Source organism: Schistocerca americana, chromosome 7, assembly GCF_021461395.2.
Source record: "Schistocerca americana isolate TAMUIC-IGC-003095 chromosome 7, iqSchAmer2.1, whole genome shotgun sequence".
Taxonomy (NCBI): Eukaryota; Metazoa; Arthropoda; class Insecta; order Orthoptera; family Acrididae; genus Schistocerca; species Schistocerca americana.
In genome coordinates, this window is record NC_060125.1 from 264,312,830 (window position 1) to 264,889,545 (window position 576,716).

General features: G+C 43.1%; 1 protein-coding gene and 1 non-coding gene across 2 annotated transcripts; one reads left to right on the top strand and one right to left on the bottom strand.

The window, feature by feature from the left end:
- Positions 1 to 79,915: 79,915 nt before the first annotated feature.
- LOC124622864 (mucin-3A) lies at positions 79,916 to 448,507 on the bottom strand. Its single transcript, XM_047148658.1, has 14 exons — positions 448,388 to 448,507; positions 266,010 to 266,189; positions 244,922 to 245,238; positions 233,858 to 234,145; positions 223,001 to 223,318; positions 222,777 to 222,952; positions 164,557 to 164,665; positions 164,425 to 164,475; positions 157,034 to 157,345; positions 149,935 to 150,126; positions 93,907 to 94,226; positions 87,142 to 87,403; positions 84,978 to 85,343; positions 79,916 to 80,326 (listed from the first exon to the last, which is right to left on the bottom strand). Exons 1-14 carry the CDS (start codon positions 448,422 to 448,424, stop codon positions 80,084 to 80,086), a joined length of 3,171 nt encoding a protein of 1,056 aa, XP_047004614.1. The 5' UTR covers positions 448,425 to 448,507; the 3' UTR covers positions 79,916 to 80,083.
- A 20,420-nt stretch (positions 448,508 to 468,927) lies between these two features.
- Positions 468,928 to 469,002, top strand: Trnat-ugu. The gene has a single exon. It is a non-coding gene; the product is annotated as a tRNA-Thr (tRNA).
- Positions 469,003 to 576,716: the final 107,714 nt, after the last annotated feature.

A 576,716-nucleotide genomic window follows, 5' to 3' on the forward strand; every position in this document is an offset into this window, starting at 1 on the left:
TTTTATAGGTGCTGTCAACCGCAGCACCGTATTCTGCCTGTTAACATATCTCTGTATTTGAATACGCATGCCTATAGCAGTTTCAAAATTTGCCTCTAAGCACTGTGGGACTTAACATCTTAGGTCATCAGTCCCCTTGACTTAGAACTACCTAAGCCTAACTAACCTAAGGACATCACACACGTCCATTTCCGAGGCAGGATTCGAACCTGCGACCGGACTGAAGCGCCTAGAACCGCTCGGCCACAACGGCTATACCAGTTTCTTTTGCGGTTCAGTGTGTATGTACCTTGTACGCTGAAGTTTGATTCTTTGACATGATTAAATCAAATAAATTACTCATCAGGTGTACAAAAGGGTAGTAAGGTGCTAACTGCATTGTACGTATACACGGCAGGAAGGCGAACGGTGATGGCGGCCGAGCTCTACCCCTTCCCTGCCGGAGATGAGGGCGAGTCAGGAGTTCGACAGCGGGTCATGCGGCCGGAGGCACCAGCGGGCGGAATCGGCGAATATCCGGGACTCGGCGCGGCGAGGCGAGAGGAAGCGATGACCTTTCGGTGGCGAGTTTCGCCAGCGGCCGGCGTGGGGCGGCCGCAGGTGGCCACGTGTCGCAAGCGTGCCGCGCCGCGGCAGGGGGCGGTGGTGGGGGGCAGGTCTGCTGGCCCAGCCTTGGCGCCACGGCGCGGCCCGTGTTTGCGCCGCCTCTGCTCCTTTCTCCGGGCACCGCCCCTCCAGCAGGTGCCGGGGCGTCCCCCGCACATGCAGGCCTCTGACGCACCGCGCGTACCAGACAGACCCACGTCACAGGCGTACTCTGTTATTGTCCCGTAAAGATTCAGTTCAAACAGAAAACTTGTCACAAAAGTAACTGAAACATCCGTACTCATTTCTGCTTCAGGCTAAGGTATTGGGCCAAACTTTCCTTACGTTAGTGGGTTAGGCTCTGTGTAAGCCCCAGAAGTTTAGGGAAAATACTAAAAATTCGTGTATATAGTACTGAATTTATTCTCCACTTGTAAGCAAGTTACATTTAAATTGCTATAACATAGTTTTACGAGCTGTGGCAATAAAATAACCGGACTGATGCTGTCCGCAGGCCGCTGTGGCCGAGCGGTTCTATGCACTTCAGTCTGGAACCGCGCGACCGCTACGGTCGCAGGTTCGTATCCTGCCTCGGGCATGGATGTGTGTGATGTCCTTAGGTTAGTTAGGTGTAAGTAGTTCTAAGTTCTAGGGGACTGATGACCTCAGATGTTAAGTCCCATAGTGCTCAGAGCCATTTTTTGATGCTGTCCCAAAGAAAGTGCGTAAGCGGCAAAAAGGAACGGCCAATAGCTGCGTGGCATGAGGATTCAGTCCCGTGCGACATCTATGGAGTCTAGACAACTTAATGTGGCTGTGGACTTCGTATCTGTAAGAGCTCTTATTTTGTTCTGCTGGAAAACTGGTAAGTGCAATAGTAGTGCAACAAACTGTTGCCAAGTTTCACATGAAACTTGGACAACTGCTACTGAAACCCATCTTTTACGAAAAGAAGAGTATGGTGAAGGCTGTTTACCACGCGCCTGAATTTTTTTATTGTTTCAACCGTTTCTAAGACGGCCGAGAAGGCGGCAAGGATCATCAGTTTTTATGTTGAAGGGCGGCATGCCCTTCAACACAAAAACTCAAAAACTGACGTAAACTTCGAAAACGTTGGTAATCTTATTCGATCTGACCATTCATTTATTCTATCGACTGCTGAAAGTGTAGGAATTGACAAATAGTTCACAAAGCAAATTTTACATAACCAATTTAACATGAGAAACGTGTGTGGAAACTATCGCTGAAAATCCTCAAGTTCGAACAAAAGTAAGCTCCTCAAAATGTTGTACTTTCCCTTTGAGTATCACTGAAAACCATCCAAATTTCTTGGAAATAGTGATAAAAAATGTAATGAACCTTGGTTTCTCACTTATGATCCAGAAACTGCCAATCCATGCACTGGAAGGCCCAACTTCACCGAGAGCGAATAAAGTTCAAAATTAAGATTCAAAGTCATGATAATTGCTGTTTTCGATTTTCATGGAATTGTGTACCTTCACTTGGTTCCTGAAGATCTGACAACAAATCAACATTACTACTTTCAACTTATTGCTCAACACCATGAAAAGAAAAGTGAAAAAAAAATTAGTTGTGGAAGAACAGGTCATGTGTTCTGCGTAAAGACAACGAACCAACTCATAGCGCATTGTCTGCTAAGATCTTTCTAGCGAAGTGCAGCATCCCTGTGTTGGACGAACCACCTTATTCGCCTGGCCTAGGACCATGTGGCATTTATCTTTTCCTCAAGGAAAAATCTGCATTAAAATGAACAAGGTTTCAGCCCGTTGATGCAGTGAAAGAAAAAGCGGCACGCGTCATCATGAAACTCACAGGGGAAAAGTTCCAGCACGTTTCAAAAAACAGAAAATAGCATGGAGCGTTGTAGTGATTAAAGGAAGAGTGTATATTGAGGGTGACAGTAGCTAAATATGTATGTTTTTGAAATAAAATATTGTACAGCAGTAGTCCTGTTATTTTATAGCCGTATCTCAAGGTCATAAATATTAACATTGTATGAACAGGAGTACGATAAAAGTCAACATTGTGAACGAACGATTTGTTCTAGTTACCTTCAGCCTTTTGCACTTGTGTCACACATGAATTAATATGTCTGTGAAAACGACACGCATTTCGCATCTTTTTTTTTTTTTTTTTTTTTAAAAAAAAGCATTTCGTGCAACGTATCGATTTCCCTCCATTCGCTTTCTTCCATATGTAAAAGGTTAAATAATTAATCTTAATAGACATCAAATAGAATAAAATTTTCATAAATCTTCGGGATATCATCCGTGGGACGAAAACAGGAACAGCACGACGAACGAAATTACGAAACTCCTCAGATGTATTGTTATGGCCGCTACAGTAAAGCACGCCAAACATTTAACTATATCAATTACACGCTAGAAACTACAACATGCGATTGAAATACAGCCCAGTATTCGAAAACTGGTCAGTGCTCCTACTAGGAAATACAGGCTGTTTATTTGATTGCTGTGCTAACTGACATAAAAAAATGAATTCGCTCGTTCACGGAATCTAAACGCGCGGAACACAACAGACTCAACAAGACAATGGAATGAGGTGACGCGTGCACACGTAACTAATCATTAGAGACCAACTGCGGAAACCGGTAATTCCTAAGGGGAAGAAGTTACGAGCTGGAACGTAATTAGGGTCACTAACGTTACGTCTTATTCTTTACGTTTTCTCATAACTGACTGCATGACTCAGAGAACAATGGCCTCCGTTGGTGTAGTGAATGAAGTTCACCGTCTCGTTAACAGTTTGCTTATCAATGATGACTGGTTTCGATCTAGCGCATCGTAGTCAGATCTGACTTGGGAAAGGGAAGCACAACATGCGACAGAAAAAAATTAAATGAAGGTCACACTATAAATAATACCGACAGTGTACCATGCAGCAGAAAGGATTCTCTAGAAATCCCAAAGAATCCAGAGACAAATGTTTCACAAAAGGGTTTCTTCCGATTGCATAAAAGTTTTCGCCCTGGATAGTAGTCAACGATAAAGTCGACTGAAAGCAATTTTACTGTGTCCTATTAACGGACCGAAGTTTGCCAGCTGCTCTAATGTTTAGTATCTATGAACATTCCATTTCGTATCCCCATGACTTTTACCTTCTTGTGGTTTCTGTGAGTTGACTGACTCCCAGTTTCATAGGGTATTAGGTTTCTGCCATTTGTGAAGTGAGTAGTTTTGCATATCTAAAATTTTAAAGTGGATTGTCAACCTTTACTCCACGACCGAAAAGCTCTTGCGTTATCATTAATATTGACGGTGAGGTCATAAATACAGTTAGAACAGTAAAGTTCCCTATAAAATTCCATGTCGCACAGCCTGTAGTTTCTTCTACTTCTGACGATGGCTCTTCATCCAAGATAACATTCTGAGTCCTCACTGCGTTGATATCTCCACTTGAGACACAAAATTTGGTTGGAATCCCATATGATAGTACTGTTGTTAATAAGGATTGGTGTTGTAATGAGTCGAAAGATTTCCGGAAGTCAAAGTGACACTAAAATATTAGTTAGAAATTCTTAGTGTTGCAAAGTACCACTAGTGGCAAAATATAAAATACACATACATAAAAAATTACAGGGTGTAACTGGAGATGTGGTGTCACCGCCAGACACCACACTTGCTAGGTGGTAGCTTAAATCGGCCGCGGTCCCTTAGTACATGTCGGACCCGCGTGTCGCCACTGTGTGATCGCAGACCGAGCGCCACCACAAGGCAGGTCTCAAGATACGGACTAGCACTCGCCCCAGTTGTACGACGACTTTGCTAGCGACTGCACTGACGAAGCCTTTCTCTCATTTGCCGAGAGACAGTTAGAATAGCCTTCAGCTAAGTCCATGGCTACGACCTAGCAAGGCGCCATTAGCTTTACATAGTTTGATAGTTATCGTATGAAATGTCTCATCAAGAACGTTGTAAACCAAAGGACTATATAAAAATTAAGTATTCCCAAAGCAACGTACTTTTCTTGCTACCATTCACTACTTATCCTGTTCCAGAATTCACGCCCGTCTGCGTTAGATAGCGTGCATTTCGGCCTCCTCTATCTACAAGGTGTTGGCACATTTGCCAACACATCAGGAGAGATTACATCGACAGTCACATGACGAATTTACAAATAAGCACCTTCACATTAGTGACTAGTTCATTCATAAAACGTAACGTAGACTCCTTCACCATAAAACAAAGAAATTTATTAAAATAAAAACTCTTTTAACTTGTTATAGTTTAGAGGAAGAAATATAGATGTAGGAAATAAACTGAAATTACTTGGTATTTGTACATTTTCGTGTGAGTTTATACATTTTGTAGGCCCAAAAGTGCGAAATTAACAACCACATCCAACTCGAATTATTTGAGACTTTAACCTGTTAAAACATATCTTCGAAAAATTGAGTGATTTTTTAGAAAAAATTAATCAATCAGGCATCTTACTTTAAATTAACACGAAAATTGTAAGTAAGGTAAGTGGTATGGTAATGTTGATTTCAGATTATGAAGGGCAGGTTCAGGCGCCTAACGGAAAATATTTCTCTCTTCTTCGCGTACAGTGGCAGCTGAGTTGTACGTATCTGATGTTTAGGTAACTCCTATGGGTACGCGTTGTTTGGTGTCGTGTTTGTGGTGGATGAAGGTGACAGAAGGGAGACGATGAAACCGGGTGCCAGCACCTAACCTGCAATCCTCAAGTACTACCAAGGTGGCCGCCGTGCTTAAACCTGTGATGAAACTGTCCACTGAAGTGGTGAGCTGTTTATGTCATTTCTTTGGCGTTTGTAATCTGTCCTGAGCAAACGGACGCTGGATACCTCCTGCTGGTGCCGTGCCCCGCACGCATTTGCAGCCTCAGGACTGATTAAAAACGCCAAAGAAGGGACATCAACGTTTGTCCACTACAGTGAGCAACTGCGTCCTGATCCGACTGATGGCCCATCATCTGCACTGTCACGTGTCTTCACGTCACGAGACTCGAGGTGTGGAATTTAATCCAGGACGCTGGTGCAAAGTGTGGTGACCAGGAACTTGAAGTCGCCAACCCGCCTCCCATCTGCAAAGGAAAAGCTGCCAACAGCTCGTGGCGAAACGAGGCGGTTACCCATCCAAGTACTGGACCCGCCCGACAATGCCGAACTTCGTCGATCGGATGGGAACCGGTGTTTTCCACGAGACAACACCAGCGCGATGGGACCGATGACAATGTCACTTAAGCTGAGTTACTAAGCAATGTATTCCGGAATTTCTCCAGCAAAGAAGACGATTTAAACATTCCAGAATTCGAATCAAGAACTGCTGTCAATATGCGTAACTCAGAAATAGTCCTCCTCGGTATAGCAAAGCAGCTTAAACCACTTAATAAAGGCAAGGTCTCCGATCCGACTGTATACCAATTAGATTGCTTTCAGAGTAAGGTGATGTCATAGATCCACAGTTAACAATCACATACGACCGCTCGCTCCACAAAAGATCCGTACCTAGAGCCTGGAAAGTTGCACAGGTCATACAAGTACAGAATAACGGAAGTAAGGCTAATCGGCTGAATTACAGACCCGTATCACTGACGTTGAATTGCACTAAGATGTTGTAACATAAACTATTTTCGAACATTTTGAATTACCTAGTTGCTAAGATCTGTTGACACACAGTAAGAAAATACCGCTCTTGTGTAACAAAAGTAGCTCTTTAGTCTCAAGAGGTAATGAATTCTGTCGGCAGGGGATCTCAAATTGTGTACAATTTCTAGATTTCCTACAGGCTTTTCAAACCGTTCCTCACAACCGGCTTATAATGTGTGTGTGTGTGTGTGTGTGTGAAATATTATGGCACTTAACTGATAAGGTCATCAGTCCCTAAGCTTACACATTACTTAACCTAAATTATCCTAAGGACAAACACACACACCCATGCCCGAGGGAGAACTCGAACATCCGCCGGGGCCAGCCGCACAGTCCATGACTGCAGCGCCTAAGACCACTCGGCTAATCCCGCGCGGCGGCTTATAATTAAACGGTTGCTTACGGACTGCTTTCTCGGTTGTGCGACCAGATTCACGATTCCCTGTCGGAAAGATCACAGTTCGAAGTAACTGACGGAAGGTCATCGAATGAATCAGAGGTGATATTCCCCGACGAAGTGTAATAGGCCCTCTGCTTTTCCTTATCTGTATAAACGACCTAGGGGACCATCTGAGCAGTCGTCTTAGATTCTTTGCAGATGGTACCGTCCAGTAAAGTCATCAGATGATCAAAACAAATTGAAAGATGATTTAGATATGATATCTGTATGGCCTGAAAAGTGGCTAGCGACGCTAAGTAATGAAAAGTGTGAGGTCATCGAGTAAAAATAGTCCGATGAATTTTGGTTACATGATAACTTACACAAATCTAAAGGCTGCCAAGTCGAGTAAATATCTAGGAATTAAGGCAAGAACAATTTAAATTGTAAAGAACACATAGATTATGTTGTGGAGCCGGCAAACCAAAATCTGCATTTTGTTGGCAGAACGCGTAGAAGATGACACAGGTCTACTACAGAAACTGCCTACACTACGCTTGTTCGTCCTCTACTCGTGTAATGGTGTGAAGTACCGGAACCCTATAGTTTAGTGATGGGGGATGTCGAAAATCGTAGAAGAGGAGCTCGTTCTGTATTATCGCGATAGGGGACAGAGTGTCACGGATATGGTGTGTGAGTTGGGGTCGCAATTATTAAAACAAAAGCCAATTTCGTTGCAGCGAAATCTTTCCACGAAATTTCAATCTCCAACGTTCTCCTCCGAATGCGAAAACATTTCATTGACACCCACCTATATAGGGAGAGATGATTGTTGTAACAAAATAAGGGAAACTGTGCTCACAAAGATTTATGTGTCCTTTTTTTGCCTGCTCACTGTTAGAGAGTGAAATGGTAGAGAAATATTGTGAAAGTTTTCAGATGAATCCTCTGTCAGGCAGCTAAGAGTGACTTGCTTGCAAAGTATTCGTGTAGATGTAGATGTACAAAATGACATAGGTACAAGTTGAGTGCATAAAATGTTATCGTTACGGAAGGACATATAAATTTAGCAAATAGTATTACTACGTATTAAGAAAGAACAACAATACAAGATAACAGTGAGGGGAAACATAGTGTGGCCATTGCGGTACACCACATGCCACAGCAGGTTATGCTGTGAGTGAGGCACCAGTTTGCTTATACATACCATATATCGCAGGCTACGCCGACCACCGTCCATCTAAAGCCAACTGTGTAATAAATAGTATTTTAACTTTTATCCAGTAACACATCATACATAGCCATATGTTTTTAACGTATATTTTATTTTAATAATTTTCTTTTTGTCTTACGATGGAAGACTCTACTGTATACTGTATCAACGTACTGGCCACTGACATGAGGACATTGGCTTGCCTACTTCTTGATTAACTATGTAACAAACCCCAGTGCATTATGTAGTTTTGTGTTACATTCTTATCGCTATTATTATTATTACTATTTATTCGGGATCAGAGACAACTGCGACATATAGCAACAACCACTAAGAGCAAATGAAAGAAAGAATTATCAAGCTACATTGATGTTGACAAAAATTCTACAACTTCAATTGCACGAGGGGCTAGAAGCAAAATAATTTCTTCTGAGCGAGGCACGTGGCATAATTGACAATCCAGTAGATTTTTCATGGTCTGTGCTTCTCAGTATTCACAGTTGGTGGCATCCACAGGCAAGTATCGTCTATGGAGACTGTTCCTGGACCTTCCAAGTCCAGAACGAAGGCGGCTGAGTGACCTTCCGAGGTGCCGGGGCTAGCAGTGTATTTAACACTAAATTCTTCTACAATCTTCATATGTAAATGATGCTCTAAGCCCCCCCCCCCCCCCTCTATTCTAACTCCGACTTTTGCTGTTGCACATGGATTAAGAAGAAACGCGAACTGACTGTAATCGACCCTGCAAGTGGAGTAGAAAAGAGTTTGGCACCTGCAATAATTTAATTGGGTAGGAATTAAGGAAAGTTTCATTAATGGAGTGAGAAATGAAAGGGTTGCTCTACTGGTTAACAGAATGAAAGTTCTGTCCAAAATAACAATTTGATTTATTATGACTAAACTCAAAATAATAAACAAAACTCATAAAACATTTACAATACATCAAATTGGATCTAATTGGATACTCAAATAAATGCTGTGAAGGTGAAGTTGTCCATAAACTAGATTGTGACATTTATGACAAAGTGGTATGTGGAGCCAATTCCTTGCAACTCAAATCTTAAGAGAAACACACAGCCAACGCAACATTAATTGCTGCTACAGTAGTGAGAACTCAGACAATGAACACCCAAGACAGAACAAAGTTAGGAAAGACGAACAGGCGCGCTCTGCTGAGCTCTGATTATCACCTAACAAAATCCCTAATCTGCTCGTGCTGCGGACATACATTACCAAGCTGTATTCTTAACTGCAAGAACACGATCTGGCGTACTGGAGGCGATGGGTGGTTGCTTCTGCGTCCCGTCGTGGTGATGACAATGTCGCGACTATAGCCCGAAACAAATTTTCCTGGTCTGGTTGTTCCAGACTAAAGACTTCCTAGCAATACAAATGCGCCTCTGAGGGGGACGAAGAAGGACTGCCACACAATCACTGACGGTACAGTGATTGATTTTAAAAAGCGAAGTCACACAGTAACTCTGATACAGTCAACTTTAGCCAAAACTGCTCAAGACAGACAACATAGGCCACTTGTACGCAGAACGCTCAGTTGCCAACTGTACTCGGAAAGTTACGTTGAAGTCGAAACTTCAGCAACTTCGTCAAACAGTTACAATCTAATAAAAGTATATTATACAGCCAACAGAAGGCAGGCTGTCCAGAGCAGCGAGAGCTCAGTCTTGTAACCTACTCCGACCGAAGGGCGAGAGCTGACTTCTCAAGAGCACCCGTACAAACCGAACACACGACAGTGGCCGTGGTCAAACGTTCCAATCAGCAACTCGAAAACCGGCGGAGAATTCCACTCTATTGCCGAAGCACTACCATTCCAACAATGTAGATTCTTGGCGCCAATTTCTGCGCCGATTTTGCTACGTCACGGAGCTATGCCCTGAGCAAGCCAATCACAGTTCCGATTTTGCAGAAAACGCGGGAATTTGCCCGCCAAGACTGTCTGGGAGCACAAGTCATTCCCACACCTCACCGATAGCCCGCCAGTGTTTTCACTAAGTTTCTGCTAAGTAACGGAATCTCTAGCCCAGGAACCCCTTCTGGCCCCTCTGGGTGTGTCGCTCCCGCTCTTATGACAATGTCGGCGTCTGGAAAGCATCCAATCGACTCCCTCACACCCGTCAGTTTAACCCTTTCAAGCTCAGCAGAACTCGCCTGTCACCAGACCACCCGGGTGACGAGAGACGCTGCGTGGGAAGTCCGCGTGTGAAGGAATAGCAACTTTTCACCGCATGCAATTGGAGAGGAAAATCGAATTACTCAGAGTAAGAAAAAAATATGAGAGGGGGCTCATGCCACCTGTCAAACTCCTCACGATCCAGTTGAGTTAGTGTCGAGGTTGAAGAGTTTCCGAAGGGAGAGGCAGGTAGAGTTACTCTGAAGTCGAGAAATCGACAGTTGTTTCTTTGCTGTAAAAAAACCCTGTTGTTTGCACAACTTAAGTTGTCTAGCGGAAGCTTCTTCCAGACCTCAGATCTGAGGCTGTGGGAAAGTGTCCAAGTTATGGATGATTTTCCTGATGGGCTAATTAGTTCTCTCTGCGCTGGCAGTTACTTCAGGACAGAGTACATGGTAGTGATATTTCCGGAAGGTGGTAGAGTTTTACAAGTGACGTAAGTTTCAAACACCTCGTAGTAATCCTATGCGTTTCGTTTAGCACCTTGTCAACTCTGTTCGCATGGGTGGGTTTGTACCCGAGTGGGCACCTGCACTCTGCAGCACTGTTACGAGCGCTTTCAGGAACAGGGTCTGTGGCTGAGAGCCCCAAATGCCTCCAGCGATACTGCGAAGGATATTATTTCTAGTTTCCACTTCCATCCTCCTCACAATGGTGCCTGTACGGCTTAGCGATCCAGAATGACTCTCAGATATTTTGGTTGGAGTGTATTTGGCAATCGTATCCCTTGCTGATAAATTTGCAAAACGTGCCTCACTGTGCTTAAGGTGAAAGTAACACAGTTGAGTTTTAGCTGGGTTTGGAGGCTGTTGTCAGAGTACTAGACTTTCAATGTGTCTGTCAAATGGGCTTCAACCTCTGCACCGTGCTGCACAAGATGTGAGTACGTTCATAATGTTTCAGTGCTGTTTGTAGTACATTGCAGGCTTTATTTACAGTATTACACTCATCTAATTTTTGCTTTGCCACACCTTACCCTTCCTTTTTGCAAGCTATATCTGAAGATCATCTGCCAGTCAGATAGAAACAGGTCATTATTAATTAACATTATCATACAATTTCAATGTCTTAGCAGTTTAAGGTTCATTGAGCGCTGAAACGGCCTTACCGATCTTACAGTACCAGTTATTACAATTTCAATCCGATGGTATTCACGTAGAGAGAGGACCAGAGGACCTCTACAGAGAATTTAAACTGCGACACAAGCTTGCGCAGGAGGCAGGCGACGATTATACTATAAGTTATGTGTCCATTTGGACGTCAGATCTGGTAGCTGGAGAGTTCTGGATAAATTGAATAAGAGTCTCTGACCGTTATTTCCACCAACCTGTCGTCTCCTTAAGTTGTCCCCCCAGCACAGAAGACAGCTCGTAGATCATGAGATCTTCTCCGCAATGCCATTTCCCCAAGTTAGTCTCTGTATCTGCAGAGGGCAATATCTGTAGTACTGACAATGACGGTAGGCGACACTTCTCATTATTTTATCCTGTTTGGTTATTATTAAAATATTCACACATTTTCACTGTCTTTCGCAACACTCGATATAGCTCTCTTAATTGCATGATAACTTTTCCATCTGACTTCCGAAATACGATACACATGTCCGGATCTCCAGTACGCACTAGACAGAGTGAGTATTACATATTCACAACTAAGTTACGCCCGATATAGAGTACATCGTATCTGGCTCTGAAGAACATCCGAAACTGAGTGACTGTTACATATTCACATCTAAGGAACGCACGATACTGAGATACGTGTCCGACCCTCCAGAACGCCCGAAACAGAGTGACTAGCGCAGCAGAAGTATTTCCTCTCCCAGGAGTGCCAAAGCGACCCGAAGGTGTCCGAAGCACTTCGGATGCAATATAGTTACTCGTATGTTTCTCGTAACTAGTGAAATTTAATAAACAATAACAATAGACTCGTAGCGTGGCCGTGAGAGACAGTCATACTAAAAACTGAGTTAAATACAATCAAAAGTATATAAATAATTAATAAAAGAAGTTAGGCGTTTTGGAGCCTAGAACCCAAACGTGCCGACTAGTCAGAAGTTCAGTTCAATTGGCGGACTCTCCCACAGGACTGGTACACACTGTACCATCTGTCGCTTGTACGTCACTTTACTATGCTACTTCAAGTGTATCAAGCTACATCAAGTCGAGCTTCTAGCAAAGTAAAATACTAGCGTCCACAGTCAGGCATATCACAGGAGGCCTGCGACAAAAATACGTTTAACTAAACACACCCTTAAGGCCAGTTAAGAGTCGCTAAATAACAAGAATCTTCTTATAAAACTGTATTGACTCCTATGGGAAATGCCTCATCATAAGAATACCCGGCACAAACACGATGCAAAACATTGCTTCAAGTGGCCACTCTGCAACTGAATTACCAGCATACCCTACACTTTGTATCACGTTTTCTTCTGATATTCCGATGATGGGGTGTGCTGGTAATGTATTAATAAACCTTTTGTAACAAGTAGATTTATGTTGTTTAGCGACATAAAACTGTGGTAAGTGCTGGCTCAGTTAAGTGCACGGGAGGTGGCCAATACTCTGGCGACTGCGATGTTTTTACCACACTGCGGGCTGGACCTACTGTTAAGTAGGATCGTAAGGTGGAAGGCAGTCACCTACTGACAATAACAAGAGACAAATTTGCTAACTCACGCCAAAGTAAGATTTATAAGGTACTGTTTCATACTAAACCAAACGCCATTCCTATTGTATTGCTATCTGTTTAGACACGGGAGTAAATGAAACAGACAGTTTTCTTGCTGGGATATTCGACGTAAAGTAGCAGCCATTGTACTTTTAAAATCTTCGTCCTTCGACGGTTAATACATTTCTGACGAACCAGTGTTGCTCAGGCAACTTTCGATATACTGGGTACTTCAGACGTGTTCTACTACACTCACGTTTTGAATCATTAAAGGATAAGCATATTTATGTTCTTCTGCAATTTTTGGAATATGCGTTGAAATGGCTGGCCGCTGTGACCGAGCGGATCTAGGCGCTTCAGTCCGGAACCGCGCTGCTGCTACGGCCACAGGCTCGAATCCTGCCTCGGGCATGCATGTGTGTGACGTCCTTAGGTTAGTTAGGTTTAAGTAGTTGTAAGTTTAGGGAACTGATGACCTCACATATAAAGTCCCATAGTGCTTAGAGCGATTTGAACTATTTTGTGTTGAAATGTAGCAAAATACGACAGGAATACATGTAAAAACCGGAAGTTTAACCATCTTGATGAGGAGGAGATAGCATTAGCAGCAACATAGGCTGTAGAGTGAAACTGGCTGGGGTTGCCATGGTGTTATTACAATCTTGCCAAGACACGTTCACTATTAATTCTACTGCAAAACAAAATCACAGAAGTGTTAAATGAAATTCTCCTACAACAATTGTTTTGAGAGAGCACAGTAATACAGGTAAAATATTAGTTGTTCAATATTAATAACAGTAAATACCAAAACAATAACACAAATATGATCAGTGGGGGAAATAGCATTACTAATAGTGCACTAACAGCAGAACTAAATCGCTCTGCACTGATGTTACTAGTCTCACAGTTCGTAAGGAGTACCAACTTAAAAGTATTCGAAACATTCAGCCAGAGAATAATCTGGAAGTTTGGACCAAAACTCTCACCTATGAAGCATGAAATATTATCGCAACCAAAACTTAATTCGCCAGAATCTATACAACGCAATCAACCATTTACATTGCAATACTGCCTGAAGCCAAAATATTGCACGAACTGGAAACCTTCCTTACGTACACACATGCTATCCTACAAATCGCATAACATCGGGTCATAAGTGTATGACAAGCCCTACACACAGGCTTAATCCTGAATAGTATCATGACACCAGACTTGAAACTTGAGAATTTAAGAACGATGTTTGGTCAGTAAATACACGATTCTGCCCTAAGGCCTTCCCATGAAGGCTAACAATGAGACGGAACAAGGCAGGCAAGGTCACGGTGCTACCGATATTGCGACTTCAATCGGCTGTAGCCCATAGTGAACAATCGTCAGTATGGTTTCAGAATTCAATAATTAAACCAACTCACCGTGGCAAGCCACCAAATGCATACTAAGTATCAAAACTGCTAGTTGTAACTGTAATTTTTGAAAGCTTCCTTGAGCAATTCTGTGCATAGAGCACTGAACACCAATCACAGCCATGTCCTCTCACTCCATGCACAGTTTTCCCGGAAAACAGTAGAACGCTATCCAGTCCACATTCCCTGCGTCTGGTGCCACTCTCTCGGTGTCGACAGCCAACAGCAGCCGCTCAGCTGACTGGGCATACTTTGCAGGACTAGGCGGCAATGCTGTTCCCCAACAGACTGACTTTTCGTCACTCGAGCCTCCAGCCTGTTGATTTCGGTCGGAGCTGGAGCTGGCTCAGTTCCTGACGACAGTGCCCTTTCGGCAATGCGAGTAGACTGCATTGCCAACTAGCCGCCATCTGCTTAGCGGCACTTATTCTGTGCTGAGAAATCACGGCACAAATTTCATTATTAGGGCCATTATAAACTAAGTAAGTCCGTTTGATAAAATATTATTTTGCAACATTTCCCCAGTTATCTATCAGGTACAGCATGTTAAGCCCTAAATGAAAAAAAAAAACGATTTTGACCATCTTTGTACAAGAAAGACTGTAGCTAAGCAACAAATATATAGAATCGTTTGTTTCTTCCTCTACTTGAAATTTTTTTTCTTCAATGGATTTCGATTTCCCCCCAGAAGGAGGGGGGGGGGGGGGGGGGAGGGCGGGCTGGTAGCAGCACATTACGCCGCTCTGCACCCTACAGAAAAATCAGAAAACAAAATGAGGAGATATGATAACAACAAAAGTAGGCAATAAAACGGTGACTGTTAAAAACTAAAACATGGTGCAAAAGATGCAAAGAAAATATAAAAAACAAACGGCTGGTGATGCTGATTAAAACACATAGTAAATAGACAGGCACAATTAAAAAATACGGAGACAGTCTGGTTTCTGTTCGCACGAGATAAAAACACAATGAGCGACAGTATAGTGGCTGTTTGCAACACTGACAGGGGACGCAGAACACTGAACACTCACTTAAAAAGCGGCAGTAGAGAGGCGACACGGCGGCAGATGGGAGGAGAGGGACCCAGGCCGATGAGAGGGTAAAGCAGGGGGTGGGAGAGGGAAGGAAAAAGGGGGGAGCCGATGGAGGGAGGTGACATACAGAAAGGGGGGGCTGGGCGGAGGAGAGAAGGAGTGAGAAAGGCATGTGGAGGGGAGAGCAATAGGACTTGGGGGAGACAAGGGATTCAGAGAAAGGGTAGGTAGGGAAATCACAGGATGGGTGGGGGGGGGGGGGGAGAGGGAGCCCAGGAAAAGGACAGAGGAAAGGAGGGAGAGGTGAGGATCAGAGTTGATAGGAGGGATAAATGGAGGGAGAGAGGGCATCATCTGGGAGGGGGAGGTGATGTAAACCACCTTCGGAAAGGAGATGAAGGGCGTAGAGGCGGAGGGTAGGGAACACAACGGTGAAGGTGCGGCAGAGGGTGGGGGATGTAGACACTACTAGCAATAAACAGGGCTAGTTTTTTATCTTGAACCAACGAAGCAGTTCAAAAACTATGGATCAGATTAAAAAGTGGAAAAATACAGTGCAATATGTTAAAAAATGCTATTTGGCGGTATCGCGGTTAACCCCTGGCCCAGTCCCTCGTGTTAAGGCCCGAAATAACTTCGCAGTATTAAAGAGAACCGTCCAATTTTTATTGTAGAATGGGGAAAAAATTAACTTTTGGATGTAACAATTCTGTTCTTGCGCGATAGATGGCATTGCTATCGACAAACGTCACAGTTTGTCCCAAAACCATATTACTTCGAGAAAAATGCATTGGGTCAAAAACATAGAGGCAGACACGTATGGAGAATGACAGTTATTCCGTGTAGATGTTTTCAAGGATTCATTAATTATTTGATCTGAATTATTCTCGTGCACGCGTCCGTCATTTCTTAAACGCGTTCTTTCGTGAACTAGTTAGAATGAGGGCCATAACAAAAAGGCACGAATACGTATAATGCTGTAACCTTCTATGCTCAACGTTTTCCAAACGTAATGCGATCACGCACTTCTTTTTGTCGCATTATTCGACGGTTTTCCGTTGAGAGAACAATACAACCACGGAAAAGGAACCGTCGAATGGTTGCTGGAGAGAATAATTGAACTACGTTGTTAGCTGCAGTGAATCATAACCACCACATAAGCACTCTACAATTAACTCATGAAAGGGGAATTAATCAGACTGCTGTTTGATGAAGTTTGAAACGTAGAAAATATCATCTGTTACACATTTCTCTCCGTCAGGAACATCGTGGTAATGAGTACGAGAAACGAGTAACATTTTCCCAGCTGCTTCAGCAAATACAGACAGAGAACACAGTTCGTTTGCTCGAGTGTCGTTCTCTGATGAGGTGACCTTCAAAAACCACACTACGATTAATCGACACATCATGCATGATTGGAATGCGGAAAACCAACATAACTTATGCCGTGTTGACGTTCACATCAGAGTCCATGGAATATGAATATCTGGTGTAAAATAATTGATGACAAAGTCATTGGCCCATTATTTATGGATGGTTGTTTAAATGGTGGTAAATATCGAAAATTTTGGCAGGATGATCTTTTAATATAGCTTGCAGACCACCCTTCCGACTTGCGGCAAAAAGTGTGGTTTGAACGTGATGGTTGTCCAGCATATTATTCTGTAGCAACAATAGAAGTATTAGACCATGTGAACATTCTTTGATGGATTGAAAGAGGTGACTACTGTCTTGGCCTCCAAGATCGCCAGATGGTACTTCGCCTGAGTTACTTGAAGAGCGAATTTTGTAATGAAGTGCTGACAAAGCTCGATGACATAAATACAGCGTATCACTAATGTCTGTCAGCAGATTAATTTGGAATCACTTCTCAGTTGGTCGAAGGGTGAATAAATAAATGCATCGAAGTGGGCGTCGACGTTTCTGAGTACTTACTGTGAAATACTTGTAATTCTTACAAATAAACATCCCATTCACTAGACATGAGAGGTCACACTTAAAACGAGCAGCTCGTTGAAGAGATGTGAGAGGACACACCTCAAGCATGCTAATTTCACAATTCCTGAACACGCCTCGTCTTCTTTCTTGTGTCCAGTGAAACTTTCGCGAGATAATACCGTTTTCGAACTCAATTATGTGATGTGTTGATTGCGGCGCTATCTATGCCAGAACAATAAAAGCGTTACGTACAGAAGTTACGTAGTTTTCCCGTAAAAGCGTAAACCACAGTAAAAGTCGGATGTTCCTATAAGTTGCCGTCCACAGGAATGTCAACATTAGTATCGGCGGATAGCGTTTGTAAAAATATTGAACACGTTTTTTTCCATATTTAATTGATGAGTAGCGTTTGAGACATTTCGTCTTCTCAACATAAAAAAACTCACCTTGTTTTCAAGGTCTGTTCAGAAAATAACCGAACTTCATTTTTTAACTTTTGTTATTAATTCTAGAGATTCTTTGCCCTCGCACCCCCTAATGACACAGTTTTCCCACCGGTGTTTCCACTTTGCAAAGCTGTTATGGACTGCGTCATTTGAGATCTCCTTTAAAGTCTGTGATAAATTTGCTCTGATGTAATTAACACTCAGAAAACGAAGTCCTTTCAGCACTAACTTTAACTGTGGGAGTAAGAAGAAATGCAAGGAGTTAAATCTGACCAGTAAGGAGGCTGCGGAAGGACAGTCATCTGGTTTTTGGTACAAAACTGAAGAAGTGAACAAAGGAGAGTGCTCAGGCGCATTGTCATGGTGCAAGATCCATGAGCTGTTTGGTACAACTCAGGTATCTATTTTCGAATGTTTTCTTACAACCGTTGCAAAACGCTTTGATAGTTCACACATTTCACAGCTTCACCTCGAGGCAAGAAATCAATTATAATCTAAACAAGCAGTGAGAATCACAGTGACATTGTATCCAGCCTGGGGATCCTAGGTGCCTGGGGATAGTTCGCTAGTACATTGCGATAAATGAGTCCGTCGCCGCAGCTGAGTCTTCAGTTCGGCTGACTGTCATGTGAGGAAACAAGTTCGATCCCTGGTATTGGCAGTGAATTTTTCTTCGTGGGAGGACTTGTACGGGGTGCACTCAACCTCTTAAGGCCAACTGAGGAGTTACTCTACCTATTAGTAATGGTTCCGAGGTCCAGGAACCCAATAACGACCGGGAGAGTGGTGTGCTGACCACATGACCCTCCACTCCGCATCCAATGATGCCAGTGGCAGAGGAGAGCACGGCGACTGGGCGGGCCCGATGTCCCATCCAGGCTCAGAACGCGGATTTTTAAAACTCGTTCACAAGGTTTCTTCAGAAAATAACCGAACTTCATTTTTACTAAACTTTTGTTATTAATTTTAGAGATTCTTTGTTCTCGTCTCCTTGGTTTGTTCAGTGAGTATCCGACAAAAGTCCATTCCATTTATTTTCTGTTATTTTTTCATCAAACGAAGAACAAATTTTGTTGCAACTCCACCCATGTTCAATTTTCGCGTCAAAATTTCGTGGTGTAACCAAATTGAGGTGCCAACCTTTCTGACAGTCAATTGGCGATTTTGACTTACCATATGTTTAATTTTTCGAAACTGTGAGTCATCAGTTGAAGTGGAAGTCTTCCCGCTCAAGGTTCACCTTCAGTTTAAATCGTGAGAATCACTTGTTAGAACTCGCCGTAAGCTACTTTCAAAAGTTGAAACATTTCTGTAAAAGGTTTCCTCTGTTTCAAGCAAAATTGTACGTTGCATTATTGCTTCAGAAAATCGCACAGTTCAAAAATTACCTCTAACACTTAAACACTTTGCACTCAAATACCAGTATCCCGAAAACTAAACGACATGCCAAACACTCCAAAAACATGTGGTTACAAAGGCGATAATGCTCAAGATAGCATGGCGGTTGCAGTCACAATGTGAGAAGGCGGTTCTCTCGCTGCTGGAGTACTTGCTATTTTTCGTGCTTTACTATCCTTGTTAATACGTCTCGTAAAACTAATACCGCACTAGACTAATTTGAGACCGCTTTATTGGATGGACACGTGAAATTCTGCTGTAAAAATAATTTTGTTTGTAACGGAATACAAACCGGCGCTTTCCGTCGACAATAGACTCACATGAATGACGTGACGAGCAGTATCTGCTTAGGCTGACTCCAGCTACATGATGCCAAAATTATATTGCAAATATTGCTGATAAACCAGAGAAAAGGAGCCTGATCACTGGTAGGAGGGACAGTCGGTATACTATAAAATGTGTTCCATTCTGTTCAAAACGTGACTCTGTTAGACGACAACTAGAATACAGAAGAAAAATGAAATTATATAGCGTATTCCGCCGAAATCAGCTCAAATCGCCGTTGTGGTTTTGACAGTCTCAATGTCATAGTGATTAGAAGGCACTTGAATCACATTCAGATAGAGTGTTTTTGAAATTTACGTCCAGACATCGTTTTTACGCAGATCGCTTAAGGCAAGTGTGAGGATGGTTCATTTTTGGTTAGTTCCCGCCCACTTGGATCTCCTGCACTGATTGTGCTCCGTCTCTAACGATTTCGTCGCCGACCGGAAGACATACTAATCTTACTTTCATCCTTCCTTTCTTAAGGAAAACCGTGGATGTTCAGAGGCGAAAGTTCTTCCTAGGCTATTACAGCACCGTTAGCAGCAACCGACGAGACACAATTTTCATCTAATCTCTTGCGGTTCGTTGCATGAAAGCGTGGCGACTGCTTCTCACAGCGTTATTGCAGCGGTTTTATAATAGCTTCCGCTGGTAAATAGTAGCTGTATGTTAGCCTTCTAGCTCTACGGTTTAGCTCCTGCTCTTTTGGAACAACAATTTCAGAAAAGATCCTTCTTCTCCCTTCTAAGCTACACGACAATAATAAGTAAGAATAGAGATACGTAAAGATTATACAGTAGGTTTAAACTATTTCTTAAGGGAGAACTCAAACTCCAAAGAAAAGATTTCAGAGGTTCAGAGGTTCTTCTCGGACACTTTGATTGGTATCACGAACTCTTGGTCTTCTGTAGCTTGTTCCAGGTTCGCATGAGTCGTAGCGGTGATTCTGTTCCATGGCCAGTTTGTCACCAGAAATGACACCAAAGGACTTGTGATTTGCCGGCCGCTGGTGGCTGAGCGGTTCTGGCGCTACAGTCTGGAACCGCGCGACCGCTACGGTCGCAGGTTCGAATCCTGCCTCGGGCATGGATGTGTGTGTTGTTCTTAGGTTATTTAGGTTTCAGTAGTTCTAAGTTCTAGGGGACTTATGACCTCAGCAGTTGAGTCCCATAGTGCTCAGAGCCATTTGAACCATTTTTTTTTACTTGTGATTTGCGGACTTACGAAGAGCCCAGTTTGCGAGACTAGGGTCGGTTATTCACATGGCCCTGATTGCCGAGATGGTCGCACCCGCGGACGTAGTGAGCCAAAGCTCTGGGACTAAGACAGTCGATGTGCGTCGCTGTGAACACTGTCCTAGTCTCTGTAGTCGACGTTTTTAACTTTACTTGTAATGGAATACTTCTGTATTTGTTATGTACTGTACTTTACATTGACAGAATAATTTGAACACACTGTGATAAAACTAGGCGTGTTTCGTATCATGACTGTTGCATTATTTAGCGTTTTTTGTTGTACATTTTGGTCATTGTAAATTACAGCCTTCTTTACTGTTGTGACTAGTATTTCCGTAGAAATTAAAATAACTGGGGCAACATACCAGGTAAATCATAATTACTTTATTACTCCGCAGCCAACTCCCATAGACCACGGATCATTAATACCAAAATATCTGTTTATTTTATTTATTCATTTATTCACGTTACAGTGACCCACCGACTTGGTAACTATGACCGGTCATTTACTATTAAACTCTGCTAACAAGCTGTAGAGACAGACTCTTCATCTTTTTTTACAGTGTCTGTCAGTACCGTTATTTTTTGTTAACAAAATAAACATGTGATACACTTAGTGCATTCTGGAAAAGGAGAAAATCATGCACTGTTCTTAAGAAGAATGTAATAGGCGAAAGGGAAGATTTAAGTAACAGAAGAGGTCCCTTTATCTGACTATTTCTAGTAGGAAGCCTTCGTTTAACACTTCGAGCCTCTCTCACCTCACTTTGTATATTCTGTTCTACTACGATTGCTAATATACATATGTATGTCGTGAAATTAACTCTTAGTGGTTTGTGTATGAGATTTAACTGTACTATTTGTTACTACAATTACTCCACTCTACTTGCCCTCATCATAAGCGCTAGAGGAGCCTCGGAAGGGTGACCTCGAGCCGTGTCTGGCCGAAGGAAGGGCAGTTCGTATCTATGCTGTGTGTTCATGTTCATTTAGTTGGGTCATATTATAATGTATATGATTTTTATGTACAATTTTATAAATTTCACATGCTTTACAATTCGCATCTGATACAGTTCTCAAATTAAAATTTTACATGTTTGAAAATAATGATCCAAAGAACTAAAGAATTATTTCTTTTCATTATCGAAACAAGAAAATTTGTTGCTTTAATTCTTATTACTGACTGATTCCTATGTATATTTTACTTGCAGTGTTGTTGCAGTAATGTGATCTGCTAATATGCCGATTATGTATCTGTACCAAAAAAGTATGTATCAGATTGTCAGGCAATATACCTGAACCACCTCAAAAATCTTGCCCATACAGTTCGCGTTCGCCTTGTGCAGTAGACACTTCTTACAATGCTGGCCATCAAAATTGCTACACCAAAAAAAATGCAGTTGATGAACAAGTACACATTGGACAAATATGTTATACTAGAACTGACATGTGATTACATTTTCACGCAGTTTGGGCGCATAGATCCTGAGAAATAAGGACCCAGAACAACCACCGCTGCCCGTAATAACGGCCTTGATACACCTGCGCATTGAGTCAAACAGAGCTTGGATGGCGTGTACAGGTACAGCTGCCCATGCAGCTTCAACACGATACCACATTTCATCAAGAGTAGTGACTGGCGTATTGTCACGAGCCACTTCCTCGGCCACCATTGGCCAGACGTTTTCAATTGGTGACAGATCTGGAGAATGTGCTGGCCAGGGCAGCAGTCCAACATTGTCTGTATCCAGGAAGGCCCGTACAGGACTTGCAACATGCGGTCATGCATTATGCTTCTGAAATGTAGGGTTTCGCAGCGATCGAATTAAGGGTAGAACCACGGGTCGTAATACATCTGAAATGTAAAGTCCACTGTTCAAAGTGCCGTCAATGCGAACAAGAGGTGACCGAGACGTGTAACCAATGGCACCCCATTCCATCACGCTGGGTGATACGCCAGTATGGCGATGACGAATACAAGCTTCCAATGTCCGTTCATTGCCATGTCGCCAAACACGGATGCGATCATCATGATGCTGCAAACGGAACCTGGATTCACCCGAAATAAATAATGTTTTGGCATTCGTGCACTCAGGTTCGTCGTTGAGTACACCATCGCAGGCGCTTCTGTCTGTGATGCAGCGCCAAGGGTAACCGCAGCCATGGCTCCGAGCTGATTGTCCATGCTGCTGCAAACGTCGTGATATGTTCGTGCAGATGGTTGTTGTCTTGCAAACGTCATCTGTTGACTCAGGGATCGAGACGTGGCTGCACGATCCGTTACAGCCATGCGGATCAGATGCCTGTCATCTCGACTGCTAGTGATACGAGGCCGTTGGGATTCAGCACGGGGTTCCGTATTACCCTCCTGAACCCACCGATTCCATATTCTGCTAACAGTCATTGGATCTCGCCCAACGCGAGCAGCAATGTCGCGATACGACAAACCGCAATCGCGATAGGCTACAATCCGACCTTTATCAAAGTCGGAAACGTGATGTTACGCATTTCTCCTCCTTACATGAGGCATCGCAACAACGTTTCACCAGGCAACGCCAGTCAACTGCTGTTTGTGTATGAGAAATCGGTTGCCGGCCGAAGTGGCCGTGCGCTTCTAAGCGCTGCAGTTTGGAACCGCGAGACCGCTACGGTCGCAGGTTCGAATCCTGCCTCGGGCATGGATGTGTGTGATGTCCTTAGGTTAGTTAGGTTTAACTAGTTCTAAGTTCTAGGGTACTAATGACCTCAGAAGTTGAGTTCCATAGTCCTCAGAGCCATTTGAACCATTTGGGAAATCGGTTGGAAACTTTCCTCATGTCAGCACATTGTAGGTGTCGCCACCGGCGCCAACCTTGTGTGAATGCTCTGAAAAGCTTATCATTTGCATATCACAGCATCTTCTTCCTGTCGGTTAATTTAGCGCCTGTAGCACGTCACCTTCGTGGTGTAGCAATTTTAATGGCCAGTAGTGTATAACGCGCCAGACGAGGCACACAGTAAGTTGTTCTCTTAATCTGACAAAGTACAGAATGTAATTGTTTTAGTACTTTGTAAACTTTGGGACAAAACTAACTTTAATTGGGGATTGTACTAGTATACAGAGCAAGGCTGACGGTTCCCAAGTAAAAGCACATTTCCCTCACGCTCTCCGTCTGATGATACACAGTGCAGAAGCACAGCTATTCCAGCAATATTTGATTTTGTAACCGACAAGAAAATAAAATAACTGCGCAAGCTCCGACATAGTCGCGAAAAAACAGTGACCCCAATATGTAATAAGTTTCCTTTAATTTCCGCCTATGGTCACAAACTTTTTGTTAACAGATTACCGGTTTCGGTCTTTAGTGACCATCACCAGATCTGTTGCGTAAAAAGTATTAATGTACTGCAGCCATAGTGGCATCGTCAAATGGCTGCAGTACATTACGACTTTGTTTTTATGCAACAGATCTGGTGATGGTCACTAAATACCGAAACCGGTAATCTGTTAACAAAAAGTCTGTGACCATAGACGTACATTGAAGGAAACTTAGAAAATTACTAGACATGAATAAAGAGTATATTCGTTTCCCTTCTTGAAATTTAAGTAGGCTATTTTTCGTCAGGCTTTTGACATAAAGAGTCACCAGCATACAAATGAATATACAGGGCAAATCTGAACTCGATCGACAAACTTTCTGGGGTAGTGGCCATAAGAGGGCAAATATGTCTAGCAAACATTAGCTCTAGAAGCCTATCTTAAGAGCTATGAGCATTTGTCTATCCCTGCTGCTGTGAGACACATATATTCAACTGGAAATACTTGGTTTTCCGTATTTTGAGTCGTGGTAGTGTGGAACGAAACAAAAAAAATGTCCAGTAAATATGGGCTCTAACTGGCGTACCTTAAAAGCTATCAGTACTGTTTCATATTCGCTACTGTGAAGTACATTTGTTCTACTGAAAAAGTGCTCATAAGTACACAGTTTAGTCCCCATTTTTACTGGACATTTTGTTCTTATTTGATCCTTCTTCCAAAAGATGGAAAGGAAAGAGCTTTTAGTGAAGATATATGCTTCACAGTAACAACTGCTCGAAGATCTTAAGTTTGTAGTGCCATCTTTTGGCATCCGTTTTTTAAAAAGACGGTATGGTATAATATGAGATGAACGGGGAGATGATAAAATCGCTTCTAATTTGGTGCAGAGCTCACGATAATGGAATAAACCTCTGCAGTGACGTTTATTGAAGTTCCTTACGAATGACCTACACATATTTTGTGTTTGTTTGAAACTGCCGGTAACAACTTTCTGCAGACTAAACAGAACAGCAAGCAGTGACTCAATTCTCGCAACTGGGCAACGCGGCTTTTATGCACAACCATGCCTCGGCGCTATTACGGGATTCCGTGTCCCTGTGCTGGAATTTTCGCGTCACTCGCATGTACGCGCATTAATGAAACGGGTCTCAGAGGGAGAACAGGCCATCAGCTAAGGCGGCGGGCCGTCGTTTGCTGTAAAGGCACTCTATTGCCGCCAGCGGAGCGAATTTGTAACTAATCACCAATACAGTGCCAAGAGGCGGCAAACACGGCGCAAGCGTGACACCTTCGTAAATCACTTGTCGCTTTATGACGACTCGTGTGTGGTGTGCTCGATTCATAGACCCTGAACATGCATTACACTCGCAAAGCTATGAGAAGAAAACCTACATACCATTCTTAACTCATATATGCGTTAAAATTACCCTTCTTTCCATTTTATTCGAATTTTGTTTGCTACCAGGGAACACTATCATTCTGCATTTCATCACATTTCCCTTGTATATCTCAACCTAAGGGCATAATAATTATATCGTTCCCGCTATATGCCTTCTTTCATCCCCCGAAAAGTAGTAAATCAGTACGGTAAAGGGAATCTAACGAATACTTAACAGTTGCTAAATGATGGGGGAATTGCGACAAATGAGAAAAAATCCTATTATTAATAGTTTTGTAAACATCTGTTGGATGTTTCCTGGAAAGAAGCTGGTAGAGATGCGGAAGAAGAGACATTACATACGTCACCACGACATTTTTTTATTTTATGAAGAAACGAAGACTGCAAAATAAATTGTGATGCAGGACAGGTTGAAGGATGGGAGCGGCAAATGGCTGGGAGTTGTGGGGGCGTAATTACTGATTGATGTTACTATAATTTATGGATGACAAAACGATAAATCAGAACGCATCAGAATGAATAAAACGGAAGATTATTTACGGCCACATTCCACAGCTATCCACAATCATTAACCAAATATAATTGTAAAAAAATAAACAAGATATCTTACAATAAACGCCCTCTTGGGGAGAATTCGGTAGAGGCAATGTATGTTGCCCCACGGAATAAGTGAAAGTGTAACTAATTCATACACAACTGAAAAAAAGAACATTAAAATAGATGCTATTTCCAAATTGAAGAAACCTATTTCTAAACTAAAGTAACAAGTACACAGGAATCGCTGAAAACCTTACCTTTCTGCAGTATCATTTTTAACATAGCCATGGCAGAAATTTCAAATAGTGCTAATAACCCCACATGTTGCTGGAATATGGGGAAGATGAAGGGTACAGTAGCTGCACAATCACTAAGTCACAAATATAAGAAACTAAATGAGCAGTGACATAATAACAAAATCAAGTGGACCTGTTTAACATAGAACATTCCAGGACATAAATTTATTTCGAGATAGTAGTACTTGAACTTGCAGTTACACTGTTGCTAAGACAATGAATGGTACATTTTCTCGGACTACGTTAATGAGAAACACAGTCCAAGTGCACAACTCATGTTTCCACCGAACACCGCTGGGACGTCTCTCTCTGTCGCTGCCGGTGTGCCGCCAAGAAGTGCTCCACACGAGGCCAGGATTCACCAGAGTAGGCCTACGGCCACTCAATTCTTCGCATTGCGAGAGTACAATTCTCGATCAGGGTTTGGGTGAACAGGTCATAGATATGTATGGAGTCATACACCTTATCCATAAGACAAAACGATTGTCTTATGAATAAGGCAAATGACATCATACACATATACGACGTGTTCGCCCAAACCCCAATTAATTTAATGATTATGCTCAAGTCTAAACGCGTAATTAAAGAAAGTAGTCACCACACAAATTGTGACTTTCACTTGATTCATACAACCTTCAATCCAAGACGTGTCCAGCTCATATGCTGGTCAGCCCAAGGCTTATATTGCTCACGTGCTGGTCGGCTCAAGATTATTCCCGCCATACCAATCTACCTCCAACTAGGCTTGCTGCGACACATAGTCCGCAGGCTGCAATGTCGAGCCACACCCCTCTAGGAGACTGGAGATTGTGGCGACCTAAATCATTCAATATGTCCAACAAATTTGAACACGCCATAATTCACAGCACAACATCCTCCAATGAGATTCTCATAACATGAGGGAAGCAAGAACCATTGCAAATGCCTCTCAAGAAAGGTACACAATACAACATTCATATTACTCTTTCAACTGCTGGCACGATCTAGAACATGTGGATAAGACAATTTCTTGCTGTTGCGATACAATGAGCAGCACCACGACAGGAGTAACATAACTGAGGATCTGAAATGGTCATGAAACCACCTTAACAACTGTCCCGGTAACCTCAAGAGTCGGTGCGTCGGCCAGGGACGTCCTAGCCGCTGGCCGGGTTGAAGACCTGCCGACCTACGAACGCTACAGAAGTAGCTTATGAACTGTATTGTTTTGCTTATATTAGAATTATGTATACTGAAGGACATACCTTTGTGAATAAGCAAAGGTAAGTATTTCATTTTATCTTACTATAATAAACTTCGTTAATACGATTTGCTTGAATTAATGTCTAGCGATCCGAGAAAGCTGGTTTCTTAGGCACCCTATATTAGACGAATGGGTAGAACACAACAAGAACTGTCGACAGCTTCTCGACTATTAAACTAAAAACACCGAAATTCCATACACAATGCCTCTCCACAATGTCCATACCAGCAACCTTGGTGAATGAAAAACACAACACACTGGCTGCTATTTTAATCTAGTCACATACTCCAAAAAGGGCTCCCCTACACATTGTTTGCGCCCGTAATGAATATCTACCAAGCGTTTCATTGCCCTAGGAACGCTTTGAAATGAGCTTCCTCTATTGTGGATAGTACATCCGTGATATCGCAGCATCTCCCAATTCAAACACGTACTTCTGCTCACTGAACAAGACCAGAAAACACAACAGATTAAAAGTATCTGCAATACAGTTCATAGGAAACATATGCTTCGTCATCACACTTAAAAGACAGTGGGGCAATCTAGAATCTGCAAGAGAGTTCATTTGGAACATTTGCTCCTTCATCATATATATAGATAACAGGGCGAGGTAACTCAGAAAACGGTGTAGAACGGTACTACCGTACCGCCTACAGCTGTAAGCAATTAACCTTTAACAGTGTGTAGTTGCCCAAGAATACGGTAAATCATCATTTGTTACACAATAATTTTTTAATTAATTCTATGGCCCTAAGACTTAAAAAGGGTGGTGGGATAGTGACACTGTTATTTAATTTTGTGACCAGGTGAAAGACGTATATGATGAAAGTCAAAATTAACATAAGTTCTATTCTTTATTACAAATCTTCACAAACATTGAGAGCAATAGGTGCACTGAAGTATATCACAAACATATTTAATAACATCCTAATCACTGACAAATTATCGCAAGAACATGAAACAGTTTCGGTTGGCGAAGATTCAAGACAAGGAACCGATACGAAGGTTGCTACGTTATTGGCACGCTCATCTCTTTCCGTGATCTGACGACGTCGATTGCCAAAATTTGAATTCGTAAAATCATGTGTGCCACAAGGTCATCGTCCTCCTACTCATCAACACTCTAACATTTACTGAATACATTGTGACTTACACACGCCGAAACAGACTGCACATCTTGCCAATTTTTTTAACAGCATCGTTGTGTTGTCCGCCACTGCTGCTGTCAGCAACCAGTATATCGAATACGATCTCTGTGAATCCCGAACAGCAATCTAAACAAATTCTACATCTTGCTCCAGTTGGAGCTGCAAAGTTAAATCACTACCTCTCACACCGAATTCTGTAAGCAGAGCTCAAAGTGTTTCTCTGAGTAGCAGCAGACAAGTGTCACATTAATTCCTCCTGTCTTCCCTTCTAACATTTGCCCCTCCTTCGAGAGCCATTCTAGCCTATCACAAGCAGTCACTCATCCAATGAGAAGTGTCCATTCTCCTGGACCATCCACTTCCCAATAATTTTCCAAAACGACTATCAAATAAGGCTGACCAATGAAATTCTTGCCCTGAAGCCTACAACTAAAGAAATGAATTTGTTTTAACTCTGTACTGTCGGTGCCGCAAAAAGTGCAGTATTGTGTTACAGCATGTTGTTTCCAACGACTCTACTAAGATTCCTATTGATTTATATGTATGAGCGGCCAGATACAGGTATTTTTGGGAAAAGAAAGTTGCGGTTTCACACTTGCAGAATCCTGGCATCCCTCCTGCCGTGTTCTGCCGAGAGAATAGAGCTCTGAACGCCTATAGCTTTCCCAGAGCCTGCATGGCGTCCATCGGTATATTTCTCTCCTAATGGCAGACTGGCAACGTCCTCTCTGCATTCTCCGCCCAGTGCTCATTGTTGAACGCCTTCCGCGACCTCTACTACACTTTGCGATACCCTCACCGCAGAAAACCGTTTTAGGAACGTGAGGACGGCGGTCATCTAATGCAGAATTGTAAAGACTCCTACGACTCCTCTGCAGCCATCAGGACGTCATTACCTGCCGGCCGCGTAATGTCAGCTCGCGGTGGGGGGTCCCCTCGTCCTACCCAGCACACACAACGAACGCTGTCCTACCTCATGCCGGCGTCACCTTTTTCAACCTGCGTTAAGTTAATGGTGCCTTCGGTTTACTTTGATCTGCTGTCTGTCTGTGAAATTGCCAGCACAGCCAAATGTTATTCTCAAGAAATAAAATGCCTAGTAGTACTTCACTTCTTGGCAATTACTTTCAGATAATCTTTAATAAAAACGAAGGATTACACTCTTTTAAAATCAAATTAACTCGATCCACATTTCACTCTATATAATTTTCGTATCACTTATCGATAATGCGAAAGTCGACGAAACCGTCAGCTTCGCTGTCTTTCAGAATTCATCGGGAACATTTTCTCCTTAATCATATCTAAAAAAGGGTGAGGTAACCCAGAGTCTGGAATGGAATTCATTAGGAACGTTTTCTCCTTCATCGTACCTCAAAGAGCGCGAGGTAGCTAGAACTTGGAGTTTGAATTATTGCGAACATTTGCTCATTTATCATGCTTACAAGATGGCGAGATAACCTATGAAACTGCTTATTCCACTGTACAGCCTCTACACCAGCTGCTCCTAACTCAAGATACTGCCAATTGTCACCTATCTGACCCACGATTATTGGAGCTGACTACATTGTATTGAGGATGTTGACAACTATTTCCACCGCCTTTGCTTGAGCCCCTCCAGCATAACGATGTCTACCCCTACCTTACTTAGGGACGTTAAGTCATGCACTCGATGTACGTAATGCAGCATCCTGGTCTGGAATCTCTTCAGATATGAGTCAGAGGGTGCTACTAGGAATTTCATGAAGAAATCGATTTCAGTTAATGCTAGTTTCAGTGTTGCACTTGCATTACTCCACTAATGCTAACCAGAATGGTTCCTGATGAAGCTGCTGTGTCAAGTCAGACACCATAGGCGTGGGGGCTCCGTCTTCGAATCGTGATTTCATAGATTAACTCATGGTTCCAAAGCCATTGCATCCTCAGCACATCTCTGACAACCATCCCTGCAACAGATAGAGCAAAAGAGCGAAAGCACACAGAAACCCCACACATTTACTTTAGTGCACTAACAAAACGCCCTCACAATTCACAATACTCTACTACCAACTGTATTGCAGGAAAGGATGGAATGTTCAGTGGCTGAGGATTGTTTGGATGTAAGTATTTATATACCTATTTATAAATTTTACAAAGATAAATCGGAGTACGTCACAATGAATAACACTGATAATTACTTACCCTCAAATTTCGAAAACATCACCTGACGAAGCATAAACCAGATACTGGTTCACAAAAATCGATAGGATATCTTTCACTAAATGCCTTTTGGGCTACATCTTGACAAACACTGTAAACGATAAAACACCATGTAATGAGTGCATAGATCAAATCAGAAAACCTGGAACTGATTAATAAAGAACTGTAAAGAACAATAATAATTAAATGGCTGCTGTGTCGAAGCTCAGGAATACTATTTTTAAACTATAGCAAGAATTATAAAGAAACCCCTCAAAACCACAAATTAATTCTGAAGTCCTGATGTAACGTAACCACAGTAATAATTTCAAGTAGTGCAAACAAGATCTGCACATTGCAGTGTGGGGACCCGAGGATGGTTCAATAGCTGCAAAAACACAAAGTGAGAAACTGAATATAAGAAATCAAACGAAGTTTTACAGTACTGTAATATACTCCTAAGAGGTTAGTTTGACATAGAATGCCGGCCGTTGTAGCAGAGCGGTTCTAGGCGCTTCAGTCTGGAACCTCGCGACGGCTTCGGTCGCAGGTTCGAATCCTGCCTCGGGCATGGATGTGTGTGATGTCCTTAGGTTAGTTAGGTTTAATTAGCTCTAAGTTCTAGGGGACTGATGACCATCGAAGTTACGCTCCACAGTGCTCAGAGCCATTTGAACCATTTGACATATAACACTCCAGGACACACGCATATTTCAAAACACCCCAACTTAAAGTTATATTGGCGTGACGGTAAGCTAATCAAACACAGAAAACACTGAATAATACGGTTGTTGGGACAACATGGAGAGAACCACAGTACGACGAGTACACAACCAATGTTCCTGCTCACTCTCTCTCTCACTCTCTCTCTCTCTCTCTCTCTCTCTCTCTCTCTCCTCTGTCTCTCTCTCTCTCTCTCTGTCCTTCTCTCGTTACTCATCAGACTATCACCATCATCATCTCTCTCCCTCTTTCTCTCACTCTCTCTCCTCTCTGTCTGTCTCTCTGTCTCCCCTGTTTACCCACACCATCATCATCATCACCATCATCTTCCTTTCAAGGATTAGCCTGCTGTTTATCCAGAACTCACAAACAAAATATTTCCGATTTTTTTTCGAAGTCTTCAAATATCTCGTTTCCCATTCTTCTGGAGACCTTTGTGATCTGGTATTCTCATGAGGTGTGGTCTCCAATTTTCATGGTACTTTTAAATTTTTTCATTTATGTTGAAAATATTTAATTCCTGTCTATTGTCATCATTTCGAATGATATCTCTTCTTTTGCAGCCCTTCGTCTTTCTTAGGTACCGCATCTCTGCAGTTTGAATTTTATTTCAACGGTTTTTGTTTGGGTAAACTAGCTTTTGCTTCCATAGGGTGACACAAGAACCGCCATCATTTTGTACAGTTTCATTATGGTCTGTTTTTGTACCTTATGGCCAAGTATTCTGTTAATGATACCATAGATAGCCATAATTTCTTGTATTTTATTTTCAATACGAGAGTGGTAAAGAAAAGTTAGAGCACAGCCTAAACAATAGATTTCAGAGACTTGTTCTTAAACTAAATTATCCAAAACAGTTTTTGCTCTGACAGGATTTCTCCTCGGAATTCCATTATTTTCGTTTTAATACTAGAAATTTTATAGTTGTATTTTTTGCGTATTTCGTTTAGTTGTTATACTGATCTTTGAAGGTCATATTCATTCTTTTTAATAATAACTATATCATCTGCAACCGAAAGTGGATCCAGGACGCCGGGGCTAATTACCTCAAATCCTTAGTTTGCCTTATACTTCCATTTACGAAGACTGAAGTCGTAAATATTAAAAATACTAAAAACGTAAACATTAAACATGCTGGGTGATAGTTCACACGTTTGTCTAACACCTTGGCTGATAGTTACTTCTTCTAATCCATTCCTCACTGTGTTTATTACAATGCACGTATTTTTGTAAAGATTTTTCACTACCTCCGTTAGGTGATAAAGACATCCATATTGAGACCTAATGTTCCATGGATTACCACGGCTAGCAGTGTCAGACACCTTCTCAAGGTCGATAAAGGACGTATGGGTTTCTATACGAAATTCTCTATGTATTTCTATAATGCTTTTAATTATGAATGCATTGTCTGTTCACGAACGATGTGATGTAAATCCGTTTTTTTCTTCAGGAACAGTGGCTTCCACGATACCATTCACTCGTTTCTTCATTATATTCGAAAATAGTTTGTAGCCAGTATTAAGAAGACTGATGTCACAATAGTTTTTACGGTCATTGCATTTCTCTTTCGGGAAATTGTAGGTTACTTCTACTGTATACCACGTCGTCCTACATTCTTATATTACAAATACACTTCCCGTGTCTGCCGCTGGCAAACCCGAGACGTGTATTTGCAACAGATCCGTCGGGAAAGCCTGAAAAGTCATATTTATTTATTCAAAAAAATGGCTCTGAGCACTATGGGACTCAACTGCTGAGGTCATTAGTCCCCTAGAACTTAGAACTAGTTAAACCTAACTAACTAAGGACATCACAAACATCCATGCCCGAGGCAGGATTCGAACCTGCGACCGTAGTGGGTCTTGCGGTTCCAGACTGCAGCGACTTTAACCGCACGGCCACTTCGGCCGGCATATTTATTTATTCATTTCAAAAGTCTTTTTTCTAGTGATAACCCTCTACACTTAATTAGTTCTGCATGTGTTCCATTTATTCCAGTAACTTTTATTGATTGGCGACTCCATAGTGTCCTGTGCACTACGACCAGATAATGGGTATACTTGAAAGGAGAGACAGCATTGGTCGCATATTTTTGTTTACTATCGCAAATTCGGTTTTCGGTCACTTAGTGACCATGTTCAGTGCTGTAATATATAACTTAAATTAGTAAGCACTGGTGTCAATAAGCTTACGGCGATCACATAGAGTCTATGTGATCGCCGTAAGCTTATTGACACCAGTGCTTACTAATTTAAGTTATATATTACAGCACTGAAGATGGTCACTAAGTGACCGAAAATCGAATTTGCGATAATAAATTTGTTTGTTGCGAATAAAGTTCAATGAGCCAGTGCCTTTTTCTTACCCACACCACCGGTAGCGATCACTGATGTTCAGCCAGCGCAGTCTTCGCTGAATCCGCGACACCAGGCACCTGCTCGACCCAGGAAGCAATGTTGGTGTGTTGATAACACTGCCGGTAGCTTAGGCCCCTCCCTTCACAGCACTGCTGGCAGCGCAGCTCCGTCTGCGCTGTCCACTGTCATAACTGCTTTCCTTGCTCTCTTCCTTCCGGCCGATTGGTTCTAGGCGCCACAGTCTGGAACCTCGCGACCGCTACGGTCGCAGGCTCGAATCCTGCCTCGGGCATGGGTGTGTGTGGTGTCCTTAGGTTAGTTAGGTTTAAGTAGTTCTAAGTTCTAGGGGACAGATGAACTCAGAAGTTAAGTCCCATAGTGCTGAGAGCCAATTTAACCTTTTTTTTTTTTTTTTTTTTTTTTTTTTTGTCTTCCTTCGTGGTTGAGTCCCCACCGAGAGACTCCTAACCGAAGCTACTCTACATGCAGAGTGCACGGAAAGCCATGTTTATAGCCCACACTGCTTCAGGGACAGCCTCTGCTGTCCACGTGATGTTTCAGGGTGGCTGTTTCTTGCCACCACCACAATGAAGTCCACCGCGCCCTGCCGCTCACTGTGAGTTTCGACCACTTCATATGGCTCACCTGTTGGTCAATCCTAGACTCGCCTGGAGCGGGTGCTACACAAACCAAGTCCCGTCTGGCTCGTACATTGGTCGGCCAAACAAGGTTCGTCCCGCCATCCTAGGTGGCTGCCTGTTTGATGCGAGTAGCGCTGTCAGCCGTCTGCAGTGCTCTAGATGCATTCTCTAGGGGACTCTATAGAGGTACCACAAATCATTCGACATCCCAGAAGACGGACGTGAATTTGAACGTGCCGTAATTCATAGCACATTTTGTATGCATCTTAAACTGACGTCCCTGAAACTTGCGGAAAGCTAGAGCCATTGCAGTTCTCAACCATTAAAGAGGTTAAAAGGTTCTTCTAGGCACCTGTATGTTAATGAAACAATATATAAATTTGTAATTCAGTGAGAAACGTCTTATTTTCATTCAACTTGCTTGATGTTTTGAAACCGCTGGATGAAGCTACGACAACCACTTACTCCTTCGGCTCAAATTTTTAGTTCCTTTTCTTTATTTAGCATCACCTGAACGTCGGATATTTTTATTGCAGTAGATGCTAATTTAGGGCCCCAGTTACGAATTTATTAGTGATAACTTAATATTCACAGAGAATTATAATTAGGCTTACAGTTGCAAAACTACCATAGCATTTCATAGACTATTATGAGTAAGTGTAGACTAACTTAGCCTTCCGTAGACTATCATAAGTAACCGTAGACATCGTAGACTACGGTAGTGTTCCTAGGAGACGTGGTGGCTTAAGATCGTAACCGCGTAACCTGTTCATTAGCTGTGGTGCATACCTTGGGACGTCACCTCATTTCGATCGTTTGTTCACGTATGCTATCATTGTCTTATTAGATGCCCCTAGAAACCGGAAGCGGTGAACCGTCTACAAACTGAATGAGGATACATAAAATTCCGCGTAATCTACAGAAAATTAGTGTTCTACCTAGCTATCCTCGGTCGGCCGGGGTGGCCGAGCGGTTCTAGGGGCTACAGTCTGGAACCGCGCGACCACTACGGTCGCAGGTTCAAATCCTGCCTCGGGCATGGATGTGTGTGATGTCCTTAGGTTAGTTAGGTTTAAGTAGTTCTAAGTTCTAGGGGACTGATGACCTCAGCAGTCCCATAGTGCGCCGGCCGGAGTGGCCGAGCGGTTAAAGGCGCTACAGTCTGGAACCGTACGACCGCTACGATAGCAGGTTCGAATCCTGCCTCGGGCATGGATGTGTGTGATGTCTTTAGGTTAGTTAGGTTTAAGTAGTTGGAAGTTCTTGGGGACTTATGACCACAGCAGTTGAGTCCCATAGTGCTCAGAGCCATTTGAACCAGTCCCATAGTGCTCAGAGCCATTTGAACCATTTTTTAGCCATCCTCCTGTCTGGTACTTAAAAATAAAATGTATTTATATAAAAAATTATCAATGTTCAATTCACGTTTTATTCCGAATTCGTTTATTAGGGATGTAAAACACATAGATATTCTAGTAAAAATTACAAGAAAATACAGTGCACATTTTTTATAAAGCTCTGGAAAACGGAACTTCCTCGAACAATGAAAAGGTAAAATATAAAAAACAGTAAAAAAAAAACGTGAAATAAAATACATCAACCATCGCATCAATACTTCTTCGAGCTTATATAAAAAATATTTCTGTTATTCGTAAACAACTTTCGCGCTTGTCAGTAATAACAGGAAACAATCACCGTTGATCAAAATGAAATACATTTCAATGAATGAAAAATAACAAAATTAGATTTTTTATATTTGAGAATGCAATCTGCACTTGCATCGAAAGTAACTGCTTTAAGTACTTAAAAGTGCAGAAGCTACGCCATCAACAAGTCATATTTTGTAAGGATATAAAGAAGCACAATGGACTATCACTGGACAATGTGCGGTTCTAGTGATGTGCAAAACAAACAAACAAAAGACAAAGCGAAGTTATTGGCTCCCAGTTCCTCTCTGACACGTCCATTTTCGTTTCTTCCTCTACTAGTCTTACTGGTACAACTGGTAACCGTACCATCTACTGCGTCACTTACGTACTGTACCAAATCTATCGATCCATAGTTTTGGTAGAGTGCGTCTCCAATTATATCTGTTAAAGCAATGGCTGGCTCGAACCGAATTATTAAAAAAACATACGTTTCAGCTGAACTGTAACGCTCAGAATTTGAGGTTATCCAGAAACTCAATTCTTTCCTGCAAAAAATCATCATGGGCAGTGAGAACTACCACAAAACTGCAAAGTGCAGTAATTCATTCAACCCTATTAGATGCGAGAATTGAACAACCTCCCAAAGAAAGACTTTTCTCACAGTTTCACATGTTTGTATGAACGTTGTGGGGGCAGACCATATTAGAACACTTGAAGCATTAAAATCATCGCCATAACTTTCCCATAATTTATCCACTCTTTTTTTTCGATGCGGCCTGTCTCCAAATCCCCTCCAGTGGCAAGCTTTTCATCTCAGAGCAGCGCTTGCAACTTACATAGTTATTTACTGGATATATTCCAATCCCCGTCTTCTTCTGCAGTTTTTTACCCGTCTACAGCTTCCCGTTATACCACTGAAGTTATTCTCTAATGTCTTAACGCTTATCCGATCCTCCTGTCCCCTTGTCTTATCATTATTTTCCTTATTTTCCTTTTCGCCGATTCTATGCGGAACCTCCTCATTCCTCATCTTATCAGTCCACCTAATATTCAATATTATTCTGTAGCACCACATCTCAAATGCTTAGGTTCTGTTCTGTTTCGGTTTTCACACAGTCTACGTTTCACTACGATAGATTGCTGTGATCCAGGTGCACATTCTCGGAGATTTCTTCTCAATTTCAGGGCTATTTTAATACTCGTAAATTTCTCTTGGCCAGAGCACATGTACAAAACAAAAATTACCATGTATTTGTCATAATGCCCGTGAGATACAATCTAATGAGTGTAAAAGCATTGAAATAATCAAGCTGCAAGCCCAAATGACTGAATAGGTGTTGAATGTTGTTATCATGTGGTCTGATGAAATTGTGAAGTGGCTAAATGGCTAAAACCCTTCAAAATATCCAGGTGCTTATCAATGTACACATGAATGCATGGCATTAAAGATGTCTAACAGCAGATTACTTCCAAGTTGAATTTCCATTACGCACGAAATTTCAAAACATTTTCTATGACACATTCTCCCTTCTTGAAAGTAAACTGATCTTCTATACCAATTTTTACATCTTGTCTTCTGTGTGTTATTCTGGTGAGAAGCTTACACGCGTGAGCCGTCACACCAGTTGTCCAATGGGAAAGCGATGATAACACTTCTTTCAAAATCTGATAGTAGTAATTCATAACAGAAAACGTTGAAACATACCGCGATTATATTCGTCCAGCTAGATCTCCTTTAATACTTCGCAAAACGTTTATGAAGTATTATGAGCAACCTGCTTACGTGGGGTACCCGTTATTATTATTTCCGGCTCCTCCCTCTAATTAATGTGGCACCTGTAGGTTGTGCAAACCAAAGACAAGCTTACCGTTTACATAACGGAAGAGGCGTGACTCCCTCATTAAGGCTAACGATGCTGTGTTACGTGGCCGTAATGTGCTATTGTCTACCACGAGAAGGCCATTGTTTCGATACCAGACAAATTTTGTGTGCAGCGCACCATTTGCCAAGTGATGTTTTCACGGATGCACTTGTCGAACAACGTATTTATAAGAAAACATTTTGTGCAGGTACACACTAAGTGTCACTGTCATCCACTTGCAGATAATAATACACACATCCGCTACAGAATCCTACTGTGTGCCTTCGAACGAAAGTGACCACTTGTAATCATGAGACAACATGTAAAGAAAAACTTAGATTTCTATCAGTACGGGAAAATACGTAAACTAACACAAATGTAAATTAATGAACTTGGTTTGGAGGTATGATATTTTGATTTTTAAGAACGATCGTTGGGTGGCGCTATTGAAATATGATATAACTATTGTTATAAAATTTGTCATCTGATCTTCTTAAAACAATGGCCAAGAAACAAAGAAGTTTGTTAACAGTGAGCATTGAAAGGGACAGACTTTAAAACAATGGAAATTCTACTACAAGGTTTTCATTTGATGCACTTTTTTCCGCTTTTCGCAGTAGTGTAATTCAATAAAGATATCACACATCGCTTGTTCCCATTTTTGGCAAACATCTTCCGAAAAGACTGGTTTGCAGAATTTCGTCTTCATCACGCTTTGGTCAGCAGCGGATTCGTGTATATCAATAGAAATTTTTGGTTGTTCCAAAAACCATCGGTGTTGTGTGTAACGTAATTGAAGAAGATGTGCAAGTAGTTACAATGAGATTCAATCTGTATATCAAATATTCCTGTGCAATCGATTCCGCATGAACAACTAGATATGTGAAATATTCGTCCCTGATAGCTTCAGCACAGTTTTATATAACGCATCCAAACTTCGAGCCAAATTTTTCTGAATTATCCAAGGACAGGTTTTTCCAACGCTAGATCAAGCGGGAAGGAATGATCCTGGAGGCCGTAGACAGGGTATTTAAAAGTCTTAACGTCACAAGAAATAGCTTTTGTTAAAGACAAAATATTTGATGACACTTCCCAGCATCGATAGGTATCTTTTTATTGAATTCCACAGTCATGGGACTCAAGTAGCTGTATGCTGCCTGCCACTGTAAATTGATAGAGTAAGTTTCAACAAAAAATATCTTAACAAAGCATATTTCTAAGTAAAGAAAGGTATTTCAGAAGTGAATCGTGAACATTAATTTTGCTCATCCTAACCCTTTCCACACGGAGCGGATGACTGTAGTTCAAATGGTTCAAATGGCTCTGAGCACTATGCGACTTAACTTCTGAGGTCATCAATCGCCTAGAACTTAGAACTAATTAAACCTAACTAACCTAAGGACATCACACACACCCATGCCCGAGGCAGGATTTGAACCTGCGACCGTAGCGGTCGCTCGGTTCCAAACTGAAGCGCCTAGAACCGCTCGGCCACGCCGGCCGGCTACTGGACTATAGGTAACACTAATTTTATACGTATAGTGCCGCCTCTAAGAGGCATAACCAATAATAAAACAATAAAAGACACGTAGCATTGCCAGAAAATCCCAGCAAACATTTCGTCTCTGACCGAAGTTTCTCACTGTGACATGATCCATCACTCCCAGGCATTTGATTGCAGAGGCTTTGAAACACACTGTATATATATATATATATATATATATATATATATATATATATATATATATATATATATAACAAGAAAGTGTTTCTACAGTACGTCCAACATCTCTTCCCGAACCCCGAGACTAATTTCAACCAAATTTGGCACACTGACATAAAACTGTATGAGTATCGTTACTGTGGGCATTAGAACCTCATAGCTCCCATAGGACAAGAGATACGAGCAAAGAAAGTTTTCCGTCCCTGATGTCTATGCTGCCTGGCATGACAGACGTGTTGTGGTCGGGTATACGTGACTGGTGTTTTGCGTTGTAGTAGTATCGACTGCTTTATCAGCTTGTTTGCTGTGGTTACTTGTGTGGATGGGTACGGCTGCAGTACAGTGGAGATGGACTGAGGAGGAATGGACAGAGAGAAGGTTCAAGAGGGAATGGACAGGGAGAGAGGGGGTGGGAGGGTATGAGCAGAGAAATGAGGGAAAGAGGAGGTAGTCAGAGAGACAGGAAGAGAGGAGCAGAAGATTGACAGAGAGAAGGTGAAAGAGGAGATAGAGGTGGAGGCCAAGATTTCATGTCGAATACACACATAGGGAAAGGGCTACATATAGAATGCGTCCTGCTTCGGTTAAGCTGACCATTTCGCTGCTATTCCTTTGGAGGATTCAAGAACAGTTTATGCTCAATATGCAACAATTTATTTGCTGTATGTCCTCAACTGAAAACAATTCCAAAAGTCATACAGCTCATAAGACTCTTGATGGAGGAAACTACTGAAACGTCTCTTTGAGCTTATTCACCTGACCTTTTGAACCATTTTATTAGACGCTGAGCATGTGTTCAGAAATTTCAGCTTCTCAAGAACCTGCTGAATAGTTCCAAAATCAAGTTAGTGTGTTACCAAAACTGGAGTGGAAAACTGTTGTCAGAGGTGGTTCGAACTCTCCAGAAGTGCTTACAATTTAAAGGTAGATATTTTAGCTACTAACGAAACGACTATCACGCAAACACTGTTCTATCCTCATTATTTATATAGCAACTTAAAATTCTGCGCTTCCATAATGAACGTTGTGGAGTCAGATCCGCTGTATACTTTTCTCTGGAATGTGGACAGGTCAGCTTACAGTGTTGCGTTGTGTGTTCATTACTACGCAGTATATCCAACGTTCTTGAAACGTGGTTTCCTTGTATAACCAAAATCGAGCAGGTCCTTATTTGAAGAAATATAGATACAGTTATGTTTCCAGCATTGAATTTACGAGGGTCGTTTAATAGGTAAGCACCAAAATTTTACCTCGGGCAATTTCGGTTGAAACATTGTTTTGGGACATTGTGCAACATTCCTGCTTCAGCCCCTATAATTTCATGAAGTTCCGATGGGTGGCGGCGCTACACTTAGCGATCAAAATGGCGTCTGTAACGGAGGCGCGTTCCAAGCTGAGAGCTGTCGTTGAATTTCTTTCGGTGGAAAATAAGAACGTCGGAAATTTTCATAGGCGCTTGCTGAATGTCTACAGACACCTGGCATTGAGCAAAAGCACGAAGAGTTGTTGGGCGACGCACCAAGATCACGCAAACCGTCCGATCTTACGACTCAGCTGGTGACACACATCTGTGCTATCCTCAGTCCTGCTTCTCGACGACAGCAGAAGGCCTCACGTAAGTCTGCGCACCAAAGAGAAACCCACAAAACTTCAATGGACTGCCCTTCCTCATCCACCCTGAAACCCGGATCGCATACCTTCTATCTGCTTGGCCCAATGAAGGATGCACTCCGCGGGAAGCAGTACATGCGCGATGGCGAGGTTATTGATGCAGTAAGATGTTGGCTGCGATGTCGACCAGTAGAGTAGTACCATGTGGACATACAGAGCCTCGTAGTAAAGTAGCTCAAGGCCGTCGCATAGAATGGGGTTTACGTAGGAATAAGCTTAAATTAATAGTTGAAAAGACTTCAACACAAAAAATTCTAAAAAGTAAAAAAATATGCATTGCCGCTTTAAGTTTAATATAAGCAGAAATATCTCGGTCCTAGCGTCGTCGCGTCGGGGGACCGCCAAGTAACTAAAACCAAATAAGAAGTTAACAGCAGCTACAATTTCTAGAACAGCATACTTTCATTATTGATGGGTATAAGCCTCTTCTGTTTGGCATCATCTCTTTCAATCCAACGCGTCCCGCGTCCATGCTTCGAAATATCTAGTGCAGCTATAATTATTTATTTTTTAAAATATGAAAATCAGTTCGTCTTTAAATAGCCAACCATTTTTAGGGAATAGACTTACCCCTATTTTTATATCATATATTTACATAATTTCGTACGGACTTACCCTATTTTTATATCATATATTTACATAATTTCGTACGTACTTAGTTCATGCAGTAATGTATCTCTCAAGGCCTATTTCCTGCAGTGCTCTGATAACAGCGTGCTAACACACGCTTTATTGAAACGCCAGCGTGAGTCGCATAGTGCGCAGTACGGGGTAAGCTGTAGGGAGAGACAGATAATTTATAGTATGAACAAGAGCCAAGCTGGAATAATAACAGTGGACGACTGATAAGATTGGGAGTAAAGAGGTACTCCGCCGAATTGGGAGGAAAGGAATATATGGGAAACACTGACAAAAAGAAGGGACAGAACGGTAGAACATCTGTTACGGCATCTGGGAATAACTTCGTAGACGGTAAAAACTATAGATGAAGACAGAGACTGGAGTCATCAAACCAGTCAGAAGACAGATGACTCAAAGAAAAAGAGTAAGTGGTGCAATTCCATTATAACATCTAATGCAGTTTTTTTCCCTGAGCCTTTGAAATGTGGGAAGTTGGGAAGGGACGCTCTGTGCATCATGGTAGTCTAGTGGGACGCGCTTTCCTAGAAATCAAGGTATCGAGACGTCGACTTTCTGTCGGACCATGGATTTCCCAGTTTTCGTTTTAACCCACTGTTCATCTCGTAGTGATGTCAGCAGTCACCAGAAACGTAGATCCACTTTCCCAGGATGGAGGACTAGGATGGGTTACGGACACGGAAGTGGGCGATGTGACGTCCAACCGAAAGTCTTGCACCAGGCCACTGACCCATACGAAATTATTACTATAAATGTAGCTGAAATCTTATGGTTTGTTAGGCAGCGTAATATTTAGGGAAACAATCAACGTTTCGAGCCCTCTGCTGGGGCCTTCAACAGAATCTTGGCGTGTCCACTGTAGATTGAGCACTGTCAGAGACCGATGTCACGTTCTTTTATACGGGGGAGTTTTCCAGTGCTTGTGCTGGAGAAGTGAGATTATTGGGTAAAAATCTGTTATTGGGTAAAAGTCTTTTGCTGGACCACTGTCAATGGATGGTAATAGAAGTTTTTCCTCGCTAATTCCGAATTAGGCGGTTATTATCTGAAACTCCTGTGGCTACCATTCATAAGCCAACGTCGTTGGTTAGATACGTGTTTTCCCCCACTTTTGCTGGATAACATTCCTCCTGCTGCTATTGATGGGCCTACCTTTCTGACTAGAAGCGAAACGGGTAGACGATGCTTTCAGGGCCTTGTTTGTATTGCTCCCAGCCAGCACACGTACATTATTGAAATCTACGTCAAAGCCACAGTTCTCTTGATGTTCCGCACACCACCGATTTCATACTTTGTTTCTGTCGCGTGTGGCGATCGTGTTCTTTAATACGTTCGTTAACAGCCGCTCCCGTTTCGTATACATACCCTCTGCTGCAGCCACACTTCATTCCATAGACGCTCGCAGTGTGGAGGCAATAAGGCGTGTCCGTTTTCCGTCGTCATAAGTCTTTTACTTTATTTCGACTGAAGAAAGTGATCAGAATACCATTTTTCTTTAGAATTCTGCTTATGCGGGCGGTGACCCAGAAACAAACGATAACTTAACACAGTGAGAGGGCGGTTTCTCGTCCTTCCTATTAGCATTATTAACATTTCGTTTAAAAGACCTGCCTTTGCACAAACTGTTATAGCCATTGGTCTTCACTGGCTTCCTTAAAAAAGAAAACTGTTGTCATCATGACATAGAAGACACGTGAAGGCAGAGTGTCGAGCACTGCTCGCTTTTCCGCTGAGTTGTGGTACAAAGTGGCAGCTAAATTGTTATTATCTATACCAATAATTACGTTTTCATGGATTCACCAGAGCGCTGGTCCTAGTCGCACATGTCCGTTTTTTTGTTTGTTTTTTTTAATTGATGTGCCTTTCAACTTTTCTCTTACTATACATATTTTCCTATATTGTTCTATTCGCTGTACCTCTATGTAACTTTTACATCCACGTCGGCTTTAATGCCTTTTTTATATTATCCTCATTGTTTGTCCTACTGCGCTGTCCCTCCATATTTCGTTTCAGCGCTCTTTAACTAATCCCTGACGTCATAGAATATATCCCACTAATCTGTCCCTTCTTCTAGCAGATATTTCCCGTTAACATCTTTCCCTGCATACTCATTTTGGAAACACTTCATTTCGTCTGTCCACTAAGTTACTAATATTCTGGAATTACACTACATTTGAAGTTCTTCCAGTGTCTTGTTCCCCGGATTTCCAGTAGTCTACCTTTCACTTCCACACAATGCTATCGCCAGAAACTTCTTTCTCAAATGCTTGTTAGTACTTGATACCAGTACAACTTCTTTATTTGGGAAATCTTTCATAGCCTATGCCATTGCACTTGTGATATTTTCCTTGCTTTGACCAGTTGTGTAATCTTACTTTCTAGACTTAAGAATTAATTCACCTCTACCCTTACTGCATCGTTCCCAATTTCGATGTTAATCAAGTAGTTGCTTTCATTTATACTACCCCTCATCACCTTCGTCATTGCTCAGTTCATCTTCAAGTCATGATCTGTGTTGAATATATTGTATACTCCTCTCAACCAATGTTCTAAGCCTTTCGTCTGTACGCCTACAAAGACCATGTCGTCAGCGAACCTTAGTAGTACTGTATGTATTCTTGCATTTTTGTTCCCTTACACAATTCTGTTCCACTTACTTAATAGCTCCTTCCATGTACTTATTGAGTAACATAAGAGATAAAATGCAACTATACCTTGCACGTTCCGTAACGTATGTTTCATGGCTTTCACTTTTATTACGGTAATTTAGCTTCACTATAGTGGACGATGTCAGTTACTCGCCTGTCTTTCGTTGTTGTACGCAATTGATCCACAACGCATCTTACCCTACCTTCACATAATTTTCGTAAGCTCTTAGAGATCTGTATTCAAATCATCGTGTCATCATGGCTAGTTTGTGTTTACCATTTTGATGAACACCAATATAGTTCCTTCCATAACATCAAGGCCGAGACTTCATCTGCTTTTCAAAAAAAAAAAAAAAAAAAAAAAAAAAATAGGTAGTGGTCCATACTTAATGATCACATTCTGCACGAAAAATGCTTATTTTCACCCTTGCACGAAATGAAATCCTTCGCAGAAAATCTTTTCGCTTAAGCAAAGATCGGGGTCTCATTTATTTTATGAGAAAACAATTCAATTAAGCAAAATGTCCTTTTATATAGGTCCGTCATTATCAGTAACAACATCAACAACGTTAGCTATTTGAGATCTAGAGCTGGATAACGGCCCTTTCCGAATGTCACCTATCTTCCAATACATCATCATCATTTTTTGACACTATCACAGAGTAAATCTGACTATAACGCTGCATTACTATTGACACATTAAATTGTATTCTTTGTCACGAAGTTAATTTGTTTCTTATGTGTAATAATTTTCACTGTTGTACAAGTGTTGGAAATATGAGGAATGTAGTGCTTGTAAACGAAATATTACCTGAAGCGATTACAAATAATTTTGTGACATCTGTACAGTAGACACAAAAGCAGTATAAGGGTCTTTCTACTATGTTGAGTCACGAACACCGTATGAGTAGTGAAACCTAAATCTTTGCACTATAGATGGTCTTTGACAAGAAAAGGCCGTAAAACGAAAGTTGGATAGCTGCGAATAACTAAGAACGCACGTGTGAGTGGCTCTGGATCCGCGAATGTGTGAGCAGCATCTCCTTGGGCTTGTGAGAGACACTGATAAAACATTGTGTCGCGCCTGCAGCATGCCGAAGCATAATTGGGGCCAGTGTTTTCGCTGTCTAAAAGTCTTGCCAGTGTCTCGAGTTATTTGGAGTGTATGATTTTCTGTAAACTTTAATTATAATTTTGCAATCACCTTTATCCCAAGTAATTATTACCTGTAACAGGATTTATCACCTATTGTCCCATTGTCCCATATCCTTGGTGTCACATTATGAAAGCTAAATTTCATTTACATTGATGGCAGTAACTTTGACAGTTAATTGTTTCTTAGTGAGAAAGTTCACTTCATAGCTAATCAACTAAAGTCATTAATTTAAGTTAGAATTACAAAAAATATAATGACTTACTTTTGAAGTTAACATTTAAAAGAACTGTTGGAACTATTGAATCTTGTAAATTACCTATAATTTTATCTCTTATTTAAGTATGTTAATTGATTTTCTGAGACTTTGGTAATTTTATGTATCATTATCTTTGGCGTCATATTCGAATATTGCTATCGTGTTTTGTCGTTGCTTTAAAGTGATGGGTGTTTGAGTGAAATAAAATTTGGAAAAGTTTTCCTATCAAAATTCGTAACGGTAGACATTATAACGATGTTGCGCTGCGTCATTATTATCACGCCGTTTACTGCTATGATCTATTCAGTTTTCATTTTGTTTACCATTTCTCTAAGCACATCTGAAGTGCTGTGAATAAACTTTGACTAAACCACTTTTTCAATCATCTGAATATGTTAATATACTCCTGCACAATCGATGATTGATATCATCAGTACATGTGTAACAGCTTAAGTAAACGTAGATGTAATTATAACCAGTTGGTCTAGGATTGGCAACAGAATTACTTGATTGCCTGATCGAATTTTGACTAGAATACCAGTTTTAATTGATAATGTGACAATCCATTGTAAATTTCAGTTACATTTCTTTGGACTTGGTATTAATTAAGATAGTGTATTTGATTGTTATTTTGGTAATTACTTCTACATTTTTACACATCGTTTCTGTGAATTAACTTTGGAAGAATGCCTTTCCTACAAATTATGTTTATGAATGACGTAGACGTAATCACGGTCGGTTATAGCATACACGAGACAAATTGGAAAGTTAACAACCTTCATCTTTTCATGTCTCATGCAATCCGTTAAGTATTTCTCCCATCCATCTAACATCCATTCCCCTGGCCACATGCCCCAGAGACAGACATTTCCTTTTCATTACATTCATGAACACGTATTTCAGTCCACTCTTTTCCCTAATTTGTTTGTATTGTTTGCTTTCTACTACTTCTCAGTATGAGCTTCTCTATTGCTCGATGCCAAACCAATTGTTTTGGGATGGTATTGCTTCGGCAGTCAGTATCGTCAAAACTGGGTCCTAAACTAATGGAATAAAGTGGCAGCTACATTTATGCAGATGATCAAACCATCTCCGCTCAGGACAAATATTTTGAAAGCACAGAGCGAAACCTGACAAAACCTCTAGCCCTATTGTCGATCTATTACAAAACAAACCAACAGAAGCCAACCCTTCTAAGATGAAGGTGTGTGCGGTCCATTGTGCAATCCACCTGAAGAACAATTACCTGGGAAAAAACTAACTAAGCTACTGTATACCTCTTTCATGTATGAATGCTTCTGACATCAGAAATAAGTAAACTGTTCACTTAATATTTATGAATGTTGTACATATTAGTGAAACCTTAATTTGGCAAAGATTGCACTTCAAATAACAGTAATAGCATAACATAATAAACCCCTCTACAAATGTATCCATTTCTAAATGTATAAAGGTAACAAAAGGAAAATAATAATGTAAGTAAAACTCAACCAAGGGGAAATCATTGATACGGTAAAGCTACTAGTAAACTGTTGCTGGCGTATAATCACTTTGAAATTAGTAAGGATATTTACTTCCAAATACATTGTCTATCTATGGATAGAAATTTACCTGCCTCAAAAGTCGGCAGTCAGTTTCTTCAATGATCTAGAGAGTACATGTTTTCTTACACACAAAGACCTGAAGGAGAAAACAATTTTGATGATGTGCTAATATTACGAGGCCTTTTGGGAAAGTAAGGTCCGATCGGTCTCGAAATGGAAACCACAGTGAAGATGAAAACTGTTTTATTTGCAGCAGTTACCTATACCTGCCTGCTGCTTCCTTATATAGTCGCCGCTCCGACTGAGACATTTGTCGTAGCGTTGTACCAACTTTCCAGTACCCTCGACGTAGAAACAACCGCCTGTGCTTTCTGCCATTTCTGTACGCTGGTCTTCAGTTTGTTGTCTGTGCCAAAATGTTGTCCTTATAGCCAGCGGTCCACTTGAGTAGAGACGAAAATCAGAGGGAGCCAAACCCTGGCTGTATGGTGGATGATCAAACACTTACCATCGGAAACGTTGCAGGAGCGTCCTCATTGCCCCTGCAGTGTGCGGCCGAGAGCTGTTATGAAGAAAGAAATGCATAACAGTCATGTTGTGTGGGCTGCATGATATCAGGCGATATCTCTCACAGGCATTTTCACCTGGCAGGAGAAACTATTATTCCAGACATCTTTACGTGCTTACTGTGCGCTCATAACTGAGAAGAATGACGGGCATACTAGAGACACTGCCCAACACATCTGTACAAAGATTCATCAGGATATCACTGTGGTTTCCATTTTGTGATCGATCGGAACTTACTTTTCGAATAGCCCTCGTATTTAATGGTAATCAAACAGAAATTCTAATTTTTTTTTCGTCACTAAACAGCATAACTCCTAACGTAGTTGACGGAGAGCAGCAACCTGGTGCTACATTTAAAAATTAACAGTCAAGATCACAATAATAGTTCTTTATTAACTTGCTTCGACTTATCCACACGATCGTACGACCGTGGTATCACGATAAATCCGAGGAGCCACCTGCATCAGACATGGCTAACCAACAAATCCTGAAGATTGCCTGTAGATAAGCTGAAAACGGTTAAGAAAGAAATATATTGCGATCTCGACTGTTCATTTTTAAATAAAACTGCATATCATTTGTTCTACCAACGAAGGGTCTGTATTAATTATTATTTATACTTATAATCTTTTACATCCTCAGTACAAGTTGTATAAATGTTGTACATATAAAATCACATTACCTTTGACAACATTTGTTTATTGTAATATTGCCTCGTATTTATGAAGCCACTATTTACACCTGGAACATGGTTGTTGCTTCTCTAATTTTATATTGTATTTGGCAAGTGTTTGTTTCTGGACACTTATGTTACATTTTATAACTTTAATATTAGCATTTAAGTGTGCCTTTTTAACTGGTCTGTCGTTGGCTCTCTATGTATCACAACAAAGACACATTCTACATGTAATTAATAGTAAGAACTGTCATTGTGTATTCCAGTCAATGCTACACATATACACTGGGATATGTGTGACTTTCACTTGCAGCCAATTAATCAAATTATTTTATTTCTTACTATCAGTTGTAGTTTAATGTTACAAGTATTGTATTATATTTCACATCCCTTATAACATAGTTTGTCGAATTTCATTACCATTTAGTTATGCAGCCACTAACGTACGTGGAAGCTGTTTCCTCCTGGCTTCCTTAGTGTACAGTGAGGTCAAATGTAATTTCATTTAGTCTCTGGTGTATAATGGTTACTACTCTTGTAATGAGGAAAGTAAAGAATAAAATATTGTTACTGTTAATTCTGTCCCTGGTAATTTATATATTTTATAACTACAATTCTTCATTATATCTGGTGTTTCTTTTTTTAAATTTACTAATTTAGTATCCACCATTTAATTATTGTGTTAGATTATATTTCACTTCGTTATACTCTGCTGCCATGTGGCAGCGTCTTCGCTAACCTGTGAGCCCATGCACACATTTCCCGTCAGTCTGTTTGCTACCTTGGACTAGTTGACATTGACTGACACTGAGACTTCGTCATTCTGTCTTATATTCAAATTACTACAACAATGATTGCACAATACACTAAGCATACGTTTATTGTGAATACAGCTGTAAGGCATGTTTTCACTGTATTTTTGTTGCTCGCAGCTTCTACCATTGGCTTTTGATTACATTCAAGTAACTTTATTCTATGTTGTTTTATAACTGAAATTTCTTTAAGGATGTTAACACTATAATGACAATGTGTCTTACCTATTCTCTTCATTACGAAACCCCATGTTTGTTTCCTGGTATGTATTCTAAACAGCAGTTTAGACCATTGCTTTTGATAATGCTATTCTATTTACAGATGTTTAATTTGTGATCTTGTATGACAATTTCCATAACTGAAGATCGCCTTTAAAGTAATCACATGTTTCTCAATTGCGATCTTGGGTAAAGGAATGTTTTAATAAAATCTACAACATTCAAGTTTACACACCTGTCTCTCCATTCTGGCTATGACAGTTTATTATAAACTTCGTATTTTCTTTGACGCAATCCCAAAATATGTATTATATATTGTAAACTGACCCTGGTCACCATTCAAAACAGTGTTTCACCTCTACTTGTCAGATGAATCGGGAAGCTAATTTCGAATAGAGCATTGGATCCTTGTACCAGCTTGTATCGATATCTCCCGATTGCCCCAGTGATATTGCCACTCCATCACAGGGTGACAGGTTCTGCAGCGTCCCAACGGGGGCCTGCAAAGAGATGGAGAAGTGAACCGAAGGCCGAGTGCGTCTGCGCGAGCTCTCACGTTGTCAATACTCTTTGCAGTTGCTGCTTTCTTTCTTGTTTAATTTATTAACGAATTAACAGTCAACGTCAGAATATAAAAGACGACGGTTATCAATTACATCCTTTTGAAGTAAGGGTACGTCAATGGTCTAAGCCTATTAGTTATTACTTGGTTACCGTTAAGCAGTATGTTGTGCATCGGATGGATTGCAAGTGCTTATGTATGGCGTGAGATGATTTCTTCATTTGGAGTTCGCGTGAGTAGAGGCGATGGCCACAGTCATCCAGTGTTGCATTTAACCATAATCGTTCCCTGTGGGTGCTGCTTGGCGAACAGAAGGAAGTTTAGTGCCAAAGTAGTCTCAACCCTTGCCTCGAGCTACAGAAACCTGCATATTGCTGTTTGGAATGCCATGTAGGGATTGGTGAAGTAAATCTGCTTTCACTAAAGACATTATAAGAGCTTCAGTAACTCATTGGTAGCCGAATGAATCTGGTGAACCTGAATTGTATTAAAGTTAAAGAGTTGCGAGCGACTCGCAAGGCCCCGTTTTCTTGTAATGCTCCTGTTTGGGCTTTGGGGAGGTTATAAGTAAAATTGAGTGACTGTTGTTACATTGAGAAAGTGTATCCTGCAACCCCCAGTGCCATTTGGCCAGTTAAATTCAAATTCTGTGAGTACCAGCGCTAGAAGCCATTGGCATATTTTCACTGGGATGTCTAATGTGCTGAAAGTAATCTTGTGATTTTATGTAAGATGTTTTAAGCTGTGCTTCTTAGAAGTTCATGAGGTTTCCTTTAATGGCTGTGAGGCAAACGCTTTACTGATAATTGAAGTTTTATATGGCGTGTGTCATCTTAATATATACGTTTTAACATATAAAGTAGTTTATATGTCCAATCGTGTGCCGAGTGTTGTTTATTCATGTCAGTAAGTGTGCACTGCGTGGGTCTAACTTCCAGGCTGTAATTGTTTTCGGAGCGCGGATTTCATTTTCATTGTTAATCAGTGTTTGTATCACCTGTGTGGTCCCCTTTTACACAATGATTTATGTCGTATGTTTTTAGCTCTGCTTTTCTATGTTGTAGTGATTTGGGATCTTAGTGTGGGCTGCTTTCGCAACTGGATTAATAAATTACCCTATCATGTTTGAGAAGTAGTTTTGGAATTATGTACTAAGCCGTTGGATCGACGTGCTTGGTAGAGAACATCAGCTGGTTTTTTGATGGCAGAAATATTCCTTTTATTTTAACTGTAGCAGTTATAAAGGTATAATTTGAAATTACTGTCCTGAAATTTTTGCTATGCTAAATCTTGATATTGCTGTTTCTTTAGCCTCATACCGAATTCTCATTTTAATCATTTGTTCAGATTTAACTGACTTTCTTAAATGTTAAACCTCCGGGAAGAATATAAAACAAGTTGTGGTAATTCTATGCTTTGTGGCCTAGTACCTTAACGCTCCCTGCTCCACACATTGCCATCGTTTCGGTATTGCGACAACAGAAAGCACTCCATTCCGTTTATACTTCTCCATTCTAGCTGTCGTGATCTTCCTGAAGTACTTGGTGAACTCTATTTTCTTTTCGAGGTATTTCTTGCAAATTATTTTAGTTGTATTTCAAACTTACTCCACTAGAATCTTTCATTCGTCGTTGATCTGTACAGTAAAACGTCATCACCATAATGAAAGTGATAGTTGACTGAAAAATGTTCCGCTAACAAATATTCCCTCTTTGCTATCCCAATTTAAAAGTCCTAAAACTTCGACCAGAATTTTGCAGAATAGTTCCCTGATATTCTTCTTGCGATTTTCTTCTTCCCTACAGCACTGCTGAGAATAGTTTTGGCGATACGTAATATCCATGTCAAATTCTTTACTCAGTTTTAAATTTCTCACTGTCTAGGTGAAGATTATGCACGCTGTAGCATCAAGTATATAATTTTAAATCCAAACCGCATTTCTCAAGATCTGCCACTGTAGGTATTATTGCAACTGACCCAAAAGATTTCGTAAAATCTAGGAACCTCAATTAAAGAATATTTCATATCAGTTTTCATTGCAGTATTTCTTCACGACTTCCGAGGGGACTAGTTTTCTATACTTACTTCTAAAACTATTTTGTTCTTTTACCCTATTGAACTCAAACTGTTTTCTCTCTGCATGCAATGATAAATTTAGTACATATCTGATCGGTCTTTATTTTTAATGTCTTCTGTCCCTCCTTTCACGTGAAGTAGACTAACTTGGTAGTTTTAAACAAGTATGCAAACTCTTTTTCTTTATGTTACTTCCCACTTTAAACATTTCTATTATAGTACCACTGCCGCCAGGAGTATTTCTTCAAACCTTGGATAGACTCATACAATTATTTTGTAACTTTTTCACGAACAACATTATTCTCGTTATTGTCTGTGCTTCTTATATGTGTACTGCAGGATGTTAACATTTATATGTATCTTGTGTTGCTTAAACAATTTTCGCAAGGTTCTTTCTTTACTGTATGACCTTATCGTCTTAGTGAAATGCGACGTGCACCAAATAAAAGTTTGTGTTGATCTTCTATATTCTCCTATTGATTACAGCTGTTTACGTTATAAAGTATGAAATCTGCCTCATCACACCCTCTAGAAGAATTTTCCAAAAAGTTTTGCTAAATTCACCAGAGTCTTTAATATTCTCATTACGATTTGCCATTGTCTAGTGTCAGTTGAGATTTTCTTTCTGTTTATTCTCTTTATCCCGCGACATCTCTTATTTGCAAAAGTACCTTCCTGAAATGATTGTCTCATTCGTCCAGAGCCGATTCCTCATTTTCTAAAATGTTGTATGTGTTTCTTAATTCAATCTATTAGTGACCTTATACTGAAATTCATCTGTTGTTGACACTTTTCATGCTATGCATTCATGCGTGCATCGACCAGCACATGTTTGTTTCAATCAAGCTATAGTCATATATCTGTCTGCTAGATTATCTTTGGTTGGGAACCTATGCATGTCTTAAACGTGTCGCCTAAACTCTGAGGTGAGCCGTCCAGTATAACTGCTTGGTGGACAGCATCGGTCAGCGAAGGCTGTATGGCCAGTGACAGAAGGGACTCCTTCTCTTCTTCAACTTACTACTGTGAACACCCACTTTCCTTCGCCTGGTGTCGTGAAGTTGTGCTGATCTGCTTAGTACAGACTTTTTGTCTTACGTTAAAGAAATGTGCACTCTTCAGATATCGTTCAGAATTATGGTAACACAATTGATTGCTTGCACTGCTTTTGAGTATTTGTATTTTGTGATACTTCATATTTGTTTATATGGCATACAGTCTGCATTCGTACTCGTCGTGGGCAATATTTGTTCTTTGTTCGAGTTCATAGCTACGTTATAACACGTCAGAAACCATATCCAATTTCTGTTCAGTTATCTGCGGTTGTAAGTTGCTTATCCCACTGCTTTTCCGCTCGTCAAATAGTAACAGGATGGTCAGTAAATAAATATGTCACAAACTGGGAGAGAGACACCAGAGTCCCGTATATCTGCCTGAAATTTATTTTCTCTTGTCAATATACTCACCTTGTAAACTCAAAGTTATCCCACTGCTCGACAAAGCGTTTAAACCTGCAGCATAGAATTCACGTTGCAGCGACCTCTTGGGATATAACAAGTTTGTTTGGCTCCTTAAATTGCTGCAATCCACAAGGCCGATGTGTTCTCGGGGCAGCGAAATACGCCTACACGAGGAAACAATATACCATCACTGGATAACCAGGACGGCCAGGATACTCCTCGTTTGGTATTCTTTTTTTTTTTTTTTTTTTTTTTGCTGAATTCCTGTGTCCAATTGAACAAAAATTTCCATTAAATACAGTTCTAATCATACACGGGACGAATTCCGCTACGAACATGCCTTGCGGATAGACCCTCGGCTAGCAAAAATCGCATTCTAAGTCGGGTACACACTCATAGTACACATCCCCTCTTGGTCTGACCGCAGATCACTAACCACTGGCCGCGGAATACTGCGTGTCGGCTACCTTCCACGTGACATTTGTTGCATCTTCTAGATAAGTATGGGCATGTAACTTAAAACGATACCCCCTATTCAGGCGTTTACGACTTATATATCGCCTCACCGTCGTATTAGCGTTAATGTGTGCATAAGCTGATGTTTCTTGTCTTTTCTAAATGTATGGTCATGAAAATCCACGTGGCCGATTGAAAGGAAATTAAATGTGAATTCTGAGATTTTTATTCGTTTTCCGTGTAATATAACATCGTATATTCAGTATTTGTATAAGCTGGGATTCTTTTGAACTTATTTCTCATTCCTCCCATTTTTATTCAAATATTTACTGGTATTCATCTAAGTAATACGTTTTCGAAAGAACTACGGTCCGCTTTCCCATCAACAGTTATGACACTTTGTTTTTTTTTTTAAATGAAATTTTCAGCTAGCCGGGTAAGTTTGCGTTGCAGTGGAACATCAAGCGACGTCGTTGTAGTGGTGGAGACTTCGATATTTTGCTATTACACTAGCTAAAAATTTTCAGTTTGTTAGGAGTCGAAGCGTTGCACAAACTGCACCTATAAGAAGTAGTATACATACACATGTAGTGAGTAGCTGCACAGATCCGTTGTCGGGATTATAGTTTGTTTCTCTTATTTTGCTTTGTGTTAAGCCCACTGTAATTATTCCGTTTAACTATCATGAATTCCCTTGTCACTATGGAATTTAGTCACGTTGCACTTGTTCACTTACGAGTCAAATTCCACATAAAGAGATAAATTTTCAGGGCATTGATAATCAGAGTCATAGACTCTTACGAACTCAGGGTTAAAGTTTAAAACAGTGGGAAGCATACAGAATTTCGTTAAAAGTTTTCATACATCTTGTGTGCGATTTGTCCCCTTATCCCTCATTTCAGTCCGGAGTCATTATTCATCATTTTAGTCTTATTACACTTATTTATCAGTCCCCATTTCGAACTAATTCTATGAACGTCTTCCGTTCGTTTATGTCTCCACATTTTCCAAGACATTCTACTCAATGCGTAATTAAATCTAATAGAGAACTATAGATTCATACAGTGTCACGTTAAATCACAGCTGTAAGCTGTTTTTCCGCTCTTTAATTTAAAGTTGAAATTAACAACTTTAGTAACACACGACTCTTGCGCCTTTCTTGGTAAATTGTCTGTGAGACGGGGGCGGTGGGATTGGGTGGTTGGGGGGGGGGGGGGTCATCCAACCCAGTGGCAGCTTACAGCTAAGCCAAGAAGGGCGCCAACGGAGATCCCCTCTTCTTTAAGAACCGAAGGCACGTTGCGACAGGAGGCGGTGTAATGCCTACTGATGGGGTTAATCGGAAAGGCTGGCAGGGAGAGCAGACCGCGATCAATTATCGAAGTGGCACTCGCCCGGGCGTTTCTCCGTCGCAGATGCGATACGAACTCATCTACTCGTCTCTGATACAGAGTTACCGGCTAGACAACTGCCACATCTTAAATGCAAAATTTTGTCGTGCACTGACAGGGTTACTGACAGAACCGCCAAAATAGTGTCAACAACTCATCTCTGGTACTTATTTCCTCTTGTTTGCTAGCAGTATTAAGTAATTCTGGTGTTGTCCTAAGATGCCAATGCACCTTCTATCGTTGTGGTGTTGGCTTGATATGCCACCAGTATTTTATCGTATAGACCAACAAGTAGGGCAAGCTGATGCTGCATGACATCACTGACAAGAGTTGACGATCCGAGTTTGGAAAGAGCTTATAGAGTATACTGAAGAACTTCGTTCCAAACTCAGTGTATGGACAAATTATTGGAAAGAAAATTACTGTCTGATAGACACAAGAGAGAAATTATGGTGACTGTTATCTCTTACAATAACGTTACTGACACGAAATTAGCTTACATTGACTTTCGTCTAGGAAATATAGCTTCAACGAATCTGCACTGGTAAAACTACCAGGTGTACCGGTATGAAACGAGCGTTTTTTTTGTGAAAATGAAACACTAATTTTGAATTGAAAAGTAAAAACATTTTATTCAAAGTACTGACCATTGCGTTGTATACATTTTGACCTACTTTCTGGCAATTTGTGGACACCACGCCAAGAGAAATGTTCGTCTTTTGAAGCAAACCAATCAGACAGCCAATTTTCGAATTCTTCGTAGGAATCGAAGTGTTCCTGAGCCAATGCGTGTACCATTGATGAAAACAAATGGTAGTCGGAAGGGGCCAAGTCTGGTGAATACGGCGGGTGTGGTAGCAGCTCCCAGCCAAGTGTTTTGATTGTATCCTGAACCAATTTTGCTTTGTGTGCAGGTGCATTGTCGTGTAAAAAAATTACTTTGACATGTCTTCTGGCCCATTCTGGTCTTTTTTCGATCAATGCATAGTTCCAATTGATCATTTGTTGTCTGTAGCGATTAGTATTCACTGTTTCACCCGGTTTTAGAAGCTCATGATACACCACACCTTTCTGATCCCACCAAACACAGAGCACTGTCTTCTCGCCGAATCGATCTGGATTTGCAGTCGATGTTGATGGTTGTCGAAGATTAACCCGTGATATTTCCCGTTTAGGATTCTTAAAATAAATCCATTTTTCATCACCACTAACAATTCGATGCAAAATTTATTTTATTTTATGTCTTTGAAGCAAAATTTGACAAATGGTTTTTCGGTTATCCATCTGTCTCTCATTCAATTCATGTGGAACCCATTTTCCACACTTTTGGATCTTTCCCATAGCTTTCAAACGGTCAGAAATTTTTTGTTGTGCAACATTTAGCATTGCTGCCATTTGCTTCTGACTCAAAGTATCATCTGCATCCAATATTGCTTGTAATTCGGCGTCTTCGAACTTTTTTGGTGGTCTTCCACGCTCTTCATTTCTTACATCAAAATCATTATTTCTGAACCGTTGAAACCATCTTTTGCATGTTGCTTCTGATAGAGCATGATCACCATATGCCTTGACAAGCATTCGATGCGACTCTGCAGCACTTTTTTTCAAATGAAAACAAAAAATTAATGCTTTCCGAAAATTATCACTTTCTGGTATAAAATTCGGCATTTTTAACACGATGAAATCATATGATGTTGTTTGTTCCATGACTTGATGTATACTACATATCTTTGACAGATGTCATACCAACCAAACAAAAAAAATTTAATGCTCTTTCACAACAAATGTTCCCTATCGACACATTTGCATCTTAACGCTCATTTCATACCAGTACACCTGATATAGAGAAATCCACTACAAACCGGGTTAATGAATTTCCGATAGCGTGCTGGAAAGTAATGCCTGCGAATTTTTTATGTGGAAACACGGAAAGCTTTTAAAAATAAATGGAAGTTTTTAACATGCTGTCTTTATATCCTTCACGACGGCATATTTGCTAGCAGTAACTTTAATATGTACTACGCAAGTCTGGTGTGGCATTAAAGGGCTCCGAATTCTAGCGAGTAACATGATGGGGTAAAACGCAACTATGTTAGAGTTTGTAAAACAGGGCGCTGTAATATAGTTTCAAATTCAAAGAGTTCGTCCCCAATAGAGCACCATCTGCTTCAGTAAGACAATGCCAGACCACACACGAGCGCTGCGATATCTGCATCAATCAGAACCCTTTTGTTCACTCTCGTCGATCATCCAACATACATTCCAATCTTGGCCCCGTCCGATTTTCATCTCTTTGCAGAATTTAATGAGCACCTTCGAGGTCTTCACTTCCATAGTGACGAGGCGGAGGAGACAGAGATAGTGGTTCCGTCAACAAAGTCAAACATTTTTACGGTGACAGTATCAACAAACTGATCTTCGTTCGGAGAAATGCTTTCGTCGCCACTGGGACTACGTTGAGAAATAAATATATTGACACGTAGAGTAACGATATAGAATTTTAATAGCGTTTGTTTTATTTAAAAAGTTTTAAGAATTTTCAGGGTGTATATATAGTACTGTTAACCCACAACTTTTATTCATGGGCCACACTGTGTATGCACACAGATCTGCAGGCGCACAGATTATATACCCACTTTTTGATCACTTCAGTGTTTGAAAGAACACCTTTCTAACTTTATGCAGATTCATACTGGGCATGCCATTGACCTGAGACCTTTGGAAGTTATGGAAGGGGTACTATAGTAGTTTGGGTTGTATAGTAGTTTATATTTTGATTTGATCTACACCAGTTCCCCTCTTTTAATCTGAGGACTGGTATATTTTCATGTAGTTCCCGCAGTGCGAGAGGATTTCCACCAGGCCTAGTATTAGAGATGCAGGACTCTAACCTAATCTAACCTCTGTAATTTGACTTTATTGACTCACATTTTATGTGCATATGTGCGTATTTTATTAAGAACTTTAATATAAGTACCATTTAGCTTTTGTAATGCTAACAGTCTGGATAGGTGCCATTATTTATATATAACTTTGCTGGCACACCTAAAGATGGGACACAATTCCTGAAATTGGGTTGTGCTTTCCTTTTAGAAAAGAAAAAAAATTCCCATGATGTCAGAATCCAGAATGGCGAATTTCAGAACTGTCTGCATGGTTGCCAGGTCCTTGTCCTAAGAGCACAGTTGTTACAGGTATAAAATGGCAATAAATTAAAAAATCTACTTGTGGTAAGCTTAAGCTCACAAGAACTTGCCCTACCTCTCTAAGGTCACAGCTCACTGCTACATCTTGCATATTTAAATAATTTCCCATTCCACAGTTGCCCCAAGCTGAAAACTATGTGACTCACCTCAATCATGTGTATATGTAGTAGTATTGTATAGTAACAATTGCATCTTTATTTAAGCCAGAGAGGTCTTCCACTGTCCCCACACCATTGTATCCTTCCATGCTTCACAAACAGTCTGCATGCAGCCTGCTGCTGCACCAGCCAACAGCTCCCATCACTGGTCACAAGCACTATTCAACCATAAGGCTACGAAACCCTCTATGTCGTCCCTCTACTGTCTGTGTCAATGCTTTCATCTGTGGTTGAAATGCATCTATGGGCTAATGACGCACCACTGTCACTATGTACCTCCCTCCCCCCGCCCCCCCCTCCCTGACACACGTTCCACGTGATTCAACGTAATAGCCGCCAAACTATGGAATCTCAGCTCTGTGTCACCAGCCCTCACAGCACAAGCACATCGCATATTACTTCAACATTTGCATACACCACACAATGGACAGAGCCCACATGATTCCAATCTCTGATGAGTCTGGATCCACAGCAAATTTGCAACTTATTCCTATTCTATTTACAATTAGCATAGGAGGGAACTTAGAAGTATACAAACAAATGTTTCTCCTGGCAGGCTAAACAACCTTTGCAAAGCCCTAACACATTATTCGTTCACCAGGAATTTGGCATGCGAAACCACTTAAACATGCTATCCCTGTTATAATTTACAAATCCACATAGTAATCAGTTTGGACATATCGAAACCTGTAACATATTCCATCAGCTATTTATAGTGACCCCACATTCCCTGACACTATTTCAATGCGGGAATTCGTTCGCCAAAGTTGTGAAAATCTACTTCCACGAATACAGGTTTTTTTCCATGTATATACATAGAGGCTCATTTTACTCAACAGACAAATATGTTTACACTCATCACAAGATAATTCAACAAGTGGTAAATGAATTTACATGCTTTGAAGTTCACAAACAACCAAAGAATACATTGATTCAAAGATCATGGAACTGATCACAGAAGTAAACAAACCTGAAAATGATAATTGTACATTAATAGACTTCCTCTTAAACTGTCACCACTTAAAGTTCTAAAGGATGTGTAGTCAGTGTGACACAGTTGATATAGTCAATATAGTCAACACTGTAGTAACCATAGTGGTATGATGTTCAGTCCATAGTTTCAAACAGTGGGTCTCACAACCATGTGTACCACCAAGGATTCAAACAGTTGTTCCCATAAGCAACTGTAAAACATTGACCATAGACATTTCTTACAAAGCTCTACACTTTGCAATGAGAAACTAAGAGTATAAATTGTTGACATATAATGATATAAACACAGCAATGAGAAAATTAAACATATACTGTCAACAAATAATAATTTCAGTTACCAATGTGATATCATCAGTTAACATCATTCATTTTCAATTCAAACTAGAGTAAACGTATCAGTGTTGGAATGATGTCTGATCTCATGAGTTCAACACAAATGAATTTTATTTGTAAAAAACCTTTATTGCGGCAGTAAAGTGATATTAACCACAAGAGTGGTGTACTGGGTTTGGATATGCAATATAGTACATTTTGATTAATGGTCAAATAGTCCACAGCTAAACCACAAGTCATCCCCAAAGAATGCTTAAAATACCTAAAAATACTTGACATTGGCATTAAATTGCCTTTATATTCAAATCATGGGAGTTGTTTGAATGCCCTATACTTCTTGGTGCATCTCGTCAATGATAGATGAGCAAAATGTCAGTGGAAATTACAAACACCTCTCATTATCATATTGGCATTTAAAACCTATAGGAAAGTGATTCTGAAATTGATATAAGTCGATTTGGCACTTGTAATTTAAAAAATACTGAAGTTTATCTAAATTCAGAGTTCTACCTATACCACAGTGTACAATAAGGTTGGACTAACAATGCCTCCTGCCTGCTGTTTGATGTGTTTCATCCAGCATACTATGACAGTGAAGAGAAAGAGGGCAGTTTGCTCAGTATAATGGAGTTTATGAAGTCAGCTCCAGCTGCCATTATAGATTGCTCAAAAGAATGAGAATGTGAGATGTGGATGAACTAATGTCCTTGTCGAATTTGATGCCTGTGGCAACTTCCCACATAACACAGCAACATTTACATTAATATTAAATGACTACATAATTAACTACTCCCAATTTCCAAAAATTGAGGTCTATAAAAATCAGTATGTGGATTATCATATTCAAATTCTTTCACCATGATCCTGAAACTGTGAACATTTTAACTTATGTTCAATGCTTCATCAATAAAAATGGACAGTTTATATTTGAAGACATCACCTTCGTTATCTTTCAAATGATTGACAAGCTGATATTACAGTCTCTAAAAATGTTACAAAGAGGAAATATTTCAAAAATAAAATTCATCAAAACATGTAAAAGTACAAAATTATTAAGCCAAAGTTATCATGAAATGCACTGGGAAGATGATAGAATGACTTTTGCAGATATGATGACTTCCAAGTTTTGATCATATTGACTCAATTGTTTGCGTTTGAAAGTAGCGATAAATATATGTGGGTATGTAACATTTAGAAGAAGTTGCAGTTAGGAAACTCGGGAAGTAAAATTATGTTGTGAGAGCATTAGATAAAGTATAATTACAATTAAGTTTAGTAAGAAATTATTTTTATTTTAAGAAATTTATAATGTTTCATTATTATTTTGGGCATGCACCCTGAGCACTCACATTCTCACCCTAGAGACCACAGCTGCATGCATCACTACTTATTCTTTTCTCAGAGTGTCAAATAACAAGTTATCACCTACCCTTCATTTCATCGACAGTGTCATAAAGTGATGCCCCAATGTGAATGAATCTATGAGTAATTGTCAACTGACTTGTTTCTAGGATTGTCGAATAATAATGTTTAACCACACAAATAGTTCACTGCATTGTCAGCATAACAGGCCTGGCACCCTGATGTACATCATTGTATTAACATTATTGGCAATGATATTACTGCAACATCTCACAAAATCATGTATGTGTTTGTGTTTGTGTTTGTGTGTGTGTGTGTGTGTGAGTGTGTGTGTCTGTGTGTGTGTGTCTGTGTGTGTGCGTGTGTGCACATATGCTGATAGACTGCTTTATTTTCTAAGATGGTTGAATGATGATTTACCAGTTACCCAGTACACTGCTACAGTGCCACAGGGCCAATGGCCCATTGTAAACAATTATGTAGATATATTGATTACACCATTCCAAAATCTTGAAAATGAGCCTGATAAGTAATATATCTTTATCTCTTTATGTGTGTGCTTGTATCCTTGCCAAGTGCAGTTGTTCTTACAAATGTGTGTATGAGCTTAACAAGTGCTGATGTTTCTTCTAGTGTGATAAACAGCCTCAACACATGGCAGCCAACACGTTATGGGCAGCTACAGTCTGTTGAACCTGCTCCTACTATCACAGGACTCTGTGTTACATCATTACTTAAGACCTGACACCAGTTGTGTACACATGCTAGAGAATAAACTCGAGGGAGATGTATACCATTGACTGATTTAGCTGAGACTGAGCTCTTCCATAAGTCTCTCTCTCTTTCAAAACTTCACATATACATATAGACTCTCGTGCTGTTTTAAAAATGAAGGATGATTTCGGCATGCCATCCTTAATGATGACATCACCTGTACTGATGGCATACAACCCACTGACTGCATTGCCAGTGGCTGTGCCAGTGCACAGGATTTCGTGAGCACAGTGATGGCAGCAGTAGCACTTCCAGTCACTGGATCCTCATGAGATGCTGTGTTATCAATTTCCACATCAGCACCACCCACATCCAGAGCATTATGAGCTATGCCAACACTTTAGCCTCAGTATCTGGATAGAATCATGGGAGCTTTAGTGATGATCATCTATCAACTAGGAACAGCCTCTCTACCCACTCTGTTAGTGATGTGGTTGGTCAGGTATGTTACGTAATATTATAGTACTCAGTAATTTGAAGTGCACTAGGGGATAGGATACAATTACATTTATTGGTATGTCAGGTGTCATGTTTTGATGTTTTCTCTAAACACGCACCTGTTTGGATTGGAAAGGGAATTTCCCAAGATTGTAAACAATCCACAGTGTCCCACCATTAAGTGTAGTGCTACACTATGCAGAAAGTTCACTCTCCCACAAAAGGACTGTCTCCAAAAACTCCATTGTACGTACATAGTGTGAGTGTGGCATGATATTATAGGCACCTCAATTGTTGAGTGTTTTGAGAAATCTTCCTTGAGGACAATACAGGCCCAATTATCTGAATTTCAAGAAAGAGATTCCATGAAAGCTCTGGTATAACCCTACATTTGGATGTTCTTGTGCGTGTGTTTCATCCAGTATATGACAGGATTTCCGATATCCCTCCTTAAGGGGATATACTTCCCCCATGAACCATGGACCTTGCCGTTGGTGGGGGGGCTTGCGTGCCTCAGCGATACAGATGGCCGTACCGTAGGTGCAACCACAACGGAGGGGTATCTGTTGAGAGGCCAGACAAACATGTGGTTCCTGAAGAGGGGCAGCAGCCTTTTCAGTAGTTGCAGGGGCAACAGTCTGGATGATTGACTGATCTGGCCTTGTAACATTAACCAAAACGGCCTTGCTGTGCTGGTACTGCGAACGGCTGAAAGCAAGGGGAAACTACAGCCGTAATTTTTCCCGAGGACATGCAGCTTTACTGTATGGTTAAATGATGATGGCGTCCTCTTGGGTAAAATATTCCGGAGGTAAAATAGTCCCCCATTCGGATCTCCGGGCGGGGACTACTCAAGAGGACGTCGTTATCAGGAGAAAGAAAACTGGCATTCTACGGATCGGAGCGTGGAATGTCAGATCCCTTAATCGGGCAGGTCGCTTAGAAAATTTAAAAAGGGAAATGGATAGGTTAAAGTTAGACATAGTGGGAATTAGTGAAGTTCGGTGGCAGGAGGAACAAGATTTTTGGTCAGGTGATTACAGGGTTATAAATACAAAATCAAATAGGGGTAATGCAGGAGTAGGTTTAATAATGAACAAAAAAATAGGAGTGCGGGTTAGCTACTACAAACAGCATAGTGAACGCATTATTGTGGCCAAGATAGACTCAAAGCCCATGCCTACTACAGTAGTACAAGTTTATATGCCAACTAGCTCTGCAGATGATGAAGAAATTGATGAAATGTATGACGAGATAAAAGAAATTATTCAGGTAGTGAAGGGAGACGAAAATTTAATAGTCATGGGTGACTGGAATTCGTCAGTAGGAAAAGGGAGAGAAGGAAACATAGTAGGTGAATATGGATTGGGGGGAAGAAATGAAAGAGGAAGCCGCCTTGTAGAATTTTGCACAGAGCATAACTTAATCATAGCTAACACTTGGTTCAAGAATCATAAAAGAAGGTTGTATACCTGGAAGAATCCTGGAGATACTAATAGGTATCAGATAGATTATATAATGGCAAGACAGAGATTTAGGAACCAGGTTTTAAATTGTAAGACATTTCCAGGGGCAGATGTGGATTCTGACCACAATCTATTGGTTATGAACTGCAGATTGAAACTGAAGAAACTGCAAAAAGGTGGGAATTTTAGGAGATGGGACCTGGATAAACTGAAAGAACGAGAGGTTGTAGAGAGTTTCAGGGAGAGCATAAGGGAACAATTGACAGGAATGGGGGAAAGAAATACAGTAGAAGAAGAATGGGTAGCTCTGAGGGATGAAGTAGTGAAGGCAGCAGAGGATCAAGTAGGTAAAAAGACGAGGGCTAATAGAAATCCTTGGGTAACAGAAGAAATATTGAATTTAATTGATGAAAGGAGAAAATATAAAAATGCAGTAAATGAAGCAGGCAAAAGGGAATACAAACGTCTCAAAAATGAGATCGACAGGAAGTGCAAAATGGCTAAGCAGGGATGGCTAGAGGACAAATGTAAGGATGTAGAGGATTGTCTCACTAGGGGTAAGATAGATAGTGCCTACAGGAAAATTAAAGAGACCTTTGGAGATAAGAGAACCACTTGTATGAATATCAAGAGCTCAGATGGCAACCCAGTTCTAAGCAAAGAAGGGAAGGCGGAAAGGTGGAAGGAGTATATAGAGGGTTTATACAAGGGCGATGTACTTGAGGACAATATTATGGAAATGGAAGAGGATGTAGATGAAGATGAAATGGGAGATAAGATACTGCGTGAAGAGTTTGACAGAGCACTGAAAGACCTGAGTCGAAACAAGGCCCCGGGAGTAGACAACATTCCATTAGAACTACTGATGGCCCTGGGAGAGCCAGTCATGACAAAACTCTACCATCTGGTGAGCAAGATGTATGAGACAGGCGAAATACCCACAGACTTCAAGAAGAATATAATAATTCCAATACCAAAGAAAGCAGGTGTTGACAGATGTGAAAATTACCGAACTATCAGTTTAATAAGTCACAGCAGCAAAATACTAACGCGAATTCTTTATAGACGAATTGAAAAACTGGTAGAAGCGGACCTCGGGGAAGATCAGTTTGGATTCCGTAGAAACGTTGGAACACGTGAGGCAATACTAACCTTACGACTTATCTTAGAAGAAAGATTAAGAAAAGGCAAACCTACGTTTCTAGCATTTGTAGACTTAGAGAAAGCTTTTGACAACGTTAACTGGAATACTCTCTTTCAAATTCTGAAGGTGGCAGGGGTAAAATACAGGGAGCGAAAGGCTATTTACAATTTGTACAGAAACCAGATGGCAGTTATAAGAGTCGAGGGGCATGAAAGGGAAGCAGTGGTTGGGAAAGGAGTGAGACAGGGTTGTAGCCTCTCCCCGATGTTATTCAATCTGTATATTGAGCAAGCAGTAAAGGAAACAAAAGAAAAATTCGGAGTAGGTATTAAAATTCATGGAGAAGAAGTAAAAACTTTGAGGTTCGCCGATGACATTGTAATTCTGTCAGAGACAGCAAAGGACTTGGAAGAGCAGTTGAACGGAATGGACAATGTCTTGAAAGGAGGATATAAGATGAACATCAACAAAAGCAAAACGAGGATAATGGAATGTAGTCAAATTAAATCGGGTGATGCTGAGGGGATTAGATTAGGAAATGAGACACTTAAAGTAGTAAAGGAGTTTTGCTATTTAGGGAGTAAAATAACTGATGATGGTCGAAGTAGAGAGGATATAAAATGTAGACTGGCAATGGCAAGGAAAGCGTTTCTGAAGAAGAGAAATTTGTTAACATCTAGTATAGATTTAAGTGTCAGGAAGTCGTTTCTGAAAGTATTTGTATGGAGTGTAGCCATGTATGGAAGTGAAACATGGACGATAACTAGTTTGGACAAGAAGAGAATAGAAGCTTTCGAAATGTGGTGCTACAGAAGAATGCTGAAGATAAGGTGGGTAGATCACGTAACTAATGAGGAGGTATTGAATAGGATTGGGGAGAAGAGAAGTTTGTGGCACAACTTGACCAGAAGAAGGGATCGGTTGGTAGGACATGTTTTGAGGCATCAAGGGGTCACAAATTTAGCATTGGAGGGCAGCGTGGAGGGTAAAAATCGTAGAGGGAGACCAAGAGATCAATACACTAAGCAGATTCAGAAGGATGTAGGTTGCAGTAGGTACTGGGAGATGAAGAAGCTTGCACAGGATAGAGTAGCATGGAGAGCTGCATCAAACCAGTCTCAGGACTGAAGACCACAACAACAACAACACAAGGGGATATAGGTGGAAAATGAGCTATTATTAATTTCCAACATAAGGATGACTGTTGCTCTGTATGGTCACTTCTGTATTATAAGAGAAATCATATCATATATCTCAGTCGTAAGCATTAACACTATTCATGGGTTTTATAAACTTCATGTTATTGACTTCCCAATAGGTCTCCATGATGTTGGTAAAATGTACTGCCTGGATGAATGCAAGTCAGGATATTGGACCCATCGCTTCTCCCACTTCACTGGCTGCTGGCAGAAATATGTAGAACTGTTGTCAATCATTCAATGAAAAAGCAATACTACTGCTGCATCAAAAATCGTGTCCCACCAAATATCCTGCCAACTGTCAAAACACAAATATGTGTACAATATTTGCCCTAGATGCCCGAACCTATTTATTAATAACAAGCGATTGATAAAGCATCTAGTGGATTATTCTACAAAGGACCAAGTTTGTGGTGAAAGAGTTCTTAATGTTTCTTTTCTCCAAATATACATGTTGCTGTATTTGCTAACTCAAGCTGTACATCTCAACGATGCTAAGTTTCAGCTCATGAGGAAGGAAGGGGTCATACTACAGAATTCAATGAAGAACAAAATCACCTTAACAAATATAACTGCATTTTCCAGTAAACTTAAAGGCAATGTCATAACTGGTGTGGTGTATGGGCGTGAGGTGAGTATCTGGCAAGAATTTAACATCTGTAATTTTAGCAGAGTATGCAAGCCATTATAAGGATGCAGATGTATGCTTATTAAATGATTTTTAAATGTATGAATGGAAGCAGTGATTGGATTCTGCATTGTGGAAGGCAATGCCAGGTCTTTTGAAGGATACCTTGTTCAGACAAACATGTCGACATTGAGCTCTTAAATGATGTCGACATGCTTCTGTTCCTGGAACAGGGAATTCATAAGGGACTTTGCCAATGTGGGCATAGGCACACCAAGGCAAATAATCCATGAATGAGTGAACTGTTTAATAAAACATTTGGCAATGAATTCTGGATGTATACAATTTACATTGTCTTCTGTGCAACAATCTCTATTTGGTGGAAGGTTTCTATGATAGTCTAATGAAGAAATAGTAAGATTGAGGGAAACCTCATCTGTGAGAGCAGTTCTGATGCAGGAGATGTTTTGGAGGTAGACTTAACATATCTAATATTCTGTGTGTCATTTGCCACTATGTCCACAGTATGGATTTCCACAAAACGGTTCCCACACAAGCTGTTAATAATGCCAGAAGAAAAAAAAACAGAGAATTATACATTATCGAAACCGCCACCAAGTCTTAAGTTGGATTTTCAATTCGATAGTGTCAACCACGCAAATTCTTTCAAGCTGTGCTGTTGGTTGAAGGAACAGATTGATGTAAATACCAATAAGAGGATTTCAAGAGGCTGTTATAAATTAATAAGCAATGTAGTTTTGGCCAGAACTATGGAGAATGTTACAGACCACACAGAATTCGTTATTTCACCCACTGGGACAGATTTTATGATGTGAGAGAACATAATGCCAGGTCAAATTTTAATTCTGCAGTAGTCAGGCCTAGTTTAGTGTCGCTAGTAGTCACTGCAGAGTGTCACTCTGCATGGTCGTAAGTATAGATTTATAATTAAAATCAATGAAGTAATTGACAATATGCAGCTTGCTATGTTTAATTTTAATGTGATCTTATAAAGCTCTGAAACTGTAAGTTTCCAAATATGGTACATTTATTTGTGGATATGAAAAAGGTGTATAGTAATATTGTATACAGGATGAAAGGCATTCATTGGTTACAGTAGTTCTTCAGCTTACACAATTCAGTCACACTCTCCTGTTTTCAAACCTTCTGAACAAATAACGCTTGCTTGTTCCAAACCCAGATATTTACTATATTTACACGAGCTGTACCGGGTAGGCCTGTTCTTTCTGCTATCACAGTATGCACAACATCCTCTCTGTTTGTTAGGATGTTCGGTGGACCATATTTTTGCTTCAAATTAGAAAATTTCTCAAATCCATGAAGGAATAATAGACGGTATGTTACTCATGGGATCTCGGACTCTCATTTGTTCTGTAACAAGCTTGTAAGACTAATGGCGCAAAAAATATCTTCGTGGAGTGCTGCTATCTGGGTTGTTAGCAGCATGAATCACTAAAGAACTGATGCCTCCAACATCGAGTAACGAGCAGAATTTGGCCATAGGCCATCGACGAGTTTGTGATGTGCAATTGTAGACGGCACACAAACTGTCATACATGTCTACACCTCCTTTCGTCTTGTTATACATGACCATCACTTCTGCTTTGCCAGCCTCTTAGTCAACACTATCATCATGGCAAAGACGAGATATCAGTACAACATTTTTGCTTTTCTTCGGAATATGTGACACAGGAGTACAAAATTTTCTGAAGGCAAACGTATTTGAAACCACTTGACACTTATTTATCTTCGCGAATTCTAGTGGCAATTCCTTTTCGTTTCTTCGTATGGTTCCTAATAAAGTTAGCCGAAAATCATTTTTCAGTGTTTCATCCAACTGAAGAATCGTAGATCAGTTATCCACTGTGATATTCCTGCCAGTTCCTTTGATGGATGTGTACAGTCTCTGAACTGCAGCAGCTAGAGTATTACTTACATAACATGGCCCCGCTGGTGGTGTTCCAACATACACTTCCGTATCAACAGTATAAAACAACATGGCAACACAAAGAGAAATATTTTTATTTTTTATTTGTTTGGGTTGCTGGGTATGTACTGTCCAAACCGACAATTCCTCGAAATGCCTATAACATCTCACGGATTTTGAGGTATTTGATGGGAGTGTATTCTGTTTCCAATTCTGTACAAAAATGTCAAAAATATTTCTTATTGGAGTTAACTTGTCATTTTTCAGTCTTTCTTCTCTTGTTAAATTGTTGTCAAATAGCAGATATCTGACAAGGAAGCGAAATCTAGGCAGTGAAATGATGAGCCTCAAAGTTTCTGCCAATACGCAGTCAGTCTTACATTGATCGTCTGCATTTAGGTGGTTAGCCTCCTTCATTCCAGTAAAATACAGTAAATGTATTAAAGCTTGAAATTCCGTTGCACTCATAGCGTTGCAATACCTGTTTCTGAAAAATTTACTTCTGTGGGGTTTGATAAACAGGTTTCTGTTTTCTACTATTCTGCTGGTAATACCATCAGTAAAAAAGTTCTTTAAAATTTGATGTGGTGTTTTCAGTTATTTTAGAGTAGGCTTCGCACCCGAGAGATAGCTTATTATATTTTCGGACCTAGTTCTAACATTTGGAGGTACAAATTTATTCAGTTTTGTAATCTGATCTTTTTCAGTACACACTAGGGCGCCTGTGATATTGTCAACAGAGTCTACACCACCAGTTCCCTCTTGTTCTATATCAGTGTTTCCAGTTTGCTCCTCTACCTCATCTATACTTTCTTCATGTTCATCAGTCACCTTCATGATCACTCTCTGCCATAACCTCAGCAAGGAACTTTCAAATTCTTTGAAACTCTCTTTCATATGCATCCATACCACAAAATAGAAAAAAAAACTAAACTGAACATAGCAAAACAATGTAATCAATAGAGGTAACACTGCAATAAATTAACAGTAATACAGCAATAATGGCTTACCTTTTACTATTACTCCTAAAGCCAACATCAAAAATCACATGGAACGCCATTGCTCACGTGGAACTCTGAGTCTGCTATTGTAGACTGTTCCACCACGACTGGTCCAGTCCAAATAAACCAAAGGAGTAACATAGTACTGCTGATTGTAGAAAGGTACACAGGTAATGTGAGTCCTAAGTTCAACGAGATTAAAAGGAAAGAAAAAAATTCATCGGTGCAGGCTGTCTGTCTGCTCATGAATACTGCAGAGTTAACCATATCAAGATCTTCAATAAAGAATTCTTCACTCGGGAAATGATGAAACTTTCAACAGAGTTCATGAAACCTGTTTATATGTATGTATGTTAGTCCTATCTCTACTACAACTGCATTGTTTTCACTATGAGTTTGAAAAAACTGCTTATTGAGGTACCATCTCAATGCATTTAACTCATCATTTGAGTGATAGAATGGATGTATGTGACATAATTACAGTAAAAATGTGTGTGTTTGTGTGTGTGTGTGTGTGTGTGTGAGAGAGAGAGAGAGAGAGAGAGAGAGAGAGAGAGAGAGAGAGGGAGGAAGGGAGGTAGGGAGGTAGAATCTGAACACTAAGTGTGTGAGAACATATAAGTACTGTCCATGCTGGTTACAGTGCACAGTATGTTGTTTGAGAGCACACAGTGCATATTTTTGGACATTGTGTTAGAGTTAGTGAAGCCCTTTTCCTGTGCTGGCCATGAAAATCAGTATTCTATTTGTTTTTAAGTTATGTCTCCCAGGCAGACTGTAAGCATTTGAAACGCTCCCTTTGGAAAATTATGAATGACTGTGCTGGAAAACCTCTTACGTTACTTGATTTTCAAAAAGCTGAGCAAAACCGAACGTACTCAAACATTTCTCTCGTTACTTATTCTGATCATCACTAAACTGACACATAATATTTTTTACCGTAACACAATCTGACTTTCAATAATCCTTACAAAATAATGGCCTGACTAACAATAACCTGTACCTTTCATGAATCACATACTTTACAAAAATCTTCATTACTCGAACTACTGCAATACAGCGAGCGCCAATACTGCCAGCTAAATAAAAGATTCTAACTACTGAAAGCACCAACTAATGAAAGGCATAGTTAGCAAATGAAATATTTTGATAGAAAACTAGCAATGAATTTACCTTAATATTGTTCAAAAGTCATCGTATATATATCTGTCAATTCACGACATCCATCTTTACAAATTTCCTTTTTTCTGGTGGACACACGTCCACATCGTCTGCTTATAGCAACCTCTCAAAACTCTGGCATCTCTCTCTCCAAATCCACCACTGCTGGCGGCTCACCCCCAACTGAGCAAAGCTACGCGCTGTTCCCATTCAACAACCCAAGACTACACAAGCGAATATTCCAACAATGAGTCCAACCAGCCACAGACTGCACACAGCACAGTCAGTGATTTTCATACAGAGCGCTACGTGGCGTTACCAACATAAAAACGTAAACAGCCTACCTACACATTCAGTGGTGTCAACTGCCTGACACATTAAAATATTGAGCCATTGGAAGCTGTGCAAATTAAGTGCATCAGCATCAGAGATTTGACACTGTAAAAGTTGTACTAAAACATTGAAAACTTTGCTATGACTAAGCAAAACTTTGAAAACTTAAAAGTGCTTCAGTTGTGAAAGAGCATATTAACCTGTGGGACTTATTACGCAGATATTTTGGTATACTGTTAAATTTTGTTTGCATCCTATAGTCAGTATTTGTACATTGTCTTCTGTAAAAATATGTAATTATTAAATAGCAGTAAAACATGTATGAGCTTGTGAAACATACATCTTAAAAAACGTGTTATTAGCTGAAATGCAAAGTGTCTGATATCCATTTTGAAAAAAAAAGAACAAGTAAATCTAATTTTTTAAACTCTAGTCACACGTTTATCTATCCACATCAGCCCAGTGAAATAATTGTTTACAACATGAGACTGCTAGATCATACTATGGACAGACACATCTGCATTGCTCGTGTCTTTTTTTGTAAAAACAAACGCTTTAAAAGTGTTGCTGTTTTAAATTTTTTACCACTTGCAATGGACGGATGCATCTGTATTGCACGTGTCTTTTCTATGACAAGAAATACATTTACACTTAATTAAAAGTGTTCTTGGTTTGAGATATGACTGCCAAGCGCTGACCTCACTTCAAACCACACAGTGAAGCAGACTTGGCACTACCTCTGCAGCTGATTCACTCTTGTCAGTCCTCAACGTTTGGACCTTGACTCTTCGTTTTTCTCCAGTAAAGTTTTCTCTACACTTTCTTCCTTGTCATGTCATTTCTAACGCAACTCGCCTCTATTTTTGTTTTTATCGACACAAGGTTTCTCTTAAATTACTTATATTCTCCATTTTCCCCGTTTCTACTTATCTTACAGAGACATGTGTTGTGCAGTATTACTAGTTTTTGTTGTTTGCCTGTATAGTAGTGACTGAATTTCGTACTGACAGAGATTTTATAATTATTATACCTTTGTTAGAGGAATTTATATTTCGCTTTCAGCCAGAATTGTTGTGTTGTCTGATTCACTGAGTATAAAGTGTCACCTAAATATTTAAATTGATTAACTTTTTCAGTTCGCATTTTGTGATTCAAACGAGGTGGTTATTGGATTGCAAGGATGTGAATTATAAGAAACTGGAAGACCGACATTCTCTTCAATCTTATTTTTCAACTGGCAGACCTTTCTTCTGTGTTTACATGTTCTTTGATGAAACTGGTAGCGCTGGTCTACTGAGAAGCGCGAGTTGTATTGATTCCCTTATATTCATCCAATAACGACATCGTGTTTTACAATTCATTCTTAGACTGAAAGTACCGGATTTATTTCAAAAAAATACTTTCCGTATTACAAGAGAAGAGTGAAGTCTCATTCCGCAGTACTAAAAATATAGCAGAGAATGTAAGCCTGACAGTATATTGAAATTAATATCATATCTGACATAACTGTATTATTCAGAAATGGAATACAAAAGCTACGTATTTTGTTTGTTGAACTACTCACATTTAATGAATTCATTTGGGGAGTGAGACAGGAATTTAAAAATTAACAACAAAATCATATTGCTAATACTGATTTATTACGTATATTACAAAAATACATTATTTACAGTTGAATAATGAGATGAACATTCCATAACTGTGGTTCATGTTGCAACACAGCATTCCATACGTAATTCGGAGTGTTGTGCATTTATATACGTTTTCTCAACACAAGAGACTTCACACGAATGATTCGAAATATGAGCTAATGATTTCCTTTAACTTTCGATCACATACAAGTCATTTCATTTTTTTTAAATTTATTACGTTTATTATACTAGTGAGGGTGGTCCACATTGTACGTTACACAGTAATACTATGTACATGATGGTTTAGCAATAAATATGGTGATGGTACGAGAGTCTCATTGGCAGAATACTGGTAACAGAGAATATCATGAAATACCCTAAGCTACGATTTGATTTGGTTACGAGTACAGGGGCCGATGAAAGTAACGGCACCTTTCTTTTTTATCCATCTCTTGACGCAGGTGAATAAATGGAATAGGGGAGTGAACAAGGCAAGGCGTGAGACTTGGTGCTCTACCTTTGAGCGGCGCTGAGGCCTCTGTGCTGCCGTAGCGTGGAGCGATCCCTGGGGCCGCGTTACGGCTTTAACGCCGAGCTATTTCATCTGTAGCACCACCACCTCCCACCCCTCCGCCAGGCCACACCCCGCCCCGAAATTGGCTCCGCAGGAAGGATAAGCGGCAGTCCACACGTGTGGTGGGGCAGCGGCAGACACCGCTCGGAACCATACAGCTATTGTGGCGCTCTAGCGGAGACAAAGCGAAAGACTGCTGCGAAGAGCATCTCCTTCTCTTCCCGTTACTTGTTCATGCAATTTGCAGGACAAACGAGGAGTTATCTCTCTTCTTACTTAAATATGGCTACGAAGAGATGAGCGGTAGGGACGTAACTCACATCAGTATCTTCAGCCTTAATGTTTTGTTTCCTACAACGAATATCGTTGTCAGTAGGACAAGAAGAGTTTCTTCTTTCCATTCAATATCATCTTTCTCACAGTCCTTTTCTGATTCATCTACTGACGTAAAATTGAAGGATAGTAGAAGAAAAATGACTAAATGACATGGAGCTCCAATAAGACACCCCGTGCTAACATATTCAATTTACTAAATTCAGAATCTTAACAGTGAAAGTAATCTACAAATAGCAGCATAGCACTACAAAAGAAGCTGTGTTTCTCGCAACTCGCGGGAATCTGACAAGAAAATAGTAGTGATGGCTGTGGTGAGAAACAAAATCGGGTCCAAAATCGTAATGAATGGAGCGGCAAGAAGCAAGTAACAAAGTCTAAATACTAAGAACGCTATGTATCACATGGAATGAAATTAATTTTCGACGGAAGGCAGAGAAATTTTTCTTGACAATTATTAAATAAAGCTTAAAAAGAAAGTAAACAAAGAGACACTTCTAAGGTTTTACAAAATACTGCTATACCCAGCTGCTATGCAGAGAAACGAAACCTAGATAACAAGACAAAAGCATACATTTATAATTTGGATTTTGTAAATGAGATTTCTCACTGTATAGAAGAATAGTCATGCCAATATCGAAAGGGAAATACAGAAATAAAAGCAGAATTATGATTAATGTCTTGAAATGAGAGAAAAAATCAGAGCACAGAAGTAAATGGAAAGAGCACGTTGGCAGGATGGAGGACTACAACAAATATTATACGAGTAAAAATCAACAGGACAAGGCAATACAAGGCGATCTGACACCAGACGGAAGGACGTTGACTAATTTCTGTGGGTAAGCAGGGTCTAATATGTGCAGAAGATGACGATGATAATAGAAATTAAATTCACAACCTATTTTTTCAGGCCTTTATAAGATTATGTTCCCTTGCTAAAATAGAGGGCAAAGCAGTTAAAAATAAAAATAAAAAATGAGAGTGAAAAGTTTCTCTTGTCTATTCAAGGAGTGCAGTCGAAGCGAGAGAGACTTTAAACTCAGACTGGCAAAGCTGAATAAAGTTTCGTTTGACACAACAGTGTACACGTTTTATATGTGGGCTTTTACATCTACGTTACTCCGCATAGCTCAAACGTGAGCCACTGGAAGACGCCACAAGAAGAAACTGGTAACCTCTGAAATGTAATGTTACGGATTTATGTTAGAAGTTACGTAAGGATATGAAATTACTCATTGACACAATGAGTAGGTACTGGAAAGAAATGATACTGGGTGTAATAGGTCTGTATGGCTGAAAATATTAGCACAAGATAGAAACTTCTAACAGAAAATTGTGAAAAGACGTGAGAAATGAGGCAATTCTTCTGCAATTATTATCACGAAAATAGCATTCCAAATGACTCACCCATATTCATTCTGTGTTCTAAACTGATGAATTATGAAACAGGTATTATAATAATCTCAGACATTTCGGAAAACCTGGAAGTATGTGGCCACAAATCCCGTGGGAAAAGTTCCTTAACAAACGTCTAAGAAAGAGAAACAACGGAAAATCGATGCGAGAACAGTAACAGTTAAGCAGACACCCTGTTCGCTTGCTAAGGAAACCAGCTTCCACCCTTCGCCGGAGGAGGGGAATGCGCCATTTCGCACTGGCTGGGTCTCACCTGCGCCAGACAATTTGGATGCCGAGACTCGATTTACAGCCTGTCTGCGAAGGCACCATTAATTCGGGTCGGCTGTCCGCGCCCCAGACGGCTGTTTGCGTCACGTCTGGCTCATTAGACGGAGGAGACGGCTGGTCTACACCTCACTGAGGCGCTGCTCGCTTCCCAGCGACAGTCGGAATTCCGGACGAGGTGTAGCATTCAAAGGAAAATGACACTTGAACAATTGGGAAAAAAAGTGGTTCACTGAGAAATTACATTCCTCACGTTCACAGATGATTTCCCTCAGATTAGGGTGGTCGGGTCTATTAGATGGCAGTACAAAACACAGTATGGTATCTTAAGAGCACCTGATACGCGTTTTCACAGAGCAGCGAACGGAAGAGGAGGTTCAACTTCACTTCTGTCAGATACAGGGGCCGATAGTGTACGGAGGGCGGGTAAATTAAGTAAAGCTTCAAAACACGTCATGAAGATTGATACAAGTTCAACTATTTATATCATGGTAAAATCTGGACTCATTAAATTAGTTTGTATAGGATCAAGCAAAGATATTCTACAATTTCCTGTAATGTAGTTTTTGCTAGATTCTGGAAGAAATATAAGAAGATTATTGTTGCAAAACGCATATCCATCCACATCTTTAGCAACCCAGCTGCCACGGAAAGTTTTTATTATAAAAGTTGAAGCAATACTCAGAGATCTGTATACATAGCTACACAAAAAGACGATTTACTAAATAAATAAAACTATATAATAAGGCAATTATATACCTTTTCGTCTACTCTTTTTTATCTTTATACTGACGTGGTGTTGGTTAAAATTTTAACACAGGAATTGTTCAAAATAATTTTGATTAGGCCCTTACATTTTTAGATGATCAAGTTCTGAAAGCACAGCAGGTTATGGAGACTTATTAATGACAAAAAGGTTTGAGACAGCGTTACTGTATGTCACCAGTCTTGTTCAATTTTTCTATGTAGAAATGACTCTCCTGAAGCAAGAGAATAGCTATGGAGGAAGGGAATAAATGTTGATCATGTACAGGGTGTCCTCAGTAAGTTTTGCTGATGATCAGGCTAGTCTAGATCGCGTTGAATACAATCTTTTGAATGTGATACGATGTTCATATCAGCAATATGGCAAATGGGAACTACGGCAGTCATTAGTGACACTAGATTTCAAGTGCACATCAATGACGGGAAGTTGTGAGACGACTAGAAAAAATTAAATACCTAGGTCCATATATTGACTAAAGAGGATTGGGTAATACAGAAGTAAAAATAGAGAATACATCAAACCAGAAAAAGTGTATGAGCTCTTTCTTGCTGGAAAGAGAATATTTACAACAACAACAAAAAAAGAGTAGTTAGGCTAACGGTTGAGTCTGTCCTATAGTATGTATCAAAACTATGGGTTGTGCACAGCTGTGGAAATTGATTATCTACAAAGGAACACGAGAATGTGAAGAAAAATACCAATGACGAAATAAGAACTAGAATCAGGACGAATCGTAGATGGAGTTGAATTAAAATTGTGAAACTGATTTGTTGAGAACGCTAGACCACCGGACCCGATTTTTGGAATGGAAACCATCTAGCAGATGGAAATGCAGCAGATCTCGACGTTTTGGAAAGATCACTTCAACGAAATGATGGAGCATCGCAGCATATCAAAGGTAATGCTCTAAATAGAGAGGCATGGTGAAAGTAACAGAAATGGAGCAAACTTTTTTAATTGTGCTTTGTATTAATTAATCTCGTGTAGTGGTAATAATAAAACTAAGTAGAAGAATAAGAAGAGGTGGAAACAGGACACTCTAAGGGGAGCAGTAATAAAACCATAAAGGGGTATAGGTTCTAGCGCTTGATAGTAGAAGAACAAAAACGTCAGCAGGTGTATGGAGTCTTGGAACGTTAGGAGCAGCAGAGCCATCTGGCGGCGTGGCGTGCAGTGCTACTGTGCGGTGGTGCGGAAGGCGCACGGTCGCCCCTTTTGCGGCTGCCCGCAGCGCACGGAGTGGCCGCAGCGCGACAATGGCCGGTAGTTAGCACGCCTGAGGTCTGGGGTCGCACCATTGTGGTCGCTCTCTTTTTTGCGGGCGCCGAGAGGCAGCCTCTTTAGCACCCCGCCTGACGACCGGCTCTCCGGCGCTCGCATTGTGTCTCCACTCGCCCCAAACACGAAAAAGCGCTAACACGGATTAAGGAAATCCGTTATGCGGTCCGGCCGGGGCGTGCCTCGGGTCGGCGTGCCATTTCTTGCTCCAGTGGTTCCCGCCGGCCGCAGTCCACACGCGCCGATTGTCCCGCGACCTGTCTGCAGATGGTATCGCTTCCATCCGGCCGCCGCGTCAACCAAACAATAGGCGGGGGTCACCAAAATTTTTCGACGCGTGAAAGTGGAAGGAGGCTTGCGACCGATAACGGATACTGAGCGCAAGTAAGAACACTACATCGGAATGACCTCCAGGAAAATGAGCCATTGTCCCACTTTCTTCTGATGAAAATTCGCTACATAGCTCGCAGTCTTTCACTTGTTCCGCCCGTTCAAGGCGAGGACGTGCCCATTCGCCGCGCGCCGCCCCACCCTCGCGAGCGGCGGAGTTCTGACGTGAACTCTCGACCGGCCCGTTAACCTGGCATTATCCCGCAGCACGTTCACCTTGTACCGCCTTACAGGCCTCTCCGTAACATGAAAGCAACGGAAGTACTTACATACCAAGTTGCTGGTATCTGACACTCTGGTATTTCCCACTGAAACCAATCAATGGTAAGAGTGCAGACCCAAACGATTGCAGCCCACAATACCCCTCTCACGCCATAAAAGAATATTTTAGCCTTTTCCCAAAATATTCTTAGTATCAAGGCCACAGCTGTGACCTTACTTCAACAAGCTATACTATTCGTAAATATCAACAAATTAATTAGCCTCTTTCTACATTGGACCTCTATTATTGACATTTCCCAAAGAACCTACTAAGCATGGGAGTACATATTACGTGCAAGCACTCAATATTTTTACAATTGTGACCACACAATACATCTGTCTTAGAAAGTATGAACGAGACACACGGTGCACTACAGCTGTGGGAGACAGATTATTTGGGAATCTCAGGTCCATCACTAACGACAGCACAGAGATGGTAATGGTTTAAGACGGATTTTGATGTCCTTTACTCACAACGGCCGAGAAACGTCATGTGATACGACAAAGTGACAATACTTCGAGCACAAACTTTTCACGTAGACACTCGTATTTCCCACAACTGACTAAGACATTTGCATGCAGCTACTGTGGTAAATAACTGCCTCTTTGCTACTCGTAAAGTTCACTGTTCTTGCTGGTTATGACTACGACTACCAAGTATAATACCACTTTTAATCCCACACAAAGGCGTTTCCAGCCTAAATTAGTTGGTTCATAGCGTTATCAGCACAATACTGTAGATTTATAAAGTATTTGTGGATTTACAACTACTCTGACAATTTACGGACTTCGCCCCAAATTGTCAAGACTGGAGGTTAGAAAACCACGTGACTTGTAGCGTGATCTTTACTATTACCTAAGTTCCACAAGAAGTTCATATCACTTGTATATACACTCATTAACGCGTTCACCGTTTACGTTTCGGAGCACAGAAACTGAAGAGTATCTATGTCCACCGATGACACTCAAGTGAAGAAAGTACGTATGATTCGATGCTGAAGATTCGTTGCTTCACAACCTAACTCACATTTGGTTTGGTACGCAGCGATAACGTTTATCGTTCGAACGTATGGTTGTGCGGAGCCAGATCACTGGCTGAGCACGGTAGAGTAAGGTTGAACAGGTAACTGCGGACGTATTTCGGGTTGACAGAAAGCGTACACTGTTGAATGTCCGTCTTCGCAGACACATCACTTGACCGCGACACAGTGAGAGGGATGCAGCGATGTGACGGCACGTCTTTTGAGCAAGCGCTGTGTGTCGCGGTGGGCGGCTGCGTGATGTGTCCTGCGATGCGACGAGTGTAGCGGCGACTCGAAGAGCCGCTTCAGGGATCGGGCGCCGATTTCGCCCCCGCACGGGCTACACGCTCAACCGACGAACGGGAACTGTGCGTACGGCGACGGGAAGAATCCCGGAAAAGCGGCGGCCGGCGGCGCCGTCGCCTGGACGGGAACGGACGTCGTCACGTACGTCGTCAGCAGCGTCGGCACGACGCGCGTCGACGTCAGGGTCGTGTACGCCGTCTTTGCGCCGAACGTCAGTTTCAGGATCTTGCTCTCCGTCTCGGTGACCACCGTTTGCGTGACAACTGGCGTCGAGGTGACTGCGAACTGCCGAAGGAAATGGGGTGTTTTGTTATGAGCAAGTTAAAACGATAATAACACAACACAAATACACTCGTATGGGCATGGGTTAGAAGGATACAGTAGGAGATCAATTTCAGTGTGTGAAAGACATCTTTTGCTATTTGTCATATACACACTGCTGTAATCCAGATGTCTTCATTATGTTCTATTGTATACAAGTCAAATTTTACATCAAAAGAACCTTATGTTAATTGGCCACTACGCTTTGTAAGGGTACGAGGTTTTCCAGACGTTTTGTAGCGAAAGCCTTAGGAAATCAGTCATGTCATTGTTTGAGGGTGAAATTTCGTACCAGTTTTGAATATAAATGAACAAGCTTTATTAGCAGAAAATCTGTTCATTTGTTTATCCAGCAAAATTGGCCAGAACTTAAAAGTTAAATTATCGTGTACAAGGATTTATTAACCATTTGTTACTCGCGCGATAATTTCTAACACGATTACTTGCGGGGATGAAAGGTGTCATCGACAACGTAAGCGGTGTGTTTCTACCCTTTGAACGGTGTATATGAATTATTTTAGAAGTGTTTTATTTAAAGCTAAATGAAATACATTTAACACATGTGTATCTTAGAACGTATAGACTACGTGAAAAATATTTTTGGCAATTGATCGTAAATAGCTACAATATCTTTCTGACAGTAGTTAACCTATCAGTCTGTCCACGAACAATTCCATCAATGATACTATCAAACATCAGACATCTCAAGAGCAATCTGAATCCATTTTCTCTCATGCATAAGCAACATGATTCAAGTCAATTGCCATTTGATTTATTCCACAACGTCGATAAATTCTTTCTAGAACGTCTCAAAGATTCACACAGGTACTACAGGCCAATGAGAGCTCTGATCCCTATAATATGTTTCTTTAGCATCCCTTTCGCTAGAAAAGTGGGTTCATTGAAATAAATATTGGTACATGTGCAAAAATGCATATTATATTGTCATCCAGGTATAGCTTCATAATGTTTATTTCTCTCTTAGTAATAGGAGCTACATTTTTAAGTCCAGGTGAATGCGTAATAATATTACTAGACTATGTTCTAGCATCGACGGATATTTACTTTTCCTCCATGTAATGATTACTTCTTTTCCTAAAGAGAATATTCATATTTCTTGGGTAAGTACTTTAGGTAAGAAGCAAATTAGCTGTAATTAGTTTCAATACGCCTAAAAGTAAGCACACGGAACTTGCACTGAACCGAGGAAAGAAATAAAGGAACACACTCTTACTTTCCTTCAGACTGTAGCAGCAAATCTCGCCGGTGACCAGTATCCTCCAAGCTACAGAAATGTATCATAAATAATCTAACGTGCGTTGCTGAAAGCCAATAAAGCCTGAAGTTGGTGGATGGAGAGATAACGGAAAGGCACTCGAAAGTACGGGAACATTCAGACGAAACAGAGCAGGAAAATCATGTGGGTGATGAGTGTCATTCGCGTGGGAAAGAAGCGTTTAGTAGCAGGTCTCATTTGCTACGTTGTGTTACTTCTCTGAGGTATTCCGCATGGGCTCCGTGTCGCGTCACGAGCGTTAAAGCTGTAATTGGCCTCGTGATGTGCAAAGTAATCAGATGCGGCAAAGGATCCTTTGCGTGAATGATAGGGTCAAGGAATAGCAACCACCATATCATAACAATAATTTGAATCATCTGATGCTTTCGTTTTTTTTATGTTTGGAAGTTTTTGACAAGAAGTTGTACCTATATGACTAACCTCTGATCACGTTTTGTAGTTACAGTCACAATAACAGCTTTTCTATAAATCAGAGTTGATTTGATAAGTCGTGGCTCTGGTAGAAGCTGAGCTCTTCTACAGGCATACGAAGAATTGTCAAGGAGTTGGGGGTACGGAGACATCTCGGAACCACAGACCAGCAGTGAGGTAATTTAGAAGTTAAATCAACCCTCTCAACTTGCATTTGATCAGCACACCTTAATAATACATTGCTGCAATTGTCTCGTAGCTTGTGATTATGTGTGTTCTTAAAATGGATCTCTCGTGTGACAAGAGCTGTTTGGCTTTATTCAGTGTATTTAATCAGCACGTGTTGTAACAAAGTCCATTATACCCTCTACAGAAGACAATTTTAAAACTGTCAAAACCTAGGTTAATTGTTCCAAAAAATCTCTCCCTGCAGCTGGTTGACAGATTTCTTCAACTCCTCTAACATTACATCATTGTTCATTGTAAATTTGTATTCCTTCTCTCCGCAGGAGATTTCTCAAGTGCCTTCAAATGCACGACAACTCAATTGTCACTTATCACCAGTGAAGCACTTAGTTTCGTGTACTATTTATGTTAGTGCATCTTGGTTAAGAAAAATAGAATGTAATAACTTTATCTCATCTTGGGTATGCTGAAGGTTTTATAAAGGTTTTTGAAGGAAGTCTTTATTACTTTCAACTGTTCAAATCCTTGTACAGAGAAGCTCCAAAATTCCAGTCTGTCTTTCGGTTATTTTCAGGAGAAATAGTTCATAGTTCAGCAAATTTCAAAACAGTCTACTTATTTTTTGAATATTGGGATGTGCTAAAACACGAAATAGATTTGTTTGGTGGCTTACAAATACAACTGCAGTAGTGCAATTTGTAAATAAAGTGATTGTAACAGTTAGGAGAGTCTCAGTCATGAGGTTTCCATCTGCTAGGAAATTTCAAGGTTTTAATGGTCTACCAGACAAATTTTCTTTACTATGAGTCATGGTACCTGTTTCATATTGATCTTCAAAGGATATGGATAAAGTCCCTTGGAGCCAATGTCTATTTTAAACTTCGTTTTTAGATCGTATATTGAAGTTCATGCACAGTGTCTTAAACATAAAACTTCATTCCAGAGCCGCGCTGCTGCTACGGTCGCAGGTTCGAATTTTGCCTCGAGCATGGATGTGAGTGATGTCCTTAGGTTAATTAGGTTTAAGTACTTCTAAGTCTATGGGACTGATGACCTCAGATGTTAAGTTCCATAGTGCTTAGAGCCATTTGAACCATTTGTAATTCTTTTCCGTCTTATAACTTGCATTATTTCGATGGTCATCTTTTCATCGCATTGACGACTGTGCCTTTTTCCAGTAGATGCACATTCACATAAAAATTTTTTTTGTTCTTCCTCCGTTCGCTGATAGCGCGTGTTGAAACCGTATTACTCGCTTGCTCCTTATTTACCTCCTAGTATCAGCTTCTTGTACCGCATTTTTACGTTCACCATTTGTTTTCATTTCTGTGTGTACCACTGGTCTGAAGAGCCCGATAGATTTTTCCGCAGGTTTCTCCTGTCAAATATTTTAAGTTGTTGCTCATGAGCACTGGTTTACGCTGAGATTTCTCATTAACAGGCGACAAGACACCTAAGCAGAACATGAAATATTTGCAGTTTGAAGCACTTGTTTAGTATCATGGAAAACATACACATTTTGGTATATATTTTTATTTCATTGAATGAAAAATTTGTCATACTGATTTACCGAAAGCTGTTTGTATATTGAAAGTTTCATTTCACTCTGAGCGTCTTCTTTTTATATCCATATTTTTAGTTTATGACTGATCACCGTCTTCTTGATTCCACTTTTTAGCCATTGTTCTCTCTATGGGCACTATTTCTATGATAACAGTAATACAACTGCCTACTTAGCAGCTTGCCCACATAAGCAGCAGTTGGTCTTTGGACTCACCAATCCGGAGTGGCCGAGCGGTTCTAGGCGCTTCAGTCTGGAACTGCGCGACCGCTACGGTCGCAGGCTCGAATTATTCCTCGGGCATGGATGTGTGTGATGTCCTTAGGTTAGTTAGGTTTAAGTAATTCTAAGTTGTAGGAGACTGATGACTTCATCTGTTACGTCCTATAGTGCTCAGAGCCATTTGAACCATTTTTGACTCGCCAATCGTTCTTCTCCATCTTCTTCGGTCCGTGTATTCTTATTCAGCTGGTCCCATTGTACGTATATTCTCTCTGTTCCCATGAATTCATTTCAGCGGTGGTGTTTCTCTTGGTCTTACCTGTGGTTTCTTCTTCCTCCATCTGTTTGAAGATATGGCCTTCTCGACATATTAAATGCCCACCCCACTCAAGTCCCCCTCTCTTTAATCACTGGCACAAAGTTCTTTATCTCTAAGAGTTTATACTTAACTGGTCCAAAAATCTGTCTGATCAGTATTCTTAAATTTCAGGACTCTTTTTTTGAATCTATTGGGTCAGAGACTACATCTCTACTTCGTGTCGGACCACAGATTGTATTACAGTCCTGTTGATACTCGGCTTCGTTGATCTCGATTAGCCTGGACTTGAGCAGTTTTCGAGTGCAATTTGTTTTGTGCTTGAAATTTTTCCATTATTTTCTGGTATGTCTTATTTTCTTTCCTTGAGTACTGCCTCTAAATATCTGAGGTCTTTCACTCGTTCAAAGATTTTACCATCGACATCCAAATTATCAAGTGCCAGGATGTGATTAGTAGACCATTGACTCCATCCAAGACTTAGAGCCAGGAAAGGTGGATTTAATGAGTGAGCTAATGGAATAGGGAAGGGGGAATGACAGTGATACCTGGAATTCCCTCCTCCAAATGCAGTATGGCAGCATTTGGAGTACAGAACTGTACACACTGCAAGCGTCTGTACCTGTTGTTGCGGTTGCAGCGGGTTGAGCGGGTTGAACGGCGCCAGAGGGTTGAGCGGGCTGAGCGGCGGCTGCGGCGCGGGCGCTTGCGGCGCCACCGTGGCGGTGCCGTACTCGAACTCGGTCTTGCTGACGGTGGCCACGGGCCGGCGGATCGTGCTGAAGACGGTGCTCTGGCCGTCGTACACGGGCACCACGTGCGAGTCGAAGATCGTCTCGATGCGCAGGACGGGCCGCGACGTGGTCACCACCTGCGGCAGCGCCGCCGCCGCGCCGGGGTTGAGGTAGCGCAGCAGAGCCAGCTGCTGCAGCTGCTCCGGAGTCAGCTGCGGCTGCGGAGGTGGCGTCGGCAGCGGCTGCAGCTGCTGCTGTTAACACGGTAGGCCCCATTGGAGACTCTCACACCCACAGCGTTGCTGTTTTATGTTAGTCGGAGGAGGACAGATACGTAGACGTCATAGAACAGCTGGAAACGTTTTACTTTCTGCTGAAGAATAAACTTCACTTGTAATGAACAAATCTATCTGAAAAACTGTGGTGTGCGTGCTGTAAAACCTTCAGTACACACACAATCAGATTATTTGACTTGTCGCTCTAACGAAGTAGGCGAGTGTCAGCGCTATGTCTCGTGGTCATATCGTGGCGTGTTTATCTTCTGCCATTAGGTCAGACGATAGAAATGCCACTTGCTTGCTTAGAGTAGCAGATTGATGGTGACCCACTTTAAATAGAACTTGATTAATTTTCACACACATTTATTAAAATAATAACAAGCATAAAAATTACTTAACTTGGTTCTGGATGCTATTTACAATTGACAATCTGAAGTTCCTTTGGTATTGGTACGTTGATCTTATTCTCACATATATCTCTGATACTTGACAAAAGTGTCTATACATTTACCTTCACGGCTATGTAGAGAAATATGGTAATCTTATTAGGCATACTGAAACTTGACTATAGACTGGTACAGACAAATGTAGAACTCGTACAGACTGGTACAGACTAATGCAGACCGACTAATCAGAGGTCTGTACACTCGTTATAATACCTCGCGCGTTCATGTATCACTGCACGAGTGTGATCCGCGAATAGAAAAGGTTCTATGTAAGCAGCAATCTCATTGGCTGCGTTATATATTAATACGCGGATCGGCGGAAGCAGAATTTGGTCTGTCTCTATGGCAGCGCCATCTCGTAGTGCGAAGACGGACGAGCGCTGCGCCTGTGCTGTTGTGCTTAGTGGGGCGCGCTCTAGCGGAAAAGTTGTATGTGCGCTGACTACGTGGAACTATGTACACAACAAAAACCATCTTGTCAAATTTCAGAGTATCTTTTTAGGAAGATAATGCTAGTCATCAAGGCCATTTGCTTGGGACTAGATCTACGGCATTTACAGGTTAGTAATTATTTATGACAATGGTTGTTCATGAGTTTCTGCTCTTTTTCGATCTGATGATGGTTGTCTTTAACTGCCACTCCAGGCGTCTCTGCACGGTTAATCACCATTAATAAAACTTATATTCCTGATATTTTGTTGTATTTTGACCCATATGTGGTGACTGAGATACACCTACTGATCGGTTTTATGTAATACGCAACGCCTTCATATACCGCGCAATCTATTAATCGTGCGTTTTCGCTGGAGGCGACAGTTTTCGAGTTATTCAAAATTAACGTATTTGAAGGTTACTTTTGAACAATTTACTTAATAATTCGAAAAGTACAACCTCTGGTGAAAGAGTAACCGAGGACAAAATTTAAATATGTTAAATAGCTTACAAAAAGGCTGTGTTCATTCTTTCTGTAGAACTATTTGTTTGGGTGTAGCGAGTGAGAGAGTATGAAAATCTTGGGCGAGGTATTTGAAGCCGTTGCAGGTTGCATAAAACCCAGCGGTAGGGGCAGCTGAATAGCCCTTTATATGTAACTCTTGCTGTTATACCAGGCTGTATGTACTGCTTGTAGTTTTACTAAACTTTTGGAACGTCCATTTTACCTGAAATTTTTCTGTATTCATGACGTTTGCATAACAGAAGCTGGATAGCCGATCGAACATTAAAGAATTCTAAGAACACTTTCAACAGTAGCTTACAGTGTGAAATAGTGTTGTTTGTGCGGTGTTTATGGGTCGAGGTAGCAGTTAAGGTAAGAGTGGCGTGCTCACGTTGTTGGCGGCGTCGAGCAGCAGCGCCGGCGTGGGCGCCTTCTTGGGCCGCGCGTGGTCCTCGCGGCCCAGCTGCCCGTCCTGCTGGTGGTTGTCGGACAGGTCGAGCTCGAGGTGCAGCTCGGAGCCCGCCTCCTCGAGGTGCGAGCTCAGGTCGGTGAGCGCGCGGCTCGCCTCGAACTGGAAGAGGTGCGTCGGCGGCAGCGTGCGTGTCGCAGTCACGTGACGCGTCACCTGGTACGACTGCACCAGCGTGTACCTGCTGGCAGGCCCAGTCCGTCCGTTCACCCAGCAGCTCTCTCTCATTCAGGGCACTACTCGGACTATTAATGTTGCTATCCACTACTTAGCCCTATCTTGGCTCTATCTTCAAACAAGGAATTCGTTTTCAGTGTTCTGTCATACCCCTTTCTGATAATAAAACCATCGTAAACGAGTAAAGATTCAGAGTCTTTTTTGTGTATTTGAGTGGTTGTTCGGGTAGACGGCCCTTATCAGTACCCACAACAACACTGCTGTGCCTTTACCTAAGACGGTTCCATTCCTTCAGCTGTCCTTGCAGCAGTCAGTCGCGCTAGTTTACAGTACAATGTGTATCTAGCAGTGTATTTTTATATTTGATGAGGTTCTTACCACATTACCTCCTAATAGGAGGTACTACCTTATAGGTAGTCGAATTAAGTCGGGTGATGCTGAGGGAATTAAATTAAGAAATGAGACACTTAAAGTAGTAAAGGAGTTTTGCTATTTTGGAAGCAAAATAACTGATGATGGTCGAAGTAGAGAGGATATAAAATGTAGACTGGCAATGGCAAGGAAAGCGTTTCTGAAGAAGAGAAACTTGTTAACATCGAGTATAGATTTAAGTGTCAGGAAGTCGTTTCTGAAAGTATTTGTGTGGAGTGTAGTCATAAGAATAAAGATTGCCAGCAGCCATAAAAAGCTTAACAACCAATGAAATTCAGTTTAAGAAAAGCCTAAAGGATTTATTGGTGGTTCAAAATGGCTCTGAGCACTATGGGACTCAACTGCCGAGGTCATTAGTCCCCTAGAACTTAGAACTAGTTAAACCTAACTAACCTACGGACATCACAAACATCCATGCCCGAGGCAGGATTCGAACCTGCGACCGTAGCGGTCTTGCGGTTCCAGATTGCAGCGCCTTTAACCGCATGGCCACTTCGGGCGGCATTTATTGGTGGCCAACTCCTTCTACTCCATTGATGAATTTCTCAGTAAAACCAACTGATTTATATATATATATATATATATATATATATATATATATATATATATAACTTCTGCGCAATTTCATTACAGTAATTTGTTCATTGTAAATGTGTGTGTGTGTGTGTGTGTGTGTGTGTGTGTGTGTGTGTGTGTGTGTGCGTGTGTGTAAGTACAATCTAACTTCTGCACCATTTCAGTGCAGTAATGTGTTCATTGTAAATAAGTATTATAGTAGTTGTATTACATGTTTATTACCTTATAAATAAATAAAAAACTTTTTTATTTTAAATTCAGTGCATTAGTATTTGTAAAATGACTTTCATATAGTGTTCATTAAAAAATGACGATCATTCCACTTTGGACCTGTGGAATGGTACATTAGCTTATTTGTTTTAGTTGTAAATATTTGTCATGTATTGTTGTTTTTCTGACATGTTCCACATCCTGGAGGACCTCCTCACTACGGATAAATTGGAATGAAAGTAAATCTAATCTAATCTAATCTAATCTTAACGTTACAGTAGGACGAGGGAATCGAGTGTATTTGAAAGTGTCGTATGGCGCTGCAGTGCAACATCATCTATCATCTTCTATGTACCGGGTGATCAACAAGTCAGTATAAATTTGAAAACTTAATAAACCACGGAATAATGTAGATAGAGAGGTAAAAATTGACACGCATGCTAGGAATGACAGGGGGTTTTATAAGAACAAAAAAAAAGTATTGCTAAACGCGTGAAAGATCTCTTGCGCGCGTCGTTTGGTGATGATCGTGTGCCCAGCCGCCACTTTCGTCATGCTAAGCCTCCCAGGTCCCCAGACCTCAGTCCGTGCGATTATTCGCTTTGGGGTTACCTGAAGTCGCAAGTGTATCGTGATCGAACGACATCTCTGGGGATGCTGAAAGACAACATCCGACGCCAATGCCTCACCATAGCTCCGGACATGCTTTACAGTGCTGTTCACAACGTTATTCCTCGACTAACGCTATTGTTGAGGAATGAGTATGTCTCCTGTAAAGAACATCATCTTTGCTTTGTCTTACTTTGTTATGCTAATTATTGCTATTCTGATCAGATGAAGCGCCATCTGTCGGACATTATTAGAACGTTTGTATTTTTTGGTTCTAATAAAACCCGATGTCATTCCAAGCATGTGTGTGAATTTGTACCTGTCTATCTACATTATTCCGTGATTTATTCAGTTTTCAAATTTATACTGACTTTTTGATCACCCGGTATATCTAAGGGGCGCTCTGAAAGGTATTAACATTTATAGAAATCTAATTCGTACATGGCGATATACCAGACACCTACTGGGCGTATGTTAACCACAGTGCATCACGAGGAAGGAATACGGCACGAAAAAAATGCATGTAAATGTAAACATTGGCTCGCGATAGAGAAGAACAAATAAATATTCCAGTACGTATTGGGAAAAAACTCTTTCAAGAGAATGGTTCAATAACTTACCCAGGATGTAAGGTCATCTGAAAAACGCAGAGTAAATCAAGGGTTGGAAACCGAATTTCTGAGACAAGAAATGCCTTCACCAAGGAGAAAAAAGTATTCTAGCAGCCTCTTTACTATACAAAAGTTTCTGAAAGTGAATGGATCAAATGATTTTAAGGCCTGTAGGTAAAAAAAAAAAAAAAAATATGGCGATGCCGAACTTACGGAACAGGTCAACTTGATGACGTAGGCAGCGTGGATGAAGTTGCAATTGGCCTTATGGGTCACCTGCAGAGAGAGTACCAGCTAAAATCTAAGATCTACCGGAGTGTTACTCGCCCCGTCACTGTCTACGGCCAGCTAGAAAAGAGGTAGAACAACGACTGAAGTTATGAAGGCGAAGATGCTTAGATGGACAGGTGGTATCACTCGACTGGATAACATTTCGAACGATGCTGCCAGTAAAAGTTTTGGGGTAGCACCGATCCAGGAGAAAATGCGAGAGAGCACTCTGCGTTAGATGGAACATGTGCTGGACTACTGTACCAATGGCAGCCTACGCACTGTAACCCACGAGAAAGAGACCCAAGGGACGAACAAGAAAGTGATGGGCCGACACTCTAAACGACCAGACGGCTGTAAATCTTCATCCATGCATGGCGTACGATCAAGCAGCTTGCATAAAGCGAACCCACTCAGTGGATCCTGCCACCAGACGGGACAAACGCTAAAGGAGAAGGATGTATGAAATACTGTTTTGTATCGCTGTGACAAATGAATGAGCCGGATGGGAAGGGATATTTTTGACGATGTGCTCTGCGTTCTTGATGAAATTCAAACGGAGTGTCACGAGGAAAGCTATTTTTTGAACGGTTGGCGAAAAAAGAACTCTGCATAAGTTTGGAAGAATGTTCCTTGTTAAAGAACTATTACGACTTGAGACGTATAGCTAAGTAAGGAAAGCACTGCCCGCATTAAACCATAGAAGACATGGACCGTGGCGGATAAATATGAATGAAGGAAAGAAATCAGTTGCTTGTAAGTTTGCTGCTAACTGCATTGACCTATCTATCAAGCCTATGACAATATTTTCTTCCTAGTTCTAGTGTAGGCGACTGAAAGAGATATTCTGTTTGAGAAATGTTTCTTCCCACAGACAACTTTGCTGTCGTTATATTTTGTTTACACTAATTTACACTTAGGACAATAGAACCATAAAAATGCTACAGGGAAAAGTGTATGTTTCAGAAGTTTTGAACGAGAGTGTAAACTACGTCCACAGGACCTGCCAGCCCCATCGGAACCGACCGGCCGCCTCCTCATCCTCCCCCAGTAGTTTCAGTGGATGCGATGTGGAGGGTCGTGGGGTCAGCAGACCGCTCTTTCCGCCATCGTCAGTCTTCTTGACCTGGAGCCGCTACTACTTGCTCAAGTAGCCCCTCAGTTGGCATCACGAGGCTGAGTGCACGCTGCTCCCGCACTCCCAGCAAGGAAAAAGCCCCTGGCAGCACCACGAATCGAACCCAGGTCCTCCGCATGGGAGTCAGCCGCACTGACTACTCAGTTGCAGAAGCTATCAAAACCTGGGGGAATACTACAGCCTGGAATTTTGTGTTTACCTCCCTGACCACATACGTCTGTTAGTGAAGTGAAAGTATAATGTACCCTACATCTGAAAAAGAAAGATTTACTTCATAACGGGGTATATGGGTTGAGATAGACTCTTCCTGTGAATCAGAAGGGATACAAAAGTATGAAGCCGTATCTAGCTATAGGTAGGTTGCCTGCGGCTGGTTGAATTAACTCACTGGTATTGTGACTCAGAAAGGAGAAGCTGTACAAATGTGAGGACTGGTTTTTTACTCACACTCTCTCTCCCGCTGTTTCCACAAGAATGCTGTTTTACAATAAATTAGCGCCATTTACAAGCTAATGGTAGAAGTAGTTATAGAAAAGTATGTGTTTATTGTGTTCTGGAAATTAATAAAATTTAAATAATCTATCACTGAACACTTTGAAAAAAGCTGAACTTGATCACTGAGGCCGGAACTTCTTTTTGCACTTTTAGCAACAGTTTCTGATAAATTAATAATTTTCCACGTTTTTCTGAAATGATATTTGAAGTGTGTTGTAATGTCCTCCCTTCCAGACCGTGTAAACTCCAGTATTATTTGCTTGGAAATTGTCGGGACATGGCTCGGTGACTCGAAGTGAGTCACTTCCGGAATTCTAGGAGAATCCTTTGCGGATTTTTCACAAAATGATACTTTCGTGTCCAGCGTGAAGTACCTCAAGAAGGCAACTTAAGAGGAGTTCTACGTCACATACACGTACGAGCCGCATACGTTGTTAAGTGGCAGCACTTAACGTCACACTATCATCACGAGTAAACGTAGACAACAGTCTTACATGCTTGTCACTGGTGCTCGAAAAATATTACGGTACTGTGTCCTTCCACAACAGTTGGCTACCACAATAAAACTCTCTCGTGTTGCGTGTGTGTGTGTGTGTGTGTGTGTGTGTGTGTGTGTATGTGTGTGTGTGTGCCGACGTCGTAATGTCTCTTAAGATGGCCATTTCATGTGGGAAAGGACCATGCGTGGGCACCGTTAAGGCTTCTCAAGGAACAGACGATTAATCTTGGGAATGAGGCCGCAGTATGGAGACCGGGAAGCCTCTGAAGCCACTGCGTCGCCTCCGCTTGCTCCCACAGACGCTTCTCCCAGCCGAGGCTTTTTCTCATGTTTCATTCCTCATAAGTTCTCAGGGCTACCGCACGCCGTGGAGAAATGTCCGCCGCTTTGCGAAGTAGGAATGATTCAATCTAGTAAAGTTGGTGTGAACTGCAGCTGCAATCGCAACGATCAACATGTCACACAGACTATGACGCTGCTCATGTAGAGGGAGCAAGAGTACATGGTTGAGAAGGACTTTACAGGAACTAGTGTCTAGTTGATGAGTGAAATGGATAACTGGGGGAAATCACTAGCGCCGTTTTCCAGTTAAACCAGTAATTTCTCTAATCTTCTGGACTGTGAGGACTTCTTCACTTGTCAGGTGTTTCATTGCCTAAATGCTAGTTTAATTTCAGAAAAATGGACAGTGGAAAAAGTTTAGAGCAATGATAGCATACCACTGTGCTGTAAGAGTGCCGCAGATGACAGCCAAAGGACACCTGTTATGAAATGAAATGGAACCACAGACTATCACTCTTGGTTGTCAGGCCATATGGCAGACGACAGGCAGGTATCGGACCACTTTTCGAGGCGTCTCCAGGCACATCTTCCGTCTGGGATCTCACTGACTGGAGTAGAATTGCCTTCAGTGATAAGTACAGCTTCGAACTGAGCCCCGATGATTCAACAGACAGCGGTGGAATACCATCCTGACAGTCGCCCGCCAGATGGCCCGACAATCAAAGACTCATGGACTAGGGTGCCCTCTGGTTGTCACCCGCTGTATCCTCACAGCACAGCTGTATATCCACGATATTCTAGTCGCTTTGTGTTACCCTTCATGGAAAGGCATTCTGGGCTTACACTTCAGCAAGATAATTCCCGGTCGTACACGGAGAGAGTTTGTGCAGCTTGTCTTAGTGCTTACTAGACCCTATCTTGACCAGGAACGTCAATGGATCTCTCCCGAATTGAGAACGTTGTGGAGCATTATGGGCATGATCCTCGAACCATCGCGTGATTTTGACGATTTGATGCGCCAGTAGTACAGACTTTGGCACGTTTTCCTCAGGATGATGTGTAACAGCTCTATCAATGACGAGCAGAATGACTGCTTGCATAAGGGCCAGAGGTGGACCAACGCTCAATATGTGGAGCTCATTCTGTTCAATAAATCATCCAATTTTCCTGAAATTGTAATCATTCCTTTTTCTTGTACATGTACATCACATGTACCGATTTCCTCGAAGCAATACATTTGATGGCAAAAAAGGAACAGTAATCTAGAACAAAACATTGTAGGTGTTGCTGTGACAAACGTGTAGAGAATAGTAAACGGATGGCTGAACTGAGACGACATGAAGTAGGGCTGTACACAAGCGACAAGAGGTGGTGCGAGGTGTGCTTACCTGGTGGTGTTGCCGGCAGGGGCGACGATGGGCAGGACGTGCGTCTTGAGCAGCAGCGTGGTCGTGCTGAAGGTCTCGGTGGTGGTGTGCAGCGGCGGCGTCTCGGTGCCGGGCGACAGCGTCAGCACGGGCAGCGTGGCCATGCCCGCCTCCAGCGGCAGGCTGCCCTCCAGCGAGAGGATGTTCTCCGGTGCGGGGGCGGGCGCCGCCGTCGGCACGCCTCCAGGCGCAGTGCCGGGCGCCTCGGTCTTGCTGGGCTCCAGCAGGCGCTCGAACGTCGACGTCACCGTGATGAAGCGCGTGTTGCGCACCGTGCCCACCTGTGCAACGAGACGAACAGATCTCACTGCTACGCCTGTACCTCCGCTTTTGCAGCTTGTAACGATCCTACCTATGCTGATATCCTTTTTACAGACTGAACCGATCGATTCCGGCCATTCTATTGGTCATATTTATGCGGTACGGGATTTTGCAGGGGAACTTGGTCTTTTATTGTATTTACCCGTTACCTCGGTTTGTTTACCTTATTTCATGTTTATGAGATTATTCGGTATGCTTTTATTCAAATGTACGTCCACCCCAGAAAGTTAGTAATCCTGGTATTTTCTTCTTCTTTCGTTTCAGCCTCTCTGGGTTACAATGAGCCAGTCATTCCTTTGCGTATTGTTCCTTCTTTTATGCCAAGTATTTCTTCATTCTCTCTGGCCTCCTTCTCTTCTACTCTGAAATTGTGGGTTTCGTACTTTATTTTTTCGTCTCTAAGTACTCACCTGAGCTGTTCTATGGAATAATAACTTAACTCTAATTTTTAATTCTCTTAGGTCTTTTTCAGTTTCCGTAAAGGAATTAGGTTTCATTATGCATTTATGGAAGAAATAAAAAATTCTTTTAGAGTATCTGTTAGAGTCTACTTAGGGATGTACGTAAAAATGTTGTCTCCTTTGACTCACAGTATCTGAGAGTTTTTCGCATTTTTTGTAGAGAATTTCCTTCTTGCTGTATACGACCTTATCATCCTGAAATTTTGTTCCTATGATTTAAAAAAAATTCTTTCTGTTAGTTTTAATTGTTCTATCCGGCTTTTGATCACATGGTTAGGGTTTCTGCAGCAATAAAATGCTTAATTTTGGAGCCCCATGAAACGGATTTCTTGTTCATATCTCTTTTGTCAATTGGATGGGCAATTCGAGTTCGTTTCTCCTGAATTCTATTGCCTTGCGCTCTATTGTAGTCCACCTTATCCATTTCTCCAGATATTTAAATTCTTTCACTAGGCCTCCTTTCATACGATACAGCAGTGCGTATATTATTCTAAATTACGATGGAAAGAAGAAACAGGAATTGCCGCAACTACAGCCGTTTTAAAACACGTTACATGTATTCGGAGTTACGAATACGGACAACCATCAGCTGCATAATGCCATGACGACAATGACGACATGACTCGAACCCGGATTTCCCGCCGTCGTCTTACCATTTGGCTATACGAGCACGGCTCACGGCCAGACCGAAACTTCCGTATGTCGCCAAGTATCTGTCTACATCCTGTACTCGTATATCCAATATGTATATTGCCGTACAGGGAGAACATTTTACTTGAATATCGCTTGCCCATTGTCGGAGGATAAATAAGATACTACATTCATGTCTGAAGGAAATTTGCATCGCAATTCAGAATAACACAGCCACTTGTCTTACTTCCCTTTTTATTACGAGCAATTTAAATAAAAGTGTATAAAGTGATATAACATGAAAAGTTAAAATAATCTAATGCAACAAATGATATTATGAATACACATTTTCTTGATAAAACCGTAAAATCAGAGAGAATAGTTTGTTTCCGCCTAAACAGTGAAAATATGTATCTTCGACGTAAGATTGTTTTTGGAGGTTGATGGCGGCACGCGAGACGATTAGTCGTGGTTATGTGACGGTTCTGTGAAGTCATGGCGTGTGTACGAATCTGAATTAAAAAGCAATGTCAATGAAAATATATATGTGTGATCTAAACCCTGCCATAATAATGTTAGTATTCAACAAAAAAATGTTTCAAATGGCTCTGAGCTCTGTGGGACTTAACAGCTGAGGTCATCAGTCCCCTAGAACTTAGAACTACTTAAACCAATCTAACCTAAGGACATCACACACATCCATGCCCGAGGCAGGATTCGAACCTGCGACCGTAGCGGTCGCGCGGTTCCTGACTGAAGTGCCTAGAACCGCTCGGCCACATTCAACAAAACGTCCTAATAATCATTCAACAGGAAACCACTAGCTTTAAGTCATTTCCTGAAGCAAATCCACACCTCCTTATTGGACAGTAACGAATAGATAATTTCAGCCCGTGGACTGATGTAGCCGTCCAAAAGATAAGTAGAAACTCAGTTTTTATTTAACTACCACTGATTGGACTATTTTTATGTCGCAAGACTGTCGTGATTCAGTGAAACTGCACAACAAAAATTTGGCCGATTTTACTGTCACAAATAAGATAGGAATGGGATAATTATAGTACAACTATGCTGCAGTTCAAAGTATTGCACGTTCTTACGGAGGCAGACACAAAAAGTGGTGACTGAAGAAATCTCGTGTGTTGTCGTGTCGGATTGTTGACAACGTTATTAAGTTTATTAAAGGATGCAAAACACTGAATGGGTCACTATTTGGAGCTAGTGATGACCGGTTTAGATATGATCAGCGAATCATCTTCAAATCTAAGTTGGCAAAAGGATCAGTATAAAAATTACTTTACGGTAACACTATAGCGATATCGGTAAATAATTTTTCTTTCTTCATGGGGACCACAGTTACGTAGAGCACATTTTAAAGAAATTTCTGGTGCTTGACTGAAATTGGTATTCGTTAACTTCGCGCAATCATGATCTACAGTGATTCTTAAATATAAATTGAACTGAACATTAATAAAGCACACAGATCAAACAGTGTAGAGCATTTGCTTTCCCATTATGCCCTGTGCTGTATAACCTTTACACTTTATTAATTTTCAGTACAAAGCATTAATCAGGTCTATGTGAAATGGTGGCCGAGCGGTTCTAGGCGCTACAGTCTGGAACCGCGTGTCCGCTACGGTAGCAGGTTCGAATCCTGCCTCGGGCATGGATGTGTGTGATGTCCGTAGATTAGTTAGGTTTAGGTAGTTCTAAGTTCTAGGGGACTGATGACCTTAGAAGTTAAGTCCCATAGTGCTCAGAGCCATTTGAACCATTTTTGAAGATAACTCTAGAAAAAAAAAAAAAAAAACTGTTACTGATACTACAAAGAACATTAAAACGGCGAGAAATTTTTAATACCTAATGCTAGAAAGTGTATTGCATCAGCAGTGGTAAGAATGTAACATAAGAAACGTAAAAAGTACAGTGGATGCAATGGGAAACGTTACATAGTCAAAATTTTATGACGGAACCATTTTATTAATACTTTATCAATACTCGTTACCGACTTGTGCATATCTCACGTCATCTTCCCCAACTCATCCTCTGTACGGTTATGTTACATTCCAAGCATTACTGAGCAGCTGCCCTTTCCAACACTCAGGATGAAAGAGATCATGATATTTTAACGTTATTTTCAGTTCCCCTGTCGCAATTATTTATAGTGTAACACTTATGTCAATATATTTTGCCGGGACTCGTTTTTACTTTGCCCAGCCTATATCTGCCGATGATCTACAATTCAGTTTGAAACAGGTAATCTGTAATAAAAAAGCGTGTTCTGTTTTGCACTCATTACACTTGCTTTGAATTACGAAATTAGCTTTGCTGGCAGTGAGAAGACCGCAGCATGGCACCCATCTCCCCCTTCTCTCCTAATTCCGCGGCGCATATAGAATGGCTGCATTCCTATCCCCAGTCGTCCCGATACTCTGATCGCAGGCCTGCGCTACAGACTCTGCCTCTTACTCTACATTAGATTTTTACGGAGAATGAAAAATCAGAATTAAAGCCAGTGGTTTTTGTAGGCGAAACGTGCATTTCATACAGGCTGAATTTTTTGTATTGGACTATTGTAGAAAAAAAAAGAAGGGTCAGTTAGTGATTGTTACACTACTCAGGTCACTGCGTAGTGTGTGACAGTGCTGCAGTTGCAATAATACTGGAGTGTATACTACAACTACCACTCCTCTGTGTTTCTCTGACGTAGAAACAACCAATGTGCTACCGTTACCAAGTCTTCACTTTGCCTTGTTGGGTAATATATCGACATGAATCATCGTTCAGTCACTTTTCTGTTATTGGAAAATAAGTACATGGTTTAGCAGTATTTCCTTTCCTTCCTCCCATCTCCTTCCAACCCGTCCACCAAGTGAGGTAACGCAGCAGTAAACCATTGGACTCGCATTTGGAGGGTCGGTGGTTCGAATCCCTCTCCAACAATCTAGATTTAAGTTTTCCATGATTTCCATAAATCACTTAAGCCGAAAGTCAGGATGGTACACTATGTGATCAAAAGTATCCGGAAACCTGGCTGAAAATGACTTACAAGTTCGTGGCTCCCACTATCGGTAATGCTGGAATTCAGTATGGTGTTGGACCACTCTTAGCCTTGATAACAGCTTCCTCTCTCGCAGGCATACTTCAGTCAGGTGCTGGATGGTTTCTTGGGGAATGGCAGCCCATTCTTCACGGAGTGCTGCATTGAGGGGAGGTATCATGTCGGTCGGTGAGGCCAGGCACTAAATCGGCATTCCAAAACATTCCATAGGTGTTCTATAAGATTCACGTCAGGACTCGGTGCAGGCCAGTCCGTTACAGGGATGTTATTGTAGTGTAATCAATCCGCCACTCGCCGTGCTTTATGAACAGGTGCTCGATCGTGTTGAAAGATGCAATCGCCATCCCCGAATTGTCGTTCGACAGTGGGAAGCAAGACGTGCTTAAAACATCAATGTAGGCCTGTGCTGCGATAGTGCCACGCAAAACAACAAGGGGTGCAAGCCTCCTCCAACAAAAACACAATCACACAATAACACCACCGCCTCCGAATTTTACTGTTGGCACTACATACGCCTACGTTCACCGGGCATGCCATCGGATAACCACATTGTGTACCGTGACTCGTCACTCCACACAACGTTTTTCCACTTTTCAGTCGTTCAATGGAGCCGCTCCTTATACCAAGCGAGGCGTCATTTGGCGTTTACTGGCGTCATGTGTGGCTTATGAGCAGCCGCTCGACCATGAAAATCCTTTTTTTCTCACCTCCCGCCTAACTGTCATAGTACTTGCAGTGAATCCTGATGTAGTTTGGAATTCCTGTGTGATGGTCTGGATAGATGTCTGCCTATTATACATTACTACCCTCTTCAACTGGGGCAATCTCTGTCAGTCAACAGACGAGGTCGGCCTATAAGCTTTTGTGCTGTACGTGTCCATTCACGTTTCCACTTCATTATCAAATCGGAAACAGGGGACCTAGGGATGTTTAGCAGTGTGGAAATACCGCGTGCAGACGTATGACACAAGTGACACTCAATCACCGGACCATTTTTGAAGTCCGTGAGTTCTGCGGAGCGTCCCATTCTGCTCTCTCACGATGTCTAATGACTACTAAGGTCGCTGATATGGAATACCTGGAAGTAGGTGGCAGCACAATCCACCTAATATGTAAAACGTATGTTTTTGGTGGTGTCCGGATACTTTTGATCACACAGTGTACCTTTGGAAGGAGAGAGCCAATTTTTTTCTTCATCCTTCACCAATTCGAGTTTGTGATCCATCTGCAACGATCACGGCGTCGACGGGGCGTTAAACCCTAACGATCCTTTCCAGTTGATTCTTGTCCAATTGGACACTGGCGGTGTTACTAACAGCCTTAGTAGGTGGACCCTTAAGTACCCTCCCAGTGGTTCCTCAGTCTTTGTCGCGTTACATGCTGGTACCAGCTCCCCGTAAATTCTTCGGCAGTACACAGGGCCGAACATGAGTCCTCTCTGTGGCAGTCGCACACTGAACGCTCAATATCCCAGCCGGGCAGTAAATGTATACATTTCATGAAATTTACTGCCACGTGACACATTTGCATCTCATGCTACACCAAAATGTTTGTGGAAGCCACGGTAGGAGACCTACGAAACAAAAACAACGGGACTTCCATCCGAAGGAAAGCTAAACAAACACGCTAATGAAACCAGAATCTACTTACACGAACAAATTGTTAGCAGTAAATTATTATAACTGGGGCTACTGGTGATATGAATTATGAGATCAGATTCAAGTTCGTATAAAAAAAAACATACGAAATGCGCAACAACATAGAACAAATAAAGTAAGAGTAAAGAAAAGCCTAGTAGCTTTGGGTTATTTGTAAAGAACAAATGATAAACGATGACTAAATAGAGCTTTAAGCGTCTTTTTAAAACGAAAATAGGAACTGCGGGGGTAACAGATGTTATAAAGGGATATGCGAATCTATTGGGAAGAATAAGGAGAAAGAAATAATTTCAGATACATATTCTGCTGATATTGGAAGGCTTCCGTCGTACTAAAGGAACGAGAACAGCAGTGAAGTTGTCTTAGAGAACATAAAAAAGCAGAGAATGTCTACGTGAAAGAGAGCAGTCGACGCAAAAGAACTACAAGTGACGCGTAGACCTAAGAAGTACGTAACAAAACTATGAAGAGTTAAAAAATCAGAAAGAAAAACGAAATACAAGAGCAAGATAGCCTTTTGGTTTGCTAAAGATTACAAGAAGTTACCGAGATTGCGTTTTGTAATATGGTTAGCGCTAGTGCCTTTAGAGACGAGGCAGTTTGACCAGACGGTGAAAGGAGAGCGAAGAATCTCACTACGGCCTCCAACGGCAGGTTTCTTCACTTTGCCCGAAGCAAGGTTAAGAGAACGACTGCAATCAGAGCTGACAGTCATTATTTGGGAATTTTCATGTTAACGGCAGTGTGAAGGTGTTTCGCTTCTGCGTGCGTTAGTGACGTAAGGATTTGTTTGTGGTGCAGACTCCGTACCGTAATAATTCATAAGTTTATGAACACCTTCGAGGACTTCACTCTGAAAGTGATGAAGCGTTGCAAGCACATGAGAGGTTTTGGCTACGTCAACGAAGGCAAACATTCTGAAGTTACAGTATATACAAACTGGTCCCCCGTTGAGACAAATGTATTCGTCGCCACGGTGAGTATGTTGAAAAATAAATATGTAGACTGAAAAATAAAGATGTATATTTAAAAAAGTTTTATGTACTGTTTCATTTTATTCCTTCTCTCTTTCACTAGCATTAGTAACTCAGACATGACAGTAAACACTTCTCATGCACCACTGTCACTTATGCTTGAAAGATCCACGTTAGTCGCAATATTCATATATCGTGAATCAATGATGATATTTTGCGCGGGGCGGGAAATCCTTTCCAATCAGACCACTCAACAACCCCTTAGGAGTCTCCCCGCTGTTCTTGTCATATGACGTTGTCCACCAAAACATCAGTTCGAAAAAGCGAATTTCCCTGAAGTTTGTGGTTTGTACGTAGAATCCGTACCACTTCACTTTCTCTACGTCACGCACAGAGTTATCTGTGATTAAACACCTCCAAAGGCTTACCACAACAACAGGAACCCTCCAAAAACCACTCTCGTTCAGCAATTCTGCTTAGCTTCGACCATGACAGCAACCTCTTACAAATAAAACAATTTACGTATTTTATTACTCGCATTTCGTGTAGGCACGGTGCCTAAAGACACGCTAAATTGTCTCGAAACATATCACCGTGCTGTACATCAAAATTGGACAAAACGTATAGTGTTGGCTGTTAGAATACAATGCGTAATAAAAAAAGTTATCGTGCTGAGTGCAGGCAAAACGTAATACCGGACCTAACGTCACTAAATGAGCAAAGGAACAAGGCAGACTAGTGCTAATTTCACAAGAAATAACGTATACATACGAGGGAATAGAACTTACGTACATAATTATACCGTCTAAGGACGTACCCAGAACACCCAGAGAAACGATTAGTGTTGCACCGACTCTCTGTAAACACAGTAATTAACGACAAAACATGACGTCCAACAAACCGAACAGAATCGGTAGCCCGCTATTAAACGACACGCCCATACGAACTAATATCATGTCACGAACCCGTCGTGACATATGAGGTACATGAAATGAATACGTTCGTATCGGCAAGAACCACCCACGGCAAAACACCAGCGATATTCAGTAGTCATGTGTTCTCTGAATTCGTGACTGACCTTGAACTTTGCTGCCGAATATGTTCCACCGAGAAATTCGAACGAACGCCGAACTCAAATTCAAGGCTAGTACGCCAAGATACCATTGTTAGGCAGTTCACCACGTCGAATGCAGGAAAGGATTTCACCGAAAATATTTCCTTATTTCATATAACATTAAGAAACATATTATCGATTCAGTCTGTGGTATTGTATTTAAGAATATGTACATGAATCCCAGAGATCCTTTAGATGTCAACAGGATAGTTGGAAATTCAGAAGTGAAAGATGAATCAGGTAAAGATATTTTATGAAATAAAAATTATTTTTGGAGTAGAGGTTATTTCCAGAGACTTAATCAGAGAAAATGAAGAAGGAATATGTGGGGATGAAACAAATACGATTCGTTTTACTGATTGCCTCTGGTGTACATGAAACTCAACAGAAAAATTTGAAAATTAACCTCAGTAATAAGTGACTGATCCCACGCACAATCCTCAAAGAAAACTGTATAAACAGACAATAAAGAGGTAGAATCAATAAGTAGGATTATTGTTTTTACACCATTTGATTGGAGTGCGAAAGAAATAAATGCACGAGTAGAAGCGTCTTTGAGCTCTTTTTCGGAACTGAACAGAATCCTGAAAACGAAATTATCGAAAATAAAATATCTGAAAATTGAGCGAAAGTTAAGATTTCTTATTTCCCCTCCTTCTAGGACATATTTGGAAAGAGAATTAAACTCCACATAGAAAAAACAGGAAGTTTCAGGTTTCCTGATGCCAGTGTAATTCTGTGGCAGACAGCCAACGACTTGGAAGAACAGTGCAACACAATTGAGAGAGTCTTGAAATGACGCTATAAGTTGAATGTTAATAACAGTAAAGCAAGGGTAATGCAACGTAGCCGAATTAAATCAGGCAACGCTGAATGAATTAGATTAGGATGAGACGCAGACACTTTGAAGAGTTTTGTCGTTTGGGCTGGAAAGTGACTGATGATGGCCGAAGCAGAGAGAACATAAAGTGCACAACGAGCACATCAGGAAAAGCGTTTCTTGTAAAAAGGATTTAATTAACGTCTAATATAAATTTTAGTCCTAGAAGGTCTTCCCTGGAGGTATTTTTCTGGAGTGTAGCATTATACTGAAATGGGACGCGGAGGATAGACAGGTCAAACACGAAGACTCTAAAATGTAGTGCTATCGAAAAATGCTGAAGATTAAATGGATAGACTTATAACCGATGGGGAGATACTGCATCGAAATGGCACAGAATATATTTTTGGCACATTTTGAGTAAAAAAAGAGGTCGTTTTGAAAGGGCACATACTTACGCTTCAAGTATCTGTGAATTAGATAATGAAGTGTGGAGGGTAAAAGTTGCAGTGGTCGAACAAGGCGTGAATAGATGAAGCAGGTTCAAATGGATTTATGTTGCTGTAGTTACTCAGACAAGAAGAGACTTGCACAGAATAACCTAGCGTGAGGAGCTGTGTGAAAACAGTCTTTCCACTGAACACCTCAACACAAATAAAACGTATATTCGGAAACTGATGGATGTAACTTTGTGAAGGGGCGAAATGACTCTACGACGAAACAGAACTAAGTGATACTCTCACCCTATAGAACGTTAGTTAGGAGACTGGATGCTGTTTCATCTTCTTCCTGAGAGTCCGCAGCTCGTGGTCGTGCGGTAGCGTTCTCGCTTTCCACGCCCGGGTTCCCGGGTTCGATTCCCGGCGGGGTCAGGGATTTTCTCTGCCTCGTGATGACTGGGTGTTGTGTGATGTCCTTAGGTTAGTTAGGTTTAAGTAGTTCTAAGTTCTAGGGGACTGATGACCGTAGATGTTAAGTCCCATAGTGCTCAGAGCCTTCTTCCTTAGGTATTTTAGCACGGTGAGCATGTTTATTATTCGACTTTATCTCATCTTTTCATAGCAGACGTGATACGTCACCCTCAGATAACATCTGGACTGACAACACGAATGTGAATGAGCTGACTTTCATTCGTCTTACAAGAAATAAACCGCCCCATTCAGAGAAATAAAACGAGTTTGCCTTGAAGATCTGGCATGGATAGTTAAAGAAGAAACGGTGTAATTCTCAGTATTAGTCAAACTTTAGTCTGTGTGAACAGATAACTCGCTTAGGTTTTACAGCGATCATTAGAGCTCAAATATGCAGCAGCTCAGAAGAGACCTGGTCGTAAACGACAATCAGTTCTCCGCATCGCTGTTTTTACAAGACCTTACGATGGCAGTAAATCTGGAATAGGTTGTCTGTTCAAAGAAAGTGAAATTCAACAAACAAAACTAGTTCCGCAGTTTATCTGGAGAAATAAAAATAAACCAGACTCAGTATTTTTATCCAAACGTAATAAGTACCATCCAGTATTTTCTTCGCCTCATTAACGTAAATGTTGATCACATGAATCGGTATGCTTTGACAACTGCGTCTTTGAAGAAACAATAGCATGTAACTGACTGTACCGATTTGCTACCTAAGAGCATAACGCACGCAGCCGCAGCTCACAGTTTTTGCTCGCTACGTGTCTCTCCCATGTTGCAAATCAGTTCTTGAGGCAAAGGTTCAGCTATGGAAACCAACGACATTTCATAAGGCGATAATTTCAATGAGAACGAAATCGTTGCTGACTTGAATTTAGCGTTTGAAAGCAGGGACTTGATTTTCAGAGTAAACGCCAGCTGCCATCCACTGCACCAATTAATTGTCTGCCCTCTTTAGACAATCGCTACGGTTTCTCGAGTTGCGACATAGTCGTAGCAAAAATACACTGTCATCCAGGATATCATTTATACATTTACTCCATTTTATACCAGAATTTTAATTTCTGGAGGTAATGATCATCTTCATACCTGACAGCACTCCATTTTATAATGACAACAAGTCAAAATGGTTCATATGGCTCTGAGCACTATGGAACTTAACATCTGAGGTCATCAGGTCATCAAATCCCTAGAACTTAGAACTACTGAAACCTAACGAACCTAAGGACACCACACACATCCATGCCCGAGGCATAATTCGAACATGCGACTGTAGCAGCAGAGCGGTTCCGGACTGAAGCGCCTAGAACCGCTCGGTCACAGCGGCCGCCGACAACGAGTCTACTTATGTAAAAATTGAATAGTTAAAACACAAAGACAAACGTACATCTGTACAAAAAATAAAAATGGATATAGGTATGTCTTTATGTTCCACATATCCTCCTAAACAATGGACCGGCTTCAAATAAACTTGATACACATATCTTTTATTGTCTGGAAAGAATCATGGTTGTGGTAACAACGGTCAACTTATCAAAGTGATGACGGTGGGGTTTAGAAAGTAGTGCAGCCCATGACGTGAAAATACTATACTGTAGTCATCCATTATTTAAGAATGAGAACACTTACAGACTTAGAACGGACTTAACACATATTTTCAAAGATTTACAAAACTTTTCGTTCAGACTAGTCCCACAAAATGATGAACGGAAAAACAATTATCGCTTACTACATTTTCGCTGTTCACGCAGTAAAATTGTCACACAAAGCAAGACGCTTTAATTTTATTATTTCTTTACTATGAACAGTGTTTAGCGACACTTTCTCCAGACTGCGTTCATGTATACCACTGAATGTACCAGAAAAATTACATCAGTGTACCACTCTTAGTTCGGGAAGTATGACATCGTAACCACTGAATTTAAAATTACCGCATTATGCAAGACGTTCAAATTTATTACTTCGTTGCTACTCACTCTATTCGCAGCATACTTCCCAGATAGTATCCACATATACCACTGAATATATCTACAAAATGTATCACTGGGGGAAGGAGAAGGTTGGCAGATATAGGAGCAGGAAGAGACGGACAGAGTGTAGAGGATGGAGGAGAGGGATAGAGAGCGGTGGTGGTGGAGATGGGTACTTTTTTATAAATACGACGAAGCTTGTTTGGCTTGTTACTCCTAGTTGTGATTACATAAATTGGTGTTCTCAGGTCTAATTCTGCTCATTACCGACCGAACTTAATAACCCGGTGAAAATTTTTGTCATCCATAACTGGGAAAAATACGGAAATATTCGCTACAGCTTCTGGCGTTGCAACCTCCCTAGAGACAACAGCATCGTCTGCTGACAGTCTCAACGTACTTCCGACGCTCCATTTACGCATTACATGGTATATTACGTGAAATTTAAATGCTTGATGATTTACGAGGTATTGTATCAAGTTCAATTTCCCTGTAAAGGTTAGAAAGTTCTTTATTTCCACGGTGACGATACGATCGCTCATAAGGAAGGGGCCACAGACACGGCCAACCGATTCGGCTCATATCTGGCAAGTCGACTGTGTACAACAAAAAATCGAATACTCTAAGATATTTTGACTCAACACCCTCCTGTTTCTTGAGGAAGTTACATCTAAAAATTACTGTCACTATTATTATTATTATTATTATTATTACTATTATTATTACTGTTATCGCTCTTGGTGGCAGAAGCGGCAGTAGTACAACTACTGCCAGTATTAATTTTATTAGTTCATAGTCAGTATTATTTACTCACATTGTCACAATATACACCCACATGATTTGAATATTATTTGTCATATTAAAATTGTTATTTCTGAGGTCTTGTCCGATGTCACAGAGGGCCTGATGACTCCAATGGAATCACATTAAATAAATACGTAAAGTAAATAATGTTCACGGCACGCAATAACCTCAGAATTATCGGGACAGATAGATAATAGCATTTTTCTCCGACATATATGGGTTAGTCTGGAACAAAGTAATAATGCGGACGCGATCGAACCGCGGTATTGACCGTCTTTCGTGCTAGCATGTTTCACTATAATCTCGGATTACTAGTCGCGTCACTTCGAATAAAATACTTCCACTTTTCGAAAGGTGTTTCTACCGTTGTCATCGTCATCAGAAATTAAAGTCACTGACTGCAAGGGCTGGCAAAGTGTTCTGCGTGTACAGAAACGAAGGCAGTGCCTGGAACCCGTCTAGAGATGGTCGAAGTGACGCTTGCGCGGAACTCAAGTTGGGATCTCCTGGCTGGTATGTCCCGCCGCGGGACCAAGGTGCACAAGATAGACAGACCGTGGCGCGTACGTCCCAACACGTGCCAGTACTTGGTCTTAGGAGTGTCAGTAACCCCACAGGGAGTGATTAAATATTTCAGACAAGTGTAATAATTGGGCGTTTAAATGCGTGCAAGCTCTCGATCGCACACGACAAAGTTCAAATATCTAGTGGGTACCTTTTCAGTTAAATGTTGGTTCCCCGTGGGCCCCGCACAGAGTCGAGCGTTCGCCAGGCAGGGCGAACAAGCTGACAAGTGTGACGTCACAAGTTCGTTGCTGCGCCTGTGTTTCTCTTGAGCCCGTGCGGGACTGAATGTCTTCATGTGGCGCGAGAGGCCGGCACCACGATTGAAAAGGCCTCTCCCACCTCCCTACAAGTGTCAGGACTCCGTCTTTGCTTGCGCTCGATGTCCAAAGACCGTCTCCACTCCCTGATAAGTGCGTATCCCTGGTTTCTGTTAAAACTATTGTTGTTTATTCCAATTTCTGGCGCTGCCTCTGAACAGAACTTCAGTACGAAGATGTTTTAGCCAAACTTTCGTCTTTTCTAATAGTATTTTACGCCCTTTCGTCAGACAATGTTCAGCCACGGCCTACTTGTCAAGTTCGCTTTTTCGCTTTTTTTAACTCGTGAATGCTTTGCATAATGCTCAACAACAGCGCGAGGAGTTAGTCCTAAGAGAATGCAGTCACTTTCACAGGGGACACTAATACGTTGGGAACTAGAAGGCCTATATTGTCTTTAATGGGACATAACATGTCTGTTATTTTGGATGTCAGCCGGAACGCTGATATCAGTCCATGTCTCTACAGCACGCTTGCTAGTCTTTGCTCCACTGTATGGTAGAAACGCAGGCGGCTTAGCCTCTTCCGCCAACTCACGAAGCGTCTTTCATCAGTGGCACCTTAAAACTTTAGCAATTTATCCCTCGCTGTCACAAGTTTCCCCGAACACGCTCTTCAGATGCAGGGTTAACGACAAGCTACTTCCTGTGTCACAACCAATATTATGAGATGGCGGATGGCACAGCCTTGGGATCTCCAGTGTCTCCTGCCGTCGCGAACTACTTCGTGGAGCACTTTGGGAAGCAAGGAATTCTGCTGGGTTGCGTCCATCTCGCTTCCTACAATAAGATGACGATACCTTCCTGATACGCCCTCATGATGAAAATGCACTGGAGATATTCTACCGTTCTTGGGTGTGTAGGGTGGCACGATTTTGCCACCAAATATGAATAATTTTGATGTTTAATGTTTCATATTTACTGCATTTTTAGATGCGGTTATCGAAGTTTTAATCATTTACCGGTTGATACGGGTTGGTCTTATCCTAACATGTCTGTGGAGTTACATGCCTCGAGGATAATTTCACGCTGACTCTGACAGCAGGAAGAAAGAGCTCCTAGAAGCCGGTGCAATGCGCTCCTCGTGGTGAGCGCACAACGCCTATGAAAGAGTTGAGGGCGAGGCGATGCTTAAAAAAGCGTAAAATCGCAGACACAGCAGCTTTCAAGCGGAGCCAGCAGCCCTTTTAGCACGGAAGTAAGTGAGAGGAATCCCTGAGACAGATGCGAGCTAATTGTCGCAGAGGTTCTCACGCCAGACGAGAAGGCGAATTCCCACCACAAGGCTGTGAAATGAATCTGCTTTGGTTGTATTTGTAGTTGGAGCTACAATTTGTTCTAGAAGTTTCTACAGAGCTGAGCATGAGCTGAAGGCAGCTGTGTGACAGCTTCCTAAATCTTAGAGTGGGAGGTTTTACCTTCCTAACAGGTGCGGTGAGTGGCTGCATAGAGAATGCACGCTAACGAGACGAGGTTTGATTCAAATTTGGCACTGCAGGGCGAAGGACTCAGTCTCTTGTAGGTGTCGAGAGGACACACATCAATGGATAACACTGCGAGACGTTATTGGAAAGGTCCCAGTGAACAGTCTCACTATTAGATTTGATAGAGTGCTTTTCGTTTCTCTTTACTCATAGAAAAGGATCTGCAGCACTTTGTGAAGACGAAGTGCTTTTTTACGACCACACACTTGACTCAAGTTTCTGCTCCTGGCTTATGGACCAGCAGAGCTCTTGATTCGTGTCCGGCATTTTACCGATGTAATTTCTACCCAAGATATTTGCGGAAGCCATTTGGTGTTCTCTGAGTGATCATAATTTACAGCTACGGCACGCACTTCGTCTAAACGGCGATCGGCAGCAATGAGCAGTTCGGCGCTGCAGAATTGCCTTTCCCAACACTGAAATCGGTGATATAGGCACCTCGGCTTGACAGACAGGCAATCTTTAACAATAAATGTGTTAAGTTCTACTTGTTTGATCACAGAGCTCTTTACTACTAGGGGCAGACAGCGTGGAGACTTTCGTAAATTTGATTCCAATCAGTATAAATCATTTAGTGTTGCTGTCGAACAAACAGGGCCGCGATTTCGATTCAGGCAGTAAATATTTTGCCTACCCGAAATTTAGATAAATGAATAGGAAGTAACATCCTAGCTCAATACTTGTTGAATTTTCACATTTTTCTTTAAGTGTTGTTTACACACACATCAATAAAAGTTTTGCATCACCCCGGTTCCCAGAACTCCTGAAGATAGACGTTGACTTTGGATATTATATCACAGTCACAGTCCCTTTCACTGTTCAGAGATGTCACTAAGCCCGCCCAAAGATGTAAACAACCATGCATGAGCAGCGCCTATTAGACGGAGGGGGTCGAACAACATGTCAGTTCTAGTCATTGCACCATCAAGGACGTAGAAGGCTCGTGATGTCTGTAGTTCAATCATGCCTAGACGGTCGATACCACGGTTTGATCGCGTCCGCATTGTTACTTTGGGCCAGGAAGGGCTCTCAGAAGGGGACGTGTCCAGGCGTCTCGGAGTGAACGAACGCGACGTTGTTCGGACATGGAGGAGATACAGAGAGACAAGAACAGTCCATGAGATGCCTCGCTCAGGCCGCCCAAGGGCTACTACTGCAGTGGATGACCGTTACCTACGGATTATGGCTCAGAGGAACCCTGACAGCAACGCCAACATGTTCAGTAATGCTTTTCCTGCAGCCGCAGTACGTCGTGCTACGACTGAAACTGTGCGCAATAGGTTGCACGATGCCAACTTCACTCCCGACGTCCATGGCGAGGTCCATCTTTGCAACCACTACACCATGGAACGCGGTAAAGATGGGCCAAACAACATGCCGAATGGACCGCTCAGGATTGGCATCAGATTCTCGTGAGTGTCTCATACACTTTCAAACAGACAATCGTCGGAGACGTGTTTGGAGGCAATTCGGTCAGGCTGAACGCCGTAGACACACTATCCAGCGAGTTCAGCCAGGTTGAGGTTTCCTTGCTGTTTTGGGGTGTCATTATGTAGGGCCGACGTACGCCGCTGGTGGTCATGGAAGGCGCCGTAACGTCATCGGCGTAGATTGTTACTATTACGTACTGAGTATCAAATACTGTGTAATAACTGTACCAAAATGAAAATAATTTTTTAAAAAATCTATCCGGATAAATTGGAGGTCCGAATTACCGAGGGCTGGATAAACGAGGCTCCACTCAACTTGTTTCATCGCATAGGATGTCATCCTCCAAATAATTTCATTTATGATACCGTGGCCTTATATGCAAATGGAAATGTAGGTGGCACGTAATGAAAATACTTCCAGCTTTTACTGCCGCTGAACAAATTTATACTTCCGCCCCCAAACCTGTTACGTGGTCGCGGGTTCTGCGCGCTAGCGGCACTGAGGGCAAACGCTCCGTTCCGCCGATGTGTCTGGATTTTCCAGCGTGCGTGTGCGCTTATAAGAAGCGACCACGGGACTAAAGAGAAACATGCTGCCCCGCGACTCAGCTGGATGTTCGCCAGCGTCGTAAAACGTTTACTGCAGGCGGGAGGGCTGCGCTCCTCTTGACAGCATAATTTGGACGGGAGCCGGCGAACTGCAAGCCCCACGACCGCTTTGTGCTGCTTCCGCGAGCAGACACAGCCAGCGATACGTAACGAGAAACTATGTTCGCTCGCTACCCACCCCTGACGTTCTTCCGGCCATTTACTGGCCGGGAAGTGGGTTAATAGGAAACGTCAGGCTCTTGACAACCGGACGGCGAAACTGACAGTATCAGCTAAAATCTTACTTATTTCTGGAAGAGCTCCGAGAAAAGAGCAGATACTGCTGCAAGATTGACCCTTATTGACGAAATGTCAGCCACTTAATCACTCGTATTGCGACAGGGATTTATTACTTCCTGCTAGTATCCTTCTCTACAGAATGAGTTTTGTGCTTTACGTTATATAAATCTAGTAAGAAGTCGCATGTCTCGCAAGTGGGCTCATCTATGTTACTAATACAAGCGACTGTTCCGGAACCCGATGCAAGTTGTATGTAGCCTATCAAACGGCTTCCAGGAGGAACAAAAACGTGATTTTCAATGTTTCGCGTAGATATTGAAACTAACTTCCGAACTCAGCATGAAGGTCCAACGGTACGGTCCGGCCGCCGTGTCACCCTCAGCCCATAGGCGTCACTGGATGCGGATATGGAGGGGCATGTGGTCAGCACACCGCTCTCCAGGCCCTATGTCAGTTTTTGAGACCGGAGCTGCTACTTCTCAGGCAAGTAGCTCTTCAGTTTGCCTCACAAGGGTTCAGTGCACCCCGCTTGCCAACAGCGCTCGGCAGACCGGATGGTCAGCCATCCAAGTGCTTGCCTAGACCGACAGCGCTTAACTTCGGTGATCCGACGGGAACTGCAGCAAGGCCGTTGGCTCTGAAAGATCATGTCTTGTCAAATTTCTCACCAGTCACATAACAGTGTCGCTAGTAACACCACTATGAGGACGCATATCAGGTTTGCTTTAAATACACGCAGTTACGGCCGTGAGCATTAGTTACCTTTGAGACTGGACATACTGAGATGATACTCGTCAAAAATGCTTTTAAGTCGACAAAGACGCCATTATCAAGACCTCACTGAGTCCAAACGAGGTTGTGTAATAGAGCTACAAGAAGATGGATGTTCCTTCTACGATACGGCAGAAATAGTTGGCAGGAATGTAGCCACTGTGGATGACTTCTGATAACGGTGCTCGCGAGGACGTCTGGTAGCAAGAACACCGGGCTCCGGACGGCAACATGGGCACTGCCAAGACGGAAGTCCATCGTCTTCGGCGTGTGGCTCTGGCGCATCGTATTGCATCTGCCGCAGCAATTTGAGCAGCAGTTGGCACCACAGTGACACCACGAACTGTTACAAATCGGTTACTTTAGGGACAGCTCCGAGTCAGACGCCCTGTAGCGTGCATTCCACTGACCAAACCACCACCATTTGCGACTCCAGTGGCGTCAATTGGTAATTCATTGGAGGGCAGAGTGGAGGTCTGTTGTATTTCCTGATAAAAGTGGTTTCTGCCTCGTTGCAAATGACGGCCGTTCGTTGGTTAGAAGGAGACCAATTGAAGGCCTGTATCCATCCTGTCTGTATGTTAGACACGCTGGACCTACACCTGAAGTTATGGTTTGGGATGTGATTTCGTATGACAGCAGGAGCACTCTTGTGGTTACCCTACGCACCCTGATTGTCAATTGTTCGTCAGTCTGGTGATTCGGCCTGTTGTGCTTCCATTCATGAACAGCATTGCAGGGGGTCCAGAATGAGATTTTCACTCTGCAGCGTAGTGTGCGCTGATAATGAAACTTCCTGGCAGATTCAAACTGTGTGCCGGACCGAGACTCGAACTCGGGACCTTTGCCTTTCGCGGGCAAGTGCTCTACCAACTGAGCTACCCAAGCACGACTCACGCCCCGTCCTCACAGCTTTACTTCTGCCATTACCTCGTCTCCTACCTTCCAAACTTAACAGAAGCTGTCCTGCGAACCTCGCCCGCGAAAGGCAAAGGTCCCGAGTTCAAGTCTCGGTCCGACACACAGTTTTAATCTGCCAGGAAGTTTCATCGCAGAGGGTGTTTTCCAACAGAATAACGCTCGCGCCCATATCGCAGTTGTAGGCTAACATGGTCTGCCGAGTGTCGACAAGTTACTTCGGCCTGCTCTGTTATCACATGTGTGTCAAATCGAGCACGTATGGGACATCATCAGACGGCAACTCCAGCGCCACCTACAAAGAGCATTAACCGTCCCTGTATTGGTCGACCAGGTGCAACAAATATGGAACTCCATCCCACAAACTGACATCCAGCACCTGTACAACACAATGCTTGCAATTTAGGATGCTTACATTCAACATTTATGAGTTTGCGCCGTTTGTTAATGTAGCAGCGTTTCACATTTGCAACATCTCACCTCGCGCTTACAGTAACCTGTGATCTTGCAATGTTAATCACTTAAAGATGTTATCTAGATAAATGTATTCCCGAAATTTCAATACCTTATCTTGATTAATTTTTGGTGTTGCTAATTTTTTTGCATCAGTAACTATTGCGTTACATGGAGGTAGCGGGGTAGCAACAGAAAGAGCACCCGGCCACCCCTTAAAACAGCCACCCCTTAAAATAACCACGCCTAATCCGTTAATAGTCATATCAACCCCGGGCCGATGCGGAACAGAGTCACAAGAAGAAGAGTACTAGTAAGCGACATTGTCCGCTACGTTAGCTACTTTAATCTCTTTTTTATTTCATGAACATTCGTTCTGATAATGCCTGGTCCATCATAAGATGCGTATCTGCTTAAGAATGGGGTCAGATAGGTGGGCGGGGGGAGGGTGGCAGGTCGATTATCGAAGTTGCTTGTAGTTGCGAACGTTCGCCATGAGAGAAGTTGGAGGGCTCAGAACATTATATTTACACAGTCTGCAACCTGACCTCTAGCCTTGGCACGCGGTAAAAATCGGTAACGGGAAGGGTTCCCATAGCAGCAGGCGCAATCACGTGCCTCTCGGGTCCAATATAAGTCCCAGAGCTTGGCTGCGGAGCTTAGGGGTGGATGCCACATTATTGCCGTCGCCGCCATATTGATTGGCAGACTTACTGGCTGATACCAATTCCTTCCCCTCCCACAGCGCCGACAGCAACCGGAGGTCGCGAGTATTACTGCCGGCACGACAGCTCCTGGTGACTCGTCTGCAGGCAGGCTCCGTCGCCACACTGCCTAGAGCCTCTAGTCTAACCCGCTCTCGATAACACCGTCGACAGTTCAGACGGTACTCGTACAGAAGTTTAATCGGCTCACCTGAGTCTGAAAGGGTGCTGAAAATATTCAGCAGGTCGTAAAAGAGGTCCGTACATTAAATGCGCCTGGAGACTGTACTAACAAAAATATTTTGTTCTGTGCTATGCGAAAATGTAAGTCTGTGTTCTCAATAATTACGGCACAAGAAAACGTTCAGTTCTAAGCACAAGAGGCAAGCCTTGGGAAAAAATTTAATACAAGTGGAGAGTCTGGAGGGCAACACTTGAAATATATAATAGCGTAGGGACAAAAAAATTAAATGCTACATAGCAGTCGTCATGGTTTCACGTGACATACAGAGACCGTGAAAGAGAGATATTTATTACATGAAAGTTCGTCAATTCCTTGTATTTCCGGTTTTTAATTTCCTATACATATTTCACCGATAAAGCCATCTTCTAAAATAAGCTTGTGAAAAGAGCGCTAAAAACACTCTCTACTCAATTTTTATTCATGTAATTACTCATACCTCTAAGAAAATTATAATGTTTGACAACTATATTATTTCTTCAAAGTAGTCTGCTACAGAGCAGAACTTTATTAAGCGAATTCACTGGTCATAGGATCTCTTTTTCAATGTCTTCACACTTCACTGTGTTGTCGATGTAGGTCCAGTGAAAACTTGCCAACGTTTAGGAATTTCACCACCGACTACCAGTATAGCTGGGCCTCGTAATATGCAGGTATGACGTCTTATCACAAGCATTGAATTGCAAAGCAAATAGGCAAATGTATTTATAATGTAGGGCTACAAGCCTCCAGCCTGCTACAGAGAAAGATATCAGTGATTCGGTTAAGGGGAGCATAAAGGGAACAGGTAATGGTTTTCTATTCGACTACTTCTGTTATACTGCACAGACGTACAATTATACGAGACGGGTGAAGTTCTTCCAAATGTGTAACATTCCAGAGCACTTTAATTGCTTTCACGTTTGCAGGCTGTTTTTCTTTCTTTTTTAAGACGAGAAATAAGCTCGACGGCATTACAATTTAATGGTTTCTATATAGTTTGCTGTCAGCTAAAAAGTTTTAACTGCAGGATGATGTCACTTTCGTAATTGCTACCTGCTCTTAGCACTGTAAAGATCAAGAGCAATCACCGGAGCGCTGCTTCTAGACATAAACATAGATTACGCTCACTGACGGTATCTTAACGGCTTCTCAAAACGAAGACATAAATACACTGCATCATAAAGCGAAACTTCGGAAGCAAAGCGGCCATTACAGTGTTCCGCACAATATCCAGTAGGAGACTGGTGTTTCGAGTAAGCAATTGGCGACGTGCTTCAAAGAAAGGACAAGAGTTAATAGTGTGTTTGAATTGAACACTTATACTACTGACCTCTGTCACACACTTTCCATGTTACAATCAAGTTCACTAGTCTTTTAGTATTATGCGGCACGATCTTCACTGTGATAAGATAAATAGCAAAGTACATCGTGTGGAAAGCTTATTTTCACGAAGGACGCTGACCATTGTGAGCAAATCATGTAGTTATCGTTTAAACCCTCCAGATAACAACGATCTAGCTTGGTTGCTTGTCAATAAATCGGCCCTCTCTTCTACCGAGGGAAACAAGCCATGTGCCGTGGTAATTTAACTCGCATCCGAGATGGTTCTGGTTTGGATCCCCACTTGAGCAACCATGATTTACGGTTCTCGTAGTTTGCCCGTACTTCCCCTGTTTTTGTCCAATCCAGTGAGTGATGCGTGCCGTCGATTACCGTTGCTTTAAATTGTATGGGTCTTTCCCTAATGGTGTACATAGATCAGGCAATACTGCACACAACTGAAACATTAAGGACGAATGGCGTAAGGGGGCAGTCAAATGAAAACGAGACAGATAGAAAAAAGTAAGTAAACTGTTAGTTATTTCAAAAGTAACCTCCATAACTGTTAAGACACGTATCCCACTGTGAGACTAGGCGGTCAGTGCCTTAATTGGGAAACGATTGCGGCTGCCTACGGAACCATGGTTATACTCAGGCGTGCACCTCTTCGTCCGATGCAAATCGACGGTCAAGACTGCCATTCGTCAGGGTTACAAAGATATGACATTCACATGAGGAGAGATCGGGATGTGTAAGGGCTTCTCAGCGAAACTTCTGCAGCATATGGAAGCAGCCTAGGTAAAATGTGGACAGACATTATGGTGCAACAGAATGGTTCTAACAGTAAACATTACTGGGCGTTTGGATCTGATGATGCGCTTCCATGTTAGCAAACTGTCCACGCTGCGCTGTGCGTTACTTATGGCGCCTTGGTCCAGAAAGTCAATGGGCAGCCGTCGCAGTCAAAGAGAGAAGTGGTCTTGTCTCTCCCAGAGCTAGCGTGGACGGCTATGAATGCCTTAGGTGGTTGTTAAACCACGTGCTTCCATTGTTGGTACTGACGCTTGTTTCTAGCTAGCTCAAAAAGATGACACTACGCTTCAACTCCGGCGACATTGCGGCAAAGGAAACTGTTTTCTTCAACGTGATAAAGTTCCAGATGCTGCAATGATACTGAAATCGTTTTCAACTTTTGCCCCTCCGTCTGGCTGTTGGAAACTCACTGCTTATAGATTTTCCAGAACTTCAGTTGCTCGGTCATGATGGCGTGAGCGGTTCCTCGACAGATGCCCAATATGAGCCGAATGTTTTCCATCATCTGCCGACGGTCATTTCTGATGGCAGCATCCACTGGTGTCTTTCAGTGACTCCCGATCTTCTTGAAATTGTTTATTCCATGCAAACACACGTGCATATGCTGTCCTGTGTTCGCCGTACACTGGAGACCTTCGGGCATGAATTTCACTTCCTGACCCTCCTACCGAAGTCAAAAACCGCAACTACCACTCGCTGTCCCTTTTTGCCAGCCTCCAAAGTGAAGTCGGACGCACAATGAGTCGCTGATCTCACACTGAGCATGTCTAACAGAAAGTTGGCACATCGGTGAACTTTCGCGCTTCCCCAGTAGTGGGCACTTCTTTACACGAGCACACACTTACCTGCGTTATCAGCGTCCACACCCTGCTCGTTTTATAGTCTGTATCACTTGCATCTGGCCACCCCTTGTATTTAATATTTAAAATTCAAGGCAATAACTGATCGAAATAATGAATTGGATAGAAGCAAATTCTACCTACCGACGTATGTACAAAATTCCTTCGGATATATTTAATGAGTCTGTCTGACAAACACGTATCAAAACCAAACGTTATAACACGACAGTTCAACGTTTGACAAGTTGCTACGACATATATGAACTTAGGACAATACGTCCCATATTTCCTTCGGCAAAAATGCAGTAAGAATAATGAACAGAGGAATGGTAAATATCTCCAAAAGAGTGGGCTGGTACGTTGATAAGTATACGGAAAATATATTACAAATAAAAAGTAATGAGAAAGTTAATACTTGTGCCTTCTCACTACAATATTAGGAATAACGTGACAGTTGATTTACGAAATAAGAAGAACGGTGAATGGGAATGTTTAAAGAAACAAACAGATAACAGTAGATGCATTTGCATGTACTATTATCTTAACTATCCGCAGGGAATTTAGAGGGCTTCTTCGTGACGTCAAGTGCATGGCCATGTCTCACCGTACCAGGGCGCAGCGTGATGTTCAAAACGAGTCCACAAAATTGACACTTGTCTTTAGCGGATGCAACAGCGTCTTTATTAGAAATCAAAACGATTGGAATTTCGAGAGAGAATCCACTGCTGTCATTCTGAATATCCTCGGCGAGACGGAAGCCCGCAAACACCAATCTAGTATGACCGGAGGGAGCAAGAAAAAATTGTGATGTTGCCCACTCTTTCGGAGATATTTACGATTCGTCTGTTTATTATTCTTACTACATTTTTGCCGAAGGAAATATGCGACGTATTGTCCTAAGTTCCATATATATCGTAGCAATAGTTTTACCCTGTACTGGCACCCTCAGCGTTCCTGTGAAATCATCTGCCCACTCACCTTTCTCATAAATGTTATTGCATAAATGCAGTATTTCAGCCTTTCCTTGGCTTAAAGCATTAACGAGTTCCCTGGAAATCCCATCTCCACCAGTCTGTACTTCACATTTCATTTCGGTAAGTGACGTCTCAACTTCTTCCCTTATGATTGGAAATCCTTTCGCCTCTTCAAATTACTCTTTTTCATTCTCCATATCAAAGCACCTGGACGACATATAAATCTTTTAAGTCTCTCTTCTTGCTTTTCTGCATTTTCATTGCTTTTACCTTTTCTGTCATTCGATAATGTTATCCTTTGTTTTTCAGAAGACCCATAAATCAAGTGGTAACTCCCCTTATACTCTACATCCTACCTTTATTCACATTTCTGTTGTAGCCTTGTTGCTCTAGCTTTATCAGTTTCTTTTCGAAGTTCATTATTTAGCACCCTGAGTACAGAGTACAGAGTGTTTCAAGGTCTTTGCATCAAACGACTAAGAGTGATGGATGACTTCTTGAGGAATAACTGAACAAAATTTTTGCTGATGCTTCCCGGCAATATTAGGCGTTCTTTAATATTCGTTGGCACGTGAACGAAGAGATTTCACCTATCCAGCAGGGTCCGCTGAACGAGTTGCTCCATGCTACCTATCCCACGAAACTGATAAAGCGATTTACAGCAAGAAAACTTTAAGAGTGAGTTTCTCTGAGCGAAGTAAGACATTTTAGAAACGAATCAGTAACTTTACTTTTGGTGAGCCTACTCTCTTTCATAGAGTGTAGACGACTGGATGGTCTGCATCACACAAGACAAACACAGGCCGCTAATTACGAACGCCCTCAGGGGCATAACAATAACTGGTGCAATGACCCTTTTTTTAGTTTATTGGTTTTCGGGACGTGCCCTTGCAGCCACCTCAACATTCGACGAACCATACAACAGTGTATTACGATATTTCAGAACATTCATTAGGGGCAATCCGTATCCTGGCACTTAGTTACTTACAGGGTGTTAAATTTCTGGCACAGACTTCTAGGATTTGTGGTTGGGAGCCATTAACGTAACATTTTGATTGGGAATCCATGTCCGGAAACGTATAGTTTCCATTCTATGACGGTTTCAATGCAGAAATTTAACTCATCCACCTCTGCTTTAGGAATTTTAGGCACGACGCAGTAAAATAATTATTAGGTAACAATCCGAAAGGAAACGCAACGGAACATCCATTTATGACTCAAGCACATTTGTTTGTATTAATACTGAAACATTACTTTCTGCACGTACAGTATGCAAGAGTCCTTGTTGTTTTGGAGAACTTAAGCATGTAATGTTAAAGTATTAATGCAAATAAATGTTCTTAACTGATAAACGGATGTTTCGTTATGTTTCCTTTCGAATTGTGACCTAATAATTGTACTGCGTTACGCCTAATCCAGTTCCTCTAGTGGAAGTGAATGCGTTAAACATCTTGATTGAAGACGTCGTAGAACGGAAGTGGTAGGGTTCCGGACATTGGTTCCTATTCAGAATATTATGTACTCACTTCCCTCTACGAGTCCCACAAGTTTTTAACGGGAATTTTCGAACACAGCAGGACAGTACGAAGATAAGAACTACACAACACTCAGCCCCTGAGGGAAGAAAAATCTCCGGCCCGGTTAGTAATCGAAACCGGGCCCCTTCGGTTAGTAATATGGCGCTCCAACCCTCCAGCTACTAAGGCGGACGTGCAAAGACATGGAAATATCCGACACATCTTGGGGTAAACTGATTTTTCTAATATAATCATGAGTTTTTATAGTTGTTTAATTAAAGAAATATCTATTTTGTGGCACCTTCCTACAATCCATTTTAAATCAGACCAACACTACCAAATGCCAACAATGTAGTTTTATATTCTTGTTCTTTAATACATCAATAATGCAAGATGGTGTGTACAACAAACGGCGTAGCTATCTGAATTTTTAAGTTAGTGGAATTTCAGGGGAAGTTCGTCCTTTATAAAAACTATCTATAGCCGAAATCAACTTAATTTACAATTAATAAAAAATTTGGTGCATCCTCCTCATATTTAAGCCACGTAAGGAGCTTATTGGTGTTCCTTCTAGTATTATCTTCAGTTTACACAGTAACTGCGACATTGAAAGTTGTGTAATTTGCCATTTCGTGATGTACGACGCATGGCACACTTGAATTTAAACACAGCGCCTCGTAGTCAACCTGTTTATTTCGGAAGCAGATTCCTTTTCTTCCGTATGTAATTGATTTAGCCTAGAGCAGTTAGTAGGCACGTTGTATAGCTCGTTAGCTGCTTCACTTTCAGCCATACTTGGCTGCGCCACGGAGATCGATTCTCAGAGATGTCCACATTAGGAGCCTGTAGCTTGCGTTGGACTATGTGCAAACAGGCAGATCAGTTGCCTAATCGAGCATATCTGTCGGCCGGCCGCAGTCTGGACGAACATCCGCAGCCATCCAATTAGCAACGGGACTCTCCTGCGACGGGCGCGTGCCTTTGTCCTGTCTGCTAGCCCAGGAATTTCCACCAACGCCGCTGCAATTACTCTAACAAGACTGCCGTAACATTGACGTCACGGCCGTGGGGTTTGTCATAAATCGCTCTGCAGTGTCTCTGCTCAATCTGTTAAGCAGCTTCCAGTGTCACTTATGTACCACTGTACGGTTTCTGTGGGGGTTGTCTCTTGCATGTTCATCTGGCAAGAGTGACTAACAGACAGTGAATTCATTACTTAAGCTACGGTTCTGTCTACGGAATTGCCACAGACGCTCAGATCCAAAGCGTTATCCGCCTCATGAATGCATTGTCACTGTTAAATAATGATCGGTCTCTCGTAACGACACTGCTCGTTCGCGCACTTTGATTGTGATATTTTGTCGCAAAAGTGGACACGCTCCGATTCTCATAATATCTGTGGAGCTGATACTGTGGTTTCACATGGACTCATTACAACACAGAACACTGATAAATCCACTTCTTTGGTGAAATACGATGACATATGCAAAGTGAGTCTGCTGCCCCTACCTACAGCTTTTATGCAACCTTCAACGCCTCCAAAAATCACCAGCGAAATTTCCATATTCATTCGCTCGCTATGTGCGAACTACTGGATCTACAGAAAATATGAACGGGACCCCGTTGTAGCAAAATCAGTATATTTAAATTTTATATTGGGATACGTTTTCGCTGTGGGGCACAGTTTTCCAGTTACTCAAGAAAAATGCGTTTGAAGGTCACTTTTCTTTGTTTTTCTTTCATAATTGGGAAAGTATGGGCTCTAAAGAAAACATATCCCAGTACAAAATTTAACTACATTAATTTTCCTACAAAAAGGTCCTGTTCATTTTTTCTGTAGAACTAACAGTCTGGTTCATTACTTAAAACTTGCGGGCTGAGAGGCTGTGGTCGGTCTGCAAAACTTCTTCTTCCTGACGTTTCGTTGCCAACTGCAGGCAACATCTTCCAAAATGAGTCAACGACTGCCTACCAGGCTCTGGAGGTCCCGTTTACAAAAAGCGCATAGAGGGAACCTCCATACGTCACGTGGGGCCGACTGTAAGTCTATCTCTGACTAACGTCATTATTTTCGATTGAAGGTAATCGATTGTCAAATCGTTGGTGCAAAGTCGACCGCCATATCTTGTCTTACTTTAAGCCTTTATCGACCACGACCTCTCAGCCCGGAAGTTTTAACTAATGAAGACGCCGGCCGTGAAAGCCTACACGTTGTGGTAACAGTTTGGTTGTAGCGAGCTCGAGAGTACGAAAATCTTCCACGTAGTATTTGAAGGCACTGTTGGTTGCATAAAATCGATCGTAGGGGCTGCTGAATCACCCTGTGTATCGGTAGTCTCACGCTTATCCTGGTTAATGTGGACCCATGTCTGCACTGATAATCAAAAGCATGTATAATGCAAAATACACGTTTCCTACCAGGAACTGTTATTTGTTGCATTTACAAATTATGTTACATGTCAAGTTCGAAAATTCGGTGCATTAGATAAGTGCCTTCCGTCGGAAACGGACGACTTATTTGCATTTGCTGTATTTCACGTCACTTCCTCATCGGCGACTTTTGGGAACTAATCTTCCATTTGTTAGGTCTCTTTTTTTCATTCGCTTTTATTCAAACAACGATTTTAAATTTCCTCAGCCAAAACATTGGTACAGTCAATCGAATTTTGGCCTTACATGATCTTACAACAGATGAACGAATTTCACGGCCCCATTGTGCGCTGCAGCTGGTATCTCCATTGTCTCATCTTGTAAGTAGGCTGTTTATGTTTTCTTATTGGCAACGTTACGTAGCGCTCTATATGAAAAATCACTGGCTGTGCTGTGTGCAGTCTGTGGCTAGTTTGCATTGTTGTCTGCCATTGTAGTGTTGGGCAGCGGCAGCTGGATGTGAACAGCGCGTAGCGTTGAGCAGTTGGAGGTGAGCCGCCAGCAGTGGTGGATGTGGGGAGAGAGATGGCGGAGATTTGAAATTTGTCATGAACTGCTATATTTATATATGATGATATCAAGGTAAATACATTGTTTGTTCTCTATTAATATCTTTCATTTGCTAACTATCCCTATCAGTAGTTAGTGCCTTCCATAGTTTGAATCTTTTATTTAGCTGGCAGCAGTGGCGCTCGCTGTATTGCAATAGCTTGAGCAGCGAAGATTTTTGTGAGGTAAGTGATTTGTGAAAGGTATAGTTTAATGTTAGTCAGGGCCATTCTTTTGTAGGGAATTTTGAAAGTCAGATTGCATTGCGCTAACAAAATATTGTGTGTCACTTTAAGGACAGTCATGTATAATTGTTCAAAGGGGACGTTTCAATCTTCACTCCCTTCCTCTGTTGACCACACTTTATTCGCTATATTCACGCCACTTAGGTGCTCAAATACTGTGTCACAGGCATCGCTACTTAATCACTCTCGGATGCTTTTGTCATTTACGTCTTCACTAGTAAAAATAGCACCGCGGGAATGATATACCCGCGGTGGAACAAAACTAGCAACGTGGTGGCGTCTGTACTCTAGTGGAGCGGCCTACCAAAGGAGTCTGTACCCAGTGCGAGGGGCGGCCTGGAAATTATATCGCCAATCCGTCCTGAAGCTGGCGTGGCGATTATGCTTCTCACATATGAGTCATGATGTGTGACACTGATGTTAACTTTATCGGATTAATAGCCCCACGGATCTCTGGGTTGGAGCAACTTTGATGTCCCAAACACCGAGATGTGGTGAGAAGAAGATGCAGATTTTTCAAGTCTGTACATGTAATTGTCGCTCCCTAATAAGCAACGACAGAGTAGAAGAGATCGAGAAAGAGCTTACAAAAATCAACTGGAGTATTATTGGTTTAAGCGAAGTACGCCGAAAAGGGGAAGACTGTCTCTGTTTGGACTCTGGCAACTTCTTGTACTTTAGTGGCAACCCGGAAGGAAAACTCAGTGGAGTTGGGTTCTTAATTAACAAGAATATCGCTGATACAGAATCTGTCTTAAAAGGAACATCCAGCAGGATAGCTCGAATGCTCCTTAAGGTGTCCAATAGGTATAAAATAATCGTTCAGGTGTACTCTCCCATCTCAAGCCAACCTTACGAAGAAATTGAATCTTTTTATGAAAGCCTGGATAGCACCTGTAAAAATGTAGCAATTGTCACTTCCAGTTGGTTATTGGTGATTTTAATGCAAAAGTTGGCACCAAAAAACAAGGTGACACAGTGGTGGACAACTATGTGATTGATGACCGAGACTACAATTGTGAGAGATTAGTCCAGTTCGCTGAGTACAACAATATGTCCATCATGAATGTGTTCTTTAAGAAGCACCCTGACCGAAAATGGACTTGGAATAGCCCAAATTTCAGTGTTAAAAAAGAGATACATTTAACTCTGTCAAACTCTCCGCAGATTGTAAAAGACGTATCGGTGATATATCAGTTCAACATTGGCAGTGATCACCTTCTGGTGAGAACAAGGGTCGATCTCAGTGTAAGAGATGATAGGAATAAACTTATGAAAGGGAAAAGAAGTGTAATCAACCTCAAAAACCTGGAAGAACATTCGTGGAAATTCCAAGAAGTCCTCCAAAGCAAGTTGCACGTAACTAAAGATTGAGATTTGGGGGAAATGATTGTTTCAAGTGCACAAGAAATTGGTGGCTTATACCAAAAGAATAAATAGCTAAAGAAATTCAGTGTCGGAACTGAAAACCTTTACAACAGAGCAGAGAAATGAAAATCCAAACCGATCGTGACATGGTAGCGTTTTCCGAACTATGTAAGGCAGTACGAAGAGAAATGAAAACTGACATACAGAAATTCAGTGAAGACACCTTATGAGCAAGCTTAGAGAACAAGACAAGTTTAAAGTCATCCAAACGCAAAATTAAAATCGGTAAAAAGCAGAACGAATCACTGAAAAGGATCAGGTTTTGAAGTTCATCAGAGACTTTTATAGCAATTTGTATAGCAAACTAAGGGAAAATTTGAGTGTATCTAAATTAAATGGTGTACTTAGTGTTCCAGATAAACTCCCATCGGAGGTCAACTGTGCTGTAGACAGCATGAAGAAGGGAACAGTGCCGGGTGCTGATGAGCTCAGTGTTGACATCCTGAAACTGGCAGGAGAGGTAACAACAAATCACTTGGCAGAAGTCCCTACCTGCACTATGCTTCAGTCCCACTATCGTGGAACAAGGCAAACATTATATTGATACACAACAAAGGAAGTATTCACAATATCAAAAACTATCGTCCTATTAGTTTGCGCTCAATTTTGTACAAAATTTTCACAAAGATCCTGTTAAATCGAATTAGTTCCACCCTATACTCCGCCACCCTATAGAACAAGCAAGATTCCGAAGCAATTTTAGCACTATTGACTACATTCCGATCGTTAGTGAAGTGATAAGTAGAGGAAACGAATACCAATTGCCTCTCTGCATTGCCTTTGTTGATTTTGAAAAGGCGTTCGACTCCGTTAGCCATATAGCAGCCCTCCAAGCTTTGAGTGAGCAAGGAGTGGGAACATCGTACATTGAAGTGCTCAGCAATATCTACGGGACTTCTTCAGCTTATGTTAATATCGGTTAATCAACAAGAATTCCGCATCATGAGGGGTGTGAAGCTAGGAAACCCCATCTCCCCAAAACTGTTCTCCACTGTACTGGAAATGGCTATGTCAAAGCTGAGCTGGGAAGGTAAGGTAATTAGAATTAATGGAAGAAGGCTTACTAACTTGAGATTTGCTGATGACATTGCCTTACTGGCCGACAACTTCGCAGATCTCCAAAATTTAGTTACAGATCTTGCATCGGAATGTCAGTTAATTGGCTTGAACATGAACCTTTCCAAAACAAAAGTAATGTCTAACAAATGGGCCCCAGGTGGAGATGTGAAAGTCAAGAACAGTCCATTAGAAGAGGTCAGTGAATATACCTACTTTGGCCTGGTTATAAATGTGAAGAGAGATGTAAGGCCAGAAACCTACAGGAGCATCAACCTAGGCTGGCAAGCATTTGGGCGGAATTCAATAGTATTCAGATCAAAATTGCCAGTAAATCTCAAGAAATCGGTATTGGATCACTGCATTCTTCCTGTGCTGACGTATGCTTGCGAGACATGGACACTTTACTCATTTACAAAAGGGAAGCTTAGGACAGCACAGAGAGCAATGTAAAGATCAATGCTGGGCTATAAAAGAAAGGATGGGAAAAGGGCAGATGACGTCCTGTCTGTGACGAAGTTTAAGGACCGAGCGAGGTGACGCAGTGGTTAGCACACTGGACTCGAGTTCGGGAGGACGACGGTTCAATCCCGCGTCCGGCCATCCTGATTTAGGTTTTCCGTGATTTCCCTAAATCGCTACAGGAAAATGCCAGGATGGTTCCTTTGAAAGGGCACGACCGACCTCCTTCCCTAATCTGATGAGACCGATGACCTCGCTGTATGGTCTCCTCCACCCAAACAACTCAACAACGAAGGTTAAGAACATCTTAGAGACAGTAAAAAATGGTTCAAATGGCTCTGAGCACTATGGGACTTAACTTCTAAGGTCGTCAGTCCCCTAGACCTTAGAACTACTAGAACCTAACTAACCTAAGGACGTCACACACATCCACGCCCGAGGCAGATTTCGAAGCTGTGACCGTAGCGGTCGCGCTGTCCCCGACTGTGGCGCTTAGAACCGCTCGGCCACCCCGGCCGGCTTAGACACAGTAGGCTCCTTGAAATGGCAGTGGGCTGGCCACGTCGCGAGACGAAAAGACGGCAGATGGACGATGCTAGTAGTGGAGCGGTGTCCGAGAGAGCATCGGAGGCCTAGGGGAAGACCACCGGACAGATAGGACAAAGATATCAAGAAGATCGCTGGTAGCACGTGACAGAGATCTGCCAAAGACCGTTCCACTTGGAGAGGACTGCTGAAAACCTACCTGAATCCACGACTCGAAAGAGCCACATCATTTAAATGGTTGAACTGGCAGATGATATATATATACGTCGAATTATGTAGGTCTGTTCGCTAGTTGTATAGTTCGTGCCACATGCAATCTATGTTTATGTTTTACGATATCAACTGCTTGCTCGTACTTCTTTCCGAGGCCATTCCGATAGGCTACCTGGCAAAGTCCGAGGAACGGACTGGCTCATATACGGACTGCATCCCCGGTTCCCGCGCAGTGGCTGCCAAAGCATTCTAACAGTAAAAGAATCGTCCTGGACTCCCAGCCAAGATGTGAAACATACGGAGCACACGACTCGCCCCTCCTCGCCTTACTGCATTAAGTTGTCCACAAATAAGAAGTAGAGAATTGTAGGAATAAGAGCAGGAAAATGCGTGGTTCAGTTGCCGCCAGGAGCCAAGGCCCCGCGCCTTATGGCGTAACAAGCGACGTTGTTGCCAGCTGATCGGCTAGGGCTTCGAGGGCGCCGTCTCCAATGACGTCAGTGCAGAAAGAGCGTGTCCTTTGTCGAGGCGCAGCCAATTACGACTCCGCGGCGGACACGGTGCCGCCTGCGGCCGGCGGAGCTTGCCAAGGTGGTCGGGAAGACAGCGGGTGGCGGGAACGCCAGGAATGTCGGCGGAGATCGATGTCGATAGCGCTGCGGGTATCGAGGCCTTCGCGACTGCGGTCGACTGCGACCCGCGACCTTTGACTCGATACAATCCACTCGCTTGTTCTCGACTGTGGAGTGAGCGAGCACCTACGCTTGCTCGCGCCTTTGTCTTCTACCACAGCTGACCCCGCAGATGAGTCACGCGAAACGTGACGATCATGCCACGTTCTAACAACAGCGCCTACGTGGTAAATACTAATTCGTGATCACTGCTCCTGCGTAAGCGTCCAGTACGCTTCCACTCTTGGTGAAAATGATTACAGGTACATCAGTAGAAGAAAATGGACCACTGTGGAAATAGTTAAGAACGCCGTAAGTCCTCGCATACCGTGATATTTGCTCACACCTTGAGAAACGCAACACTGTTGAACAAACTAAACACTTCTCGAATGTGTTGAAGAGAGATTCGTCCGAAACGGGGAGGACTATCAATAAGACAGAAGCAACATCTGTAACACATATCTAACGAAGTGCAAATGACTCTCGTTACTCTCAATATCAAAAGTAACAACTCCTGGAACACAACAAATGAGCAAGTACATCAGTTTAATATATACAGTTGAAAGAAGTGTAGGAGCAACATGTCATGGAGCGACGGTTACTTCTACCCACACAATAAAATGAACTAGTAACTGTTTCACTTCCAGTCTGGAGTTGGCTATCTTTTCAAACAAACTCATCGTTTCACACGGAAATATCCTTAGCAGGAAGAGAAACTAGACCAACGGTCAAATTAAAAGGCCTTTAGAGCTACAACAGCTAGCTTCGAAAGGCGTCAGACATCTAATTACAGGCAGCCAGTGGTGTGCATAATGCTCGTGTCCAAGGACAGGTAGCTCATATACCCGCATATCGTATAAATTTTACTAACAGGACATATATTATAAGCCGTAATCTGACAGCAAGGTAATATTAAGGGAGGCCTCATGCGATCAGAAGATCGTATCGCGATTCAGTCTTGAACGTAATAATTCTCCTTTCACTTGTGTATGTCTCGGAAGTACAGAGAGCAATTGAGCAGATAGCCCCTAGTGCTAATAACAAGGGTGTCCGTGAACAGTTCTCCGAGCGCCTGTCTTCAAACTTTACGTCTGTTGATCGGAATACTGAATATGTTAGTTGCAGTTGAAAGCAGCGCGTCTGACCTCAATATTAATGAACTGTAATTTAATTTATAGAGTCCGAAAGGGAATATTTCTATTTTGTTCTACGTACTTAAGCTGCAAAGAAGAGTGACCTTATTCTTAAATAACTGTAGAGAAATTTTGAGCTCATCGTAAGTACATATTAGGGAATGTACTTTTCTGTGATATTCATAAAGGCAGCTTTAGTTATTGATGAAAGGGGAGAGATCTGGGATGTGATATCCCCTACACGAGGAGATCCTTAGAGAAGTACCACATATTCCATATGATCAAGGATATATTGCGAAATCAGCCTTGGTATGTCTAGTAGAGACTCCACTTTTCTGCGATATTCATAAAAGTAGCTTTACTTATTGATGAAAGGAAAAGAGATTTGTGGTTTAACGTTCCTTAGATCAGGAAGTCCTAGAACAGCTTGTGAAAACACAGGGCTACTTGGTGATTTTTCTTTGACAAATAAATGTCAGTGTTTGGCTTGAACGATTTACAGAGTTCTCACGGAAATTAAATCTGGATGGCCATCTTTAGAAATAAACCCAGCTTCCCTCCCCCCCCCCCCCCCCCCTCTCCCCCAATAACAACCGTATCGTTAAGTCCTTCCGTTCTAACGATCAATACGTGCTTGCACGCTTCATTGCAGACATGAGTTGGGTCCAGTTTTTTTCTTCGACAGAACTACGCATGGGATATGTTCTCATTATGAAACATTAATATACGCCAAAGAATGCGGAGAATTACAAGAAGCACATTATCGTATGAGCGGCTGGTTGTAGCTAAAATGACACTTGATCCGTGAACAGGTAGCGCGTCGTTTGCTTCCCACAAATTCTGTGGTGAACGCAATACAAGGGTACGATCCTGGTATTAAGAGCATGTCCGTCAGTTCTGTCCAGGAAACTACGCATTACTCCACTGTATACGTTACAAACACCTTCCCTGAGATCTGAATGCAGTGAAGATAAGAAGCAGAGTTTCAAATCAGATGAGACGGCGAACTTCTTCTTCTACTCCTTTCAGTAATACTCTGTCTCCTCAGTTACATAATGGGAATGTAGATGATTAAAAGCAATGTACAATTATAAAATAATTGTCGTATAAGGATAAGTGAGGTCCATTTTATTGTATTCTCTTAACTAAATTTTAATACAGGAAGTAAATATGGCAATAAAATAATTACCATAAAGTAGATTCATGTTTGTTTACTTGATTCAGCCATTCTAATTTCAGTTTTAAAGGCTTTTCTCAAATCATTAAAGGTGAATGCTAGAGTTGCTGCTACTGGCAGACCGCAACTAAAATTTTTCTCTTGCTAGTAACTTTAATGTACCTGCTCCTAATATCTCTACAAGAATCCACTGTGCTTTTCCATCCGCTCTTCTAAACAGTCGTGTCAGGTTCCTTTCCACATTTGTTCTTGACTCTCTCGTTACTAGTATTCTTGAGACGCGCTTTTCGTGTCTTGTTAATCTTCCTTACTTTCTTTTAACTGGTTGATTTCGATTTTTAAGTAGAATTTTGATCAGTACGTTGCTGTCAGTTCTGAAAATACGTTCGCGTCATCTCAAGACTGTTAAAAATTTCATTGTATAATACAGAGCTATACTCAATCAGATCACCTTCGGGTCCACAAAAACTGTTCAGCTACTGTACTGTCCAATTGCAACTGGTCAGTGGAAGCTGAATAGCTTTCTGTGTCCCGAAGATGGTGTGATTGATGGTCGAAATCTATTGTCTTTAATAAAATTGAATCAGTACTTCTGTGTATAATGCAGTGCAATTTTTGACCTTCCTCAAAGCTGTCCAGCACCACATACATAAAAATTTCAGGAATAAGCTCACTCGACAAAATATTAGTCACTGTAGTACACATGCGCAGATGAGTCCGTAAGTCTTTACAGATGGCGCAGTGATCGAGTCACGTGCTTAACCGCACACATTCCCCCTGTGTTAGTACAAGGCAGTAGTCGGCAGTGAGACATTCATGCTTCGAACGGTCGTTGTACGTGAACAGGAGTGTATGTAAGGACGTGACATGTGGCAGAAAGGGGCAATAGTGTTTGTCTCTACCCATGGTCGTAATAGCTGTGTGAAGTCACTGGATTTGTTGATGTTCCACTTGCGCACAGGCAGTGGTGTAACACACGTGGTCACAAACCACAACGTCAGAACTGTGGTCGGAGAAAGATCGTGGTTGAGGGGGACCAGAGATCCGTTTCACGGCTTGAGAATCAAAATCGCTTCCACACCCGACAGGTATTGCCACATCCAATAAATTAAGATCTGTATCAACTTGTCAGCAAGGGAACATGGCGACGGGAATTGAATGCAATGAAAATTTCGAGTCGATCACCTCGCAAGAGGCCATTGATCACACAGGCACCTCAATACGACAACACCAAAGTTCAATGGGCTGGAAGAATATGGGACTCGTTGTTGAACACTGTCACACGCTACTGAATCTCGTCTGGCCTGCAAAATCACCTGACTTGAAAGCACAGAAAATCCGTGGAACATGTTGGAACAGGGGTTAAAATGCTCACACCAGCATCTCCGCAATTTGATGAAACTGCGCGATCAAATCTTCAGCGAGGGGAAAACAGGGTTTTTTCAGCCTCTGGCATGTAGGCTGGCTTGGGTGGGAACAGCATCAAGCTGCTATGCAGGGCAGCCTATACTTCGGGGGAGAAGCTTTTGAAAACAATTATGTCTAAGTCACAAAGTGTATTTGCTGGAAAGTGACCCACTTGCACAACCTTGTGGATTCACTTCCCAACAGAATCGAGGCCGTTATCAAGTCCAGGAGCGGAATTACACAATATTAAATGATTCTTGTAATGATTTCTCTAGGAGTAATTAATTTTTTGCTCAGGGAGCTTATGTTGAGCATGCTACCAATGATCCTGTCTGTTAGGGTGCAAAAGTAAGAAGTTCATCGTTTCATCATAATTCAGCTCACTCGGTATTAGGTGGAACAGCATTCAGTTTTCCCTCCTGCCGTTCAGACAGAGGTCTTCTCAGCCCCACTTTCATTAATTGGTTGATTTGGGGAAGTGGACCAAACAGCGATGTCATCGGTCCCATCGGATTAGGGAAGGATGGGGAAGGAAGTCGGCCGTGTCCTTTCAAAGGAACCATACTGGCATTTGACTGTAAAGGTTTAGGTAAATCACGGAAAACCTAAATCAGGATGGCCGGACGCGTGTTTGAACTGTCGTCGTCCCGAATGCAAGTCCAGCGTGATGACCACTGCGCCACCTCGCTCGGTAGGCCCACTTTAAGTGACCTCATCGCGAACAGGTATAAAGTCTTAAATAACCTTATTGTTTTTTTCCTTTTTAATAAAAACAATTTCATTAACTATCATTCGACAAGAGCGTTTTTAGGTTCCATCACTACGTTGCACTTGCGGAGATTTCAGGTCTTACAATTTGGACAGTGAGATCAGTCTACAGAATGTATCGTTGATTGTGGAACTTTAACTCCCCGTGATGGTGAGAAAATAATGTACTTCTGTTTACTGCTAATGAAAGTGCATCCCTAGGAAAGTGTGCAGTAACTTGTAATTACTTCGTATAATGGCACATTTGTAAGTAAGGTCAGACATGCTGTTGAAACTCAGCGTAGATTAGCTTAACCTCGACGAGTCATTACGACCCGGAGTGTGTGGTGTTGGCTTGTTAACACGTCGTAAGCAAGTCAAATGAGCGTCGCCGTCTTCGCCAGTCGGCAGTTTGTTGCACACCGTCGGGCGGAGAGCTTCCGTTTCCCAACACGCTCGCGATGCCGCAGGGCAGTGGAAAGTGGTCACAGGCCGGATGGAAGGCTGACAGAGAGAGAGAGAGAGAGAGAGAGAGAGAGAGAGAGAGAGAGCACAGTGGTCGCTTGAGGCTGGCGATTCCCAGACCTGCCCCGCCGCCGACACGGAAAACGACGCGCGTGATGCGGCTGCCAGATGCCTCATACCAGTCTGCCAAGTCCGAACGAAGTTACCGGCCATCTGGCGATCAAAGAGGCGTCGATCTGTGTGTGTATGTGTGTGTGTGTGTGTGTGTGTGTGTGTGTGTGTGTGTGTGTATGTATGTAATACGGAGCTGACAATATGTATGCCGTACAGCCACCAACAATACGTTTATCAGCTGAAATGGACGAAAGGATGGAGTACAGCGTTGTATCGGTATTTCCGACACACAAAATCAGTGCGATATGTTCCCAGGGGATCGGGCAGTCTCCAAAATGATGCACCTACTCTGCAGTGCAATGGAATAGTCTGTGTGTAAACTAACTAGACAAGAATTAGGCCCAGGGGACACCACACTCCTGTACACAATAACAAAGCGCTTGCATGCAATGTAAATGTGATTTGCTTGAAACCCAGTCAGGAGAGAAACATCATAATAATGATCCAAATAAAGGTAAGGTAGCTTCTTGGGCATTATTTGGGTTATGAGACCATTTTGGGACGACAAATTTTACGAACAAAAACCTAGGGGCTCATTCAATATACTAAATACACACGTCAAAAACAGTTTTGCATCACCTAGGTTCCTAGAGTTCCGGAAACTGTACAGAAACTTTGAATAGAGATCAACATAAACATCATTCCCGCCCTTTTTATTGCTCATGAGAACCACACATTGCATGTTGTACCACTATACAGCGAGACCTTCAGAGGTGGTGGTCCAGCTTGTTGTACACACCGGTACTCCTAATACCCAATAACACATCCTCTTGCATTGATGCATACCTGTATTCGTCGTGGAATACTATCCCCAAGTTCATCAAGGTACCGTTGGTCCAGATTGTCCTACTCCTCAACGGCGATTGGGCATAGATCCCTCAGAGTGGTGGGTGGATCACGTCGTCCATAAACACTCCTTTTGAATCTATCGGAAGCAAGTTCTATAGCGTTCATGTCTGGAGAACATGCTGGCCACTAGTCGAGCAATGTCGTTATTCTGAAGGAAGTCATTCACAATATGTGCACGATGGTGGCGCGAATTGTCGTCCACGAAGACGAATACTTTGCCAATATGCTGCTGATATGGTTGCACTATAGGTCGGAGGATGGCATTCACGTATCGTACAGCCGTTACGGCGGCTTCCATAACCACCAGCGGCGTACGTCGGCCGCACATAATGCCACACCAAAACAGCAGGGAACATCCACCTTGCTGCACTCGCTGGACAGTGTGTCTAAGGCGTTCAGCCTGACCGGGTTGCCTCCAAAGACGTCTCCGACGGTCGTCTGGTTGAAGGAATATGTGACAATCATCGGTGAAGATAAACTGATGCCAATCCTGAGCCGTCCATTCGGCATGTTGTTAGGCCCATCTGTACGGCGGTGCATCGTGTAGTGGTTGCAAAGATGGACCTCTCCATGAACGTCGGGAGTGAAGTTGCGCATCATGTAGCTTGTTGGACACAGTTTGAGTCGTAACACGACGTGGCTGCACGAAAAATATTATTCAACATGTTGGCGTTGCTGTCAGGGTTCCTCCGAGCCATAATTCGTTGGTAGCGGCCATCCACTGCAGTAGTAGCCCTTGGGTGGCCTGAGCGAGGCATGTCATCGACAGTTGCTGTTTTTCTGTATCTCCTCCACCTCCGAACAACATCGCGTTTGTTCACTCCGAGACTCCTGGATGCTTCCCTTGTTGAGGGCCCTTCCTGGTTCAAAGTAACAATGCAGACGCGATCGAACCACGGTATCGATAGCCTAGGCATGATTGAACTACAGACAACACGAGCCGTGTACCTCCTTCCTGGTGGAATGACTGGAACTGATCGGCTGTCGGGCACCTCCGTCTAATATAAGCTGCTCGTGCAAGGCTGTTTACATCTTTGGTTGGGTTTAGTGACATCTCTGAACAGTCAAAGGGACTGTGTCTGTGATACAATATCCACAGTCAACGCCATCTTCAGGAGTTCTGGGAACCGGGGTTATGCAAAACTTTTTTTGATGTGTGTAATATTCATTATTTTTAAAAACATTACTGAAATTATCAGCGATCCAAATATAACATTTGAAAATATTTAGAACAGGCTAGATCACACGGCACATTTTTTGAAAGGCGACCAATTTCGATCATCAAATTGTCGTCTTCGTACCTACACCATTTTGATGGACAATCGCTGTGTATGGAGCAGAAAGCTGTTGACTATCGTCATTCAGCAGTCACCTTTCAATAAATGTGTCCTGTGATCTAGGATGTTATAACTATCTAGACTGTTGTAAGTATTTCTGTTTCAGTCTATGACTTTTCGTCAGTTACTGAGAACTGTGAACTCACTGGCGAGAAATCACGAATGCAGTGTCACAACTGAGACGATACGACATAGGTACGCAATTTGATTAGAAATCGCTTGTGAGGAATGGTGTCGAAATCGTTCTGACAGTCTATAAATATGGATTCCAGTTTTACATCCCCTGTCGATAGCCTTCGACACTTCGTGTGAATAAAGAGCTAGCTGTGATTCCCAAGGCCGATTTCGTGCTGAAAATTTATCAGTAGAGGGTTTGGTTCGAGGCGGTTCATTATATTTAAATACAGTAGGATTGTATGTACCAGAATACTAGTGCAAATCGATGTTAATGACGTGGGTCTGTATTTCAGCAGATTACCCATATTCCCTTTCCTCAGTACTGTTCTGAGCTGTGCAATTTTTCAGTATTTTGGTGCGAATTGCGGTTGCTTATGATTGCTAAGTATGGAACTATTGTGTCAGCCTAGTATGAAAGGAAGCCAACTGGTATACGATCTGGACCGGAGATCTTGCCTTTATTAAGTGATTTAAGCTGTTTCGCTACACACAACGAGGTCACATGCAGAGCAGTGATGTAGATTGTTTGTTTTATAAATTGGTAATTTCTACTGTAAAAAGAAGTAAACTGCTGTTTGGCGGTCAGGATATTAATGATGATTTTCAGAAGCAATGTGGGGCTCTACTGTAGCACCCGCAACAGTGCGGGATGCAAGTTTCCCGTATCTGCGGGCGTTGTCACAGCCGGAGTCCATTCATCCATGCATTATAAAAATAGAGTTACCGCTAATACTGGGCGGTGATGCATGTCGCTTCCGCCGCAGTAGCTTCATCATAGCTGTATTTATGCATGCATTTGTCGACCTGGATGCGCGCGTCGGAATTGCTTCAGTACCGTTTTTGTGATGGTGGAATGCACAATGAAAATCTGTTTGTGCGACGCACAACAGAAACGTATGGTTGCACGTAAATAAAATGCCTGATCACCTGCTCTCAATCGAGATAAAATAAATTGGATTGAAGCAACACGTTCTTGAACGTCAGTTTCCTAAGGAGAAAAAGGAAGTTCGGTTCTATCGAGGAAAAGAATAAGATAAATTTTGTACAAAACTGGATAATTACTGGTGTAAAAGAAAAGTAAAAATTCTACTCTAATTTAAACAAAAAATTTCAGTCTTAAGTCTTAACATCTTCAGCCTACCAGAATAGGAACACAGAATATGAAGAAAAGATGGCCGCTGTGGCTGAGCGCTTCAGTCTGGAACCGCGCGACCGCTACGGTCGCAGGTTCGAATCCTGCCTCGGGCATGGATGTGTGTGATGTCCTTAGGTTAGTTAGTTTTAAGTAGTTCTAAGTTCTAGGGGACTGATGACCTCAGCAGTTAAGTCCCATAGTGCTCAGAGCCATTTGAACCAACCCTATATTCCTTTCTCCAACGGTTCACCGGAGGACCTCCTCATTTCTTAGTTTATCAGTCGAACTAATTTTCAACGTTCTTCTGTCGCACCATGTCTCAAATGCTTTGATTCTCTTCTTTCCGGTTTTCCCATCATCCATGTTTCACTATCATGTAATACTGTACTCCACATATACATTCTCAGAAATTTCTTCCTCAGTTTAACTTCTATATCTGATACTAGTAGACTTATCCCTTCCTTGTTTCGTGCATCGTGGACTATTCTGCTACCCAGTTAGGAAAACTCCGTAAGTTCATCTGCTTCGTCATCACCAATCCTGATGTTGAGATTCTCGCTGTTCTCATTTCTACTGCTTCTCATTAATTTCGTCTTTCTCCGATTTACTCTCAGTCCATATTCTGTACTCGTCAGACTATTCGTCTCATTCACCAGATCCTGAGATTTTTCTTCACTTTCACTGAGGATAGCAATCTCATCAACTAATGTCATCAGTGATATTCTTACACACTGAATTTTAATTCCACTCTTGAACCTTTCTTTTACTTTCGTCATTGCTTCTTCGATGTATATATTGAACAGTACGGACCAAAAACTAGATCCATGTCTTACACCCCTTTTAATCCTAGCACTTCGTTCATGGTCTTCCAATGCTATTTTGCCCTCTTGGCTCTCGTACATATTGTATATCATCGATCTTTTTTTTTCAGAATTGCAAACATCTTGCACCATTTGACATTGTCGATCGCTTTTTCCAGGTCGATACATCCTATGAGCGTTTCTTGATTTTTCTTTAGTTTTGCTTATGTTATCAACCGTAAAGTCAGAATTATTTTTCTGACGTCTTTAACTGTCCTAAAGCCAAACAGATCATCATCTAACACAACCGATTTCTTTTCCACTCTTCTGTATATTATTCTCGTCATCAACTTGAATGCATGAGCTGTTAAGCTGATTGTGCGATTACTCTCGCACTAGTCAACTCTTGCTGTCTTCGGAATTGTATGGATGATGTTTTCCTGAAAGTCAGATGGCAGCTCGCCAGATTCACACGTTCTACACACCAACGTGAAACGGTATTTTGTTACCACTCCTCCCAATGGTTTTAGAAATTCTGATGGAACGTTGTCTATCCTTTCTGCCTTAATCGATCTTCTACAGCTCTTTTAAATTCTGATTCTAATATTTTGGATTCCTTATCTTTTTCGCTCTCGATCCCTGTTTCTTCTTCCATCACGTCATTAGACAAGTTTACCCTCTACTAGAGCCCTTCAATGTATTGTTTCCACCTACTCGCTCTCTCCCCTGCTTTACCAAACGAAAATATTCAACCTGTTGCGTCGGTGGGATAAGTGCTTCAATGTACGGTGATTGCCTGATTGTTATACCGATTCTAGACTGTGTGGCTCTCGAACGGAAACGTTTTGATGATCCCTAATATGCTACTTGCTAGAGAAAAACAGAGATTCGTAACATGTGGAGAAGTATAGGCGAAGCCGCTATACACAAGAGCATGGAGAATGATTGTTGACTCCGTCTTTGCTGCTCGTATGTCCGTGCACGGTGCGTGGCAGCAGACGGAGCTAACACTGTCGGTACTCGGCCAGCTCCCAGGCGTCCTTCACCTGTCCAGTGGGTTGGGCCGTGCCGTACCGCATGCCAGCCTCTGCGTTTTGAGGGCAGACCGCGCCCCGACGCCCCGCAGAGCACACACACACACACACACACACACACGCACACACAGACACTAGCACATACGTGTGCCTTGGCGCCGGGGGAATAGGCTTGACGCAACAGCTCTTCCCGGAATTACTATCGCCAGCATGCGTTGGTCACAGGGGATGCCACGTCCGTTCAGCTACACGCCACAGCATTTCACGCAGCACCTCAGACTGGGCGTGGCTGTTCTTTCTCTTCTGCCTTCAGCAACTTAGTCGATATGTGTGACTGAGAAGAAGCTACATTTCTCTCCACTTGTTGCAGTGTCTTGCCTCCTATTCTAAATTGTATGTCCGTAAATGGTGATTACCAGACGAATCCAGTAACTGGCAATAAACTGAAGCAGTTATTCTCACTCCAATGGCAAAGGTTCCATTATAAGATGCCAAATAGTATTCAAGAATGGAGGAAAGAATGATAGGTTTAGTGTTAGAAGGAAAACGAGATCATTAGAGACGTAGCAAGTCTTCAAATGGGTGGCTTATGACCAGTATCTCGACAGTCTTCATCTGAACAGTACTCCACAAGCCACCTAACGGTGTGTGGTGGAGGGTGTTTCTGGTAACACAAACTGACGTCCTCTAACCCGCCACATTCGCGAATGGTGAGTGGGAAGAATTATTGTCAGTGTGTGTCTGCTTTTTTTGTTGGGAGGAGGGTCATCAATCTTCTGACTGGTTTGATGCGGTCTGCCTCGAATTCCGCTCCTGTGCCAACCTCTTCATCTCAGAGTAGTACTGGCAAACTATGTCCTCAATTATTTGCTGGATGTATTCCAATCTCTGTCTTCTCTACAGTTTTTGCCCTCTACAGCTCCCTCTAGGACCACGGAAGTCATTCCTTCATGTCTTGAAAGATGTCCTACCATCCTGTCCCTTCTCCTTATCAGTGTTTTGCACATATTCCTCTCCGAGTCTGCGCAGAACCTCCTAATCCCCTACCTTACCTTACCAGTCAATCTGACTTTGAACATTCGCCTGTAGCGCCACATCTCAAATGTTTCGATTCTCTTCTGTCCCGGTTTTCCCACAACCCATGTTTCACTACCATACAATGCCGTACTCCAGACGTACATTCTCAGAAATTTTATTCCCAAATTAAGGCCTATGCGTCTGTATTAGCTCTAATTTCTCGACGTGGCCATTCGCGAGGTACGTATGGGAGAAAGGAATACTGTGTACAACCCCTCCCACAAAGTGTTCCCTCGAAATTTCAATAGTTAAGCTCACCCTGATGCACAACAACTATCTTGTAACGTATGGCACGGAAGTTTATTGAGCATTTCTGTAACGCTGATGCGTCGCCTAAAAGATCCAGTCACGCAACGCTCCGCTCTTCGTTGGATCTTCTCTATCCCTTCTATCAGTCCAACCTGGTAAGGCTTCCATGTTGATGAAAAATACTGAAGAACAGCTCGAGAAAGCGCCTTGTAAGCCACTTCCTTCGGGAATGAGTTACATTTCCTTTAGATTCTTCCTACGAATCGCAGTCTAGCAGCTAATTTTCCTACTCTATTTCACGTGGCCATTCTACTTAATGTAACTCTGGATACCTACTCCCGGATATTTTACGTAAGATACTGTTTCCAACACCACTGTACCCGTCTCCTTTTAACTCCACAGGCACAGTGATTGTGCTGACTGGGCTGCTGGCAGCACTTTAGAACGCACTGGTGACAGCTTCCGCTAAAGTCAGGCGATTTTTTACAACCACCCTCCGCAGTGTTCGACAGTCCTGTCCTGTCAGTATGTGAAGTCTATCTTGTCCTGGTTTCCCTGCGGCTGTCTCCTCACGTTTCCAGTTCTCAATCACATACCAACAGTTGTCATGATCAACTTTTGAAGATTTAAAATGTCTGATGGATTTGTTATTCGGATGACGTCCTATGGTCAGTTCGCAATCGAAATCACTGAGTTCCCTGATCGACACATTCTGTTGTTTCTTCTTCTACATTGACAGTAGAATGCTACGACCTCCTGCTATGCTGGCGAGTCCAGCTCTGGTAACATCTATGAGGGGTATTCCGAAAGTATGGTCCGTTAGGACGCTAAATGGAATCCTCAGTGAATATGCAATGAAGTTTTGCACAGATGTGTTGGGCAGTGCCTGTGGTATGACCGTCGATGGCTTCAAGTCGCTCTTTTATGTTCTGAACGTTAAGACGTCTAGAACAACAGTCTCCCGCCAGGTACAAGAGCCTCTGAGAGATTTCGCCTGATTTCATGCAACCCACATAACATAACTGTAATGCGCCTCGCACGATCGCACTCTGCAGGGGCAATGAAGATACTCCTGCAGCGTTTTCGCCGGAAAGTTCTTGCTCACTTACAATGCAGCCCATAAATGGCTCCCCCTGAGTTTAATCTCTGCTCACATGAACCATTAGCTATCAAGACAACACTATGGCACAGACAACGAGCTGTAGACCGGTGTAGAGAACTGGTGAGAAGCACAGGTTCAAAAATGGTTCAAATGGCTCTGAGCACTATGGGGCTTAACAGCCGCGGTCATCAGTCCCCTAGAACTTAGAACTACTTAAACCTAACTAACCTAAGGACATCACACACATCCATGCCCGAGGCAGGATTCGAACCTGCGACCGTAGCAGTCGCGCGGTTCCGGACTGCGTGCCTAGAACCGCGAGACCACCGCGGCCGGCAGATGCACAGGCGGCTGCCTTCTATGACGAGGGTATTGGAGAGCTGGCGTAGCTCTACTACAAATGCCGAAGTCGGAGCGGTGACTGGGTAGAGAAGTAGCTGGAAGGTGTAGCTAATTGGTGCAAATAAAACACTTTTGACTTTCACAGTTGCTTTCATTTCGAGACCGATCGGACCCTACTTCCCGAATAGCCCTCGAAATGGTAGATTCTGCACTATACACGAAGTTAGTGGTTTAAACGCAGATAGTTTTATTTGCCATTCAGGAGAGTGTACTGAAAAGCATTATATCAGTACAGACTAATAATTGTAGCTGTTAGGAACAGTATGTTTTTAAGTTGATTGGTACCTCCAAGTACATGTGGCGAAAGCAAGCCATTAATGTTTATTTACCCCTGGACAACAGGTCAGCTGTTTGAAGTGAGGTCGCGTGGAGGCAAAATGGTTAGCCTACACTGACAGACGTAGTCCACTTACGAGAAGAATATGGAAAGTACCATAACCAGATTTCTAAGAAACTTCGCTCACTGAAAAAGGAACCAAAACAAACGAACAAGTGTGCTGACTTATATGCAGATACTGGACCGTTTCTGAGAAAATTTTCGACGTACTTAAGATATCTTTTAGCGAATGATAGGCCCAGCCTAACTAGTGACTGTCACTTCTGCGTCCCTTGGTCGAAACCCGATTATTGTCCTTATTTATTTAATTTCATTTTACTTCTTCAGTTACCTACCCATGTCCGTAGTAGGTTACTTCACAAATGTTCCTTATCAAGTCAGGGGGTAAAAGGGCGTTATATTAATTGCAAAATTATATTTCGCAGCAGATACCACGTTCATTATAAAATATGTGTCTGTATGGTATTTTCAGCGGTTATAACCTTCTGAAACTCTCATCTTCTTATATTTCATTCTTATGTCAATCCTTATATTTTATTCTTATGTTTATTCATCAGGAAGATTTGTTGAGTTCCCTTGAATGATACCAATCATAGAAACATTTTAAACAGAGAAATTCCAATCACCACAAGCATCATGGGAAGACAGTTTTGTCACAGCGACATTTATCCGTATGAATCTCAGCCGACACCTAAATGCTAAAATTGCTGAAGATCACACGGGTTGGCAGTAATGTAGGGGAAACCACGCCTAACGGATAACTTTTCCGGAAATTTGCGTTTGCAATTGATTTTAAATCAAGGCACATTGCAAGAACTTAATGGAAAACAATGTCAAATAATTATTTGGTTTATTTTCGATTTTTATTTTTATTTGTTATTTCAGTGACGAGATATTCAATTAGCAGGGTGATAAGAACAATGTTATTTAAATATAAAATGGGAAACATTTTTGTAATAGCCTTCTACGGACACGGGTAAATTAATGAAGAACAAAAATAAAAGTAATAATCGGGATTCGAACACGGGGTGCTGAAGTGTGAAGTCGCAACGCTAGCCACTTGCTATCACTTTTTTAAAAATTTTTACTAACTTTTTATTGATATCTGCATCTTTTATGCTACGGATGGGCTATTTTCTCGCTAAAAGGCACATACAGTACCTCGAAAACTTTGTTCGTAGCTTCCACAGAAACGGTCGAATATCTACGGATAAGCCAAGACAAATGTTCGCTTATTTTCACCTCTCTTCCACAGAGTTAAATTGCTGGAAAATTGGGTTATGACACTTTTGTGTTCTCCTCGTGAGTGCTGCAGTGACGTCAGCGCAGAAAATAATCGAGTAATAAATTATAGGACGTCTTTGCGGGAAGATGTTAGACGAAGACACAAAAGAAGTAACACACCGAAGTGGATACATAGTAAGTTCCCAATGATCACAATACTTGCACTTACACCCCTAAAACTGTATTTAGGGGTGGTCGGATGCGTTTGATTAGGTGTATTCCTTTCATCGACGATTTCATTTTAACATCCAGGAATTGTTTCCCATTAAAAATTAAGGGTTACAGGTGGCACTGAATCACTGAATACATCAGATTGGATTACCCTAAAATCAGTTTAGACTGAAGTCATAACAAAATATATCCTATCAGAATTAAGAATAAGAGAAAATTCAGTCCGATCCATTAGCTGAGTGGTCAGAACGTCTGTCTACCATACAGCGGGCCCATCTTCGATCCCCGGCCGTGTGGGGGATTTTCTCCACTGGGGGACTGGATGTTCTATTGTACTCATCGTCATTTCATCGACGCGCAAGTCGCCTGAAGCAGCGTCAATCGAAAACACAACACGGCTGCCGAATTTCCCAGGTGGGGACTATCAGCGATCAATGCCACACGATAATTTCATTTTATTTGAGAGGAAATTCACGATATTGGAGTTTGATACTTCCCCTGACTCGTGCTGCTTCTGGCTCATGAGTACTTCTCGTCGGATGACCCAGCCTCCAGCAGCCTTCTGGCTGGGTAGTGTAACCGCGCTAGTGTGAAGTGACCTCGGACGAGCGAGCGGCGGATGCTATCGGGCGTTTTTCGAAACGCAGCCGCGAGAAAAGGCGTGAAGCTCCCCTTGTGAAACTCTGAGAGCGGCGTGTGCCAAGTCGGCGGCGGACGTTCGTGTCGAAACGCGCGCGCCTCGGAGGCGACACACGTAAAGAGTTTTGTGCCGGGAGCTGCTGAGGCGTCACACTCCTTCTGGCGGCCACCTCGCTCCTAATCTGAAGTCACGCCGCCACCAGCGCGGGCCGAAACGCAGGATTTACGACGTCCAACACCGGGGAAGAAGTAGCGGCCGCGGCGGATGCAGAGCTATGGGGTTGGGGCTGGAGGGGGCGGAGTGGGAGAGAGGGCTGAGGAAACCAGAGAGCGCGTTTTATTTGTTCTGCGCTCCGGGCCGGCCAAGTTTCTGGTGGCCAGGCTTCCATCGGATAGAAAACTCGCGGTAACTCGAAGTTAAATGGGGGCGCAGGCGCCGGCGGGCAGGCTGGTTGGGAAGCGATGCTGCAGAGTGTGTCCGCGCCACTGGGCCCCTTCTTCTGTCGCCAGAATTGTTTGCTCTACTCCTAGCTCAGGATTAGCGTCTTTACCGGCAGATTTAACGTCCAGGCTGCTTTGCTGAAGTGTAAATACTGCGTTGTGGACCAGTACGGTGGGCGGAAGTTTTCTCTTTTATTGCGTGGAATCAAGTCCTTCTGATCAGGCAATCAGCCATTGACAAACTGCAAAAGGTAAGGTAGCTGTGCTACGACTTTTTCTGTACGCTGTATGGAGCAGTAAGCTACAGACAAATGTGAGTAAAGTACTTGGCGATTAAAATTAAAGTGCAGCCACTCGCAGAAGTCCGGTGTGGGGTGTACTTATCGTTTTGGCAGCGGAACATGGCAGATTTGCTAATGCGTTGACACAGAACCGATTTACGCTGGAAAAAAAGTTAGTCCCCATTTTTTTTCTCCAGGTGCAAATCTGTCACTTTACACTCTTGGTATGACGGCGTGACATCCAAGCCATGATATGAGTGAACAGTATGGCTACCGAGAATAGAGACTGTATGCTGTTAAAGAAAATTTTATATTGATGCAGATAATTACAGTGGTGCACTAACAAGGAGACGGCACGACCGTGGGGTCGGGGATTTGTCCGCAATTTTGTGTGGTGAAAGAGGACCCCTAACAACACCTCACGTGGTTAAAATATTAGGACGCACTACTCGGAAAATCCCGAGAAAAATCGATCCAAAGTTTCTTAGGTGCCGTATGAGTATAAAATGTTAGTCCACTGCCGAGCCACCGTTTGGCGTCTCGGGTTCGATTCCTCCTCCTGGACTTTTTTTTCTTCTGTTGCTTGCAAAATTGCAGCGCATTGTTACAGGAGAATCGTGACATTAATTCCCGGGGAGATTGTATAAAAATTCATTCTATAATTCACCATCAATTATCGTCACTAATATTCCCAGACATTATTCAATATTCCTGGTTTGCCTCAAAATTATCAGAAACTCAAAACACTTTCGTAAATGCTAATGGGGCATGTTTTTGTACAGATTTATTGCAAACGCCCTGTGATTGTAAGAAATCCGCTTTCATATGTTGCGCAAGATGTCGCAAAAACTATTGCTTTGTTTCTTTTTACGAAAATTACCACTGCGCTTCTTGTTTATAATTATTGTATGTATAAAAATTGAATGTTTCCCAATAGACTTTGCTACTCCGATTAAAAACCCGATGTTTCTCCTCATATACTTTACAACGAAAAATGGAAAACCCACCGCCGTGAATTGTGTTGTTGGACAAAAAGAAAATAATTTTATTCAACAATGTAACAAACTTGTTAAAGATAATGTAGGTTTGGGAAACTTTCTGAATAATTGGTGGAATAACAAAAGAAAATGAAACAGGAGAAAAAAAAGTGAAAGAGGAGGAATCGAACCCGAGACCTAAACATCTACGCCAGATTGCGCCTCGGCAAAGCGCTAACATTTTATACTCATACGGCACCTAAGAAACTTTGGATCGATTTTTCCCGGGATTTTCCGGGTAGTGCGTCCTAATATTTTAACCACGTGAGGTGTTAGGGGTCCTCCTTCACCACACAAAATTTCGGACAAATCTCCGACCCCACCGTCGTGCCGTCTCCTTGTAAGAGAGTATCAGCGAATGAAAGGTCTGAGAAGAGGCCCCATGTTATTAAATAGTTTAAAAAAGATGTTGCTGAAATCTAAAACACGGGTGAGCTGGTGAGGCACCAGGAAGAGGAAGGCGTCCTGTCACGGTAAATATTGACGACGTTGCTGTGGCTGTAGCTGACGATGCAGCTTTCGTGCCGCGGGTAGTGCCAGCGCTTGTTTTGTGTCAAGAGAACTTTCCACCTCATGGTCAACAGTACGGAAAGTTTTGTGGACTGTTTTGTACTGGTACCCCTACAAGATCCAGACGCTGAGCAACTGAAACCGTACGATATGTAGCAACCTTCTGAATCTGTTCTTCGGTTTCTCGTACAGATCGAAATTGCCGAGATGTGGCCGGACAAGATTCTATGGAGTGACGAGGCACATTTTATACTACACGGTGCAATGAATACACTTAACTGCCGAATTTGGCGTTCTGTTATACCGCGTGTGCTGCATGAAGAACCATTGCACGCGCCGTGTGTGACTGTGTGGTGTGGGTTTGAAAGCACTTCTCTCAGTCTGTTCTTCTTTAATGAGAATGTACCTAGAGGACCTGTCAGGTGTACCATGACGTCAGCATGTCATCGAAACCTCCTTGTACAGCATGCGATTCCTGCTTTGGAAGAGGGCAATTGTGTGGAAACCCTGTTTTCATGCGAGGTGGGGCAATACCTCGTGTCACTCAAGCAGTGAAAGATCTTCTTAATGCAACCTTCTACAAACTTGTTATCTCCAGGATTTCTCGAGATGCGGTGCCTGCAAGACCACCTGATATAATCCATGCAACTTTTGACCCTGGGGACATCTAAAAGAACTGCAAGGACACCTGATCTGAATCCATGCGCGTTTTTGCTCTGGGGTCATCTGAAAGACCACCTTTACCACGGAGACATTCAGTCTCTGACTGATCGAAAGGCCAGTATACAGGAACATGCTGTTCAGATTCCACAAGAACTGCTGAAAACGACTTCTGATCACGTCGTTTTACGGATGCAACCTCAAGTCGACGTCTCCGTTGCTCATTTTGAACACCTCATTTGTTTAATTTATTCTGTCCACGTCCCGTTCCTAATCCATTACATATGGAAACATTTCTATACGTCTTTCTTGCATTCACTGCGCCAGATTTACACCTGGGGGCCAAAACTGGAACTAAGTCTTTTTCACACGTAAAGAGCTTCCGCATTATTGCAATAGAATATCTACCAAATTCCACTTTAATTGTAACCACTCCATATAAAAAAGCTGTCACAGGTGCGGAAACATACCCCAAGTCACCGCGGTGCTTGTGACTCCGTGGCTGAGCACAAATCCTTCGATAGGACTCCCCTTCGGCGACTTGCGTGTCCCTAATCTAACCCAATTATTGAATCTGGGAAAGGATAAATACAGTTTAACGTGGAATCCGAACCTCATGAGGTAACTGGTGACTCCTTACATCGTCAAAAGGTCAAGTTAAGATTAAAGACAGATTGAAAAATTCCGAAGTCCAGCAGGGCTTCGACCCCACGAGGTTTCCGTTTCCCCTCACACGCTGTTGCCTCTTTTTTTCTGTTTATTTCCTTTGTCGTTTTTTCGTCACTGGTTCTGTGCGGAAGTTCCATGACAGCTTCCAAATTTCATCGATGAGAAACTTCACTCAAGTTATATATAAGGGGTCGCGAATCCACTGATTGAAAAAGCAGACCCTACCGTGCCGAACTGACCACCAAGACCCACCCTTAAATCGTGAAAACAAAATTATCGGAAGAGAATGAGACACAAAGAAACAAGAAGCCAAGAGTTGCCTATTGTCTTTCACTGGCTCAACATCCGGCTAGACTGGTAGAGTTTTATGCAAAAATGACACCAAGTATATTTCACTTTCGTCAAGAAGCATAAGAAGTCTTCTTTGTAGTATTAAAGACGAACCAAGTCTCCGAAGGGCCAGTGGGTACCTCAATCCACGCAAATGTCGCAAATCCTATGTGAGTATTCGAACAATCGAGGAGAGGTGCAAAAAATATAAGCGACGCGCCCAACTAAAGCCACAAAGAAAATCAGATGTCCCCTTGCACTGCCTGAAATGTAATCATGAAATGAAATATAGCCAGTATGCTGGAGCAATTTCAAACTTCTGCGACAGTGTTATTAAGGTATCTATCGAAACAAAAATGTCGGAGAACGTTCTGCACTTTGTACTCAGGTGGATGGAGACTATGTAGAATATCTGAGGCATAAAAACCACCATCTTAGCATTTCTCTATTTTATTATTAGACCAGTCTCGAAATTTTCTGAACGGCGGCATTAATCGCGAAATGCGCAGTAGCAACATGGAAGATAAACAAATATATGGATTATTACTACATTCGTTATGTTCTGAACAATTAGGAGCAAAATAGCGATTCACAAATGTTAGTTACTCACACGTGTGCAAATGATGATAATGGAATTTCCCAACCTCTCATACATACATATGCATGTACCACTTATTTAAACTATATGAACTACGATATCGATATAAGCATAGTGAATGGCAAGCATATATAAACGTGTCACGCTCAATCTGCATAAATTTTGTGGGGATAGAACTATGATTGACAGCAGCTTGTTAGATACAAATCACTGAAAATACGATAGTTAACGATGATACGGAACTAACACTTATCAACAACAAAATGGCGATGGACAATGTAGAGTGAGAATAAATTAAATTTTATTAATATGCCACCGCCATAAAGAAGCCATTATTTCTTTGATATTACCGTAATTGTGACGAAATAATAAATTGGTATATTCGTCTTGGAAAATTACACAGATAATTTTAAAAATATTTTTTCTACGATACTGAGAGCGTTTTTACATGCGCGTCCCTACAGAAGGAAGAATGCTCTACATTTAATGTAGCATCTAAGGTGCGGTCACGGTAAAGGGAGTAAGGTATATAGGCATTCAACGCACGGTCCACATCCAGATGATTAGAGACGGCACACACACTCGTGTCTGTTGAAAGACAGGCTAGAAAGTCGATCGTGGATCTCAAATCTACTCGTCCGTACATTTTCCTTGGCGGTTTAGAAAACTACTAGAAAATAAATTACGATTATGGGGCTGATGTTGTTCTCAATTCCTCCGAAAGTCCAAGTCCTTAACCACTGTACCGCATTAGATATGCGGTAATATTCTCGCTACACTATCGCTTTGACTAAACAAACGCCTTATAAACATAGAAATTGATGTCTCACTTTGGCTATGATCAACTCAGGATTGTAACGACTATGGATTCTGCAGACGCCGAATGGATACCGTGAGACTTCTGAAAGTTCTGAAGTTCTGAGTCCCACGTAGTCACACATCCCATTGTCTTTTTTCTTCTTTTCGTTCTTTTCGTGTTACTTACTTGCACTGACATTCAGCATCCAATCTTCGCACCAAGAATCGATTAGTTACGAACTATTGCACCGGCACCTAGTGATACTACCTTGTTACATACGACTATGTCGCATACGAGCAGACTCAGTATGTTACCAATGCTGTCCATCAGGTAGTTTGTATGATTTATTGGCATTTACTAATCTTATCGCATCACCTCAAAGTACACTCTGCAATGTGTCCAATTCTGACTATGTCTCGCAATTGGTAAGGACGATTATGGCGTGTTTGTTAGCATGTCTTGAATCCAGTTACTTAACTGATGTAGTATGAGGTGATGGTATAAGTCAGTATCAGACCAAATGGGTTGCCTGAGGCTTTACCGACGTAATAACTACGTGAAAGTTTTCCGGGCGTTACATTGATGGCGTTATGGAAACTTCACAATATTTCTGCGTTATAATTTAATCATATGTTTATGTGGAACACAATCATATTAATACCCTGACGCATTTTGACCATTAGCCATCTTAAATCACATGAAATATATTAACCCAAGGCATGTTCTTTTGAAGTGGTAATTACCCTAAAATGTAAGGAAATTAATAAAATTTTCGTTCTAGACAAATATAACATGAAATTATACAGTGTGTTTAAAAATTATTTTACAGACTTTGGAGACAGCTTTCGTACAGCAAAACAAGAAAAAATTGTTCAGTAAACATGGGCTCTAAAATGCATACATTACGAGATATGAGCATGTGTTCTTTTTCGCTATAGTGAAAAAATGCCCTTAGTTCTTTGGATACGCATTTTAGAGCCCATATTTATGGACTTGTCTTCTTGTTTTGGTCTCTAATACTCCCTCCCAATATATGAAAAGTACAGAGCTTGCAGTAGAAGATACGTGTTTCACACTATCTAAAATGAACAAGGTACGCATTTTTGGGCCCATGTTTACTAGACTTCTTTTCTTGTTTTGTTGCAAGAAATCTGTCCCCGAAGAATCTGAAAGCAATTTTGAAACAATCTATATAAGAATAGCTACGGCCGCTGCATCTCATTTGACGTTCATGCTATGTATTTACACTATTTCTGCGAGACTGCATCTCGTCATCTCCGGTCGTACCTGAAAATGATAAGTACCTGCCTCGCAGAAACGTTGGGCAGTTTCCACGACACCATCCGAGGCGACTCTCGAAATTCATTCAAGAAATATGTGACTACTGTACAGCAAATCAAATATGGCTTTGAAGATATTTCACTTACCTGGAATGTGTACGGCGATTTGATTGTGGCTATCTCGTAGTAGACGTCCTTGAAGTCAGCGGGAGTGGAAATCTCGACTTTGATGGTCTCGGCTACCGGTGGGGAGGCGTCTCCGTCTGGGTTGGAGAGCAGTGTCGCCCTGTCCTCAGACGCCAGCTGCTGCTCCGTCTCGCCCTGGGGCAACGGTCCTTCCTGATGACGCACACACCAGAAGACCGTTCAGACACACGCAGTCTCTCAAGCCGCCAGCCCCACCAAAGACTAGCATCTCTGGATAGTTACGTGATGATCTGTGACTTACGTTTTGTATCCCAGTTGTTATGAGTTTGAAATCAAAGTACGTTATATTAGTTACCAAATCTGTATTTATTTTCATTTAATGAAGTATTTTATACAGGATTCTGGTTGGGTGAAGGAATCTGAGGACTGCTCCTTGGAGTGCCGATCTGCTCTTTAATTATCACCTCTTTTAAGCTTGCGTCGATAAAGTTCCGTTCAGGTAGGAAAATTAACGACAGGGTTGGCATTAATTAACTTGACCCATTTCTGCTTAGACAGCAGGGTAGGGAAAGAGCCAGCTGTTGTGGTGGCGGCTCCGAGACACCCGGCCACTGCAAGATAGGGGAGGTGCAGAATGACTGCTGAATTTTACTCACAAGAAGAACAAGCTACAGACAGTGAGTCCGCAAACGTTCGTATTGACGACCTATTCCAGTTCGACCAATAACTCAGCAAGTATTACTCTTTTTACTAGAGTACTGAATAAGAAAATCAGTAAATATACAACTGACATGACCACTTCCAACAGACGAACCGTACAGCTCCGCAGGCGACAGCAGACTAAAGCGGCCTCCCCGTCGGAACAAACGGGTGGATTCGCCCATCGCCAAAAACGAGAATGCGCTTCTGTGCGGTGGCAAGTTATACTGCATATGCTCTACGTACTGCGACAAATCTGAGGCCCCAGATGCTAAAGGGTTTTAGAATTGTGCATTGGCTGCAGCAACATAGTCACTAACTTTACATTTTTGTGGCTACAGTGGACGAAACAATATTTTTCAACAGTAACTGTGAGTCAGGAATAGTTTAATGGCTGTACGTTCCGCCAACACTGCGGTGAGTTTATGGGGATGTTTTCTCTTAAATAAGTAATACTGTAGATGCCTTGGTTTACTCGTTTAGGGAAATATCAGTGCAACCCTTCTCGATTTGTGGCTGCATAATGTTGTAACAAAAACCAAATTTTCTACCACTTTTGGAAATGCTTTATGTAACCATATGACCCAATATAAGATGCCACTTGAAGCACTGCCCGAAATTTTTCAAAATGCACGATGATGAGGCCAAAGTAAATTTCTTGGTAGCTGTTTCCAGCATGCTGTATCTCAGGTATCAATATCTGAGGGTACTTTCAATTCAAGACAATGTCGTTTATTAAAAACCCAACAGGCTGTCTCTCTCATGCATGTGTCTGGAATGTTGTGTAACCAGATGAACAGTACCCTGAGAATTCGGATTTGTTCAATACGTAATGAATTTTTTGTCAATATTAGGCTAAGACTACACGTTCTAGTTTCAAATTCAGTGACTAATAAAATGATTAGCAAAGACTTGCACACATTCTGAAAAGAAACTGTTACTTCTAGTGTCAGAAGCTTGTTATCGAACTGATATAAAGATGTAGCAGAAAATATCACACTTTCAATGTCTTTTTCTCGTGGAATGCTGCAATAACAGGGTGTAAAGCCAGGCAAGACTGTGATGCAATTGTTTTGTTGAAGCTACATTAAATATTAACAGTCTGAAGTACAATGGGAATAAGGAGTGGAGTAGAAAATTCTTCACCAGTGTTGACAACGTTGTCCTTCTGTAAGAGAAAATCTGTATTATACTACACATGTATTAAACACTTACAGTAAAGCAGTTTCGGCGACGTCACGTCACGGTCCAAGAAACTGCATGACGATCTAGAACTTGATTTTTGTATGTAACAGTATACAAATATTAGCCGAATTTGTCGCCGATAATACACGTGTATCAAACACTTACAGTAAAGCAGTTTCGGCGACGTCATGTCACAGTCCAAGAAACTGCACGAAGGTATAGAACTTGTTGCAGTTAGTGGCAGAACTTGTCGCCGACTGCTAGCACTTAGAGCTAGTGTGTGTAGCAGTTTACTTGGAGTTCAGTAGATGATCTGTATTCATACCAATACATTTGAAACAGAAAGCAGATGATCCAGCAAAAGCCTACGAGCAGCATGCAGCGAGGACTAATATGATCTGCAACCTGGAAGCAACGCAGGGAAACGGCAGTTTGCTCAACCTGTGACATACGTAATATATTTCATACTTTGTTCTGTGTACAGCTACCGTTCCTATTCACAGTAATGTATTAGAGGAATACCACAGGCCTTAAAAGCCGTATTAATCGTCACGCGAAAGAAATATTCTGCTAAATTTCATCACAGTGCGTCGAGATCATGGTGGCTCTTTTGAGGAAAGAGGAAAATTTAAAAATAAATTCGTATAATTTTATTAAGACATGAATCTGCTATTTTTATTTGTTCTGTTATTACGTGACAACAAAATCGTTATGTGTTTCTAACCTCTAATATCAAAGGCGCTACTTAAGGGTGTAGCATCGGCAAACTACATTATAAAATCTGTTAACTGAGTATCCCGCTAAACGAAATCACAAAAAATCTAAAAGAGAAAATAAAAAGTAAATAACTTTCTTCGCCTTAAGAGTAGCGTTCATTTGTTACAATACTCATAATCAACGCTTATAGAGCTGCTGGAAACTGTCAAAGACATTTTCTTTGCTAATCAGTCGCTACACGTTTCTCGACAAACACAACATTACGATGCACGTATTTGTGCACTGCAGACGTGTTGGTAGGCTACCCTCTTCCGAAATGAATGAGTAGTAACAATGCTCATGCGTTTTGATGATGGTTTACTCGACTGTTTCATCTCGGTCACCGATTTCGACTTAACTGGCAGGAATTTTCACCCTTGGTGCCTTCGGTTCATGATTCAGTATTTGCTCACAAGCTGGGAAAAGATCTTATGCTTATTTGAATTGGTCTAATTATTGCGCTAGAATTATTCTTTCTATTACTTGATTCCTCGACTATCAGTCTCATGGATAGCTGGCGAAACAGTGCTAATATACGTCATATTTCCCGTTGTTATCGGCCAACATCTGCAAACCACTGTGAAATGAATTGCAGAGGGTGTCGCTATACTTGTTGACCACTAATTAGTGTCTGAAGCGTGAACAACTGTTACCTTTTCTGTCACGAAAACTTTTTAACTATTTGTAAACAAAGTTCTTGATCAGAAGCTCGAGAAACGTGAACCTGCATCGTATTCGCTTCCATCGCTATGTTGATAGTTCGTAAGGAAAATCTGAGTTTGTCCGTATTTCCATTCCATTAAGACACAATTCTGAGCACTTTCTAAGCCCCCTTGTCCGCAACAATCTAATTTGACTGTGGGTTGACTATTTGACGTGTCTCTTAGTGCGCATGCGCGCATTTTTAATAGCAGTTTCTGTTTCGATATTGATACATTCAGCGAACCTTTCTTAAATGCATTCTTTCGCCTGAGGACGAACACCAGGCGTTCAGGGACGGTAACAGATTAATTTCTATTTTATTGCTTAGAGAACCCGCCACACCTGATTTAATGTACGTTTTGTTACAAAAAAATGGTTTTCGTTCTATTGAACACAATATCCGGTGAGACAGAAAATTCGCCAATAGTCTTCGTAACAAATTATCACAGAATTGCACCGGTATCAAGAACAATCGTCTTACATAGCACTAATGGCACATTCCGGAACATAAGCGCCACGCAAACACTCGCCCGACCGCTTAACTTTAGCACAGCCAGCATTCGACAGAAATTTCTTCAAATAAATTACTGACATTCATACTGCCGTACCCGTAACTGTCGAAATATTCGGACTTGCTACAAATGCAATCCTAGCAGTGCCTTGATGATGGACAGTAGAACAAATTCTGCCTACCCATTGCACAGAATTACAAGTTACGACCAAGTAAAGGCATCAAAATTATAGCTAAAATTTTTTTTTTCAAAATTTGATTTCTATAGCTCCATCTATGTTTCAACGTACGTATGCATCTTGTCTTTATTAACGTGGAAGTGTTGTTTACAGTACCTTTCTCGCAACACCATAATGAAATGTAGCAGAAAATTTGTCCATCGAAACGTGCTATGTGCTTTCAGTGGATTTCATGGTTTGAAGACTTGAACTCACACTAACTTCAACAGCAAGCGAAACCTACAAGCTGCTAAGAGACAATATATTGGCGCACTCCATTATTCCGATCGTGGTTTTGTTGTGAGCCAACTTGTCTCTAAGTGATACAAATAGTATTGGTTTGCCTTAGAAGATGCATTCCCATCCAAAATAGCATAAAAGCCAACGTTTCTCAGTTGGTTTGCAGCAGAGCATACAATGATTAGACATGCAGCTTTTGAGCGCGGCAGGCGTGATGCTTTTGCGCTGAGCCATAAGCCAAGTAGTGAATTGTGTTGCTGCTCAGTGCTGTGTGGGTGGATGGTATGATTGCGTGGCACGATTCCATGAAGAATGAAAATGCACTTATGTGGAAAGTTGGAAATATCGGGGAAATATCATGGCCTCTCTGGACGCATTCGAACGAAACAGTCATGAGAAACGTATCAATATTTGTCTTTTAGGTGTGTAATGGCGTCACTGTGTTAAGTGTTCGAACATTGTGGCTATTACTGGAAATGGCCTTCATCAGAGTGCCGATGAGTGCTGCTAAACTAGTGCCGCTGCAGCTCTGTCAAAAAATCTGAGACTTTTCTCCTTAATTATTTAATAACATATCATAGAAGCCGTTTTACATCTCGAGAGAGTGGCCAGGAGAATTGAGAGCGCGTCTGAGGTCGGGGGGCGGGGCTTGACGTCCAAATGTACTTAATAATTTCTTACGAATAGGATCACTGTCACACATTTTAATGAAAGCGTACAACCTGTCTGACGATGAATGTACACTATTGTGCAAAACTTAAGGAAGAAAGTACGTTTCTCATAATGTGACACTGTCAAGTTTCATAGGTCGTGAAGCCTATACAATACATATAAGGAAATGATACAGTATAGTACAGAAGGTTAGTCCAAGAAATACTCAATGCGACGAACAGAAATGACACTTTTATTCGACCACAATTATTACGGCAGAGTGATAGCGATTTATGATGCTACCATGGACTTAACGAAACACGGATATGGTTCTTAAAAGCGTCTTCTATCACAACGGACGACACAGTACACTCTGCAAAGTCCTTCCATGCTGGCTACATGGTTGGTAAGGAATTCTTGTAGTAGGGCGTTCCATTCTTTCAACACCGCAATTGACAACTGCAGTACGTCTCTTAACACATTACACACGTACTCGTTGGGAATGAGGTTGGGGGGGGGGGGGGGGGGGGTAGGCTAGTCCATTCGGTGGATATCCTGTACACACTTACAGTTGGATGCGGTAGTGCACTGTCATCCATAAAAACCAAGTCAGGGCAAAATAGAGCGCTAAAAAACGCATATGGCGGATAAGTACAGAGTCCAAATAATGCAGAATGGTGAGTCTACGACGTTCAAACGTTTGGGGCCATGTTCAGAAATCTTGGAGTCAGTATATCCATGGAACATTAAGGCCGGCCGGAGTGGCCGAGCGGTTCTAGGCGCTACAGTCCGGACCGCGCGACCGCTACGGTCGTAGGTTCGAATCCTGCATCGGGCATGGATGTGTGTGATGTCTTTAGGTTAGTTAGATTTAAGTAGTTCTAAGTTCTGGGGGACTGATGACCATAGAAGTTAAGTCCCATAGTGCTCAGAGCCATTTGAATTTTGGAACATTATGCGTACCACAATATAACGGCTGGACCACCAGAACGAGCAAGTTCGAGAATTTTGCACGGTACACTATGTGCTCCCCTCTCTTTCCATACGAGGGTATGTAATGCACTCAGGAACACTGTCGAACATGATCATTTTGGTGGTCCAGCTGCTATAGCGAGGGAAGCATAGCGTTGCATGGGCGTACTGACCTCCAAATTTTTTAACATAGTGCACTCTCCGGTCACCGGTATTGCGACGCTATACTCTATTCCCTACATGCATCTTTTCAAGTGCGTATCCGACATTGAGCTCATTTCTACGGATGACAGTGCACGACCCCATCGAATAGCGCACTTGGAGGAGCTCTTGGAATGAGAGGATGTTCGACACATCGACTGCCTTGCCCGTTTCTTCGTTTCCATGGACCACGTGCGGCACGGATTGGAAAAAAAAAATGCACATTTAGATGCAAGCGACGACCATCCAGCACTTGTCATTTACGCTGGTGGAGGAATGGAGCACCGTGACATAACTACTCTTTACCAGCCCTGTCGCCAGCATGGGAAGACGTTACAAGAAATACACTACTGTCCGTGGCGATCACACACCCTACTGAAAACCATGTTCCGCATTTTGTAATGTCTAGGGGAGCATCACAAGTCGTGTTGATTGTAGTGCAACCATTGCCCTTGAATAAAAGTGTTATATCTATTCGTCCTATTTCGTACTTCTTCGCTATCTTCTGTACTACACAGTAGCATTTCTTTCTGTGTATGGTCCAAATTTCATCGAGCTGTGTTACTGGGCAGTGACTCATCACGCTAAAGTCAGGTTCGTACTTAAGTATTACAATCCTCTGTGTAAATTCTAAATTCATAAGAGATATTCTGGCACTGGGAAACTGATAAAGGCCGCCTGCAGCTATAGCGGAGACGCAGGGTGTACTTAGCGCTGTGAGGCGTCCACGCGCTAAGTCGTCTACAGAAACTGGCGGTCTTTAGAGGTCTTTAGTTGAGCAGTTACCTAGCCGTGTGAGGTTTTCGTTGGTGTGTGGATGCGCGGCTGGTGGAAGGCGGAGGGTGGGTGTTGCGTTTATGGGTGTTAGGGGTGGAAATCCCTTCGAGACTGTGTTTGGGTGAGTGGCTGGGGGAGTTGCGAGGGTGGGTGTTGGGGGTGGAATGCGGAGGTCGCGGAGGATTACCAGGTCGTGGTCGGCGTCGGTGTCGGCCCTCGAGAGTGCCTGCGGCTCGGGCTGCAGCGGCGGCAGCTGTGGGGTGGCGGCGGGGGCGAACTGTGGTTGCTGCTGCTGCGCTGCGGAGGCGGCGCTGGGCGGCTGTGGCGAGGTGGCGGCCTGTCCCGCGGCCACGCCGTTCTCCTCGTCCTCCTGCTGGCCGCGCCGGATGGTGACGCGCGGCTTCGGCGTCGTCTTGTACTGCCAGCGGCCGCTTGGCCGGTTCAGCTTGAACTTGTACACGCTGGTGCCGGCGGAGGCGTGCTCTGCCGCGGAGGACGCCTGGGGGGGAAACCGACGGTGCGCTAATTCCGCCAACCATCCCTCCCTACCTGCCAGTCTGAGCTTCCCAACGTGCGCTGACAGGACAAGTGCCGTACAACAGATGCATCAGCTACAAGCCGTTACCTACGGCGTTACCAGGATGGGCTCGGCTGATGGTAAGTAGCACGCCGAGGTAGGTGAAACGACTTCAGTACAGGTAGATGATTACAACTTCAAAAAAATTGGATGATTTACTCAAGAGAAAGACCTCACAAACTGAGTTTGTCAGTAACGGGTTGGTCTACCACTGACCCTCGCGCAAGCACTTATACAGCTTGGCATCAATTCACAGAGATGTTGGATGTCGTCCTGGGCGATATCGTGCCAAATTCTGTCCAATTGGTGCATTAGATCGTCAGAATCCCGAGCTCATTTTAGAGATCTGCCATGATGGTCCAAACTTTCTCAGTTGGGAAGAGATCCAGCAACCTTGCTGGCCCAGGTAAGGTTTGTCAAGCACGAAGAAACTCGAACGGTGTGCGGGGGGGGGGGGGGGGGGGGGCGTTGGGGGCGGCATTATCTTACTAAAATGTAAACTCAGAATGGCTTTCTGTGAAGAGCAACAAAAGAAAAGGAGGCCGGAGTGTAACGCTACCGCGGATTACAACCAAAAGGGTCCTGCTATTGAGAGAAGTGGCACCCCTGACCATCATTCATGGCCGATAAGCCGTACAGCGGGCGAGAACCAGGTAGGTATGCCACTGCTGTCCGAGGCGTCTCCAGACACATTTTCTGTCTGTTATCTCATTAGCTGGAGTAGACTTGTCTTCAGTGATGAGTCCTGCTTCGAACTGATCCCCGATGGCCATCGAAGACGAATCTGAAAATTCCCCGGTCAGTGGTGGGATACCAACCTGTGTACAGAGTTACTGAGGACAGGGCAGGTATTTAACTTTCGTTTGTCAACATTTCTGGAAATTTATTTCACTCGTATTGATAACCGTTCAAATTACCTTAACCCTCAATAGACAGTAAGCGCTACCTGTCATACGAAATTTGTTCTGTCAGTGCATACTACTAATGTGTCTAGTGTGTCTGTAATTTTTTTATCAGTCACCAATTGGTCTTCAGCCCAATACCGTATTTAATTTCTTACACTTTCCTTTATTATTTCTCATATCCCTGCCTATGTCTGCTGGGACTTGTATTGGCTTTTCATATACTGTAGCTTATTCATTGTGTCTTCTTTCATTTTAGAGATCAGAATTATTATGGTTCATCTCACTAGGAAACTATATTATTGTAGGAGTTTCAACTAGTCATAATTTATGTTTTTAGCAATGTGGGAGTAGTCAAACAATTCATCCTTTTTGTCAGTCTTATTGTGCTTCAAAGCAATTGCAGTCAAACGAATTTCGTACTCACAATAACGAATTGCTTTATCTCTTTTGCGTTATAAAATGCTATGAATATAGCCAGAGCTCAGCAATTTTTTTCTCTTTGCTACTTTTCTTTCTTTTAAAAGAGTCAAATTGACTAAATTTCTTTTGCACCTGTTTACAATCACTTTATCAGTTATTACATGTTTAACAGTTTCCCTCATTTTCTTTTATCAATACGTTCACAGTGTTGTTTCAGCTACATATCTGATACAGGTAGTTAGCGTTTCCGGGCACTACATTTCCATGTCATCATCGACATATTTGCTACACGACACGCAACATGCCCCATTGGCAATGTTCACCTTGCGTCTTATCATATTTGCATTACTTCATACATTCGTTGTATCGTTACGCACAAATGATCATTTATCCAGTAGCATTTTCCCTAAATTTTATTTTTTTTCCTCATTCCTGTGGCATATTTTTACGTTACTGAACTGCGGAAGTCGTCAGTGTTTTGGCGGCCTGCTACATTTACATATATCGCGTATTTATCCAGCTGTAGCAAAGATTTCGGGAACTCTTGCTGGCAGTTAGCTGCAAAGTTTAACTGTTAAGTGTAAACCCTTGAACTGACTATCGTTCTTGCAGCCTCAGTTCTATCATAGACATAGTCAGCTCAATCATCGATTAAGTATTTTCACAAATAATCTTCTATTCTTGCCGTCAGTTGCTCTGTCTCCAAGTTTATCACCCACATATAAATGTTCATGATCGTTTCAGCACTAAAAATTCCGATGATAACAGGAGCAGACTTGATTAATGTTACATTGCACATGCACTTATTAATTATTTCCGTGTAGTTCAGGAACAGTGCTAAATGGCAAGAAAAAATATCAAGCACCTTATCAGTATATTATAAATTGCATTTCTTCATTATGTTTTCCTCTAGTTACTGATATTTAGTTTCTTTGCAAATATTTCATATTCTTAAACATTGTCACGATACTAATTAAGCAACATTCAAGGGTAGGCTTTGGTCAGCATTCATCTTCCATAATACTTTCATTCGCATTGCTGAATTTTATTATGTAAGGGGAAACAATTTACATTCTCAAGGAGAGTCATTATTATGTATACATAAGTTCTGGGATAACATATTACGCTTTTCCTCTCTTAAGGCGAATTAAATCCCCAATTCAAGGCGCTTACGCTTTGGTTACTACACAACAGTACTTCAGAACAATGCGTAACAGGCTTTAAGAATAAAAGAGCTATGAAAATGATAATGTAATTGTATGGCGCTGCGTGACGTTCGCTGTCGCTTCTTGTTAGACCTTGGCTTTCGCAGAAAGTCACTCGTCGTTCTCGCGTTTGAAACTCGGGTTTCACCTTCAAGTCGTCATTTAGTCACGGTTTTCTGTTTTTTTTTTTTTCTTCGTCTATGAATGCATGCAGGAAATTTTTCGTGACTGTTACTTGGATGGCGCGATGGTGATGACATGCGATAGCCCTCTCCCAAGCGCTGCGCATTCTGCACAATTTACTGGCAGCCATTTACTTACGGTGTGAAAGCTGCGGTGTCCTGTCCGCTGGGAGGCGATTTACATACCGTTGCTCATGCTGTTACTTCACAAAAACCATGGTGGTAGGAGTTGAACGATGATTCAAGCACGGGCATGCATATCTAGATAGCTTATCTCTAAAACCTCCTTACGTCCAGCGTCGAAGCACCAAACTTTTTAAATTACGTTGAGATCAACAGCGTTATGCCGCTAAAGTTTCATCAGCGTTAAAATTTTAAAATAACTTCTTAATATATGCTAAGGCAGTAGCTGCAGCATTGCATAATCATCCATCTTAATTTAAACCAAAGTACAATTTTAGTGTGTGCCATTAGCAGATTGACAAATGTACCAGCAGCCATTACTCTCAATTTGTTACTTAGTACTAATTTTACCAGATAAAAGTCTTCCTATAAGTTACCGAAATGTGTTAATTAAGAAAACGCTTAGTTTACAATCATATCTGAATGCATATTTATAATATAAGATCGATAATTTCGTAAATCTTTATTTCTGAAATTATATGTATTGCAACTCTCATCTATCAAATCACAGATTTTGACGCATCCCTGAAATAATATTTCTGTACGTTTACTACAAGACATTCAAACATTTCAACTGGAATGTAATTAGTGTCGTGTACGTAGAGTGCTTTAAGAGGATATGCATACACAATTAAGAAGTTAAAAATCCTACAAATGTCTGCTCCATTCGTAACGGTTTCCAAGATAAAATTATTTGAAATTTACATAATGGATTTTCAATGCTCACGTCACAGAATGCATTACTAGGATATATAGAGAATACATTTGTACCAGGATGGAGTTACTGAACGTGCCTTACAATCAGTAACACATTACCCCCGTGAAACACGTACTGGGCTTTGGATCTGTTGGGCCAGTGATTTTGTACTAGTTTATCGTCTGTGAGGTCGTTTCTAGCAAGACGTCTGCACTCAAATATAGGAGACAACGGATGAATTTCTCACTGACTAAATGAACTTGCGCATGTTTATGAATGGTACAGGAACCATATACATTTAGTCATGCAGTATCTTTCTACACGAGGAACAAAATGCACTGGCGTTCATTTTCGAACCTTAGCTCTACTGCGAAACTGGAATGGAAACAGAACTCTCAATGATTTGTTAATTCACTGGTATCTCTATTGTGTCAATGCCTGACTCTGCGGGCAAAGTCACGACGATTGAAGAATATTTTTATGCTTTCATTTCTGAATAGGCTACATCACGTCCTAAACTTGAAAGCTAAATGCCGTTTCTAAGACATCGTGTATGTTTTATCACTCTGTAAATATTAAGAGATAAAATGACGATGACCTACGTTTTGGATATATTGCCCATGTGTATTCTATGTCGTGTGACAAAACATTTCCAAACTCGTATTATACACGACATAGGCAGACCAGTGACAGAACGTTCGTATGCCTGAAGATCGATGGATTTGATTATTGGAAGTAACACAGCCACCAGCCCCTTTTTATATGCTTTAGCTGCAACTGCCCTGTGCAAAATAACAATTCTTTTAGCTCCAATACTTCCCGAGTAATGTATTTACGTTCAATTAATAATTCGGCTCAATTACTTTTGTTCTGTAACTTGCAGCTCCTTTTTATATATACACAACTCAAATACTTTTATTCCCTAAAGCAATAATGCAGAGATGTAGTGGCGACGTGACCGAGTTTGTTCCTACCGGAAATTACATGTAAACACGCAAACATACAAGTAATTCGGTCACATGATGAATACTGAGTTACGTCATTGCTTCGGTGAACCTAAAAGGGATTGTGCTACCCTTATAAAGGCGGAAAAAGGAGCTAATAGCTGCATAACTAAAATAAGTACAGCAAAGTAATATTTAAACAAACATATAATACACGGGAAATACTCAATATAAACGAATTTTTACTTTGCTCTTGGCATTCGGTACCTGTACAACACATACTTCCACATTTTCATTGAACATTCTGGCGGCTACACGGGTTACTAATGTATCAGCATTACACATTTACAACAGTTTTATCTCGTTCTTGTAGCTCTTGTACACTACTGGCCATTAAAATTGCTACACCAAGGAGAAATGCAGATGATAAACGGGTATTCGGTGGACAAATATATTATACTAGAACTGACATGTGATTACAGTTTCACGCAATTTAGGTGCATAGATCCTGAGAAATCAGTACCCAGAACAACCACCTCTGGCCGTAATAACGGCCTTGATACACCTGGGTATTGAGGATGGCGTGTGCAGGTACAGCTGCCCATGCAGCTTCAACACGATACCACAGTTCACCAGGAGTAGTGACTGGCGTATTGTGACGAGCCAGTTGCTCGGCCACCATTGACCAGACATTTTCAATTAGTGAGATATCTGGAGATCGTACTGGCCAGGGCAGCAGTCGAACATTTCCTGTATCCAGAAAGCCCCGTACAGTACCTGCAACATGCGGTCGTGCATTATCCTGCTGAAATGTAGAGTTTCACTGGCATCAAATGGAGGGTAGAGCCACGGATCGTAACACATCTGAAATGTAACGTTCACTGTTCACAGTGCCGTCAATGGGAACAAGAGGTGATCCAGACGAGTAACCAATGGCACCCCATACCATCACGCCGGATGATACGCCAGTATGGCGATGACGAATACACGATTCCAATGTGCGTTCACAGCGACGTCACCAAACACGGATGCGACCATCATGATGCTGTAAACAGAACCTGGATTCATCCTAAAAAATGACGTTTTACCATTCGTGCACCCAGTTTCGTTGTTGAGTACACCATCGCAGGCGCTGCTGTCTGTGATGCAGCGTCAAGGGTAACTGCAGCCATGGTCTCCAAGGTGATAGTCCATGCTCCTGCAAACGTCGTCGAACTCTTCGTGCATATAGTTGTTGTCTTGCAAACGTCCCCATCTGTTGACTCGGGGATCGAGACGTGACTGCACGATCCGTTACAGCCATGCGGATAAAATGCCTGACATCTCGACTGCTAATGATACGAGGCCATTGGGATCCAGCACGGAGTTCCGTATTACCCTCCTGAACCCACCGATTCCATATTCCGCTAACAGTCATTGGATCTCGACCAACGCGAGCAGCAATGTAGCGATACGATAAACTGCAATCGCGATAGCCTACAATCCGACCTTTATCGAAGTCGGAAACGTGATGGTACGCATTTCTCCTCCTTACACGAGGCATCACAACAACGTTTCACAAGGCAACGCCAATCAACTGCTGTTTGTGTATGAGAAATCGGTTGGAAAATTTCCTCCCGTCAGCACGTTGTAGGTGTCGCCACCGGCGCCAACCTTGTGTGAATGCTCTGAAAAGCTAATCATTTGTATATCGCAGCATCTTCCTCCTGTCGGTTAAATTTCGCGTCTGTAGCATGTCATCTTCGTGGTGTAGCAATTTTAATGGCCAGTAGTGTAATTTTAAACAAACATATAATACACGGGAAATATGGAATATAAATGAATTTTTACTTTGGTCTTGGCATTCGGTACCTGTACAACACATACATCCACATTTGCATTGAACATTCTGGCTTTTACACGGGTGATTAATGTATCAGCATTTCACATTTACAACGGTTTATCTCGCTCTGGTATTAACCCGTGATCTTTCAATGTAAATCACCTAGAAATGTTACCTAGACAAATGTATTCCCTAAATTTCATTACTGTACATTAATTATTTTTTTGCAGTTATCGCTTTTCCCATCAGTGTAGGAACAGTGCAACCTGCAGGCTTAGCCTGGTGCCTGCACGTTCAGGAATGCACTTCAGACGGCGTTTCCATTTTTTTGTCCGTCCCTCTGTGCCTTGCTGAAAACATTACGTCTATGGAGCACTAACAACAGAAAACAAAATATTAAATGTCGACAGTGGAATGATAGGTTTAATTTGACACTGTCATATCTGGCCTTTCGCTACAATGCTCAGAGCTGCCAAACGTCATTTGGCCCTATAAGCAGATATTACCTGCTGACTACCGCATGTTTCATGAGGCTGTTATAGTCTCTACACGATGGCGAGTGAGGTGTGGCTGTTGACTCCTGGTCGCAAACCAGTTGCGTGACCTAACGGAATGCATAACAACGGGAATGCTGGCAACGTACCTGGATCCTGGCCTTGTAGCCGGAGCCGCCGGAGGTCCTGCGCGTGGGCGGCTCGGGGGCGGCGGTGGGGGCGGGCTGCGGCTGCGCGGCGGCGCTTGACGGCCGGAAGCGGCGCGTGTTGGGGGCGGCGGCCGCCCCCGCGTCGCGGTTCTGCCCGCGGCGCCCCGCCGCCACTGTGCTGGTCTCGTGGACCACCGACACGGTCGACACCTCGGGCCTCGAGTAGCGGCTGTTACCCGACCTGGGGAGCAGCAGCAGACACGGCACACTCAGTGACGTACACCTAGCGGCACAGTACACCAGCGTCAAGATTAGCCTAATAGGAAAAATTTATGAGGACGGCACCACTCCTCTGGATAGAAATAGCGGTTATCACTGAAACACCAGTTTGCGGCTATACGGTTTTTGCAACGCCAGTTTAAACTGAGCGTCAAAACCACTAAAAATAACCTATTCCAGAGAAAAACTATTTTCGGTTTTGTATTATATATATCAAATGTAAAATTATATAGGCAAAAAATGAAAAAAAAATCTTATTCCGTTCACCTTCGCTGCTTTTCGCAAAGAATGTTAAGTCGTGAATGCTACCAAAAATAAATAAATAAATAAATAAAAAGAAAAAACGTCAGCAGCATTCTCCTACTGATTCTATCTTTTTTTTTCTCTGCTCAAAAATCATGTTGTAATTCAGGATAATACCACTATTTGGGCATTACGAAAAGTTAGTGGTAAATAAGTGAAACATGGACGACAAATAGTTTAGACAAGAAGAGAATAGAAGCTTTCGAAATGTGGTGCTACAGAAGAATGCTGAAGATTAGATGGGTAGATCACATAACTAATGATGAGGTATTGAATAGAATTGGGGAAAAGAGGAGCTTGTGGCACAACTTGACGAGAAGAAGGGACCGGTTGGTAGGATATGTTCTGAGGCATCAAGGGATCACAAATTTAGCATTGGAGGGCAGCGTGGAGGGTAAAAATCGTAGAGGAAGACCAAGAGATGAATACACTAAGCAGATTCAGAAGGATATAGGCTGCAGTAGGTACTGGGAGATGAAGCAGCTTGCGCAGGATAGAGTAGCATGGAGAGCTGCATCAAACCAGTCTCAGGACTGAAGACCACAACAACAACAACAGTGGTAAATGGTGAAAACTGAGACTGAAGAACTCTATTTCCCCCATTGATTTCCCCGTTTTCAAAAGCTATCAGCATATAACTGCATATTATCTAGACAAAAGCAACAGATTAGCTACTTTCTGTTTTTTACCGTAAACTCAGAAATAATTCAAAATGGTTCAAATGGCTCTGAGCACTACGGGACTTAACATCTGAGGTCATCATTTCCCTAGAACATAGAACTACTTAAACCTAACTAACCTAAGGACATCACACACATCGGCCGGCCAGAGTGGCCGAGCGGTTCTAGGCACTACAGTCTGGAACCGCGCGACCGCTACGGCCGCAGGTTCGAATCCTGCCTCGGGCATGGATGTGTGTGATGTCCTTAAGTTAGTTAGGTTTAAGTAGTTCTAAGTTCTAGGGGACTGATTTCCTCAGAAGTTAAGTCCCATAGTGCTCAGAGCCATTTGAACCATTTGAACATCACACAGATCCATGCCCGAGGCAGGATTCGAACCTGCGACCGTAGCGGTCGCGCGGGTCCAGACTGAAGCACCTAGAACCGCTCGGCCACTTTGGCCGGCTCAGAAATAATTGTTGAGTTTTAAATTTTGTCCTTTACGATGTCCAAAGTTCGTTAGGGATCTCCGTTCCTAATCTTTTAAAGCAAATGGAACATTGTGCTTCACTGACACCTTTCTTTCTTTCTTCCTTTCTTTCGCTTACGCCATAGTTCCGCAGAGATCACAGGGTCGGCGTGGCTACAACGGATTTGGCAGTGTTAATGTTAGGGATGGCCGGATGTGTACTTGATTGACACCGCACTTTGTAAAATACTTCCAGGCAAGGGATGGTGCCCTTTTGTTATGCAGCTAATGCCCGACGACAACAGCGAGAAACCAACATATGCACAAACTGGGGCAAATCTCGCACACTGCATGTATACGCGTACCATCCTGCAGGTCACGACAATTGCTATCAGGTATGTTCTTCACTCTGCAATTCTGCACCAGTTTTTATGCCATGTGTTTATCAAGCCTTTCTGCTGGAATCTCTACTAAAATAGCTCACTTTCTGTAATAACGCATTATTTCAAAGCCATGGAAATCAAAAGAATAAAAGTAACCGGTTTTTTGAAAAAAAGGTTTATACAAAAATCAAAAATTTTAGCACTGCTGCTATTACTAATTGATATTTCGTTTTTTTTACCCGGTTATTAGTAAAAAATAAGAAGAACACGCCTTTCATAACCGAGGCCAAACAAATACCGAAAAATACCGGTTATTCAGAACCTAAATACCGGTATTGCTCTTAAATGGTAGGTTTTTCGGAACCATACCTCTGCTTTGTCCCACGAAAGCATCAAAATGGCGGACACAAACCACTCGCGGAAATACATAATGCATAAAATACGAGCTGTTACAAGAATTTTACTTACTCTAGTAACATCTACATCAAACTCTAACTTTCCGAACTATGCTAGACCTAGGACTAAACTGTTTGTTCACTCTGTTCAGTAGCTGAGAATGAGAGCCCCTAGTGACTTGCAACCAGCTTCACACATAATTTTAAAACCTTTATGAAATTTTTCTCTCCGACAACTCTCAGAAAGTGACTAAAGGAAAAACATTTATCGCTTACTACACTTTCGCTGTTAGTTCAGTGAAACTGCCGCATCAAATATGACATTTTAATTTATTACTTCATTATTATTACATCTATGAGCAATACATTTTCCGAACAGTATTCTCGTATACCACTGAATCCATTTGCAAAAATTAATCATTGTACGACACACAGTTTAGGAAATATGATGTCATAAATAACTAGCTGCGAACGCTACTGTAGGGCGAAATTCACTAGAGATGCAGGTGAGACATGTGTAAAAATACGTGTAAAATATGTTAAATACGAGGGGCGTTCAGAAAGTAAGCTCCGATCGGTCGCGAAATGGAAACGACTATGAAAATCCGATAAAGCTTTGCACAGATGTGTTGGGTAGTGTCTCTAGTATAACCCCAGTTAGCATCACGTCGCTCTTCTCATTTCTAAGCTCGCAGTGAGGGCGTAAAGATGTCTAGAAAATAGTGTCTGCCGCCAAGTACGAGGGCCTGGTGAGAAATTTCGCCTGAAGCTATGCAGCTAACATTACATAACTGTCGTGCTGTTTCTTCTTCAAGACAATTTTCAGCCGCATTTTGCAGGGGCAATGAAGATGCTCCTGCATCGTTTTCAGATGGAAATGTGAGATTACCCACAATACAGTCCGCAATTGTCTCCCCCTGAGTTTCATCTCTGGTCACATGAACCGCTGTCTTTGAAGACAACATTTTGACACTGACAACGAGCTGTAGGCCAGCGTGGAGAATCGGCGGAAAGCACTGGCAGGTGCCTTCTATGATGAGGCTATTGAAAAGTTGGTACAACGCTATGACAAAAGTCTAAGTCAGAACGGCGACTACGTAGAGAAGTAGCTGAAAGGTGTAGCTAATTGTTACAAGTAAAACATTTCTGATGTTCACTGTGGTTTCAATTTGGCAATCAATCGGAGCTTACTTTCTGAACAGGCCTCGTATATGTGAAATATTTGTGAAATTTGAATGCTCGAGCAAAGCAACAGGTAAAAAGCTCCTCTTGTACCCCAGGATCTATTTCAACCAAACTTGGTGCCCATGTTAGTTCGTATCTGGAAAGAAATACTATGGGGATAAGAACCAGCAACCTCCTATTGATGTGGAGGTAACAACACCGAAAGAGAAGGGGGTTGGAAGAGATGAACAGAGGTAGATAGGAGGAGGAGGTGGACAGTGAAAAGGGGAGGGGTAAATAGACGGAAAGGGAAGACGAGCACAAGGACAGAGAGAGGGGAGAGGGGAGAGGGGAGAGGAGGAAATGGACAGAGAAAGAGGTGGAGATGGGCCGACAAATCGGAGGAGATGGATAGAGACAGATGGAGATTGACAAAGGTAGGGGAGAAGAGCAGATGGGAGGAGGAAGCGAGAGGATGAGACGGACATTGAGGGGATGAGGAGGAGATGGACTTAGAGAGAGTGAGATGGTAGGAGGAGACGGACAGAGGAGGAAAAGGAGATCGATAGAGAAAGGGAGAGGGGCAAATGTACAGAGGGAGAGGGTCGAGTATATGGTCCAGAAGGGAGTGCGGGGGAGCTCGACAGAGAGTGGGGAAGGAAGACTTGGACTAACAGACGACTGGAATAAATACATAGCCAGGCAACGCCAGGTACTCAGATAGCTGAATATGGAAGTTTCTTAAACATTATGGAGGATATAAATCCACGTACGGCGACTCTGAAGTTGGGATACCATGGTTTCCCTGAATCACTACTCTGGAATGCTGTCGCGATTTATAGTCTAGTTATAGGGACTTCCTTTCTCAGTTCTTCTCCAACTGTGTCAATTTTAAATGGCCCTGATGTTCAATTAACGTTACGTGCATATCTTCCTGCCAATCAGTCCTTAAGGAATGAAGATCTCGATTCTCCCCCGGTCTTTGTTTGAATCTACAAGAATTCGATTCATTAGCTTTATGAGAGAGTTATTTTAATCGCATGATTTTTTCTAAACATTATTGTCCAGTATTGTTACAGAACGTCAGATATTTCATTCTCAATGTTGTTGCGCTACATAAAGACCCGGGAAATTAACATTAAGCGTCTCACTTTTTCAATCTTTTTCGATTCTTGTACCACGTAATGTGTAAACGAAAACATCGTTTATATCAATCTGCGAAAAAAAAGAATGGGTTATTGACGGATAATGACATTTCACAAGCGAAGTGACAGGAAATATGGCTAACGATCATTAATTTTGCGCAGTAGCGCATGAAATGATACCGCGCACCAATTTCATGGTCGTCTGCTTTTGAGTGAACCAAATCTGGAAACACATTTGCTACTCGACGTCAACCGGAAACATTGCACGTTATTTTGATTTTTCAGCGTATTTAGTTCCACGTTCTTGTGTTACAGGCGTCGTCATATTTTTGTGCTGTACAAGGCAAGAGCTATTTTGGCGTATTGGTGCAATTTTCTTTCTGTTTGTCCCTACCCATCAGCGTTCTACATTTACGATGGCATTGTAATCCTCTTAGTGACGGCAGAGTGCTTCGAAGATCACCTGACAGAAGGGATACTGCATATAGAAGGGATTGAAAAATGAAAGTAAATGAAAACAAAGAAAGACAGATGAGGTGCAGTCGATTAAAATCATGTGATGCAAAAGTAGTAGGCGACTTTGCTACAACAAAGAAAAATAACTGACAATCGTTAAAGCAAAGTAAATACAAGATAGAGAGGGGCGATGTTAATAAATGCTTATTTTAAAATGAGATGTATGCCTAAATTAACCTCGAAACAAAATTGTTTGGAAGTCTTGAATGAAAGTGTTGGAATGTGGTGCAGTCTCGTATAAGGTAAACTGTGCAGCCAAGACAAGGGTAGCGGTTTTGCGATGTGGTGCTACAGTTGAAAGTTTAATGTTAGATGAGTAGACATGGTAACGAATGAAGAGCTGGTACATCGAATTGGAGATCAGATCTTCAAGGGACAACATGACCATAAGGAAGGATATAATAGTACACCCTGAGGCATCAAGGAATAGTTAAACTGGTAACTAGGGGTGGTAAAAAGGGAGACGGGGAGATTGCAACCAAATTCAAATTGATGTTGAATACACTGGTTATGCAGATTTGAAAAGACTTGTACAGCGCTCACTGTGAAGATAAAATGCATGAAATCAGCCTTAGAAATGGTATCAATATCAACGAAATCGTCGAGTTTACCTGTGTTACTGTATTATACGTGATACTTCACTTAACAGAACGCAGGGAACGAGAAATTACAATCAAGTGGAAATTTCGGAACAGTAGACTACTGGAGAGATGTAGAATGTCACTCAGACCCGGCCGGGGTGGCCAAGCGGTTAAAGGCGCTACAGTCTGGAACCGTGCGACCGTTACGGTCGCAGGTTCGAATCCTGCCTCGGGCATGGATGTGTGTGATGTCCTTAGGTTAGTTAGGTTTAAGTAGTTCGAAGTTGTAGGGGACTGATGACCTTAGAAGTTAAGTCCCATAGTGCTCAGAGCCCTTTGAACAATTTTTTTTCACTCAGCAGAGACGAAAATAAGGAAATAAAAAGAAGAAAACTGTAGAGCTTTCATAATCATGAAATTTATTTACCCTTGGTAACCTTCACTCACGGGATCAAATTCAAAGGTTGCTCAAGAAGTTTTATTGATTCTGCCAGACTCTAATTTCTAAAGGAGCTTTTTCCAAGTTCTGTGTAACCCGAGATGGAAAGTACCTTTCTTGAACCTAAGAACCGTATGTCTGACACATGTATTGCCAGACACTATCAACGCAGACATCGAGTTATCTTCTTCTTATGGGTACCTCTCGTCGCCGACTTCTCATTTCCGTACATGCTTCCCTTTCGCAAAACTGTTTTGTCATCTATTGCCATTCTGCATATTATGTCCTCTCTACTTGGCTCATCGTTGATTGTTTTGGCACTCAAAGAGCAAACTTTATCTACTACTTACTGTCTCTCATTTCCTAATCCGTCCTCGCCGCCCCCGCCCCTCCCCCCTCCAGCACACGTCGGTACCGCCTGAGTTCACTCCATTCCACTTGCATGGACCGCACCTCCGATATGGACGCCAGGTGAAGGCCACACGCATCGCCGCCACATATCGGAATTTCATGAAACTATAGGGGCTGAAGTGAGAATATTCCGCAATGTCCAAAGCAAAATTCTGAATTTTTTTTTCATCCGAAACTGACCGAGGAAGAAAAACGTGTTTCATTACTTACAGAACGCTTTTCGTAAATGGCACTGCCGATGGATAAATGGGAACGGCTACACAGTTTCGTTTTTGCTCTCCTAGCGGCGTGCTACGGTATTAAGGCTACGGGAATGTCAATATGTGCTAGGACTGCAGTATTTTCTTGCAGACGAACAAAACAGTGATAATTATTGTGTAACTTTATTTTTTTTAGAATTTATGACAAACCCCTCGTACAATGTCAGTAGTCTAAGGACTCCAAGAGACGAGCTTTGAAAAGTAGGCTTTTTCCATCAGTGTGTTCAAATGGCTCTGAGCACTATGGGACTTAACATCTGAGGTCATCAGTTCCCTAGAACTTAGAACTACTTAAACCTAACTTACCTAAGGACATCACACACATCCATGCCCGAGGCAGGATTCGAACCTGCGACCGCAGCAGCAGCGCGGTTCCGGACTGAACGCAAACACCAATCTAGTATGACCGGAGGGAGTAAGAAAAAGTGCCTACTCTTTTGGAGATATTTACGATTCGTCTGTTCATTATTCTTACTGCGTTTTTGCAGAAGGAAGTATCGGACGTATTGTCCTAAGTTCCATATACGTCGGAGCAATAGTTTTACCCGGTAGTGGCACCCTCAGCGTTTCTGTGAAATCATATAGCCATTCACCTTTCTCATAAATGTTATTGCACAAATGCAGTATTTCAGCCTTTCCTTGGCTTAAATCTTTAACGAGTTCACTGGGAATCCCATCTCTTCCTGCTTTTCTGCAATTTCGAACCCTCGACCATAGCGGTCGCGTGGTTCCAGACCGAAGCGCCTAGAACCGCTCGGCCACACAGGCCGGCTTTCAGTGTGTTCACAATGTTTTATGCAACGCCTACATGCGAAAAGACATTAATCTACGATTGACTGTACAGTCGCCGTGACGCCTCCTCATCCCTGCAGCGAGTGGCGGAACAAGCCTGGAAGCCCACCTCGTCCGAGGTGCTGACGGGTACGAAATAATAGGTGGCTCCCCGGCCGGCTTGCGCTCGTGCGCTGACGTCACGCGGGCGCGACCCACGCTCTGCCGGCGCTAGCTGGCGCCGGTCCCGGCCGGCCGCCCACCGATTGATTAATGTCCAGCGCGTGCCGGCCGCCCCCGTCATCAATTACTACGCGGGGCTCCAGTTTGTTTATTTAGCTTCCGCGAAGGGCGCGGGCGGGGATATGCGCGCCTACTTGCCACCGGGCGGCAGCTCCGGTGAGCGATCGGATTACGTTACGCTGGCGGCGCGCAAAACGGACCGCGCACGCGTGTAATTGTGCGAAGCCGCCTCAAATGCCGGAGCCGAGTCTCAAACGCCGCGCAGTTCCCCCTACGTATTTGGTGTCCGTTCAGTATCGGGTGGCGAGTAATTTGCCTGGGTGCCTCTCACCGTTGGTAGGCTCACGTAGTCATTAATCTGCATCTGTGTAATGACTGGACGTGCGGAATATCAGTGTATCACCAAAAACTGTAGCGCTACTCGCCTGGCTCGCTAATACGAGTATTTCCATCTGACACCGTTTCTGTAACATGCACACCCGTCAGCACACGATCTTTTGCAACAATTCCAATTCCAAGGACAGCTGGTGTTGACGGACGCGAATATTGTCAAATCATCGGTTAAAAGATCATAGATCTTACAGATATCCACCTTGATCAAAACTCACTTTTAGCTTTTCTCTTCCCGACGTGTTTTGCTGAAGTTTCAGCTTCATCAGTGAGTTGTTACTTTCTGTATATTAAACAGGAGATATGCTGATAATCGGGTCTACTGCCTGATGTTTGTGTCGCTCTGGTACAATATTTCCGCCACGTAACTCGTTGCCTTCTTCAGGTGCTACCTGAGACTGTCCCAGAGCGACACAAACATCCGGCAGTAGACCCGATTATTCCACATGTCGACGTCTCGCCGGGAAAGCCTGAAGAGTTACAGGAGAAATACTGTTTACTACATGTAAACATAAAAATTTGAGTTTTTAAGACAGTATTTTCAAATCTGAGGAACAAATAAAGTTTTTTGCATGTATCTTGTTACCAAACGCTGTGGATTTCGTGGTTTTGTATGACTGTTTTTACACTGGTCTTCTTTCACAGTTTGTCATTTGCACCCATATAGAACTTAATGTAGAAAAGTTATTTACAACTGGGAATGATAACTTTGCGCGTAACGTTAATCATTCTGTGTCGAAGATATTTTGTTTGTGTATATGTGTGTTTCGCAACTGCTTCACTTCCTTTTTTTTTTATTTCCCTATTATCGTCTCTGGGAAAACAGCACTAGGTATTATGCGGGCAATATATCGTGGTAGTTGTAGATGGGGATTATTTTTAACTGTAGTTGTGTAAGATAGCGGTGAAGATCGGACCAGAACTGTCATTTCCAACCACAGCAAACTGTAGCCACTACAAATATTTGTGTACTCCAACTTGCTTTGTGTTGTGGACTTTTTTTTATAGAAATGAATGAAGAGATAAAGGGATTTGAATGCGACTCTCAACTCAATAAAGGAAATCAACGATCCCTATTGCCGTTATGTCAGTTCTTTTTCGTGAAAGCATAGGGCGTCGACTTAGGATAGCAGCCCTTCGATTGGGACGAGGAGCTTTTGTTTACTGTCGCAGCCGACTACCAGGATGTACGGTCCGCATCATAACTTCCACTGTCGCTGTTGACAAACTATGAAAATGAAAACATAATGGCTGACAGCTGAGCAGTTGAATGTGTTCTGGGAGGCAGTTTATAATCTTTGTGAGATTAACTGCCATTTTGTGTGAGTGAATGAGACAAAGAAGGAGGAGAAAGGGAGGGAGAGAGAGAGAGAGAGAGAGAGAGAGAAAGTGTGCAAGTGTGTGTGTGTGTGTGTGTGTGTGTGTGTGTGTGTGTGTGTGTGTGTGTGTGTGTGTGCGTGCTTGTGTGTTCGTATGCATATCAGAGAGAGAGAGATTGTGTGAAGGAGTAGATGAAAGAAATTAAAAAAGAATATATAAATAAACAAAACCACCACCCACCTGCCTACTCTGTCTATCTCTGTCTCTGTCTCTGTCTCTCTCTCTCTCTCTCTCTCTCTCTCACACACACACACACTCACTCACTCACTCACTCACACACACACACAAACACACACACACACACACACACACACACACACACACACACACACATACACTTCGACACAGAATTATTTAACGTTAGGCCTAACCATAAAATTTCTCCGTTGTAAAATTTCGAAGTACGTAATTTTTATTCATTAAGTTCTATCTGGCTGCAGAAGACAAACAGTGAATGAAAACAAATGCAAAAACGAACGTAAAAGAAGAACATGAAAACCACAACATCTGGTAACAGGGTACATGTACAAAACCTTGTCTGTTCTTCTAGTATTTAAATTCTGTCTTGAAAACTCAAACTGATGTTCATACAAGTACTAAGCAGCATTTTTCCTGCTTAGTAGAATGAAAATTAAAGCTCACTGATTATGTTGAAACTCCAGCGAAACATGTCTGGGAAATAGAAAAAAAGATACAATTGTCCTTTGCTAAAGGTGGATAGATCCCAAAAACAAATCCATTTGTAAGGCATACACGGACAAAAGAGCTTCATCCTCAAGAAAGATGATTAATAAATCGTGGTTGCATAGTATTAACACGAATCATTTAAGCGAGTGGGGTGGAGAGGCGGGTTGCCGCAATAGAAGTGCTTGCGAGAGGACAAGGTTCAAATCCGCAACCGACTATCGAGAATTAAGTTTCCGTTGTTTCCTTAAATTGCTCCAGGATTTGAACGGGTACTTCCAAATCATTGAACGATTCATAGCTTGTGCTCCGTCTTTAATGAACTCGATGTCTCTTGCTTCCTAAAGAAAGAATGGAAAAATTGTAGAAGCCGCTCTCAGGGAAGATGAATTTGGGTTCTGGAGAGAAAAGGAACACGGGAAGCCCTAGACGATAGGTTGAAGAAAGAGAAACTTAAGTTTGCAACATTGGTAGATTCTGAGAAACGTTTTGACAAAGTTGGCTGAAGGTTTTGAGGATACCATGTAAAGATATGGGGAATTAAAGGTTATTTATACTTCTACAGAAACAAGACTGCAGTTATAAGAGTCGATGGACGTAAGAAGAAAGCATTGACCTAGCAGTAAAGGAAAACAAGGAGGAATATGAAAATGTATTAAAGTTAAATATCAACATGCAATATAAGTTTAAGTGTACGAATGTCTTTTCAGCGGTTGGTTACCTGGAGTACAACCTTGTACAGAAGTTAATGTTGGAAATAAACGGTTTTTAGGGTAATACTACAGAACAGTGCTGAAGATTTAGACGAATAGGACGTGTGCAGAACAGGTCAAAACAAGTGAGAAAGCCATAATATTTTATTATCAATCGAGCTTACACTGTTTGTTCAGTACGAGTACCGGAGACGTCGAGAAGATAGAGAGCCTGCATACAGATAGACTGGCCATTGGTGAAGTTGCCCATGATTGGTTGATTAGCTTCGGCTCCATTTTCCTGCCAAACGTCTCTCGTGCTTCCTATGTTCGCCGTGCTTTTGAGTTGAATTGAAGTTCAGAGGACTTTTGGAAACGATTAAAAGGTATTTGAATTATTGTGAGACTTGTTATGCGTTGTGCATGCATGTTCGATTTAGTTGTATGTCATTTTTAGTTCGTAATTAGCGTTTGCGATCTTAAATACGAGTAGAAATAATGAGGCATTTTGTGATGAAGTTGGTAGGCCTACATGTTTGAAGTAAACACGTTAGTAATTGTACAGTATTGTTTCTGACATCTGTAATTCGTTCTGCAGACGTTCGTAAACGATGTAAGGTTGTGCTGCATTTGGTTGTTCCAATAGAGGCGAAGGTGGATTTCGCATGTTATCATTTCCACGCAATGAAGAAAGACGAAAGCAGTGGGCAGCCGCAGTCAACAGGGCTGACATAAATCAAACAGGAGCCTTGTGGAAACCAACGAAGTACTCTTATCTATGCGAAGTAAGTCGTTTTTGCTTTTTACTACATATAAAACAACTTGCAACATACATAGTTAAATTTGGAAACAGACCCGTAAATTGGCTGTGTGAAAATTATTACAACAAATTACTCTAATAAACATAGAATTAAAATGGGATTTCGCCATATAGTCTTGTGCTTTTAATTCGGTGAGTGTGTACTCCACTACTGGCCATTCAAAAGTCCCGCCCGCAGTTTGGCAGAAGAACGGCCGCCGTATCATCCGGTTGGCCACTCTCTCCCTATACAGGCTCTCTAGATAAGATGCTCTACAGCGCCAGACCTGCACCTGGTGGCGAAAATTGGAACTAATTTTTTTCCAGCGTAAATCAGTTCCGCTGCCGTACGATAATTACAGCCCACACTGGATCTTCGTGAGTAGCTCCACTTTAATTACAACCACCCGGTACCGTCGGTCATACAGCTCGGAGACCAGCAGAGTTTGTATGTGGATTTGGCCATACCTTAAACCCCCCTGGCATCCCGCCCTGTGGGGGCGTGTCACGCCGCGCACAGTGGCACGCGCAAGCCTTCCAGGTGGAGCGCCGGGCACGCACGAGCGGCGCGGACTTCCCGAGCGGCGGCGAAAGGTCAGTGCCGGCAGGCCAGCCCCTGGACAGGACAGCGGAGAACCAGTCCGGCGCGCAATTGCCAGGCGCCTAATGCCGCTCCTGCCCTTTCCGTTTCCTTCTCCCTCCCCCTCCCCCCTTTTTTTACCTTCTTTCTCGCTGCGGCCGCACTGTCCTCCCCTTCCTCACTGCCCGCCGTTACGCGTGACGAAAAAGTGAAAAATGTAACGGGGAGCGTGAGAGTACGGGCTCTGGGTGGCTGCCAAGCGGCGCGCCGACAACGGCCGCTGGCCTTGGGCTTGTCTGCCGACCTCAGAGTAATGTTGCGCACGCTTTTGTCTTCACGTGCCTCGACGCGCGACCCGCAGCACCGTCAACGCCCAGCACCAAACGGCCCTCACAGCTCGCTCGACAAGTTACACCAAATGCAACATCTGTCACTAAGGCGCAACATTTTTACATCGTATGCATGGCGCCCTATGTGACCTGCTACGATGTAACCTGTATTACAAAACAACTGTTCCGATACCCCAATACAAAATCAGGTAGCCTATCCAACGGCTTCCAGAGACAACATCAATTCGCTTTTCAAGACTTCATTATAAACAGTGACCAGATTTAAAATTTAGATTGCTGACATAATCAACGAGGGCTACTCTGAAAGTAAGCAACGATCGGTCGCGAAACGGAAACCGCAGTGAAAATCAAAACTGTTTTATTTGCAATAGTTAGTACACCTTCCAGGTACTTCTCTGTATATATACTAAGATGGTATCTGTTCTTTCAGACATGTCCGAAAGAACAGATACCATCGGTGACCATGCAGTTCGTTAGAATAAAATTACAATGAAATGAACACCCTTAGCTGCTTACAGGCGTTGACATACGTCAACGGGGACAGATGAAAATGTATGCCCCGACCGGTACTCGAAACCAGGATCTCCTGCTTACATGTCAGACGCTCTATCCATCTGAGCCACCGAGGATACAGAGGATAGCGCTATCCGCTGTGTCCTCGGTGGCTCAGATGGATAGAACGTCTCATTTAATTAATCTAATTCCCGCAGCATCACCCGAATTAATTCGACTACATTCCATTATCCTCGTTTTGCTTTTCTTGATGTTCATCTGATATTCTCCTTTCAAAACATTGTCCTTTCCGTTCTACTGCTCTTCAAAGTTCCTTGCTGTCTCTGACAGAATTACAATGTCATCGGCGAACCTCGAAGTTTTTATTTCTTCTCCATGGATTTTAACACCTACTCCGAACTTTTCTTTCGTTTCCTTTACTGCTTGCTCAATATACAGATTGAAGAGCAGCGGGGAGAGGCTACAACCCTGTCTCACTCCCTTCCCAACAACTGCTTCACTTTCATGTTCCTCGACTCTTATAACTGTCATCTGGTTTCTGTAAAAATTGTAAATAGCCTTTCGCACCCTGTATTTTACCCCTGCCACTTTCAGAATTTGAAAGAGAGTATTCCAGTCAACATTGTCAAAAGCTTTCTCTAAGTCTACAAATGCTAGAAACGTAGGTTTGCCTTCCCTTAATCTTTCTTCTAAGATAAGTCATAGGATCAGTATTGCCTCGCGTGTTCCAACATTTCTATGGAATCCAAACTGATCTTCCCCGAGGTCGGCTTCTACCAGTTTTTCCATTTGTCTGTAAAGAATTCGCGTTAGTATTTTCTAGCTGTGACTTATTAAACTGATAGTTCGGTAATTTTCACATCTGTCAATACCTGCTTTCTTTGGGATTGGAGCCGGCCGAAGTGGCCGTGCGGTTAAAGGCGCTGCAGTCTGGAACCGCAAGACCACTACGGTCGCAGGCTCGAATCCTGCCTCGGGCATGGATGTTTGTGATGTCCTTAGGTTAGTTAGGTTTAAGTAGTTCTAAGTTCTAGGGGACTAATGACCTCAGCAGTTGAGTCCCATAGTGCTCAGAGCCATTTGAACCATTTTGGGATTGGAATTATTATATTCTTCTTGAAGTCTGAGGGAATTTCGCCTGTCTCATACATCTTGCTCACCAGATGGTAGAGTTTTGTCAGGACTGGCTCTTCCAAGGCCGTCAGAAGTTCTAATGGAATGTTGTCTACTCCCGGGGCCTTGTTTCGACTTAGGTCTTTCAGTGCTCTGTCAAACTCTTCACGCAGTATCATATCTCCCATTTCATCTTCATCTACATCCACTTCCATTTCCATAATATTGTCCTCAAGAACATAGACGTATTTAAATGTACGACATGTAGGGTGAGTACGTTGAGGATATCTTTCGGCCTATAAGTCTCTGCCTCTTACTGAATTTCGTTGGCATTTTCCGTAAACGAGAAGCATATGGAACTGTTCTTTGAAGGAATACATCATTCACATTCGCTTCATTCGATGGTACTAGTCTTACCGTTCCTATTAGTGTTGTATTGCGAAACCGCCGAATGGTGTTTACAAGTCAATGGCACGGTAGATGGATACGCCGTATTCGGCGAATGTTTACTATTTGCACGATCTATAAGAGAGAATTGTCAGAGCATGTGCTTCGATAAGTGCCGAAGTGATACGGAATACCACTCAGTTCATGATAAGAAGACTGCACCACTGCACTGATACCAATGGTCATCACTTCGAACATCTTCTGTAAATGGACGTTCATGCCACCTTTTTGACCTTCGTTGACATTCAAAGACCTTTGGATTCGTCTCGATAGCCGCTATCAGAAATTAAGTACCAAATTATAGCATCCCATTAAAAAAAAGTTGATTTTCATATATCTATCGTGACCCCACCTAACAACAAAAACCTAAAGTCTTATCATGGCCTCCGTTGTCCCATGCGACATTTGTTCCACAAACTCTTCAGCTACTATCATGCTTTCAGAGTTATTCTAGGTGGCGACAGTTAGTGAATCACCCTGTAGGAAGATGTAAGCCCTTTGAAGATGCGACTAATTGTGATTTATTAAAGAAATACGCACGTGGTGGTAACAAAACAAGAATAAACGCTTTAATAGCCTCATTTAGAAGAGACGCACGAAGACAACATTTGCTCATCTACGATTTTTAAACTTCCTCATATGATGATTTTCTGCAGTTCAATGACGGTAACACGCGAAGGATCCTTACGAGACTACGATTTGATGCAAGCTGCTTCACTGAAAACTTTTGAAGAAGGCTGATGATATGCCAATTGCTAGTTCTGAATTGCCAAAGAAGGATATTTCCGACAGGGCGTGCCAGAAAGACTAGACTAGAAGGAAGGAGCTACATGAAGACGAAAATGACCAAATGCATCGTTATGGCCTCCATATGGGTACTTTTCCCGGCGAAAATGTTAATAATTTTTTCTGCGTTTCCTGTAACTTTCATTTTTCGGTTTACAAGAAACATTTTCTGCTGTACCACTGCAGATAGAAAAGCGAAATTTCCTACAGAGTTTCTACATGCTATAAATAACTACCTGTGATTCCAAAAATTCGTCAGAGTGCATTACTGTCAAATTTATTTAAATTTTTGTGTAATAAAATTGCAGTGTATCTACACATAAATTGAAAAACTTGTTGCGATAGTTCTACGTCTCATATTAAAAAGCTGTTATACAGAGTTGTTACTCTAATTACTGAGAATAACCTACCACATTCTGAAAGCGATGAATAAAGTAACCTTTGAGAAAATATTCCTCATGTGGCTGTATGTATTCTAAAAGAATCCTGCAATATCCTGATCAAATTATTTGACATAAAAATTGAAAAAAATCCAGATTGTACCCAGTGATATAACGATAGCATGTACAAAATTTGGTCCAGGTATCTCTAAAAAAGTAAAAGTAACATTAGCTTATATGTACCCACGTATTTTCTCATACGTCCCAATTAAAGTCTCTATTCTCGAAGTATTATAAAAGTCGGAAAACGGGATATATATCTGAAAAATCGCTGTGTTACATTGGCACACGAGTCAGGGCTGCTCCTGGCCCTAGTTAATAACTGCATCGCTAGCTTGCCCTTCCCGAGAGACGTGGCTCTTAGACACCTTATGAGAAGGCTCTGTTTTCCGTGGATGTTATCGTTCCGTAGTAGGTATAATAAACCTCCCCTAACAGAAGTGGGACATATTTGGGGTTGACTGTCATCTATGAACGGTAATACCAAGCACTTACAGTAATTTACTTTGCCGTTACGACGGGAAATGCGCCACTCTTTGTTTGCTGAAGCACCTCGTCCATTATTACCTTTCCAAATAGGATTACGTACGACTCAATGCCTTATACGGGCAGCAGGAAATGAGAGCTCGGTGCTTGTCATGAAACCCTAACCTAGTGGAGTTGAAGAGGGCACATGCTGAAGTGTTCCACAGCAAATGTCGTGACAGCAATGGCCTCCATATTTCAGAGCTCTGAGAAGAGTGTTTCCGGAACTCCCCACGGTGCAAACTGTAGCGGGACCCTGCTCCCTTGCCTCGCCCCCCCCCCCCCCCCCCTACCCCATCGTCGTCGTCGGAACTCGTTTACGGCGGCGGTCATTAAATCTCGACCAGAGCGCATTCAGATCGAGACGCCCGGGATTTACGGTGGAGCCAACAAATTGCAGAGCGGGAAACGTGCAGGAAAGTTTTCTGGGGCTGCGCTCAGTTTTTTATGTCCCTCGTCGTAAAACTGAAATAAGCACTTAGATTAATACTTCTGAAGATCTGCAACTGCAGTTGCAAACGCTTGTCGCTCGGTTGGACAACAGCATTCGGAGAGTATAAAAGGGAAATTTGCATGAACACCGGCGCTAGTTATTGTACTCTTGTCGTTTTATGGACAGAACTGCTGGATGTTCACAACTGGACTTGCTAATATCAAGAATCATCCTACACCCGTCTATTTCGAACTCACGCGTAAAGTGTGGAAGACGGCCACCGGCTGATTCGACGTTGGCGTTTTGCATATAGGCAGCGCCAGTCCGCACCCACCCCTCTAACTGTACTGTTCGCTCACAACATCTGCCAATAAAAACCATACATAAAATGAGTCACTCTCTAGATACATGACACAAATTCTGTGTAGAACCGACTCAATTAGATGAGGGAGAGAGTACACAAGGTTCTCCAGGTATGACGTATTCAGTTGAAGAAGTCCTGGTTGAGGATTAGACTCCATAGAGCGACTGAAGTACAGGGGTACATTGAATTTCTTTTCCCAGTATCTTCTAACTTTAAACGAGAACATTCCTCGACCATCAAAAACCAGGCTACGTAGTGTGACTCCCAGAGGGGTTCCTATTGTTATGTAGTTGCAGCGCCACAGTAAAGTGAAACTTAGATTGATGGAACTCTGTAGCTCATCATTTGTTAACTAAGTAGTTCAAAAATTTGCATAACGATATAAGTGTGTCCTTAAGCAAGTGAGAAACGGGAATTAATTAACTTTATGTATTCAGTACGGAAGTGTTTTTGGGATAAAACAATTTTGTTGTAACACCTCTCATTTTAACTGACGATCCAGCTCCGTTTATTCTGCTTGAAAATGTACTATTGGTTTGGATCGATCTCGAAACGAGCAAAGGTTGTTACTGGGAATGTTTTTCTGAGTAGCACGCTTCCCAAGTACAAGGAGCAATCAAAAAGTTTCCGTTTGCTGGCGATGCTGCAGCGTATATGCATCCTAGCGAGAGCCCGATGTCGGTATATAATCACCGACATGTAGCCAACCGGGTTCTGTGGTCTTCGAACGGAAACTTTTTGATCACGACTTATGCTGAGAATAATTCGGAAAGAGCCAATTTCTGTGTCAGCATGATAAAGTTTATGATTAGGTGACAAATTCAACGGCATCAAAACTGATGGAAATGCTCGATCCTTCTGCTCAAAGCGGTAACCTTGCGCTCTGAAGCAACATCCTTGTGACGAATTACAGTGTCAGCAGCGTTCCACACCAATAGGCAAAACGGCGGCAAGAGTTATTCACTCCGATCCAGGAACATGGAAAACACATTCCGGCTTAGTACAAACCATTTCCAAAGATTAAAGGTGGTAACAGTGCACCAGATACAAATATATCGTCAAGAGTGTCACAGCGAAGTCTGACAAGACTCCTCTGATTCTCCGTATACAAAAACAATCTGGCGGACAGGATGAGCAGCAGTTAGCGACTGTTTCATGGTTCAGACGGTTCAAAGCACTATGGGTTGATTCAAATGGCTCTGAGCACTATGGGACTTAACATCTAAGGTCATCAGTCCCCTAGAACGTAGAACTACTTAAACCTAACTAACCTAAGGACATTACACACATCGATGCCCGAGCCAGGATTCGAACCTGCGGTTCCAGACTGAAGCGCCTAGAACCGCTCGGTCACAAGGTCGGCTGACTGTTTGATGAAGACGTTGTAGTTTACGGGAAAGTGTCGCCTTTGAGTGACTATAGGATGATACAAGATGACTTGGATAGAAATGTATCTGGCGTGATGAATATTAGCTTATCCTGGCTGTAGGAAATTAACTTACAGGAAGACCAATCCTATTATGCTCAAATGCAGTATTACTGGTGTTCTGCATGACAGTCACGTAGATTAATTATCTAGGCGTAAAGCTGAAAAGCGACATGAAATCGAAAGAACACGCTAAGGTTGGTTGTAGGAAAGGCGAACGGTCAGGTTGGTTTATTGGGAGAAATCTGGGAGAGTGTAGCTCATTTGTAGAAGATACTGCGTAGAAGCAGTGCGTACAGAACGCTTACGCGATCCGTTCCTAAGTACTGCTCGGATGTTTGGGATCCCCACGAGGTCGGTTTAAAGGAAGACATCGAAACAGTTTAGAGATGTGTTGCTCAGTTTATCACTATTAGCTTCAATCAGCAAGCGAGTATTACGGAAAAGGTTCGCAAAGTCAAATGCGATCGCCAGTGGGATGGTGACGTACTTTTTGCGAAATGCCATCTATAAAGTTCACAGAACTGTCGAAAAATTTCAGAACGATACTACTGCTGTATGGAAGGAGACAGACAGACTCATTTACCTCGCTCCATTTTGACTGGACCAGGAAAGGTAGTAACATACACTGGTACGTGCCACCCTTCGCTATGCACCATATAATGGCTTGCGAATTATGTACGTAAATGAAAGATGCTTCCACATGCTACAAGCGTAAATGTTGTTGTTTTTGTAGCAAACAGCTATTATACACAGAAGAGTTTAGATCACATATACAGGGTGTCCCACCTGTCACCTCATGTATTTCCGAAACAAAACAAAATGTAAAAAATGAATTGACCAGGGATGCACCTATGACAGGGATCACACAATAGGCAGGAATGAACGATACATAAATATAAACAAAGATCATTTTCAACACAAAGTTAAGTTTTTCTAAATGACGCATCAATGTATTTTATACGGAAAAGAAAACTAGATGTACAGTTAGAGACGGAAGATTTGTTTTCACATTTCTATATCTCAAACCCTCTGAAATTGGCATACTTTAAAGGATGGTAACGGCGCTACTGCTTCTGCCGTAATGCACAGAACCACTGTTGCCTACAGCAGGCTTCAAGACACTGCAGCCATTATTACGACAGAAACTGTGGCACCATTTCCGTTATTTAAAGACTGAGTATTCCAGAAGATATAAGGTTTACAGCAGTGAAACAGAGTCTGCCATCACTAATTCTACCTCCCAACTTTTGGTAGGAAGTGACCTTTTTTTTTTTGTGCGACTGTGCATTCCTGCCTGATATAGAAGCATCTGTGGTAAATTTTTCAGATTTGGTTTCATTTCTGAAATATACTAGACGGTAGAGTTATGTGGGACAACCTGTATACATATGGAGTAATTAATAAATGTATGCAGTCTAGGAAAACTGTAAGAAAATGGTATGTGTGCTCACTGATGTCTTCAAAACTATTTTATCCTGTGTAGTGAAAACAGAAATTTGTTAGTGTACGTTGCAAATACCACTTATTCAGAAGAAGGGATGATAAGTACCGATTGCTGTGGAGGAGAACGAGGAAGGAAGAATGTGAAGGAAACGCAAAGAAGACGCAGTAGTGACGAGGGTGGAACATGATAAAGATTACGAGAGGTACGAAAGATGAGGACGGTCGAAGGCGGAACTGAGCATCTGAATTCCTTCCTTTCAGGGGGAGATATTTTGCTTGTGTAGGCCGCCGGTGACGTCAGCAACGTGGACCCGCTGCGAAGTAATGGCGAGTGGCGAGAAGGCCGTCTTGGCGGAGTCACGCAGCTGCGCATGCGTCGATCAGAATAGCGAGGAGAGGGCGAGGCGGGCTCGTAAATGTCAGAGCCGGCGGACGTCGTCCACATTTCATGGCCGGATGCTGGGGATCGATATCCGTCATTGGTTCACCGACTGAAAACGCTTTGACAGCCTACGGCCCCGTCCCAGCTTCTACGTGGAGCTGCATTCTCTCCGTAATCTCATCGACCAACCAGAGATATCTATTTTTGTAGGTGCTATCCAACTTACTGCGAAACTTACGTGGCTTCCATATTGTTGTCTATAATTACGTCACTGCCGTGGTACTTAAAATCACTTTTAAGGCTCATGGGACATCTGGTACTCCGCGAAACGGCAATCTCTGCGAAATTTTCGGTCAAAAACTGAGCAACGGGGGGCAGTGCTTACTGTCGTGGAGTTGAAGGATCGAGAGGAAAGTGGTTAAACGTTTGGTCTGGCCAAACTCATTTAGATTATTCCTGCTTTCCACACTGCCGCCTAATGAACAAAATATGAACGCACGGAATATCTGACCAGCTCTCTGATTGGACTGAAGGGTTTCTGGCAAATAGAACACAGCATTTCTTTCTTTGGTTTTAAAAGTAGCTTCGGGAGTACATCACGGTTTTTTCTCAATGTATTTTATAAATAGCTTTATAGACAATATCGGAAGCTCCATGAGGCTATCCACGGAAGACTCTGTCGTATGCAAAGAAGTCACAACACTAGACAATTACAGCGAAATGCGGGAATACCTGCAGCGGGTCGAAGCCTGGAGCAGAAAATTCCAGTTGACCCTCGACATAAACAAATGTAGCATATAGCGTATACATAGACAAAATAACCCATTATTACATGACTACACGGTTGCAGACATTTTTAACCCTGATTTCGTAGGCTGACGGATCATAGGTGGAATGTCTCGTAGTATTGTTTGTGATTCAGTGATGTCGACTGATTCCCCTGATTGCCAGTGGAGGGAATGGAGCTAACTGTTCTGTAGAATGGCCTTCTGGAGTTTTTGGCCACAGTTGATAACTATTTCGGACAGGAATTTCCATCTATAATTAATTTTTATTCTGTGTATCGAAAATATTTGCAGATTTTAGAGGTTTCCAGGAGAGAAATTAACTGAAGATGGAGACCCGTATCCGAAACAGTTATCCACCGACGCAACAGAGCATCACAAGGCCTTTCTAGGCAGCAGTTAGCGCCATCTCCTCCACTGACCATCACGGCAATCATCGCCATCAATGAATCACATACAACATAGCGAGACATTACGCCTATGGTCTGTCAGCACACAGTCACATTTGCTGCCGAAAGCGTGGCGTCGTGACAGGCACCAAAGCTTGAAATTTCGACGTTCTGTAGCGTCGTTGGATGACGTTCCCGGATATGTGTTCCTATAATTGATTTGTTCCTCAATATACCATTTGCCACCCCTCAGAGTTTGTCGCAACACTTCTTAGACACCCTGTATACCTTTCCTCACCGATTCTGTGGAGAACGTCTTTATTTCTTATCTGATTACTACATCTAATTTTCAACGTCCTTCTATAGAACCACATCTCAAATGCCTCAGTTCTCTTCTACTTCTGTTTTCACACAGACCATCAGTCACTTTCACTCAGTACTGTGCATGAAATGTATATTCCCAGAAATTTAATGTTCAAATTAATGTCGACATCTGATACTAGTACACTTCTTTTAACGAGGAATGCCCTCCTGGCCAGAGCTAGTATATTTCTTACTTTCTCCTTGCTTCGCCAGTGGTGTGAAATTTTCCTTCCAAGCCACCTGAATTCCTTCGCTCTGTCTGTGATGCTCAATTTTTAAGTTAATTTTATTGCTGATTTCGTTTCTGCTACTTTCGTTTTACTTTGCTTTACTCTCAGTGCATATTCTGTGCTCAGCCGATGGTTCATCGTGCGCAACAGTTTTTACAGTTCTTTCTCCCTTAGTCGGAGGACAGCAATGCTATGTATGAATCTTATTATTGAAATCCCTGCCTTTCGTTTGCTTATGTCATTGCTTCATCGATGTACAGACTGAACAGTAGGGGAGAAGGTATGGAACCTTTTTAATCCTATTTAATCCGAGTACTTCGCACGTGGTCTTCCATTTTTATTGTTGCTTGTAGGTGCTTGTGCAAACTGTAGGTGATCTATCACTCCTAAACGAAATACGTATTTTTCTGAGCATTTAAAAGGTCCCAAACAATTTCGCGTTGCCGAACGATGGTTTTGGATCATCACGTCCTACAAATGTGTCTTAATTTACTTGATGCTCTCTGAGATACAGTGTGTAACGGGTATAAATGCACAGAAGTCGCTAAGTGCGCTCATTCTCAAACACTTGATGAATATAATATGGGTAATTTGCGTGCTGTGCGTTACGCTACCTCAATACATAAACAGAATTCCTAAGTTAATATTTGTCGTATTTTGTTAAACCCATAACATAACGTTATGCCTTTTACAATGACGGGAAGGAGAGGGTGGTACACATGTTAACACGTTAGAAAATAACTTCCACGTTACTAGAGGGCAGCGTGGAGGGTAGTAACTGTAGGGAAAGATAAACAATGGAACATATTCAACTAACTGTTGGTGACATTGGATTTAAACACTGATAAGAGGCCGGAAGTGATGGCTGGCTGCATCAAATAAGTCAGAAGACCTAAAAATAAAAGACTGTTGCACTTGACCAATTTATTCTTAAGCAACAGCACGATAACCAGCGTACTAGATGTCTACCATGACGTCTTGTCGTAACACCATCACCTCACAAATCTCATATAGCGATTCCGGAAATGAATAATTCTACTCTACATCGCAGAAGCAGTTGGAAATGTAAGCTTTGCCTAGAAGCATGTGCATCGATTTTTGCGAGACTTTACTGCACTCCTCTTGGCCGACTAGAGGTCGCGTGTCGAGATAAGAGGCGACATTCGTGCCGTGTGTCGGCTATCTTCCCAGCCGATCGGCGAGAGCTTTACCGCTTTAAAACGTTCTGGTGGGTTGATTGATGACAGCAGTGAATTGCCCTCGCGTCACGTGACGTACCCTTACGTCACCATGACTCCAGATATGCGTAATGCAGTGTATTAACTACGCGATTTTCATGGAAAAGTGTAGTATTCTCTTTCCTCCTTCGCACGCTCAGTTCATCGAATACAAACCTCTAATGTTTCACAAGAGTGATCTGGATCTGATGTTTGATATTTTTGTTTTCCGATCACTGTAACACATGTTTAAAACACTTCGTTCGCACAGTTTCAAATAACGTAAATAAGTGTGGATGTCATGGACTGTGCGGCTGGTCCGGCGGAGGTTCGAGTCCTCCCTCGGGCATGGGTGTGTGTGTTTGTCCTTAGGATAATTTAGGTTAACCAGTGTGTAAGCTTAGGGACTGATGACCTTAGCAGTTAAGTACCACAAGATTAAAAAAAAAAAAGTGTGGATGGGTTCCTCACGTGAGGACATGGGTAGTTTAGTTGCCAGGACATTTTATGAATCGTACTTACTGAAAGATTACTGACACATACTGGGTGTTCCAAATTCAACAGAAAAACGTCAGGAATGTATTCCCCACATAACAAGAAGAAAATAAGTCCAGTTAACATGGGCTTTAAAATACATACTACCTTAAAAGACGTGAGCACTAGTTCGCCTTCGATACTGTGAAACAGATCTGTTTTACTTCGAGCTTTTGTCTTTCTGTGTTTTGGGATGAAGTAGTATGAACCAAAACAAGAAAAAAATCAAGTAAACATGGACTCTAAAACGCATACCATAGAGCCATGAACGCTTTTTTCCATAAACTCTCAATGAAATTTAAAATGAAATTAATGTTGTATAGTTAGAGGTGGTATTCACGTGAAAGTTTAAGAACTTAAATTAAATGTAGTTTTCATCAGGTTTAATATTTTTTTCTGAAAATCACAATTTCAAATGGTATACAATTTGTGCCATATTTTCGGTATTTTATTTAAAAGCAGTTGTAGCAAACTTTTATGGTATCTTCATTGAAAAGCCGTAGGAAAAAAAAGGTTGATAGAAACAGTGCAACACCCACGAATCATGCCAAGTTCGTTGTTTGTTTGACGGCAGATCTTCGCAACCAAGTACAGCCAAAGATTAAATATTTATTATTTCATTCTTTTCCCACGTTTCAGACAAGGGGCTAGACTGAACTAGAAATTGAAATAAATGAGTAACAAAAAGGGATCAAATCTGTGTAATTTTCAATGAGAAAAGAAGTCTAGTTTTTATTGACAGTAGAAGTTGTATTGGCGTGTTTCGCCACTTTGAGACATCTTCGCAATTTGGTTATCAACTGCAAATGACACATAGTCATAAATAGCCAAAACATAGGGACGAAAATTTCAAGTTGTCCGATTTGCTTTAAAAGTTGTTTTATTTAGACGAAACAACACTGCATCCGTCATTGTAGTTTCTCAGTAAAACATTTAGTTTTCACATAAAAAATTTAAAAACAGCTCTTTTGGCATCCGCACATGTTCTCAGCTACGTTGTCTTTCTCAATTGATTTTAAGGAAACTATTTAGTAAAAACTATTTGTTTTTCACATCCTATAGCACAGCATCACAGCATGATAATACATTAGGTTTGTTTTCGCTATTGTCCGCTATTCTCCGAAGCAAAATAAAAAATTACACATATTTGGAAAACTTTCCATGTAAAATTTTGTTTCTAGCCAGATTTGTTTCTATTTGGCACATTATATGGCTTAACAAGTGCAACATCGACAGAAATAGAACAACCATGGTGTAGTGATTAAGTGGTCACAGTGTTGAACTGTGCAGGCCGCTGTTGTCGAGCGGTTCTAGGCGTCTCAGTCCGGAACCGCGCGATCGCTGCGGTCGCAGGTTCCAATCCTGCCCCGGGCGTGTCTGTGTGTGATGTCCTCAGGTTACTTGGGTTTAGTTAGTTCTAAGTATAGGGGATTGATGACCTCAGATGTTATGTCCCATAGTGCTTAGAGCCATTTGAACCATTTGTTGAACCGTAAACGGGAAGAACCGTGTTCAAAACTCCCTCCCGCCATTCTTTTTATATGTAATTTTTGACAACATTGTGAGCTGTCCATTCGGTCACTGAAATGTTTGTTCCCTTTCTGTAATCTTGGCAGTTGCACTAAACATTGGTTATAGAATATGAGTCATGTGGTAAGAATACGTTATCCTCGCAAGTAAATGTGATGAATAGTGAGAGCGGGCTTAATACCACATGGACGTCTCATATAAATGAAAACAACATATAAACGGGTGGGAACTATGTTACGTCAACGGACTTCAAGAGTCAAAACTTCCAAAACGGAACGCAACTTCAAAAACTTTAAAAGCATATGTTCTGACAGCGCAACGAAGAACTGTGTGATTATGAAATTGTTGCATTAATTTTTTGCAGCTCATGTGGCAAACTATTGTTTGATCATTTCCTTGGGAGTGATCACATTCACATTCATACGAACATTGAAATCGGGCAAGAAGGCATGTCTCACTCACTTATCGGGCGTACGAGTTAGGTGCGTCGATAAGAGATTCCTATCCCAGGACACAGGTACTCTCACTAATGCCTTGTATGACACACCAGACGTGTTTTCTGGTGGAGGATTCGGCTGACTTGTCGCCTGTCCTCAAACTTTTGCGGTTACCATTCGAAAGCCACTTTCTTTCGGCAGCTAATAGAGTAGTTGTGCAGACTCAGTTGTCATGATAGGTCCCTACCCTACACCGTTACACCACGACACAGACACAAATTTGAAAACAGCGAACAGAGAGAGAGAAAAAAAAACTGTACGAGGGAGGTTTGAATACCTTGCGTCGTTGTCCAACACCGTGGCCCCTTAACCGCTACGCCTTTACTGCTGCAAGCTGCTATGTATTGCACTCCTTATCCTTGGACCGTTCACTGCCTCTACTTTGCTTTCTTTTTCACAGTTCAGTACACCTTCATCCTCTTATCATGCTTGACCTGTGATCAGTTTTTGGCGAAAGTGCACTGGGCTGACCACAAAATCTCAGGGGGTGCGATGCGGAGTTTCCTTTGTCAGAGCTTTGTAAGGATGCAACCAGTACTTTCTTTTCCTTTTTTTAGCTACAAATAATGATAAACCGCAATAACGTCCTGTTCAGTAGAGCTCGTGATTGCAACTGGAACTGCAACAGAAACGTTATTCGTGCTGCCCTGGGGCTTGTCGTTGAACGAGTCGCATTGCGTATCATCCCAGTGAGACCATGAGTGTCGCACCGAAAAGCGTCTCATCGCGCTACCTTTATAGCAACGTGTGTGCCGCATATCGTATCGTCTCAGAGCGAACAGCGCCTTACAAATTCATTTTGGGGCGATCTCTTTGGCAGGACTGATAATACTACTTTCCGATACCTTGCTAGGGGCGCTGACTTTTTAAACGCGAGGGAAGAGAAGCGGAAGGGTTTTGTGCCGCGGCGACAGCAGGGCCAGTTAAGACAAAACAGGCTCGGCAGCGTCCATGCATCTGCGGCGCGGACACTGTTTGAGCGTGCCGGCTCGAGCACACACGCCCCCGCTTTGACGTGGCGCGGGCTTTGCGCAGCCGGCCGTGCGGGCGGCCAGATGGGCCGGCGACGTCCTCTGGGACGCCGCTTTTGTTTCCGCGGGCACAATGGCTGCAAGGGCCAGGCCTGGCCGCCTCTTGATCTCTGCGGCGGCCCTTTTCTTTTGTGGCCGCGGGCACTGGCCATTAATCTCTGCGCCGGAGCCTCCGTCGGCCGGGAGCGAGCGCGGGTTATCTCAATCGCCGCGCCGCTCGTCGAACACCTGTCGGCGGCGACTGGCGGCCGGAAGCTTTGCCTTTCGGGCGGGGAAGGGTTGCTCGCACCACACAGTACAAAGACGGCTCTCGCGGCTCTTAGAAGATACTCTTTTGTATACATGGTGCCACAGCCGTTATGAATTTCTTCAGGGAACTCATATTCTTAAGTAGACAGTTTTTATTCTGAAGTAACAACCACATTCCTGTCTCTGTTACCCTCTTATAAAAAGAGAATCGAATGATGATTTTACATACAACTGGTCTGAATAATAACAATTACAAAGCAAACATTTTTGCTGAACAATTCAAACAATGTTGGAAGCGTAGAAAATTTTAGTGATGGGGGAGAAATCGCAAAAGGAGTTCCACAAGGTTCAATTTTGGGACCACTCCTATCTCTAATGTCTGTAACTGATTTTCCACTCAACATTCAACATGTTTGGTACTTTTGCAGACGACACTGGCGTTCGGACAAATCTTATTAAAATGGAGTCTAATGGAGTCAAATGGATTGCTCAGTCCCTCCCGCTGGATGTTCGAGTCCTCCCTCGGGTATGTATGTGTGTGTGTGTGTGTGTGTGTGTGTGTGTGTGTTGTTCTTAGCATAAGTTAGTTTAAGTACTGTGTAAATCTAGGGACCGATGACTTCAGCAGTTTGGTCCCTTAGGAATTCACACACTTTTGAACATTTGAAGAAAATTGCCTGGATTCTTAAGGACGTATTCGAAACATTTCTTTCCGTATGTAAGTCAGATACCACCTTCATCACTGAAACATATGTAAAACGGTTCTGCGCACAGTGGTTTTATTTTAATGGAGTGCAAAGATTGAAACTATTAAGAAGTTCTCCAGAATTATATACTCGTTGGCAGGTGATATATTTCATATCCCGCTTTTGGTGTGCAACTTTAACTAAAGGAGATCCTGCTCTCTGCTGTGAACTGCAGTGATAAATATGTAAACTGGAATGATAAAAAAGTAGAACACTTATTTTCGTTAGTAGAGTCCGTAGAGTCCTTACCACAGTACTTGAATTTAGAGGTTCCCCGTACGGTATCGACAACCACGTGACACGTTACAAGTACCTCGGCACTGACTGTTGACTTGTAACACTGTAGGCCGGTTCAGAATGGCGGATGAGCCCGGAGTCTCTATCGAGTATGTTCAATACTGCAGGTCGGCCGGCTCTACGTCAGCACCAGCGATCTCTCTTCCGACACGATGGTCACGTGGCGACAGGGCGCTAGGCCTTGTAACGTGGCGAGATCAGCCACGTGTGGTCGACGCTGAGGGATCTACATCCACGGTGACGGACAAGAGGCAGCGGTTGACGTGATGAAAAATTCGGAAGCAAGCCACTCGAGCTGAGGCTCGGCTACCGGAAAGATTTATAAGGCCACTCCCACGCGTGACAGTATCGCCTGCAGACTCCCGCAACAGAAACCGCTTCGTGTTGCCTTCTAACGCAGCACGCATTAGATACATGCTATCATTCTAAACTGCGGTGACGTCAGAAATGAACGATACACCCAATGGGTGCCGTAACTCGACCCTCAGCCGCCGCTGTACAAGGAAGTAACGTCTCTACGTCTACATATCTACATCTAATACATACCCCGCATGTTGTCATTGAACCACTGTTAGTCGTTTCCCTTGACGCGTGCCCTGATTTCTCTTACCTTGTTTTTGCAGACGTTATCCTAGATGTATCTTGGTAACAGTACAATCGTTCTGCAGTCACTTGCATACGCCGATTCTCTGAAATGTCTCAATAGTATTTCCCAAATAGAATATCATATGTAGGAAGTATGGATAAAAACGCCTTCAGCCACAATATTTTTCTTTTTTACTAAGTTACACTATGTACACACATCAAAAACGTTCTGCATCACCTCGGTTCCCACAATTCCTGAAGATAGACGTTGACTGTGGTATTGTATCACAGACACAGTCCCTTCGACTGTTCAGAGATGACACTAAATCCGCCCAAAGATGTAAACAACCGTGCATGAGCATCGACTATTAGACGGAGGGGGTCGGACAGCCGATCAGTTCCAGTCACTCCACCAGGAAGGAGGTACAGGCTCGTTTTGTCTGTAGTTCTGACATGCCTAGACGGTCAATACCAGTTCGATCGCGTCCCCATCTTTATTTTGTGCCAAGAAGGGCTCTCAACAAGGTAAGTGTCCAGGCGTTTCGGAGGGATCCAACGCGATGTTTTTGGGGCATGGAGGATATACAGAGAGACAGGATCTGTCAGTGACATGCCTGGCACAGGCCGCCCAAGGGCTGTGGATAACCGCTACCTACGGATTATAACTCAGAGGAACCCTGACAGCAACGCCACCATGTTGAATAATGCTTTTCGTGCAGCCACAGGACATCGTGTTACGACTCAAACTGTGCGCAATAGGCTGCATGATGTGCAACTTCACTCCCGACGTGCATAGCTAGGTCCATCTTTGCAACAACTGCACCATGCAGCGCGCTACAGATGTGCTCAACAACATGCCGAATGGACCGCCCACGACCGGCATCACGATCTCTTCACCGATGAGTGTCTGCATAGGCCTTCAACCAGACGATCATCGCAGACGTGTTTGGCGGCAACTCGGTCAGGCTGAACGCCTTAGACACGCTGTCCAGCGAGTGTAGCAAGGTGGAGGTTCCCTGCTGTTTTGGGGTGGCTTTATATGGGGCCGACGTACGCCGCTGGTGGTCATGGAAGGCACCGTAACGACTGTACGATATGTGAATGCCATCCTACGACCGATAGTGCAATCACATCGGCAACATATTGGGGAGGCATTCGTCTTAATAGACGATGATTCCCGCCCCCATCGTGAACATTTTGTGAATGAGTTCCTTCAGAATAACGACATCGCTCGACTAGAGTGGCCAGCATGTTCTCCAGACATAAACGCTATTGAACATACCTGGGATGGAATGAAAAGATCTGTGTATGGACGACCCGACCCACCAACCACTCTAAGGGATCTACGCCGAATCGCCGCTGAGGAGTGGGATATTCTGGACCAACAGTGTCTTGATGAACTTCTGGGTAGTATGCCACTATGAATAGAGTTTTTCGTCATTGCAAGAAGATTTGCTACTGGGTATTATAGGTACCGGTGTGTACAGCAATCTGGACCACCACCTCTGTATGGTGGTACATTATGCAATATGTGGTTTCCATGAGCAATAAATAGGGCGGAAATGATGTTTGTGTTGATCTCTCTTCCAATTTTCTGTACAGGTTCCTGAACACTCGCACTGAGTTAATGCAAAACTTTTTATGTGTATATTTCGGACTCTCTGGGGCCATTTTCAAGTTCCAAGTGTTTAATACGTAATCTACATCCATTGCTAAGTGAGATGAAATGAGTTTTCCTGTAATGGGAAAGTTAGATATTGAGTTCTGTACTCTGTAAATGGAGTACGGAAAATATGCGAGAAATAGTGAAAACAAGAGAAGGAGAAACAAGAAAAAATTGTGAAAAAATTATCGAACAGACAAGGATGAATCTTTTTAACCTTTTGAGGTCAGTATACAATGGTGTATTGATTCTGTCACCGCACATCACATCTCTCAGGGCGCTCACTTGTTTGTACATTGTAAAGATGCTTCACGGATGTAGTTTAACCTGGCACAGTGTCAGAGATGTGTGTTTTAAAAGGCTGACATATGTAAGGAGCAAATTTTTAAAATATCTTGAAAACTGCTAAAATGACTACGGCTAGCGACGAAATCTGTCGGTTCATTCAACATAGAGCCAAGCTTTTTAATTTTGTGTAGGCTTATTTGCAATTGTTGGTTGGTTGGCTCTGAGCACTATGGGACTTAACAGCTGAGGTCATCAGTCCCCTAGAACGTAGAACTACTTAAACCTAACTAACCTAAGGACATCACACACATCCATGCCCGAGGCAGGATTCGAACCTGCAACCGTAGCGGTGGCGAGGTTCCAGACTGAAGCGCCTAGAACCGCTCGGCCACTCTGACCGGCATTTATGCTTTCGATGTACTCGTACTCTATTGTGACTTTTATATTTTTGCGGAAAGAACTTATTACTGCAAGTAGTTCTTCAATCCCTTCTTTTGTACCACCACATAGAGCGATGTGTAATCAACATGCCTCCGGTAGTAAACCATTTTACTTTTATGCCTGCTGTTTTCTTTATAGAACTTGTTTTCCAGATGATTGTGAAATATACATACCAGGAAAACTGATACACTACTGGCCGTGGCAAGACCCTCTTTCTATTCGTAAACTTTCCCATTGAAAGTAAAGCAATGACCTGACAACATTAGATGCAATGCATCAGTGACCCCTGATACTTCTGAAACTAACTTCTTATGTTTTACTAACTTTTTAAAGCTTATCTCTATCGTTTCATCAGCTGATAAATTATTGAATAGGTTAGCTACAGCAATAGAAACAAATCTGGCAACTGTTGGGACTTCTATATCATTGAGTTACGTAGCTAAATAAAGCGTGTTCTTAACTGCGTAAAACATATCAAAAATATAGCAGTGCTTCAGAATTTCATTGAGTAATTAAGATATTTTGAAGGAAGGTACAAAATGTGGATAAAATTAAACAGAACATCATCAGTCTCCTATGATTCCCATTTACGTTCAAAGAGTATTTCCCTAATACACGTTTTACCTGTCGGTAATAAACCTCACAGCAAACTTTTGAATCGCTTCAACATCTTTCTTTAATCCGACGTATTGGACCTCCCAGACACTCAAAAAGAACTCAAGCATTGGTTGCCGAAGGGTTCTTTATGCAGTCTCCTTTGTAAATGAGCTACAATTTCCAAGAACTGTTTAAATACAACCGAAACCGACCATTCGTCTTCCCTACCAACTATCTTAAGCTCTCGTTCCATTTTGTGTCGTTTTGCAACGTTACGTCTACATAATTATGGTCGTGAGTCTATCAAGTAACACACCACTTGTAGTGAGTTTCCATTCAGAATGTTCAAATGTGTGTGAATTCCTACGGGACCAAACTGCTGAGGTCCTCTGTCTCCAGACTTACACACTACTGAAACTAATTTTAAATTACGCTAAGAACATCACACACACCTTTGCCCGAGGATGGACTCGAACCTTCGGCTGGAGGGGCAACGCAATCTGTGACATGACGCCTCTAACCACGCAGCCGCTCCGCACGGCACCTCTTCACTACGTTTTCCCCCCTCATTTAGAGCAATCCGCCATTATGACCAACTCATCTTATATCCTTCTACAGTCACCCAACGACAGCCGGCCGAAGTGGCCGTGCGGTTAAAGGCGCTGCAGTCTCGAACCGCAAGACCGCTACGGTCGCAGGTTCGAATCCTGCCTCGGGCATGGATGTTTGTGATGTCCTTAGGTTAGTTAGGTTTAACTAGTTCTAAGTTCTAGGGGACTAATGACATCAGCAGTTGAGTCCCATAGTGCTCAGAGCCATTCACCCAACGACAAAACTTTCCCAAACACAAGAGCGTCATCAGCAAGCGAATCGAGGGCAGTGACTTTCGTGCACCAAAACCGCACCTGTTAACTGATTTTGTTAAAAAAAATAGTATACGCCCAAACTCTTCCGACAAGATTTCGGACGGTGTTAAGGGATATTGTCTGACTGTTCTGGAACCAGGGAAGTCATGGTATACGTTTCCTTGTTACGGAGCAATAATGCAGTTTATTCGGTTTGTTACAAAATTACTTACAAAATTATATGAAAATACCTTCACAGCAGTGAAACAGTCGGTACACGGTATCACCAAAACATGCAACGCCAAACCGAGAGTATTGCAACGATCCTCAGGCGCAAAAGTACTGTGATGTGGCTGCTGTCATTGTCGGAACAGCTTAAAGAAGAGTCACTGTACAGCACTTCCACTGCATTCAGTGAACTTATGCTCGCGCTGCTATTCGCCCAGCCGTTCAACAATAATTATGTATATGTGTCACCTGTTCTTTAGGACATGTGCATAGGCTGAGAATTTAGGTCTGATGCGGTCAGCGCATCTGCCTAGTAAGCAGCAGATCTGGTTTCGAATCCTGGTCCGGCACAAATTTTCAACTTGGCAGCTAATGTCCTTCGAGGCGTGTGATTCATCAGTAAACCTAGACATACGCAAACGTACAGCTAACACTGCCAGAAAAAAGAACTAAATACGGAAAAGAGCAGCGCTGAAGGCAGGCCTAACGGCGAAGAGTGGAGATGGAATTACTGTTTCCAAAAGCCTGTACCTCGAGTGAATGAAACAGCAACTTTTCGAAAACGTCAATCAGCACGCACTGTCAATATTTGCCCCGCTGTACAGATGTTTTCATTGTAATGCGGATATAAAAATAAATATTGGTAAGAAATCAAACAGAGCTGCTTAAGCCAAAATACTCAGAAAATATCCCTGAACAACACATCTGAAGAAGGCATGAGCAAATCTCTGTTAATCTAATAAAAAAGGTGTCCTGCGAATCTGCATTAAATTTCTGTGTCTTACTCAAGGAGATAGACATGAAAGTCCACTCACTCGCAAAACAGTTCCCAGATTGTCGGTTAAGTGGGTTTCATAACGACTGATGGGTTAATAGCCGTCCGGAGGGAGTAATAGTCTCGTAAGACGATAGTTACTGAGACGGACACCTTTCATCACTTTTCTACCTGTCACTAGTCACTGCGGATGTCGCTTTGATTTAAGAGCGTCTGTGACATACCTTGTCCCCATTCCCTTTTCCTTCTGCGGTGAAATGAATAACTAATCTGGTAACATTTAACGTGACATATTGAGTCGGTAGTATTTAAATGCCAGTTCCTTGTTAGCGGGGATTTTTTTTCCAGTATAGGATGTATATCTAATCTACTTCATAATGTGTGAAGCCAATAGTTTGTTAGAAGCACTTGCGGCCGGAACAATCTGGAAACTGCCTTTGTACTGAAAACGGAAATTACGTCTAGTTAACTGGCGACAGATACTTTGCTGGTAAGTAAACGTTCATAATCATTTCGCTCTTTGGAGAACTCTGCAGCTATAGCATACTGTCCTTTTCGGCTAAATCCATTACTGGTTCATGAAATTTATATTGACTTTTACACTACATGGATGTGTTGTACTTTTACATAATTATGACAATTGTAGCAATGCGGTATTTCTTGTATGGGTTGGGTGAACTTTTGTCAACGCTTTCTATAAGAAGCAGGTTTTTGTTTTAACTTGTTTTATATGGTAAGTCGTTGAACCCACAATTTAATTTTCAAGTGAAATACAAACACGACTTCGCATCCACCACGAATGAGGTCAATCTCACTTTTACCTTTCTCTATTCTTCCAAGTCACCGCCGCATGGGGAAGGCGCCTTGCCACGGTTCGCGCGGCTCCCCTTGTCGGAGGTTCGAGTCCTCCCTCGGGCATGGGTGTGTGTGTTGTCCATAGTGTAAGTTAGTTTAAGTCAGAATAAGTAGTGTGTAAACCTAGGACCGATGACGTCAACAGTTTGGTACCATAAGAAATTACCACAAATTTGAATTTTTTCTATGTCACCGATTTTTTATTGTCACACATTCACACCCATACAGTGTTGTCTTCAATGTCATAACTTTATAGTATTTAAGTGTTGTCAGCTATTTCAAAAAGATGATTGATGGTGCCACACGAACACTGCAACTTTTGCTAAACCCGGTTTTAATAATTTATTGATGTGTCCCGATGTTTGTACGTTAGTAACAATCTTAGTTTAGTATTGGCTCACTTCCTTACTTAGATACCCATAATTACTGCCTTTACTCCCTGACAAAAGTCAGAATACATATGAAGGACAAATCGATATCGTCCTCTCACGTTGCTACGTACCGCATCATCTTCGAACAATCTCAAAAAGCTTCCGACGCGTTCTACTAGAACCTGCAATGGAAAATCGAATGTAAGCAATAACGGTCCTAAAACACTATCTTGGGGTACTCCAGGAATTACATTTACATCTGTCGATTTTGTTCCGTTAAAAGCGACGTGTTGAGTTTTATCTGCAAGGAAGTTTTGAATCCATTTGCAAAATCTGATCCGATACACGGTAAGCTCGTATTGTTTTTCACTAATGTGCAGCTGTGGGAAATTATTAAATGTCTTTATGAAGTCAGGGAACAGGGCATCAATCTAGGTGCAGATGTGCTGTGGAGCTCATGCAGAAAAGAACGAGTTTAGTTTCGTAAGAACTCTGTTTGCAGAATCAATGTTGATTTTTATAGAGGAGTATTTCTTTCCCAGAAAACATCATAAGACTTGAGCATAAAACATTTCCCTTAATTCCAAAACAGAGTCATGTCAATCGTATTGGCTTATAATTATGTGCATCTGTCCTACGACTTTTCTCGAAACCGGAGATGACCTGCGACTGTTTTCTAGTCGCTAGGTACCCTTCGTTGCTTCAGGAATCTGCTCTAAACTGCAGCTAGAAGGGGAGCGTGAGCTTTGGCATAGTCTCTGTAGAATCTTACAGCTATCTCATTCGGTCCTGGTGCCTTTCCACTACAAAGCCATTGTAGTTGATTTCCTGTTCCACAATCAGTTATCTCAGTATCTACCATTTTGAAGTTCTTACGGAGACTGGAAGGTGGGATCACATTACGATATTCTGCTGTGAGATAAAATTAAATACTGTAGCCTTCTCTCTCTTATTCTCCGTTTTGGTGCCATTGCGATCACTGAGTGACTGCGTTGATGATTTCGAACAGCTTACCGATTGTACTAAGACCAAAACCTCTTGGCATTTTTAGTCAGATACTTTGACAAATTTTTACTTTCAAAGTCATTGAACGCTTCTCTCACTGCTCTCCTTGCACTCATTTTCATTTCCTTCAGATTTTATTGGTCATCTAGGCTTGGACTTCTCATGAGTCTGTGATGCAGCTTTCTTTGATTACGTAGATATTTTCTAGCACGGCTATTAAACCACAGCGTGTGTTTCCCAGTCCTTAAGAGCGTGCTCGCCAACGGCCGTGCCGTAGCGGTAACACGGGTTCCCGTCAGATGACCCAAGTTAAGCGCTGTCGTGCTGGGCTAGCACTTGGGTGGGTGACCATCCGGTCTGTCGAGCGCTGTTGGCAAGCGGGGGTGCACTCAGCGCTTGTAAGGCAAACTTAGCAGCCACTTGATTGAGAAGTAGCAGCTCCGGCCTCGTAAACTAACATACGGCCGGGAGAGCGGTGTACTGACCAAATGCCCCTCATATCCGCATCCAGGGACGCCTGTGGGCTTAGGATGACACGGCGGCCGGTCGGTTCCGTCGGTACCGTTGGGTCTTCATGGCCTGTTCGGGCGTAGTTTAGCTTTTTTTTAATTTTTAAGACCGTGCTCGGAAACTACATGTCTTAGACATATCGAAGGATGCCTTTGAGAGCTTTTGTTTTGTTCTCCATATTTTATTTGTTGTATGTTGCGAATAAGAAGTTTGCGTGAATGATAGAGATTTTCGTAAAACTTTAACGTAAGTTGGTTCAGTGATGTGTATTTTGTTGTTTTTTTTTTTCCTATGTGTGTCCATTACGAATGGGCTGGAAGAATATTTTTTTAATTTTGGACTAGCAGAAGTTGGATTTAGGGTCGGGTATGGTATAAATCAATTGAATTTTCTAATCACCACAGACCGAATGCCACGTATTCCGCTACAACTTGCGACGTAGAGCGGCACAGCGCTAGTGTCTGCACGATGCGGCAGCCTATTTGACGTGAGTCGTCTCTCTCCGTGGCACGTTTCTCAGCAGAGCCGCCAGAGGAAAGCCCCTCGCGACAGGTCATCGATACGTCCGGCGGGCGCCTGTCTCAAGCGTCGGATTTACGGCCAGCCCTGTCGGCGTCACGACGTCCAATTACCGGAGGCCTCCCCCCTCTGTCGCGGGCAGGGGGACTGCGAGATAAGGCGCAGTAGCACGAGCGGTGCCGTTTCGGAGAGCCGACCGTCCCAGTATGCGCCAGCCTCGTCCCTATGCCTCCTCGGCTGTTATTGCCATCTCACGGTCCTTCTGGCCGTATCCTTCTCGTTCCCTCCCTTCCTCTGTCACTTGGTTTATGAGCTACGTCGCGGCTGCCCCAAGTGCCTTCATCACGATGCAGAGACAAAGTAGGCCCTCTTCTTCTCCATGTTTCTCGCCTGATGTTTGTCTTACCGATAGTTTGCCTTTATGATAGCTCGCCTTCAAGGCAGCTCTTGATCTGTCACTTACGGATGAAAACCAAAACTGTAAATATCCTGAAGTACGAGGAGTACTCGATGTACGAAGCATACACTGAAAGTCTTTACGAACCCATTGTTAATGCACTGACGGGAAAAAAATCATTAATTAATAAGGAGTTGTGCGACATAAACGAAAGTTGGTAGACGTGTTTCTAAGTCTCATAAATTAGTCTCTTCATATTTCGCTCAAGTCGCACGCATAAGACTGGAGCTAGTAGTACCACTATGAGAATGCGAATCACGTTTGCTTTAAGTACACCCTGCAACGATCGTGAGCGTAAGTCACCTTTGAAATTGGAAGTGGTGAGTTCATATCAGTCTAGAATACTTTGAAGGCGACAAAGATGCCACTGTCAGCACCTCACTGAGTTTGAAAAAGATCGTGTAACAGAGCTACGAGATACTGTTTGTTATCCTTTCGATAGTGCAGTAAGACTTGGTAGGAATGTAGCCACTGTACACGAGAGCTGGTAACGGTGGCCACGAGAATGTACCGTCGCAGGAAGACCAGGCTCCGGACTGCCAAGTGGCGCTACCTGAAGGGAAGCCCTTCGTGTTCAGCGGATGGCTCTGGTGCATCACACTTCATCTGCAGCAGCCAATTGAGCAGCAGCTGGCACCACACTGACACAACGAACTGTTACAAATCGGTTACTTTAAGAACAGCTCCGAGCCGGACGACATGCAACATGCATTCCACTGCCATTTGCGGCCTCCGTGGTGTGAACGAGAGCTCATTGGAGGGCAAAGTGGAAGTCTTTTGTGTTTTCTGATGAAAGCTGGTCCTGCCTCGGTGCCAGTGTTGGTCGTGTGTTGGTCAGAAGGCGGCCTGTTGACGGCCTGCAACTAAACTATCTGCATGCTAGACACACAGGACCTACACATTATAGTCTGGAGTGTGTTTTCGTATGACAGCGTGTGCTTATCCCACGGACCATGACCGCGAATTTGTACGTCAGTCTGGTGATTCGATCTGTGATGCTGCCATTCGTGAACAGCATTCCAAGGGTGTTTTCCAACAAGATAATGCTAGCCCACGAACCGCTGTTGTAACCCAACATACTCTACAAAGTGTCGGTACGTTGCTTTGGCCTATTCAGTTACCAGATCTGTCCCAAATCGAGCACATATAGGATATCATAACATGACAACTCCAGCGTCATCCACCAACACCGTTAACCGTCGTGTACAGACCGACCAAGCGCAATAGGCATGCAACTCCATCCCACAAACGAGCATCGGTATCTGCAGAACACCATTTATGTATGTCTGCATGCTTGCATCCAATATTCTGACGACCACATCTGTTATTAACGTACCAGTAATTCACATTTGCAATGGCACATCTTGCGCTTACATTGACCTGGGACATTGTGATGTTAATCACTTACATGTGTTATTGTAGACCAGCGTATTCCCGAAATTTCATTGCTCTACATTAATTATTTTTGGTGTTCCAATTTTTTTCCGTTGGTGCATTTGAGTTCCAATACTGTAACGAAAATGACTACGTTACACCACGAGCTGCCTTATTCTGACGTCATTAGCCTGTCTCACATGACCAGAGGCAGCATTTCCAAAGTGGCAAATGTCAATGCTTCGTTTCGACAGTGTTGGCTCTGAATTCCTAATTAATGCGAGAAAATGTGCTTCTAAAATTCGCCTCAGACTTCACAGTGCCTATGGAGATGTCTGCATGGCCGCCAGCAGTAATAGGCGATGAATGAAACGTTTCAAAGACGGGGATAAGATCATCCAAGATGAGGCTTGTAGGAGCTGCCCTCGAACAGCCTCCACGGAAGGCAACAGGGAAAACTGAGTTTTTTCAACATGGGCGAGCTATTAAAGCTGCCCGCTGGATCCACAGACTTTTGAAGCTCTGTCATTCATTGTGCGATAAACGCCCTGCGTCCTCATACTGCGGAGAAGATCAGGGCGATTAAGTGGAGAAACTCATTACACGTCTTCCCTATGGTCCGCATTCGGCACCGTTCGTCTAAGTTCTTGTCGCTTCTGTTAAGGAACAAGTAGCAGGCCAACGTTACGAGATGATGGAGAATGTTCGGCAGGCAGTGCGGTAGTGCAACAGTTTCTTCGGGAAAGTGGAATGGGCGTCTGCGTAAGGGAATTTACAAACTCTCATGACGAGGGGAAAGAGTCGGTTCTTTTCGAAAACTGTGCCTGTGTGAAAAGTAGACGAAGTGAGCCGCTGTTGTATGTCAGTTGAAAGAATATATACAAGATGTAAGCCCGACTGGCGATACGAAAATTTTTTTCTGTTCTTCTTCATTTCATTATTGAATGGAAAAATCATGGTTTTAACATCGTATACCTTTCAGGCATATCACAATGAAGGAAGCAAGAGTGTCGAATGAGTGATCGGAAGAGCATGCGGTATCTGCGTTTGAATTATGTTTCTGTGTGTGTGTGTGTGTGTGTGTGTGTGAGAGAGAGAGAGAGAGAGAGAGAGAGAGAGAGAGAGAGAGAGAAAGAGGGGGTGGGGAGGAATGTGGAACTAGGAGAGAGAGAGAGAGAGAGAGATAGAGAGAGATAGTTTTTGTGTGTGTTGGGGTCGATGATCTGGCCCACAAACGTGTTCCCGAAAGACTAGCAAGCTTTTATCTGTCTGATAAATGTTGACAATATGAGAGGCGGTGGGGTTGCGTTCTGTTTATGAATAACAGAACGGCGCGCTCGCTAAAAGTAGCTCGACACTATAAGAGAGTCTGTAAGCTTGTTGTAGTTGCACTGAACACAACGGCGTGGCTGCCACGCATAAAGTGGAGGCAAATTGTGGCCCAGGAAACGCCTGCCTCTTGTTTTACGAGGACGCCGTCGTAGCGGCGATTCCAGAGCTCGTGGCTCGTCCCGCTTTCTGTACGACATGACAGCAACGAATGGTTACTAACCGTACGCCGGCGATGCAATCCCTGATCGCCGTCGTTTCGCAACTCGCCGCGCGATTTAGTTGTCAGTTACGAGAGCTGAACACAGCAGATGCAAACACGGACGACGGGATTTCTGCGCCACTGCGCCGTCCACGTATTGCGAAACTCTGTGCATTTTATGTAGCAATGTGCAGCACGTTCTTTTTATGTCTGGCTGCGTAAGGACTACGATTGACGACGGTGTAAACATAGGTGATCGGTCAGCATAGGCAAGAGGCAAATATGGTTACAAAGAATATATATGCATGTAGCACAGCTGCTGTGAACAACACATCCAGTGTGAAAGAGCATAAACCGACATTAATTTTTTGATTGTGTGCTGATGAATATCTTTATTTTTTATATAATTTTTATTTTAAATGAAATCATTGCCGCCATTTGAACACCCGCCCCCTTCTCACGACTCCCTTCCCACTCCCCCTCCACTTCTCGTGTATGTTTTTTAGCTACTTTTATTGCTACATAGGGTGCTTTTCTTTTGGTTTTTTGTTTGAGTCGTCAGTGTCCTGTTTCATGTGGTCCACAACGAATTCGTCTCTAGCGCCAACCACTTCATCTCAAAGTACCACTTACACACTAAGTCCTCAGTTATTTGGAGGATGCATTCCATTCTCTGTCTTCCCTTAGAGATTTTACCCTCTACAGCTCCCTGTAGTACCACAGAAGTTATTCGCTGATGTCTTAACACATGCCCCATCAGCCTATCCCTTCTTTTTGTCAGTGTTTTTAAAGTAGTCCTTTCTTAGCCGATTCTGCAAAGAACCTCCTTATTCCTTACTTTATCAGTCCACCCAAGTTTCAAGATTCTTTTGTAGCACCGCATTTCAAACGATGCGTTTCTCTTCTGTTCCTACGCCGGCCGGAGTGGCCGAGCGGTTAAAGGCGCTACAGTCTGGAACCGCACGACCGCAACGGTCGCAGGTTCGAATCCTGCCTCGGGCATGGATGTGTGTGATGTCCTTAGGTTAGTTCGGTTTAAGTAGTTCTAAGTTCTAGGGGACTTATGACCACAGCAGTTGAGTCCCATAGTGCTCAGAGCCATTTGAACCATTTTTCTTCTGTTCGAGTTTTACCACTTTCGATGAATCATTGACAAGCAAAAGCTGTGCTCCAAACGTACATTCTCGGAAATTTCTTCTTCAAATTAAGGCCTATGTTTGATACGATAGACTTCTAGGGCAGCAATGCGCTTTTTTTTTTGCCACTGCTTATTTGCTTTTTACGTCCTCCTTGCTCTGTCCGTCATGGGTCACTCAGCTTCATTAACTTCCATCTGCTTAGTAATCACCAACTACGATATTAAGTTACACGCTTTTCTCATTTTGCCTCATCTCGTTACCTTCGCCTTTTTTCCAGTTTAGTCTCAGTCCATATTCTGCACAACTATAGAATCAGTTAACGATTGATTTTATGACGGTGAGAGTCAATCAGTGATTTAGCTAAGAGCAACTTTTGCTAGGTAAGTACTTGGCAATATCGAAGCGGATTACTTTCCCATCTTGAATGTCACGAGATGGTTTCTTTCCTTGTTTACTTCTCGGCTCCAAGATTCTAAGTAGCCACCCAAGGCTATAACGAGCTCGGACTGTAATGGCCACCTTTGCGGTCACAATGAACGCCACTTTTGTTTATTACAGTCATTTCTGACGTCAGCTGGTGGCGCAAGCATTTCCTGCTATGTTACAGTTGTCACGATTTGCATAATAGCATGGCCGAAAGCAAACGCGCTTTGACTTGAACAAAAGATGCCCTCTCTCGGATCTTGTTCTCATTTCATTACCAGAACAAAACGAAGTGCGTCTGATTTACTGAAATACTACAGAGAGGAGGTATAATGACACAAGATAACTAACAGTGTTTTTCTATCCTTTTATTCTTCCTGTAATGTATATCACAGTGCCTAGTCGTAATATACTAATGGGGATATTAAATCTCTCTTAAAATTAGCCACATGGTACAGTAACGGCATAAGTTTCGACAATATTATTGAGAAGTACTATTTGTCGCTAGAATCTCCTCATCTGAATTTCTACTTTTCAGTTTCTTACGCCATCCACCAAACAATATTTAATACACCGTTGAGAGACAAAAATGGCTTATATTTTCAGTTAAATATTGAACGGATGAATCTTTCTTGGTATTTGCTTATGTGTGCTTGAAGTTATTAACAAAACGTTAAAAAAATACGTCTTTAGGATTAAGTCAAGTCTTGGCGTTATTGAAACCGCTGGAACATTTCTGAGCGCCCTGCCAAGCACATCTACGACACTTAATTTTCTTCATGTTATCTGTATTCACATTTCAGGTGATGTAAACTGAAATTTTCGGATCTCACCTTCACTATCCGATCAGTAAATAATCGCAGAGTTCTTCCATTACGTGGATTATCATCTTTCCAAATATGCGCTGAAATCAAAAATCCTTAAAGCGTGTTTACTTCGGCTCTGTATCATGAACGAGAAATTAAAAAATTACTTTGAAGCGTCAATATAGCTCCTCCGGGAACATATCTGAAGTACTTCTATCAGGTACATATTAAGGAAAAGAAATATCGATGTCTGCTCCCGATAAAAAGTGTTTTGCACAAGTATGTGTCGGTAAGTACTGATGCCGCTCGAAACATAGCTCTTCGATGCCTCTGTTCTGAACAAAGTTTAGTCACATCTGTGACAACAAATGCAACATCATTCATCATGTGTATGATGGGAAAACATTGAACTAAAAGTAGGAACGGGTGGAAGATTTCATTGAGGGGAAAAGGGGAAAAACGAGAGTCATTCTACACAGCCGTCTAATTCTCTGTCTAAATTGGGCTCAGATTTTGTGGAAGTTTCGAGCTCCAGCATAGCGAATTTCTTGTTCATCAGTTAGTCCACAGATACCCAAGCCTTGGAGTATATTTTTTTCCTAATGTAATAGAGAGTACACTTTGTTACCCCACATGGAAAACGTCGCAGATGCAAAGAAACGAATGAAAGGTTATGTACAAAATGTTTTGATTCCTGTTGAGAGGGAGTATCATGTTACAGAACGGGTATTTGCTCACATATTGGTCTTCAGGTCAGCTTCCCTTAAAATTACGTAAGTTTTCTGAGATCTTACAAAATGTTTCATTACTAAAGCTAGCTGGTTTCTTATCATCAGAGATCCACGTATTAATTGTAGCACTATACGCTGAGATGACTTAAAGCCATGGGAGAGAGATATGCACATATACAGATGGCGATAATACCGCGTACACAATGTATAAAAGGGTAGTGCTTTGGCGGGGTTGTCATTTGTACTCAGATGAGTCATACGAGTACGAATCCTATGTGATTACATCAGCACGACAGGAATTAACAGACTTTGAACTCGGAATGATAGATTTAGCTAGACGCATGGGACTTTCTATTTCGGAAATCGTTAGGGAATGCAATATTTCGAGACCAACAGTGTCAAGAGCGCCGAGAATACTACATTTCAGGCATTACCTCTCACCCTGGACGACGCTGTGGCCGATATCCGTCACTTAACAACAGAGAGCAGTGGCGTTTGCCTAGAGCTGTCAGTGCTAACAGACAAGTAATACTGAATGAAGTAACCACAGAAATCAATGGGGGACGTGTGATGAACATAACCGTTAGAGCAGTGCGGCGAAACTGGGCGTTAATGGGCCATATTAGCAGACGACAGACGTGAATGCCTCTGTTAACAGCACGAATCGCTTGCACTGCCTCCTGAGCGCGCGTTCGTATCGGTTGGGACCTAGACAACTGGAAAATATGGTTAGATGAATACTAATCTCAGTTTTATCAGTTTATTGGTTTCCAGGCGGTGCCCATTCAGTCATCTCAACATTGCAATGTCAATTAGGTATCACAAAACAACCAGTCTCCGAGAGGAGAAAATCTCTGAGCCGGCCGAGAATTGAACCCGGGCCCCTTCACTTAGTAATCCGCCGTGCTGCCTGCACGCAAGTTTTATTGATAAGAGCTGATGGTAGGGTTCGAATGTGCCGGACACCAAACAAAGCCATGGACCCAACTGGTCAACAAGGTACTATGGCAGCTGGTGGTGGGTTCGTAATGGTGTGGTGTGAAACATGAAATGGACTGGAGTCCTCTGGTCCAGCTGAACCGATCATTGACTGTAAATGGTTATGTTATGCTACTTGTAGAGCATTTGCAGCCACTGAACGACGGAATTCATGTGGATAACAATGCACCATGTCACCCCCCCCACAATTGTTCGCGATCAGTGTGAAGAACATTCTGGACAATTAGAGCGAATGATTTGGCCATACAGATCCCTCGACATGAATCCCACCGAAATTTTTGGGTCATAATCGAGAGGTCAGTTCCTTCACACATTCCTGCACTGGCAGCACTCTGGCATTATGAATGGCTACAGAGGCACCATTGCTCAGTGTTTCTGCAGTGGACTTCCAACGACTTTCTGAGTCCATGCCACGTCGAGTTGCTGCACTACACCGGGATAGTGGAAGTCCGACGCAGTATTAAGAGCTATCCCATGACTTGTGTCACCTCATTGCGTATTACTCTAATAACCTGCTCGTATTGGTGGACACGCAGCACGCTAGCTTGCAAGACAGGGACATGAGCGCGTGGCGGATTATCGGGAACACTGGGTGTGGTCTGACGCGTTTTCCACGCTCGTTTGGACAAATGGTCAGCTGCTCCCCAGTCTGGGGATATGTAATAGTAGATATGTAACATGTAATAGTGGAAGCAATATGTTTTTGTGGTCTACAAATGGCCCACGCAACATCTTGTTAATGCCAGCCACGGCAGTCTCCGATTTTGCTAACCGTTTACAGTCCAGTGCTTTAGTTACGTGCAGTTACCCCATTCGTATGACATGCAGTGAAATTTAGTGAACCTAAGTTGCTATTTTAACACATTTTCTGTAATTAAAAGGAAAGTAGACTCTATTCCATGAGAAACAAAAATTTTAAGTCGTAGAAGGAAACTAAGTACAGTTTTGGAATAAGTACAAAATTTAGGTAAGAATATGCAGACTGGTAATCTTCAGAGAGACAGAGAGATAGGTGGATAGACAGACAAAGAGAGAGAGAGAGAGAGAGAGAGAGAGTAGGTTTGGAGGGGGTTGGCAGGGAGATAGGGGGAAATGAACCGTATGATGAAATGGGTCATATAACGCTTGCACGAAAGGAGAGGAACTGGCTCACTCTCAGAAGATAATGGAGGTGGTGATGGTGGAAAGGGCTCTGGGGATTGGCTGCAAATTTAATGACTAAGGACGTACGCGAGGCCTGGCGCGAACGGTCATTTCGCGTGTCGGAGGTAAACGGCCAGCAGGTGGTGCGTCCCCGGTAGCTGACGGCCGGCTGTAGATGGCAAGCGCCGCGTTTATCGCGGTCGGCGCCGGCGCGTTACAGTCGGCCGGAGTCGGGGTGAGTTAGGACGCAGGTGTCTACCGCAGTCCACTTTATCGCGGCAGTTTCAGCGTCCGCAGCGCCGGCGCCGGGTTCGAGGCCCGGTCTGCGCGGCGCAGCGCCGGAGGGAAGAGCGCAGTAGCAACGCATTCACAGCGGGCGGCCGTTAGCCCTTATCTCGCTTTAGCTGACCGTTAGCTGCCGACACTGTCGTTTCACACTTGCACTGACCGACCGTCCTTGATACGTATATATGGTGGCTCTGCTGCTATGTTGAAGCGGAGCTCCTGATAGTGGACATATCAACACCTTTTTGTCAAAACATAAAATAAAATTAGCATTTGTCAAATAGATTGTTCGGTCACTTCGTCATAAGATGTGAAGCTTCAGCCATCTTGTACTTATGCATCTGGCATCGATAGTATATTTACGTTTAACAGCTGATTCATTTCTTCAAACAAATTCACATTGCTGTCATCATATTCCACAGCTATATAATGTAGGTGCAATTACTGCACTTTTGAACCCATGGTCGAAGCAAGACTGATACCCGCTATCTCGACAATTGTCAATTTAAGCTTTCGTGGAGCCTGTGGAAATCCTTTCATTTCATTCTGATGTACATGAATCCAGTCTTGGACATTTTCAGGCCTGTGCGTGAGGGCGTTTTCACATTTTAAGAATTGTTCTAGAAACATTATTAGCTGGTCATGTGCACTGAAGGTGGAGGGGAAGGAATGACTGGTTCTAGAAACATTATTAGTTGGCTGTCTATACTGAAGTTGGAATGGACAGTGTCTTGAAAGGAAGATATGAGATAAACATCAACAAAAGCAAAACGAGTGTAATGGAATGTAGTCGAATTAAATCAGGTGATGCCGGGGGAATTAGATTAGGATATGAGACAATTAAATTAGTAGATGAGTTTTGCTATTTGGGCACCAAAATAACTGATGATGGTGGAAGTAGAGAGCATATAAGCTGTTGACTGTAGATGGCAAGGAAAGTGTTTCTGAAGAAGAGAAATTTGTTAACATTGGGTATAGATTTAAGTGATAGGAATTGTTTCTGAAAGTGTAGCCACGTATGGAAGAGAAACATGGACTATAAACAGCGTAGACAAGAAGAGAATAGAAGCTTTTGAAATGTGGTGATATAGAAGAACGCTGAAGATTGGATGGGTAGATCACCTAATTAAGGAGGAGGCACTGAACAGAATTGGGGAAAAGACGAATTTGAGGCACAACTTGACTAGAAGAAGGGGTCGGTTGGTAGGACACATTCTGAGCCATCAAGGGATCACCAATTTACTACTGGAGGGAATCGTGGAGGGTAAAAATCGTAGGGGGTGGCCAAGAAATGAATACACAAAGCAGATTCAGAAGGATGTATGTTGAAGTAGTTATTCGGAGATGAAAAGGCTTGCACAGAACAGAGTAGTATGAGGAGCTGCATCAAACCAGTCTTTGGACTGAAGACAAAAACAGGGTGGGGAGGCGAGAAATGAAAGGAAAGGAAAGGAAAGGAAAGGGACTAATGATACCAGCTGCATCAGAACTTTATGCAGAACCAGAAGAGACGAGTGAAAATGTGTGCCGGACGGCGACTCGGAAAAGATATCTCGTGCTTCTCAGGCAGTTGCGTTAACCACTGTGCCATCCGGTCACAGCGTTCGTCACAAACACGCTAACTACCTCGGTGCGCTCCACTGCCGACTCACACTCCGATCTAACACCCCCACCTACCCAAAGTCCTCGTCCTTGTTCTCCGTGCTCGCCAATTTTAGAATCCCATCGGAGGTCGAACGTAAATGTGCATCCGCACTAAAGATCGTGGATTCAGTGCCCATCGAGGCGAATCAATCATATGAATGCATTGTGGCTTGTTTTTTTTTTTTTTTTTTTAAGGACCACACACGTTTATAAAATTATTAGTTCGCTTTCCGTTATAAGAAATGCGTAAGATCCCATGAAGCAAACAACTTGACTATCGAAATCAAGACTTTTTTAGAAAAGCCCTAACATTGTTTCATTTTTCTAAGAAGGCCAACCGCAGTTTTCCCGCATTATTACCTATATGTGAACACTTTTCACAGTGTGAAGCAGTAAAAAGGGCTTCCAACTGTCAGCTCCCATTCTGAAACGCTTGATTTTCTTTTTTTAATTGCTCATTAGACCTCTTCTTTGCGTTGTCCCGATTTGTTACACGTGACATTGCCTGAAGGCCACACAGCCGTCTCTTCATGTTGTAGGAACTTTCTAGAATTTCACGTAGTTAGGTTATGTTTGTTCAAAAATGTCGTGATTAGTTTTAAAGTAATGCATTCTTTTGACGAAGGAGTCCTGCTATATTAGTTAGTAATTGTTGATCAGACTTGTTTAACTGTTACATTAGTTCAGTTTACCGGATTGCGTAAGGTCTGCATTCGGAAAGAACGTGACTGGTGCTTCCATCTGTCACATTCACTGTAAGGATTACCTTGAACGTGTAATCGATGAAACCAGCTGGGGAATGATCCGTAAATAGTTCTCTTGCGAATTATGGAACTTATTAACTTTTTATTTGCCTTAGTTGTATGGAACCTGGGATCCGAGTGAATGTTTGGCTATATTTGTCCGTAATACTTAACGTCACTGCATATTGATAACTGCTCTTCCTTATGATTTAATCTTGCGGTGTGACAGCGGTACTACGATGTTCCTAATGTGCCATTTTGAGCGGCAGTCTTCGTTGTCAACGATTATTTCATTATACTTGATGTTAGAGTATCACTTGATCCACATAAATTTTACTCTCTTTCTGAGATTTTCGTTTCGGTTGGTGGCTTTCATAATGGAGCAAGCTTCGACAATCATTTAAATATAAACAATTTTGTTCCTTACTTACGGTGAAATTCTTATAGTAAATGTAAAATACAGAGGAAAAGCAAATAGCACACTGAAAGTGGTGCGTGTTAAGGTACAAATGATCACAATATCTGCACTTACATCACGTCATCTAAGTACAGATATTTCTACTAGCGTAAGGTTTTTTTTTTTTTTTAGGTGGCCAGTATATCCAAGTAAATGTGACAAGAGCAAGCGATTAATGCTTACTGTACCCTGGGCAGCAGATCAGGTGCTGAACTGTGGACGTGTGGACGCAAAGCGATTAGTCTAGACTGACAACCTTAGTCCACTTAGTGGTGCAATACGACCGTGTGTACAGCATCAGGAAGTAAAGTTTGTGAAGTGTTTACGGGACTGTTGGACACAGCGAAAAAAAAAAAAAAAAAAAAAAAAAAAGCCAACGCGCTGGTGTGTGTGCATACTAAGGTGCCATATACAAAAATATCTGCACTTATATCGGTAACACGCAACATATATAGTTTTTCTGACAGGTAGCTAGATAAAGACCAAGGATACGAAGCTGCTAAATATAAAATAACGTTTCCAATGAAAAAAAAAAAGAACCAGTAGCTTACGCAGGAATAAATCTTTCATAGAAGAAGAACAACCCGTTAACAAAAATAGCATGACACTGAGCACCAGCAAATGATCAGATAAGGAAAGGGCAACCGCCTTGTCAGTGGTTAAGGAATTATTCTGTTTTCCCCTGAAATGATTATCTGTTTTCTCCTGAAATGATTAGGGATATAAAAGTAACAGCGTAGCTGGATAGGAATTCGAACTGCAGTCCTTTCCAAAGTAAAACTTGTGCTTTCAGGGCTGTGTTACATAGCTCGGGCGAACAGCAGAACTAATGAGAAATAATTTAGATTCCACTCCAGAATCAGCTTTTCAACACATCTAACCGGCAACTGGATCTAATGGCTACACCGGGAAGTGCTGATCTGCTGCTCGCAGTAGTGATTTAGGAACCACTCATCAGTGCTCCACTACTGGCGCCCCAAGCATTTACACCTCTTCGAGGAGGTGTTTCAGGCGGCTTCAGAATTCAGGCGCGTTAGAAGAGCCACTTTGTATTCAGCGACCACTCGGGGCGTTCCGATAGCACCTTGAGCAAATGAGGCGCGGACGAACGCGGGCGCTCCGATCGCAACCTCGCCCCGCCTTTACCGCTCGCATACGCGTGCCCTTGGCGGGGAGGTCGCAGGTTCACGCACAGCACCCGGCCGCGCTTTATTCTCCCATTAGCGGACCGGTGGCTGGGAGAGCGGTCGCCGCAGGACCAGATAAACATCTGCGGCGCCCAGCAGAGAGCCGCGTCACGTCACGCCAGCCGCCGGAGCAGGATTTAATTAAGACGGGCAGCGAGCGGCCCCATACGTTCACGCCGATGGCTGGCGCACCTTCTGCAAGTCACTTCGCTGCGTATTCCAGCGACAAATAGCAGAGACAGGTCGGGAGTCGGAATTACGTGACAGATAGTTGATGGTGTCATTCTTTATCTTGAAAGGTTCCTTTCGTCCGTGCCTCTCAACAGTGGCGAGAATCTACGCATTCTTCGCGAGACAAATTACGCGACGTGCTGCTCCACGGATTTAATCAGAAACTTGTAACATGCTTAAACTTCCCTTCTTCTTCTTCTTCCTTTATTTCTTTCTAGGCTAAAGGCTGTTTCCTTCACTGCTCCTTGCTCTACCTTGAGGTTGTCACTCCATCCTTACCTTGGAAGACAGATATTTCTTTCACTAACAAGTGATTTTTACGACTTCCACAATCTTCGGTTCATCCATCCTGTCTATACATTCATTCTGTTCATAATTTCTCTTATGGAGCCACTTATTATGGACTCCAGTTTAGATTCTTTTATAATACTTTCAGCCGGTCGATGTGCCCGAGCGATTCTAGGCGCTTCAGTCCGGAACCGCGCTGCTGCTACGGTCGCAGGTTCTAATCCTGCGTCGGGCATAGATGTATGTGATGCCTTTAGGTTAGTTAAGTAGTTCTAAGTCTAACTGATGACCTCAGATGTTAAGTCTCATAGTGCTCAGAGCCATTTGAACCATTTTTATAATACTTTCATTTCTCTGCTTACACTAGCCAGTCACATTAATGCGATCACCTATTAAATAGAATGAGATTTTCACTCTGCAGCGGAGGTTGCGCTGATATGAAACTTCCTGTCAGATTAAAATTGTGTGCCGGACCGAGACTCGAACTCGAGACCTATGCCTTTCGCGGGCAAGTGCTCTACCATCTGAGCTACCCAAGCACGACTCGCGCCCTGTTCTCACATTTTACTTCCGCCAGTACTTCGTCTCCTACTTTCCAAACTTCACGGAAGCTCTCCAGCGAATCTTGCAGAACTAGCACTCCTGGAAGAAAGGATATTGCTGAAACATGGCTTAGCCACAGCCTGGGGGGTGCACACTCCGCTGCAGAGTGAACATCTCATTCTGTAAACATCCCCCAGGCTGTGGCTAAGCCATGTCTCCGCAATATCCTTTCTTCCAGGAGTGCTAGTTCTGCAAGGTTCGCAGGAGAGCTTCTGTGAAGTTTGGAAAGTAGGAGACGAGGTACTGGCGGAAGTAAAGCTGTGAGGACGGAGCGTGAGTCGTGCTTGGGAAGCAGAGATGGTAGAGTACTTGCCCGCGAAAGGCAAAGGTCCCGAGTTCGAGTCCCGGTCCGGCACACAGTTTTAATCTGCCAGGAAGTTTCACCTATTAAATGCTTGAATAGCCACCTTTTGCGCTGCAGACCGCTGCGAGACTTGCAGGAGGAAAGTCAGTGAAGTTCTATATGGTACCGACATGGATGTGGAGGCATGCCGACTCCAGTGCAGTGGACGATTCCACTACGTTGGATGAGGATCCACAGCGCGTACTGTTTAATCGAGGTGGTCACACAGATTCTGGATTGGGTATAAACACATGGAGACCACTGGGCAAGTGGGTAGGTAAAATCGTCCTGCTACTTTTCGAACCATTCACAGACACTGCGAGCTGTGTGACACGTTGCACTGTACTCCTGGTAGAGTCCATCATGCCAAGGAGAAACAGACTGAATGTGGGGTGGGTACGGTCCCCAAGGATAGATGCATACTTCTGGTGATCCACTGTGCCTTCCATTATGACGAGATTGTCCAGGGAGTGCCCTCCGGCCTGGACGCTTACGACGACTGCAACAGGGTGTTTGCTTTCAGACGTTTCACGTCGTTAACGCCAAAGACCATTTGTCATATAGAGCATAAAACTGATTCATCTCAAAAGGCCACCTATCGCCATTCATTGGACGTTCAGTAGCAGTACTGGTGTGCCAATCCCATCCATAGTCGCCCATGAACAGCAGTCAGAATGAAGTAGGTGCTTGCTGCGGAGACCCGTGCACAGCAACATTTGCTGAACGGTCGTTCAGGGAACACTTTTGCTAGCCCCTTGATTCATCTGGGTGGTGAGCTGCTCATAAGTTGTCCGTCTATTCATCCTACACATCTCCGCAGCCATCGATCATCACTCTCATCTATGGTCTGTGGTGCACAACGTGGCCTCGGCGACAGTTTTGATATTTTGCTGTGCACTGGTACACTTTAACTAGGGAAGCACGCAAACTTACAGAATTAGCCGTTTCAGAAATATAGGGATGTTTACATTAATGTGACTGGACAGACACTGTTCACGATCCGCATTTGTACGGAATACACGTACTTCAAAATTTATTCATTGACTGTGAATTGCTTTGCATCAGCTGTATGAGCTGTAGAGCTACCATCCAATCGTGACATATGAGAACCAGAATTTCCCGCTTGCAGTGAGCGGTCGCCTTAACAACTTCGACTATCCGTGTACGCACCTGAGACCGACCCGAATTTCCACATGTCAGTGTCAAAATGGTTCAAATGGCTCTGATCACTATGGGACTCAACTTCTGAGGTCATCAGTCCCCTAGAACTTAGAACTTAGAACTACTTAAACCTAACTAACCTAAGGACATCACACACATCCATGCCCGAGGCAGGATTCGAACCTGCGACCGTAGAGGTCGCATGGACTTTTCTTTCACAGTCACGATCACAGTAATCTAAAAATTATCAACTGCACAGGATATATCAGTCGATAGTAAGTTGTTTCCTACATTTGTCATGCAGTTCCATTCACCGACCAACTGTAAGCACTGTGAGAAGCCTTTTTTCTTCTTCTCTGCCTCAGATTATCGTGGCTTTTGCCGTTTAACAGTTTCGCGGGAACTTCATTAAAATATTGCTTTCACTTTACATTCCCAGCCTCCCACTATTTTTCAGCGGACACTCGTCCTGTTAGCGTCAGAAGACTTGAAAGAATGAAATGCAAACAGAGAACGCTGCCGACACTGTTTATTCAGCGGGACGACTGCTTTCTAAAGATAAGAAAGCTATACGCTAAAGGCCTAACACATTCAGCACTGGAAACGAGTCTGCAAGATTTTCCTTTCCCTTCCGGTCTGCTGAACGCATCCATTTAAATTAGTTTATTTTTCACCTTTTTTTTTTCTCGCTATGCCGTCTTTGGTTCTTTTTTCCTGTGAAAGATATGCGCCCGCAGCTAACATTTCTGAGCACTCGAGTTATTAGGGAAGTAAATAGTAAGGTTCATACCTAGTGTGCCTGATCTTTAAAGCTCGTGAATCTTCGACTTTTCCGTAACAGACAAAAATCATGGTATCACACAGTAGAACGGCATACATGTTAATATACGACCCGTTACAGATTCGTAACGTTCCAGTGACATAAGAATTCAAAATCTTAACCATCACTCATGTGCCACACATGATTTTAGTGCCAAGTGAATCGTTATGTGAGCTGTCTGCTGGTCACACTGTCGCAAAAGTCAACATGTTATTAACCAAATATTTTGTGTCAGACAGATACAACAAACTCCGTCTACAGGGTTACTGAGTAGGAATGGTCATTATTCACGGATCTGACAGGAACGATAATTGCAAGCAAAAAAATGTCTAGTACACACTGCCCGAAAATGCATATTTCAACAGCAATGAGCATTTCTTCATCTTCGATACTCTGAAACAAATCTCTTCTACTAGAAGCTCTTTGCTTTCCATAATTTCAGAGATGGTAGTATGGACCAAAACAAGAAAAAAGTAAGTAAACATGACCTGTAAGGTGGATATATTAAGATATATTGACCGTCATTATAAAAGCCTTCCCACAAACGCATCGTATAATGTACTACCTAATGTTTCTTTGTTTCCCGCACGATCGTAGCTGTACCGTGAACTCGATTACGCCTGTCATTATAGACTATCCGTTTTGCGTCAAAGGGTCCACGCGTCAATACTTGAACTATTTCCCAGGGGAAAATAAACATTAATGGGTTGGTTTCGCCGCACAGCACGTACTGGGAGATACTAAAACATATGTGTGTTTTACCAAGTGGAATTCGTTAAGTCGGCTACAAAGGCACATGAGCTCCTTTACTTTCATAGTGACTAATAATTTGGTAAACAGCAGAAAGATATAACCTCCGTATTCGATGGTATGGGCGTAAGTGGCGCGCAGTACAGACTACAGTCTTGAAAAATTTGCTGAAGATAATACTTCATGCAACACCACGACCTCCGAGATCGAGGAGCGTTTTCTGACATGCAATTTCCGGGCCGCTATAAATAGCTAGCACTATTGGCTGTTCTAAACGACTGCGCCTCTTATCGGGATCTTTGGACGAAAGCTCATCTCCATGCTGGAATAGTAGGCAGGTCTTCCTTTAAACCAACTAAGAGGGTGATGGTCTGGGTAGATACGAGAGATCTGCGGATGAATGTCGGTGCTTCATAATATCCTTCAGGAAGTACATTTCTGGAAGCGCTGCCAGGAAGAGGCACTTTGCAGCTAGTACAATGAACGTTAGCAGAAGAAGAACAATAAAAGCGCTCGCAGTCCGCTCTGGATGTAGACATGTCCAAAGGCCTGTATGCTGAAATACTAGGTTGGTGCATAAGTTCATAGCGTTTCTTCGTGAGTATAATAAACACAACAAATACACATAACAGAGACTTTAACCAGCAGCAATATCCTTTCTTTCACTATTTACAACAGTCTGCCATACACTGGCGTAGCTTCTAGAATCAGCGACTGTATATATTACGTGGTTTTGAGGCGAAGAACTCGTAGAGCCATATTTGGGGCTCATTTTTATCCGGAAAGGAATTCCCTTAAAAGTCGTTTGACAGAGAGCGAGAAAGGTGAAAATCTGGGGGCGCAAGATAAAGTGAATAATGCGAAATGACTTCCCGGCCCACATCCTGTGTAGTGCTTTCTGTCAGTCCAGCAGAATGCGGACGGGCATTATCTTGAGGTAGCATCACTTCACTCAATCTTCCTGGTTCTAGTTCTTGGACAGCGTCCGCAAGACGTATCGGTTTTTGACAGTAAATGTCAGCAGTGAGGATTACACCTCGAAGAAGCAATTCGTAGTACCCCACACAGTCTTCCTTCCACTAGATGCGTAACAATATCTTTTGTAGACGTACGTAGGTCATTACACGGGGAGTTGCTGCTTTGTTTCGGCTCAACCATTCCTTACTTTTCCTTACGTTAGCATAAAGATACAATTTCTCATCAGCAGTAAAATTGCAGGATAGTAATGGTCGGTGCTGTTCACGAGCCAATTGATGACGAGCGAACAGAGATGCATAAATAGCCTCCCGAGGATTTTGGTGCGTTTGGCTTGGATCATGCGGTACCCATACACCCGATTTTCTAACCTCCCCTAAATGCATGCAAATGTAGCGCGATAGTGCAATGGTTACAGTTCATCACATTTGCCAGTTTTTGAGTAAACTGACATGGATCATTGCGGATTAGTTCGTTGAAACAATCTTCATCTGACACAGGTTTTTCTCAACGTGAAGAGTCACTACAATCAAAAAGATCCACTTTAAAACGAGAAAATCATTTTCCTGTCGTGCTCTGTCCAGTGGCATTATACCCATACAGGGCGCAAATGTTCCTGGCTGTCTCCGCTGCTGTCACCCCTCTAGTAAACTCTTAACAGAAGTATATATGGTAGATGTTCCGATTTCTCCATCTGTTACTACATTCAGTAGCATCCATAGCTTCGCTCACAATCTCGAAGTGACGAAAAGACTCTGTTTGTTGTTGTGTCTTCAGTCCAGAGACTGGTTTGATGCAGCTCTCCATGCTACTCTATCCTGTGCAGGCCTTTTCATCTCCCAGTACCTACTGCAACCAACATCACTCTGAATCTGTTTAGTGTATTGATCTCTTGGTCTCCCTCTACAATTTTTACCCTCCGCGCTGCCCTCCAATACTAAATTGGTGATCCTTTGATGCCTCAGAATATGTCCTACCAACCGATCCGTTCTTCTAGTCAAGTTGTGTCAAAAATTTCTGTTCTCCCCAATTCTATTCAATACCTCCTCATTAGTTATGTGATTTACCCATCTAATCTTCAATGTCAACTCAAATAGAAACAGTGAAGTACAAATAAAAAATGAAAATCGGGAAATGAATCAATAGCAACTGGAATACCTACATGTGGTTGTTGTTGTGGTCTTCAGTCCTGAGACTGGTTTGATGCAGCTCTCCATGCTACTTTATCCTGTACAAGCCTCTTCATCTCCCAGTACCTACTGCAGCCTACATCCTTCTGAATCTGCTTAGTATATTCATCTCTTGGTCTCCCTCTACGATTTTTACCTTCCATGTGGCCCTCCAGTACTAAAGTGGTGATCCCTTGATGCCTCAGAACATGTCCTACCAACCGATCCCTTCTTCTAGTCAAGCTGTGCCACAAACTCTTCTCCAATTCTCTTCAATACCTCCTCATTAGTTATGTGATCTACTCATCTAATCTTCAGCATTCTTCTGTAGCACCACATTTCGATAGCTTCTATTCTCTTCTTGTCTAAACTATTTATCGTCCATGTTTCACTTCCATCCATGGCTACACTCCATATAAATACTTTCAGAAATGACTTTTTGACACTTAAGTCTATACCCGATGTTAACAAATTTCTCTTCTTCAGAAACTCTTTCCTTGCCACTGCCAGTCGACATTTTATATCCTCCCTACTTCGACCATCATCAGTTATTTTGCTCCAAAAAATACCAAAACTCCTTTACTACTTTAAGTGTCTCATTTCCTAATCTAATTCCCTCAGCATCAACCGACTTAATTCGACTACATTCCATTATCCTCGTTTTGCTTTTGTTGATGTTCATCTTATATCCTCCTTTCAAGACATTGTCCATTCCGTTCAACTGCTCTTCCAGGTCCTTTGCTGTATCTGACAGAATTACAATGTCATCGGCGAACCTCAAAGTTTTTATTTCTTCTCCATGGATTTTAATACCTACTACGAACTTTTCTTTTGTTTTCTTTACCGCTTGCTCAATATACAGATTGAATAGCATCGGGGAGAGACTACAAGCCTGTCTCACTCCCTTCCCAACCACTGCTTCCCTTTCATGCCTCTCGACTCTTATAACTGCCATCTACTTTCTGTACAAATTGTAAATAGCCTTTCGCTGCCTGTATTTTACCCCTGCCACCTTTAGAATTTGAAAGAGAGTGTTCCAGCCAACACTGTCAAAAACTATGTCTACAAATGCTAGAAACGTAGGTTTGCCTTTCCTTAATCTTTCTTCTAAGATAAGTCGTAGGGTCAGTATTGCCTCACGTGTTACAATATTTCTACGGAATCCAAACTGATCTTCCCCGATGTCGGCTTCTACCAGTTTTTCCATTCGTCTGTAAAGAATTCGTGTTAGTATTTTGCAGCTGTGACTTATTAAACTGATAGTTCGGTAATTTTCACATCTGTCAACACCTGCTTTCTTTGGGATTGGAATTATTATATTCTTCTTGAAGTCTGAGGGTATTTCGCCTGTCTCATACATCTTGCTCACCAGATGGTAGAGTTTTGTCAGGACTGGCTCTTCCAAGGCCGTCAGTAGTTCTTATGGAATGTTGTCTATTCCCGGGGCCTTGTTTCGGCTCAGGTCTTTCAGTGCTCTGTCAAACTCTTCACGCATTATCGTATCTCCCATTTCCTCTTCAACTACATTCTCTTCCATTTCTATTATATTGTCCTCAAGTACATCGCCCTTGTATAGACCCTCTATATACTCCTTCCATCTTTCAGCTTTCCCTTCAGTAGAGTACAAATAAAAAATAAAAAATGAAAATCGATAAATGAGTCAATAACAACTGGAATACCTACATATAAAACAAAAGCACTACGAACTTGTGCACCAACCTAACAATTCCCTGGAGCTGTTCTAAGAATGTAGAGAGGCAGAATGGAGTACTCACCCTGTCTTGGTGGAGCGGAAGCCGGACCTCTGGGTGGATGTGGGCCTGACGGCGCTGGCGGCCTGCTGGCGGGCGGAGGAGTGCTTCTTGCCGTGCTTGCCGTGGCTGCCGTGGGCGGCGCTGGGGGCGACGTGCGCCTCGTCGGCGGCCTCGTCGTGCTTGCCCGGTCGGTGGTGCTGGCGGTTGTTGCTGTTGCCGTTGCGGCTGCCGCTGCCGCCGCTCACCGCCGGCCGGCGCTGGTTGCGGGTGAGGCCCGGCGCCGAGCTGAAGAGCGCCTCCAGGGGCAGGGCGGCCGTCTCGTCGGCCAGCGTGCCGGCCACCGGCGTCGGCTCCAGCTGCTGCGCCTGAGGGCGCGGACGCGGCGCCGCCGTCTTGAGGATGCGCGCAGAGGACGAAACGGGCGTCGGCCGCACCTTGGGTGACGAGCCTGGCCGCGTCGAGCTGACGAGCACGTGCTTGCTCGACGACTTGTGGTTCGGGTGCACGCTCGACGACTGGCGTCCCTTCAGGTGGAACTTGCTGCTGGGCTTCAAGTTGATCACCTGCGGGACACAGTGAAGACGTGCTTTACTTTCTGATCTTCGTGAATAGTTTAACGCGCCTTCACACTCTCAATATGTACTGCACAGTAATACCGCGTCAACTAGCCGAGTACCTGGCGTTGCCTGAGTATGTATTTATTCCAGTCTTCTATTAGTCCATCCACTCCTTCCCCTTCTCTGTCCACCTCCTCCATCATCCTCTCTCATTCCATCTCCCCCATGCCCTCTCTCTATATATCTCTCCACTCTCTCACTCCCACCCCCCACCCTCGCCGTACTCACTGTTCATCTCCTCTTCATCGTTCTTTGTCCATCACCTCCTCCCCCAATCATTTATTAGTCCATCCACTCCTTCTCCCTCTCTGTCCATCTCCTACTTCACCCTCTCTCATTCCATCTGCCCCATGCCCTCTCCCTGTTCATCTGTTCACTCTCTCTTCCCCGCCCCGACCCTCGCCGCACTCACTGTCTATCTTCTCTTCCCCGTTCTTTGTAGATCCCCTCCTCCCCCTCTCTATGTCCATTTCCTCCATCTCTCTACCCATCTCTTCTTCCTCACTGTCTCTGTTCATCTTCTCCTTTTTTCTTTCTTTGCCCATTTCTTCCTCCCCTCTCTGTCCATGTCTGCTTCCTCCCTATCTGTATTCATCTCCTCTCTTCTATTAGTCCATCCACTCCTTCCCCCTCTCTGTCCATCTCCTCCTTCACCCTCTCTCATTCCATCTCCCCCATGCCCTCTCTGTTCATCTCTCCACTCCACCGCCCCCACCGTCGCTGCACTCGCTGTCCATCTCCTCTTCCCCGCTCTTTGTCCGTCCCCTCCTCCCCCCTCTCTACGTCCATCTCCTCCATCTCTCTGCCCATCTCTTCTCCCTCTCTGTCTCTGTTCATTTCCTCCTCTATTCTTTCTTTGTCCATTTCTTCCCCCCCTCTCTGTCCATCTCTGCTTCCTCCCTATCTGTATTCATCTCCTCCTTCTCCCTCTATGTCTGTGCGTATCCGCTTCCTCTCCCGTCCTCTATGATATCACGCTCACCCCAACTTTAGTCTGGTGGTTCTTACCCCACAGTATTTTTTTCCAGTCTGTAACCAATATATGTACTGAATTTCTTTAAAATCGTTCTTTGGATTTAGGATGAAATTTTTACCCGTTACTTAGCCCGTGTACGAACATGTCAAATATATTTAACGTACCTCACACGTACTGGTATATATATTTCACCTGTGTGTCTAGCGAATTACGCCCTACTTTCTCGTTTTCGCCCATCTTAATACACTACTGGCCATTAAAATTGCTACACCACGAAGATGACGTGCTACATACGTGAAATTTAACCGACAGGAAGAAGAAGCTGTGATATGCAAATGATTAGCTTTTCAGAGCATTCACACAAATCTGGCGCCGGTGGCGACACCTACAACGTGCTGACATGAGGAAAGTTTCGAACCGATTTCTCATACACAAACAACAGTTGACCGCCGTTGCCTGGTGAAACGTTGTTGTGATGCCTCGTGTAAGGAGGAGAAATGCGTACCACCACGTTACCGACTTTGATAAAGGTCGGACTGTCTGTGGTTCTCCGCCGTCATAAAATGGGGATGGTTGCTTACCTCTTTTGTGTAAAAAATATACACGCCTTCCCTGTTTAGCACTGACCATGTTATGCGTGGCAAGGCAAATTGCGGTGGTCTTTGGGTGACACGCGGCATATAATATTTTTTTTTAACCGGTCCAGTCTTGAATCCAAGCATTAGTAATGTCGAACTCCTCTTCCACAGCGACCCTTACTGTTATTGTCGTTGGCCATCTAGAGTAGAATCAGTTACTGTGAGCATCATCGACATCTTGATGGAATGGTGGATTTTTACTATCCATGACCTTTTTGTGCTCGTTCGTGAGAGAATTTATGTGACGTAGTTGAGGGGATGGAATGTAGCTTAGTGCTGGCAGCCATTTTTAGGTGTTGATTTTGTAACGCCAGCAATCATTCTGATGACGTTAATAGTTGAACGCGTATCTATTGAGCTGTTTAGCAGGTCATGTATATATTCTCCGTCTATTGCTGTGCGTTAAACCGTTCTAAAGATTTCCGTTTCAGTACACCCTGGAAAAGAGAAGGGGAAACAGAACCCTCATGCACTCGAATTTTTTAAATGCCGTTTTACACAATTAATGTCTGCCTGCCTTGATATACAGAGAAATCACGGTAATTTTTCTAATCGTACACTATATTAGTGTCTTTAGCATTTTGGTTAAATACGGTAATGGACAGACAAGTCAGTGGAACGAGAAATGGAAAGATTAAACAAAATGCTGGACAGCGATATCGTTTCACGGAAAAAGAATAAGAATGCATTCTTCCACAAAAACTGTGGCGAAAAATACAATGTAATTGAATCTGGCGAGACCAAAGCGCGTTCCCTCTTGTGCTTGTTCAGTAAAAGAAGCACAAAGCCAAACATTCGTGCTCTGTCCATTTATTTTTCTGTAAAGGATTCACGAGACAACTTTTTCAGGAGAGTTACCGCGTTTTCATAGTGAGTCACACTGCCACAAGGTTTACATTTTTCGCGATGAAATAATTTTAGCTTATACAAATTGCTGTAGTATTCTATTTTAGAAAAATTACCCGCTGTGATCAGCAGATACGTGAAACAGATATAATATGAGCTCCACAGACCTCTGAAGTAACTATTTAGTCATTATGTTCCTCCGTTTATAACAAAGCTCAAATTACATCTCATCCGTCGTCAGAGGATATTCATTTAATTTTTTTTTTAAATAGCTGAGTTAAGTAAAAATTAATTTCAGAAATGTTTGTTCCAGTTTCATTGTGGTAATGGCAGCAACTACTTACATTTGCCAACTTCTTGATAGTAAATGTTTGTTATTTTATTCAGTACTCAATTCACATCGAGTGCAGTCTATCCTTAACTGTTACTAACACTCTGGCTACATCACAGCCGAACTTGTACAACTTATCGGTGATGGCCGAGATGCGCCGAATGCATTTTGTAACTGTGTAAAGACGCTGAATAGCTTCAGCCTTTACAAGATGATGCAGTTTCAAGAACTCTATGGAAGAAGTCAACCTTGACGGACCACGTCGTTATACATGAGCAGCTGATGACGTCGGATGCTGACGACAAATCGCATACAAGTGTCGTAAGTGGTTTCTTGGTTGCTGCGGCTGGTATCGTGATAGGTCAGGCAGATGTCAGGAATAGAATTAATCGCTCGATTGTTACACGATGACGTAGATTGTGTTCATAAAAGTGCGGGTCTACATTTTCTACATACTGTTCTGACGCCATGTTTCGTAAATCCCTCTCCTCCAGTAATCCAAACGTCAATGATTTTATTAACAGACGTGTTTCCGGTAGGCACTTGTAACTATCGGTGGCCGAAGACAGGGTGATGTAAGTACGTGTCTAACGACGAGTGCGAAAATTGTATGAAATTTGTGTTTTTCAAGTTCTGCGAGATGGCTTTCTACTAGGGAGATGGGCGAGTCCGGGATGGAATAAACGCATAGAGTAAAACACCGCTGATCTGATTCACCAGCCAGCCACATCATGAAGTTAAGGTGGTTTTTCACGCACTTCAAGGCAAATGTAGGAGGCAATCAAATGAAAACGAAACATGTGAGAAAATGATGAGTAAACTGTCTATTATATCAAAAGCAATAGCCATAACTGTTAATACATTTATCCCACACTGACGCAGGCCGGTCAATGCCTTCATGAAAAAATGTCTGCGATTGTCTATGGAACCATGACTGCACTCAGGCGTACACTTCATGTAGGAGGGCTCACATGTTGAAATTTCGTTGGGAAGCCCTATACGTTCCTCCATACATCCCCGATCTCTACCTGTACGATTTCCGTATTATTGGTTCAAATGGTTCAAATGGCACTGAGCTGTATGCGACTTAACTGCTTTGGTCATCAGTCGCCTAGAACTTAGAACTAATTAAACCTAACTGACCTAAGGATATCACACACATCCATGCCCGAGGCAGGTTTCGAACCTGCGACCGTAGCGGTCTCGCGGTTCCAGACCGATGCGCCTAGAACCGCTTGGCCACACCGGCCGGCACGTATTATTGGAGCCCTGGAGATAAACTTTCGTACACTGACTTTTGTACACTGCTGGGTATGGTCTTCGTTCCGTAACCAGTCGCAAACGTTTATCCGTAAAGGGATCGAAAATCTTTCCTCACAGTGAGATGAATGTGTTTACAGTTACGGTGATTCCTTTCGAAATAAACTGTTTTCCTACTGTTTTGCCGGCCGAAGTGGCTATGCGGTTCTAGGCGCTGCAGTCTGGAACCGCGAGACCGCTACGGTTGCAGGTTCGAATCCTGCCTCGGGCATGGATGTGTGTTGTGTCCTTAGGTTAGTTAGGTTTAACTAGTTCTAAGGTCTAGGGGACTAATGACCTCAGAAGTTGAGTCCCATAGTGCTCAGAGCCATTTGAACCTACTGTTTTTCCATCTGTCTTGTTTCCGTCTGACTGCTACTTATATTTATGGAGCAAGGTCAGTACGGAGTCTTTGTGTTTGCTCGTGAATGACACTTTTAAGCTGATGCTTTACACGACATACAATAGCTTTAATAGAATAAATTATGAAAATTAGAGTGTATCGCTCACTATTAGTACTTTGGCTGTTGTAATTACAACGTTACCTATATGATGTAAAAAGAAGATACACGAAAATTTGGGAAGTTTGTGGTAAGCTTCTTTGGGATCAAACTGCTGAGGTCATCTATCCATAGCCATACACACTACTTAATCTAACTTCAACTAACTTACGATGAGGGCAACACAACACCCATGCCCGACAAAGGACTCGTACCTCCTATCGGGGAGCCACGCATTCCGTGACAAGACACCTTGGACCGCGCGGCTAAAACCCCTACGGCGAAGGTACACAAAAAGAAAGCAATGTGGCCATCGAAAATCACGTGATGAACTAGTTTCTGATAGGTAGTGCATCGAGTAGCGGTTATCACTCTGTTTCTTTCGATATGTCTACGTCATCAAGCACTTTCTACACCATTACTGATCGTCCACTACCATGTTGCGCACTATGGCGATGTTTACGTATGTGGTTGCATTCTTGCAGCGTCCTTCAAGGGGGAACATTTTAAAAAGAAGTATGACAACGTTTACATTCTGTTAAATGAAGAACACTGTAGAATTACAGTACGCTCCTTAAATATTCTTTTAGACTAAAGGCAGAACGCTTCTGGATTATCGAAAATCCACCACACTAGTGCCTGAAAAAGCAGCAAAAATCTGTAATGGATCATACGACACCGCCTGTCACTTGCATTAATTTATGAAAAAAATGCCCGCAGAGTGTAGGGTATCGTGATCGGATGCCCCAGAACGTGGGCTTGCATGAATACTCCTCCACCCTAGTCATCACTCTTTTTTTTTTTTCGCCTTTTAGAAATGGCTGGCGGTGCAGGGAATACTCGCCTCTCGGCGTGGTCCGCCAACTCGGAGCCGCGCATGTTCCGCAGAGTGTTGTCAGTTTTTATGAAGGTAGCGAACAATGCACATATTAGCATAGACAATGGCTTGCGGCCTAGCTAACACAAACCCATCACCATAACGCCGCCGCCACGCCCCTTCGCGCTCTAGCGCAACAGCTGCAAGTTTCGGGTGCAAACCACGCCGCGTCACAAAGGTCGGTGGCGCGGCTCGCACCGCGTAATTTCGCTGGCATTCAGGAAATTAATAACACAGAGCTCCACAGCGTGCGGCGTACATAAAGGGAATGGGAGCGCAGCAAGCGATGTGACATTAATTCCCGCATGTCGGTCTATTTATAAACTCCCTGACGCTTCCTACTCAACTTTCAGAGCACTTTAAGTTACACTTCCGGCATTTCATTACTAATGTTATTTCGCTGCATTTCAGCTTCAGAGTCGTATGCCACGTGGTACTTTACTGAGGATTTCCGTTTGGTACACCAGACAACCTCTCCTCTGGTGTACGAATCTTTTGTATGGTTGTGAACTCTTTGTTCATTTGACGATTTAAAACTGTTTTCAGCTCTACGGTATAATGTCATTTTAAATATAAAAGTGTTTATAAATTCACTGCAGGTATCTAACGATGAATTTTTCAGCTTAAAACCGGTAATCACGTTTCACAATAAAACTGCACACCTCTTATCTACGAGGACAAGGGTGGAAATTTCTCGGTCTGGCTCTGGACAGCCATGCTTGCTATTCCTCAGCGAGTAGATTCATCGTTCAAGAGCGATTTTGGGAATGTGTGAAGTACCCATTTTTGCTTCGCCTAGAAAATTTTAAAGCCCCTATTGTTTTCTAAGGTGTTGGAATAAATGAAACAGGGTGTCAAATCTGTGAAATCGGATGTACACATTGTGAACGAGTGTGAGTGGTCAGTGAAGTATTATGAAAAAAAGATGGCAATTTCTTTGTCCTTTGGAAATCCAGGTCCGTTCTCGAATGCCCTTGATCCAGTTGCTCTTGAAAACTAGGGTGGTATTCGTTATTTATAGTTCTACACATTGTGGAGTAATTCACAAGAAAAGCTGTTTTTGCATCCCAATAAACACTGGCCACAAGAGGAGTGAAAATAAAATCACTTTAGATGTTTCCCAGGAATTTTCAAATAATGTTGAGTAATTAGAATTCGTAGTTTATTTTGGTCAGCGGTCAACAAATGCGGCACTCGCCTTACGTAAATTTTACTCGCTCTTAATTCTTCGTTTGACGTCAAATATTTTATAGTCACATTTGACTTCAGCCACCCAATTAATAGTTGTCGGAAAGCGCTGCCGCACATTTTTTATATCATTAGGACTGTTGTACACGCTGTCCACATCTCAGCAGCAATTTCAAAAATTCTTCTCCCAGTGGAGAGTAAAAATATTCCTTAAGACGTGAAAAAGCTAAGTACTACTTCTGCTTTTTAGTGTTATTCTGAGGCCGCATGTTGCTTACCTGTCTATTCAACGTTTCATACTGCGCCACAGGTGCGCTACGGCGCGAATCAACCTGTCTCAGAAAAAAACACGCGATACGTGGTGATAGTGTCAACCGCTGGAAGAAGACTATGTGCACGAGGTAACAAGTGTAGCAGAATATGAAGATACCTGAATGTAAAATAAGATATAAGCCGTTTGGTCACACAGTTTTACTTTGTTTTACGTCGCAAACGAATTAATCTTTTTCAAAGATTCTTGGGTATGTTACGTGAAGCTCAGAGGATGCTTTCGAAAAATCTGCTGCCACTTCTCCCCTTAACACGAATCTTGAGTGATTCAGCAAAGTTGTAATAACCTATATCTATACACTGCGAGCCACCTTAGTGTTTGTGTTGGACGGCGTTTGGTATACCACTGTTACTTCCCTCTTTTTCTACACCAACCGCGAGTGGTTCATGGGGTAGAATGACTGTTGTTACGCCTCCGTCTCATTTCGAATTTTACGTTACAGGACTCTTCGTGAGATATACGCTGGAGGAAGTAATACAGTCGCTGAATCTCCTATGAGCTTACTCTCTCTGCACTTTAACAGCAACCCGCACCGTGATGCAAAAGACATTTTTGCAGCTTCTGCCACTGGTATCGGTTGTACCTTCTCGCTTACCGTATGAACCTGTTACGAAATGCGCTGCTCCTGTTTGGATCTTCTCTACTTCCTTTGTCAATACCGTCTGGTATGGGTTCCATATTGATGAGCAACAGTCAAGCATTCTTCGAACGAGGGTTTTGTAAGCGACCTCCTTTGTGGATGGACTACATTTTATGAGAATTTTTTCAGTGAAGCTCAGTTTGGCATTTGCCTTACTTGCGATTAGTTTTATTTGATAGTTCTGCATTAAGTCGACCTGTACGCGTATTTCTAGATATTTAATTGATGTGACGGCTTCTAGTGATTGTTCTGTAATCGTGTAATCGTATTTTCCTACTACAAGTAGTACCTCAAAATTTTTTATGTGAAACCTCTTAAAGTTTTTTAAATAAAACAAACGTTATTAATATTCTACATCTTTATTCTTCCTGTCTAGATATTTACTTCTCAAAATAGTCACCCTGGCGACGAACATATTTCTGCCAACGAGAGACGAGTTCGGGCCATCATCACCGTAGAAATTTGGACTTGATTGATGGAGCCACGCAGGCCGCTGTGGCCGAGCGGTTCTAGGTACTTCAGTCTGAAGCTGCGCTACCGCTACGGTCGCAGGTTCTAATCCTGCCTCTGGCATGGATGTATGTGATGTCCTTAGGTTAGTTAGGTTTAAGAAGTTCTAAGTTCTAGGGCACAGATGACCTCAGATGTTAAGTCCCATAGTGCTCAGAGCCATTTGAACCATTTGATGGAGCCACAGCTTCATCTCTGCTTTCACCGCTTCACCATTGTCAAAGTGAAGACCCCGAAGATGTTCTTTAAGTTGTGGAAACAGATGAGAATCTGATGGGACCAGGTCGGCACTGTGTGCAGGATGATCTGTGACATTGAAGCCAAGGCAGCCGGATTGTTGCAGATGTCACAGCCCTCATGTGTTGCCTGGTACTGTCTTGCTGTTGGATAGGGCGTCCCGTGTCTGGACCCTCTTCGAATTCGAAATGCGATGACGGCATACTGAATCTCACACGGTCCAGTCATACTAACGTGACCATCGTCTATGTTCGCGTCAACGTGCACTAGCTACACACAGACGGAAGGTGGCAGCACTAGCAGTGGAGGGAATAAAAAGCTTTTCTGGGGAGTGCAGTCTTTGTCGTAATGCGGCAACGGAGCGATTCACACGTCAAAAAAGCTACGATCACTCGCTTTCGGGCCAAGGGTGGGAGCATTTACGAAAAGGCTAAGGTCGTGAATTGTTTGTGTCTCGCCGTGGTTGAAGTATAACGTGCATGTAAATGCGACGCTATCTAAAACCGGCGCCGATGTCACTGTGGTTCAAATGGCTCTGAGCACTATGGGACTTAACATCTGAGGTCATCAGTCCGCTAGAACTTAGAACTACTTAAACCTAACTAACCTAAGGACATCACATACATCCATGCCAGAGGCAGGATTAGAACCTGCGACCGTAGCGGTCGCGCCGTTCCAGACTGAAGCGCCTAGAACCGCTCGGCCACTGCGGCCGGCCCCACTGTGGTTCACCATGGGCTATAGAAGACAGGGATGAACAACGGCTACGGAGATTTGTACGAGCTAATAGACGTGCAACTGTTGAGCAACTGATCGCCCAAATAAACAAATGGCCTACCGATAGTGTCTCCTCAACGACCGTTCAGCGAACGTTGCTGCACATGGGCCTACGCAACAGGTGCCTGGTACATGCACCCTTGCTGACTGCTGTACATCGGCCATTAAGACTGTAATTTGCACGGCAGTACCGCAACTGGATATTCAATAAGTGGCGACAGATGCTCTTTTGAGATGAATCGAGTTTCATGCTCCATCGGACAGATGGCCATTGGCGTGTACGGCTTCAAAACTCGGGAAGCAATCAATCGGGAAGCAAACACCCTGCAACAATCGTCGGAAGAGTCCAGGCCGGAGGTAGAAGTGTTACGGTATGGGTACTTGCATCTATGAGGTGTGGTTCCGAAACTCCCCGGATGTAAACCGAATCGACCACCTCGAGCGGGCTGTTGCACCACATATCCCCAGCCGAGAACTCTAGTGTAGCTATGGAGTCTTCGAATGGCTCTGAGCACTATGGGACTCAACTGCTGAGGTCATTAGTCCCCTAGAACTTAGAACTAGTTAAACCTAACTAACCTAAGGACATCACAAACATCCATGCCCGAGGCAGGATTCGAACCTGCGACCGCAGCGGTCTTGCGGTTCCAGACTGCAGCGCCTTTAACCGCACGGCCACTTCGGCCTGCGCTATGGAGTCGGCATGCGTCCACAGCCCTGTCGGTGCGTTCCAAAACCTCGTTGACTCCATTCCTCGCCGGCCGGAGTGGCCGTGCGGTTCTGGGCGCTTCAGTCTGGAACCGCGCGACCGCTACGGTCGCAGGTTAGAATCCTGCCTCGGGCATGGATGGGTCGCTGTCCTTAGGTTTGTTAGGTTTAAGTAGTTCTAAGTTCTAGGGGACTGATGACCTCAGCAGTTAAGTCCCATAATGCTCAGAGACATTTTTGAACCCCATTCCTCCACGTCTCGTAGCTCCGCGCTGCAAACGGTTGTTATTCAGGCTTTTGATAAGTTGCCACATTAATTGACAGGGCAGTGGAGTTACGTTACACACCGCATTGTTACACGCTACAAAATCGGAGCCCTCTACATCTACATCTACATCTACATCCTTACTCCGCAAGGCACCTGACGGTGTGTGACGGAGAGTACCTCAACAGTACTGCAGAGGACTGCAGATATGCAGGCAAGATGAAGAATATTAATAATAATATTAATAATTTTTATTTCATTTACGATTATTTAAGAGTTTTCGCATAAAAATTTGGGGGTTCACTTTCCAGCACGCTCTGGTACTTTACATTGTCGTAAATGACGAGCCTGCACGCTCTTACCTTATAGGTCTCGTCGACGACCTCCGAGGGCTGCCTGGAGAGGAAGTCGTACTCGGGCTCTAGGGCGTTGTCGCCGAGCAGGAGTGCCGGCTCGTCGTCGCTGGAGGAGCTGGAGAGCACCTCGACCACGGAGGACAGCAGCTGCGGGGGCGGCCGCGACGCGGGCGAGAAGACGACGCTGGAGGCGCCGCCGCGCACTTCGACCACGCTCGAGGGCGGCGATTTGGGCCTCGGCACAGGGCTGGCGCTCGGCGCGGGACCGCGGACCTCCACCTTGCTCACCGGCGCCTGCCACACACACACACAAGATCACGTGCTCGCTCATTCCGAGAGCTTCCTGTAGTCAACGAAATGTGGCATTTAGAAACTGGAGTATGCTATCTACACTGCTTGTTAGTATAACTTCGTACGTGTACACACTATCGGTTGGTGTGTAAACGATTAGAGTCGCAATTCTCTATTACAGCTATAACGTCCATCAGAGTCCATTCGTGTTGTTTATATTTCGAGCCTTTATCAGGCCTGGTCGGGTGAAGGGGCGTGAAGAGCGTCAGATGGTTGGTTGGTTGTTTCGGGAAAGGGGACCAGACAGCGAGGTCACCGGTCTCATCGGATTAGGGAAGGACGGGGAAGGAAGTCGGCCGTGCCCTTTGAAAGGAACTATCCCGGCATTTGCCTGGAGCGATTTAGGGAAATCACGGAAAACCTAAATCAGGATGGCCGGAAGCGGGATTGAACCGTCGTCCTCCCTAATGCGAGTCCAGTGTCTAACCACTGCGCCACCTCGCTCGGTGGCGTCAGATGTTGGGAGATCGCTGTGAAGGATATGGAGATGTCGCATAATCGTGTGAGGCAGCATTATCAGCAGTTAACACGACTTTAGAAGCCTCATCTTGGGTCTAATAGGGCTAGCTTATCAAATTTTCCAAGATCCAGCTTTGTTGTGCATTCAGATTTGACAGCGGTCCAGTGTTTGACTCCATGGGAATGTGTGGGCAGGAATATTAGGCGCCAAGGTTCCGTTCGACTACTACGAGGGAAGATCGCTATATTATGCGCTCAAGTATACCGCAACCCCTACACTTCGGTGCCTGCAATCGAGGAACATTCTGCGTCACCCCAGACATTGGTTAGAGACTAGCATCCTCTCTACGGAATTATCGTCCATTGTGTAGGCTGCCGTTAACACCACAACACAAACGGCTTCATTTCGGGTGGTGTCTGACCGGGAAGCATGGACTGTCGATGAAAGGCATCGCGTTGTGTTGAGCGATGAACCGTGGTTCTGCTCGACTCCGGATGGCCAATGTCGGTGAGTATGACGGTGACCTGGAAAGGGGTGCCATGTACCATTCTTCCAATGTTACGCAGATTTACGGAAGTGCTTTTTGGGGTTCTGATGTGGGATTCTTCGGGCCTGACTTCGGGTCGGGACTGGTAGGGATTCAGGAAACTATGATGGCAGAACAGTATGTTACAGACATCCAACGTCCATTTGTTACTTCTCATGCGACAGTTCGGCCACGCTTGGCACGTGTCTCTATAAACTATATGTGTGATGGAGAGGAACTCCCGTAGCCAACGATATCCCCATCTGTCCCCGACAGGACAAGTGCTAAAATAGTTCGGGCATCAACTCCATCGTAGTATCAGTGTCCGGGATATCAAGGGCCAGTTATCATAATTAAGTGACTCTGTTTTGTAATTACAGAAATAGAACGCACATCTCCCTAATCGATTATATTTCAGTTCGTTTCCGTGTCCCCTTATGGGTGCTTCACTTTTTTATCAGGTAGTGTATTTCAGACTAACAGTTTTGTTCAGCTATTTCTAGGTCGTGTTTGACGGATTAACGACAGTTAATCTGGTTCGGCTTTAATAATTCATCAGCACAACCAGTAACATTTTGCTAAAACAACAGAAGTTGAATTCTATCGCTCATAGCTGTTATTTAAAGTCAGTCAGCTTGAAGGACAACGATGGGCTCTAGATGACGACTTCATTTGTTATTTTCGTAAGATGCTGGTTCTGATGGCGACTTACTGCAGTGGAAAAGATCATCTGTCATGAATTTACCTAATACGATCAAGAAAGAGATGAATGAAAGTCTTACTGTGTGTCACAATCACGTCTTAAAGGAAAATACGTCGGGTAAGACCTGCTTTCGGAAAATGCAAATAATTCTAAAATTCTGTTATTATCCTCCTCAAACACTTTTCTTCGCCGATTCTGCTGAGAGCCTCGTCACTCATTATAGAAGTCCACCTGATTTTCAATAACCTTCCATAGAACCCCCCTCTCCACACCACAATTGTACACTTCAATTATGTACTTTATCGGTTTTCCCACAGTCTACGAATTACTTACATACAACGTCGTACTTCAACATATATTCTCGGAAATTTATTCTGTGGTTAATATCAGCTATATTTGATAGTAGGGAACTTCTTTTGTGAGGAATGTTCTTTCCGATGCCAGTCCACTTCTTATATCCTCTTGCTTCATCCTGCATGCGTACCTTGCTTCGGAGGTAGTAGAATTCCTTCAGTTCGTCTACCACCTGGCCTCCAATTTCGACGTTAGAATGATCGATGGTATCATTTCTGCTCCTTCTCATTACTTTGGTCTTCCTTTGGTTTAGTCTCAATCCATATTCTTTCCTCATTAGACTGTTCACTCCATTCAAGATCTCTTGTAAACTTTCCTCGCACTGAGGATTGCAGTGTCATCAGCTAATCTTACCATCGACATCCTATCACCTTCAATTTTAATACCACTCTTGAGCCTTTTTTCCGCCATTGGTTTTTCTTGGTGCAGATTGAGTAGTAGAGGAGAGGACTGCATCCTTGTCTTACACACATTTTTCTGAGAATTTCAAGCATCTTGAACCAGTTTACGTAGCTTTTTCTAGGTCTGCTTTATAAAAAGTCTTGAAGTTTCTTAATGAACTAAAATTTTGATCGCCAATAATGTGGCAGTATTTATATAACTTTTCATTTTTCATTTAATTAATATGCCTGCTCTTTTACAAATAACACAATGCAAGTATTCTCAGAGTTCTTGAAATTGTAGCATGTTATCCAGGGCTATACGCTATATTTCACTTACAGCGAAAAGAATTTTTGCCACAATTCAATTCAAGACTTTAATGCTCACATTTTCTTTGTTAGCGGTTGTGACAGCAAAATGCTTCGTTTTTAAATAACTATGTAGTATCTTCGATTTTGTATCTTTTAATGCTCATGTGGATACGATTTCACAAGTACTATTTTCTGCAATGTTTTATGAATAGTTTCAGATGAAAAGGCCATCAAGTTTTTCCTCGTTTTATTATGATATACATTTCGATCGCTTGTGCAGAATTAAGGTTCGGTGAAATTTCATGACATATCAGTCGCAATAAATTATTATAGTTGCAGATGCACACTGCAAATAAATAAGTAAATAAACTGAGGATGATCATAACAGATTTCCAAAGAAACAGTGCGCAAATCGATGAAAAGTTTGGAACTTATTAAAAATCTGTGGAAGCATGTCTATGTTTTCATTCTGCAATATGTATTTGGAAAAAACTCTGATTATTAAACTAAAAAAATACTTACCACATTTTTGTCCTGAAAGGACACAATCTGGGAAATGTACCAACAGGTTTCATAATGTCTTAAGAAACATTGCTGTGACGTAAGTTATGCAATAAGCCAAAATGTTACTCGAAAGCTACTGTTAATAATTATTACGGGATACAGAAAAATTCCTCCATTTCCTTAATGACAACCATCAAATCTTGTATGCCAGTAATTCAACATCTTTTCCTTTCTGCTAGGTCCCTCAAAAGTGGGCAGATCAACACCACTTGTGGCATTCATGGTGTCTGAAATTAACTACATCAAATCGACTTGGCGTGAGGGGTACAGAAAGATGCCAAAATTTTATATTATTTTACATCTACACTGGCATCGTGGGTGATGCAGCTGTACATAAGTCGATAAAACTGAAGGAGTGTCAGTGTTACAAAATTAATTTGTTCACTACCGGCTTCGACTTTATCATAAGAAGCTACCACGTCTATCTAGGTAGAAAACTAACAGAGCTGTTTTAAGAGAAATACAAAATAGATTATGATGTATGTGAGTTAAAACATATTCGATAAAAACACAGTACATGGATAGCAGACTAAATGTCACATTAGAAGTAGGAGCACTCGTGTCGTCAAGATGACCTGTGAAGGTGTTGGACAATTCAGTTCACAAATTCGCAAACTAGTAACTGGAAGAGTAGTGTGAGGAAGATCTCTACAGTACGGCGGAAGAAAGATAGAAAACATCATCAAAAGGAAATTAGTAAAGTTTGCAATTACAAAATGAAGACCTATATATGGACGTTTGCCTAAGCTACAGGTACGTGAATTGTCTTCTAGGCAACCACTCACTGCAAATATATGCAGGATACGTGAATTTTTCTCGCGAAAAACGAGCTAGACAACAAAAATATTACCGCAAGATGTGTTATGTGAGGCCTAGAATTTTTCATACACTTGTAAAGCTTCATGACCTTCAAGTGCTAACTCTCTTTTATCGCACCTGACTGGAGTTTCACAAGTGGGTACAAATCTTCCTCTCACTCTAAGACGCGTTCGTTGTTGTGCCACTCAGTCACATTCTGCAATTGAGTGTCACTATGTACGTAGTCCAAAGGTCGCTCTCTACATGGAGACTCTGATTCACATTATAAAAATGATACGTCAGTGCAAATTACCTCAATTTCCGAATGTCTTGGTGATCAAGTTTTGTCCTTTACGTTCATCTTCAGTTTGCTTCCATCCGTGATATATGTTACAAATAGACACGACGAACTAATGGAACTGTGACTTCAATAAGGATAAAAAAGGCGCTTATCTGTATGCGTGTATCGCGAAACATCCAATAAATGCCCAATAATATGTAAGTTATATCGACCAGCAAACAGCGAAAAAAATTACTCTTGTTCTTGTGTTTGAAATTACTGTACCACGATGTTGTTATTAACTGTCATGGAATCCCAATTTCTCTCAGCATGCTGGAGTGTAAGGTGGAAATGGACAAATTCTGTATTTCGTGTTCTGCAGCAGAGAAGAAGATAAATAAAATTGTTCTGAGCCATGTACAATGCCATCTTTTGTTATTATGTACTCTGAGTTGTTTTCAGGTGGCAGAATCTTGAGTTCATCATGGCACGGAATATATATTCTTAAGAAACTGCCGAACATGCACAAAAATGGCCCTTTCCTAGACAACAGAAAAAAGAAAAGGAGGATTACTAGCACAATTAAAAGAACAGGAGCAAAGTTCGGAATTTTAAGAAACCATACTGGAATTAGTCTAACGTCAACTAGGTGGACCAAGCTGAATCTGATGCAGGATTACTGGAAGGGAATTTGGAGTTTGTTCCACCAATGTCTTTACCACGTAACCACTATGTTCACTTATTTATCGGCATGTTACGCTGGCACGTTTTGTGCATGAAAAACACTCATTACCGCCGAGGTCCATTCCTGTCACCAAGTGTCTCTGTCATTTAGAGGTTTTAGAGGACTTTGTAATAAAGCAACGCCTGCTATAAAAATGGAGTGCTAGTCTTGTTCTTTTGATAGGATAACAAAACTTAAGTAACGTTTCACAATATAGGACTAACACGGAACATCATCGCAGCTCACAATTCAACCATCCACAACGAAATTGGCATCCACAATGCCATTATATTTTAGAAACTCAGAGATGCTGTCTCGCAGTATTATTTTTCCTCGGAGTAAATAACTGTTACAATAAAAAATTTGTTCTAGTAGAAGAGAAAGGGTAAACGAGAGAATGATGAATGCAAGCAGGATTCGCGACACCTCCGTCCAGACGCTATTGATCTATGTGTTACACCTGCACACCTAACAGGGCACCAGGTGGTAAGCGGACCTCAGGATGGCGGAACAGATTGGCGTGTACTTTGCATTTTACGAGATGAAGCAACACATCTATCGACGGAATCATCTCTTGCGGATGGCGTGTGGTTCAGCAGATGGTCAGTCGGGCCACCAGGTTGGAGTTTGCGGCTTGACATTTAAGAGTTTCAAGGCCACCAGAGGAGGACTGCCGAATTTCACATATGAGTTATTCTACCGAGTCAAGGGTGTGGGTGCGGCATTAAAGGAAGTGTGCCATCTGGCAGCGCAACCTCTCAGCTTTGTCGCAGGATAAATGGTCTACAGCTTCTTGGGAACAGGAGACTTGAACTAGATCTGGATAACCTTGCACTAAGATTGATGGGTTTGGAAAAGGAGATAAAGGTGGTCAGAGTTTAATACCACTTTGACAACAATGTCATTAAATGTGAAATTATTGAAATTAATCCATTACCGGACTGATTCAAATCCCTATATAACTTAACCTGAAAAATAATGTACGAAGTGCTTAACCCTTTATTTGTCACACACAGAATTGTTGCGCAGAAGAAGTGTTAAGTAACTTAAATTAGAAGTATACAGTCATTTGAACAATTTTTCATACATCACTTCCAAATAAAGTGTGTTACTTGTAAGTATCATTGTCCATGGGTGCTACAATAAATGTACTACATCGTTGTCTCTGTAGCTGAAAAACGGTTCCATTTTGCACTATTGTAAGTGAAATGTCTTTCCACAAAGCACAGAACAATTTCACATTCTAAGCGTTTTACATTAGCCCGTCCATGAGCGCAATGTTTACATCCTCACTTTTGCTCCATATTCTGGCCAGTGACCAAAACTGTCATATCGTATATCGGTCAACGGCTCACGTTCACATGTTTACTTCTTCTCTTGGCCTTTTTGTCCGTCGTATACTCAAAGCCAGGCTTCGTCTTCCCAGAAAACAATAGTCCGTTTTCGATGTCCTAGGTAAGAACTCGCTAATACATCTCCATAATAACGCACCTTCAAGACTTTCTCTTCCCATTTATAAGCAATTTTCGTTGCACAATGAAGAACGGCGGCCACAAAAAATGTATGAAACTGCTTTACTTGTGACTGATGCTCACATAACGGTGCAAAATGTCTGTTAAAGGTGCACACTATTCAGAAACTTTTCACCAGAGACTACAAAATATCGCAGAATATGAGATCTTGAATGTTGCTTGCAAGCACCATTACCCATCAAAGGACGAAACTTGAAACATGTCGCAGGAATCAGTATGCATTTTGAAGTTGTTTCACGGCAACAGTGCCAACCAAAGGGTTAAAACAAATTCACCCTGCTTCACAAGACTGCTTATTCTGAGTAAATGAAAATAATACAGTTAGAGAGAGAAAGTTTACTGTCGCATCAGTTGTAAGTTGATGTCTTATGTGGTTGCCGGTAGGGTTCTGCCTGATGTCGTTTACTAGATGTGGCGGTAACACATCAAAAGAAGTCGTTTTTACTTCTCTATAGCAGCAGGTGTAATAAACTTACAGCTGCGCTGCAAGATTCACAAGATTTACGTCGAGAACATGGCATTCCACCTAATACATGAACATTTTAGAGGTGTGGATTTAATTGAAATGTACCAACTGAAGAGAGAATACAAAACGCCATCTGGATTGGACGGAAGCTGGTTAATTAACAAGTGAGTTAGTTGCATCACACAGATCCCTACCTACCCCACATGACGACAGTTTGCAATTGGCGCCCAGGTAAACTTTCAGTTTAGATGTGTAAGTTACGTGTACATCCGAATGGAAATCCGTACTCTGCAAGCTACCTTACGGTGAATGGCGGAGGGTACATGGAGTGTCACTATCGCTTCAGCCTTCCGTTCTCCAGTCGCGAATGGTTTGGGGGAGGAACGACCGTTGGTAATGCGCCGCGTGAGCTCAAACCTAATTTTACGTTCGTAGCCTTTTCTCGAGACGGACGTAAATGGAGGAAATGTATTAGTCGGCTCTTCCATGAAAGTACGATCTCAGAATTTCAACAGTAAAGTACAACGTGATACAGGAAACCTCTGTTTCAGCGTCCCCCACTGAAGGTGGCTGAGTATTTGCAAGAAGCTTTCGCGTTTACTAAATGGGAGTGAGAAGAAGCATGCTGCTCTTCTTTGGATCTTCAGTATATTTTATATCAGCCCTATCTGGTATGGAATCCAGAGTGACAAGCAGTATTCAGTTATTAGTCGAACGAGAGTTGTCAAAGCTATCTTCCTCCTTTACGGGTGGACCACACTTCCTATGGATTCTTCTAATGAATCTGAGTGCGGCAAGTGTCTTGCCTTTGATTAGCTTTAAGTGATCGTCTCACTCTACATCGCTCCGTACGTTCGATTGCAATTCACCACAAGTTTTTACCTCCATTAGTGCATATTAACAATAAAACTCTAAGACTTACGTGTCTGTCTGTTTGACCATGCTAATCTCTCTAACGAAGTATTCACAGGTAAATTGAGCATTGCATGAAGGCCTGTAATAGGCTTTATTTCATCAAATTCGGATCACAAAGAAAGATATGGCAATTGAATGTTTTATGGCAGCTAATATTATAAATGCTAAATTATCTCTGTAAGTAAGTTTTCGCGACTAACCCGCTGAACCGATTCCGATGAAATTTCGTATGGAGATAACTTGAACCCTGAGGAAGAACGTGAGCTGCTTTAGAAACTGTATAGTGCAGGTTGCTAATTGATTTGAAGAATATAACGTGCATTAGGGAAAAATACTTATTCTTCAAAAAAGCTATTTACCGTTTTTAATCTTTACCATATTTGTGAAAAGAATTTTACTGTTTGATATGTGCTACGTGAAATGACTCAAAGTTATGAATACAATGTTTCTACTTCAGAGTGTTTGATGCATAGTTCCACACTATTTGTTGCATACTGTACGACTACTTCAATGGCACGATGAAAAGTTGTGCGCTTCTTAACATGCCGACGCATCGTGCGCTGGGGCAGTGAGCCACACATAACAAGCTGCGTTTACCCCAACCAGCAGACGTGTGAGGGTAGCTGATGTCACTGCACATTCAGTAGGTAAGTTACTGAACATCACTCATCACAGCAAAACTGCTGATGTGCGAGCAGAGCTGCAGGTAGCAGTTAGTGTATCTGATGTGAAAGTGATATACACTCCTGGAAATGGAAAAAAGAACACATTGACACCGGTGTGTCAGACCCACCATACTTGCTCCGGACACTGCGAGAGGGCTGTACAAGCAATGATCACAGGCACGGCACAGCGGACACACCAGGAACCGCGGTGTTGGCCGTCGAATGGCGCTAGCTGCGCAGCATTTGTGCACCGCCGCCGTCAGTGTCAGCCAGTTTGCCGTGGCATACGGAGCTCCATCGCAGTCTTTAACACTGGTAGCATGCCGCGACAGCGTGGACGTGAACCGTATGTGCAGTTGACGGACATTGAGCGAGGGCGTATAGTGGGCATGCGGGAGGCCGGGTGGACGTACCGCCGAATTGCTCAACACGTGGGGCGTGAGGTCTCCACAGTACATCGATGTTGTCGCCAGTGGTCGGCGGAAGGTGCACGTGCCCGTCGACCTGGGACCGGACCGCAGCGACGCACAGATGCACGCCAAGACCGTAGGATCCTACGCAGTGCCGTAGGGGACCGCACCGCCACTTCCCAGCAAATTAGGGACACTGTTGCTCCTGGGGTATCGGCGAGGACCATTCGCAACCGACTCCATGAAGCTGGGCTACGGTCCCGCACACCGTTAGGCCGTCTTCCGCTCACGCCCCAGCATCGTGCAGCCCGCCTCCAGTGGTGTCGCGACAGGCGTGAATGGAGGGACGAATGGAGACGTGTCGTCTTCAGCGATGAGAGTCGCTTCTGCCTTGGTGCCAATGATGGTCGTATGCGTGTTTGGCGCCGTGCAGGTGAGCTCCACAATCAGGACTGCATACGACCGAGGCACACAGGGCCAACACCCGGCATCATGGTGTTGGGGGTGATCTCCTACACTGGCCGTACACCACTGGTGATCGTCGAGGGGACACTGAATAGTGCACGGTACATCCAAACCGTCATCGAACCCATCACTCTACCATTCCTAGACCGGCAAGGGAACTTGCCGTTCCAACAGGACAATGCACGTCCGCATGTATCCCGTGCCACCCAACGTGCTCTAGAAGGTGTAAGTCAACTACCCTGGCCAGCAAGATCTCCGGATCTGTCCCCCATTGAGCATGTTTGGGACTGGATGAAGCGTCGTCTCACGCGGTCTGCACGTCCAGCACGAACGCTGGTCCAGCTGAGGCGCCAGGTGGAAATTGCATGGCAAGCCGTTCCACAGGACTACATCCAGCATCTCTACGATCGTCTCCATGGGAGAATAGCAGCCTGCATTGCTGCGAAAGGTGGATATACACTGTACTAGTGCCGACATTGTGCATGCTCTGTTGCCTGTGTCTATGTGCCTGTGGTTCTGTCAGTGTGATCATGTGATGTATCTGACCCCAGGAATGTGTCAATAAAGTTTCCCCTTCCTGGGACAATGATTTCACGGTGTTCTTATTTCAATTTCCAGGAGTGTATAATAATAATAATAATAACAATAATAATAGTATTAATTTTGAAACGTGCTGTATATAACTTCTCAAGTACTGTTATGTTACAAAAGGAATCAATCCTTTAATGGAACAGTAGCACACCGTCATCAGGCCACACCTGGCACACCGGGACCATCCGACCGACGTATCATCCTGTGCGCAGGGTGCGGATAGGAGGGGCGTGTGGTCAGCACACCGCTCTCCCGGTCGTTATGATGCGTTTCTTTGACCGGAGCCGCTACTATCCGGTCGAATAGCTCCTCAATCGGCATCACGAGGCTGAGTGCACCCCGAAAAATGGCAACAGCGCATGGCGGCCCGGATGGTCACCCATCCAAGTGCTGGCCACGCCCGACAGCGCTTAACTTTGGTAGTTTGACCTGAACCGGTGTATCCACTGCGGCAAGGCCGTTGCCTTTTGATAGAACAGGACTGATAATGATTTTGTGCGTCTAGTTAACCAGAGGCAAATCGTTTGCCTGCCGCTGTGCCATCTGAGAATGTGAACATGTAGGGCAGACAAACCTTGACGATGTGGACGACGCTGGAGGGCGGCCTGTTCTGGACGTGGACCTCGCTGGATGCCGGCCCGGTCAGCACCTGCACCTTGCTGGAGGCGGCCGGCTTGCGCACTTCGACCACGCTGGAGAAGACGACTGTGGCCGGAGCGCCGACGCGCACCTCCACGTTGGAGGCTGGTCGGGCTTTCTTGTCCGACGTGGGGTCGCTGGAGACAGTCTTGCTGGGCTTGATGGCCGCGGGCGGCGCTGCGCTGCTGGTGGTCGGCGGTCGAGTCTCGATCACGGTCGTCTTCGTGGTCTGTTTCGGGCTCGGCGCAGCTCCTGCGGATAAAACGTTAAACCCATATAAATCACTGCACGAGACTACTATAAAGTGTGTTCAGCGTTAGAGGAGACTACGAGTACTCACAACGACCTTCTTAATTACAAGCACGTTATAACTGTACCTCATGAGTTAGAAAAGTGCATTTCATTATAAGTCATATTCATTGTTGTTGTTGTGGTCTTCAGTCTTGAGACTGGTTTGAAGCAGCTCTCCATGCTAATCTATCCTGTGCAAGCTCCTTCATCTTCCAGTACCTACTGCAACCTACATCCTTCTGAATCTGCTTACTGTATTCATCTCTTGGTCTCCCTCTACGATTTTTACCCTCCACGTTGCCCTCCAATACTAAATTGGTGATTCCTCGATGTCTCACAACATGTCCTACCAACCGATCCCTTCTTCTAGTCAATTTGTGCCACAAACTTCTCTTCTCCCCAATCCTATTCAATACCTCCTCATTAGTTATGTGATCTACCCACCTAATCTTCAACATTCTTCTGTAGCTCCACATTTCGGAAGCTTCTATTCTCTTCTTGTCCAAACTATTTATTGCCCACGTTTCACTTCCATACATGGCCACACTCCATACAAATACTTTCAGAAACGACTTCCTGACACTTAAATCTATACTCGATGTTAACATATTTCTCTTCTTCAGAAACGCTTTCCTTGCCATTGCCAGTCTACATTTTATATCCTCTCTACTTCGACCATCATCAGTTATTTTGCTCCCCAAATAACAAAACTCCTTTACTACTTTAAGCGTCTCATTTCCTAATCTAATTCCCTCAGCATCACCTGACTTAATTCGACTACATTCCATTATCCTCGTTTTGCTTTTGTTGATGTTCATCTTATATCCTCCCTTCAAGACACGATCCATACCGTTCAACAGCTCTTCCAAGTCCTTTGCTGTCTCTGACAGAATTACAATGTCATCGGCGAACCTCAAAGTTTTTATTTCTTCTCCATGAATTTTAATTTCTACTACGAATTTTTCTTTTGTTTCCTTCACTGCTTGCTCAATATACAGATTGAATAACATCGGGGCCGGCCGTTGTGGCCAAGCGGTTCTAGGCGCGTCAGTCTGGAACCACGCGACCGCTACGGTCGCAGGTTCGAATCCTGCCTCGGGCATGGATGTGTGTGATGTCCTTAGGTTAGTTAGGTTTAAGTAGTGCTAAGTTCTAGGGGACTGATGACCTCAGATGTTAAGTCCCATAGTGCTCAGATCCATTTGAACCAATAGCATCGGGGAGAGGCTACAACCCTGTCTCACTCCCTTCCCAACCACTGCTTCCCTTTATGTCCCTCGACTCATATTCATTAACTGCTTTTAATATGGGCACGCAAACCTGTATGAACAGGTACTTTTTCCAGTACCAATTTTCTTACTGAATCACAAACATTAATGTACAGTTCCCAGTCAGAAGTAACAATATGAGAAAAGCACTTCCATCCGTTTAGTTTTCCAATGTGGGGAATGGTGAGACATACGAGGTTATTTATAAGGACCCCCGGTGTTTCAGAAGATGACTGCGCCAGAATTATCACACTTGCTGAAAACAGAAACACGTCGGTGGATATCACATCTCTCGAACCTTTACCTTTCTTTACAGGTTCTGAATAGGGGCGACGTTTATGACACAGCAAACGTCGCCACGTTCGTGAAGTTCATTCTCGCGAACTGTCCAGCAGGGTGCTACAGCATCCCATTTTACGGATCTGTTCATTGCGTTGCCTATATGAAGGCGCAGGGTAAATGAATAACAATGAATCTCGGAGACAGCGCAACCTACATGTGCAGTCTATAACTATCAGAAATGTGGAAACTATTAGAAAGCTTCCGTTAACCTGCAGGACACTGAAATGTACCTATAATGTGAAGCAAATTCCCACTGCTTTTCCGATAAACTGACATGGGACACATTCGTCCAAATGGTAGTGAAAGGGTCTAAAAACATCATTTTACGCTTACAGCTGTAGATGGTTTTATTCTGCTACTGGAATTTCGGTGTCACGCCAGTGTACAGAATAAATATTCGATGTCATATCATAGCGTATATACCGTATTCTTCCTAAATAATTCCAGGGTTTCAGAAAATGACTGTGCGAAAAACTGCAAGACATCCATAATAATGTATTGAGCGTCTTTCCAAGTTCTTAACTCATGCTATAGGTACTCAATATGTACACCGTTTGCGATGTGGAAAATGTCATTATGTACTTGTAATTCATTGAAGTCGCTGTTGTTGCTGCTACCCAGGAAGGAACAACGACAGCAGCTCGCTTTGGAAATCAGTTTACTGAGTTGTCCTCTACAGACGCAACCTATTCTGTTTGACAATATGGAGGATATGATTTGTGGACATGAGGGGTGGCCAAGAGTTCGGCTGACGAACCGTGTACTGGAACGAGTACCGTAGCACGTAGCCTCGCTGCACACTTTCCTCCCCCCCCCCTGTACCCCTCTCCCCCTGCACACTTTCCTCCCCCCCCCCTGTACCCCTCTCCTCCCCCCCCCCCTTCCCGTGCCATGTTGTCTCAGAACAAGGAGGAGGAAGAGTCGGATACTGTGAACGTGCCGCATTTAAATGGCAGTGAGGTCGTATTGCATGTGACTTGGTTTTATATTTCACATTTATCAAAAGCAAAGAACGCAAGGGAAACAAATTTTCAAAAATATTTTATTATTTTTGGCGCTCTGAGGACATCATATAATTTTAATCTGGAACAAACTGTCGGCGTATAGATAGACGCAGATAATTTCACAGATTTTTGCACTAAAGTTACCACGTCATCGTGACTCAGTTTCCTGAGGTCTTACACACACAAATGTTGATCAAAATATTGGAGCGCTTTTGCTACGTTATTACGGAGCAGTGTTGTCTTTAGAAGAGGAATTACCTAGCAGATCAGTAACTTAAATCTACACATGCACAGAGGTGCTTTCAACTGAAACGACAAACAGTGTCTAAAACAGATCGAAGTTTGTCAGTGTCGGAAACTTCAAGGCTACAATGTTTTCTTTAAACGTCACGTTTTCTTTAAGCCAGTGAGCTTACCGAACTCTACTGTTTTGGTCATAATGTGTCTCTTCAATAATGCGGTTTTACGTTTCAGTGCATCCCCATCAAATAAGAAGGCAGTTGTTTCTCACCTTGCTATGTTTCACTTTTGCAAGTGTGCAGTCAAGTCCACTTAAAATGATAGGTGTGCAAATCCGTTCCGGATGTCCTAATTTTCCTTCCTTGACAAATTCAACAATAGCGGGTTTTAAATCGAGAAATCATTGCAGTCATGCCCCTTGATTTAACCAACGCACTTTGATGTAATTTATAAAGTCCCCTGCTCTTCGTTAAATCCCATCGGAAACTGTTGCAGCCGACAGCGACTTCGTAAAATTTACTTTTTGTAGCAGCAATTTCTTCACGTGCCACATGCTTGCAAAATTCGTACAAAATTCTTCTTGATGTACAGGACACTGAATCCTCCCTGTCGATCGTTGTAATGTTTTGCTCCCTCATTATCAACTAAATCCTTAAATTCTTTCTGTATGGTATTGCAATGTTGCTTCACAGCAAATTTCTAGTACCCATTGCTTATACGATTGCGTAACATACACAGATCAGACAGAACATTATGACCGCCGACCTACCAGCCATATAAACCCCTCCAGGTCATAGCAGCGACACCTGGCGTGGAATGACTGCTAGTGAGACTCACGTTCGGTGTTTGTTGTATCAGCGAGCATGCTGTCCTCGTGAAGGATTGCGAAGGCGCGCGATCTATCTGAGTTTGACCGAGAGCGTATTATGATGACCCGGATGCTCTGCAACAACATTTCGGAAACTCCACGACGTATCGGGGAGGGAGCCGTACTGAGCTACTTACGAGAACGTCCGAGCAAAGCCGAAACAGTCCGAGCCATGGCCCGCATACACCTCGCACACTCGGCCCACGTGAAGTTTTGGCATGACATGCCCCCCCCCCCCCCCCCCCGGTCTATGTGTTCAGATACGTTTGCCCCCGTGTGGCGACACCGTGATGTGCATGTTGAATCAAACTTCGAAAGATGTTTTGTCCACTAATAGACGTCATTTTTCTGTGTGGATTGCAGTTCTCATGCAGTCGTCGTTTGAAACCCCAAAGGTTATAAGTAAATACCCCTGCAGGCTTCTGTCTCACTTTATGGAATTGACGTTAAAATACTTTGTACAGCGACAGTCGTATTTGAATTTGGATGCGAGTAGCATAAATTTCTGAACTATGTTACATCTGTCAATGAAAATAGCTGTTTCCTTCTCTGCTGCAAACTACGACCTATCCCTTCAAAGGTACGTAAGGCCGAACACTTTGTAGTATTGCTGCCACAGATCTGACAGCTGATTGCATCTGTTGTGAACGATATAAACTTCTAGAAACGCGTCTCAGCACTTCTACACGTAACGTTTGTAAAGCCAACACGCAACGTATCGTACATCATAGCTGGATACGACAATGGTTGATTTTTCCGCGGCGGGCTTCCACGTAACTCGTTCAAAATTTCATGGGTCATAAAGCCCGAACCAGCAATTTACTGCGAGGTAATTCTACAGCGGTCGTAGGAGGCGATTTTCCGACATCGTAAACCATTCTTTCCGGCCCCGTCGTCATTTCTCTCGAACGCGATGACGACTATTAACCGGGGTAGCAAGCGCTCCAACTGGTGTGGTTACCGAAGTTTCCCAATCTCTGTGCCGCAGTACAGAATAACAAATTGGCCCTCGAGTCTTTCTTTTATACGGCAATTAAATTCTACTTTCCCGTGCGACGCCGAGGTTACCGGATAAATTTAAAGCCGAGGTGAGTCTGGGTTAATGTAACTCGCGCAACCGTAAATCATTCAAGCCGAGTTCGGAGAAACGGCGCAAGAGTCGGGGCGTTTCCATTCATATCTCATCTAATTGCGCAAATTATCTCGTAAAACGGAATATCTGGGCGGGAAGCGGTGGCAGAGTGGAATGAATAGCGATGAGCATAAGGCACGGGTGCTCAGACTGGCTAAATAGTATAGTGTGTGTGTGTGTGTGTGTGTGTGTGCGTGTTTTTCTGTCTGAGTTTTCTATGAGAGCATCTTAGGCATGTTTGAGATGCAATTAATGTTACGGTAGAACACGATGAAGAGCAAACAATTGAGGACGCATTCCTAGTTCACTTTTCCTTACCGGATACGAAAATGAAGTTACATTACATTAGTCGTATTCCATGGATCCCACAGAGACTGGTCTCTGAGATGTGGAAAGAAGTCAACGTCGAACATTTAATTTAATTTAAATGTAATGTAGTGAAACGACTTTGCATTACTGTGTTACAGTGCTAATTCTAATTATATTGCGTAACATATAGTTCTTTAATTCAGAGCCTTTCCACATTACCCACATGACAATGTGCTCTGGGAGATTCTTGAATGCACGAATATCACAGGGTTGGACACCTTTCTGTAAAAATGAAGTTACTGCAGAGGGTTTTTCGTCCTAGTGTTGTATTCAAGCTCTTCAAAATGTAAACAGAAATATATTACTAATGATAGAGGTCACTCACAGATCTATGTATCATGAAATATTTGTAAAAATATTACGTTGTTTTGAATAGATTTCTGCAGGATGTTCTACGGTTAACGTCAGGTATAACTGCAACAACATGGTTCTATATTCTGAAGATACATTCTCTATAACTTGAATTTTCCCGAAAAATATTTCCATAACTGATTCTGATAGGCAGAATAAAATAGGTTTATTTGAATTTCTACATCGCCTATAACAGTAATCACGCGTAACACAGCTGAACCAAGGCACTTCATTAAATCCAGGCAGCGGGTTTTCCAATTGAGGTTGCAGTGTATTTGTTGTCCCAGAAACGGAACATTTTCTACTTTTTATTTTTTCTTAATTTTTTTTCGAATATTTCATTAGCTGTCTTTTCAGTAACTACTCGTAGACTGGTATTTTTCTCATCCCTTTACTTTAATCATCTGCAAAAAGTATAGAATTTACATTCTATGAAGTATTGTTACAGTCTAAAAACGTTTTTGACTGATGTTGTCTTGTGTTCTTGAACTAACTGATGTTTCTTTTTGTTGAAACAATCCTTAGCTTCATGGAATGCTACTGTGAACAGACGCATGTAGAATTAGACTAAAGAATGGACACAGAATGGGCTGTGCGGAAAAGGAACGTATTCTGAAATGTACAGCGATAAATTCTAAAAAAAGACAGGAGGATTTATAAATACAAATGATCAGCGAACCTGTTTCAGCAATGATGAAACTTGACATCACTTAGCACAGATCTTCAGGAGTGAGGAACGGGTTGTGATATTCCTGTGACATATTGCAGAGCAACATTGTTTAATTTTTCTGAAACTGTTTCGTGGCTGTTCTATAGTGAACACTGGATATAATTGCTAGCAGGGATAGCTTTGCATTTTTCTTCCTGTGATTGTGCACTTCCCATGTAGTACCCCGTTGCTGTTTGTCAGCGGAGGCCCGTCAGTGAATCTAGGAAAGGTGTGCTTCAGCATGGAGATGGGCATTTTTCGCGGAAGTGGAGCAGTAGCTTCCTCCCTACCTTTGTGAATAGAGCTGGCGCCTGTCTTCACTGAGGACAGAGTATACTGTGCCACCACCGCTGTCGCAGAGAATAACTGAACACGACACTTATGCTTTTTTAGCATTAACAGCAAAGGACAAGAAGGCGTAGCACTGTCCACCTAGTGTAAGATAATCGATTGCTTTCAATCCAAAAATTTAGGTATGTTCAATCGAATGTGTTGCCTCCCCCCACCCCCCCTCCTTCCAACCACTGTGCTTGGCGTAACGAAGCCAACCAATTGAGGACACACTGTTCCAGGCCGCTAACAGCCTCATGTTTAATAATGTGCATTTTGTACACCAAGAGTGGGAAGTTTCTGGTGTTTTCCTTGTTTTTTTTTCTTTTTCTCTAATGACTGATATTCTCGTCCATCGTATTGGCAGCAGCATTATGTTGTCCCCTCCATGTAAAGTCCTCAGGAAAGTAGAGAGTTGAGGATGGAAAATAAAGATTCTTAGTTATAGGTCCCCCGGCTGCAATCTGGTGCTGATTTTTGCACACTTTGCTGGATTTGGGGGAATGAAACTGCCGCAGCCTGCGGTACCATGATCCATATTCTGAGCAGCATGCAGCTTACTTGTTTTGGTACGCAACTGAAGTAGCCGAATTTACTTTTAATATGTAATTTTGTCTCACACACTTTGCATTCATCAGCTGTCCAGATGAGGTTACGTTGTTACGTTTCCTTCATGCAGTCTTCCCTAGAATTTGGCACCTCCTCACAATATTAGCTTCATTTTGTGTAAATTAAATTAAGAATTAGAGAACTTTGGCCTCTTTCAACTTATTTTTAACTGTCCCCTTCAATTATAACAAATAACAATCTCTTATAAGCAGACTTAATTTAAATATCAAGGTTCTCTAATGGTCGCACAGCTTTTCCGTGGTTAGGAGACTGAGTAATAACAAACATAACCTATTGTACGCTTTATTTGTTTTTATCACTGTGACTGTTTTACCATTGAGCATAGCGATAAAACTAAACGATCAGTTACTTATTAATCAATGGAAGTAAAGACCAGTACAATCGCTAGATTGTATGATTATAGATTTATTTATTGTCGAGAGAAAGTTGTGTCGTTTTCCCTTGTGTACCACGATAACCCACGCCGCCCTCCCCCACTCCCCTCCCCCAGAAAAAATCCTCCCCTCATCCCCAGCCCCCGGTCCACGAGTGTCCACACATCCGAATACGTCATAATTCACGCGAAAATCAACAAAGACTCTGTATGAAATATAAATTTATAAAACAGTTAAGATAATGAACATAAGAAGCGTTTAATCGACTTTGGCACTGCCAGAAACGATTCTATTTGGGAATACTTGCTTACGTTTGGCAGAAGTAACGCAAATTTTTCTCTTTCATTTTGCTATTTTTATTTGCGTGATACGAGAATGAGTCACAGGCACGTCGGAAATATTTAAAAAAATATTTTAACCACACTACACAAAGCTATGCCATTTTTTGACATATTTCCTCTACCTTACGTCCAATGCAAGTTTTCCAGCGTTTAAAAAATGCCCGAATATCCTTAGAAAAAGAATTCGCTTACGAGCACATGCAATCATCTGTGAAACGTGTAGCGTAACTATTTAGGAGAACGGAAGAACTTGCCGCACTGTGATTGTCTGAATGGCCCAGAATTATTGGAAACGTCTCGAGGAAAGTATCTCTGGTAATACAGGCATATTTCTTTTTTCCTCATACATATAACTTACAACCGAGATGCAAACAGCAGCTAAGAAATGAGAGACGTATCACAAAACTTTGCATTCTTTCGAACCGGATCTCAAAACGCCAGTGGCTGAACAGCAGGTGTGACGGTTGACGTGACCTCGGCGCGAGAAAGGAAGCCCGCACGAAGAACCCACCCAAGGATTGCCCACACCCTAATAAAACCATTAGCGTGACCTCGAATATCCTCTCCCTCACCGCCTTCATTACAAGTTATAAACCACTGCATCGGGTCAGTAGGCAAATCTCTTCGAAAACATGATCTTTGACACGAAGTGTCGATATCTCTGAAGGAAAGAGTTACGCTTTCGGAAGTCGGAACTTGTCGTAAGTACCTTCTCACTAGGTGACAACGAGACCCTACAGTCGACATCTCTTTTGGTATGACTGTAAGAAGTTACTTTGAGTTGACGTCTTACTGTCTGCATAGACGTGTTGCTTTCTATGCTAAGACATTTATTTCCAATCCACTAGTCAGAATCTGTACATAGAGCGCATGTCTTCATTGATCATAGGTATCGCGTGTACTGTGGAAGTCTAATGATCTTCGTGGCAATTGTAATCGTAGGTCAAACCACCTAGACTGTTAAGCCACGTCATTTTCGTCCCTGATTTCATTTTATAGAATCGACGTTTCGGTCCTTCTGTTGGGATCTTCTTCAAGATGTCCCAATGCATTTAATTAATTGAACCAAGGACGAAGTAAGAATTTTTCCGTTTGCGCAGAACACGTTATCCGTCGCGAACGACAGAAAATAAGTTACAGTAACAGCCATGAATCTCCAGCTAACCAAAGCACCTGAAAATCCTGAAAAACGTCCCAGTATAGAGGTCGAAACGTCGATTGTGTAAGCTGAGGAAGATTACATGACATGGCCTAACAACCTACAAGGTTTCCTCTTCACCGTGCAGCAAGGGGAGTGGCCAAACCCGGACCCCATTTCATTTTTGTTTTAAAACACAGAAAATAACAAAATTTTCCGTTTTAAAAGCGTATAATGTTTACTCCATAATGTCAACAATATAGTAAAAGACAGATTGCTACTTACCGTAACGAAAACACGTCAAGTTGCAGACCGGAAAAATTAAGGGACACACACATAACTTTCGGCTACAGCCTTAGTTAGCAAAACACACACACACACACACACACACACACACACACACAAGCAAGCAAGCACGCGTCACACACACACACACACACACACACACACACACACACAGGCAAGCACACCTGACTCACACACGACCGTCAGTTGCAGCACCTCAGGCATTCCGGCCCGAGATGTTGGAGTTGGCAGTCGTGTGTGTGTGACGCGTGCTGGCTTGCTTTTGTGTGTGTGTGTGTTTGTGTGTGTGTGTGTGTGTGTGACGCGTGCTTGCTTGCTTGTGTGTGTGTGTGTGTGTGTGTGTGTTTCGCTAACTAAGGCTGTAGCCGAAAGTTATGTGTGTGTCCCTTAATTTTTCCGGTCTGCAACTTGACGTGTTTTCGTTACGGTAAGTAGCAGACTGTCTTTCCCTACATTGTTCATATCTCTATCCGTAGTATCCATTGTTTCCTTTATAATGTTATGCACCATTTACAATTTAGTCTTAGAAAATACAATTAAAAGATATACAAAAATGATTTTCAATAACCTTACGCTTAGCAAGTTTGAAATAGGTGCCAAAATGGAACCCTTGTAAAAATAATCAAAATAACGCAGAACGAAAATAGATAAAGGTACCAAAAAAAAATGAATAAAATTTCAAAGTATAACATAAAATTTTTCTGAACCGAAGAGTCCTGCTATAAGATGTTCCGGTAGACTTACTTTCTGGCACTTTGGTTTTGTGGTATTGAAAAAGACTAACTCACTTATTTTCTCAGCAGTTTCGTTTTTGAAACAGTGTTCAGTTTCATTTATCTCTTTCAGGTGTACGGCTACTCTTCACACTCCATTACGAGTAAGCCCACATAAATTTGTTCACATTGCAGAACAACAGTAAACCAGCTATTCTTCAACATCTATACCAAAATGTGTGTGTTTGCCTCAATATGCTTTTTCCTTAGGTGTACCATTCTTCATCTCTGACAACCTCATAAGCGTTTCTTTTGGAACGTTTAACTGTTTACTTGCCTCTTTACAACACATCTTTCTCTAACTGCATCTATAGCTTCTGGTGTTTTAGGCGCATTCTATTTTCTTGGTTACTGGAATCTACAATAGAATTCCAAGAAACTGTGTTCCCTAATACAGGAAGACATTTAACATGATAAAGTAGCGAGTCCGGTTCAAGCAATTTAACTGGGTCCAGTTTACGTAGTTGTAGCCTACATTTTGTTAACCCAATAATTTGTTTACGGAACATTAAAATGATGTGAATTAGTCATATAAACAATAACTTTGGACCTTACTATTGAAGAGCACACACAGGTCGAAAGGCTTACCTGCCACCATGTAGATGAAGTAACGAAAACTGTATCACAATTTAATAACTATTTTCATTGTTAAGAAATCTAAAGGCGAACTGATAAGCAGCAAGTGAAGCGAGCGAAACATGCGCTCCGCTAGAGAATGGTGGAAGCCTGAACTACTCGTCCCACTAGAGTTCAGGATAACGCATAGCCAGATCAGGGGGCCATTTTAGGAGAGGGAGACCATTTTAGGGCACTTTCCTCTATTGTTTTGACTTTGTAACCGTTTCTCATTACACTTAATATTTATACACAAATTGTAAGGAGTAAACCATATTTTCCATTTCAGTAGACCACCTCACTCGACGTACACGGCTGTTATAATGTTACAGAAACAATCATGAGTGTTTCCGGCAAGATACTCAGATTCACTGTGTATTCGTAACTCATCCAGAGTCAAAATACAGTGACATGTGTGCTCTGACCACCGCGACAAATCGTTATTGTGTATCAATGATGTCCTTCTTTGTTACCAGAGATCGTTTGCCTTTGAGCCGCTGCTTCTTTCCGCTTCGTAATGTTTGTGATGAAGGAGAAACCGACAAGCACACCGGACGCGGTGATTAATCTCTCTTACCGAAATGCTTACACACGACAGTCCTCCTACCGAAACTGCTGTTAAGCCTTTGCGCTGTCTCCGTGACTGGCCGCAAGACAGATGGCTGCTATAATCAATTTAAGAGTGGGGGAAGGGGGGGGGCGGGGGAGTGTCTGCAGCCTTCCAAAAACAGCTCTGCAGTATTCTGTACCCGTCTTATTAATATGAATGAAACACTGCACAGACTTACCTCATTAGCCTTTCGTGACTTGGTATTTCAGTTTTCCAAGCAGTAACGATAAATGCCTCAACACCAGGTCACTAGTCACGCACCCTCACTTTACAGGGACCTGTTTAGAAGGGCACTAACTTTTGAGACAGATGACAAAGACCATGTTATGTAGTATGGTAGTATTTGTTGCGTGTGTCTCTATGTATTCAAGATAGTCATCTCTTGACAAGCAAAGACGCCGAAGTTATCCTCAGCGCTTAGAGAAACGAGTGCGTTTGTGGAGCCGTGACTCCTCTGACGGCACTAATATCTCAGATACTACTACAGCGAACAAATATGCTTATCTTGTAGCACTCAATACTACATTCTCGGCGACTACCCAATAGCTACGTAACTGTAGCTGTCAGGCGATGTTACAACTACGATCCACTTTCAATGAAAAAATTTCCAAAGACTGCCTTAACAAGATACCGCTGAGAAATTTTGAATTTCTGGCTTAACAGAATTTTTAGGTTTCAAAATTTTTACGTGTGTCCATTGATGAGAGGTTAAAGTGGAAGCAACACATTGATGGTCTGCTGAAACGTCTGAGTTCAGCTACGTATGCTAGTAGGGTTATTGCAAATTTTGGTGATAAGAATCCAGTAAATTAGCTTACTTTGCCTACTTTCATTCACTGCTTTCGTATGGCATCATATTCTGGGGTAATTCATCGTTGAGTAGAAAAGTATTCATTGCTCAAAAACGTGTAATCAGAATAATTGCTGGAACCCACCCACGGTCATCCTGCAGACATCTATTTAAGGATCTAGGGATCCTCACAGTAACCTTACAGTATATATATTCACTTATGAAATTTGTTGCTAATAGTCCAACTCAGTTCAAAAGTAACAGCAGTATGCATAGCTATAACACCAGAAGAAAGGATGATCTTGATCTTCACTATGCAGGGTTAAATCTGACTTTGGCACAGAAAGGGGTAAATTATGCTGCCACAAAAGTCTTTGGTCACCTACCAAACAGCATCAAAAGCCTGACAGATAGCCAACTAACATTTTTAAAAAAATTGGCTGAATTTTTAGATATAAATTAAGGGAAAAAAACAACAACAACAACTTAAACATTAGTCATGCAATATTTTGCGTAATGTAATATCTTGTACAGACATCTTTTATTAACCTGACACGTTCCACATCATTACGAAGTGTGGTATTCATGATCTATGGAACAAGTATTAATCTAATCTAATCTAAACAGACCTATCTGCACACAGTCCTGCGACATTAATGTGAGCACCTGTCAAAAGCCCGAATAGCCACCTTAGGTTCTGGAAGGACCAAGTGGGATATAGAGCCATACCGCGACCAGCTGCAATAGCTTTCTCGGTTGAGGATCCGTGGCGCGTACGGCCCGATAGAGGTGGTCCTATAGATTCTGGACTGGGTGTACATCAGAGGATATCGGTGACTAGGGCAATACGGTAAACACATGCCGGTGCTTTTCGAACCACGTGCGTACACTGCTAGCCGCGCGCAGTGTTGCATTGTCCTGCTGGTAGATACCATCCTGCAGAGGAAAAACAAACTGAATGTAGGGGTGGACTTGGTTCCCAAGGATAGAAGCATACTTGTATAAATCAATCGTGCATTCCGGAATGACGAGATCACCCAAGGAATGCCTACAGCCTGGATCCATCCGTTGACTGTGCAGAGTGTTTGCATTCAGACGTTTCACGCTGTACACGTCAACGGCTATCTGTCCGATGGAGCATAAAACGTTATTCATCTGTAAAGGTACCCGTCAACGCTCAGTGAACGTCCAGTTGTGCTACTGGCCTGCAAATTCCAGCCTTCGTCGCCCATGAACAGCAGTGAACATGGGCGCACGAACCAGGCACCAGCTGCAGACGTCCATACTCAGTAACATTCGCTGAACGATCGTCGAGGAGACGGTGCTGGTAGTCCCTTGGTTCATCTAAAAGGTCAGTTAATCAATAGTTGCACGTCTTTTCGCCCGTACACATCTGCATAGCCGTCGTTTCGCTTTTATCTATGGTCCGAGATACACCAGAGTTGCCTCGGCGCCCTTTTTGGGTAGCGCCATTTTACCATGCACGATGTCGGTACGCGAAAAGTAACAGACCTTTGCCATTCCTGAAACGCATCCCCCTTGGCACGAAAGACAGTGAGCATGCCCCTTCGGACGTCAGGTAAATCGCTCTGTTTCTGTATTACGACAACGAATTCATTGTTTTCCACACCCTCCACTGCGAGTGCTACGACCTATCGTTTTGTGGGAGGTTACTGCACGTACTACGTCTACATCTACATCCATACTCCGCCAGCCACCTGACGGTGTGTGGCGGAGGGCACTTTGAGTACCTCCCTTCTATTCCAGTCTTGTATTGTTAGTGGAAAGAAGGATTGTCGGTATGCTTCTGTGTGGGCTCTAATCTCTCTGATTTTATCCTCATGGTCTCTTCGCGAGATATACGTAGGAGGGAGCAATATACTGCTTGACTCCTCTGTGAAGGTATGTTCTGTAAATTTCAACAAAAGCCCGTACCGAGCTACTGAGCGTCTCTCCTGCAGAGTCTTCCACTGGAGTTTATCTCTCATCTCCGTAAGGCTTTCGCGATTACTAAATGATCCTGTAACGAAACGCGCTGCTCTCCATTGGATCTTCTGTATCTCTTCTATCAACCCTATCTGGTACAGATCCCACACTGCTGATCAGTATTCTAGCAGTGGGCGAACAAGCGTACTGTAACCTACTTCCTTTGTTTTCGGATTGCATTTCCTTAGGATTCTTCCAATGAATCTCAGTCTGGCATCTGCTTTACCGACGATCAACTTTATATGATCATTCCATTTTAAATCACTCCTAATGCGTACTCCCAGATAATTTATGGAATTAACTGCTTCCAGTTGCTGACCTGCTATATTGTAGCTAAATGATAAGGGATCTTTCTTTCTATGTATTCGCAGCACATTACGCTTGTCTACATTGAGATTCAATTGCCATTCCCTGCCCCATGCGTTAATTCGCTGCAGATCCTCCTGCAACGACTCAGTAACATTCGCTGAACGATCGTCGAGGAGACGGTGTTCGTAGCCCCTTGGTTCATCTAGAAGGTCAGTTGTACAACAGATGCACGGCTTTTCGCCCATACACATCTACATAGCTGTTGTTTCGCTTTTATCTATGGTCGGTGATACACCACAATTGCCTCGGCGCTTATTTGGGTAGTGCCTTTTTACTACGCACGATGGCGGTACGCGAAGAGTATCAAACTTTTGCCATTTCTGAAAAGCATCAGCCTTGGGCCGAAAGACAGTGAGCATGCCCCTTCGTACGTCAGGTAAATCGCTCCGTTTCTGTATTAAAACAACGACTTCATTCTTTTCCACATCCTCCACTACTAGTGCTACGACGTATCGTTCGGTGGGGGGTTACTGCACGTTCACGTCGAACGTTGGCAGCGGTCACATTAATGCCACTGGATCGTGTATTACGTTATGTATTCCGCTCAGTCATATGTTTCGCGTTATAGTAAGCCACGCATCGATTTTTATTTCAGAGCATTGAAATGACGGATTTTTGGGAAAAAAAATGTTGAGGGTAAGAAAATCATTAGGGGATATAGGGTGAATGAGACCCCCATAGTTGAAGTGGAGACAAAACCCTGGCCTGCCTGAGTGGCCGAGCGGTTCTAGGCGCTACAGTCTGGAACCGCACGACCGCTACGGTCGTAGGTTCGAATCCTGCCCTGGGCACTGATGTGTGTGATGTCCTTAGGTTCGTTAGGTTTAAGTACTTCTAAGTTCTAGGGGACTGATGGCCTCAGAAGTTAAGTCCCATAGTGCTCAGAGCCATTTGAACCATTTGAACAAAACCCTGCGATATAAACCCTCGTTTTCATGCTTCCTAAAGAAATAACCCATGTAGAAAAAAAGTGATATTATTTACACTATTTACCTAGCCCACACATCAGTTAACGAACACAACGTTGACAAGCCGGAAATTAAACAGCTGCAGTAAAAGCAGTGAAACGGTGGACGTATTCTCATGTAGATACGATCTTGAAGAGTGAGCAGCAGCTACTGCATGTTTTAGTTGGCGTGCTGGAGACACACTGCCTCGAGAGTGTTTTAAAACCCTTGCGCAATCGTCACACTCATTACGCCCCACTTGCTCCCAGACGAACACGCCACTTCATCTGCCAGCTAACTGTGTGTTAATGAGCACAGTTCTCTTTGCTTGCTTGTCAGGCAGTAATTGTTTCGACAACATTCTCTGCGAAGGAATGTTCGTAGCGTCCTTCAAGTACTATTCACTTGTTTCGTATACCACAGAAGGGCTCATTACGGTCTGCAACACATTCGTGAAGCGTCTGCAGTTTCCGGGTGTTTTACTTAGTGTTTACGTTCCACTGAGCATGCAGAAACGGTACGTGTGCCCCTACTCTATTACATGCCTTTGTTATACACGTGCGTCTAAAATTATTTTTAACTGCGCATTTAACGAACATTACATCAACGTAGAAGCTCAGTATGTACAAAGACCAGTTTTAACTATCCTCGCTGGCGAAGCAGTAACCGTTGAGAAAAGCGTTTCTGGAAGGACGATTTGAAAGGTTCTCGAGCTTCTTTTGGTTTACGAGGGTCTCTGCTTCTTCAGCCTAAAAATTTTAGAGTTTTCCGAAAAGTCTGAAGTACTGGCATCTCATCTAGTTGAGACATTTGTATTTCGTTATTTCTTAGTTAACAGTGCGGAAGATGCCTTACATAGTTCTTTGAAACAAGAAACTTCCACATCCAAGTTGGCACGTTCTTTCTAACAATATGTATCAACCCTTTCGCCATCTGTTTATAGAGAATTAGTTTCTACCACATCATTCTGTAGCTAAATTGTGGACGCACGTACACAATCGAATCGGTAGCGCTTCTCTTTTCGTTGACAGTACCTTGAAATATGGCGGGAGGCGTTGACACATAACCCGATATTCCATTTGCTACCCAAACCGTGAGATTCTCCGCAGAATCATCTAAGAAAATCACGAATTACGTTTGGAAAACTTTGACAAGGAAAAGAGACAGCGTGTAGGACATGTTTTAAGACATCAGGGGGTAACTTCCACGATACTCGACAGAATTATAGAGGGTAAAAATTCAAGGGGAATATACCTAGCAAACAATAATAGCTGACGACGAGTGCAAGTCCTAGTCTGAGATGAAGACGTTGGCAGAGGAGAGGAATTCGCTGGAGGCTGCATCAAACCAGTCAGAAGACTGATGGTTGATGATACTCAACCCCCCGCCCCCATAACAAAAGAAAGTCTTCTTCACGATTCGTACAGTTCCATGTGGGGTTTCTGTCACGCGCAAGTGATATCAGCAACGCATGCGAAACGGTTGTGTCTAAGGACAGAAGTTATTAGAATTAATATGTCAAGTATTCCTTTCCTGTTCAGTATATATGTCATTAGATATGAATTTTCGCGTCTTTTAAGGTTTTTGCGCATTGTGCACCGAACGTGAGTTGGCGAGTCCTACAAATCATCCATACTGTGACAGTACCGGTATCATCACATCTTTAAGGGTATAAATTTCTTAAGAGGTCTCGGCTATAGGAAGCTCCAATAGTTTCATTACCCAGGGATGTACCGATTATATGTACCTGACAACTGTTTGTTGTAGACTGAACATTTCACTCTGCAGTAGTATGTGCCCAGTCTTGCAACTTCCTAACAGATTAAAATCTCCTGCCGGGTAGGAATACGAGCCCCAAACTTCGCCCAATTTCGAAAACTCACCATAAGATAAAATTCTCGTATAAGTCAGAAAATGGTGATTTATTTTTGCACATGCTTACGCAGGTAATAGTTCACAAGAAAATGAGCCTAAGGACGAAATTTTTAGCGTTGTGATTGAAAATTGAGAGCCAAAGTCAAAATAATCTCCAGAACCGTGTTCGAGAAAGGATTGATTTGTTCTGTGTAACTTTAGCTATTTGTGCCTTTATCTTACTTCAACTGCACCATCTTTGGGAGTCACTGAAACTTACCCCATCCTACTTGCTAAAGTTTGTTCATCTCGTGTTCCATCCTATATGAAGGCATCGTGGCTACAGGCATTTAGGGTATTTTTTCTGAGAGAAACTAGTTATAATGATAAGATGAGAACTCGTAGCATACTGATGCTTGACGTATGAAGGAAAGGGATTCAGAAGGAGACTATCAGAGGCAAGGGGTGCATACCTCATCAAAATAAGTTTATTAGTATTACGCTTTATTTGGGAACGCAATTTCTATCGAAGAACATCGGGGCTAATTATATCGCCTGGAAGTGAATGATGGATTATGGGGAAGATGGAAACTAAAAGAGTCGATTCTTTTTGATACGAGGTTTTAAAGAATTTCAGAACTTCAGTCCATCGATATGATACGATATTAGGACTTTTCCATGGAATCCGGGAGGAAAGGTATATGTTGAAAATGAAGTAGAGGGACAGGATGATAGGATACACGAGGGTCATTTTTAAAGTAAGAAACGATTTGTAACGGAGTAAGAGAAACTCTGTTTATGAACGTAAATTATATCTCAAACTACTGTTATGCACATTTTTTCACCTTTCGACACAGTCACCATGATTATGTAAACATTTGTCAAGTCGTGGCACCAACTTTTGGGTCCCAGCGTCAAAGACCATTCCCGTCTGACCGTTAAGCCAGTTAGTTACGGTTTCTTACAACATGTCATCATTTTCCAAGCGCTGTCCACCTATGAAACTTGTCCAGTTCCGTCTTTGTTCTTGCCGCAACGCGAGGAAGAGCATTGTCGTGAAGCAGAACAAAGCTGTCCCCGCCGGCGATTTTGAGTAGCTTGCCTAAACTTTAACAATGTTTCACAATACCTCTCAGCATTTATTGCCATTCCCCTTGACAAAAAGTATAACAGAAGAATATCCTTCCGCTCGCAAAAAACCGTGGCCACGATTTTCGATGTCGAAGGTTCTTGTTCGAATGTTAATGATTTTGTCGGAGACTTTGAATGATGCCACTCACTGGATTGACGTTTATCCTCTGGAGTGTAGTGTCCAATCCACTTTTCACCTCCGGTCACAAAGTGACTGAGTAACTCCTTATCATACTTGCGATAGCGCTCAAAAATGGACGAAGAATGTGCCATTCGCTTTGCATTGTGTTCTTTCAACATTTTCGTTACTCATCTCACCCACATATTTTTGTAGTGAAGTTTGTCAGTAATGATGTAATAAACTAATGATACTCAAACTTGTGGAAATCGCTCGTCAATAGTGAAGTGCCTATTTTGACGAAATGCCTCATCAACTTTATGTGTCAAGTCTTCATTCATGACAGTTGGCCGGCTAAATCGTTCTTCACCATTAACATTTGTTCTTCCTTCATTAAACAGTCTACAGCAGTTACGCACAGTTACATCATTCATTACACCTGCATCATAAACTTCAACAAAACGCCGGTAAATTTCCGCAGGACGAATTTGTTTTGTATTTAAGAACCGAATAAGAAAGCGCACTTCACAGTCGGCGGGATTACTGATTTACAAGCTGACAAATGAAACAGTATAACCATAGACCCGACACCGGCAGAGAGGTGAGACGTGATACGTAGTGGCGGCGCAGTGAGAGACTGTCGAAGAGTGGCCGTCCGTGAACAGACGTCACGTGACAGGATGCGCGGATGCCATGCGCTATCGGTTTTTACTTTAAAAATGACACTCGTATTCTGTAACGCATTAGGGAAAAGACGGTACTGGATGGGTTTATAGAGAGCAAAAGTTGTAAGGGAAGACAGAGTTCGGAACATGTAAAACAGTTAACTGAGGAAGTTGGGTATATAGCACTCCGTCTTCAGGCCACGAGTGGCCTACCGGGACAATCCGACCGCCGTGTCATCCTCAGAGGAGGATGCGGATAGGAGGGGCTTGGGGTCAGCACACCACTCTCCCGGTCGTTATGATGGTATTCTTGACCGAAGCCGCTACTATTCGGTCGAGTAGCTCCTCAATTGGCATCACGAGGCTGAGTGCACCCCGAAAAATGGCAACCACGCACGGCGGCCTGGATGGTCACCCATCCAAGTGCCGACCACTCCCGACAGCGCTCAACTTCAGTGATCTCACGGGAACCGGTGTATCCACTGGGGCAAGCGCTGGGTATATAGGCTAGACTGAAATGAAGAGACGGACTGCATCAAACAAATTAGAATACTGAGGACGCGCTTCAAACCTTCAAAGAGCTTCCCACCGCCTCCGACCCATCCAGTGCGCCTTCTCAAAAAATGATGACTAATGGTTTCCTACTATAGTCCATTTTCATAGAAGAGGCCATACGTTTTTTATTTCTTTTTAAGATATTTTGGCTATATGCTATGCATTGGACAAGAGACACTTTCAGGCAACCGAGCGAGGTGGCGCAGTGGTTAGCACACTGGACTCGCATTCGGAAGGACGACGGTTCAATCCCGCGTCCGGCCATCCTGATTTAGGTTTTCCGTGATTTCCCTATATCACTTCAGGCAAATGCCGGGATGGTTCCTTTGAAAGGGCACGGCCGATTTCCTTCCCCATCCTTCCCTAACCCGAGCTTGTGCTCCGTCTCTAATGACCTCGTTGTCGATGGGACGTTAAACACTAATCTCCTCCTCCTCCACTTTCAGGCGTGAACAACGTGATTGAATAGAGCGAGACTTCAATTCACATGGCTTAGTAGAGAAGACAGCTATTGTAAGAGCGGCCCCATACGAATCCAACACATCGCGAACAAGTCGGCTTGTGTCCATACGGCAACAGCACTAGCTAAACTCTAAAGAATTGAAACGTTTCGCACAATCGTGGGCGTAAGAGCGCAGCACCGATTGTCTTTCGCTACTGCTCAAGAATCTACCACAGAAGACATTTCATAAGTACAGCCGTGGATTGTGAAGAAACAAAGAAGGGACACGAAGATCACGGCAAATGAGGTAATAGTGCGGTCACGAAAGGGCAGGGAAATAACGATCGGCGAAGGTGACCGAGAGAAAGCGGAGTTTGCATAACCGATAAACTGGACCTTCGCTAGGGTCGTGCCGACCGCAGCTAGAGGCGGGGCAGACGGTCGGGGCAGCAGCGCAGTCCAAATTGGCACGTACCTGGCGGCGGGGCGCTCTGCGGAGAGAAGATCATGACGGTGTTGCCGATCGTGGTCGTGAAGTCGAGGAAGCCGTACACCGTCTGGGTGACCAGTGGCGCCGACCCCGTGCTCTGCACCGCAGCCGGCTGGCCGCCCCCGGAGCCGGGGTTCACGTAGACTGGGCCCTGCGCCGCGCACACTGCAACACAACAGGAGGCGGTCTCTCAGGCTCTTGTCGCTGTAGACGGACATAGCACTGCTGCGAAGGCTAATCTTAAGGCCAGAGCTAGAAAACCGCCAAAGCAGTTTGCTTTCTCCAAAAGGTGGCCACCGGCACATAAGCGATTGCTGAGCTTAATACGCGCCGAGAGGTTACAGGGTCCACAGAACAGAACAGACAATACGAGCTGCGTGCTTCAGAGTAACTTAGAAGTAAATTTGACCAAAAGCACTGAAATATTCGGTGGAAACATCCCTTTAGTAAGAGCTGCAGCTTAATTTAATTAAAATATTTATCGATATACAAGGTGATCAAAAAGTCAGTATGAATTTGAAAACTGAATAAATCACAGAATAATGTAGATAGAGAGGTACGAATTGACACACATGCTTGGAATGGCATGGGGTTTTATTAGAACAAAAAAAAAAAAAAAAAACAGACGTTCAAAAAATGTCCGACAGATGGCGCTTCATCTGATCAGAATAGCAATAATTAGCATAACAAAGTAAGACAAAACAAAGACGATGTTCTTTACAGAAATGCTCAATATGTCCACCATCATTCCTCAGCTATAGCTGTAGTCGAGGAATAATGTTGTGAACAGCACTGTAAAGCATGTCCGGAGTTATGGTGAGGCATTGGCGTAGGATGTTGTCTTTCGGCATCCCTAGAGATGTCGGTCGACCACGATACACTTGCGACTTCTGGTAACCCAAAAGCCAATAATCGCATGGACTGAGGTCTGGGGACCTGGGAGGCCAAGCATGACGTAAGTGGCGGCTGAGCACACGATCATCACCAAACGACGCGCGCAAGAGATCTTCACGCGTCTAGCAATAGTTTGTTTTGTTTTTGGTTCCAATAAAACCCCATGTCATTCCATGCGTGTGTGTCAATTTTTATCTCTCTGTCTACATTATTACGTGGTTTATTAAATTTTCAAATTTATACTGACTTTTTGATCACCCGATATTTTGTGTTTTCTATCGTTACTACCATATTTTTGGAGATACGATTGGTCTAATGCAGCTAAATGAATGGTTTTGTGCATTACACAATAAGCGCTTCATTAAGTCTCATCTGTGAAGAATCTTCAGTAGCAATTTGTGAACTGGCTTATGCGTATGCGCTGTCCTGTAAGTGTACTTAGTTCGCTGCGTCCCCTGGATATCCGCGTTTCGGCGTTTTTCTAACACATTTCGGCTCAGTACCTTACCTTCAGTGTTCACTGTGCTTTTTGGTGTTTTTACTAGACGACATACACACAGTATGACATACAGGGGTTGGTCAACAACATGGACACACGGAGAGAATTGCATGATTGAACATATATGCACGTGCTAGCCAAGCCTGCAGAGACCGCTGTTGTATGTCATCAAGAACGGCACCTGCGTAATGTGCTCAGTACGTTGCAAGTGTCAGTTGTGGTCAGAACAGTGTTCCGTGTAGTTTTGAGTGCATCATGTCGGAGCTAAACGAATTCGAATAAGGTCAAATAGTTAGTGCTATAGTGATGGGTGTTTTCATAATCACAGTGGTCAATGGGATTTTTAAAAAAATCATTTATTCAGCCTATGATATTAATACTTAATAACCCACCACCTTATACATTAGTCGGTCTTAATGTCTACAATACAGTTATTTACTTTGGCAGCAGTGTTACTATTACAAATTTCCTATCTTCTTACTTGCTACAGTATGTGAAGATGTTTATAATGGCCGGCCGGAGTGTCCGAGCGGTTCTAGGCGCTACAGTCTGGAACCGCGCGACCGCTACGGTCGCAGGTTCGAATCCTGCCTCGAGCATGGATGTATGTGATGTCCTTAGGTTAGTTAGGTTTAAGTAGTTCTAAGTTCTAGGGGACTGGTGACCTCAGAAGTTAAGTCCCTTAGTGCTCAGAGCTTACTTTATTCTACTGTCTTAGCAAGCTACTTCTACATCTACATTTATACTCCGCACAGATGTGCCAGTTGATCTATAAACCTACAACTTTTTTGGCCGTGCCCACCGAGCTAACCCAATTGGGCGTGCCCCTGGCACTGGGCTGGCCTTAACCTGGAAATCGCTGCAGGTACTGTTTGAGGATATGCAAAAATCTACAGTCTACTTAAGAACCAGCTACCTACTATAAGTCATTATAGGTGTGCATTATGTCAAATCCGGGATATTTTTGCACCTTCCCCCTACTCCAAGACGTAGCGTAGTCCGACCGTCCCGGCGATCGGCCGGTCCACGCCCCGGAGGAATGGGACAGGTGCGGGTATGTCATATTATGATCACGATTTATAAATTGTCCCTACGATATTCTTGCAGGACTTTTGCGGACACCTCACTGGCAAAACTATCGACGATCTTGAATGTGGTTGGATCCCTAATCAGATGGTATGAGTCTTCGTCGGGTAACTGGCGTCGTAGATCAGTCGCTACGTCGTCGAAAATGGAACACTCGTAGATCACGTGGTCCGGAGTGCCAATTTCAGCACCACAGTCACACGAAGGGGTAGCCCTCTTCACGATCCGGCAAAGATATGCCGCATACGGCCCATGACCTGTAAGGAAGTGCAGCAATCCCTTGCTTGGGGATAAAGTGCGAAAGGTGGAGCCGTTCCTTGATATTTGGCCACAGCTGGTATGTCCTTCTTCCTGTCTCTTCTCTGTGCCAGAGTTCCTGCCACAGTTCATCCCCTCTTCTTCTAATTGCAAATTTGTCTCATTTGTCCCCCCCCCCTCCCCCCTACACCCGCACCACTAGAATGAGTTCAGTTTTTTCAATTTCCCCTCTTTTAACCAAGTACCAGGCTGTTTATCCCCTGATTTTAATATCTAAGGGACGTAACCCCATGAGAATTAATAGTGTCCCCCCAGGAGATGTTCTGTAAGCTCCGATCGAGGGTAAAAACAAATGCGCTGCATCCTCCTCACAGCCATGGCAGGCATGACCCTCGTGAGCCTGTGTGCCCAGATTCCGGACCCGTAACCTACGATGGAGGCGAGAATGGTGTTGTGGTATAGTCTAATCATTTATGGAGGGAGGTGAAATCTCCTATGCTCAATCATGATGAGGTTATTCAAAGCCTCTAATGACCTTGGGGTCGTCGAAGGGTTTGGTATTTCAAGAGCCACCATGTCGAACGTGTTCTGGCGTAACCGCAAGCGGAGGAACGAAGACAAAAAACGGAAGACCAGAGAAGGCGATGAAACAACGTTGACCAATAGTGCTTTGATTAGGACCGCACCACGACAGGGGCGTCCCCAGCAAGAAGTGAATACAAGCGCCGCTCCTGCCTCCCTCCGCTGCTCAAATCGGCTCCGTATACGGACATTAGTAGACAATATAGGCACAATTGCAGACCGGCACTCGCAGATCAATTAACAGTGACGTGTATCAAATTGCATGACATTGTGTATAGCAATAACTCGGACATACGTTGTATGTCGCCCTCCGTTGGCGATACTTGTTCTAAATACAAGTTAAGTACTGCCAATTTGCTTTATAGAAATAAAACTACTAATGTTATTTGCTTGAGTTGTTGTATAGCATTCCGAGGACGCAGCATCCCTTATGCACCCTCTATACGAGACTAGTGGGCAAGACCCAACAGAACTCATTCAGGGAAAGCTGAAAAACATCATACACTATGCCACAATTTTGACGCAAGTGTGTGTTGACTAACCGTGGCCGACGTTTACTGAGGAGGAAGAGATGAAACATAAGAGGACGACAACTGCAAAAGTCACTCCATAACTGAATGCTACACTGGCGAGCCTTGTCAGCAACGAAACAACATGAATGGACCTCCATAAGCCGGGAACTGCAGGGCGAACTCTAATTCCATCACCAGTCTTCAATGATAAAAATGTCGTGCAGAAGTCACAAAATCTGGACTATGGCGCAATCGAAGAAAGCCGTATGGACGGACGAGTCTTGTTTCACATTGTTTCGAATTTCTGGCTTGGTTTACGTAGACGAGTGAAACATGCAGGGGGTTTGCTGTTGGTTTAGGCAGCCATGTCGTGGTTGTCCATGGGTATCATGATTACTTTGTAGAGTTCTATTGCTGCGAAGGACTATGTGACAATTTTCGTTCATCATCTCCATCTCATGGCACTGTTTTATTTGTCCAATGATGAAGCTGTGTTCCAAGACAAAAGGGCCCCTATTCACACTGCTCGCATTGTCCAGGCCTGGTTTCGTGAGCACGAGAATGAACTGTCGCGTCTCCCATAGTCACCCAAGTCATCAGAACACAATATCATTGAGCCTTTGTGGTTTCCTTTCGAGAGGAGGGTGAGTGATCGCTACCCACTTCCATTATCGTAAACTGAACTACACACCGTATTGCAATAAGAGTAGTATAAGATTTCCTTTAAATCAGACAACACCAGAATTCATCCATTTTAAGACGAATGGAAGCATTTTTGGACCCCAGCGGTTTTCCTAAACCATGTGGTAATGTGTTGTGTTTATGGTGCCTCCATATTTCTGTCAACTTTCTGCACATAGTGTATGACATAGACCAAAAACACCAATCCAGAGAACAAAGGGCAGTAAAAATAGGGTGTTAAATCAATGTATGTTCAGAAAACGCCGAAAAGTTGGCATCTTTGGTACTTAGACCAACTAAGTACACTTCCAGTATTACACATATGCACTAATACGATCAGATACAAGAAGAAACGGAACGTGTAGGACACAAAATGAATAGCCTTACATTTAGTTATGTTGGACGAACTACATCTCCAAGTATAAAATTTTTATGTTTGAAGCATAAGTTTCTTTCTCTCTACAACCTAAAGAAAAGTCACGCTGACATAAAACCATTTGTAGCGAATATGCGAGAACGATGTCCTCCTATGTTAAATCTGCGGGATTTCGTGGCCGTTGTCACTAAAGTTAAAATCTTCTGGGTTATTAGGCCGCGTCATGTTACTTCTAAAATGATCGACGTTTCGACCTCTCTGCTGGAATCTTCCTCAGGATCTTCTGGTATCCACTACGGCTAGGCCACTGTCAGAGACGAGTGTCGCGTCCTAAGGGGACTTTTCACGCGGTCGTGCTGGAGAAGTGACAGTTTTCATTAAAATTCATATGGCTACCATTGGTGGGCCATAGTCATAGACTAATATTCCCGCTCTGATGCAGAAGAAGGGGCGTTGTTAGCTTATCTCCTGTGGATACCATAGCAGCCCATCGTCATTGGACAGAAAGGCACTATTCCTAACTTACGCTGGAGAAGGGTACTGTTACCAGTCGCAGAGATTACAGATTACTCTAGACGAAAATTCTCTTTGTATACGGGAAGTGTGTGTCAGTAGTCACTGTAAGTAGGCTGTTTAGGTTTTTATGTTAGTAACGTCACCTAGCGCTCTGTATGAAAATCACTTGCTGTGCTGTGTGCAGTCTGTGGTTGGTTGCATTGTTGTTCGCCATTGTAGTGTTGGGCAGTTGGCTGCTAAAAACGCGTAGCGTTGCGCAGTTGGAGGTGAGCCGCCAGCAGTAGTAGATGTGGGGAAGTGAGATGGCGGATTTTTGGGAGCGGATGATCTGGACGTGTGTCCATCAGAAAGAGTACATTTGTTTGAATGGATGTCATGAACTGCTATATATATATATTATGGCTTTTGAACACTATTAAGTAAATACATTGTTTGTTCTCTATCAAAATCTTTCATTTGCTAATTATGCCTATCAGTAGTTAGTGCCTTCAGTAGTATGAATCTTTTATTTAGCTGGCAGTAGTGGCGCTCGCTGTATTGCAGTAGTTCGAGTAACGAAGATTTTTGTGAGGTAAGTGATTTGTGAAAGGTATAGGTTAATGTTAGTCAGGGCCATTCTTTTGTAGGGATTATTGAAAGTCAGATTGCGTTGCGCTAAAAAAAAATATTGTGTGTCAGTTTACTGTTGATCAGAATAGGTAAAGAGCGAAATGTCTGAGTACGTTGAGCTTTGCTCAGCTGTTTGAAAATCAAATAATGTAAGAAATTGGCCGGCCGGCGTGGCCGAGCGGTTCTAGGCGCTACAGTCTGCAACCGCGCGACTGCTACGGTCGCAGGTTCGCATCCTGCCTCGGGCATGGATGTGTGTGATGCCCTTAGGTTAGTTAGGTTTAATTAGTTCTAAGTTCTAGGGGACTGATGACCTCAGCAGTTAAGTCCCATAGTGCTCAGAGCCATTTGAACCATTTTATAAGAGATTTATCAACACAGTAATTCAATAATTTTTCTAAGGGGACGTTTCATCACAAGTGCAGAAGTGCTGACTCTACATTAAATCAGTTCGGGCATCTTTTCTCGTTAAGATCATCAACAAATCACTCTCATGTATAAAGTACTTAGAGAACTGCGTATCTTTTACGTTTGATGCCTCCACAAGTCATACTTATACTCATTTGTTTCATAAATCGCCGAAAATCAGTTGCACTGAAACTAAACGTAATGCGAAAACAGCTTGATGAAAATAGGATATATACTACCAATTAACTGGGGCTACCGATTACATAATTCAAAATGACCGTGCATAAAGGCCACCTACTGCGGAAACATAATTTTCGTTCGCCATGACAAGAACGTCATTAAATTGTGACGACTAAGGATGCAGAGCAAATAGTGAAGCAATTAAAGCGTAGATTTCCAGGTGCGTCGTTAACGTCGTCTAAGCGGCGAACCTTGTAATTCAAAGACTAAATGATGCAGAGGACCTTGGCGTATGGACGACACTCGCCGATCTAAATTAGTGCGGTCGCTTCAAACAAGTTTTACGGCCATCCTGCCTGCTTAACTACCTTGTTCGTTTGATATACCTCTGGTTTCACAAAATGAACATTCAAAACAGCAGTTACTACACGTCATAATATGATACGGCAAAGCACTCTGCTTCAAGGTTATGGTGTCTATATACAGCTACGGAGACTTCAGCTATAGCCGAGAATGTGGCCACCGGAAAAGTCATTTAGGCCGAAAGCGGTTCTCATACGTATCACGTCGGGCATGTGACACTGTATCTGTTGTAGAAAAGTCGCAGATAATAGTTACTCGTCCCAGAACAGTGGTAAGACAAAGCACATATTCCTTAAGCATTAAATAACAAATGTGTAATATTTCATTTCGCCAGTAACATGAAGTGCTATATGGATTAAAAGACAAAAGACAGAGAATGTTGCACTATGATTAGATTAAGAAGAAATTGGAAGAATGAAAAGAGCGAAGACATACTTCGATAAAATATTTTCAGCATCATTTTTATGAAGTAGTGCGAGTAATATTTTGTTTTATAATGCTATTAAACATTCCTTTGCGGAAAGAAAAACTATTTGTTTGAAGTATATTCTGAAGCAGAACATGTAGTCAATAATGGTCTATTGTAATTTAATAGAAACTATTCGCTTTAACAAACAACAAAAATTGTGTATAAAATATTTTCTGATGATTTTCAACAACTAACTGGGAAAGGGACCTTTTTTTCTGTTATTGTACCAAGGACAGATATCAAATAATTTGACAATGTCTGTCCTTACTAGAACGCGTTGTGCAATATAAGGTCTGAAGCAAACACTCATGGCCAAAATTGTTTTGAATGCTAATTTTCAGAAGTAGTATTGGCCAGTGTAGCACAGTAATGAGTAAATTGATCGACACCTTCTTTTGAGCTGTAAATGTTTCGATTTCTCATACATTTTGGGGTAGCCATGTGGTATTGCACAGTCAATTGCTTCGATTTAATTTTTCGCCAGCTGCAGATCACCGTTTTTAACCACAATGTTATTCACAAGGAAAAGGTGTAGATAAAAACAAGAGAAGTGGTAAGTAAATATCCATTCTAAGAAGGTACATTCGTAGAGATTACCGTAGCTATATCAAGGCCATATAGGCAGCTCCTAATAAATCGCTGAAGCTGCAGTCGTGAAACACTGCATTTATAAGATACCATAATCTTAGTCACACGAACATGACGATGTTCTAAAAATACGCAGAATGAGAAACGATCATCATATTTTTAAATAGTTAGTTTAATATCCGAATAAACATGATCATGGAGAAAATACAAAAAAGATTCCTCACTTTGTACACATTTTGTTATAACCACCGATTCTTCTTACTTACTATGCAGATTAGAAGTAATGAGAAGAAGCATACGAAGAAATTCATTGTTAACAAATATCCGTATCACACTGTTACCACAGCGGGATTTCCTCAGTGTAATGAAAAAATAAAAGCTCTTTATAAAGTACCTCCATTGTTCATTCTAGTGGCATGTTTTCGTGATAGAGTGACAGGGTAATGTTATTACCATACATCCGCAGAAGTCGTAAAGTATGTGTGTGATTGCAGAAAGCTCACTGTATAACAAGACTGAACAATTGTATATATTAATGTAAACAAGTTCCCGTTCGAGGGTTCTCAGAGTCTGACATAACTCTTTTTGAAAATGTAAACTAGAAATTTTGATATCCTTGATACAAACTAAGAACGTTTTCCAGATACAACAGCGAACACGGATGAACGCCTCTCCTTTTTAGCGACGGAAAAGGTTGAACTTAATAACAGGAATTTCAATCACTTGCGTACTGGCTCATTTGAAGTTTCCGATCATTCTGGGAGTGTTAACGTCCTATTCCTTTAACTGGCAGTGTACCGCTGATGACATAATTGGTATAATATCGTAACGATCTCGCATGACTGGAATAGTCAACTGTAGGAGAGAGGATAAAGCGACTCCATTTGAACGGCCGAAGGCCAAAATCGAAGTCAAAATGTCCCGTGATTAACTGAGCTGCGAATTGTAACTCCGACCAGATAACTTCCCCTGGAGAACTGAACCGTCCTTATTGAGTCTCGTCTGATTGCAGCAGTCCATTCTCTTCTTTGAAGGTCAATTCGTGCAAGCAGCAGTAGATATGGTTACGTAACATTAGTGATGGTACTCCTTGTACTGCTTTCAATGTCATGTGGTACGTTGTACCATGCTACTTGAAAACGTACTACTAAAGCACATTTTATTGATCATTAAAGTCATTTTAAAGGCCAACATGTGACAGTTTATACATAGACCAGAAAGATAGATTATTTGAAATTCAATTCCAAGAACACATAGAGCACTAAAAACCAAAATAATGCCATAGATCACCAATAGCCATCCACCTGCAAGAAACAAAAGACCAGAAGTTTCAACGTCTTACATATCCAACCAACGATTATCACAAGGTAACAAAGTCGATCGCGCACGATGTATGTTTATAGATACTGTAATTTTGTTAATCTAGAACGTAAATTGTTGACTGAAGATCACGGAAGGGCGGTTACTGAACCTGAACACCTATTTCATCACAGAAATGTACGAGTGCTTCTATATATGGAGCAGTGATTCTTTTGCAAAATTTGTCTTCATAATATGAAATAATTAACTCCATGAGGCTACAGTCGCACTGCACAGGTGAGTCTCTTCCAAGATTTTATACGAAAGTGCAAAAAGATTATCCAGATTTTTTTTCAGGAATGCGTGGATACCACATTATTTAAAATCAGTTTTATGATTCTTACCGTTAGAGTCGCGAAGGGAATAGTATCTCATAATTTTTTAAGAGTCATTCAGTGAATGACGTCAATTCTTTTACAGCTGATTATACGTAAGTAATACAAGAAAACGCCCATTTAAGAGCTTAAAATTTGATGTTTCTTCTGCACGTGAGCGAAGTTTCGAACAATTCCGAGTGATGAAAGAGCCGTAGTGGACCATCATAATGGCTTCCAAGCAAAACAGCTGTTACGAGCAACATGCTGTATGTTCTAGGTAGCAGAAAAAGAAATTGTGGTAAACAGCTATATACGTTTGTGTGCGGTGAATGATAATGATGCAGTTGGTAGTACTGTTGGGCATTAGGTAAAGAGAGTTAAGGCATCAGGGAGGGCAAAACTGAGATCTATGATCGGCCATATTCGGGTCATCTTCTCTCTGCCTGTGTTGCCTGACACGAATAACAGGATGCATGCCATTATTTGTGCATACCGGTGCATCACAACTCGAAATTTGTTCTACAAATGTCTGTGAGCACTGGAATTGCGGGTGCAATAACTGAGAGTCCAGGATATTCAAAGATATGCTAAAGATGATTTCCAAGAATGCTCCAGGATTCAGTGAACATTCATTTCATACGAGCTGTTGAAGCAGTTTGAGGTCAACGGAGGAGCGTTTCCGGCCTTGATCGTTACACGTGACGAATCGTTTGAGCTGGAAATAAAAAAGTAATGACTGGACATGTACCACGAGCAACCACCAGAAAGGAAGAAATTTAAGGCAGTTCCCTTCGCTGATAGTCATTACGACAGTCTTTTGGGGTGGCGATGGTGTCACTCTCGTGAATGTGTTTTCAAAATGGCATCTATGAACACTGAATAAACCCAAGAAATATTTTCGACGTGTTCGGTCTGAGATGAATCCATAAAAAAATCTTACTCGAACACGACAATGCATGCCCACAAGCAAGTCACAGTACTCGAGAACACATCACCAAATTGGACTGAACATCACTGCCTCATCCACGCTATAGCCCAGGTCCGCCGACTTCGAATTTCCTACTGTTCATGTGACTTAAGGATTCTTCTTTGACACACTTTGAAAAGAGCATAACTCTTTCAGTGGAAACACGGCTAAGAACACAGAACAATACCTTACAGCTTTCATAAACAAGGAACACGTGCTCTTCTATAACGCGGGCGTAAGGCCATAGTCCGTGATGGAGCCTAACTGGAAAAATAAATGTTGACTGGCCCTGCCTCCAAAGTCTAACTCTTAAGAACAAACACGTTCTAAGAAAACAGATTTGTGATACACTACTTACTGAACGGCTTTCATATGCCACCTCTTGCTAATGCCTGGTTGAAACGGCTCTAAGCACTGTGCGACTTAACATCGGAGATCATCAGTCCCCTAGAACGACTCAAACCTGACTAACCTAAGGACAGCACACACATCCATGCTCTAGGCAGGATTCGGACCTGCGACCGTAGCAGCAGCGCGGTTCCGGACTGAAGCGCCCACGACCGCTCGGCTACAGCGGCCGACGGTTAATGCCTGGTTTCCCAAATTTTTCTCCCTTTACGCTACATCTATCCGTCCGTGGCTTTTATCCATTAACGGCCGTACGCGACATTCAAAAACAGTACCTTAACTTGTTGCAACGTTAACTATATACAGGGCGAAAGCGATTAAAACAACTGAGAATAAAGCTCATGCATCCATTTAGCTAAAGGATAGAACCGCCGGCCCAGATGGCTGAGCAACTGTGCAAATATTTTTATTGGGAATTAACGCAACGCGATGAGAACGGCCTGAAAAAGTTTTAATTAAAACATCGCTGGAAATTTCGCATGCAGATTCTGCGCAAGGCTCCGTGGGTGGGCAAGCGGCGAGCACTCCAGGATGTACCGGAAATTTCTGCCACCCTGGGACGCGAATTAAAAACCGGTTGCGTTCAGGTCATCACTGTTCGTACTTCCTGAGGCACAAAACGCTACAAACGCCCACATACGTTTCTGATACTTCGAATGTGTCCAATTTACTTCTTATACCTGGCTCACCGAGGCGAGGAAATGGAATATTTCAATAGAAATTTCGTCTATAGCTGCGGGAGGAATACAATTTAATATCACGCTTTATTTATTTTGCATAGACAAGCGATGGAAAAACTTTTCCCAAAATTCATTTGCATCGTACAGAGAACACAAAAGGAACAAAGATACTCCCCATTTTCATGCGTATTATACCGCGCATCGGATGTGACATTTTCTAAAAGAAAATCTTTTGACGTTGTTGTCAGTATTCCTCGTGTATCGTGCGAAATAACGTGCATAGAAATCCCAGGACACTTTCTAAGACTACAGTGAATCCTCAGCGTTACAACACGACCGTCAAATTATGTACACAACAACAGCAAGCCCAAAGTATTGTAAGTAGCATACGAATTATCAGGTTTCTTACTCTTACTATGTACCCGCAGCGTAGGAAATGAGGCATAAAATTTTCTAGTATTCTGTTGGTAGGTATGTTCACGTTCTGTGACGTCACGAAGATCTGTAATTTGCTGATCCGTATAAACAAACGCTAATGTACGTCTTCACTACTTTTCACGATCTGTCTGTCTGATTGTTCATTAACAAGTCACGCACTGTAGTAATAACGTGTCACGAATACTTTAGCATTATCCACAACCAAACACGAAATCTTGTAATTTACCTGCCACTCTGGCTAATTATCTTCGATGGTGCTACCAACAATTTTGCCGTAATTACTTACTTTTCTGACACCATCAATACAGACTTCTTTATCAACTGCACCAGTCATAAGAAAACTGTCATTTTAGAGACGGTAAAAAATAACTTCCTTCCCAGATAAAAACGCCCTACGAACACGGCTTGACGAGCTGGCCTCAAAACGAAGTAATTTCTACAGCCACGAGATCGAAAAATTATGCAAGCGTTGGCAGACTGTTGTAAGTAGTGACTGAGAATACATTATTGATGACTGAAGTCTCTGGTAAGTGGATCTGTAGTGTTTATTGAACTCAGAAAGAAACGCTATGAACTTACGAGGGCTATTTGGAAAGTAAGTTCCGATCGGTCGCGAAATGGAAACCACACTGAAAATCAGAAATGTTTTATTTGCGAACGTTAGCTACATCTTACAGCTACTTCTTTACTAGTCGCCGCTTCGACTTACGCATCTGTCATAGTGTTGTAGCAACTTTCCAATACCCTAGTCATAGAAGGCAGCCAACTGTGCTTTTCGCCAATTCCCTACGCTCGTCTACATGTCGTTGTCTGTGCCAAAATGTTGTATTCATAGCCAGCGATTCATGCTAGCAGAGACGAAACTCAAGACGAGAAAATTACGGCCTATGTTGTGGGCATCAAACACTTCCCATCGCAGGAGCACCTTCATTGTCCCTGCAGAGTTCGGCCGAGAATTGTCATGAAGAACGTAACGCATGAGAGTTATGTGGGCTGCACGACTTCAGGCGAAATCTCTCACCATGCCTTCACACTTGGCGGACGACACTATTTTCTAGGCATCTTCCAGTGTTCACTGTATGCCCAGAACTGAAATAATCGATGTGCCGAGACCGACGGGCATTGTAGAGATACTACCCAATACATCTGGGTAAAACTTCATCGGATTTTCGCAGTTATTTCCATTTCACAACCTATCGCAACTTATTTCCTGAATAGCCCTCGCATGTACTAACCTAATACTTGCGCGCAGTTGTTTTACACGTTTTGAAGCTATGGGATATCATTATTCAAAGTTTATATCATTCGATATGAATCGTTGAACCTATGCCAAGTTTCACCCTTGAGACATAAAATCGGCCAGAAGTAGGAAGGAATGATAAACAAGACTCATCCGACCAAATGACTTTCTTCCACTGTTCTACAGTCCAGGTTTTATGGCTTAGGCACTACGTTATTGTGTTACGGTCGTTTCCATCAACATTGATGTGGTTTTGGAATTCCATCTCGCCCTAATATTCCCAGCTTATGGAGCTCGCTTCGTTTTGTGAGCTGAAAGGATTGCGAAGAGAAGACTTTTTCCAGAATGAGGTTTTCACTCTGAATCTGAGAGTGCGCTGATATGAAACTTCATAGCAGATTAAAACAGTGTGCCCGACCGAGACTCGAAATTGGGATCTTTGCCTTTCGCAGGCAAGTGCTCTAATTGCCCGCGAAAGGCAAAGGTACCGAGTTGGAGTCTCGGTCCGGCACACAGTTTTAATCTGCTATGAAGTTTCAGAAGACTTTTTTCTTCTTTCAGACGTGCATGTGATTATTAGTAGCCTATGGGGGCTACTAATGATAACAACATGAGCCTCACAACATAATACGTAATTAAAGATTAAGAGATTCATTGCACAGCTGTTTCATCAAATATTAATTTCGTCAGAGTGCTGTAGGAACAAGTATTTAAAGTAGGTTTAAGTAATACACCCTTTACATCGCAAAACTGAAAGTTGTGAGAAGGAAGTATACGAATCGAAAAACGTATGTGAATGTATGATGAAAACTACAATTGGACCAGTACAATATGGTAGTTTGCCTTATGCTGTCATATCAATTGAAGGATTTTCTTTAAATTTAAAAGTATATTTAAATAAACCTGATACAGAGCCAGCTACCACTCCTTTAGCTGGGGCAGGAAATTTCTGGACAATTTGATGGTGGTAAACCTGCTGCTAGAACCAAGGTTATGTTGCGAGCATTAGGTGATGAATTTCGTATATATCGTTACAAGGATGTAATCGGAGTGACATAAGGAGGTTAGGTCAGTTCGGAGAGTGTGGTCTAAGGCGACCTCTAGCAGCAAGCGGGAAATCCGGGTTCGAATCTTGGTTCGGCACAAATTTTCATGTGTGGCAGTTGGGCAGCAAATCGATACCCAATCCAGCAGATGTAAAGTAATTCGCTGTCAACGAAGTAATTTCGAAGTATTCAAGTATAGATCCAAGGTGCATTTTGTAAGCTATCTTCTTCATGGGTGATCCAATCTTCCCACGGATTATTCAAATGAAATACTGGTATTTGCCTTCTCTACACTTAGTTTCATGCAATCCTTCCACTTTAAACCATCCTCTACATGTACTCTAAGATATTTAATGGGTGTGACAGCTTCCAGTGATATTTCTGCCATCCCGTATTGAATCACAGATCAACTGCAGTTCCTGTGCTACACGGTGTTTAGACACGCCAACTACTCAGCTAGCCTACTTAAAAACAGACATGTGGTCACAAAAGACGGTTTCACGTCAGAGTGGGAAGTAGTGTTAACAGTCAAAGATACCTAACGAGTTGTTTACAAAATCACGTAACTCTTATTTTGCGTTGTCCAAGGTTAACTTGTGAGATGTTCACAGTATCTTAGGGTAATCAACTGGGTTGTTTGGTATCTCTAAGGCGTTTTTCGTGAAATGTGAGTATCGCCTCAACGACTCACGTCATCGACCATTCTGTAATCGCTCGCTTTCCAGAGCGAGTCAAATCGCGAATCAAGGCCAACAGTAGATGCTGTCGACGATGGGTGCAGTGGCTCCGTGAAATTAGGAGAGTGCCAATGGGGCTCTTACGATCGGCGCAACCAATAAATTAGGTGCTTGTCCGTAGGCAAGATTTATGGCGGTCGGCCTGAGGTAGAGACGTGTACGCGCTCGCATCGTCTCACGCACGCACGCAACCTGCCGGCGCTGAACATCTCATCAATATCGCCTGACGGTGAGCGTCTATTCGGAGGAGTAGCTCTGCGGGTAATTTGGTGACGCCGAAACGTACGCTGCCGTCGGGCAGACGTCACCGCCGCCGTGATCCATCATTGTCCAGTGAAGTCTTTATTGTTTGGCGATTAGCTCACGGTAAACTCGTTGCTCAGTGTCGCCTGTGCTGTGCGAGGCAGATACATACAGGCCTGCGCGGATACGAGAACTGCTGCCTGCATCTGAACCACATCCGCGTGTCCCTCACCCATAACTGTATCCGCAAGTTTTATAGTGCAGTTTAACCCGTGCTGGATGCCGCGGCTGTGACGATAAGCTTTCACTTGACCCTGTTTTTAATATTTTTTTATTTTTATTTTTTATTGAAGTCCGAACTCACTCTGAAGCTCTTTGTTGCGACTTAACGGTTCGACATGTTACAGTGTCATGACGTGAGATACTAACTCATTTCTTTCAACATCTAAAAACGGCACAAAACATTTTTGTTCCAGCAGAATCCATAATTTACTTTTCAAGCAATAAGAGGCCGACCATTTTTACAGAACAGTACCATATTCTCGATACCTTCCGCAAGTTTCAAAACTCTGTCATAATTACTGGAAAAGGATTTTAAGAATGTTTTTTTATGGAACAGTTGCGCTTCATTAAGAAGACAAATGTAGTTGTGGGAGAAGTTGTCACTTATTGGATATTGTTAATTGTTGCTCAGTTACATTAATTCACTTCTCACAGTAACAACCATTACTACATCCATCCCCGTTCACCGATCGGAATTAAAACTGTTTCACGAAAACTACATGATATTGACACTTCCCTTTAACTTTTAACCCCAAAGTAATTATAATTATGAATATATACATCCATATCGGTCAACTCGCACACATACCTGGGTATAACATGTAAGGATATGAAATTGAACGATCAGATAGTCTCAGTTGTAGATAACGATGGTATCAGTATGCGGTTCATTCGTAGAATACTAGGAAAATGCAATCAGTTCAGAAACAAGATGGCTTAAAAGCTCGTGCGACCCATCCTATAATATTGCTCAGGTGAGTGCGACCACTACCAAATGGGACTTCTAGAGGGTATTGAACCGTTAAACAGAAGGGCAGCACAAATGCTCACAGTTTTGTTCCATATGTGGGAGAGCTGAAAGAACTGAACCGGCAGGCACTTGGCGGTAGACCGAAATCGTAAAAACCTACTTAGAAAGTTTCCAGAACCAACTATAAGTGATGACTGTAGAAACATATTATAATGTGCTACACATCGCTGCCATGGGCCATGAGGAACGCGAAGAGAAGATTATGCTGATTACAGCGCACACAGAGACATTTAGGCAATCATTCTTCCAGCGGTCTACACGTGAATGGAACGGGTAAAATACATAATAACTGGTACAGTGAGACGTACCCTCTGCCATTAGCTTTACAGTGATTTGCAGAGATGCTATGTCCTATGTAAAAACACATGGTGGACTTTATATGTCAGTAACAAGGTGTATATGTAACTGTCAATCCCCCAAAGCTCTTATCCGCAAAGTAATTATAACTGCGGTTATCCCCATGGTCTATAGACAACCCGTCACCCTTTCATGACAGACAGATGTGAGCATCTAGGCAATAAACTGTGAAAAAGTTAGCGTTTAGAAATCGACGTGTGGCTGAAACGTAAATGGAAATAGCTGCCTCAGCCAACCCACAGCGCGTCGTGTAATCGTACTGTAAAATATGTTCCGAAGTTCACATCCGAGCAATTGGCCAAGTGATGTGCGTAGGATTCTAAAAGAGATCCGTAGTTTGCGAAGAAACATGGGAAACAGTATGCAGTGGGACTTCATTATGGTGATATTTTGAAGTACCTCAAAGGCAAAGCCGAGCCGTGGTGCAACGGTTAGATAACTGGATTAGCATTCCAGAGGACGGCGGTTGAAATCCCCGTCCACCCTTCCAGTCACAGGTTCTACTGATTTCCCTAAATCAATCAAGGCATATTCCGGGGTGGTTCCTTTGAAAACGGGAAGGCTTAATTTCTTTCCAAAGTAAAATGTAATAAGTGTTTTATTACGTTGGCATTAACCGTTGCAGTTTTTCTGCAACCAGGTATTGTGCGACAAATTTTTTGTGCACTAACCAGAACTGTGCAGGTACCCAAGGTATAACTGGCAATAATGTTACACAATTATACGTACACAAATACTTGAATTTTGAAAAGAATATTCTATTCCCTTGAAGGTGACACTTCCTTTCTGACAGCTTCATTAAATGGCTGAAAGGTTGCAGACTGACGCGTGTCCAAACATATACGCCAGTAATGGTCGCAAGTTTCTACGTGCTGATAGTTACTGTAATGAACTCCGCTTCTACGTTTCAAATAAAACCGCCACGTGCAAGTCATACACAATCATAACAATACAGGGAAAGGGTAAAACGAGTTGCTAGAAAAGTCAGCGGGGAGCAGGTCTATCAAAGGAAACTAGGATAGGCGAACACGAGGTATTGTGACGGAGACGGCTGCTGTATTGCTATTGTCAACTGAAGCTCCTTAAAAGGTTCAGCAGTTCGACGTGACAAACAAGAAAACCTCTGTATTATTCCCACAGGAAAGTGGCACGCATGACTGCTACCTACAAAACTAGATATAAAGGTCGTATAGACAAGATACTCGACACCCGCGACATTTGAATACGGAAGTAACATACGAAGGACTGTCTGTCTTTCACCAGGTGTTTTAATACGACCTTAATATCACATTTCATGTGTATATTGTAGCTTCCCCTTACTTGTTGGAGTACAGCTTTCTTCTTTACTTTATCAGTCGACATGATGTTGTAGCACAAAATTCAATCAATTCATTTCTTTGTTCCCTATTGCCTTTGTTTCGCATCCACAACGAAGTTTATATTTTTGGACATTAGAGGCTGTTACTTTTTGTAGAAGCAGTTTTGCTTTGCCCAATACATGCTACAATGCCTTTCTAGCACGTCTTATGCAACGTGAAACCGTGAGTGTAGTTTCATTATTCCTGCCACTTTACTACCGTTTTAACGGTGGCGGACACCAAACAAAGTAGCACCGGGAGATCCCTATTTCACATCTAGCGCATTCTTCGTCTAATTCCCTGTAAGGTTTAACAGGGAACTCTGATATCTATTAATCTGTTACAGTCACCCATAAAAAGTTGTGGCTGTATGTTACATGGGACGCACAGTGTATATTATAAAACATGGATGATCACTTGGTAGAATGAGTTCTGTTCTTAAGTTCCAAATATAGTAAGAGACATTGCGTCTAGAATTATAGTCCATTGTCAAAAAAGCAAATGACCATTCATGAAATGTAAAGTCATTTAGCTTCTAGTACATATCTTGACGCGGTAATCCTCCTTGAAAATTTTAAAACAAAATGTATATTTTTTGCGTAAAATGTTCTTTGGGATATCTACATTATTGTAGTATTCATCATCGAGCTACAAGGCGATTAGTGAAACTGTGTCTCCGAAAACCATTCACGGCGGTGAAAAAAATAGTCAACATCGTGGCTATTGTGGCAGCATGTAATTTCAACGTCAAACTAACAGACATTATGGAAATTACGACATTACTCGAACTTGAGATCGGACCAGACTGTTACAACTTCTGCACCAGAACCGAATCAAGGGAGCAGAACAGAGGAGGTCAGAAGCTACCAAAGAGGCCCACATGACCACCATGGCAACGAAGAAAGTGGAGGAGGATATTCTTTTGAATCTGGAGGGATTTCTGTATAATCTAGGGATTGCTGCTACGGTTAACTACAAAAAATGTAAATGAAAACTTTAAACATGTTTTTCGCGAAACAGTATGTTTCCGATTGGCGTGAAACAAAGTTGATTTTGATTAGAATATCATGCCAGCCTTCTAAGTTGAATTCTGTATCAGTGTGCGAAGTCGTTTTGTGATTTCTTCGAAAGGCCGTTTTCGGTACTCGCTTTTGTTCTGATTTTGTGTGCGAAGAAAATATCATTTGTTCAAAACTTCACCATTTTGTTAGGACCTAATATTTTTCAATTATCCTCTAATTGACGCAGGAAATTATATTGAAAATTTCTGACAGGAAATTATATTGTTACAGATCAAAAAAAAGAAAGGGCTTCGGGTATTCCCGCCGAGGACTAAGGTTTCGGCTGCAAAGGGTCTTTTGACTTTGCGCAGTGGTTACATGGAGCGTGCGATGTGGACACAACAAGAATTTCTTACAGAAAAAGGTGTAAGGAATGAAACTATATCATCAGATTAACCATATGCCAATTATCTTGAGAAAATCACGAAAAATCACATATTTTTCATGCATTGAAAGAGAGCTAATCTCTTAAGTAACAAATTCCACAGAACATTCTGGATGTAGTATTAAACATCGCTTACACGCTTTCTACGTATAAATGACGGTATATCAAGGTAACCACGGAGATTAAAACTGTGGCGTAAACAGGTCGGAGATATTTTTATGATTGTAAATGCAATTATTTTCAATTGAATTTACGAACGGCGAGTGTGGAATGTGATTTGATTACAGCTTGCCACTTTGTTTACGTGATGTAAGTGTACGGTTTACAAAGCTGCTTTCGTTTATTTTAGAAGATTGCTATACACGAAATGCACGTGACGGAATGTCGTAACACAATGGCGTATGTTCCCGAGCAACTAATATATTCGATACAGAGATTATCTGGTCTTGGAGATGCGAGCAGAGGTGAAACCATCGCCAGGAGCGGCTAACTTTTCATATTTAATCGTCGATGCAAATCATCGATGCGGATCGAAGTTTGTGCGAATTGCTGCAGCCTTGACATTCACGTTCTGGCATAATGAGTGACCGGGTGTTTTGCGATACCTATCGTTCATCTAAAGCTGACTTTTGGCTTTTGCCGCTGCACTTTCTTGACCTTGGTCTATAGTGGTGCGAAATCGTGAACCGTTCACACAATTATTCCTTGTTACTGACAACGCTACTTAAGCCAATTATCACCACTTTCCGGTAAGTTGCTTGTTACTTCATCGTGGTTGGTATTTCATACTGCGAGAAATTGTGGAATGTTGCATGTGGACATCAATTAGAAATTGTGGAATGTTGCATGCGGACATAAATTATTGCCTAAAATTATCATGTTGTCTGCCGCAAACTACATAAAGTACCGATACGGTGGCCAAAGCCAAAGGAGGTGTATTGGCGTCTTGTAACTACCTCACTTCGATAGCTCTAGTGATTAAAGGAAACACATCAGCCATCCTCAGTCTGCCTGAATCGTAAGGTTTTTTTCTTGTGGCTGTCGTAGGAAGTGTTGATGTTTGAAAGGAACGTATCTTCCAAAAGTTACAACGCTTTTCCGTTTTTCCGTCTATACGAAAACCTTCTTGTGCCCTGAGTACAGGACTATTCCTTGAACTCTCATACACATTCCGTTAGACAAGTAAGGAGAACAGCAAGGGCAGCGGTAAAGGAGTGATTTCATTACTTTATCGTTGTCGACGTTGAGGTCATTGGAATTGGAGCAACACGTTCGGTCGCGCCGAAAATATAAGAATGAAATATTCTGTGGTGTCGTTCAATGCTGCAATTCGAATTTGGTATGAAAACGTAAATCGGGATGTTAGATCGTTCTTCTTCCTTCCTGATATCCAAATTTGTACCTCTTATATTTTTCCTCGTGCTTTGATGCTAATCTATTAGCGTTATCTTACCTGTCTTGTATTATTCATTGCTTCCGCTGAAGATAATGGGTACGAAACTCACTGAAACGTTGCATGGTGCCACCGCGCAGCTGATCACCCGAGAAGATTTTGTCACCTTCACTATCGTATATCAATTTACAATTGTCAATCAACGGGAGGCTGTAGATGCAATATTCACCGGTTGCTATTCTCAATGGAGCCACTTTAATTCAGCGTTTGTCTTATCACCGTAATTCCTTAAGGACTCTGGAAGGTAGAGGGCGAGTCCCCTTCCTGATCTCAACGGAGTTAATAGTCACCTTCCTTTGTTGATGGAATTTTATCCCCTTAGAAACGAGCCCATCCCACCACAAAAATTTAAAATTTTACTTTCTCATATCTTATCAGAAAATTCGCCTGGACCAAACCAAGAGGACTTAGGAAGAACTCACGACATCTACAACAAAAACATTTGCCCACACGTTATCAACGCAAGAACGCTATACGGTAGCGAAGCTCTCCTACTTCACACAAAAGACTACATGGAAAATGTACTGAAGAAGGAAAGTAAAATTATAACTGAAGATGGCTGCAGGCTAAAAACCCGAAGAACGACAGGAAAACTGTACTATTTCTGGGCAGATAGCCGAAAAACAGAATGAAAATTTAAGGGACTTATCTATAGGCACCCAGCAACAAGACTTGCCCACAAAATTTGATCGTTTTTGGAACGACTGAAAAGTGTGCCCTGGATTTAACAAGCCAAATTATGTGAAGTGCAGTCGGGGAATTACATTGCGAAGAAAACGGGAACGATCGTGTGTGTGTGTGTGTGTGTGTGTGTGTGTGTGTGTGTGTGTGTGTCACGGGCACAGCACCAGAGCACCGTGCATGTAGCAAAGTGTTTACTTGCTGAATGCTACTCCTAAATTTAAGACAGGGAAGGCAACACATAAGTCAAAGAAAAAGAATGATTGTCACATGTCACTAAGAATATGATGGATTACCTTTTGTGTGAGACGAAGCGTAGTTGCTGCTTATTATTAATGCTCAAATTAAATCCTCGTCAGACATATGATTTGATCTTGCGTGGAACTGAATTTGACAGCACGATACCGCTGTCTAACTCTGCACAGTGTCTGACAGGAAAAGAAAAATACGAGTCGAGCTACGGAGCACCTTCGGCCTAAGGGCCTCCCTGCGACGGAGCTGCTGTTCTGACATGACCAGAGGATAAGGTCACGTCACGTCAGCAGGCAGCGCGAAAGTACACCTACGCTCCCCGTATCACTCGATTACCGCAAAGTCACCGGCGCTGTGCCACAATTAACACCACTCCCCCTTTCGGCATTGATTCCGCGTGGAATAATGTTGGTAACTGTGCTCAGCTCGGAACAGCAGCCGGATATTGTAGCGTTCCGTCAGTGGTAAAAGAATTCATGAGCGGTTAATGTCAGAAGTTAATGTCGCTAGTATGTCACGGAAGTGAATCAGAGCAACACGCAGTATTGTATCACCGTAACAATGAGACTTTTCAAATGTCGGCGAGGGCTTCGTGTGGAGGTGTGTTGTCAGCCGTAGAATATGCCCTCACCGTCACACAGTGGAGAGCTCCTTTTGCGAAGGAGGTGGCCATGAAGCTCCCGGTTGGTACTAAATATGCGTAAGGCCAAAGTAGTTTAGGTCCAAGGCGGCTAGAAAGAGTCTTCCTTTTCAATAATGTCGAAGAAATATTTTTCAAAACTCTTTTGTATTTTGGCGTGAAAGTGAAAAGACATAACAAGTTTCTACTTTCGGAGTTATGGAAAGCTCAAAACTACTAAAAAAAGTGAGAGACAACGCCGGATAAAGTGAAACGTTTATAGTTTCGGTATCAGGCAAACTTCCAGGGAAGTGTAGATCGCAGACGATTCGAAAAAAAAAAACACAAAATATCTCATTTTTCAACCAAATCTCTTTAGCCTCTGGAGCACAAGTATTGGTAAATTTTGGGTGCACTCGAAAAAATACTTTGCAGAAGTCTATTAGTATTTTGACATAAAAGTAAAAAGACAACTCCGCACTTCATGGTGTTTTGTGACTTTCGAAAGTATGGGAAGCAATAAACTGGAAAGTCTCGTGATCAATTTATTCTCGTATGAAGAGGCAACTCTCGATGAAGCGAAATGTCTATGGTTTATCTATAAGACAAACTGTTCACTAATCCGACACATCAGCAATAAGGTCGACGTTTGTGTTCTTTCGCAAATTTAGAATTCAGTTCAACGTTGTACTGAAAAAACCAAGATTAGCGCTGAAAGTCCCTTCGACAGCGAGTTCATTACAGATGAAACATGAGTTCGAATTGGCATGGGTGGGAGAGGGAAACCATCCCGGATTCCACCTGAACTGATACAGTGAAATGATGTCATACCGCTCTAAGGATATAAATTCCGTTCCGACCAAATACCGTTGCATCATTTTCAACACTACTCCGAGAGAAATAGCTTGGTCCTGCTATACTGATCCCGAATTTGTGTATGAGGGGGAGAGGGGGGGGGAGGGGGGAGGGCAGCAAAGATGTGAAATATTTCGTTACCTAAAGCACCTAAGCATACATAGTATTAAGGTTATTTGTGCCGTTAATATTATGAATAACCTTAAGCTCTCGTTTCTATGTGAAGAGAAATATGCTTTTCCACTAAGGAAAATATAACAACCTTCGGTCTTACACAAGCTTTCCCGCTCCTTCCATGTCCTAGAAAGACTCATACTTTTGCTCACTTTCCGTAATCGGCTACTACATTAGTCGAGCATTCCACGCCATTTTCAAAATTCTATACCTTCAACTGTCCTAAATATCCACCAAACTCGAATATAATCCTTAAAAGTCTCGACATGCTACTACAATTCTTCCTCTGAGTCTCACCTCCTTTGCATTTCCAAACGCCCACGCTTTCTTTTATCAGCATAATGTTAATCGACTTCCTCTCCCTCATTCCGGAGATCTACCCTTCCTATCAGCCACAACCCCCCCCCCCCCAAAATCTTCCACCTGAAACGAATGCGCTAATAACCCATCCTCTCCCTGATATATACTATCCTACCCACTTCCGAGTACCTACATCCCATCCATTAGTTCTGTCCTATACACAAATGCAATGTTTTCCCAACAATATAGGGACTGATGCCCCTGTAGTTTGGCCCCTTTCTCTCCAAACCAACCAACCCTACAATAAATTCTTTAATCTTAAATTATTTCCGAGCCCTCATATCTGGTATTAGCACCATAGTATGCATACAACGAAAAAGCACAAATATTACATCATAATCATTTCATCTTTACTAAAATTATGTTTACGATTAAACATTTTAAATCAGGTGCCGAACAGCAGTGGCATGGATACATCGCAGCGTACCCCCGCCAGGGGGAATGTCAGTAGCAAATAACAGTACTAAAATAAATCTCTCTCAGCCGGCCTACAGAAAGAACCTAGTAGCTATTCCCGTTGTATTAACAGGAGACGCCGATTTATGATCGCAATTGGTGGCTCAGTGGCTCAACACTGATCTCGCGATAGGAAGGATTGGAATCTCAGTTCCGTCTGCTTGATTTAGTTTTCCTGTACATCCCATAAATCGTCTACCGTACCGTTTCTAAGAAATTCGCCGATTTCTTCTGTTGTCTCATTGCATCCGAGCTTATGCTTCGACTCTAATGATTTTCTTGTGTTATTTGAGACGTGAAACCCTAACCTTTCTTCCTTACTACGAGGGCAGTTCAATAAGTAATTCAACACATTTTTTTTCTGAAACAGGGATTGTTTTATTCAGCATTGAAATACACCAGGTTATTCCCCAATCTTTTAGCTACACAACACTATTTTTCAACGTAATCTCCATTCAATGCTACGGCCTTACGCCACCTTGATATGAGGGCCTGTATGCCTGCACGGTACCATTCCACTGGTCGATGTCGGAGCCAACGTCGTACTGCATCAACAACTTCTTCATCATCCGCGTAGTGCCTCCCACGGATTGCGTCCTTCATTGGGCCAAACATATGGAAATCCGACGGTGCGAGATCGGGGCTGTAGGGTGCATGAGGAAGAACAGTCCACTGAAGTTTTGTGAGCTCCTCTCGGATGCGAAGACTTGTGTGAGGTCTTGCGCTGTCATGAAGAAGGAGAAGTTCGTTCAGATTTTTGTGCCTACGAACACGCTGAAGTCGTTTCTTCAATTTCTGAAGAGTAGCACAATACACTTCAGAGTTGACCGTTTGACCATGGGGAAGGACATCGAACAGAATAACCCCTTCAGCGTCCCAGAAGACTGTAACCATGACTTTACCGGCTGAGGGTATGGCTTTAAACTTTTTCTTGGTAGGGGAGTGGGTGTGGCGCCACTCCATTGATTGCCGTTTTGTTTCAGGTTCGAAGCGATGAACCCATGTTTCATCGCCTGAAACAATCTTTGACAAGAAATTGTCACCCTCAGCCACATGACGAGCAAGCAATTCCGCACAGATGGTTCTCCTTTCCTCTTTATGGTGTTCGGTTAGACAACGAGGGACCCAGCGGGAACAAACCTTTGAATATCCCAGCTGGTGAGCAATTGTGACAGCACTACCAACAGAGATGTCAAGTTGAGCACTGAGTTGTTTGATGGTGATCCGTCGATCATCTCGAACGAGTGTGTTCGCACGCTCCGCCATTGCAGGAGTCACAGCTGTGCACGGCCGGCCCGCACGCGGGAGATCAGACAGTCTTGCTTGACCTTGCGGCGATGATGACACACGCTTTGCCCAACGACTCACAGTGCTTTTGTCCACTGCCAGATCACCGTAGACATTCTGCAAGCGCCTATGAATATCTGAGATGCCCTGGTTTTCCGCCAAAAGAAACTCGATCACTGCCCGTTGTTTGCAACGCACATCCGTTACAGACGCCATTTTAACAGCTTTGTACAGCGCTGTCACCTGTCGGAAGTCAATGAAACTATACGAGACGAAGCGGGAATGTTTGAAAATATTCCACAAGAAATTTCCGGTTTTTTCAACCAAAATTGGCCGAGAAAAAAAATGTGTTGCATTACTTATTGAACTGCCCTCGTACCTTTCTGAAAGGAGTCACACCTGTGACTTACTACTTCCTGAGCAGTTTGCACCAGATCAGTTAGTCCCTATGGACAACAAACCTTGGTTTTAAAGGAAATTTCATTCTAGCTAGTGGATATAATGAACAGACAGTCTTTGCTTATCCGGTACCATTAGTACTTGTTTGGTAGAAACATTGTCCACAAAAAGCTCTAGTCACATTTTTATGAAACTGATCCCTCTTTTCCGAAAATTGTCGTCTTACGTCTTTCCTGTTCACTCCTGGTCACTTTAGGAAGATATAAATGTCTCAACAACCGAGATAAATGAAGACACAGAGATAAGAGGGTGCAAGTTGTGAATGGCTTTATAGTTACCACGCAAACACATCAAACAATGATTATGCAACTTGCACTCATTTAGTACATTCGTATCGATTCCCTAACGAGTAGCCGTTATTTCTCGTGACAGAAAGATAACCAGTGGCGAAAATAGAATTAACATAATGGTTCAATCGTGGATGGATGTTTAACCTTCATTTGCTCTTTCTCAAACTCCAAAGAAAAAGAAATGTGTAACGTTGTAAATACGTACATTAGAAAAGAAAGACATTGTTCTCTGATTTACATTATCATCTAGAGATCATGTTTGGAGAAATAAAGATTTCAGAGGGAACGACCTGTTTTCCTAACTTTAGTGTCTGCTTGCATGTTTACCCATAGATGTTTTCGTTCTCCTTCCGAATTATCGATAGTATTAAATTTATTTTACAACAGAACATCAATTTTGACATAAATTTGTGGTTTCTTTTGCGATAAATCACTAAAGTGTTAAAACGTGTGTGGGTAAGGATATAACTAAAAATATAGCATGATAAAGATAAATGAACGCAACTTATACAATAGCAGGTATCAGCTACGGGAAAACTTATTTTCTGCTGCAGTAAGTACTGCAAAACTACTACTCCGTGAACGAGAAATTAAACTCGGGGCGTATAATCGTTTGACACGAATGAAATGTGTTGCTCTAACTAGTTCCGTTGCAGATAATGAGGGATAATCTCTTAAAAAGTTTTCTACTTGCCCCTCTTTGATCTGTGTGATGGTAGTTACGGCAGGCATCTCTCAGAACAAAAAGTGTGATACGAAATTACAGACATGCAGTGGCGTTTATCGCCCAGCACTACCAATCAAAGTGTCAGCAAGCGGGTGAAGAACACCGAGGAGCTGCCAGATCTCCAAGTGCAGAAAAAACGTTTCAACTGGCGCCGCAATGCCAATTTATTACAAGGCGTGTGGTTTCCTACGGAAGCAGCTATCACAGAAGACTTTCCAACGAAATAAAAAGCTAGTGATCGTCAACAGACGGTCGGTACGCACTCGCCTTCCAAATGAAGGCAGACCGCCAGTAACGATTCTGCCGCCGTTTACAGGAGCCAGCGAAGGTCATAAGGTTGCCGCGGATTTCGCGTAGTACTTCATGTAGACCCTGTCAGTTTACTGCAGAACACAGCTGCTCCTGATATGGATGCCGGTAACGCTTAACGTCGTTAGCCGACAGAAATAAGACCCAAGTGGCGCAGTTGTTGAGATACAGTATGCATGATCTAGTCAGCTCGTCGTCGGTTGACGTTGAACCTCCGTCTCCCTCGCGTTCATCCGAAAGGCAAGTTCGATCGTCTCCGGAATTTTTCGGCGAATGGGCAAGATTCCCGCTGTGGGAAGACACACTCTGCTGTCACTTTGTACTTAAACAAACTATCTGCTTTATTTTTCTCTAGTGTTTGTGGTGCATACTATGACTGAGAGTCTGAAATTATTTAAAATTCGAACCCACTATTTAAACGACGACCCAAATCCATCTAACAGATAGATCACAATGATGTATTTAAACGGATGCAATTGATTCCACGAGACAGCCCCCAGGGTTCATTGATGTTGAAGGTGCTACGTTCCAAGTTGATTTATTGGTAAACACCATTCACAATTACCACAAGATGCACAATAACAAAGGGTCGGCCATTTTGTTTGAGGCTGCTAATTTAATTTTCGCAGATGATCAAAAAATACACGAATTTCAAGTTATACGATCTATCCCAGTGACATCTCACATTGAACTGCTTCTGGCGTCTCTCAGAAATATTTATACAGCCATGCCTCTCCCCATAAGGTTAGGGGTTGTGACGTCACGAAAACAAAGTCCTTAACAGTAGAAATAAGAGCTTAGTGGCAAGCAGTACTTTTATTTATAAGACTTGTAACACAGAAGAGATTGTCACTTCCTAATTAAATCTGTTCAAAACGTATACGAACGCAGTAGCAACAATATCTGAATCAGTTATTCCATCCACTAATCATTCTTCCATTTTAGCAAAATAAAATAAACGTATTTTTCATGAAATTTGAAATGCCTACGTAATGTTGTATAAAGTGCCTCATCTTAAAGCATTTTTTGTACTGATTCCGAAAGTGTTCTTAGATTTCACGTGACAGCCATACTTCCAAAGTTCTGGGTAGCCAAATATTGAGATTAATTTGTCTAAACATTATGTTAATATTAATTCCCTGATGCGTGTGCTATCTATTTGTAGGTGTAAAACATTACCTTTCGTTCTTTAACATTAGTTGAATAAGCTATATAACTGAATACATCTTTTAATTGGATTTTGATACTCCACAGTTGATTCCTTATTCCATATCAGATAGACTTTTGTAATTAGTCAAAAGAGTAGTTCCCCCTCTGACACCTACTATCCTATTGCTATCTTTAGTTGTTATAGATTTTCAATTTATGGTGGTAAAATATGGTTTAAAGAATTTATCTGCTTACAATATTCGAAATATGGATTCCTTACAGAGATTTGAGAAAAACGAATTTCAGAAGTTTGTTTGCTATGAAAGGAATCAGCAGTTAGCAACGTTGTATTGCTGTTAGAAACATGTCTTGTGTAAAAAAGAATTGAATTTATGTAATATTTAGTTAGATTAGAGTCAAAGAGTCCGTTGCAAGGTGTTCGATCGAGTTTCTCCCACAATCGCTAACGGATTACTTAAACTACACTTCAGGGATTCCTTTATTACGAGAGACTCGTCAGTAACAGCATGTAAATTGATGTTTTTGGAGTTTCTTATATTCGCGTCTCTACGTTCTTTTTACTTTTATGTGGCTGTCCCTGCATCACGTGGCCAATGGCTGCTAAACGGTGAGTTCCGCTATTTCTGTTATGGTTGACTACACTTATTTATTTAAATAGAGAGATACAAACTGCTTCCACATCATCAATTCTCAATTATCTTTTGTTCTGCTATTATTTTGAGCACTTTTTTTTATTTTACATGTTCGTGCATACTTGTGTAGAACGAGACGTTTGCTCGTATTCTGCTGATGAATTCTGTTTTAATAGTAAATGGCTGTCGAATTACTTAGAACTTGATATTTTACCATGGGAAAAAGCCGTTGCTTTGCAAAAGTAATATTTCGAATCTCTTCACACGTTTCTATTCAGCTGAATTATTGTTATAGTAATACCTATACCGCTAAACAAACATAGTTTTTAATATTTTCCTCTTGTCATCGTTGGTGTGTAATTTACGTGCAAAATACGTTGATAGTCTCAATGCACGTAAATTAAAATTTCTCTCGTAATATACAAGGGCCTGATAAAAAGTAATGCCTCCGAATCCTTTACGTGAAAACTCTCACAGCTTCTTAGACAAAACAAACATTATTAACATACTACATCTTTATTCTTCATTTCTACATATTTGCAGCCTTCGGCAGCTAGTGGGCTCCGAACAGTAATAATTAAAGTCGTGGTGTGGAACGTAACAAATTCAGCGCAGTACAGACAGCGTTCCTTGTTACCGAGTTTCGCAATCGAATACTTTGTCCACACATTGAGCACCCTCTGCTTGAGCATGGCAATGCCAACTACACACGGGTGAGGAATTCATTGTCCGCGCGGGGTAGCCGTGCGGTCTGGGGCGTCTTGTCACGGTCCGCGAGGTTTCCCCCCTTGGGAGATTCGAGTCCTCTCGCGGACATGTGTGTGTGTGTGTGTGTGTGTGTGTGTGTGTGTGTGTGTGTGTGTGTGTGTCTCGTCCTTAGCGTAAATTAGTTTAAGTTAGACTAAGTAATGTGTAAGCTTAGGAAACGAGGTCCTCCGCAGTTTGGTCCCGTAAGACCTTACCATAAATTTCCAATTGGGATTCACTGCCATCAAGTATCCTACATACAGCCCAGACTCGGACCATCCGATTTTCACCTGCTCCCAAAAATTAAAGAACACCTTCGAAGGCTTCACTTTGATAGTGATGAAGCGCTGCAAGGAGAGGTGAACTTGTGGCTCCGGTAACAGAGTCAGACATTCTAAACTGACAGTAACGACCAACTGGCCTCTCGTTGGGAGAAATGTGTTCGTCGCCGGGGTGAATATGTTTTGAGGAATAAATATGTAGTCATAAAGAGTAATAAGGTTTGTTTTATTTAAAAAGCCTTAAAAGTTCTCACATTTTCAGCACGGCCTCTTATAAATTACACAAACAATGAAATGGAAAAAGGTAAGTTACGTTAAACATTTCTAATACAAGTGGAAATATTTAGCCACATAACCAACACTCCAACAAAGAACAAAAACAACGCGTTTCATCACTGCATGTCCCGCACACACGATGAAATGCATTAACTAATACAGAGATCTATATACGGAAGTATATTGTTTTAATCGTGTCGTGCTGTACTATCATCTGTAATACCAGGGACTGAAGCAGAAATCACGTGCAGTTTTGAAAAAGAAAATCTGTTTGCTCCTGCCGAAAAGCACTAAAACAGCTTGCTTCTATCGAAACAGTTATGACGAAGGTTGCCTCTAAAGGAAATCGAACAATGGGCCGGCAGATTTTTGCAGCGACCTTAACTTTTAGTGTGGCCCCCTTCGACATGGGCACCGACCCTGAATCTAACAGCCGAAAACGGCGAAAAACAAAAGCGGGCGATGGCGGACGGCTCTGGGAATTCTCCCGTCGCCAGGGAGCAGGCCGGAGGATAGCCGCGCGCACAGTGGAGAGGCGAGGCTGAGGTGAGGTGAAGGGTGATCTCGGGCTCAAATCTCCCCGGGGCCACGTTAGTGCTGTGAGCCAATCTGCTGTATTATTCACTTCAGCGGCTGCAGGAAAAGCCGCCAAGGCCATCCCAGGGGCTGCAGCTGACCGGCCACGCCCAGGGCGGACCGAGCCATCAGCTGCAAAGTGGCTCGGAATGGAGGGGTATCCCGGGAAATGCCTGGAGTGCTCCGTGCGTCCAGACGGTAACTACGCCACCGGTGAATGTGCAGACACTGAAGGCCGCTACACAGTACTCATTGTTTAGACTGGACCGGTACCAATCTTAAGGATTTCTTCGACGTCTGTTTTGAAGACCTGTAGCCCACTGGTGTTTTGAACATCAGCTGCACAATGGTTTGGAGCAGACGGTCATCCCTGGAAATGCCTACTGCGCAATGCGCTTTCAGATGCTAACAACGTCGCCAGTACAGATGCAAGCAGTGAAGGCCGATGCAGAATCTTGAAGATTTAGAATGAACATTATAAATCTTTAGTATTTGCTCAACGCGTTCTAGGAAGACCTGTAGTCAGTTGGCGGCTTATGCACTCCACCTAAGCAGAACCATGAGCTGGAAAGTGGTTCGGATTAGAGGGGTATCGGTGGAAGTACCTGTAGCATTTCGTGTGTCCAGGCAGGCAGCCACTGAAGACCTCTAGGTTTAGACTGAACAGTGTAAGTTTTTAAGTTAATTAGTTTCATGCTCCGTGGATCATTTTGCACGATAAGTGGTAATGCTATTGAACGAGTCATATTACATTCACACTGCAATTTAATTTGTACACATGATTTTATGCTGGCAATTTTTTAACATACAGATGTGTGTTAGTAATTCTTAGCCAACAACTTTTACATACTACAATAATATTAATTTTTCTACGGAATAGAAGGAATTGTCAAGGAGAAACTTTTTCAATTTCCTTTCAAATTTTACTTTGTTGTCTGCCAGATATTCTACATCACAATCAATTTTCGCTCTTCCCTTCATTGCTTTTGTTTCTGTGACTTATAGGTTCTTTGAAAAACTGCTGCTTTATAGTGTCTTAATTTGGCATTGGTCGAGATGCTTCATTTACTGTGAACCTTCCATGCAAGTCTTTAGGGTAAATTGGAGCAAAGGTGCGCACTTAACACCTTTTCTATTTTTCCCTTGTGTTTTTGTGGCAACGTGACAATCAAATTTTTACGTAATACACCTAGGATTTTTTACGCGGTACCATAAGTTTAAGATTGCTAGTGTGATGTATTAAAGTTATATTTAAATGAAGAAACTCGATCTTTGCCCCAGGTCCGTGGTAAAAATTTTATATTTATGGCGCAAAATTCCACGTAAAAAGAAATCGTTATAAATATAATAGACTGAAGAAGAATGACAGTATTTGTCAGGTACTGCAGTTATTAACTGGATAATATTTTACTGTATCAAAATCATCATCATCATCGTGTCTATCATCGTGATCGTATTAAATATCGAAACATGACACTAACATGTCACTAATTTAATTACAAGACATTTTAACACAAGGAAACACATTGCATTAGTATTATTTGCTGCACTTTTCTGCAGTTTTCCCGCAACAGTCTATATTCATGGTACGTCTTCATTATAGACTCGATGTGGCGTGAAATCATATTTAGATTGGAAAGTTTCCAAGTTGCCGAAACAAGTTCCATTTGTGCTTCACTGAACTCCGTTATCCTCCCGATAATGATTTTCTCCGCCTACCTAAACTTAAATTATGACGAGCGATGAATGAGCGAGCCCAATCTTGCTTTGTCACTTTCGTTACTTTATTAAACGGGTGGTTTACGCCATTAATTTCAGCAAACTGATATGGTAAAATATGTCGGATGTGTTAAGGAAAGGTCATAGAATACACGATCCATATTTATACAGTGATCCACCAACTGTTTCCCTGTCTCAAAAAATACTCTCTTTCTTTTACGTAATGCCGGTTCATTACATCCAAGCGTTTTAACAGCATTTCTAATGGAAGATTCATTTGCTGTTAGCTTCTTAGCTATCGGGTTAGAAGAGAATGGCATGGAGGACGTTTTTCTCTCATAGTTTCAGCAACATGAAGTTGAACTAGTGTTATTGATACTGACTGAACGGTTTGAAATAGTGGACTATAAATTGAAATCCATTAAATATGTTAAATGAACCTATGCATTCTGTATTAAGACAGAAGAAAGAAAAGAAAAACATTTCGAGGCATAGTTACGCCTGCCGACATTAGCCCCAGTTAGTTCGTAGCATCTTTGTCCCGTGGCGCTGACTTCTGAACGTCTGGTATCAGCTGCCGTGTTTGGTAACTTGAAGACTAACAACTAAGCTTAAAGCGTGTGTCAGGTATTGGTAACAGTTTTGGATTTTGTTATAGCAGACATATAGCCATCAATTACACCGGAAATACTTCGACCGAAAGTTACAAAAAATAACTCACTTCACACCTCGAAAGCTTCAAAGCGCCTATCACACAACACATCTGACTCTCCCACTATGAAAGCTCTCAACTGAAGATGCAGGGCTGCCACAGCACACACAGGTGTAGGAATAAATTAGATTCGGGTCCTTGTCCCTTGCGCGCCTCTGCCCCCGTCCACCCTATGCTTTTTGTATGTTACTTTTGAATATGCTCAAGAGTTCTGCAAGAAGCCGACGTTAAGGATACCTGTACGTAATTTTTCGTGTCCGTTATTTTTCCCTTCTTACATAAATGTGTTACACGCGCTTTCTTTCAGTCGCTTGGAACTTTGCGCTGCGCGATATATGCATTAGTGAACTACACTACTGACCATTAAAACTGCTACACCAAGAAGAAATGCAGATGATAAATAGGTATTCATTGGACAAATATATTACACTAGAACTGACATGTGATTAGATTTTCACGCAATTTGGGTGCGCAGATTCTGAGAAATCAGAACCCAGAAAGTCACCTCTGGCCGTAATAACGGCCTTGATACGCCTGGACATTGAGTCAAAGAGAGCTTCAATGGCGTGTAAAGGTACAGCTAGCTGCCCATGCAGCTTCAACACGATACCACAGTTCATCAAGAGTAGTGACTGGCGTATTGTGACGAGCCAGTTGCTCGGACACCATTGACCAGACGTTTTCAGTTGGTGAGAGATCTGGAGAACGTGCTGGCCAGGGCAGCAAATATTACATTTTCTATGTCCAGAAAGGGCCGTACAGGACCTGCAACATGCGGTCGTGCATTATCCTGCTGATATGTAAGGTTTCGCAGGGATCGAATGAAGGGTAGAGCCACGGGTCGTAACACATCTGAAATGCAACGTCCAATGTTCAAAGTGAAGTCAATGCGAACAAGAGGTGACCGAGACGTGTAACCAATGGCACGCAATACCATCACACCTGGTGATACGCCAGTATGGAGATGACGAATACACGCTTCCAATGTGCGTTCACCGCGATGTCGCCAAACACGGATGCGACCATCGTGATGCTGTAAACATAACCTGGATTCATCCGAAAATATGACGTTTTGCCATTCGTGCACCCAGGTTCGTCGTTGAATACACCATCGCAGGCACTCGTGTCTGTGATGCAGCGTCAAGGGTAACCGCAGCCATGGTCTCCGAGCTGATAGTCCATGCTGCTGCAAACATCGTCGAACTGTTCGTACAGATGGTTGTTGTCTTGCAAACGTCCCCATCTGTTGACTCAGGGATCGAGACGTGGCTGCACGATCCGTTACACCCATGCGGATAAGATAACTGTCTCCTCGACTCCTAGTGATACGGGGCCATTGGGATGCAGCACGGCGTTCCGTATTACCCCCCTGAATCCACCGATTCCATATTTTGCTAACAGTCGTTGGATCTCGACCAACGTGAGCAGCAATGTCGCGATACGATAAACCGCAATCGCGATAGGCTACAATCCGACCTTTATCAAAGTCGAAAACGTGATGGTACGCATATCTCCTCTTTACACGAGGCATCACAACAACGTTTCTCCAGGCAACGCCGGTCAACTGCTGTTTGTGTATGAGAAATCGGTTGGAAACTTTCCTCATGTTACGACGTATAGGTGTCGCCACCGGCGCCAGCCTTGTGTGAATGCTCTGAAAAGGTAATAGTTTGAATGTCACAGCATCTTCTTCCTGTCGGTTAAATTTCGCGTCTGTAGCACGTTATCTTCGTGGTGTAGCAAATTTAATGGCCAGTAATGTAGTTATTAGCCTGCAAATGATACAAATACTGATGTAATGCCGTTCAGTACACCGCCCTCAGTCATCAATAGGAATATCTTCAGTTACACTTGTTACATCCCGTGTAGCTTTCAGTTGTTGATTGTACATAACATCTGAATAGTTCAATATCATATCAAGATATCCTTCGTGCACCATAGGCCTATTTAAATTATCACTACTGAATATACAACAATATACTTCGTTTGCGAATGTAGTCAGGAACTTTGCAAGCCATTGTGCGAAGAGGCAGACAAGGTCCCGTAATGGAGGTCTCTGGCAAGAATTCGCCACTGGCGCGTAGCAGACGAGCGGTCGCCTGACCCCGCGACTGTTAACCTCGTGACGCAGACCAAACATGAGAGCTCCCCCGGGAGACGGACACAGCCGGAGGGCAGACGCGGCGGGCAGCTGTCGGAGCGGCCAACAATTTGCATACAGATGCGGGGGAGGACGGCTGCGGCCAGGCGCCAGGCAACGGGGCACGGCGCTGCTGCAGCCGGCGACAGGTGTGTCTGCAAGGTGTTTGCTGGAAGCAAAGTTGCGGGTGCGGTACTGCTGGCTACAGATGGCGGCGGTTGTGTCTTTTTGAGAGCTGACCTGGCGGTGTCGGTCCGTGTCGCTCCCGATACTTCGCAACGCAGATCATTGGCGGAGCGAACCACGCACAGAAGTTCCAAACGAAACAGTCGTCGGAGCGCATGCATTACCCGTGCAGTATCTCTGATCGATATTACCACTAAGATGTATGAAATTGAACAGCGAGGTGATGAAATTAGATTGTGACGAGAATCAACATGGTTACTAGCTTTTATTACATTACTGGCCATTAAAATTGCTACACCACGAAGATGACGTGCTACAGACGCGAAATTTAACCGACAGGAAGAAGATGCTGAGATATGCAAATGATTAGCTTTTCAGAGCATTCACACAAGGTTGGCGCCGGTGGCGACACCTGCACCGTGCTGACATGAGGAAAGTTTCCAAGCGATTTCTCATACACAAACAGCAGATGACCGGCGTTGCCTGGTGAAACGTTGTTGTGATGCCTCTTGTAAGGAGGAGAAATGCGTACTATCAGGTTTCCGACTTTGATAATGGTCGGATTGTTCCCTATCGCGACTGCAGTTTATCGTATCGCGACACTGTGCTGCTCGCGTTGGTCGAGATCCAATGACTGTTAGCAGAATGTGGAATCGGTGGGTTCAGGAGGGTAATACGGAACTCCGTGCTGGATCCCGACGGCCTCGTATCACTGGCAGTCGAGATGACAGGCATCGTATCCGCATGGCTGTAACGGATCGTGCAGCCACGTCTCGATCCTTGAGTCAACAGATGGGGACGTTTGCAAGACGACAACCATCTGCACCAACAGTTCGACGGCGTTTGCAGCAGCATGGACTATCAGCTCGGAGACCATGGCTGCGGTTACCCTTCACGCTGCATCACAGACAGGAGCGCCTGCGATGGTACTCAACGACGATCCTGGGTGCACGAATGGCAAAACGTCATTTTTTCGGATGAATCCAGGCTCTGTTTACAGCATCATGATGGTCGCATCCGTGTTTGGCGACATCACGGTGAACGCACGTTGGGAGCGTGTATTCGTCATCTCCATACTGGCGTATGACCCGTCGTGATGGTATGGGCTGCTATTGGTTACACGTCTCGGTCACCTCTTGTTCGCATTGACGGCACTTTGAACAGTGGTCGTTACATTTCAGATGTGTTACGACCCGTGGCTCCACCCTTCATTCGATCCCTGCGAAACCCTACATATCAGCAGGATAATGCACGACAGCATGTTGCCTTTCTGAATACAGAAAATGTTCGACTGCTGCCCTGGCCAGCACATTCTCCAGATCTCTCACCAACTGAAGACGTCTGGTCAATGATTTCCGAGCTACTGGCTCGTCACAATACGCCAGTGACTACTCTTGATGAACTGTGGTATCGTGTTGAAGCTATATGGGCAGCTGTACCTGTACACGCCATTGAAGCTCTGTTTGACTCAATGCCCAGGCGTATCAAGGCCGTTATTACCGCAAGAGGTGGTTGTTCTGGGTACTGATTTCTCAGGATCTATGCACCCAAACTGCGTGAAAATGCAATCACATATCAGTTCTAGTATAATATATTTATTCAATGAATACCCATTTATCACCTGCATTTCTTCTTGGTGTAGCCATTTTAATTGCCAGTAGTGTATTTTTTTTAAGGTTATTATACACTGACTGGTAAAAGATGGGCATGTTCTTACTAAAACAAACGTAACCTATCCGATCAAAAGTATTCGAACATTCCTACGTAATACGGAATCGACCACTAGATGTCACTAGGGGTGGACCCGTCAGTAAAAAAGTAAATGGGGAGCGTCGTGTTGTCGGCACAGAGGCAGTAATAGCACAACGGGTCGGTCAAGAGGACCCAGTGACTCTCAGCGTGGAACAGTCATCGGATATCACCTGTGTAGCAGGTCCGTCAAGGGTATTTCAATTTTCATTAAGAAGTCCAAATCGACTATAGGTGATACAAATGTGAAGTTGAAACGCGAAGGAATAACGACAGGTAACCTAAGACTCGTCAGGCGTCAGGGACTGACGGATAGAGACCGTCAAGCACCGCGGAGTGAGGTTGTAAAGATCACATGAAATCAGCGGAAGCAAACGCTCGCGAGATCCAAAGTAATACCTGCATTCCAGGTAGCACAATGAGTGTGCGTCGGAAATGACAATGAACGGAGTACAATGGTAAAGCAGCTCCTCATAAGCCCTACATGTCAGTGCTAAGCGACGCTCGAACTAATGCAAAGAGAGATGCCCCTGGATAGTAGGGATCACTGTTATCTCTGGAAATAATCGATGTTCATTAAAGCGGTTGTTTCCCTCGCCTGTTTAACCTGACTGTTAAACCCAAGTAAAATAACCGCTTTCTGAAACAATTGACTTTCGGTTTTTGTTGCTATTATATCCTGTAATAAAAGTAGAAATCGAACAAATACTGAAAGATTTGCCTCACTTAGTTTCGAGATAAACTGAATCAAAATAATAGATTAGACAGACAAGTAAAAGGAAACTTAGTCCGTCCACAGTTCAAAAACTTTTTTTAAAAAAATTGATAACTGGTTGAAGAAAAACGGATAAGTAGTTGAATACTACAGACAATCAGCAGTATTCTCCGATTGATTATAATTTTTTTAAACTCTTCTCGAAATTCTTGTTGTAATCGAAGATCACGTGGCTATTTTCACATTACGAGTATTCAGTGCTAAATGGTGAAGACTGCGAACGAATATGTCAATCATTCGTGTTAATTCGTCCTTTTTCAAGGAGTACAAGCAGCTAAAGGCATGTTAAGTAGACACAGCCAGTGTAACAGCGTCTTTCTATTTATATTGTAAACTATGAATCGATTTTGTTAAGTTTTCAATTTGTTACTGTTACCATAATTTCGTTCCTCTTAATGGCAGCCAGGCATTTTAACGTTTTAAAGCAAATAAAGCATAGTACTTAATTGCGACGTCACTTCGTTGGTACCACTCTTCAAATACAACGGATGTCCGGCGAGGACAGCGAGACACTACTGTACAGAGCAGGTGGGAGCCAGGCTTGCTCATTGCATGTAAATGCATACATTAAGCCACGGCACATGACATCTGGCATATTACTGTTTCAGCTATACTGTACCAATTCTTACGCAACGTTTTTCTTGCTCGTTTGTCGGCATACTTATTAAAATACCAATGATTGCTTCTCCCATTTTCGATAATAACGCAATATATCGAACCACGCAAATTTTACGAATAAAAATTATTCCTTTTTTAAAAAATGTTTATTCAAAAACGAAAAATTTCAGCACTGTTGCTATGTCTAATTCATATTTCAATTTTTAACCCAGCTCTTAGTAAAAAATTAAAGTACACTTATTATAATCGAAGCCACACAAACACCGACAAATAGCATTTATTCAAAACTAAGACACCGGTATCGGTTTTAACCGGTCATTTTTCCCCATCCACTCTGGACAGTGGGTGAAAGGAAACTAGAGATTTGGGGAAAAATACCACGTTATACTCTGTGAAAATCCAATGAGAGTAGTGGGTCTGGCAAATGCGTGGAGAATGCTGCTTGACATCAAGTGTACTGCGAACGGTGACGTACGGAGGAGGTGGTGTCTCGACATGGGGATATGTTTGGCGAAAGAGAACATGAACACATTTTACAGCATTTACACACGTTTCATATAGCGTGATTGGGTGACCTCACAATACCGGAGCTGGAAAGAGTAGCAAACGGTGTGTTGTGGCGGTGGCAGGTCTGCTCGGGCGGGCGTCGCTGGCGGAATGCACACGAGCGCTCGGGCAGCGACGGCGGTGCAAGGAAATCCTCTGAGCCGCCTCACAAAAGCCAGCGCCGCCGCCAACGCCACCGCCGGATCGGCTCCAATAGAGTGTGAAGTATGCAGCGGCTCCCGGCAGCTTTTCCAATATACACAACACGGCGAGCAGTCACTCGGCGGAATATCGAAAAGGGATGCATAAAGGGCGAGGGCTGAGGGCTGAGCGCTGAGCGCCGAGGGGACGGAATCCGTATTATTGTCCCGCTCAGCTGGCGCCGGCACGCCTCGCCTTGCCTTGCACGTGGCGACGCCTAGCCCGCGCTGGAGGCACCTCTCTCCAAGTAACGGCAGGCGACGGATAACGACGCCCCGGCTGCTCGTCTCCCGCGAAAATTCACCTCCCGTCATCTGTCAGCACGACGAGTTGCAAAACAGAGTAAGAAGTTGACGTATTTCTCGATGCACACCCTGGTTTAACCATTATACCGTTTGGACCAGAGCTCAAATAATAATAATTTCTGCATTTGCTCAGAGATGCTGAGTATTTTGCTATAATAGAACCATGGCTGTTGTAGAGTAACCAGTAAACCGTAGGTTCTTTACAAAATCTATCTCCAATGCATAAAATGGTTTGTAACGTTTGATTAAAAATGAATTATTGTATTAAATATTTACTCGAAGCAAATAAGCGACAAAAAATTAAGAAAAATTTCGAATTATGCTTGAAATTTGTTAGAAGCCTCTAAGCGCTCTCATTACGAAACACTTCATGAATGTGAACTGGAAAATTTGTGCGGCATTTTAAGAAAAACTTGCTTGTCACGCATCTCAGCATCAGTGACGTAATATCTTCTGAATTGTGTATCATATAATGACGTAGCTTTGCAGGCACATTCAGTGACATAATGTAGATACTGTAGCCGAAATGTGTTGCGAATGGAGTTAGTAGTAAATAACTAATAAATTAAAACGTCATGCACAATGTGGCAGATTTACTGTATGAACAGCGGAAAGGTAGCAAGCGACACACATGTTTCTTTCATCATTCTGTAGGGGGTGTCAGCGAGTAAAAGTTTCATGAAGCTCGAAATTGTATGTAAAATTTCTTTGGAAGCCGTAAAGTGTTCTAATTCTCAAATACTGAATGAATAAATTCCGGGCATTTGCGAGCTGTTAACTACAGTGCCCGAGACAAATCAGATTTTGTAAGTGTAAAACTCTTAGTATCAGATTATTCCCGTTAATGATTATATTACATGTTGTTGTTGTTGTTGTTGCGGTCTTCAGTCCTGTTACTGGTTTGATGTAGCTCTCCATGCTACCCTATCCTGTGCAAGCTTCTTCATCTCCCAGTACTTCTGCAACCCACATCCTTCTGAACCTGCTTAGTGTATTCATCTCTTGGTCTCCCTCAACGACTTTTACCCTCCACGCTGCCTCCAAAGCTAAATTTGTGATCCCTTGATGCCTCAGAACATGTCCTATTAACCGGTCTCTTCTTTTTGTCAAGTTGTGCCACATACTCCTCTTCTCCCCAATTCTATTCAATACTTCATCATTAGTTACGTGATCTTCCCATCTAATCTTCAGCATTCTTCTGTAGCACCACATTTCGAAACCATCTATTCTCTTCTTGTCCAAACTATTTATCGTCCATGTTTCACTTCCATACAAGGCTATACTCCATACAAATACTTTCAGAAACGACTTCCTGATACTTAAATCTATACTCGATGTTAACAAATTTCTCTTCTTCAGAAACGCTTTCCTTGCCATTGCCAGTCTACATTTTATATCTTCTCTACTTCGACCATCATCAGTTATTTTGCTCCCCAAATAGCAAAACTCCTTTACTACTTTAAGTGCTTCATTTCCTAATCTAATTCCCTCAGCATCACCCGACCTAATTCGACCAAATTCCATTATCCTCGTTTGGCTTTTGTTGATGTTCATCTTATATCCTCCTTTCAAGACACTGTCCATTCCGTTCAACTGCTCTTCCAAGTCCTTTGCTGTCTCTGACAGAATTACAATGTCATCGGCGAACCTGAAAGTTTCTATTTCTTCTCCATGGATTTTAATACCTACTCCGAATTTTTCTTTTGTTTCCTTCACTGCTTGCTCAGTATACAGATTGAATAACATCGGGAAGAGACTACAACTCTGTCTCACTTCCTTCCCAACCACTGCTTCCCTTTCATGCCCCTCGACTCTTATAACTGCCATCTGGTTTCTGTACAAATTGTAAATAACCTTCCGCTCCCTGTGTTTTACCCCTGCCATCTTTAGAATTTGAAAGAGAATATTCCAGTCAACATTGTCAAAAGCTTTCTCTAAGTCTACAAATGCTAGAAACGTAGGTTTGCCCTTCCTTAATCTTTCTTCTAAGATAAGTCGTAAGGTCAGTATTGCCTCACGTGTTCCAACATTTCTACGGAATCCAAACTGGTCTTCCCCGAGGTCGGCTTCTACTAGTTTTTCCATTCGTCTGTAAAGAATTCGCGTTAGTATTTTGCAGCTGTGACTTATTAAACTGATAGTTCGGTAATTTTCACATTTGCCAACACCTGCTTTCTTTGGGTTGGGAATTATTATATTCTTCTTGAAGTCTGGGGGTACTTCGCCCGTCTCATACATCTTGCTCACCAGATGGTAGAATTTTGTCCGGACTGGCTCTCCCAAGGCCATCAATAGTTCTAATGGAATGTTGTCTACTCCCGGGGCCTTGTTTCGACTCAGGTCTTTCAGTGCTCTGTCAAACTCTTCACGCAGTATCATATCTCCCATTTCATCTTCATCTACAACCTCATCCATTTCCATAATATTGTCCTCAAGTACATCGCCCTTGTATAGACTCTCTATATACTCCTTCCACCTTTCTGCTTTCCCTTCTTTGCTTAGAACTGGGTTTCCATCTGAGCTCTTGATATTCATACAAGTGGTTCTCTTTTCTCCAAAGGTCTCTTTAATTTTCCTGTAGGCAGCATCTATCTTACCCCTAGTGAGATAAGTCTCTTTATCCTTACATTTGTCCTCTAGCCATACCTGCTTACCCGTTTTGCACTTCCTGTCGATCTCATTTTTGTGACATCTGTATTCCTTTTTGCCTGCTTCATTTATTGCATTTTTATATTTTCTCCTTTCGTCAGTTAAGTTCAATATTTCTTCTGTTACCCAAGGAGTTCCACTAGCCCTCGTCTTTTTACCTACTTGATCCCCTGCTGCCTTCACTACTTCACCTCTCAGAGCTACCCATTTTTCTTCTACTGTATTTCTTTCCCCTATTCCTGCCAATTGTTCCCTTATGCTCTCCCTGGAACTCTGTACAACCTCTGGTTCTTTCAGTTTATCCAGGTCCCATCTCCTTAAATTCCCACCTTTTTGCAGTTTCTTCAGTTTTAATCTACAGTTCATAACCAATAGATTGCGGTCAGAGTCCACATCTGCCCCTGGAAACGTCTCACAATTTAAAACCTGGTTCCTAAATCTCTGTCTTACCATTATATAATCTATCTGATACGTCCTAGTATCTCCAGGATTCTTCCATGTATACAACCTTCTTTCATGATTCTTGAACCAAGTGTTAGCTATGATTAAGTTATGCTCTGTGCAGAACTCTACCAGGCGACTTCCTCTTTCATTTCTTAGCCTTAATCCATAGTCACCTACTATGTTTCCTTCTCTCCCTTTTCCTGCTCTAGAATTCCAGGCACCCATGACTATTAAAGTTTCGTCTCCCTTCACTACTTGAATAATTTCTTTTATCTCCTCATACATGTCTTCAATTTCTTCATCATCTGCCGAGCTAGTTGGCATATAAACTTGTACTACTGTAGTAGGCGTGGGCTTCGTGTCTATCTTGGCCACAATAATGCGTTCACTATGCTGTTTGTAGTAGCTTACCCGCACTCCTATTTTTTTATTCATTATTAAACCTACTCCCGCATTACCCCTATTTGATTTTGTGTTTATAACCCTGTATTCACCTGACCAACAGTCTTGTTCCTCCTGCCACCGAACTTCACTAATTCCCACTATATCTAACTTTAACCTATCCATTTCCCTTTGTAAATTTTCTAATCTACCTGCCCGGCTAAGGGATCTGACATTCCACGCTCCGATCCGTAGAACGCCTATTTTCTTTTTCGTGATAACGACGTCCTCTTGAGTAGTCCCCGCCCGGAGATCCGGAGGGGGGACTATTTTACCTCCGGAATATTTTACCCAAGAGGACGCCATTATCATTTATCCATACAGTAAAGCTGCATGCCCTCGGAAAAAATTACGGCCGTAGTTTCCCCTTGCTTTCTGCCGTTCGCAGTACCAGCACAGCAAGACCGTTTTGGTTAATGTTGCAAGGCCAGGTCATTCAATCATCCAGACTGTTGCCCCTGAAACTACTGAAAAGGCTGCTGCCCCTATATTACATAAGCATTCTGAATTTTTAAATTCGATCAATAACTAAGCGAGATACCGAAAATCGAATTTTTGTTGTCTCTGCAAGCTAAGTTAGGCAGCCAGCAAAAGAGAGATGGTACCTTGCCAGGATAGTCATTCGTAGATAAGCCCCAGTTGCAGATTCGTTATGAAGTATGCAACTCTCAGGTAATATACACATCCAAAAGTTGGATTACTATACAAATAAGTTGATGTATCAAATATTTAACATCAAGCATATAAGTCTTATGATTGAAGACGCGAAACCGTAAGTATGTCGGACTGTTCACCTATGGAATAATAAGTTAAAATCAAAACTAGAACACCAAACAAGTGTTGAAACCTCTATACGTTCATACAAGACCTTTTTGGCAAATAGTACAGAGTGTTCAACTTCAAAATTCATGCTTCATCAGAGAAAAGTTGAGTTTTGATAGCAGTGCCATTAAATTGCAATTTAACAATATAATTTCGAGCAAATATTACAGTAGCAATTATTTTTAATTTAAATGATAGGTATGGTACATTATATAAATTCATCATCATCGAACAGTAGAGTTCCGTTCAAAGAAAAACTAGTTTTTCACATATCTCAACTTGCTTGCCATCATATCTCCTGAACTGTATTTCTTAGAACGATAATAATTTTGCAAATTGATTCAGTGGTACCTGTAGATACTGTGTGCGAAATTTGTTGTTACTAGAGTACCTGCCCGCATCTCGTGGTCGTGCGGTAGCGTTCTCGCTTCCCACGCCCGGGTTCCCGGGTTCGATTCCCGGCGGGGTCAGGGATTTTCTCTGCCTCGTGATGGCTGGGTGTTGTGTGCTGTCCTTAGGTTAGTTAGGTTTAAGTAGTTCTAAGTTCTAGGGGACTGATGACCATAGATGTTAAGTCCCATAGTGCTCAGAGCCATTTGAACGATTTTGAACTAGAGTACCGACTGATGCTGTAGTTTTACTACAATAACAGTGAAAATATAGTGAGCCATAATCTTTTTTCTCCTGTTGTGATTTTGTGTAGGGTTTCATCGAGAAAAAGTTCGGAAAGGTTTGAAATTATGTGTAAAGTTTGCTGGAAGTTTATTACAGTGTGTTGATAATTTTTACTTTTGAGCTGTCTAATTACAATCAAATGAAACACAATTTTCGTGCCATACTTGTTTCGCCTTTATGTTTTGCAAGGTATCGTCAGTGGCAGGTTTCGTGGATAATGTTCTACATGTTTGTTCTTCTCCCGAGTTTTTGTTTTCCAAACTTCACAGCACTAGGAAATGAACACTGTTTTTATACTACGTTTTGGTTCACGTTGTCGACTGTCCATGTTGTTGGAAGTCACTAAGTGCCTTCATTCTCCAAGACCGGGTGAATATAATGTGGGTATTTTACGCGCCTAAGTTCCGCTGCCTCAAGATACACAGGGCGTAACAAAACGAATAGCCAAAGTGTTAAGGAACATTCCTCACATACAGAAGAAGAAGGTATGTTATTTGGATGTGGGTTCAGACACGCTTTATATCCATGTAAGTGCTCATTTTCTACTACTCTTCATAATCATATTAATCGCGGGAAACAGAAACATCAACCCGCAGTCGCACTGAATCTCTGATGTATCCCAAGGGGATTTCGTATTGTTTCGCAGCCTTCTACAATACGGGGTCGAAAATTCGTCACATCTCGTACAGGGGTTCCGTACGCAAGGACTTTCAAATGCCCCAACAAATTTGATAGAATATGAAAAGAAGTGGACAACGTACGATACCTTAAACACTAGAAGAGCGAGTGCTCTAGATTTTACTTGACGTTCCAAAGAGCCTCTCACAAGTGCGTGCTGCGACCGTAAAATGCATATCTTAATACAAAAATAGTGACTTCTTAATCGCACGTACTACTTGTTGGTAGTGAAATTCGTACCACGAAGGACCTCAAAAATTGGTTCACCGTACCGTAAGCAATGTTTCACAATTCAGAGCACTTTGGTATGTACATCTAACATGAAACTGTTTCTGTATCTTGAAGAATTTGCTTTAGACTTCACAACAATCAAAAATAAAGAAACAAAAACCGATGTAATAGCTAAGTCACGGCTCTCGGCCTGGAGGGGAGACAGCACTTGCAACACGTCACGAGCGAGCGATTGTGGTCGGCAGAAGCGGATACAGCCTCCTGACACCCGCACGTGATGGCTTCGCGGCAGTCGCTAATAGCCCCCACCACTGACTCATCCATGTTTGTTGCGTCAGGGCCTTTCACCAATATACACTCTGAGAGGTGCACGTGAGGTTCAGACGCGCTGACTTTTTATTGTTTCTGGTGGACGCGGTTAACATCGGAAGCTAATGGACACGAAATTGCTGCATCCACAGGCACGGCACAAAAGTACACTGACCAGACAAAACATCGCGACCAACGGGTAAATATTTCTAGCGATGATACGGGCCGCAAATGGGGAAATCACTGACATAAACGACTTTGAAAAAGGACAGATTGTTATGGCTCGTCCCCTAGGAACGGGTATCTCGGAAACGGCGAAGCTGCCATTTCTGTGACTAACAGTCAAAATTGATCGAAGGATGTGCAAACCACGAGTAGGTACGAAAGTGTTGAACGTCCGCACCGCACGGAAAGTGGAGGTCGGAGGATACACAGGGTAGACGGTGATCTGTGGCGTATCTCATGCACCTCCAAGTGTCTCGCAGCACACCGTTCAGTGCATGTTATTGAACGTGGTGCTCCGGATCAGACGAACTCCACGTGTCCCAAGGGTATCCCAACGACATCGTCTGTTACGACAGCAGTGGGTACTGGATCGTCGAGGTTGCGCCGTGGATCAACGAAAACGTGTCACCCGATGGACTCAATCAAGTTTCTTGCAACTCCAACTCGATGGTCGTGGCCGGATACACCACCATCCAACCGAAATGCTGCTTGAAACATGCACCACAGCAAGGATGCAGGTCGCTGGGGGCAGTATTGTGATGCGGAGGGCGCAAAGTCACGAACCACAAAGTAACGACTCGCAACTGGGTAACGTAGGCGTAATAATCTACATGCATGCATCTGTGAATGAACAGACATAATAATAAGTACTACATCCTACAGTGGCAAAACGACGATAACACTACCGTTGAACAGGTTTGTCTCATACACCCACATCTAAATAGATACTCCGCAAGCCACCGCACGGTGCATGGCAGAGGGTACGCTGTACCACTACTAATCATTTCCTTTACTGGTCCACTCGCAAGCAGAGAAAGCGAGAAAAAGCTGTCTATATGCCTCCGTTTCAGCCTTCATTTCACGTATGTTTCCTTATTGGTCCTTACGGGAAATGTATGTTGGCGGCAATAGAATCGTTCGGCAATCAGCTTCAAATGCCGGCTCCAAAATGTTATCAATGGTGTTTCTCGGAAAGAACGTCGCCTTCCCTCTAGGGATCCCATTTCAGTTCCCGAGGCATCTCCGTAACACGGACATGTTGTTCGCACTCACCAGCAACAAATGTAGCAGCCCGCCTCTGAATTGCTTCGATGTCCTCCATTCAATCCGACCAGTTACGGATCCCAAACAGCAATCAGTATTCAAGAACAGGTCGTACCACCGTCCAATATGGGGGTCTCCTTTAGAGATGGAGCGCTCTTTTCTAAAATTCTTCTAATATACCCAAGTCGATTATTCGCCTTCCCTGCCACAGTTATCAAATGCTCGTTTGATTTCATATCGCTTTCCAACGTTACGCCCAGATATTCCGAAGACTTAGTGAAGCAGGGCACTGCTAATACCATTTATGAATAATACAGATTTGTTCTTCCTACTCATGCGCATTAACTTGAATATTTCCACATTTAGAGCTGGCTGACACTCATCACACTAAATAGAAATTTTGTCTAAGCCGTGTAGTACCTTCCTACAGTGACTAAACTGCGATACCTTATCGTACACCACAGCATCATCAGCAAACAACCGCAGATTGCTGCCTACCCTGTCCGCCAAATCATTTACTAACATAGAGAACAACAACGGTCCTACCTCACTTCACTGGGGCACTCCTGACGATACCCTTGCCTGCGATGAACAGTCGTCGTCGAGGATAACATACTAGGATCTATTACGTAAGAAGTCTTCGAGCCACACACAAACACTATTTCTGGACTGCTTGCAGGTCCTCACAAGGTGACAAGATTTTGTAAGTTTTTAAAGTCTATGCCTGTATGCAGTACCTTTCACCAGTGCCATTAAATTCCTTTTTTACTTCGTACTGTAGCTTTTTTAGTTGCTTTTCCGATATGTGGATAGTGAACCACTACGATATTTTTGTAGACAGTTAATGAACAGGCTAAAAGCTACATTCTTGCCGGCAAGGTATTGGGGATAGTCATGAAGGCTTAACTTTCATCTCGAAAAAGTATAAAGCCACGCAACTGTTTCTTTCTTTGCCGGTTGATGCGTGCCCTCCTTGTATTCACCGTAATCCGCGCGTCAGAGAATAGCAGGGAGACGTCACAGGAGCGAAAAAATGTCTCGGTAGATCGATAAATGGAACTTGGCTGCATGATCTTGTTTTGGGTCCTGTGGTGGCGTGCCCGAAGGTTTCAATGTGTACCACGACTCCAGACGTGTACTTGCAAACAAGGAAAAATTAATTATGCAAGACAGAAAATTCAGTCCAACTTTGGATCAACTCCTTCGTTCGACTCGCTATGAAGTGTGAGGCAGATTACACTGGTAAATGCTTGCACAGTGTTGAGAGACGTTAACAGTGTTCCGGATGGCTATCGACGCTACAAGATCGGATTCCCTGCTGGAACCACGTCATTCTCTTTCCTATATGCCGAAAGTAATGTCGAATGAATCATCAGCAACGTCACGGTCTGGAGATGGTGAAATACACCTCTAACATCGTACTATTCTGATCACAGGACGACGACTTTATTAAGATTGATCACGAGGTTTCAAACTGAATTTAGAGCCAACACTGGCGATCCTATATGCAGAGGCGAGAGATTTGCAAATGATATGCGGTAATTGTGAATAATTTAGCAGAAAAAAAACTTTTGACTTTGAATAGCAGCCCTCCCGGCGCGAGAAGAGATGGGAATCTGCAAGAGAATAATTGCGAATGTAATGAGACGTTTTCACGCTAGCGCTTAATTAACGCTGCTGAATTTCTCTCGTAATTAGGGCACAAGGACAGGGGATTCGTCGCGGACAAGTGTCACGGTTTCCCTGCCTACCCCCCGTATCAGCCGCACATCTGCAGCGCCCCTCACACAGGATTCCCGCGCTTCTGAGACAGAGGTCTCCGTTCCGGACTGACGACTTTCGCACAGAGATTACGCTCCTCGGTTCCTTCCGCCGGAGGCAGACACAGTGGCCCAGATAGGCGGTGGCGCTCGCGTGTGGGATCCGGAGCGCCTTCTGCCAAGGTCTCGCCGGCCATTAGAGGCTTCCGGCGCGTGACGTGCGACGCTGGGCTTCGAGCGTACCGGAGGTGGGCCTCCGGGACTGCGAGTGAGCGCGTTCCTCCAAGAGCCGAAGGACGCTCCTGCTGGCCGCCGAGGCAATTAGCGAACGGCCTTCGGAGTCAGGAGACCTGCGGCGGTCTACAACCAGCCAAGCAGTCTCGGAAACTTCCACTGTTCGTATGTTGGCTGGGCAACGGACTGAATGGACAGCAGTGGTCATTTAAATAGGCCTATGGTGCACGAAGGAGATCTTGATATGAAATTGAACTTTTCAGATGTTAAGTACAATCAACAACTGAAAGCTACACAGGATGTAACAGGTGTAACTGAAGATATTCCTATTGATGACTGAGGGCGGTGTACTGAACAGCATTACATCAGTATTTGTATCATTTGCAGGCTAATAACTACATTACTGGCCATTAAATTTGCTACACCACGAAGATGACGTGCTACAGACGCGAAATTTAACAGACAGGAAGAAGATGCTGTGACATTCAAACTATTACCTTTTCAGAGCATTCACACAAGGCTGGCGCCGGTGGCGACACCTACACGTGTAACATGAGGAAAGTTTCCAACCGATTTCTCATACACAAACAGCAGTTAACCGGCATTGCCTTGTGAAACGTTGTTGTGATGCCTCGTGTAAGGATGTGAAATGCGTACCATAACGTTTCCGACTTTGATAAAGGTCGGATTGTAGCCTATCGCGATTGGGGTTTATCGCATCGCGACATTGCTGCTCGCGTTGGTCGCGATCCAATGACTGTTAGAAGAATATGGAATCGGTGGGTTCAGGAGGGTAATACGGAACGCCGTGCTGGATCCCAACCGCCTCGTATCACTAGCTGTCGAGATGACAGGCATCTTATCCGAATGGCTGTAACGGATCGTGCAGCCACGTCTCGATCCCTAACAAATGGGGACGTTTGTAACACAACAACCATTTGCACGAACAGTTCGACGACGTTTGCAGCAGCATGGACTATCAGCTCGGAGACCATGTCTGCGTTTACCCTTGACGCTGCATCACAGACGGGATCGCCTGCGATGATGTACTCAACGACGAATCTGGGTGCACGAATGGCAAAACGTCATTTTTTTCGGACGAATCTAGTTTCTGTTTACAGCATCACGATGGTCGCATCCGTGTTTGGCGACATCGCGGTGAACGCACATTGCAAGCGTGTATTCGTCATCGCCATACTGGCGTATCACCCGGCGTGATGGTATGGGGTGCTATTGGTTACACGCCTCGGACACCTCTTGTTCGCATTGCCGACACTTTGAACAGTGGACGCTACATTTCAGATATGTTACGACCCGTGGCTCTACCCTTCATTCGATCCCTGCGGAACCCTACATTTCAGCATGATAATGCACGACCGCATCTTGCAAGTCCTGTACGGGCCTTTCTGGATACAGAAAATGTTCGACTGCTGCCCTGGCCAGCACATTCTCCAGATCTCTCATCAACTGAAAACGTCTGGTCAATTGTGGCCGAGCAACTGGCTCGTCACAATACGCCAGTCACTACTGTTGATGAACTGTGGTATCGTGTTGAAGCTGCATTGGCAGCTGTACGAGTGCACGCCATCCAACCTCTGTTTGACTAAATGGCCAGGCGTATCAAGGCCGCTATTACGGCCAGAGGTGGTTTCTCTAGGTACTGATTTCTCAGAATCTATGCACCCAAATTGCGTGAAAATGTAACCACATGTAAGTTCTAGTGTAATATATTTGTCCAATGAATATCCGTTTACCATCTGCATTTATTCTTGGTGTAGCAATTTTAATGGCCAATAGTGTATTACAAATCTTATATTTTTAAACTGGATAGTACCTCCAAGTACGCGTGGCAAGAGGAAACCATTAACCCTTATTTTCCCCTTTGCCAGCAGGTTAGGTGTTGAAATGTGGACGCAGGGACGCGCAATGGTTAGACCATATGACAGGCGTAGCCGAATTAGTGGTGCATTTACGACCATGCGAAAAACAAGAGCTCGAAAAGTCTCTGAAGTGTTTGTGGGAAGACTGCGCGATGCAGAGGAAAAAAAGTCAACACACTGATATGTGTAACTATTGAAGGTACCGCATATAACCATATCTGCACTTACATCCATTAGATCCTGTATTTTACAGGGTTCGCCCAGAAAGTAATAGCCCACACTCCTTTCTCTCATCTAAAAACAGTGTTACAAATTCGATACACCAAAAACGAATTCCTTGAATTTTCCTGAGGGCCTGTCCAAAATTTCCATTTCGACAGGCGGCGTAGCTGCGGCAGTGTTTCAAAATGGCGTTTGTAAGTGACATGCTTTACAAGCAGCGTATCACCAGAGAATTGCTAACGATGGGCAAGGAAACTGTGGGAAATATTCACAACCGCTTGTGTGAAGTCTACAGAGCATCTGCAGTCGACTGGAGTGTAAATCGCTGGGTACAGAGCGTGATGCCATCAGAAGGCGAGCGAGCGAGGAGACCTCCACGGCTATAATTGTTGAAACGTGCAACTTACTGATGTGAGATTCGCGAGAATTAGAGCATTATTACTCAGCAGTTGCACTCGCTACATTCAATCGGCAAAGGATATTTTGATTCAACACGGTTACACGTTCAGCCTCACCCAAGTTTGTGGACTTCTGAACACATCTCGAAACAGAGTTGGTCAATCCTACAGCCCTGACCTGTCTCCCTCGGACTTCTGCTAGTCTGGGAAATTAAGGGATAGCATTCGTGGACGACATTTTGAGGACGGTGAGCAGGTGAATCGCGCAAGTCAGGAAATGGTTTCCTGAACAAAACAAGGTGTATGGTCAGATCTTAGTGTCCCAAGGGCCCTATATTTCGGTAAACGGCAGCATTTCCCTCTTCAGGCACGCTGATGATTCACCAGATACTGCTTAATAATAACAAGCTGGTAATTCATCTAAACTTAGTGCTCATTAGCAACGAGATCTGCCTGTACATCTGTGAACCAGTCCCTCAATTATAAAAATTTCTCTTCAACAATAAAATATATTCCTGGAGCTACAGTTAACCCTACACCCCACATTCGTTTGGCACCGCACAAATTGCTATGATACGGCTCCAAGCTATAGCAATCGTCTATTCCAGTTCAAAGAAAGACATGAGAGGAGATACAATGTATGAAATATCTGGAGCTATGCTGAATCCAGGCAACATGTACACTTGAAAAGAACTAGGACTTTCTAGGTACACTCAGTGTAACAAGACGAACTCCGAATATAATTAAATTTGCTTTGTTGTGAACAGGAATATTTGATATAAAGCCTGTTTTATAAAGGATGTCTGAAATTGCCTTGGACATCAAGCAGCTGACCGATGTTGCTCCCGTCATTTACAGTGGATACTTTCCATAGTGAAAACTATATACGCTCGGTTTGCACCTCATCTATAAATATTAAGGCAGATAACGCATGACCCAAGTAACGTTCAGACAACAACCTTTCCCTGGAGGACTGAAGGAAAAGACTCTTCCACGATGCTAGTGCCCTGAGTACACCAGAACGGAACACCATGCAGAGCGAATGGTGCCTCCCAAGTTGCTCTCTCCAATTTATCAATAGGAATGGCCCGGCTAGAAGATAATGAACAGTACTAGAGATGTACAAATGGAAGCTTCTGCAAAATGGGTTAGTTAGAATGACGTCAAGTCCACTGTTACAGTGAAAATCTACGAGTACAAACTACACGAAATCTGATGAGATTCAGTTTTGAACTGTTAAAGACACGCGCGTTGATTCAAGCCACTGAAGAGAGACTTGGTATTGCCTGTGTCTGGGTTGATTCAACATGAGGTACGTTCGTGACAACATTTTTATTTTACTTATACATTATTTTAGGGTGGGCCACTTGAGATTTCAATCACGGCAGAGCTCAGTTATCTTGTGCTTAATCTTAGCGGAATGTGAACAGGGCAATGAAGTTCCAGCTGGGAACACAAGGGAAAGGATTACCAATCCGGCGTTTTGGTTACAAACAAGGGAAACGTCGAAAAATCACTCGTCGGAAATGCGGAAATGGAGTTAATTTTATGTAGAATGTGGGATGATACGAACTAGACAAAATTACGAGCGCGTAGGGTGCTCAACATGAAGAGCGTCTCACTGACAAATAATGTATGTGGTACGTTTCTTTCTCTACTGCGAGGATGGTTCAAATGGTTCAAATGGCTCTGAGCACTATGCGACTTAACTTCTAAGGTTATCAGTCGTCTAGAACTTAGAACTAATTAAACCTAACTGACCTAAGGACATCACAAACATTCATGCCCGAGGCAGGATTCTAACCTGCGACCGTAGCGGTCGCTCGGTTCCAGACTGTAGCGCCTAGAACCGCACGGCCACTCCGGCCGGCTACTGCGAGAAATACGGTGTGCTGTTTGAGATCTGGCCCATTTTAAAGCCCGGTTTTTTGTCAGTCAAATACCTCAGGAGACTGGGAGTGGGGCAGAGGGCTCAACACTGGGAACATACAGAAGGACGTTTCCAGTTTTATCGTAGGTTTCATAAGGAGAACTTCCGAAAACTCGTGGTCGAAACCAGTGAACTGGAGCTATATTAATATGAACAGTCCGGTCACGAATGTGAACACAACCAGCAGTGTCTCCTAAACAACAGTTCAGCGAATGTCGCTGCTTGTGGACCTCCGCAGCAGGTGCCTGACGCATGCAACCACCATGATTGATGTTCATCGGCGACGAAGGGTGGAATTTGAATGCCAATACCGCAACCGGACGTCCACTGAGAAGCGAAAGCGACTTTTTCTGTTTATAGACGACCGTTGGCAAGTAGGGCATGAAACGTCTTAAGGCAAACACACTTCAACAATTGTCGAGAGGATCCGTGGCGAAAGAGGGAGCGTTATGTTTTGGGGAATGTTTTCGTAGTAGTCCCCGGGTGAGCTCGTTATTCTGGAAGGCGCAATGGATAAAAAGACGTATACACGTATCCTGGTGGACCATGTCCACTCCTACATGCAGTTTGTTTCTCCTCGGCACCATGGTCTCTCCCAGCAGGACAGCGCAACATGTCACACAGCTCGCAGTCTAAGCTCGCGGGTTGAAGAGTACCGGGCTAAGTTTACCCTACTACCCTGGCCACCAAACATCCTGGATTTAAACCCAATCGAAAATTATGGCCGACCGTGGTGGCCGAGTGGTTCTAGGCCCTTCAGACCGAAACCGCGCGACTGCTACTGTCGCAGGTTCGAATCCCGCATGGGTCATGGATTTTTGTGCTGTCCTTAGGTTAGTTAGGTTTGAGTGGTTCTGAGTTCTAGGGGACTGTTGAGCTCAGATGTTAAGTCCCATAGTGCTCAGAGCCATTTGAACCATTTTTTTGAAAATATTGGAGACCACCTCTATCGTGCTGTACACGCCATGGTTTCTCAAGCGAGAAATCTGGAGTAGCTGGCCACGGCATTGGAGTCGGCATGGCTCAACATCCCTGTCAGTAGCTTCCAAAACTTCACTGTCTCTCTTCCTACACGTCCCGCAATGGTCCCCACTGCAAGACAAATGCTTTTTACAGGTGGTCACATTAACGTGACTTGACAGTGTATTTTTAGGACAACCCTGGATGTTGTCCCAGCCAAAAATTAAGGTTTTGCGTACGTATGTAACTCGGTGTGTTCTGGTTTATTTTCTTTTGCGGCAGCTGTACCGTCTCTGTAGCATACCGTAGCAGTCACCGCCAGAGAGGGGAGCGAGGTGGAGCACAGGTTGCAGCAAGTCTGTGCGGTGCGAGCGTCGGCCAGTTACAGTGCGAGCTTTCGCACGGCCCGAGTTGCCGCGGGCCCCTCTTCCCTGGGTCGGTTCACAGGTCGCGGGCGTCGTTACTGCCGGCTCGTCACGACAACGCTTCCCTCTCTCCCTGCCCTCCCCCTCAAGTCCTCTCTGCTTAAGAGCCCCTAGGCAGCCCGCACCTGCAGCAATCACCACCGCAAACACTAGCAGGCCCTCGTTATGGTACATCAACATCTGCGGGCTACAGAGGAGCGAACGCCCCACGACTGATGATAATGTGCTGTCTCGTCCCTCCGGCGGCTTGGCTCACACCGTACCCTTCATTTGATAGGTATAACTCCTCCGAGAGTGAACGGGCTTAAGTATTATGCGCATTTGTCGGCTGATTACGGATACGCGAGCAGGCCCTTTGCTCCATTTGTCAGCAACTGGACACGCATCTCTGGTTTTTGGTTTCACTCAAGACTACAGAGTGTCCGTCATGGATTTGCATGTAACAGAGGGAAACCTCTCAAAAATTGTGGTCGGAACCGATAGCCTCTTGGGATGACATATGAGAACAAGTCAGACAAACGGAAGTACCGGAACCGCTACAAGCTGCTAGACTGTAAGAGACGAGGTGAAAAATGTAATGAAGTACAAAGAGAGAAGACGTGTCGTATAATAACACAACATATTTTGTGCACGACGGGGGGCGGGAGAGGGGGCGATGAAGAGGAGAGAGGTGCCTCAGAGGGGTTTAGTTTAGGGCGAATTCAAATGTCATATACCTGTAGAAAAGTTTTAATTGTTTTGAACTAAATAAAATGGAGACGATATCGAAGGATTGCGAAGATTTGGTCACCTTACGATGTATGAAATAAATTTTTCATCTATTGCCACAGAATAAACAGAGATTTATGACGCTTGGCACTACAGACACAGAGCTCAAGGTCTCCAAAACTCACGAGCTAACATGCCACAGCTGCTAGCTCCTTTGTGCGATGATCTCATTTTTTTCTTTTTCCGGCCTCATATGATCACATTACTTCTTATTATTACTCTTGTGAACAGTCACAAGGAAAGATTACCACACACTTCTTCCCATTAATTCGTCCCTAATCACCTCCCCATGTATCTGTCCTCTACAAACCATTCCTACCTTAGTAGACAGAAAGGAGACATTAAGTCCTCGCAGTCTTAAAGTGTAAACAACTTTCATTCCCTCGTAATATCAGAACCACCTAGGCCAAATTTTTCTGAATCATACGGTCTCCGTTCCGGAACTAGTAGCTCAGTACCATAACAGAAGATACTCGTTTTCCCGGCATCTCTCTTTCTTTCTAGCTAGATCAATATGCAGCACAATCTGCAGCCTCTATATCGACACTCATGATATCAGGAATTTCCACACTTACTGCCTTTTTTTTCTTCTTTAGTTCTCACCTTTTGCACTTTCTAAGCTTCCATTTCGTTGTATTTACAATGAAAGATATTGTCATGTTTGAGTGTTTCCTTTGAACGAAGCCTGAGGCTAAAGTACGAGAGTTTTTCGGTAAGCAAGGTGCGACGGGTCGCAAAATGAAAACCACAGTGAAAATCAAAAGCGTTTGATTTTCAGCAGTTAGCTACACCTTCTAGCTACTTCTTTATACAGTCACCGCTGCGACTTCGACATTTCTCGTAGCGTGGTACCAACGTCCCAGTAACTTTGTCAAAGAAGGCAACAGCCTGCGCTTTCCGCCAATTCTCTGCGCTAGTCTGCAAGCCGTTGTCTGTGTCGAAAACTTTGTCTTCATAGCCAGTGGTTCATGTGAGCACAGGTTAACATCAGTAGCAGACAAGTCTATGTTGGGTGATCAATTACTTCACACCGAAAACGCTGCAGGAGTGTCCTCTTTGCTCCTGTAGTGTACGGCTGAAAATTGTCGTGGAAGTTACGTTATGCGTGGGTTTATGAAATCAGGAGCAATCTCTCAGTAGGTAATCATACTTTCTACTCATCTTTACATACTCACTGTGCGGTCGGAACTGGAAAGAGAGATGTGACACAATCGACGGGCTGACTTCATTGCATTTTCAGTGCTTCCAATTTGGCGACCGATGACACCTTACATTCCGAATAATCCTAGTTCATAAAAACTTTTAGTTTATGTTGTGTACATAGTTCCGCGTAGTCAGCGCGTACACAACTTTCCCACTAGAGCGCGGCCCGCTAAGCACAACAGCGCAGGCGCAGCGCTCGTCCGTCTTCGCACTACGAGATGGCGCTGTCTTAGAGACGGACCAAATTCCGCTTCCGCCGATCCGCGTATTAATATGTAACACAGCCAATGAGATTGCTGCTAACGTAGAACCTTTTCTCCTAGCGGATCACACTCGCGCAGTGATACCTGAACGCGCGAGGTATTATAACGAGTGTACAGACCTCCGATTAGTCAGTCTGCATTAGTCTATAGTCAAGTTTTAGTCTGTGCCTAATAAGATTACCATATTCCTATACACAGCCAAGAAGATAAATGTATAGACATTTTTGTCAAGTATCAGAGATATGTTAGAATAACATTAACGTACCAAGACCAAAGGAACTTCAGATTGGCAATTGTAAACAGCATCCAGAATCAAGTTACGTAATGTCTATCCTTTTTATTATTTTAATAAATGTGTGTGAAATTGATCAAGTTCTGTTTAAAGTTGGTCACTGTCGATCTGCTACTCTAAGCGTGCAAGTGGCATTTCTATCGTCTGACCTAACGGCAGAAGATAAACACGCCACGATAAGACCACGAGACATATTGCTGACACTCGCCTACTTCGTTAGAGCGACAAGTCAAATAATCTGATGGTGTGTGTACCGAAGGTCTTACTGTACGCACACCACAGTTTACTTGAATGTCACTGTCTTCTCCTAAGGCACGTCTAGTTTGTGTAGTGTTTCATTTAACTCTTGCGATATGTCTAACGTTTAAATTGTAGATGGAATAACAAATAAACAAATAATTAAAACAAAAAAGTGGAAATTACGAAAGATTGTAACTGTTATAATGCGAAACCTTTGTCATGACAATTTCAGTTAAAACTAGCTCGCGCTTTTTCAGTGATGCAGTCAATAGCGCATAGTCTATTTGAAATAAAAGGTTAAAGCTAGAAGTTACAAGTGTCTTTTAACATAAAGGGAATGGAATTCACGCAAGGAAAAAACAGCTACAGTCCAACGAAGACATTTCAGCTAGATGCTACTGACACTGAGCACTTCGATTTCCATTTTTCTGATTACTTGCATTTAGGACTTACTGTAAAAACGACAACGTGATGAGGATATTTAAAATCCACTCTCTCTCGGTGTGACTGTTTACAGCACACCCAGAATCAAGCTTGGATGGTAACGTAAGTACAGCTTTTACGACACAGCCACGGCGCGTACATAAATTAAAGCAAGTATTCTTCTGAAATAGGTGCAGACATCGTTGTCGTTTGCCGAGTCAGCGAAGAGCTAACAGCTTGGCTGGTGCCGAAGGGAAAGAGTATAAACCTAAGCGTCGCGGTACGGAACGGCGAGCTATTTGCATGGAAGGTCAAATCTGAATACACAATAGGAACGCTGGGGTGAGGAGCAGGGAGGGGGAACGGCCTCGACATTTTGACGGACGACTGGCCGCTGAGCGGCCGCGTCCTCGCCACCGGAAGAACAGCACGGCTGCAGGCGGAACTTCTACGTCACACTGTGCGCTCTACCCTTTCCCCACGTCATTTCTTTTTCAGTCTGTTCTCCTCACGGACAAAAAGACTTGTTAAACGGTTCGACGTTCACCCCAGTACTAAGTTCTCACAAACATGTTACGCCACGATTAGTGCTATTGCAACCAGTACTCCCAACTACTACAAGAAACACTCATTTCCAAATTTACTCCGTACTATTATTACTTCCCGTTCACTAGCAGTATCACAATTACTCGTAGTGATTAGATAATTTATATTCTTGATGTCAAATCTCAAACATACGTCGTTACGTATTTCCCCCTACTGCAGGAACATTCCTTCCCCTTAACCCCCCCCCCCACACTTCTCCTTCAAAGGAAAGTATATCAGTAGTATGTGACCTTTATTTCAATTCGTCGTTACCGTTATACTGTTATGGCACTACGTTCTATAGACGCAGAAATCTGGCAGCACTTCAAAACACGACCCATAAGCAAACGGACTGGCTATGTCAATGTATTCGGACCACTGTTTTAAGTGATTTATGCAAGAAAGATCATTAGAAGAATTCTGTATCCCATAAACGTATGGATCACTGGTCATGGTTCGTCAGCTAGTTTGGACTAGGATGGAGAACGAAATCGGTTGTCACCAAGTTGAAAGAACCATTCTAGACACAATCATTTATGAAAAGGGTGGTGTACCGAAATCAAAGTTTCTTGGAACTATTTCAGTTCGCCTCTGTTCAACAGGACGTCCTCTGCTGTTTGCTGCATAGCTCGAGATATTTTAGGGAGGCCGAAACACCTTCATCCACTCGACTCGAACCTGTTTCCTTCCAAAAAACTCTGTCGCCTTTCAAGACACTTACTCGTCGCGGTATCGTAGGTCGTTGATGCATTTTTTTTTTTTTAAGGGCATTCGACTCCACCTTAGCCGACTCGGATTCTGGTACTGAAAATAATTCTCATCGACAGAATTTTACAGATACGATAAAAAGAGGTTAAGCATTACATTCTTGAACAGGGGACTGTTTATCAACGTTAAACTTCATACTATCTAATAGCTTTTCATGGAGAGGCTAGGGGCTTGTCAATACAACAGGCAATCGGCTCCTCGGATAGGGAATTTTAGTTGCTGTTCGCAAGTAGATTGTGCCATTGGTAAACATATTCAACCTACCGATTTTGGATCACCAATCTCAGCGTTACAAAAATGAAATTATCTAGTTATGTGAAATTTTGGATTAGAAAGTACATAAGTTTCTCTTGTGGTGAGACATCTTAGTATTAACAAATAGGGACTTTTGTTTTCAAAGTTTTCATAGAAGGAGTATGTTCTGGAAGTGGTGAAATAAACCGAGAAATGTATGTCCTGTAAATATTTGTCGTCTTGATTAGAAAAGAGAATGCTACTGGAGCGAAGGAGGCTACATTCAAATGTTTGTTATACTCTGTCCCTTCTATGGTGAACAATAGAAAACGAAAACACTAAATTATACACGCAATCGTTTAAGTCGGCTGAGCAAGATTTCTACCATTCAGAAGCAATCAATCTAGGCAGTGTCTGCTGTTAAGGCCTGCACTTGTGCTTGAGTCAACTGATTGGTTAAATAGCTGCGTCTTACAAATAATATTTTTAAAAATTTGTGTATGTATAGTGTAGCTTTTAAAATATTTTGTGCAAAACTCACATTTCTCAACATACTAGATTAACTCAAATGACAGTAAAAACGCTCAGTTCAAAGTTCTGAGAATGTAGTCTGAAGTACAGCATTCAATGTAAGCGAATCACGGACTGCGGGGAAAGCTGGGCAGAAGAGGATCAAAGCGTTTCAATTGTGGTGCTATAGGAGGCTGCTGAAAAATTAGGCGGACTAATAAGAAAAAAACTGGCCAGGTGTGAGCATGACCCACGCACTGAGCGTTTTCTACAAACAATTCATACGTTTCGGGAATCGAGTTACCTGTTATCGACATCGATACTGGCAAGATATAGCTCCAAGGGATCCTATACTTTCTAAAATGTCTTAATTTCACATCACAAGTCTGGCAACAAATGAATACTGAAATTTTTTTCGTTTCATAAAATTATAAAGTAACAATTCTATGACTTTTTCTCTTTCTTGCTTTGTGTAACCTTTCTTCTTGCCAATTTCATCATTTAACGTCAAGTCGAAGTTCTCTATAGATTTCAATGAGGGAGTTTGCGAGTCTCAAAATAGGTAGCATAAACGGCCGTATGTTTTGATTGCATTGACTAAGAAACTTAATATTTTTACATCAACTAAAGACTACGAACTTTGCACGTGACATAAATTTCAACTCGATAAATCTGACCGTTCGTGAGAAAAAAAGGTTCTTAACAGACGGATGAACAGCCAGATGGTCTGATAACAAATGACATTTTTAGGTGTGATATAATGAGTTTAAAAATTTTCGTTTCTTTTCCCTTAGGTTTTAGTGTGAAACTTTGCTCCTTGCGAAATATCATGATTCTAGGTCAACACTTTGGTGAGTGGGTTTCCGAGTATCAACATATATGACATAAATCACCTCTCTTTTGACTGTATTAACTTAAAAGATAAAGTTTATTATTCTGCCAAGGAACGTAGGTATTAGTATGAGAGACACACTTCAACTTGAACGTCTAGCTGTTCCTGAGAAAGAGGGGTCCAAACAAGTGGACGATAGACAGAACTGATAACAAATTGCAAATAATTTTTTTCGTCTGATATAATCACAAAACAATTTTCGGATTTTTTTCATTTGGTTGTAGTGAGAAACCTTGCTTCTCGGCAAGTTTCATGATTCTAGGTCAAAGGGAAGTACCCTGTAGACTTTAATGAGTGAGTTTACTAGTATCAAAATACGTGATAAAAACTGCAATGACTTGACTTAAAAGCTTCACCATTTTACAGTGTCAAGGGGCTGAAGACTAAATATGTGGCATAAATTACAACTTTAAACGTCTACACGTTACTGAGAAAAAGGGTTCTGATCAGTAGAACAGACAGACAGACAACAACGTGATCACATAAGAGTTTCATGTTTACCAAATGAGACAGGGAACCCCAGAAATGATATTCCCCACAGAATTGTGGACGACAGAAACACATGGAAAACACTGGCAAGAAGAAGGAACGCTAGGGGTGGGGGGACACATGTTGAGACATCAGGGAATAACACATGTGGTAGTAGATGGAGCTGTAGAGGCAATAATTATAGGTGAAGATAGAGACTGAAATACATACAACAAATAACTGACGATGTTTGGCGGCAGCAGCAGGTTCAGGTACCGAGCGGAACGCTAAGGGGTGAGCGCCAGCAATCGCTCCATAAAATTCGTGACCCGGTGTGGCTCTCGACTCGGTGACCCCGGCGTGGGAGGCTGCCGTAAAACGCTAATGGCTCATCTCATCGCGCCTTGGCGGCCTGAGCTGCGCTGCGCTCCTGCACCAGCTGCAGTTGCCTCAGGCAGCCAGTTGCGCACCGGCTGGCCTAGCTTTTAGGGGCTACGTAGCACGAGCCCGCTGTGACAGCGCTGAGGGCTGGCATTAAGATTTAGACCCCGCCCGCCGTGTAATTTGGTTTGTTGCGGTCTTAAGTATAATTTGTTGGGCGCTCGTGCGGCGCCCGCCGTAAGGAGCTTAACCCGGTCCCGTCTGTGTGGCCAGGTGAAGGAACCGAGCCCCAGGTAGCAAAGTGGTGGTCGCCGAGCCGGCAGGGATTCCCTACCCAACGGGGATTCCGTTTGCTCAGTCGCGACCTTTAGCAAACGCGACATACCGCAGCAGCCCGCCCACCACTGAACATCCAATTAGTCGTGCTCTGTGCCTTACATGCATCCGAAGCGCACGCAGGCGACAAAGGAGATGCGTTTTAACTGCGAATGTCTCATATGATTCAGACCTTTCAGTGGATAAATATTTATTGCACATTATTATGTAATCAAGCATAATGCATATTCGAAACACTTCGATACCGGTGAGTATTGAATATTCCATTCACAAACTGTATGTAACCGAGGGGTTCTAGGCGCTGCAGTCTGGAACCGCGCGACCGCTACGGTCGCAGGCTCGAATCCTGCCTCGGGCATGGATGTGTGTGAGGTCCTTAGGTTAGTTAGGTTGAAATAGTTCTAAGTTCTAGGCGACTGATGACCTCGGCAGTTAAGTCCCATAGTGCTCAGAGCCATTTCTTTGATACTGTATGTAAACGACATACTCTGTAAACTACCCCTTCCATTCGACGTGAATAGAATAATTTTGAAGTTAATTAGTAACGTATATGACTATGTAAGTTTTACGAAGATTTTAGAAAGAAAATTTACCAAATTTTGTTATATTTATGTAAATGTTTATGTGATTATAACTCCTTCGAAATTAGTGTCTTTGAGTGCATTTAAGCCACTACTTCTACGCATTTTGTTTTCTGTCACGGCTAATGTCATTGTAACACACACGAACTGCTATTAGATGCAATTTGTAGAGCCCCTTTTATGACTGTCACATGTACTTATCGAAGGAGACGACACTCTGCTTAGTAAACCTAAGATTCTAATCACTATCGACGTATGCATAACTCTATGACTACCTTTGACTGTACCAGTAAAGAGTGATCAACTGGTAAGTCGCTTTTGTGTGGTATGAATCTGTACACGGCGTTAATGTCGATTACAGTTTTAACATGATAAATACACTCCATAACAACAGGTAAATCTATGTAAATGTGGCCCATCTACTTCTTTATGATATGTGGTTTTTGAAATGAGTCACATCACTGTGTTACGGTACATTTTTATTTTCAGTGTGTTATTAATTATTTTATCATCTAACGATAACGGATTTATATTTCACCTCACAAGGTGCTTTGAATACGTTTATATGGGTATATATATTCCATTATGTATGTGTTGTTGTCAACATTTACAGCAGTTAACAGATTTGTGACTGTTTAATCGTGGAATGTTACTTATGTATTATTTTATTTGTTATATAGGAACCAGATGATGGTCAGACGACTGAAACTGGTTACATAAGTAAAGTATTTTACCAGCAGCTCAAGGCGGTAGGTAATTCGAGATTTTATAAACTTTTTTTTATTTAATGAGCATAAAGTCAGTCTAAATACGTCCGTTGCCAACAATGCAAATGATTAGTTTCTGTCACTATAATTATAATCCCTCTGACCACTCTCGCACGGCGGGAAGAGACGATGAAGAATGCAAACATGTTTTGCGCAGTCGTACCATGTAGTTGGAAGTTGGTAACTGATGTGAGCAAACTGGAATTAAATTATTGTGGAAGTTGAATAATAACTGTTTGTGTGTTTAAAAAATACAGAAACTGAAATGAATGAACTTTTATTAATTAGTAGTTAAAGTCACCCATCGAGCTATTACGATTTTCTGCAGGAAAAACTCAGAAAACAGTCCACCCCGAGAAAGACAACGAAGCCAACACAGTACCAGACAAGTAACACATTTATATTTATCACAGTTAGCATGGCTACTTTCAGAGTTACAAAAACTGAAAGTCAGTGAAGTTGATACGTCATTCGAAATATAGTTTCTTTTGAAATAACATGTGACAAGATCACCTATCTTTACATCTTTGTTCCAATGTACAAGTTATGTTTCAAACTTTGCGCCCGCTTCCAGTTGTCTGGGCAGCAAAAGTACAATGAAACCATATTTGTGGAGAAACGAGTTTGCTGTTACCAGTCAGCGTCTCATTTGTTACCACAACGTGTTTCAAAGGTTGAAACCTGATTCATCACGTGGACTTGCCTGTATTAGTGTGACACGTGTGTGTCTTGTGTGATAACTTCCAGGTTACCTGTAGCATTTTCTCGTAGAAACAAAATGGTATTTCAGAACTTGGCTCTATGGAGTCCATTCACAGAAAACTGAACGAAAAGTGAATGTGCAAATAAACAACTAAAATAAAATACCTTCAGTGGTCATGGGCTGCATCCTGTGTCGCAATAAATCACTTACAAACTGTCTCATTTTCTAAAAAAGGATGGTGTCTATAAAGTATATGAATTACACAGTAATTGCAACTGTGTTTCTAAAACAAAGACCTCGAGCTCCCGTTCGGTAGATCAAGCACTGTTATACTTATATTTGATGAGACAGGTGATGTAGGTTACGTAAGTAAGTCATGGTGATGAAATCAAGCTGCAGACAGAGGTTCGTCGATGTACTTTCTAGCAAATTAAAGTTATGTTCCGGTCCAGGATTCGAACCTAGAACCTCACCTTTTGGCGGAAATATTACAACCGGTTGAGACATACAGGCACGACTGATGAGTTACGCTCACAGTTTTTCGTCCGTCAGCACATCCCTCCTATCTTGCAAATTTCACAGAAATGTTACTGATTACCTTGCGGAATGGTTGGGAGAGACGATACTGCGGAGAAATGGTCTACGTAACGCCTAGAGGATTGTTTCTAGAAAGAACTTTTGACTCCGCAGCACACACTCCACTGCAGAGTGAAAAATTCGTTCTGATTGATGGGTGTGCTCACAATTTATGGAAATAATAACGAAATACGATAGACTACTTATTGTTTCAAATTAATTAGTACAGTTCATTAAGTAGTTTTTAATAAAGCGTTTCAAAATGTTTTCGATATCAGATTTCCGTACTTCTCATACTGTATCTACGCCATATTTTCCTAATAGTATCTGTGAACGCGATACCTGCTGGCAACCGACGTTATTCCACGTGGAACTTCATAGGAACTAATCGCAACGTAATTTCAAGTTGGATTACGATTAGTGCACATCATTGTCCACAAAATGTTTTAATGTTCTTCACAATGTTCTTATAATTAGGTCTAGGTGTCGTGGTGGTCAGTATTTATTTCCGGACAGACCGAAGCAACGACCTACCGAACGGTTGTTTACGTGCTTTGAAATCGCCAGGTCCAATTTAGGACACCTATCTTTTAAATGAGCACTAAACATTGTTATTACATATAATTTCTCATCAGTAAGTCTCAATGAGCTCATAAAAGCTTATTATATGGAAGACTGCACCACACGTTGAAACATCCCGACCTTAGTTTGTTCTTTTCTCTTTTTGTTGCCTGATAAGCTGCAGTTTATAACTGATGATCAAGCTTTCTCTTACCGATATGGCAATGGCGTTTTATAACTATCTCATGGCTTTTTTTATATTACTCGAGTTTCCTTTCGCTTACAGCATCTGCTTTATGTGTGCACAGACGGAGAAAGCAGGCATAGCACGATCAGGATGTATTTCAGCAAGACACCATATCAGTGCTCCACTGGCTACAAGTTTTTAACTTAATTGCCCAAGGCTGGTCAGTTGCCAGTAACAAGCAACTGTCAGAAAACGTACTTATCTCCATCAAAGATGTCGTAGCTTAGAGGAGCTCTGATGAGAAAATTGTGCTAATATCGTTTCGCTAGCGCTTTTCTCTTTTTGTATTTCGTTTGTGTGTGTGTGTGTGTGTGTGTGTGTGTATGTGTGTGTGTGTGTGTGTGTGTGTGTATGTTTGTGTGTCCACTTTTCGGAGATTGTATAGGGTGCGGAACGATGGCGAACCGTAATCGCACGAGCCAAACGCCAGACAGACTGATGCGTCTCTAGAATGCTCTCAGCCATCCTGTGATATTTGCTGGTCGGAGAGCGTCCGCCAGCGGAGTGAGGTCAAGTGCAGTAAGTTTCGCCAACTTCAAAGCCCTTAGGGCTGCAACAGTCCATTTTTCTCTCTAACTATCCTACAATTGCCGAAAACAAGGGGTGGACTGTTTGAAGTCTCCTTGGCTGACAAGAACTTTACGTGCTGTTGACATCCACTTTCAGGACAGAGCGTAGTTTGTCGTATTTTCAGCATTTTGTCGCTGTGGACAAGCGACTTACATGAGAGATCTTGGACAAGAATCTAAGTCAAAGGTAGAAAGCGACAGCGCAGCCTGAATGTATAGCTCGCTAAAACAGTATGTTGTTTTTTATGTTGTTCTCACTCACTTTACGAGTTTCACGGACTGCAAAACTCATGCACCACCACAGAAAGCTGAACAGGGAACAATGAACCAATGGGAACAAATTTTATAATGTGTATATGAGGCAAAACCAATGTTCTTTTACTGCTTACCGGATCTGTTAGAAGGCAAAGATGGTAGATCAGCAAAATACAGCGAAGCACACCTCGCCAAACGCACTGAAATCCATCACAACTACTAGTATTACAATAGAAACGGTATTAATGACACTTAGTAACGTACATCTGAGGATTCAACGGGGATTTGTTTACATCACACAGTACTTCGGCAGCGTGAATTGTTAGCATCATCGGGCTGTCCAGAACAATAAGTTGTCTTGTGGTGTCAAAGTGTAAAGTTGGAGAAGCCCTAAAATTCTTGGGCTTGCACCGCTTTTCAACCCAGCGATCATGATTCAAACGTAACTTTTATTTTCACATTACTAGGAGTAAATTTTCTCAAAGTAAAAAGAAATCGGCGATCCTTTTCTCCGTCCTCCCTGAATTGTGTAACTTAGCACGCAGCACAGTAGTTATGACATCGTTTCCAGTCACTGAATTTGAGGAAATCATGTATATCGACTGTGGTAGGTGAAACTATTGCTTGATTTATTTGCACAGCTATTTGCACTTGTCTAATCATCACTTTCCGTACTCAGTTATTAGACAACTGTAGCGAGTTGCTACTTTCAACTATTCGTCTGAATATACAGCTTATTGTGGTTGAAACTATTAGCCATTTTAACTAGGTTTAACTTCACAAAACGGTGACAATGATGTAGAAATCCTCAACGCTCTAAAGTATTAGGCTGTACCTGCTTTACAAGATCGCTCACGTAAGATTTATGGTACTTTACCGTTTGGACACTTAAGTACAGAGATGTGAAGATGGACGCCTCCGACTGAAAGCGCATGCGGGATTTTTTATCATTTTCAATATTGGCTTGAACATACACAGTTTCCTTTAGAGGAATGAAACGATGCGGTTATCAATAGCGAATGTTAACATATTTTTACTGGTGTACTTGAAGACATGTTCAGTATCCCGATTCGGATAATTACATCCCCTTCCTGTACAGCATTTAGCGATGGCCTACGAGGCGGAGCGTCGGGCACAATGACATGCATCAGAACGTGGTATTAATCGAAAAACTGTATTTGGGTCACACAACAGGTTAATATGTGTCTGGTTCATTGAGAAAAGGAAAGGAAACAGTCTTTATAGATGTTTCTTTCCAGTCTTGTACAACTGAGCCTCTTATATTAATGACTTTTAGTTTATGACCGTCTGTATACAACTGAATTTTTGTAGCCACAACTTACTGAATCTTCAGTGGCCTTGAATACATTTTAATTTATGTTCAGTACTTTCAGCATACATTTACGCTATTGAACATGTAAATTACAAAAGTTTTGACAAATACACCTCTTGGTCAACATATATAAAAGAATGGTGCCTTTAACCAACTGAACACTGACGTTCCTACATTGAAAATCATTAACATGATGGCAAATAACAACTGAGGATTGGCAGATCAACAACTTACAAGATGTAAGTGAGCATGTCTTCCGTCTATAACCACCATACTGTTAACAACATGTGAAACATTAAGCTTTCGAAGTCAGTGCTCTCGTTCAAGTGCAAATAAATAAATAAACATAAATAAAAATAAAAAATAAAGAAATCCTAAATGGAACACATTACGAATTTTTTGAATGACATTGCTTGATAATCCGCAATAATGCTAAAGTAAAAAATGGTCACTGAAACGGAAAAGAGCCGGATACCGAAAGGCTTCTTTCAAGAAATTTAATGCCGCTGTGGGCTCAAGCATAAGGAAAATTACTTCACAAGAGTGAAGCAATAGTTCAAATGGCTCTGAGCACTATGGGATTTAACTTCTGAGGTCATCAGTCCCCTATAACTTACAACTACTTAAACCTAACTAACCGAAGGGCATCACACACATCCATGGCCGAGGCAGGATTCGAACCCGCGACCGTAGCGATTGCGCAGTTCCAGACTGTAGCGCCCAGAACCGCTCGACCCCCCGGCCGGCAGTGAAGCAATGCCCCACCCTCAGTAGACATATACGACGAGACTGATCTTCTTTGAAAAATATTGACAATGGATTTGCCACTGCAACGCACTGTAGGCAATTCAATACAATTGGCATTAGGTCTGGGACCGGGGGGGGGGGGGGGGGGGGTAGGAGGGCGGTATTAGGGGAAATGCAGAAAAGACTGGCAGATGGAACAGTGGATAAAGAGCACTTTTCAGTGTTCGACTAGAGACCAGCGGACTAGCAGCACGAGGGAACATCACGATGTAGACTACCACCAGTGCCGAAGAAGAGGAAACTGGGTCGCCACGAGAAAAGCCTGAGTTCCTTAGAAACACTCGGGGCGTAATAATCATGCAAATTATGGTTTCGAAAGGACGGCGTTGCTGGCTGGGAATTTGAACAGCACGATCGGCGGGCGATTGCTCCGACATTTAGGTGTCGTAGAGCAAGGCCACTGGTGCGGTGGGGGAGGAGGGGGCGGAAAGGTCCGCGAGTGCGAGATGGCATCGCGACCGCTACGGCGCATGCGCCAACACGCCACCAGGCTCGGACCAAGGGTCGCCGGAACAAAGCGAGCGGCGAGCCGTCTCTCGGTCTCACGGTTTAGGATTTGCTTCCTGTGACTCGGAAATGGCAAGGTCGCCCGCGTGCTCCCTTCTCTGCGACCCGGGCGGATGGTTCGCACTGCCGCTACGTGAGACTGTTATTCTCTAGCCCTGAGATTTTCATGTCACAGACATTCTGTCTCCTCCAAGAACGATATGGCAACACAATTAACATTTCAAGCCTTACTTCCATTCTCAAGTTTCTCCTGCTTATCTGGGGCGAAGGTAACACTTAAGGAGACGAGTACGGTACACACAAACTGAAAAATGTGTAGAACACTTATAGATGAAATTTGCTACACGATAGAACACAAATCCCTAACTACCAGGAATAACAATCGTAATTGCACTACTATTGTTGGGATTTCTTCGTTCTGCTTGAAACTTACTGAAAATATAACCTGCATATTAGTACAGGCCTTTTTGTAAAATAATTAGAGAAGTGATACCCAAGAGCAGATCGTTTATGGATCGAATCCATAGACTCCATACTGAAACTTGTTTGCCGTGAGGGATTAGCTGAGCGGTCTAAAGCGCTGCAGTCATGGACTGTGTGGCTGGTCCCGGCGGAGATTCGAGTCCTCCCTCGGGTATGGGTGTGTGTGTATGTCCTTAGGATAATTTAGGTTAAGTAGTGTGTGAGCTTAGGGGCTGATGATCTCAGCAATTAAGTCCCATAAGATTTCACACACATTTGAACATTTTTTCTGAAACTTGTTTAGAATGATTTCTGATGTTCTAACTACCGTAAGACGCACATTTAAAGTTGTTCAAGCAGCTTTAGAATGGCACTTTAGTTGAAACTGACCAGTAGTGTTGGGTATAAGGGACTACCAAAAACTTTCTGTTGGAAGACAGTACACTCCCAAATCGGTACGCCAATCATGTAAAATGGCTTTGAGCACTGAGGAAGTCATCCCATCAATGCACCAGGTTGGAAATTCCCGCTGGTAAAACACGGCGTCCTTCTGCATACACAAGTCCGTAACTGTCGACCCTTCAAGGCTTTTTTATGGAACCGAAGGCATGATAATAGCATGGGGAGAGATTAAGACTATAGGCGCGTGGTCGCGTGACTCCCTCTTGAGTTGGCGTAACTTCTGCGTTACATCTACGATATGGGGGCATCTTAGGTCGAATTGCAACCAACACGAAACTTGGCGCACTATTCCACAAACACGAATTTTGACGTGCATACTGCCCCATACACATGCTTCATTCTCCGATGGGTATCTCCCGGAGCTTTTCCTCTGGCAGCCAAGAAAAGAAAGGAGAACATTGGTCCTGTTTGAACGCATTTGTTAATGATGTCGCCATAGGTAGTGTTTTCACTTTTACCGCACGCACGTCGGAAGGACACGAATGCAGCACCAATCCCTTTCCTACATGTCAGTGCTCATATACCCCCATCGAAATCGCACTACATTGCATATGAGCTGCAGCAACGTCCTCAACCGGAAACTCTTTGATCACCCCTCACAAACAAACACTACTTTCAGTAATTATAGACTTTTATATACAGGGTTACCAGATGTCCTTCGTTATTTAGCTAATGCTGATGTTGTTGGAATTTCGTTTGTCATTCCGCTTCAGGAGCACAATTCGAGCGACGCTGTTTTAAACTGAAAAGGGTGCCACAAGGCAATCACATTTTTGCCTATTTTTATATTTGTGATACGTGAAGTTCAGAGCCCAAGTATTAATCTCCCAAAACAGTTCGATGCTACCCACAAAATTTCTCAAGAAAATCGGTTTTGATGTTTCCCGACCGTCTTTAATACGCTAAAGCGAAGTCCACTTGTTCGACATATCGTGTGACTGTGTGGTAGAATGGTCGCCTGCCACGTAGAAGTTTAAACTTTCATTCCCGGCTGATGCAAAATTTTAAACAAATTTGTATGTTCTACTAGCTATTCCGTGAAGTTCGAAACACATTACGATGGGGAAAAAAATCAGTAGCGTTCGAGACTGGAAAAGTCTTGTTCGAGTCTCGTTTCGGGCATTATTTTTTCGTTTTTTTTCGATCAGTTCGAATACCCATCTCATTTAAATATAAAGTTCATCAAGCATATGCTATTTTAACAAGCATCTAAATGCTGTTTTATGAAAAAAGCTCGTCTTCTTTTTTGCAATTACATATTGCACACAAAATGCGGTTTTCATTGCAAATGTAAGTTCTTAATTACTGATCTTTTACAAAACATCATTTAAATTTTTAAAAACTGGTATTAAATTATTCTTCTTCTTCAATATGTATTTTAGGCTTCTTCATGAAAGCCTTTTCTTTCTTCCCCCTACACACTCAGTGTCAGAAAACATATTTTCCAAAACGCGAGTACCATTGACCCCGTGCTAGACGGGTAAAATCCTCACGAAAAGTAGGAGTAGACAAAAGTGATTTGTTAATAAGATTGAGATCGCGTGATTTTATGTACTGCTGGAATCCATGTCACAATACATCTGCGCTACCTGACAAACAACTTGCTTGCCTATCCCCTCTCCTGCCCCTCTCCAATACTGTGGCTATGCGGAGTTCTCCTACACGCATGTCAGCTGCAAACGTAAAACCCAAGGGCGACGACTCGACATTTATTTCATTTTCTTTTCTTTTTCTTTTTTACTACGCTGTAACACGTCCTTGTTCAGACACTTATTACGATCGTAAGAGAGCACTTTTTTCTTTTCCAGGTTATTCCACAGAGGCGTATTAGGGACTCATTAAACAAACTAATACATCATCGTTAGACCATTATATTACAGGTTACTACAGATACCGTTTACTGTTTACTAGTGGGCCATGGAGGATAGGACGAGGTGCTTGGACGCCTGTTATGCAAGAACCCTCCTGTTAGAAGCAGGCAGTTCAGAAAACCGCTTGTTAATTAGCTTAGCGCTGGTGCTACATTTTGCACCTGAATACAATGCAGATATGGCATTTCTCCCACGCTCACGGGAACATGCGACACGGTGGTAAGCTTTCGTCTCTACAGCTATAGCACAAATAACTCAGAGGTTTTGCTTTGTTCATTTTCTATTACACATTATCACTCAAACACTTAGAATGACGAACTGCGCCGTGCTACAGTTTATGTCTACCTCTGATAAGCCACTATGAAGTTTTTATGTTTATTTCATTATCTGTAGGACATCATCAACATGTTGGTGAGACGATTAATCCATAAATGATACAATTTCGACTTTTTCTGCACGCTGTACATTTCGTTATTCCGTAGCATTCTGAGCGGCAAGTGTGAAACAAATAAAGGTGGCTCCTTGCAGGTAACCGCTACGACATTCATCGCTGCCCACTTTCTCTTCGGCTGCTCATTTGACGTGAAGACTCTACACAGAGCAACTAGTGTTGAGGAAAGCAACCAGACAGAACCTCATAAACCATATAGACGATGAACGCAGTGTGGAAAATTCTGGGAGACTTCAGACTATGTTCTGGTTCAGAATGCAAATCTCTGGCGAAATATTAGTGTTAGCTAATCCGTAGATTAAAGGCAACTGCATTTAGGATCACTGTGTCTACAATTATAGTAATTAGTCATTCCTGTTAATTTTATATTGGAGAATGGATCGGGCACGATGTATTATAGTTACGTCGTCTAATACCGATTGTTTAAAACGCTTGTCAAATGGTTCAAATGGCCCTGAGCACTATGGGACTCAACTGCTGAGGTCATTAGTCCCCTAGAACTTAGAACTAGTTAAACCTAACTAACCTAAGGACATCACAAACATCCATGCCCGAGGCAGGATTCGAACCTGCGACCGTAGCGTTCTCGCGGTTCAGACTGCAGCGCCTTTAACCGCACGGCCACTTCGGCCGGCAAAACGCTTGTCAAACTTCCAACTAGCCTGGTGGCTGCTTACTGAATGATAACGATGAAGGTGATTTTAAGGGATATAATTACATGCATATCATAGCCTCAATACTTCCTTAGCGTTAAATCTTAATGACGATATTAATTGCTCAGAATAAAGCAAAAATATAAATAAAAATGTAAACCCTCTCTGGCAATGGCAATAGTTTTCTCAAGTTACAAGGAAGCCGCTACTCACTACGAACAAATATACCTTAACTGATTAAATCTAGTTAACGGGGTGGTAGTAATTGTAGTCAACGGTTGACAGCATTTTCAAAGTTTATTTCTTACTACTATTGATTTATACATTACTTTTACGACGTATAATACTGCAATAAGGGTTACTTATTAAACTCACAGTGTTAATACTGAACTTGGCAAAGTGCTATTGAGTTTCCTTTATCGTCTGCAGTGTACGAGTCGTGATAAGTTCAACAAGTTCAGTTTGTTTCCTTCGAGAAAAATCACTATACCAGTAACATGAAATATTTCTATGCATATTATTAAAAAGAATATGAGAGGAAGTACGCAACCTTTTTTCCTAACTGCCAATATCTTCTGCTAAAATTAGGAATTACGCAGAGGCCTATTGTTACACAGCGTACTTCGCCACACACAAGCATTTCGAGGGGGAACAAGAATCTCTGCGCTAACTCGGAATAATTTGATCGTTGTTACGGAAAATTTGATATCACGAACGGCGCAATAAAGCTATCTAGATCAACAAGTGATCCGGTGCAGTACAGAAGCGAGCCAGGAAACCAGCTTAATATGGTTGCTACTATTCCCTGTAAACATCAAAAATTCATTCGAAAGATGCTTCACAGCGGATATAACTTTTCGTATCATTCGTGAATCTCAAATTAGGCGAATTTCGTGGCATGCAAATAAATCAGGAGCCACTACCGTTGTTTCTTTTTTTTTAGGCTTACCTGTCTATGATTCAAATACAGTTGTTTATCTGCTTGTTTACAATAAACAGGTATCAAAGTTCATGCGTCACAAACGAACATAAACGACGAGCCAATTTCGGAAAACTGTAGACAGACTCTAGAAAGTCAACGTATCAGAATAGAAATTTATGCAGACCAGATGTCTTCGAGTATCGAAGTTCCATGACTGGCTTACCGCATTAATTGGTTACAGCGGCCAGTTCGACGGCGTTTTTAGAAGAGAAGGGTGGAATCACGCGGTCCGTACCAATGTTAAAAGGAATGCACTGTTCACTCAATACAATGGTTTATTTTTACAAAATCATGACTGTTGTAACGTTTGAGCTCAGTTCTCTTCTTTGCGTTGGTGAAATTTGTTGTTATTTAAGAATGCGCTGGCTAAATGAAGACCATGGTGCTGAGTGAAAGCTGACGAGAACGATCTTAGAAGCAGAGCTGGTAAGCGCTAAAGGAGAAGGAGACGTGGAGAGGGGAGAGACAAGGGAAAGAGCCATAATGGAGAATATTAGAGAGGGCGATAAACACTTGTTTTACGACGGAGCGCGCACTTGCTGCTAGCGCTGGCTTCGTTCGGACGGCGCGCTGCTGTAAACCCCGAGATTAACATCGCCTCTCGCACGATACCCGTGTGCCCGCGAGCTGCACCGCCAGCCACTTCAGTCAACACGCAACTCAGCAGCGTCGAAACCGGCACCAGCGCGGCTATAGACCTAACTACTCTGCCGTCAGGACAAATGTATGCCCGAGTAAAACGAAAACTGAGTCACGTCCACATACTGACTTTCAAGGAAAAAGCTCCTATGCAACTTTCCTCCTCTACAGCAAATAATCCAAGTACACTACTGGCCATTAAAATTGCTACACCAAGAAGAAATGCAGATGATAAACGGGTATTCATTGGACAAATATACTAGAACTCACATGTGGTGGCATTTTCAAGCAATTTGGGTGCATAGATCCTGAGAAATCAGTACCCACAACAACCACCTCGGGCCGCACTAACGGCCTTGATACGCCTGGGCATTGAGTCAAACAGAGGTTTGATGGCGTGCACGCGTACAGCTGCCCATGCAGCTTCAACACGATACCACAGTTCATCAAGAGTAGTGACTGGCGAATTGTGACGAGTCAGTTGTTGGGCCACCATTGACCAGACGTTTTCAATTGGTGAGAGATCTGGAGAATGTGCTGGCCAGGGCAGCGGTAGAACATTTTCTGTACCTAGAAAGGCCCGTACAGGACCTGCAACATGCGGTCGTGCATTACTCTCCTGAAATGTAGGGGTTCGCAGGGATCGAATAAAGGGTAGAGCCATGGGTCGTAACACATCTGAAATGTAACGTCCACTGTACAAAGTGTCGTCAATGCGAACAAGAGGTGACCGACACGTGTAACCAATGGCACCCCACCCCATCAAGCTGGGTGATACGCAAGTATGACGATGACGAATACACGCTTCCAATGTGAGTTCACCGCGACGTCGCCAAAGACGGATGCGACAATCATGATCCTGTAAACAGAACCTGGATTGATCCGAAATAAATGAGGTTTTGCCATGCGTGCAGCCAGGTTCGTCGTTGAGTACACCATCGCAGGCGCTCCTGTCTCTGATGCAGCGTCAAGTGTAACCGCAGCCACGGTTTCCGTGGTGATAGTCCATGTTGCTGCAAACGTCGTCGAACTGTTCGTGCAGATGGTTGTTGTCTTGCAAACGTCCCCATCTGTTGACTCAGGAATCGAGACGTTGCTGCACGATCCGTTACAGCCATGCGGATGAGATGCCTGTCATCTCGACTGCTAGCGATACGAGGCGGTTGGGATCCAGCACGGCGTTCCGTATTACCCTTCTGAACCCACCGATTCCATATTCTGCTAACAGTCATTGGATAGCGACCAACGCGAGCAGCAATGTCGCGATGCGATAAACCCCAATCGCGATGGGCCTTTATCAAAGTCGGAAACGTGATGGTACGCATCTCTCCTCCTTACACGAGGCATCACAACAACGTTTCACCAGGCAACGCCGGTCAACTGCTGTTTGTGTATGAGAAATCGGTTGGAAACTTTCCTCATGTCAGCGCGTTGTAGGTGTCGCCAGCGGCGCCAACCTTGTGTGAATGCTCTGAAAAGCTATCATTTGCATATCACAGCATCTTCTTCCTGTCGGTTAAATTTCGCGTCTGTAGCACGTCATCTTCGTGGTGTAGCAATTTTAATGGGCAGTAGTGTGGCTACACATGAAAACATCGTTTTCTTTTGCTCCTTACAACATAATTAATATTTTGCTGACGTGACGAAGGTCGTAGGATAGCAATATGCACATGGATGGAGGTAATATCGCGTCCACAAGGTATAAATGGACAGTTCATTGGCGGAGCTGTCATTTGTATTCTTGTGATTCACGCTAAAAGGTTTCCTATGTGATTATTAACTTCGAACGCGGCATGTTAGTTGGAGCTAGGTTCATGTGACATTTCATGTTGGTAATGAAGTTCAGTATTCTCAGATACATAGCGTTAAGATTGTGCGCCGGCCGGAGTGGCCGAGCGGTTCTAGGCCCTACAGTCTGGAACCGCGCGACGGTTACGGTCGCAGGTTCGAATCCTGCCTCGGGCATGGATGTGTGTGATGTCCTTAGGTAAGTTAGGTTTAGTAGTTCTAAGTTCTAGGGGACTGATCACCTCAGACGTTAAGTCCCATAGTGCTCAGAGCCATTTGAACCATTTGAAGACTGCAAACCGATAGTTCTGTACTGACAAGTTACTCTGTAACTGCAGTATATGATCTGAATATGGCCAGCTAGCCTGAAACCAGTCACTGAAAATAAAAAAAATAGTGATCAAAGACTGAAATGCCATATTTTTATTTTTTTAACTTACAACTTCAGGAAGAAAACGTACTTTCTCCCGCACGAGTGTTACAGAAACTGCAGAAGTAGCGTGCATTAGCTGGACGTTGCGAGGACAGTTTTCTGGAGTGGAACGCTGCTATATCGCCTGGAAAGCTTACAAAAATTAATGAAAAGAGAATAGATGTACGAAACTGACTGTTTACTGGTTAGTTCTACAAACAAGGTCAAAGCAGTTCTCGCCAGCAGGTTGCAGGAACGCTAGGGAAGAATTGCTGGGTCACACCGGCAAAGAGCTTTCGGACTGGACGACGGTTTAGTCGTAGTATTGTGAAGCCGGAGCTAACTTCTTGACTCGGGGCGAGATAAGAGAGATCGGGCGAAATGTCCGGCAGGGGACGAGCGGTCTGCGAGTGGCGCTGCAGTCGACGCGGCTCCCGGCAGCGGCCGAATCCCCAGAAGCGCTCCCAGGGCAGCCGACGCTTCAAAATGGAACGAACTTTAACGCCGCCTACACTCTCCATGCAGCAGGTATTTGCGCAGCTTAGTTCAGGCAGCACACGAAGCGACTGTGGCTAACGGCACGCACGAGCGCCAGCCGGCGGTTTACCGCTTCCAGGTACCACCACCGCGCTGCCTACTCATTCAACAACGCATGCTTGAAATACGTTCCCAGTTTCCATGAACACCCGAAGCAGCTAATGCCTTACAATAAGTTATTAATTCCATCGTTAAGGCCGATATCAGACAACCACTTCAAACACGTGTCCGTATCCAACAATGTCACGGTGGCCGAAGGCTAGCAGTACATTTTCATTTGATTATTACACTACTGGCCATTAAAATTGCTACACCATGAAGATGACGTGCTACAGACGCGAAATTTAACCGACAGGAAGAAGATGCTGTGATATGCAAATGATAGCTTTTCAGAGCATTCACACAAGGTTGGCGCCGGTGGCGACACCTACAACGCGCTGACATGAGGAAAGTTTCCAACCGATTTCGCATACACAAACGGCAGTTGACCGGCGTTTTCTGGTGAAACGTTGTTGTGATGCCTCGTGTAAGGAGGAGAAATGCGTACCATCACGTTTCCGACTTTGATATAGGACGGATTGTAGCCTATCGCGATTGCGGTTTATCGTGTCGCGAAATTGCTCCTCGCGTTGGTCGCGATCCAATGACTGTTAGCAGAATATGGAATCGGTGGGTTCAGGCCTCGTATCACTAGCAGTCAAGATGACAGGCATGCTATCCGCATGGCTGTAACGGACCGCGCAGCCACGTTTCGATCCCAGAATCAACAGATGGGGACGTTTGCAAGACAACAACCATCTCCACTGACAGTTCGACGACGTTTACAGCAGCATGGACTATCAGCTCAGAGACCATGGCTGCGGTTATCCTTGACGGTGTATCACAGACAGGAGCGCCTGCGATGGTGTACTCAACGACGAATCGGATGAATCCAGGTTCTGTCTACAGCATCATGATGGTCGCATCCGTGTTTGGCGACATCGCGGTGAACGCACATTTGGAGAGTGTATTCGTCATCGCCATACTAGCGTATCACCCGGCGTGATGCTTGGGGTCCCATTGGTTACACGTCTCGGTCTCCTCTTGTTCGCATTGACGGCACTTTGAACAGTGGTCGTTACATTTCAGATGTGTTACGACCTGTGGCTCTACCCTTCATTCGATCCCTGCGAAACTCTACATTTCAGAAGAACAATGTGCGACCGCATATTGCAGGTCCTGTACGGGCCTTCCTGGATAAAGAAAATGTTCGACTGCTGCCCTGGCCACCACATTCTCCAGCTCTCTCACCAATTGAAAACGTCTGGTCAATGGTGGCCGAGCAACTGGCTCGTCAAATACGCCAGTCACTACTCTTGATGAACCGTGGTATCATGTTGAAGCTGCATAGGCAGCTGTACCTGTACACGCCATCCAAGCTCAGTTTGACTTAATGCCCAAGCGTATCAAGGCCGTTATTACGGCCAGAGGTGGTTGTTGTGGGTTCTGATTTCTCAGAATGTATGCACCCAAATTGCCTGAAAATGTAATCACATGTCAGTTCTAGTATAATGTATTTGTCCAATGAATACCCGTTTATCATCTGCATTTTTTCATGGTGTAGCAACTTTAATGGCCATTAGTGTAATAAGTTCCGTTAGGTAATTAGTAACTTGCATGTTTCATGTGTCATTTTGCAAGCACAGTATATCGTAATTATGTGGAACGAATCGTTTTACACGTACGTCGCAATAAATTAATTTTTAACTATTGCTACAACTTGATATACGAAGGTTGGAACTTAAATAGTGGCAACTATTTTTTCACAACCGATACAAAAGCGTTATGTCTTCATCTGTTACTGTCCTTCAAAGTAGTCACCAGCGTTGTGTAGAACCCGATGCCACCGATGTGGAGGGGGTAGTATACCGTTAGCAGGGCCTGTTCTGTTGATGGTGCGAATGGAGCGGTCTACTTCCAGTCAAATCTCAGCAACAGTTCTGAAGCGAATGCCACGAAGTGGTTCCTTCACCTTCGGAATCAAACCAAAGTCACAAGGACTCAAATCCGGGGAGTATGGTGGATGGTACAGTACTTCCCAGTCCCATCGACTGAACAGAGCAGCCACAGTTTGCGCTGTATGCGCCCGCGCATTGTCGTGCAAAATGATGGGTTGGTAGTGCAGAAAGCGTTGCCGCTTCTTTCGCAAAGCTGATCGCAATTGATGACCCAAAAACAGTAATACTGTGCACTGACGGTCTCCCGTGGAGAAACGTGAATCGTTAGGATAACACCATCACAGTCGTGCACAAGGCCGGCCGGAGTGGCCGAGCGGTTTTAGGCGCTACAGTTTGTAACCGCGCGACCGCTACGGTCGCAGGTTCGAATCCTGCCTCGGGCATGGATGTGTGTGCTGTCCTTAGGTTAGTTAGGCTTAAAAAGTTCTAAGTTCTAGGCGACTGATGACCTTAGAAGTTAAGTCCCACAGTGCTCAGAGCCATTTGAACCATTTTTTCGTTCCCGAAAGCTTCTCGTTACTTTCTGTAACTTTTCTTTAGAATGGCCTCTATCTTTTCATGGATTAGAGTTTCAGATCATCAATACTGTGGAGTCGCCCCTTGAGATGATCTCAGAGAAAAAAATCAGGGGCTGAGAGATCAGGTTATCACGTCAACCATGGGGTATTCAAAAGGGTCAAATGGCTCTGAGCACTATGGGACTTAACATCTGAGATCATCAGTTCCCTACAACTTAGAACTACTTAAACCTAACTAACCTAAGGACATCACACACATCCATGCCTGATGCAGGATTCGAACCTGCGACCGTATCGGTCGCGCGATTACAGACTGAAGCGCCTAGAAGCGCTCGGCCGCAACGACCGGCGACCATGGGGTGTCACCGAATCGTGAGAGTAAACTATGTGGAATGAGGTGCCTCAGTGTTACCATTGGACTACGACCGTAAAAGGCTGTAGTCGCATTTTGCTCAAACACTATCGTGTTTAGACTAGGCTGTCCGTGCAGCTGTGGAATGGAGACATTCTCAGGCATGGCCACATACCGTTCGGAATTGACACTCACGGCTCGGGTGTTGTTGTCTTCAAAAATATGGCTCTACGATTCCACACCAGACAACGACCTTTGGGATGCCCTACACCTTTTCATGAAAGAGCCGTAGATTTCTGTTCGCGTAGTAAAAAATTCAAATGGCTCTGAGCACTGTGGGACTTAACATCTGAGGTCATCAGTCCCCTAGAACTTAGAACTACTTAAACCTAACTAAGGACATCACCAACATTCATGCCCGAGGAAGGATCGGAACTTGCGATCGCAGCGGTCACGCGGTTCCAGACTGAAGCGCCTAGAACCGCTCGGCCACAGCGGCCGGCATGTTCGCGTAATACCAGAAGTTCTCTTTACTGACAAACCCGTACAGATGAAAGTTTCAGAGTTCAGTATCCTTTTAGAACACTTTATTGCCTTGATCGAAAGTTTTGTTGCATATTTAACCAGTTCCAGCCACTTAAATGGTGATCTGCAGAGTCATAATCCCAAAACCTGCAACGCATTAGACACTGTATTACAGAGAAAGGAAGAGAAAGACAGCGCACAATCCCGTGTATTTGGTGACTTACCTTTTCTGAGACATTAACCACAAGCAATATAATACGCCATGCTGCATGGCATGGAGACCAGCTGAAGTTGCCTTGCTGTTGTAAACAGGCCCATTCATTTTTATAGGGTTCTTTATCTCGTTCGGTATAAACGGAACTGTTAGGATCACTTTGTGGCCCGTCCGTCGGTGTGTATCTCTCTCTCTCTCTCTCTCTCTCTCTCTCTCTCTCTCTCTCTCAGTATATTGGGAGAGAGAGAGAATATATTCCACTTCCCCTCATGTCGCGCCCAGTGGTCTGTGGTAAAGTGAATTCCATGAAACAGAGAGGTTATGAGATTGAATTTCTTTCGTCTTTTCTGTCTTCGTAAGGAGTTGTCAGAAACAACGCGATTTTGAATAGCCGGGAGAGTTTCAGGACACTCAAGTCGCCGCAGCAGCGTCCAGTAGAAAGACTTGCACCCACACGAAAATATTAATATTATTGTTATTATTATCCATACACGTAATTAAACTCGTACGAAACCCTCAAGTTAACGCTGCATTTGCGACAAAAATAAATTAGAAAACGTCTATCATTCTCAACGTATATTTTCTGTATGGGAGGGGCAGGGCAGGAATGTCAATGGCTGCACCTGTTATCCGGTGTTTTTTTGCCGAAGCGAGGAATATTCCCGCAGTACCGTTCTCCATGATAGTAAAAAAATCCAATAGGATCACAATATTCGTAAGTTCCTATGTTCCTGCCGTCAGAGATACTTAACATAAAAGTTACTAATATAAAATCATACAGGGAAATGAGAATATAAAGAGTCTGAACAATCACTTCATATTATTTTACAGTGTCCATATTGGCACAATATTTACAGTTTCGCATATCGACTCTACACCGAATGGAATATGAAAAAGAACTCAGCAGAACACGGAGTGTACGGACCTGGTCATTAGAGTGTATGTGCAACCATACATTGATAAATACAAGTTACTGTCTTGCGTAAAATAAGAAAAAGTGTTATGTATTTGAGTTTATTCATGGAACAGTAAAATAGCAGCACGTATTGGAAGGGACACCTTAAATTTTGCACGTATACAGAGTAAGCGATTTTGCTGTAATTCGAAGAAACTGCAGGAAACAGCAAATTGTTTACATCTCCTCTTCTTATCTTCGAACAATCGCAGAAAGGGTCATCCCTGTTGCCTATATGATAAAAATCAGAAGAAGCTAAACCATTGTTGATACGCATTCGTACCAGGGTAGTTATCAGTTTCGTGTTCACTTGAAATTTTCAAAACCAGCGGAAGCTTTATTTACGTGGCGTGCTTTAGACCTTTGGTAGACCGAAAGATGAAAAGATTCTTGCTCATTCTCCCACGGCCAGTTTCCGCATTCAGAGCCTGAAATCGGAAGATGGTAGACTCACGATCATTACAGGGATCACTGATGTCCCATAACTTACCTAAACGTTCGACAATCTCTTCCTAGACCTCTCGTTTTGGTATGGATACATGCATTTCCTTGAGTGTCGGTTTCAGAGGACTCTGCTGGTACACGCGCCTTGCAGGAGTTATGCACGACGCGCGAAGGCCGCAGTTTTCCCTGAGAGGGTAGCTGGGGGCGGCGGGGTGTGAGCAAGTGGCGCTGTGGCGCTGGCCTAACGAGCCGGCCAGGCACTCGCCATGCCGGTGGGGGCGGCGGTGGCGGCGGGGGCGGTGGCAGGTGGGGGTGGAGGCGCCCGCGGCATCAAACTGGCATTAGCGGCCGCGAGGGCGGCGTGGCGCGGCTGCCAACTTCACGCGGCAAAGGAAGACCCGTCTCCGCTGTCAAGCTGCAGCGGCTGTTACTCGTGTAGCACAGCCGGCAGGCTAAAGACATTCTCATAATGTTTCTTTAAGGCCTTGTAAACGAAAGGCACGATCTTTTGAATGTACTACAGTATTAATATCTTCGGTTAACAGGTTTTTGTTTTTAAAGGAGAGCATCGGAGTATAGGTATCATAATCGAAGAGGATACAGTAAACAACACAATGAACAACATTGTAAAAGATTTTACAGATGGAGCATGAGTTGTAAAGCCAACAAATGTGATATTTTACTGTGCAGTCGTAACATAACTAAAACAATTTAAGCTAAACGGTAAATTAAGAGCCAAGACTGGAGTTATAAGGGCCGAAGGAGATGAAAGGGGAGAAATAGTTGAGAAGGGAGGGAAACTGATTTGCAGCTTGTACCCGATGTTATTCAACCCGTACATAGAGGATGCAGTAAAGGGAAACAAAGAAGTATTCGTAGTTCAAATCAAATGGCTCTGAGCACTATGGGACTTAACATCTATGGTCATCAGTCCCCTAGAACTTAGAACTACTTAAACCTAACTAACCTAAGGACATCACACAACACCCAGCCATCACGAGGCAGAGAAAATCCCTGACCCCGCCGGGAATCGAACCCGGGAACCCGGGCGTGGGAAGCGAGAACGCTACCGCACGACCACGAGATGCGGGCGTATTCGTAGTGAACACTAAAAGTCAGGGAGAAAAATTAAATATTTGACGTTTATCATAGACATTGTAACTCTCTGAGTGACGGCATAGAACTTGGCGGATGCGTTGAATGGACACGGTCTTAAAAATAGGACATAGAATGAACACAAACAGATGTGAAACAAGGGTAATGGAACGTTGTTGAATGCCATGAGAAGATGCAGACGGGATTAAATTAGAAAATAAGACAGTAAAAGTAGTAAATTTTTTGTATTTGGAGAGCAAAATAGTTAACCATGGCCGAAATAGAAAGGATATAGTGCTCAGACTGTCAGTGACATAAGGGTGTTCCAGGAAAAGAGAAAATTGTTAACTCTAAATACAAGATTAAATGTTAGGAAGTCTCATCTGAAGATGTTTTTCTGGAGTGTAGCGCTGTACGGAAATGAAACGTGGACCATTAAAAGTTCAGACTGTAGAAGATTTTGAAATGTGGTGCAGCGGAAGAATATTAATGGGTATTTCGAATAGCTAATTCTAAAACGAAACGAGGAAAAAAATTTATGGCACAATCTGACCAAAAGAATGGCTAGATTGACAGACCCATCCTGAGGCATCAAGGAATTATCAATTTGGTAATGGAGGGAATTGTGAAGGTGAGCGATAAAAATAGTAGTGGGAGACAAAGCTCGAATAAAGCAAGCAAACCAAATGGAGTTTAGGTTGCCGTAGTCAAGGGAGATGAAACACTCACAGGATTGGCTAACTTGTACAGCGGCATCAAACAAGTCTTCAGACTGTAGACACCAATAACAAATAAATGTTAATGGAATACTTTTTGTATCAGTGTTTGAATTTAGGGTATTAATGGAATTGTTGCTAACCTCTATTCTCGTTTGAGTGGTCTAATGGTGACTGTTCCAGTTACGAAAAAGATACGAAGAGCTGTCTTTTAATGCCTGTTAACATCATCTACGTGTCTGAATTAGTATTTAAGATTCACCCTCGTTCTTCACTCAAGATAGTTGTTCAGAGTGATGCGTCAACATATCTGCCAGAAGTAGACATATAACAAAGGAGGCAGTAGCTGAAAAGTAATGTCTCTGAATTCTTTTATGTGAAAAATCTTAAAGTTGATTAAATAAAACAAACATTAACATTCTATTTAATTATTCTTCATGTCTACATATTTTCAGCTCTCTGCCACTAGAACGCTCTGAAATGTAACGCGTACAATGGTGGTGTGTAACGTAACTATGCTGGCACGAGAGATTGGGTGGTTGGTTGGTTTGGGGAAGGAGACCAGACAGCGTGGTCATCGGTCTCATCGGATTAGGGAAGGATGGGGAAGGAAGGCGGCCGTGCCCTTTCAGAGGAACCATCCCGGCATTTGCCTGGAGTGATTTAGGGAAATCACGGAAAACCTAAATCAGGATGGTCGGACGCGGGATTGAACCGTCGTCCTCCTGAATGCGAGTCCAGTGTCTAACCACTGCGCCACCCTGCTCGGTTGCACGAGAGAAACAGCGTGGTGTAATCGAGTTTCGAACCCGAAAATTTCGTTCACACATAGGCAGCCTCTCGTTCAGCTTGACGATGCCAAACCATACATGAGCGCTGCGATATCTGAAGCTATCCGACGACTTGGATACACTGTTATCAATCATCCTCTGAACACTCCCAACTTAGCCATTTTCATCTGTTTCAAAATGTGAAACAACACCTTCCAGGACTTCACTTTAACAGTGAGGATGCAGTACGAGCAGTTTTGAGGTGTCTGGGTAAACAAAGTAAAACTTTCCACAGTGGCCGGCCGGGCTGGCCGAGCTGTTCTAGGCGCTACAGTCTGGAACGCGCGACCGCTACGGTCGCAGGTTCGAATCCTGTCTCGGGAATGGATGTATGAGATGTCCTTAGGTTAGTTAGGTTTAAGTAGTTCTAAGTTCTAGGGGACTGATGACCACAGATGTTAAGTCCCATAGTGCTCAGAGCCATTTGAACCATTTTTGATCTCTCTATGGGTGGGATGTGTTCCTCGCCAGGATGACTATGTCGAGACATAAATAAGTAAACGTGAAGAATAAAGATGTAGACAGCTAGTAACATCTTTTTAATTGAAAATCTTTAACAATTTTCAAATAATATTCGGTTGCATTACTGTTCAGCACGCCCTCGTATACTCAGGAAGCCACAAACAGAAATTAGATTTTTGTTCCTAATCCGAGCATAGTCGTCTTTTGAGTAAGTCTACCAGACACACTAAATGCTTCTTCCAGAAGTTTCTTCTTTGCTAACGGAAGATCAGATGGATCATTTTCCTCGATTGTAGTAGAAACAGTAGAAACAGAGCGTCCCAATATAAATAATATTACACCAGACCCTTACGAAAAAAGGCGTATCATGTTATGCCAAGTCAAGGAATGATTTATTACAATTCTGGAAGTTCAAAAATGGTTCAAATAGCTTTGAGCACTATGCGACTTAACTTCTGATGTCATCAGTCGCCTAGAACTTAGAACTAATTAAACCTAACTAACGTAAGGACATCACACACATCCATTCCCGAGGCAGGATTCGAACCTTCGACCGTAGCGGTCGCGCGGTTCCAGACTGTAGCGCATAGAACCGCACGGCCACTCCGGCCGGCCTGGAAGTTCAACTGTGTCTTTAAGAACAGAAGTAATGACCCAGTTTCATACGGGAGAAAACGCCTCCACGCTATGGACGTCGTTGGAAAAGTAAACCCATTAGCGCCGTGCGATAATCGACGAACGCCCTGCATACCCACGGTGTCGCTTCTCGACCTATCGCACGTCGTCCGCGATCGAACGAGCCATTTCTTTCACTGGGCTGGCGCGACGCGTCTGATTTATTCGTGACGGAACGCGCGCCCGTAGCGACGGCCTGCTTCCTTCGGCCTTTCAATTTACGTTCATCCCCGTCCCGCACCGCGCCGCGCCGGCTTTGCTGTCCGCGTGCCGCGAGACAAGGGTGACACATGCCCGGCGAGGGGCGTAAATCAAGCGGCACGCACGCCGGGACATCGATCAAGCGGTAGGGGCGGGTGGGGGGAGAGAGGGAGCGGGCTAGAGGGGCAGGTGATAGGCCGGGTCCTGGCGGAGTGGGGGCCGCAGGATAGCGCCCACATGTTTACGGACGTCTCCATCAGTCGCGCGCCCATTACGATTCGTCACGCGCGTGCCTCGCGCTCCGCAAGACCAAGGGGCCCTCCTTTGTCGGCCGCAGCAGGGAAACACGAAAATAACAGGACGCTGGGAGCATTAGCGAGCCGTCTGCGCTAACAGTACGGCGCCTCAGCGAATTGGTAATGGCTGCCGTCGCTGGGTTCACAGGGCTGCCTGCTGTCGATAATGCGTTGTAGCAAGTTTGCAGAATAGAATGGAACATACTGAAGTACACTGGATCTTAGTATTGACTGCTATTTAGTTAAAACATAGATTTTACTGATACTAATTAATGGAAAGAAGTAGTCGCCTGTGGGTTTCTGGATTCCTGTGTGCGAGTGCGTGTGTTTAGTGTGTGTGTGTGTGTGTGTGTGAGAGAGAGAGAGAGAGAGAGAGAGAGAGAGAGAGAGAGAGCGCGCACACGCGTACTGGTTCAAAAGTCTCTGAGCACTATGGGACTTAACATCTCAGGTCATCAGTCGCCTAGAACTTAGAACTAATTAAACTTAACTAACCTAAGGACATCACACACATCCATGCCCGAGGCAGGATTGGAACCTGCGACCGTAGCGGTCGCGCGGTTCCAGACTGAAGCGCCTACAACCGCTCGGCCACCAGCGGCCGGCACACGCGTACTCTACTCGTCCAAATATAAATGTGGCTTCACCGCAGCAACTAGGGTGGCCACTTGAACTAATACAGTGCGAGCTATACAAACCTGATCTAGTTTACTGAATCGTAACGACTGAACCCGTAATAGGACACATTTGAAATTTTGGGAAAGGACCTGCACCGATGCACGACTGTTATCGAATCACCATATTATGCGAATTTCTGTTAAGTGTATGCTCGCCAATGTTGCTTGTTTCGTTTGCAGTGTCCTCACGGAATTATGCTGTTGTCCGTGGTCTGTTCTTGTACAGTCGGCTTTTGGGATCTCCACAAGAAAAAAATCCAGGGGTGTTAGTTCAGGTGATCTGAGGGACGACAATTTTTTTTTAGATTATTCGGTTACAATAAAAACTGGTCACAAGTCGCAAGAAAGCGTCAGACGTGTGACACTCTGCTCCATATTGTTGGAAGTAACATTCTGTAAGTTCAAAGTCATCCAGCTGCTCCACAAATGAACTGAAGATGACCGTACAAGCTGTAATGTCTACGGTCGTATCAAAGACAGTCGGGCTAACGATCATGGAAGCAAGCACAGAGCTTTTCATCACGTAGTTGTGTTTCGCAGATGATATGGGGTTCACACTAGCCTATTATCTGCTGTTTTGTGTTTTTTGATGTAAAGTGACAGTAATAAAGTTATGGCGAGAATGCCTGGAAGTTGAATAAGAAACATCTGAACCCAACGACAGTAAAGCATTCTTTTATCATGGTCTGTTTCTAGCAATGCTTGCATCATATGCACTTGTATGGTCACAATGCGGATTTCTTCGCAGCTCTCTGACGTGAGCCATACGAAATGCCCGTCTGTCAGCACAACAGAAGCAACGGTTCCCTTGGAGAATTCTTCAAGCGTCCTCGAACATTTTCGGTAACCTCTGTACTCAGTGACGGTCCATATTCACCACTGTTCTTGTTCAGTACATAAGTTGTCTCTAGCTACGTTACAATCGATAGAACCATTCCCTTTATTTGAACTTCGCGGACACTAAATTCTCTCTGGAATGCCCGTTGTGTTGCAACCAATGAGTCTGTCTTCCAATATGTTTTCACAATATAAACTCACTCTTTAAGTGTGCCCCTCGTGTTTCTGCCAGCTAAAGACTGCGAAAGAATCACTAATTAGTTCTTTACTCTCACGCGGCTCGAACAACACGCTCACAGGCTTCACAAACCTCGATCGATGAGGCTACGAACGAACTAAAACGAGCAATCGCAGCATTTTAGCGGACAAAGGACTTCATAAGCATAAACAATAATCAACTTGTCAACAACTGGCGGTTCTTCTGATTCTTCCATAGCTACTTTTTTTTTAATGTCGTGTGACTAGGGCCTCCCGTCGGGTAGACCATTCGCCTGGTGCAAGTCTTTCGATTTGACGCCACTTCGGCGACTTGCGTGTCGATGGTGATGAAATGATGATGATTAGGACAACACAACACCCAGTCCCTGAGCGAAGAAAATCTCCGACCCAGCCGGGAATCGAACCCGGGCCCTTAGGATTGACAGTCTGTCGCGCTGACCACTTTTTTTTTTTTTTTCTCCAAATGAAATGATAAAGTTTCAGAGACTTGACTGGTCTTATACTGATATGATTTTATGTATAGAGACTGAAGAGGTGAGTGAAAACTTGTGCAAAGGTTGGGAATCGAACCCAGGTCTCCTGCTACCACTCAGCTACCGCGGGCGGACTCCCTAGCTACTGGGACCACTGAAACAGCTTTGCCGTTTCTAAGAGGTTCCGGAGAGGAATTATGACACGGATCGCTCTGCAGTTCTACGCAACAGATGTGCTTCCGACCAGTCAGTTGTGAGGAGGCATTGTGAAACTGTGGACTTTATATTTGCCACCGTTTCGCTCTCCAACTTGGCGAGACATAGGGTCCAGGAGTTATTCGTAGGTACCTCAGGGGATTCAGAAGACAACTGCGCAGGAGCTACAAGACATCTAAATCTACCTACATCTATACTCTGCAAACCACCGTGAGGTGCATGGCATAGGGTACGCCCCATTGTATCAGTTATAAGGGTTTCTTGCTGTTTCATTCGTATGGAGCGTGGGAAGAATGATTGTTTGAATGCCTCTGTACGTGCAATAATTAATCTAATCTTATCCTCAAGATCCCTGTGTGATCGATATATAGACGGTTGTAGTATACCCCTAGAGGAATCATTTAAAGCCAGTTATTGAAACTTTGTTAATGGATTTTCAAGAGATTTCAGTTCCTTCAGTATCTCTGTGACAAACGTGAGACCATTCGTGCTGTCCTCCACTGTATACTTCAGTATCCCCTGTTAGTCCTATTTGGTACGGGTCCCACACACTTGCGCAATATTCGCTCTCACACGAGCGATTTGTAAGCAGTCTCCTTTGTAGGCAGATAGCACTTCCCCAGCATTCTACCAATAAACCAAAGTCTACCACCTGCTTTATCCAGACTGAACCTATGTGGTCATTCCATTTCATATCCCTACAGAGTGCTACACCCAGGTTTTTGTATGAGTTGATCGATTCCGACAGTGGCGAAGGGAGTTCCGTAAGCTGGGAATTTCACTGGGAGCTGGAATTCCAAAACCACTCATCAGTTACGCAAATACCGTAAAGACGATAACGTAGTTCTGACGACATAAAACCGGGACTATGGAACAAAGGAAGGACGTCTTTTGGTCGGTTGTGTCATGTTTCACATCTGAAGAGTGAAATGTGGCGGTGTTTCGACGATGATTTGGATAGCCGTATCGTGGTACCGTGATTTCTCTGCAAGGTCGCATTGGATTATGTGAGCATTTGCTGATCAGGACCATCCCGATAAGGCGTTAGTTTCCCAGTAGTTAAGTTGTGTTCCAAGGCAACAGAGTTCCTGTTCATACAGATCGCATCATCCATGACTGATTTTGTTGCATCTCCCCTGATGATCAGAGTAACCAGATCTTTATATTACTGAGCATTTTGCGTCTGCTTTGGAGAGAAGGGCTTATGACCGCTATCCACCTCCGCTATTGTTACGTGAAGTTGCCACATTTTGCAGGAAAAATGGTATACAGGATCAATATTCATCCACTTAGAGAAGAACTGAAAGCTGTTTTGAATGTCAGCTGGTTTTCTTCACCGTATTATGCATGGAAATGTGTGTGTGTGTGTGTTTTGGTGATGTTTCAACATTTTTATCCACCCCTGTACTGCCCAGTGATAGCGAAAGGGCGAATAGTGATCAAATGAATTTCATTTATAGTCTGTGCCGCCTTTTCATGTAGCCCAAATGTTTTTGCTAAAAATAGTGCTACCATAAAATGCCGTCCCAAGCGGACGCACTTATATGTCGGGCACGGTGCTGCGCTATCGCCATCATCGTGGTCAATAGAATGCCGCGGAAAATTCGGTCGTGTGGGTACGACGTCAGTCACATTTCGACAGCGTTCGACGGGGGTCGACAGATGCAAGAGGGGCCAGGGCTGCGTGTTCACGTTCGTGACGAAACCTGCCAGTCACGCCTGACGTGAGCGCTAGGGGGGTCATCACCGGACGCAAGTCGTCACTCAGTGCAGGCATAGGTGAGTAGCCGCATACGTCCCAGGTTCGCCCCCGGTTCCGGGAAGCACTCCAGAACCTGACACGTACGATGTCAAGGCTATATGTTGTGAAAAGACAGGACCCGTAATTCATCGTCACATTTTCTCTAAGTTAACGATGCTAGATATAGGACCTTATATTTATTTACCATGTTGTCAGTTTTGAGATTACTTGATTGTGAATTTCAAGGATAAACACACTCAAGCAGTTTCATCGCCTGTAGTTAAGGGGTTAGCTCGCGGAAACATCAGCTAAACCCAAATTACCTCACTCCAAAGCTACTGTTGTATTATTAATCAACCAGAAGTATCTTGAAAAGAACTACACCAGCGCTTTCTACAAGTGCATCTATTAGTCGAGAAGGGCGGCGACAGTGTCTCGGCCCTGAGCAGTAGAACAGGTGTTCCTCCCGGCTGTGAGAAGAAGAACCCACCATACTCCAGCAGCGACATTCAGCTGTCGGCACCCCTAGCGCAGCCTTCTAAATCATCCTGATTAATTGCTCCTGTCTCGGTACATTCGGCACGGCCCGCGGACGAGCACATCTGCAGCGCGATAATTAGATCATGGTTCTGGCGGGCACCACATTAATCCAGATGGCACCGCGGTAGCGGACTAGATGTTAGCGTCGAAGATCGTTCGCAGCGGCTGGAAACGTGCAAGCCTGCGGGAACGATGTCACAAGACAATGTTAACAGTCTGCGACCTACGACCCAGTTCTCGAACCAGGAGTTCCTCATCATTCCTTCCGTGGGTGTAATCCGTGTGAACGCAGGCAGGGAAGGAAGAAGTACCCATATACTAGCGTAGCGTTGATGAATGTTGTGTCACTTGAATAGAACTTGCATCGAGATACGTACGTAGCCAATGTGATGTAAAACTAGAGAGTTACGTATGTAACCAGTGTGATGGGAAACTAGAGATAGTTTTCACAGCAAAGGTTAGACGGCAAAATGTAAAATTCGACATTTGCGGACTGTGTATTTATTGCTAAATGTTAATAAGTTTTCACTATTGTGTCCGACAGGTTGAAAAATCAACAGTTTCCATGTGTATTTGCGATCTGTTTTTAAATTATATTTTAATGTCTAACTCTCGTTATGTTCTTTTATTCTTGTAGCACTGACGAAAGCTACGCAGCAGCTGAAATCGATCTGCAATCATTAGGTTAAAAAAATACGACAGATGTTGTACTTTCTCTTATCTTGATGGGCAGGAGATAACTAGCCAGTGATTCTGGACGGGATATACAGAGTGAGGCAGCTGGCTGTTGCCTGGGAAGACCTACAGGTAGAGGCGGCTTGGGCCACGGAAAGCCACGCGCGGTTGGCCAGCCGGGGCGAGGTGTGCCTTTTCGATGCCGCTGGGCTCTCGCCGCCACCACTCCGCATTAATTATGCAGCCGCTGAAAGAGGCATACGCCAGCTGGCCAGAGTCCGGCTCGCATCTCGCCCGCGCGAGGGATTCAGAAGCGCTGCTCTCTCTCTCTCTCTCTCTCTCTCTCCCTCTCTCTCTCCCAAACCAATATTTATCTCGCCAGCTGAGAGTCCACTTCATGCTACTCATATGTACAACATGAAGACATGTGTGTGTGTATGTGTGTGTGTGTGTGTGTGTGTGTGTGTGTGTGTGAGAGAGAGAGAGAGAGAGAGAGAGAGAGAGAGAAAGAGAGAGAGAGAGAGAGAGAGAGAGAAAGAGAGACAGAGAGAGAGAGAGAGAGAGGGTGGGGGGAGGTAGTGAGAGAGAGAGAGAGAGGGGGGGGGGGCGGGAGAGACCCTCATTCAAAGCACGACATACTCTGTCTCCATCATTAGTGAAAACCCGAAGACCTGTAGAACTCCTGTAACCATTCATTCATATTCAACACTAACGGAAAAAAGTCGCAATAAAAACAAAAATTAATGTAGAATACTGTAATTTTGGGAACAAATGTGTGTAGCCAACATATTTCAGTGATTAACATTGCAAGATGACAGGTTAATGTAAACACGAGGAACGCCACTGCAAATGTGGAATGGTAGTACATTGACAACCAGTGTAAACGCCAGTATGTTGAATGAAAACATTTAAACGTGCATACATTATGTTGTATGTCAGTTTGTGCCATGGAGTTCCATGTCTGTTGAACTTGGTCGGTGAATGTAGGGACAGTTAAAATGGTTCAAATGGCTCTGAGCACTATGCGACTTAACGTCTGAGGTCATCAGCCGCCCAGAACTTTGAACTAATTAGACCTTACTAACCTAAGGACATCACACACATCCTTGCCCGAGGCAGGATTCGAACCTGCGACCGTAGCGGTCGCTCGGCTCCAGACTGTAGCGCCTAGAACCGCACGGCCGGCGGGACAGTTAATACTGTTCGTGGACGGCATTGGAGCTGTCAGCCAATTACGTCCCATATGTGCTCGATTGGAGACGGATCGGGTGCTCGAGCAGGCCAAGGCAACAAATCGACACTCAGTAGAGCATGTTGGGTTACAACGTATGTGGACGAGCGTTATCCTGTTGCGAAACACCACGCGGAATGCTGCTAATGGCCGGCCGCTGTGACCGAGCGGCTCTAGGCGCTTCGGTCCGGAATCGAGTTAGTTCATCAGTTATACCTCCTGAAATGAATTGTGACACTACCCACACGAAATTCCAGTAATGCAGGGCAGTCTAGATGTCTGACGTTACCAAAGTTCTTCACCCCCCACTCCCGCCCTTAGCGAAGGGACCTACAAGAAAGCGAGTCAATGTTGCAGTACCATTCAGTTGTGAACTCTACTTACAGTTTCAAGTCTCTGGCTCATCATCAGGAAATTAATTTAAAATTAGCTGCAAAATTTGTGTTGAACAGACGAACAGTAAGTCTGCCTCCATAGCGCGTGGTCACCACGTTTCATTGCCACAAGGAAGACTCGTGTTCGATTCCCGGTACTGCTAGCTGTTTCCATGGTGGGAGGACTGGTAGAGGGTGCACTCAGTCTGGTGAGACCAGTTGAGGAGCTACTAACGATTAGTAGCGGTTCCACGGTCAAGATACCCGACAGCAACTAGGAGAGTGGTGAGCTGACCACATCCGCCTCCACACCCCATCAAGTGACGCCATTCGCAGAGGATGACTCGGTGGTCGGTCATGCCCGATTGGCCCATCTAGTGCCTGAACGTGTAACTGTATTTACTGTAGACGGACAGGAAATCGACATAATAAAAACGTGTCAAAATAACAAGGAGTCCACAGCTCGTGGTCGTGCGGTAGCGTTCTCGCTTACCGCGCCCGGGTTCCCGGGTTCGATTCCCGGCGGGGTCAGGGATTTTCTCTGCCTCGTGATGACTGGGTATTGTGTGCTGTCCTTAGGTTAGTTAGGTTTAAGTAGTTCTAAGTTCTAGGGCACTGATGATCATAGCTTGTTAAGTCCCATAGTGGTTGGTTGGTTTGGGGAATTCAAGGGACCAGACTGCGACGGTCATCGGTCCCTATTCCCATAGTACTCATAGCCATTTGAACCATTTAACATAAGGAATTTTTTGGTATAGTACAGCCATGAAACTGCCTGCATGCAGAACTTTATGTACTTTACTTTAGACGAACAGGAAAGCAACATAATAAAATGGGTTAAAATAAGATCAAGGAACTCTTCAGTGTAGCAGAGCCGTGAACAGTTCGTATAGTGTAATACCCAGTGCACTACCTTCGGATATTGGGAGCTGAGGGAGACATGGATCGAATCCGCGAAGCGCATTAACGACTGTGGACTGGTACACCGGCTGGCCTGAGTGTGGTTTTTTATGCTGTTTCCCACGCTCTTTTACGCCAATACTGGCCTGGTCCCCAAATTACATGTCTTAAAATACGGTATAAAGCAGTTAAAGCAGAATTACAGGGAAAGAGGTTTACACGTTTCAAAGATAGATGGCTCATACGACTTCCCTCCTTGTGTTACCTTGAGGACTTCGGCGTCAGGAATGGTATCCCGGAAAAAATTAGATTACAAAATAAAATTTGCCAAATCCTGAAAAGCCGACCCGGCTCTAGACAGGACTAACGTAAGGTAAGGGAACAAAGAGTATGGCAACGGAAGCACCACTTCGCTTTCAGACAACCACGAGCGCGGAGCCGGGCGCCGGCAGGAGCGAGGACACACGGCGCCGTTGTGAGGCCGCCTTGCCGCCCGCCGCAGGCTTCCCAGAAGCGCGCAGCGTGCCGGCGCTAATGACGTAACGCCCAGAAGAAAGTGTCGCAGCCAGGCGCCCGTGTGAGCGTTCGTTAAGGAAACCGCTGCACCTCGGCTCCCGCTAATGAGGCCCGGCCGCCTTCTGCTTGCCTTGCCACTGTCTGCGGGAATTACTCACGGCCGTCCGTACAACCGGCGGTGAAATTGCGGGCGTCTTGGCGCGCCGGCGCTCGCGCAGGAAATCCGAGCGAGTCGGCAGGGTGTGGGCGTTCCTCCCACGCAGCGCCGCGCCGGCAGCGGCGCTTCCGCCGGGACGACTCCGCTAGGCGAGCGGTAATTACGTCACCGCGGTGTTACAGATCAGACCCAGTCGCGGCTCTCTACACTGGCTCTATCCGTTCCTCCCAAGCTTTCGCCGCCTACATCCAATTTCTGCTGTATTTTCGCCAAATCTCTCACTTCGAAACAGACGGTTATTCACAAGTACCTCCAGGGTTTCAGAAGACGACTGCGCGAAAATTGCAAGACGTACATAAAATAGACACATCAGTGGATACATTTCTCTACCTGATCGTATACCGTAAGGCAGCGCGCTAGTTTGCAAGACGGGAAGGTGAATGAGACCATTCTTACCTCCCCCACTAATTATATCACGACTCCGTTTCCTTTCTTTACTTCCTGCACGACTTTTAATAGTTCCACGATATGCTAGACGCCATACAGTTTGCCCACCATTCTTGCTATTTCTATTATTTGAAGACTTTATTCAACATTTATCAAATTTAATGATAGCTATCAATAAGTACACCGACTGGAAACAATGTCGGCTTCGTCCTGAGTTTGCTTAATCTCCTGGAGATTATTATGTGATGCAGAGAAAAGCATCGCCAGAAAACTCTCCGATGATGTTTCTGAACCTGTATGATAAATAATTTGTACGTGTACGTACCGGTAGTGAGAATATCGACGATCGCAATACAATTTCTAGCATTAGACTGTAGCAGTAATTATTTTTTCGTATCTATGATGCTTCTCTATGACAGTATCTCTGTTACCAGTTGGCACTGCGTTATATGATCGAACGGCTTCACTTACACCTGTCATTTTCGAGAAAAAAGAAGGTTTTGCATGGAAACGCTATTTTCTCAATCGGGCCTGACTGCTGAAAGAAGATCTTTTCCGTTGAGGAATATCGTTAATTCCGAGCCTGAAACACTGTCTACTATCTTGCAACGAACATTAACCTGGATTACCCTATGTAACAATGTGCTTCCATCCATTTCCCATTTTACAATCTTTTCCATCCGTGGAGGACTATGACTGTGAGGTAGTGAAAGAATTTCAGATACTGAAAGAGAAATGTTAAGAAAAACATTCTGTTTCGGACTCCACGTTAAGCTACATCACCATGTGAGTGGTTTGGCAAGATGGGTCAAAAGTCGGACGAAGCTAAGAGCTGCAGCAGAAGCAAATTGGTGTTCTAGTCAACGTTCGGTTGCATGACAGCCTTACCCTCTACGTATGAGATGAACTGCCGGAACTTCTTCGAACGTCATAAGGTACAGTAGGGTACTATTAACGTTGAAATTGTATACTTAGTTTATACACTACACTTGTACTATGGGTACCTATTGATGCCACGGGGAGACGAAGTCTGAGGAGGAAGATAAAATCCCTCATTGAATCATAAAATAGGGGAAAAAGTTTTCCCCACTCCCTTTACAAGCACACATACACACACATATTCTATGAAACAGGATGACACCGTGTAGATATCGAAACACGCTGAATACATCATTTCATTTGCAAAAGGGAAGTGATACAAATCACGACAGCTTTTGGGCATACCTTTGTCGGCACCAGTGGCCTCTCCTGCGAAGTATTCTCACTTCACAATTGGAAGGGGGCACCGTCCCAGGGCCGAACGTGCGTTTGGCGAGCAGTGGCCGGTTCAACGGTGCTGTTTGTGTATTCACCGCTCACCACGGCTACAGTTTCTCCCGCTGCCAGCAGCATTCACTTTCGTTATGCTCACGAACCAGTACGCAAGCTTCTTTGCATTGTAATTGTGCTCGTGACTCTTTAAGGTATGTGCGTTCTGTCAACGTGAACCGACGAGTTCACCCCGCGCGGACGTTGAAACACTCAACATAAGAGAATTCGTTTCAACTTTGTGCAAGGCAAAGTTCAGCTGCGGTTGCGGTTATTACTTCAACTGACGATTAACATTTCGAAGATGTTTAGATCCTTCAAAAGTTCTCAAACGGTAATTACAAAATTCATGTTCAGAGGAGCACACAGTCATGGATAGTAATGAAGTATGCTAGTATACGTAGGGATTTCAGAAAATAAGTTACAGATGTGCATCACAGTGTGTGACGGGAAAAGCGCGGCAACTGGAAAGTTATTCTACAGGTGAATTATGCGGGACAGTACGATTCTTGTGGGCAAAACATCTATATTTCACTGAAAATAACACTGAAATTCTGGCGGTGTATCGACCAAACGCAGTTTCACGTGCAGCCTTAGAGAAACGGCGCCAACAATTTGACCAAGGCGGCACAGACGTGGGTAATGCTAATTTCGAAGAAAGGCCATCGACATCGACAACGGAGGATTACGTGACAATCGACGAAGAGCATCTGGGGAGAAAAAGATTTTCCAACGATGAGGACTTCAACACAGCGGTTCTCGATTGGCCCCGTAACCAAGTAGCGGATTTCTATTTCCGAGAAATCTAACGATTGGCAGAACGTTCCGACCGATGTCTGCAGGAAAAAAGGAGAGCCATGTATCCGTTCCAATGCAGCATTTAATAAAATTTACTTGGCCCGTCATAATAATGCGTACCCTATATTTTGAAGGCCTCTCATAAAACAGCGCTAACTCTCTTGCCGCAGTGGTACCACACACCGGTTCCTGTCAAACCACCGAAGTTAAGCGCTGTCGAGCTGGGCTAGCACTTCGATTGTTCAGGTCTGCCAAACTCTGTTGGCAAGTGGACTGCACTCTGCCCTTGTGAGGCCAACAGAGAAGCTACTAGTTTGAGAAGTGGCGGCTCCTGTCCCGAAAGCTGACAACGACTGGGAGAGCAGTGTGCTAACCACATGATCTCTCTACAGCCGCATCCAGTGACGCCTGTCGACTGAGGGTGACACGGTGGTCGGTAGGTACCATTCGGCCTTCCGTGACCCGTTCAGACTGAGTTCATAATACAGTACGCGGGACTTTTTTGTTTATCTATGCGTTTTTTTCGACAGGCGGTTCTGCGTCTCGTTATTCTAGCCGATAGAACACATCGGCGTCAGGCTGTATCTTATATCGTTACTTGTCAGGTACTATTCATACATCGTGACGCCAAATTCTTCACTGATTACAATTATCAAATACAAAAACCAAAAGAAGATGGAATATGATAATCTAAGGAGACAAATAGTTTTCTACATTTTTTAACATTGAGCCCTAGGAACATTCAGTTTCCTCTGAGGATTCCGCTGCAGTCATACACGCAAGCTTGTGATTCGTGAAGGAGAATGGAATCTGTCGACACCAATGCGCCGGCCTCGACAGCGAGACTCAGAGCAAACCTGCATTCGCTCTCTGCTGTTCCGGCGACCTCTACACCTCTTTCCACCCGGTAACTGCTTCACATGGCCCTCTCCTTGGACAACTGACCCCGTCTTGGAAGTATAGAATTATTACTCACGACGTTTCCTGTGCAAAGCGGGGTCATTTCGCCTTATGCAAGGTGCAGGCATCACAGTGCTACAAGATAGGTTTCCTGCAACGACCGCACTTCTCTGCGCAGAACGCGGTGCACTATTAACATGAGCTCGGACCTTATCAAGTATTGACTGAGTACAGGAGGAAAAATTTTGTATTACACTTTTGGGAAATGTCTAGGAAGTGTTTAACCATGTTACTTTATTCGTTGCGTATTTTTTACGTACTGTGTTACGGACGTATATAACATACACTGCGTAACAACAATGTAGCTCGTGGTAATTGTGCAAAGCAACTACCACCACTCTCAATGCATACATGGCAACGGTCCACAAAATTCTGTCGCACTTTCTCAAAGATCCCTGGTGTCTGTTGAACCAAGAGACAGCTCGTCATGTGTTCATTCTTTTCTACGAAGGTTTCAAGCCCCATCATTTCGATTTAACCCCAGAGGAAAAAGTCCAGAGCGTGAAATCCGCGCTGGCCATGGTGCAGTACATCCCCTTCGTATCCAACAATTAGGGTACGTCTTGTTCAGGCGTTCGCAGATATTAATATCGATGTGGGCTGATGCACCGTCGTGTTGAAATAACATCCTTTCTTGGACAACAAGACGTACTCTCTTGAAGAACTGTAGCAACACGTATCGCAGGAACACGAAGTAACGTGGACCAATCAGACGCGGAGGCAGCAAATAAGGTCATATTACATGATTTTGGACAATATGTTGATAGAGAATAGTTGCTGGTGGCCACCGTTGAGGGCGGCATAGGAATTGTCCTCACTACAGTCATGGCTGCTGTGACCGCGGAAAATACCATCACGTGTGAATGGCCTGATCCGTGAACGGTACAAACTGGGCAGGGGTGTAGTCTGTTTATTAACTGCTGCGTGTCCCAGTGCGCAACGGACACCCGGAATCTTTGCGAGAGTGCGGCGGAACCGCATGAACCGTTGTAATACGTGCACTGAGACTGGCGGTCGTCTCTTTTAACAACTACCATAAGCTATGTTGTTGTTATACGGTGTATTCTGTGTATGTCCATAACACAATAAATACGCATTTCCGAACATTGGTTCCGTTGTAAGTGGGCTGCTTCTGTGTTGGCAGCGCTGTGTAGCGCTTTACATTGGATCTCTGGCCGCACTTTGTAAGAGACTCTGTGGCTGATCGAACTCGTTGTTGGAACTTCATCGCCAGTACTGTTGGGCGGTTGGAAGTTAGTCGCCAGCAGTGATGGAAGTATTGTTGGGCAGTTGGAGGTGAACAGCCAGCAGTGATGGATGTTAGATGTGAGAAGTTGGCATTGATGGAGGACAGAGGTCTGAAGTGTTAGCGTAGGCTAACGATCTGTACATGTTCGACTTGGAGACCGAATATTATTCATGATTATGTACCTTTGTACTAGATGTCAATGACTATTTATATTCGTGATTGAACTGCATGTCACATTATTAAGGTAAAAAATACATTATTTGATTTGCAACAAAATCTTTCCTTTGATAACCACATGCCTATTAGTAGTTATTGGCTTTAGTAGTTAAAACATGTTATTTAGCTGGCAGTATTGACGCTCGCTGTATTGCAGTAGTTCGTGTAATGAAGATTTTTGTGAGATAAGTGCTTAATGAAATGTATACATTACTGTTAAGATTTATTTCTAGTCAGGGCCATTCTATTGAATTAATTATTTGAAGTCTGGTTGTAATATTTTTGAGCAGTCAGACTGCATTGCGCTAGAATATTGTGGGTCAGTGTTGACATGATAAGAAAAGGTAAAGAGAAAGTAGGCTCTACGTTCAGTTTTACCCAGCTGTTTCAGAGTTAAATAACGGAGAGATTCTATCTTCTCAGTCACCGTATCTCAATGTAATCGGTTATAGTAATGCAGTAACCTATATGTAAAAATCGCTAGTGGACCCACTGACACCTATTTCGGTTTGACCCAAAAGGTTTGAGACACCCTGCATAACAGGATTTGAGCAACGTTCAACATTCTATACGTCGTCTTGTTTTCATTATAAAGAACGCACTAGAATTCTGGCTCTGACAGAGCTGTGTCATGAGGCTATTAACAGGACCTCAGTCAAGATAAAGTAATACGATACTAGCCAAAGTCTTAGTTTCCTGCTGTACAGGCCGACCAAGCAAAGTGCACCTGACTGGAAAGTTATCGGTGCATTTTGCAGCTACCATACTTGAAGTGTTATATTGCAGTCTCGCCTATGACATTATTCTCTTCTGAAACTTTGAAGGAGAGGAGAATACTAGGTAAAAATTTGTCATTACTGCTTCTCTCTTCTGAGATATTCAGTAAATGAACATGTGAATACTTGAAGAACAGGGCACATTGCTGCTACTGTCGCAAAAAACACGCTTTGCTCTCTTGCGTTATAAAATAAATGCTGCTTGCTGCACTTACAAAGTCAAGGGAAGCTACAACCGCAAAGATAATATACTGAATGCCAATTGCAAAGATTTTGTATTTGACGACCAAAGCATGATTAACGCCTTTGACTATGTACGGTGAAAGCTACGTTCGGGGTCTTTCCGATGCAAGATATTGTAGCCTTCATTCACACTGCTTCGAAGATACACAGACTCCTAACTGACTGAAACCACACGACCGCCAGAGTTATAAACATAGCGGCCAAATAGTTTTCTCGTCAAGAAAAGTATGTTGTTATCCAGTGGTGAAGGGAACTTTAGGAACATGTGAATGTTCACAGCTTCTTGAAGCAATTCATATTCCTGGTTAAGCTGTTGTTTTAATTTGAAATAAACAGTTTACTTCGTATTTTAGCAACGAGACACAGGGTGGTCAGTGCTCTAAATCGTGCATGATGTCATTTTAATAGTTACTTTAACGTATTTTAATGTGTTATACGCTGACGCAGTGCCAAGACTTTTATAAGTGTTTCGTTTTTATGCACTTTACGTGACTTCACACTTGGGTTGTTTTGCCCGTAGCTACTGTGGTTGTGAAAGGCTCTTAGTAGGGACGCCAACACGAGTTGCCTCCTCGAAACGGACGTGGAGAGTATATCATGCTGCATAAAAAAACCAATTTACTGTGTGTAGCTAGGTATTGCCAAAGGGGATGAATTTAGTTAATGGCTAAATTATGAAATTCGGTTGCTGAAGGTGAATTTTATGGGTTGAATGGCCATGGTACACGAAACATTTTCGTTTCTGATGTTTCATGCAGAGCTCCACTGGACATCATTGGAGATTCTTTCTGATCTCCTGAGGTTCTGCCGACTGATGGTTAGGACGTCGGAGAGCGATATAAATGCTGTGATATAGGGGTCACATAAAAGTTTATACTTATTCAGCACAGATAATTTTTGGCAATCACTCCCAGACTGTGGTTTGTCAAATATAAATCTTGTTTATGTATTCCGTAGAGGAGAGATCGGTAGTTAAGTTTTATCTATGACAGGGGTTATCTCTGGTGATCACATGTAAGCTTCTACCACCCCCTTTTTGAGAGCATTTATATCAATTTTTGACGCCTGACCTGTCAGTTGGCAAGACTCAGTGGAACCAAGTGCATCACTGAATATGCCCAGTGCAGTTCTGGACGAAACGTCATGAACTAAGAACCTTCATGAACCACTACCTTACAGCCCGGAAGATTCACCAGCAGCTAAGACAGAAATCCGTGAAAGATTTTATTGTATAATATTAAATGAGGAAACTTACCTCCTCCTAGAAATTAGCTACCACTGTAATCACAAAACACTAACAATTATACCGCAGTACTGAGCCTTTAATTTTTTTGTACGGGCCACGCGTACAGCCTAAAACGTTGAAACAAAGTCTTGTGAAACCGCTGCGGGAAATAGTAGAGCGTCACATTCGGCCCTGCCAGCGCAAACGAAGTGATTTGTACGTGAGCGAGAATTTGTGGAGCTGCGTGATGGATGGGTTGTACTGCCAGCCGGTTTCGAATTAACGCTCAGCTGCGGCCCGTCACGGGAACAACGCGAAATGCGGACCGGCACAAGAGTCTGAACGATTCGCCGGAAGCTGCCGCCAGAGCGATGATTCACTGCTGGCCACTCGGGCGGAAATATTGGCACACTTGGTACACGTGCACGATAACCCACATTTCGGCTTAAACCCAAGAGGAGCGCGGAAGCGTATCACAATTTTTCTTTCTATTCTTTCCTTACACTTACATTCTTACTGAAATTTACCACCCAGCATAAATATGCCGTTCATAGACTACCATGTTAGAAATTGTCTACTTCCACTTTATGGAACTCTGAAAGCATTGCGTATTATGGACAGTACACAGTAATATCTTCAGAAGATAGAGGAGACCCCCCAACTTCCGTGAAACTTTTCTTTGCTTTTCTAGTTTAATAGTAGGGCTTACAGCGGTCAGTTCCTGCTTAGGTACCGAAATTTTATGATTTAAACACTAACACACTGCAGGAGTTACGATTTTCGTTCAGTTGTATGTACATATTTTATGTGTGTTGCAGCGATATCTGACACAAGACACATTCGCGTCGCAACTTCACTCAGTTTGCTGTGAACAATAAAACTTGAAACGTCCCCTTAGAAAAATTTATGAATGACTGTGCTGATAAACCTCTACGTTATTTGATTTTCAAACAGTTGAGCAGAACTGAACGTACTCAGACATTTCTCTCTTTACCTATTCTGATCAACACTACACTGACACACAAGATTTTTAACGCAACGGAATTTGACTTTCAGTAATCCCTACAAAAGAATGGCCTTGACTAACATTAACCTATACCTTTCACGAATCACTTACCTCACAAAAATCTTCGTTACTCTAACTACTGCAATACAGCGAGCGCCACTACTGCCTGCTAAATAAAAGATTCTAACTACTGAAGGTACTAACTACTGATAGGCATAGTTAGCAAATGAAAGGTTTTGATAGAGAACAAACAATGTATTTACCTTAAGTGTGTTCAAAAGTCGGCCGGCCGAAGTGGCCGTGCGGTTCTAGGCGCTGCAGTCTGGAACCGCGAGACCGCTACTGTCGCAGGTTCGAATCCTGCCTCGGGCATGGATGTGTGTGCTGTCCTTAGGTTAGTTAGGTTTAACTAGTTCTAAGTTCTAGGGGACTAATGACCTCAGAAGTTGAGTCCCATAGTGCTCAGAGCCATTTTGTTCAAAAGTCATAATATATATATATATATATATATATATATATATATATATATATATATATATATATATCAGTTCATGATATCCAGTATTACAAATTTACTCTTTCTGGCGGACACACGTCCAGATCGTCCACTCTTAAAATTCTGCCATCTCTCTCTCCACACCACCACTGCTGGCGGCTCACCTCCAACTGCGCAACGCTACGCGCTGTTCACAGCCAACTGCCCAACACTACAATAGCAAATTCCAACAATGCAGACCAGCCACAGACTGCACACAGCACAGTCAGTGATTTTCATATAGAGCGCTACATGGCGTTACCAACATAAAAACCTAAACAGCCTACTTACAAACCGTTGACGTTAGACAGTAATGCTCTCAACAGTGTTGCATGGCCTACATTCTACTGTTATACCTGTTTGAATGACGTTGCCAAGCTAACTTAGTTCATATCTTACGATGGAACCACTTTGCCTCATCTTATTAAGATGATATACACTGATCAGCCAGATCATTGACACCACGGACATACTACCGACATAAACCCGTCTAGGCAAGAGCGGTGTCGCCTGGCGAGGAATGACTGCCAGTCACACACACGCACGGTGCGTGTAGTATCACTGGGCGTGCTGTCCGTATTTATAGCGGGGAAGACGCGCGATGTGTCTGAGTTCGACCGAGGGCACATTGTGATAGCCCTGAGGCTCGGCACGGGCATTTCGGAAACTACATTACTTATCGGGTGATCTAAGAGTGCTGTGGTGAATGTCTTCAACACGAGGCCAAACCAAGGTGAAACCAAGTCCAGAGGTCTTGGGGTTGGACGGCCACCCCCTCACTACAGATGTCGGAAGTCGTAGGCTGGGCAGACTGGTAAAACAGGACAGGCGGTGAAGTGTGCCGGAACCTGCGCGGAGTTGAAGTGTGTCTGAACACAGTGCACCGAACACTCCAAACAATGGGTCTCCGCAGAAGATGACCCATATATGTGCCAATGTTATCACCACTACATCGGAAACTACGACTGAAATGGGCACGTGACCATCGGCGCTGGACATTAGTGCAACGGCAGAGCGTAGCACGGTCTGATGAATCTCGATATCTTCTTCATCATGCCGATGGGCGGGCGCCAATTTAACGTCTTCCAGGGAAACTCTTCCTTGACACCTGTATTGCGCGACGGAGACAAGCTGGCGGCGGATCCATTATGCTCTGGGGAGCATGACGGCCAAGGAGTACTGTACGCTGATTGCAGACCACATACAGCCCTTCATGACGATCATGTTTTCCGACGGCAGTGACGTTTTTCAACAAAATATTTCGCCTGTCACAAGGCCAAGAGTGTAATGGAGAGGTCCGAGGAATACTTTGGCGACTTCCAGTCGATGCTCTGGACCCCCAACTCACCACATCTGAACCCGATCGAACACATCTGGGATGTGATTGAACATCGCATCAGAGCTCATCACCTTCCTCCCCGGAATTAGCATGAATTAGATGACTTGTGTGTGTGCAGATACGGTGTCACCTCTCTCTCGCTACGAAGAAGGCCTCATTGCTTCCAAACCACGATGTGTCGCCGCTATTATCAGTGCAAAAGGTGGACATACCGACTATTATGTAGGTGGTCATATGTTCTTGCTTATTTGTGTTAGGTACGTTCCATCACGCTATTAAGTTGGTATTTTTAAAACACACACACACACACACACACACACACACACATATATATATACATATATATATATATATATATATATATATATATATATATATATATATATATAATTTGTAGCTTTTTTATTACTTAAATTATTGTTTACATGACTTATATTGTCCAGCAGTTGTGTTTGGTTTCCTTTTCGTGACAAATCTGAAGGTGGACCGAACTCCGTAGTCTGAAGAAAATTTGCTGACGCTAATTAAATGGGATTACAGAAGAAAATGTGTACTTCCTAGGTCACTGTCTTTATTCGCGAGTATATCGCGACCTGGAAGAAAGTAGTCGTTCGTTACGAAACGTAGCTGATAAAAAAAGCGCACCGCTCTTTCCAGACTTGAAACAGTCACTTTCGGCAACTAGTTACTTATCTATATTCTATATTCATTTTTATTTTGCTGTAAATATTGGCGACACCGTACAGAGATTTTACAATCCTTGCAGAACGCATATCAGTTACGAAATTTCGATTATATTCCCAACACGTGGAAACATAACTTCCACGCTAGAAACGTCGTCTCGTTACGAAGTATAAGAGCAACTTTCTGTACCTGCGCTAACGCATTGCCACTCGGGTGTTAGCGGCGTCTGTAGCTATGAACTTTTGGTTCGACGAACATGAAAGATGGTCAGCGCGAACCAAGTTGCTTTAACGAGGGCAAGTTCTGAACAAGCAGTAGGGGGCGGCAGCGTGCAGCAGTTTTACCGAGCGCCCCCCTGTCAGGCGCGGCGCAAGTTGTTCGACAACAGTCTCCTCTCCTGTCCCGCTATCGCGCCAGACGTCCCGAGGCACCGCTTCCGTACTAGACTTGTCTGCCACTTTTCGTGCAGCAGCACTCTTTTCGTAATGATATAGCAGCCAGTTCTTTCGTAGCTCCTATGACACTGTGTCATAAACCACATCTTGTATACGCCTTTCATCCGGTTTTAATGTCAGATTAAGCTGTCGTGATGACATTGACAGACCAATGCTATCCTAAATATTACTCAACCTCTAATTGTAAAATTAAGAAATCTGAAAATTCATCTGAACCTAGGGAAGCTCTGGGGTAATATTAATTGACTCGACTTGTAGTCCCATTATCATATTTCAGATACACATTCAGAAGAATTGGAAAGAAAATAATCTGCTAATGAAATAGAACAGTATACAGTTCATAACTTGCGCTCCACGTTGTTGCGTAATTTGTGCTCCAGACACCCGCGGGACTGCTACGGTCGCAGGTTCGAACCCTGCCTCGGGCATGGGTGTGTGTGATGTCCTTAGGTTAGTTAGGTTTAAGTAGTTCTAAGTTCTAGGGGACTTATGACCTAAGCTGTTGAGTCCCATAGTGCTCAGAGCCATTTGAACCATTTTTTTGCTCCAGACACCGTACTCTCAGCACTGTTTCTCGTGTTGTTTGCTAATACTGTGTGATTCTGTATCTCGATGACGTGAGGAAGTCTTAATACACATCTTATCTTCATTTGCCAATGCCTTACCCTCTCACATGTCTCTTCTCGCTCCATCTGCGGAGAACTTCCTCATTCATTACGTCATGCAACTCAATTTTCAGGGTACTTCTGCACCATCACATGTCGTATACTTCGATTCTCCTCCTTTCCAGTTTTGCAGAATTCTGTGATTCACTTCTGTCTAGAGCTTTTCACCAAAAGTACTTTCTCAAAATACAAATAAAACAGTTTTATGCGATAGACACTTTTCTTATCCCAATACGCGTTTCGATGGTTCACAACATCATAATCAGGTAGAGAACTGTTTATTTACATAGCTGCAGTTGCGTCTGTATAGGGGCGGTAGAGTCGTAAGAAGTCTGCATACTGCTGCCTGTTGTATGTCCTCTTCATTGCACTATATGCCTTTGGTCTGCTATTGTGAAAAGACGTTTGTACCCTTCACCAAACTCAGCTACGTAAACAAACAGTTTTTCACTTGAAGATGATAGTATGAACATCGTAACGAGTAGAGGCCAAATGAACAAGTGACTGACGTAGAAAACCGTTTTATTTGTATGTATCAAGAGTCGCAGCCCTCATAATACAGTCCTTTATGGACGTAATAATCTTATTTTGAAAAATTTATTTCTCAAGCTAAAGCCAATATTAGATGCTAGCAGGCTTCGCTTTTTCTGCCGTTTTTTGCCATCGTCAGAATATCCTCCTCTCCCCACCCCTTCCCCCCAATCTCAGATTCCTTAAGGAATCGAACTTCCATGCACAAAACAGCTTCAATCGTTTGATTACTTTACGAATCAGTCGATGTTTTGAATGGTTGACGTTATGTAAAGCTTTTATGATTTACGACACAAAACTTTAATCTTGTTGGTTTAACGGGTTTCGTATTATTCGCTCACAGACAAAAGAACAAGTCAAAAGCAATACTTGTGGAAATAGCTTACTGCTCTCATTATAAAACATTGCACGAGTGCAGTCTGTGTAATTTGAGCTCCAGTTTAAGAGTAGCCACTTTTTCACGTATATCAATGTTTATGATGTCATTTCTCTCGAATAATATGTCTTACAAATATAATTTTGCGGGCATTTTCAATGTTACTATGCCGTTTGAAATGGGTTTGTGAATGCAAAGACAAAATAAAACTTTGATGCCCAGTGCTGACTATTAACTGCATGAACGAGGAATTGTGGCAAGCGAATATCTTCTTCCTCTACAGTATGTTGTGCACTGTGTTGACGAAACAAATTTGTCGAAAATGTTTGAAATTATGTGCAAAAGCTTGTGGGAAAGTGCTAAGCTCTCTCAGTACCATCAGCTGGATGAATATCGTGTGGATAATAAGCGCAGCATTTTAACGCTGTGTCAAGACATACACACAGTTTCTGACTGTAATGCTTGACTTACTGTGTTAAACATATAACGTAGGACTGCACCCCTTAATGAGCAGATTATGACACAATTTTAAATTTTTAAATTCGGTTAATGATTATATGAAGTACTTAAAAATCATATATTTTGTTTCCTCTAGAAGCCTTTAGATATTGAACAAGAAACTGAGTCCGAATTTTCCCAGCCGGTTGATAATATAGATGCATTATTTGGCTTCGTCAACTACGTAGTTTTAAATTTTGATGTTTACTTTGTCATTAACCTCAGTTCGGCTGTTTCTTAACAGACAATGAACTGCTAGTAAATACGTGGCTACATTGGTTTATACTGAGGTGAATAAAATCATGAGACACCTCTCAATTTTGAGCCAGAGTTCCGTCTGTCTGGCGTATTGCAGCAACTCGACGTGACATGGACTCAACACGTCGTTTTAAGTCCCCTGCGGAAATACTGGGCCATGCTGGGTCTGTAGCCGTCCGTAATTGCGAAAGTGTTGCCGGTGCAGCATTTTGCGCATGAGGTGGCCTCTCGATTGTGTCCCATAAATGTTTGGTGGGATTTCGAGATGTCCAAAATATTCGCGAACAACTGTAGGCCGGTGACATGGCGCGTTGGTATCCATAAAAGTTCCATCGTTGCTTGGGAACATGAAGTCCATGAATAAAAAAATGGCTCTGAGCACTATGGGACTCAACTGCTGAGGTCATTAGTCCCCTAGAACTCAGAACTAGTTAAACCTATCTAACCTAAGGACATCACAAACATCCATGCCCGATGCAGGATTCGAACCTGCGACCGTAGCGGTCTTGCGGTTCCAGACTGCAGCGCCTTTAACCGCACGGCCACTTCGGCCGGCCAAGTCCATGAATAGCTGCGAACGGTAATCAAGTAAACAAACATAGACATTTCTAGTCAATGAACGATTTAGTTGGATCAGAGGACCCGGTCCATTTCAAGTAAACACAGTCCATGCCATTATGGAGTCACCAGCAGCTTGCACAGTGCCTTGTTGAAGATTTGGATCCATGGCTTCATGGGGTTCTGCGCCATACTCGAGCCATACCATCAGCTCTTACCAACTGAAATCGGCACTCGTCTGAACAGGCCACGGTTTTCCAGTCGTCTAGTGACCAATCGATATGATTATGAGCGCAGGAGAGGCGTTTCAGGCGATGTCGTGCTGTTAGCAAAGGCGCTCATGCCGGCCGTCAGCTGCCATAGCCCATTTCGCCGCACTGTCCTAACAGATGCGTTCGTCGCACGTCCCACATTGATTTCTGCAGTTATTGAAAGCCACCTTGCATATCTGTTGGCACTCTCAACTCTGAAAACGCCGCTGCTCTCGGTCGTTAAGTGAAGGCCGTCGCTATTGCGCTGCCCGTGGTGTGAGCTAATGTCTGAAATTTGGTATTCTCGACACACTCTTGACACTGCGGACTTCGGACTATTGGATTCCATTCTGATTTCCGAAATGGAACGTCCTATGCGTCAGTTCTAACTACCATTCCGCGTTCTCAGTCTGTTAATTTCCGTAGTGCGGCAGTAATCACTAGAATACAAATAACAGCTCTGCCAACGCACTACCTTTTTATACTGTATCTAGCGCTACTATCGCCATCTGCATATGACAATATCGCTCTCCAGTGATTGCCCTCACCTCAGTGTAACATACTACTGATATGAGCGACGCGAACAGTCGCTGCTCAGTCAGCCGGGATTGTTTCGTTGTATCATCCTCTCAGAGACCGGTGGTGGAAATTTATTCACAGAGTGAACCTTCCCGGGAGCATGCAGGGAGCTCGTATTCAAGCCGGCGGCCTCCTCCTTGCTCTCCTACAGAAGGGAACTGTGAGAAGGGTGGGGAGAATACTTTTGGCGGCGGACGTCTCTGTGGGTGTAATAAGCAGAGCCGCTATCAGCGGGTGACATCGGGAGGCTGCATTAGCATGGCGGCCGCAGATGACCCGCGAGATAGGCGCGCCGTCCCCGGGGCACTGCACTCGACCCAGCGCAGCGCACACAGACTTTTGCGACACCGCGCCGCCTCGAGGGCGTGCCGCGAGTCTTCTTTTGTCAAGCAGCGACTCGCAGGCGTACTGCTACTGTGCACAAGTGGCGGCTAGACCTGTCCTCCTGTGTCTTATAGAGAGTACCCCCAGGATCACTAGATACGAATGCGTGCTGAAGAGTAATGCCCCGTAATTTTTAGACTGTATTTGCACAGAAGCGCCAATGGAACTGATATAGGCCTACGTTCTCAAATACAGAGGTATGTAAACAGGCAGAATACTGCGCTGTGGTTGGGAACGCCTAGATAAGACAACAAGTGTCTGGCGCAATTGTTAGATCGCTTACTGCTGCTACAATGGAATGTTATCAATATTTAAATGAGTTTGAATTTGGTGTTATTGTGGGTGCACGAGCGATGGGACACAACATCTCCGAGGTAGCGATGAAGTGGGGATTTTCCCGTACGACCATTTCACGATAATACCATGAATATCAGAAATCCGATAAAACATCAAATCTCCGACATCGCTGCGGCTGGAGAAAGATCCTGCAACAATAGGACCAACGACGACTGAAGACAATCATTCATCGTGACAGAAGTGCAAGCCTTACGCAGATTGCTGCAGATGTCAGTTCTGAGTCATCTACAAGTGTCAGCGAGCGAACCATTCAAAGAAACATCATCGATATGGGCTTTCGGAGCCGAAGGCCCATTTGTGTACCCTTGATGACTGCACGACACAAAGCTTTACTCCTCGCCTGGTCCCGTCAACACCGACATTGGACTGTTGATGACTGGAAGCATGTTGTCTGGTCGGACGAGTATTGTTTCAAATTGTATCGAGCGGATAGATGTGTACGGTTATGGAGACAGCCTCATGAATCCATGGACCCTGCATGTCAGAAGGAGACTGTTCAAGCTAGTGGAGGCTCTGTAATAGTGTGCTGCGTGTGCAGTTGGAGTGATATGGGACCCCTGATGCGTCTAGATACGACACTGAGACGTGCGTAAGCATCCTGTCTGATCTGCATCCATTCATGTCCATTGCTCATTCCAACGGACTTGGGCAATTACAGCAGGACACTGCGACACCCCACACGTCAATAATTGCTACAGATGGCTCCAGGAACACTATTCTGAGTTTAAACACTTCCGCTGGTCACGAGACTCCCCATAGATGAACATAATTGAGCTTATCTGGGAAGTCTTGCAACTTCCTTGCAACGTGCTGTTCAGAAGAGGTCTCCACCTCCACGTACTCTTAGGGATTTATGGACACCGGAATCTGCGGCGGCTGGCTTCGTCGAACAAGCAAGAGGGTAAGGGCCTTGCTTGTGCTGTAAATTGTGGCCGGAATGGAGGGTTCTGTGCTGTTGTCTTCATTTTCTTGGCCGGCCGTTGCTACTCCTACTGAGTCTGTCCTCGAATGTGTTTAATTTCAGCTTGCTTAGTACGCAATGTTCTAGTCAGAGCTGTATGTGATGTGATGATTAATATTTACTAGGGCCTAGAGTGGTGATACATTGTGTCAGTACATTGCTGCTGTCAGTGTTTAACCGTCATAGAAAGTAGTTCGCCTGGTCCTTGTCTTAGTGCCGCCTTGTTATTGTATTTATATCACACGACGCAGTTAAGCTGGCCAGTTGCTATAGATACACTTGGATAATCTCTTCCCTGGATATATTTTGCCGTGAATTGCAATAACATTACTGTAACGTTTCTATCTGAAGTAATAGTGTGTCTTAGGGACACGTGTCTAATTTATGAGTAGTCTCATAAATTCTTACGAGTTACTAAGAGGCCAGTTGTTATTGTGTGTTTAAATAGTTTGAAACCGATTTTATTAATGAAAGTACAAGAATTCCTTTACTGACAGTATGTGGATATTGTAATTAATTCAGATTTAATCACAAATTTGAGTGTGTTTATTTGCTGTAAGTTGCTTTGTGTTTTGCGTCAGTGTGTGTCTGTCTGTGTGTGTGTGTGTGTGTGTGTGTGTGTGTGCGGGAGGGGAGGGGGCGAACTCGATATACCGTTAGCCTGCACTCTAGTTACTTGCATTTGATTTAGTTTTATTGGGACTTCTGCTGTTTGTCTTGGTAGCGGGTGCGGGGTCCTGGGTTGCGTTCTGCTTGTACTGTTGTGTGTTTCCGCCCTCTTTGCCCGCGCGTGCCGGCTGGCCTTGTATCTAGTTCTCTCGCATCTTAATGAATAATTGGCCTTACGCACATAAGACAATAGATTTGTACTGCTTAGCTGATGTTCATTAATAGGTTGACTACTTCTATAGATCATGTGCTGTAATGAATTATTGTGTTTCTAATTACTTAAGGCAGATGCCAGTCTGTTGTAGATACCGACTAGTCCTGGAAATTTTCGTGCTTAATCGTGACCGCTGCTGCTCCCGTTTGGGGGTCCATGCCGACCGAGCCTGTATTGGAAACAGCTGAGTGAGCGGGCGTCCGCTTCTGGGCGTAGTTCGTTGAATCCCACGAGGTTGCCTGGTCATATGAAATTTTATATTTTATATCCTACATTGTAGGGTGCCTGCCATTTAAGTAACGTGGTTGTGTGCCATGGTATCTGATTTGTTGTTGCCTGTATTCTGAATTACTTTGGTAATACGAATCACCGCCGTAACGAAAGACTACATTTTCTCCTTCAATTTAGTAATTTATTCTTCAGGTTGATCATAGTTTTTGAGTAAACAATTTTTAACTAATTTCACTAAATGTGTAATAGGTAATAAGTGCCGCGGTATATGAATGTTTAAACTTTGAAGTAACTTACTCTCATCTAAATGGTAATTTGAAAGCTGTGTGGTAATTTTATCGTTATTTGTCTTATTTAAATGTGCCAAATAAATGTTCAGTGCAACTGTCGATGGTGATTGCCCGATGTGTCACTTGGTCCAGTCCTACCACCCCACGGACTATTGTGCTGAACTTGTGACGTTGTGTAAAAGGTTGAATTTCGTGCTGTGCTGACACATCAGTATCTTTTAATTACGAAACAGGAATTACTGCACCACATAATCATACGCTGCCATTCGATAGCAGTATCCCTTCCATATGATGCTTTCCGGTAAGGAACACGGATTTGTGGGAATGAAAATAAATAATGAAACGATCGCTGGCTACAATCCGTCTGGGCGCTGATAACCTCATCGTTAAGAGCCCTCAGTCACGCGCACACACACACACACACACACACACACACACACACACAAACCGTCAAAGGGTCAGTGTCCTACCAGCATCACGGTACAAAGATCTTCCACGCTACAGAGCAAAGATGTATTCGCAGTACATGTTTCGAGCAGCTGTTAGAGTAGACCAAGCGACAGTTTCTACTGATCCACGGTCCTAGCTCGATGATCGCCTGCCCACTGCAGTCTAATTAACTCTGCCCTTAAGTATACACGGGAATATGCAATGGTCGTCTGCTGCGGAACCCATTATTCAGCAACCGGCTCTAAATGATGTGCTCTGGGACACTTGCGTCTGTACCAGCACTGCACTGTCGTCAGATCTGCCACAGATCGAGACTTATCCTCCTTAATGTAGCGCACAAGCTTCCATCGCCCATGTTCTGGCGATGATGCATGGACACGTCAAACGCCTTATCGCCCTCTTATGGCCACGTGTTCCTTCTACCATTTTCCGTAGATTCTTACGACAACAGCATGCGAACAGTTACCTTGCTTCGCTATTTCCGAGATACACGTTCCCAGCCGCTGGGTGACAACAGACGCCCTCCGCCAAATTTTTTGAGAAAATTTTTGAAGGTGTGGGGAAAGTATAAAAAAATTGTTCAAATGTGTGTGAAATCTTATGGGACTTAACTGCTAAGGTCATCAGTCCCTAAGCTTACACACTACTTAACCTAAATTATCCTACGGACAAACACACACATCCATACCCGAGGGAATACTCGAACCTCCGGCGGGACCAGCCGCACAGTCCGTGACTGCAGCGCCTTAGACCGCTATGCTAATCCCGCGCGGCTGGGGAACGTAGATTCTGGTGGCTAATATGCTAAATTTTAGACAAGAGTGTTATAGTAAACAAGAGCACATATGAAACTTCCTGGCAGATTAAAACTGTGTGCCGGACCGAGACTCGATCTCGGGACCTTTGCCTTTTGCGGGCAAGTGCTCTACCAACTGAGCTACCCAAGCAAGACTCACGCCCCGTCCTCACAGCTTTACTTCTGCCAGTATCTCGTCTCCTACCATCCAAACTTTACAGAAGCTCTCCTGCGAATCCTGCAGAACTAGCACTCCTGAAAGAAAGGATATTGCGGAGACATGGCTTAGCCACAGCCTGGGGGATGTTTCCAGAATGCAGAGTGAAAATCTCGCGAGTCGTGCTTGGATAGCTCAGTTGGTAGAGCACTTGCCCGCGAAAGGCTAAGGTCCCGAGTTCGAGTCTCGGTCCGGCACATAGTTTTAATCTGCCAGGAAGTTTCATATCAGCGCACACTCCGCTGCAGAGTGAAAATCTCATTCTGAGAGCACATTTGCCTTTTTATCCGCTGCTGATAGAAATTCTTCTAGGGAATAGAAAGAGTAGACTAAGAGGAATTTCAGTGAATATCTTGCAACTGAAACGTAGGCGCTGATAGCATTGCCTGCAAAAGTGATCATTTTCAGTGACATATGTTTTAGATGGGCTCAACATTGCTCACAATATTTGTCCCAAGTGTTGCAGTGCTACCAGAGTCGTGATTGGCCGAGACAGCAGCGCCTGTGTCACTGAACTGTCGCTCCCGCGAGGTGACCGGTGAGCGCGAGAACCTCCTGCTTTGGATGGGCGATGGAAGACGGCCATTGCCTCCTGCGTACCTGCGCGCCGTGCCCGTCCGTGCGTGAGCGCGCGGCGCCGCCTCGGGTCAAGGCGCCAACGCTGCACGCAGGTGCTGATCACGGGACTCGCTCGCACGGAGACGCGGGGCGCGGGCGCAAAGTATACGGCAGCTTCCCTAAAGCCGGCGTAATTACCGGCATTACGCGCTCGTCGAGAGTCTTACAAGTGAATTCCCTGCATGGCAAGAAACAATACATCACCGCTCCCTGACAGCACCTTGTTTGGCGGTTCTATAATTCACTGTCATTGGTCCCGCGTTCGTGATGTTTTCTAGAAACAAGTTTGTACTGCAGGTTCTCTGTGTAATGTGCCTTCATCTCACGGAGTTTCATAAAGTGCTGTCAGACAGAAACAGCTCCACCTTTCATGTGCACACATCATTACTGAGTACCGCGGTAGCTCTCCAGAGGGTAGACAGTGATTCATCATACTTACATCATTGGATATTCACTAACATAAGGTTCGCTCAGTGTTGTTCTCTCTGTACCACCCTCCGTATTCCGAGAAAGGAAAAAAGAGAAAAAAATGATGTCTAGAGCCTGTCGGTGACTAGGTCATTAGATTTGATTGGTTCATTTGGGGGAGGAGACCAAACAGTGAGGTCATCGGTCCCATTGCATTAGCGAATGATGGGGAGGGAAGTCGGCCGTGCCCTTTCAAAGGAACCATGCCGGCATTCACCTGAAGCGATTTAAAGAAATCACGGAAACCTTAAATCAGGATGGCCGGATGCGGGTTTGAGCCGTCGTCCTCGCGAATATGAATCCATTGTGCTAACCACTTAGCCACCTCGCTCGGTAGGTCATTAGAAATTAAGCAGAAACCTGGATCGGGGTAAAAACCGTTGGTGACCTTACTCGATAGGACCACCCTGGAATTTGTCTTGAACGATTTAGGAGAACAACGAAAAACTTAAACGTGATGCCCAGACGGTGGTTTTACCCACCATCTTCCCCTTTATACTCGGGGTAACCTTCAGTGTCTTTCTCCGGAACTGAAGTGAATTCTGAAAGTGCTGTTGCTGACTGTTTCCTATAAAAAGACGTGATTCAGCGACAGAGAAGTTTATACCAATATGTTGTGGATCTAAGATACAAATTATATGCAAGCAATGCCTGAGATTTTATCCAAAAAGTGTGGAAGAAAATGGTTCAAATGGCTCTGAGCCCTATGGGACATAACATCTGAGGCCATCAGCCCCCTAGAACCTAGAACTACTTAAACCTAACTAACCTAAGGACAACACACACATCCATGCCTGAGGCAGGATTCGAACCTGCGACCGTAGCAGTCGCGCTGTTCCAGAGTGAAGCACCTAGAACCGCTCGGCCACAACAGCCGGCTAGTGTCGAAGATCCCGACGAAGATATGTTTGCTTCACGCCCGGATAATTAACTAATAATAATAATAATAATAATAATAATAATAATAAAAAGAAACAGCTTGAATTTTCTCTTTCATGGTTTTGGAAACGTGTGAGCAAAACAAACACGAATAATGCAATGAAAACGGATAACGTGTCATGTACATGTACTGTATATTTACAGATCTTCGAGTACAAAATAGATGCTGTAAATTTATGCAGTTCCTTCATCTTGTTGCGAAAGGACTAGCACCTTGGATTTGACGATTCATCGTTTAAATCTCCGCCACAGTTCAGTGTAATATAACTGGTGGCTGGTTTCGAATGTGGCCGTTCGTTTTAACACAAAATCTGCGCTAAATGTACTTATCAAAGCTAAATTCCTCTGACACCCTCGCGTAACGTCTACGCAACACATAATCATACAACACACATGAAATGATCTCGTTACATGCCTGGTACATTTAACAGTTGCTGTGTAGTGTTATCTGTTGAATGTTTCGCGAGTGTAATAAGATCAATCAATATCTATTGTGCGACTGTGTTACATGGAGGTTACCTAAGAGCGTCAGTGGAATTTTGCTTCGATAAGCACTTTCAGTTCGTTCTGGTTTGAAAATGGGTGGTTACGTTCGACACTAGTCACTACTATAAATTAAAATCAATATGACAGCGATTTAAATAAATAATTTCGAAATAAGTGACATGTCTAAGATATCTGTAAACGAGTGAAGAAACAGCTTAACACTTCCTCGAAAGTGAAGAACAATATGTAGCAATTCCTATTAGCTTCCATTTATCTGAAACTATATATTTCTCGGGAATAATAACTGTTTCTTAATTTGGCTGTGCTGTTCTTCATGAAATTTGAAACCAATAAGAAAAGATGAAGCAACGATACATACTGCAATTGGTTTCTTTTCATCTTACCATACCTGATCGTCAGAGGAAACGTGCTAAGAAAACTCGTAAGAAGAATACCCATTTCGTGAATAGGTTGGCTCTCAGTGAAATGTATTGTATCAAAACTCAAGGAGAATACCACTTTCTCTGTCGCAAATGCGATGCTATCAAGAGACTCAAAACAGTATGTAACTTCATCGGCAGTGATTACATTAAATGCTTAGCTAGAAGCACAGTTTCCTCAAATGGCAAAATGGAGTGAGGCGCTACTACTTGTTTGAGTGCAGTATTCCTACGTAATTCCCTGAGAAGGAACCCTCTATTTACATAATGTCACTTCCTGCTCGTTAGAAGAAGTTTGCCTCGTTGTGCTACTGACGGCTTCACAAAGCACTTGCACTTCGCAGAACCGTGCGAACTACGAATAAAGAGGTGGGATTTCTGCCTACAGCAGAAGCCTGAGAGCTAACTCCGCTGTTGTGTCACAAGATGTACAAGTTTGACACTGCAGTGAGAACTAAATCTGAATAAAAGTCTAAGCCAGGACAAAAACATAGTGGTCAGAAGAGCGAAGATGCTTGCAAGGTGAAAGAGTGAAAGACATTAGGGAAGGCTCATACAAGAAGGAGTGAAGCTGGTCCTATTTAAGGTACTAGTCAGATGACAGAAATGGAAAAAGGAAGATAAGAAGGCGTGTGAAATAAAGTGAATAACAGCCTTCTCCCATTTCAACATATACATTGAGGATGCAATAAAACATATTATGGTCAGAAGCAGTCTGAAAAGATTTTAAGAGTGATGCAGGGTAGAATATCCGGAAGATAATTGTCAAGAAAAAAATTCGATACGTTGCGCAATTATTTAGCGTTATTAGCAGGTCTTTGCGAGCAGAAATTCAAGCAGCCCGGCAGAGATGGTGTCGCCAAACGTATACTTCGTTTGGCTCCCTAAAATCGAGTAAGAAAACGATAAAAAAAAAATTGACCTGGAACTTTAGTTAAGATCGAAACAGAGCCAAAGGCTGAGCAGTCTCGTGCGATATAACAACTGACACAAAATACTTCCGGCAGGCGGTTTGAATTGCCGCGCGCTGTGATCTGATTGGCTAACTTCATTGCTAAACTACTCGGAAACGGAGGAATATGTCGAATTACGTTCTAAGCAATTTTTTCTCAGCACAACCTACCATGCAACATCGTTACAAGTTTATTAGACTGTTTCTGAGGACCCTGTGCATATTTGTTTACCGAAAATGGAGTGAATATAAAAATTCTTAGATTTGCAAACTGTAATGTATTGTTTGTCGGACCACCAAACTGATACAGAAGGCATGAACAAGCGCTTTCAAATGGTTCAAATGGCTCTGAGCACTATGGGACTCAACTGCTGAGGTCATTAGTCCCCTAGAACTTAGAACTAGTTAAACCTAACTAACCTAAGGAGATCACAAACATCCATGCCCGAGGCAGGATTCGAACCTGCGACCGTAGCAGTCTTGCGGTTCCAGACTGCAGCGCCTTTAACCGCACGGCCACTTCGGCCGGCAAGCGCTTTCAGAAAGACGTAATCTTAATATAATTGCAAGGTGTACATACCAAAGGCTGGGACGTTTTTAATTTCTGACCTGAGCATGTCTCTTCTACACTTTTACTACTGCCTTCTGGCAATGTAACTTCACGGATTTTAAATTTTCATCCTGATGAAGACATCCTTAGAGATGCCGAAACCTAGGTAAATGTATTAAACAATTATTTGCAACCAGTTGGCTGTGTTATTTCTCCCTTGAGAAGACCAAAGGCTTTAGATGTAATGTATGTGGTCGAACAGCAGCAAAATTCCGTCTGGATAGAGAGAATCTGAAGCTAGTCACCAGTTTTAAGCACATGGGTAGTCGAATAACCGAGAATTATTACATGCGATTAAAAGTACAGTTGCTCAAGCTGAAGAAGCATTCAACAAGCAGAAAAAGGAACTGATATCGAAAAATCTTACGTTAAATACTAGAAACGAGTATGCAAAAACTTTTGTTTGGTGGAAGGCCCTATATCGATCGGAGACATGTGGAGGAGCCCAGAAAACGGAGAAGACTACAAACTTTTGGCAGAGGATTATCGAAGAACGGAGGAAGCGTTTGGCTTGGACGCCTGTATCGATGTGGCGCATTCATTGTCCATTTAATACAGGGAAAAATGACCGGCAGAGCAACAGCAAAACCAAGACTTCAACAGATCAAGCAGATGAAACGAGATCTGAAACTGACAACACGCACTAAACTGAAGTGACGTAGAAGAAAAACATGAAAAACGAGAACCGCTGTCCATCAGTCTACTGTTGCAGAACAAAACGAAGATGACTAAACTTTGCTTTTAGTTTAAAACTGGATGCCGAATCGGGACTCTTAAGCCGAAATTGGTTTTTGCGAAAAGTATTCATACAGAAAGAGCTACTTTTTGTTTCCTTTTTATTTATATTTTTATAGGAACCCAGAATCTTTCCTTCCACAGGAAAAGTTCTTAGCGACAGAGCTACGAGTCCGACGCACCCAGGTACACTTTATTCTGCCAGAAGCTCTGTTCTACCTTCCAAACTTCACACAAGCTACCATGCATTCTCTACTAGGCCAGCGTTTCTGGAAGCTTGTATTAACAGCACACGATCCGCTACAGCAGGGCTTCCCAAACTTTTCAGCAGTTGGACCCCTTCTTCAGTCGAAAATCCATGGCGGACCCCTAGTCAGCCAAGAGCACAGTATCTTTAAATTTCAGAGCGAAACCCATTGGAACTGAAAGCTTCTTAATGCAAGTTCCATGTTCCCAACGATCCCCCCCCCCCCCCCCCCCCCCCCGAAGTATCAATAGTCTTTGGTTTAGAGATGAATGAGAACAACTTGAAGGTCAAAAATCGACTTATGAAATAGGTAGTGCACTGACAAAGCAAGTTTAACATTTAAAGATGCCTGGGGCCGCATACGTACCAGCGACCGCTGTGATCGGTCGACAAAGCTCGCTCCGCGCATGCGTAAAAGGTTTCAGCGCATCTACCGCCGTCAGTCGGCGCACAAACGACCCCCGTATTGTTGCGAATTAATCAAAGAAGCCGCATTCTCCGGCACTAAACTGTATATGCGTTCTCACTTAGGAACCGCAAAGGCTGCTTGGGAATACGACCTGAAGTCAATGTATACATGTTTTTCACACGTAAAAAAGTGATGAATTTGATTTTCACATTTTTATTCAATAATTTTACTCATTATTTCACACGATTTGGTGAAGGGTGGCCGCGGACCCCCTAGAAAGAGCCGTCGGACCCCTATGGGGTCCGCGGACCACACGTTGCGAAGCCATGCGCTACAGAATGTGAAAGATGAGTTCTCCAGTGAAAGACTGTCCACTCGTTTCTTCCTTTCCGACTGAACGGGAAAAATCTCCTCTCCTTCGTGATCTCCGAGTGTGCAGATTCAGTGTACCGAGGAGTGGCGGTACGCGGCGAGCAAGCAGTGGCGGAGGAATGCCTGCCGATGGCGCAACGGCCTTGCAGCGGAATGCTCGCCAGCACCGCGCATTCCTGGCACCTGCTGCCCCCAGAATTCATTAAAACAACTCCAGAAGTTGGCCGCACGCGGCTGCATTCCGGATGAGTGAACTGCCGGCCGACCGGCGCCCATTGTCATGAAGTCAGCTATCCCCACCTGCTAGCGTGGCTCGTATTGTTCGAGAGACTTCTCTCGCCTACCGCTGTCTCGAAACTAAGTTTATGGCCTGGTCGCTCTGCACTGGTATCGGAACCGATTGATACCTGTTGACGCGCCTAGCGCCGGTAGTTCTATGCTCCGCATAGCAACACACAGGCCTAGGATTCACCGATGATGATGATTGGTTTGTGGGGCGCTCAAGTGCGCCGTTATCAGCGCCCGTACAAATCCCCAACCTTTGTTCAGTCCAATCTCGCCACTTTCATGAATGATGATGAAATGATGAGGACAACACAAACAACCAGTCATCTAGAGGCAGGTGGAAATCCCTGATCCCACAGGGAATCGAACCCGGGACCCCATGCTCGGGAAGCGAGAACGAGACCACGAGCTGCGGACAGGTTTCACCGAGAACCGAGGATTCCCCTCTATGACATGCACCAAAGTTTATTGAAAATATTTAACCCCCTGTATTGTAGACGGCAGTTTCATATACCCAAAATACCCCTATTTTATGCCTCTCAGATTCCACATTAGGTTCTGTTGCCTTATTAGGAACCTCAGTAAACTTCAGAAAGCCGCGCGGGATTAGCCGAGCGGTGTATGGCGCTGCAGTTATGGACTGTGCGGCTGGTCCCGGCGGAGGTTCGAGTCCTCCCTCGGGCATGAGTGTGTGTGTGTGTTTGTCCTTAGGCTAATTTAGGTTAAATAGTGTGTAAGCTTAGGGGCTGATGACCTTAACAGTCAAGTCCCATAAGATTTCACACACATTAAATTGAAACTTCAGAAAAATATTTCAGTATTTGTTTGTAACCATTATGGTGAATGAAAATGGCTGTCAAGCTGTATGTCCAAAGCTGATGTCACTAAATGAAAATATCATGCGGCAAACACGGTTTCCTGTGTCATTATCCTGGTCTCTCAAGGTACGTGGGAGAACCTCTATGGAGTATGGAAGGTAGGAGAGAGAGATAATGGCGGAAACAAAGTTGTGAATGTGGTTCGTGAGTCGCTAACACAACTGCCCGCGAAAAGTAAGGTTCTGAGTTAGAATTCCAGCCCAACACGGAGTTTTAACCTGCCAGGAAGACTGGAATACGACTATAGTTTCACCATTTAAACTATTTCTATTAAAATGTAAAACATCATTTTTTTCGGAAACCACTTAATCACCTAGTTCGCATACAAGCATAAAAATTAAAACATGATGAGTAGCGTAATTTCAGGTGTCAATGACATCACCATCAGTTCATGCTCTTATTAGTCGCAGGTTGGGCAAAAATTAAGCATGTCATGCAATAACTTGCATTTGTATAAGAGTTATGTTAAATAAGACATTTAGTGGCGAACAAACAAAAAAAAAAAAAAAAAAAAAAAAGGCTGGTTCTACACAATGATGCTCGTATGAGACGTACGTTCAAATGGCTCTGAGCACTATGGGACTTAACATCTATAGTCATCAGTCCCCTAGAACTTAGAACTACTTAAACCTAACTAACCTAAGGACATCACACAACACCCAGTCATCACGAGGCAGAGAAAATCCCTGACCCTGAGACGTAGGTTGAATAAAGCTAGACGTACTAGTAAAAACCATTTATGCAATTACCTGCACTTGTACAAGAGACAAGTTCAGCGAAAAAAAATTTTTTTTGTTTCACCGAACTTGCCTCAAAGACACGTGCAAGTTATTGCATGATATGGTTGCTACTTACCTATCCAGTTTTTCTTCAACGAGAGTCTAAAACGATCATGATCTCAGTATGGCTGCACTGACATCTAAAATTAGTCTAATCATATTTTAATTTTTATATATTGCGATATAGGCAGTTAAAAATTTTTTGGAAAAAAAAGCATTTTATGTTTTCACAAATTACATAAAAACTCTTTCTCCTTCCCTTAAAATATCAGGCATTAATAAACTTTTTCTGCATTTTAAATGTAAATTTTGCTATTCCTTTGCACTATGTAATTGACATCTGTCCATATTATGTTGTCTGACTACAAAGAAATGTTAGTGACACTTAAGAAATGCTTTTCAACGCCTATATTTACCAGACATTTTTACTTATGTATGTATATGGAACCTGTCCCATATATATATATATATATATATATATATATGATGTTCGCTAGAAGCTGTAAAGTATATATATATATACTTTACGGCACTGCATCAGCTTCTAGCAAACATCCAAGTTGTTACTCACATTTTAGTTGCTTAGTTGCCATCCACACGTACGGTGGAACATTTGTTAGGGTGTTGTCAGTTGTTGAGTATTACTAACTAGCGACCGATATAGGGTACTGTGATGACACGCTTTTCTCGAGAAATTTGGTGACAGAGGGCACTGGTTCTCATGCATATTCACGTACTTCACGAACGCTGCATTTCCTCTTACAGTTTTCACGGAACTCTCCGAAATGGTCATCTGCGCGTTCCAGAACCACCGGCCATGGCCGCGAGCTCTCCGCTTTCTAATCCTGGAATTGGTAAAGACCAAGCGGAGGCCTGCACTTTATTGGGGCGTACACCACGCACCGACGCTGCCAGGGCTGTAGCCTTGAACATCGGCCATACTTAACTGTTGGCGGTCGTAGTTTGTCATTCGCCACAGTAAATTTTCCTCCATTAAGACAATGTTAGTCGCCGCATGGGACGCTGAGTACCTATTTTAGTCGAATGTCGACTTCGAATCCATCTGCACTGACGTCACTCGAAATGGACGCACAATCTTTCTGAACATGCTAAAATAACAGGATATTGAAAAAGACAACTGTATACATAAAATTGTGTGTGCGTGTGTTTACAGTAGTCTGAATCACTGATACCGAAGTGAAGGCCTGAATCACTGACAGTCAATTGAAATATTATTTCTACCATTTATGTCGTTGTCTTTTATGAAACTTATCTGTACGTCAATGTATCTATTCTCTTAATGTGAAAAATGCCGAGTTTCATCTCGGTTCGGCGTTCACGATAAACTGCTCATACCCTTGGAACTGGCTGCATAGCTGCGTAAGTCTGTTGAAAACGTGTGGAGGAACACAAGGGCACGTAACATTCAATAAGGCGATCCCTCGTAAAACACTGTACGATTCGGACAAACCTTTGGGTGTGACACAGCTTGACTTTCACAAAATTTAAAAATTATTGGAATATCTGTACTACCGTCTAGCTTCATTAATAGATGAGAACGTGACAAACTGGTCATCGAACTTTAAGGTATTAACCCGATATGACAAATAGAAAGACAATGAACATTCGTTAGGGTTTACATAATCTCCTTGTCAGAAATACGCCGACTGCTGTGGCCGAGCGGTTCTAGGCGCTTGAGTCGGGAACCGCGCTATTGCTACGGTCGCAGGCTCGAATCCTGCCTTTGGCAATGATGTGTGTGATGTCCTTAGGGTAGTTAGGTTTAAGTAGTTCTAAGTCTAGGGGACTAATGACCTCAGATGTTAAGTCCCATAGTGCTTTGAGCCATTGGTACCATTTTGTCAGAGACACACCGACGTCAATGAATATTCTGTACAGGATGAGAAACTGATAACATTTCTAGAGCGAACTTTTGTCCAGAAATGCATAGTTTTGACACTGTCGCATTTTGAAAATATTGTCGTCCAATCTTCTGCGGATTCTGTTTCGCGTTGTACTTTATCAGTTCGCCAGCTATTATTGTTAACTAGACGCACAGGCTATGACAGCAGGAATGGTTCTACGTTGAGCAGGACGGTAATCTTATAACTTATCAAGACGGACACCGTGCCCGGAAAGATGCTGAGATGCTATTTATTAAGGCGTAGTTCGTGCGCTCATTTCACCCATGGCCAATGGGTTCCATAACTCATTAGGAAACCAAATACAGTTCGAATAGGTTCTGACGTAATGTTCTCAAACTTCGACTCCCCACTGTCCACACTATGAACTTATTGATAGGGGCTAGTTCTTGAAATGTGACCATTTGCCACATCACTGACAGTGCTTCTTTAAGAAGTGCTTGTAAAATTAAATACTGCATGTATCACAATTAACAGCGGAAACTTAAGTGGATGAGAGAGTATTACAACAACAGAAGCAATAATGATCGTGTAACGTTATTCGGCCGACAATCCGGTTGCGAATAACTGGGAATGTGCGGTTACAAGTCCCCACTAGCTTCAATATGAATTATTGTCACTCTTTTCCTTCGTCCTATCGCAGTCCACTGCTGGATATGGGCCTCTTCCATATGTTTCCACTGTCTTCGATTTTGAGCCACCTGATACCATCGTGTTCCAGCCACCAGCTTCACGTCATCAAGCCTTCACTTCCGGGATCTTCCAAAGCCTCTCTAGCGGTCCTACGGTCTCTAGTGAAAAATTCTGGAGATCTACTTGCTGTAATCTTGTCGAGCTACCGGTTCTCTTATGGACGTCTCTTACATTTCTTCTCCTTCTAAAGTCCTGTGATCGAAATCTCCTCCAGAGGCTGACTGCTAGCATACTTCGTATCTTGGCTCAGTGAGCGCGCTTTTGTTTACGAGCACTTGCCTCAGTCACAGCAGAGTTTCTAGGCCATTAGCTTATGACTGCAAGTGCGAATATATATATATATATATATATATATATATATATATATATATATATATATATATTTTTTCATTGTTGCCCTTATGGACAGTGTTTGAACTCGAAAATCACATGATGACACAATTTTCACTTCTTTCCTTTCTTCCTCTTCTCTTCCCAAAATCTCTTCATCCTTTGGCTGTGCTCCTGTTTCCTTTGCTCTGTCCATAATGTTCCTGTCTTCTTTCTCTCCTTTACAATAAATTTTGCACTCCTAACTTTGTTTCTGAAGTATTTCCTGTCTCCTATCATTTGCCTGTTGATCCCTATCTGCCTTAAGTCTTCGTCTATTTCATGATACCAATTTGTTTTCTTGCTTGAACTGTTTACTACATCAAAAATTTTCTTTGTAAGTCGGTTGTTGTCCATTCTCTGTATGTGCCCATAGAAAGTTAATCTGCGTTTTCTGATCGCGTCTGTTAGTCTGTCAGTGTGCTGGTACAGCTCTTTGGTAGGTCGCTTCATCCATATGCCATCTCTGTGAATTGGTCCAAATATTTTTCTGAGAATTTTGCGTTCTATTTTTTCTGTGTCTATGATGCCTGATGCTCCAATTGTGGTTGTTTCTGACGCGTACAATGCTTCTGGTAGTACAACTGTTTTGTAGTGCCTAAGTTTGGCCTGCCTCGATATGCTTTTCTTATTATAATGTGACCATGTGAGTTTGTATGCCTTCTGGAGTTTCTTCGTTCGTTCCATGTTAGCCGCCTTGTTTGATCCTCCCATTTGTATGTACTCCCCTAAATACTTAAATTTTTCGACTCTTTCTACGGATCCATATACAGTATGCATGGTGCGTACATTGTTGGTCTGTCGTTCCATATATTGTGTCTTCTCGTAAGATACCTGCAGACCTGTTTTGGCAGCTATTTCATGCAAGCATTCCAGTGCTTCCTTTGCCTCCTGTGTATTATTGCTGAGTATGGCTATATCATCTGCAAATGCCAGACATTTTATGATTGTTTTGGTTTCACGTGTTCTTCCCAGCTGTATTCCTTTAACTTGTTCCTCCCACTGATATATATATATATTAGCATTCAAGTTATGTGGGACATGCTTGTTGGTCGGGACAAATCATAGTTTCTAGAACGCGGCCTAACTTAGTCCTGTTCTGTGAAGAATTTCTGCACTTTGATTGTTTTCCCTAGTTTAATTTTGAGGACGAGGTAGATGTATTCACCAGCATCTTCTATACACTGGTTTCCGACCGTAAATGATTGGTTGTCTCAGATTAATATTTTTGTATTATTGATGTCAATTTCGAAGTCATTCTTTTCAGATGCAAGTTTCAGTTCTATCATATTCTTCAGTTCTACCAGATCTTTACTTATAAGCACAACATCATCAGCAAAGTGCGGATATTTTACTTATCAGCCACTGATTTTTATTCCTCCGTTGCTCTAGTCCAGTTAGTGTAAATATACAGAATGCAACGGGTATAAGCGCAGGTATCTTTATATATGGTATCAATATATGCACACAACAGTGTTAGCAGCTTTTCTCTGTGTCGAACAATCTGCCCACAAACAGGTCACAAACATTACGACCTAATGTTTTCTGCACAGACGTACTACTCGACTAACTGGACTACGTCTGCCAGTATAGACCAACCCTCTTGCTTCCACGGGTCCACACTTCAACACCTGACCTTCTTCCCAGGAGAAAATAAACATTAATGACTTGCTCTTGCTACAAATACCTCGAGATATTAACCAACCTAAAAACATATGACATGTAATGGCTATAATTATTAGCCTGCAACAGACGTAAACAGTGACGTAATGTTGTTGAGTACACCGTCATCAGCCACCAACAGCTATACCTGCACTTATACCCATTGCGCTCTGTATCTGAAATGTAAACTTTTCGATTAACTACTCATCTAACTGGACTCATATTCCACCTATGGCTGGGGAGTGTGTTAAATGCATGACAGGGCACCACATATTTTGCTGCTAATGTATAATCACATCTAACATACCAATACGACAGAATGATGCATAGGTCGAGCAAGGCTTGTGGCTTGGCCTCCAACACCACCTGACCTTAACCATTGTGTGGCGTCACCTCAAACGTTGAGTGTACAGCACACCCGCTGATAAGGCTGAAGAACTGTTGCATTGAATTGTACAGTATTCTCAAGATTTACGATAAGAGCCGGAGGTATCAGGAAGCATGCGTAACTCATCGGAATATTGCATCCAAATGCGACGACACAATGTTGAACGCGTTCTTTAACAGTTCTGAACGTACAGTAAATTGTGACATGTAACTTGCTGAAGAAGTACTGTACTCCTTATTGATGTAGGCAATGGGTGAAATTTGATGAGGAATTATCAAAAATTTTAAATTTCAAACACATTTTTTACTAAATATAACAATACCTCAAAACAATGATTTCGCAGATGGCTCGTTTCAGGACACGTGTCTTTGAAAAGTTTTTCTTGAATGTCGTATTCTTTCATCCGTGTCAGTTTCCGCAATTAATTACGATACACCTTGTATACTGATTTCTGCTGAACAAATACTAGTGCGGAAAAAGATGTGTCTAAACCACAGCTCTGAGGAAAAGAAGTTATACTGTTAGACAGACGCCGTGTGATATTACGCAGTATGATATCAGCGATAGAATCAATACTGTTGTTCCAACGACACGGTAAATACAACATACTAAAATTAACATACAGAAGGTGTTTCCTGCCGAAACAACTTATTACCGCATGTCTGGAGTTTAATATTTATGCCATTACGTAGGGGCTTACGACTTCGAAGATGCGGAAAAAAAAACGAAAACACAATCCTTTCTCTTAGCTCCCAAAAAGCAATTTCCTGGTATTTTATTAGTGTGCCGGAGAGAACACAGTTCCTTTCTTGTAGGTCCTGTTTATGAATACATATCAATAGGTGGTCTTCTTTTTCTTTTCTGAATGGCGGCGTGGGGAGGGTGGACGAGTGAACGACGATGCTGATCCGGCCCGGCAAAGGAGCGTGTGAGCTGGCGCCAGGGGCTGGCGGCGAGCCAGGGATATAGATTTCAGGGGGTGGCTGTCTTGTGAGGGGGCCCTCCCCTCTTCCGTTTGCTCTGCATAAAACGCATCTTTAAGGCTCCCACGGTCGCTACGTTACTCGGTTTTCGCTGCATCCGCTTTTTCTGACCTTTACTCTACCTTCCCATATCCTTCTCTTTCGCCCTTTCATTCCTCTCTCTCTCTCTCTCTCTCTCTCCATCTCTCCATTTCTTTCTCCCTGTTGGCCCTCTCTCTCATCTCCTTCACACACGCGCACCATACACTCGTAAACGCGCAGGGCCCGGGCACATTAGTTCTCGAGATACCGAGCACATATTAAAACTTAATAGAGCACTACCGTATAGACATAATCGATTCTAGTTTCAGAAAACACTGTCTACTGTTCATTTCTTGTGCACAATACATGTGCATGTGGCCGTACGAATAAATGTGGAGTATTCACCACGCAAAGCAGTGTCACTCCTGTTAATGTGTAATTTCTGTAATTACGCAGCTATTCTTCCGCAGAAAGGGTGTTTTCTGCTCATAGTTAGTAGATAATTGGTTACGTAGAAAAATACCTAAAGTTAGATAAAAGCGCTACAATGAAATCGAAACCATTACGGACAGAAGTCAACGAGGGATGTGGGTGGAGTAAGAAAGTGACCATAGCTTAGTTAAAGGAAGCCATAACTGATTCACATAAATTGAAGAGAAAGCCATAAGGGGAATTCCAATGGAGGTATGATCTGGCTCTTGCCAAACAGTAATCGATTCTGCTGTTCACTAACTTCCTCCAATCCGCAGTTTCATCTGTGAACGATTTTGGCTTTCCGGTGTCCCTGAGACAGTATCAAGAACAAGAAGTCGAGACACATTCGGTCCGTGGGGGAAATATTAACAATACCAGAGGCGACAGAAACGTTTATACGAAGCAATATTTCAGACAATGATGTTTGCTATTAGAAGCCACTTCTGGACAGAACTGATCTTATTGTCCTATCATGTGCATCAGTTCGTTAACCATAAGGAAGATACACACATCGCTCATGAAATGAGACAATTTTTTTTCTTTTCCTCTTTTGAAGATTGCAGAGCGTACATAGGGTTACCTGCAGATCGCGCCCTACTTGCGACAAAACACATGAACGCCCACACCAGTCTGCGGTCATCGACTATGGTGACAGCATCGTCTTCTGGTGGGTCAACTGTTAATCAATGTATTAGCAGAACTCAAAGTGAAAGTGATTGTCATACATACTCTGAGTGAGAAATGTGTAATTTGTTTGTGTCAATGATACGTTAATGTTCAGAGATAACTATAAGTACTCAGGACATTCTTGTGGAAAGGAATTGTACAAAATTAATTAATCATTCTTCTATATTTTGTAATAAAACGAACCAATAATTTATTTGCTATAGTATCCATTCCGTCTCCTATCAGGGGAAACAAAAGAACCCAACTTTCTAGCCACGAGTGTATCTTTTTCTACTACAACATCAAGTTGATGTACTTGATAATTATAAATATATGACCAAAATATCCGGATACTCTTGTGTAACGTGGAATTAACGGTTGGATGTCATGAGAAGCGGACCAGTGAGTAGAATAGTAGGCAGGGAGTATTGTGTTGTAAGCAGAGAAGCAGTGACTGTAGAGTGGGTCGGTGAGGATAGTTCAGCGAGTTCGAAGGTCTCCGAGTCATTGGATGCCATCTGAGTAAACAATCCATCCTGGGCCTTTCAATCCTTCTAAATCTGCTCATGCAGCGGAAACGCAAAGGAACAGCCACACCTAAACCAAGACCATATAACGTCGAGCACGACAGAGGGTGGTTGTAAAAAGATCGCATGGTATCGGCGGAGGAAATCAATCGTGAGCTACAAAGTGTTACCAGCAGTCCAATCAGTACAGTGGCTGTGCGTAGGGAGTTAAAAACAATGTGGTACAATGGTCGAGTAATCATCATACGCCACTCCTTTCTGTAGTTGGTGTTAAGCGACGCTTGAGGTGGCGTAAAGAGCGGCGCCACTGGGAAGTGCATGAGTAGAGACGAAAGATTTGGAGTGATAAACCACTCTTTATTCTGTGCGAGTCCGATGGCAGGATTTGAATTCGGCGAACGCCTGGAGGACACTACATGCCGTCATGTGTAGTGCCAAAAGGGATGTACAGTGCAGGTGGTGTTACGCTGTGGGCGTTTTTTCGTGCTTGGGGTGTGGTCCCTTATTGCTGTTAACAAAACACTAAGTATGAACACATTCTACAGCATTGTGTACTGTGTACAGTAGAAGAACAATTTGAAGACGAAGAGTATTAAAAGTGGTGGTATTAGTGTTGAATCCTCTGTCCTCGTTCTATACCACAAACTGCATGCAGTTATTAACTGGGTTCTTTATTCATAAATAAAGAGCTACTTAACTTAAGCTTCCATGTGCTGTGGTACAAGGTCTACTATACAGTCCACTTCTGTTGAAGTACAAAGTCCGCTATGAACACTGTTATGTTCGCTAAGTGCTGCCTGCTTCTAAGCTAGAGACTGCGACGGCGGCTCCGTCTCAGTGACATGCTCGAACTCACATGGCGTACAGACTCGAAATAATGCGACCTATGGTCCGCGGCGGCTATCTAAATACTGGTGGCCGAGATGGCGTTGGCGGCGCGTTTCCAGCGAGGCTGTCGTTGGCCTCTATCGATACTCTCGCAACCACTGTGCTACATACCAGAACAATTAGCATGACAATCCACCTTTTAAACAGCGTCTGTGAAGCAGTGGTTTGTGGACTCTCGTGATATGGACTGACCTGCCTAGAGTCCCAACCTGAACCTGAAGGAACATCTTTGGGATGTGTTAGAATGTTGACTTGGCTCCATACCTCAGCGTCCAAAGTCAGTACTTTCTCTGGTTTTGGCTATTGAGGAAGAGTGCACTGCAATTCGTCCACAGACTTCCAGACATGTAATTGAAAATGTCACCCATAGAGATCAAGCCGTCATAAAGGCGATGGGGTGGGGACATCCCATACCAATGTCCACGAATAGGAGTCTGGATACTTTTGACGTAATAGTGTACACGTAAACGATACGTGGTAGTGGCCATTTGATGAGTAATTTCGTCAGCTGTCACAATCTGTGATCCCAATTGTCTGGATTCATATAAGGCTCTTTGTCTGATTGTGTGTGGACAACAGTTGTGAGCTCCCCAGGGAAAGCCTATACCTCCACCTTGGAGAATCTTCCTTTGCCGGCTCCGAGACGGTGTAAATTCTTTGAAACAAACCGGGCGTCCTGGGGATTCCGGGAAGTGAAAATGAAGAGGCCGCCTCGGGGGAGGCCCGCCATTGACAGCCCGCTCACGCCTTGCAGGAAATACTTGGCAGAAATCCGCCGGGAGGCCGGTGTGTTTCCGCGGTGAGCGACGCCGCCCCTCTAGCCAGGCCTGGCCGTCATTGGTATTCAGCGGCAGCGCGCTGGCGGGCAGCGCCCAACTCCGGCCGCTTGCAGACTCGGGGCCGAAGCGGCACACAATATGTGGGTGCGCCGCGCCGCGCCACGCCCCCAGGGAAATCACCAGCGGCCGCGTAAGGGGTGGGTCCGGGCCGACCGGCCGCCGTCCGTCTTGTGAGAAACTCTCGTTCGTCCAGAGTGGCGCACTGACACAGATTTCAGAACCCCCGCCCGCAGAATCGTCAGAAGTGTCCAGAGAGTGCTGCTTACAATTCAGCACGAGGTTGATATTCGTCACGTGCTCGGAAATATTGCTAGTATTGGAAGAAAATTGTGTTTGGGATGAGGCAGGACGAAGCGTCGGTGTCGCCAGAAAACGCACGTGGTGCAGGACCCACTTGTTCGTGGATTGCTATGCGCCAGCAAAAAATTCTACGAGGGATACTACCTCCGGAATAGGCAAAGTGTTTTGACGCAGCAGTTACACAAGGAGACAGCCAGTTCTGCGTCAGGTGCTGCGAGTGCGTTGAAAATTGGCGTGCGGCGGTTTCCGGGGCGGAAAGCGGCCAGCCACGACTGGCGGGGGCTTGGATACACACAACTGGCTTTTTTAAAAGCCTAGGAGCAAAGAGACACGTCGAATTCCGGTCATTGAATGGCGCCAAGTTAAAACCACTAACTGTCCTCGGAGAAAAAAAAATTAATAAAATAAAATAAAATCGATTCATCCAGCTTTGCGTGTCTAAAAAGTAATGGAATTCCCCAATAAATGGATACCACGAATCACAGCCGTGCATGTAAATCGTGTATGTCCTATTTACTGCAAGAAGTAATTCATGTTTCAAAGCGTAGTCAAAGAATGCGTATCTCCTCCCAAGTCATAAGGGACGCTCTGTTACATAAGCTATGCCCAATCGCAAAGGACACCTCCGCTGCATCGTCGTTGTACGCAATCCCCGTGTGTTAATATGTTTGCCGGGAGATTTTGCGAAGATTTTCCCAATTGCACAAGCAGAATCAACGGTTCGTAAGAATTTCATCATTTCTGGAGAGATGTTCTCACAGTTTCTTGCATGATGGGTTCTTCCCGACAGCACGAAGAGAGGTTATCCAATTTCTTCGGGTACAAAGGGAACGTACTTCAAAGATTTATCGCAACATGAAGGAGTAATGTCTCGGTCGATGCACAATATTCCGGTGGAGTCAGCGTTAAGGCTGGGATGCGTGGCTAAAAAGACCTTCGAACTCCCTCAAAAATTTCGATTGGATGTCCTGAAACATTCATCTTACAGCTATGATAGCTCCAATGTGACTCGCACATCTTCTGCCTATTAAGACAACATTTGGTAGGTAAAACGTTCACTTGCGACGCGTAAGTGCAGCACACAGAGGAAAACTGGATCCGTCAGCACCCCAAAAGTTTCCACATTGAAGTCATCTAACTACCTGGCACAAACATACAGGATATCAGGGGTATAACTGCAGATACTGTGATCGTTGGTACCTTAGACGTACCAACAGCAGTGTGTTTGTTGTTGTTCCTCTGCGCCTAACAGTGTTACCGCAAACGCGTAACTTTATTTATTATCTGATGTTTCCTGCATAGTCGTAACTGCACCACCACTTTAGGTTCACGCACCCACATTTCAACACCTGATCTGCTGCCCAGGGGAAAATAAGCATTAATGGATTAATCCTGCCATATGTACTTTGAAGTACCAAACAACGTAAAATATACTACTTCTATTAGATATAATTATTAGTCTGCAAACAGAGTTTTATCTGATGTAATATTTTTCTAGTACACTATTCTCAGTCAACAATAAAAGTGTCTACACTTATAACCGTTGCTCACTGTATGTTCTGGTAGTCAGTCTGCAGATAATATCGTTTCAAAAAGAATACTTGTTCCTGGGGAATTCCGAGCAGCGAAAACGGAAGTCTTCGTCATCGAAAATCGTGAGCACATGAAATGATTTGAGTAGAGTAGTGCAAACAGTGCTAAGGTGTTGTGGGTTGATGACCTTGCTCTACTGGCTTTAGTTTCTTCCGTCAGTGTCAATAATTAGCGTAACATATAACTAAAGCCTCCTAAAGGAAAATGCATAACTTGTTGCCTAAACTTCGTTTCGTCCGTACTGGGAGCTCTGTACGATTTTGGTACTTTTATTACCTGCTGCTGATATTGCAAAGGCTGTATGCGGAGTGCGGGTTGAGTGTTTCCGTTGAGCGATAGCGCACAGAAATGAAGGTCTAGGGTACCGTGTGTTGCGCTTGGGCAGTAAAAGGCTGATTTCTATCCGCTGGTTGCAGTTTTATGGAATTCGCTGACAACATTACCCTGTAACAAAAAAAAAATGGTTCAAATGGCTCGGAGCACTATGGGACTTAACTTCTGTGGTCATCAGTCCCCTAGAACTTAGAACCACTTAAACCTAACTAACCTAAGGACATCATACACATCCATGCCCGAGGCGGGATTCGAACCTGCGACCGTAGCAGTCGCGCGGTTCCGGACTGAGCGCCTTAACCGCGAGACCACCGCGGCCGGCTTACCCTGTAACAACAGCACTTTAAGGCTCTAATACCTATTTTTAAAAAAAAACAGTTAATTGTTTGTTTTGGTTAATCTTAGGCTTTAATCTTCCGTAACACCACTAGAATTTTTGAAGTATAGCTAACTGCAGCCATGGTTCTATAGTCTGAAAAGTTAATGGCATTTCGTTTCTTACATATGCCAGTGGTAGCGTTCCATCCTCATGCCAAACACCCTAAATTCGTACTGTCATTCTTTCACTTATCTCCCGAATTCCTTAATAACACAGCAGGGAAGGTACTACATTATCACGCAGCTCCGTCACGTGAACAAGAAATACCACCCTTCAGTATCTTCCTCGCTGTTTTTCAGGACGACATCGTTCGTGCCGCATGTTGGGCCTTAGCTACAGTCCTGAAAATAAAAAGTAACAATCGAAACAGAAGTAGGCAACTTTGAAGGTGAAAAACAACACACTCGTTGTTCACACATTTCGGGATATTTTAGACAACTCTCCATTCAACTATGGTATGGACGATTGCTTTCCTCATGAGTATCCATGTCGGCATTTCGAACCTAACGGTACCGACAGCGATTAAACATGCATCAGAGGCCCCACAGTGCCGTAGGATTTCTAGGTACCCAGGAATATATCCCGATTATTGCTGGAAACTACTAGCTGAGTTCATTTTGTTCATGGAACTAGGCGATAAATTACTTTTCTTTTAAGAGAATTTCATCCACTTCCTAGTTCGACACTATGACAAAAATCAATGTGACTGGCTGGTAAACCGGCGCCATTTTAGCGGCTTCCATTGTAATATATAACTTTACACTGTTGATAAGTATGGTGTGAGATGCAGTGTTGGCTTTTCTGACAATAGTAAGAATAAACGGTGAACCGCAGTTGCTGGCATATGGTCTACTGCTCTCGAATATCACAAAGGTGGCCTTAACACCGAAGGCCGTCGGATGTATCACACTTAACAGCGCTACGCACTCCCACTCCTAAAGACCTCGTGGAGAGGTTTGGATTTAACCTGGAGAATGAGGAAAGATCGGGCAGTTAGGAACTTCCGTTTCCATTCCCGTGGAAAAAAAATCTATTGAGAAAAATTCAAGCTGGGTGCCTCCGAGAGGACATAATCATACTTTAGCAATCTACACTATTCGCGCAAAATAATGATATATCCTTGGAGTTCAACGTCTAGTCCCTGTCGATGTCGTTAGACACAGAACAACAGCTCACATAGAACTATAAATTCGGAAGATATTTGGCACTGCGTCGTTAAAGATGCCATTCCAGCATTTTCATGAAACCAATTTGGCTCACAATGGAAAAGCTAAATCAGAATGCCCGTAGGATCTTTCTAATCATCTTGAGGAAGCAAGGACAGCGCCTTCGATAATGTCCCGCTTTCCACAGTACGTTGTAACCAACGAAGCACCACAGTTTGAGAGCAGCACGGGGACTGAGGCATCTAAAAGAGATTAATGCTAATACAGGGTAGAAACTGAATCCTCAAGTCTCCTCCTTTGGCCAGTTTCATTTGTTTGTATGAAGGGAAGTCACCTCCAACTAATTCTGGTGCTACAGTGTGTTCTATCCTCCTAAACGTTTTGAAAATAATAAACGCAGTTGGCTTTGAGCACATGGTTACATACCTTCCTCTTAAGTTGGATGTACTCTACTACGGCCATATTTACCGTAACCACAGTGACCTCAAATTAAATTATACGATGTCAGTGGCATAGGAAGTGCACATTTAAAAGTATGAAACCGCCGCTTTAATTTGTGTGTATGAAAACTAATAATCCGAGAGCTGCTGCGGTTAAATATGAGTACTGTAAGAAAGTGTTATAAGTAAATTAAAAGTGCACGCAATTTTCACATATTTCAATTGCTTCTGTGAATCACCACACAATGAAAAACACACTGATGTGACAAAAGTCACGGGATACATCCTAATATCGAACTGGACCTCCTACTGACGGCGTAGTGGACAACTAGACGTAGCACGGACTCATTAATTGCAGGCTGTCGAACACTGCGTTGTCCGTGGTGAGAGATAATGCCTTAAATCTGTTATTCTCCTGATACTATGGATCTCGGAATAGTGCATCCCCTAACGATTTCCGGAATGGAGTGTCACATGCGTCTAACTCCAACGACCATTCCGCTTTCAAAATCTGTTAATTCCGGGTGCGCGCCAATAATCACTTTGGAAACCTTTTCACATGCATCACCTGATTACAAATGACAATTCGGTCAATGCACTGCCCTCTTATACCTTGATTACGCGATACTATCGTCATCTCTATATGTACGTATCGCTATCCCATGATTTTTGTCACCTCAGTGTATTTTAAAATACGGTACAGGCTACTGTATTCAAAAATATCTGTTGATAAGCAACACTGATTACGAAGAATCTAGTACAGGCCAAACATGAGAGAGCACAAATTTTCTCAAGTGCTGTCTTAATTCATTCAGGAGATTTTCCTTCAAATATCGTAAGCAGTAGACCTAACTACAGCTCACTAGAATCACGTACTGCTGCAGGCAAATGCTAAATGAGATTAAAATGAAATATATCTGCGCCAATGTTTCATTGAGAACTTGTTTCGGTATCGGATATCTCTGAACGTATTTCATCTGTCTGATAAATGGTTGAGCAAAGAGCATTTCATACCAAAATTAAATTTATTAAAATTAAATTGCACAAAACGGCAAGCAGACAGAACGTGTCGGCCAACAGATACAATCAAACGGATACGAAAAAAATTAATGGTACTCCATAACTTGCCTTGTTGATTGCAGTTCTGTACGGTAAAACAGTAGACTCTTTTTCCCACTCCTACGCGCGTATGCTGTACACTGGGGCAATTATTTCTGCCCGAAATTATTGAAGTCATGGCTGCCAGAGCAAATGAATTGGAATTATAAGTAATCAAGAGCTACGTATGTTCGTTTTCGTATGTGTTTCCCAATTCAACGGCCGACGGACCAGAAACGCGTAGAGTCGGGTCTCATTACGGTCATTTGGAATTCGAGTAGCCTCGAAATGAATCCTGTTTCATAGATAATTACAGCGCATCGGCTTGCAAATAATACATCATTAACTGTCGAACCTTGTATTAGCTCGGTCCCTGCGCTGCTACACAACTCCATAAGCCGCGAACCGTTTCGCCCACGCGGTGACGCATTTAGCCAGTATTCCGAAAAAAAGGCTTCATTTACCAAAATACAGTGTTATAACTAATAGTTCATTTCAAGCGCGATTTCATTTGTTTATTTTGATTAGCGTTACTTCAAAGTTTATTATTTATTAACAGAGGTGTTTACTAGATATGAAACCGGCCAAAAACGATATTGTTACATTTGCACGGGTTTTTTCTTTCTATTTTGATTTTTAAACATACCGCGCTTGAGTAAAACTACATCGTTGAACACAATCTTGTATCGGTCACTATGATTTATTAATAGCTCACTATGCGTTTTCGAGTTTTTTTACCCTCGTCTTTCCGAAGCTCTAATTTACAGCATCTGCATTAAAATCAGTTTGAGTGGTATGATACACAACAGTTCTAAGGAAACAGTTTAAGAGTGAAGTAGTGTTACTATGTGTCTAGGAACCCGGATCGCTCCAAAACTGAGCGCCCTGCCATAACTGTAATGACATCGTCGACCAGTAGATCCAAAATAATATGCAACACCTAATGACAGGAGTTAAAAATCTTAAAATGCATAGTACTGCACCAATAAACCGTTGTCACTGATCGATGAAGTTAATTTTTTCATAGTTGATAACTGTTAATAAAGACGCATCATAGTAGTCCGTGTCTATCGTTTAGCATAGTGAAAATCGACGTAGCCGAGTACTTACCAGTGAATCAGCCCATTTATTACGAAAATGTCTCCTCAACTCACCTGTAAAAGTAAAGAAAAAACTATTGGAAAAAGGCAAGCACTGTATTAGTAGTTAGTCATCGAAATATTAATCCAGCGTTTGGTGATATATTTTAGTGTTTACAGAAAACTAATTATGAGGTGAAGATACCAACCATGTTTCTTTACACGCAAGTATGTCTAGATACAACTAAAGACAGATATCCCACAAACAACAATATTACAACAGACTTAACGGTATCAACTGCTTTCGTACTTTCAGAATTATGATTGTTGTGTATACAAAACTGCATTCCAACGAAAATAATAAACGCAGTAGTGAAGAGCGTCTCTTATGACACCCTCCCCCCCCCCCCCCCACCAGTGAATTGTTTACCATTCTCATTTTCTTGCTGACATTCCGCCTCTGATATGTCTATATTGAATGTGAAACTGTCAAAGTAAGATGTACCAATGTACCAAACCATTTTCCTGGACCTGCAAATGAGTTCTATATAATATAACCAACTTTTTCGGAATGTTCGCACAACTCAAACCTAACGCATTTTCCTGCGTATATATAATGCGTGTGTGTGAGACACTTGTATATTGCATTCTCAGTATTATGTATTCACCGTACATCAACATTCTCAACAAACGACTTCTATTGTAAACCAAAACTTTGAATTTTATCAAAATAGGATTCCTGTTCAGTTAATCGAATCTCTACGAAAGCTAAATAACACAATAACATTAGACTGAGGGAGGTTTATCATTAAATTCTACCTGTTGTAATTAGCCATACATCCTGTCTGCCATATTGATGTCGCTCGTAGTTCTACTATTATACCCAAAGTCTCTAATGAAAAGACTTACACAGTATTTATCAACTAATGTGGTATCTAGAGACAGTATAATACATCAGGCTGTTCATTGCGATCAATTTAATACCAAGTGTGCGAAGAACAACTGCACGTTGTGATACTTGAAGCGAGCTAAATGAATCAGTATTATTGTGACAGCAATAGGTAGTTCAGCACCTGTAGTACGTTAGCCACTGTACACTAAGTAGCTAACAAGTATCTGTCATGGTCGTGTTATATATATTCGTGTGCCGGCCAGCTCTGGATTACGATCAGAATTTTGACCTCGTCAATTTTTCTCTTGATCTAGTTTCCTCTCATAAAAGAACTCTGTATAGTACGGCGTTCGTCAGTCAACTTCACATGAGTTCGCTATTGGCCATCACAGAAAGTCCCAACAGTCTTGCTCAAGAACTCTCGACAATGTGCAGATTTTTCTCGTATGGCCATTTTCTTAAGACCTTTCTTCACTTCCAAGCACTAGCGAGCTGTTTTCTTTCTTAGTTTAGAGTAAAAGATTCTTTAAACCACGGGGCACTGTCCGCAGGACTATAATTTCATTTGAATTGTATGTATGACTTTTTGTATTCCTGAGTACGTGTTCTGTTTACACTGTCTTATGCATATCAAGTTTTTGAAGCCTGCATAAATGTCCATTGTTTTCGTTCTAATGCTGCAAATAAACAGTTTTCTAGTAAACCGAGGCATTCAGATACATAGAGTGGAACTAGCTAAACAGTAAGGTTATAATGATGAACATCTGTATTTGGAGAAGAGTATTTTTTTAATGTATAGATCCATAATAATCCAGAAGATTCGTACTATTCAGGTCATATTATCCAGTCCGTTGAATTGGATACTGAAAAAAATTATGTTTCATTCCCTGCCCTGAAGAGTGTGCCGGGTTGTTTGAAATCAGACTCTGGGTAATGTTGTTTTATTTTTTTCCAAAAGCCAGGAAAAGACCTTCCAAATTGTAAATATTCGGGTAGGGATTCCCACCCCTGGCTTTTTCCTTCCAGCCAACAGAAGCTTCTCGAAAATCTTAGTCCATACTGGATGACTGGACTCCTTTTTTTAGATTCCTGAGCAATATTTCTCCGGCAAAAGTACTCTGACCTAGACACAATATGGTTATCTGTTCGTGCGTGTTAGAGATCAAACTGGATGACTTAGTCACCATGTTCTGCACTGTACCTTGCCTCGCGATAACATTGTGTTGTGCAACAAAAATGGTTCAAATGGCTCTGAACACCATGGGACTCAACTTCTGAGGTCATCAGTCCCCTAGAACTTAGAACTACGTAAACCTAACTAACCTAAGGACATCACACACATCCATGCCCGAGGCAGGATTCGAACCTGCGACCGCAGCGGTCTCGCGGTTGTGCAGCAGAAACATGTACTGAATACTGATAAAACAATGTTCTACGGCCACGACATCAAAAAGGCCTGCTGAGGCGCTTACTCCGAAAGGGTTTTATTAGATTTTGTCCAAGGAATCTATCGTTACAGAGTAGGAATGATATGTCTTAAATGTAGCATAGCTGCCTCATGAAATGGGTGCAGGAAGAGGTATACGTCTCTCTTATTAGTGATGATAAATTAGAGAGAATTAAACAATCTGCTGGTAAATCACCTTCGACACCCGAACAGAAGTAGGATGACACAAAACTTCTTAATTCGTAATAAATGTCAAGACGAGAAATGTAAAAATTTTAAGAATTACGAAATACTTAATGCATTACAATGATACAAAATACACTTATATTCTAAATGAAAATAATAGATGACGTGATAAACCGCGTCAATAGGGAGCAGATAATATAATTGTACAAATACTTCACATTAATGCAAGTGATTTTCAATTTAATTAATTAGTTGCCGTCCCTCACCAGATAGATATATTACCATAAACAGTGTCAAATATCATCACTCCATGACATACTGTTGATAAAAAAAAATTGCTATCGCAAATTTTAGAATCCGAGACGATCAGTGTTGTTGTGGTCTTCAGTCCTGAGACTGGTTTGATGCAGCTCTCCATGCTACTCTATCCTGTGCAAGCTTCTTCATCTCCCAGTACCTACTGCAACCTACATCCTTCTGAATCTGCTTAGTGTATTCGTCTCTTGGTCTCCCTCTACGATTTTTACCCTCCACGCTGCCCTCCAATGCTAAATTTGTGATCCCTTTATGGCTCAAAACATGTCCTACCAACCGATCCCTTCTTCTAGTAAAGTTGTGCCACAAACTTCTCTTCTCACCAATCCTATTCAATACCTCCTCATTAGTTACGTGATCTACCCACCTTATCTTCAGCATTCTTCTGTAGCACCACATTTCGAAATCTTCTATTCTCTTCTTGTCCAAACTAGTTATCGTCCACGTTTCACTTCCATACATGGCTACACTCCATATAAATACTTTCAGAAACGACTTCCTGACACTTAAATCTATACTCGATGTTAACAAATTTCTCTTCTTCAGAAACGATTTCCTTGCCATTGCCAGTCCACATTTTATATCCTCTCTACTTCGACCATCATCAGTTACTTTACTCCCTAAATAGCAGAACTCCTTTACTACTTTAAGTGTCTCATTTCCTAATCTAATTCCCTCAGCATCACCCGATTTAATTTGACTACATTCCATTATCCTTGTTTCGATTTTGTTGATGTTCATCTTATATCCTCCTTTCAAGACACTGTTCATTCCGTTCAACTGCTCTTTCAAATCCTTTGCTGTCTCTGACAGAATTACAATGTCATCGGCGAACCTCAAAGTTTTTGCTTCTTCTCCATGAATTTTAATACCTACTCCGAATTTTTCTTTTGTTTCCTTTACTGCTTGCTCAATATACAGATTGAATAACATCGGGGAGAGGCTACAACCCTGTCTCACTCCTTTCCCAACCACTGCTTCCCTTTCATGCCCCTCGACTCTTATAACTGCCCTCTGGTTTCTGTACAAATTGTAAATAGCCTTTCGCTCTCTGTATTTTACCCCTGCCACCTTCAGAATTTGAAAGAGACTATTCCAGTTAACATTGTCAAAAGCTTTCTCTAAGTCTACAGATGCCAGAAACGTAGGTTTGCCTTTTCTTAATCTTTCTCCTAAGATAAGTCGTAGGGTTAGTATTGCCTCACGTGTCCCAACATTTCTACGGAATCCAAACTGATCTTCCCCGAGGTCCGCTTCTACCAGAGACGATCAATAAGCCTAACGGAAATACTAGGTAAGTTGGGCTTTGGTGTCATATACGGAAAGAATGTTTTCGTAACCCTGTCCCCTCACACTGACTTACGACCTACACTTTTCTAGAATAAATTTTAAGGCTGTTATGAAATATACCAAGGTTAATCCATCGCTGTACAGTTGATGTACATTTTTGTATAAAAGCAGAACTGTGGCTGGTTGATTTCGAGCTATGGTTTCTACAGTCCAAACGGGCTGGTTATGATGTGCTAACAAATTTTAATTTTTGACTAAGGCGTGAAGCCTCGGGAAGACGTCAGTATTAAAATTCAGCAACGCCGATCTCATTGTTTCGCAAAACAAATTCAGGAAGGATATGATCCCATCAACAAGTCCATGGCCGATGCTTTATTTCTCTTTCGTCACGCGTCTAACATAACAGTTGTGACATTCCGTCTCCTTTTTGTTATCCACAGCGACAGTAGCGCCCCAAGCGGTCAGCAAGTGACGCTTATGAATACGATAACAAATTAGTGGGGATACTAACTTTTATATTGATTTGTAACATAGTTTTTTACAATAAGGCGTTTATCTAGTGTCATAAAAATCGAAATAACTAAAACAGACGCCACATTTGTCATTATTCCGTTTCCTAAGGACCCTGGATGGTACTAAACGGTTCACTAGAGGCCAGTTTATTTACAATTCTTTTGTAACGGGCAGACATTTACTAAATAATGTCGTTGTCTTTTAATAACAAAAAATTTCTAGTAAATGCCAGAAGACTTGACATTTTGAGGAAAGACGTCGTACATCTACGAACAAACCAGAGCTTTGTTCGCTACACTTTCAGCCAAATCAGTGAATGTGGAACACAGGAAACCTATATGCAATGTAATAACTACATTATTTAAACAATGAAGCTGTTTCCCATCACAGAAGAAAGCAATTGACAATTTCCGCTAAATCTGATCCACAAGCGGTAAAAATCTTCAAAACATTCACTTCTGAAGCAAAAGTAATTACATTTCCAAAAATATTGGTGTATTAGAAAGTCGAGTAAAGTGCAAGAATGGGGGAGTAATTTTTTTAAGCGTCAAAGAAAGTGCCTATGATAATAACAGCAGACAAGAACAGATATATATGCTTCTCATGCATCACGTACGAGTGGATATTCTCTTGCTTGCAGCGGAAAAAGCTGCAGATATACACATTTCGAAAGTATTTTTTCATGAACGATTTGTAGCTTATGTCACTGAATCAGTATGATGCGGTGGTTCTTAAATGTGTTTCACGGTAATTCATGTCACTTGGTGATTTACTAACTCATAAATATCAAAAACATAAGAAATATTTCGTTAATTAAGTAGAAAACAATTAAAAACAGACATTACCGTTACGACTCATTTGACTGTCTGCTTTCTCATAGCTTGGAGGGTTAGTTTCGCTCCATCTGTCAGATGGTAACAACTTTTATGATAGAGAGTATCGGGTGTATGTATATTATAAGACTGTGATGTGGATAGTATAATGAATCTTACCTCCTCAAAACTTTGGTACTTTAACTGAAACATTCCATTACGTATAGATTTTGGCCTGATTTGAGTTACTTTTTGTACTTCCGTATTTACAGATAATTTTTGTATATAACTGAGCAACAAAACACTGTATTTCTGACAATATAATTTTATTTTGCATACCGATGCCTTTAGCAACATCGACCTTGAACCATGAAAACTAGTAATCTCGACTCTTAATTTAAATGAGTCAAAAGCCACTTTGTAGTGAAGCTAATATTGTTATCCTTTAGTTTACAAGCAAACAAAATTTTAGCTTTCATTTTTAATTTTTCTAATTTTAGTATCGATAATTCAATCAACAAAAGTACAAAGACAGGAAACCAGTAGTTTTATATTCGTAGTCTTCATTACTAAACATTGGGCCCACAAATCTTTACATAAATAATGTATTCCAGAAAATATTTTGTAAATTATACTTGCAAAATAGTTACAATAAAGACAGTGGTATCAAGATTAATTTTAACAACATCCTGTTGTAGAACGTCTCTAAGCTATGTACGAAATGCTTTTAGAAATTTTTGGCGCCAAATGCGCCGTAACAGTTTCAGTTGTCGAGATTGCTCAATGTAATTATCAAGCTCTCGTGTTGTATTGAAATGTTGATCAATGCGTTTACGTAACAAGTGGTTTTGCGGAGAATGTCAAGAATTTACGAATAAATACTGGTAATGTCAATAAGCAACACTATTCCAGCGACTTATACTGAAACAAATGCCTTGGATCTACTAATTGGGTAGCATAAACAGGAACTGACACCCTATAGAACGAGGCAGCTATAGCAAGACAAGTAACATTTATCTAGTAAAGAAACGTGTCTGACTGCATGCAATTATATAAACGTTGAAAACACTAGAATAGTTAGTTCGAGGTAGGATATTTTGTTTTTGTACATCTACAAATATTTGATTGTAAGGGATATATAACATTATAATAGGACGTCGAACATTATCTTTTCACATTCCCTTCCGATGATAAATACGGCGCAGTTCAGTCTGAATGAAAGAAATAAACAGGTTTCCTTAATGGGATGGAGATCGTCTTAAGACATACAGATGACGGAGCTAGTTTGAGTGCTTGGTAGAATGTAGAGTCGTTTGTTGGTGGGGATCGTTCGTAATCACAGCCAACTTGGTGGCTCGTTAAGCCAGTTAAAGTTATACTTAGTGGTAATTGGTAAGCTGCGATGAGGTTGTGGGGTGGGAGGTCTGTTTGGCGTGGGGTGGCACTGTTCTGGTTGCCGGGATGGAATGAGGTGGAGAGGGGGGGGGGGGAAGGGTGGCAGTAATTCCATTGTTAAAACTAAATGCCGGTCTGCGGCGGGCCAGCGGGCCAGCGCACGATGGACGAGCGGCGGTCAGGCGAGGCGGTGTGTGGCGGAGGGTGGCTGGCGCTTATCGGCGCGCCCAGGCCGCCATAACCTCGCTTTAGCACGCGCGCGCCGGGCTTCGCTGCTTTATTGCCGGCTATCACACCACCCGCTGCGGCCGCTCACTGCCGACCGCTTTTCTTCGACAGAATAACTGCGGCGGATCGCATAGCTAGCCGGCAGGGCTCTACTGTGTCGAACTGTAGCCACTTGTTAAGCGAGACGGCACGGCGAAGTATGATACGACTCGCTCTTCACCTGTCATTGGCGCAGATATCGAATGCGGTGCAGTTTCGTGTGTATTAATTGGCACTACCCGCGGAAAATTAGGGAGGTTAAGCGCTGAGCTATAACAGAAATTACCTGGCAGACTAAAACTGTGTGTTCGACTAAGATTCAAACCCGGATTATCTGCCTTTCATGGGCAATTGTTCTATAGAAGGAGCTGGCCCCGCACAACCCCAGACCCATTCTTGCAGCTTTAGTTTTATTTATTTATTTATTTGCTTTCTGAATGAGCCTTTCAACCATCCAAATACAGGAAATGTTATATTAAAATTAATTTTGACAATTCATAGTGACAGTCTTTTAAGTCGTACTCAGGGACCATATAGCACAGGATTAACAAAGCACTGATTCGAGCCGGCCGGAGTGGCCGAGCTGTTCTAGGCGCTACAGTCTGGAACCGCGCGACCGCTACGGTCGCAGGTTCGAATCCTGCCTCGGGCATAGATATGTGTGATGTCCTTAGGTTAGTTAGGTTTAAGTAGTTCTACGTTCTAGGGGGCTGATGACCTCAGAAGGTAACTCCCACAGCGTTCAGAGCCATTTGAACCATTTGAACTGATTCGACATAAAACGCTTTACAATCAGAATATACTAAAACGTGTAAGCAAGACGAAAGTGGAACACAGGATACACAGTGGTAAAATACTGTAATAATCCCACTGGTAACACAAGAAGAAATATAAATCGCCATTGGTATACTTATTGGATATTCTCAATTCGGTTCACATTAATTCCTTTGTATCTAAATTAACAATAAAATGTTCTTGGTCCACTGAGAACTGTTCCAAAAGCAGCGGGCAGAGAACTGAATGTTTGTCCAGGTCTATAAGTACCATCCAGGCAGTTTTGGAGGCTGCTTGGGAACTGATGACCAACAGCACGAAGATTACCAGACTGAAGCGCCTAGAACCACTCACCCACAACGGACGGCAGCGAAATTTCGCTCTGAAAACATTTTCCCAGTCTGTGACTGAGCTATGTCTTTGTAATATCCTTTCTTCCAGAAGTGTTAATCCCGCAAGATATGCAGCAGTACTTCTACGAAATTTGGTACGTGGGAGATGAGGTACTAAAAATGGTTCAAATGGCTCTGAGCACTATGGGACTCAACTGCTGTGGTCATAAGTCCCCTAGAACTTAGAACTACTTAAACCTAACTAACCTAAGGACAGCACACAACACCCAGCCATCACGAGGCAGAGAAAATCCCTGACCCCGCCGGGAATCGAACCCGGGAACCCGGGCGTGGGAAGCGAGAACGCTACCGCACGACCAGATGAGGTACTGGCTTAAGTAAAGGTGTGAGAGGTGGTCGTGAGTCGTGCTTGTGTAGCTCTGTCGGTAGAGGAATCGCACGCGAAAGTCGAAGACCACAGGTTCGGGTTCCCGATTCAGTACACCGTTTTAATTTGCCAGCAAGTTTAATATCAACGTACACTCCACTGCGGAATTAAAATTCGTACTGAAAACTTCTCAGTTTACCAGTTTACCGTAGTAGTCTACTGATTAAACTTTATGGCGAAAAACACTAAGGTTCTAGGCGCTTTAGTCCGGAACCGAATCCTGTATCGGGCATGGATGTGTGTGATGTCCTTAGGTTAGCTAGGTTTAGGTAGTTCTAAGTTCTAGGGGACTGATGACGTCAGATGTTAAGCCCCATATTGCTCATAGCCATTCCTTGAAAATCAACGAAAATCAACAGATCACACATGTGTAAATACGTTTAGTTGCTTCATGTACTCACTGTAGCACACTTGCTGTCTATTGCAGTCAATTTTCTCAAGTTGCAAGTTTAAAATAAAGTGATACTATATGAAGTTTTCCAAAAAGAGTAGACTAGGTAATTATTATACATTAATTGCGAAAAATATATACTATCGTTCGTAGAATAATTTTGCCTTATGTGGTCTATGTGGGAGGCTACTTATGAGTCAAAGGTAAGAGAATCATCTTTCATGAGCCTCATGGAAGTTAACACACTGATTCGTGTTTACCACTACAAGACGGCAGTTCTGTGGCATATATCAACCAATTTTAATGCAGCCAGCGTATTCAGAAAGAGTCCAACAAATCCAAGTCTGTCACACCAATGACAGATGAAATGCGCTTATTCAGCCTCGTATCTGCGTGTCACGATACACCGCGGCACGCAGCGCTTTGCTGTGAATATCGTGGCCTATGATGCCGGTTGACGCCCGGTATCCATATGTATCACTTGACATTTCATTCTACGTACGGCCAGCCGCAGCATTCAGCAGCTACACAGCAGTTGTGTTCGAAGTTCATTGTTATGGCTGCTCAACCTTTCAAGCCCAGCGTGCTTTAGCTCTTGAGTGGACTGGGGAATGTGTGTTCACAAACGAGAGTAGTGCACTTCACAGATCGCCTCCTTTACAACGGCTCTTAACAAAGAAAGTTGATGTGTTTTCAAAGGAAAACAGGACGAAAATTAAATGCAAACAACATTTCATCTTAAATAATAAGTGGTGCAATCATGGTTTCGTGATTGATTCCGCAGTGAACAGATGACTAATATATGATTCCTTGCAAATCAACGAAACTGAACAAATTTTATTGTTATCATTCTCAGTATATAACGCCAGTGCACTGCTTCCGAGATTGAAAAATAAAAGAAAATAAAAGAGAAACGGAAAGGCTTCTTTCATAAGGTAGCATAATTTCGACGTATAATCACTGAATACTAAATGGTTGTTGTAACGAACCAATTTCTTCTTTTTGCTCCTAGGAACCTAAGCCTGACGACCATGTGCCTCTGGAGCCCGCGTACAGTGGAAAGCGTTTGTCTCTGTCAAGTGTTGCTTTTATTTTGCAACTTCCCCGGTCGTAATCAAGAGCTTCGAATGCTCTCTCTCTTCACCAGGTGCCTTTAAATTGACTTGTGTTTTCACGCTGATCCTGCAGCTATCGGATACTTTTCGTTGGAGAATTTCGCACCGACGATGAAGCTATATGGAGAAACAAACGAAGCGACAATTGCCGCTTTTCAGTTTACAGGCAAAAAGAGAAGATATAGATTTCAAGTAGCTTGCACAAGGCATTCTAACTTTTTAAAAGTGGAATCGCAAGCGGCTACGTTTTGGCACAAAAGCACACGCAACACCCTTAATATTCGTTGCATTTATGTCAGCAAGCAGCTGTGAGTGCAGTAAGTCTCTGAACGATTCTGTCGTCAGTTAGAACCTTCGCGACCGAAAGTGCACGTAGTAACAGAAACAGCGGTCGTGTAAATATGATTTAATGTAAGGACGCCTGGAGGTCAGAGTCTGCACTAAAAGCATATAATTCAACTCGAAAAAATGTATAAAATAAAAGCTAGTGCGGTATAGCTTTGTGTCTCTTTGACCTCTAGGGTTGATAAAAATGACTATGAAAATGTCATATATTTATCGTAATAAATTTATTTGCACGCAGTTTTTTTACACTTTTTGATGCTGTGGGATAGCATTATTCCAAGTTTAGAACTTTCGATGTGATATTGAAATAGTACACTCACACCACACGAACTGTTGCAACTAACGCTGTACCTGCCCTTACAATATCAGCTCGGTACGTTCGGGATTATACATTTGCTACAGAGCTAAAACTCTGTTTCTCCAGTCTGTGTGCGTTTGTCTCATATTTCTGACCGGAATACTAAACAACAGATAAGTTAACCGTATGTAATTCTCTGACATGTCGTACCTAAACAACAACGAAGGATAATTAGTCTTTTGAAATTTTCTGCTCTTTTCATCATATTGCCTCCCTCTTCTGTAACCCACATTCGCGTTTTATGTTAGGAATCTTCTGTAATTATCCAACATGCAAAGAGCTTCCGTGGCAGGAAATGAATTTCGGACAAAGCAGATTTTCTCTGCGTGTGAGACAAATCTTACAGATGCTTAATAAGAGCAATCATCTCCTACAAAATTACCGTCTCGTTTGCAGGGATCACTTGCAATGAACATTTATGTAAAAATACAGTGCCAATTATACCGAATAAATGTTAGCAGAAGTAAGAAGTATGGATGTAATAAAACACGAAGATGAAGACCACTCCACCGTTAGAAACAATTTTAAGCCTTATCTAGAATTCGTTACAAAAGATAATCCTTCGGCGAGAACTTTTACAGAATAATTAAAATCAAACATTACCCGCGAGTAACTTTAGATTAGCTACTTTCCTCCTTCATTTCCCATCTTGATCGCTGTTGAAAAATGAGACCAGGGTCCGCCTACAGGTCACAAGACGTCAGTTTCAAGATATTGTGGCACAGTTAAAATGTTTGGGTCTCTACTCGACACGGGAAGTATCCTTCTGACGCCTTCCTCGCTTCTAGCGTCTTACGTAGTGTTGCTCTAAGCAAGGAAAATTCTTTCAGTTCCCTAGTGTGTCTCTTGCAGATCTGAACGGCTGATTGTTTTCATTCCACTAAGCTACATCAGATTCCTCTCTATTTTGTTTCTCGCACACTGTACAACGTTGAGTGCCGTTTCCATTCCAAGTTCTTGTAAGCCTTCCTCCATGTACGATGAAAGGGCTGCATCGTCTGTGGACCAGCGATTTATATTCATTCGCCACACAATGTGCTAGTGTAGTGAGGTATCGTTCCGTTTCTTTCATTACTTCTTTGACACACAAATTTAGCAAATGATGTATTAAACTGCAAACCTTGACCAGCACTCTTGTTAAAATATAGGGGAGAGTACTGTATTTAGAGGATAATGTGCCTATCAACACATGATGTTTATAACTAGGTTCTTCAGTCTAGTGAATGATATCAGAATGACATGAGACTATCAACAGCAATTTCTGACATTTTCATCTGCTTCTGTTGTTCCTGAACATGAGGTTGTGTTTTCTGCCTCATCTGGAAATATTTAGAATTCTTCACATTTAGGTGCTGTATAATACGTTAAAGGTATTTGGAGTATTTTGTTAATTCTTCTGTTACAGAATTTTATGTCAAGTAGAATTCTATACATTTTTAAAACTAGTTACATAAATTGTGTACGCATACGACATACTTCATGGGTCGTGCACCAACTTGTATGTTGGAAATAGAAGGAAGTCTTTTTACCCTGGAACATGGGATGTTTGCAAATTAACTGTGTTTCGTTAAAATCCTAATAGTTTTACGTGTTTTGAATTTGGGGTTCGTTTCCAATAGCTTTAATTTCAAAACTTATTTAACTTGTAACTGACTTTTAATGATGCTTCTGCGTATTTTGATTTCATTTAGTGATTATTGGTGTGCAGTACGCTAATAATGTAACAGAAAGACGATTGAATACAATACTGACGAGATTATCTGGACTGCAACACTCTTCAATATCAGGAGAATATTTGTTGCTAGGTATTCGACCATGTTGTACCTTGGAACATGTTTTTACATTTGTGGATACTTTAACGTTCCTGAACAATTTTTGTGATTTTAGAAGAAGACTACAGCACATAAAAACAGAACGTCATAATTTAAAAGCGGAATACGAAAATGCATTAAGCTTCTATTAGAGATCTGGCTATGGGTCGATGTCTTAAACGTGTCTCTAATTGACTCTATGGTTATCCTCCTTTCTTTCCCTCAGCTCATTTCTGTAAATACTACAGCATATTGGCGTCTACGAGCCTTTGACTCATATTGTCCTGAGAATTATGTTCTTTTTTGTTAATACAGACACCCATACAGGATTCTTAGCAAACAATTGTCAGTTATTCTTAGTTATCAATAAATTTTTGCCTATGAATCAGATTAACCATCTTGATATTTTCGAGGAACTACAGATCAATATTCGTTTCTCTTGTAAAGCCTACCCGGACGGTCCTACGTATTAACAAGCCGTATCCGGGTTTCGGGAAGATGTGTCGACCTCGGAAATAATCCTGCCGCCTGCTTAACGGCGAGGACATTGTTTTTAGGCTGTTTCTCACATATGAGAGGACAAATTTCGGGTTGATACCAAAGTTCCATTTCAGTAACACGATTCGCAAACATTTAAAAGATGTTCGCACGCTGTCACATGTATAAGAATACACGTAGGTAGTTCGGGTGTGCTTATTGATTTGCCAAAGCAAGTGTGTGAAACCAGCAGAAAACCATGGTCGTTATTCCACTTGGCGGATTCGGTACTGATGTGGCTTACCTTCCTGACTCGGAAGCGAGCGTGCGATGCGGTGGGCTATACAAGTAGGTCTCAAAGAGAGTATTTTCCTCAGTGGAAATGTTGAATGTGACGTATAGTTCTTCAAATTATTTAGCGTGGCTGTGAATCACACTGTATTACCTGCAAAAAGAGCTGTCCTCATCGTCCGCCTCACTTTCTAACTGAATAAGGAAAGTTACGCGTAAAAGTACACAATATTTTGTGATAACTGAACCCAGATTCAAGGAACCATTAGCAGGCGCTTATCGAGTCTTTTCTACGTAGTTAATTAGCGGCTACTCTCAGCGATTGTATTGAATCGCCGTGAAAAGCTGTGCAGCCGGCCGGCTCCCTCTTCCCGCGGTACGCTAATGAACTCCGTCCTCTCCGTCCCGCCCAGATCTCAGCGATGGCGCCGAACAATACGGACGCCGGCGCTAAGCTGGCGCGGCTCAGTCCATGCACAAGCTTAACGGATTAAGTCGATCGTCTCGAAAGCGGTCTGATACAACTGGAGTCTCAGTGCACTTCCATCTAGCAAACAAACAAATTTGTATCGGCTTAGCTGATAGGATAGTGTTATCTTTATTAGTAATACCAGTTTTCATACCTTCTGGCACTAAAGAGGATTGGAAAGGCTTCCGTGTCAGTACAATAAGATGATGTTTGGTGCGAGATCTTAGGATCGTATATTTATGCATTTACTTCACATAATAAGTTGTACACATGCAGGCACACTCTTATGTATACCCGGATAGCCTTAATGAGTAACGTTGCAATAGATATAGAAAGTGAGTAGTCAATAGCACTGACAAAAATAATGATAATAGGTGATAGTATAGTATACCGAGGTGATAAAAGGTGATATACAGGGTGGTCCATTGATCGTGACCGGGCCAAATATCTCACGAAATAAGCGTCAAACGGAAACACTACAGAGAACGAAACTTCTCTAGCTTGAAGCGGGAAACCAGATGGCGCTGTCACAGGTCAAACGGATATCAACTGCGTATTTTAATAGGAATTCCATTTTTATTACATATTCGTGTAGTACGTAAAGAAAATACGAATGTTTTAGTTGGACCACTTCTTTCGCTTTGTGATAGATGGCGCTGAAATTGTCACAAAGATATAAGTCACAATTTTAGACGAACATTTGGTAACAGGTAGGTATTTTAAATTAAAATATAGAACGTAGGTACGTTTGAACATCTTATTTCGTTTGTTTCAGTGTGATACATCTACCTTTGTGAACTTATCATTTCTGATAACGCATGCTGTTACACCATAATTACCTGTAAATACCACATTAATGCAACAAATGCTCAAAATGATGTCCGTCAACCTCAATGCATTTGGCAATACGTGTAACGACATTCCTCTCAACAGCGAGTAGTTCCCTTTCCGTAATGTTCGCACATACATTGACAATGCGCTGACGCATGTTGTCAGGCGCTGTCGGTGCATCACGATAGAAAATATCCTTCAACTGTCCCCACGGAAAGAAATCCGGGGACGTCAGATCCGGTGAACAGGCGGGTCATGGTATGGTGCTTCGACGACCAATCCACCTGTCATTAAATATGCTATTCAATATCGCTTCAACAGCACGCGAGCTATGTGCCGGACATCCATCATGTTGGAAGTACATCACCGTCCTGTCATACAGTGAAACATCTTGTAGTAACATCGGTAGAACATTACGAAGGGCCAGCCGGCGTGGCCTAGCGGTTCTAGGCGCTACAGTAAGGTACCGCCCGACCGCTGCGGCCGCAGGTTCGAATCCTGCCTGGGGCATGGATGTGTGTGATGTCCTTAGGTTAGTTAGGTAGTTCTAAGTTCTAGGGGAGTGATGACCTCAGAAGTTAAGTCCCATAGTGCTCAGAGCCATTTGAACAATTACGTAGGAAATCAGCATACATTGCACCATTTAGTTTGCCATAGATAAAATGGGGGCCAATTATCCTTCTTCCCATAATGCCGCACAATACATTAACACGCCAAGGTTGCTGATGTTCCACTTCTCACTGCCCTCGTGGATTTTCCGTTGCCCAATAGTGAATATTATGCCGGTTTACGTTACCGCTGTTGGTGAATGACGCTTCTTCGTTAAATAGTACGCGTGCAAAAAATCTGTCATCGTCCCGTAATTTTTCTTGTGCTCAGTGGCAGAACTGTACACGACGTTCAAAGTCGCCGCCTTGCAATTCCTGGTGCATAGAAATATGGTACGGGTGCAATCGATGTTGATGTAGCATTCTCAACACCGACGTTTTTGAGATTCCCGATTCTCGCACGATTTGTCTGCTACTGATGTGAGGATTAGCCGCGATAGTAGCTAAAACATCTACTTGGGCATCATCGTTTGTTGCAGGTCGTGGTTGACGTTTCACATGTGGCTGAACACTTCCTGTTTCCTTAAATAACGTATTTATCCGGCGAACGGTCCGGACACTTGGATGATGTCGTCCAGGATACCGAGCAGCGCACATAGCACACGCCCGTTGGGCATTTTGATCACAACAGCCATATATCAACACGATATCGACCATTTTCGCAATTGGTAAACGGTCCATTTTAACACCGGTAATGTTTCACGAAGCGAATACCGTCCGCAATGGCGGAATGTTACGTGATACCACGTACTTACACGTATGTGCCTATTACAGCTCCATCTATCACAAAGCGAAAAAGTGGTCCAACTAAAACATTAATATTTCTTTACGTACTACACGAATATGTAATAAAAAGGGGGTTTCTATTTAGAAAAACGAAGTTGATATCCGTTTGATCTATGGCAGCGCCATCTAGCGGGCAAACCATAGCGCCATCTGGTTTCCCCCTTCAAGCTAGATGAGTTTCGTTTTTTGTAATTTTTTCGTTTGACGCTTATTTCGTGAGATATTTGGCCTGGTCATGATCAATGGACCACCCTGTATATAGACGGCGGTAGGAGCGCATACACAAGATATAAAAGAACAGTGCATTTTCAGAGCTGTCATTTGTGGTCAGGTGATTCATGTGAAAAGGTTTCCGACATGATTATGGCTGCACAACAGGAATTATCAGACTATGAACGAGGAACGGCACTTGAAACTAGACGCATGGGACATTCCATTTTGTAAATCGTTAGGTAATTCAGTATTCTGAGAACCACAGAGTCAAGAGTGTGCCGAGAATACCAAACTTCGCGCATTACCATCGCCAACGCTGCGGCCGACGGCCTGCCCTCAACGACCGAGAAGAGCGGTGCTTGAGTAGAGTTATCAGTGCTAATAGACAAGCAATACTGCGTGAAATAACCGCAGAAATCAATGTGGGACGTACGTATCCGCTGGGACGGAGCGGCAAATTCTGGCGTTAATTGGCCACGGCACCAGAGGATTGAAGCGACTGCTAACAGCAGACATCGCCTGCAGCGCCTCTGCTGGGCTCCTGACCTTATAGGCTGAACTCTAGACGACTGGAAAACCCTGGCCTATTGAGATCAGTACAGATTTCAGTTTGTAGGAATTGATGGCAGGGTTCGAGGGTGTCGCGAACCCCACGAAACGACGGAAACAAATTGTCAACAAGACACGGTGCAAGCAGGTTGTGGCTGTATAAAGGTGTGATATGATTTTACATGGAATTGACTGGATCTTCTGGATGTTAGACTACTTGGAGACCATTTGCAGCCGTTCATGGATGTCAGTTCCCAAACAGCCACGGAATTCTTACGGATGACAATGCGCCATAACCGGTCCACAATTGTTCGCGATTTGTATGAAGACCATTGGGTCTGTCAACCCAGATCGCCGGCCATGAATCCAATCAAACATTAATGGAACATAATCGAGAGGCCAGTTCGTGCACAAAATCCTGCACCGGCAATATCTTCGCAATTATGGACGGCTACTGATGTAGCATGGCTCAGTATTTCCGCAGGGGACTTCCAACGACTTGTTCAGTTCATGTCACGTCGTATTTCTGCACTGATGTTGGTGTTGTGGTCGTCAGTCCAGAAACTGGTTTGATGCAGCTCTCCATGGTACTCTATCCTGCTTCTTCATCTCCCATTACCTAATGCAACCTGCATCCTTCTGAATCTGCTTAGTGTATTCGTCTCTTGGTCTCCCTCTACGATTTTTACCCTCCACACTGCCCTCCAATACTAAATTGGTGATCCCTTGCTGCCTCAGGACATGTCCTACCAACCAGTTCCTTCTTCTTGTCAAGTTGTGCCACAAATTTCTCTTCTCCCCAATCCTATTCAATACCTCCTCATTAGTTACGTGATCTACCCACCTTATCTTCAGCATTCTTCTGTAGCACAACATTTCGAAAACTTCTATTCTCTTCTTGTCCAAACTATTTGTCGTCCATGTGTCACTTCCATACATGATTACACTCCATACAAATACTTTCAGAAACGACTTCCTGACACTTAAATCTATACTCAATTTTAACAAATTTCTCTTCTTCAGAAACGCTTTCCTTGCCATTGTCAGTCTACATCTTACATCCTCTCTTCTTCGACCATCATCAGTTATTTTGCTCCCCAAATAGCAAGACTCCTTTACTACTTTGTCTCATTTCCTAATCTCATTCCCTCAGGGTCACCCGACTTACTTCGACTACATTCCATTATCCTCGTTTTGCTTTTGTTGATGTTCATCTTATATCCTCCTTTCAAGACACTGTCAATTCCGTTCAACTGCTCTTCCAAGTCCTTTGCCGTCTCTGACGGAATTACAATGCCATCGGCGAACCTCAAAGTTTTTATTTCTTCTCCATGGATTTTAATACCTACTCCGAATTTTTCTTTTGTTTCCTTTACTGCACTACACCGGCAAAACGGTGTATGACACGATATTAGGAGGTATACCATGAATTTTTTCACCTCAGTGTAAGTGGCAATAGTTCAGCAGGAATGCAATCGGAAGAACAACTTCACTGGTACGGAGAAGAGCGATAAATAATAACGTAAGGAAGAATTGATGGAATTACGGAAACGGAAGTGTAACGGTAAAGGGGAAGCATAGATAGTATCAGAAATGTGACAGAAGCACTGGTTCGCTGATGTAGACACGGAATATAGCAGAGATATGGCGAGAGGGAAACTGCGGATCGAAGATTAACTAGGTGCGTAGGTGCGTGTTTCTTTCTTTGAGCTAAAGTTTCTTTCATCCCTGGCAAAGATTTGTTAGAGTGGAAAATCCCAAACTGCAAACCAGTCTACGTTAAACTACTGGTGATCCTATAACCTTTCAGATTTTCTCAGCGTTATTGATTAATAGTGTGCTTCTCGCTATACAGCGAAGTTTTCATATCCATTTCCGCACAACATTAGGCGTCCTAGCATCGCTTTAGGTGATCAGTGTTTTGCTGTTATGTGTACTTGCGGCCTGGACTCCATCCGGGCTATAAATTATTCTAGGTTCCGTGCCGCTACATGCAGAAAAGTTGGACTCCAGACACTCCCTACGCCCTCTTTTGCTTCTCAGACACCGTACGGGCCGGCACTCAATTTATTAAGATCTCGCTCACCATCAACTCCACCAGAGATTGGACACGCTATAACATGTACGTTTCAGAGAACATTAGTGCAGGCTCTGAAACATAAAAAAAGCATCAAAGCGCGCAGTGTGTGTCACGAGCCAAACTCATCTACAAATAGCGGCGTTGGACCAACAATAGTACACAGTCTGGTTAGGATGAAGGAAGGGAATACAGATGACAGAAAACTCACTGTACTTGAAGCAGAATTAGAACAGAATTTGGTCGAAATGTTTTCCAAAAATGGAAACGACAACTCGTCTGTACATCCGGAAGCACGCCGTCAATATGAGGGCCTCTGTAACTAAGTGAGATAATGCTATTTTGTCGTCTTTGTATACATACCTCCATGTGATGAAACTTCTTAATGTTTGAGTGGTGCTCTACATCATGTGCATATTTATACACAAAAAAGTGCGTTATACAGTTTTCGCTGCTGCAAGATGATAGCAGCCTGTACTGGAGCACAATGGCGCGGATTATTCGTCGGTAACACCACCCCAAGGAAATTTCATCAGATGGGAAAACAAAACGTGAAATCTAATATCAAGCGTGAACTAGCCGTCTGAAGATCAACCTGTCGATTACAAACCGGTAACGGCGCTGTTTAAATACATAAATAGCATTGTAAAAAGTGGCTGGTTGCTGTAATCTTCTATGTAAGTGTCAACCTGTACGTGAGAGAATTCTACGGTGGAAAGTGAATGTTGTGTCACGTACGACGCATCCAGTTCATCGTCGGCAGCTATTACTCGTTGATTTCCCTGCATGATATGACTGTGGGTGCTCTTACTAGTTGTTATTTCTCTGAATAAATGTTGTAGTACGTTATTCAAGTACTTATCAGAAGCTATAAGCACTTTCGGCTTAAAGGAGACCACACAACGAAAAGCAGAAGCTCTGAGTTGTCTATAGACACACGCAAATGAAAGAAAACGTTTCAGCTTTCGAAATTATCATTTTTATCCCTTAACGAGTTACGGGAAAACACATACACACACACTCATACGCACGCCTGTGCCTCTACATGGTACCCGATGAAACGCGTGAGTTTGTGTGTGGGGTGGGGAGGGGGGGGGGGAGGGGGGGGGCTGCGCGTGCGTGTGTGTTTGTATTTTATTCTAGCTCATCAAAGGGTAACTGCGAAAGCCAGCAAGTTTTCTTTCTTTTGTGAGTGCGTATCGACAACTCAATGCTTCTGCTTTTCGGTGAGTGGTCTCCTTTAAGCCAAAAGTATTTGAATTCTACAAGAACGCTCCTACAGAAGGCATAAACTGGTGGAAAAAAATTGTTTCACCAGTTCTTGTGGCATTAATTGCACTCTTTTTTTCGACATCATACAGAGGCTGCAGCTAATGAGTATTTACAAAACTTCAATGTCGATTTTTTTTGCGATTTCTCGTGCCATTAAAACGCAGATGTGCTTCATGAAGAAAGAGCATTTCAGGATTAACCTTCCCATCATGCACAGAATGCAATAGTCAGATGTAATACTACTGACTGTAACCGTCCCTGAATTAGTCAGTTTATACGTTAACGTTACTTTAAAAGGTTTCAGAATAACTCTGAACGCATATCTGTTAACAGGTACTACAAACATAACAGCCTGAAACGAACAACGGCGCAATGATTATCTCGCATTTATTTTCAAAGCTGCTCCAAAGTCGTAAGGCTTTTTCATGCCTAAAACCAATACGTCACTCTGTCCGAGCAACGGGCCAAAGCGCCGTGCTGCGCCAGCAGGTTTGCCTGCTGGAATACTGTTTGCCGTGCAAAGCCGGAAAACAGATGCAATATTGTGTAGATGGGCCTCCATTCATTAGGGAAGATACGAAGGCTGCGAACTTCACGGCGGTGAAACTAACTGCAAAGGAGACAGCGAGGAACATTGTGACTGCAGAATTCCTGCTCTTTGCCTATTGTAGAGGAAGGTGTGAAGTAACTGTTGGAAAGAACATCCATATGACGTTTTGGAAGTTGAACAAACGGCAGAAGAGGGTAGCCATCTGAACAAGATTCTTCCCCTGAACTACAGTCATAACTGCTCGTGGACGTAAATTACCGATCCCCACATGCCAATTAATGTACTTATACCTGCACATACCATTAAGTTCATACAAATATGCCAGTATTTGTTAAAGAAGCTACTTGTTCAGGGTTTCTACGGTCATCTCTAGCGCTGAAAAAAGTATTGCATTCATTAAAGGTAAAGTGGACGTGTTACTTGACACCACTGGCGTCCTACACTCATCAAAAAATGAATTCTGTCAGGAAGGGTGCATGAGTTTGCCTGCTTGTTCGAATACAACGCATCATACGAAAAAAACTTTTGGGTAGTTTTCATTGTCTACGGATTCCCTGCGCATGAACGCAAATGTATTTCAACATAATCTCTTTCTAAAAAAGTAGCTAATTAATTGTCTGATAATCTGACATGTAATGCAAATGAAATGATGGTGAGTGGGATTTGTAGCCACACATATGGGTGGTAGAGTGATCAAGGGAATTTTATGGTGAATTCCAAGAAAAACAAAAACGAATATAATGACCCCATTTTGCTCTGTAACTGTACTTAAAAATTGCGCTGTATGAGTTAAAAATATATTTGTCTTAGCTGCGATTGACTACCAAACGTTCTTTAATAAGGCTGGTGTGTTGATGGAGTGCAACACTCATTAGTGTTTTCACATTCCACATGAACACTGTTAATAGCTCCACACTGATGAAACATCATTTAAATTGCTGTTTAACAACAAGAATTGGCCAAAAATCCCGGAAGTAATGTAACTGCTTCGTTGTTCTGGGCACACTGCCCTTTAATACAGGATGTCACAAAAAGGTGCAGCCAAACTTTCAGGAAACATTCCTTACACACAAATAAAGAAAAGATGTTATGTGGACATGTGTCCGGAAACGCCTAATTTCCGTGTAAGAGTTCATTTTAGTTTCGTCCACCTACGCTCAATGGAGCACGTTAGCCGGCCGAAGTGGCCGTGCGGTTAAAGGCGCTGCAGTCTGGAACCGCAAGACCGCGACGGTCGCAGGTTCGAATCCTGCCTCGGGCATGGATGTTTGTGATGTCCTTAGGTTAGTTAGGTTTAACTAGTTCTAAGTTCTAGGGGACTAATGACCTCAGCAGTTGAGTCCCATAGTGCTCAGAGCCATTTGAACCATTTTTTGGAGCACGTTATCATGATTTCATACGGGATACTCTACCTGTGCTGCTAGAACATGTACGACACAACATGTGGTTCATGCACGATGGAGCTCCTACAAATTTCAGTCGAAGTGTTTGCACGCTTCTCAACAACAGATTCGGTGACCGATGGATTGGTAGAGGCGGACCAATTCCATGGCCTCCACGCTCTCCTGACCTCAACCCTCTTGACTTTCATTTATGGGGACATTTGAAAGCTCTTGTCTACGCAACCCCGGTATCAAATGTAGAGACTCTTCGTGCTCGTATTGTGCACGACTGTGATACAATACCCCATTCACCAGGGCTGCATCAGCGCATCAGGGATTCCATGCGACGGAGGGTGGATGCATGTATCCTCGCTAACGGAGGAACATTTCCTGTAACAAAGTGTTTGAAGTCACGCTGGTACGTTCTGTTGCTGTGTGTTTCCATTCCATGATCAATGTGATTTGAAGTAATAAAATGAGCTCTAACATGGAAAGTAAGCTTTTCCGGACACATGTCCACATAACATATTTTCTTTCTTTGTGTGTGAGGAATGTTTCCTGAAAGTTTGGCCGTACCTTTTTGTAACACCCTGTACAGCGTGTGGATAACTAATGAGGAGCCTCTTCGACACACAATGCTGAATGAAATGAAAGCTTTGAAAGTGCAGTATAATTTCTAGAAGTTGATTTGGCAGTTTGCAAGAGTTATGTTTGAGTTTCGACAAGTGACGAACAGTTGGCAGCCTGTTGTTCCAACACAGAAAAGGAAGCCCTTTCAGTATGAAGATGGCCGCCCCACTGTCTACTTGCATCGCGTTCGAACAGTAATCTGAGGTACGTTTTTTGAGCAGTGAAGCAATTAAACCTTGTGGAAATGAATCCTAGGATCAAAACACAGTGATCTGCGCGTGGCTCTGCAGTAGGTGATCGAGTTGTGAGGAAGTTTTAAAAGGACACAACTTCCGTGGAAGACGCAACGGGCCCGAGCCAAGCATATCACATGCTGGCGGACGGGAACATTGCCGCTGTGGAAGAGCTAGTGCAGGGAAACACTCTACCGATTGTAAACGAAATAGCCAGTATTTTTGGATACTAGTGTTGGTTCAGAAAACCATATTCTCCAACATGAACGTAAAATGACTGACTGCTGAATTGAGATATCGTCGCAGCGATGCCTGTGAGGCAGGTCGAAGGTATTGGATTCATGGACAAAATTGTTAAAGGAGATGAAATCTGGATTTACTCCCACCAGCGTAAAATAGAAAGGTAGAGAAAAGAATGCCGCTATTGCTCTTCAACAGGGCCATAAAAATTCTACTCTTAATTATCTGCAGTGAAAGTCATTTCACCCCTTTTTGGGCTGTAAAACGGGTAATTTTGGAGAATTACATGGAAACTGGCTCGATAATGTCAAGTAAGTCATACTCAAATAAGATATGTATTAACTTTCCTCCTGCAAGCATGAGACAAGGACGAAGACTTGTGACTAGAGGTGTTTTGTTGTAATATAATGTTTCTCCCTACGCTGTGTGTGTGTGTGTGTGTGTGTGTGTGTGTGTGTGTGTGTGTGTGTTTGTGTGTGTAGATGGGCGCTGAATCCTGATACTGCCCTCTCAGTAGTAGCAACGCAGGATATGAAATCTGAATGTTTCGAACACCCACCTCAGTTATCAGACCTCGCTCAGAGCAACTTTCATGCTTTCGGACGGTTCAAATGAGGGTTAGCATGTAGTTTGAGAAGCGATGAATATGTGAAAACAGCTGTGCACGACTGGTTGCATTCAGAAGCAAAAGAATTGTCCTCAAGAGTTATTCATGCACTTCCGATGCGGTGGGAAGGTTGTGTCGAAAAATGATACAATTTGCTTTATTACTTCATTCATATAACAATAAATAATAATGGTTTTCGCTTGAACGACCCATGTGGTTTCATTTAGGTTACACCAGCTGTTAATCTGCTGATGGACAGGGTTTAGCTTTGTTTTCCTTCTTTTTTTATATACTGAGTCTTGTTTTTCATTTATTTCCATGCGGTTTGTCTCTCAGTGGAATTTAGCTCGTGACAGTTTTAATCTGTCATACTTCGATTATTTGCTAATGTCAATATCTGGTCGTACTTACACCGTGAAGCCGCGCATTCTATTTCTGTATTCCGTCTCTCCAAAACATTCAAATACAGGGAGATTTCTGCTCGCAGTAGCAAAGTCAGCAGAAATTCAGTTTGCTGTATGCTCTGCGCCTTTTTAGTACAGTATGGTGCTCTACTCTTTTTCCCGGCATCTAATTAGCGAATATCTCTTTGATGACCTCTTCCCGGATGGCGAGCTACTTCGTTGCGGGTCGATCTCTATATTCCGCGGACCGGAATCCTCCGTTCATACGGCGGACGGGCCACACTGGGCGTTGCCCGAAAGCGCATTAGCGATAAAGCTGGGATTAGTGTGGCCGGCAGTTTTCAAGTGGAGTGCCGGGAGGGTGGTTAGGAGGGAGGGAGGGAGGGAGTTATTAAACGGCGGCTGAATGACGCAGGCGGCCGTCCTATTGGCAGCGGGTTGTGCCCCACCACGTCGCCTTCATTAGGCAAGTTCCGCCAGCGCCGACCAATCCGTCTTTATTAAATCGCTACAACGTAATGAAACTTCAGGAGCCATCGGGAGGGACGGCTACCCGTATCTGCAAAATCTCCACCCCCCCTCGCCCTCGGTCACTGCAGCGGTCCTCGCCGCACGGGTGGCGTCTGCTGCGTCCTCTAATTGAGCCACGGCGGTTCGTCTTGCCTTCGCCCGCAGCGCCGTCTTCAGACCTCCGGTCCCCTTCTCCTCTTGTAAACATTTTATTTCGCGCAGCTGTCGCCGAGGGGGAGACGGCAGGCTAGACGGGGCCTGTTATTCAGGGGCGGCGTGGCTTCATTACGGGAGGCGACCGAAATTAAAATGCAAATACAGCCAACGATATCGCGAAGGGACAGCTGCGCTAGTGGAGATCTCTGTATCGTTTAGAACGAAAACTGAGATAAACCACGAGCACTCACAATAAGGGAAATGCAAACACTTATATTCTTGAGAGATCGTCACTGAACAGGAATCTACACCTACATCTACATCTACATCCATACTCCGCAAGCCACCTGACGGTGTGTGGCGGAGGGTACCTTGAGTACCTCTATGAGCTCTCCCTTCTATGCCAGTCTCGTATTGTTCGTGGAAAGAAGGATTGTCGGTATGCCTCTGTGTGGGCTCTAACCTCTCTGATTTTATCCTCATGGTCTCTTCGCGAGATATACGTAGGAGGGAGCAATATACTGCTTGACTCTTCGGTGAAGTTACGTTCTCGAAACTTCAACAGAAACCCGTACCGAGCTATTAAGCGTCTCTCCTGCAGAGTCTTCCACTGGATTTTATCTATCATCTCCGCAACACTTTCGCGATTACTAAATGATCCTGTAACGAAGCGCGCTGCCCTCCGTTCGATCTTCTCTGTCTCTTCTATCAACCCTATCTCATACGGATCCCACACTGCTGAGCAGTATTCCAGGAGCGGGCGAACAAGCGTACTGTATCCTACTTCCTTTGTTTTCGGATTGCATTTCCTTAGGATTCTTCCAATGAATCTCAGTCTGGCATCTGCTTTACCGACGATCAACTTTATATGATAATTCCATTTCAAAACACTCCAAATGCATACTCACAGATAATTTATGGCATTAACTGCTTCCAGTTGCTGACCTGCTATATTGCAGCTAAATAGGGGCGTTCAGTAAGTAGGGCTAAGACACCTCATTTATTCTGAGCCAATTGCGATTGGAAAATGCACAGTCTGTTGTGCGACATCGTGGAATATTCTGGCTTCAGACGCTATAAATTCATGAAGTTCCGAAAGGTAGCTGTGCCGTAAGTAGCCGTCAAAGTGCCGATTATAACGGAGGTACGCTCCAAGAAGAGAGCGGTCACTGTTATTGTTTCGGCGAAAACAAGTGCACCGCAGATACTGATAGGCGCTTGCAGTATGTACTTCTACATCTACAGCTACATTTATACTCCGCAAGCCACCCAACGGTGTGTGGCGGAGGGCACTTTACGTGCCACTGTCATTACCTCCCTTTCCGGTTCCAGTCGCGTATGGTTCGAGGGAAGAACGACTGCCGGAAAGCCTCCGTGCGCGCTCGAATCTCTCTAATTTTACATTCGTGATCTCCAAGGGAGGTATAAGTAGGGGGAAGCAATATATTCGATACCTCATCCAGAAACGCACCCTCTTGAGACCTTGACAGCAAGCTACACCGCGATGCGGGGCGCCTCTCTTGCAGACTCTGCCACTTGAGTTTGCTTAACATCTCCGTAACGCTATCACGCTTACCAAATAACCCTGTGACGAAACGCGCCGCTCTTCTTTGGATCTTCTCTATCTCCTCTGTCGACCCGACCTGGTACGTATCCCACACTGACGAGCAATACTCAAGTATAGGTCGAACGAGTGTTTTGTAAGCCACCTGCCTTGTTGATGGACTACATTTTCTAAGGACTCTCCCAATGTATCTCAACCTGGCACCCTCCTTACCAACAATTAATTTTATATGATCATTCCACTTCAAATCGTTCCGCACGCATACCCCCAGATATTACAGAAGTAACTGCTATCGGTGTTTGTTCCGCTATCATATAATTATACAATAAAGGATCCTCTTTCTATGTATTCGCAATACATTACATTTGGATATGTTAAGGGTCAGTTGCCACTCCGTGCACAAAGTGCCTATCCGCTGCAGATCTTCCTGCATTTCGCTGCAATTTTCTAATGCTGCAACTTCTCTGTATACTACAGCATCATCCGCGAAAAGCCGCATTGAACTTCCGACACATTCTACCAGGTTACTTATATATATTGTGAAAGGTAATGGTCCCATAACACTCCCCTGTGGCACGCCAGAGGTTACTTTAACGTAGACGTCTCTCCATTGAGAACAATATGCTGTGTTCTGTTTGCTAAAAACTCTTCAATCCAGCCACACAGCTGGTCTGATATTCCGTAGGCTCTTAGTTTGTTTGTCAGGCGACTGTGCGGAACTGTATCGAACGCTTTCCGGAAGTCAAGGAAAATAGCATCTACCTGGGAGCCTGTATCTAATATTTTCTGGGTCTCATGAACAAATAAAGCGAGTTTGGTCTCACACGATCGCTGTTTCCGGATTCCATGTTGATTCCTACATAGTAGATTCTGGGTTTCCAGAAACGACATGATACGCGAGCAAAAAACTTGTTCTAAAATTCTACAACAGATCAACGTCAGAGATATACGTCTATAGTTTTGCGCACCTGCTCGACGACCCTTCTTGAAGACTGGGACTACCTGTGCTCTTTTCCAATCATTTGGAACCTTCCGTTCCTCTAGAGACTTGCGGTACACGGCTGTTAGACGGGGGGAAAGTTCTTTCGCTTACTCTGTGTAGAATCGAATTGGTATCCCATCAGGTCCAGTGGACTTTTCTCTGTTGTGATTCCTGTTGATTTTCTATTCCTTGGACACTTATTTCGATGTCAGCCATTTTTTCGTTTGTGCGAGGATTTAGAGAATGAACTGCAATGCAGTCTTCCTCTGTGAAACAGCTATGGAAAAAGGTGTTTAATATTTCAGCTTTACGCATGTCATCCTCTGTTTCAATGCCATCATCATCCCGGAGTGTCTGGATATGCTGTTTCGAGCCACTTACTGATTTAACGTAAGACCAGAACTTCCTAGGATTTTCAGTCAAGTCGGTACATAGAATTTTACTTTCGAATTCACTGAACGCTTCACGCATAGCCCTCCTTACGCTAACTTTGAAATCGTTAAGTTTCTGTTTGTCTAAGACGTTTTAGCTGCGTTTAAACTTGCAGTGAACTCTCTTTGCTTTCGCAGTAGTTTCCTAGTATTGTTGTTGAACCACGGTGGGTATAGGGAGACCTGGCAGTGAACAAATTTACAATGAATCGTTGGGCGAAGCGCCTGTCATCATCACACCAAGGTAGCGCAAACCTGTCCAACCTTCTATGTGCCGGCCTGCCGCACACATCTGTGAGCCTTGCAGTGTTGGAATGTGCGGACATTCACATTCCATGTGAACGACGGATCACAATGGCGCACCCCGCTGCCCTACTGCGCGACTGTGTTGGTAGTGCTGACACGCTCGTCCAATAGTTGGGATGCTCAAAGGCATCTGCCCACTGGGTTCCCCGCCGCTTAACAGAAGACCTTAAAGAGCATCTAAGGACCATCTGTGCAGCATTGCTTGCACGTTACGAAGCTGATCGAGAGAATTTTTTGTCGAAATTCGTCACAGGCGATGAAACCTAGGTTCGTCACATGGAACCGGAAACAAACGGCAATCCATGGAACAGCGCCACACCAGCTCTCCCTCGCAGAGAATGTTCAAAGCCGCAGCCTTAGCCGATAAAGTCATGGCAACCGTCTTCTGGAAATCTGAAGGGGTTCTTCTGTTTGAGTGCTCCCTCATGGTGCAACGATCACCTAAGAAGTGTATTGTGCTACCCTCACGAAACTGAAGAAACGACTTCAGCGTGTTCGACGAAAAAAGAAGTCCAAACGAACTTTTACATCTCCATGCACAAGGTTTCACTGAGATCTACGCAGCCGAGACGAACACTCAAAACTTCATTGGACTATTTTTCTTCATCCACCCTACAGCCCGAATCTCGCACCTCCCGATTTACTTGTGCTTGGATCAATGAAGGCTGCACCCCGTGCTAAGGACTACGTGGATGTGGGGTGATTATTAACGCAACATGACGCTGGATTTGGTGTCGACCAGTACACCACCAGGGCATACAACCGAGTGAGGTAGCGCAGTGGCTAGCACACTGGACTCGCATTCGGCAGGACGATGGTTCAAACCCGCATCCGGCTATCCTGATTTCAGTTTTCGGTCATTTCGCTATAACGCTTCAGGCGAATGCAGGGAAGATTCCTTTGAAAGGGCACGACCGAATTCCTTCCCTATCCTTCCCTAATCCGATGGGATCGATGAACTCGCAATTTGGTCCTCTCCCCCAAATCAATCATCCAAACAACCAACCAACCAACCAACCAACCAACCATCCAACCAACCAACCAACAGGGCATACAGGCCCTCCCGGTAAGGTGGCGTAAGGCCGTCACATTGAACGGAGATCATATTCAACAGTAGGGTTTTGTAGCAAAAAGAGTGGGGAATAATACGGTGTACTTTAATCCTGAATAAAACCAACTTCCTTTCAGAAAAAAAGAAAAAAATGTTGCATTACTTATACAACGCCCCTTGCAATTATACGAATCTCAGAATTATTCTTTAATTGTTAACATTGATGTTCTGGCTTAAAATATTTATGAGACGCCCATCTTATAATGTTCTTTACTGTTATTTCTCCTTTCAGTTAGTGGTGGACAATCTGTCTGACAAAGTGACAGGCAGTCACAATACCCTCAATTTGGTATTTGTCTTCATGGCTTTTTGAAAGTAAAAGGGAAACATTCGAGTACTACAGAGATTCAGATTGGTAGCTTCGTATAAGTCGACAGTTTACTTAAAAAAAGTCCTCTCAGCTCCCTTAAAGCTCCTTACCAAAAGTATAAAACAATAAGCAAACATTCAAACCTCATTTTCTCTCCTATCTATTGACCGATATGAATGAATACAAATACTTGATGCATTGCGAAATAGTTCGTAATATATCGTAATAAATGCCTGCTTAGGTTTGTCTGTCGAAGCCAGTTTCATGCCTTATGTGATCATAAATAAATCATCCGTTCATACTGCCAACAGGCACACATGGCACACAAAGCGCATATTTCACGTTGCTGGTGGCTGAGAACGATTCGATGAATCATACCTGACATTAAACGTCTGACATTAAATTGACATTGCGGTCCACGACGTAATAGTACATTGTATGGAGATAAGGAGGAGGAGGTAGATACACGTATCTATGAGGAACCACAATCATAAATTTGTGTTATAATAGCTACGTGATCTGTATAGAATTAAATCTAAGGTTTTTACTGTCGATACTTGAATAGGACTTGTCACATGATGCACGTAACACACGGACAAAGAAAGCGACTCTAATTCTTCCACAGAATGTTTCATTACGCAGCGCCAGTTTCTATTTTTTATAGACTTATTTATACGCTTCTGGCTGCTCGTAGAAGTGCTTCAGAAGGCGAGACGAAGAGAAACAAGGAAACTGAAGTAATGACCAATAAGCATACGAACTGACTGTGAAGGGGCCACATACACAATTAAACAGGCTGGACATGCGTAAGAGAAATTTACAAAGTAATAAACCGTAATAAACATCCGTTTAAGTTTTTCTGTGTGTCGATACCTGTTACATGTCCAACGTGATTATTAATTAAAGAAGAAGAAAATGCATTATATAATTAACTCCTGTAATTACTTTACTGTTTCATGGTACCTTAACTTTCTTAAATTTAAAAAGAGTATTCCACTTTTCCATAGCTACACGATTCCGGAGGCAGAATCAAAGTATATTTCATTTATTACGCAATTTCCACAGCGTTTCCGACATTTTCTTGGAAAACGAACTGTCACCGTAATTGTATTTGTGTTGCACGCTCGTGTGTGTGTGTGTGTGTGTGTGTGTGTGTGTGTGTGTTTGTGTGTGTGTTGTGAGGAAAAGGGGAGCGAGGTTCTGGATATGATAAAGAACTTTCCCCTTTCTCTCTGGCTTACCAACCGTGTTCACCATTTAGGTTGCGTACAGAATGAAGAAATGAGTAAACGAAAAACAAATGTGGTTAATCGACTAATAAGCCTAGTTACAGAGATTGAGCAGCTACGCACTGTGATATTAGCAGTTGCAATCTCGTTTGGTAATAGCAGGCTTCGTAGGGGCCCAACTTCAATTTCGGTAAACTTGCTTTCCAATTTGGGAGGGTCGTAATATCCTTTGTTTATACTCAGACGCCGCACTGTGCACGATCACATCACGAAAGGTGACCCCGAAACTTGATGAAGATCTAAAGATTCCAGTTTGAGAGTTTGTCGGTTCGCCGACGTTAAGGTTGTTAGAGGGAGTACCAGCTAAGGATTTAGAACAATAGATATATTAAGCGGTCCAAAGCTCTACACCATCTCACCCGATGAGAAAACTCTTCCTAAGAATCTATAGATGACATGAGACAAATTAATTGAAAAGTCACCCAATACTATTTATAAACGCCGCCTGATTGCAAAACAGCGTAGATTCTTCTAAAGATGTATACATTTTCCGAACAGTAATCTGCATTACATTACAGCATTCTTCCTAGAGAGACAATTCTATGAGAGATACAATACCAGATGGGTGCCCATCTCTTGGGATGTAGCGTCGGCTACATTGACTCTATAATATTCGAACTCTGTGAATAAGGAAACCAGGGACAATGTATTATTACATCTCCATTGTCATAAAACCTTCGTAAGTCATTTACAGTCGTTAGGAGTTGGGGGCATCAGCATCGTGGGTGATGTAAACAGTCCACTGTTAGAACCGATGTTTGGACCACTTAATGTAACAGCAGTGTAGGCCCTACGCAAAGTCTTTCCTTTCCGTAGGGTCTTAGGACCCACATTGGGAAGAAGCAGCGTGAAAATTCACGCTCATTAATCCACATTAAGGTCTTCCGTGGTTTCAGTGAATCGATTAAGGTGAATGCTACGACGTTTCCTTTGAGAAGGACGAGGGCGATTTTCAGCCTCTTATTTGTCAAGTAATCTCTAATGACGTCGTCGTCGATACGTAACCCCAAACCCAATCCTCCTCCTTTTTTTTGTAAATTTGGACCTGTCAGCCGTATTGTATGTTTACATTGCTTGGCGATGTATGTTTTTATTTCGTTGCGCCACTGAAGCCTATACATTGCAGCTAGTTGTGTTACATGATGTTTCACAGTGAATATTTTTTCAAGCAGTTACCTTCGCACTGCTCTTGTTGACACTTCGTTGTCCAGACTTTTATTAAGCTCTGCTTTAATTTTCCTGGTAGGGATTTTCTTATCAGAGATAAGAAAAGCCTTGCATTTTTCTCATGCCTTCATCTGTCAGTTTCATTTTTCTTTCTTAATTCCATTTGGGAAACTTTGAGCCATTTGTGGATAGTAGAAACTATAGCTACTACTGTATGCCAGTGCATAATTCAGTTTTTTTTTTTTTTTTTTTTTGTTACCCACTCGTTTCTCTCGTTGATTGTCTAATTGTTAACCCAGACAAACTATTCAACAGCTGGCGAAAACTCTCATTTATCATTTCCCAACACAGAAAGCGTGCAGTCCAGTGGCTGAAGTATGAGGATGTTACACCTCTAGGATTAACCGTCTATAGAAAATAACATTATACATCAACGTACGTCCCATTTTATTTATTTTAGAATGAAATAAATTATACAACAACAGGTGCAATTTTTTTTTCAAGAAGAGCAGAATAAAGTTACTACGATAGAAATGAAACTGGTGTGTCCTAAAACAAAGAATCGCGTCAATATAGTCAGAGTAGAAAAACTGATTGTCGCAAGACAGAACGGAAAATCATCCTGATAATTGTTGGATAGCCACAAGCCCAAAGACAGTATAGTTGACAAGGCCAATAAGAGAGACATAAACACAGAATTACCAACGGCTGAGAAGTATACCGCTGTACGAGCGACCAAATGTAATGAATTTCATTTACCTATGTAAGTAGATTCTCAGTGTCTGTAATCTTTCAGCCTTGGGAAAATATCAAGTCTTTTGAAATAACAATAACCGAGCGTGGTGGTACAGTAATGAGATTGAGACTCGTATCCTCGAATACAGTGATTCGAATCTCCACTGATTCCTCAGTCTTGGGTTGCCCACTGTGATTTAAGGCGAGGACTGGGATGATTTCTTCGAAAACGTAAGGCCGATTTCCTTCCCCAATCCACGATTGTGCTCCATCCGTAATGAACACATCGTCGAGAGGATATTAAACCCATTATTTCTTACTTTTCCAGAAGCTATGAAAAATATGGAACTGTGAAGGAAAGAAGGGCCACTTCAGAGATTCGGCAGTCGATCTCAGAGAGTCCCTGATGAGAACATTTGTTACGAAGAGTAGATCAGAAGATCGAAAAGAAACAGCATCACAACGGACACTGCAGTGCTGGTAGCATAAGAAGTTCATCGGAACGTTCATTTACTTCGCGTTGCTACAAGATCATCTTCGTCCCCCTCCCCCTCTTTTGACGATAAATTTGTGATCATCAGAAAGAAGGAATATTAAATTTTAACGTATTTATGAGGTCGCTAGAGAAGGAGCACGATCTCGGATAGAACTGGATAGAAAATACACTTACTCAAATAATAGAGAGGTCAGGTCGTGAAGAGGATCCCGCACGAGCAACACTTCCGCAATTATGGACGGCTGTACAGGCAGCATCGCACAATATTTCTGGAAGCGGCGTCCAAAGACTTGTTGAGTCCGTGCTATGTCGCGTTGCTGGACTACGTCGGGGAATGGGAGATCCGATACGATATTAGAAGGTATCCCATGACTACTGTCACCTCATTGTAGATCTCCAGGTAATCAACACGAATTTCTATGTTCTATAATGAGTGCTCTGAAAAATTCAGTGAGATATTTATGACTTTCTTAACACTTTTACAATATGTTTTCGCTTAAAGCACTTAAAAAATTGATGCTTGGAGTATCATTTATAATATGGAACCAAAGCAAATTTTCTGATACTCCCGTACCTGTTACTGGTTTCTCGAAATTCCACTAGTGAATTTAGCACTTCCTGCTTACAACGCATTTATGTTGGCGGTTACAAGAGATTTTATCTTCCGTATAATATAGGTAATGAGGAAAAGAGGTCTGCTTTTAACTTTTCAAATTCGGCTGGCTATTTCATTCCTGTCCTTTATGATTTTCCACCTGACAAAACAAGTCTTGCACCGGGAAAAAAAATTAAGTGTATTAGTCCTCGACTACGAACAATAACTCAGGACTCACGAAGAGAGAAAATTATCTTCCGCTTCTCCGAGCCCCTTTGCTCCGAAAGATGCAGAATATTTGAATTTCTAAACTGTGCACGCTCGTATCTTTCTCATTTGCGGAGTCTTCCCTTGCACTCACAAATTATTTTTTAACGTCCCCATGAATACGTAATGAGCTGAAATTCGGCCGCCTGGGATGAGTTACGCACTGCAACGCTGGTCCCCATCCCAGGAGGCACGAAAGCTAGCTGAGATAAGCAGGTCTGAGGATTTCACAAGGAGGAGCTGGTTCAGCTGAGAATCCGGCGTTGCCTTCGAATTAAAAGGCAATCAAGATCCTATGATGAGATAGGAAATTGCTGATATTTTTACTCTATTGAAATATTTCCATGGAATAACAACGTAATGAATGTCATCATTTCAATGAAGATTCGGAATTATGAAGCAAAATGGGCCAGCTAATCAGGATGTGAGAACTTTCGTTAAAGGGCACTTAATTTCGTGCTATGCCATATTGATCCATGCTGAAAATCGCGAAAGAAGACAATTTCGGGCATGCTTAGGGGACTATTGTTACAACTCACCGTATTCATCATACAAAAAAAGAAAAAAAACCTATGCCTTGTCGTTGTCAACAGTCATTTCTCTTAACAGCCGCTCTATTTTTTGCAATTTTCTCTTATTCGTTCTTCGCAGACGTGATTCTTGATATGAACCTGAAATTTTCTGGTTACCTAACATGATAGGTCTGCTTAGGAGGCGATCGTGGTAAAGACAACAGTTGTCGAAAGAAAACTATAGTACTGATATTTTCTCTTTCGAGTCCTTCACAGTAAGAATGCTTCTTAATAACCTTCTTGACTTTCCTTCTCCAATAAAATTACGGTTGAGAACGATTTTGAGGACATTCTTTAACAGGATTAAGAATATTTGCTCTTCATGTTTCCTTCTTGTAGTATTAGTCTCTTGATATTCCTTTACGTCTAACTAAACCTGGTCGTCATATTCTGTATCAGCACTTACGGTGCATTTTCCTCTGCGGTGAGCGGTTTCAACATTCGAAGCCGTATAGAAATAATAGACCATCTGTCTTGGTAATTATCTTCACATCCTTAATGGCAGAGAATTGGTAATTAAAATATCTTTCCTGTCTATGTACGTTAATGTAGCAAAAGAGATCCTCCACGTAATCGCTGTTGTGTACCTGCCATCATTAATACCGATCGACTGTAGGTATCAAGGCTTAGCACTTGCTTTATTTTACTCGAGCCATTTGTCATATTTTCTCTAATGAATTCGTAATTAGACCATATATAAGATACTTAAACTACTGTGTAACTCAATACTTTTGCTTGTAGATGATCGTCTATGAGCCAATAATTTGATTATGGACGAGTAATTCTTGATACATAGCGTTTGATTTGTTAGAACAACATATATAAAGAATTTGAAGCTGAAGCTCTAAACCAATAAGTTTGTGTGTGTGTGTGTGTGTGCGTGTGTGTGTGTGTGTGTGTGTGTGTGTGTGTGTGTGTGTGTGTGTGTGTATAACACTTTGAGTGATGTGTGATACAAGGAATCTAGCCGAGTGACGCTGAAAATAGATTCCCGTCCGCAAGGAGAAAAGTTGCAGAAAGAGCTATGTTGTGGTTATCGTATTTCAGTAGTTAAACAACAGTACATTTAAGATTCATCATTATTTAATCCATAAAATAATTATGAAGCGTACGTAATGTAGATGTTTCTCCTTATTAGAGCAAACTATTAAAAACATTATTCTTCAGTAACAGACGATATTCGGGAGGTAATGACGCTTTTGTTTGAAACGCGCCTCTTTTCCCTCTTAATGTTCCTCAAAGTCACTTCTGAATTATTAAAAATTTTTACGCTAAGATTCCTTGTAATCTGTTGACTTATGTTGTATGTCCTATGTAAGGTCATGGACTGCACTGCCGGAAAAAATTTAGTACATCCTTTTTGACGTTTCCAGTTCACTCAAGATTTATTGTTGCAACATTGCCTATTGAGTATGGTTACATTTACAGATTTATAGCGCAAGCGTTTCAGAGGCACTGGGTATCGACCCTTTCTGAAACACCCATTTTAGTATGTGGTGTCGCCTCCAAGAGCCCCAAAGCAGGTGCTGACTCCGGCACCCGGTTGATCCTACAGATGGCGAATACTCTCTTGGGATTCGTTACTGCAAGCCTATTCGACCACTTCAAATAGTTCTGTAGGAATTGTTGGTTGACAAGTCGCACGACTCACTTCTCGGCCCATCACATCCCACACGTGGTTGACTCCAGACAAGTCAGAAATTTTTGCTGGCCAGGGAAGTCGTAGCATGTCTTATAGAATACGTTGAATTTCATGGTCAGATTGTTGGCGACCTTTATCCGGTTGGAACAACAAATGATTCTCAATGGTTCAAATGGCTCTGAGCACTATGGGACTTAACATCTATGGTCATCAGTCCCCTAGAACTTAGAACTACTTAAACCTAACTAACCTAAGGACATCACACACATCCATGCCCGAGACAGGATTCGAACCTGCGACCGTAGCAGCCGCGCGGTTAAATGATTCTCCAGTGGCAAAATAACGAGTCTAAAAACATTCTGCACGTACCGACCTCTGGTTAGCGTCCTCTCCAGAAACACCAAAGGTGAAAGACAGTAGTTGATCGCACCCCAGCAACAACGCCTGGAGTGACTACAGTGTACCATGGGTAAATGCACCATACCAGACGGCTCTCATCGTGTCTACAGCGTACGCGCAATCGACCATCACTTCGCGCAGGCAGAATCCGCTTTCATCGCTGAAGACTACGGCGCGCCATTTCATCTTCCAACTGATCCTCTGACGGAACCAGTCGAGCCGTGCACGTCGATGCTGTGGGGTGAGTGGGAGCTGGGCTAGAGGTATGCGTGTCCGTAGTCTTACTGCTAGTCACCGGTTAGCAACAGTTCACGTGCTTTCACAAGCCCTCTTTCCTGTTCTGAGTGAGCAGTACCATGTGCCACTGCTGCCCTTACAATACTACGATACTATCGAGCGTCTGTGCTGCTTGGACGTCGAGACCATTGTCCACGCGTGTGAGAATATCCTCTTGACCATCAATACCAACATCTTTACACAACTGGCGCAGCCCGTCCAACTTCTGTGGCATTCTCCAAAAGGCCCATTCTGCCAGTTGAAGGCTACAGTCTGAGACCTTTCGAACTCGCTCAGCCCGCTGTAGGAGAGACGAGTGTGTCTTCGTGGCCTGGTTGTCTGGTAAATTTTTCATAATGCGGGGCCACAGTCATTATATATTTGTTTAAAGTCAATGCCGCCATTAGACTGTTGTTTATTTACAGTGTTACATTTGCACCTGCACAATCATGATTTCGGCTTGAAAATACCACTAGCAAGTGTTTTCTGAAAGCAGGTTAGACAATAATAGTGAAATACATAACAAGTGACATAACCGTATAACAATCCATATTTGTAACTCTTACTTCCAAATGTTATAAATTGCCTAAGATGGCATACTGTCGTATTAAAGTACACTACTAGATACATTGTCGAAGAGTCGATATTTCGTGCAGAGCCTACTGCTTTGTTTCATTGCTGAGTACACCACCTTGACTGAATGACAGTTGGCGAAGTGTCAAATTGTCTTAGTCAAAGAAATTCCTGTTACAAGCAGGTGACCTTTCTTTCTAGTTCAAAAATGGTTCAAATGGCTCTGATCACTATGGGACCTAACTTCTGAGGTCATAAGTACCGTAGAACTAGAAATACTTAAACCTAACTAACCTAAGAACTTCACGCGCGTTCATGCCCGAGGCTGGATTCGAACCTGCAACCGTAGCGGTCGCACGGTTCCAGACTGAAGCGCCTAGAACCGCTCGGCCACACCGGCTAGCTTTCTCCTAATCTTTGGATTCAGTGTCCGGTAGGATAGGAAAGGTTAGGAACAATTTATTTTCTTTGGTGGTTGTTACATATTTGCAGTACCTGTTTATCTTAGGCAGCTTCATTGTATACTAAGATAAACAGGTACTCCAAAGATGTAACAATCACCAAAGAAAATAAGTTGTTCCTAACCTTTCCTATCCTACCGGACACTAAACCCAAAGACTAAAAGGAAAGGTCACATGCTTGTAACAGGAATTTCTTTGAACAAGGCAATTTGACACTTAGCCAACTGACATTCAGTGAAGATGGTGTACTCAGTAATGAAACAAAGCAGTAGGCTCTGCAAGAAATATCGACTCTTAGACAATGTGTCTAATAGTTTTTTTTTAGTACGACAGTATGCATACGGTTATATCACTTATTATGTATTTCACTGTTATTGTCTAACCTGCTTGCAGAGAACACTTGACTATGGCATTTTGAAGCCGAAATCATGATTGAGTAAGTGTAAATATAACACTGTAAATAAGCAACAGTCTAACGGCGGTACTGACTTTAAAGAAGTGGTTGTCTGGGTTGCAACACACTGAGCCATCTAGTTGTGAGCATTCCATATTAAAGGGTGGACACAGATGGCTCTCCGGTATCCATGCCAATATGGTCGCCGTTGGAGGATGACTTTGAAACTATTATCAGTGCATCTAGTGTCCCACAGGTGCCATATGCCGTCACAGGATCAAATTCGACGTTGTCCGGGAGTATTAATTTATTTTTCGGCACTGGATAAGTGTAAATTCGTAAATAGCTTTCACCTCACACGACGTTAGTGACTAAATTATTATGTAATTTGTGTTGCTTATAAATTCAAATTAAATACGAGAGCAACTCAGCTGGTAGAAGAATTACCCCCATGCAGGTGTGTGCCTGTAAAGACAATGAAAGACGAAACTTTTACGCCTCTGTCTCCTAGCTCAAGGAAAGCTTAATCGCCTTCCCAGAATTAACATGTACCCGCTTTAGCAAACACTTCTAATATAAATTAATCATCGCGAATATTTCTCAGCAGGTTAATTTATCCTGGCCACCTTAGTGCTATTTATTATCCTCAGAGCGCGGACTCTGTAGCTCGGCAGCCAAGGACGTTTTTGCTTCGCAGCCTCATAATCTCCTTACCCCTGGCAAAAGAAATTAATGGCGCTCCATATCTTTTATTACGGGTTCATAACTCGACTTTCTAAATTGTGGTCTGTTGTAATTGCATTTTTAGTCCTTTTAATACCCGCCGCTGTCTTCCGCGCTTTCTTAACAAACAAAACTTCCCGGTGATAAAATGTTGCCGGCTCGTGTGGCGAAGAAAGAGCGGAGGTAGACGAGAAACGAGTATCAACTGACATCGCCCGTCCCAGCAGGTATAATTTCGTTTCTTAAATCTCTGTCACACCAGCAAGAAATTTAACACTTAAGTAATCTCGAGTTGCTACAGTTTATATTTCACGATACACCAAATCTTATTGCTCTTACAATATTATCTACGAATATCCCATTATCTTCATTTCAATTTTTTTGTTTTTGTTTTTCGACACATAATTTTCACTAAAGAAATCAGTAACGCATCTTCACGGAGTTTACCATTTTTCGTGCAGTATTTCCTCTATGGTGTCGTATACAGTGTGTCCCAACATTTTAATTGTTCGAGATGATACGAAGTTGTAAAATTAGTAATTTGACATATGGAACTAATAATCACAAATATTTACATTTTTATTAACACAACAATAATTAATGCCCATACCAACTGTTCAAAGAGAAGAATGCAGCCTTAATTAATGTTCTGCAGTGGCGTTGAGCAGAACTGAAAAAAGAATTCTACTACATCTGAATCCATTGTTTGCGCACTTTTTTTATGATACCGGCACTGTTATTGCTCCTACACTACCTTGAATTCTTCTCATGCGTCTCAGAAGCAAGTTTAAGGCCGCTTATTGGTGAATATTCTTTCAGCTCAAATTATATTTTGCTGACAGTTCTTTGTCGAAAATCTAGGCCAACGGTCTATGTTTCGAACAATCCGATTTTACGAAGACTATCGATGGCATTAAATTTATTCCGTTTAGTAAATATAAAGAAGGATATTTTTAATTTATTTATTGCCATTATTATAGTATCGGCTGCACACGCCTACCATCAGTGTCATCCTGCATCTTAGGTTTCCTGGATTCTTAACACAAGCCAGAAACGTTTGCAGATGAGGTTCGCACGATTATCTAATTATAATAAGTCATGATGCGAAAGTTTTATCTGTACGTTCTTTGATGGCTGGGCTCTATTTCATATTGCATCATACATTAAATGGATGTATCCTTGTACCTGTAACACGTTGTGCTCCACTTGCAACAACAAGTTTTGAACTATAAATAGTGTAGTCTGCTCCACCAACATCGATGCGTCAGGCACTGTCTGTCACGAAACATAATAAGATTGCAAAAAGGTAACTCCCATATGATCATCATTGTAGGTGTTGTACCGCACTTTAATTTCCAATCTTTGGTTCCTGAGACAAAATAAATGTTTTAGAATTCTATCACTTTTGTACAAATCGAATCTTAAAAGTCTTTGGACTCTCTGATTTTTAACTTTCTGCCAAAGCATCAGCCTTTTGGGAGACATACATATCCCACTTTCCGACAAAGTGTGTCTTGTTCTCGGAGAGAGCATAGAGATACCCTTAATATACTATATTTCATTTTAATAAATAATTACATCGATAAGAGCAGTTGCGATATGTTGTACACAAGGCGTTCGGAAATTTCCGTCACACACTTCTAGGGCTTGTAGAGGAGAGTGAGAACATAATATTTTGAAGTCGAACCCGAGTCCGACGGTTTCCATTTGATTGTTTAACTCAACCACTTCTGCTTGAGTAACTGAATTATGCATAACGCAGTACAATGATGAGGTAACAATTCGAAAGTATACATAACTAAACATCCATTTATCACTTAAGAACATTTGCTTGTATTAACACTTAAACGTGATGTTCTGTACGTTCAGTCGGCTGGGTTCTTTTTTGGTTCAAAAATGGTTCAAATGGCTCTGAGCACTATGGGACTCAACTGCCGTGGTCATAAGTCCCCTAGAACTTAGAACTACTTAAACCTAACTAACCTAAGGACAGCACACAACACCCAGCCATCACGAGGTAGAGAAAATCCCTGACCCCGCCGGGAATCGAGCCCGGGAACCCGGGCGTGGGAAGCGAGAACGCTACCGCACGACCACGAGATGCGGGCATTCTTTTTTTTTTGTTTTTTTTTTTGTTTTGTTTTGTTTTGGAATCATGTAAACACTTAATGTTTATGTGTTAATAGAAACAAATGTTCTTAACTGATAAACTGATGTTTCTTTGTTTCTGTGAGCCAATAATTGTACTGCGTCATGCGTAATTCAGTTACTCAAGCAGAAGTGGAATCCGTCTGTCATGCGTTCCTACTCCAACTATTATGTACCTACTGCCCTCTACAAGTTCTAGATGTTTGTGACACAAATTTCCGAACACCCTGTCTATACAGAGGCATAGCCTTTAAACGGGTATCTCATGACGGTTAAGAGCAATGTCTTACGGAATATCGAATCTAATGATAGGAAGAAAGATGTAAAAGAAGAAGGCTTGAGGCAGGATGATCTGTAATTTACTGTGAAGGAGGATTTCAAATAGTGGAGCTTCTCTCAGAAGATATAACTTGTACTTGACTACTTCTTCTCTGTCTGGGTCCATATTTAATGCGATTTACTAGGGAGGAATTGAACAAAACAAATGATGACCAGGTTTCGAAATTACGAAGACGTCTGTCCGGTCCTAGATATGTTGTTCCAAAAAGAAAATCATTAATTTCCTTAACTCTTTGTTAGACTTTTATTTTCACAGAGCAACCGCTTATCGTTATGGTAAAAACTGCATTCGGGGGAAGGAGAGTCTCTTAAGCTACTAAGAATGTGGTACTTTTTCTTTGTTTCCTGGTGGGACATAAGTAGAAATGATAAAACTTCAGGAATTGTGGTATTTACAGGAGCAAAGAGAGAATCGTCTTTCCCGTGTAGCGCAGAGGAATGCATCACGAAGTGTTGCACGTAATGTCGACAGGACGTCGTGCACCATCCGTCATACTACGAGCTTCGTTTTGCGTGCTAAGAAGAATCTTGATGATACGTTGATGTGAGCAACGAAATTTTTCCCCCTTTTTCCACTGTGTCCAGTAACCTGTGTCTGTGTCACACCCAGCTAGTAGAAACATCAGGAAAGTGAAATTTACTGTCTAGGAAAATGTAGTAAAGCGATTTAAAATACAAAGCAATATCATCAGTATCCTTAATACCTAATTTTACATTTAACTTTCTTATTCCACTGACAATTTACGGTCACCTTCCACATTTAGTAATCATATAGCGTTAATTAAATTCGCGGTGTAACCTCTTTGTTTAATTGAAAAGTATTATTCAAACAATGGAAAATCCAGGGTAGCTTCAACTACCAGAGCCTGCGCCATGTCTGTGTGTGTGTGTGTGTGTGTGTGTGTGTGTGTGTATGTGTATGTGTGTATTTTTGTGTGACAGTCTTTTGTTGTGCCTATCTGCGGCTCAGCATTTCCGCTATATAGTAATTTTGAGAAGTATTCCTTCGGCAGCACCTTTTTCTGATTACATATGAAGGATGTTCCACTAATTCTACTTGTGAGAAGAGTGTCGTATTGTTGTTCTTACCTTGAAGAAGACAGATGATGAAGACGAGGGGATCCATTGTTAATTCTTTTCCACTTGAGGGAAGAGACACTTAGCACATTATCTGCACGCAGCCGCGTGTGGTCGACGGCTCCGGTAACCTGTTGGAAGAGGAACATGCTAATTAATACCCTTGTCTTGGTGAAACACTTATAGAAATCAAAATTCTAGTGTCCGAAATATAACAAACTTGTCTTTTTTGTAGAATTCATCAACTCTAGAGTTTTTCTCTGTTACTGTGTCCTAAGCTACAGATTTTTTAAAAATCTTTCCATCGTTTTCGAAGTTCTTTAAACGGGTGTCTCCACTATCAACTCTATACGCCGAGAGACAGGATGTAGCACGCATCTCGCAACATTTTTGGTGTGATAGCAGAAATTCTGCACTAGCTGTTTCTTTTTTTTTCTTTACACAGCCATTGTTGACACTCCGCACGGGCATTATGAGTGACAGTAGTTGAAGACAGCAAATTAGCGGTGGACACACTTACAATGGCGCGTTGAAAAGCAATGGTTCCGAATTTTTTATGCGAAGCTGCTAAAGTTTCTTAAATAAAACAAACGTTTTTACCATCCTGCCTCCTTATTCTTTACGTCTACAATTTGTAGCCCTCTGCCGCTAGAGGGCTCGAAATTGTCACTTGTAACATGACAGGTTGCAATGTAACTATGACATTGGGTGAGTAACTGGGTGCAATAATTCGGAGTGTTGATACACATATGGACCACCCTCTCCTTCAGCATGACTATTCGAAACCACACACCAGCGCTGCGACATCTGCAATATACCACCGCCTTGGGTTCACTGCCATCCATCATTCCCGACACACTTCCGATTATGCCCAATCCAATTTTCATCTGTTTCCAGAAAAATTCCTTCGAGAAGTTCATTTTGATAGTGATCAAGCGGTGCAAGCAGAAGTAAGGTTACGGTTCCGTGAACAAAAGTCAAACATTCTACAGTGACGGTATCAACGAACTGGTTTCTCGTTGTGAGAAATGTGTTTATCACCAGGATGAATACGTTGAGAAATATAGGGACATGAAAAATAGAGGTGTAGAATGTTAACAACAGTTGTTTTATTTGAAAAGTTTAAGAGTTTGAGCATAAAATATTCCGAGGCGTTACCTTTACTCACATCCTCGTATAGCACAAAAAACATCGAGCCTCTTCAAAAAACCACTGCGGCAATTGCTGGTGTTCTTACCAAAACCATCATCCCACAGTAGCGAACTCGCTACCGCTATAAGGGCGGGGAAAATAACGAAGTATTTATGACTTCGGGCTCATAAGAACTGCGCATCGAAATGCATCCCTGACGACTCTTTACTTTACGGGAACTCCACATTTCTTCGAGGACTAATGAAGGAAAATTTTACTATGTTATAATTAATCAGTAGTAGATATTACTCATCTTTAGAAGAACATGAAACAAAATATGAGTGCCAAATTGTCTCTAGAAGGCGAATTGTAGTTATCGATTACTGTTACCGAAAATGTTTCGCTTGTCAGTATCATAAGCATTCGGCGCAACTTGACAGATTGTGGTGCTCTCTGCACAGCTTTCAACGCACCTGCAAATTCATAGTCGTTTGAGTATTTTAAACAATTGGCAGGGTTTTACAACTGAAAAATCATTCCATTTTCTGGGACAAAACGTTAGTGAACAGTTGAATACTACATCTACATCTACATACGTACTCCGCCAGTTACAGTTCAGCTCGTGGTGCAGGGTAAATCCTACCAATATTAAAGATTTCTCATCTCATTCCATTCGCCTATGTCGTGCAAAAAATGACCCCTCTGATTGTGCCTTAATCTCTCTTACCTAATTAATATGATCGTTACACGACACATGCAAAGCTCTCAGTATAATGGTCACCAGACTTCGTCGAATACAGGTCATCTAAATTGCAGTGTAATGAGGACATACTACGAACTGAGAGGCAGCCAAAGAAAGGCGAAAGGAGTAGGAGAACCCAGAACCACGAAATAGATACAGTAAAGTAATTCTGTACTGCGGTAGCAAAATTACGCATGACGGACAAAGGAAGGAGAATATAAGCCGAAGACCATCACAGGGAAAGGGCCCATCCTTGGAGAAGATAAGTTTACTAGTGTCAATCATATGCCTTAAACTGAGGAAGAAATTTCTGGGAATTTACGTCTAGAGCACAGTAGTATATGGAATTTAGTCATGGACTATGCGAAGACAGGAACAGCAGAGAATGTGTTTGAGATGTAGGGCTGCAGATGTATGTCGAAAATTAGGTGGACTGATAAGGTACCTATGGAAAACACTGACAAGAGCAAGGGACAGATTGCTAGGACAGTAGTATAGTACAAGAGGTAGCTGTAGAGGCTATAAAATGTGAGATGGACAGTGACTGGAATGTATTTAATTAATAAATTCATTTGTGTGTATTTAATTAATTTTGTATGTAGTTATGTTTTAATTAATTAATATTTAATAATTAATTAATATCTAATTTTAATAGATACAATGATAATGAAAGTGGAAGACGTGCCGCGACAGTGTGTCAAAGTAGTTGTGCCACAAATGGGAATGGAGCAATATATCTAAATCAAGTTTTCAAGACATGTCTTGAGGAACAGAAAAGTGTGCGCCAAGTTTGTCCCACATTCGGACTCTAAACGAAAACAATAACGTACGGACTCTGCTGCAACTTGGCTAAAACGGAAAATGCGGAAAATTCTTTTCTGGGAACAAAACACCAGTGACGTGACTTGATGTAACCAGTACGACCCTACGACAAGACGAGAAAGCGCAAAACTTCAGGTGAAAGTTCAGCGTTTTGAAGACATAACCGACATTCAAGCCCACGTGACCTGTGGTCGAACATCCCAAAGAAGCACTTTCTGACATATGCACATGAACGTTCAGTGTATTACACCGAAATGTATGGTGAATATGTAGGACACCCGAAGAATTATAACTGACTCCTTAACTCTCATTTTTTTTATCAATCGACTGTCGAAACTTTTTGGACTGGCAGGATTGATGTAGATGCGGAAATGCGGATAGCGCAAATAAAGGCCACGGCCCACTGAGCGAAGGTGAGGTGCGGGATACGTGCAGTGCGCTACTTACGGGCAGCGAGCCGTCGCTGGGACACACGTCGAGTGGCGGAGCCCGCGGCACTGAGGCGACAGCGGCGGAGGGGCAGAGCGTTCCGTCTACCTGCGGTGCGCCGCGCTGCGCTGCGTGAGAGCGGTCCCACCAGGGGCGCAGTGTTGCGGGCCGCGCCTGACGCAACGTCAGCCTCAGAGGGCGCCGCGGATAGCATCGTGGCCCTGCCTAGGGCGCAGGGAGCAGCCAGCCGGGCTTCCACCGCTACACACTACACGCCACGCGCTGGGCCTTGTGCAGCACCGAGATACGCCGCAGAAGCCTTGAGCGACATCCGGAGGGCCACTGTGTCGAGGCAGACAATGGCGGTGGCGGCAGCAGATGCGTTGTCGTACAACGCAAGCAATTACCGGCGGACGGCGCCGAGTTAGGGCAACTCGCAGCCGCTGCACTATCAGATCGCAAGCTCTGAGAATGGCGCTTACTATTGGAAACTACGACGCGACGTCAGAAAGTTTTATCACTGCGAGAATATAAAGTGGAGATTCTTTTCTGCGAATCAAAGCCTCAAAACATTGCCACTTTCTTCGGACTGTCTACAGGCGTAATAATAATAACTAATAGTAGTAGTGGGGCTCACTGTAAGGAAATATTGCAAAAACTGGGTATCCTTACGGCATCAGGTGCATACATGTACCAACCTGTTGTTGACATCAGGGATAACATTACGAAGTACTTCACTACTATAAGACGCGATCAAAAAGTTTCATTTTGAGGACACTGCTCCAGCATGTACAGTACTGGCCATTAAAATTGGTACACCACGAAGATGACGTGCTACAGACGCGAAATTTAACCGACAGGTAGAAGATGCTGTGATATGCAAATGATTAGCTTTTCAGAGCATTCACACAAGGTTGGCGACACCTACAACGTGCTGTCATGAGGAAAGTTTCCAACCGATTTCTTATACACAAACAGCAGTTGACCGGCGTTGCCCGGTGAAACGTTGTTGTCATGCCTCGTGTAAGGAGGAGAAATGCGTACCATCACGTTTCCGACTTTGAGAAAGGTCGGATTGTAGCCTCTAGCGATTGCGGTTTATCGTATCGCGACATTGCTGCTCGCGTTGACCGAGGTCCAATGACTGTTAGCAGAATATGGAATCGGTTGGTTCAGGAGAGCAATACGGAACGCAGTGCTAGATCACAACGGCCTCGTATCACTAGCAGTCGAGATGACAGGCATCTTATGCTCATGGCTGTAACGGATCGTGCAGCCACGTCTCGATCCATGCGTCAACAGATGGGGACGTTTGCAAGGCAACAAGCATCTGCACGAACAGTTCGACGACGTTTGCAGCAGTATGGGGTATCAACTCGGAGACCATGGCTGCGGTTACCCATGACGCTGCATCACGGACAGGAGCGCCTGCGATGGTGTACTCAACGACGAGCCTGGGTGCACGAATGGCAAAACGTCATTTTTTCGGATGAATCCAGGTCCTGTTTACAGCATCATGATGGTTGCATCCGTGTTTGGCGACATCGCGGTGGACGCAGATTGGAAACGTGTTTTCGTCTTCGCCATACTGGCGTATCACCCGGCGTGATGGTATGGCGTGCCATTGGTTACACGTCTCGGTCCACTTTGAACAGTGGACGTTACATTTCAGATGTGTTACGACCCGTGGCTCTACCCTTCATTCGATCCCTTCGAAACCCTACGTTTCAGCAGGATAATGCACGACCGCATGTTGCAGGTCCTGTACGGGCCTTTCTGGATACAGAAAACGTTCGACTGCTACCTTGGCCAGCACATTCTCCAGAACTCTCACCAACTGAAAACGTCTGGTCAATGGTGGCCGAGCAACTGGCTCGTCACAATACGCCAGTCACTACTCTTGATGAACATGGTATCGGGTTGAAGCTGCATGGGCAGCTGTACCTGTACACGCCATCCAAGCTCTGGTTGACTCAATGCCCAGGCGTATCAACGCCGTTATTACGGCCAGAGGCGGTTGATCTGGGTTCTGATTTCTCATGATCTATGCTCCCAAACTGCGTGAAAATCTAATCACATGTCGGTTATAGTATAATATATTTGTCCAATGAATACCCGTTTATCATCTGCATTTCTTCTTGGTGTAGCAATTTTAATGACCAGTTGTGTATCAACCTGTTGTCGACATCAGTGATAACACTGCAAAGTACTTCACTACTATAAGATGTGATCAGGAAGTTTCCTTTTGAGGACGTTGCTGCAGCATATATGTGACGTAGCGCGACTCTAATGCGAATATCCACTAAACAGCCAAAAGATTATGACCACAGAACACCACGACGTCAGATGCCATCTGGTGGCGTTGCGGGCACGTGACGCGGTAACAAAAGTATGTAAGCGGAGCAGACACGGTTTAACCTAGCGAAGATATGGGATGCAATTTGGGAAAGCCATTGAGATGGCGACTTTGACAAAGTGCAGATTATTATAATGCCGAGCCTGTGGACGAAACTGGTCGAATGTTCACGAACTACTGTCGTGAGCACCTACGGCAAGAGGAAGTCAGTGAAACTATCACTAGGGCTAAATGTTTGCACGTCCACGACTCTTCGCAGAACTTGAGGTTCGGAGGCTTATCTGCTCTGTAAAGGAGAATAGATGGTGATCTGTGGCATTCCTGTTGAAACAGCACAATTTTGGTGCACGCACAAGTGTTTCGGAGTACACCGTTCATTGTACATTACTGAAGATGGAGCTTTGCAACAGACCACTCCTTCATGTTCACATGTTGACCCAACGACATCGTCAATTAGTGGACGCGGGACCATCGGCATTCAACTGTCGATCAACGGAAACGTGTCGGCTCTTCGGGTGAATCACATTTTTGCTATACTAGGGTGATGGTCGTCTCCACAAATGCTGTGTTTGAGGTAAACGCCAGCTCGAAACCAGCAGCGTGCCACGGACGCAGGCTGCTGGGAGCAGTATTATGCTGGCCGGGGTGGCCGAGCGGTCTTAGGCGCTACAGTCTGGAACCGCGCGAATGCTACGGTCGCAGGTTCGAATCCTGCCTCGGGTATGGATGTGTGTGATGTCCTTAGGTTACTTAGGTATAAGTGGTTCTAAGTTCCAGGGGACTGATGACCACAGAAGTTAAGTCCCATAGTGTTCAGAGCCATTTGAACTATTTTTGAGCAGTATTATGCTATGGGAGACATTCTCCTGCGGTTACATCGGACTTGTGGTAGTAATCAAACGCAGGCTGACAGCTGCGAAGCACCTGTCTCCCTTCATGCTTTATGTCTTCCCCGAAGGCGATGTCATCTTTTAGCAGTATAATCATCCGTGTCACGGAGTTTTTAACCGTGCTACAGTGGTTTCAGTGGCATTATTGTGAACTCACGCTGATGTCTCGGCGACCAATATCGCCTGATGTAAATCTGATGGAATTCATCTGAGTCGCTGTCGGACGCCATCACTGCGTATGCAAATCAGCAGTCCGTTATTTTCGAGAATTACATCACCTGTGCGTAGACATCTAATACCACATACCTCCACAATCGTACCAACACACTGTCGGAGCTCTGATACGGTGAATCAGTGATTTATTGCGTTCCAAAGACTGACAAATAAGCTATTAAGCATGTGGTCATCATATTTTGGCTCATCACTGTATAAGCAGCGACTTGTAAGAAAAGGGATTCGTGTCTTTCCGATGTGCGTTCGGTAAATGCATAATCGTGAACTATGGCGACGTTAAGTCTGTTACTAAAGGCATCAGAACAAGACTAATGTGCTGTTATTCTTTCCTTGGCTGCCGAAGGACAAACCAGCTGACATCCATCGGAGAATGACGATTGTATGGGACATCACGTATGTTAAAAATGGAGCGCCAAGTTCTGGGTGCTGCTGCTTCATGATAAGGCACGTCCACATATCACAAATGTCGTAATGCTCAAGTTACTTTTGCCCACGTCCTGTAGCCCCGATCTTTCCACACGCAATTATTACGCCTTCGGACCCTTAAAAAGGCCATGAAAGCTCGACGATTCTTGTCGGAAGAGGATGTGTAGCAGGCAGTTACGGACTTCTCCACGTAACAGGGCTCTGTGCTTTACCAAACGGATATCTTCAAGCTGGCGCCTCGGTGGGATGCCTCAGTGCTCACCGTGATTTTGCCTGATTGGCATAGCGATTCTGGACTGTACGGCCTTCGAACAGACATATTTTGATCAGCCCTTGTATGAAAATCCTGTTTCATTGTAAGGTGGTCGCTAACTGAATAATTAAATAAAATAAATAAAGGAAATCAGCAGTTGAGAAGGGAATCAGACGGTGCTGTAGCGTATTCGCCATATTATTCAATGCGTAAATTAAGTGATCAGTAAAGGAAATAGAGAAAACATTTGGAAATGAAATCAAATTTCATGCAGAATCCATAAAAGAAGTTGAGTATGTTAATAAAAAACTACTACAGTTGTTTAAACGTGTGCACTTTCCACACCACAAACGGTTTCGTTCCAAACAAACATCCTCAGGTGACAAAATGTGCAGCCGGCCGTTGTGACCGAGAGGTTCTAGGCGCTTCAGTCCGGAACCGCGCTGCTGCTACGGTCGCAGGCTCGAATCCTGCCTCGAGTAGGGATGTGTGTGCTGTCCTTAGGTTAGTTAGGTTTAAGTAGTTCTAAGTCTAGGGGACTGATGACCTCAGATGTTAAGTCCTATAGTGCTCAGAGCCATTTGAACCATTTTTTGACAAAATCTGCCGTTGTCATGACTCAAAAAATGCCTAATCGCCATAGTAAACGCTACAAGGCACTTGTTGAAACATGATGAGCACAAGGATTCAGTAAAAAATGTCGCTGTATGCTATTTGGTTCACTGTAAGTACTGTCGGATATTTTTGTACCGGGCGGTCGTCACCTGTCCTGCTCTTAGGACGTAACGAACTCCGCTCACCGCCTCCGTGTGTTATCAACGGAGATAAATACCAGTCTGAAGATGGTATATTCATGACTGAAATCTGTTATCAGAAAAACAAACACCACTTTCGATGTGGACTGATTCTGTTTTGTTAAATTAATAACAAGAATCGTTATTAAACAGGACAAACACTTATAATGAGAATCAATGAGGGTGAATCGAAGACTGATTTGTTGTAAGGGTTGTGCGAAAATTCAATGCATGTGTAAATACATGTTGGTTAAATTTACAGAACCTCTATTCGGAGATGACTGTGCGATTATTACATGTTGGTTAAATTTACAGAACCTCTATTCGGAGATGACTGTGCGATCATTATGGTACCATCAACGTTGTTTTCGCGTACTGATCTTTAGAACAAGGTTAAGAAATATTATAATGCGTACTGACGTTTACAGACCGCCAGTCTTCACTCACTCAGTATGTGAGTACAAAATCGTTAATACAGGTACGAGGTCTCATCCCCCATCGGCTATTTAATGCCTTGTGAAATACGTGTGTAGCTATATATGAGGGTGCAGAGTATGTTTAAATAAGCGTCTTCCACAAAAAGCTTTGTATGAACTATGAACCATGATATCCGGCCCTTGTCAACACGCATACGTGTACTCTGATTTTGATACAATTTACGTTTCTTTTTTGATTTTACATAATTCTCTTTCGGCATGGATACGTAAAACAGCTTCATTTAAAATCTTCTTTACATCGCGTGTAGTGTTTACACCGTGCGGATTTCATATGATAAGTTGTGTGATCTGAAATAATATTGTGTTGTACCGTACATTGATTTGGTGGTTTCAATACAACATTTATTTCGTCCAACGTCTTTAAATATGTGCCAGTACTTAAAATTCAGTCTTTTGTACTTAGTAAAACCTTTCCCCTGTTCCAGATGAAATGTGTGTATGGTTTAATTAAGTGAAGTGACTAAAAACTTCGTCAAGTTGTATCTAGGAAACCTTGCCTTCGTTCAGATATAGATTTTACGTGTGTAGTCCTCCCAGGCAGAATTACCTATCTTTTTGAAGCTTTGAAACGTTGCGACAGTGACGCAAGGAATCATTAAAAATGACTCGTTTAGACACTAGAGAAAGTAGCACAAACCAAGTTGGATTCCCTAGGTCGTCACACATAATTAAAATTAATTTTTTTATCGTTTCTTTTACTTACATATTCGATGGGAGTTATCTGAGTAACGGTTGTTTGAAACATAATGCATAAAATACAAACATTGCTAGAACAAACATACATAAATGAATTGTATTTGAGTGATGCTGGCCAGTTGACACATTGTAGAACGGTATTTCAAAGTTATCGCAATAGCTGAACAATGCACTTTGTAACAAAGGAAAAATTTCTCATTCCTGTCCTGGCCGTGGATTGGAGGATATTTTCCGTTGTCTTTTTGTTGATCAGCCAAGTAGCGGAAGACTTAGAAAGACATGAGTATGACGCGAGCTGGAGTGGATCACATTTTCGATAATACCTTTAAAGGGAAGAACCAGAAGAATACAACAAATTTCATTTCATCATGTATTTTTTATTATGACATATCAGCCATACAAGTTGTCCGTCTGGTAATCGTTAGGTGCCTCTACACAACACACTTAATTACTTCTGTCAGTGCTGAGCGTCTTACGGAGCATTTCCTTTGCTTCCTAACCTTAACGAGAGACCCATATTCCTTGGTAACTGTGAATGTGTAACCAACCCAGATGAATGGTGAAAGGTCGGTGCCGGTAGCGTCAAATCTATTAAATGAGTTAAAATAAAACGAATAGTTATGTGATATAAATATATCTGTAATTAAATGTGTGTATTTTTTAAACAATCTGAAGGATAGGAACCATGTTTGATACCCTTAAGGCTTATTGTAAACCGCGAAATATTTTATAAAAGTTCTTTTACATAAATACGCAAAGAAAAATTTAATTAAAGAACTACGCAATTTAATAGCCCAGGTCATTATAAAGATTACCTGGTAACATATGGAATAAGTACTACGTAATAAGCCAGGTAGGGACAGGCGTTGGTTGGGGATCGGAGGCCTTAAGTTTGACAGATTACAAGCAGATTTAATGGTTACAGTATTACAAGATGAAGCCCCCCGTGTTTTGTTTGCAGACTTTAACTCGCTCCACTCGCTTGGATGATGCAATCTGACTACTTGTTGCCTTTAGCACCACCACATTAACGTCACTTCACACGTTCATGAAAATAATTTAATGTGTCACTTGCAACAGACACATCAGCTGTTGGTCCAGCCTGAGTGTTGCATTTTAATTATGTCATGAAAAATGTAACATCATGAAACAATACCAGAGAGATCCGGTGTACCGCCAGAGGACTCACAAATAAGTCACAATAACATAGTCAATCTAATCTGCGTGAGACTGTGCTGCCGTTCGCAACAACAGTCCAAACAGTGCATAGCTTTTACTGGCACTGTCAGTGCCAGAACTACAAACAATACTAATTTTAAGATTATAGTACGATATTTGCTGAAAGATGGAGTGGAAATAGAATGTGCTATCACTCAGCTACAAATGGTTCCTTAGAAAAGATCCTGACGATGTTTACAAGTGAATTGCCTATCGAACACCAAGAAGGAATCCGAGTTATGTCTCTCCCCCGCAACCCCCTCCCCACTTCCATCGGATAGTGTGCAGAAATTCACTACGATGTAACATAAAACCAGTCACATCGGTTATAACTATTTTAATAATAATGACCAATTTCCTCTTTTTCTTCCTTCTATTACTCTTCCCATTCGTCCGCTCTCTCACGTTTTATATCTTCGTCTATATCTACATATACTCCATAAACCACCATTTGGCGCATGGTGAATGGTACGCTTTAACACGACTAGTCATGCTCTTTCCTGTTCTCCTCGCATATGTAACGAGGGAAAAACGACTATCTGCAAGTCTTCGCACGAGCAGTAATTTCTCTTATTTTGTCTTCGTGATCCTTAAGCGAGATTTAAGTTGACAGTCATTAAATCGTTCAGTATTCAGTGGCAAATGTTGATTCTCTTAGCTCTGTGAACAGCGTTTCGCGAAAGAAACGTCGCCTTCTGTCGAGGGATTCCCGTTTGAGTCACGGAGCATTTTCGTGATTCGTGCGTGTTGTCCGAACCTACCGGTACCATATCTGGCACCACGCCTGAGAAGTGCTTCGATATCTTCCTTTAACCTGACCTGGCGTGAACCTCAAACACTCGAACAGTACTCCAAAACTTTTCGCACAAGTGTTATATTCGCGGTCTTCTTCATAGGTAGGCTACACATTCCTATTATTCTCCTAGCAAATCGAAATCGACGTGTCGCCTTCGCCTCTACCAATCTTACGTGCTATTTTCAGTTCATATTGCTTTGCACCGTAACGCCTAGACATTTACTTGACGTGACTGTGTCAAGCTGCAGACCACTAATACTCTATTCGAACATTACAGGACTGTTTTTCCTACTCATTTGCACTTTCCTACATTTAGAGCAAACTACCATTCATCAACCGAAATAGAAATTCTGTCCAAATCATTCTGCATCCTCTTACAATCACTCAACGACGACACATTCCAGTGTAATACAAGGTAATTAGCAATTTGTTCCAGACCACTGCATACCCCATCCGTCAGATCGTCTACGTATGCAAAGGAAAAGAGCAGTCCTATCTGCTTTGCCCAGGGCACTTCTAGCGGTACCCTGGTCTTTGATGGGCACTCGCCGTCCAATATAATGTACAGGTTTCTCTTACTTAAAAAGTTTTCGAGCTATGCAATTTTCTGAGAAAAGTTTGCGTATGCTTACACCCTTGTTAACAGTCTTCAGTGGGCACTGTGTGTCAAAAGCTTTACGGAAATCAAGGAATGTGAAACCAGACTGTTACTATTCATCCATGATTCGCCGGATATCGTACGAAAACGAGACTGACACTGGATCTCTCTTATTATTACCAGTACTTCATTTTTTTCTTAAGTTAAGTGAAACAAAAATAGATTACAAAGATACAGTTACAAAAGAACACTCACAGCAATTGCGGTCGTCCGGCAGCAGCTAATATGGTCATTATACGAGTATAGATCAGGTGTTCTAAGGAATGGCAATATAAATGTTGTGTTAATCTTTTGTTGTACTTGTTTCAAAAAATAATGTGTAAAGAAATGGACAATTTAGAAAGCTGGTTGATGAATGATCAATAAAGATAAACGCATGTATAAAAAATTTATGTGCAGGTTAATATTTAAAGGATTTACACATGAAGATGGGAATTCGTTTCCGAAACGAATAAATTGATTAGCAGTTCTTTCGTAACACTATTTTGTTTTCTGTGTACAGAAGCCTTGCCGAAATTCCGTTTCACGTCGTGGCAGGAGTCGCTGTCGTTGGGTACCCATCGGATCACGGCGAAGCAGCGAACAGAGCAACGGGTGTTGAGACGAAGCCCGCAGGCGGGCAGGAATGCTGGGTGTTGGCACGAAGCGAGCTTCCCAGGCGGCGATCGGCAGCGAGATTGGTCCCCCGACGGAATCCATTGACGCCCCAACGGCCGCCATCGCCAGCGCAGCAGTCGTACGTCGGCAAGCAGCTGTTGCCATTCTGCACGGCGACGGAGAACTCACATCACCGGGACAGCATCAGATAGCTCATCGCCTTCTTCTGCTGGTACTGTGTTCGACCTCAACGTTCTTATTGAGCGAACCAAAGCAGAATTCTAGAGACCAAATCTCCATTCTGTACAAAGATTACTTTTTCTTTTATTTATTTAGGTTATGGGCTATGGATTGTGGCCTCATAGCTAAGTGGGATGGAGTCAGACTTCAATTTCGAAGGCCGTAGAGCAGTACTCGGTACTCCCTGTTGAAACTTCCTAGCAGATTAAAACTATATGCCGGATCAGGACTCGAACCTTGGACCTTTGCCTTTTGATTACAAGTACTCCACCGACTGAACTACCCAAGCACGATCCATGACCCGTCCTCACAGTTTTACTTCCGTCAGTGCCTCATCTCTTAAGTTCCAAATTTCACGGGAGTTATCTTCCGTAACTTGCAAGAGCAGCACTCCTGGAAGAAAGGTTATTCCTGAGACCTGGGTTACGCACAGCCTGTGGGATGTTTCCAGTATGATATTTCCACTCTGTAGCGGAGGGTGCGCTGGTATGAAACTCTGTGGCAGATGAAAACTGCGTGCCGGATAAGGTCTCGAGTCTTTCTGTTACTTATGGCCTTTATCGTCTCCGGTAATGACTTGTATTATGAATGATATGGATCCACGGTAATCCGACCACGTCTAGGAATGCAGAGAGAGCGTCCGTTACGAAAGAGCAATCTAGTTTTCACCGGAAGTAGTGTTTGGATAATATCAAATTAGTTATCATATGACACGTGATGGACGTAAGTATAGCACAGCAACATAGAATGTGAACCGTGGTGAGATTGGGTGATGAGAAACCGCGATCAATTGAAATACAAAATGGCTCTGAGCACTATGGGACTCAACATCTTAGGTCATAAGTCCCCTAGAACTTAGAACTACTTAAACCTAACTAACCTAAGGACATCACACACAACCATGCCCGAGGCAGGATTCGAACCTGCGACCGTAGCAGTCCCGCGGTTCCGAACTGCAGCGCCAGAACCGCACGGCCACCGCGGCCGGCAATTGAAATACACTAATGACCCAAAACATCACCACCACCTGCATAATAGCGCGTTGGACCAGTCTTGGAAAGCAACACAGCAGTCATTGTGCGTGGCATGGATACTCCAAGCCCTTGGTAGGTATCCGGAGGCCCGTAGCACCTGATGTATACACCTGATGTGAACAGGTCACCTAATTCCAGTAAACTACGGACGTCGAGGAGCTGACATCTGATTACGTCATAGATGTGTTCGATCTGGTTCAGATTAGATCAAGACATCAACGTGACTTCACTAGCATGCCCCTAAAACCGCTGTAGCACGGTTCTGACCTTGTGACTTGGACAGGCTGCCTGCTGGATGATGTCGTCACTGTCTGGAAAGACATCAACCTATAAAGGATGCAAGTGGCCTCCAACGGTGTTCACGTCGTCCAAAGGCGCTTTGGTGCCTTCGATTACTTCCACAGGTCGCATGAAAGCCCAACTGACTGTTCCCTATAGCGTAATATTGCGCACACCGGTACGCGACTGTAGCGCAGTGTGTGTTTCGAACAGCTGTTCGGCAAGATGACCACATATTTGGACACAATCATCGATTCAGTGTAACTAGAACCGAGTTACGTACGACTAGTTGACGTGTTTCCATTGCTTGATGGCCAAATCTCGATGAACCTGTGCAATAACAAGTAACAACGTCGTTGGGTAAACATAAGAGCACGAAGGGTCGTCTGCTGCGAAAACCCATTTTCAACAAGCCGTGAACGGTGTGCTCCGAAACACTTATGCCTGCAGCAGTACTGGACTCTGTCGTCATATCTGCCTACCCTGCTTAACCGAACGAGTAAGCCTCCGTTCACCATGTTCCGTAATGATGGATGGACACATGTAACAATTTCTCGCTCCCTTGTGGTTTCAACGACCTTCAACCACTTCTCATAAATGCTCACGACAGTAGTACGTCTTTGCCGTCTCCGAAGCGCACGTTCCCAGGAGCCGACCGTAAGAAACTGCCCTCTGACCAATTTGCTTTGTCACTGGAATTTTCCGATTGCGGCTCGTATCGTCACTAGAATGATCCCCCATTTGTCGCTATTCCGCTTATACACTGACGCGGCAAAAGTCATGGAATACCTCCTAATATCGTGGCGGTCCTCCTTTTGCTGGCTAGTGCGGCATGAACCCAACAAGTTTCATACAGTAATACTGAGCGAAGCTGCCTCTACAGCCGTACATAATTGTGAAAAAGTTACCAGTGGATAATTTTGTGCACAGACAGACCTCTCCATTACGTCCCATTGCTGTTCGATGGGATTGATGTCGGGTGGTCTGGATGGCCAAATCATTCGCTCGAATTGTTCAGAATATTCTTCAAACCAAATGCGACCCATTGTGGCCCAATGAGGCGTTTGGGATCACGAAGTCAATGCATGGCTGCAAACTATTTTAGTCAATGATCCGTTCAGTAGGACCAGGCGACCTAGCCCATTCCATGTAAAAACATCCCACACCATTATAGGGCCACCACTACTTGCACAGTACCTCGTTGACAACTTGGGTTCGTGGCTTCGTGGGGTCTGCGCCCAAATCTAACCTTACTGTCAGCTCTTACCTACTGAAATCGGGACTCATATGACCAAGTCACTGTTTTCCAACTGTCTACGGTGCAACCGGTATGATCACGATCCCAGGAGAGGCGCTGCATACAATGTCGTACAGTTACCACAGACACTCGTGTTGGTCGCCTGCTGCCACAGCCTATTACGCCAGATTTCGCCACATTATCCTAACGGATAAGTTCGTCGTACGTCCGACATTTACGTCTGCGGTTCTTTCACGCAGTGTTGCTTGTCTGTTAGCGCTGACGACTCTCCGCAAACGCCACCGCTCTCGGTCTTTGAAGTGAAGGCCGTCGGCCTCTGAGTTGTCCGCGGTGAGAGGAAATGCCTGAATTTGGTATTCTCGGCATATTCTTGACACCGTGCATCTCGGAATGTTGAATTCCCTTACAATTTCCGGAAGGGAACATCCCAAGCGTCCAGCTCCCATTACCATTCGCGTTCATAGTCTGTTAATTCCTGTAGTGCAGTCACAATAACGTCGGAAACTTTTTCACATAAATCACCTGATTACAAATAACCGCAGAGCCAGTGCCCTGCACGTTTATAACTTGTCGAAGCGATACTACCGACACCTGTAAATGTACATCTCGCTATGGCACGACTTCCGTCACTTCAGTCTACACTTTCCTTACCTCGTCGCGTGCTCGGAACGCAATCAGGCGCATTCCATTTCGCGGTGGACTGTGGTCACACTGTTTTGGCTCATCATCGCATTATGCAATGCGAAGCTGTTAACTAAGTTAACAAACAAATTACGAAATGTAGCGCGTTGTGAAATAAACCACGGTGAACGAAGGGGAATATCAAGTTCCGTCCTCATTGCGGTATTTACCGAATAACTCGGTGTACTCTAAACAATGAGTTTTTGTGGCTCCGTAGAATGTTGACATTTGCGATGCTGGTGCACTCGAAATTCGCGTATTTTACCGTTGTCCACGGTTTTGCTGTGATTGAAAAGAACTCGAAAGTATTGCGAAAATGTCAATAGCTCGATTGTTTGCTGAATTCCTGACAGGCGATTGATACGAAAAGAGATACCCACAGAGGGAAACAAAACCTACCGTTACACAAAGCTCTCAGGCTCCCGCCTCGAAAAAGCTAGCTACTTACAACTGCGTACATGCAACGAGACAAAGCTCACCTCAGATAAAGAGTAACTAATGGAATAGTGACCCCTTTATTTACAGTGAAGGTGTTGTAGAAATAATAAAGTACCAGATAATATTTAGTTAATCCTCAGCATTATATCTCGCAAAATATCTCATATTCTTCTGAATTCTAGTTGTTAAATAACATTCATGTTCGGATTCCATAAATCCATCTTGCAACGTCTGAAAATTTCTCCTTACAACCTTGTTGATATGGAATAATTTCATTCAACAGAACTTGATCAAAAACAGCGTCACGGACATCAAGAGTCAAAAGTAATTTTGGTGAAATTTGGTCAATATCATCAGTGTCTTTTAACACGCGAATTGTTGCTCTGTGGCCTGAATTTCAGTGTGTGTGTGTGAGTGTGTGCGTGTGTGTGTGTGTGTGTGTGTGTGTGTGTGTGTGTGTGTGTGTCCGAAGTTCCATATGTCCTCCTAACTCACTGGACTGATTTCTACCAAACTTGGTACACACGTACCTTACTGTCAGGCGACGATCTCTATGGGGGTAAGACTCACCCACCCACCCATCGGACGGGTGGTGATGAGGGTGAAAAATACGCACGCCTATCCATGCTTTAATTCTCGTATTTATTTATCCAGTATTTGAGACTGACTTGCAAACAAACCTAGCACATAATAACAAACCATTATGAATTTTTTGCTGGCTGATAATACTTGAAAAATGATGAAAGGGAAAATGTTTATAGCTTACTTCTTTCCCGCAGTTTATGCAGTAAACGTATCACATGAGGCACCACACTATAGTTTATTACTTATTTACTGTTAACTGCATTGGTGACACATTTTGTAAACAGAATGTAAATATACCACTTAATGTAAGTGTGAAATTGTATCACTGTACGACACACGGTTCTGATGATAAGACTTCATGAACAATGAGATGCGTGAAACACTGCCGCAACGAGGATGAAGTTTAAATTTATTACTTCCTTTTTTATCAGCTCCGTTCACAACACATTTCGCTGACAGTGTCAACATACGCCGTTGAAAGTACCTACAATATTGTATCACTGTGCGACAACAGTTCGTGAGGTATGATAGCATAAAAATTAAGCGTAACGCCACAGGCTGCATGGTATGGGTGTGGACGCACAGATATAAATAAATACCTGGGCAGCTTCGTGTTTCTCCGCTAGTATTCTGTAACATTCCCAAAACTTTCAATGCTCGTAAGAGTAGAGTTATCGTCGAAACAGCTGCTACCGACTTGTTTACGTGCACTTAGAACTACCATCTACTCATAATTAAAGTCCTTTGTTTTAGACAAACCCTTTCAGTGCTGTGGCGCTCCAATTCCATTTGCATTATAAGTCCTTACCACAAGCAGTAAGGTATCAGATCTTTTGGAAGCTCTTCTGCACCTTCTGCTCCCGCGTCTCTCTCAAAGCCCTTACAACGTTAGGTATGCGAAGTATTAGTGTGCGTCTTAAAATATCTATAATACTGAAAATTGAATATTCGCAGTTACAGTTGTTAAACAAACTGCAACTCTAATATTTCCATGTTTATAACTAGTATCGCTTCGCTTTTCAACTCATGGCAAGTTTCTTACTTGGCTTGTGTCGGTATGGAGTCATCGTATAGGTTCTACTCTCGCATCTTCTTCACACGTCATTCATCCTTTACTTAGAACACGTCGTATGTAAACATTCTGTATCTCTTGGCGAGTGCGAATTTCACTTAATTTTTTGAGGCTAGGTATTTCCTATTTGCGTTCTGTCGTACGTCCAAAACAGCCGCCTGTTGTTGGAATCGGCGTTACAGCTTAACGTAGTACATGTTAGCGTAAATTAACGCACAATGCAACAGTTTACCATGCATGGAGGTGAGGCACACCCGCATCTAATCTGTGAGTAGTGTTAGCCATTCTTTGGGTGTACAGCACGCCGGCAGGTTGCGATTTCTCTGTGATTTTCCACTTTCGTTTAGGATAATTTGAGGCTAGTTCCTAGTTTCCGCCACAGAAACACAATACAGATCCGAGCTGATACAGTAACTACAGAGGCAGCAGACACAAGATTTCTTCACATGCAAGACTATAAAAATGGATTATAGATTTGTCAGGTATGTATACTATTGTGTGCGTGTGTGTGTGTGTGTGTGTGTGTGTGTGTGTGTGTGTGTGTGTGGAAGGGCAAGAGGGCGGGTTTAGTAATTGCATAGAGCAGTATATTTCTATTTGATGAAGAATCACCGTTTAAATGCTTTGGAACACCATCTAGAATTTAGCCGTGTGTCATTATCTAAGCAATGCGTAAACCGTTCTAACTACCTTTCACCTCAAATAACCTAAAAATATATCTGTGGACGCTGTGTTGTCGAGCTGATACCCTACGCAATTTTCTAAGTACCTGCCCTCCTTCAATTATCTCTGTGCCGTCTTCCCCAACACCCCCAGGGAAAATGTCTCTCGATCGTTCACATTTATTCAGTACTTTTCATCGGTGTTTATGTGTTGATTGGGTACTTTACAGTGTAGCTGTTGCGCATCACCTGAATCTTACGGATGATATGGCGAGTGACGACATGCGTGTGCAAAGAAAAAGAGAACAGAAAACTGACAGTAATTCTTTTGCCTTTATACTAGTTTTACGAATACAGGTTGTAGTCACATGCTCCTCTGTTGCTACCAAGAGGTCTAAATTAGTATGAAAGGTGACGGTTCCATTATGAGTTGCGAAGCCAACAAATTAAAGTATGAAATCTTTGATGTAATGGCACAACGATCTGAAGAGTAGCCCGAAGTCTACGTTATGCTAACAGGTGACAGTTTAGTTAAGTTCACTATGAGATGTCGAATATTTCAATTAATTCGCTGTTACTGTGAGTTTCGCTGGGTCCTTCACGTGAGAGCGACGACGGAAGGTATTCCCGGCAGAGTGCTTCGTCGTGAGAGTGATTCTCAGTAGATATGCAAGGTTCAGACACTCGTGACGGTAGAATGCCAAGGACAGTGAACAATTTTCCTGCGAGGATCTCAAAGTGCGGGGCACGACGTGATCGCAGAGGTTGCCGTGGCACACGCTCGCACGTGCTGATGCGAGCTGCTCGTGCCCGCTAGCTGAAAACGTTGCCAGGAGGCCTTAGCTTCAAGTTCGCGACAACGACAAACTATTATAGTTTTGTGAGATCAAGAAAGGAAGTCGACACTGTTTCACTGGAAAATAAAGGTTATTGTCTGAATAATATTGCGAGATATTATTTAGGTGCTTTTAGCACTATAATTTTATTCATTTATTCACAACATATCCCTTCAAGGTCTCGACCTCTTAAAGTATTCACTACGAAAATTACTTTGCTTGTCCTCGGCTGTTCAAGGCGAACTATAAGTGACAAATGCGAAATTCTGGTACAGTTTAAGAGTGTTGGCTAATATAAGCGGATGAGCAAAACATTATGACCACCGCCCACTGAAAGATATGGTGGCGTTGCATGCATGTGAAGTAGTAAGGAGAGTATAGAGGGTAGTCAGAAACAATCTGAAAAACTTGTGTTAGAGGGTAGTTTGTGCTGAGAAATAAGGAAGAAAAATCGACGTGTTGTGCCGTTTCCTAGTTAATTAGCAGCCTATTGTGCGAGCAAATTCAAGAGCCACGCCCCCAGATACAATTAGAGTCAATTGGTCTCATAGCGTGGATGACAGCGCCCGAGAATGCTCAGCCTTTGGCTCGCATTTCGTCCTAACTAGGGACTCATCTCTCGTTCACATTTAGGGATTTAGAAAACCAAATGAAGAGCAATATGAAAATGGCATCTGTTATATCGGACATGTCCGAAAGAACAGATGCCATCTTCATATCGTTTAAGGCTAACCGGCTGATGACCTTCGTCAGTGCGGATGCACACGATTAGCCTGAACTCTTACGGGACTCGGTGGATTGTCTACCGCGAGTAATGAATGTAATGGGCAGGGGCACTACGAATGTAGTGTGTGGACTATAAGTTGAGAATGTGGGTCTCACGGGGAGCGTGCTGGCGATAAATTCCTGCAGTCGCACTATCCTCTGTGCCCTCGATGGCTCAGATGGATAGAGCGTCTGCCATGTAAGCAGGAGATCCCGTGTTCGAGTCCCGGTTGGGGCACACATTTTCAACTGTCACCGCCAGCAGCTAATGGCATTGATTTAAATGCAATTTCAAATGAAGAACACGTTTCGTGACACCATCTCTGGCAGGCCGCTTGAATTAGCGCACGCGACGTCCTTTCTGGCTAACTTCAGTGCTAATTACTCGGAACTCGGAAACGGCGGAACATATCGATTTTTTCCTTAACAATTATTTCGCCGCACAAACTACCATGCAACATCCTTACCACCTTTTGAGACTCTTTCTGACCCTCCAGTATAAGTGGAGTAGAAGCAAATGTGGAATCATTCTAATGACAACACAAATGAGTAAATCCACTGGCATAATCGACTATGACAAAGGACAGACGCGTACGGCTCGGTGGTGGGAGGGAGCATCTCGGAAAAGGCAAGCCGGTCGACTGTTCGCTTGGTACTGTCGTGGGGTGGCCGAGAGGTTCTAGGCACTACAGTCAGGAACCGCGCGACCGCTACGGTCGCAGGTTCGAATCCTGCCTCGGGCATGGATGTGTCTAATGTCCTTAGGTTAGTTAGGTTTAACTAGTTCTAGGGGACTGATGACCTCAGATGTTAAGCCCCATAGTGCTCAGAGCCATTTGAACCATTTCTTGGTACTGTCGTGTGGATACATGGAAAGTGATAGAAGGACGATAAGGCGTAGAACATCCACAGAGGACTTGTCCTCTCTGCAAAGTGGGGTAGGTACATCATGTACCAGATCTGACGACAGCGTCCACAGCTCGTGGTCTCACGGTCGCGTTCTCGCTTCCCGAGCACGGGTCCCGGGTTCGATTTCCGGCGGGGTCAGGGATTTTCGCCTGCCACGAGATGACTGGGTATTTATGTTGTCCTCATCACTTCATCATCATTCATGAAAGTGACGAGTTTGGACTGAGCAAAGGTTGGGAATTTGTACGGGCGCTGATAACCGCGCAGTTGAGCGCCCCACAAACCAAACATCATCGTCGTCATCATCTGACGACAGCATACAGTGCTGGTGCAGGTAGTAGTATTACAGAGCACACCATTCAGTGCACACTGCTGAACACGGAACTCCACTGCGGACGACATCTGCATCTACCCATATCAACCTAATGACATCGTTAATAATGACTGCAGTGAGGACTCTTTCTTAGACAATGCACCGTGGATCAATTGAAAAGAGTACCTCGTGCAATGAATCACATTTCTAGTTATACCGTACCGATGGACGCGTGCACATACGCCGTCATCCAGGCGTACGGCTGCCTGATACATGCACCACGCCAGGGATGCGAACGATGCGATCCGTTTTGTTCTATTGTTCACGCTAGGTGTCTTTCCCAATGGAGATGTCATCTCCTAGCAGGATAACTGTACGCGTCACAAGGCCAGAATCGTACTACAGTCGTTTCAGGAGCATGAAAGTGAATTCACAGTCTCTCCTAGCCACCAAATTCGTCTCGTCTACATCCGAGGGAACACACATGTGACGTTACCAGGCGCCATCTGCGCTTCCACCAACAGCCGCCCAGAGATTTACTGGAATTTGTTGATCTGAGCGTAGACATCTGGTATCGTTTGTCAGTGGAAACCTACACAGGAACTTTCTAATCAATGCTAGGCGGAATCGTTGTTGTATTCCACTCCAGAGGTGGGCCAACAAGCTATCAATGAGGAGGTCGTACCGTTTTGTCTCACAACATTTGCCCGACAGGGCGGTGAGTCTGATGCATTGCAGTTGGCTCAAGAATAGGTGATCAGATTTCAAAGTTTTCTCGGCTAGAGTCAGCATCCATGCAACGATTCAGAATTGTTGCCCTAGTATGTTTTAAAATACTGTTCGAACGTGTCGGCTCTTTGCAAGAGTGGCGCAACGTTGATTCATTATTTTTAAAGATGGGGTTATCTACAACTCTATAGAAGTTACACGAACAGTTCACAAAGATATGCCACGACTAATGACTACGTTATCAAATTGATTCGATATCAGCTACTGTACAAATTGTGAACTAATTACCACAGAGAATAATTCAGATGCATGTGTGCAGAGCCAAATTTAACCTTAACAAATAGGAGAAAGCTAAAAATACAGTGACAGTGCAAGCAACATCGAAGCAAACGATACTTCAAATGAAGTGACATCCAAAAGTAAAAGACTTACAACGGCAGTACAAACAGCGTGAGATTCGCAAGTGACGAGAGAAGAAACGAGCTCATTCAAATCTTAGTTTATAGGCTACTTTCACAGATAGTTTGCAGCTGGAGTTCGGGACCATCCCGTGTGTCCGTACACTGGCGTTGAAGCGGTCGCGGAACTCGGCAGCTCGCACTGTATGCAGCCAGACTGGCTTGTGCGCTGTGCGGGAAGCGGCTCAGCAGGGGCCAAGCTCGGCGTCTCCGGCCGGGAGAACACAATCATTACTGGAACGCCTGGAATGCGCTCCAGAGCGGCTGCCGCAGCCGTAATAGCGTTTTTAGTGGCCGCGCCCTTTGTGGCAGCCAGCCGGTGTGCGCTTTATAGCGCAGCGGGGATGCGCTAGGATGGTTTTAATTAATCTTCCGCCCGTTCCGGACGGTGCGACCGTTATACACGGCTACCTACCTACCTGCAGTCACCCCGAACTTTATTAAAAAATTTCCTCCCCCCCCCCCCCCCCCCCCCCCGCCACGAGAGCCGCATTTTTACCATCCAAGATGAGTGTGGAAAAGCAAAGCCTAACTACCGCAGGATCTGCCTAGAAGAGACGATGAAGTAAGTTTTCAACAAAGTAGGTTAGCCACTGGGATATGCAGTACAAGTTGGGACTTAATACTCCTCTTAATATGCCGACCGACGTGTAAATGGCGTTGTGCGAAAAAAAAAAAAAAAAGATGAGTGTGCTCATGCAGAGTCATATGAAGAAAGGCTACACGTTAAGATGTAGCAGCCACGTGCTTCCAGTCCACCTTAGTAAATATCATGGCACAATGGCGTGAAGGATGGACGTCTGGTTCTACAAAATGCTGCCAGGGAGAAGCATATGTCCTGCAGGTGTGGTGACATATGACTAAAGATAAGTCTATCTGCAGAAATCTCATAACTGTAAAGCGAAAATAAATGTGTCTTAAGTTCTGTGGACAGAAATAAGTTTCAGCGCTGCAATCAACTACCAAACGGCATTCCACTCCTCATTCAGTCGAAAAATTCGACAGAAAAATCAAAACAACCAAGACCTCACTAGGTGTTAACTGTATCACATCTTCCTGGGAACTGAGGGAGAACGGCGCGTCCTGCTAGGACAGCACATTTCAAGGAGAGCGAGGCGATCACTCGGCATCTATACCACCCTACTTTTACTGTTGCTATTTAATATTTTCTTATATTAAATTCTGGTTTTCTTGTCTCCGACTTGTTTCCAGCCGCGCGGACTGGCAGCGCGGTTAGAGGCACCATGTCATGGATTGGGCGGCCCCTCCCGCCGGAGTTTCCAGTTCTTCCTCGGGGATGGGAGTGTGAGTGTGTGTGTGTGTGTGTGTGTGTGTGTGTAAGAGTGTGTGTGTGTGTGTGTGTGTGTGTGTGTTATTAGCATAAGTAAGTCTCGGGCCCGAAGATCTCAGCAGTTCGGTCCCTTAGGAATTCACACACACATTTGACGTGTCTCCATCTTCTGAGCGTTCATTTATTACAATATTACTCCAACCACTGGTCTACAAATTTTCAGTTTTTATTTTTTACAGATTCGAAAGTTGCACTCCTTTATGCATTTAAACGCGCCGAACGTGAATATCAAAGATAAAATTTTCTCCTGGCACAGGGCACCAAGTAAACAAGCTGTTTACCTTTCAGCCACTGATGACGAACTTTATAAGAGCTACATGCAATGGTATTTTAAGCTTAATAAGTCCTGTGCCGTGAATGAGTGAATTGGACGCTATCAATAATTTTTGGCCACACTGCTTTACACCACGACTCTTGTGATCTTCATCCCGTCACGTGAGCACCGTCGAATGTAGAAACAAGACGTGATTCTAATTGTTGCTAAGCATGAATGCGTACTCTTGTGCAGCGTTAGTTCGCTGTTACTGGAACGAGTGTCGTGCCGGCTGGCTGTGAATGTATGTGAGGTGAAGTGCTCTAACTGAGTGACTAGTATGTGGAGATTCCAATGTCACTGCGATGCTGTTTGATTTGCAAGTGTGTGACACTAAGTATTGCTGCTATCTGTGTAAGTGAGACAGTCGCGCAAGAGAAGAACACTATACACAGAGGGAAAGGCCTCCACGAACAGCTCTGATGCCTGCGCCAAAAAACATTGCCGAAGATCCCCTAGTGAATCCGAAAACCATTGTTCTCCCACCGCTGCACATTGAGTTGGGAATCATGACAGCATTTGTTCAGGCTGAATGAAGCATAATTTCCGTAGTTGGGTTACGAGATTCCACGAGTCAGCGCAGAGAAGATAACAAAGGATATATTCACTGGTCTACAGGTACGCCAGCTGTAGGGGACACGAAATCTGAATCCTCTCTAACTCATGAGCAGCAGCAAGTATGCGACTGTTTTTGTGACATGACAACATTGTTCTTGGGAATGGAAGAGAGCCCAGAATAACGGGGACCTTGTGGACGAATTCTTTCATGCTTATAAGGTCACTGACAGCATCATGACCTTGGAGTTTCACTTCCTTTATTCCCACTTCTGTGTGTTGCCCGAGAATTCTGGCGAATTCTGTGATGAGCACGGCGAGCGATTCCACCGGGACATTTCTCTCACGGCACAGCGTTACCCAAGACAGTGGACTCCTACCACGTTGGCTGATTTCTGCTGGATGCCACAGAGAGATGCCCTAGATACCGCTTACAAGAGAAAGGCAAAGTAACGGAGCGAATAAACTAGGAAAGTCCAGCTGAGGTATATATGGTATTCCTTATGGTAGTTACAACGTTAAGTTCCACGTATGCGTAACCCTGACCTAGGAGATAATTTTAATCGTGTTATTCGTGTACAACGCATCGAAATGTGTAAACAACGTCTGCTTTGGTTTCTTCAAAAATCCACTGTGAACCATCTTAGTTCTGTTATTTTTTTAGAGATTTTGCAATCCACGTCCCTGAGACCCCAATGGGTGCCATTGCTGCTCGAGACAAGCCACGTGTTCCTACGTTCTCGCCTTCTGGATGGTCACTTTTTACCGTCGGCTGTTCTTTGATCTGTAAGTGGTGCCACTAGCCTCCGCTCGCTATACCCTCCTAGCCCGGTGCACTAAAGTCAACAGAGTCCAAGTGCCTAATTTATTTAATGTATTTTAATCGCAGGACGGGAGGATTTTCATCCTAACAGTTCACAAGACCATATACGGTTTCGTACCGACCCCGAAGCCGGAACTACATTTGACAAGCTCTTCAGAAAATAGGAGCGAGGGTAAACGTGAAAGGAAACTAAGCTCTCGTGTTTGAACGACTCCATGTCCTCTTTCACGCGATAAGGCGCGTCGAATCGGCTGTAATGGCCGTTGTGTGGCCCCAGGGCGAAAGCGGAGATAGCGTTCTGACGTGGCAGCCGTCGCTCAAGCCGCTCCCAATGACGGAGCTTGCGCAAGGAGGGCTGTCGTCGAATGCACAGAATTCGCTCCAGCGTGCGCGTGTGCAGGTGGAGACTCAGCAGTCGGGCGTGCGCTCTGGAGATAATCGTCTCTCATTACTTGTAATTTTACTGCTAATGGATCCGAAGTAAATTACGGTCCTGTGACCGAAGAACTGTTGAGGACAGTGCGTAGAGAACTGTAATTAGGAGTGCACTACTGATGCCTTGACACACGTTGAGACGTTACTACGTTAGGCAGAAAATCCGCTGCAGCGAGAAAGGACGTTCTAATGCGGTTAACACTTCCGTGAGCATCTGTGTCACTCTCTAAAGTAGTACTTGTCTCTGCACAGGCGAAAACTGAGTGGTGTTCGCAGATATTTTGTTTCCGGAAAACCGTTCTCCTTTGTCCAAGAACTACATTTGCAATTAAAATAATCGAGTTAGAAGCTGTGCCCTTTTAAGAACTTTGTTTTAGTCAGGAAAATTTTTCGTAAGATCATGTAGCAATACCTTTTAGGTTTGGTTTCACTGAGCAGAAATAATACATGAATCATATTCTCACAACAAGGAAGTTTGCAAAGAAAAATTTTGATACATTACAAAATGATATCAGCTAAACAAAACGAGGGTAGTGGAGTGTAAGCGAATTAAAGTACGAGATGCTGAGAGAATTAGATTGGTGTGCGTGTGTGCGTGTGCGTGTGTGAATTCCCAAGGGACCAAACTGCTGAGGTCACCCATCGCTAGACTTACACTCTACGCAGACTAACAAACTAACTTACGCTAAGAACAATACACACACCCATGCCCGAGGGAGGTCTCGAATCCCAGGCGGAAGGGACCGCGCAATCCGCGCCTCTAATCGAGTGGCCACTCCACGCGGCCAATTAGATTGGAAAATGAGACACCAAAAGTAATAGATGAGCTTTGTTATTTGGGCACCAGAGTAATTAACGATGGCTGAAGTTGACAGGATGTAAAATGGAAACTGCCAATAGGAAGAAAACATTTGCGAAACGAAAATTTTGTAACATCGAATATATATATATATATATATATATATATATATATATATATATATATATATATATATATGTGTGTGTGTGTGTGTGTGTGTGTGTTTTGAGCAATCTTTTGCAAATGTATTTGCCTGTAATGTAGCCTAGTACAGAAATGAAACGTGGGCGTTGAGCGGGTCAGACTAGAAGATAATAGAAGATTTATAAATGTGGTGTTACACAATGATGATGTTTCGATGGGTTGTTCTGGTAACTAATAATGGGGTACTGAACCGAATCTGGGGAAAAAGAAATTTATCATTCAACATAAGAGAAGGGATCGGTTGAAAGGACACATCATGAGGCATGAATAAACCATCAATTCGGTTGAGTAGGAATCGTAGAAGACGACCAGGGCTTGACTGATGTAAGTAGATTGCAGTAGTTATGCAGAGATGAAGAATCTTCGAAGAGATAAACAAGCCCGAAGAGCTTCTTCAGATCATTCTTTGTAATCAAGACCGCAATAACTTTGTGATACTACACAAAAATTGTTTACAGTTGCTTAATTTCATTTACTTTATGTTCTGAAAGCGAACTGACGATGCAAGAATCCGTTGGAAACATTAAGTACCAGAAATGTCATAAATACAGCTGATTCTGCGTCCTATTATTAAACATCTGTATAGAATCTTAACAGCTCTTCATCATGAATATCAATGGTTCGGTAGAAGAGATGTGTTTCACAGTAGAAAAGATGAACAAGTGATCATAGCTCTTAAGGTAAGCACTTCGGCGTACATGTTTACTGGACCATTGTATTGTTTTGGTTCGCACTACCTCATCGCAAGACGAGGAAAGCAAAGAGTTTGCAGGCGAATAGGGCCATAGGAATCACAACGATTTTCGCTTATAACTTTCGACTCGGTTGTTTCCTCACCAAGATCGCATACCTCAAATTGACACATTTACCCTTCTCCTTCGTCCCAGAAAGTTTCTAACATCATTAGGGACTCACCCACTATATACTGCATGTGATAACGACCCTATGTACTCCGTTGGGATAATCCCGAAGGTACATTTGGATCTCTATATTTCGTCCTATTAAGAACACCGAGTTGAGTACAGCAGACTCACGCCTCGTCCGGATTCGGCAATGAAATACCCCAACTATGTCTTCAGCGTGATCATTAGTGCTGTAATTTAGCACAGGATCCGGTGATGACCCATATGTCGGGCCTAGTTCATGGAGATGGTGGTGGTAACATCGTACTGACAGGCTCTCTGCATTGATTTTCGTGCGCTCTGCAAGAGCAGTATGGTATGGACTGTAGTCTTCATCTACCTGTCACCTGCTGTCAGGTCCGATTCCTTGGTAACAGATCAATTTTCTGTCGCAGAAATGCACGTACCAGTTTGTGACCGATGTAAGAGGAGCAGCACAGAGAAGTCTTACCCTAGTATCCAACCAGCTACGGTATGTAATTATCACTACTGACGCTTCATGTCGAAACAAATGCGGCCTTGGTAATTTGAGGATATGGTGTTTGATATTCTATATAGGAAACTAGACGCTCATCCGTCTTTGCCAGAGCGCTCCCGTCAGTTTTTCCACGCGTCTTCGGCTCTCTGCAGTTGACATCGTTCACCGCGTGAACCGAATGCATTCTCAGAGAAACTCACTTTCTTCTCTACCCTCCAGAAAGAAAGAGATTCCGTAATGGACCTTAAAGCCACTCGGTCTGCTTTTGTCGCCGCCCTAATCACGAGTCTGAGCGCCCCGCCGCCGCCGCGGCTGACAATTTGTTACAAAAGAAATTGCCGCGCCACAAAGTTTCACCGCGGCCCCAAAGTTTTTTCGAACCACCTCTGGTCACGCTCTTTTTCGTAAGAGGGTACAGCAGGGAGATGGACGGCGGGCGCTCAAAGGCGCTGCAATGGTCTCGACGAATGAAGTCTCGCTGCAACTTTTTTATAAAAATTATCCTCAATCCATTGCCCCGCAGCCTGCGGCAATCCAGAAATTCCCCGGAAATGGAGCGCAGGGGTGGCCGCGCTGGCCGCTTGCAGAGATGCAAGCCAGCGAGCGGCGCGCCCGTCATAAATTGTATTAATGCCACCTGGTTTATTCGACCCGCCGCCCCGGCTGCAGCTGACTTAATCTCGCGAGTGCCGCTGTCTGCACCTTCTGGCTGCTGCCGCCACCCTCCCCCCTCACCTTTCCCCACCCCAACATCTACGAACCCACCTCTTCTACCCCTTGTAGTCCTCTGCGCGAGAGAGATAACTCGTAAGAGGATTGCTCAGCCGCGGAACCCTTGTGCGCTCGTGCTACTACTCATCTTATTTTACAAAACACGGGGAATGCCATTTTCGGCCTAGCTATACGTTTAAGACGCTGTGCATCGGGGTATGTTAAATCTTATCTTCACCCTTCGTTTAAGGAAGACGTGTTTAAAATTGGTCAAATACGTTGAAATTTTTGCCATCTTGTAGTTCTACAGCATGTTAGAAATATTGTCTTCAGTTCTCAGGGTTTAATTCGAACTACAAATGATGTGAAAGCTGTTTTGTTCCAAACTACGCGCAGTGCCACGCCCCCTTTCCTACATGATTCTGTCCATGTTCTCGATATATTACCTCCTGCCATCAGAGAAGACATCTGCAGAATATATGAGGCTGTGATCTCATTAAGGTGCGACTAATTTCGCTTTATTAAGGAACTGCACACATGGTGGAACACAAATACCAACGAAAGTTTCAATAACCTCATAGAGAAAAGACGGTCAAAGACAACATTTTGCACATCTGCTACTGTTAAAATTTCTTCCTGTGATACTTGCCTAGGGTTCAGTTATGGTATCACGGCAATAACCAGGGTTCGTATGGGACAAAGTATTTGATGCAGGTTGCTTCGCTACTGAATAAGATTGGCGATGTTGGCATTGATATTTCTTAAGTGTCAGTAGGGAAATTGCCGGAAGTACGCGCCAGAAGAATGAGCCTAGAAGAAAATAGTTACACGAAAAGCAAAATGACCGAATGTATGGATATAGCCAAATTAAGATCCATTTTTCTGGCGTAAATGCTAATAAAACCTTCTTTCGGCATATCCCGCAACTTCTACTTTCCAAAGTATAAGGAATATTTTCTGTTGAACCTTTGTTGACAAAAAGGTGACAGACGTTGTGAATACTGTAACACAGCTTCGCGTAGTACAAAATTTTTCAAACCGCTTTATTGTCAACTTTATTTAAATTTATGTGAACTAAAAACTGCCATGTGTCATACACACGAATTTAAAAAAAATTGTTGATAAAGTTCTAAGACTGATATTAAAAAATTGTTAGCTAGATTTGTGTTCTAAGAATAAACTGCGATAGTTTGAAAGTGATCAGTTACTCTTGAGAAAATGTTCTTCATGTGATAGTATGTGTTCTAAAAGTATCCAGCAACGTCCTAATCATATTAACTGAGAAAGAAAATTGAAAAAAAAACAGATTATAGGCAATAAAATAATGACAACATGTGCAAAATTTGGTTCAGTTACCTCTCAAACAGTATACGTTAATTAGCTTACATGTACCCATGTGGCACCTCGACTCTCACCAATGAGCGGTCTGTTATAATCTTTCGTGTTTTTACATACGTTGTTGTTCTGATCTTCAGTCTTACGACTGGTTTGACGCAGCTCTGCACGCTACTCTATCCTGCGCAAGCCTCTTCATCTCCAAATAACTACTGCAGCTTACATCCTTCTGAATCCTCTTACTGTGCTCATCTCTTGGTCTTCCTATGCAATTTTTACCTCCAAAACGTCCCTCCAATACTACCCTCACAATTCGTTGACGTCTCAAAAGTGTCCTGTCGACCAATCCCTTTATTTTGTCAGGTTTATCACTTCTTTTTTTTCTCCCCAACTACATTCAGTACCTCTTCAGTAGCTGCGCGGTCTAACCAATCTAATCTTCAGCATACTTCTGTAACACCACATTTCAAAAGATTCTATTGTCTTCCTGTGTGAAGTGCTCATCGCCCCAGTTTCACTTCCGCAAAAGGCTACACACCAGACAAAGACTTCACAAGAGAATTCTCAACACTTAAATCTACAGTCAATGTTAAGAAATTCCTCTTTTTCAGAAAGACTTTCCTTACCATTGCCACTCTACATTTTATATCCTTTCTCTTTCGTCCATAGTCATTCGATTGCCCAAGTGGCCAAACTCATCACAAAATCGGAACATTTCTGGCATATTCTTGTGTTTGACTTCAACAGAAGGTGGCAACAGCGGAGACAACCACAAACGTTTGCTTCGTGTATAGGGTAAATGAAATGTCGTGTGACTAGGGCCTCCCGTCGGGTAGCCAGTTCGCCGGGTGCAAGTCTTTCGATTTGACGCCACTTCGGCGACTTGCGCGTCAGTGGGGATGAAATAATGATGATTAGGACAACATAACACCCAGTCCCTGAGCGAAGAAAATCTTCGAACCAACGGGAATCAAATTCGGGCCCTTAGGACTGACGAAAAACGTTCAAATGTCTGTGAAATCTTATGGAACTTAACTGCTCGCTTTAAGGAGGATCGTTTTGACGTTAGTGACTCTTCACGTTCAGGAAAACTTCTGGGGTTTGATGAAGATCGTTTAAAAGCATTGATCCACAATGGTCCACGTCAGTATACTCGAGAACTGACAACAGTGATGAACTGTTTTCTTTTCACCATCGTGCGCCATTTGCGTCCGATAGAGACGGTTCAAAAATCACGTGTATGGACGTCGCATGCTCTAAGCCAAAATCACAAAATTCAGCGGGGAGCCACACATGCATCTCTGCTTGCTCGTCATCATCACGCTCATGCACAACACCGATCATTCCTAGCGTGTATCGATTCTGTTGACAAAAATAATGTCTTTATACTAACATAAGGAAAAAGGAAACGAATGATTCAGCCCAGAGGAAGCGACAACTCCCCTCACAAAGGCGGGCGCGCATACACAAAAATAATGTTATTCATCCGGTGGAAAAGCGACGGTGTGGTGTTCTACGAATTGCTTCGCCGAGATGTAGTCATCACTGCCGACGTTTATTGTCAACAACTGAGTTGCAGTCAAACAAAAACAACAAGGAAGAATGTGCGCAGTGGTGCTACAGGATAACAACCCCCCCCCCCCCCGCCGTAATTTGCAGCAAAAACCACTATACAGGACATCAGTTGTGAAGTCATTCCGCGCCCAACTTATTCACCTGACCTTACACCCTCACATTTTCACCTTTCTCGCTCTCTCGCCCTCTCGCCTTGAAGGAACTTTTTTTCCTAATGAAAATGCTGTTCGAATATTGCTCGACGAGTTCTTCGCCTCAAAACCACGTGATTTCTATAGTCGCGGAATCGAAAAATTAGCCCAGCGTTGCCAGATTATTGTAAATAATGAAGATGAATTACAGGATGATAATGAAGATCAATATACAGGATGTACATAAAGTCCGGGAACACTTTCAATTATTTATTGCACAAGAACCATACGTTATACAGATACCATACATATGTCATTTTGAAGAGAAATCCTGAAAGATTTTTTTACGTATACCGCTACAGCGTAGTGTGGTAATTTGCCGATAGTCAGAGCTAGTCGCAAACATGGCGAGTTCAGATGCGGAGCGAGCTTTCTGCGTGTTGGAGTTCGAGAAAAACAAGTGTGCTACAGCTGTTCAACGGATGTTGGAGCAATGGCTGATGCCCCAGATGCAATCGGACTCTACGTTCATGTTTCAGCAGGATGGAGCTCCACCCAATTTTCATCATGAAGTTCGTGGGTACCTGAACACGTAGCTGGGCGCATCGACGGATCGGCCTTGTTACAGAAGGGGACAAATTTTTCATGAAATGGCCTCCCCGATCAATAGATCTCACTCCGTGTGACTTTTTTCTGAGGGGACACGTTAACAATCAAGTGTTTGCACCGCCTCTGCCACGTGATGTAAGAGAGCTCCGGGAGAGAATACGGGAAGCGACTGCCACAATCGACGATGCCATGCTGGGACGGGTAAGGCAAGAATGCGATTATCTTATTGACGCGTGCCGGGTCACTCATGGTTCGCAAATCGAATGTTAGTAAAAAACTTCCAGTTTCTCTTCAAAATGCAGTATGTATGACATCTGTACAATGTTTAGTTCTTGAGCAATAAATAATTGACAGTGTTATCGGACTTTATGTACACCCTATATTACTGATGACGAAAATCTCTGTTATGTGTATCGGTTCTATACTTGTGCACCAACCAGATAATATGTAAAAAATCTCTGAGTTTCTCTATGCGTGTGCAAAGCTCCGTGACAGAATTTCAAACAATATTACTACAGCAAATCTAAGAAATCGCTTCAGGCGTATATAATAACTTTGTATCTCACTTCTTATTACATTTGAGTGGGAGTCGTTAGCTCATATTTTCACCCAGTTTAAAAAGAAAAATGGTTCAAATGTCTCTGAGCACTATGGGACTTAACTTCTGAGGTCATCAGTCCCCTAGAACTTAGAACTACTTAAACCTAACTAACCTAAGGACATCACACACATCCAGGCCCGAGGCATGATTCGTACCTGCGACCGTAGCGGTCGCGCAGTTCCAGACTGTAGCGCCTAGAACCGCTCGGCCACTCTGGGCGGCTAGTTTTTCAACAAGACTGCTTTCACGGTTGGCAGAAGTGATCTGTGACTTGTCTATAGAAGCCTGCTTTCAGGTGTACTCTCATCCACAGAGACTTCTGAATTTACCGACGAAACAGGTTACCTTCCCAGCACAGGTTCGAAGCGAAATGCGAGGAAAACGAATCCCGGAGCTTGTATAAGGCTGTTATTTCGAAAGTCTGACAAAGAGAAACGGAAGCTATTGTTCCCACTTCAAGTTCTTTAGCTCTCTGTAAGTGCCGTAAATTCTTGGCCGACAGCGTCTCTCCTCGCAGAAGCTGAGAAACAAACAAATCCGCCCCACACGAGAAGAACACAGCTGACGCGGCGCGAGGCTCAGCAAGCAGGCTGTGCGGATCTCGGGGCCGATGAAGGAAGGCGCGATAAAAGTAAAAAAAAAAAAAAAAAAAAGGGGGGGCTGGAGCGCAGAAGGAAGAAAATAAAGAGCGTTCCGCGCGGAGACAGCGGACTCCGTGTCTCGGGCGGGTCTCTTGATTAAAGTCGCAGCTGCCGCTCCGCAGACACCGGGGGATTATACCAGAGGCGGCGGCGCAGCCTGCGGCACTGAGCGTGACGTATCTAGCGGCTCCTGCTGCCGCTGCCTAACCTCCTCAAAGCTCCGCACCAGTAAGAGAAAAGGCCAATGCTGGCGAACTTAATCAGACCACCAACATAAACACCCTCTAACACAAGAAGAAAACGACGCACCACGAAGGAATTATCGGAAGGAAAGATATAATTAAAAATTCAGAATAAATGGTAGATCTATTCAAGACAAAGGGTTTGAGCAAATTAATAACGCGTTGTTACACCGCTGACCCTTATGCAAGTACACTACTGGCCATTAAAACTGCCACACCAGGAAGAAATGCAGATGTTAAACGGGTATTCATTGGACAAATATACTAAAAATGACATGTGATTACATTTTCACACAGTTTGGATGCATAGATCCTGAGAAAACAGTACCCAAAACAACCACCTCTGGCCGCAATAACGGCCTTGATATGCCTGGGCATTGCCTCAAACAGAGCTTGGATGGTGTGTACAGGTACAGCTGCCCATGCAGCTTCAACACGATACCACAGTTCAAGAGTACTGACTGGCGTATTGTGATGAGCCAGTTGCTCGGCCACCATTGACCAGACGTTTTCAATTGGTGAGAGATCTGTAGAATGTGCTCGCCAGGGCAGCAGTCGAACATTTTCTGTATCCAGAAAGGCCCGTACAAGACCTGCAACATGCGGTCGTGCATTATCCTGCTGAAATGTAGGGTTTCGCAGGGATCGAATGAATGGTAGAGTCACGGGTCGTAACACATCTGAAACGCAACGTCCACTGTTCAAAGTGCCGCCAATGCAAACAAGAGGTGACCGAGACGTATAACCAATGGCACCCCATTCCATGACGTCGGATGATACGACTGTATGGCGATGACGAATACACGCTTCCAATGTGTGTTCACCGCTATGTCACCAAACACGAATGCGACCATCATCATGCTGTAAACAGAACCTGCATTCATCCGTAAAAATGACTTTTTGCCATTCGTGCAGCCAGGTTCGTCGTTGAGTACACCATCGCAGGCGCTCCTGTCTGTAATGCAGCGTCATGGGTAACCGCAGCCATGGTCTCCGAGTTGATACCCCAATTTTGCTGCAAACGTCGTCGAACTGTTCGTGCAGAGGGTTGTGGTCTTGCAAACGTCCCCATCTGTTGACTCTGGGATCGAGACGTGACTGCACGATCCGTTATACCCATGCGGATAAGATGCCTGTCAGCTCGACTACTAGTGATACGAGGCCGTTGGGATCCAACACGGCGTTCCCTGTTACCCTCCTGAACTCACCGATTCGATATTCTGCTAACAGTCATTGGATCTCGACCAACGCGAGCAGCAATGTCGCGATACGATAAACTGCAATCGCGATAGGCTACAATCCCACATTTACCAGCACGTTGTAGGTGTCGCCACCGGCGCCAACCTTGTGTGAATTCTCTGAAAAGCTAATCATTTGCAAATCACAGCATCTTCTTCCTGTCGGTTAAATTTCGCGTCTGTAGCATGTCATCTTCGTGGTGTAGCAATTTCAATGGCCGGTAGTGTAGCTATTCGGCTTGGTAGTGATTGGTAAAGTTGTTGGATATCATTCAGAGGAATATCGTCTCGTATTCTGTCCAACTGGCACGTTAGATGGTCAAAATACCGAAATGGCTGTAGGGTCCTGCCCATAAGGCTCCGATAGTTCTCAATTGGGGGAAGGTCCGTCGATTTTGCTGGCCAAGGTAGAATTTGACGAGCACGAAGACATATGGTAGAAACTCTCGTCGTTTGTAGACCGACATTATCTTGGTGAAATGTAAATCCAGGACGGCTTGCCATGAAGGGCAACAAAACGGGGCGTACAATATCGTCGACATGCCACTGTGCTGAAAGAGTGTCGCGAATGACAAACAAATGGGCCCGCCTGTGAAAAGAAATGGCACCCCAGACCGTCAGTCGTGGCTCTCGGCCCCTATGGATCGCGATAATCAGATTGGTCACCCACCGGGGTGTCTCCAGACACGTCCTCCCTAATCATCGGAGCTCAGTTCGAAGCGGTACTCATCACTAATGACAATTCTACTCCAGTCAATGAGATTACAGGCCGAAGACGTGGGTGGAGATGCACCGGACAGTGGCAGGACAGCAACCTGAATGTCACCTGCCACACCCACAACCAGGATTTCATTTCGTAGCAGGGTCGCAGGGCCCTCTTCGTTGTCTTCCACGCCAACCTTGCAGCACAGCTGTCGGTAGACAATATTCTAAGCTCCGTTTTGTTGCACTTTATGAGAAGCCACCTTGGACTTAACGTTTCAGCAAGATAATTCTCGGACGCCAAGGGTTTCTACTGTTAGTCTTCGTGCTTTCCAAACTCTGCCTTGACCAAAAAGATCACCGGATTTCTTCCCACCGTTTGAAGTATTATGGACAGGGCCCTCCAAACAGTTCTGGATTTTCACGATCTAACGCACCAGTTAGACTGAATCTCGTGCGATATCCCTCAGGAGAACATCAGACAACTCTATCAATGAGAGCCACGCTGGATAACTGTTTGAATGTGCGCTCCTGGTAGCTGAGTGGTCAGCGCGACGGAATGTCATACCTATCGGCTCGGGTTCGATTCCCGGCTGGGTCGGAGATTTTCTCCGCTCAGGACTGGATGTTGTCCTTATCATCATCATTTCATCCCCATCGCCGAAGTGGCGTCAACTCGAAGGACTTGCACCAGGCGAACTGTCTACCCGCCGGGATGCCGTCACATAGAATTTGTGTAAGTGCCAGACGTGGACCAACACGTTACTGACTTGCTTCGATAAATTATCAATTTTTTCTAAAATAATCATCTCTTGTTTGTCTTCACACGTACGTCACATCTACCGATTTCCGTCCCATTCGGGTAATTTCTTCATGCTGCACCGTTTTTTATTATTTTTTTAAAATTTATTTATATTGTCACTTCGAAAAATTATTGTGTAGGGGCTCCGTTGTTAATGACCACGTCACACTGGAGGTGGCGCAGCTCTACATGTGATGCCTATGCAGCAATACAACTCTTATAACTTGTAAACTACAGCTAGCGAGTTAGAATATTACGCTGTTTACAGGTTACACCATTACAGTCAATAATTTGGTGAATATACACCTTCAATGTCACGTTTCTCGTTGTAGTACTGAAAAAGAAATGAGCAGTCGGCCACAGAAAAGTAAGTCTGACACCACTGTACCAGAAGGGAATCTGGTAAAAGAAAAAAGGGATAACAGCTATATCGTAGCAGACAACGTCGCTTACTAAGATACAATCTAAAACAAAGAACGTGTGACATAGCACCGTTGCTGAGTACAATGCGCAAAATGATCTACCAGAAAGCGTCAGAAGCTCTTTAAGACTGTTCGCAGATTATGTTGTCCTCTATCAGAAATTAGTAACGCCAGAAGACAGTATCGATTTGCAGAATTACCTGCAGAGGAATGATGAATGGAGTGGGCTCTGACGGTTGACCCTGGATGTAAATAAATGAAACATTTTGTGCATAAATAGGAAAAGAAACCCACTACTGTACTAAATAGTATCTGCTGTAAAATATCTCAGAGTAACTATGCAGAGCGACGTTAAGGGGAATAACCACATGAAACAAATAGTACGAATAGCAAACGCCGGCGTGAGATTCATAGGATGAATCTTAAGGAAATGTAACTCATCCAACAAGCAAGTCTCTCACAAGACGTTTGTTCGACCGATTCTTGAGTATTGTTCATCGACCTGGGATCCTTACCAGGTAGGACTGATAGATGAGGTAGAGGAGATGCAACGAAGAGTGACGTGTTTCGCCACGGGCTCCTTTAGTCGGCTCGTGAGATTCTCAATCCACACCAGAGGCAAACGTTACAAGAGAGGCGTCGTGCCTAATGGAGAGGTTTACTGTCGAAGTTTCAAGGGATCATTTTCCGGGAATAATCTATCAATAAATAATCCCCCCCCCCCCCCCCCCAAACACATTTCACGAAGTGACCACGCCGAGACAATTCGAGAAATTAGAGCTAATACACAGGCTTGCCGACAGTCATTCTTTCCACGCACATTCGCAGGTCGAATAGGGGAAAGGGAAGGGGGGGGGGAGGTGGCATACTGGTTAGTGGTACCAGAATTACCCCCGTTCACACACCGGTAGGTGGCCTGCCAAGTATGATGTAGACGTAGGTGTGGAAATTTTTTTTGGTCCACTTATAACCAATTTGGCAATATTATAAAAAAATGATCTTATCTTCGTTTCAAGTCTTTTCAAGATTATGATGTCCCAGGAAGTTCTTGTCGGGTTTTTCCCCCTCCTCCTTTGTTCCTTTTACTGAGAGCTTGGAATAGCTACTGATTCCAGTAATCCTCTCAAGCACAGTCTTTAATGAGATCTTTTGCCTCCTCAGCTGTCTCAAATGACAAAAGTTTGGCATCGGATAAAGTCACACGTTACTGATTATGGAAAACTCTCCCCGTAGCTACGGTGTGTATAGCTTGTGATGCTCATTTATGCAGTAAAGAGACTATAGAAAGAACACTCGAAGTATGCAGGTTGACCTGCACCTTCGCAGGCGCCACGTTATCTTGCCCAAGCTGTAGCGTCTTTCTGAAAATTTAGTACAGCAGAGTGTGTGCCAGTCCGTCCGCCCCCGTTAGCTGAGTGGAATGCCACGCCAAGGGACCCGGGTTCGATTCCCGGCTGAGGCAGGAGATATTCTCCGCTCAGGGACTGGGTGTTGTGTTATCCTCATCATTTCATCCCCATCTCTGACTCTCAAGTCGCCCAATGAGGTGTCGAATGCAATAAGTACTTGCCCTAGGCGCCCTACTTCACCGAATGGGGGACTCCCGGCTCACAATGCCGTACGCTCATTTCCGTGCCCCAGTTTATTTTAGTTGGTGCCCACAACAATTTAGACGTCAACACTTACACATCTGGCTTGTCTCTTTGTACAATGCTGAAATTAGGTAAGGCAAAACAGATAAATTGACCCATTATAGCGCTCAGAGCTCTTGTGCTAGAGCTCAGAAACTTGAGAAGGTGTTTGAGAGTCCCAGAAGTGTAACATTCTGCTGTAGATTTTCAGCTCTGGCATAATTAGTTAGTTACATTTTCCTCAGATCACCTGAACGATTCTTTTTTGTCGAAATGATGTGTGACGAGTCAGTTTACATGGTTTGTCTATATCGATAGTTTCAGGGAAAGGTTACATGATGCCGACTTAAAAGTTCCTAATGGTACTCTTGCCTTAACGTAATATTAATGAAAATATTACTTTTGCAGTCCTACTATACAATTACACTTAAGGCTAGTGTTTTATTGACTACCGGATTTTACATAAAAGTTAAAGTATGAAATACGTGCTCCGAAAAGTAAAGCTTCCGATTTTTTATGTGAGAAGTACTAAAACTTTTTACATAAAGCAAACATTTTAACATCTTCCATTTTTGTTCTTCATACCCACAACCTCTGTTGCTAGAAGGCTCCGAACTGCAGCATGTATCACGGCGGTGCGTAACTTAACTGTGTCGGTGCATGAGAAACAGCGTGCTGTAATCGAATTTCGAACTGGAAGAGTTCTGTACTCGTATTTTATCTAGTTTCTGATATGTTTCATCTGTCTTTTATTGAGGGCTTTTCTGTTGCTAACCTTATCGGAGGCTTCTTTGTGTGTGAACGCAACTTTGTTTTCCGATTTATTGGATACAATGACGCTGATAACTTGCTGTTCAGCACCCTCAGCCACAAATCATCACCATCATCATCATTATCATCACGATTATCATCATGAAAACGAAAGTATTATCCCATGCATGTACCTACTGCGATTAAGTCGTCAAAGGAACCGGTCGGAGTGGCCGAGCGGCGCTAGGCGCTTCAGTCTGGAACCGCGCGACCGCTACGGTCGCAGGTTTGAATCCTGCCTCGGGCATGGATGTGTGTGATGTCCTTAGGTTAGTTAGGTTTTAGCGGTTCTAAGTTGTAGGGGCTGATGACCTCAGATGTTAAGTCCCATAGTGCTTAGAGCCATTTGAAACATTTCGTCAAAAGATAAAAGTGTTCTTGAATTCAGAATGTGTAACAATAACTGGGACAGTGGCTAATTCTTTGTGGTGCACTGAAACGAGTACTTAATGCTGAAATGCAACAGAGAAATGAATTAAATACGCGACGCTACCAGCGTTCTCCAGCGATAGACATCATCTTAGTCGCCGATACCATATAGACGTTCGGTGACTTCCTGGCGTCACCAAACCATAATGCGGCCAACTAAAGTACCTAACGGCCCGCTAACATCTAAACTCCTGACGAGGATGACAAGTAAACTCCTCCAATGCAAGAAGTCCGTGAAGCATTTATTCATGTTGTCATAATGTTTCGACTCATCCGTGTAAATACGAGGGACATTCCGAAAATAAGTTCTGTCATCGTTTTTCATCACGGAAATCATATTCCCAGAACAAATACACCAGGGCACCATGAGCTATACACTAACATTGTTTTTCGACGCAGTTGCCACCGACGTTGGGACAGTTTTCGTAGTTTTTAATCAGTTTGAAGAAACCACCTGGCGAGTGCCCTTCCCCACAAGCAATTGTTGCACAGCCAGCTGCACCTCAGCATTGGTTCAGAGATGACGTCCCAAAAGGTTACCTTTCGGTGCAGTCAACAGGTGATAGCCCTTCTCTGAACATGCAGCACCAGTGACCAACCGTATGACCAGACATGACCTCTTCACCATACACGGTCTGTATGCGTTCCTGGTTGACGGATATATTAGGCCCAAGTGCCGACTGATGCCGAATAACAGCACGCATTTTTATTGGCGACCATGTCCGTCTGACATAGTGATGAGCACTCATATAATATCCGGCACACCGGTCTGCTGCTACTGTCTCTTCTTCGGCGCTCAGTGCGGGCGTCATGCCGGCCGGAGTGGCCGAGCGGTTCTAGGCGCTACAGTTTGGAACCGCGCGACCGCCCCATAGTCCCATAGTACTCAGAGTCATTTGAACCTTTTCTTTCTTTTTTTTTTTTTAGGGCGTCATTCCTCCACCGCTAATGCCACTTCTGTCTTAGAATCAGCAACGTATGTGGATTCATACAGCGTTTGTATGTGTCGCCTGGTGTACCATCCGCTCTTCCAACAACGTTGACGAAACTTACTTTCGGAACCCACTCCAGTGACTGGTTCGTATAGTGTCTACAGGAGCAGCCAGTGAAAGGAACGAAATGGAATGCCTCCGCTGCGGGTGGTCGAAGGCGGCCGGCCGGTGAAGGTCGGTGTCACAGATAGTGTGGCGGGCAATGGGCGGCGAGTGCTGGGCCGTTGACTCTGACCGCATGTGGGTCGTCGCGCCGCCGCGGGCTCGGTGGGCGTGTCAGGCCTGCCTCGGGGAGGCCCGTAGAAAGTGGCCCGCCACCAGCTGCCGCCCCAGGCGAGACAGCAATTCCAAACAGCTGCTGCACCGAGGAGCGGCCGTCGTAATCTCACTGTCCACTACTCACGGCATTTCCAATATTTCAAGTATGTTGCCCATATCACTACCAAAACTGTCCACAAATTTTTTTTCAGACTCCATAGCCGTTTTCGCAAACGCACGGTAGGAAGTCTGTTCTAATCTTTTTTATAAATAAAGTCATAGTGACCTCGGTGAAAGCGCACACCCTACTACTCTAACACGTAAGAAATGTACCAGCTGTCGTCCAAATTACCGGCTACATGAACCAGAGGTATAGCGTAGTGTACCCAATGGCCCTCCATACTAGCACGCCAGGTGTTGGTCCGCATAACGATGACGAATGCGGTCTAGCAATGTTCGTTCTCCTCGGAGTCTCCAATCACGGATACCTAAATAGTGATGCCGGTCGTAAACCATAACTCGTTCGAAAATTTTTAGCATGTTCAGTATTCACTGGCACTCCCCAATATGTCTCTCAAAGTAGCAATTTAAAGTGTATGTCGATGTATGCCTGAAGAGAGACTACAGTACTGTCTATCTTCACCAGATGGTGTGTCTGGTTCCCAGGGGTGGAACACTGCGGCACCACTTGTTACGGCCTGCGAGTACGCTGGTGGACATTGATAAGACAAGGAGGAAGCAGAACAGCACGGGCAGCGGGGGACGGTATTTGTTCTTGGGGAAGGGGGAGGGGGGGGGGGGTGACGGAAGGAGTGACTGCCTTATATATCAAAAATGGTTCAAATGGTTCTGAGCACTATGGGACTCAACTGCTGAGGTCATTAGTCCCCTAGAACTTAGAACTAGTTAAACGTAACTAACCTAAGGACATCACAAACATCCATGCCCGAGGCAGGATTCGAACCTGCGACCGTAGCGGTCTAGCGGTTCCAGACTGCAGCGCCTTTAACCGCACGGCCACTTCGGCCGGCCTCCTTATATATCCACAAGAGGTTAGTAGCCATATGTGGGGAAGCAGCACCTAGTCGCTGATCCGTATCTCGTTGGGTATCAGAGATTAGGGACGGCACGCATTGTGCTGAAAAACGCAAAACGAATGATCGGCGAGCAACTCCAACCAAACCAAAAAAAAAAACGCTTAGCGTGTCAATGACTTGATAATGGGGCACAGGCGAGACACGTTTGATGAACTTCAGATGGAAACAGGTCAATCACAGGGAACCGTCTGGATGAACATCCACGAGGATTTGAAGATGAAGAAGCTGTGTGCACTATGGGTCCCCATCCCCTCACCACCGCCAGTAACAGATGAGTGTAGAGATATTCCAACAGTTGGTGCAACAGTACATTGACAGTCCAGCGGAGATTTTTGAGCGTCTCACCGTCGAGGGGTCAAGATTCTTTCGCGAGACTCTAGAAAAGAAACGCTACTTTATGGAGTGGAACCATACTAGGAGCCCTCGTCCCAAGAAATCACCGTCGGGATTATTCATGCAGAAGCTAATGGCGACCGTGTCCTGGAATCAGGAAGGGATATTGCTGGTTAATTTGGTCCCGCTCAGTACGACCCTGAACAGTGATCGGCACTGCAGTTCACTGTTCCAATTCCACTGACTCATTCAATAACGCCGCGATGGAAAATCGGTCCACTGTGTTTTGTTTCAAAGCGACAATTTGCAGTCACATGCTGGTCGCCAGACTATAGTGACCGTGCGTGAAAAGTCGTTTACTCTGCTGCCACATTCTCCATGTTTTGAGGATCAGGCTCCCAACGATTATGCACCTTTTGACGCAATGAAGTAAGTCATGCGGGGTAATAAGTTCACAACTAGTACCACACCATATGCACTTGTCCATCAGTGGCGGCGAGATACCCTCAAAGCCATGCAAATATGGAAGCTGCCAGAACGATGGTAAAAGAGCATAGACGTCTTATTAGTTTCTTCAAATGGTTCAAATGGCTCTAAGCACTATGGTTCTTAACGTCTGAGGTCATCAGTCCCCTAGACTTAGAACTACTTAAACCTAACTAACATAAGGACATCAAACACATCCATGCCCGAGGCAGGATTCGAACCAGCGACCGTAGAAGTCTCGTGGTTCCGGACTGAAGCGCCCAGAACAGCTCGGCCACCGCGGCTGCGCTGTGTGTCTGTATCGGCCGTCACCAACATATTCCTCGTTTGCCGTCTTCAGTAACACAAAACTCATCTCTCCACTTTGCTATTACTCATCACTGTTACCTTACACTTACTCTGATAGACGAGCCAACGAACTGGCGTTTTGTCTGATGATCGCCCACTTAAGAAAGTAAGTCTTGTTGTCTTTGGTTTGCTCCTTTTCCTCACACCATACTTGTCTTCTCTTTCAAGTTAATACTCCAGGCAATCGGCATGGTCTGAACTGATTCTGATTTATTCGCTTGCGTGTGCTGGTACGATGCCTTAAACAGTCCATGACTGTTTCCTTACGTGAGAATGCCAAGTTTCACCGTAGCTGGGAGTCCATGTTAAACTGCAGGTGCTCAACGAATAGTTGCTCAGGTCGGTGAAAGGCAAGGGCACACAACCCTTAGTACGACCGTGCTTAGTGAAGCACTGCTGTGTTTAGACTAAATTTTTGATTAAACATGCTGTACTTTTTACCTTACTTTGATGTTACCTGTCTCTTGAAGTGTACGTTGAACGAAACATCTCTAAAGTTAAGCACTCCGCAAACAGTATATCTATTGTTATTCGTTCCTTCAAAGCAATACACTATATGAACCTCTATTGAAGTAAAGCATTATTTCTACATAAATACTTTTCAATCCGCGTACCTCTGTTTCAGCATACCGTGTACGAACATTTTCCACGCATTTTCCTGTTCTACTAGGAAACGCTGCACAGATAAAAATTTCGTCTGCATACTTCCGTAAGGCTTCTAGCCACTCGCATCTTGTTTCTATCGCCATTACGTGCGGTGTACGACTGACTAAGTAGAATTTATTTACAAGTTTTATCTCAATGTCATCCATTTACTACTGAATTTCATGGGAAGTTCCTGAATACCTCCTTAACATTCTCGTAATATCTCAACAGTCTTGTTAGAGCTTGCCTTTTTAAGGTTCTATGTCACTATACCGATTTTAGAGTGTAGGTGACGGTTCATGTGTGCAGAGGCTAAACTAGTTCGCATTTGTTTCCCTCAAATTAAGAATGACGGATCTCTTAAATGAGCTTGTATTGTCCATAATACCGGCAAGAAGCATTTCTTCTACAGCCAGTACTTCTTATTGATTTGCAGTATTATTAAAGTGTGATAGGAAGATTAAAATTGCAATGAAAATAGTTTAAATTTTTCAGTTCAGTTTCCGTTTGCCAGGAGCTAGGTAAACCGTACAACACGAGAAGAAAAAAAGCTACAAATAGCTGAATCAGTCCCCTTCATATGCACATTACTCTCGACATCTGAAAAAGGAGCAATTAACTAGGAGCAATATCCGCTTTGTTTTATTCACGCATCCCCTGTTTGCGCAACGATGCTGCTGCGAAAGCTGCCTCAGTCCATTTGCTTGGAGCCAAAAGCGAGCGACCTCTGCCCGCGTGAGCTCACTGGACTTTCGCAGTACTTGCTGACGTCACAAAAGCGGTATTCCTGGAATACTTGGACCTTATGTGGAATCAGGTGTTGTACTGTATCCCTTGTTCTGTCTTTCAAGTTAAGTGAAAGTGAATCGAACAAACACCTTTGCAGTTATTCTGTAGGCTCATCGTACCGAGAGTGGTTAACCTTCCTTTAGTTATTTGACTTTAAGATTCGAGAATTCTGTCTCCTCAAGAACGCATTTTTAATGGAGGCATTCACTGGATGAAAGGTATTTTCTTCTGTTACAGTACCTTATTTTGTCACTTTTATTACAAATATTTTTTTTTTTTACAATCAGTATGCACTTTCCGTTATTAGTATTGCATCCACAAAAGTGGCTGCTCGTAATATGGTCTTCCGCATAGTTCCACCAAGACACATTAACTTATCTACTTTCATGGAACTGCAGTGTACCTTGGTAGTTTGTCTTGAATGTGGTCTTCTCTGCAAAGATATTGTTTGTGCAACGATCTTGTCCAGGGGATATATTTGTATGATTCCTTACTCTGGGCTTCGTAATAGTCATACCGTCATCAGTATGAGCCATGCTGACTTTCCCCCAAAACGGTTCCAGTTAGTATCCTGATTACGTTTAATATTAGAATAAGTCCTGAAAATACATTCGAAAATAGAATAGAAATGTGAAATCAACATTTCGTCCCAAAAAAATTCCTCAGCAGATGACTACCCAGAAACTGATATCAGATACATATTTATCGACTTGAATCAAGTCTTTCACCGTACATTGGGCAGGAAAGAACGGCAGTAATTGAAGTGTTGAGTAATTTGCAGGTTCCCAAAGTCACCTCCTATAAGAGGTATTTAGTTCAATTTTTTGAGCGATCCAGTGTCTTCCAAGTTGCTTCATTCCGTCTGTTGTTAATAGGTAAAGGCTTGGAAGACACAATCCCATCTGCAACACAATTCTACTGAAACGGTTCACATACAAGTGGCGTATAGGCAGACACCGATCATTTATAACCGAAGTTGCGATTTGGTGTCTTCAGTGGCGACACGAGAGAAGACACTACAGAACAATGATGTGGATCACTGGATCAGTGACAAGAACATAAAATGATTATAAACGTAAGCACTTTGCTAATAGACATACGTAGTGAAATTCGAAATTTCCAACTTTCGTATAACTCACTTAAAAAATTTATAAAGAAAGTAAATATTCTGTGCCAGAATAATGCTGGTTGATATACTGTATTTTTCGTATGGGAGGAGCCAGGAATACTGAAAGTGCCGACCTCCGGAGCAACAGCGAAGTTTACCAGAACAAAGAGCGAATTTTCGGAGCCGTGGGGAGGATGGTTCAAAAGGCTCTGAGCACTATGGGACTTGATAGCTGAGGTCATCAGTCCCCTAGAACTTAGAACTAATTAAACCTAACTAACCTAAGGACATCACACACATCCATGCCCGAGGCAGGATTCGAACCTGCGACCGTAGCGCATGGGGAGGAGGTGGAAAAGTTTCTGGTAAAACTGTATAGACTTTATGAAACTAGTCTTATCAGAAAAATACTGAACTACCTTCGCAAGGAGAAGGCCATCACAGTAGGAAAAAAAGGAAGTTAGAAGTGAGTTATAAAGGTTTAAAACTCTCATAATCCTATGTTACAAACACACATAAAATTTTTTTTTTGCATCACCCCGGTTCCCAGAGCTCCTGAAGACACACGTTGATTGTGGATATTGTAACACAAGCACAGCCCCTTTGACCATAGATACCACTAAAACCGCCCGAAGATGAAAACAACCATGCATGAGCTTCGCCTATTAGACGGAGGAGGTCCGACAGCCGATCGGTTCCAGTCATTCCACCAGGAAGGAGGTACACGGCTCTTATTGTCAGTAGTTCAACCATGCCTAGACGGTCAATACCGAGGTTCGATCGCGTCCGCATTGTCACTCTGTGCCAGGAAGGGCTCTCAACAAGAGAAGTGTGTCGGCGTTTCGGAGTGAACCAAAGCGATGTTGTTCGGAAGTAGAGAAGATACAGAGAGAAAGAAACTGTCGATGACATGCCTCGTTCAGGCTGTTCAAAGGCTACTACTGCAGTGGATGACAGCTACCTACGGATTATGGCTCGGAGGAACCTTGTGAGCAATGCCACCATGTTGAGTAATATCTCTCGTGGAGCCACAGGACGTCGTGTTACGACTAACTGTGCGCAATGAGCTGCATGATGCGTAACCTCAAACTCGACGTTCATGGTGAGGTCCAACCTTGCAACCACAACACCGTGCAAAACGGTACAGATGGCCCCAAAAACATGTCGAATGGACCGTTCAGGATCGGCGTCACGTTCTCTTTAGCCATGAGTGTCGCATATGCCTTCAACCAGACAATCGTCGGAGACGTCTTTGGAGCCAACCCGGTGAGGCTGAACGCCTTAGACACACTATCCAGCGAGTGCAGCAATGAGGAGGTTCCCTACTGTTTTGCGGTGGCATTATGTGGGGCCGACGTACGCCGCTGGTGGTCTTTGAAGGAGTGAATCCCATCCTCCGACCGACAGTGCAATCATATCGGCAGCATATTCGCGAGGCATTCATCTTCATGGACGACAATTCGCGTCCCCATCGTGCACATCTTGTGAATGACTTCCTTCAGGATAACGACATCGCTCGACTAGAGTGGCCAGCACGTTCTCCAGAGTTGAAAACTATCGAATATGCCTGCAATAGTTTGGGAAAGGCTGTTTATGGACGACGTGACCCACTAGCCACTCTGAGGAACCTACGCCGAATCGCCGTTGAGGAGTGGGACAATAAGGACCAACAGTGACTTTATGAACTTGGGGATAGCATGCCACTACGTATACAGGCATGCATCAATGCAAGAGGACGTGCTAAGGGTATTAGAGGTACTGGTGTGTAAAGCAATCTGGACCACCACCTCTGAACGTCTCGCTGTGTGGTGGTGCAACATGAAAGTGTGGTTTTCATGTGCAATAAAATGTGCAGAAATGATGTTTATGTTGAGCTCTATTCAAATTTTCTGTATAGGTTCTGGAACTCTCGGAACCGAGGTGATGCAAAACTGTTTTTGATGTGTGTAGAAGTACATTTAGGAATTTGGAGGGTCTAAAATTTAACAAACATATTTTTATAAAGAAACAGATGGGTCTGGAAATAAGAAAAGAGAAAGCACACCAGCGAAAAAGTGAAGGGTGCTTCGAACAAATGAAAGTCGAGTCCTACGAAATACAAGTTCTTGAAGTAAATGAAATTCAATTTCTTTTATGTCTATCGCGTTTTGCTTCTTTTCATTTGTAAGGAATCTTCAGTGGCCTGTAATACATGTTTGATTTGCCTGTTTGATAAATAAGTTAGACAATGATTCCCGATTTGTTACTACGTTAAAGTTTTTTTTTATTTTTATTTTCTTGATCTTATGTGAGAAACAACTTTTGGATCCTAAGATCAGAAAGATTAGCTTACTATTGTATCTACTTACGATTTTGTAATCTTATTATTCAGTACTGCCGTCGTAGAGTTTAAGTTCATTGGCCTCCGCACTCCAAGATGTCCGATTTTCGGCGTTTCCTAACACATTTCGTTGTCGTCTGTAGTAAGGCCTGCTCTGGGAAAAAGGGAAATATGGAGTGGTGGGAACCGCAAATGAAAGTTTTTCTGTATTTGTAATGGGGACATCAAGTAAATCTGTTCTACGTCCCTCTTTCTCATAGTTTTAGTGGCTAACATGAGAAATGAGTTTCTGCTTATATTGATTTGTCCGTTTATTAATGTCTTGTTCATTGCAAGGGCACATTGTGTGTGACAGATTTCATGTAAAGTTAAGAGTTTTTGTTGTAATTATTCATTACAATAATTCTCATATCCAGTTCCATTTTAGGTGGTTTATATACATGATTCACTAGGTGATCAGCGAAGGTAGAATGGCTACTTTCATACTTCCTGGTTCTTGTGTGGTTTTTTGTACCTAGTACTGAGATTTCTGCCTGTCGCCCCTAGATAATCGTACAACTATTTGCAATCTTGACTTCCGAGCTGGATGTACCAGCTCCGTAGTAACCGTCTGGTTTTTCTATTACAGTTTGTAAACCTGTTTGTAGGGCAACCTGTGCGCATTCACACAGACGAAGGTCAATGGCTGGGTAGCCTTTAACTACATATATATAGAGATAGTAACTGTTCTCGAAAGAACAGATACCATTGACGTCCATTCAGCTTCTCTAGAATAAATGATAATTAATTGAAACCCTCGCTTGCCGATAGATGTTGTGGATATACCTCTATGGGGACAGCTGAAAATATGTGCCCCGAGCGGGACTCGAACTCGGCCATTGACCTTCGTCTGTGAGAATGCGCACAGGTTGCCCGAAATCTTACGGGAATCGTCAGTGTGTGCGAGTAATGAGTGGATGGGCAAATATCTGTTAGGTACATTACGTATATGTAGATTGTGGACAGTTGGAAATGTGTGTCTCACGGGAAGCGTGCACAGGATAAGTCCCTGCAGTCGCGCTATTCATCTGTGTCCTCGGTGGCTCTGATGGATAGAGCGTCTGCCGTGTGAGAAGGAGATCCCGGGTTCGAGTCCCGGTCGGGTTACACATTTTCAGCTGTCCCCATCGAGGTATATCAACAACACCTGTCGGCAGCTAAGGGTTTCAATTAATCATCATTTATTCTAGAGAATCTGCACGGTCATCAATGGTATCTGTTCTTTAGGGAACAGTTACAGTCTTCATATGTATTAAATAAGACTGTCTGTGAAGGAAAAGTCTGGATCTTCGCTTTTGACCCATACTCTGACCAGTGATCAAAACTCTTCCATCGTACACGATTCACTGGCACAGGAGCTGCTGTTTACTTCTTCTTCTGGCGTTGTTGTCCATCCAGTATTCGAAGGTAGGCTTTCTCTTTCCAGAAGAGGTCAATCCACTTGCTATAACCCAGGTTGCAATGCCCCTTTTTGGATTCATTAACAAATTTGTATAACAGTTCACCTTCAAGACTACTTCTTTCCGTTTATAAGCGTTTTTCGTGGCACAGTAAAAAACAACACCACAAAACCAAATGAAACTGCTACATTGGCAACTGATGCTCACATAACCTCGCAAGACGTCTGCTGAAGACGCACACTATTCAGAAACCTTTCACCAGAGACAGTAGGTGTTGCTGTATATGAAACGTCAAATACTATATCGAGGCGTCATTATCCATTCAAGGACTTAACTTGTAGCGTCATGTAGGAAGCAGTGTGCAATTTTGCTGTTGCTTGAGAGCATTGCCAGATAAAGGGCTAAATGACCGAGGCTGGAATTCTTCGTCGTGGAGACGCTTTCGGCGTGGCACTTTGCGCTCGGTTTGACTGCAGTTCCCCACGCAGACCTGAGGCGGATTTTCTGCGATATGGAGGACGAAACGGCCGCATACTCGCAGTGAGCGCCCCCACTTCTCAGAGCAGCCGTTAAGACGGCGCCGCCCCAGCGGCAGGTGCGACGGCGGGGGCGGCGGGGGCGTTGTTTGTCGGCGGCGGGGCGCTGATTTATCCCCGTGTTTGGTGGCGAGCAGTTTTCGCGGTAACGAGATAAGCCTGAGTTACGGCCGCGGGGCGCACCTTGCGGCGGAAGGGGCCATCCGCAGAGAGCTTCCCTGGCCGCTGCCGCCGCAGCAGCAGAAAAAGACGTCGCGCGGAACGGCGAGCGACTCGGTGGAGGGGGGCGTGCGGGCCCCACCTGTCGCCGTTAATTCCCACCACTGTCTCCCCCTTGTCTTACCGACCGCTGCAGCTCTAAAGCATTTCAAGCGCCTCAGCAGATTGTCTAAACAATAGTGCTTTCACCATTCGTTATTTTATTTCTTTCTGGACAAACTACGCAACATCGGCTTTTTTACTTTAATGTTACCCATTTTTCGGATGTGAGATACTGGTTCTTAGACATTGATCAGAAAAAAATGGCAGCACCAAGAAGGAGTTGTCCGACATAAACGAAAGTTGGTAGGCGTGTTTCTACATCTGAAAGATGACGTCTCTTCAAATCTCAAGCCAAACGCCATTATGAGGATACAAATCAGGTTTTGTCTAAATACACGCTCTAGCGATCGTGAGTTTTGAGATTGGACGTATTCGGTCGATATTACTCAATAATGCCTTTAAGCCGACAAAGGCACTATTATCACACCTCACTGAATTTGAACGAAGTCGTGCTATAGGGCTACGAAAAGCTGGATGTTCCCTGGGCGATACTGGAGAAAGTCTTGGCGAGATTGGAGCCAGTGCACGTGATTGCTGACAGCGATGTTCACGAGAATCCGTGATCGTGAGAGGACTGGGCTCAAGAATGGCTCTAAGCACTATGGGACTTAGCATCTGAGGTCATCAGTCCCCTAGAGTTAGAACTGCTTAAACCTAACTAACCTAAGGACATCACACATATCCATGCCCGAGGCAGGATTTGAACCTGCGACCATAGCAGCCGCGTGGTTCCGGACTGAAGCGCCTAGAACCCCTCGGTCACAACGGTCGGCGGACTGGGCTCGAGACGGCCACGTGACACTACTGCGAGGGAAGAAATGGTTCAAATGGTTCTGAGCACTATGGGACTTAACATCTGTGGTCATCAGTCCCCTAGAACTTAGAACTACTTAAACCTAACTAACCTAAGGACATCACACACATCCATGCCCGAGGCAGGATTCGAACCTGCGACCGTAGCAGTCGCGCGGTTCCGGACTGCGCGCCTAGAACCGCTAGACCACCGCGGCCGGCTACGAGGGAAGACCATCGTGTTAAGCGTATGGCTCTGGCGCATCGTGCTGCATCTGCAGCAGCAATTTGAGAAGCAGTTGGCATTTCAGTGACACAACAAACTGATACGAAACGGTTACTTCAAGGACAGCTAAGAGTCAGACGCCTTGTAGCGTGCATTCCATGACCCAAAGCCACGCCCACTTGCGACTACAGTTGTGTCAAGCGAACGCTAGCTGGAAGGCAAGGTGGAGGTCTCTTGTTTTTTTCTGAAGAAAATTGGTTCTGGTTCAGTGCCAGTTATGGTCGTGTGTGGATTAGGAGGAAGCCAGTTGAGGGCCAGCAATCAAGGTGTCTGCATACCAGACACACTGGAACTACATTTGGAGCTATGGTGTGAAGTATGATTTCATATGACAGCAGGAAAACTCTCGTGGCTATGAGAAGTATCTTGACTGCAAATTTGTACGTCAAGCTGGTAATTCGAGCTGTTGTGCTATCATTCATGAACAGCATTCCAGGGGGTGTTTTCTAACAGGACAACGATGGCCCACATGAAACACTGTACTGGAGACCGATCCGTTGATCGAGCAGACCAAGGCAACACTTCTACACCCTGTAAAGCATGTGGGCGACCATTTTCCTATTGGAAAACACCCACTGAAATTCTACACATGAATAACATCACAACAGGTCGAATCTCCAAACTGAGGTACAAATTGGAAGTCAGGATGTGTGAATAATCACAAGGGTGCTGCTGCAGTCATACGAAATCGCACCACAGACCATAGCTCCAGGTTTACGTTCAGTGTCTCTACAACAGAGGAGTTTGGTTGAAGTAACTAACGTTTTGGCCGCGATTGCAGTAGCCTTCTCCTGGGACATATCAGAAAATCCAGAAGAAGGCCACTTTAATCATGACCGAAACGGTGGTTTCTCCAGTATAGTATTTTACACTATGACGCCAACCCATACGCAGAAAACTTTTTGTCAAGATATTTTTATTCTTTTCCCAAATAAGAGCTATACCAAGCGTCGTACAAACAAATAAAGCAAAGGGAAACGAACAGTTTTCAACATTTCTTTAAACCCTATAACGTACATGCAATACGCCTAAGTTCCAATGGACCGATCAATCTGCAATAAATTATTGTTAATTTATAAGCAAGCCACTAGAAAGACGAGTTGCTCTAACAGAAACAAATTTCTGCTGTGGCCGCATGTACAGATTTATAAAGGAAAAAATGAAATGATGGTATGGCATTGTTGGCAGGGAGGTCCTATTAGGGTTTGGCCGCCAAGTGCAAGTCTTAGTTCAGTTGGTGCCACATTGGGCGACTTGTGGCCGATGATGAGGATGAAATGATGATCAGGATAACACAGCACCCAGTCCCAGAGCGGAGAAAATCTACAATCTGGCCGGGAATCGAATGGGCGGCAAGCACGTTACCACCCAGCTAACCAGGCGGGCTTTGAAAAGGGAAAGAATTGTTGGTGTTTGGCGACCCATAGATACCGGAATCATTACATACTCAGAACTAGTTTGAAAATGCCAACAACAGCGGAAGAATAGACTATGGTCTAGTGAAAAGAACAATCCTGACGTTCCCCCCCGAACTGCTTCACAATAACCGATGAACTGTGAATTCTTGATTGTCGGGCGAGGATTAAAACGCACGTCTCCTGTATTTACAACGAAACGTCGTGAAATTACAATTATCCTCTTGAAACAATGAAGTTCCGCAAAGCGATGGCTCCGTTGTACAGTGCCAGATTACAAATCTATAGGTCTCCCTTCAATCCTGGTTCAGTTTTAGAATTTTAATTCGTCACTTATCACCTCATTCACTCTTAGTAACGTTTGTTAATGTGAAAAATACGTAGTTTCGCCGTCGTTCGGAGTTTCGTCGTTTAAATTCTGAATAAATGTTTACTACTGTGACATTGACTTCTAGTTATGATTCTTCTTCCAACAACTTCTGTCATAATTGGGCGACCATTCTTTTACAAATATAATGAGACTTACCCAAGGTGTTATTTGAGTGTGAAAGTGGTATTGTTGTGTGCAGTGGCCGAATGTTCTTGGAATGCTACATAACCTGCAAAGTTTTTTTATGAAATAGGTGCTTAAATGTGCAGCACTTCATGTATAACTGTTCAAGTTCTGGGAAACCTTCTTCCGTTTCCGCCTCATTACGCTTCCGACTGGCGATACATCTCAGTGAAATCAGCCCAGCGTTTCTTTACAGCCATCGACAGACATCGCTAATCCTCTAGCGATCAACACAAGTGGTAAATGTTCTCCAGAACAACATTGACAGCTATGATGCGTCCTTGAACTAAAATACACACCATGCACAGCCCCTTCTGCTAAGCCACAATGTGTTTACTTCGTTTCCCCTCACCAATAGACTTTGCGTCCCGTCTTTCAAAGCCTAGATTTCGAGCATCTTATTTCGATTCATCATCTCTTTATACCCACCACAAATATTCGCAGCCAGCACGTTCATATTTTAGCGGAAAGCTCTGTCAACATTTGTAATGGCCTTATCTCCGCATTCGTCAGGGTTTTCTTTCCGTGGCTCGCGCTCTATTCATCTCCTTCGTTTTGTGCAGCCACTGTTCTCGGCTGACATCGTAGAAAAGGATTATTTTTCTTCAGGGACCCGGAATGGACGTAAATTCCACCGCTGCGAGGTGATATATTGCCTGCATGTGGCGCACGTCCAAGAAGTTCCGGCTGCAAGCGAGCTGCATTTTCAGGTCAACTGATGCTGTAGACTCTGTAGAGTCTCGTGCGAAGCCATTAGATAACGAGGGCAGCACAGAATTAATGCTTACCGCTGATCCCCAGTGGCACAACTTAAGTGCTACGAGATACAAACATTGCGACGACAACTTCCTTATCTGACGCCGGACAGGACAGTCATAGTGTAGGGGTTTGCTAACGATGAGCATTGTTTCTGAAAGTTTCTTCGCTGAAGGAAAAATAAATAGTTTTCAAGGAGTTAAGTATGATACAACTAGTTGTTATCTGCAGTTGCCGAAACAGAGTTGATAACTTAATGTAGTAGTCTAGAAGATTAACCGACAGAAGTGGCCCAGTGGTTAAGACATTGGACTCCCTTGGGGAAGACGGTAGTCCTCATACAGCAATCTAGATTTTAGTTTTCCCTGGCTCCATTTAATCGTTTGCAAGAAATGCCGGGATGGTCGCTCTGAAAGGGATATGCCCGATATCCCTCCCCAGTCTTAGTCGGTCCTGCGTCGCTAATGACCTCCCCATCGACGGGACATTAAAAAGCTATCTTCCGTTCCGAGAGGATTACGCTCTTCATCACATTGTGTGATTCCGAACGCATGTAAATTTTTGAGAAACAGTTCTAAAAACTTAAACTTCTTCATGTACTTCGGAAGATATTGGTGAACAGAGAGTCTTACGCGTACTTTTTTTTTTTTTTTTTTTTTGAGGGCTAATGGATGCCAGGTCAGATGCGGTTGTCGTCGATACAGTTCCCTCATACTGCAGAGCATCAGACACACTACTGAGGGGAGTCTGTCACAAATGCGTTTGGCGCACGGAAATTGAAGATATTTATCTTTTATTGCGTGCAGGCCGGCCGGAGTGGCCGCGCGGTTAAAGGCGCTTCAGTACGGAACCGCACGACCGCTACGGTCGCAGGTTCGAATCGTGCCTCGGGCATGGATGTGTGTGATGTCCTTAGGTTAGTTAGGTTTAAGTAGTTCTACGTTCTAGGGAACTGATGAACTCAGAAGTTAAGTCCCATAGTGCTCAGAACCATTTGAATTTATTCTGAGGCCACCGAGATATATTGAAACCTCCGCTTTGAAAAATTTATGAATTACTGTGCTGGTAAACCCCTTACGTTATTTGATTTTCAAACAGTTGAGCAGAACTGAACGTACTCAGACATTTCTCTCTTTACTTATTCTGATCAACACTAAACTGACACACAATATTTTCAGCGCAGCGCAATCTGACTTTCAATAATCCCTACAAAAGAATGGCCCTGCCTAACATTAACCTATACCGTTCACAAATCACTTACCTCACAAAAATCTTCGTTACTCAAACTACTACAATACAGCGAGCGCCAATACTGCCATCTAAATAAAAGATTCAAACTACTGAAGGCACTAACTACTGATAGGCATAGTTAGCAAATGAAAGATTTTGATAGAGCACAAACAATGTATTTACCTTAATAATATTCAAAATCATCATATATATATATATATATATATATATATATATATATATATATATATATAAGTTCATGATATACAGTATTACAAATTTACTCTTTCTGATTGAAACACGTCCAGATTGTCCGCTCTCAAAATTCTACCATCTCTCTCCCCACTCCACCACTGCTGGCGGCTCGCCTCCAACTGCGCAACGCTACGCTCTGTTCACATCCAACTGCCCAACACTACAATAGCAAATATTCCAACAATGCATCCCAGCCACAGATTTCACACAGCACAGTGATTTTCATATAGAGCGCTACGTGGCGTTACCAACATAAAAACCTAAACAGCTTACTTGCAGTATCAAATAAAGGCATTGTGGAATGCATTTTGGCAAAAAATAATGTTGTTTCGGCTAAGTACTGGTATTACAAAGAATGCAGTTTGAAGTCAGAACGACTATCTCCCTTTATAGCTGTAACTTGCAGAACATGAAGTTTTTCTGCGGCCTAATATAAAAAGAGCGCAACTTATTTAAATAACAATGCGCAACGCCCTTGATGGGCGAGGCGATCCGTAAGAGATGCATGAGAGTATACTTCTGTAAATGTTGCGTTTGCCTGCCCTTGAAATAACTTTTCCGGGAAAAGATGTTCCGCTCAGTTACAATATGACGTGAAACTTGCACAGTGGGGATGCCATAGTCGAAAACTGTACGGACTGAAAGTATAGATTATTTAAAAATTTCTGCAAATATGGACGCCTACATATGAATGCTGGCTGCCACCACAATACTCTTCGTATTTACCTGGAAAAAGTTCATCTGAACAGCGCTGAGGCTTACCAACGTCACAGGGTGTCGTTAACACATTTAATCTGAAATGGCAGGTTGGTGTAATTATTGATGGATAATTTTGAAAAGCACTCGCCCTGTACAGAAGAAATGCTGCGCAGGCCTCGAAATTAAAGGATTACCTTTGTGTAGTACAGTACGTCGTTTTTCTTTTGACGGAAGAAACAGGAGGAAAGGATGTTATTTAACCTATAGCCCATAGACAGTATTCGTAGTAATTACTTCGCCACAGTAACTAAACGCACAACTGGATTGTTTAGTGACACTACAGGGTTAGAACGGTAACTTTTCTGGTCCCAGCGGCAGTAGCGTAAACAAGACTGTATCCTTTGATGTACAGATGAAATTAGACATTTACACAGGCAACTGAGAGCGGATGGAAAGCGCTTGACTGGGCTTGCAGTTCCCCTGCAACGTCAGGGGCGTTACAAGACACTAAGCGAAGCCACAGTTACTACAGCTGGGGGGGGGGGGGGGTGGCGTCAGAAGCTTGCTTGCAGTTTTTGAATGTCACAGCCAGGAACGCAGGTAGTGTAATAATTAATGAATCGACGTGACACGGTCGTCGATTTTCTATCTTTGTGTTCACAACCGGGCGCTGTTTGCCGCGAGGCTCCGAGAAAGCCTTGATGCGAGTCGAGATTAAGGCTGCTAGTTTGCCTGTCGGGATGGTTCATTATCGGTGAATCCTTTGACGAGCTTCGCTGCGGTTTCGTGTAGAATCAAGCTGCCTCGACTTTTACCCCCTTACTACGCACCGACGCACCGACTTTGCCGAGAATCGTACACGCCGTGTCGGTGGTACACAGCATTACTCAGTGCCAGAACCCATGTAAATACTACAAGACAGTCTCTTTTCCTGTTTCTCAAGTATAAAGAGAGACAATCTGCGTGTACAACACCTAGATAGTTCAGATTATTGCCTGCGAAAGGAAATACTTCCAGCCAGAATCCTGATGTGAAACACTGTTTTGATGTGTCGGGAAATTCTAAAGAAAGTCCGCCTCATAGTGAAAGATTACCCTCGAGGAAACCTCTACGATTATTCTTTGTACCAGCAGCGAAGCTATGCAGTAGAAAAGCGTGGGAAACGGTATCGAGAGGTATCGACAAAAATAGAACTATGAGGCCTGATCGGTCGTGAGTTGCGCCCGGATAGGTCAGTTAGTGACAACAGCGACTGCGGAAGCAAAACCTCCGGGTTCGATTCCCGGAGCGGCTCAGAGATTTAATCCGCCAGAAAGTTCCGCAGTGAAACATTTCTTCCTAGTCTGTGCACTGTGCGATGCACAACCGCCGATGATTCACTGGAATCAATTACAACTGCAGAATACTTGAAAGTTCACGAGGTAATTTAAGATTAAATAAATATATTCGTTTGGATGGTAGCTGACAAGACTGAGATACATCGGAAGAATACTTCGAAGATGTAATTCACCAGAAAACTGTGCAAAGAATTTACGGCCGACTTTGTGTTTAGATATTACGATTTGGCGTAACATCGACGACGAGGACATTAGAGGTGAAGTACAAGATCGAAGTGGATAAACATGGTTTAGAAAATCCATTGTAGTCGCTCTGAATGAACCATATTAGCAACAACGAGAAACACAAATCGCACAGACCGGTGAGGGCGTCGTTCCCACTCCATCGGGTATAAGACAATCGTTTGTCAAGTTAACTTAACAGGAAAGATAAATATGAACAGCGTGACCCTTTACCAAGTTCTCACATTTACACTCAGCAACAAACTCTTTCTAAACTCCTATGGGAGCCACTCTGAGAAAGACGTTACGAATTAAGGAGGGATCTCAAAATACAACGTTGCTAGGACAATAACAAATCCGCAAGAAACAAAACATTGGTAACTGGTAAACTATATATACCTGTGCTAGTTCCTGAAGTCAGTGCTATCACAATCTGAGCTATCCAGGTACAGCTCACGATCGGTCAGCCATCACAGTTGTATTTCTGTTGATAACTCTCGACAATATTTTTAACGCTTGTATGTTTTTCTAATGCACAACTTGCTTGAAACCGCTGCTAGTATGAAGGTTAAAGCACTGAAACGGCTGAGGCACACCCTTGAGGTTTTTTCGAGAATGAGTATTTCCATCTGAGATGAACTTGATTTTGGACTTAAGCGATATTGGTTTTGAACTTCGTTCATGTATAGCACGTCTCGTGCTAATTAATAGCTGACCGATGTCGTCAGATGCCATGTGAATCTCGATTTATATTCTCAGCAGTACTGGGCGTTCGTTACTCTCTAGGATTTCCATGGCCTGCTCAACGAATGCGAATTTCGTAATTCACGTTACACTTTCCTCTCATGTATCGCCGCACTTAAAGATCCACAGAACATTATTGATCATTTTAAATTCACAATCTCGTATCATTATTTCGGCTTTGAGAACGATTCTCGAACTCCTCGAAGCAACAGCTGGGGCACTACATTGAGCCTGTAAGATATCATATCTTATACAAACACGTATCGACTGCCGAAAATCTGCAATTTTCTAGTGCACGGCTCGATGCGCTTCAGAATTATGGGATTGGTACAAACTTTCAAACCTTCATATCTTATCTCTCCTTTTCAAAACGTGATCAAATTCATTTAAGTAATAAAACATTGCACCTGTTTCGTTGCTCCAACAGTCTGGAACCGCGCGACTGCTACGGTCGCAGGTTCGAATCCTGCCTCGGGCATGGAAGTGTGTGATGTCCTTAGGTTAGTTAGGTTTATGTAGTTCTAAGTTCTAGGGGACTGATGACCATAGAAGTTAAGTCCCACAGTGCTCAGAGCCATTTTTCGTTGCTCCAAACTGGGAAAACGAACGTGCTGCAGTGTTTTATTATTTAAATCTTAATAACGACATACCTGCAGGCTCCCTGAAAGCATCGATAATGATGAGTGAAATTAAGAGATCGCGATGGCTGCTCTACCTCCATTTTTAATCGAGTTACTGAATGTTGAATTAAACTTAGGCTTAGTAGCTCGTGTAGACGAGATTAGCGCCCCGCACCCCGCTGTATTTTAAACGGATTTCAAAGTGAAGTTCTGGCGTACACGGTGACGTATGACCGTGATGTCACATTCGCAATTGGATTAGGAACAGGGTGAAATAATATGGGCGCGCTATTGCGTTTGCATCTAAATCATTAAGTGCAGGCGGTTTCCTACTCAAAGCTACGAGCAGCACTACATTCAGCATCTATGTCTATATCTGTGCGATATGTGGCGGTAGATAAGCCTACACTGCGCTAACCAGTATGAGCCTATCTGCCATTTTTATGCTTACCGCGCACAGTTTCTTGCTCGTAACGCCTTGCAGTTTATTGAGAATCTCAGTAACACGCTGTCAACACAATTTCTTGATGATTCGTGCAGCTCTCCTTTGAATCTTCCTCCAGTAATTCAACCTGGCAAGGATCTCAGAACGAGCAAGGTTTGGTCGAACGAGGCGTTGGATCCTACATATTTCGTGCGTTAATTACGTTTTATTTGCAATCTTCCAACAATTTGAGGTTGACATCTCACTTTCACGTGGCTAGGTTAATGTGGCCGTTCCACCACAAATAACATCGTACAGATGCCGTCAGATACGTGAATATTTGGACTACTTGCAGAGACTGATCACCGATAGCGTAATCAAGTGACGCAGATGAACAAACACTATGTGGTAACAAAAGCACGTCGTAGTCTCTATCATATTTGTGTTTGATGACACATCAGTGAGTGTCCAGAAACTTCTAGCTAGACAGTGCAATTGCATTGACGCGCAGAACACGGTAGCATAGCCAGCAATCACTCCAGCCATTACCTGCTAGCTCAGTCATCCTACGACATTAGCTCCTTTCTACCCATAGCTGAACATCTAGTTATTTGAATCGACCTACTCCTTTATTGCTTGTACTTGTCGAAGAGCTTGATTAGGACAGGTTATTGTTCCGGTATTACTGCGGGATGAAAGTACTGAATTGCTAACAACATTGCGAGGGTAGAAATTAGGTAGCAGCAGCCAGACACTTGGGTGTTGATGAAATACTGCCCTCGCATATTGCTAAGGCAGTGAATCAATATCCGGGTCACCGGTTCACTGCTCCGAAATTCTAGAACAGTGACTCATTTCGGCACACAGCGTGGAGACGACCGATCCCTCTCTCTCTCTCTCCCCCCGTTTACTGCCTCACCGACTCCGGCCGGGCGAATTCAATACCGGCTGACCCCATTGCGAACGCACTCGTCCGCTGCGTGTCCCAGCCCATTGGGAAACGCAACGCACCGGGCGCTGACATTTCATGCGCCGTATTGGCCCTGCTTCTCTCCCCCCTCCTCCCCCCCCCCCATCCCCCCAGTCCTGAAATTCCGCTCCCCTTGTTAATAACCGAAAAGCCGACGTGTGTGGAATACGGCAAGCAGGGCTAATGGCGCCAGAATGGTATTATTATTCCGGCGCTAAATGCCACGAGAGCGATCTCGAAACGATTTGAATGTCGAGCCGCGCGTCCTTGAACGCTACCAGCCAGTCAGCCCGCGCTGGAAACTTTGCTCGCGTTTTGTTATCGCCGCCATTAATTACGCTTTTGCAACCCCAGCTGCCACAGCGAAGAGAAATGCTGTTGTGCTCGATTTTAATAACGTTTACGCTCGACTGTGTCCTCAAATTGGTACTCGCGTTGACAGACAGCTCTCTCTCTTCAGTTACTTTAGTCGGATACCAATATATTTTGATCCCTTAAAATGAAACGTTTCGCAGGACATTACGACCTTTCAACTATGAAAACCCTGTCACTGTAACCCCGCCAGTCTGTCTTCGCGGCTGAATATTCAAAATGTCCGATTTACACTCGATGGACCGGTGTTCGCTCACCGGTGGAGGTAAACGTTTTTATCTGATGTATCTGCCACCTGACAGTCCACTTTACGGCTTTGATCAGGTGTTTTGGCTCCATAGAAACGTACGGGATCTTTACCACTGTTAAAAGCTTTCAGCACCAACCCTTCCTTAACGTTTTATTGCTAGGTGCATTCTAAATTAAAGTAAAACGAAGAGAAAGCCAATGTTAATTATTTTAATTATAAATACGAGAGATGTTAGCAGTTTCGAGGTGATCCGTCAGATACAGATTTTTATGACATTTACACGAAATTGGTCGCAGGATGTCGGTGGTTTCCAGTAGTGCCGGAAAATTTTTTGGACAAAGTTCGCGTAATAAATCGTGTGTCGTTGAGATGATTCATATGTGCGGAAAACTCAGCTAGGATAGTCAATTACCCACTTCTTTGGAACACACACAGAATGCTATGATGATGTTATAAAACTTAAGTTATAAGCGAGAATCGCTCTGATACCTCACACAGCGAATTTCGTCTACCGCAAGCTCTTTGCTTTCCATATTTTTCAATGAGGCAGTATCGACCAAAACAAGAATAAAATATCTAGAAAACATGAGCTCTGAAGTGCATACCTTAAGAGATACGACCAGTTGTTCGTCTGTGATATCTCTTCTAGTGAACGGCTGCTCATGACTCTGAAACTATGAATTTTAGAGCAGTGTTTACTAGATAATGTTTTCTAAGTCAGTCCAACCTCTTCCAAAAATATACTCTCAGAGGTATTAGTACGATTTTCGCTTATAACTTTCGACTCTGATCCTTTCTGTACCAGGGTCTCTTCATTCAAATTGATGCATTTACTTTTCTCCATCACAGAAAGTTTTTAACTTCATCATGGAATCACTCTGGATAAAGAACCACAGTTGGACTACACAATAGCATTACAGGTCCTAACAATTGTGTACCTTCTTATCTATTCCTCAACGAACTGTACAATGCATGGCTGTTGGTATCTCAGCATTTGGGATTTTCTGATTTATTCCATTTGCATATGGAGCACCAGTCTACGTAGCCGAGGTTCATAACGCACGTCTTTACGGTAACGTTCGATTGGGAGTTGGTCCTGGTTATGGAATAGATTTTCACCATCAATTTTCGGGCGGCAAGCGGACGAGATGTGGTGGCGTAATGTCTCTGATCGCCAGATTTGTCACCAATGTGCTGGTTTAAGTTACAAATCTCTTTTCACTTTCTAACAATATGAGGATATGTAAATCTGTTGATGCCGATTCGATCGTCTTATGAGGCATTGTAGTTGGAGTTACAAACGGTGGCGTTCGAGTTTCGGCTTGTTCTCCGCACCTACGTCACTCATTCTCCGGGAGCCAATGAGCCGTCAGTATTGCTCTGTGGACTGTGCAATGAATGTCGTACAGAACGCGAGCATTTAAACGTGATCGTAGCGAGTTATTTAGGGAAATTTTATGTCACGGCTGATGGTGATGGTAAGCCACAAAGCTCATCAGGCGAAAATTTAGAGCTAATAAATAAACGTTCAGAATCAGTTGCAACGAAACCTGTGACTAAGCGGCGCATCAGGAGTAAACGCTACAGTTATGTGCAGGTTTTATTGAAACTGACATTCGAGTTTGATTCACAACCTATACGTTTTAATCTGCTGATGGGAGTACCCGAAACATCATTATAAATAATAAAATACGTTAAGAGATCTAGGCTACTTCATTCATAGAAAATTTTATAACCACAAAATACAACGATCACAGTTTCATCTTTTCAACAATTCTAGTGTTGGTCCCTGGCGTCATGTATGTGATTTATTTTACAAAGGGTGCTCACTTTTCCAAATCTCGACAATCCATACAATTACCTTCGCTATCAATGGTATTCCGTTGTTATTCATTCGTAGGCTACCCTTTTTTATGCAGATACTAGCATCTTCGTTCTACTACTGCAATGTATAACGCTCGATCAAGCGTACACTTGCAATAATTTCGCTATTTCTAGCATTAGTTGTACGCACTTTTTAAGTGCTAAACATAAGCTATTTTGAAATTCGTAATTCCTTCATCTAAGACATTCCTGGAGATCTGTTTCGCTCAATCAGTTTAGATATGCATCAGGATGTACAAACTTCTAATACTTCTAATACGAAACATATAAATTTTACGATTAATGATGACGTATTTATGCTAGGAAATTGTTCTTCTTCCACTTTCTTACAAATCCTTTCGCAAATGAAGGCGAGAGAGCGTGGCTTTTCTTTTGATGCACATTCCACCGGTAGTAACAATTTATGAACTTCGTTAAGACAGTCCTCAAAGAAGGATAGCAATTCTGGAAGTCTTTGTAACGCCGAGGAGGAGTCGGCGGAGGCTCTCTGGACCGGTTGGCGGCGGTCCTTTGAAGCGCGATTTGCTTTACGCCTTTGTCCTGACCGATCCCGTATTATATGGGCTGCCGCCGGGCGACAAAGGGCCGGCATCAGCGCTTTATTACGATCAGAAATTTTCCAGAACTGAGGTAAATTGGTTCTGCTGTGGTCACGTGAAGGTGTGATGTGGTGCGAGAGTCTTTTGATTTCAACTCTTTCCGTTATTACGTTTGTCAGGGGGTTCTTCAAGCAAGAAATAGAGTACTTTAAAAAATGACATTATCACCTTCATGCAATCCAGGAAAAGCACTATAACTAAGAAATTACAAGTTAATTCAGGCGACGAAGAGAATTCCGTATTGTTTATATAACCAACAATACCGTTTACACCTTTAAGAACGATAGTTACATAAAGTTTAAAAAACAAGAAGTTACGATACAATAATTATTTCCCGCTCAAAGTTGATTGGAAACTTAAGTAGCACTCCAAAAACAGCAGAAGATTAGATGTTTCCTTTTAAAATAAACAACAGTTCTTGGTCATGCTGTCTTGTTTCATGTTGGCATTAATTTTTGTCTATTCATTGTTATCCTCTAGATCTTGATACATACATGTAAATCGGCAAAGAAATAAAAGGAAGTTAAAAACAGCATATGTATACGACTGATTGAAATGAACACACCGTGAAGTGTAGTTTTTTAAAAAATCATGCCTCGTAATATCAAGGGAGGGGAGTTGGGCTGGGAACACTTTATGCCCACCTTTAAAAAATATTGTAATCTGGTGAACTACTTTATATCTTAAAATTATGAAAATGATATTTATTGCTTTTAATAAATTCTTCTACCTGACTACATAAATTTTTTAAATTATTGAGTTAAACTTAAACTAAAAATTTAAGTGTTAATACAGTAGCAGGTGTCACTTCCCCCAAACAGTGTCATATTTAATAATTTTAGGTTGAGAAGTTTGCTCACACAATAATATCTCTCTAAAACTTATGCTGTGAGTAACAGCCAACAACAATTAATGAAATGCACATTTTTAAATTTTTTTAGAGTGTGCACGAAGTAACCCCTCGGCAGTACATGTTAATGAAAGTGCGTTGATGTTTGTAAGAATGTGCTGAAAGGTATTTTCATTTTCTGGACTCTAATAACACATCAATACTTCTTCAAAATGTATGTTGTTACCCTAAGTCAAATTTTTTAATTATTTTTTGTATTTTCAGCATAGAGTACCGTCCCCCTCCCCTCCCCCCCCTTTTAGTGCGCGGTATTGAAAATGCCTTGATATTGTTACGTTTAAGACTGGGAGAGTAATAAGCAGCAAAGGTACTGCTATGCATACTAGCTTTTGTTATATATTGTTCGGGAAAGAGGTGAAAGTTAGATACTTATTCTGCAGAAAACGTTCTTAATATCACTGATAAATTTAATTACCGTTAGGTGAAAAACGGCAGTACTACTCACCGTTATCTTCGTGGTTTCGTGAGGTATCATAGTCTATATTAAAACCTACCATTTTATCTTATTTTATACTATTCATTTATTATTTTAAGTATTATTATCCCTTACCCTTACGCGAGGAGGAAATGAGCCCACCTGAAAATAGAAAAAAATGTCAGTTAGGTACACAGTAACATTGCAGACGTTGTTACAAATTAGATTCTTGTACGGCAGTATCAATCAAATAGAATTACAAATGCGTAAAGAGTTGTATCGTACGACAGACAATATGTGCGAATGACAGACTGGAGGAAGATGGGGGAGAGACGGTAAGGTATATGAGGAAAGCTACCTGAGAAAAAACATTCATAGAAAGCCATAAGTTAGCGAAGTATTAGCATGATTGCTACATGTGTAATGATCTTTCACTAATAACAGAATGCCACCCGGACTGGAAACTTAGTAATGAGAGAACACATTTGTCTGTGAACAAAACAAAACAGACCAAAAGACAGAAAGTTACGTGAGTACAGTAAATAATCATACGAGTAAGTGAAATGCATTCTCTGGAAGATAAACGTTCAATATATAGGAAAGCGACTTTCGAAACAGTCTCGCTATACTCATAAACAAGCTGACAGAGCAGACTAATTCCAACGTTGCGACTTTCGGAAATTAGTTTCAACTGTGGACAACGCCCATCCCCTTACAACTGTACACGTGTTTGCCTGGCCCGCTCTTTCGTTTCTTATTACAGGGTAATTCAGGAGCGCAGCCTGCTCGCCACGTATTCGTCTGCTAATCGAATACACTAATTGAAGGAAGCGAATTTATTTTTTCCGCTTCCCTGAAGCGCTAGACTGGCCACAGCTTGTGCCCTCTACTAACTCACTGATAATGCCCTCTCTCCTCAAATACTATTTCCCTTTCTTCGTCCCTAAGTTCTATTTTCTCTAAATTTTACTGTCTGAAAAATAGTAGCCGATTTGGTGCAGATGCATACCAAACTCCCATTACCCCTTTATAAAAGTTACAGATTTCAAAGAAAATCAAAGACTGTAACTCATGTGAAAAGTAACTTATTGCTTCCGTTTTGCATTTAGGAAATAAGTAACGGTTAGTATGGTCGTACGTAGCTGAATACGATGAACTTCGGATGTATGACTTATAAAAAAAAGTCAGTGAAAGTTAATGAAAAGGATTACGTTACCATTCTGGGACAGTTTTGGTTGATGGGACTCTAAATAGCAATAAACCACCACAGTCCGTAATAAATATGGTAATATCTCAAAAGACATAAGCAGAGATGCATGTACTATCAAAACAGTGTATGTCTCAGCCATTCCACAGAGTTAGTTATAGAAAGTTGAAGCCAGATTCCTAAAAAATACCTATTTCAGTCTCAAAATTTTTGTGAAGTAGCTACACCAACATAATAGCGAAGTACTCCTAATTCATAAAAGATATTAGACAATTCTTGGATCTTCTAGAGCTGCAAATGTACAAAACCATAATCGAGAAGGGACAGAACAAAACCAGGCAGGTATCAAAGGAAAACCATGCAAACAGAAACAATGAATTTAGGTACCTGGAAAGGGAAGAACGTCTAACTACGCCACCTGTACACACGTTTTGCCATCCTTGATTTCCACTGGAAGATATGCCAGAAGGTCTCTTATCACGGTCCCAAGGAAAACTGCATCTCCAACCTGTGCAACAAACTACGCTCCATATACAATTTAGTGAAGAGTGAAACCAGAACTCAACGGCTAAGCACGTTAACAAAAATCTGGTAGAAACATAATTCAAATGTAACCATTTGTATCCACTGTGCTTACAGAAATATATTACTTATAATTATAAGCGCCGCGCGGAGTAGCCATGCAGTTTGAGGCGCCTTGTCACGGACTGCGCGGCCCCTCCCGCCGGAGGTTTTAGTCCTCCCTCGGGCATGGGTGTGTGTGTTGTTCTTACCATAAGTTATTTTGAGTAGTGTGTAAGTCTAGGGACCGATGACCTCAGCAGTTTGGCCCCTTAGGAACTCACACACATTTGAACATTTATAAGCCTTCTTCACAGAAAATTTGGAGATCGTTGTATCACTCATTCGTAAATCTAAAATAGCCTGCATGCCCATCCGACATAAACCTCTGGGCTTATATCAGTCCAGAAAATCAAAACAAGAGATCTACAATAATATTCCTGTGACTCCCGAAGACAAGGAGGCAAAGCCACCCGAGATTCAGCGTATCATGTTGTCTCTTCGGAATCGCTTTATTACATGTTTCAGTTCTCGAGATCAATATTTTGAGCAATTATTATAATAATACACGCAAAGAACGGCACCTGTGTCATGTGTCTGCTTGGTTTCGTTATTTTAGGGCAGGCGTTTGTGGAATTGCTTGTCATGACAGCAGTTCAGCGGTTTTTACGGCAATGTTATCTCGTTAGTATCTGATCACGTTCCACACATGCTATATTACTAATCATTTTAACTGATTCTTCCGTCGTTTCTTGGTAGATAAAAACAGAAAGAACAATATTGTGTACTTTATACGTAATAAATTTATTTAATTAATTGGTAATCGGCTTATAATGTCATCATCAGACTTCAAAGCGTTTGTTATATCGCAAAGGTTCCATTGAAAAAAAAATCGATGTCATATTTCTGCTGCTATAAATGTGAGGAATGAAATATTGAAAACAGCAAATTGCCCACACCCCATTATATTCACTCTTACTAGGTGTGTTAGGTCACATGTCTTCTGTTTCCCTCTCTAGAACATCTATGTAGGGCGTTTTGTATGGAAACGAAGTACAGCCATGATGACGTAAAACTGTCCTCATTTTATGGCTTCACATTGTAAGTTATGTGACTGCCATCGACGTGGTAAAACAGGCGTGTGATGATATAAAATTCAAAAATTAAGAGCGACTAAAATAACATACTAGCATTACAAAATACTTGGTCTGCGTCTAAGGGGTCGCTCACGTCTTTTGGCTTCCACTACGAGGAAGTAAAGTGCCTTACCGTCCCTAAAACATGTTGTTGCTAACTGTGGTTTCGGAGGTCAGTAATTAGTGTTCCTCACTGACGGTGTTCCTTAGAATTTTGACATCAGATCCTTCCTGTTGGTTGATGTCTTACAGTTATCCGGAGTCCCTAAACGAAGACGGTACTATGCGTATACGAGGTGTGTATCGGTTTGATTGTGACGAAATGTGTAGTCGATAATTTTTTCTACAAGTAATGGAGCTGATAAAGAACATCTTGTTGTAGTACTTCTTGGCATCATCCGTGGTATCAGATACTGAGGATAAAGAAACAAATGTGTTGATGCGTGTGTAGATAAGACAAGGAACCTTTTCATTCACTAAAGCAGAAAAAGGCTTGCTTACTTACTGTGAATAACTACATCAGAAGACGCACATTTGAGGTATAAAATCGTTGTGACAATTATAAATTATTTCAATCCTGAATCATAGAACCACGCTGAATATTTGAAAATATAATTATAGTCCTGCACGTTATCATGCACACGTGACCACGTTACGGTCTATTGCCGCGTGGCACACAGATTGTAAAGTGTACACGTAGTAAAAGTGTAAACCACTTAACGGAATAAACAATTTTTTGTGTCAGTTATGAGCGATGTGCGATGCCATTTGTCCCAGTCACACTTCTTCCTCGTATCGGTCACTATCATCGCAGTAAAAAAGCATGGAAATGGTGCTCATTATTCAATGTACGTTGAGCACGCCACAAATCTCTCTAGTTGTGGTCTCAGAAGAAGCAACAGACGTGTACTGTGAAGCTCTTTGCCCTGACCAACGGTTCAATAATTTCTTACTGTGACATTAGCGTCCGATATGGTCCACGATTGTGACTGAGATACGAGACATGGCACTTGACGATATGGTGATCGTGTTTACATGTATTTGAAAGAGATGGTCACTCTCATTCAAGTTAGCGATTTACCGTTTTTTAAGTTATACATGCAATGTTCTGTGTCCGGCAGATCGAGGACACTTTATTTTTTACTACGTGGTAATCCTACCTTGGTCATGTACGTATGATTACGTACATTGTTATAACAATGTTTTTCCCTTTTTTTAAAAAAAAAATAGGCACTCGTTTTCTGAGCTTCTTGATCAGTAGTTCTCAACCTTTCTTAGAACATTACCCCTGAGTGCAGTTAGACATTAGTTAGTACCCCTGCCGTCTCCCTTCTCCCCCCTGCTATCTCATGCCCCCTGCCCCCCCCCCCCCCCCCCCGACATTACCACGAACTTTAGCATTTAAATTAACTGTAAAATGAAAGACTTACCTAGGAACATATTTATTTTTAAAGTGATGAAAGATAATGTGTGTGTGTGTGTGTGTGTGTGTGTGTGTGTGTGTGTGTGTGTGTGTATTAGAATGAATGACGAAGCAATTCGTGGTGCATCAGAAGTGCTACCCACAACTCCTCCTCAGATAAGAAAGCTAACTATCCACATTGAGGGTAGCCACTTGTTATAAAACATGTTTCCCCTGCGTTACCTCTCTACATTGCGTCACTTGCTTGAGCTGCACATTGCAACCCCATTTTAAATCAAACAATTTTTCGCAAATCACTTCATTGCACCATTCTCTATGTCTGAACTAGCGTAAATCGGGAGACATCCGTCTGCTTATGCTTTGTGTCTGACCACAGCCACTAACAGTAGTAGCAGTAATAACAATAATAGTAATAATACTGTGTACAACACTATAGTAGCCATTATGCTGTTCCGTACTGACAATTAATTCATTTATCCATTTGGAAACAACTGATGAAGCAATTTGTTGGGTCTATCTACCACTTGGAGAAGATATTTTCTTAAGATGTTTAGTATTTGTTACGCGTATGTCGCATTTTTATCAACAACGACGTACGTGTGTCGTGTGTGGACTACGTAAGGAACCTGTAACGTCCACCGCATTAATGCTGCTAACTGAGAAAAAGTAATTATTGACAAGTTATATAATCAACATTAGAGTGTTACGAAATTATGGTAATTGTAATGATCTTTTGAGAACAATTTAGTTTCGTGCCTGGAACAGGATTGAATCGTTTAGTTTCTGCCCCTCAGAAAATTTCATTTTATCCCTCAGAGGGTAATTACCCCCGTTTGGGAACCACCATTCTAGATCGACATCGTTTACAATCGCCATAAGGGTGTAATACCTGGAAGGCAAGTCTTTTGAAGTACACGATCACATTGTGCAAGTAAATGTTTTTGTGCTTTGGTGTATTGGACGTGTTCTTGTGCTGTAGACGTACGCATGCATATATTTGTTATTTATTCTCTATATCAGATGCTACTGGCGAAGGGCTGTACGCCAGAATGCCGGTCTGTCAAATATTTTTTGAGTGCAGCTCACGATGTACAATGAGATGTCGTTTATCAAGCAGACACATGCTACTGTTGCACTTTTAATGAACAAAGAGCATACAAACTTACGCATCAACCAATACATCAATGATTGTGGTAGACGTGGAGCACGTTCCGCTACTTAACAAAATAAACGATCAGCGTTTACGCTGCAGAAGAAGGCAGGTCTCTGGACATCGGAAGCGGCGTCAGCATGGAGACGAACGGCGCTGATCGCTGATAGAGGCTACAGGTCTGACAAACCGCGCTGTCAAACAGCAGCAGGTGGAGGGACGGCTGTGCGACACGCGAGCAGGCCCAGTCACGCCACGGCCGGCGCTCCAGTCCGCGCCCACAGCTCACGGCGAGTCGCGCCTCTCCCAGGCCAAAGCTAACAAAGTGCCGGCGAGATAAAAGAAATCCGCTGCAGCTCATTAGTCGCCTGCCGGCATTCACTCCCCCGGGCGGAGATTAAGGAAGCCTGTTCTTAAACGGCCCTTGCCGGTACTCGGCCTGCTACCGTGTCGCTCCCGTTGCCACCCCCACTCTCTCTCCACCTTTCAACAACTAAGTTTTTACGGCGCCTCGAGAGAAGTGTTACCGTCAGCACTTCGCTGTCGTAGTTAATTTCCATAATTATGAATCCGCTTTGCGCTCAAGTCTGACGCTACGGGGAAGCGGTACGGCAACGAGATAACTTAAATCACCGAGAGACCTAGACAAGTCCGTGAAAGAATTCCCGCACTCCGTAGCCACTGGGAGACGTCGATCGTTAATGGCAACATTCTACTCTGAAAACAAGGCGCTGGCTTGAACACCGTCCTCAACGGCGCTTTATCGCCACCTCCAGTACCAGCAACAGGAACATCACCATTATATTGTAAAAGTTTCGTTTTACACAGAAAATTGTAATTTTGGTAATATTTTTGATGTAGAACGGAAAGATGAAGCTTCAACAGCACTTGAGAAATAGCGGACAACATCTCTGCCAAAGAGGCTGCCCTGCGAGACATTGTTAGTACAACCTTTGCTTGTGAGTGAAATGCAGGCTTGCAAAAAAATGGTTCAAATGGCTCTGAGCACTATGCGACTTAACTTCTGAGGTCATCAGTCGCCTAGAACTTAGAACTAATTAAACCTAACTAACCTAAGGACATCACACACATCCATGCCCGAGGCAGGATTCGAACCTGCGACCGTAGCGGTCGCTCGGCTCCAGACTGTAGCGCCTAGAACCGCACGGCCACTCCGGCCGGCTACAGGCTTGCAGAGGGAGAGAGAGAGAGAGAGAGAGAGAGAGAGAGAGTGCAGGAGTTGTATATTGTGATGGAGTAAGATGTGTTTGGGCCTGAAGTATGCCGGAAATTAATTTGTTATACAATTTTTCATTCATGGGGAGATATTTTGTAAATCGATTTAGAATATTTAAAAGGTACTGTAATAGAGGATTTGCCGAGACATCCGAGCATAGTAATTAATTTGGTCAGGGACTTAGATTGGAGATTTTAATGACAACATAACAATGTATGATTTACTGATTCTTCTTCAAAGATGGATAGCATACGTGTTTGTAAGAAAATAAAGAGAATTTATTTAGATTTCTTCACTACTAATGTAAAGCGAATTTTTAATATTTCAATTATTACAATGTTTTCTCTTAGTGATGTAAGGGTTTGTTAATACACTTACTTTATTGTTTTTCCAACTGTCTCTTTATTTCATGTTTCAAGTATATAATTTTGCTTATGCGAGTTTGTCAGTGACAGAACTTTAATTGACAATGTTCATTACAGTACTGAGATTTACTAACACAGAAATTTTGTGGATGTCTCTATAAAGCACTGAGTGCATATCGCGTTGCTAGTAGTTTGAGTTTTTATTTTTTAACAAGCATAGCAGCTGCAGTAGTTCGGAATTCACTCATCAACTAGTAGACTTTGTCCTGCCTGTGTATATCATTTGCCTCTGCATACAGAAAATTGGATGATCTATGTGTAGTCTAGAACCTATAATTCATTGCAGAAAAATGTGAAAAAATTAAAGATTGTTCATAGTGATAAAATTACATTACTTTTATTGGTGTAAATTGACTAACGGAATACATTTTTAATAAAAATTCACGTAAATGAACAATAGGTCTGATTCTTCCATTCGCAATATAGCTCAGCCAATTTAAAATAAATTTAAAGTAATGCAAACATTTAGCGTAACGTTAGTGGATAAACAATCACTTTTTGATATTATAGACGGCTGAGGCGCCGATATCATGGTTGCGATCAATTGAATGGTACAGAAGTTGGTATCCTGCAGCTCCATCTAGTGGCGAACTACAACAAAGTGGATAGTACGAAAATATTTTTTGTGTTCCAATACCTATGTATATTGGTTTTCGTTGCGATCGGTTGGATGGCGTAGAAGTTGATGTGCTGCATCGCCATCTAGTAGTGAATTATAGCAAAGTGAACAGAATAAAAACTTTCTCCATGAAAAAATAGGTACATACCTCAACTTCCAGAGTGCTCAGTCAAACGGTGTTTGAGGCTATTAATCTCAGACAAATATGCCAAAACCATTTTTATATATAGGTCTAGACTATCTGTAAGGATGAGGTGATCTGCTGAGTTTCTACCAACTGTAGGATTTATAAACACAAGGATGAGGTATTTGTTGTTCCTAAATATTTTTAGAGTTTCTAAATATTTTAATTTTTAGATGACTGGCTGTAATCACGGCAAATCATTGGAACATTAGAATTCAGACGTGTCTCGAACAACGAGAACTGTGCTGCGAATTATAGAAACTCTTAGAATGTGTCGTCCACTTGCGCCCACAGCGAATCAATTGTATCGCTGTGAGAAAGTAAAAGGAAATCGGTGAATGGCAGAATGCAGCCAAGCTGTTTCTCAAGGAAGGAAACATCAACGATATTTTATATGTGCACTGTGAGAATAGTTGGTTCTTTCGTTGCTCGCAATGCTGCGCGTACTTGCGAGGAAAAAAATGACGGACGGTTTCTCCGTTCTTGCGCGCCTTATTTTCTACGGCGTGCAACTAGTCTGACATGTTCGCGAAGTCATGCGTTCTAATGAGAGAGCGCTAGCAAAAAGTTTAAAGATTCTTATACGTCGATCTGTATCCGGTATCTCGTGCTACGTCCTGTATGCACCTGTCGGTAAAAGATGTTCGCTTCAGGGCGAGAATTCACACTTTCCCGTTATATAAACCGTACTTGCTAATGTCAACAAATCTTATCTGTCATACGAGTGTAATCCCAAATAAAGGATCAAAACATATTATTGAATAAAGTCTGTGACACAGCTCCGTCTCAAAAAGGTTGCCACTATACAAATTTTAAACGCAAAAATGAGGGTACGCAGTTTGGTTTAATGATCTGAATTTTAACGCTACGTTATCGTCGCCATCCCATCTGGATAAATGTGTTTTGCAGACCAGAAGACCAGTTACCTGAGGTATGAGACTGATATGATATCTCCACGCTACTTAGAATCTTCCTTTCGAGGACAGGAAAAAAGTGACTTACATTCATTTGAACAACACTACAAGGTCGTTAAAGAGGAATGTGAATCGAACGATACAACAAAGGAAACTGGGGAAATGATTTCAGTTTGACTTCAATGTACTCTTCACTGAGTATCATACGTTCTGTGAAATGTAAAACTCTGAGTCTGTTACCGAAGGTTCCTTTTCGAACTGTTCTCGAGAAACGAAGCTACTTCCGTTATTTACATAGAAATATGATGCACACAGCAGTGAATTCCAATCGCGATGACTGCTTCTTCCACTCCTCATAACGATCATTTTACATAAATATTTGTCAATCACTACGGCAGCGTTCTTAAATGTAATCATCAATTCCTCTGATGTCAGTCTCAGAGACAGTCGCAGTTTCTATGCGGCCGCTTTCGCAATTCTCTGTTGTTGCCTCACCTTACTTTTGTTGACGATCGACCGAACCTAGCACATCAGTCCTGTTTTACCTTGAAAAATTGTAGCTGACTCACAGTATCTGTTCTATACACTAGGACCAACATAGACAAGTGTACTATAGATTAATATGTGTGGTGCACGAATGTTCAAAACTGTTCGTGGATAGATATATTCGCCAAACATTTTAGATTAATTTTATGCTAAAAAATGTTAAGACACCAAGAAAACAGATGCTCTAAGAATTTTGGAGGTAAAGAAGTATTTATGAACAGAAAATGACAAGGTCTATATGATGTACAACTCTGGAACGACCTTATCTTTACAGCACTGTCACGTCAGGAGAAACGGTGATGGTATGTTACGATTTTCTAAACAAATCACGGTACAGAGCCATAGATCATGTATTTCACTGATATTATTTACTTAAGCCTTCTTCAAGTCAAACATATGCGGCATAATATCGACAAAATATGTTACCTAGATTTAGTTTTGTTACCAGAAGTTATTTCCTTTCTTGACATAATACATAATAATTTACTGTACTATCAGTTCACTACATGGACGTGTCAGTGTCCACATATTTTATTTTTTTATTACCCATCTACGAAGACAGGGCAGGCTGTGTGTCTGTGTGTGTGTGTGTGTGTGTGTGTGTGTCTGTGTCGGTGTGTGTGTGTGTGTGTGTGTGTGTGTGTGTGTGTGTGTGTGTGTTTGTGCGCTCGCGTTTTCTTTTCCTTCTTTGTGTTGCTATTTTACACCCGAATGACCTTTTATTTCCGGACGTAAGTACTCGTAAATATGTTTCGTGTTACCACACAGATGGGATCTGTTAAAATATTGACAGTACTACTGGACAGCAACTGTAGGAAAACAAATTTATCAGATTAATATCAGCTTGTGGCAACGCTTTGCATGTATACTTATCACCAGGCCGAGCCATGACTATGACACATCAATAGTTCACTAACTGGTTTGTCCTACAGAGACTATCCAAAATGATAGTATTTTTTTAAATTTACTAAGTAGCCCTCTCAAACAATTACGTCGACGAATTGTACGTGTGTATACAGATGGGTATCGTATACCACCGAACTAGGGGAATCACCTTTTGTTTAAAAATACTTGCATTGGTCAGCACTAGTCTACTCACTATATACGCATATCTTCGGCCTTCTTGTGTGGTACTAATACTGAAGTGGTAGACTTCTGTCTCTAGTTCTGTCGGACATTCAACAATTTCATATTTAGAAGGTTTGTTTCTACCGCTCTTAATCACTTTCGTTTTCACCATAATGTAAATTGCAAGGTAGATGGATGACTCAATTCCATAAGCTCAAATACGAGTGGTTCCATTTTAGAGCTTTCTTTTCTACTTATTTTTTTAAGAAAGTATAGAAATGTTAAGAATTACAGTTAATTATAGAAGACAAATCGAATAAAAACAACACTTGCAGTGCTCGAGACAGACAGCTACAATGACGAGCCAAAACATTATGACCGCCTGCTTAATAGCTTGTTGGTTCATCTTTGGAACACAATACAGTACCGATTCTGCGAACCATCGATTCTACTGTCTGTCGATAGGTTTACGGAGGTATGTGGCATCAGATGTCTGCACACAAGTCACGTCATTCCAGTAAATCACGGGGCCGCTGATTTGTGTACTTGGTGATAGCGTCCGACAGCGACCAGGAAATGGTCCATCGGATTCACATCAAGCAAATTTGGTGACCAAAATGTCACCGTGATTTCACTGTCATGCTCTTCAAACCACTGTAGCACGATTCTGGCTTCGAAACATGCACAGCTGAAAGATGACATCGCCGTTAGGTAAGACATCAAGCATGAAGGGATCCAGTTGGTCCGTAGCTGAAATGATGTCATCGATTACCACAGGTCCGTCCGCCCACGGTAGCTGAGTGGTCAGCGCGACGGAATGTCAATCCTAAGGGCACGGGTTCGATTCCCGACTGGGTCGGAGATTTTCTCCGCTCAGGGACTGGGTGTTGTCCCAATCACCATCCCCATCGACGCGCACGTCGCCGAAGTGGCGTCAAATCGAAAGACTTCCACCCGGCGAACTGTCTACCCGACGTGAGGCCCTAGTCACACGACATTTACGTTTTTTCCACAGGTCCTACGCAAAAGCGCAGGAGAATGTTTTCCATAGTATAATACTGCCCCCACCAGCTTGCACCCGTGGCGAGGAACGTGTTTCGAGCCGCCGTTCGTCTCGATGACGGCTTTCAAGAAGACGACCATCGACATGGTGTACCAAAAAACATCATTCATCCAAAGAGCCGACACGTTTCCAATGATCCATGGTCGAATCAAGATGGTCCCGTGACAACTCCAGTCGTAACTGTCGATGTCGTTGAGTGATGTCGGGAACACGTAGAGGTTGTCGGCTGTGGAGTTCCGTGTTCAACAATGTACCACGAACAGCGTGCTCCGAAACACTTTTGGGTGCCCCAGCACTGTGCTCTTTCCGCAGAGATACTGCAGATCACCATCTATCCTACTTTACAGAGTAGACAAGCTTCCAAATCCCACGTTCTCTGATGAACCCTCTACGTCTAACCACTTAGCGCCTAGTGGTAGTTTCACTGTTCTTCTACCACTTTCCGTAGATGCTTGCGAAAGTAGCAAATGAACATTCGACCACCTTCGCCGTTTTAGAGATATTCGTTCACACGCTCTAGGTGGTATTAAGCTACCCTTTGGAAGAGTCGCAAATCTCAACGGATCTCCCCATTTGCTAACCATATCTTTGCCAAGGTGAACCCCCATCCGTCCAAGCTCCGCTTGCATGCTTTCCTTACCGCGTCACAGGCGCCATCCAACGTAGCGGTGTACAGTGGTCATAATGTTTTGGCTGTTCAGTGTACGTGAACTACCAAAAGCGCTGTTGAGATAAAAGTTTTGTAGAAAAAGCTTTCTGAACCTGATTACTTAATCCTAACCTGCACGTAATTTTATTCATCCCACTGACGATGGTATAGCATCATCGAAACATGTACAAAAAATAATATTAATGAATTGTGTTTAGCTCAATATGGAATCTTTCGTATTTATTATTTAAACAAATTCGTGAAGAAAGAAGTATGTGAAGAAAATGGCACGATGGATATCAGTGTGATGCATCGCAGGTTTCAGTTCTGCTACAAAATACCTCTATACGAGAAGCCGTGTCAAGACGCGGGACTGAATGAGTCTTTTGAGCCAACCCACGCGGCGCCTTTTAACCAAACGCGAGGATCCGAAAGCCCGAGGCGATCACTTGAGGCGTAAGCGGAAAAGTTTGTCGGTGCGAAGAGGGCGGCGGTGCGGGCAGAGGGGTAGACGTGTCTAGAAGGGGAGGGGGTGGGGGGCATTAGCATGGGAATGGGCTGGGGTGGGGGTGGCGCCAGGCTGCGGCCCTAATGAAGCTCCCACCCCTAATGAGTCAGGCCGGCGCCGCCTCACCTGAGCGACGCCCACAGTGTCTAGCGTCGCGACCCCCACCACACGTCGCCTTGTTCCCGCTGTCACCGCCACGCCAACCGCTCCGGTTAGCCGTAAAACCTATCCAGTACTCAGCCGGTTAATGTGAGACCCAATTACACACTGATTCTTAGCTTTAAGCTTAGACACTGTGTGTTACGAAATTTCTTCAGCGCTTGGGAGTTGTCTCCTCCAGCGTGGACTACTAATAGACAGAGGCACTTCGTGTAACGGACCTTACTGTCAAAGAACGTTATTCTGGAGCAGTTCTTTCCGGAACTAGCGGCTTCGAAACCTGGTGGTGAAATATTTTTATCCTTCATTATTTCTCTGCCGAGAGGAGGAAAGACATCGTCGGGCAGTTCGTTTCCGCCACATTAAGTGCGCTGCAACTCTCCGCTAGAGTCTGAGACGTTCCTCAGTTTCTTAACGTACAGATGGTGCGTTTCTACTGTAATGCTTTCCTCACTTCAAGCTTTTTGTAACATGGTACTTTGACGAACTGCAGTTTCTATTGTAACGCTTTTCTCACTTGAAGCTTTTGGTAACATGGTACCTAGACGAACTGCAGTTCCTCAGTATTATAGGAATGAGTCGACACTTACTGTTTGCTTTACATACGTCTAAGACTGATATCCGCACATATCTAAAGGTATGTGTACGTACACGACTCCATCCTGTAGCAGGTGATTCGTTAGTCACATAGCCGGCCGTGGTGGCCGAGCGGTTCTAGGCGCTCCAGTCTGGAACTGCGCGACGGCTACGGTCGCAGGATCGAATCCTGCCTCGGGCATGGATGTGTTTGATGTCCTTAGGTTGGTTAGGTATAAGTAGTTCTAAGTTCTAAGGGACTGATGACCTCAGCAGTTAAGTCCCATAGTGCTCAGAGCTATTTGAACCATTTATTTCGTTAGTCACATAGTCCAACTCTAGTAGCTACATTCATCTTTTGACTAAGATCTAATCGACATTCTTCCCGACACCCATAAGCTTTTAATATGGAGAAGCATTTCTCTGAGAACGTCCTTAATTAGCTGCATGACTGTGGACAGCTCTCCATCCAGAATAACGCACTGCGTCTCTAAGAAATTCCTCTGTCTAATTGCATGATCTATTACCGACAGAAAATCAGCCGTTCCGCTAAATACAAAGAAGGCCTTACCCATTTGATGAAGGTTGTGACTCGTTCCTTTATTTTGATAGCAATACTATCGATAAAACATGTTGAAAATTTCAATAAATGCTACGGTGAAGGACTCAATTGTAAAGCCAGTTTCCATCATACAATATCATCATAAGAAACCGGCACCTCAATATTCCTGTGTTAAATAATAATGAAGTCGGAAATTACCATTCTATGTCGAATCCGCACAGAAACCAGTCCGAACACACAACAGTCATTTCCCTAATTATGATCGTCATCACACAGATATGTTATGTTTTCTATGCCTGACAACGATCACTTACGACCAAAACTGCCACAACAAATTCATCTTTGAAGCTGTTTGGGTTCCACCTTGAGAATCCTCATTGAAAATATCTCATAATGTTTACAAAATCTCTCAGGCAGTTATGCGTGGTCCACATTCATGTGACCACCATCTGTGGGCCGTAACCACTCACAGTCGGCAGGTGGCACCAAGCAGTGGAGGGTACATAAAGCGAGTGGGGGAGACGCCGAAAACAATGCAATTGTTGTCGTGAAGCGGAAACATCACGATTTATCTGACGTCCGAAAGAACATGATCACTGGCCATGCATGGATGCATTTCCGACCAGCTAAGTTTGTAAATAGTTCGCGTGCCGCTGTGGTTAACCCTGTATTGCTACTGTGTTCGTTTGTATCACCGTGTCAGACCCGATCTGCGTATCAGTCTGATTTGTTAAGGGTAGGGAGCACAAAAAGGCTTCACATTCACGTATGTTGTCTACATGGAGTAAACAAACACGTTTTGCTTTGGGCTTGAGTAAATTGTAGTCCTTTATTACAACGTAAGGAAATGAGACAGTGATTCTAGTATTTGCATACCGTACAGGACAGATATGGTCACATAGCACACAAAGTAGAACAAGCTATGGAAACCACACTCAGGTATGAACAGATGAGTAGAAAACATGCACGAAAACGTTGTAAGTAAACGGAGAGTATCCACAATGTCTTTTTAACGTACTGTTTCTACATGTCGTTTTACCAAACCATGCCATACATGCAGTATTAGAAATTAAATTTGAGTGTTTTTTGAAACACAAAAACTTGGAACATTTGTAACAAACATATTCCGTTTTGCTATCTTCACACCCATAGCACTGTCCTCTGTTAGACACCGTACTCTATTTAGCGACGAAGCGTCATTCACCAACAGCGGTAACGTAAACCGGCATAATATGCACTATTAGGCAACGGAAAATCCACGATGGCTGCGACAAGTGGAACATCAGCGAAGTTGGCGGGTTAATGTATGGTGAGGCATTATGGGAGGAAGGAAAATTGACCCCAATTTTATCAATGGCAATCTGAATAGTGCAATGTATGCTGATTTACTACGTAGTGTTCTACCGATGTTACTACAAAATGTTTCACTGCATGACAGAATGGCGATGTACTTCCAACATGCTGGATGTCCGGCACAAAGCTCGCGTGCGGTTGAAGCGGTATTGAATAACATATTTCATGACAGGTGGGTTGGTCGTCGAAGCACCGCACGTTCACAGGATCTGCCGTCCTAGGATTTCGTTCTGTGGGGAAAGTTGAAGGGTATTCGCTATCGTGATCCACCGACAACGCCTGACAACAAGCGTCAGCGCATTGTCAATGCATGTGCGAACATTACGGAAGGCGAACTACTCGCTGTTGACAGGAATGTCGCTACACCTATTGCCAAAAGCATTGAGGTTGACGGATATCATTTTGAGCATTTGTTGCATTAGTGTGGTATTTACAGGTAAACACGCTGTGACAGCATGCGTTCTCAGAAATGATAAGTTCACAAAGGTACATGTATCACATTGGAAAAACCGAAATAAAATGTTCAAACGCACCTACGTTCTATATTTTAATTTTAAAAAATCTACCTGTTACCAGCTGTTCGTCTAAAATTGTGAGCCATATGTTTGTGACTATTACAGCGCCATCTATCAGAAATCGAAAAAAGGGGTCCAACTAAAACGTTCATATTTCTTTACGAACTACACGAATATGTAATAAAAAATGGGGGTTCCTATTTAAAAAAGTGCAGTTGATAACCGCTGACCTATGGCAGCGCCATCTAGCGGGCCAGCCATAGCGCCATCTGGTTTCTCCCTTCAAGCTAGACAAGTTTCTTTCTTTGTAGTTTTTTCGTTTGACACTTATTTCATGAGATAATTGGCCCGGTCACGATCAATGGACCACCCTGTATAGTATTGTGCTCTCCACCTTTGACTACTGACACAGTACTTTTCATAATATTCGGAAATTTTGCTTTTGAGAAGTTGGAAACTAAGCATCTCGACACGTAGAATCTGTGAAGTTCAGCGAAGCTCTTTTTTTCCTAAACGTAAGCTACTATTCTTCAATACTAGAGGTGCACATCCAGTGACAGCCCTTAGCGCGGCCGAATTGCCCGCCGCGGGCGGTAATAAAGATGCAGAACAGGTGATGGGCCCTCGCGGCCTGATGGATGGCCCTTATCGCGATCTGTTAATAACCGGTGCGCTCGATATTCGCTCCCCAGGGAGGTGAGGGAGGGAGGGGGAGGGAGACGGAAGGGGGGGAAGCTCTACAACACGCTGTGCGGCGAACGAACGAGCTAGACCACACGCGACAGTCTAGCAAGTAACCGCGATATCATTATTTGATTTGCATACCATCGCGTCACGTCAGCTGATACTCTGAGTAATTGTCGGCGTGCAGCTACGACCGGCCAGTCACAATCTGTCGATGGATACTTGTGATAAACTCTTGCACGTACTCAGCTGGAAAACACAGCCCCCACAGGAGAAAATTGTTTGCGTAATACAGTAATGTTATAATAAAAACCTGTTTTGCGCGCAAAAGATATCCCGATACCGCTGAGTCGTAAGCACAGTTCTACTGACTGGTTCGATGCGGCCCGCCACGAATTCCTTTCCTGTGCTAACCTCTTCATCTCAGAGTAGCACTTGCAACCTACGTCGTCAATTATTTGCTTGACGTATTCCAATCTCTGTCTTCCTCTACAGTTTTTACCCTCTACAGCTCCCTCTAGTACCATGGAAGTCATTACCTCATGTCTTAGCAGATGTCCTATCATCCTGTCCCTTCTCCTTATCAGTGTTTTCCACATATTCCTTTCCTCTCCGGTTCTGCGTAGAACCTCCTCATTCCTTACCTTATCAGTCCACCTAATGTTCAACATTCGTCTATAGCACCACATCTCAAATGCTTTGATTCTCTTCTGTTCCGGTTTTCCCCCAATCCATACAATGCTGTACTCCAGACGTAAATCCTCAGAAATTTCTTCCTCAAATTAAGGGCGGTATTTGATATTAGTAGACTTCTCTTGGCCAGAAATGCCTTTTTTGCATAGCGAGTCTGCTTTTGATGTCCTCCTTGCTCCGTCCGTCATTGGTTATTTTCCTGCCTAGGTAGCAGAATTCCTTAACTTAATTGACTTCGTGACCATCAATCCTGATGTTAAGTTTCTCGTTGTTCTCATTTCTACTACTTCTCATTACCTTCGTCTTTCTCCGATTTACTCTCAAACCATACTGTGTACTCATTAGACTGTTCATTCCGTTCAGCAGATCATTTAATTCTTCTTCACTTTCAGTCAGGATAGCAATGTCATCAGCGAATGGTATCATTGATATCCTTTCACCTTGTATTTTAATTCCACTCCTGAACCTTTCTTTTATTTCCATCATTGCTTCCTCGATGTACAGATTGAAGAGTAGGGGCGAAAGGCTACAGCCTTGTCTTACACCCTTCTCAATACGAGCACTTCGTTCTTGATCATCCACTCTTATTATTCCCTCTTGGTTGTTGTACATATTGTATATGACCCGTCTCTCCCTATAGCTTACCCCTACTTTTTCCAGAATCTCGAACAGCTTGCACCATTTTATATTGTCGAACGCTTTTTCCAGGTCGACAAATCCTATGAAAGTGTCTTGATTTTTCTTTAGCCTTGCTTCCATTATTAGCCGTAACGTCAGAATTGCCTCTCTCGTCCCTTTACTTTTCCTAAAGCCAAACTGATCGTCACCTAGCACATTCTCAATTTTCTTTTCCATTCTTCTGTATATTATTCTTGTAAGCAGCTTCGATGCATGAGCTGTTAAGCTGATTGCGCGATAATTCTCGCACTTGTCAGCTCTTGCCGTCTTCGGAATTGTGTGGATGATGCTTTTTCGAAAGTCAGATGGTATATTTCCAGACTCATATATTCTACACACCAACTTGAACAGTCGTTTTGTTGCCACTTCCCAAAATGATTTTAGAAATTCTGATGGAATCTTATCTATCACTTCTGCCTTATTTGACCGTAAGTCCTCCAAAGCTCTTTTAAATTCCGATTCTAATACTGGATCCCCTATCTCGTCTAAATCGACTCCTGTTTCTTCTTCTATCACATCAGACAAATCTTCACCCTCATAGATGCTTTCAATGTATTCTTTCCACCTATATGCTCTCTCCTCTGCATTTAACAGTGGAATTCCCGTTGCACTCTTAATGTTACCACCGTTGTTTTTAATGTCACCAAAGGTTGTTTAGACTTTCCTGTAAGCTGAGTCTGTCCTTCCGACAATCATATCTTTTTCGATGTCTTCACATATTTCCTGCAGCCATTTCGTCTTAGCTTCGCTGCACTTCCTATTTATTTCATTCCTCAGCGACTTGTATTTCTGTATTCCTGATTTCCCGGAACATGTTTGTACTTCCTCCTTTCATCAATCAACTGAAGTATTTCTTCTGTTACCCATGGTTTCTTCGCAGCTACCTTCTTTGTACTTATGTTTTCCTTCCCAACTTCTGTGATGGCCCTTTTTAGAGATGTCCATTCCTCTTCAACTGTGCTGCCTACTGCGCTATTCCTTATTGCTGTATCTATAGCGTTAGAGAATTCAAACGTATCTCGTCATTCCTTAGTACTTCCGTATCCCACTTCTTTGCGTATTGATTCTTCCTGACTAATGTCTTGAACTTCAGCCCACTCTTCATCCCTACTATATTGCGATCTGAGTCTATATCTGCTCCTGGGTACGCCTTACAATCCAGTATCTGATTTCGGAATCTCTGTCTGACCATGGTGTAATCTAATTGAAATCTTCCCGTATCTCCCGGCCTTTTCCAAGTATACCTCCTCCTCTTGTGATTCTTGAACAGGGTATTCGCTATTACTAGGTGAAACTTGTTACAGAACTCAATTAGTCTTTCTTCTCTTTCATTCCTTGTCCCAAGCCCATATTCTCCTGTAACCTTTTCTTCTACTCCTTCCCCTACAACTGCATTCCAGTCGCCCATGACTATAAGATTTTCGTCCCCCTTTACATACTGCATTACCCTTTCAATATCCTCATACACTTTCTCTATCTGTTCATCTTCAGCTTGCGACTTCGGCATGTATACCTGAACTATCGTTGTCGGTGTTGGTCTGCTGTCGATTCTGATTAGAACAACCTGGTCACTGAACTGTTCACAGTAACACTCCCTCTGCCCTACCTTCCTATTCATAACGAATCCTACACCTGTTATATCATTTTCTGCTGCTGTTGATATTACCCGATACTCATCTGACCAGAAATCCTTGTCTTCCTTCCACTTCACTTCACTGACTCCTACTATATCTAGATTGAGCCTTTGCATTTCCCTTTTCAGATTTTCTAGTTTCCCTACCACGTTCAAGCTTCTGACATTCCACGCCCCGACTCGTAGAACGTTATCCTTTCGTTGATTATTCAATCTTTTTCTCATGGTAACCTCCCCCTTTGCAGTCCCCTCCCGGAGATCCGAATGGGGGACTATTCCGGAATCTTTTGCCAATGGAGAGATCATCATGACACTTCCTCAATTACAGGCCACATGTCCTGTGGATACACGTTACGTGTTTTTAATGCAGTGGTTTCCATTGCCTTCTGCATCCTCATGTCGTTGATCATTGCTGATTCTTCCGCCTTTAGGTGCAATTTCCCACCCCTAGGACAAGAGAGTGCCCTGAACCTCTATCCGTTCCTCCGCCCTCTTTGACAAGGCCGTTGGCAGAATGAGGCTGACTTCTTATGCCGGAAGTCTTCGGCCGCCAATGCTGATTATTTATCAAAATTTAGGCAGTGGCGGGGATCGAACCCGGGACCGAAGACGTTTTGATTGTGAATCAAAGACGCTACCCCTTTTTTTTTAAATCTCATTTTGTTCGCTATTGTTAGTTGCATCTGCTCGGCGCGGACGTCGTAAGACATCCATTTATGTTCGTTGTTGATCGATTGACTCAGATTTTTTATTACAGAGAGCACGCTGAGCTACCGTGCCGGCATAATGCTTAGAATGCTGTATTACGAGCGTTCTTGGTGTTTTATACACTCTTCTATGCCTGATGGTAGAGTCATTCCTTTAATTCCATCAGAATTCTTGGTGTAATTTAGTTTCTTGTCTAGTCATTGCCAAGTGTTGGAAAATAGGCAGGGCGTGCTGAAAAGTAATGCCTTTGACCTTTTTAATGTGAAAACTCTTAAAGCTTCTTAAATAAAATGAAAGTTATTAATGATGCCAGCCTGCGAGACAGCGATGTGAGCCGGACTCGACGCGAATCAGCGCGGTGGTTTGTGGACCAGCCTGCGTGTGGTTCTCAGTTTCTCACGCTTGTTTAGGAAAAGCTGGATTGGTCCCCAGCATCCACCTCATAAAATACCATACACAAATAGTTAAAATGTGAGAACAAAAGCGTCAGTGTTTACACGTGCCGTAGACTTGCTAGTGCACAAAATGGCCGCGTGTACTGGACTTCGTCCGTGAGGCGAACAAATCATAACGGCCCTTGTGGCCGGCCGGTGTGGCCGAGCGGTTCCAAGCGCTTCAGTCTGGAACCGCGCGACCGCTATGGTCGCAGGTTCGAATCCTGCCTCAGGCATGGATGTGTGTGATGTCCTTAGGTTAGGTAAGTTTAAGTAGTTTTAAGTTCTAGGGGACTGATGACCTTAGATGTTAAGTCCCACAGTGCTCAGAGCCATTTGAACCAAGCCAGCCCTTGTGAGGCAAACTGAGCAGCTACGTGACTGAGAAGCAGCGGCTCCGCTCTCGTAAACTGACTTACAGCTGGGAGAGCGTTCTGCTGACCACATGCACCTCCATATCCGTATTCAATGACATCTGTAGGCTGATTCAAATGGTTCAAATGGCTCTGAGCACTATGGTACTTAACTTCTAAGGACATCAGTCCCCTAGAACTTAGAACTACTTAAACCTAACTAACCTAAGGACATCACACACGTCCATTACCGAGGCAGGATTCGAACCTGCGACCGTAGTGGTCGTGCGGCTCCAGACTGTAGCGCCAGAACCGCTCGGCCACCCGGGCCGGCGCATGTAGGCTGAGGATGACACGGTGGCCGGTCGGTACCGTTGCGCCTTCATGGCCCGTTCGAGCGGCGTTAAGTTCAGTCTTTTATAGAGAGTTGGCATACATGACTTCTCCCGCTCCCTTATATTAGACTAACTGACGACTGTGCCGACGGGAGGAACATTCAACCAGAGTCCAAATAAAAGAAAATTTGAGAAATCGTGGAAACAATGGATCCAGTCTGACGCGATAATCGTTAGGAAAAAGAGAGATGCACCATGCTATCTTGGAGATGTCGGTAGATACCAGTTCTTTGTTGCTTTTTAAGCATTATTAAATACATTAACTGTTTTTGGAACAGTTTTAATTTAAATAAGTTCTCGTGTTACGCAAATATAAATTTATTTTCGTAACAGAATAAATGTCGTGTAATGGCAGCTGCATTGTGCCGCTATCTTCGTCACGGTTCTGCTCTGCTGCATCCTTTCTCTCTCTCTCTCTCTCTCTCTCTCTCTCTCTCTCTCTCTCTTCCCTTTCTCCCTCAGATATGTGTGGAGAACCACTCTCCATAATTGAACGGAAGTTTAGCGGACGAGCTGAACCGCTCTCTGTGAATGACACGTCATTGCCGTCGGCCGGGCTATGAGCCGGCCGGCTGGCCGCAGAGGGGCAGCGCCCTTGTCAGCGTGACGGGCCGCTCTGCGGTCAAGAGTGGTCAATTTTTCAGGCCGCAGGGAGCCGCCGCCCATAGCTCTGATTAAAAAGCCGCACGGGGAGGCCGACAGCCCCGCCACAGTGAACGCCGCGCTGGCGCCGGGGGTACTGAACGGGTCGAGCTTTCGCGACAGTGGCGCCGCCAGTTGCGGTGACCCTTATGACCGCTACTCACTCGACTACCCCATCGCTTCAACAAATCATCGACACTTTTTTTTAATCTTTTGGTAGTCAGTTTTATGTCTGGAACTACGTGGGTCGACTCGATTTCACCTCGTGGGACAATCTCTTCATCACAGAGTAGTAGGGGGGCCGGTTCACAGCTACACCAATTTCTTTCGCAATTTTTTAATTTTTTTTTTTCGAAGTCTTCCATTCACATTCCATAGCAACTGTTAACAGAAAAGCGTCACTTGAGTGACTGGAGGCTGTTGGTCCGATTATTGTGAAAAAGGCGCGTACACACTGGGCAACGAACGACAGAGATTGGATTCGGCCGAACGTTGCCCGCCAATGCATCTACATTTATACTCCGCAAGCCAAACAACGGTGTGTGGCGGAGGGCACTTTACGTACCACTGTCATTACCTCCCTTTCCGGCCGGCCGGTGTGGCCGAGCGGTTCTAGGCGCTTCAGTACGGAACCGCGCTGCTGCTACGGTCGCAGGTTCGAATCCTGCCTCGGGCATGGACGTATGTGATGTCCTTAGGTTAGTTAGGTTTAAGTAGTTCTAAGTTCTAGGGGACTGATGACCGCCGATGTTAGGTCCCACAGTGCTTAGAACCATTTGAACCTCCCTTTCCTGCTCCAGTCGCGTATGGTTCGCGGGAAGAACGACTGCCGGAAAACCTCCGTGCGCGCTCGAATCTCTCTGATTTTACATTCGTGATCTCCAAGGGAGGTAAAAGTAGGGGGAAGCAATCGGTACCTCATCCAGAAAGCACCTTCTCGAAACCTGGACAGCAAGCTACACCGCGATGCAGAGCCCCTATCTTGCAGAGTTTGCCACTTGAGTTTGCTAAACATCTCCGTATCGCTATCACGCTTACCAAATAACCCTGTGACGTACCGCACCGCTCTTCTCTGGATCTTCTCTATCTCCTCTGTCAACCCGACCTGGTACGGATCCCACACTGATGAGCAATACTCAAGTATAGGTCGAACGAGTGTTTTGTAAGCCACCTCCTTTGTTGATGGACTACATTTTCTAAGGTCTCTCCCAATGAATCTCAAACTGGCACCCGCCTTACCAACAATTAATTTTATATGATCATTCCTCTTCAAATCGTTCCGTACGCATGTTCCCAGATATTTTACAGAAGTAACTGCAACCAGTGTTTGTTCCGCTATCATATAAACATAGAATAAACGATCCTTGTTTCTATGTATTCGCAATACATTACATTTGTCTATGTTAAGGGTCAGTTGCCATTCCCTGCACCAAGTGCCTATCCGCTGCAGATCTTCCTGCATTTCGCTGCAATTTTCTATGGCTTCTCTTCCACACCAAATGAAGGGCTTGGGGCCAAGGGATTAGGCCATTTGGAATCGCAATTATCTCTGGTGTCTCGCGATTATAGGCTATTTCATAATTTTTTCCCTAGTAAAAGGTACAGATTTTGAATTGTTATTAAATTGAGTAGCCCTTACATTTTCGAATGTCACACCTGTTTTAGAAGAGCTGTACCAGCGGCAGAAACTTAATACTCATTCCCAGTTTTGTTCGTTTCTCCCTGCCGTGAACAGCGAAAAGACATCAATAAAGATGTCATTTTCTTTCTAATAGCCGAGTTATTTCCCTCAAAGCGTCCAGTCTTTTCAGGATGTTTTTAAAATCGCAGTTCAAAGGGGCTTATAAACATTCTCATTCACGATAAAGCTTTCAGCATTAATGTTCTCTCCATATTCCACTCTACATTATTTTTAAACACAGTAAATACATACACACTTAGCGAGAGCAGGCAGTGCCTGCAGGGGAAAGAGCAGCAGTTGAAATTAAGTTTCCCAGAACAGCCACAAGTCGCACTCGAATGTGTTATTCAGAATGGTTGAAATGGCTCTTAGCACTGTGGGACTTAACATCTGAGGTCATCAGTCCCCTAGACTCAGAACTACGTAAACGTAACTAATCTAAGGACATCACACACATCCATGCTCGAGGCAGGATTTGAACCTGCGACCGTAGCAGCCGCGGGGTTCCGGACTGAAGCGCCTAGAACCGCTTGGACACCGCGGCCGGCAGTATGTTTTATTGATAAGTTTCACTCTTTAATTTAACCGCCAACTACTGTAAATTACTCTCCAAATTCTATAGTCTGCGATGAAGCTCTTGTTAAATGAAAGAGCGAAACCGAACAGCAAAACACGCTAAGTACGACTTGTGGCTGTCCTGCAAAGCATAAATACGCACCCGTTCTATAGACACAACAAATCGCTGCTAAACCAACGAACATTCCATCCGGCGTCCACACTAGGAGAGGGTCCCAACGCTAATCAACAGTCAACGCTTTGATGTTACCGCCAGCAGACCAAACCGTGAGCAAGGCCACCCGCTTCGTGGCCTCTAATTTGCCTCCCGTACATGCTAAGCAAATCCTGGACAGTGAAGCATTTGGGTATCGTTGGCATATTGCATCGCCTTAACGCGACGAAACTTAACGATTGGAACGTGATTCTAGGAACAGGAGCCGAGTCGCTTTACATTGCGTTCATTCCGATTGCACATGGTAAGTACGGACTGTAGCCACGGCTCTGTGAAAATCATAGCGAGGAGGGATAGTCTTGTACGGCCCCACCTGTAGCGGTTGAGTGCTCCGGATCGGCTGAGACCATCACCGCTCGCGGCGAAGCGGGTGAAGGGAGTAACAGCGCGGAAGAAACGGCGGGTAGCTCGCGGACTTCCTAGCTGCGGCTACCACGTGCACCTGACGCCCTGCCGGCTCTTCCCGGTAATCTCGTTACCCAGCGGGGCGGCGCGGACGAGCAGTGAAACCAGCCGCGCCGAGAAAGCGTACCGGCGCACAACTCATCACCCGATGACCTGGCTACGTCATAAACGCTACATCTTTACTGCCGTTTTACGGCTTGATTGTTCGTTCACTTTCATTGGAAGAATCCGACCGCAAAGAAGTGGGCTGGCCAATTCACCAGCATCAGACCCGCCCCTTCAAATTAGGCTATCAGTACTGACTTTAGAGAGAGAGCGAGGGCTAGCCATTGTGTCCATGTAAGGACTTCAAGGTGGAGGATGCGTAAGGGCTTCCCAGCGACATTTCTGCACCGTACTCGAAGCAACCTTGGCAATATATGGGCGGGCCTGTGTACAATCATGGTTTCGTATGCAACTTTTCTCCATGAAGGCAATTACTGTATTGTGTCAGAGTACGAAAAAAGTAATAACAACTATGGTGATTATCTTTGAAGTAATAGACAGTTTCCAGAATGAGATTTTCACTCTGCAGCGGAGTGTGCACTGATATGAAAATTCCTGGCAGATTGAAACTGTGTGCCGGACCGCAACTCGAACTCGAGATCTTTGCCTGTAGCGGGTAAGTACTCTACCATCTGAGCTACTCCGCTGCAGAATGAAAATCTCATTCTGGAAACATCCCCCAGGCTCTGGTTAAGCCATGTCTCCGCAATATCCTTTCTTTCAGGAGTGCTAGTTCTGCAAGGTTTACAGGAGAGCTTCTGTAAAGTTTGGAAGGTAAGAGACGAGATACTGGCAGAAGTAAGGCTGTGAGGAGGGGGCGTGAGTCGTGCTTGGGTAGCTCAGATGGTGGAGCACTTGGCCGAGAAAACCAAAGGTCCCGAGTTCGAGTCGCGGTCCGGCACACAGTTGTAATCTGCCTGGAAGGTTCAACAGACAGTTTACTTACTATGTCCCTCTCTACAGTTTTTATTTGATTATCGCTTATAAATTCGCACCGTGAGCTTCTAAAGCGTGGAAAATTAGGTTTTAATACCTCGTCAAGGATACGGCCACAGCTTCTAGGCTCAGATTGAACTAGAAAAGGGAAGCTAATTGTCACGTTCTTCTCAAAGAAAGAAACTCAGTATTTGATGTAATTCCTTTAAGGATACTACAGGGAAGACAAATGTGGGTACTCAAACGAAGATTTGGTCCCTGCTCATTAGCGTGGATTTACAGCCGCCTGTAAGTAAGTATCAGCTTGAACCACAGTTATGGCCGGAAACAGTTTTCGACGTACAGGAAATATTGTCTGGCGTTCGGCGTTTGCAGGGTAAAAGAGGGATACTATCTCAATGAGGCTCCGGTGGCTATTATATTTGTAAATGAAAGAATACTGAGACAACAATGGACAATGTTAGTCAGTATTCCAAAATAAAACTATAGACCGAACGATCCCACGGCTAAAACTTCACAAATGTTGATATTTTGATTCCGTTTGTATGAGACTGAGACCATAATCGAATTTCATATCGATAAACTATTCGAAGGTTTTTGTTTCTCTCATCGGAAATAATACATTCCACAGTTCCTGGGAAGATCTGAATACGCGCGTCGTAAACAAATCCGTCTCTAAACAATAATCACACGATTACCCAACAAATACTGTTCTTTGGAAGTAAACTGGGCAATGAACTATCTAAAACTAAGTAAATGCTGGTGATGGTAGTGGTGACAATCAGAAAGTAAGTCCATACACAGTGGTCTTCTGCGAGGGCAGGGAAATATATGATAGACTGTAAAACTGGCGACAAAAAATTGTATGCTGCTAGAATATCAATCAAAAAACAAGCGGAAATGTATTTCTTGTATCGTACAGTGCGAGTCCGCTGTGTCACTGGTGATTCATGCTGCGTATGTAGCCCCACGGTTTTATTGTCTGCTGCAAAATGAAAACTGTACTTGGCAGTCTGCTGATAGAACGGTTGGGAAGCGGAAAGAAAGCGAACGTACTGCCAAGGGGAATCGCAATGCTATAAGTTATATTACCGGTACACCAAGACAAACTTTCCAGAGTAAAAATAGCACGTTGGCTGGCACTGGGAATAAAATTATGTGGTCTTGCGCCTCCTGTGTGGTTTCCGCAGTCTTTAAGGGGAACGATCTCCTGGACTACGAGTGATTTCCATTTGCTTCCTGTAATGTGACGCAGCTCACACTTTTACGCCCTTCCTGCAGTTAGGTTGGAACACACACTGCTGTGCTCTCTCTCTCTCTCTCTCTCTCTCTCTCTCTCTCTCTCTCTCTCTTTCACACACACACACACACACACACACACACACACACTCACACACACACAGGCAATTCTCGGAAATCCGTCTGACCACGACGCAACCCGGCAGCGATGACCGACTGCCGGCTCTGCGATGGTGTAGATACGGGTCTAATCACCGGCCGCAAGTTAAAAGTCGATCTGCGATGACATGCTGTAATTAAAACGGAAGAGAAATCGCTGGCGCGTGATTTATGGGCAGCAAGGCCCGTCAACATCCGGTAGCCCAGCCTAACCAGAAACATGACCATACCGAACTCAAGGAGTCCCGAATCCGATCAATAGCTAAGACTGGGAAGTATGTCTCGCCGTTTCCAAGTCTTTTTTTTTATTTTTTATTTTTTTTTATTATTTTTTTTTTTTTTTAGTATGTCATATCTACATCTATGTAAATCTTCAGCAGGCTAATGCTGTAGATTGCATAGTACCAGAGGCGCATGGTACTGATACTTAACCGCCCTTCCCTGTCGCGAAGAAACAAAGTGTGTATGCCTCCATGTACATCGTAACTTCTCATATCTCCTTCTCATACTGAATACACAACAGAAGCCAGTGATGTCTGTCAATAAACAGTAGCTCTCCCTCAGAAATATTTTCGTATCTTTTGCATATATTTGTGGACTTTCCTACTTTGTTTCGTTTCACAGCGACACACTTAGACATACAATAGTGTGACAGAGCTGAAACATTAGCATCTTTGTTATTATCGGGCACCAGACATCCGCTACTGGACAAATGCTACCATCAAACTTCTCCACGATCCTTAGCAAATCGTATACATATTTCTTTTACAGTTATCTATCTGCTAGTCAACAAGCTATCCTCTCTATCGTTGTCACATATTGGATTCGAGCTAAGGACTTCTTTGCATCAGGTACAGTTCATTTACATAGGTACATGTTATATTAAATTCATTTTTGATCACAATCATAATCACACTTTCCACTCCAGACGGTTCCTGTGTCTGTACACTGATGGGGCCAAACGTCATGAATGCGGCCGGAGTGGCCGAGCGGTTCCAGGCGCTTCAGTCTGGAACCGCGCGGCCGCTACGGTCGCAGATTCGAATCTTGCCTGGTACTGGATGTGTGCGATCTCCTTCGGTTAGTTAGGTTTAAGTAGTTCTAAGTTCTAGGGGACTGATGACCTCAGATGTTAAGTCCCGTAGTGCTCATAGCCATTTGAACCATTTGAAACGTCATGACCACCTGCTTAATAGCTTGTTTGCTCGTCTTTGGAACGAAATACATATCTGTTTCTGCGTATCAGGGATCCGACAGTTTCTTGGTAGGTTTGTGGATGTATATGGCATTAGATGCCTTCGCACGGGTCATACTATACGCGTAAATAACAACGGCCGGCTGATTTGTGTACGCGGCTATGGCGCCCGAAAGCGATCCTGATGGGTTCCATTGGATTTACATCAGGCGAATCTGGTCGCCGAGACATTAACGTGAGTTCACTATAATGCTCCTCAAACTACTGTAGCACGTCTCTGGCTCGGGAGACACGGACCATTACACTGCCGAAAGATGTCATCGCCGTCAGGGAAGACATCATGCACGAAGAGATTCAGTTGGTTAGCAGCTGTCAGCGTGTCTTCTATTACTACCTCAGGTCCCGTGCAAGCGCAGGAGAAAGTCTCCCATAGCATAATACTGCTCCCAACACAGTCTGTGTCCATTGTTCTCTGCACGTTTCGAGCCGCCGTTCACCTGGGTGACGGCGTTTGTGGAGAGGACCACCGACGTAGTGTAGCAAAAATGTGATTCACCCGGAGAACGACACGTTTCCATTTATCGATAGTCGGATCCCTACGGTCCCGTGCCCACTACAATCGTAACAGACGATTTCGTTGGGCCAACAAGTGAACACGCAGGAGTGATCTGCTGCGAAGCTCATGTTCAACAATGTACAATGAACTGTGCACTCCGATAAACTTATGAGTGCACCTGCGTTCTGCTCTTTAGCAGAGATGCCACAGATCACCATCCATCCTACTTTGCAGAGCAGAGCAGCCACCGAATCTCACGCTCTGTGAACAGTCGTGGATGTCCAACCATTTGGCGCCTAGTGGCAGTTTCACTGTCCTACTACCTCTTTCCGTCGATGCTCACAACAGTAGCACGTGAACATTCCACTAATTTCGCCGTATTCGAGATGCTCGTTCACAGACTCTGCAAAGTAATAATCAGCCCTTTGTCGAAGTCGCTTATCTCAATGGATTTGTAGCCCATAGGGTGATCCCCCACCCGTGTCTGCTGTGCTTACGTGCTTCTGGTGGCATCCAACGTCACGGTGGGCAGTGGTCATAATGATATGGCTTATCGGTGTAGATTTGTAGTGCATTTCGTAATTCGCATATGTCGGTTAACTGCTGAAAAATTCTTAGTTTTGAAAATATATTCAAATGAAAATTTCACTTTAAGAACAAATAATACATTCTGTTAATTATTTAGATTCTGACACGGTATGGAAATCAGTTTGGGCTTATTTCTTTCGTCAGTCTTTTGAAAAATTTGATGCAGGCCACCACAGTTTCCTCTCCCATTCACCTCCAAGTAGCACATGCATTCAACATTCTCTATGTCGTCTACTAAAAAGCATTTAGGACTTCTGCTTATTTTCTTTCCGGTACGTCTAGTCGTTGTTCTGAGTTGTCATAAACACGTAAATTCATTCATTTATTCTATGACTCCGGTTTCGCGGGAGAGTCGTAAATATTTTCCGGTTTAATCTTATTTTTCTCAACAGACGAACAGAAACGACACTTTTAGTGAAAGACAATTATTACACTGAAGTGACGGCGACTTATGATGGTCCCCTGGACGTTGCAAAAGGTGGGACATGGTCTTCATAAATGTGTGTAAAAGTTTACTAGTTACATAGATCAATACGCTGATGAAATATAACGCCATCCCATACAGATCACACGTGGACCACCAATACGATCATGTTAGGCAATTAGATTCATATGGGGAGAGGTGGAAATAGGTAATGCACCCAGGACCGTTATCGAACGTGTTCGTTTTGGTGATCGAGGTGTTATAGTATGGGAAGACAATCTTGCATGGGTGTAATGACCTCCAAATCTTTGAAGAGGTTGCACTCATCGGTCTTTTCCGCAGTTCATTCGACCATGACTTCAGTTTTTGACAATCTGCGATAGTATCGAACTGCACAGATAGAAGAGCTCCAGGGCTGAGTGGATATTCGGCAAAATGACCGCCTTGCCCATTTACCCGACTTAAATCCGTTCAAGCATTGGTGGGAAGACGTGTTGTAGCACGTCCGCATGCGCCAACAGCTATCCCTCAGTGACCAACCGCGATGATGGAGGAATGAAAAGTCCTATCACAAGCACACCTTACTAACCTTGTGGTCAGCATGGGAGGTGATAACACAGCCAATTAAGGACCATGTCCCGTCTTTTCTAATGTCCAGGGAACCATCATAAACCGCGGTGACTGCGGTGTAATAATTGTCTTTGACGAAATGTACCTTTTCTGATCGTCTCATCGCATATTTGTCCAGCTACGTTCTGTACCATACTATACTATACTTTAGCACTTCTTTTTGTGTGCAGAACAAGTTCTGACGAGCTACATTACTTGCCAGTGACACATCATGTGAAAGTTACCTTCGTTCTTAAGTTTTGCACATACAACATAGCCCATTCTGAATACGAGCCCTTTTAGTTAAACACGCTGTCAAATCGATTAGCAGCGAAATACATAAATAAGTGGAATCCTGGACACAGTGAAAATTATATGGTGCGAAAGCGTACTTCGGAAAGTTGTTGAACAGAAAGCTTTATGGACTCCATCTATAGTGCGTTTGCAACTTAAAGAAAAACTGTTAGTCTAAGTGCGAAATGAACATGTTTAAGTCCTGAAGCATTCAGCCACATAGAGTTCATGTGATTTTGTTTTGTCACCATTAAATTGGCATAATTCCCCTTCGGGATATCAAGAAAGCTTGACGAGATTCATGCTTTCATTACCTCGTCCAAATGACTGTTTTGCGTTTCCACGTGATTAAAGTTCGGATTTAAATACCTGCAGATATATTTAGTTGAAAATATGTTTCAAAATTAGTAGGCTGCCAATTACCACATAACATTTTGTGCGTAACGTAATACTTAGATCTCAACAGTTTTCATTCGTAGTTTCCGAAATTAGAGACGGGTGTTTCATTTTTTTTGTTACAGTTTATTTCTCAGTTAGTCTGAATCAGGTATGTGTATTCATGCGTTCTCTCTAACGATGCATGTAATCACCCATAAAGAATTTCGGTATTGCGTTGTTGAATAAAATTTTGTGACTTTTTGCCGGATTTATGAAATAAATTACCTTCAAATAGCGCTTAACTCCTCCTTTTAAGTCTTTTAGCAAACAATTATTTTTTTTGCATATCTCTAAGCGACTTGGAATAATAACAAGCAAGTACTTCTGCATTATTCTACCCGTCGGGAAAAGCATACAGTTGTTTATTATTTTTTCTTCCTGATGTTTAGATTCTCTGAAACTGTAATTTTCGGTACTGTCACGTGCCCTAATTAAGTAGACGGTAAGTAGATGCGAAAGTGTGTGCAGAGGGCTTAACTTCAAGTTGCTCTTTCATTTCATTGCAATTCTCTAAAAATGTCTGGCGTAATACTCTTTTTCCCCGCTCCCCTCCCCTTCCCCATCCCTTTCGAATTATCGGGAGAACCGAAACGGCGAGCATAACGCGCTTCGCCATAAAATGACCACAATTACGTTTTACAACTTCGTGTTTACTGCCTACGAAAATTCGCTGTTACTCTGTCCGGTTCGTATAAAAACAAACAAGTGAGAACGGAAGCACAATCTCATTTGGGCTATGAACCAACTTTCAGCAGACGTCCTCATTGGAAGGATACGCAGAAACCTGGGACAATGTTTTGATTTCACCTTTGCCGTAATAACAGTTTCGGAAGCGTTACCAACCTCTCATTTGCAGGGTGCAGTTAGCCCTGCTCAGTCAGGAAACTTATCACTATTTACGTGCCACAATTATCACTACACCTGCAACTACCTTTGACGAGAAAAGGCGTGGCCACCTTGTTATAAGGAAGCATAAAAAGAAGCTTACAGTTAACCATTACAGTAATATGCATTCTCTACAGTCTTCTCATTTTAGCTGCAGCGAAGCACGTGATTATACTTCACATCCTTTCACCACGGAAGACTTGAGCCGTTGAATGGATCGCGAAATTAGTCTCGTTCTGTCGAGCAGTACTTTCAATATGGAACACATAGAACGCCCAGGTCTACTTTTTGTCGCTTTTTATCAGTAGGCTGCCCGACATGCAAGATTTTCTGAGTAGTTATTTGGAAACAGCTCTTCACGCTCTCACTGTTTTTGAACTTTCATTTATCGTTCCGCAACGTATCTGCTGTCGCTGTTTCGGTCAACAACCTTTGGTTTGATTAAATTCTCCTTTCTTGTTCCTACTCCTCGAGTCAACGTGGGATGTCATTCCTTCTCTGACCAATACCCCAACTCTTCAGCTTTCTCTGGAAACATCACACTTCAAACTGCGTTTCATCTTTTCATTTCTGTCTTCCTCGACGCTCATTGCTCACACTCGGTTTATATTTTTGATTATTATCAGCTGTTTCTTTTTTAAAAATGTCCTTCATATTGCAACTATAACCATCTTAAATTTTCCTTTCTACTTAATCTATTTTTCGTCTGTTTCAATTACCTTCTACATTACACTACACTAGACTGTACTATAATGTGGCAGTTCTTTCTACATACGGTCCAAGTTCCATCGAGTTATGTTACTTCGTGGTGACAAATCATGCAAAAGTTGCACTCCAATGCATATATATGTCAGCACTCTAGGAATAACCAGAAAATGTGTGGCCAACAATGTTTCCTGCTACGCCATTTGTAACAAATCCTTTTTCTGATCCAACAATCAACTAGCTCGTTTTGCTGTTGTAGTCTTCGGGATCAGATGCAGGTGTTCGTTCGGCTTCGAGGATATGGTCGGGATTTTTCTAACGCTTCACAGTGGGTGGTCGGCGGAGCCGACTATGCTTACCTAACGGGCGAGTAATTTTCCCACGACGGCCGATGTTTTCTAACTTGACTGTATGCTGGGCCTTACGAAAGCGATATGAACCAGAGCAAGAAGTGAGCTATGATAAAACCTGTATTCTGCTCCTGATGCTGACTGGCTGGCAGACGTAAGTGTTAAATAATTTCGTGGAGCTCACGAAACCGGAGAGTCGGCCTACAGCCACCGTATAGTTGACGTGGCTAAATCGAGGCCCTAAGGCGCGGAATTCGTGTTTTACAGCGGTAATCAATAGTGGTGATCATTCGTCTTCAAACATGTTAAGATATTACTTTTCGGTACGAAAGGCTACAGAGTCTTCAAAAGTGCGTTCCCATGCGAAGGGGTAGAATTCTGCTTAGGCACATTCCCACTTTTCTTGTAAATTTTGCGGATAAGTAAGCATGGACTTGTTCGGTAGAAAGAGGCCGCAGAGGAAAGCATAGAGCCATTAAGCAGCAGGAGTTGATGTTGGATGAAAGTGACAGACGTGGCTTGAATTGTTTGGTATAAATATATTTCACTTGGGTCTGGCATTTCTGTACTAGTTAGTACGGTTAGCAAAGGGAAGGTCGTCGACATATATAAATTTTTAGGTATTGTATTTGATATATCCGAAATGTACAGCTTAAACTGGGCCGCAGCGAGTACTGAACCTCGGAGCAGCCCGTTATTTAGACGTCTCATTTTACTCTTGCTGTTTCCTGTTGTTATACAAAGATCGTTCCATGAGCAAAGGCGGTTTAATGCCCATGAAACATGCACTAGGCGTGGCACGTCCGCAGACGACCGAAGTCGGAACCTGCACCGCTAGTAGAAAGTGGACCAAGTGTTGCAGGGGAAGGCGCGCCCAGTCCATCACTGCGAGCACACCATGACGTGATCGGTCAACCTGACGAAAGCCGGCTTTCGCTGAGGGGTGAAACAGTTTCTCAGGGCTCTTGCGTATGTTCCGTGTAACTCCCTCAGGATAAAAGTCAGTATGAAGTGTACGGCTATCAATATGAATGCGACATAGGCTACCTCCCAATGGGGGTAATCAAAGTAGGAAATGAAGCAAGATTGTGCTAACAACGATGAAAGCTGGAATTGAACATTACCATCAATGTTGTTCAACTTGTACGTCGAAGGTGGAGTGAAAGAAGTAAAAGAACATTTCGGAGGAAGAGGAAAAGTGCAAGGGGAACAATTTTGAGGTTCGGGTGGAAGGACAGCAATTGAAAGCAGTGTACAATGTCGCGCTGTGATTATTCTGAAGAGATGTTATCACAATGCCTAATCATCCGTTCTGAGTGGCATCATTTACTTGTTAGCAGATAAACGAATTCAAATGGTTCAAATGGCTCTGGGCACTATGGGACTTAACATCTGAGGTCATCAGTCCTCTAGAACTTAGAACTACTTAAACCTAACTAACCTAAGGACATCACACACATCCATGCTCGAGGCAGGATTCGAACCTGCGACCGTAGCAGACGCGCGGTTCCGGACTGAAGCGCCTAGAACCGCTCGGCCACAACGGCCGGCGATAAACGAATTCCTATCTGCCGATCTTTTGACCACTGACTGTAGAGACATCTGACCCTTTTCGTAATACAGGTAGCCGGAATAAATGTTAAAAAGGGAGACAGTGTAAGCTACAAACAACAAACATACAAGGATTTAACTGAATCAAGTATATTGATAGTCAAAAGCAGATTTAATTATAGGCATCATTTTTACTGTATGCAACGAAATCAGCCGAAAATTCGGTATGACTTGTTTCTAAGACTTTCTTCTGCGTGGGTGCCTCAACGCACGTTTTATTTCGGCGGACGAATATCCGTTGTTCATTAGTGCATTGTGAAGATGTTCCATCTCAGCGTCGAGCAACTCAGGTTCACAAATATTTCTAGCTCTGTCCGCTAACGTCTTGATAACACCCCGTAATGAACAACAGATATTCGTCCGCCGAAATAAAACGTGCGTTGAGGCACCCACGCAGAAATCATACTGACGTACAGGCTACTGCAAAATCTAAGGTCTTCCTGCCGTTTGTTAAAAACGTAACGGAAAGAATAGGGAGGATTTTGACGAAGCGGAATATTACCGTAATTTACAAGCCCACCAGGAAGATACAGGAATACCTTAAGCCTGCCAAGGACGCTCGCAAACCACTGGAAATAGCTGGAGTGTATAGGATCCCATGCAGCTGTGGTGATGTTTATGTGGGTACCACTAAAAGAACTGTTTCTAAACGTTTGGAAGAGCATAAGGGAAATTGCAGAAGAGGAGAAACGGAACGATCAGCTGTTGCGGAGCATGTTTTCCAGCCAGGGAACCACAATATTCGTTTCGAGGAGACGCAAATACTAGCGGCCACAAGCGGATATTACGAAAGGCTCTACAGGGAGGCAATCGAAATCGCTAAACACCCTAATAATTTCATTCGTAAGGAGGAGGGTGTGAAATTAAACGGCATATGGATGCCGGTGTTAAAGAAGATGTGTACCACCCGCCCACTACTGGGTGATGGCAACGGCGATCGACGGCGACGGACAGCGGCCAATTGCACTGACGTTTTCAAAACACGTGACGTCACGCCGCGGCGTGGGAGCGCGCGGACACGGAATTTAGCGGCAGTCAGTAGCGAGCCAGTGGGTGTGTTGGACCTTCCATTGAGCTACGGACCCCCTTGAAGATGTCTCCCGCAGTCGGAGACGAAACGTTGGGAATCGACACAGAATTCGTCAACCGACCACGGCATAACAGCCCGGATAATTATAATGGACAAGAGATAATTTGCTATACCAGGAGAAATAGATATCTTTGAGCATCTACGCAGGACGACCTAAAGAACTACGTCCAGCCACTTATAGGGGAAGTAGATGACTTACATATTCATTTTATCTGCAGAGTTCGATACTGTCACTCATTGTCAAGAAATGAAGTCAGGGCCGAACGAACCGCTGAAAAGACGCACATAGGGGTGGAGCACAGTGTCACTGACCGATGAGTGAACCCTCTGCAAAGAGGTCAGTACACGCATGCAACATTGTGTCTCCCCACACTATAGCATCTCGATTACCAAAACGATCACGTTCAATACGTATTCCAGGATACGTAATTCACATCTGAAAGTAGTTGCTTAAGAAATACTGGTTCGACCAAACTTTTTGTATTGGTCCCCAGACGGAACCATACAGGTGGAAGTAATAGAGAAAACGAAGAAGACCTGAAGAAGAGTGTGTTGGCTCAGCAAGCGCCAGAGCGTTAAGCATTTCCTCATCAGTCTTCTATGACGGACCTTACAAGGTAAGTGTAGTCCTTAAGGGGGGGAGTTATTGTTAAAATTTCCAAGATCGGACGACTTCCTCCTGCACGCATGTCCCGGAATGACCTCGATGGGAAAATCAGATGAGTTTATGTTCATTCGGTGGCCTAGCGAGATGGCCTAGTGAGAGTGACTCTGTTGTATCGTCCGAACAAGACACAACCAGGGCAAAAGCACATCAGGCGCAAAGATGGAATCTGGTGCCAGTGCCATAGAGGTGCGGACCGAATACAATCCACCAACGACCGGACGACAACGAACAGAAGCGTACTCGTAAGATAGAAGAGCAGCTCTCGCCCATTCGTCCAGGGCTGACTTAGACAGGGAACGTCGTTTAGTGAATACTTGGACGGTCAGTTGTAAATTGCATTTGCTATGTACTGTGAAGTTTACCTACGATTATTTCCACTTAGCCACTGAGGCTATAGAGAATATAATAATTCCAATCCGAAAGAAAGCAGGTGTTGACAGATGTGAAAATTACCGAACTATCAGTTTAATAAGTCACAGCTGCAAAATACTAACGCGAATTCTTTACAGACGAATGGAAAAACTGGTAGAAGCGGACCTCGGGGAAGATCGGTTTGGATTCCGTAGAAATGTTGGAACACGTGAGGCAATACTAACCTTACGACTTATCTTAGAAGAAAGATTAAGAAAAGGCAAACCTACGTTTCTAGCATTTGTAGACTTAGAGAAAGCTTTTGACAACGTTAACTGGAATACTATCTTTCAAATTCTGAAGGTGGCAGGGGTAAAATACAGGGAGCGAAAGGCTATTTACAATTTGTACAGAAACCAGATGGCAGTTATAAGAGTCGAGGGGCATGAAAGGGAAGCGGTGGTTGGGAAAGGAGTGAGACAGGGGTGTAGCCTCTCCCCGATGTTATTCAATCTGTATATTGAGCAAGCAGTAAAGGAAACAAAAGAAAAATTCGGAGTAGGTATTAAAATTCATGGAGAAGAAGTAAAAACTTTGAGTTCGCCGATGACATTGTAATTCTGTCAGAGACAGCAAAGGACTTGGAAGAGCAGTTGAACGGAATGGACAGTGTCTTGAAAGGAGGATATAAGATGAACGTTAACAAAAGCAAAACTAGGATAATGGAATGTAGTCAAATTAAATCGGGTGATGCTGAGGGGATTAGATTAGGAAATGAGACACTTAAAGTAGTAAAGGAGTTTTGCTATTTAGGGAGTAAAATAACTGATGATGGTCGAAGTAGAGAGGATATAAAATGTAGACTGGCAATGGCAAGGAAAGCATTTCTGAAGAGGAGAAATTTGTTAACATTGAGTATAGATTTAAGCGTCAGGAAGTCGTTTCTGAAATTATTTGTATGGAGTGTAATCATGTATGGAAGTGAAACATGGACGATAACCAGTTTGGACAAGAAGAGAATAGAAGCTTTCGAAATGTGGTGCTACAGAAGAATGCTGAAGATAAGGTGGGTAGATCACGTAACTAATGAGAAGGTATTGAATAGGATTGGGGAGAAGAGAAGTTTGTGGCACAACTTGACTAGAAGAAGGGATCGGTTGGTAGGACATGTTTTGAGGCAGCAAGGGATCACAAATTTAGCATTGGAGGGCAGCGTGGAGGGTAAAAATCGTAGAGGGAGACCAAGAGATCAATACACTAAGCAGATTCAGAAGGATGTAGTTTGCAGTAGATACTGGGAGATGAAGAAGCTTGCACAGGATAGAGTAGCATGGAGAGCTGCATCAAACCAGTCTCAGGGCTGAAGACCACAACAACAGCAGCCACTGAGGACCTTTTTCTGTAATATTACAAGCAGATTCACAGACTTTATTATTCAATTAGTCACTAACATAAGTAAACCTTTTTAACTCATTTGGGTGACTTTGTTACTAATTTGTTGGAGTGTTGTAGAACCTCCGTTCTCCTTTCCTGTTACCTGACGCTAGGGTATAGCTGTGTAATAATGGCAGGGAGAAAGTGCCTTAGCGGTGTTTTGCACCAGAAACCCTTTCACGAATTCACAAACTCGTTCAACTGTAACAGGGAAAATCGGCCTCCACAGCAGTAGCGACGAGACCTTTACAAAACTAGCGACGAGAGTTTACAAAAGGTTCACTCTACGCACCACTTACGAATGGAAGCTGAATTTGGGGGAGGGCAAATGCTAGGTGTATAGGAACTACCCACTACCACACACCGTGAGGTGGGTTCCACAGCACAGCTGTACATTTAAGATTCCACAGTCAAGATATACGATATAAGAGTAACCTAGCAGTCGGAGTTGGACGGTCCTAGCGAATTTCGTTTACTACAGTTCTAGGGTGGGATTCGCGTCCGAATGACTACCTCCTCATTCTGAGATGAAAGTGCACTTCCTCGCAGTGAAGAGAGCCGTAATCGGCAGCGCCTCGGCTGACGCGCCGTGGAGATCTCTTAGGCCACGGCTGCAAGAAAGCACTCAGCAGATGGCCTGCAATTTGACGCACGTTAGCGTCGGCGGATCCCAATTTTACGAGTCAGTGGTGCAGACAAACGAGGGAGGAGTCGTGCGAGTGCCAGGGAGCGAACATTAGTGGGGGACCTCCCGCAGGTTCTTACGCTCCGATGACGAGGCACGGCAGAACAGCGATTTAAATCTGTGGGGACATCGACGAGCTTTGAGAATACATCCTTTGCCAAGAACGTCTGTACGTAAGAAACAGTGTCACTCTCTAGGTACACTGAAGCGCCAAAGAAATGTATAGGCATACATATTCAGAGATACGTAAACAGGCAAAACATGGCGCTGCGGTCGGTAACGCCTATAGAAGACAAGTGTCTGGCGCAGACAGAACGGTTACTGCTGCTACAATGGCAGATTGTCAAGAGTTGAGTAAGTCTGAGCATGGTGTTCTAGTCGGCGCATGAGCGGTGGGACTCAGCATCTCCGAGGCAGCGATGAATGGGGAATTTTCCGGTACGATCATTTCACTAGTGTACCGTGAATATCGGTAATCCGGTAAAACATCAAATCTCCAACATCGCCGCGGCCGGGAAAAGATCCTGCAAGAACAGGAACAACGACGATTGAAGAGAATCGTTCAACATGACATCTCTTTCGCAAATTGCTGCAGATTTCAATGCTGGGCCGCCAACAAGTGTCAGCGTGCGAACCATACAACGAAACTTCCCGAGCCGAAAGCCCACTCGTGTACTCTTGATGACTGCACGACACAAAGCTTTACGCCTCGCCTGGGCCCGTCAACATCGACATTGGACTGTTGATTATTGAAAACATGTTACCTTCTCAGACGTGTCTCGTTTCAAATTGTATCGAGCAGATGGACGTCTAATGGTATGGAGACAACCTCATGAATCCATGAACTCTGCATGTCAGCAGGGGCTGTTCAAGCTGTTAGAGGCACTATAATGATGTGGGGCGTGTGATATGGGACCCCTGATTCGTCTAGATATTTCTCTAACAGGCAACACGTACATAAGCATCGTGTCTGATCACCTACATCCATTCACGTCCATTGTGCATTGCAACGGACTTGGTAAATTCCAGCAGGACAATGCGAGATTCCACACGTCCAAAATTGTTATAGAGTGGCTCCAGGAATATTCCTCTGAATTTAAACACTACGGCTGGCCACCAAACTCCGCAGACATGAACATTATTGAGCATATTTTGGATGCCTTGCAACATGCTCTTCAGAAGAGATCTCCACCCTCTCGTACTCTTGCGGATTTATGGACAGCTCTGCAGAATTCATGGTATCAGGTCCCTCCAGCACTTCTTCAGACATTAGTTGAGTCCATGCAACGTCGTGTTGCAGCACTTATGCGTGCTCAAGGTTTTTGCCATTTACAAAATGATGTAGCGGTCGGAACAAAATGAATTAAAGACTGATTTACTCGATCCAAGTGTTCACAGTTAAGTTCTTTATTCACAGCTTATCCAGGTTTCAGAACTTCAAAGCGGACGATCCCAAACATATAAAAGCTCCTTTTTTGGGTGCAAATTTGGCTTAGCTGTAAGTCCTGGCGTTCATTCGGAGAGAGCCACTGCCTTTTGCGCTTTGGGTTATCGTAGATGAACCATGTGTCATCTCCAGCGATCAGGAAACGCTTCTGCACTGTGCCGCTGAAGCAGTAAGTGGCGTGTGGTGGATCTGTTAGCTTTGTTTGTCTTTGCCAGTATCTTTCGAATGGTCGATCAAGGTTGGTTAAGGGTGTTTAACGGTTCTTCGATTGTCTTACAAGGGTTTGCGTCCACTTTAAAGTTGCCGGTTTTGAACTTAGCAAACCACCTTTGGCATTTACGAACGTCTAATGCACATGCACAAACATATGAAATGTTTTTGATAGGAACTGTTGTGTTAACTGTTGTTATCTCAAAAACCATACGATGCTGGTTCCTCTTCTAGTATTTGGCTATACCTCTTCTAGTACTTGGCTGTCCATTTCACCATAAATCGAAAGAAAAAAAATACAGATTTAATTATTTATGAGTAAACATGCCAGTCTAACCTTAAAATTGCTTTTGTACAGCTTCGAAGTACACGATGAGCTTATAAATCACAAATAAATAACGACATGAGCGAGAATAACATAACGCTTATGACTCCCTAATAAATACATGAATACTTCACCTCATCTTCTACTGCACGCGCTCCACTTTTCCGTTTTAAATCTTACAACTATTGCCGTCACTTCTAAAAATTCATAAGCACAAATTTTCAGAACTATCTCTATGGTATTAGGACTCTGTATGGCGCTAGGTGATGTTATTTAATACTTTTTATCCAGTTTAAAAAGTTGTTGACTAAAAATTTATTTTCCATTATCACCGATCAGACGGATAAGAAAGCGAGTTAATATCGTATTGCCATCCAGTTCCCAGGTACGTTTTAAGTTTCAAGTGTATAGTTCATCGAGATGTTAGTTTAAAATTGTTTATCAAATTTCTATCGAACAGACAGACAAGAAATCGACATAATAAAAACGTCTTAACTGATCGACTTCAGAGCCGCCTTAGTAAGAAGAACCATCCTATTACCGAAAATACCTATCCATCCTGTCACAGAAGCATTGATGGTGTCCTATTGCATTGTGCTGCACGAAATCACTATAAATATTTTCGTTAGTTGTTAATTCTCTGAAAAAGTCTCATTACTTTGCTCTCATATTCCTATCAGAAGCTATGATATGAAAAGAGGAGGATGGTGTTCAATTAGTGGAACTCGTCCGCTCTTTTTCCACCATCCTCCTCTTTTCATATCATGAATAGGTTATTGGCGTAACGGATGACGATTTTCAAAACTATAACGCTGATTAATGTGCTAGTTAATATACCCTGATAAATGCAGCCATGTGTCATTAGCAAAAAGAGCGTATGAGGATAGACCACTCCATAACAGACAGACTTCAATAGCCAATTGCTGTACTGACGTGCAGCAGGATCGCCAGAATTGGTAAGTTTTTTCACTGCCGCTTATTTTTACGCTTCTGTTCGCGTTGATGATATGGGTACACAAGTGTTAAGTGCTAATGAAGTAACGAATTTGCTGGACTTCTTTCCGAGGCTGCATTTAGTTCTTCTATTTTGGCTAACGCAAATGCACAATTTGCGAAAGTTCGAGGAAAGGGCTGAAGCGTATGCAGGTACGTTAGAATTATAGTTCTCGTGCAGTACTGTAGTTAAGGCTCGCACTGCAGGTGAGCAGTTCTCGTGCAATACTGTAGTTAAGGCTTGCACTGTAGGTGAAACGCTCTAAAATTCAAAGTTTAAGAGCACCAATTTACTCATATTATTATTATTTTGTTATTATTTTTGACATCATGAGTTCCAAGATAATGTGTCAGGAGTTGGACTTGTCACTTCAGTGGCTAACGTGACAGGGCTCTCCAACCGTAACTGTTTGAATGATGCTGACTGAAATGAGTGCGGGTGTTGCACAGCGTCGTATTTGTTTTGCGGATAACGCTACGAGAGAGGAAAGAGGGTGAAGCTTAGAGCCTAAACACAGCCTTCTCATCGTGAATAAAACAAACGTGATTGGCGAAATTAACGTCCTCGTACGACTTCGAGGTTAGCATCAACAGTGTTGCGTGACTCTTTAGGTTAGGAATTTATCCCACAGGCTTAGAGCAGGTGATCACGAATAGTACGTAATCACGGCACATCTATTAGATTGTCAAAGAGTAATGATTAGTTTTTCCTTCGCCTGTACATTTCGATCTAGCTACCTCCATCGCTGGAACCACGTCTGCTGTCTACACGTTTTTTTTTTTTTTTTTTTTTTTTTTAACGATGGTGTACTGGTATACTTAAAATTGCACAAGAGAGACGTTGTACATGTACTTAATGGATGAAGCAGGCTTGTTTGTTACCACTTCAAATCAATGGAAAACACATATACATTTAATCTACTTGTACTTGATCTCCTTTGAAACATGGACTTTTTATAGCTTAACGTTTTTAGACTTTCAGCGTTTCCGCTGTCAGTATATCGCTCTCATAAGACCGCCTTTACTGCTCGCTAAAATTAAATATTTCTTTGCAACGATAAACTGAGGAACGCCGATTTCTGAGGAGGAATAGTAACTCCTGAACGCTAGAGGACGAAATAGTTAAGCATTATGTTTCTTGTACGTACTTCTTTACAATCTGACGAAACATATCTGGGTAAAGGGGTCGCAGTGCTGATAAGTAAGATCTGTTTCTCGAAACGCATATATTCTGATCAAAAGATAGTAAAATATTTTCACTTCCGCGGCCTATTAGCTGGCGTAAGAAAAATGATAGAAGTAATGCTGGTATCCATCTTTTTTTTCCGCACCTACATTAATTAACTTCAACTGACTGACGTAGAGTTCTTGCAGCTACTGTCCATTTAGCCCTCTCTGATATACTAATGCTTGGTACGGAAGATCAAAGGGAAACGTACTTTCTGATTAGCTGTTACTCTAGAAGTGCTTTCTTACTGTAGACCACTGACGTAGACCGTGAGGTTAATGCTCGAAGTGAACCACCATCAAGGTGGAAAATGGTTAATTGTACTCTTCTGCGCATCTTATGGGGTATGAAAATCCTGAGGAATGTACAAAACTTTGGGAAAATGAGTCGACGAGAGAATGTTTAGAGCAATGTTTGAGATTGCGGATGAAATACAAAATTGACTGACCAACTTGGTAGCTGAGACAGAAGAGCTTATCATAATCCGTAAATAGGAAACCTTAGCTGTTAAATGTTCTTGCAACATTCATACCTGACAATTATTAATTATATTCCGGACACTCTTTTGTGTGCTGAATTCCACATGCTAATTTTATTCCAGTATACGTAGAGAGAAATTAATTTTGGAACAGCAAAAGAAGCTTTCCACGTGAAATTATACTGCAGCCACGTCTTCCGAGAAAACACGCTAAGGGCGAAAATTTCCGATGTGGCAGAGTAAACGGACGTACGATACAAGATGACTGGAGCGTTTTCGGACGTCAGGAGGAAGCTGTCTGTAATTACCATAGCAAGACCAAGCAGCCGTCACGCGATGCGCCAGTTTTGCCTGCCGGAAACGCCGCACCCAGACAAGTAACTGAAGCCTTTGGACAAAGACTGCAGCAAGCTGGAAAACTCGAGGAAGTGCTCTTGCACAACAGCAAGAAACTACTCGAAATTCTCTGCTAGAGCGGTGGTCTAGCGGTTCTAGGCGCTCAGTCCGGAACCGTGCGACTGCTACGGTCGCAGGTTAGAATCCTGCCTCGGGCATGGATGTTTGTGATGTCCTTAGGTCAGTTCGGTTTAAATAGTTCTAAGTTCTAGGGGACTGATGACCACAGATGTTAAGTCCCATAGTGCTCAGAGCCATTTGAACCATTTTTTTCTCTGCTAGACACGCTACGTCTTCAAAGACCGCAACTGGTGAGTTAGGTCAAGTAGTACTACTTCATGTTACAGAAACTCTCTAATTGAGCAGAGTATACGTGTTAGTGGAATTCCACCCAGTGGTACTTTCTCGTAAGTCACTGGAGTGATGAATGACACCCAGCGATAGGAAAAAAGCAAAATGCAGCTGCTGATGGCTGCTGTAGACAATGGTTTCAAAAATAATAAATGTTAATTTGCAGAGATGTCGCACAATAAGTACTTGTACAGACGGTTTATCTCTTTCCCTACAAGTGGTGAGGTTTGTCCTCCACATGCCTGTCGTCTGCTGTCCCGACCGTGGCTGGCACTGAACTAATGCCCTTCTAGCAGGTGTTCAGTTGATGGTTAATTGATATAATGAATAGGACAACAGGTAGAAGCTACAGAAAAGAGAAAATGTGTCTGATATCGTAAAAATCTACTATGTTTTTCCTCCAATAATACATAACAAATTGTGGAGGTAGCTTGGTACACGAGTATGACGGTAAATTTATGAACGCCAGGTCCTACTGATTCTAGCTGCAGTACAAGTACACAAAATATAATATAAAACAGTCAGCCGTATGGAAGGCATTAGATTAAAAGGTCCAGCTCTTGAATTACGAGAGAGTGCGAGGAGAGAAAACATGGCGAACTATGGGCTTTTTTTTCTTTTTTAATGGCTCTGAGCACTATGGGACTTAACTTCTGAGGTCATCAGTCCCCTAGAACTTAGAACTACTTAAACCTAACTAACCTAAGGACGTCACACACATACATGCCCGAGGCAGGATTCGAACCTGCGACTGTAGCGGTCACGCGGTTCCAGACTGAAGCGCCTAGAACCGCACGGCCACACCGGCCGGCTTGGAGAGTTCCCGATACGCTGTCAGCGTTAGTGTTTTTCGCAGAATCACATCTCACAGGGCACTAACTGGCTGCCAAAGCTGTTGTCGTGTGCCATGTTTGGTTGGCTACTTGACTACGTGAAGAAGCATCTACTGAATTTTACTTGATTTGCTGCCGTAGTGAGTCAACGTAATCACGAACGTAGAAGAGCACTTGTGTAGGAAACCATTAACACGAAAATACCCGTGGAGAGATTTCTTCTAACTCAAGAACGTCACGGTTTAGTGGCAGTAACGTCATAGTCCGAGATACCAGGAAAACCATGACTCCAGTCACACCTGTTTAAGTTCACGGCAATACGCAGACTTGACAACATCTGAAGCAAAGGTACTAGATTAATCAACTGACTGCAGAAGTCCACTGAGTTCGATGATATGACTACTTGACTGTAGGATGCGTAAGTCCGCAAACAGGCAGCAACTAGTCGCTCACACTCCACACGATGTTATACGTAGTAGTATAAAACTTCCTCCTATTTGGGAATAAGAGAACTGTGTGGGAATGAATAATATTCTATCGTCTTTCTGGTTTATGAACGAGTGCTGATCTAGCGGATATCTTGCGAACAATATGTATCAGTAAGACGTGTCAGTGGTTTGGGGAATTCTTGTGCGCTGCGACTATAGCTGACGTTCGATGATCTCTATCTAGCGGTCACCATTTGGTAATCCGCACGATGTTATTTGTAAGTTTGATGGAAGAATAATCCATATTACATCAGCAGTGTAAAGGAATGCAGCGGAGCTTTATGTTTGTTGATAACTGTTGTAGTAGGACTGATATGAGATCCAAAGTTCAGCTGCGGTCCGGTAGCTAAGTGTCACATTCCATAAACGTCTGGGCTTCAGTACTCGGTTGATTCTAGCGTTTTGCCTTTTATATGTCACCTATTTCAAGTTTGATAATTATTTGTATGTGTAAACAACGTCAAGCTACACATTGATTGATTGGGTGAGTCAGTCCGAAGGTTGTGCAGTACCATAGCCTGTATTTGTGGGGTTCGTATAAATCACTGGGTAGATGAATAATTTTAAATCCCCTATTAGTTATTCACTGACGTCGTTACGATGACTAATTTGTGAGCTCGGAGGTTTTATTCCAACACGAATCATTTACATCATGAATCATTCTGTTTATATGAACTTTAATCTTTATTCCCGTTCAGGGAAGCACAGCATAGTTTCTCATATCAGTATCTTACAATGGTGAAGTATTATTGGAAATGAAGAAGCTTAGTATATCATATACCACCGAAACTGGTTAAGAAAGCTGTTATTCAAAATATATATACTTCTTAATACTTACGAATAGTTGAATTATAACGTGCTACGATGCACAAAGTCACATACCTGTAAAGAGAAACAAATGCAGTGAATTAACTGTTTCGCAAATTATATCTTACAATAAATAACTGAAATTGGAAAATAAGTGTTTTGCAAAAATATATATTGAGAAGAAATCTTCCTCGATAGATTCAAAGCAATGTTTCTTGGCGTCAAGTACATAATAATTACTAGTTGCATAATCTAAATAGTTAAAATTACAATATGCCCGCAGAAATTAAAAAACATACTAGGCATGCTTAAATATACAAATTATATAGATACGTAAATCTAAGATTAGTATCTGTCACTTACATGAGCACCTATTAACATATAAATTTTTGTATTAATCAATGTGTTCACATAATGCCAGTCCATTGAACTTTTTAACATACTGTCTCTCCAAAGTTGTTTCTTCAAACTGACGACTGACTACACTATTCTAATTTATGCCTTAGCATATATATATATATATATATATATATATATATATATATATATATATTAAGGCAAGTCTGTCGCTGAGACCCCTGTGCTAAACTAGTTTTATTCATCGTCCACAACCTAGGTCACTGATATTGTAATACGCAGTTCTGATGAAATTACGATGGGTTGTCCTAACTTGCGAGCAATATCGCAGTACTCACATAACAACTAACAGCAGCTAAATTCATTCTTTAGTTTATGATACGGCGTAGGTAAGATAGTGTGTTAAACAGTGCAATGGACTATCAATTTGTGCACTTATCGACTAATAGAAAAGTTTATTATTTAATGGCTAGATGCGTAAGTGACAACTACTTGTGTTAGATACTACTTTAAAATCTCCATGTACATTGTAAGTACAACTGTTTCATTTAATTGTTGCAACTGAGAACCGTTATACACTTGACGCCAAGAAGTCTTGCTTTAACCAGACATAAAGATATTCTTGAGTATCTGCTATACACAATACTTCGCCTTAATTATTTAAACATTTATTATTTACTGTAGATTTTCTTGATATGTAGGTTATTTCAACACTGTTGTTTGTAAGTAAATACACGTTACAGCGACCGTTGGTGGTTTCGTGATGTCGTTCTTTAAGTATCTTGTAGACGAAATAAAAAGTGTTACGTCTTAACTGCCTCAGGGTAAATAAGGAATCCTCAGCTGAACGTCAAAGAACGTACGAGGTCGTACTGGAAAGAAACTCCTCCGAAATTTTGATTCTGGTGCGAATAACGGTAGAGGTATACATGTCACGCATGCAGCACTTTGCTGACGCAAGTTGCAACCCTATGCCGGGAGTGGGCTCCGAACTGTAGTGTGTAGCGTGACTGTGTGTAACGTAGCTATGTCGATGCTTAAGACACACCAGAATACGACGAGTTCGTCCATACATGGAGCATCCTCTGCTTCAGCATCACAATGTCAGACCACACCTGAGCACTGCGACATCTGCAACCATCCCATGCATTGGGTTCACTGTTTTCGATCATCCTCCACGCGACCTCGACTGGGTCCAATCCGAAGAAATGAAATGAAATGATTGTATGGCATTGACGGCCGGGAGACCCCACATGGGAAACTACGGCCGCCCAGTTGTAAGTCTTTTCAGGTGACCCCACATTGGGTGACTTGTTGTCGATGATGATGATGAAATGATGATGAGGACAACACGACACCCAGTACACGAGCAGAAAAACACTCCGACCCGGGCGGGAATCAAACCCGGATCCGCTTCATGGCACTCCGACGCACTGATCACTCAGTTAAGGGGCGGATGCCCCATTCGATTTTCATCTGTTTCCAAAATTTGGAGAACATCTTCAACGTATTTTCTTTTATCCTGATGAAGCAGTGCAATCAGTGAGATTGTGGCTGCATTAACAAAGTCAAACGTACTACAATGACAGTACAACTGGTCTCCAGGAGAATTGTGTTAGTCACGAGGGTGACTATTTGAGGAAATAAATACATAAACAAGAAAAATAAAGATTTAGAGTTTTAATAACGTTTGTTTTATGTAAAAGCTTTAAAAATTTTCACTTAAAAATTCGGAGGCACTACTTTTCTGCACGTCCCCCCACCGTTTTTTTTTAGCCTTGAGGTGGTAATTGTAACGACGCTGACGTATCTGCACTTTCGAAGCGCCCTAGCGACCTCTTCCTGGCGCGAAGTCATAAACCGCAGGGTCCAAGACTACCGCGTCCTAATTATCCCGGCCGACGTTGTTACTGGTGCCAGGGCGCGACCGCGGTCGTTAGGCGCTGTACGTGCCTGAGGCCCCTGCCCGGCCGACACGTCCAAGAGACTGCGGCAGCGGTCCCAAACGGTTCGGGACGGGTCGAGGACGGCTGACAAGACAGCAGAGCGGACTGCGACCGCTGTCCACCCTAATTGCGTGGCGCCACAACACTTTCCGGCCCGTAGGCGCTGCCCGGCAAACCCGCCGCGGCCCTTCTTCATAAGCCTATGCATTATTCATGCGCCGGTACGCGCACTCGGACAAATTGGCGCCTGCTCAGGAGCATCCGGCCGCCCGGCCGCCCGCTTAGCCGTGTCGCAAATTGGATGACACTGCGCCCCGCCACTGCCACTGCCACTGCCACGTAACCCGAGCGCGCGCGGCCGGGCGGAGCGTCTGCCCGCTAACAAAGCACTTGGGCCCTAGCGACGATCCTAACGGGCGGCCATTATTTTCCGCCTCCGCAAAAGAGAGCCTCTCTACGGCGCAGCTGAAAACGCTCGCTGCAGCGTTGCGACCCCAGATCTCCGCATCCTAGGCGCCTCGTATAAGACAGTTCACTGCTTATCCGCGAACAGCCATATTTTCTTCCAGTGTTGTCACATGTTCGTTACAACTGTTACTTACAACGTCAATTAACGACACAATTCACGAGCAAATTTCCGTCTATAGGATGATATTTTCTCTACACTACTTTCAGCTGCATATACTCTGTAAGCCACACTCAAGTGTTTGGCAGGCGTTTTTTAAACCATTTACTGACTATTTTCTACTCGTTAGCTGAAGTGACGACATGACCCCATGCAGGAGGCATGTGACCTTGTATGAATACTGAGCACATTTTTACCACTACTTATTCGCCAGTAGTAACTACAGTCCACTTATTGTTTCAACTTTGTTTACTGATACGTTTAGGGCATGTCTGTATTCGATACGTGTACTGAACACACCACATCCCTCCCCTCTCTGTGTCCACCTCCTTCTACTTCTGTCTGTCCACTTCATCCTACCACCTCTATCTGTCGACCTCCTCCTTACTCTCTCTGTCTCTTTATCTGCTCCTCCACATCTCTCTGTCCCTTTCCTCTATTCCTCCCACCCAGCATATCTCCCTCCACCTCTCTGACTGAATCCCCTTGCCATCTCTCTTTCCATTCCACCTTTACCTCTTCCTTTCCCTACCGTCCACAACTGCTCTAGACCCCAACATTTCCCATTGCATGCTCATTGGCATATGTAAGCCTTGCAATAAGTTGAACACAGCACACTGATACTACTTCAACAACATACCTGTCATGCATGGTGGGCTACACAGCAGAGGCTAAAAAATTATTTATTTGACCATGATGTACAGGCCACCATGCAAAGCAGGTAAATAAAGTAGACAAAGCCATCCAGCACCATGCAAAGCAGGTCAATAAAGTAGACAGAGCTATCCAGCACACCACACTTGTCATGCAGGACAGCCTACAAATCTGGGCCTGGAAAATAGGTTCTTACCCCTGACATGTAGGCTGCTCTACAGAGCCAGTTGGTTTGGCGGGCCAATATTGTTCCCACACAACATGTGTTAGCAGGAGAGCTTCTGTAAAGTTTGGAAGGTAGGAGACAAGGTACTGGCAGAAGTAAATCTGTGAGGACAGGGCGTGAGTCATGCTTGGGTAGCTCAGTTGGTAGAGCACTTGCCCGCAAATGGCAAAGGTCCCGAGTTCGAGTCTCGGTCCGGCACACTGTTTTAATCTGCCAGGAAGTTTCATATCAGCGCACACTCTGCAGCAGAGTGAAAATGTCATTCTGGGAACATGTGGTGTTGTACAGGGCAGCCTATACATCAGGGGCTGTAAAAACTGGTTTTTGTCCTATCTCGGGTCCCATTGGAGCAATAAGGTTATAAGCCCCATGAATATGACATATTGGTGAGTTCTGCTGTTTCTGTGACAAAATTTGCTTGAAATCACTCCAGGGATTTGAGAGGAGATTGCAGACATACATATATACACTCTGCTTTATATATATTGGTTTACAAAATTAAAGCAACAAACAGAAATTTTGCAAAGTAGCGTTTATTTTGCCACGAAAACAGTATGAACAGGTGATATTTAAGTAGAAACAATGTAAATAATAAAGAATACAAACAACTGAAACATATATAATGGTAGGCAAAAATGTTCTTCATCTTTTTTCCAACTTACACAGAATTACATACACATTCTGAGAACTGGTTAATGTGCTCAGTATGGTGTGTGACCACCTCTGGCAACAATACAGGCCTGACAATGAAGGGACACACTGTGAATGATGTCATCAATCACATGTTGAGGCAATAATGCCCATTCTTCCTGCAGAGCTGCTCACAAGTCATGGAGAGTGGTTGCTGGATGCTGATGTGATGCAACTCATCTCCCTAGCACATCCCAAATATGCTCTATGAGATTCAAATTGGGAGAGCAGGCAGACCCCATCATGCATGCAATATCTTCAATTTCCAAACAAACGTCAACCACCCATGATCTGTGAGGCTAGGCATGATCAGCCTTCAATACAAAGCTCGGACCCACGGCACAATGCAACAAATGTGCATCAGACGCCAAGACCTCTCACAGTACCTGACACCTGACAGCAGTTAAATTATGCTGACTCATCCATACAGTTTCAGAATAATCCCTGCCCACACTATTGTGGATCCTCTTTCCACAACACTTGGGTCCTGAAATCGTGTTCCACATACCCTCTAGACTACAGACCAAATCTAGGCTCATCTGTGAAAAGAACATTGGCCCACAATTCAGCTGTCCAGGTGCCATGTTGGTGGGTCTACTCTAGACCTCCCCTCAGTGAAGACACTAGAGGTAAACACGCAGCATGTCTCCAACAATAAAAGCCATGCTGATGAAGCTTTGTGTACACCATTTGCCTCGATACAACACGCTCAGCGATTGCTTCAAGGTCAGATGCTAGTTACAGTGCAGTAGTAAGTCAGTATGGTCATGCCCTTACAGCAAAGTAACATTCTAATCTTTCTGATGTCACACGTGGTCAGCCCTGTCCTGATCTCCTGGATATAGTTTCAGTCTCTATAAACTGTCGCCTCATCCGAGACACAACAGAACGATTCACATTAAGCTATAGGGCCACAACTGTATGCGACTCTCCTGCTTCCATTCTTTCTAAGACCTTCCTAAGCAGAGAGTTTGTAGGCGTTTTCTCTGTGCCATACTGCACCATCTGTGACTGTGTACACAGCGATTGTGGATGTGGAACTACCCTCCAAACACCACCACACTTGATAGGCGCCCTCACGTCATTGCTATCGTGGCTGTGCATTGATCAGAATGCAATTTTCCATGCGGAACATGATTGTAATGACATCTGTTGACAGTTTGTATGATTGTATAGTGAATTAAGCACAGGGCGACAAAACAGCATTTTTTTTGCTTTAATTTTGGACACCAGTGTATATATAATAAATGTAAGGGCCCCATCACTAATTTCTGTCTGTACATTCAGACTAATTTAAGGAACTACTCCATGGATTTTTATACAGGTTTCACTAATATATGCATTATTTCACAAGAAAGATTTATGTACACAATTTATTACCCTGAAGTAGTAAGAAGTGTACAATATATATGTCATTATCACTTCCATAATTAATTGGCATATGGAGTGACATCTCACGGCAATGGTGGCCGCTAGGACCTAGTCGGCTAGAGAAGATACAGTATGTGGTGGGAAACTTGGTTTCTAAACAGCTACTGCAGCTACAGAGAGCAACCACACTTAACCATAATCTTCATGAGGCCTGACAGCCTGGAAACCAAGAGGTCGCGGGATAAAATCCTGATTAGACCATGAATCATTGAGTCTGCATGTTGATCTATAATTCACCTCTGAATGATTTGGAGATTCTTCAGAAATGAACATGGTTCAGGTTGCATGTTAAACTGTAGGGACCCATTTCTCCACATGAATAACTGGTGTAGGTTAGGGACAAGCAAGTCGTTGTGACGGCATCGAGTTGGAAGACATGAATCAGGTCATTTTACCATATGAAATCATTATCACCAATATCAGTATGTCTATACATGTCTTTCTTCATCACATCACCTGGACATAAAATATAAAAGAACTTAATACAGTGTATCACATTAAATGATTTCAATCTTAACGCTGGTGCTTAACACTGAGCATAAAGGTAGCAACTTCAGAATTTGCACAATACACATTCGAAGTGCGCATTACTTCACTTTGCACACTGGTTTTGACCTCCAGGCTGAAAACTATGTCTACAGGAGAGTGTAAATGAAAGGAATCTTTTTCCTCCAGGCCTTTCCATCTAAGGTGCGAGAGTTGGCCTTTCCATTACTCTTTTTGTAGTGAAGTGTCTTTCCCTTTCTGTCTTGCTTTACCTAACTTCTTGTGGCCTATTGATCCTACCTGCACACACTCGAACCATTTTCGATCTGTTGTTGGCAGTGGCACAGTCACCCTATACAGAGAGATTCAGCTGCCCCTACAGATGAGATTTAAGCAACCTGTGAGTCTTCAAATACCAAGCGAAAGATTTTGATAATCGCTTGCTCGCCACATGCAAACTATTAGTCCCACAGAAAAACTGAACAGCTGAATTTTGTGGAGTGATACGTTTTCGCTGGAGTCCACGGTTTTCCAGGTATTCGAGAAAGTCTCATTTGAAAGTCACTTCTATATGTTTTCCTTGAATAATTCGAGAACTAAGGGCTCTTGTGAAAATGTATCCTAGTACAAAATTTAACTACATCAAATTTCCTACAAAAAGCCCCTGTTAATTCTTTTTTGTAGGACTGATAGTTTGTGTGTAGCGATAGAGAGGAAATAAAAATCTTTCGCGTGGTATTTGAACGCGTTGCGGGTTGCATAAGACCCGTAGGTAGGGGCAGCTGAATCACCCTACATATCGGCGTCTTTACCTGGATGGACTACCCAGCATAGGCGGCTAAGACCGATGCTCTTCCAAGACTGAAAAGTCTCCTGTACCAAGCATGGCTCGGAAATATCTAGATATCCTTGCATTTTATTTTCCGGAATACATCTGAGTGATTTCTGTAAGTTAAAAATAGAGCCCCTCTACTGCAATGTTGTATTTTTTTGGGGGGGGGGGGGGTGGTGAGGATTACGAGCCCCATGACCCCTCCCTTTTTCGACCGCCTTGTTTCCACGTCTGGTGACAGGTGAGCTTCCCGCAGCTGTAGTGGCGTGTACTCTAACGACCGCACCGTTTGCCGGTGGGAAGCCGCGCCATCTGCATAATGAGTGGTTCGCAAAAAGGCCGGAGAGTGTTGACAGTGCGGACGCACTGTGTTTGGCGGCGGCCGCTCATCTGCATGTCAGAGCCACCTCCTCTCTGCTCTCATAGCCGGTCTTGCGTGGCGACAGTTTGCCCTCCGGCCGACTGCGTTTGTAGACGCCGACCAGGTTTCAAACGACTGGCAAACTACCGCCTGTTGACGCTAATGCTGCATCCGACACTATTACTTTTCTCTCGGAAATTTAGAGTTCCGTGGAAAGCAAAGAAGAGGGACGGGGATAGGAAAGACAGAGTTGAAATTATCGTCCAGATCCAGGTTGTTAGGAAGAAATGAGTGATTCCCTCCCCCTCTCCCCACCCCCAACCCCCCCCCCCCCCCCGCCCGCCCAACCCCCAATATCCCAGTCATCCCTCTGAATAATAACCACTGCGATCCTTTCTCTGTAACTCACCAAGATACATGAAATAATTAGCTTAGTGAAACCATACAGGAAATTCGGAAATTCCCATAACAAACTTCTAGGATTTATAGACGGGAAAGAGTACATGATATGTTGAATAGGATCCCGTGTACTGAATCGTACCGTGTCTGTGCTACAAGCATTAGAGATTATGTTATAAAAATGCATCATATTCCGCTGCAGAGTGAAAATTTCATTCCGAAAACGTTCCCCAGGCTGTGCCTGAGCCATGTCTTCGCAGTATCCTTTCTACTTCGAGTGCTAGTCTCGCAAGTTTCGCAGGAGAGATTTTGCGAAGTTTGGAAGGTAGGAGAAGAGGTACCCGCGGAAGTGAAGCTGTGACGACGGGTAGTGTGTCGTCCTTGGCTGGTTCATTTGGTAGAGCACATCAGCCAATCCGACGTAAGCACACCAACACCTGTTGCGTACCTCGCTAACAAACATGAATTCAAACGGCTGTAACACGGAAACGGTTCGTTTTTGGGTATGGGTTCCGATTCAAGACATTGCCTACTCAGGCCCCTCTACAAGAACTAATAATTTGTGACGGGAATTTCCGAACACCCTATAATCATTAGAATATTGGTCATTGGATGTGCAATTCAACCCTGGTCCTCCAGAATGCCAGATCGGTGTTGTACAATTTTGTTGGCTGAGTAACTGGATCAACAGGAGCCTTGAAGAAAACACTGACCGGGGGCTGATATAAGAAGGGGTGGAGGAAAGGATAGGAGAGATCAGTTAGTGGTACCAGGATTACCTTTCGCCACCCATCGTTAGGTGGTTTGTGGAGTGTGATACAGGTATAGATGTTGAAAACCATACAGGTCTTGTAATTATCCATTCTTAGACGATTGTCAACAGTTTTCCTACATCGTATGATACCGCGTTGTGTTTTTTGGTGTAGCTGCGCATTTCGTTACAGGTTCATTTAATAAGCACGAAACCATTACGCAGATGTTCAGGCAAGTCTAGTGGAAATTTCCGATCAATCGTTCTGCCCGCAATTAGTACGCGACCGGAACAGGAAAAGAGGGTAATGACAGTGACTGAGGGGGCTTACAAATAAGAAATCTCGGGTCAACGGAAACATCCCCTGTTAGCTAAACTGATACGAGCAGGAACATGATTGTAAATTTTTAGCAAGTCAAAATTGTGCGAACGAATTGTCCCGATCATTACTAGTGAGGAGACTTACAGTTTTGCCTATAATCTAGAAACAAAAGTAAGAGATTCTAGTGGAGCCATGAAACAACTACACGCCGGCCGGTGTGGCCGTGTGGTTATAGGCACTTCAGTCTGGAACCGCGTGGCCGCTACGGTCGCAGGTTCGAATCCTGCCTCGGGCATGGATGTGTGTGATGTCCTTAGGTTAGTTAGGTTTCAGTAGTTCTAAGTTCTAGGGGACTGATGACCTCCGATGTTAAGTCCCATAGTGCTCAGAGCCATTTGAACCATTTTTTTGAAACAACTACAGCACTGAAATTATTATTGGTTTCATAGAAGATAATGGGCTGGTTTTCCGCGACACCTTTGGCGTCCTACAATCAAAATTAGTATGTTCTGGCAAAAATTAAATAACGAACTCTGTGTGGACGAACAGAAAAGCTTCTTCCTTACGTGAATAAAACGAGTCAGATGGCTACGATGGGTAGTCTTCACTACATGAATTCTCAGCGTGTAACACAGGTGCATTTTAATGTAATTAATTTCTGAAAAACGTTAACTAAGTAATTTCCTGACTCTCCATAATTGAAACGCAATTACGACTGTAATGAAAATGAAATAATGGTTGATGGCACTTGGTGGCCACCAAAATGGATAGTAAATGGATCAACGAAGTTTTTTTTTTGTTTAAGGTGTGTACCAGGAAATAAGAAAATTGGTTTGCAACAACTCCATTAAGCTCCGTGATTGTACAAAAAAATTACACATCATAAGCCATAATCTTTCAGTATCTGATACCATGCGGTTGGCCATAAGAATGCCTGATGCAGGTATTGGTGTGCTTATATAGCAAAATCCTTGTTAGTGTTCTCAGATTTCCCATGATTATAGATACCAGCTTCACAATGACAAAACATAAACTAAATCCCATTTTAACAACGAGGACTGGCGGAAAACCCCAGAAAATACTTCCTAAAAGTTGTACTACTGTTTTGGCAAATGGCAGGAGTTTGTGTTTCGAAAAATGAACAACAGTTGATACCCTGCCATTGTATCACAGAAAAGAAAGCTACGTCAGTGCAGAGATGGATGTTCCATGGTCGACTTCCGCCGAGATGGTTTTGTGATTCGTTTTTTTGAGTAGTGAAACTGTTGAACCTTTTGAAATGCATCCCATTGTGGAAGCATCTACGGTAATTCGAATGTTCCAGTGCATCGTCGTTACTAACGGAAACGTTGACGCAGTGGAAGAGCTTGTGAAGGAAAACAGATGTATTACCGTAAACAAAATAACCATTATTTTCGATATTATTGTTTGTTCAGCATACAAGATTATCCAAGACGTGTTGTGATCCACTATAGCGTCCACAAGATGGATGCCATGTCAGCTCAGTGCTGAACAGAAATACCGTGGAGTCGATGCCTACGACGAACTTTTGCATCATTTTCAGATCGAATGCAATGTATTTCTGGGCAGAACTGTTACAGGAGATAGAAGCTGGGTGCACTATTACCAACCTGGAACATAAACGTCGAGCAAGGAGTCGCGCTATACCGTTTCGCCAAATCAAAACACAAAAAAAATCCGCACTCAGCCATCGACATGACATACATGCTTGTTCTCTTTTGAGATGAAATACTTCTGGAGCATTACATGGAAAGAAGATTAGCAATTGCCAGAAATTAATACTCAAATCTGCAGCAAAATCACCTTCTCCCTACAATCAGGTATAAACGACAAAAACTACTTCTGAATTCAGATGTTTTGTTGCAGCACAACGCTGCTTGTCCCTGTGTTGTCCGTCAAACTGTGGCAACAATACAGGACACAAAATGTGAATGTCTCGAACCCTCATCCGACTCGACGGTCACTTTCGTGTTTTAGGGTGATTCAGAGATGCACCGGGAGCAGAGGTATTCCAAAAGGAACGAAGATGTCAGAACTGCGGTGTTCGGTGACTGCATTCACAACCAAGAGAATTCTTCTCGCGAGGTATCCACGTACTTCTGAAGCGTTGAAACGCCTATGTCACACGTCGTGCGGCCTACGTCGAAAAATGAGAGATATGTAGTTTTTATGTATCACCTCATTTTTCTAATAACAAATAATTTAGGAGTCCATCTGATTTACCTCTTTCTCTGTATTTGCTGACGAATAAATTACGAAATTTCATAGCTCTTACTTCTCATTATAAAAAGAGCAATAACGCTGCTTGATTGAGATATTTGGAGCGAGTGGAAAGCAAAAAGCACAACAGACGCCAGTTTATGAAATTCTCAGAGTACAGTATGTGCTAACCAGGTTCATGTAAAAAGAGGACAGGAATTCAGAAAGCCTTCCGCTGACGCTGAATTTAATTTTATCTCACTGACGCAAGCAGTGTGCTTGGCTAACGCTCTGTTTTCTGTGGGGTTTTTGGGAAGCTTCTCTCTTTCACATTCTTTTTTTTTTTTTTTTTTCTTTTTTAATGCGAGCATCGTTCAGTTTCTGACTGGCACAAGCACCCTTGCAAATGAATCACAAAAGGATAACAAGACAGTCTAGGTGTGTGGAGAGGAACGTGCGTTTAGAAGGCTACGTGTTCCTGACCACACTGCTCGGGGGTTTCAAAACTCCATGGAGCGGCGTTGGAACGACGGGACCGAACTGCGATACGCACGCCACCCTGCATAGGGTTCCAGCGCAGTTTGCTGAAAAGCGTTAAAGGGGCCGTACACAAGGTAACAAGATCCACTCAAATTTTATGTCAGGTACTCCCAAATAAACCGTAAAGAGGCGAAACGTTCTGTCCAAGATACGCTACTATAAAGCTGAAATTCACCCGGCATGCAGAGATGGAGAAGCGGTGTTCAAGTTTCTGACAGCTGTAAAGTACGACATGTGTTGACGACGGTGACTACTGGTGTTTTAAACCGCTAAAGCAATGCCACCGACAAAATGAATGTCAGTGGCTGCTGGCGCGTAATGTGCGTCACTAGTCGAATAAATCATATTACTCTCCGTTAATCGCTGCACTAACTACAGCGATCGATATGTCCCCTACAAGCGACGCCTACGTTTGCTAAAGTTTAAAAAAACACACGGTGCATCGTGGTACTAAAAGAGATTTAACGCCAAAAGGTACAGTAATGCCCATATTAACGAGTTGCTCTCTTTCACACTGCGTGCAAGCACATTCCACGCGAGCCGCTTGTTTGAAATATCGTGTAGGTGGAGATGTATTAAGATGTGATGGCGCAATAGACTTATGGCTGTACGTTGTTTTGAACCCGTTGCCACCATACTGGATCCCTAAAACATTAAGAGACTGCTGTTGTTCACTGGTGATTCTTGTTCTTAATTTCAGTTGTTTCAAATAGTAAATATTACAGCGCCTTCGTGTATACGACAACGTCAGGAACGCATTCTCACCCGTTTTTGATCTTCAGTGGATATTTGATCCAGTAAGTCGGCACATTTGCAGTCGTTAATGTAATTTCCTTTTTGTTACAAGTTTCGAACAAACAAGAAGAGAAGTATGTGACGTGAAAAGGCTGCTTTCGTATCGTTGTTAATACGTTTTGCCGAAAGAGATGTTCGGTCTGTGTTCTCTTTCCGTAAATGCTGAGAACATGTTTTGCTGTGTTTGGTCGGTTTCCAATCTTTCCTTCTTACACTTTTTTTTCACTGCTGCTACTCTTTGTAATAACCCGCCATCTTTATACATAAGACGGGTCCTTTCTAGCCTATGGGCTGGTCACTTAGCCGATACACAGAGCGCTACGACCATACTCTGTGTCGTTGCCCGTGCCCCACCAACGTCGAGATGGACCACTATGCCCTCTTTCTGAGTATTGATTTGCAGCTATAAATACTTATTAGAAAATTAATATACAAAGATTGGACAAAATTATAATTCTAGAGTTTAAAGTCAGTTTTAAGCTGAGCGTTCCAGAAAGTTTTTGGATTGATAGGAAATCTAATGTCAGATGACAGAAATGGAAAACGAAATGAGTGTGGCGTCATTGTCCGAGAGGCCCCTTGCGGGGCAGGTCCGGCCGCCTCGGTGCAGGTCTTCTTATTACATTCGAAGCCACATTGGGCGACCTGCGCGCCGGATGGGGATGAAATTATGATGAAGACAGTACAACACCCAGTCACTGAGTGGAGAAAATCCCCGACCCAGCCGGGAATCGAAACCGGGTCCGTAGGACGGCAATCCATCACGCTGACCACTCAGAAATCGGGTTGGACAGATGACAGAAATAAAGCAACTGCAGTAAAAACAAACAGCGGAACCAAAATTCTTGTACACAGTGTGTGATTCAAAAAAAAATGGCTCTGAGCACTATGAGACTTAACTGCTGTGGTCATTAGTCCCCTAGAACTTAGAACTACTTAAACCTAACTAACCTAAGGACATCACACACATCCATGCCCGAGGCAGGATTCGAACCTGCGACCGTAGCAGTCCCACGGTTCCGGACTGCGCGCCTAGAACCGCGAGACCGCCGCGGCCGGCTGTGATTCCTATACCCCTTGGGCTAAACACTGTCCAGTCACAACGTGACTACCCGTCAAAATCCTGAATAACCACCTCTTGCTTCGCGGACCATTGTGGCATGTGAAGGAATAGTGTCAGTGAGGTTCTGGCAAGTGGCGACAGAAACGTGGAGGCATGCCGGAGCCGTGGCCAGCTGCGTTAGATTTCGCATTTGAGGATCATTGGCGAGAACAGCCCAATCTACGTGCTCCACAGATTGTAGATTGGGTTTCAATCCGGCGAGTCTGGTGGGCAGGGGAGTACGGTAAACCCATCCTGGTGCTCTTCGACTCAAGCCCGTACACGGCGAGCTGTGTAACACGTTGCATTGTCCTGTTGGTAGAAACCATAGCGCCGAGGAAGAATGAACTGCGTGCAGGAGTGGACATGATCCTCAAGGATAGGAGCATTGTTAAGTGGATCCATTAAGCCTTCTAGAATGATGAGATCACCCAGTGCCTGCCACGAAACCTTTCCCCAGGGCATAACGCTCTCTCCTCCGGCCTGAACTCTTCCGACAATTGTTGCAAGGTATTTTCTTTACGACGTTTCAAGCCGTGCCCGCCAACAGCCATGTGTCCGATGGAACATGAAACGTTATTCGTGTGAAAATGCCGCCTGTCGCCACTCATTGGGCGACTGGTTGAGGTACTGGCGTGGAGATTCCAGCCTTCGACGCTGATGAGCAGCGGACAGCATGGGTGAAGGAACCGGGCACCTGCGGTTGAGGCCCGTAAGCAGCAATGTTCGCTGAACAGTTGATGAGGTAACAGTGTCGGCAGTCCCCTGGTTAATCTGGTTTGTCAGTTGCGCAACAGTTGCACTTCTATTCACCCGTACAAATCTCCGGAGCCGTTGTTCACCCATGTCATCAGTGGCTTGCAGGCGCTACAGTTGCCTCGGCGCCGATTTTGGATAGCACCACTTTGCCATGCACGGGATGCCTCAGCGATGGTGCCACACGAACAGTCTACTAACTCTGCGGTTTGGGAAATGCTTCCACCCTTGGTTCGAAAGCCAATGATCATTCTCTTTAAGACGTCTCATAAATTGTTCCGTTTCCGCATTACAACTACTGCTCTGGTTGCCGCATTCCCCGAGATGCTTGATATATCTTCCACAGCTAGCGCTGCAATCTGCTGTTTGTGAGAGGTAACTGCACGTTGACGTCGAAAATAGACGGTCACATTAATAAGACCGGACCGTCTACCTGAAATCTTTCGAAAGAGCCACGTGCATAGATCTACAAACGAATGGTGGTAAGTCTCGCTGTAAAAACTACGTTTTGGCAAGGTAATAAAAGTATTCACAGATAGTTTGTATCTATTTCCACACTCTTCAACAACCACTATAAAAAAGTTGTGAAAGTAGCATGCCGACGCGCTCGAACACGTAACACTTAACATGGAGACGTCTGTTTATTTCTCCTTGCTTGTTCTCCATTCATACAATCGGACCAGCGACAGTATTTGCTCTAAAGTTATCGACGTGGTGTAAATTGGATGCAATCTGTCCCCACGGAGACAAATGGAACCTACGTGCTAAAGGAGCTCACGTGAAATAGGAAAAAAGTACTACGATATGTGACGAAAACTATAAACCAGGAAACAAGTAACAAGCAGATATGTCATGGGCAATTTGCAGACGGCGAAAGAGAGAGGAGTTTTGTTAGCTGTGCGTCAAAACCGATTCGCCTCTTCCCTGAGTGTTCTGTTGTTGCAAGCTAGTGTACTTCATTCAAATGATGGAGTATAGCAATCAGTCTTCCTTTTCTTGCAGGTTTTATTCGGCAAATCCGGACTTCGGCTAGAACATAGCGTTTTTTAATGTACTATTTCTTAGTATCAATGCATTTTCTAGTACGTCAGATCTCTTTTATTCTAGCTTCCATCACAGCTCGTTCAAGACTACTGCG

Excerpts from the sequence above, each read along its gene's own strand:
- LOC124622864 (XM_047148658.1), bottom strand. The coding sequence starts at position 448,424 with ATGGATCCCCTCGTCTTCATCATCTGTCTTCTTCAAG. Across the intron at positions 222,953-223,000 it reads GCAACCAGCGCCGGCCGGCG|CACCACCGACCGGGCAAGCA; the intron begins GTGAGCGGCGGC and ends AACAACCGCCAG. Across the intron at positions 150,127-157,033 it reads CCGACGCCGACCACGACCTG|GAAGGACCGTTGCCCCAGGG; the intron begins GTAATCCTCCGC and ends GTGCGTCATCAG.